The following is a 566,614-nucleotide window of genomic DNA, read 5'->3' as shown; positions in this document are numbered from 1 at the left end:
GATGTGTGTACATACTTATAAAACATAAGAAATGGGAATTGCTCTTAAGCATTCAATAAGATTAGGACAGATCACTTTTTAGCACCATTTCCATAGTTCTGCCTCTTCCCTTATGCCTCATCTATAAAATCCCTCATGGTCTTCAACATATTCAATGCCTCAGCCTCCACAGCTCTCCAGGCTAAAGAATTTCAAAGATCCTTGAACTTTTCTTCCTCATCTCCATCTTAAAGTGGGCAGCCATCTTATTTTGAAGCTCTGTTCATTTCTTCTAGATTCCCCCAAGAGCGTAACGATCCTCTCAGCCTCTATCATGTGAGGCCCCTCAGAATTTTATATATTTCAATAGGACCATCTCTCCTTTTATAAAGTGCAATGGGTATAGACCCAACCTGGGTCAATCATTCCTCATGAAAAAAAAAATTATTTTGTTTAGTAAATCTTTTCCAGAAATGTTTCCAATAGATTTATATAATTATTTGATGTTGAAAGACCCAAAGCACCCAATGACTCCAGGGTACATCAGTAATGATATGTCCCAGTGCATCCTAGGATGTATCTCACATTCAAAATAAGACATTCTTTACTCCTGAACTCCATCCCTCTTGAACTAAAGTTCAACATTCTGATTGCCTTGTCATTGATGTCATCATGTTAACTTTGTGTTTCAGGTATGAGGACACCCAGATTCTCTGAAACAGCTCTGTAGTTTTTATTTTGCATTGAAACAATATACTGCTTTTCTGTTCTTCCCTACAATATTGATAATTTCACAAATCTCTACACATACTCTATCTGCTGTGTCTTTTCCATTCATTCACTCTTATATCCATTGTAGATCCCTTGTGTCCTCACACCTTGCTTTCCGTCTATATTCATGCAAACAGCAAATTTAGCTATACTACACTGGAGCCCTAATCCAAGTCATTTGCATGGTCTGCAAGTTGTTGAAGGTCCATAACAATCAATGTGATATGTTCAATTTGCCTACCTCAAATTCCTCACTTGCAGATCACAGTTTGCATTGGCAGCAACATCTCCTCCACAATCTCCATCACCACAGCAACAACATTTCCTCCACAATCACCATCACCACAGCAACATCTCCTCCACAATCTCCATCACCACAGCAACAACATTTTCTCCACAATCACCATCACCACAGCAGCAACATCTCCTCCACAATTACCATCACCACAGCAACAACATCTCCTCCACAATCACCATCACCACAGCAGCAACATCTCCTCCACAATCACCATCACCACAGCAACATCTCCTCCACAATCACCATCACCACAGCAACAACATCTCCTCCACAATCACCATCACCACAGCAACAACAACTCCTCCACAATCACCATCACCACAGCAACATCTCCTCCACAATCACCATCACCACAGCAACAACAACTCCTCCACAATCACCATTACCACAGCAGCAACATCTCCTCCACAATCACCATCATCACAGCAACATCTCCTCCACAATCACCATCACCACAGCAACAACATCTCCTCCACAATCACCATTACCACAGCAGCAACATCTCCTCCACAATCACCATCATCACAGCAACATCTCCTCCACAATCACCATCACCACAGCAACAACATCTCCTCCACAATCACCATCACCACAGCAACAACATCTCCTCCACAATCACCATCACCACAGCAACAACATCTCCTCCACAATCACCATCACCACAGCAACATCTCCTCCACAATCACCATCACCACAGCAACATCTCCTCCACAATCACCATCACCACAGCAACAACATCTCCTCCACAATCCCCATCACCACAGCAACATCTCTTCCACAATCACCATCACCACAGCAGCAACATCTCCTCCACAATCACCATCACCACAACAACATCTCCTCCACAATCACCATCACCACAGCAACAACATCTTCTCCACAATCACCATCACCACAGCAACAACATCTCCCCCACAATCACCATCATCACAGCAACATCTCTTCCACAATCACCATCACCACAGCAGCAACATCTCCTCCACAATCTCCATCATCACAGCAACATCTCCTCCACAATCACCATCACCACAGCAACATCTCCTCCACAATCACCATCACCACAGCAGCAACATCTCCTCCACAATCACCATCATCACAGCAACATCTCTTCCACAATCACCATCACCACAGCAACAACATCTCCTCCACAATCACCATCATCACAGCAACATCTCCTCCACAATCACCATCACCACAGCAGCAACATCTCCTCCACAATCACCATCACCACAGCAACATCTCCTCCACAATCACCATCACCACAGCAACATCTCCTCCACAATCACCATCACCACAGCAGCAACATCTCCTCCACAATCTCCATCACCACAGCAACATCTCTGCCACAATCACCATCACCACAGCAGCAACATTTCACTTAACATCAGCAAAACCAAAAAGCTGATTATTGACTCAAGAAGAGGAAACTGGAGGTCCATGAGCTAGTGCTCCTCAAGGGCTCAGAGGTGGGAAGGGTCACTAACTTCAAATTCCTTAGCATTATCATTTCAAAGGATCTGTCCTGGGACCAGCACGTAAATGCCATGACAAGCACCTCTACTTAGAAGTTTGTGCAGATTTGGCATGTTGTCTAAAACTTTGACAAACTCCTATATATGCAGAGTGGAGAGTATGCTGTCTAGTATGGATACACCAATGCTCATGAATGGAAATGTCCACAGAAAGTAGTGAATACAGCCCATTCCATCACAGGAAAGCCCTCCTTACCACTGAGCATATCTACAAGCAGAGCTGCCACAAGTAAGCAACAATCATCATCAAGGACCCCCACCATCCAGGCCATCCTTTCTTCTCACTGCTGCCATTGGGAAGGAGCTACATGACCCTTAGGTCCCACACCACCAGCTACAGGAACAGTTATTACTCCTCTATCATCAGGCTCCTGAACCAGCGTGGATAACTTCACTCACCTCAACACTGAACTGATTCCTCAACCTATAGACTCAGTTTTAAGGACTCTACAACTCTTGTTCTTGACATAATTTATTACCTATTTATTTATTATTATCATTACTTGTTTTTTCATATTGTGTAGTTTGTCTTTTGTTTATTCATTTTTGTAGTTTTTCATTGATTCCATTGTATTTTTGTATCTATTGAGAACGCCCACAAGAAAATGAATCTTGGGGTTGTATATGATGACCTACATAAATTTGATAATAAATTTACTTTTAACTTTGAATCTGACAAATGGCCTACTTCCCAACTCTCTGTTATTTATTAGTTAGCCAGTCATCTTCCCCCACTAATACACCCCTGAGTTCAATCAGCAGTGGGATGCCTTAGCATTCTACAAGGCACACTCTGCTCGAAACCTCATCGAACTTCCTTTGAGACAGCAAAAGCACCAGATCGTTCAATCAGACCAAAAACACACCATCAAAATGTACACCACAGGTTCCAATTGCACGCAGCTTGGTAGCAGAATCATATTTGAAAGGAGAAGTTAAGGTTGTAAAAGAAGTAGTTTTGTGAGCTGCCTGAAGGATATTGCCTTTTGTTTACTGGCACCATCTTCTCCAGTGGGTGGGCCACGTTATCCACATATCCAACACCAGAATCCCAAATCGAACACTCTTCTGAAAACCTCCGGAGAAAAACTGAACATCACCACCTCCCAAACTGCACACCTGTCAAGAGCCTCCAGTCCCAGTTGTGGCAGTGTCTGGGGGTCCCACAGTTACCTCATCAGTCACCTCAGCATCCACCGAATTGGACCAGAAGTCAGTCGTCCTTTCTCTTGAGAGATTGTCTAAGAACACTGCAAGTGAAATTGTAAGGTAAGGTTAAAGTTCTTTAAAATCTAAACAAATTTCAACTCATATTAAATTTCAAAATGAGTTTACTTGCTTAATTACAATTCTCACACTTTGATAAATTCCATTCTCTACACTCACTCACCTACGCCTGCCAATGTCATCGTGAATCTATTATGTGTTGTCAGTTTGTTCCACCGGGAAAATGAAGCAATAAAAGCAGCAATAACCTGACGGCAAACCTAATGGCAAATGAGCCACCACCAAGTTTTTCAACCTACAGTACTGTGCAAAAGTCTTATATATATATATACACACACACACAGATAATTAGGGCGCATAAGATTTTTCCACAGTACTGTAGTAATTTTATGTATTGCACTGTACTGCTGCAATAAAAATAGACATTTCATGACATCCAGTATGTGAGTGATGATAAATCTGTTTTATTATGGGTCTCTATTGTGGACTGGGAGTGGGAAGGGGCAGGGAGAGGGGAATCATGCTTGGAAAAAGGGCAGGGAGAGGAAAGCACCAGAGAGACATTTTGTAGTGATCAATAAGCCAAATGTTTGGAATTAAGTGACCTTGCCTGGTGTCTCGGGGTGGGTGTGTCTGCACCTGCGCCACCACCGCCCCGGGACTCCTTTTCTGCCACCTGTCCCACACCCCTCCTGCGGGCGCTCCACCCTCACCAATTCCAGTCCCCTTTGCTCCTGCCAGATTTACAAACTTGCTCTCCACTCCACATTAACAAATACAGTATTGTCCAAAAGTCTTAGGCGCCCTAGCTAGATATATGTGCGTGAGACCTTTGCACAGTACTGTAATGCTACAAACAAATAAATTTGGTAGGAAAAGGTCTACTTGTGTTCCATGAATAATCAATCATGTCTTTCTTCTGACATTACTTATACAATTTGACTTGAACCAGATTCAAGATATTTGTTGCTTCAAACTCAATGGACAAACTATTCCAAACTCATTTCTTTTTCTGCTTATTTTCCTTACTCACTGTTTTGAACTATTGTAACTGTTTGTCATATCATCCAAACAATTTCCTCTGTGCACCTTTACATATACTGTAAGGAAGTAAGTGAGAAGGTTAAAATAAAATTTATAACCTGAAACTGTCTGCCAATTTTTGTTTTTGTTTTTGCATTTTTACTGTACAGGAACTACTTAAATTAGGATAAGCAGGAAGTTAAAAAGATGGACTTTAAGAATAAAGTGAATATATTTCAAGGACATTCTGACCTTAACACATGTTGCAGCTAGTTTTTACATAATGCTTGTAAGTAGAGAAACATGGTAACTAGTTAGTCCTTATATTATCCCCAGTGCTACAATAAACTGATGATAGTTGGCTTCATAACCCAACTAAACTCAGAAGTTATTGTTATCAGTCATACCATTAATTTCTTAAAACAGCCCTGGATGTGCCTGGTGTGATTCAGAGTCAGTCATACGGTCCCCCATTAGCATCACTAAGTTTCACAGTAACTTTTGCTTGCTTCCTATTCCAGACTGTTATGAAACAAAGAGGGTTAGTTTGGCAGAATTCAGTCCCTGTGCTTGAGGAGAAACACTACAGGGCAAAGTGAGACCAGAAGAGAAGATTCTACAAGAAGATAGAAAGAAAAAAAATATGCAAAATGTGTGGACAAGGGTAGTATTACTGATTAACTGTAAGTTTTGAACTACCTGAAATGAAATGGTTAGTTTTATTTCATATTCCTAACATCTCCAGTCTTTTCCTTTGGTCATTGTAAATATGTTTCTGTTTCTTCCACTAACGCTACACCAGATAAATTCTTTTACTTGTTACATAACCACCTCTTTCAATTCACTTGTCATTTGTTTCTGGGGATGACATGGCAGATGCTTGCATTTTCAGCCTTATCTCTTTCCAGAATGGAATGTGATGACAGCCATTTTTGGGTGGTTTTGCATCATGCCACAAATCTGGCCAGATATTGCCTAGTATCCCTGGTGGAGTTTCCACATCGGAATGATGGAACAAAGTTGCTTTATAAGGAATAAAGTCAATTCAATTCACATTGCAGGGAAACTTGGACTACATTGTTCTAGCAGATACAACAACCACAGCTCAATGCTACCAAGTACATCAATAACTTGCCTTCGGCAGCCATCCCACACTTGACTCCTCCACTGCAATGACCTTGTCACCAATAGCCCCCAAAATGCAATTCTCATCACTCCCATCACCGCCCCAAAATTCAGCAGATATTTTCTGTTCTCCTCTCCACCATCCAGACTTCACTGATAACATTCCACTTTCCCATATATGTGTGTGGGGTTCTGACCACCTGACCATAGCACAGATTACAGGCACAACTGAAGTCTTCTGCTGTGGTGTCAGATGCGAGGGGGGAGGTTAAGTACCTTCAACATGATGGCATGAATATTGATTTCTCCTTCCGGTATGAAAAATTTCCTCCCCTTTCCCTCCTCTTCTATTCCCTACTCTGTCCTCTTACCTCTTCTCGCTTGCCTATCCCCTCCTCTTAGGTCCCGACCTCCTTCCCTTTCTCCTATGCTCCACTCTCCTCTCCTATCAGATTCCTTCCTCTCCAGCACTTTACCTTTCCTATCCACCTGGCTACACCTATCACCTTTGAGCTATCCTCCTTCCCCTCTCCACCTTTTTATTCTGGCATTGTCCCCCTTCCTTTCCAGTCCTGAAGAAGGGTCTTGGCCCAAAACGTCGACTGTTTATTCATTTCTGAGAGGCTGCCTGACCTGCTGAGCTCCTCCAGCATTTTGTTTGTGTTGCTTTGGATTTCCATCATCTGCAGAATTTCTCGTGTTTAAAATTAAATCTGTTGTTGCTTTTATGCTATATCCATGTGATAGTCCCTTTCACTGCCCCGGAGTTTCCAGGTAACAATCTCTTGATCATTCTACCCTATCACAGACCATGCTGTTTGTTCCCTCCTCTGACAACCACCTAATAAGTAAAACCTATTACTCTCCATCTTTTTAGTTTTTCTATATATGCTAACCAATCTGAAAAGTCTCTTTCCATGAGCATTATCACGCCAGCATTTTGACATCAACTACCCTTCCCCTACAACCCGCCTGCACGAGGGGTAACTTACAGTGGACAATTAACCTTCATTCTGGGAGGAAACCGGATTACCTGCAGAAAGCCTGCAAGGTCACAGGGAGAGCATGCAAACTCCGCACAGGCAGTACTGTGGTCAGGATCGAACCCCAGTCATTGGAGCTGAATAGCAGCCACATTAGGTGCTGTGCCACTGTACTGCTCTAACCGTTTTTTCTCAGTTTCTAAATCCAAATTGGTATTCATTTCATGGACAGTGAGTTCTTAAGTAAGAACATACCATGTGCTATTTATCAGCAGGGTGAATTTGTTTTTATTGCACCACCTCGTAAATTGAAGGTAGGGTTTAGCAGACTGAGTCACAACCACAATAGACTATAAAACATCCTCCTGGGCTAAAGTTCCATGGGATTCCAAACTCAAGACCTCAAGCTATTGGCCAGGACACTTGAGTGTAGCAGAGATATCACTCCAGCACTGTGGAGCATGGTCTCGAAACAACACAATCTTTTATTAATACTTTAACTTTAATTTAGTCCTAAGACGATTACCAAGAGCATTGAAGAAGTTACATGTGTAAAATCAATCCCTGTTACTTAGAACAGATCTGTCCCTAGCTGTGCCTAACAAGGGAACTACTTGACCAGCTCCATTCTGGCCATGGCCACAATAAAGCTGCCTCTTCATTAGATCTCACGGCTTTATTGAATCACTTGTCCCATTATTATTAATGCAGCATAGTCAAAAACAGAAAAAAATGCATTATAATGCTTTCCTGCAACTCCTGTAGAGTTGCTGGCTTTTATTTTGTGCAGGGGTGAATAGCGATGGTGGCATAATGATTTTATATCATCATAAACAATTAGGGAAATTACATAGCGAAGGAGGGTTGGTATTAGTTCTTAGTTATTAGATAGGTTTGTTTCTAAAACTGTATTAAATCTACAGCACATTTTTAAAGAGAAGGATGGATCAAAGTAACACACAAAATGCTGGAGGAACTCAGGAGGTCAGGCAACATCTATGGAAACAAATAAACAGTTGACATTTTGGGCTGAGACCCTTCATTAGGACTGGAAAAGAAGGGTGCAGAAGCAAGAATAAGAATGTGGGGGATGGGAAGAAGTACAGGCTGGCAGGTGATAGGTGAAACCAGGTGAGGGGGAAGGTAATGGGGGGAGGAGGAATGGCTTAAGAAACTGGCAGGTGATAGGTGGAAAAGGTAAAGGGCTGAAGAAGAAGGAATCTGATAGGAGTGGAGAGTGGACCATGGGAGAAAGGGAAGGAGGAGGGGCACCAGAGAGAGGTGATGGGCAGGTGAGTAAAAGAGAAGGGGTAAGAGGGGAGCCTGGATAGGGAATGGGAAAAGAAAGAAGAGGAGGTGGGAGAAATTACTGGAAGTTAGAGAAATCAATGTTCGTGCCGACAGTATGGAGGCTGCCCAAACAGATTATGAGGTGTTGCTCCTCCAACCTGAGAGCGGCCTCATTAGTAAAGGAAGCCATGGACAGACATGTCGAAATGGGTATGGAAAGACAAATTGAAATGAGTAGATCAATGCTTTAGATTGGGTTCTAAATTCATCAATTTCAAACACTGTTGATTTGCTTACAATACATCTGTAAAACTCGTCCAGCACATCTCAGCGGAGTTTCGGTTGGAAGTAACTCACTTTTTAAAGATGTCACAATTTGATGAGAATTTACCCTGTGCTTCCATTCTGGAGAGCTGGTTAATTGTATTCTAACCTGCTTAATGGGAAGCCCATGGGATTCCATTAGAAACCCTTCCCACATTTCACTGAAATTTTCTTTCCGTTGACCTCAGTGGAAAGTAAAACCAAACAGGGGATGTATAAAGGAGACAGCTGACCTGATACCGCCAGTCTCCTGCCAGGCAGGTTAGGTGCAAGTAACCTACTTTGGTTTTATTCAAGATCATTAAAAATGCTCAAAGTTTCCTTTTCCTGTTGCTGTGGGTCTGTGGTATAAGATCAATTATGTGGGTTCCATATGCTAGCCCAAGGAAAGTAGGAACTGATTTCAATCGAATAGCTGCTGGGGGAAGTTTGAAAACTTTGTTACTTCAGTAAGAACTTTCTTAAGATTGGCATGAAAACAAATTGACCTGCTCTAAATTATGGATGTGAATTAATGGAGTCTCTTATGTGATAGATCTAGTAGACTGGCTGTGATCAAATCAAGGTCTTTGTATGACCCGCTGCACACACAGTTCAGTTTATTTGTAGCATACAAAGCTGGGATGTTCTGACTGGTATAATTTTAATACTGGCTCTAATCCTAGATTTACAGTAAGACTGATTGGAAAGTCTAGACTGAAGTGTCTACTGGAAGTCAGGAACTTAAATGCAGTCATCTCATTTTCCTCTCAGTATGGAACAGATTACTTTAAAACGGTGGGTGTATTGCACTGGTAATTATGTTTTACAAAGGCCAGATGCAATGAGAGGTTCTGCTTTGCACCCTTACTTGGAAGAGGAGACTGAAGTTTAGAACTCTCTTTCTCAGGTGCTCTATAAATGGGTCGTTGTGTAGGCCAGTTAGGTAACCATCTGGAAATTGGGGAATAAAAACCCATTGAGGGTAATTTTGACCCATAATCATGAGTTAAGACTTTACCATTGTTGATCTTGATGCCATCTGTATGAAGGAACTGCAAATGCTGTGTCATCATCACAGTGACTGTCCTCCATGGCAGCTGCAGGACAACTACAGGTTGCCATTGGTGGTGAGGTGAATGAGGGGGAAGTGGGAGCGGGAGGTTGAATCCAACAATCTCCAGTGTGCATGGCGCTCCCACCTCCACGTGAACTTCTGTCTGATCCAGTCCCATGCTATAAGCAGCATCACATCACTGCAACACACAGGCTGCTGAATTTGGCAGAGACCACTGAATTTTGCATTGAGATGCACAATATATATACTGTGATCGCAGACCTTATATGCAGAAAGCAGATTAATAGGTCGAATATTTTAAAATAATTTTACAATAGTTTAATATGTTCAAATATTTCTGTATTTTCAATGTTTAAAATACAGATATTGAATGTTGTTAGAATAACTATTTTATTTTAACTACTTTATCAATTACTTTGATTTTTAACAGTTTTTTTATGTGGCTCAGAATTAAACACTATTGAAATCAATGATAACTTTTGACAGTTGACAAAAGTCATCTCCCAGCCTTGCCTCTTGTTGAGATCTGGGATTGGGCCCCTCCCATGCTGCACCAGCTGCTGTTTAATTGTCTTGCGACTGGACCAGAGGCTGTGGAAGATCAACGAGATAAACCCCCAGCACCTGAACTGGGTAAGTGTAGAAAATGGCAAGGTGAAGATTGACATTTGCAGGCACTGGGCCTCATGCAATAAGACCAGCCTATTGAATAGAACATGAGAGATGGTCTGATTGAAATACCTAATGTTCTTAAAAGAGATCACAAGTAGTTTTTCAGGAGGCTGGAGAGTCTAGAGATTGGAGCTGTAGTCTCTGGACAAAGAATGAAGCACTTTGCATTGGGAAGAGAAGTTCCGTTGCACAGGAGACTGTGAATCCATGGTATTCTCTAGCTCTGAGCCTGTGGAAGATTGGTTGGTGGGTGACTGGGACTGATAATTTGGTGGGCACCAGGTTTGTCAAACAGTATAAAATAAGGTGGGAAAGTGGAGCTAATGTAAAGGTTCAGCCATGATCTTACTGAACAACAGGCAGGTTTAATCCAGCTCCATGTTATGTACACCAAATTACCTGACATATGTGAGAGACTGGGTGGCAGGGTGGAGATGCTCATGTGTGTCATGAAGTTTGCTTTTTCTTGCGGCAGCGGTACAGTGCAATACTTAAAATTACTCCAGTATTGTGCAAAGCTCTTAGACACCTCAGATATATAAGCGCCTAAGACTTTTGCAAAGTGCTGTATAGTTAGAGGAACAATGGTGTAATCATGATTCAGATCCTCATCTGAGATACAGATGGTCTACCTCTTCAAAAGATCTTACTGTTTAACGATTCTGTCTAAGCCGAGCTACTCCCAGCAATGCCATCAATGATCACTACCTGGATGGAGCTTTGAGTCTGGGTACAACAGCATGCTGAGAGGTTCTGGACTGGGTGCATTCTGTTCATCTGGACCTACTGAAGTGGATGAACAATTGTCAATCTTGACTGCAAGAAACATCATTAAGGTGTGAAGAGACTGCAGTAATTGGAATCTGGAACAAAAAAAAGGAATGCTGGAAAACTTGATGGATGAAGCAGCATTCGTGTACATCTTTCGGAAGTATACTGGAAGTAGGAGAGCATGGTTGGGCTGTGTTGAAAATGTTGGCTGGTGAAGATAGGGGGATCTAGAGAGAGAAGGGATGTTGGGCAGATGGAACCAGCTTGCAAAAGAGGGATGGGTGAGGTGAACAAAAGGGGTAATAACTAGAAAGTGGGTAACTTACAACCAAAAGATACAAACATTAAGTTTCCCAGTTTTAGGAAACCCACACCCCTGTGTTCGCTTGACATACACACCGACCTGTCCACCTTTCTCATCACCTCCCATCTTGTTCCATCATCCTCTCCCCACCTGGTTCCACCTATCACCTGCCAGCCTCTAGTCCCATCGTCTTCCCCTCTACTCCCTCACCCAGCCCCTAGTCCTGTGACTTCTCACAGTGTTCTGTGTTTGGATCTTTAAAGAGTTACTGAATTGCAATTTATTATGTATCACATCTTTTTCATTGAGTGTGGGTGAACACAAGGACTGAACAGCAGGAGATCATTGGGAAGTTCCATTTTTCTCTTTGGTACCTTTGTACTCAATCCTTCTAGCAATTAAGCCAAGGACGAAAACCACATGGTCATAGGGAGGACATAAAAACTTCTTACAGACAACGGTGAAATTGAACCCGTGTTCTTGGTGCTGTAAAACTTATGATAACTGCTACACTCTCCTCGAGCTCTGAGGGAATATCCAACCCCTTCTGGAATACAGGAAATGATTTGGCTTCAACTTCTTTCTGGTAATAGTTCTACAAATGATCCACTCCCTGGGAAAATGAATTTTCCCTCCTTTCAGGCTTGAATAACACCATAAGATATAGAAGCAAAATCAGGCCCTTTAGGCCACCATAGAGCCCGCACCACCGTTCAGTCATGGCTGACTTACTATTCTCTTTCAACCCCAATCTCCTGCCTTCTCCCCATAACCTTTGGCACTATTACCACTGGTACTCTTACGCTCGATTCAATGTAGCCGATACGGAGCCCCTGAGGAGAGCTGCAGATGATGCAACCGGCAGCTTGGTCATCTCTGAGGCCGAAGTACGCAGTTGTTTCCAACGGGTGGACAGTCACAAGGCTTCGGGACCAGACGGCATCCCAGGGCAGGCACTCAGGATGCGCGTGGCACAGCTGGCAGGTGTGTTTACAGACATTTTTAATCTCTCCCTCTCCTAGTGTAGAGTGTCCTCCTGTTTCAAAACTTCCACCATTGTCCCTGTACCTAAAAAGACCGAGGTAACATTTCTGAACGACTGGCATCCTGTCACACTCATCTCAATAGTAAGGAAATGCTTTGAGAGGCTGGTCAAGGACTACATCTGCAGCATGCTACCACCCACACTGGACCCCCTACAATTCAACACAATCGATCGACAGATGATGCAAAAGCCACAGCTCTACACACCACCCTTACACATCTGGAGGAGAGGGATGCTTATGTGAGAATACTGTTCTCAGACTACAGTTCAGCATTCAACACCATAATTCCCTCCAGGCTTGTCAGGAAGCTCAGAGACCTCAGCCTTCACCCTGCCTTGGGTAGCTGGATCCTGCACTTCCTGTCAGATCGCTGGGAGGTAGTAAGAGTGGGCTCCCTCACCTCTGTCCCTCTGACCCGCAAGGCTGTGTTCTAAGTTCTTTCTGTATTCCCATGACTGTGTCACTACCCACAGCTCCAATCTGCTAATTAAATTTGCTGATGACACTACTCTGTTTGCCTCTCACAAATGCCGGCTGGCTGTTTACAACACTTTTGATTTTTATTCCTTTAGCTTTCCTAATTACCCTCTTTCTGACCTTCAGTGTTGAATCCCTCTTCAGCAATTTTCTACATCACCATCCATCTAAATTGAGCTCTGATTTTCAATTCTTCCCATGAAGATGAATATCCTCACATTTCCCCACTTTATACTCCCTCTGCTGAAAATGTACCCACTCTCATAACCCAACTTTATATGTTTTGATGAAAATACATCCACTCACCTAAACCTACTTCATACGTTTTGCTGAAAATATATTCAATCACTTAGCCCCACCTCACACGTACCACCGAAAATGTTTGCACTCACTGAAGACCACTTCATACATTTTGCTGAAAACAATTGCACTCACTTAAGCACACTTCATAAGTTTTGCCGAAAATATCTCCACTCATTTAACCCCACCTCTCACATTTTTGCCGAAAATGTATTCACTCACTTAACCCTGCCTCACACTTTTTGCCAAATACATATCAACTTGCTGAACTCTGCCTAACACTTTTTGCTGAAAACATATCCACTCTTTGTCTCTTCCTTGCTTCCTCAACTACCTTTGATGAGCATTCAAGTCTGGCAACCCAGGTCTGTACCAGAAAACCAGGTATGACTTGCGGAGGGCTATTTCAAGGGCGAAGAGACAATTTCAAATGAGGTTGGAGGCGACATCGGATGTTGACAACTCTGGCAGGGTTTGCAAGACTTTACTTTCTACAAAACGAAACCCAACAGCATGAATGGCAGCAATGCTTTACTACCAGATGAACTCAATGCCTTCTATGCCCACTTTGAAAGGGAGAATATAACTACAGCTGTGAAGATCCTTGCTGCACCTGGTGACCCTGTGATTTCTATCTTGGAGGCTGATGTTAGGCTCTCTGTAAAGAGGGTGAACCCTCGCAAGGTGGAAGGTCTCGATGGAGTACCTGGTAAGGCTCTGAAAACTTCTCCCAACCAACAGGTAGGAGTATTCAAGGACATTTGCAACCTCTCACTGCTACAGGCAGAGGTTCCTGCTTGCTTCAAAAAGGCAACAATTATACCTGTGCCCAAGAAAAATAATGTGAGCTGCCTTAATGACTATCGCCCGGTAGCACTCACATCGACAGTGATGAATTGCTTTGAGAGGTTGGTCATGACTAGAATGAACTCCTGCCTTGGGAATGACTTGGACCCACTACAATTTGCCTATCGCCACAATAGGTCAATGGCAGACGCAATCTCAGTGACTCTCCACACAGCTTTAGACCACCTGGACAATACAAACACCTATGTCAGGATGCTGTTCATTGACTATAGCTCAGCTTTTAATACCATTTTTCCACAATCCTGATTGATAAGTTACAGAACCTGGGCCTCTGTACATCCCTCTGCAACTGGATCCTCAACTTCCTAATTGGAAGATCACAATCTGTGCAGATTGGTGATAATATATCCTCCTCACTGATGATTAACACTGGTGCACCTCAGGGGTGTGCACTTAGCCCACTGCTCTACTGTCTCTATACCTGTGACTGTGTGGCTAGGCATAGCTCAAATACCATCTATAAATTTGTTGATGATACAGCCATTGTTGGTAGAATCTCAGATGGAGACAAGAGGGTGTACAGGAGTGAGATATGCCAACTAGTGGAGTGGTGTCGCAATAACAACCTGGCACTCAACATCAGTAAGATGAAAGAGCTGATTGTGGACTTCAGGAAGGGTGAGACAGAGGAACACATACCAGTCCTCATAGAGGGATCAGAAGTGGAGAGAGTGAGCAGCTTCCTGGGTGTCAAAATCTCTGAGGACCTAATCTGGTCCCAACCTAGTTGATGCAGCTATAAAGAAGGCAAGACAGTGGCTACAATTTATTAGGAATTTGAAGAGATTTGGTATGTCAACAAATACACTCAAAAACTTCTATAGATGTACCATGGAGAGCATTCTGACGGGCTGCGTCACTCTCTGATGTGGGGGTGGGGGGGGTGGGGGGGGGGGGTCTACTGCACAGAACTGAAAGAAGCTGCAGAGGGTTGTGAATTTAGTCAGCTTCATCTTGGGTACTAGCCTACAAACTACCCAGGACATCTTCAAGGAGCGGTGCCTCAGAAAAACTGTCCATTATTTTCTCACTGTTACCGTCAGGAAGGAGGTACAGAAGCCTGAAGGCACATACTCAGTGATTCAGGAACAGCTTCTTCCCCTCTGCCATCCGATTCCTAAGTCGACATTGAACCTGTGAACACTATCTCACTTCTTAAATATATATTATTTCTGTTTTTGCATGATTTTTAATCTATTCAATATACGTATACTGTAATTGATTGATTGTTTATTTAGTATTTTTCTTCTTCTATATTATGTATGGCATTGAACTGCTGCTGCTAACAAATCTTATGACACATGCCGGTGATACGAAACCTAAATCTGATTCTGATTCTGAGCATATTTAGCTGTAATGCTCCAAGTTTCTTATTCTAAGTAATTAATACAAGTTGTCAACAGTTGAGACTCCAGCACTCCACTGAGAAGAATTTTAGAACGGAGAGGGAGCCATTTGCCTGCTTGGTTCTACCCTTTGGTGAAGCAGCCTAACCTGAGACACTGAAGTCTTGTTTTTGTTATTAGAGTATATTTTGACCAGGATTGGCACTGTATGAGCTATTACTGCATGTTTATGTTAGGTTTCACTTCAATTCAGTTAATGTGCTCTGTGATATTAATCTATTGGCCTTTGACGCACGCACTTTTCTTTATTTGCTGCTGGACATGACATGAGATTTATATTAAGCTATTTATACTGTCTGTTGTAAGTCTCAGCTAATTTAAATCCTGTAGTTAAAGACAGAGATGCAGACGATAGGTAGGTATACATTGAGTTAAGTTCAGCTTGTCTGATGATCTTAATTGTCCTCTCCACTGAAGACTTTTTCTAATTAGGAAGACAGCAAAAGGGAGGTCAAGTAAGCTGGAGGCATGTGCAGTAATAGGAATGATTTGCTTTGGCCACTGTGTGGGAGAAGCAAGAGGATGATTCAACTCAGAGAGTACTGACTAATTTGGTCAATACAACATCTGGTTAAAATTACATTGCATCTTGCGTGAGATTGCTGTGCAAAAATTGAGTGCAACATTTCCTACATCTCAAAGTTAAAAAGAACACGAATAGGAGAAGACTAATTGGTCCCTTTCCTGTGCTCCGGCATTCAATTAGATCATTGATGATCTAATCTAGCCCCCAGCATCATCTTCTCATGTTCTCCACATACCTATTTACCCCTTATATTTCAAATACCTGTCAATCTTTGCTTCGAATATATCCCCCGTTCTCTGAGCTAAAGAATTCCACTGAGTCTCAATTCTCTGAGAGATGGAATTCCTCTTTGTCTCTGGCTTAAGTGGCCAATCATTTTATTTTTTTAAATGATGCCCCCTAGTTCTGGATAAATCAACAAAGGAAAACATCCTGCCAACATCCATTCTGTTAATCTCTTTCAGGATCTTATATGTCTAAATTAGGTAATCGCTTAGTCTTCTAATTTCGAATGAGTGTAAACCCAGCTGCTCAACCTTTCCACATATGTCAATTCCTTTATTCCAAGAATCAACCTAATGTTGTTGGCATGTTATTCCTTAAATACGATGCAAAACTCTACACAGCATGTTTATCCTCTGCAGTTACATTAAAACGTCTCGGCTTTTATGCTCCATTTACCTCATCACAAGGGCAAGCGTTCCATTAACCTTCTCAACAACCTGCTAAACCTGCACCTTGATTTATCCACAAAGGAATATGAAAAATATAAGCATAACACTCTGTTGTCTTGTTTTCACAAAATATGATAGTTTTTACTTGAAGAAACAACTGAAGTATTGCTTATGAAGACTGAGCAGCATCACAATACTGGGCACATGAAAACCACAGCGCAGTGATTAGGTAAAGCAGATTAGCAGCGGGATTTCATTTTGCCCTTCAAGAGAGATTTGCATTAATTATGTTTAGGTCAATGAGATTATAATACATGCATAGACTATAATCTCATGTTTAATAAATTGCAGTTTAGAATTTCCTGTTTAAGAATTAAGGCAATACTGAATGGGCACTCTGATATCAGATTTATTACTGTTACTGTTGGTCAGATGATTAAAAAGCTTACAAGTCTTAAATACAAATGTGGCGTTATGAATATATTGAGCTTTAAATCCTGTAATACCTGCACTCGTCTTCTCCGTGCTATATTAGCAGAGGCATTAGCAGTTTATCTTAAACACTTGTGCAAAAATAGTAGATGTTTGTTTCTTACAGAGCAACCCAAGTTAAAATGCGTCCTACACCTGCACATTTTCAAGATTCAAAAGTTTGAAGTACATTTATTATCGAAGTATATATGCAGTATACAACCCTGAGATTCACTTTCTCATAGACAGCAGCAAAACAAAGAGAACCATGGGATCCATTCAAAAAAATCATCAACCCCACACCCTCATGTGCAAATGGCAAAAAAGGGAGTGAAAAACAGAGAATATAAAACATTAACCTACAAAGTTATTGAAAGAGTCCAAGCATGTTCAGAAGTGACCAGAAACCAGAAAGACATCGCAACGTGAACTACAGACTCCAATCCACAAACCGCACCAATTCAACCTTGCCTCAGACCCAGGATTCTGCCGCTATCCTCCAGCAGCATCGAGTGAGAGGGAGAGAGAGACAGACCATTCAAATGCTGGGACCTTCCTCTGGCAGCAGCGAGCAAGAGGCTGGTAGACGGTGCTTAACACCCGCTTGCCATCTGCTCTCGCCTTGATGATTTCAATCTTCCTTGAAACTTTAATCAGTGAGATTGGCAATAAAAGGAGTCGATCGTGAGCTCGCGCCCTGTCTCCAGGCTTCTTGGCCTCAAGGCCGCACGCTTCACTTGGAGCCTTCCCAAACTCCCTTGGAGACAGCAAAGCGCCAGATCATTCAACCAGCTTGAAAGTGCACACCAAAGTGTAGTTCACATGCAGCAACAGTAGCGGAACCACATTTGAAAGAAAAAGAAGATGTAAAAGAAGTAGGTTTGTGAACCCTCTGGTTCAACAAACTCTTCAGTTTCCACATTTCCTAATGACGTTAAAGGCTATTCGGTTCAACAAGTCTGTGCCAGCTCATGGAGCAATCTGTTATCCATAATTTCAATCTCATGTTGGATTTATGCTTGAAAAGAATTATACATATATTCTTTCTTTTACTACCATATCTTTCCTTCTTTCAGTAGTCTCCCTGTATGGTAATGGTCCACCAGATTGATTCCATCATAGATTGAGTCGCCTGGGACTCTACTTGCTGGAATTCAGAAGAATGAGAGGAAATCTTCTGGAAACATATAAAATTATGAAAGGGACAGGTAAGATAGAGGCAGGAAAGTTGTTTCCACTGGTAGATGAGACTAGAACTAGGCATAAGTCTCAAGGTTCGGGGGAGTAGATTTAGGACAGAGTTGAGGAGGAACTGCTTTACCCAGAGAGTGGTGAATCTGTGGAATTCTCTGCCCAATGAAGCAGTGGAGGCTACCTCAGTCACTATATTTAAGACATGGTTGGATAGATTTTTGCATAGTAGAGGAATTAAGGGTTATCGGGAAAAGGCAGGTAGGTGGAGGTGAATCCATGGTCAGATCAGCCATGATCTTATCGAATGGCGGAGCAGGCTTGACAGGCCAGATGACCGAATCCTGCTCCAATTTCTTATGTTCTTATGGTCCTCAAGAATCTTAGCTTCTAATGAAGTAATCTCATTTATGTACTCTAAGAAAATCAGATCTTATTTCAGTTGAAGGGAACACTGGCATCTACCTTGATAAGACAATAACAACCATACACTCACAAAGGAGATTTATTTCATTAGTGACAAACAATCTCACAGGAATAACAGAAAAAACACTCTTTTCCAAACAGAAGCTCTTTTAGAAAAAGAAGAAGGAAAGTTGATAACACTAATGTTGAATTTTGATAAGGTTTCTTTCTTCAGGCCCAAACCAGTTTAAACAGTGGCAAATGTACAAGTGATTAAAATGTTATCCAAATGATGTCACACAAGCAGGACAGGAGAGAGTGTATAAAAATAGCTCAGTGTAAGATAGCTGCTTGTTCCATAAGTTTGACAATCTTTGATAATATTCCAGCCAGTAAGAGGATGTGCCAGAGCAAATACATTTAATCAGTTGATAACAGCTATTGTTTTGTTGTTCCTATGAGCTGTAGGTTCTCCCCTTTGTGTTTTCTCCATTTTACACGTTACTCACTCCAATCATCCGTTATGAAGGGGAGTGGGTGGGGGGGGTGACAGCCCTGTCCTTTCCTGCTACTCTTGAGTTAACCATTGAAAGACTGACCAATTGTCAATTGACCTAGGAACATTTACAGTTCAGCCATTCAAATTACAGCAAAAAAATCATTATATTAGCTAATAGAAAATAATTATTCTAGTTTGGATATCTCTTAACCATTTCTAATGTTCTTTCTAGTAATTAAGTAATAAATGCATTTCCAAATCGCCGATGGTTACATTGTCAACCATGTCCTCAACACTTTACAATGATGTTCCTTTACCCATTTTATGATGTAGCACACCTCCTACATGAAAGGGTAATGAGAGGGATACCATCAAATATTACACATTTATGAATGTTGTCAAAAGCAATGTCCAAGCTATATATCTTTAAGTAAGTGCTCCAGTAGAATGTGTGGAGTAACCTCAATTAATTAAGACATTCTGTGATGAAAGATTGTGCCACTTCAGAGACAGGAAGTTGTTTGCTTTTATTTCCTTCTCCACATCAAAGTGGTAGTACCTTGATTCTATGCCAATCTCCATTAATTGAGTTGGTAAAGAACTGATATGAGGTTCATTGAGCTAAAGCAGATAAAGTGTTAAGCAGCCTTGAGACCCAGTCCAGAAATGTTCTTTATTCTGCTGCTTAAAAAGCCAAGTCATATAAAGATGACACCATTTGAACTTTAAGATTGCCAAAAGTTTCAACATTTCCAAACAGAGAAACAATCTTATTATTTATTTTAAATTTAGATACACTACGAATTCATTCAAAACAAAATGGACCTTAACAACCTTTATATTTAACATGTAACCAATTTGATTAAATTTAATTAGCATGAAATTTCATAATACTGTGAAAATCTGAATCCTGTTATTCTCTTCCTGGATTAGATTCTGTGGCTGGGATTTTCCTCTCCGGCTGAGATATCATATAAGGTCAATGGCTCAGATCCTGTGACTCTATATTACTCCCACTGACAATCCCAGAGCACTTTCAAAACCAAAAGCAGTAATTTCTTTCTACATCAGTTCCCTTTAATCTCTTCAATCAGATCACCAATTAATCATCAAATTCCAAGAACAAATGCAATTTTTCCTTTTGACTCCAAGTTCATCCCGATAAATCTATACTGCTCACCTTCTAAGGTCATTACATCTTTATTTCAGTTGTGATGTGATACACATAGATGCTCAAAGTGTTCCATGAGTGGTTTAACTCGAACATTGCAAAGGGGCAATATGATTTCTGCATTTGGTATTTAGTATTAGGGCATATTTTAGAGTTATGGTATATAGTAAATATTAATTTCAGCAGCAACCACCCTTCAGATCTGAATATGGATTGTAGATTGAATTTAAAACACAGCTCGGAACAATGGTCACCTTGAAGCTACATTTTAGAGTAAATTGCAGATCAGGAAACATCCAGTTGATGGATATATGTCTGCATATGCATGAATGCAATCAAAGCTTCATTGCATGAATATGACTCAGAGGCTACAGTAATTCATGCTCATTTTGGGAGTGTTGTAGGAAGACATCAGAATGTGGAAAATTACATGTCACTCAAAAGAAGCATTATGAGGGCATTGTAACTATAGAAATGGTCCTGTTTCCTTTGTTCTTTAACATATAAAATTGTGTTGTAATGTTGGGTCAGGGAATTTTAAAGACTTTTATATCTACCAGCTACATCACTCTGGTGACTTTGTGCACAATCATAACAAGTTGTCTTGTTATGAAAGCCTCAGCCATTTTGATTATATTCTCTGTGGGTGGAAGTTAGGAACAGGAAAGGGTCAATAATTCTACTGGGTGTTTTTTATAGACCACTCAATAGTAACAGGGACATTGAGGAGCAGATAGGGAGACAGATTCTGGAAAGGTGTAATAATAACAGGATTGTTGTGGTGGGAGATTTCCCAAATATTGATTGGCATTTCCCTAGAGTGAGGGGTTTAGATGAGGTAGAGTTTGTTAGGTGTGTTCAGGAAGGTTTCTTGACACAATATGTACTTAAGCCTACAAGAGGAGAGGCTGTACTTGATCTGGTATTGGGAAATGAACCTAGTCAGGTGTCAGGTCTCACAGTGGGAGAGCATTTTGGAGATAGTGATCACAATTCTATCTCCTTTACCAGAGCATTGGAGAGGGATAGGAACAGACAAGTTAGGGAAACGTTTAATTGGAGTAAGGAGAAATGTGAGGCTATCAGGCAGGAACTTGGAAGCATAAATGGGGAACAGATGTTCTCAGGGAAACGTACGAAAGAAATGTGGCAAATGATCAGGGGATATTTGCGTAGGGTTCTGCATTGATACATTCCAGTGAGACAGGGAAAGGAAGGTAGGGATGACTTGCAGTGGACTGAAAAGCTTGAGCATGTAGATATTAAGGAAGAGGATGTGCTGGAGCTTTTGGAAAGCATCAAGTTGGATAAGTCGCTGGGACCAGTCGAGATGTATCCCAGGCTACTGTGGAAAGCGAGGACAGAGATTGCTGAGCCTCTGGCGATGATCTTTGCATCATCAATGGGGATGGGAGAGGTTCCGGAGGATTAGGGGGTTGCGGATGTTGTTCCCTTATTCAAGAAAGGGAGTAGGGATAGCCCAGGAAATTATAGACCAGTGAGTCTTACCTCAGTGGTTGGTAAGTTGATGGAGAAGATCCTGAGAGTCAGGATTTATGAACATCTGGAGAGGCATAATATGATTAGGAATAGTCAGCATGGTTTTGTCAAAGGCAGGTCGTGCCTTACGAGCCTGATTAAATTTTTTGAGGATGTGACTAAATATATTGATGAAGGTAGAGCAGTAGATATAGTGTATATGGATTTCAGCAAGGCATTTGATAAAGTACTCCATGCAAGGCTTATTGAGAAAGTAAGGAGGCGTGGGATCCAAGGGGATATTGTTTTGTGAATCCAGAACTGGCTTGCCCACAGAAGGCAAAGAGTGGTTGTAGACAGGTCATATTCTGCATGGAGGTTGGTGACCAGTGGTCTGCCTCAGGGACCTGTTCTGGGACACCTGTTCTTCGTGATTCTTCTAAATGACCTGGATGAGGAAGTGGAGGGATGGGCTAGTAAATTTGCTGATGACACAAAGGTTGGGGGTGTTGTGGATAGTGTGGAGGACTGTCAGAGGTTACAGCAGGACATTGATAGGATGCAAAACTAGGCTGAGAAGTGGCAGATGGAGTTTAACCCAGTTAAGTGTGCGGTGGTTTATTTTGGTAGGTCAAGTATGATGGCAGGATATAGCATTAATGGCAAGACTCTTGGCAGTGTGGAGGACCAGAGGGATCTTGGGGTCCGAGTCCATAGGACACTCAAAGCTGCTACACAGGTTGGCTTTGTGGTTAAGAAGGCATACGGTGCATTGGCCTTCATCAATCGTGGGATTGAGTTTAAGAGGCAAGAGGTAATATTGCAGCTATATAGGACCCTGGTCAGACCACACTTGGAGTACTGTGCTCAATTCTGGTCACCTCACTACAGGAAGGACATGGAAACCATAGAAAGGGTGCAGAGGAGATTTACAAGGATGTTGCCTGGATTAGGGAGCATGCCTTATGAAAATAGGTTGAGTGAACATGGCCTTTTTTCCTTGAAGCAACGGAGGATGAAAGGTGACCTGATAGAGGTGTACAAGATAATAAGAGGCATTGACCATGTGGATAGTTAGACGCTTTTTCCCAAGGCTGAAATGGCTAGCATGAGAGGGCACAGTTTTAAGGTGCTTGGAAGTAAGTACAAAGGAGATGTCAAGGGGTAAGTTTTTTACGCAGAGAGTGGTGAGTGCGTGGAATGGGCTGCTGGTGGCAGTGGTGGAGGCAGAAACGATAGGGTCTTTTAAGAGATTCCTGGATGGATACATGGAGCTTAGAAAAATAGAGGGCTATGGGTAAGCCTAGGAAGTTCTAAGGTAAGGACGTGTTCAGCACAGCTTTGTGGGCCAAAGGGCCTGTATTGTGCTGTAGGTTTTTGATGTTTCTGTGTTTCTATATTCTGTATCTCAGCATTTTAATTATCTATGTGTATGGATGTTGGACCACCACATTTCATTTTTCCTGATGTCTCATTCAATACTTTTAAAAATCCAAAGTAGATTTATGTATACATACAGCATATAGATATCCATTTACCACAGTTTTATCAATTTCCCTTTATCAAATATTTCTATAATTTTATACATCCGCCTAATCACTTAACATGCCTTTCTGGATCTAACTGAAATGCTTGTAGCAAGGAATCCCGTATGTGGTGGACTACTGGGAGATAAGGGAGCAGCTTCCCACTCCATCCTTGGTCCCTACTGCTTTCATTTTAGTGGAAACCTGGCATTGCTTCATCAGAGAATCTCCCCAGACGACTGCCACTCCTCCCTTCACTTTTTCTCACAGTAAGAACAACCATTAATAACACTGGGGCTGAGTGATTTAAATACAATTTACACACTGAGTTTACTGGCTGCTTTACAATAATATGCAAATTAAGAACTGATATAATTTTGATGATTGAATTCAAATATTAAATGTCCTGAAATATCTCATTGGTGCTTGTCCAGAGCCCACAGACTGTGAAAGGCATGCTAGCTATATGTAGGGATTTTATTTTCTTATTTATTTTAATGTGTCTACAGTAGACTGACAGCCTTAAACAGCAGACTCTGTAAATTAGGGCATGGCTTAGTGTCGTTTATATCTGAACATATGGTAAAAACATCATATTATCTGGATTAAAGAGTTTGGGATATTTTCTGTTAACTCTTTGAGCACATAAGGAACAGAAAGTTTTTTAAAAATAAATTGCAGGTTTAAGTCATGTGAGCAGCGGCTGTGTTGAGTTTAAAAATGGACACGGAGCAGCATTCACAAATACGTTTGTGCAATTTTATGCAAGGTTTTCATCTCGTATTGATTTAGTCAGAAATCAAAGTCTACTCAACTTACAAAGGGTAACGGCAAGAAGCCAGTGCTCTTTGTTTCTTTCTCTACCCTCTGCTTCCCTAACAGTAGGAGAGCTATCAGCTTTCCTACTTGCACAGATTGTTTAGCCTTCTATAACTACTCCACTTGACCACAGTGGGCTGAAGTCGCGAGGCATTTGGAATCATGTTTTGAGTAGCAGCCATTTCCATCAAGGCAGGCAATGAAAGTGGGAATACCATGGAACCAGATGTTTAGGTGACTGCTCACAGTTACTATGATCCTTTACGGGTTCGCAGTTCAGTCTTGGGCAGCACTAATGTAGCCATATACTTTGAGTAATAAATCCTGGCTAGCTTGACCTCTCAGCTTATTGTGAAAGTGCTGATCATACACTCAGTAGCCACTTTATTATGTATCTCCTCCTGTCCCCATTGACTGTATGTTCGCGGTCTTCTGCTGCTGTGGACCATCCACTCTTCAAGGTTTGATGTGTTGTGCGCACATAAATTCTCTTCTCCACACCATTTTTGTAACGCGTGGTTATTTGAGTTACCTAACCTTCCTGTCAGCTTGAACCTGTCGGGCCATTCTCCTCTGACCTCTTTAATTGTTTTTGCTCGCAGAACTCTGCTTTCTGGATGTTTTCTGATCGTTTTTCACACAATTCTCTATAAATTCTAGAGACTGTTCTGTGTGCAAATCCCAAGAGACCAGCAAACCACTCAGTCTGGCACCAAGAATTATTCCACGGTCAAAGTCGCTTGGATCAAACTTCTTCCTTATCCTGATGTCGGCCTGAACAACAAATGAACCTCTTGACCATGCCTGTGTGCTTTTATGCATTGAGTTGCTGCCACATTGATGTCTGATTAGATATTTGCATTTATAAGCAGGAGTACAGATGTACCTAATAAAGTGGCCACTTTATTAGTTACGGTACAATGAAAGGAGGAACAGAAATGATCAGGGGAAATATTTTGCAAAGCATTGCAAGCTTTCCAGTGGAATACTGGCATTGGGCTCTGAGAATAGAGTGGAAGCTACTCTCTCAAATCCCTGTGACCAAACACACGCAGAGTTTCATGTTGTGCTTCTTGCTTAGACCAGGATAGGCAGCACCGTAAGCAATGTGGATGGATTCATAAAATTATATAGTGATTTAATGGGGCAAATAGGCAAGACTGTGGCAAATGGATTTCAATATTGCCAATAATTAGATCATCCACATTGGGCGTGAAACCATTAGATTACAGAATATTGTCATCTATTCCCAAGACTCTCCAAATTGCCACACTTAATGTATGTTTAAAGTAGACTTCCCTTAGCCCCAAGTACCATTGCCTGTTCTCTTTGCCCCAGCTCTTGCACAGGAAAGCCAGATTATTTCACTGAAGAAATTATCTGTGTTCTTGGATCCTTTCCACTTATGGCCTCAGAATAGTTAAAAATCAGGATTGTGTGAAGTTGGAAGTCTCATTTATTCTGATTCCCACTCAAAAATTTAATTTTTAGATACACTGAACACTAGTTTCAATTATTTTTCTTAACTGCCTCCAATGAGTTACTGACCACCCTCGCTGTAGAAAGTACCAAGAGAGCTTTTCAAACTTAACACTCCTTCATCTGGGGTCATTGTGTGGATGAGAACTAAAGGGAGGCTTGAAACACACTGTACTGCTGCTGCAAAAAAGAAATCATTACATGCATGAGTGATGATAAACCGAATTCTGATATGGGTCTCTATTGTGGACTGAGAGTGGGAAGGGGGCAAGGAGAGGGGAATCATGGTTGGGAAAAGGGGAAGGGAGAGAAGCGTTCTGTAATGATTGATAAATCAATTGTTTGGAATCAAATGACCTTGCCTGGTGTCTCGGGGCTGGGTGTGTCTGCACCCGCGCACCCCCCCGCCCTCCTTCTCTGCCACCTGCCTATACCCATCATGTGGCGCTCCACCCTCACCATTCTCAACATCCTTTGCTCCCATCAGATTTATAGACTCCACATTGACTAATACAGTACTGTGCAAAAGTCTTGGGCACCCTAGGAATATATACGTGCCGAAGAATTTGCACAGTACTGTATTGAAACATTTAGAATATGATTATTCTAATCATTATCTTGATATTTGTAAAAAAAATGCCTTCCTGTCTACAGTTTTCCTATTGTTTGTGGTTTGATTTCACTCTGAGCTATACTTTCAGTGAATTTTGACAATACATTAGTGATCGCTGGACCTGTCTCCTCCTGCTGAAGCTGTGTTGTTGTGAATTAACTTTATTACTTACATCCTTCACATACATGAGGAGTAAAAAATCTTTATGTTACGTCTCTGTCTAAATGTGCAATGTGCAATTTATAGTAATAAATCGTATGTACAACAGGACAGTCAACATAACATAGAAATACAATTATATCAGCATGAATTAATCAGTCTGATGGCCTGGTGGAAGAAGCTGTCCCGGAGCCTGTTGGTCCTGGCCTTTATGCTGTGGTACTGTTTCCCAGAAGGTAGCAGCTGGAACAGTTTGTGGGTGGGGTGACTCTAGTCCCTAATGGTCCTTCAGGCCCTTTTAACACACCTGTCTTTGTAAATGTTCTGAATAGTGGGAAGTTCACATCTACAGATGCGTTGGGCTGTCCGCACCACTCTCTGCAGAGTCCTGCAATTGAGGGAGGTACAGTTCCCATACCAGGCAGTGATGGAGCCAGTCAGGATGCTCTCAGTTGTGTCGCTATAGAAAATTCTTATGACTTGGGGGCCCATAACAAACTTCTTCAACTGTCTGAGGTGAAGGAGGCGCTGTTGTGCCTTTTTCACCACACAGCCAGTATGTACAGACCATGTGAGATCCTCAGTGATGTTTATGCCAGGGAATTTAAAGCTGTTTACCCTCTCGATCCCAGATATATTCATTTCAATAGGAGTTAGCCTGCAAACACAAGGAAATCTGCAGATGCTGGAAATTCAAACAACACACACAAAATGCTGGTGGAACACAGCAGGCCGGGCAGCATCTATAGGGAGAAGCACTGTCGACGTTTCGATGAAGAGTCTCGGCCCGAAATGTCGACAGTGCTTCTCCTTATAGATGCTGCCTGGCCTGCTGTGTTCCACCAGCATTTTGTGTGTGTTGTAGGAGTTAGCCTGTCTCCATTCCTCCTGTAGTCCACAACCAGCCCTTTTGTTTTTGTGACACTGAGGGAGAGGTTGTTTACTTGACACCACTGTGTCAAGGTGATGACTTCTTCTCTGTAGGCTGCCTCGTTATTATTGGAGATTAGGCCAATCAGTGTAGTATTGTCAGTGAATTTAATTCATAGGTTGGAGTTGTGGGTGATGACACATTCATAGGTATACAGAGAGTAAAGGAGGGGACTTAGGACACAGACCTGAGGGGCACCTGTGTTGAGGGTCAGAGAGGCAGAGATGAGGGAGTCCACTCTCACCACCTACAGGTGATTTGACAGGAGGGCACTCTACACTGGGAGATGAGAGATGAAAAATGTCTGTAAACACACCTGCCAGTTGTGCCGCTCGCATCCTGAGTACTCTCCCTGGGATGCCGCCCGGTACCGCAGTCTTGCAACTGTCCACTCATTGAAAACACCTATGTTCTTCACCCACAGAGATGGCCAAGGTGCAAGTCGCTTCAGTGGCTGTCCTTGCGGGCTCAGTATTAGCGACATTGAACCAAGCGTAAAAAGATTTAGCTCATCTGAGAGAGAGCCAGCAATGTTGGAAACACCACTACGTTTAGCTCTGAAGTCTGCGATGGTGTGCAGACCTCGCCATAATCTGCGTGTGTTGTTGGTGGAGAGCTGTGTCTGGATCTTGTCTTGGTCTGTGGCACTCTCTTGTAATCTGACCACTGTTTTGTGTTAAAAGGATTTCTGAGCTGTGATGGCACTTCACCGGTGGTAGTTGTCCCATAAATGTGCCCCAGATGAATCAACAGTACTCTGAGGGATGGCAGAAACATTCTCAGGTAATCTAAGGGAACAAGAACAAATAAACACCAGCTACTGAATAAGGAGAGAATTTACATTAGGTCCTTTAAGGTTATTGAATATTGTTTGAATAATTAGGGGATATTAATTTTGCTTGTTTGTTTGCATATTGTTGGTGAACTGTTTATTCACGAGTCAACTTCTATCCTAATAATTTCTGTGCTGTATTCTCATGTTGAAATCTTGCTGACACCTTCTCTGTATCGGTCACAATCCTTGTCAGCGAATCTCAGGATAGTGCATTATGGAAGTGGGCCTCTTAACCAAGCCAAATGCAAAGGATTTCCCTGTGAGAGAGCCAATTTTTCCCCCACTCCATTCTCTTTCCTTAAAACCACTGCAATTTCTCTTATGTCGCTATTCCATTTGAAGAGGAATTGAATCTTTTTTCACTATCATTTAAACAGCCCATTCCTAACTCCAACCATTCCCTGTAGAGCTGAAAAGCTCCTCCTCAGTCTTTTCCAATCAATTTAAAAATCTGGTGTTTACTCTCAGCCACTCCAGACAGTTTCTATTTAATCAAGGCAAACTGTTTATAGTGTGAGGCCACTACTTCAGATAGATTATAGAGCGGTACAGTACAGAATATATCTTAGAGAATATATTAGTACAGAACATATATGCATGTCAACCACAATGCCAAATTAAACTAAATATTTGTGCTTGCACACAATTCACATCCCTCTAGTTCCTGTTCATGTGCCTGCCTCAATGCCATTAGTGAGCCTGCTTCCACCACAAGCCTGGCAGAGCATTCCAGACATCCAACATTTTCTGTGGAACTACAGCACATCTCAGAACTGGAATCAGGTTTAATATGACTGGCACATGTCATGAAATCTGTTGTTTTGCGGTAGCAGTATTGTGCAATACACAAGAATAAAACTATAAATTACAATAAGAAATATATATAAAAAGAAAATTCAATTAATTAAGTAGTGCAAAAAGGGAGGTGAAAAATACTTTCAAATCTCTTACTATCTCTTCTTTCAGTTAGTCTTGACGAGGGGTCTCGGCCCGAAACGTCGACAGTGCTTCTTCCTATAGATGCTGCCTGGCCTGCTGTGTTCCACTAGCATTTTGTGTGTGTTACTTGAAAAATACTGAGGTAGAGTTCATGGGTTCATTGCTTATTCAGAAATCTGATGGCAGAGGGGAAGAAGCTGTTCATGAAACATATGTACCTTCAGGCTCCCGTACCTCTGCCTTGTTGATAGCATTGAGAGGAATGCATGTCCTGGGTGATGTGGGTCCTTAATGACGGATGCTGCTTTTTGGAGACATCGCCATTTGAAGGTGTCCTGGATGCTGGGGAGGCTAGTGTCCATGATGAAGCTGGCTAAGTTTGCAACTTTCTAAAGCTTTTTCTGATCCTGTACAGTGGCCTGTCCATACTTGACAGTGATGCAGCCAGTTAAATCTGTAGAAATTTGCGAGTGTCTTTGGTGACATACAAATTCTCCTGAAATTCCTGATCATATATAGCTCCTGTTGTGCCTTCTTTGTAAGTGAATCAATATATTGGGCCCATGATAGATCTTCAGAGATGTTGACACTCAGGAACTAGAAATTGCTCCCTACTGATCCCTCGATGAGGACTGGTGTGTTCTCCCTCAACTTGCCCTTCCTGAAGTCCACAACCAATGTCTTGGTCTTACTGATGTTGAGTACAAGATTGTTGCCTTGACACTACTCAACCAGCTGATATATCTTGCTCCAGTACACATCCTCATCACCATCAGAAATTCTGCCAACTATAGTTGTGTTATCAACAAATTTATAGATGACTGTGCCTAGCCACACAATTGTGGGTGTAGAGAGAGTAGAGCAGTGGGTTAAGCATGCATCCTTGATGTTCACCCGTATTGATGGTCAGTGAGGAGGAGATGTTATTTCCAATCCGTACTTGACTGTGATGTCAAGTTGCAGAAGAAGGTACAGAGGCCCAGGTTTTGGATCTTGTTGGTTAGAACTGAGGGTTTGATTGTGCTGAACACTGATTTTAGTCAATAAGCAGCAACCTGATGTAGGTAAGACTATTGTCCAGGTGGGTCCAAGGCTGACTGGTGAGTCAGTGAGATTGCCTCCGCTGTAGACCTGTGGTGGTGATAGACAGATTGTAGCAGGTCTAGGTCCTTGCTTAGGCAGAAGTTAATTCTAGCTATGATCAGCCTCTCAAAGCACTTCATCAGAGTAGACATGGGTGCCACTGGGCTCTAGTCATTGAGGAAGCTCATCCTGCTCTTCTTGGGCACTGGTATGATTGTTGCCCTTTTGAAGCAGCTGGGAAGCCATGCCTGCAGCAATGAGAGACCGAAGATGTCCTTGGACACCACCAGTTGTTTTGCACAGGTTTCCAGAGCCCTACCAGGTGCCTTGTGAGGGTTCACTCTTTTGAAAAATATTCTGACGTCGTGCTCTGAGATTGAGATCACAGGGACACCAGATGCTGCAGGGATTCGCACAGGTGTAGTTTTATTCTCCCTTTCAAAGTGTGCATAAAAGGTGTTGAGCTCATCTGAGAGTGAAGCATCACAGCCATTCATGATGTTAGGAACCACTCTGGAGGAAGTCATGGCCTGCAAACCCTGCCAGAGCTGGTGTGCATTTGGTTCCATCTCTAGTCTCAATTGGAGCTGTTTTCTTTCCCTTCAGATAGTCTTCCATAGTTTGTACCTGGACTTCTTGTATAGTTCTAGATCACTGGTCTTAAATGGCACAGGTCTAGCCCTCAGCAAACTATGAATCTCCTGGTTCATCTATGGCTTTTGGTTTGGGTATGTCCGGTATGTTCTCGAAGGCATACACTCATCCACACAGGTTTTGATGATAATTGTGGTGTATTCATTCAGACTTGAAGATGAGTCGTTGAATATTGTCCAAAGCAGTCCTACAAATACTCCTCTGCCTCCCTTTACTATTCCTTCGTGGTTCCCACCACTGATGCTCTGGTCTTTAGTCTCTGCCTATATGCTAGGAGTAGAAGTACAGCCAGGTGATTGGACTTCCCTTAGTCTGGGCATGAGATGACACGGGAAATGCTCTAGATGGTGGTTTAACAGTGGTCAATTGTGTTGGACCCGCTGGTTCCACAGGTGATATGTTGGAGGTAGTTGTTCAGAGACTTCTTCAAGCGGGGCTGGTTGAAATCCCCCGCAAAGGTGGGGAAGGCATCCGGGTGTGCTGCTTTGTGTCTACAGATTATGTTGCTCAGCTCTGCCTGACACTGGCCCGAGGTAGAATATACACCATGACCAGGATGATGGCAGAAAGCTCTCTCGGCAGATAAAATGTACGACATTTGACCTCTAGATATTCTAGGTCAAATGAGCAGGACTAAGACAGAACTGCCACATTTATGCACCACAATGAGTTAACCATAAAGCATACTTCACCTCCCCTTTCTTTAAAGACTCAGCTGTTCTGTCTTTGCAGAGAATGGTGAAGCCACTGAGCTGCAGCGCTGCATCCAATATGGTGGGGGATAGCCATGTTTCCATAACGGGAAGTACACAGCAGTGTTACATTCGCCAGTAGGATCATTGGGAGTGTAAGTTCAAGACCTCTGCATTTCAATCGTACCTGTAGACCGGTGTGCTGCCCCTGCTTTCATTTTCTTAAGGGGAACTGCACTTGTGACCCAAGTCTGCCGTTTGAGTTTTGCTGATTTAGAGTATCTATAGATTTTTCAAATGCCTTAAAATAATGCTGCTTACTGAATTTCAGCTTTAGTAGTTCTAAACTGGAATATTTAATGATTCCCATCAGAGTTGCATGCAAACAGCCACCACTTAATGGCACCAAATACTACCAATCCCCCCCCCCCCCCCCACCTTAAAGCTATGTCCTCTATGGTATTTGATATTTATACTCTGGGGAAAAAAATGGTAAAAAAAATACGGTATGTACCCTATTTATGCCTGTGTTAATTTTATAAACCTCTGTCAGGTCTCCATTCAGTCTCCGACACTTGAGAATTCAGGCAGCCTCCTGCTGAAACACTTCTATTAGCCTCCTTTGTTCGAAAAAGAACAACCAAACATCTGGAGTCTGTGTATATTTTCGTAACTCTTCATCACTGCTTTCTCTGTAACTGTTCCTTTTCAAAGTGTGCCCAGAACTGTTGGGGTAGAATGAATGTTTCACATAGAATCTCTTGGGTTTGTGCGTTCAACTTCAAGAAGCTTGTTTTATTAACCAGCCCAGGCATTGTACGTAAATGCTTTAGGTTGCTCAGGTACATCCTTTACGTTTTTCGCATTCTTCCTACCAAAATGTATTACCTTGTATTTCCCAGTGTTGAATTTAATTTGGCACAGATCTTTCATAGCCTGATTCTAATTTCTTGAAGTTCATTACTATCGTCATCACTGATTACCACATTTTAAGTATTATGCCATTTGCAACATTTGGTCTTTTACCCTGCTGCAAGTCCAAGTAACTTAAATCAAAACCAGCAGTGGTCCAAATAATGAACTTGGGGAGTTGCAACATATTCCTGCTCTGTATAATTCACTTCTGTGTGAAGAATCACCACCAATCTCACCTCTAATTTCCAAAGCAATTTTTATGCCTTTACTTGGTCATCAAATTTTGTTAACAGGTCTAATATTAAATACAGTATGTTACTTCATAATGGGAACATTGCATGAGAATTAAAACTAGCTTTGCTCAGAAACAATCTCGTCCATCACCCCATAGTGTACAGTTCATCCTTCCGACTGATCTTACAAAAGAGCATGGTTTAAGATGGTGCTAGTGAAGCACAGCAAAGACTTATTGGAAGCAAACACAATGATTAGCTTCTTTATTACTCACATTTTTTCTTGAAAATGATCACTTTAATCAATGTAACTTCCATTCGGAGTCGAGCTTTTGAACCACCTGTACGATCTGGCATTTTTGCGGTGAGAACTGAAGTCTCAAAGTTGTGGCATGGCACGTACAGGCTGACCCAGGGCAGTGGGGCCCGAGCCGAAGGCCAAGGCTGTATATTGTATGCATATTTTGATAATAAATTTTGGACTTTGATGGAAACCTTAAGGCACATAAAGATCGATTAATCGCTGGGGCCTGATTAAGTATATCCTAGAATATAGTGAGAAACAAGTAAAGAAATTGGTTGGGCGCTGGCGGAGATTTTTGTATCTTTATTAGCCAAGAGTGCAATATCAGAAGCTTCGAGGGTGGCTAATGTTGTGGCTTTACTTAAAAAGCTGCAAGGACAAGCAAGGGAGCTGTAGGCTAATGAGTCTAACACCAGTGGTGGCAAAGGTACCAGAAGAGATCCTGATCACAAGATCTGTTGGTTTGGAAAAGTAATGACAAATCAGGGATACCTGACATGACTTTGTGTGGAGGAAGTCATGTCTCATAAATTTGATTGAGTTTTTTTGAGGAGATGACTGAGAGGCATTGATAAGGGCAGGGTAGTAGATGCATTCTGCATGGACTTTAACAAAGCCTTTGACAAGGTCATGCATGGAAATCTGGTTAAGAAAGTTATATCACATGGGATCCAGAGTGAGCTAGCAAATTAGATGCAAAATTGGCTTTGTGAACAACTGGGTGGTGGTTGTGGGTTATTCAGATTGGAGCCCTGGGACCGATATGCCACCGAGATTGGTGATAGGTCCCCTGTGGTTCGTCATATATAGTAACAAACTGGATGAGAATGTAAGTGGCATGATGAGTCATTTTGTGGATTACACAAAAATTGGAGAAAGTTGTCTAAAGTTACGAAAGACTCTAGATGAAGTGGGTATATGGACAGATGGAATTTAACTCTGACGAGTGTGAACTGATGCATTTTGGAAATTCAAACCAGGAGAAGTCATATATCATGCATGGCAGGGACCGAAGAGGTGATCAAGTTCAAGTTTATCGTCATTCAACCATACACATGTAAACAGCTGAACAAACATCATTCCTCTGGGGCCAAAGAGCAAAACACAGTACATATCGTCACACACAGCACGTAATGTTATGATCCAGCACATAGAATATTAGCACAGGTCCCTGAGAAAGCCTGACGATTGACAGGCAGAGGTGCACGATTATGTAATGTTGCCAGCACTACTACAATAAAAACATACGGTCGTATAGTAGCATAATGTAAATGTTGATACCCAGAGTGATGCAGAACAACCCAAGTTTGACCAACTTCTTGTTATAGCACATGCCCTCCAATCCAGGCAACATCCTCTCTAAAGCCTCAACATCCTAACTATAATGGGGTGACCAGAATTGTATGCTATACTCCAGATGTGGTCTAACCCACATCATCTGCCTCCAAGTACCTAGTTCCTTGGCGGCGCAGTTGGATGAGGTGGTGAAAAAGTCATTTGGCATGCTTGCTTTCATCAGTCAGGGCACTGAGTGTCGGACATTACGTATATCAGCAATTACACTGTGGAAGTACTGGAGTTTTAACATTAACATTTAACATTTTTTGGGAAAGGGTTCTGATTGTAAAAGGTTACAGGGAGCAGTATTTCTGGATCATGCAGGTACCAAGAGAATAGGAAATCTGGTTTATTAATGTGTGGGGAAGATCATGCTGGATAAGGGACTCTCCAGAAATATGCAAAGATGCTAAAATGGGACTTTTGGCATTTATCTGCCAATGTTGGCAGTATTTTAACAGCACAGTAAACTAACTGTCACTAATTGAACTAATAGTGAAATGTTTTCCAAGAGTAAGTACAACACTTTTTCAATAATGTCACATTTGAAGTGTCAGATAGCGCAATAAGGTCAAATATACCTTTGGATATGTTTTAGTAAATGCTCGTTAAACCAACTGGTAACACAGACAATGCCTGTTTATGTCTAGGACTTTATCTGATGTAAAATCACACATAAAGCAATAATGCCTGGCTATTCCCTGAAATGTTTCCACTGACTTATTCCATCCAGATTTATCCGAAAATCTCTGATGGTTGACTCAAGCTGTTATAAAATCAGAATAAATCTCGTGCTGTGTAGGTTGTAAAACAATTGACAATGAATTATTCATAGCTATATCTGTACAATACAGCTGTGGAGATTAAAGTTAACAACATTTATAGTTCACAGAAATAAGACAGAGAAGGTCATATTTAAAGAATTTCTTGTTCATAATTACTGAAAAACTCAATCTAAGTTATTATCAGACTGTTTTCAATACCTTACTACAGTCTGTCTCTCATACTCTAAATCCTTATGATTAACACGCAAATTGAGCATACTGTTGTCTCACTTTGATTTTCAGTTTACTGAGAAACGTGCAAGAGAAATATGTGCTTAAAAAGATTAAAGTAGTTTAGTCCAATGTGCTTAAAATTTTCACAATATATTGGCAGAGGCAACTGATTCAAATTTGTTTGCAAATTTGACTCTGAGAGAATATAAATATTCACTGTCATTAATTCTAATATTAGCCTTGAGACAACTATAAGGCAATGCAATTTTGATATGCCATATAGTTTACACATTACGATGATAAAAGACTCCTTCTAACTAAAGAGAACCACACATGCTCATTTCCAAGATAAGCACTGAGAGTGTGGTTACATTATACTCTTGAGCCACAGTGCAAGGTAAACATTGTGACTAGAAGCAGGGGAACTTTGAAAAGCACATTTCCACAAAGCCTTGCAAAGTATAGTTGCAAGGCATTTTTATGGGGAGTCTTCACTTTCAAGGACCCTGATTCACTGGAAGTGACGGAGGCCTTTCAGTCGGAAAGCCTGCGTCAGAAGGCTGAAGCCTGCAAGGACTAGTGATAGGCAGAATCATTAGAGATGGACAGAGTGGGGATGGACAGGCTCAACATCGTGGAAGGATAAGAATTGTTGTGGGAGTGTGTTCTAGAACATAGCAGAAGGAGGGAGGAACAGTCCAAATTCAGTCTAATGAAAGCCAAGGAGATGGACCACAGGATGTTGTCCAGAATATGTTGGCCCATCTTGTAGACAGTACGTCCCAACTCATTCAGGCTGATTTTGGCTATGTACGGTAGTGAATGGAAGTTACCAAATAAGAAGGGGATCCTGCAGTATGATGGGGATTGTGGAGGAAATGCTGACAGAAGGGTAGAGATGGTGTTGGGGAGGGGGTTAGGAATTGTGGGGTTGGGGAGCCCGATGATGTTTGGAGCGGTGGCAGATGGACAGTTGAACCAGGAAGAAACTCTCCTTACAGCTTGTGCAACAGGCTACCACATGGATTCAGCCTTCATTTGTAGCTTTCCCAAGACACCCGACTAACTGTAGTTAAAAGGGTGATAAACTAAAAGCAGACATTTGAGCTGCATGTTCCTCTGGTTGTTTCCCTTATAACACTTGGGTGGATAGTCTTGGAATGGGTTCAGCTCCTGCTCCATGTTTTTGTATTTAAGTTAATAATATGATCTCAGCCCGGTTGTTATTGAGAGTTTATACTTGGCCCACAGAATTTGATCAAATTCCTTTATTATCATCAGATCCAGATTCATATTTACTTGTCAAAGTTCATGGTGAATTTATTATCAAAGTTACCATATACTTGAGATTCATATTCTTCTGAGCATGCTCAATAAATCTATAGAAAAATAACCATAACAGAACCAGTGAAAGACCGCACAACTAGGACATTCAACTAGAGTCCAGAAGACAACAAACCGTGCAAATAGAAAAAGAAGAAATAATAACAAATAAATAAATAAACAATAAGTATCATGAATTTGAGATGAAGAGTCCTTGAAAGTGAGTCCATTGGTTGTGGGAGCATTTGGGCAAATGAATTTATCCCCTCTCATTCAAGAGCCTGATGGTTGAGGGGTAGTAACTATTCCCGAACCTGGTAGTGTGAGTCCTGAGACTCCTGTACCACCTTCCTGATGGCAGTGGGGTCCTTGACGATGGATGCTGCTTTCCTGTCACAGTGCTTCATGTAGATACACTCGATGGTTGGGAGGCTTTACCCATGATCGACTGGGCCATATCCACTACTTTTTGTAAGATTTTCTGTTCAAGGGCTTTGGTGTTTCCATACCAGGCTGTGACGCAGCCAGTAAATATACTCTCCACTGCACACCTATAGAAGTTTGGCAAAGTTTTAAATTTGGTGCTGAATCTCCACAAGCTCCTAAGGAAGCAGAGGTGCTGCCAATCTTCGCAATTGCACTGGTCCTCCGAAATAACCCTGAGGAATTTAAAGTTACTAAACCTCTCCAATGAGGACTGCCCATGGACCGCTGGTTTCTTTCTGCTGAAGTCAATAATCATCTCCTTGCTATGCTGACATTGAGTAAACATTTGTTGTTAGGTCACCTCTCAGCCAGATTTTCAATTTCCCTCCCATATGCTGATTCATTGCCACCTTTGATTTGGCCTATGATGTCATCAGCAAACTTGAATATGGCACTGGAGCTGTGTGTAGCCACACAGCCATAAGTGTGAAGCGAGTAGAGCAGGGGGCTAAGCACACAGCCTTGTTGTGCAGCTGTGCTGATGGAGTTTGTGTGGGAGATGTTGTTGCCAAACTGAACTGACTGGGGTCTGCAAGTGAGGAAATCCAGGGTCCAATTGCACAAGGAGATAATGAGGCCAAAGTCTTGAAACTTATTGATTAATTTTGAGAGGATGATGGTATCGAATGCTGAGCTGTAGTCAATAACGAGTGTCCCTTATGTATGCACCTTTGCTGTCTAGATGTTCCAGGATTGAGTGAAGAGCCAAAGAGATGGCATCTGCTGTGGACCTGTTTCTCTGGAATGTAAGGTGAAGCAGATCCAAGTTGCTTCTTGGGCAGGAGTTGATAAGTTCCATCACCAACCTCTCAAAACACTTCATCACTGTGGATACTAGACGATTGTAATTGACGCAGATCTCCAGGCTCTTCTTGAATACTTGTAATTACAGGTATAATTAAAGTCTGCTTAGAGCAGGAGGATACATCACTCTGCTGCTTTTCATGGGTTCACTCCCACTCGTCATCCTCAGAGACTGAAATCACAGGATCTTTGGAGTGGTGTGTGTGGGAGTTTGTGATGGTCAAAGCGAGCATAGAAGGCATTGAGCTCATCTGGAAGCAAAGCTCTGCTATTGCCTATGTTGCTTGGTTTAACTTTATAAGAGGTGAGAGTACTCACGCCCTGACTCAACTGTTGAACATCCTTTGTTGATTCAAGTTTAGTTCAGAATTGCCACTTTGCCCATGAGAAGGCTTTCTGAGATCGTACCTGGACTTCTTGTAACTGTCTTGGTCACCAGACTTGAATGCCACTGACCTGGCCTGGCCCTCAGCAGACTGTGGATCTCCTGGTTCATCCATGGCTTCTGACTGGGGAAGACTCTGAATGATTTTGTGGACTACAGCTGTTTTAATAGCCTGTTACAACCATGGTGTATTCATTCAAATCCACAGATGAGTCCTGAACACAGCCCAGTCCACTGACTTCAGCAATCCTGCAGCTGCAGGTCCGCCTCCCATGACCATCTCTTAGTTGTCTTAATCTTTAGCCTCTGCACATAAATGCACATAAACTGTGGTCAGGATAATCACATGTACATCGAAACATACAGTGTAATGTGTATTTGTGTTAACAAACAAAACACTTAAGGTTGTGCTGGGGGCAACGCACGTGTATCACCACCTATGTTCCCTCTAAGCTGTGCGCGTGTGCGTGTGCAGACACTTTTTCCAACCAGCGCACAAAGGAAATTAATGTGTGCACAAAAGGTTAGTTACCTAAAATAATGTAGTAATTAATAATTAAACTTATTGAAATCCCAAAGACAGGAGAGAGAAAAATAACTGAGTGACTTAAAAATGTATGTTATTTTGTTGTTAATCCGCACAGTTCGATGTCAAATATTTTGTAAACCTACATAAACTGTGCCATGTGTGCAGTCAGTGCGCACATACTTTTGTCACAGGAAAAAAATTTGCACAGCATGAGATTTTTGCGCACACTGACTACTAAAAATTAGAGGGAACATTGATCACCACACATTCTGATGCCAACATAGCATGCCCACAATGCTCAGCAGGCCAATACGGAACACAACAAAACAGAGCCTACTAAGTAACAAGGCAACAACAACAGAACAAGCCCTGTTCCAACTTCTCAGCCACCCAACCGTGCACATACACAATTCTCTATTCCCAGCACAGGCTGTCTTCAGTCTTCCGCCTCACAAACATCGGGCCTTCGACTTTGCAGTGGACTTGCAGATAATCAGAGACTCAGGGCTCTGGCCATTGGACTTCAGATACACCATGGGTAATTGTTCAGATTTCTGATCAGTGTCATTATCAGATATAATTGATTATTTAGAACCAAAGTTTTCATGCCGGGGTCTCTTTATTGATTAAAACCTACTTTGCAGTGAAAGAAAACTATTTCTCTGACTTCTGATCAATGTCCCCTCTAATTTGTAATGACCAGTGCCTGCAAAAATCTTGTGCTTTGCAATCTTTTGCTCAGAGACAATAACGTGTGTTTACTCAATAATTTCTTCAATAAAACCAGTATAAATAAGTCAGTTCTAAAATCTGCAGTCAAATCATTGCAAACTCCACTTTGTCATCACTGCCCACATCAGAAACAGGAAAAGGAAATGTGATCGTGTACAATCGTGAAATATGCTTAACATGCCGGCGAGGTAGAGGATGACAATCTTTTGTGTTCAGTTTAAATTCCTTTCTGCACTAGTGTTGTTGTTGTTCGTCCTTCGGAGTCGAAGACGACCACGACTTCTGTCAGGTGGAGGGTTTGTGACTGTGGGTCCGGAGGTGACTGGTGAGGCCAATCCGGGCCCTGAAAGCTCGCCCACATGTGGGACACATGAGGGTAGGTGCTGCAGTGGAAGTGGAGGTAGCTCGAGCCTTGTACGTGGCGTGTTTCCTCTGAGCCTCTGCGGTGCGTCTGATTTCTGCTGCATACGCTCCTTTAGTGGTCCTGCTCCACCAGGTTGGGTGGTCCAGAGCAAGTGATTCCCAGCTACTGGGATTGATGTGAGGTCTTTGAGGAACACTTTGAGGCAGTCTTTGAAACGTTTCTTCTGCCCTCCAACTGAGCGCTTGCCCTGGCTCAGCTCTCCATACAGCAGCTGTTTTGGTAGTCGACTGTCAGACATCCTGACGACATGGCCAGCCCATCTGGCTTGGGCTTTCTGTAGGAGGGTGTAGACGCTGTGGGTGCTAGCCCGCTCCAGGACCTCCGTGTCTGGGACTTTGTCCTGCCATCGTACGTGGAGAAGTCTGCGGAGGCAGCTCAAGTGGAAGTGGTTGAGCTGTTTAGCGTGTCTGCTGTAGACAGTCCAGATCTCGCTGGCATAGAGGAGGGTGGTGAGAACCACTGCTCGGTAGACCTTCAGCTTGGTGGTAAGGCTGAGTCCTCTCCGCTCCCATACATTCTCACGGAGTCTCCCAAAGGCGGCACTGGCTTTGGCAATTCTGTTGCTGATCTCTGCATCTATGTTCACCGCTCGTGATAGAGTACTGCCCAGATAAGTAAAGCTGTCGACTGCCAGTAGCTTCTGCCCCTTTACTGTGATGTGTGGTTCCTGGTAGGGCTTTCCGGGTGCGGGCTGGTACATAATTTCGGTCTTTTTGGTGCTGATTGTAAGTCCGAAGTTGTCACAAGCTCGTGAGAAGCAGTCCATTTCTCGCTGCATCTTCTGCTCTGTGCTGGCATTGAAGGCACAATCATCAGTGAATAAGAGGTCTCTGATGATGGTCTCCCTTACCTTTGTAACAGCCTGTAGATGCCGAAGGTTGAATAGCCCACCGCCGGTCCTGTATCTGACGTGTATACCATCCTGACAATCGCAGAAGGCATCATTCAGCATAGCAGAGAAGACCATGCTAAAGAGTGTAGGGGCGAGAACGCATCCTTGCTTCATACCATTCGTCACTAGGAAGGCTTCTGACTCGTCACCATCATTCAAAACTTTCACCATCATGCCATCGTGGAACTGCCGAACAATCGTGATGAACCTGCTAGGGCAGCCAGACTTCTCCATTATCTTCCATAAGCCATCTCTGCTGACCGTATCAAATGCCTTGGTCAGATCGACAAAGGTCATAAAGAGGTCCAGTCTATGTGGAACGAAGGAAAGGTCCCGCAACAGTTGAAAGATGCCAGCATAGTCCACATCTACAAGGGGAAAGGCAACCGCCAGTCTTGTGACAGTCACCGAGGCATCTCCCTCCTGTCCATAGCTGGGAAGATCTTGGCTCGCGTCCTGCTTAATCGCCTTCTCCAACACCTTGAGCAAGGTCTCCTCCCAGAAAGCCAGTGTGGCTTCCGTGCAGAGCGTGGAACTGTCGACATGATATTTGCTGCAAGCCAACTCCAGAAAAAATGTTAAGAGCAGCATGCATTAGTAACAAAAGATGCGTGTGCACACACACCTTAGAGGAAACGTTGCTTCTGATCAGAGGATAAAAGGAACTATCTTCATTTTAATAGAATCGATAACTGCTTTGATGTTTTAAGTTCAACATTCCACGTTGCTCTGAAATTACTTCTGATAGTCTTGGCAGAGGTTATTTGTCAACACAAAACCTATTTTCAGGAATCTATTCTGTTGTGTTAGGTCACAGAGTTCAACCATTGTCAGTTCTAATCAGTTTAGTCACAGGAGGTATGAGTCTTAAATACCAGCACCGTAGGGTACTCCACCTGGAGGCTCAGATCTGATAAGAGACTCACTTACATAGAAGGAAATGGTTTTAAGACATTGACAGCTACCCTTCGGACTTACTTTCTTTAAAGACTTTAATTAACAAAAGTTCCCATTACCAATTAATTACCAACAACAAAGGAACTGTTACGTTCTTTCTAAAAACTGATTAGAGCCAATTTCTTCCCTTTTACCTTCATTCATGTTTATGTTTGTTGGATTTTTGCTTCTACCGTTCTAAAGTATACAGTGTTCTGAGGTGCAGAATTTTTGCTCCCTTGCATTAAATGTCAGAGTCAATTAATTCTATGTGTTTTAGTGCAGATTAATGATTAATGACCAGGACTTCTCTAAAATGCCTTAAAAGTGTGCCATGATCCTTGTTTCAGAAAAGACCTTCATTGTTCCCTGAGTGTGACATCCCTCCAATGGTTTCATTCAGTTGTTGGGCTAATAGTGCATATTATGTTAAATTATAGATGATCTTGTTGTGTACTTGAAGTGGCTCCGAATTAGGCCTGTCGGAACTCATTTCATTTCATTGATAGCCTTTAGGGAAAGGACTGAATCCTAAACTCATGTATGAATGGTCTAAAGAACATAATAAGCAGAAGGATGTGAAAAGGCGATTTCACATGACAAACCCAATCTAACCTACTGCTCATCCTTTGATGTGCTCCGATGTCCACTGTTCACTGGACTCAAAATGACTTTCTACAATCTCCTAGCACTCAGAACCCTGTCTGGCTATAACAATTTTCTGCATTTTTTCTTTCTACAATTTTCATGCCTAATCTGGGGAGGGATTTTGTTGGGACTATCTGAATGGGACACATTTTTACACAGATAATGCACTGATTAAAAAAAAAGGTAACAGCTTCTAATTGTGTTCCAAATGTTTAAAGTGAGCAGAAACTGGACGTGTAATAATTGCACCAGTGTTCTAAAATTGAGTTAAATATGACACATTATTATAACCCAACTTTAAATATGACAGCAACACACACAAAATGCTGGTGGAACGCAGCAGGCCAGGCAGCATCTATAGGAAGAAGTACAGTCGACGTTTCGGGCCGAGACCCTTCATCAGGACATTATCATCTCTTGTATTTTCTTTTAATCCCTGAATTCTGTCCTTGAGTAGCTAATAGTTGTTAAGTGGCAGTATTTATATTTGATCATATTGTAAGCATATAGATCTGTAACTCTTAGGCTGTTAAGCATTGTTTAGTGAGAGATTACTTTTAAAATTTGCAACAAAACAAGTTAAAATTCAAAATGATCTGTTCTCAATTATAAAAAAAAGAACTAATTGGTCAGTTCAAATAGATGTCAGGTGGCTCCATATGTACAATATCTGAATATCTTAATGTTTAAACGGTATCATTTTTCTCTCATTATTGTTCCACTCATTGGTTCAGCCTGCTGCATCATTTTCTTAAAAGCAAGAAATGGAAATTAGGACATTTATTGGGTTTAGGATCTAGCTGATGTATATCAAGCAACATTGTTGTTTTCCTCTCTTAAAACTGCTTCCTACTCAAAACGCTGAGAATGTACAGCATCATATTTTCCCTCACTGCAAATCATCTCTTTAAACGTTCCTACCCTGTAATCAATGACTTCCTTTATGCCCAGCTTATGAACTTCTTTTCCCTTCTGCACTTCAAACTGCACTCAAAACTCCTCTCTGGCTCCTTTCCATCCTGAACACAAAATTACATTTTTCTCCAGTTTCTGTCCTCTCACTCTCATGCCCTCTGTCTTCCATAAGACCCAGTTTATGGCAGATCGAGCAACCACAACTAAACTGCTGACTATGCATATTCTCTTCTCCAGTCGGCCATCTGATCACCGTAGGAACCTTTATCTTTTCAATCTATCATTATTGTTTCTTTCATCAAATCAGTTCTTATTCCCATCTTTCCTGAAACTCCATGTCTGAGTAACCTAAATCCCATTTCCAGCATCATGCTAAAGTAGCCTTACTCAACGTTCCACCTGAAATTCTGTGATCTGTCTTGACCATTTTTTAAATGTACAGTACATCACTCTTGCCCTCAGATCTGCTTTGAAAACTGTAAACCTCCACCCGCCCAGTTCTGAGGAAGGTTTCACTGACCCAAAGCATAACCAGGTTTCTCTTATGAGGTATTTTGCTTGACTGGCTGATTTCTTCCAGCTTTTCTGTTCTTGCCTTTGATTCTAGATTATTAATTGAATTTAAATTCTCAAACTGCTATGGTAGGATTCAGATTCACTTTTCCGGACCAAATATCCAGGTGTCAAGAGGCTAATCCGGCAAATTAGCCTCTGTGCTGCCTTTGCTTGGCTGTGGTAGCTTGACGCAAAACAACTCATTGTCTTGGTCAATGTCCCTGACTCCGTTTCACCACTGACAGACAGAAATATGCTGATGCTGGAACCCTGCAATAAAATCTGACTGGATTAATTTGTACAGTACCCTACAATATTTAATTTATGCACCTTACTTTGTTTACCTAATTCGTAATTCATTTGTAGATTTAATTCTTACTTCCCTGAGTTACTGAATGTTATATGTGTGTTATATGAACTAGTATGCTGTGCACCCTGGTCCAGAGAAACATTGTCTCATTTGGCAGTATACATGTATATAGTTAAATGACAATAAACTTGACTTGCCAATCAACCTGAAACATTCAATCTCTTTCTCTCTGATCTGCCAAATATTTTCTGTGTTTTCTTTTTTTCTCCATTAACATTCCTCGATACATCACATCACTGCAACAAGACTGGACACCAGGTATCCCAGCAAAGCAATAATCAGTCAGGAGGAAAAGATTGGCTGTCCTGAGCATTAATTGTACAAATTGTCATGGTATCAAAGACAATGAGAAGAATGAAATGTCCTGTTTATAGTAAAACTCTGATGATCTGGCATCCCTGGAGTATTAGTTGCCTGCACAAGTATATCCTCTTTTAGGTCTTTTTATTTATGTCTGATTATGCTCCTGTTAAGCATCTATTAATTGTACAAAGTATATAAATGCAAGTAGTTATGTGTCCACTTGGTTTTGATGTACTCTATGTATGATAAGACTCCAATAATTTTCATCGGATTTTTCAGGCATCCTGATCCAGCATCTGGCCCAACATTAATCCCACACAAAATGCTGCAGAAACTCTGCTGGTCAGGCAGCATCTATGGAGGGAAATAAACACTCGACATTTTGGACCGAGACCCTTCACGAGGACTCAGACTGGACTCAGACTCAATCTTCATGATGGGTCTGGCCTGAAATGTTGACTTTTTATTTCCCTCCATAGATGCTGCCTGACCTGCTGAGTTCATCCAGCATTTTGTGTAGGTGTAGGTGTAGGTTAGTCTGGTACGTGAGTTGGGGTCCAGAGTGCATGAAAAGTGCACGTCCATAGCCAGGGTTCAGAGTGTGGCTGAGACCGGTGTCCAGATTGTGGGCTAGGTGTGTGACTGGAGCCAAGGCTGAGGTCCAAAACATCAAGGGTCATGAATGTGGGTAGGTTTGTGGGTGGAGCCATGATCGGAATGCTTGTATAGTTCCCTCTCCCTGTAATCTCACCAGGTTCACTGGAAAATTGATTATGCTACTGGACATAAGATGAAAATAAAGTCTGTTTAGGTATTAATAAGAGGAACGTTAAATAATTTGGAAAACCTGCCCGCCTAGCACCGTCAAAGGCCCAACGGTGCTGGATTATCGGAGGTTTACCATATTTGGATTTCTTTGAATGTTAAAACTCTGTTCAGTGAAACAGTGGCACGGGGTCATTTAAGAATTAAATGAACTAAATTTATGCAGCTTAATGGTAAATATGCATATTTTGCTGGCTTTTATTAATACTTCTGATCACTTCTCTGGAAACTGAAGTGGTCGTCTTCAAAAACTGTTATTGCTTTTGTTTGGTGGAGTGACTGGATTCTGTAGCTAAGCAGAAGATTAGTATTTCTCCAGCCTTTCCAAATACTTTGTCATTTCTTCACTTGCCTAACAAATTACTGCGAAATTCACCCTCCAAAGCTCTGAAACCTTGCAATGCTGGATTGGCTGATACTTGGTTAGTATCAAGGGAGAAGCATTTCATGCAGTAAGCAGTAATTTCCGAAACGTGGTACCAAGAGCAGTTCTCTGACAGTGAACAATTGCCACGTCAGTGTAGTGTGGGTCACATCTGGTAGAATTTACATCTGCATCTTGGCCTTGGGACAGGCTTTCCTCAGTTACTGGAACGAGCATCAAAAGCCTCATGAAATGATTGAGAAGGCCTGATCTGGCCTGTATATTTGTGTATGCTTACTATCAGACTCAGCACTTTGATTTGCAATTGCCTTGTTTAACTTTCTCAAATAACAGTATCATAGACCTGGCAAATGGATAGGTTCGGTTTCACTTACAGCATGAAGAGATGCAAAGTCCAAACAGACTGAAAGTTTTGTTTCAATGCTGCAAGTTTAATATAATTAGACTCATTTTTTTTTAAGAGCTCAATGGTGAGAAAAAGCTCATCCTTTATGAATGACACTCTAACTAGCGGCCTTGATGACAGTACTCTCTCCTGTTGATCCCCCAACTGGATTTTTTTGATCGTACAGTCTAAGTAAGAATAAATAAAGAAAGTACGTACAAAACATGGCGAAATGATTCACCTTTCACCCCACCAAATAAAAATGTGAAAAATTCATTTGTACAAATATTTTTCAGGTGGCCTCAAGGATGTAAACTGTTTTGATAGGAAGATTTATATAAATTCTGACTAGGGCATTTACAATCTACTGTAGTTTATTTCAGGAATACCGTAATGCAGAAGTTTTGGAAACCACATGCTATTTAGCAAAAACTACTGATGTTTCATGTAACAGAGTAAAACTGCATCTATGATGGTTTGTTTGAGTTTGCATTTATTTTGCTGGCTTGAACGGCCTTCTTCTGTCCTGCAAATTTCTACAATTCTATGGAGGTTGAATCCACATCACTTTTAAATTTGTGATTATTGGGCCTGAGGCTTTTCCATTTTCATTTAGACTTCAACTTTCTCCAGTTAGTGCATTGTTTTGTATTATATTTATTATGGAGAGTGAATATGAGTTAAAACCTTATGAACATGTTGCTCTGTCCACTTAGACTGCTTGTTGCATCTTTATTCACTTCATTGTGTGCCCACGTTTTTCTAGTTTTCCGAATCTGAAGAAGGATGTAAGTTTGTGCACGGTGGCTGGGAAATAATCAAGGGTTGTTGATGAAGTGCCACCAACTCACTCCCAACAGAACCAGAACGGAATGAGCATTTCTTGATGTTGCCTTAGACCACAAGACCATAAGGCCATTCAGCCCATCGAGTCTGCTCCACCATTCCATCATAGCTGACTTGTTATCCCTCTGAACTCCATTCTCCTGCCTTCACCCTGTAACCTTCAATGCCTTGACTAATCAAGAACCTGTCAACCTCTGCTTTAATTATCAAATGGTTCAATTTAAAATTGGAGAATGTACACAGTATACAACCTGAAATTTTTACCCTTCACAGACATCCACGAAAGAAGAAACCCCCATAGAAAGATCCCCCTCCTCCTCCCATCGCACAAGTAGCAGCGTAAGTATCAACCCTTCCCCCACTTGCACCAGCAGAAACACTGACCCTCCACCCCTCCACTCCCACAATGCAAGTAATAGCAAAAGCCCCCAAAGAGGCCTTGATCTAGAGTCCATCAAAAGCTAGCGTCCACAACCTAGGACTCCGGTATCTCAGACTCATCCAGGGAGAGAAAGTCACTCCTGCAACATTGAGAATGGAGACGAACAGCTTGGCTTCCACAACCAGCTGTGGCAATGAATTCCAAAGATTCACCACCATCTGGCTAAAGACATTTCTCCTCATCTCTGTGCCCTCAGATCGTAGACTCCCTCACTATAGGAAACATCCCCACCACATCCACTCTGTCTAGGTCTTACAATATTCAATAGGTTTCAATGAGACCCCCCCCTCATCCTTCCAAACTCTAGAGAGTACAGGTCCAGAGCCATCAAATGTTCCACGTACGTTAACTCTTTCATTCTTGGAATTATTTTTGTGAACCTCCTCTGGACCCTCTGTAATGCCAGCACACTTTTTCTTAGATAAGGGACCCAGATCTTCACAGTACTTCAAGTGCAGTCTGACCAATGCCTTATAGAGCCTGAGCATTACATCCTTGCTTTTATATTCTTGTCCTCTTGAAATGAATACTAACATTGCATTTACCTTCTTCACCACAGACTTAACCTGGAAGCTAATCTTTAGGGGATCATGCACAAGGACATCCAAGTCCTTTTGCTCCTCTGATTTCTGAACTTTCTCCTGTTTAGAAAACAGTCTACACCTTTATTCCTATTATCAAAATACAGGACCAAACACTTCCCTACACTGTATTCCATCTGCCACTTCTTTGCCAATTCTTCTAATCTGTCTAAATCCTTTTGTGGACTCCCTGTTTCCTAACCCTACCTGTCCCTCCACCTGTCTTCATATCATACCCAAACTTGGCAACAAAGTCATCAATTCATTATCCAAATCATTGACATATAACGTGAAAAGAAGTGGTTCCAACACTGGCCCTTGCAGAACACCACTAGTCACCGGAAGCCAATCAGAAAATATCCCTGTTATTCCTATTCTTTGCCTCCTGCCAATCAGCCTATCTTCCATCCATGCTAGTATCTTTTCTGTAACACCATGAGATTGTATCTTGTTTAGCAGCCTCATGTGCAGCAGCTCGTCAAAGACCTTCTGAAGTTCCAAGTGATGATTATTTTCAGACCAGGTAACTTATCATCGTTTCTCAACCCTTATTAATGAACGGTGACTATGATTTGAGTGCAGTATATGACGGTGGTCAATTTTGGGAAAACATGAAAGTTTGCTTGTATCCAGATCTCAAAGGGCCATTTTGAAAAAACCTAGGAGGCTGTGCACTAATTCACTTTGTGGGTAGTTGTTTTGATTCCATTTGCGTGTAAGACTATATGTTTCTTGAAAATTTCAACCTTCCATCTGTGGTTATAGGTGAAGGTTAAATGTAACTGAGCATATCCTCACTTGAGGAATGCAACTCAGTGAACATAACGTTTCAGTTGCAGAAATTGCCCACCAACAGCACTTGAAAGATCATTTGTCTGATTTCAAGTAATTGGCTTTGCTCTCTCTTTAGTGAAATAAATCAACACTTTATTTGCTAGCCAGACATCAGCCCAGATAATGGACTTCTAGATGGGCAAAGATCTGAAAGCTTTGAGTTTTCCTGGCTGACTTTTTCAGATTCAGAATCAAAAACAGGCTTATTATCACTGACATTTGACATGAAATTATTATTTTGTGGCAGCAGTACAGTGCAATACATTAAAAATACTACTAAAAATTAAAATTTCAAAGATCTTTAAAAATATTTAAGATTAGGCATACATTCTAGTAATTGATGCATAATGGTAGCCATATGGTCTGTATTGTGGATGAAATCCTAGTATTCAAGAAAAATGTTGACAAAGATTCAGATTAAAATTTCATTAATATCTTCAAATTACTTTTTATTTCAGTGCTGTGCTTCTCCTCTGTTCTTCACATGGATCATCAGAACCAGATTTCAGAATCTCATTAAGAGTACAATCCAGATAGGTTTGTTTATCTCAAAGAATGAGATAAAATCATGCAAGGATATCTGGCTGCTGTGATCCAGCAATGATAGCAGCTTTGCAGTACCGGTCTACCATAAGTACCATTCTTTGTACAAGAGACCAACCTGGGCAATTGACAGGCATTTTCATGAGTTGGTTGAGGGCCGGTAATTGGAATGAGAAAAGAGAATCTGAAACACAAGTATCCACACTAGTAAGCCATCCTGACCTTGGGGCAAAGTGCTGGAAGTTATAATAGAAGATAGATCATAGCATATTACAGGCCCTTCGGCCCACAATGTTGTACTGACCATGTAACCTACTCTGGAGACTGCCTAGAATACGCCTGATGAATTACCTATTCATATCCCATTGTGAACACAGGGCACCATCCAAATGGGAATTTAACATGCTTGCAATCAAGTGAGGAAGTTGGATTTGGCACCAGAAGCGAATCCAAGATTCACTTTTCCTTAACTTTCTTTCAGACAGGAGGCCTCTTGGGTAAAACTATATAAGGTAATCTTTATTGTGGTGGGAAGGGTACTATAAGATGTTTTAATATGTTTTGTTTCTTAGTTCATCTACTTTAGTAATTTTGTTACCCACATATTTATTTTTAAAATTCAACTGTCTGATTTACAAGGGGTAAATTAATGCATAAAATTGATCACCGCTTATGACTACAATTATGATATTAAATGTATTAATGCAGATAACACTCCATTTTCAGTGCAAAGTTTCTACATGCCTTGCCTGACTCATACAGTACATGTTCTCCGTACCGCTGGGAAGTGCAGGTAGTTTGGTACTGCTAATTCAGAAGCACTCAAACCTTTTTGTCCCCTGTGGTTTTAAGATTGAAGACTATGCAAGACAAGCTTTTCACTGTATCTTGGTATATAAGATCATAAGATATAGGAGCAGAGTGAGGCAGTATGCAGATTGACAGCAAACTTCTAAACCAATGGAAATGCTGTATTTGTGAATGAAATGGCACACTATGTATATTCAGGTTGTGTATTGGTAGATTTTTGACACGGCCATAGTGGGGTGTGTCAGGAATGGACAGGAGGAGGAGTATAAGAAACTGATACAGGACTTTGTGATATGGTGCAACTCAAACTACCTGTGTCTCAATATCACCAAGACCAAGGAGATGGTGGTGGACTTTAGGAGATCTAGGCCTCATATGGAGCCAGTGATCATTAATGGAGAATGTGTGGAGCAGGTTAAGACCTACAAGTATCTGGGAGTACAGTTAGACGAGAAGCTAGACTGGACTGCCAACACAGATGCCTTGTGCAGGAAGGCACAGAGTCGACTGTACTTCCTAAGAAGGTTGGCGTCATTCAATGTCTGTAGTGAGATGCTGAAGATGTTCTATAGGTCAGTTGTGGAGAGCGCCCTCTTCTTTGTGGTGGCGTGTTGGGGAGGAAGCATTAAGAAGAGGGTCGCCTCACGTCTTAGTAAGCTGGTAAGGAAGGCGGGCTCTGTCGTGGGCAAAGTACTGGAGAGTTTAACATCGGTAGCTGAGCGAAGGGCGCTGAGTAGGCTATGGTCAATTATGGATAACTCTGAACATCCTCTACATAGCACCATCCAGAGACAGAGAAGCAGTTTCAGCGACAGGTTACTATCGATGCAATGCTCCTCAGACAGGATGAAGAGGTCAATACTCCCCAATGCCATTAGGCTTTACAATTCTACCGCCAGGACTTAAGAACTTTTTAAAAGCTATTATTAATGCTTTTTGAGATAGTGATTTAGATGCATATCATATTTTTTACTGAGTTAAGTATTGTACGTAATTAGTTTTGCTACAACAAGTGTATGGGACATTGGAAAAAAGTTGAATTTCCCCATGGGGATGAATAAAGTATCTATCTATCTATCTATCTATCTATCTATTGGAATCAAGGGCCAAGGCATTCGTGCAGAAGAGTGGTACTGAGATAAGCAATCCAGTCAGGATCTTAGAACCATAGGACATAGGAAGAGAATTAGGCTATTTGGCCCATTGAGTCTATTCCACCATTCCATCATGGCTGATTTATTATTCCTTGCAACCCGATTCTCCTGTGTTCTCCCCGAAACCTTTGACATCCTTACTAACCGAAAACCTATCAACCTCTGTTTTAAATCTTTCCAATGACTTGGCCTCCACAGTCGTCTGAATTCCACAAATTCACCATCTTCTAGCTAAAGAAGTTCCTCTTTATCTCCGTTCTAAGCTGTTCCCTCTGGTCCTAGATTCCTCCACTATAGGAAACATCCTCTCCACATCCATTCTATCTAGGCCTTCCAAAATTCGATAGGTTTCTTGTCTCATTCTTCTAAGCTCCAGCAGGTACGGGCCAAGAGCCATCAAACAGTCTTACTGAATGGCAATAATTCTAATGGTTAATTCTAGCTTCTTTTTTTGTGTTCTTGTGCAATGAAAATTATGCTTTAACCAGCCATCATGAAGTATAAAGCATGAATACAATATTAAAAGTGTTGTATTTTTGTATATGAGATCCATTCTCCTCTTAAGCTAAATGGCTAATTTACCAGATCAGTATTTGGAATAAAGCGGTGACTATCAAACCATTGGATTTTTGTAGAAATAGACCTGGTACAGCTTAAGGAAGGAAATCTGCCAGCCATGCTAAGACTGGCCTAAACGTGTATGACTCTAGAGTATCTGAAATGGGTCAGTAGGCCATTCAATTTAGGGTCAGAGATAGGCAAGTTCCAGCATTGACAGTGCCATCCACATTTCATAGATAAATAACGCAGAAATAAATCCCTTTACCTATTGGGCTAGGCAGAGTGAGCACTATTGAAAATAAAGAAGGCAAGCACCTCCTTTGGTTCTCGTGATAGCTCATTCAGAGTTCAGAATAAACAAGAAATAGAGACAGGGAACAGACATATTCGAAAGACACATTTAGAGTGCACCTTTAACAACTTCACGATGTCTCAGAACACTAAGCTAATAAAAATCTTTTGACATATTGACATTTTTGGAAGTAAGACAGCTATTTTCACACAAACTCCCACGAACAGCTGTATAATAATGAGCAGAATGACTATTTTTGTGATTGAACTGAGAATTAAGCACTGGAGAGGAAACTTGTCCTGAATCTCGTGTAAGATTTTCTGTCATACATTTCAAGTATTTATTGGAATCTCAAAACCATGTTGCAAAAAGGATTAAGTACCAGTGAAGTTCCCAATACTGATGAAGGTTCATCAACTTGAAGCATTAAATAAACGTTAAGGATGATTGAAACTGTCAGCTGGTCAGGAAGCATCTGTGAAAGAAGCAATAGATAATGTTTCTGGTCAAAGACTCTTCATCAGAACTGGGAGTCTGAGAAAGCAAGTTTGTTTTATTTTGCAGGGTGAGAGACATAGGGATGGATAAGGGTATTGGGAATATCTCTGGGAGGGTGTGGTCAGGTTTGCTGTTTGTGAAGTTGTCTGATTGACAGATTAATGAGAGAAGTTGGAGAGAGAGGAAAAAAAACAATGTAAAAGCCAGGAAATGCAGGTCAGAACTGTTCCAGAGCTGTTCTATCTCATGTTGCAGTTGCCCACTACATCAAGCAGTGACCGTGGAGAGAGAACATCAGAAGAAATAACCTTGCAGAAAATTGATGAGTTCTGATTAAAACAGAAATAAAATCACCTTAAATTGTTGAATGCAATACTACTTCTAAAAGACGTCAACATCCCTAAAGAGAACCTAACTTGTTTCTAGACCTTAGTGGAACAGTGCAGGATGCCACAGGCAGAGAGTTCAGAGTGGGAGAGGGATGGAGAAATAAAGGGATAGTTGATAAGATGCTCAGGACTGTCTCTGTGGACTGAATGAGGTACTCTGCAAAGCACTCACCATCTCAGAAATATTCCCTTTGCCCCATCTATGTACATGGGATGATGTATAGTGTGCTGTTTCAATGTACTTGTGATCAATCAATCTGAATCTGAATCTATCCCTCCTTTGTCCCCTCTGCAAATTAAAGCAAACATGTTTTCTCATTCCTTGAGTTCTGATAGACATCTCTAACCTGAAAATGCTAACTTTGTTTTTCTTTGCACATATATTGACTGGCCTGTTGAGTCTTTGCAGCAGTTCTTACTTTAATTTCAGATATACAACATCTGGAGACTTTTGATTTTCACCCCAAATTCACTGAGGACAGCGAAGTTTGTTTCTCTGTCCTCTGTGTCTGCCTGACCAATATTTTCATTCAGATTTCCAGCATCTGCTCTATCTATCTTTATTTTTTTGAAATCTAAAAAAAGCACGCTCTCTTTTTTTGAAAAATAGTGCCATGAGATATTTTATATCCACCTGATTCAGTAGACAAGACTTCATTTCAACAGGTATTGCCTGCAGCAGTCAAGCACTCCTTCAGAATTGTGTTAGTTTCTTGAATCCGTATCCTGCTACTGCATAGGCTACCACCAAATGACAAATCAAATGGCTTGGATTTTGTAGCCAGTGACAAACAACTGGCTGTTTATACTCAGAGAGGGGCACAGGCTTTTCATGAGATTATCGTATGTTCACCAAAGGCCTCTGATGCTGCACAGTGCCACCTAGAGGGCATCAATGTGCTCCCCAGATAGACAACTCTTTCAGAATCAGAATCAGGTTTATTATCACTGGCATGTGTCGTGAAATTTGTTAACTTAGCAGCAGCAGTTCAATACAATACATAATATAGAAGAAGAAGAGAAAATAATAATAAAAATAATAAATAAGTAAATCAATTACAGTATATGTATATTGAATAGATTAAAAATCATGCAAAAAGCAGAAATAATATATATTAAAAAAGTGAGGTAGTGTTCATGGGTTCAATGTCCATTTAGGATGGCAGGCTGGAAGAAGCTGTTTCTGAATTGTTGATGAATGCCTTAAGGCTTCAGTACCTCCTACCTGATGGATAACAGTGAGAAAAGGGCATGCCCTGGGTGCTGGAGGTCCTTAAGAATGGACGCTGCCTTTCTGAGACACCGCTCCTTGAAGCTGTCCTGGGTACTTTGTAGGCTGGTACCCAAGATGGAGCTGACTAGATTTACAACCCTCTGCAGCTTCTTTCAGTCCTGTGCAGTAGCCCCCCCCCCCCCATACCAGACAGTGATGCAGCCTGTCAGAATACTCTCTACAGTACATCTATAGAAGTCTTTGAGTCTTTTTGTTGACATACCAAATCTCTTCAAGCTCCTAATGAAGTATAGTTACTATGTTGTCTTCTTTATAACTGCATTGGTATGTTGGGACCAGGTTAGGTCCTCAGGGATCTTCACACCCAGGAACTTGAAACTGCTCGCTCTCTCCACTTCTGATCCCTCTACAAGGATTGGTATGTATTCCTTTGTCTTACCCTTCCTGAAATCCAAAATCAGCTCTTTTGTCTTACTGATGTTGAGTGCCAGGTTGTTGCTGTGACACCACTCCACTAGTTGGCATACCTCATTCCTGTACACCCTCTCATCTCTATCTGAGATTCTACCAACAATGGTTGTATCAACAGCAAATTTATAGATGGTATTTGAGCTATGCCTAGCCACACAGTCATAGGTATAGGGAGAGTAGAGCAATGGGCTAAACACACACCCCTGAGGCGCACCAGTGTTGATGATCAGCGAGGAGGGTATGTTATCACCAATCTGCACAGGTTGTGGTCTTCCGGTTAAGATGTCAAGGATCCAATTGCATAGGGAGGTACAGAGGCCCAGGATTTGTAACTTCTCAATCAGGATTGTGGGAATGCCAAAAAGAGCGATCAAAGGATCAGGTTCCAAATGACAATTTAATATAGAAGATAAAGTTAAAAAAAATCTTTCCAAAATTTTTCCAGAGTAGGACAGGCCCAATACAAATGGAAAACGGAGGCCTCACCTCCTTTGCATTTGTCACACCAGGGACTAATATCAGGATAGAACTTCGCCAATTTGGTTTTGGACATATGAGCCCTGTGGACAACTTTAAACTGCAGGAGACAATGGCGAGCACATAAAGAGATTGAATTGACGGATTTAAGAATTGAATCCCAAACCTTGTCGGACAAAGAGAAACCTAAGTCATGCTCCCAAGCAGTTTTAATTTTATCACAAGGGGCTCGTCTGAGAATCATAAATTTAACACGAATAGTAGAAATTACGCCTTTGCCCAAGGGGTTCATTTGAAGAAACAAGTCTACAACATTTTTATCAGGTTGTTCAGGAAAATGTGGTATTAAAGGGCTAATAAAATGTCTAATTTGGAGGTACCTAAAAAAATAAGTATTCGGTAAATTAAACTTTATAGACAACTGTTCAAAAGACGCAAAGCGATTGTCTATAAAAAGATCTTCAAAATGCCTGATACCTCTCCTACACCAGTCTTAGAATGTGGAATCCTGCAGAGACGGTTGAAATAAATGATTGTATAGAATAGGACTAGAGAGGGAAAAACTATAAAGACCATGGTATTTTCTAAATTGAGCCCGTATTCTCAGAGTATGCCTGATTACAGGATTAATAATAGATTTTGGCAATTGGCAAGGAAGAACAAATCCAAGTAAAGCTGGAATAGATAATTTCTTATAAGCGTTTAATTCTATTGCCACCCATGTTGGACAAACAGACTGATTATAAAAGTAGGACCAAAAGATAATATTACGAACATTGGCTGCCCAATAACATGAATGAAAATTAGGCAACGCCAAGCCACCTTCTCTTTTAGGCTTTTGGAGATGAGCTTTATTGAGTCTGGGCTGTTTACCCCAGTGGAGCATGTGTGGAGCAGGTTAAGACCTACAAGTATCTGGGAGTGCAGTTAGACGAGAAGCTAGACTGGACTGCCAACACAGATGCCTTGTGCAGGAAGGCACAGAGTCGACTGTACTTCCTAAGAAGGTTGGCGTCATTCAATGTCTGTAGTGAGATGCTGAAGATGTTCTATAGGTCAGTTGTGGAGAGCACCCTCTTCTTTGTGGTGGCGTGTTGGGGAGGAAGCATTAAGAAGAGGGACGCCTCACGTCTTAATAAGCTGGTAAGGAAGGCGGGCTCTGTCATGGGCAAAGTACTGGAGAGTTTAACATCGGTAGCTGAGCGAAGGGCGCTGAGTAGGCTACGGTCAATTATGGATAACTCTGAACATCCTCTACATAGCACCATCCAGAGACAGAGAAGCAGTTTCAGCGACAGGTTACTATCGATGCAATGCTCCTCAGACAGGATGAAGAGGTCAATACTCCCCAATGCCATTAGGCTTTACAATTCTACCGCCAGGACTTAAGAACTTTTTAAAAGCTATTATTAATGCTTTTTGAGATAGTGATTTAGATGCATATCATATTTTTTTACTGAGTTAAGTATTGTATGTAATTAGTTTTGCTACAACAAGTGTATGGGACATTGGAAAAAAGTTGAATTTCCCCATGGGGATGAATAAAGTATCTATCTATCTATCTACCCTTCCATAGGTATGACGAGATAATAGAATCTAAAGAATCAAAAAAAACTTTAGGAATAAATATAGGTAAAGATTGAAATAAGTATAAAAATTTAGGGAGAATATACATTTTAATTACATTAATTCACCCAATTAAAGACATGGACAGGGGTGACCACTGTGCTAATCTCTGTTTTGTAAAATTTAAAAGATTATTGAAATTCTCATTGAATAGTCGATTGTAGTTCCTTGTTACGATAATACCAAGATAAGTAAATTCTTCGAGACCCTGACAAGCATTTGACCCCGGCTAAACAACCAACATTGTCTTTTGCCTCTCTTCTAGCCAGACGAGCAGTATTTCTTAAGTGGAGAGATGTAGTTCCCCCTACCCATGCTCAATGCCTTAGGGATATTATGTCTTGTTTAGATCTCGAAAAGGTTCACTACTCACTTTCTAATTCGGACATAAAGTTCCATAGGGTGTGGGGATCTTTTCTCGAATATTTTCATAACTCTCACCTAGATTGACAGGTGTTTGTTCTTTTTCCCCTTGATAATCAGACCCTACATTTCCAGCTTTTTTTTTTTACTTTTGTTTTTTTCTGATCAGGTAGCAGGCTGCCCCCTCCTTTTTTTTAGTTACAATATGTAGTTCTGGGGTAATAAAAGTCTATCTCAGATAATGGTTGGCTTGGAGTTGGATAGGTGATGGATTGGGTGCTTTTCTTTCTTTTTCTTTTTTTTTCCTTTTTTACTATGAGTGACTTGGTCATTTGTTAAGACATGTATTATTGTTATTTTTGTTTATATGGCAATGATCCTATATATATTATCGATTTTCTTTTCTTCATTGTAGTTTGTAGAAAATTATAAATAAAATATTTAAAAAAAAAGGATTGTGGGAATGATGGTATTAAATGCTGAGCTATAGTTGATGAACAGCATCCTGACATAGGTGTTTGTGTTGTCCAGGTGGTCTAAAGCCGTGTAGAGAGCCATTGAGACTGCATCTGCCATTGACCTATTGTGGCGATAGGCAAATTGCAGTGGGTCCAGGTTCTTGCTGAGGTAGGAGTTCAGTCTAGTCATGACTCAAAGCGTTTCATCACTGTCGATGTGAGTGCTAGCAGGCGATAGTCATTAAGGCAGCTCCATTATCCTTCTTCGGCACTGGTATAATTGTTGCCTCTTTAAAGCAAGTGGAAACTTCCACCCGTAACAGTGAGAGTTTGAAAATGTCCTTGAATACTCCCACCAGCTGGTTGGCACAGGTTTTCAGAGCCTTACCAGGTACTTCATTGGGACCTTCCGCCATGCGAGGGTTCACCCTCTTTAAGGATAGCCTAACATTGGTGTCTGAGACAGAGATCACAGGGTCATCAGGTACAGCAGGAATCTTCACAGCTGTAGCTCCCTTTCAAAGCATGCATAGAAGGCGTTGAGTTCATCTGGTAGTGAAGCATCACTACTATTCATGCTATTGAGTTTCGCTTTGAGGGAAGTAATGTCTTGCCAGAGTTTTCATACATCCGATATTGCCTCCAACCTCATTCAAAATTGTCTCTTCACCCTTGAAATAGCCCTCTGCAAATCATATCTGGTCTTGTGCTACAGACTTGGGTCACCAGACCTGAATGCCACAGACCTAGCCTTCAGCAGACGACGTATGTCCTGGTTCATCCACAGCTTTTGGTTTGGGAATGGACTGTAAGTCTTTGTCGGCAGACTCTCATCCACACAGGGTTCACAGGTGAACCCTCGCAACTACAGCATACTCATCCAGTTTCAAAGATGAATCCCTGAATACTGTTCAGAAATCCAATTCAACCAATTCTTACTACAGCACTCATGATCGTAATTAATTCAATGTAAAATTATTTACAGGAAACAAGATAGAGAACAGAAAATTAATGTGGATTAAAAAGTCATCAAAAAAGGTAAACAGTACAAATTAATTATAAATCTCCAAAATTAATTCAAATCTGAAGTAATAAGCCTTCAAATTCATAAAAGTATGTTTTCAGAAACAATGACATTAAGTATTAATAATTAAGTCATACCACTTACATTGGAATTGACAAGCACTGCGTTTTTTCTCTGATGTGTTTTGCATATTCAGTTGGTAGGAATTGTAACTTCATGTGTCTGAATTCTGACTCTTGTGGCACAGACCGGTGTGCCAAAGCTTCTTGTTGGCCAGAGTACAAGGAACAACATTTCCTTCAAATCTATACTTAAATACACATGCTATTTCTAACAACCATCACTGAAAGCTTTGCCGTCATTCGACAGAAGAATCAGACCATTTATATTTTATGGCTTTCTTAAAGGCCTTTCTCAAATATATCATGAATCAGAATCAGGTTTATTATCACCAGCATGTATTGGGAGGAATCATGTTCCTCCTCAGCCGTTGCTTGCAAGATGATCCAGCAACTAACAGCAAAGTGTGTTGGACTTCTGCATTGGTGTACTGCAATGCAGAATTACATAATGCATTAGAGGTCAGATGTCAATGCTTCTGATTTTCCATTGGATTCAGCATCGAGGCCAGGGACAAATTAATTTCTGCTGTGCTGAGGGTCCCTCACTTTTACACACTTTCCACCTCAATGGACATAGTCAGTGGAGATAGCTGGTTTATCTTTTTTCATTTTAGTCCAAATGTTTTAATTAATTTATACCTTCAAATTTAAATAAATACATTAAAAATATAGTTTTTTTAAAAGTAAGTTCCAGCTATATATATACTGTACATAGCTAGAGGGCTTAAGACTTTTGCACAGTATTTATCAAATGGAGTGAGTTTGTGAATCTGGTGGGAGCAAAGGATGTTGGGAATTGCAAGGGTGGAGCACCATGGGATGGGTGTGGGATAGGTGGCAGAGAAGGAGTGCCAGGGGTGGGATTGCCATGGGTGCAGACACACCCAGCTTGAGACAGATTGCCTCTCTGGAGCTTCTCATTCCCTCCCTTCTCCCTTCCCTTTTCCCAACCACCATTCCCCTCTCCCTGCCCCCTTCCCTCTCTCAGTCCACAATGGAGAATATCAGAATTAGGTTTATCATCTCTCACGTACGCCACGAAATCTGTTTTTCTTTTGCGGTAGAAATGCAGTGCAATACATAAAATTACTACAGTACTGTACAGAAAGTCATAGGCATCCTAGATGTATATATGCACCTAAGATTTTTGCACAGTACTCTTAAGCATCTTCGAAATAGTTGATTAGGCCTAGTTGGGCCTCAAGGTCTGTCAGCTGAGTGCAAGTGGCAGCTTGTGGACTGTTCAGCTTTGCCAGATGGTTCCAGCAGCAAGGCCACTATTCCCTTTGAATTTGGAGGCCGCCTCCAGAGACTGTGAAAGCAATGTTGTGGGAGGGTGGTGGCGGCAGCTTTTGAGTGGGTGAGCACGAAATACAGCCAGGTTTGCACATTATTCGGCCCAGTGTACTGTGGGCAAAAATAGTGATCGACTGGATTAATTTCTTGTTAAGTATGGGCCCACTAAAGGGTTATTTATTCAGCTGGTTGTGAATGAATCTCAACAGATGTCAAGATCCTTTCCAGCTTGAAATAAAAGCAGAACAATTAGATTGCTATTTTTACCCATGCCTCTTGTTTGTAAACAACATAACAGATCCACTTTGTTGTTCAGAAACATAGGCTTCACCTTCTCATCACTATTTCGTTCAAGGTGTAGAGTAAATCACATTGAAGGGCAGGTACTGTGAGGATAAATATTATAATTAGAACAGATAAAAAACCAAGAGGTGACAAAAGTTGTTGGCAGATGTAGTATTTACAGGCATTTTCTTATATTTATTCATTATTCACTAAATTTTCAACACTAACATCCCCTCAAAACAAATCACTGTGTTCTAAGACCTCCTTGTGCAACTGGATCCTGAATTTCCTCACTTGCAGACCCCAGTCAGTTTGGATTGGCAACGACAGCTCCATCACAATCTCCGTCATCACGAGGCTGTGGTCTACTCATTTTATATCTATGACTGTGGTTGAGCACCGCTCCAATGCCCTATTCAGGTTTGTTTGGCAGTGACTGGAGCGAAGCTCTGGAGGGCCACCAGAGAGTTGGCTGGAGGGGCAGAAAAGGGCAGCTTTTGGCTGTGGCTGAGGAGGAAGGACAGACAACGAGGACCGACTAACCCCACCGGAAGCTGCAGTGGGTGGCACGCAGACGTTCCTGCCATTGCTCCGTCACCAGCTGATGTACCAGGGCTACATCAATGAGTGGTGGTCTCTGGATGATGACCCTGCAGCTGACCTAAGGGCACTGTTGGAGGTGCAGCCACCAGCAATGGCAAGCTGGGAACAACATCCTCCGGTAAATCTCACTGCTAATATCGTTGTTGTTGGTGAAATAAAAGGTGGTGATGAATCGGCACATGGAAGTGAGACTGAAAATCTGGCTGGAAGGTGCCACAACAATAACCTTTCACTCAACGTCAGCAAAACCAAAGGATAGCTTATTGACTACAGGAAGAAGAATCCAGAGGTCCTCATCAAGAGATTAGAGGCAGAGAATGTCAGTAACTTTAAGTCTCTTGCTATTATCATATTAGAGGATCTGTGCTATGGTCAACACACAAGCGTTATCACAAAGAAGGCATGACAACACCTCTACTTTTTTCGAAGTTTGCACAAATTCAGCACATCATCTAAAACTTCTATAAATGCACAGTGGACCTGTTGCATCATGGCCTGGCATGGAAACACCAATGCCCAAGAACGGTGGATACAACCCAGCCCATCAAAGACAAAGCCCTTCCCCACCAATAAGCCCATCAACAAGGAGCATCTCCATCATCAAAGACCCCCACCATCCAGCCCATGCTCTCTTCTCACTGCTGCCATTGGGAATGAGGTACAGGAGACTGAGGTCCCACACTATGAGGTTCAGAAACAGCTATTATTCTTCAACTATCAGGTTCCTGAACGTTTATCTCAATACTGAACTGATCCTACAATGTATGCATTCACTTTCAAGGACTTTACAACTCACTTTCTCAGTGTTATTTATTTATTTTGCATTTGCACAGTTTGTATTCTTTTGCACATTCGCTGTTTGTCAGTCTTTGATTGTGTGTAGTTTCTCATTGATTCTATTGTATTCCTCTGTTCTACTGTGAATGCCTGCAAGAAAATTAATTGGCAGGTAGTATTGGTGACATATAAATACTTCGATAATGAATTTGCTTTGAAATTTTGGGCACTTAGTTCAAAATTGAGAAGTGCCAATCAACAGCATTGAAAGTAGCCAATCCAGTGACTGATAATCTGTACATTTAAACAACAAATCCTTACCGTAATTTGTATTTTAATTCTGTCCTTGATTTCTGGTATGGATGAAAAATGTGAATGAGGAAGAAGGTTAATGCAAGATAAGTGCATGAAAGATAAGAACAGTTTCACTTGTTGATGCACCATCAATAACTCTCGGAGACATGAGGCGAGATATAGGCTTTTATTGGCTGGAAGAAAGAACAAGCAGCAAGTGACCACCACACTACATCCTGGAGACTGAGGGCAGGGCTGTGTCTCCAATCGCCTTTATACCGGGGTCTGTGGGAGGAGCCACAGGAGCAGTCAGCGGGGGTGGGGGGCGTTTCCAGACAGGTATATGTAGTTCACCACACTTGTATAGATTTAAATTTTTAAATAGAACCACTTCATACAGTCTTAATGGGAATTTATTCTTAAATGCAAGCACAGGCCAAAGAGGAATTGATGATATACAAGTTTGGGAAAAGCAGATGGAAATAGACATGGGATAAGGTGGAGAAGTGGAGATGAGAGGAATCTGGTGGCGATGAAGGGGCTAGGACAGAAACAGAGTATAAATAACAGGTGGATGGGAGAGGAAAGTTAGGAGCTGGCATAAGAAGGAGGCAGCTTCAGAGGAGCGTATCCAGGGAAGTGTGCGACACATACAGGTGATAATAAACTTGATTTTGATTCTGAGCAGAAAGCGAGGTAAAGGAGATGAACAGGATGGACACATTAAATCAACTGCTGGGAGGTCACTTTTTGATTTTGTTTCACACCTGCCTTTAGAAAGTAAAAATGACATACTTTACAACTCTCTTCCCCATAACAGCATCAATCCCCTACCATCCGGAGAAGAACAGAGACGCAGTAGAAATAAGAGAGTGAAACAGAGCTATCGGCTATGGAGAAAAGGATGAAAACTCAGAGATGGTGGGGGGGGGGGGGGATGCTGTACAAGGCAGGCATTGGATTCCCTTTCTCCAAGCTGTTACTTTGTCTGGTTGGTTCAGATCAGGGCAGCTTGCAGATAATGATCACTGAGATGAACTGAATATGCCTGGACTTTCGATTTTGTGTTTTATATTCTATGTTCTTTTTGGCTCATTTTTTTTGTTGCCATTTGCGCAATTTTTTTTGTGTGTGGGAGGGGGAGGTTGATGTTTTTCTTTGAATGGGTTCCATGGTTTTCTTTGTTTTGTGGCTTTTTGTGCGGAAAACAAATCTCAGGCTTGTATACTGCACGCATACTTCGAGTGCAGAAGACAAGGAGAGTCTGCAGAGAGATAGAGATGGGTTAAGTGAGTGGGCAAGGGTCTGGCAGATGGAGTACAATGTTGGTAAGTGCGAGGTCATCCACTTTGGAAGGAAGATGAAAGAGAGGATTATTATTTAAATGGTAAAAAATTGCAGCATGCTGCTGTGCAGAGGGACCTGGGAGTGCTTGTGCATGAATCACAAAAGGTCAGTTTGTAGGTGCTGCAGGCTATCAGGAAGGCAAATGGGACGTTGGCTTTCCTTGCTAGAGGGATTGAATTCAAGACCAGGGAAGTTATGCTGCAACTGTACAGGGTAATGGTGAGGCCGCACCTGAAGCATTGTGTGCAGTCTGGTCTCTTTGCTTGAGGAAGGTAATACTGGCTTTGGTGGTGCAGAGGAGGTTCACCAGGTTGATTCCAGAGATGAGGGGTTTAGACTATGAGGAGAGATTGAGTCGCTTGGGACTGTACTTGCTGGAATTCAGAATAATGAGGTGTGGTAGGGAGACTAGAACTGGTTTCCACTGGTCGGTGAGACTAGAACTACGGGACATAGCCTCAAGATTCGGGGGAGTAGATCTAGGACGGAGATGAGGAGGAACTGCTTTTCCCAGAGAATGCTGAATCTGTGGAGTTCTCTGCCCAATGAAGCAGTGGAGGCTACCTCAGACAAGGTTGGATAGATTTTAGGAGAATTAAAGGTTATGAGGAAAAGACAGGAAGGTGGAGATGAGTCCATGGCCAGATCAGCCATGATCTTATTGAATGGCAGAGCAGGCTTGACTGGCCAGATGGCCGACTCCTGCTCCTATTTCTTATGTTCTAAATGTACTTGAATCTTTGAATTCTGTCCTGTTCACCTTCTAATCTCCTCTGGGTCTGTCTTGGAAACCATTCTTCCTTTTCGAGCTTTGGCCTTACTCACATCACTAAAACGGCTCAAGCTAAAGCCACGAGCAATAGGCTTCGTGTCACCATGGCACAGTCTTCTCAAGCATTCTGCACAGGATAACATAGAAAACCTACAGCGCAATACAGGCCCTTCGGCCCACAATGCTGCACCAAACATGTCCTTACTTTACAAATTATCTAGGGTTACCCATAGCCCTCTATTTTCCTAAGCACCATATACATATCCTGGAGTCTCTTAAAAGACCCTATTGTATCCACTTCCAGCACCGTTGCCGGCAGCCCATTCCACGCACTCACCCCTCTCTACATAAAAAACTTATCCCTGACATCCTGTCTGTACCTACTTCCGAGCACCTTAAAACTGTGCTCTCTCATGTTAACCAGTTCAGCCCTGGGAAAAAGCCTCTGACTATCCACACGATCAATGCCTTCCGTCATCTTATACACCTCTATCAGGTCACCTCTCATCCTCTGTCGCTCCAAGCAGAAATGGCCAAATTCACTCAACCTATTCTCATAAGGCATGCTCCCCAATCCAGTCAATATCCTTGTAAATCTCCTCTGCACCCTTTCAACAGTTTCTACATCCTTCCTATAGTGAGGTGACCAGAACTGTGCACAGTACTCCAAGTGGGGGGTCTGACGAGGGTCCTATATAGCTGTAACATTACTTCTCGGTTCATGAACTCAATCCAACAATTGATAAAGGCCAATGTACCATATGCTTTCTTAACCACAGGGTCAATCTGCACAGCAGCTTTGAGCATCCTATGGACTCGGACCCCAAGATCCCTCTGATCCTCCACACTGCCAAGAGTTTTACCATTAATACTATATTCTGCTGTCATATTTTACCTCCCAAAGTGAACCACCTCACTTTTATCTGGGTTGAACTCCATCTGCCCAGTTTTGCATCCTATCGATGGCCCTCTGTAGCCTCTGACACCACCAACCTTTGTGTCATCAGCAAATTTACTAACCCATCCCTCCACTTCCTCATCCAGGTCATTTATAAAAATCACGAAGAGAAGGGGTCCCAGAACAGATCCCTGAGGCACACCACTGGTCACCAACCTCCATGCAGAATAGGACCCATCTACAACCACTCTTTGCCTTCTGTGGGCAAGCCAGTTCTGGATCCAGAAAGCAATGTCCCCTTGGATCCCATGCCTCCTTACTTTCTCAATAAGCATTGCATGGGGTACCTTATCAAATGCATTGCTGAAATCCATTTACACTACATCTACTGCTCTTCCTTCATCAACGTGTTTAATCACATCCTCAAAAAATTCAATCAGGCTTGTAAGGCACGACCTGCCTTTGACAAAGCCATGCTGACTATTCCTAATAATACTATGCCTCTCCAAATGTTCATAAATCCTGCTTCTCAGGATCTTCTCCATCAACTTACCAACCACTGTGGGTAACTTCACTCACATCAACATTGAACGAACTCTACAACCTATATACATATTTTCAAGGACTCTACAATTCATGTTTTCAGTATTATTTATTCATTGAGTTTTTCCACGATTTATCCTCTTTTGCACATTGGATGTTTGCTAGTCATAAATTCGTCTGTATTTCTTTATTTTCCTGTAAATTCTTTGCAAGAAAATGAATCTCAGGTTCTATGTGGTGACTTTGAAAATAAATTTACTTTGAACTTTGAACACTGTCACTTGGTTGACTCCTCTAATACTTTTCCTCCCTGTTAACCTTCATTTAACTTCCCAAGATGGTTCTATTTCTGGTTCCTGAAATGCACCATCTCCAGTAATAGCTTCACGTTCCTTCCCTGCACTATTGGCACAAATTCCCACAAGGCCCTGTTATTGGCTATTCCATTTCTGACCTGTGTGATATCAGTTTTTACATGAGCACTTATAATAAAGTTCAAAGCAAATGTATTACCAAAGTACATACGTGTCACCATATACAACGCTGAGATTCATTTTTTGTGGGCATACTCAATAAATCCAATAATCATAATAGAGTCAACAAAAGACCACACCAATTGGGTGTACAACCAGTGTGCAAAAGACAACAAACTGTGCAAATACAAAAAGAAAGAAGAGACAATATTAGTAATAATAATAATAAATAAATAAATAAGCAATAAATCTCAAGAACTTGAGATGAAGAGTCCTTGATGGACTTTACCGGTGATGGACTGGCCCGTATCCACTACTTTTTGTAGGATTTTCCAGATCTGCTTCTCTGCCACTGCCATAAGTAAGGTGTAAATTGATGTCGTCAAATAAATTTGAGCTCTTTACAGTTAGTAATGGTACTGATGACATTGGTTCCTAATATTTCTAACATATGATTTCAGGCCGATCAGACTGCTTATTTGATGTCTGGAAGAATGCATCATACTTGGCACCACATCTGATCATCTGCGTTGACCTGCTCTGCCACTCCTTCTTCCTATAAATCAATTCTTAAACTTCTCTACACCTTGTAATCTTTTCCAGCCCCCTGAAATGCCACATTCCTCTAAATCTAATGGTTTTTATACTTCTGTCTTCACCGTTAAAAATATTGTTCTAACGTACATATTCATGACAGCATCATTTTTATCCCACTTTTGTTGCACCAGTAAAACTGGTTTGTATTAGATGATTGATCCATCTGTCAATAAAAAGGTAATGTACCTATCAAAAGCAAAGCTATGAAAATCTGCCTGACACACTTTATTGAATTTTCTTATACAGTTGGTGATTCTTATACATCCTTCACATATATGAGGAGTAAAAATCTGTATGTTACGTCTCCGTCTAAATGTGTCATGTGCAATCATAGTAATTTATAATAAATAGAACAGTCAATGTAATATAGAGTACACTCAGGTTAGCGTGAGTTCATCAGTCTGATGGTCTGGTAGAAGGAGCTGTCGTGGAGCCTGTTGTTCCTGGCTTTTATGCTGCGGTACCACTTCCCGGATGGTAGCAGCTGGAATAGATTGTAGTTGGGATGACTTGGTTCCTCATTGATCCTATGTGCCCTTTTTACACACCTGTCCTTGTAAATATCCTGAATAGTGGGAAGTTCACAACTACAGATGTGCTGGGCTGTCTGCACCACTCTCTGCAGAGTCCTGCGATTGAGGGAAGTACAGTTCCCATACCAGGCAGTGATGCAGCCAGTCAGGATGCTCTCAATTGTGCCCCTGTAGAAAGGGGCACAACTTGCTTGGACTTGGACAATTTGCTTTGGTTATGCTGCTTGGACTTTGTAGTATAGGATAAAATGCCTATTGAATACGGCCATTCAAGAATTAGACAGAAATCAAAGTCAAAAGCAGCAAAAAGAATTTAAAATTATGAATAGGTAACAAGTAGAAAATTTAAAAAGGTGTTTTTTTTAGTTTTAATGCTGGATTTAGTACTGGCAGGGACACACAATGATATCATAATAGTGCCACTGTTTGACTACATTGGGTGCAGTGCTCAAATAACTTTAACAGAGTCAACACAACAGGGCCAGGTTTCCATGTCATCACTACCACACATGCTGAATACATAAATAGTAGATCACCTTTGAGAGCTCTTGAGGCTCGGTGGGGGGCTGGGGGGCCGGGGCAACACAGGCCCCTAAACCCACAATCAGAAACAAAATCAAATACACAGCAAAGTGACATTTTATAGTTTTCTCTTCCAAACAGAAGGAAGTTTCATTTACTGAAAGCAATTATTTTTTTTTTTTGCAGCTGGCCAGTTAAATTAACCAAAATACTATTTTCAAAGGTCATGGCATTTTGAGTTTTTCAAAAACATTAAACTCACCGTAATCTATGAAAGAAACAAAATCTATCCCATAATATCATCCCAATACACAAGTTTTGCTGTAAATTGCTAATATTAATAGTACACTGACATGATGGCAAAACCTCAGTTATTACTAAAGGGTTCTTCGAAATGCTGAAGGGAAGGGAGGGGAAAGGCCTGTCTGCTGGCGGGATTTTGTTGATGGTAGTGGAAGTTGTGAAGAATGGTCTATTAAATGGGTTGGAATGTATCCTTGCTCTTGTCCGGAGGGGACTGGGGAATGGATGGAACATGGCTGAGGATTCCGCAGACTGTGGTAGGGAGAAGCTGTGGTTAAAGAGAAAGGTAGACATCTCAGAAACTCATAGGAAGCTTCATCGCTAAAGCAGAGGCAGCAGAAGTGGAAGAACTGGGAGGCCGTTATATATGAATCCTTTATATGGCGGTGTTTATGTAAGGCATGAAGGGGAGAAGTATGGTCAAGATAGCTGTCAGATAAATGCTTATCATTAACGATTCTGGATCAGAGATCATCGCAATTAGTGTAATGTTTACTGCTGAAGGGTCTTGGCCTGAAACATCGGCTGTACTTTTGTCCAGAGATGTTGCCTGAGCTGCTGAGCTCCTCCAGCATTTTGTGTGTGCTGCTCGGATTTCCGGCATCTGCAGATTTTCTCTTGTTAATGCTTTACAGAACTAGCCCTATGGCAATGCGGGTTCAATTCCTGCTGTTGTCAGTATGTTATCTCCGTGACCACGTGGGTTTCCTCCAGATGCTCCGACTTCCTCTGAAGATGTAGGAGTTAGGGTTGGTAAATTGTGGGATTTTATGTTGTTGCCAGAAGTTTGGTGACATTTGCAGGCTGCCCCCAGCACATCCTCGGAGTGGTTGGTCGTATACAGAAAATGATACATTTTGCTGTATGTTTTGACCTATAGGGGACAAGTAAAGCTAATCTTTAATCTTCAGAAAATGTTAGACATGGACCATGTGAAGGTAGAGGCAGGGTGGAAATTGGCAGCAGCAGCGATAAAGTTTTTCAGCTTAGGGAGCAGTCCTCAATGTCCTGGAGGCAGCCAGAATAGGACCGAAACAAGACAGAAAGAAAATAGAGTTACACTCATGTGGTTCCTAATTAAACTAAGCATGAAACTAATTGTTGGATACATTTGTTCAACAGCTGCAAAAACATCTTAAAATGATAAGAGCAAACACAAGGAAATCTGCAGATGCTGGAAATTCAAACAACAACACACACAAAATGCTGGTGGAACACAGCAGGCCAGGCAGCATCTATAGGGAGAAGCGCTGTCGACGTTTCTGACGAAGGGTCTCGGCCCGAAACGTCGTCAGCGCTTCTCCCTATAGATGCTGCCTGGCCTGCTGTGTTCCACCGGCATTTTGTGTGTTAAAATGATAATGTGTGGCAAAGAAACATAGAACATAACAACCCACAAAGTTGTGCTGGCCTTTTAATTGCGAATAAGATCAATCTAACTCTTTCTTCCTACATAGATCTTCATTTTTATATCATCCATGTTCCTATCTAAGAGTTCATGAAATGCCTCTAATGGATCTGCTTCTACCACCATGCCTGACAGGGGGGTCCGTACACTCACCACTCTCTAACATTTCCCTTACACTTTCCACCAATCACATTACAGTTATGCCCTCTCATACTTCTGCCCTGGGGAAAAAAGTCTTTGGCTGTCCATTCCATCATCTTTTATACCTCTCATCCTCCTTCACTCCAAAGAGAAAAGTTGTAGATCGCTTAACCTATTGCATCCAATCCAGGCAGCATCCCGGTAAATCTCCTCTGCACCCTCTCTAAAGCCTCCACATTTTCCCTATAATGAGGTGACCAGAAATGAACACAATACTTCAAGTTTGGTCTAACCAGATTTTTATAGAACTGCAATGTTACTTTGTGGCACTTGAACCCAATTCCCCAACTAATGAAGGCCAATGCACCATATGCCTCCTTACAACCCTGTCAACTTGCGCGGTAACTTTGACCCCAAGATCCCTCTGTTACCTCACGCTGCTAAGAATTCTGCCATTAACCCTGTATTCCACCTTCAACTTTGACCTTCCAGAGTGAACTACTTCGCACTTTTCTGGGTCGAATACCATCTACCACTTATCAGCTCATCTCTGCCATTGTAACCCAACAACAATCTTCTACACTATATTTACAGTACCGTGCAAAAGTCTTAGGCACATATATATAGTTTGGGAGCCTAAGATTGTTGCACAGCACTGTAGTAATTTTATGTATTGCTCTGTACTGCTCCTGCAAAAAAAAACACATTTCACAACATGTGAGTGATGATAAACCTGATTCAGATATGGGTCTGTATATGGACTGAGTGTGACGAGGGGGTGGGGAGAGAGAAATTGTGATTGGGAAAAGGGGAAGGGAGAAGGGAGGGACTGGGAAGCACTAGAGATACATTCTATAATGATCAATAAACCAATTGCTTGGAATCCAATGACTTTGCCTGGTGTCTCAGGGCTGGGTGTGTCTGTACCCATGTCATCCCCGCCCCAGCTCTCTTTCTCTGCCAACTCTCCCATACCCCTCCCATGGTGTTCCATTCTCACTATTCCCAGCAACCTTTGCTCCTGCCAGATTTACAAACTCGCTTTCTGCTTCACGTTGACAAATACAGTACTGTGCAAACGTCTTAGGAACCCTAGCTATATATATCTGGCTAAGGCTTTTGCACAGTACTGCAACTCCACCAGTCTTAGTGTCATCTGCAAAATTATGCCATAAGATGGTGGCATGCATGGTCGCAGCAGCCCTATAGCGCCAGTCAATGGTCAAATTTCTTGACCTGTTCATCTTTTCTACGGTTGAAAAAGATCATAAAGAATATTAAAATCAGCAAGTCTACCTCACTAGCGAGCGGGATAACAAAGGTGTGGTGCAGTTAGAGCCTAAGACATGGAGTAGGCCTCACTCCGCACTATGGCCTACTACAGCTGCTTGGGGAAGCAGCCATCAGAAGCAGTGCACAAGGAAGCAGAATCGCAGTAAGCACGCCTGTATTTGAGCGAGACTTAAAGTGGACCTCTGCAAAACCGTGCTCCTGAAGACTCACTAATGCCTGATCACTAGAGGGTAAGCTGGATACCTGCAATACTCAGGTGAGGCAACAATCCACTGCGTTATCCATGTCCTCAGGAAGAGGAAGTCAAGGGAACACGTACCAGCCCTCATCTAGTGTGGAGGGGCCATTGGACTAGATCACGAAAAACTGCAAAAACTTCTAAACTCAGCCAGCTCCTTCATGGGCACTAGTCTCCCTAGCATCGAGTCATCTGCAAAAGGCCTCACAAAGTTGGCATCTGTCATTCAGGTTGCACCAACCCCCATCAGCTAGGATACCCATTTTTCATTGTTACCATCAATGAGGAAGTACAGAAGCCTGAAGACACACACTCAGCATTTTAGGAACAACTTCTCCCCCTCTGCCACTAGATTTCTGAATGGACAATGAACCCATTTGCACTACCTCACTATTTGTTTTTTCTTTTCATTTTTTGCTCTCTTTTTGCACTATTTAATTTATTTTATTATATATATATATTTCTTCAAGTAATTTATGGTTTTTAGAATATTATTATGTATTGCAATGTACTGCTGCCACCAAGCAACAAATTTCATGAAATATGCCAGTGATATTAAACCTGATTCTGATTCTGAGTAAAAGAAAGGCAAGACTAGAAATCAGATACTGCAGAGGTAATAATAGAGAACAAAGAAATGGCTGATGAAGTGAATAAGTCACCAGCAGCATGCCAGAAATTTGTGAGTGTCAGTGCGACGTTGGGGCAGATGTGAGTCTAGTAACTATTTCTAAGAATGTGCTTAGGAAGCTGAGAGGTCTGAAGATGGATATATCACTTGGACCATATGGTCTACACCCTAGGGTTCTGTAAGCAGTAGCTGAAGAGATTAAGACGTAAGTGGTGAACTGTCAGTAACCACTAGGCTCAGGAATTGTTCCAAAGGTCAAGGGTCGGTGTTTGGCCCGCTACTTTTCCCATCACGTGTTAATGATTTGGATGATGGAATTAATGACTTTGTGGCCAAGTTTGCAGAGCAGATAATGTTAAGGAAGCAGGAAGTCTGCAGGAGGAATTGGACAGATTTGGAAAATGGGCACAGAAGCAGCAATGGAATACAACGTGGGAAAGTATATCCTCAAGCACTTTGGTATAAGGAATAAAGACATTGTCTATTTTTCAAAATGGGGAGAGAATTCAGAAATCAGAGGTGCAAACAAATGTGGAAGTCCTAATGCAGGACTTAATGCAATGTTTAGCATTCATTTTGAGAGAATGAGAATATAAAGCTGATGCTTTATAAGACACTGGTCAGAATACACTTGGAGTATTGTGAACCGTTTTGGGTCTCACATCTAAAAAGGACGTGCTGATGTGGGGAGAGTCCAGAAGAGGCTTGTGAGAGTGATCCTGAGGATGAAAGTGAGGAGCATTTCTGATAACCCTGGGCTTGTACTCACTGGAATTTGGAAGGATGAAGGGGGATCTCATTGAATATTGCAAGGCCTGTGTATAGTGGACATGGAGAGGATGTTTCCAGTAGTGGCAGAGTGTAGGACCAGACAGCACAACCTGAGAATAAAAGGCCGTCCGTTTAGAACAGAGATCGGGGGAATTTCTTTAGCAAGAGGGTGGAGGATCTGTGGAATTCATTGCCACGGATGACTGTGGGGGCTGAGTCATTGGGTATATTTAAAGGAGATGTTGACAGGATTTTGATTAGCAAGGGTGTCAAAGGTTTTGGGGCAAAGGCTGGAGAATGGGGCTGAAAGGGATCCGGGATCAGCCATGATGGAATGGTGGAGCAGACTCGATGGGCTGAATGGCCTGATTCTGCTCCTATGTCCTATGGTTGGAGTTGGAGGAGGAATAAATTCTTTGGACACATTGTTCACTTGGGTAGTGCTTTTCCCTTCCTGAAGTACAGGCACAATTGACAATGCACTGTTAATACGATTGCATTTCTCCGTTCGGGACTGCAGTCCTCCGAGGCTTGCAGAAATGGATACCGAATTTGCTAAAATTTTCAAATGGCAATACACAAACTGATTGAGTTCAAACTCCTTTGCAGTAGAGGCAGTGTAAATTCTGTTCAATTCTAACAGTGATAACTAGCAAAGAATGCTAAATGAAAATTCAACCTAGTATCTACACTACAGTACAAAGTCTTAGGCACATAGATATAGTTAGCGTGCCTAAGACTTTTGCAGTATTGTAATAATTTTATGTATTGCACTGTATCACTGCTGCAAAATAAAAACATGACATATGTGAGTGATAATAAACCTGATTCTGATATGGGCCTCTATTGTGGACTGAGACTGGGTTACTAGGAAAGTTGACGAGGGTAAAGCAGTGGATGTTGTCTATATGGACTTCAGTAAGGCCTTTGACAAGGTTCCACATGGAAGGTTAGTTAGGAAGGTTCGATCGTTAGGTATTAATATTGAAGTAGTAAAATGGATTCAACAGTGGCTAGATGGGAGATGCCAGAGAGTGGTGGTGGACAACTGTTTGTCAGGTTGGAGGCCGGTGACTAGTGGTGTGCCTCAGGGATCTGTATTGGGTCCAATGTTGTTTGTCATATACATTAATGATCTGGATGACGGGGTGGTAAATTGGATTAGTAAGTATGCAGATGGTTCTAAGATAGGTGGTGTTGTGGATAATGAAGTAGGTTTTCAAAGCTTGCAGAGAGATTTAGGCCAGTTAGAAGAGTGGGCTGAAAGATGGCAGATGGAGTTTAATGCTGATAAGTGTGAGGTGCTACACTTTGGTAGGACTAATCAAAATAGGACATACATGGAAAATGGTAGGGCATTGAAGAATGCAGTAGAACAGAGTGATCTAGGAATAATGGTGCATAGTTCCCTGAAGGTGGAATCTCATGTGGATAAGGTGGTGAAGAAAACTTTTGGTATGTTGGCCTTTATAAATCAGAGCATTGAGTGTAGGAGTTGGGATGTAATGTTAAAATTGTACAAGGCATTGGTGAGGCCAAATTTGGAGTATTGTGTACAGTTCTGGTCACCGAATTGTGGGAAAGATGTCAACAAAATAGAGAGAGTACAGAGAAGATTTACTAGAATGTTACCTGGGTTTCAGCACTTAAGTTACAGAGAAAGGTTGAACAAGTTAGGTCTTTATTCTTAGGAGTGTAGAAGGTTGAATGGTGGTCTTGATTGAGGTATTTAAAATTATGAGGGGGATAGATAGAGTTGATGTGGATAGGCTTTTTCCATTGAGAGTAGGGGAGATTCAAACAAGAGGACATGAGTTGAGAGATAGGGGGCAAAAGTTTAGGGGTAACATGAGGGGGACCTTCTTTACTCAGAGAGTGGTAGCTGTGTGGAACGAGCTTCCAGTTGAAGTGGTAGAGGCAGGTTCGATATTGTCATTTAAAGTAAAATTGGATAGGTATATGGACGGGAAAGGAATGGAGGGTTATGGGCTGAGTGCGGGTCAGTGGGACTAGGTGAGAGTAAGCGTTCAGCACATACTAGAAGGATCGAGATGGCCTGTTTCTGTGCTGTCATTGTTATATGGTTATAGGGGCAGGGAGTGGGGAATCATGGTTGGGAAAAGGGTGAAGGCAGAGAGGAAAGAAAGGGAAGCACCAGAAAGACATTCTGTTATGATCAGTAAATCAATTGTTTGGAATCAAGTGACCTTGCCAAGTGTCTCAGGGCTGGACATGTCTGCACTCGCACTAGGCTCCCACCTGTACTCTTTCTCTGCCACCTGTCTCACGCCCTCCCACCCCGCTCCACACTCGGCATTCCCCACACCCTTTGCTCCCACCAGGTTTACAAAATCACTCTCCGCTCCACGTTGACAAATATTGTACTGTACAAAAGTCGTACGCACCCTAGCTAAGACTTTTGCACAGTATTTATATTAACAAGCACTGAATTCGATGTGTGGGTTGCAAATGAAAGAGGCAAACACTTGAGAGGCTGTAACAAAGCTGCAACTCTATCATGAAGTGTATGGGACATTGGAAAAAAGTTGAATTTCCCCATGGGGATGAATAAAGTATCTATCTATCTATCTATCTATCTGAAGTGCTAAAGACACACTGTGCTAACCATTTGTGAGCATTATTTAATAGTGAAGTTGGATTTCTGTCTTCTGACTTCATTCAAGAATTTTGTTATTTTTCCTAACGTGAATTCCAATGTTTTCTCTTTAAACCCTGAAGATGAAATACTTACGTATAGTCATCTTCCTGGCTGTGCTTCTGTCTGTTTATGGTTAACTGCAAATTGTATCAATGTGCGGAACATATTTGACTGAGTGAAAAGAATTAAATATATGATAATGCATGGTAAATAATAGGTTTGGAAAGTCAGAAACTCATAAGCAGATACATAAACAAGACACCACATGTGCTTGTAATTTATCTGGCTAATAATTGTTACACATGATATAAAAGGGATACTTCCTTACTTATTTCTGCACAGCTTTTGTTTGCAATGCTCATAGATGTTATCACAGTGCAGGCAAGTTCAAGTTCAAGTTCAATTGTTATTGAACCATACACATGTATACAGATAAATGAAACAGTGTTTCTCTGGGGCCAAGGTACAAAATATACTACATACAGTCACACACAGCACACAGCACATGTAGTTACCATAGCAAATACAGTCACAAAAATAATATTAACATTTGAGAGCCATGTTTCTGCAAGAGCAAGTATGCAGCAGTTCCTCATCTCTCACTGTGTCAGCCACAGACAAAGACAAATTTGCTTCTCTCGCACTGACTCAGCTGCGGATGAAAGCAATCCAACTTGTCTTCCAGGCAGAGAACACTGGACAGTAGTCCCAATGGGAGAGCCGGCGTGCTGGGGCTAGCCCTCAACCCAGCACGAATTCCAGCGCGCCCACTGTGCCTCTGTTCTCTCCAAAACCGCCTCTGGCATATCCTCCCCTGGGTGGCTGCAATATGCAACACCATGACATAAGGACCCTCGTTGCAGCCCGTGCAACAACCAGGGCCACACAGCTCCCCCGCAGTATTTTATATTACCAATGTCCAACAGGGTCTTGTGATCACAAAAAAAATGTTTAAGATTTTTGCTCCATTTGTTGGACCTGGAGAGGTTTCTGTGCTGCCCTCTTAGAAGAAGGCAAATGGACGTCAATAATCAAAGGTATGATTATGTCACTCAGTAGGAATAACCCCCTGGAAGAGGTACAGGATTTACAGAAAAATAATCATCAATTATTTTGTGACAGGTGGACAGGCACCCAATGTTAAAAAACATTTTAGGGCTACACATAGAGTATGAAAAATGATTTGAAGTATCAGTGCTATTACTTTTTCACAAACTTTTAAGGCTAGAACAAAATTGGAAAAATCATTTGGTCCAGTTTTTGAAGCTGAGGATTGTTATTCTTCGAAATTAAAGTTGGGTGGCAAATGCAGCTGTTGGAAACTTTCTTCTGCACCAATGTTCTCTCAAGTAGGATGGTTATGTAATTAAATATATTATTCAGATGATGTACAATGGAGTCTTTGTGGCTCACTACAAAATAAACCATAGGGTAGTGCTGGCCTTCAGATGCCAGTCAATTATGAGACCTGGCTCAGTGGTTTGTTTTGGCCATTCATCAAATTTTATTCCTTATGGGTGGAAGTTGCACAGGAGGTTTATTTTTCTTTGTGATAGTATAATACTTGTGACATTATAACAATGTAATATCTTAACTCTCAAAAAACCATGATGCTGAACTCTTCTTCTGCCGGCTCCATCTTCGAGCCTACTTCTTCAGCAAAGACTCTCCCACCCCCACCGATGACCCCTTCACCCATCTTCAACCCTCCTCCTCTTCATGGACACCCTGCTCTGGATCTCTTTATTGCTAATTGCCGATGGGACATCAACCGTCTCGACTTCACCACACCTTGTTCCAGTTCCAACCTCAGTCCTTCCGAACGCTCTGCTCTCCACTCCCTCCGCACCAATCCCAACCTCACTATAAAACCCGCTGATTAGCGGGGCGCTGTTGTAGTCTGGTGTACTGACCTCTACCTTGCCAAGGCACAGAGACAACTTGCTGTTACCTCTCGTCTACCCCTCGATCATGAGCCCACTAAGGAGCACCAGGCCACTGTCTCCCACACCATCACCAACCTTATCAGCTCTGGGGATCTCCCATCCACTGCTACCAAACTCATAGTTCCCACACCCCGCACTTCCCGTTTCTACCTCCTACTCAAGATCCACAAACTTGCCTGTCCAGGTAGACCCATTGTCTCAGCTTGCTCCTGCCCCACTGAACTCATTTCTGCATACTTTGACACTATTTTATCCCCCCTTGTTCAATCCATTCCCACCTACATTTGTGACACTTCTCACGCTTTGAATTTTTTCAATGATTTTAAGTTCCCTGGCCCCCACCGCCTTATTTTCACCATGGACGTCCAGACCCTATATACCTCCAGCCCCCACCAGGAAGGTCTCAAAGCTCTCCACTTCTTTTTGGATTCCAGACCTAACCAATTCCCCCTACCACTACTCTCCTCCGTCTAGCGGAATTAGTTCTTACTCTCAATAATTTCTCCTTTGGTTCCTCCCACTTCCTCCAAACCAAAGGTGTAGCCATGGGCACCCACATGGGTCCCAGTTATGCCTGCCTTTTTGCTGGCTTTCTGGAACAGTCCATGTTCCAAGCCTATACGGGTATCCGTCCCACTCTTTTCCTTTGCTACATCGACAACTGCATTGGCGCTGCCTCCTGCACGCATGCTGAGCTCATTGATTTCATTAACTTTGCCTCCAACTTTCACCCCACCCTCAAATTTACCTGGTCTATTTCCGACACCTTCCTCCCCTTTCTTGATCTTTCTGTTTCCATCTCTGGAGACGGCTTATCTACTGATATCTACTATAAGCCCACTGACACTCACAGCTACCTGGACTATTCCTCTTCCCACCCTGTCTCTTGCAAAACTGCCATCCGTTTTTGCAATTTCTCCGTCTCTGCCACATCTGCTCTCAGGATGAGGCTTTTCATTCCAGGACGAAGGAGGTGTCCTCCTTTTTTAAACAAAGGGGCTTCTCTTCTTCCACCATCAACTCTGCTCTCAAACGTATCTCTCCCCTTTCCCACATGTCTGCCCTCACCCCATCCTCCCGCCACCCCACTCGGGATAGGGTTCCCCTTGTCCTCACCTACCACCCCACCAGCCTCCGGGTCTAATGTATAATTCTCCGTAACTTCTGCCACCTCCAACGGGATCCCACTGCTAAGCACATCTTTCCCTCCCCTCCTCTTTCTGCTTTCCGCAGGGATCGCTCCCTATGCGACTCCCTTGTCCATTCATCCCCCCATCCCTTCCCACTGATCTCCATCCTGGCACTTATCCTTGTAAGCGGAACAAGTGCTACACCTGCCCTTACACTTCCTCCCTCACCACCATTCAGGGCCCCAGACAGTCCTTCCAGGTGAGGCAACACTTCACCTGTCAGTCAGCTGGTGTGGTATACTGCGTCCGGTGCTCCCGGTGTGGTCTTTTATATATTGGTGAGACCCGACGCAGACTGGGAGACAGTTTGGCTGAACACCTACGCTCTGTCTGCCAGAGAAAGCAGGATCTCCCAGTGGCCGCATATTTTAATTCCACGTCCCATTCCCATTCTGATATGTCTGTCCATGGCCTCCTCTACTGTCAAGATGAAGCCACACTCAGGTTGCAGGAACAACACCTTAAATACCGTCTGGGTAGCCTCCAACCCGATGGCATGAACATTGACTTCTCTAACTTCTGTTAATGCCCCTCCTCCCCTTCTTACCCCATCCCTGATTTATTTATTTTCCCCCTCCCCTTTTTGTTCTCTCTCTGCCCATCACCCTTTGCCTGTTCTTCATCTCCCTCTGGTGCTCCCCTCCCCCTTTCTTTCTCCCTAGGCCTCTATCCCATGATCCTTTCCCTTCTCCAGCTCTGTGTCCCTTTTGCCAATCACCTTTCCAGCTCTTAGCTTCACCCCCTCCTGTCTCCTATCATTTTGCATTTCCCCCTCCCCCTCCTACTTTCAAATCTCTTACTATCTTTTCTTTCAGTTAGTCCTGATGAAGGGTCTCGGCCCGAAACGTCAACAGTGCTTCTCCCTATAGATGCTGCCTGGCCTGCTGTGTTCCTTCAGCATTTTGTGTGTGTTGCTTGAATTTCCAGCATTTGCAGATTTCCTTGTGAATATCTTAACTCTTGCTGGTTTCATCTATTTTTCAAAATCATCCTAGTCTGTCCGCCTAAAAGCCACAAATAAAACATAAAGAATAAGTTGCCTCAGTGTTCACTATTGTAAAATATTGTTTGACCTATCTATAACTTGTTCAGGTACTGATGATCTAGAAAAAAGAATCCCATCTTGTGTTTTCTTGGCTCCTGAGTAATCTATTTTGCAGACAGATATTTGTTCCCCAGCCAACTCCTGGTGAATTTGACTTAAGAGATTTGGATGTGAAAGGAGAGTGCCATTTTCCAGTCTCATCATTTCCTTATTTTATATACCTGTTATACTTTTGGGAATTTATTTCTTAGTGTTTAAACATATGTGCCTATAGGCAAAGCATGATTAGGAGCTTTACATCTTTGTGGTACACTTGTTCAAAGAAGAAATTGACACTAAAGTTGAAAAGCAAACAACCTTATATACTGGAAAGCTGATGTGAAAAATAAGTCACCATAAGAATTTGGCCATTCGGCCCATCGAGTCTGCTCCACATTTTATTAAGGCTGATCCATTTTCCCTCTCAGCCTCAATCTACTACCTTCTCCCCATATCCCTTCATGCCCTGAGAATCAAGAATCTATCTACATCTGCCTGAAATATATCCAATGACTTGGCCTCTGTAGCCATCTGTGGCAATGAATTCCACAGATACACCACTCACTGGCTGAAGAAATTCCTCCTCATCTCCATCCTAAAAGGATATCCTTCTATTTTGAGGCTGTGTCCTCTGGTCTTAGACTCCCCCATCAAAGGAAACATCTTCTCCACATCCAGTCTATCGAGGCCTTTCAATGAAGTCATCCCGCATTCTTCCAAATTCCAGTGAGTCATCAAACGCTCTTCACATGAGAAGCCATTCAGACCTGGAATAATTCTCGTGAACCTCCTGTGAAACATCTTCAATGTCAGCACATCCTTTCCTAGATAAGGGGCCTAAACCTGCTCACAATACTCAGCCTTCTCAGTTCTTTACAAAGCCTCAACATTACAAGCTTGCTCAGTGAGTCAAGCAGTGTCTGTGGAGGAAGAAATCGATGTAGCTGTTCAGGCCAATTACGTTTCTTAACAATTAGGGAAAGTGAGATAACAAGTTGTAAAATAGGGAGAAGGCCTGAGTAAATGAGGGTAACTGGAGAATAAGGTGGAAACCAAGTGAAACTGAATAACATACATGGTGGGGTTGCCAGCTGAAAGAGGGTGGTGCAGCTTCTTTAAAATCAGTTGATCTGTCTCGAAGACTTATAGAGGAACGTTGTTGAGAGGAGAAGAATGTGAACAATAAAATGATGGACATGTGAAATGCAGAACACAGCAATTGCTGGAAATTGGAAATAAAATAGAGTCATAGAGAAGTACAGCACAGAAACAGGCCCTTCGGTCCATCTAGTCCATGCTGAAACCATTAAATGGTCTACTCCCATCGACCTGCACCAGGACCGTAACCCTCCATACCCCTACTATCCATGTACCTAACCAAACTTCTCTTAAACATTGAAATCAAGTTTGCATACAAATGCTGAAATGCTGGAATGATATGCCAGGCCAAGCAGTTACTGTGAAGACAGTAATTCTAAATTAATGTTACAGTTTGAGAAACTCACATCAAGAGCAGGCAATTCTAAAACAAAAGAGCAAAACACAAGCAGGCAGCCTGACCTGCTGAGTAACCTCCAGTATGTGTTGGTTTGGATTTCCAGCATTTGCAGAATCCCTTGTGTTTATGATTCTAAAACAATTTGGAAAAACCGGTCACCTAAAATTGCTGAATTTAATTTTGTTTCGTAAGATTGAGGATGAACTGAGTTTAGCAAGCTTACATTGGGCTTTGTTGGAAGAGTGTTCTGGTCAGAGTGGGAGGCGATGGGGAATTCAAGTGATAAGTCATTTGTTCAGGATCAACCATGTGAACTGAATATAGGTGACTCACAAAATTCTACGTAACTCAACATCTGTTTGGTTAATCCAAAAAGAGGAATTATCAACAAATGGAATTATTCATTCAATTGATAGGAATACAAGTGAATTTCTGCTTCTTTCTGAAAGCAGTGTTGGTGTCCCTGAGATGAGACAAGGAGCAGGTTTGGCTCTCTTGCAATTGTACAGGAAGGTGATATGAGCCAAGGAATGGATAGTGGTGGAGATAGATAAAGAAATCATTAGTCACCAAGAGTATAGTCCATTTGGGATCATAAAAATGGAGGAGAAGGCAAGCTGTGTCTGGTAACAGCACCTCCTTGAAAAAGTGCTTTCTCTGAATGGGTGGGGAAATACTAAGTGTGGAAGTATGGGAAATGGACATGCAGTGGAGAACTTTGGTTAAAAAAAAACATCAGAATAGCACTTGTGGAAAATGTTATCATTAGAACAGATAAAGCTGAGCCAGAGATATGGAAAATGGAATGGAATCCTTACAGGAAGCAGGGTGTGATGAGTGCCATGAAGATAGCTGTGGGCATGTACTGGATAATTGTTAGTAACAATCCCTGAGATACAGAAAGAGGAATCAAGAAATGGGAGGGAAAAATCGGAGATGGACCGTATGAATATGGAGCATTGTGGAAAGTGGCAGAAGTTCTTCATGATAGTCGGAAGCAACACCAATACAGTCATCAATGAGTCATAGAAACTTAAGGGGTACTAAAAGGCCAATGAAATTATTCCCTTTCATTAGTATGATTGTTGAATTCATGCAGAACTTCATGCTCCAGTGATTAATTTATTCCAGAGGAGCAACTATTAAACACAGACCAGATTGCAGGAACAGCTTTATGTACAATTCTCTGCCTCACTCAATGACAAGTATGTCAGTTTTGTGTTGGCTCACAGGCAGATTGTTTGCAGCTGTCTATCTTTTGTACAAATGCAGGAATATGATTTTTGTTCTGCTTTGTATCTGTTAGATACCTGTAAGCATGTTTAATTCACGTGGTTGAATCACACACGTACATATTTCTGTGTGGAGACTACATTTTTACAGTCTTATGGATAAGCAATTACATTTATTTTAAGCTCTTACCTCTTTTTTCTCACTCGCATATGCAACAGCTAATCTCCCTCTTCTATAATTGACGGCTCAACCAATCCACCACCTCCAGCACTTCCCTCTGCCTGACTCAGCTTGTTCCGACTTTCAAAATATTTTCCTTAACTTGAATCATTTCCTCCCAATGGCAATTTGCACAGGCCCTAACCATTCCTGTCTCTTAGTAGCGATAGAGTACTAAAACATAATATCCCTTATTACTTAGCTATTTTTGATTTGAGAAAACTGGATGTACTCAGATGGCCATTTTTAACCCCTCACGTTCCTCGTTGTTTACACCTGTATCTGGTCTGCCCAGTTCCACTAGGATTTTACAAGTTTCAATGCGATCTCTCCAAACTCCAGTTTCATCATCCCCATCTATCTTCACACGTTCTCCTAGAAACTAGTTCAATGTGTATCTTCCTTAGATAAGGAGAGCAAACATGCACATGGTACTAAAGGCATGATGTCACCATGGCTCTGTAGAATTGCATAAGACTTCCCTGCCCTGTTCTCAACCCATACTTAGTCAGATTAACTCCTGCACAAGAACAGCCGGGTCTTGCTGTACTGTATCACCTCTTACTGTTCACATAACAATCTGCCTTCCCGAATTTGCCGAATTTATTTATATCATATTTCTATTTAATTCCAATCAATCTTGATAACAAGGTTGTCTCTCTATCTCTCTCTTTCAAGGCCGTGTCCTCTGGTCTTAGACTCCCCCACCATAGGAAACATCCTCTCCACATCCTCTCTTGGGTATGAAAGTGGATTCAGACTAAAGCCTCCTTCAGTGAATGATAGTGATACATGTTAAGTTTTATTCACTACCATAAGATTTATTCTCATCACATTGGTTTTACATGCTGATCAGAAATAAGAAGAGCAGACAATGGTGACGTAACTTCTCCAATAGCTTGCTGGCAGCTCTGTAAAACAACTCTGCGCCAATCCAGCAGAGGCTTTGTATTTATTACACATGGGGAACCTACACGTTAGTGTCAGGAACCACACCCGTACCCTATCAGCTACGTTCGGGGGCTTCGATCTTCAGATGATGCTTCCCTCAATCAAGAATGTTAATTGAATCATAAGTACCTAGCTTTGTTAAAGAGACCTATGTTTTCCATAAACTTTATTACCAGAGTTCTCATTTTGCCTCCAGCAAAGTGGAGACTGATATACTGTCTCAATGTATATCTTTAGAATTGCAGGTGCGGATAGGGTACGAGTGTGGTTCCTGCTGCTAAAGAGCTGGTTTCCCCATGTGGAATAAATGCAAGGCCTTTGCTGGATTGGTTAGGAATAGCTTTACAAAGCTGACAAGCTGTCTGAGAATTTACATCACCATTGTAAATTAGTCAGAATTGTTTTAGATCTTTGGTGTGATGGGAGGAGGAGCCAAGTAGACAAAGAGGACAGGAGAAGGTGAAGAGGGCCTCTAGTCATGAACATATATCCAGCTAGAATGTTCAAGGAGCATGCTGAGATGATGGTTGAGAGGTGGATTAGGGGTGTATGTGTGAGTGGGGGGAGGGAGCACTCAAACCTGAAGTTTGTAAATCAGAAAAACTGGAGTAAATCACAGCAAGTCAGGCAGCATCTGCACAGATACAAACAGAATTAATGTTTCATGTCATCAGAACAGACTGCAGTATGCCATAGGGAAGGTAGGATCTGAAGGTAGATAGAAGATATTACGGCCTTCAATAGTCGCTATGGTCCACGTTTATTCCTCATGAGCACCTTGCTGAGGCAACCACCAGTTATGCTCACCTTCTCTTGTAGGAGAAAGAGAAGACTGTGTTTGCATTTTCCATGCACTGGATGATGCCCACTGTGCCAGATTAAACAGCCACGTACACAGAAGCTGCAAGATATAAACGTAAAGATTGGAGTAGTAGAAAAGATTTGTTGGGCTCATAGATATTAGATGCTCTAAGCTTGAAGACCATTACTAGGTGGTTAAGGGAATGTGGTGTAATTGTTGAGAAACAGGATTTAATGATAAGTTCAATCAATTCAAACTAAATTTCTAAGGTCATTAATTAGAATAGAAGCAGAAATTTTATGTTTGTCCAAGTTGAAAGGTTAGTAATATGTTATGCAGTATTATTTATTTCACCCCCTTCTTCTTTCGGTTTGAAATTATATATCAGCCTAATAGATTCAGACTTCAACTACGGCATCCACTTTCATAAAGGCTCCTGGTATTTACTGGAGATATTGGTGTTGGAGAGACTGACGTGCCTTGGGCCTGACTCCTCTAGTGGAACAATGTAACCTTACTGACGAACTTGTTGCTTTACTGTTACCAACCCATCTACCCTCCCCAATTCACCTCAACTGTCCATTTTCCTTGCCAATTAAATGGAAATCTTTCTTTGGAAGATCAAAGGTACCTGCAAAGAGGTGGTGACAAAATGGAGGAATTAACCAATTAACCGATTACTAAGCATAAACTCATACATTTTGATAAAATTAATAACATTTATTTTCAGTGCAGTGGAAGAACAGGGGGATTTTAGGGGTAGAGGCATAGAGTCAATGTGTCATAGAGCATTCAAACAGCCTCTTCAACTCATCCATGCCAACAGTGTTGCCCAGCATCTGCCTGAGTTGGCGCAAATCCCTCTAAATCTCTCCTATTTGTATGTTTATCAAGAGATTAATTTCTAGAGGTATATGTTTACTTCTATTACAAGAACAGTATCTTGGTTTGATAAAGCTGTAAGAGAAATCTATTTGAATTTTAGGGATTATTGTGCAGTATAGAAAAACAGTCCTAGCAGATAATGATAAAGCTTATGCAAAATCTTCCTGAGACACATTGGGAGTGGAGTAAACGGTATCTGGATTCAAAGCAGAGAGAGCTCATTGAGCTGCTGGAAAGGGTACAATATGCATTCCTTTAGATACTTCCCAGAATAATGTTGCAAAAATAATTTTTTGGGGGGGAAATGGATCTTTTTATAGATAAGCGTCACTGATTATGGCCCGATAGAATGTTTTAAGTGAGATAAGAGAAAGCAATTGTCTCAAGCAGCTGAGAGACTTAGAAAAGAGAGCTTTAGAAACACAGCTGCCTAATTTCCTCAGATGGTTTGTATTAAAGCAAGGGGACTGCAGAGACTTGCAGGGAAAGATAATCTTATCTGTCGTGAAAAGGCTTGTGGGCACATAAACAAATCATCGTATGCGGTGGCCAAAGCAGGCCCAGGTTGTGAAAATAAAAGTTTTATAAATTTGATTGCCATTTGAGCCATGCCTTTCAGCTTAAACCAAAACTACCAAAAGCCGAATGTTCCAGAAACATTCAAAAAAGCAGGAAAAAAACTTCTCTGCAATTCGAAAAACTGGAAGAAGATTAAAAAATAAAACAAGTAAAACACTCAAACATTTTAAACACACTAATATTTAAGAAAAATCTAAATTGTTATCCATTTAGCAAATTGATTACAGCTGACCCCTCCATTAGAATCAAAGGGGAAGAACTCCCTGTGCCGCCTCCTATCCGGCACAGGAATGGATTGCAATCAGCTGCATTTCACTGCAATTTTGCCTGCTCCGTGCTCGCCAGGTGGAGGTTACTGTCAGTTACTAGTGATACGAGAGTTTTCACAAAGTTGCCCCTCAAAATCTAGGCTGTGGACTGCACCCAAGATTTGATTGAACAGGTGGATGAAGAGGAAGGAGGATAACACAGAACTGTTTGCTTAAGTGCTGAGTAAACACTGGCATAGACTGGCCAGACCAAATTGACTATTTTCATGTTGGAAATTCAACAAATTTCTATGTACGACTGTTGAAAAAAAAAATCCTTTCCAACATAAACTTCAGTTTAATTAGATGCAGATGTCAAAGTTGTTTATATGTTCTTCCCTTATGACTCAGAAATGATTTACATTCTAATTACAGATGCAGTTAGCAGGAATAGTTCTAATTCTAATTTTCCACTTCCTTGAATCAAGGAGGCTTATCAATAGCCAAGGTACAAATGATGCAAATACCAACAAGACTGGGAAGGAAACTATATACTTATACTGCATTTACATAGAGCTTTCATGGCCTTGCTGTTCACTTAATACCAAATCAGTTATGTTTTTGTGTAATGTGAAACAACAACAGCCACCAAATTTTGCCCAGTGAAGGTGACACAAAATGCATTGGTGTGCATGAAGAGATGCAAGAGACCCAGGTTTTCCTGTAGTTGAGTATCCGTGCATGCTTGTGTGTTTTGGGCGGGGGGCTGGAAGAGAAGACTGATAAATGAGCAGTGAGGGAACCAAAAGCATCGGGGCTCTGAGTGGACAGGACAAGTCACTACGTGTTGCCCAAGCCTATCAGTTTAAAGGCTTCTTGTGGTGTAATGGCACAAGATCTCAAATGTTAATTAAGCGCAGACAAATTCCCTATTACATTCAGGTACAGAAGGAATACATGTAGTGGATGGTAAGGAAGACTAGATAGAGGGAAAACAAAGGCTAAAAATTAATGTTGGTACAGTATTATTTAAATTCAAGATTCAAGATTGTTTATTGGTGTTCATCAATATGCAAGTGTAAGGGAGAACGAAATGATTGTCACTCTGGAACAAAACACACAATAAGCATATAGAACCTAATAAAAATGACATGATAAATGTAAATACCTATGATTAGCTTATAGATATATATAGATGGATTGTATGTACACAAAGTGACGCTAGGTACAGGAGTATCTGTACACAAGTTGACTCTGACAGAAAATAATGCAGAGGTGGTGGGGTAGGTTTCATGAGCTTTGGGGAAGTACTGAAACTGTTTTTGAGTCTGGCGTCCCTGGCGTGGATGTTGAGTAACCTCTAATATTAATATTAGCTAATTATCGGAAGGAATGAGTCTCCTCGCTTGGGATAGATAATTCATTCTCAGTGCAAGAACTGCAGTGACCAGCACTTACCACATGTTGGAGGCACTTAAAAGGGGAATGGACTGAAGTCAACTTTCCCTATCCTGATTAATTCTCATTTACAGGACAAAGTCAATAGCCCTTGTATTTTTGAGTTGATTCACAGATCTAAATCTCGCCCAAGTTTCAGATTTTATTAAATTGAGGTTTCACTAATAATCTCAATTATTATTAAAACCTCATTGTAATGAGTTTCATTAAACATGTCCCCGAGGTCACTGGGGTCATGACTATTACATTGACAGGAAGATCTGGGTCAGTGTATTTATTTTAGTGATAAGACCTCTAACACTGATATCACAAGTTACTATAAAATGAGAGAAACTGTCAGAGAGCAGAAGAAACAGGCTAAATTGTTCCAATATGTCAGTCCACCAATCCAATTACAGCTTTATCAATACGTTGCTGACCAATCCCCAGGTAAATCAATTCCAGTGTCCAATCTGTTGATCCCAGTCTTGGATATGAAAAGAATTGCAAAACTTCACTTTATTCGGCAGCCAAATGAGTTCTTACATCTCATGCTTCCTCTGCTGGCTGTAGGAGAGGGGTTAATGTACTGGGATCTCCGAGAAAAAGCTTTCAGTGTGCCATCTATTACCTTTTATAGGCACGCTGTAAGTAAGTATTACATTTAAATGATATTCCGAATTCATGGCTCCAATGACTCCATCTAAATCTCTAATTGGGCCCAATTGTCTGTCTTTTTGTGTAGTTTTTCATTGATTCTATTGAATTTCTTCATTCTACTGTGAATGCCCGCAAGAAATTGAATCTCAGAGTAGTATATGGTGACATGTATGTACTTAAATAATAAATTTATTTTAAATTTCTTTAGATTGAATCATATAGATGGCTAATAGACCTGCTCTCACCATGTGGGAATTAAAAAAAAAATAGCTCTGAACAAGTTCTTCCCACAGTCTTGTCCTACGGCTTGAAAATTCAGCAGGTCTGGTGTATCAGGACATGTGGAAGAGCAGCGGATTATAAACTTGGGGTCATTAAAACAAATGTCTTTAGTGAGAGCAAGCAGTACTGGAGCAAAGGTTAAAACAAAATGCTGCCACTTTGGAGACCCTTATCAGAACCAGAAAAGGAAGGGTAAGGTGTCCCTTTATCTTATATATTTCGTGGCATAGGTTTCAAAGAGACTGGTGCTTTCAAGTGGTTAGTAGCTATTTTGATTCTGATTCCTATATTTGGTGAAAGGTTATGTCTGGAGATGGCACAGAACCAAAGGAATATCTGATGAAGTCAATAATGGTGGGTTATAAATTTCCTTGAGGTATGAGCTTTGATCTAAATCAAAATTCTATTAGTATGATCCTGAAAGCCTTTTATATACGTTAACTGAGAAGCAGCCTGGCCATCTCCAGAGTAGAACCTTTAACAAGTTGGATGCAGTACGGTATCCTCCATAGATCCACTAAGTGCCAGCACGCGGGTGAAACAACAATTCTCACCTCCAAGGATTGAAAGGAATGTACAGCTATGCATAACTTAGACTGAGAACTCCCAATACTAGTCCACTTTGGCTTTCTGGACTATAAATCTCTAATGGAAATAGCATGGCTACACTTGTTAGTGAAATAACAGCACAGAAAGCACATATGCCAAAAAAATTGTCTTCATTTTTTTTGCTGTGGATATGGTATCTATTAGCTCAGTTAGAAATGATTTGGCTTCTGGACATGTCTGAGGATTTTGATTCTGTACAATACATATATCCCAGGACACTTCAGCATGCAATGCAATGTTGGAGCCAAAATCCTTCATTTACAGCATTCTGCTTGGCAGAAAATTAAGATCTTTATTCAGTTCCAGATATTCAAATGGACATTAAAAACACTTCCCTGGAAGGTTGCTTGCTTACACCTGGAAGCAGGCACAGAGGGCCAGGACAAGGACAATGACCTCAGTGTCACACATCTAGGCATCCATGCCTCAGATCATCAGCATCTGAACTCCTGGTTCCTGCTTGTGTCCCACCCAGACTCAGCTATTCTGAGGATATTGGTGTTCTCCCATGTCCCAGTGTCCGTAAAAGCGCACTCACCCAAAACTCTGCAGCTTATGTTTTAACTCACTTCAGACCATGGGCAATCATTTTAAAAGATGGAGCAAGCTATCATGGAAGGCTGCCTTCTTCTAGGCTGTCTCCACACATCTAACACCTAAAGGCACACCTATGCTTCTCTGGAGTTTTGCTGCAGCTTTTCCTGCTTTATCTCCTCCAGTAAGAAAACGTGAAATGTGTCAGTGAGTATCCTGCCATCTGCCCAAGTGATTCAAGCAACATTCATAATAGTTGACAGTACGTGCAAGCTTCAAGTGGTGGGAATAGGGCTTTCAATAGCACTAAATCACGAGGTTAAATACTTGACTTGAATGTCTGATTGCTGGCTGATGGAAAATTCTGAGAAGGGATTGGTCAATGTGTAGTTAATTGGACAGTGGTGACACTGGATGGGATTTGACATTTGAAGGCTGAACTTCCTCACACTGGCAAATTGTAAAATATTCTAAAGCCTCTCCCTTCATTGTATTGGAACTACATTCCTGGCATTGTCTTCTGAGCACATGTCTGAAGGAGCTTCTGAACTTCCAATCGAATCAGAATCAGATTTATTGAACAGGTATTTTGGATCTGTCTTCACTAGTGAAGACACAAACAATCTCTCAGATGTAATAGTGGCCAAAGGAACTAGGGTAAAGGATGAACTGAAGGAAATTTATATTAGACAAGAAACGGTGTTGGATAGACTGTTGTGTCTGAAGGCTGATAAGTTCCCGGGACCTGATGGTCTGCATCCCAGGGTACTTAAAGAGGTGGCTCTAGAAATCGTGGACGCATTGGTAATCATTTTCCAATGTTCTATAGATTCAGGAACAGTTCCTGCTGATTGGAGGGTGGCTAATGTTGTCCCACTTTTCAAGAAAGGAGGGAGAGAGAAAACAGGGAATTATGGACTGGTTAGCCTGATGTCAGTGGTGGGAAAGATGCTGGAGTCAATTATAAAAGAGGAAATTATGACACATTTGGATAGCAGTAGAAGGATCAGTCTGAGTCAGCATGGATTTATGAAGGGAAAATCATGCTTGACTAATCTTCTGGAGTTTTTTGAGGATGTAACTATGAAAATGGACAAGGGAGAGCCAGTGGATGCAGTGTACCTGGACTTCCAGAAAGCTTTTGATAAAGTCCCACATAGGAGATTAGTGGGCAAAATTAGGGCACATGGTATTGGGGGCAGAGTACTGACAAGGACTGAAAATTGGCTGGCTGACAGGTAACAAAGAGTAGTGATTAACAGGTCCCTTTCAGAATGGCAGGCTGTGACCAGTGGGGTACCGCAAGGTTTGGCGCTGGGACCGCAGCTGTTTACAATATACATTAATGATTTATATGAAGGGATTAAAAGTAACATTAGCAAATTTGCTGATGACACAAAGCTGGGTGGCAGTGTGAAATGTCAGGAGGATGTTATGAGAATGCAGGGTGACGTGGACAGGTTGGGTGAGTGGGCAAATGTATGGCAGATGCAGTTTAATGTGGATAAATGTGAGGTTATCTACTTTGGTGGTAAGAACAGAAAGGCAGATTACTATCTAAATGGAGTCGTTAGGAAAAGGGGAAGTACAATGAGATCTAGGTGTTCTTGTACATCAGTCAATGAAAGCAAGCATGCAGGTACAGCAGGCAGTGAAGAAAGCTAATGGCCTGCTGGCCTTTATAACAAGAGGAATTAAGTACAGGAGTAAAGAGGTCCTTCTGCAGCTGTACAGGGCCCTGATGAGACTCCACCTGGAGTATTGTGTGCAGTTTTGATCTCCAAATTTGAGGAAGGACATTCTTGCTATTGAGGAAGTGCAGCGTAGGTTCACAAGATTAATTCCCGGAATGGCGGGACTGTCATATGTTGAAAGATTGGAGCGACTGGGCTTCTATACACTGGAATTTAGAAGGATGAGAGGGGATCTGATTGAAACATATAAGATTATTAAGGGATTGGACACACTGGAGGCAGGAAGCATGTTCCCGCTGATGGGTGAGTGCAGAACTAGAAGCTACAGTTTAAGAATAAGGGGTAGGCCATTTAGAACAGAGATGTGGAAAATCTTTTTCACCCAGAGAATGGTGGATATGTGGAATGCTCTGCCCCGGAAGGCAGTGGAGACCAAGTCTCTGGATGCATTCAAGAGAGAGTTAGATAGAGCTCTTATAGATAGCGGGGTCAAGGGATATGGGGAGAGGGCAGGAACGGGGTACTGATTGTGTATGATCAGCCATGATCACAGTGAATGGTGGTGCTGGCTAGAAGGGCCAAATGGCCTACTCCAGCACCTATTGTCTACTGTCTATTATCACTGACCTCTGTCGTGAAGTTTGTCATTTTTGCAGCAGCTATATAGTGCAATGCATAAGAAAATACAATAAATTACAAGAAGCAGTATAAAAAATAAATAAGTAGTGTAAAAAGTGAATAAAAAGTGAGATAGTGTTCATTGGTTCATGGTCAATTCAGAAATCTGATATCAGAGGGGAAGAAGATGTTCCTAAAACATTAAGTGTGTGTTTTCAAGCTCCCTGTACCTCCTCTCTGATGGTAGCAATGATGACAGCACCATGCACTAGATCACCACCTCCCCAGACACTAAATGTCTCTCCTTCTCTCAGTACCTTACACCAATACAACAAGGGCATTGCTAGAAAAACTCAATGATCTCTTGCATATATAGCAAATTGCATAAGTTTCAAAATTTGAAACCACTTCTCAAAGAATTTCCACCATTTCTTATAATCACAATATATCTCCTTCTTAAAAGAGGCACTTATCTTCTTAATACCGAGCCCTTTCTTGTTGTTTGTAGAAGATGAAATGTGAGGAGTGTAGCACTGCTAAAATTCCCTATCATTGTAATAGGGAATTTCCACTTGGACCTTAAGTCAGTTTTGACACCCCATAGATTTCACTGGAAAGCTTCGTGTTGTGGTTAAGGAGCCAAAGTAAAGGCCAGTTCTTTGAAAAATTATTTTACTTGAACATCCTTAATTCTTTCTGTTTAGTGTGGTATTAATTAACATTTTTATTTCATTTTTATCTTTTTCATATTTTTTAAGTTATTTGTTTCAAGTCAATATTAAATTCAGTGACAGATTGGAGAGGAGACAAAGTTCCATCTTCTGCTAAAGCCTGTTGGGTGTTCTGGCAGCAGGGCTTTCTCATTACACTGACTTTGTCCCAGTGGCTGTCTGGGCCTGACTGCCTGGAAAGTGGGTGCACACAGAGTCAGCAAAATCCAGCCTCCATGTCTGACTCACGGTGCATATGTATGGGGAGCTTGGGTGGTGACTGCAGAGGGTAAATTTTCAGCACAGTCTGCCCACTACTATGTTTCCCACTGATCCATTAAACAGTTTGATTTTATCATTTATAAAAATAATCATACTTTTTCATCTTCTGAATCCCTTTACAATTCCATGACAGTACCATGATGCCTTTTATACAAAAGGAAAATCAGAACCAACATGAATACCACAAAACGGGTGAACCTGAGCGAGACTCCTCCTGGGAGCATTTTCAGTGCATGTGGTTGCTGAATTTTAGAGACGACACTCAGGGACAAAATCAAAACATTTAAGACAATCGGGTGAACTGAGGTCCCCATTAGGTCTTATACCTAAGGCCCGGAATTGCTGATGCCCAATTCTGAGATAATTATAATTGATTGATGCCAGAAGCCCATATAGTTGTTGGAAAGCATTTTATTCATGCAAACTGTGCTTTGAAATGGGCTACGTTGTACTTAAATAGAGTTCATTATTAATTCAATAACTTTTAGAAATAAATCATATTCACAAAATAATTGCTTATTTTCTTCTTTTGAATGGCAGGATTGTCATGGAATGAGGTGACGTCTTATGTGCTGCTCAACTAAGCATTTTATTCAAACGTAAAAGCAGAAACGTAAATGATGAAATACTGATCCAGTAGTCCACAGGAAAGAAGAATAATGGCTCTGTTAGCTTATCAAAGGATATTGCCATCATACTTTCAAAGCAAGTATATATTAATTGAAGTTTAAAACATTATCACCTATCACAGTCACATTTCTTTCTTGCACTATAAAGAAAACATTCAGCTTTCCCAGTTGCTAAGCGTAGTAGAGTAGACAGATCCAACCAGATGGTCAGTAGTGATAAAGAGAATTTGAGAAAGATACTGAGCTTACAGGATGATCAGAATCAGAATCAGGTTTATTATAACTGATATGCAGTATGTCGTGAAATTTGTTTGGTGCAGCAGTACAATGCAAGACATAAAACATTACTGTAAGCTACAATAAAAAATAAAATACTGTAAATAAATTGTGCTGCACAGGAGCAGTGAGGTGGTGTTCATGAGTGGTGAGGTAGTGTACATGAGTAGTGAGGTAGTGTTCAGGGGTAGTGAGGTAGTGTACATGAGTAGTGAGGTAGTGTTCAGGGGTAGTAAGTTGGTGTTCATGAGTGGTGAGGTAGTGTTCATGAGTAGTGAGGTAGTGTTCCTGGGTAGTGAGGTAGGGTTCATGGGTAGTGAGGTAGTGTTCATGAGTAATGGGCTGTTCAGAAATCTGATGACAGAGGGGAAGAAGCTGTCCCTAAGATGTTGAGTGTGCATCTTCAGCCTCCTGTACCTGCTCCCCAATATTAACAATGATTGGAGGGCATGTCCCAGATGGTGAGGGTCCTTACTGATGGATGCCGCTTGAGGCATCACATTTTGACGATGTTCTCGATGGTGCGGAGGCTTGTGTCCGTGATGGAGTTGGCTGAGTCTATGATGATCTTAGCATAATGCATGATCATGGTGGACAATGAAGTTCACCATCATTTCATCTGGTCAAGGGATACTTGGCCTGACCTGATCTTGTGATGCCACTGTAGATATAATTGTGTTCTACTTGGTATAACATTAAACACATTTGTTAGGAATCTGCTGCTGCTGGGCAGGTATGTTCCTCATTAGTGACATTCTTGCTTCTGTTGTTCTTCAGTGCCTTCCTCAAGACTCTAAGGTTTTCGGTCTTCTCCTCTGCTGCTCTTTCTCCAACACTGGCTGTTTCCTTTGCTTTGCAGGGTTGTACTGTACCCAGTGCAGTGCAATAACCTGACGGATATGTAACATAGGACCATCTCCCCACCAACCTGCACTCATAGATTGATGAAGGCAGTGAAGCCTAATAACATTCACCCCTGTGTTTCTGGGACCTCACCAGCTCTCATTGCATCTCTGCTCAGCTGGTGTTATTGGAGTGTAAACTGATATGAGAAAAGTCAATGGCCTCACAATAAATCCTCCACAATGGGCATGAAATGATGTTGGAGGAAAGCAGCACCCATCATCATAGATCGTCACCACTCAGATCATGCTCTTCTCTGGCTACTGCCATCATGTAGAAGGGACAAGAGCCTCAGGACTTGCACCACCTGGTTCAAGAACAGTTACTATCCCTCAACCATCAGGCTCTTGAACAAAAGGGGGTAACTACACTCATTTAAGGACTCTTTTATCTTGTTATTTTATTATTTATTGCTATTTATTTATTGTTTGCATTGGCACAGTTTATTTACAGTTTATATATATATATATATATATATATATATATATATATATATATATATATATATATATATATATATATATATATATATATATATCTATATATATATACACACACACAAACAGACAGACATACTTTATTGATCCCAAGGGAAATTGGGTTTTGTTACAGTCGCACCAACCAAGAATAGTGTAGAAATATAGCAATATAAAACCATAAATAATGAAATAATAATAAGTAAATTATGCCAAGTGGAAATTAGTCCAGGACCAGCCTATTGGCTCAGGGTGTCTGACACTCCAAGGGAGGAGTTGTAAAGTTTGATGGCCATAGGCAGGAATGACTTCCTTTGACGCTCAGTGTTACATCTCGGTGGAATGAGTCTCTGGCTGAATGTACTCCTGTGCCTAACCAGTACATTATGGAGTGGATGGGAGACATATATATATAGATAATAAAATTTACTTTGAACTTTGACTGATAAAAATATCTGGCACTGTGAACTTTCTCAAGATAAAGGAGTCATTGGAGTCATGGGAATTTAGGGTGTGGAAATCCTTCAAGTTAATGAAAAGTTATAAATTATTAATCAATGCCCTTAGGAGCATGTAAGTCTCATCAGTAGTTTGCATTCATGGTAAACAATCAGTGCTGGATAATTTCAGAGACTGAGAAGCTATTTCCTCCTCACTGAACCAATAAGAGGTGAAATGTTTTTTCGTACAAGGTGGTAACCTGTCTAATGTGTTGGTGAGCCAGAAATCGCTAAATATAATGTACTGATTAGGGATAGTATCACAGATGGACTTAGATAGGACATCCTAAATAGCTCATCTAATGAGATCATACAGGCAGAGCTCAGGAATAAGAAAAGTTCAATCACTATGATGAGACCTTCTAATGGCTAGCAGGAAATAGAAGAACAGATAAGCAGGAAGATCATGAAAAGAGAAAAAAACAACAGGGTTGCTGTAGTGGGGTATTTTAATTTCTCTAATATTGACTGGGATTCCCTTAGTGTCAGATGGAGTAGAATTTGTTAGGTGAATCCAAGAAGGCTTCTTGAAATTGGATGTAGATCATCTAATCAGAGAAGGGGCTTTAGTAGACATTGTATCCAGAAATGAGCTGAGCCAGATGATTAGAGTTTTAATGCACGAGCATTTTTGAAAAATTTTCATAATGTAATAAGATAGTTGTGGATTAGGTTAAGGCTGTATCTAAGGCGGGTGTTTAATTAGTAGAGGACTAATGAAACAGTATTAGACAGGAATCTGGGCGACTAGATCGGGGACACCTGTTATTGGGTAAGCCCATATCTGAAAGGATGGTAGAGACTGGGATCTTTGGATGACAAGAGATGTTGTAAGTTTAGTCGAAAAGAAATAAAAATTACATACTTAAGATTTAGGAAGATGAAGATGGATGAGGCACATGAGAAATAATAAAGGAAGCAGGAAACCATCTAAGAGGTTCAGCCTGAAGACACACACTCAATGTGCTTCTTCTCCTCCACCTTCAGATTTCTGAATGGACAATGAATCCATGAACACTACCTCACTATCATTTTCCTCTCATTTTGCACCACTTATTTAATTTAATCTATTAATTTATAGCTTTTTTTAATCATGTATTGCAATGTACTGCTGATGCAAAACAACAAATTTCACAACATATGATATTAAAGCTGATTCAGATTCTAATTCTAAAAGATTTAAGCAAGAAATCAGGAGGGCGAAAAGGAGAAATGAAATGTCCTTGGCAAGAGAATTAAAGAAAACCCAAGGCATTTTATTCATGTATTAAAAACGAGAGAGTACTGAAGGAAAGGATGGTTCCATCAAAGGACAAAAGAGGGAGCTTATGCTGGGAGCCAGAAGTGAGTGAAGCACTACAAGTACCTTGTATCATATTCCGTAGGCCTAAAAGAAGTCTGTAAGGAGTTTGTATATTCTCCCTGTGACCACGTGGCTTTCCTCCAGATGCTTGGATTTCCTCCCAGGTTTCAAAGATGCACGGGTTAGGGTTAACAAGTTGTGGGCAAGTTAGTGCTGGAGGTGTGTCAACACTTGTGGGCTGCCCCAGCATAATCCTTCAACTGTGCTGGTGGTTGATGCAAAATGACGCATTTCACTGCATGTTTCAATGTACATGTGACAAATAAAGCTAATGTTTTGCCAGGGAGAAAGACATGGATGATGGTGAAACTAGGGAGGTATATGTTGATATTCTAGGACATGTTGTTATTAAGAAGGAGGAAGAACATTAAGTTGGATAAGTCCCAGGACCTGATGGGATCTATCCCAGGATACTAAGAAGGCAAGGTAGGAGATTGCTGAGGTCTTGACAAAGACCTTTGTATCCTCTAGCCACAGGTGAGGTAGCAGGAGATGGGAGATTAGGCAGCATTGTTCCTTTGTTTAAAATGAATAATCAGGAAGATCCAGGGTATTATGAACCAGTGAAACTCAGATCGGTGTTAAGGAAATTACTGGTGAAGATTCTTAGTGACAGAATTTAGCTACATTTGAAAACACATGGATTTATTTGCCGGGCTTTGTGAGGGGGAGGTCAAGTTTGACAAACCTGACTGAGTTGTTTGAAGAAGAAACAAAGTAGATTGATGACAGTGGACCTTGGTAAAAAATTTGACAAGATTCCTCATAGTAGGTTGATTGAGAAAATTAGGCCACATGGGTTCCACAGTGAGTTGGCAGGTTGGATTTAAAACTGGCCTGATCATTGAAGACAAAGGATAGCAGTGGAGTGGTATTATTCAGACTGGAAGTCTGTCACAAGTGATGTTCCACAGGGATCTCAGAGCTAGGTACTTCTTAATAATTAAGTGATTGGTACAAAGACAGATAGGTGGTCTGATCACCTGTTGATGTTGATGGAGTTGCCAATAGTGAGGCAGGATGTCAAAGAACAGAGCAGGATATAGCTTAGTTGGAAATCTGGGCAGAGAAATGGCAGGTAACATTAATCCAGACAAATGTGAGGTGCAAACATGAGGAAATCTGCAGATGCTGGAAATTTAAGCAACACACACAAAATGCCAGTGGAACGCAGCAGGCCAGGCAGCATCTATAGGAAGAAGTACTGTCGACGTTTCGGGCCGAGACCCTGCCATGATGAAGGGTCTCGGCCCGAAACATCGACAGTGCTTCTTCCTATAAATGTGAGGTACTGCATTTTTGGAGGTCAAATGTATACTGTAAATGGCAAAACCCTATACAGCTTCTGATGTGCAATGGGATCTTGGGGCGTAAGTCCATAGCTCCATGTAAGTGACATCATACATTGATAGGGTGGTAACAAGTCATATGGCATGTTTGACTTCATTGGTCAGGGTAATGATATAAAAGTCATATTTTGGCTGTATAGAACATTGGTTAGGCCACATTTGGAGGACTGTGTGCAGTTCTGCTCACCCCATTACATTAAAGCATGTGGAGGCTTTAGAGAAGGTGCAGAAGTGATCATTGCCCGGATTAGAGAATTTCTAGTTATAAGAGTTGACTTGTAATCTTCAATGATGACAAAACTAATTATAAACTAATTGGAATTGCACAGATTAGCTGCAAATAACATCAGAATGAAATAGTTAATGCACATGAGTTTTGTGTGGTTTGGAGTGGAGATTTGTTCATTCTGCTGTGCCTGTTTCCTGCCATTCATTCTGTGTAAAACTTCATTAGTTGTAGGAAGAGCTATAGGAATGTGATGCACATGACAAGAATTAAAGTACAAGCAGAGACAAGACACATTAAAATCAGCTACCTTGTGCACATCTCCATAGTTCTATCTAAGTTGCCAATAATAATAATAATGTACTGAGGTGAAATCATCCATCTTTTATTTGTAATAAATCTTGCTACAGAATAAGTAGCTAACTTACAAAACAGTGAACAGACTGGAAAAATAGGAATGCTGATTTGAAAGGTTATGTGGAACAAGATGTTATTTGGTAGTCATAAATTACTGTATCACAAAATATTGAAAGTAGTGAGGCAATTGCTGGGGCTTTGACCAAGATTTTGTGCCCTCACCTGCCACAGGTGACGTCCCAAAGGACCAGAGAGTAGGAAATGTTGTGCATTTGTTCTTAGAAGAAATAAGGATAACTTATTCACAGCTGACTAGATAACTTCTTCAGTTTTAACTTGCCTCACATTAAATAGTGTTGGACCCATTTGCAGAGTAAAATTAGAGTGAAAACACCAACAAGGCTTTATTGGATTCCTTAGCAGGCAAGGTACACACAGAGGGTCCACAAAACTCACCAGGCAAATTCAAAATCCCCCCACAAAACATTAACAAGCACTTCAGAAACTAGAGATTCCTACATGTTGTGTATGTGGCCTGGCTACACAACAATACTATTAATGAAAATGCTGGAGACGAGAGCTAAGTTTCATGGTTCTTTACTGGCAGAACCCGAACTTTAACACACACGTACAGATCAATACACGCCTAATAGTGCATTCAACGATGTGTTACTAAAACATATAGTAGTCCCTTATTATACTGTAGCCTATACAGTACACTCCTCCCCTTTTATTTTAATAGTGTTTCAACTGTTTTTTTTACTGGGGCACTGTGCTAAACCCTTAACATACAAAGGCCTACCATTTATTTACTTAGTAACTTAATAATATCAAATTTTAACAAAGTAACATAATAATATCAAATTATAACATGCCTTTTTTTTACTTTTGGTCTAAGACCCATTTATAACTCAAGTCTCTGCGGGTGTCTCCTCTGCCCTTCTGGGTAACGTCTGTAAATAACTTGTTTTTTTAATACAGATTTCCATATAAAAGTCATGAAAAGTTGAGCACTGAGCATAGGGAGTTAAAAAGATGTGCACCTCCAACTTGCTAAGAGTTCTAGGCAGCAGATCACCGCCATATAATGAAGACTCCTCTGTGCAGCTCTCCTAGATATATACACATTTTGTGCTATCATTTATCTTCCTTATCCATATCTCATTTGTTCCAACTAAGCTAATTACATGGCCAATATTAATATTCTCCTTAGATTGCAAATAGATAGCCTGACCTTTATGATACCAGCTCTTATCGTAGTATAACTTTCCATCTTCTATTCGTGCTTCATATCCTTGTGCTGGTGATTCAGCAGGAGTGCTGGGAAGATGCTCAGGAGAAGACGGAGATGCTGGTCTTTTCGGAGATTTAAGCTTATTGAGAGTACACAGATCTTCCATGATCTGTTTGTCTGTTAACAGGTAATTTAACTGTGCAGGTGCAGGTTTTCGTCTTTTGTCTGTAATTGGAACAGGGTCATTAGGTCTCCTCCTTAGTTTCCTAGTCATTATTGGCTTTACCTCCATAGAATTTCTTGTGAGTTCCATTGTTAGCCTCTCATTCGCAATCATCTTTTTCTTTCCTTCTAACTCAATCTTTTTATCTTTAAATTCCTTCTTTCTTCTCTTTAATATAATTCCTTTCTACTTGTTCTGTCTCCAGTTGCAGAAAAAGCTCTGCATTTCGTATTCCTTCCTTGTATTGTTGATCTAGTTTCTTCATCCTTTTCTGATACTCCTGCAAGGTGCCTTCCTGTGACTGCTGTAGCTGTCTTTTGAGAGATGTCAATTTCTCCTGGTACATCTGCTCTTTTACTTCCAGGTAGTCTTCATCTTCCTACTTATTGGCAATATCTGTCTCCCTTGCATCCTCTGTATCTTCATCCGAGTCGCAGCCATGGATACTGTGTTTGTCCTCATCGTCGACGCTGTCTAGCTCCTTTTCGTCGTTGTAATGGTCGACAATGGGTGAGAGGAGAGCTGCGGACACCTTCCCTGCCGAGCTGCCCTCCTTTGTTGACACATCTAGTGCCTTGATGGTGTGCCAATACAAATGGATTTTCCTGAGCCATTCACGTCCCAGCAACAGTGGTCCTCCATTTTTCAGTACATAGAGGTTCAGCTGCTGTGTTTTGTCTCTGTAGGTCACTGTCACTTTACTTTTACCTTTGGAATGCACTCCCTGTCCTGTGTAAGTCTTTAGCAGTAGTTGAGTTCGTTTCGGAGGTATATCGTGTACAGAGATCACTGTTAAAGCAGAGCCTGTGTCCAACTGCATTTTCAGTCTCATGCCTGCCACATGTGGAGTGATCCTTATTACTCTTCGACCATCTGTCTCTTTGACGCTGTGAAGTTGCAGACAAGACAATTCATTTTCGTCTGAGGCGTTTTCATCAGAACTGCTTTCTTCCATTTTGTGTACATTGTCGTGTTTTCCTTTCTGGGGTTTCTTGTTTCTCTGTATTTTGTCCTGTTTCTGCTGTTTACTAGCTTTTCATACTCTGCCAATGTGGCCCTGTTTTGCCACAGTTCCTGCATTTTTTGTCTTTAAATCAACAGTCCTCAGGGTCATGTGACATGTTCCCACCACGGTAACATTTCCTTCCTTCACTTCTGTTCAGTGATATTTTATTTGTAGCATATTCCAGAGATTTTTGTTGTATCTCTGAAGCACCCTGTGCTGCTATTTCTGTTGATATTGCAATGTTCAGCGCCTTCTCTAATGTAAGGTCTTTTTCACCCAGGAGCTTCTTCTGTGTGTGGTTTCACAGTGCATGCCATACACTAACCTGTCCCTCAATGCGTCCAATAGACCAGCTCCAAATTGACAATGTTCTGATAACTTGCGCAATTCAGCACAATATTCAGAAATGCTTTCATTTCTGCTCTGATTCCGTTTCTGAAATTTAACTCTTTCAGCAATGACCAATGGTTTGGGGTTTAAATGCTGTTGGAGAGTGTCTACTATTTGCTTGAATGTTTTGTCAGCTGGTTTTTCAGGGATTAACAAGCTCCGTAGCAGCCCGTATGTTTTTGCTCCCATAATACTGAGTAAGACGCTGGCTTTCTTTTCATCCTTAACACCATTAGCCTCACAATATAACTCCACTTTCTCAATGTAAATTACCCAGTCTTCAATGCCACTATCAAATGCTGTATTGGTTCCAATCATCACCATCTTTGTTATGTTAATTTAACCCCATTTCCCCCTTGTTTTCTTTTTGACTCACGTGTCCTTTTTGCTAGCGCCACGAGCGCACTCTGTCTGGATGTGCGTGTCGCTCCTTTTTATCTCCCTTCTGGGGCAGGCAGACCCTCAGCCTCTGGGGGTCAGCGCCGGCTATGGTCTCAGCTGGATGTGCTGCGGCTCTGACTGTGCGTCTTGGTCTCCCGACATTCCCGACCCTGGCTGTGCTCCCGCTTCTTTCAGACTCACGGCCTCACTCTGCTTCCTTCTCCCACTCCTTGGCTCATTCCTCAGAGTGTCATTAAAACATGGCGTTCCAATACGATGTAGGTTCATTAACCTTGTCACCAATTTGTTGTGTATGTGGCCTGGCTACACAACAATGCTATTAATGAAAACACTGGAGATGGGAGCTAATTTTCATGGTTCTTTACTGGCAGAATCCGAACTTTAACACACACGTATAGATCAATACGCGTCTAATAGTGCATTCAACGGCGTGTTACTTAAACATAAAGTAGTCCCTTATTATACTGTACACTACAAACAAAGGCAAAGCTTCACTTAGAAAAGATTATTCCAAGATTGAACCAAAAAAAGGGGTCAATGTTCTTATTTAGGGCTACAAACATGGCACAAGTGATAATAATTAGCCTAATAGGCGGGTGAGCAGGATGTGGTAGGCCTAGTCATCTCTGCCACCCTCTGGTGGCCAGTTCGAGGTGTGACAAACCCAGGTAACTATGGACCGGTGAGCCTCGCGTCAGTGGTAGGGAAGTTATCAGAGAGGATGCTGAGGGATTGGATTACTGCACATTTGGAAAGTAATACTTCACTTAGTGACAGTCACCATGCGACTGTAATGCCTTACAAACTTGATTGAGTTTTTTGAGGAGGTGACAAAGAAGCTTGATAAGGGGAAGGCCTTGGATGTTACCTACATGAATTTTAGTAAAGCAATGAATAAATTCCTCATGGTGGGTTGATAAAGATGCATGGGATCCAGGGTGAATTGCAGATTTGGATTCTGAACTGGCTTGACCACAATAGGCAGAGAATAAAGGTTTTTATTCTGAGGGATGTCAATGGCCAATGGTGTTCTGCAATGATTAGTGGTGGGGCCTTTATAGGTTTGGCTGGAGTAACTGATTTGTGGATGACATCAAGATGGGTGGGGTTGTGGACAGTACAAAGGACTACCAAAGAATAAAGTGGGATTTCGATCAGACAGATATGGGGAGAGAAGTAGCAGATGGAGTTTAATCCAGTCAAGTGTGAGCTGTTGCACTTTGGGAGGTCAGCTGGAAGGGAACGTATACAGTTCATGGTAGACCCTTTAACAGCATTGATACACAAGGGACTTGGGCTCCAGGTCCATAGTTTACTGAATTAGAATTTATTTTAAATCTTACATCCATTCCACAATGTGAGGGAGTAAAAATCTTTGTGTTATGACTCCATTGCAACGTACAGACATGTAAATTTAAAAGCCTTATAGAAAGAAGCTGTCCCGTGGCCTGTCCGTCCTGGCCTTAGTGCTGCGGTACCATTTGCCAGACAGAAGCAGCTGAAACAGCTTATGGTCGGAGCGACTGGTGTCCCCGATGATCCTCCGGGCCTTCTTTCTGCACCTGCTGCTGAAAATGTCCTCAATGGAGGCAAGTTCACATCCACAGATGTGCTGGGCTGTCTGTCCATACCACTATCTGACGTGCCCAGCGATCAAGGTTCCTGTACCAGGCAGTGATACAGCCAGTCAGTATGCTCCCAATGGTGTCCCTGTAGAAGGTCTTTAGGATTTGGGGGCCCATGCCGAACTTCTTCGGTCACCTGAGGTGCAAGAGACCTCAAGTAGCAATGCAAGTGGCTAAGGAGGTAAATATGGCCTATGGCATGATCGCCTTCATTGCTAGGGGTTTTGAGTACAACCCATGCTTCACTTATATCAAACTTTAGTCAGACTGCACTTACAGTATTGCGTGCGTTTCCGGTTGCCCCATTATCCAGAAGTATCTGGAACTGGTATGGAGGATGCAGAAGAGGTTTACTAGGTTGCTTGGGATTGACATAAGGAAATTCTTTTCAAACACCACCTGCCACCACCCACCCAAAATTCTCTGCTTCCAAAGTGTTTTTAAAAACTTTCCCATTTCTTGATTTCAAGTTTTAAAAAAAAATTCTATTATGGTTAACATCAGTCCTCAAGAGGTGATCACACATCTTGAGTAATTTCTTCCTTTCACTTACTAACGTGAAACAGCATTTTTCCCCGATTGTTCATTGTTCTCACATCTTAAATTCTGGAATTGCTTACTTAATCCATTTAGGATCCTGAAAACAATTCTTATGAAGTTCCTCAGTCTAATTTTAAATCCAATAGCTGGATAATAATGAAATTAAAATCTCTATGGAAAAGCAATGGAAATATAATTGGATTGAAACCTTTGATGCACTCATTGTTGTTCATGCAATGTCAACGGGGAACTTGCAGAATTGGTTTCTTAGCTGAAGGCATCCTGACAGAAATATTTTAATAACCTTCAGAGAGCTGGAAATAATTCATTGGCACAAATGTATGTTCCTGTAATAGTGACCAACAGTACTCAGCCAGCTCCATGAGGAGCTGCAGTTGGGTGGACACCATGCTTGATGGCTTCAGGAAGTGGGCTGATTGAAGGATGGACCAACCAAATGAAACTTGGTGAGTGTATAGTGCTCCCACACTCACCCCAGACCCACCACCCTGCTTCTTACCCTTTCTTTCCCTTCCTTAAATCCATTCACTTACATTCTCATCCCAGAAGCTCCCATCAGTCCATTTGGTTCTATGTTCCACTTTCTTTCCTGATTCCATCCCCTGAAGCCCTTTGTTGTTTCCACCTACACCTCCCAGTCACTATTTCCACCCCTCCCTCCTCCATCTGCATATTACCCTTCCTCACCAGGATCCATTAATTATTTGCTACTTGTACCGCTCCTTCCCCTCAGCCCTTCCAGACCCCTCTCCTCCCTATCTCTCAGTCCAGCTGAAGGGTTATGACTGAAGTATCGAATGTCCATTTCCCTCCACCATTGCAGCCTGACTCAATGAGTTCCTAAGGCATTCTGTTTATTGCTAAGTATATATTTGTTGCAAAATTCAGTAGGGGAGCAGTTTTAAAAAAAATCATTGCTTCTAGTTAGAATCAAAGGTCATACTAAATCAAAATGATGAAAAACAGAGTTTGGTTTAATTATTTTTGAGTGCTGTAACATTCACCGGCTAAGGCTACAACAGCAGAACAAGTCCTACACCTGCCCCTACACCTCCTCCCACACTACCATTCAGAGCCCCAAAGGGTCTTTCCAGGTGAGGTGACACTTCACCTGTGAGTCTGATGGGGTCATTTACTGTGTTCGGTGCTCCTTGTGTGGACTCCTGTATATTGTTGAGACCCGACGTAGATTGAGAGACTGCTTCACTGAGCACCTACACTCCGTCCGCTAGAAAAAGTGGGATCTCCTAATGGGTACCCATTTTAATTCCACTTCCCATTCCCATTCTGATATGTCCATTCACAGCCTTCTCCACTGTTGTGATGAGACCACACTTAGGTTGGAGGAACAACACCTTATCTTCCGTTTGGGTGGTCCTCCAACCTGATTGCATGAACACTGTTTTATCAAACCTCTACTAATGCCCCCCCCAACCTCCACTCCTTCACTATTTCCCATCTGCTTTTCCCTCTCTCACCTTATCTCCTTACCTGCCCACCCATAACTGCGACACTTCTCATGCTCCTCCCCCTTTCCTTTCTTTCATGGCCTTCTGTCTCTTTCAACAATCAACTCCCCATCTCTTTACTTCATCCCTCCCCCTCCCGGTTTCAGCTCTCAACCTGGTGTTTCTCTCTCCCATCTTCACCTTTTAAATCTTCTCCTCAGCTTTCTTTCTCCAGTCCTATTGAAGGGTTTCAGCCCAAAACATTGATTGTATGCTTCTCCTGGCTGCCGCCTGGCCTGCTGAGTTCCTCCAGCATTTGTGTGTGTTGCTACAACAGGATATTGATCAACTGCAAAAGCTGTCAAGGGAATGGCAGATATGTGTGAGGAGATAATTTCTGGAAATGCCTGACAAGTGTACGGCATATACAGTGAAAGGCAGAGCCCTGAATAAATTGCTGAACAGGGTGACCTTGAGGTGCTGGTACATAGATCCCTGGAAATGGGAACATAGTAGGTAGGTGTTGTGGTGAGGAAGGCATATGGCATTCTTCACTTCATTGGCTGAGGCCTTGAGTGTAAGACTTGGAATCTCATTTTACAGTTAGAGAAAACATTGTTTAAACTGCTTGTGTAGTTCCGGTCACCGCAAGAAATACGAACAAGGATGTGGTTGGAGCGGAAGGCCTGAGTTATCAGGAGATACAGTATAAGCTAGCTTTGAAGCTGAGAAATGGCATGGGAGCAAATTGTTTCATAATTTTGAAAATGGTTAGCGAACCATCTCAAACATTTCCAAGGGTAATTTGATAAGCAGACGAGTGAGATCATAAGCTCTACCCCCCTCAACCTTTCATTGGTATTAACCACTACAATGCAGATACCCAGTTAGCACAATAACCAAAACCAAATGTCAGGATCCGGTTTTTCACACGGGAAGTATTAATTAGTTACTGTCTATTAGATATGGACATGGTTTAAGAATTGGAATTCCAAGAAAAATACTTATGTTTACATAGGGCTTTTTACAACCTAACGATGATCTCAAACGTTAGCAAAGAATTAAATATGATGGTGAAGAATTTGATTACTTCAGTGCTTTTGTTGGCAATTTTCCCCATATATTGTTAAATGCTACATTTCCTGTACATTCAGGTTTCTCCTGAACCCAGATTCCACTGCTGTCAGTGCCGGATCTATGACTCTGCACACCTTCCAATTGCTAACTGCACAGCCTCTAGCCTGGACCTTAAACGCCAGCCCCTCCGGGCAGAGACTTTACGTAATGCTGCTGTACATCCAGTCTCTCTTTCCCTCACAGCCATTCTGCAACCTCGAGGTCCCACCATCAGCTCTTGGGTCCTTGGAGCCTTTATCTTCCTCTCCTCCCACCTTCCCTGTACACTCCAATCCTCCTCTCTCCTCTGGTACCACAAATTCTCTACCCCCCCCCATCCCAGGTCTAATCCATGCCGGGTCTTCACAACTCCCTCTGACCTCCCCCTATCTGAGGCAGAATGTTCTGTCCTCGGTAAGGATCTTGGCTTTGACCCCTTCACCCACACCTCTGTGAGTTCCATGCCTGCCATGACACTATGCTTACATCGCCTCCATCTCTGAGCCCACTTTTTTGCCAAGGATTTCACACCTCATACTGATGACCCCTTCTCCTGTCTTCAACGCTCCTCCTCTTCTTGGACACCCTGCTTTGGTCCTCTGCCTGCTCTGGATCTTTTCACCTTGAATTACCGATGAGACATCAACTGTCTTGACTTCACCACTCGTCTCTCCTCCTCCAACCCTACCTCTTCTGAATGCTCTGCACTCTCTCCGCACCAATCCCAACCTCACCATCAAACCTGTAGACAAGGGGGGTGCTGCTGTAATGTGGCGCACTGACCTCTACCTTGCTGAGGTGAGGCGGCATCTCTCAGACACCTCCTTATAGCTACCCCTCGAAGAGGATCCCACTCTAGACCATCAGAAAACTGTCTCCAATATCATCACAGACTTCATCAACTCTGAAGAACTCCCATCCACTGCCACCAAACTCATAATATGCTTGCCCCATACTGCTTGTTTCTACTTCCTACCCAAGATCCACAAACTGCCCTGTTGTCTCTGTCTGCTCCTGCCCCAGTGAACTCATGTCTCCATACCTCAATACTATTCTATCCCCCTTGATTCAGTCCCTTCCCACCCATAACTGCGACACTTCTCATGCTCTCAATCTCCACAGTGACTTTCAGTTCCCTGGCCTTGACTGCCTCATCTTCAACATGGATGTTCAGTCCTTATACACTTCTATCCCCCATCAAGAAGGCCTCAAAGCTCTCCATTTCTTTCTTGACAAAAGAACCAACTAATCCCCCTTTCAACTTTGCCTCTAACTTCCACCCTGCTCTTAAATTCACTTAGTCCACCTTTGACACCTCTCTCCCCCTTTCTCAATCTCTCTGTCTCCATCTCTGGAGACAAACTGTTAAATGACATCTTTTATAAACCTACTGATTTTCACAGTTATCTCAATTATACCTCTTCCCACCCTATCTCCTGTAAAAATGCTATTCCCTTTTCTCAGTTTCTTTGCTTTCCTTGCATTTGTTCCCAGGATGTGTCTTTCCATTCTAGGGTCTCCCTCTCTCCACTATCAATGCTGCCCTCACCCGCATCTCCTCCATTTCCCATGCATCCGCGCTCACCCCATCTCCCTGCCACCTTAAAATACATAGAGTTCCTCTTGTCCTTATTTACCACCCCATCAGCCTCCACAACCAATACATTATCCTCCGCAACTCTGCCATTCAGGGTTTCAAACAGTCCTTCCAGGTGAGGCAATACTTCACCTGTGAATGTACTGGATGCACTGGATTTGTGTCTGTTGCTCCCGATGTGGCCTCCTCTACTTTGTTGAGACCCATCGTAAATTGGGGGACCCGTTTGTCGAGCCCCTCCATTCCTTCAGCCACAAGCAGGACTTCCTTGTTGCCAAACATTTTAATTCTGATTTCCATTCCTGTTCCAACGTGTCTGTCTATGGCCTCATCTTGTGCATGAATATCAATTTCACCTTCCAATAAACAAAATTCCCACCCCCCTCTCTATTCCCCACTTTGTCCTTTTACTTCTTCTCGCCTGCCTGTTACTTCTCCCTAGGTCCTCTCCTCCTTCCTTTCTCCTATGGTCCACTCTCCTTTCCCAGCAGATTCCTTCTTCTCCAACCTTTGACCTTCCCATCCCACTTGGCTTCACTTATCACTTTCCAGCTAGCCTCTTTCCCCTCTCCCCTACCTTTTTATTCTGGCATCTTCCCTCTTCCTTCTCAGTCCTGAAGAAGGTTCTTGGCCTGAATCGTCAACTATCTATTCATTTCCATGGATGCTGCCTGACCTGCTGAGTTCCTCCGGCATTTGTGTGTGTTGGTTTGGAGTTCCAGCGGCTGCAGACTTTCTTGTGTTTCCTGTAAAGAGGATGTAAGTAGATAACAGACTAATCATTTGTTGGCACAATTTGCTGTGTTAAAGGTGCTATAGCAACGTTTGTCCCTGGTACAGAGCTGGTCCTCCTGTAGGATAGGTAGAGTGTTGAGAGCTGAAGATAATGAAGGTAATTAACTTCTCCTAAATGATATTGCTAAATTAATGGAAGAGGAAATTGAGAACAAAACAAGATTGTAGCCAATAAATATTCAAAAGGAGAAGAGTATAAGACTAAATGACCAGTTGAAGCTGCATTCATAAGGGCAAGTGGGAAATATTCTATCACACTCCTGAGTAGATGCTGGACAGGCTTTGTGGAGTTAGGACATGAGTTTCTCACCACAGGATTCCTAGCCTTTGACCTGTTCTTGTAGCCACATTGTGTATATGGCTTCTCTCCAATTCAGTTCCTAGTTTGATGAATGAAATGTTATGAAATATTATAGTGGCTGAGGTTTCTCAGCGCAGTCTTTCAGAGAGTTGATTTGATCTCATCAGTGAATTACTATCAGAAAAAAATGTTAAAGAGCTGAAGTTTCAGACAAGACCAAATTAGTCATGGCAGTGAACACCAAACCAACAGAAATGAAAGCCCTGCATTGGTATTGCAATATAAAGATACCCTGAAACATGTACTCAGCTGATCACCTACTTTGGAAGTTACGTTGTAAGAAGCAGGACACCCAAACTGCAGAGAGCAAACATGCATAAATAGCAATATTGTGTGACCAGATTCATTTATTCATCTATTTATCACATGTACATAGAAACATACAGTGACACGTGTCATTTGCATGAACAACCAACACAAGTGAAGGATGTGCTGGGGGCGGGGGGCAGCCCACAAGTGTGGTAAGATTTTCCAGCATCATCATCTAATTTATGGTTGCTGGTTGAAACATGAATATTTTCCAAAGCTCCTTCACCTAGGATCTCTCTTGGAGACCCAATGAATTATGATTTATTGTCCTTATGGGTATAGGTACTCCTTTTACAGTTTTGTTGAATCTGTTAACTTTCATACACTTCACCTCTACTATGGACTGCCCCACCTCCAATCCTGTCTCCATTGTTACCCTAAACCATGCATCGCCTTCTTGGTCAACACCACATTGTACTTAACTTACTTCCGGTCTCCATGATTAGTGCTCACAGCTAGTTGGTATCATGGAAGCATTAGTTTGCCTCCCTCCTGCTGTATGTGAGATGTAGATGCTGCATTATATATTGTTTCTGGTTCCTTCTAAACAATAGCCACGTTCCAATACCTGGGGCATGCATTCTGTGTTACCTAGGATGAGAAACTCAGAATTAAAACAGTGGATGATTAATAAGGAGAGGGCAAGTGAGAAACAAGTGGAAACAGTTAAAAACTGCCTAGAAATGAAATCACATTTGTTCTGAGAAATGGCTGCAGTGTTTGGAAACAATGGGAATTATAGGGAATTTACAAAACTGCATTCAAATAAAGAATGAAAGTTAAAGAAAAATCTAACATCAAGGAACCCTTTAGTTCTTCTAAATCCCACTGTTAAAAGAAACAGTCAGTACTAACCATACCAGGAATGTAGACTAGAGGAATTACTGAAGGCACAGTACAAAGTAATTGGTAACTGCAGCAATGAACAGAACTCATGGTGAAACCAGCTCAGTAGTTACTAAAAGTCACGGAACCAAAAGATTGATGACATCATCACATTGCACGTTTGAACAAAATTATTTGTGCATAGTAGCAAACACACAAATAGAAGAGAAACTGTCAAATCTTAACTGATGGATAATTTAAAAAAAATCTGTAAAACAAAAACTCGAATGTTCATGGGAATCGTGTTGGAATACTAACATTTTTGCTACAAACAGAGCAAACATTTTTTCATTATTGTCAGGTACACTCATTGGCCCAACCAAAATTAGATCATAAACAATCTAAATAGTAACTTATTCTTAGTAATATACTGTGGCGTAGAGCTATCAAAGAATACACTAACATCTTGTAACAATCACAAAATACTTCACTAAAAAAAACAAATTGCTGTGACTGGCTAATAATGTATCTGCTCACAAATACGGTGATCTCCTGCATCTCCTGCCAAACATATGACAATGTCTATGACCCACATCCAAGATGAGAGAAAACATAATACAGACTAGTATTTAACAAAACTCCATTTACATCCAATGTTGGCTGAAAAGTTTTCTAAGTACAAACCATGAAGTACATCAGACAACTTGAGGGACTATGGCGTGATATTCTTCTGGCATCCAATAAAGTTAAGATGGTGAATGAATTTAAACATTAAAGAAAACACATTGGTCAGAAAAATTAATAGTTATGACCAAATTAATGTTCTTAAGGGATTTAGGAAAAGCAGACAACTCACACAGTTTAACAGCCTGCGTCTGCGATCGTTTCTATCCTTTGTCTTTCCATGGGAGTATGCTTAGAGAGGAATTTGTCGGTAGAAGCATGCTAATAGTTTTGTGGCAAAAGGAAAAATATTTACATAGAACATAGAATATTACAGCACAATACATGTCTTTCAACTCATGACGTTGTGCCAGCCTTTTAATCTACTCTAAGATCAGTCTAATCCTTTCCTCCGACACAGCTCTTTGCTATAGACTTTATAAAAAGTAAAGCTCATGAATACTACAGGCTTGGCAGCACCGATTTTTCTTTATTCCAAAGAAATTCGCTCTCTGGCACAAACTATTAAGGACTTGCTGAGACGTAAGTAGGTTGAGCAGACAGTCATGTTAAAGAATTATTGTAGATAGCAAAGCCAGAAGTAAAATTCATAAATTACCACTAATCGTTTAGTCATTTTATAGCTAGCAATCAACTTGATTCATTTATTCTTTTTTAGGACCAAGGCTAAATTTTGTTGCTCGTGCCTAGATGCCCTTGATAAGGTAGTGGAGAGTTACCTTTTTTAACTGCTGCAGCCCTTCCAATGAAGATATTCCCACAGTCCTGTTGGGTAGGGACTACTAGGATTTAAACCCAATTACAATGAAGGATTGGTTACATATTTCCAGGAGGATTTGGAATGTGACATGAAAGAGAACATGCACCTGCTTGTGCTTTCATGAACCTGTTGCCTATGTCCATTTTGGTTGCAAAGTTTGCAGTTTGGGAGTTACTGTTATGTAACCTTGCAGAGGATATGAACAACTTATTAAAATGAAAATTCTTGCAGGTGATACAGCAGTGTGCACCAGTACTGGAAGAATTGAAGGTTTCGAGTGGTTGATGGGGTGCCAATCATCTGGCTGGCTTTGCTCTGGACGATGTCCAGCTGCTTGAGTGTTGTTGGAGCTGCATTCATCCAAAGTATTCCATCACATTCCTGGCTTGTGCCATGTAGGATTCAGGGTATCAGGAAGTGAGTCGTTCATATAATTCACCAGTCTCCAATCTGCTCTTTCAGTCACGGTTTCATGAGGCTTCTTCAGTTGAGTTTTCTGTCATTGTGGATCCCAGGTGTAAATTATGTGAGACGGTGACAATGACATTAAGTGTCAGAGATAGGTGATTAGACTAACTCTCTTTTTGGATGTGGTCTTCGCAGCATTTTTGTGGACCTGTTAACGTTACATGTCACATTCATGCCTGAATGGTATCTGGTATATTGTAGCATATACATTGGACTAAGGTAGGAGCTGAGTTTCATAAATAAACATTAGAACACAATTTTTATTAAGATTAATTATTGTTGCTTTATTTGTTTAAAAAAGCTATGGATATTTTTAATGATGCAATACATTGTATGCTTTAAAAATTACTCTTTACATTAAAAAGTTAAAGTTTTCATTGATTCATTAATTCTGTATAGACTGAATCTGTAATGATTATGCTCTGTAGAGCAGCAGGGTATCACTTGATTTCTAGGTTTCCAAATTGCAGAAGCCAGAAATAACAGTTCTACACAAAAAAAAGATAAAGTACAGACAATTTCAATCGAACTGTAAATTCTGGAAACTTTATTTTGTCAAGGAGAGCAATGAGGTATGGAAATGGTCCATTGCAATTTATACCCAAACGGACAATCCAGATTCATCATTGTAATGTATCACTTAATCATTAATCAGCTTATGAGTCCCAAAAACTTAATCAAACTGATTCCTAACTAAATAAAAAATACTTCGAAAAATTTTTTTTTGCATTACTTCTAAGATATGATTCTGCAATGGCAGAATCTAATTTTATTCACTGGAAGGAAAGTAATCTGGATATTTTCAGGAACAGGCATAGTATCAAAAATCGTCCATGTGAAAGAAAGCTGTTTAATGTCTTCATTAAATTACTAGAATGTACTTGATATAAATAGGAAAGTGACTACACTTTGACTCATATACACTCAGTGGCCATTTTATTAGGTACAGCACTGGGACCTGCTATGGTCTTCTTCTGGTGAAGCCCATGTACTTCAAGGTTCGACATGTGCATTCAGAGAAGGTGTTCCACACACCACTGCATGGTTATGTGAGTGACTGTTCCCTTTCTGTCAGCTGAACCAGTCTGGTCATTCTCCTCTGACCTCTCTCATTGACAAGGTGTTTTTGCCCATAGATTTGTTGCTCACTGGATGTCTATAAACTCTAGAGACTGTTGTGCATGAAAATCCCAGGAAATCAGCAATTTCTGAGATACTCAAACCGCTCCATCTGGCACCAACAATCATTCCATGGTCAAAATCACTTAGATCACAGTTCTAACTACCTAATAAAGTACTTCCCCATTCTGATATTCGGCCTGAACAACAACTGAACCTCTTGACCATGTCTGTGTGCTTTTATGCATTGCATTGTTGCATGTGATTGGCTGATTAGATATTTGCATTAACAAGCCGGTGTACAGGTGCACTAAGAAAGTCATCTCTGGGTGTATGTTCATAGTGGAATTTAACAACACTAGCTGAATGGGATAGTGGGGGAACATCTTACAACGACCTGAATTGATAAAATGGCTTTGAGTTATTAAAGTGTCACATCGTGTCTCACAGAAGCATGATCATATATACTTTTTAATTGTCACCAGGCTGCAGAACAAAATTCAGAAGGGCAACCAGTAACTCAGTCAATAAGATTTTTTTCGTAAGTTTTAAAAAAGGATAAGGAGAAAGGTTTATGAAGGAAATTCTGTACTGAATGGAAGCAGCCTGAACAACAGTAAAGACCATTAGAGATGCACAAGGAAGCAACAGTTGTATGGGTCTATAGCGATAAATATGGTTACAAGGACAGAAAGCAAGAGGGTTGAAGAGATGTGAACACAGCAGGGAAATTGAGGTGATGACTGAGCAGAAGGGCTGTAGAATTTATAGGCAAAGCTAACCTACAGATGAGCTGTTGTTGGTAAAGGATAAAACAAGGTTCTTTTGAAGACCCTGACCTGGAGTTACCCTCTGACTTGGGTTTTTTTGCGGGAATGGGACCCACTCTCAGGACCTCACAACCAGCTGCTTTTTGGTATCTCAAGGATGCAGCCTAGAAGACTAGCACGCCTTCAGGGTGCCGGATTTTCATGGCCCTGGAGACAGGCTAATTCAAGGCCCGTGCCCCTGACAGAGGCGTCGCAGGAGAACACGGAACATCGGGAGCAGCGGGGTTAGCCGCCGTGGGTTGTGTGTCCGGAGATCCTCCGGGCACAGAGCTCAGAACAAGCGACACAACAGACTTCTAACATCATAAATTAGCAAGTTGTTTGTTATGTCTCCCCTCTTGCTGTGAAATGAGGGCATCTCTTTTTCCCTTATTAGGGAGAGAGAGCCTGTGGTGTGTCGAGTTACTGAGTGAATGAGGATTGTTTGGGGTAAAGCAAGTCTGTGTCTTTATTGATGATTCGCGGCACATTTGAGTGCTCGGTGGAGGGTGCTGATGCTTTTTTTGCTGGTGGGGGAGGGGGCATTGTCTTGTTGCTGCTGCTTATGCGTGGGAGGGGGAGCGGGGGGTCTTTGACATTCTAACATTTAACTGTCAGTCATTCTTTGGGGGCATGCCTCTGTTTTCCTGGATGGTTGCAAAGAAAAAGAATTTCAGGATGTATATTGTATACATTTCTCTGACATTAAATGTACCCATTGAACCTATTGAAGAGAAATGACCAGAAAAGTTCTCAGCAGGCAAACCTGTGGTGATCAAAATGTGAATGAAGAATTCAGCAAGAACTTGAATTATTTTTGGACAAGTGAATTTGAAAAAAAAAACGTAAGGAGAAATATTTACATGCAGCCTCAAAATCTTCCCAACCACATAAACTTATGAAGTCTTTGGAAGTGGGGAATATAGACACATGGCAACCAATCAGTATCATTGCACACTTCACAATATTGCTTTTTTGTGTTATTGTTTGATACAGAAAATAATTTTGTCCTTTTTTGATTAGTGGTGGGATATCTATGTGGGCAACAAGTACCTTAATTTAATACCTAATTCCAACATACTCTGCAATGCTGAACTGGACTGTCAATTGGCTAATGCACAATAGTTCTGTAGTGGTAACCAGAGACTATGTTATGTTACCAATCGTTTGTTTGTTGTGTGCTGTGTTGTATGACATGGGCAAACATGGTCTTTCCGTGACCATGATTCTTAGGCAATTTTTTTCTACAGAAATGGTTTGCCATTTCCACCTTCTGTGCAGTGTCTTTACAAACAAGAGAAAATCTGCAGATGCTGGAACTCCAAGTACGGCACACAGAATGCTGGAGGAACTCAGCAGGCCAGGCAGCACCTATGGAAGAGTGTAAACAGTCAATGTTTCAGGCCGAGACCCTGCTTCGGGTCCTGATGAAGGGTCGTGGACTGAAATGTTGACTGTTTACTGGCTTCCATAGATGCTGCCTGGCCTGCTGAGTTCCTCCAGATTTTGAATGCCTTTGCAAGATGGGTCACCCCAGCCATTATCAATACTTTCCGGAGCTTGTCTGCCTGGCATCAGTGGTCACACAATCTGGACTTGTGATATGCACCGGCTGCTCAGACAACCACCCACCACCTGCTCCCACGTGACCCTAATCGTTGGGGTGGAGGGAGGCTAAGCAGGTGCTACACCTTTCACAAGGGTGACCAGCCGGCTAGCGGAGGGAAGGAGCACCTTACGCCTCCTTGGGCAGAGAACGTATCTCCACCCCACCACCCTAATGCAACAGAGATCTAATTTATATATAAATTGTATTTTCTTATGTGAATTATGCACACGGGGAACTTATTATTTAATTGGCAGCCCGGATAATACCAGAGCACTGCCACATATGGCAGCGCCATACTGAGCGCTATTCACAACAAAGTCATAAAGTTACTCTTTAATAAAAAAGCCATTGTAACAAAAGATGCTCTGTTGCATTGATGTTAATAACAAGTGAATAGCTAATACCTTGGTGAGTCTTTTATTTAACGGATGTTAACGCCTCTGACGGGAGGGCGAAGAGACGGTGCTAAACTCATCAACAGGAAAGTTTCAGTTGTAAAATAAGACTCAGGGAGGTGCGGACTGAATGATATCTTAAGTTCAAATGTGCAAAGAGATGTATTTTTGTAACATGTGTGTCTTAAGGCATCTTTAAATACAATTACTCAAGAGATTGTGATGGCGTTCAAGCTAAAAGATATGATATAAATTAACGCGTTAACCATTAAAAGGTCAGCTGAACGAGACACTGAAAGATGCGTTATCATCACCTTACAAAATGCCTTCAGAGTACAGCAGTTGTACTTCCAACGTTCATTTCCATAAATGGCAAATCCCATCAGTGGTTCCATAATGGTTCGCACAATAAATGCAAAATATAATTAAAATCCAAAAGTTTTGTTTGCTTGGTTTGCGAAACTTATTTGCAAACTGGAACGGCAAGGAGTTTTATTTTGGCGGAGGCGCATACTATAGATTTTAGAACTTAAATCTACTAAATCAGTGTAAAATGAATTTATTTTCCTCATTTAGCAAGAGTTATCAAAGCTTATTACAGCAGGGTGTTGGCAAGGGGAACTTATACGACTTTTCCGAGGCTGCCAACTTCTTCCCCCAGTTTATGTGTGTGGCGTCTGACGACGCAGCGTCTCCTCCCACCAGTGCTGATGGTGCTTTACTTTAAGCTTCAGGCTCACTGCTGATCCAGGTCTCTAAGAGAAAGCTTCTCTTAAGCCTGCTCCTCCGCGAAATGTCTGTCAAATTTCTTTTTGTTATCTTCGGTGGGATTGCCCTTAGCCTGGTGGAAAATGCAAGGATTTTGCCCCGAGGTAAGTGGAGTTGCTATTCCAGCGCATGGTGCAAACCTGAGCTGCAAAAAAATTGTTTTCGTTTTAAACGAATGCCAATATTTAATGTTTTATTTCCAATCGCTTGCAATGTTCTCCACTTCTCTTCTGTACTTGGTAGAGGAGTAGTTCCATTATTTATTTGTGGAGTTTTTTTTAGTAAATATTACTGTGAGAGTTATCACTGATGAGCAGCATCCAATGCTCATTGGACCTTCCTATAACCACTTGTGCCAACTATCCCATGTGGGAATAGAAAAGTGGACCCCTGTCAGTTTTTACCTTGTACTAGGACCAATTCCAGTTGCCCTCTAACTGGGATCAACCAATTGACTTCGGATCTTGTTACCTGAATGGGTTAACCAAGCATTTGCAGAATCACTGGGGGGAAGATAATGCTAAAATTTATATAATGACTTAAAATGAACTTTGTTCTTCACCAATTGTTAAAGATATATTGTTTTAACCTCATATTAAACTTGATTGTGAATTTGTGCGTATGCAAATTAAAGTCAATTTTTTACTAGCAACTCTGAACAAAGTTTTTTCAGGTAATGCTGTGATGTGTGTATTTTACTTCAAATTTAGATATTCCAAATTGTGAGGAGCATAGTTACTGTGAAAAATGATAATTTACAAATCTTTAAAGATGTGCTCCCAATTACTTTACATTCATTTGCAGAAATTAAGAATGTTTGGATCCCGGAAATGTGGTGAGAAGTAACATTCAAACATATTACAGAGTCTGTTTGTATAATATAGAACACAGGGACTGACTCTTTGAAGTCAAACATGATATCGAAGTAAACTAACTCTTTTCTACCAGTACATTGTCCATATCTCTGCATTCCCAGTATATTCATGAGTCTGGCTAACAGTCTCTTAAACAGCACTATTGTATCTGTTTCCACCACTATTCCTGGTAGCCCATTTCAGCATCAATCACTGTGAAAAAAACTTGTCCTGCACATCTCGCTTAAATGTTCCCCCTCTCACCTTAAATGCATGCTCTCCAATGCACAATACTTCTACCTTGGCAAAAACATTCTGATTGGCTACCTTATTTGCGCTTGTCTTAATTTTATAAACTTCTACCAGGTCACCCCTCAGCCTCCAATGCGCCAGAGAAAACAATGCAAGTTTGGCCAACCTCTCTTTGTAGCTCACACTCTCTAAAGCAGATAGCATCCGAGTAGACCTCTTCTGCACCCTTTTCAAAATCTCCACACCTTTCCTGTAATGTTCAACTTGAATCTTGGACTGTATCAAAATTGGAGCCAAATTATGAACAATTAGCTGTCCAGGCCTGAGCTCTTTTTTTCATTTAATGGTGTTATTGTGAATTATTGAGGGAATTTGCATGCTTAATATTGTGAACATTGGCCTCAAAAGTAAAAGACCTGCAAATGTAACAATATATAGTGAGACCTTAGTGCCTCTGCAGCCAATGGACTAGTTTTGAAGTGTTATCACAACTGCAGGAAATGCATCCACAAATTCATAGTCAGCAAGCTCTTGCAGGCAACTGTGTGATAACTACCAGGTAATCTGTCTTTTAATGATGTTGACTAAGGCATAAATATCATATCCAATGAGGAGATGTAAAGACAATCTCAGACTTCTGTATCTTTTTAATTCCTTCAGACACTTTGGAGTCTTTGAGTGAGATTGGCAATGTAGTGCCAAGTTGTGCAGAATCCTGGATATGTGCAGTTCGCTTTGGATTGTCACAATTTGGCTTCACATGAGTCATGCAGACAGTAGAGATATTAAACTTTTACACCATTTGGTCTGGGCTAGAATTGTAAAATGAAGACATTCTGTGTCATATCCTGATGGATTTATTAACTTCAAATTACAAACCCTGATATTTTTGAATTTTGAACTATTATATTTGCATATATGTATATTGCAGCTTCAATCTTATTCATTTCCTACATTTATAACAGTAGTTCCTGTTTCTATTACATATATTAGTAATGTTAATCGTTCTTTTGTCCTTCCACCTTTAGAGGCGCTGTGGTATGAGTACTCAGCTTTATCTAGTTCAGCCTTTTATTACAGTGCAGCTGGACTGCATAGGGTCCCAGTTGCTAATTTCAGTTTCTTGGAAGTGAATGTAATAACTCTCATGCCATAGTTGTATATTTATCCACATTAGCATTAATCTTATAGTTATGTAGTTTTCATTCATGGAAACAGTTGATCATTAAAAAAATCATTAGTTTCTCTCTATTTACTGCTTGAATTTTGAATGTTTTCTTTCAGATATTCCATTCCTATTGACTATAGGAAGAATTCTATTGTCATGAAATATATAGAATGAAGAAGCAAAAATTGGAGTCCTTTTAGAACCAGCAATAAATTAAATCTTGTAATACCTGTGAAGAAAGAATGCACTTAGTGTTTATGACAGTCTTGTTGTCAGAACCAAATCTTTACAATAGTTTCCAGTTCTGATGCAGGAATATATCTGAGATTTAATATTTTGCTTTTCATTACAGAACTTACCCGGCAATGGAGGTATTTTCAGTTTTATTTGTTTGTGTTGTAGTGTTTATGAAGTCTTCAATCTGAAATACCCAGAGGGCAGCCTTGTTAGGAGTAAGGATGGGGTCAGAGGAATGATGCTTCATTTCTGTGGCCTTGCCTTCAAGCTTGGATTCTTTATAAGTTAACCATTTATTTGGAGCATAGGATTGAGAAATGTATCGAGACACAGGAAACTACGATGCTGGAATCTGGAGCAAAGGGAGAGCTGCTGGGGGATCTCAGCCGGTTAGGTGGGATCTATAGAGGGAAACAGTCTGTCGATGTATCAGATTGAACCCTTTATTTGGATTGAGCCAACTGTCCATTTCCCTCTGTAGGTGAGTTCCTCCAGCAGCTCATTTCCTGTTTGATGCTTTTATCCTTTGGCTGTGAAGTCCAGAAGAACTGCTGATAAGTTGCAAATCTGTTTTAGCATTGTTCAATAATCTTTGTAGAAAGTGCTTTGCATATTTTCAATGCCAGTCAAACAGGTGACTCTGATCAATGTACATTGATATATCAAATATCTGGGACAATTCAATAACCAAGAAAGGAAGATATTAACAGTTATCAAAAACTCTTCACTCACTCTCTTTTTTGGGTTTCTCACTTTGCCAACAAAAGGGTTAAAATCCACACGAGTGCACTATGAATATGAGTGCTGAGGTCATGCCCAACAATGGTGTTAGAAACATCAGAAACAGAAGCACATTTGGCTACTTGTGAAAGATTTCCATGTGGTGAGTGGAAGACAAATTAGACAGCATGTTTTATTTTCACAGCCGATTATGCTCTCAACAATGTTTTGAAGAAAATGCGCAATTCAAAGCCAAGCTAATTGTGGCTAGAAACAGAATACAATTTCATCAATGCAATCAACTATTTCTGACTGATGCTATCTGCCATGCGAAGTGGAAATGGAAAATCTCATTGTACCCTCGGCATATTCAGAAAAAGTTATTCCTGTATCTCTCAAACCTGAATTGTTTTTGCATAATGTGTGCAAAGTAATTAAGTTAAGCTATTGGAACAAAAATCATAGCATTATGAGGAGTGATATGAAGAGAGGCAGAATTAACGTTAGTTATCTTTTAATTTCTCCCTGGACTTGGATATATTTAGAAGAAATGAAAACTTTCCTTTAGTTCCTGAAAATTCTCTCATGGACTGGAAAGACATTGATAAGCCATGAATGTGTTTTAGGTCTGTATAGCCAGATAATAACTCACTACTATTATTTATATTCAGAAAGCCTTTTTTCACAAATATTTCACATCCACCTAAGAGTGAACCATGTTTTAATATCTTATCCAAGACATACACACATCTGATGCAGCAATTAAATGTCCTGCATTTCCCAGAATGGATTCCAGTGGCCACACAGTGGCATATTCCATTGTCCCATATTCGTTTTCCCTGAGCCTGAGAACCTGTTCTCACTGGTCCTGCTGACAACCAGGAAGACCCTGAGTAGCAGAAGAGCCTCAAAGAATGTAATACCATTGATATGGATGGACCAAAACTAAACTTGCCCATGAAGTTCAACTAGGAGCATTTATCTGGTGTCAGCCTCTCTCCATGACTATTGCTGCTTGTTGGATCTGGGCAACACTGTCAATGGCAACTTCAATTGCTGGCCTTCTTTACTCTTGAGAGGGATGTATTGAGCGATTTCCTTGAATTGCTGGTGATAGTGTCACTGTGTTATTGCGGTAGGAAGCTCCAGGAACAGGCAGTATGTTTCCATGGCATGATGTTGTGTGATTGGCAGGGAATGTGCAGGTGATAATGCTTCAATGTGATTGAAGCCAATGTTCTAGGTGGTAGAGGTTATGGGTTTGGGAAGTGTTGTTGAAGTACAAGATAGCGCCTCCATCAATGGTAGAGGGAGTTGTTCCCTCTATAGCCAGCTGTTCTTTCGTGGGATGACATAGTGGTGTAGAGTTTAGCATAATATTTCCAGTGCCAGCTGTAAGCTCAGGGTTCAATTCCCACCGCTGTCTGTGTGTTTGTACATTCTCCCATGACCGTGTGTGTTTCCTCCAGGTGCTTCTTGAACTGTGTTGGTTGTTAATGCAAAATAGTGCATTTCACTCTGTTTTGATGTTTCCAAGTGCATGTGACAACTAAAGCTAATCTTTAGGCCTTTAATCATTTTTGTCTTAAATATTCAGAAGAATATAAGACAATGAAAAATGGAATAAATAATTTAAAACACTTAACTCAAATTAATGGAAGCACAAAATGTTTTGAGAGCATAGGAAAGTTAATCGAATGTAAAAAGCTGATAATTTATTATTTCCTTTTATGCTGCCCATTCTGATGAGTGGATCCAGAGATCTGAGAGCAGAAACTGCAGCAGAAGAGGGTACGCAAGGAGTGGGGCTGAATCTAAGCTACTGTCCTTGAGCTCTATTCCTAGTCCAGAATGGATCAAAGTCATGAAAACACTGGTAGAGCTCAGGCAGCAAGTCTGATTTACACATTACACCGGAATCCTGAAACTTAGCGGCACTCACACTGAGAAACACTTGTCAGAACTGGGGCCATTATGTTAAGTGTGAAGCAACATATGAAGCATTTGACTAAATGAATCAGCAAGTACAAAGTTCACGATGTTGGAAAATAGATGATGGGAATATAATGCATGGGAAATAATTGATTTACATCCGTTTGATGCAATGCAAAGATTTCTCGCTGCCAGTTCAGTAGCATGACCACACCATCAGCCAATGCACTATCATCAAGGACTCCCATTCAGGCCATGCTCTCTTCTTGTTGCTGCCATTAGGAAGGAGGTAGAGGGGCCACAAGTCCCACTCCATCAGGTGCATGAACAATTATTACTCCTCAACCATAATGCTCTTGAACCAGAGGGAATAACTTCCCTTGCCCCAACACTGGACTGATTCCACAATCTATGCTCACACTCTTAAGTACTCTACAACTCGTGTTCTGGATATTTATTGCTTAATTATTATTTTTTTTCTTCTTTTTGTGTTCGCAGTTTGTCTTTTGCATTTTGATTGTTGTGTGTAATTTTTCATCGATTCTGCTGTGTTTCTTTGTATTTATTGTGAATGTCTGGAAGAAAATGAATTTCTGGGTAGTATATGGTGTCATATGTACTTTGATAATAAATTTACTTTGAACTTTGAACATTGCAAGTTGTACCGATCAGTGAGCTAATTCTGTAACAATGGGGAGCTTAATGGGGAGGTGCATTTTGGTTTTAGTACCTGGTATATGTATGTACGTATATACACTGTACGAATGTAACATAGTAAAACAGACACAACAAAGGAGAGATTAGTTTTAGTTTTACATGTACACCAAAACACGTGTTGTTTACGTCAAATCAGCGAAAAACTGTGCAGAGAGCAGCCCGTAAGTGTCACTGTGCCTCGGGCACCAACGTAGCATCAAACCTCAATCATAAAGCGATTGAGCTAGCCTCTACACTACTGTGCCACCCTAGTTTGGAGCATTGTCTCCAACATCTCTTAGTAGAGGAAAAAGAGTATTTCTACCCATGAGGTGCCAGCATATCCTTCAGGCAAATATGATAAGTCTGGAAGTACTTGTGGCCAAAATCAAACACTAGGTACTCGCAGTGTCTCAAACTGGCTCTGTATGCATTGTCAGGATTACTGCAAGTATCTTTAGATATACCTATACACAAATACAAGTCCTGATTGACAGGGATTGTTGGTAAGTTAATGATGCACTGCACCTACACCATTAACTTCCCAACAATCTCTGTCAGTCAGGACCTGTAATTAACATTCATGTGCTCCACCACACTCTCATACCTTTCATTCTGTTTAGGTGGCTCGCATGCGCACTACACAACATGAACAACCACCTCTAACCAGGCACATCACACGAGCATGACATTCAGTAAGACACTTCTTCCCCTTCTGCAGGGGAAAAAAAAGGACGTTTTGTATTCAGCATCTGACAGGTGAGTTACCTGCATAGTGCACCACCTTATCTCCTTGGAGATCAGGAAAAGCCTATGAACAAAAGAGGGGTGGCAGCAAAAGGACTAAAACTATTGAAGACTGCCATCAATGGTTCTTGCAACACACCTTGCCCCCGTGGCTTACTGGGCAACCCGCACTGATTTACAAGTTGCAGGTGGAGTAGATGGATCCCCTTTGACTTTGCTACCCTCGCCTCAACCTAACATTCTGTCTTTCTCTTCTCAGATGACAAGTGGCCAGGAAATAAGGTAAGAGTGAGAAGAAGATGATGAAGATATTCTGATACCTGACTTAACACTCTACATCCTCAGATAAACACCAAACTTGTCCCATTTTTACTTAATTCACAGGGGTGGAGTTTTTATTGCTTATCCCTAACTCCCTTACATTGACAGGCTTAAGAGGGCATTTTTTGGAGGTAGTTCTTAAAATATCATGTATTTGGAATCAGACGGTGTAAGTACGTTCCCTACTAATAGCCTAGCGGATTCCTTGTTACCATATTGAAACTAGCCCTTTGCAGATTTAACTCAGTGACTTTTAGTTTCCCAGCTGCAATGCAGTCAGTGGCCACTAGGTTAACTATCTCCTGCATCAAGTAAAATGGCCACTGAGTGAATGTTCGTGGTTTTCTGCTACTGTAGCCCCTCCACTTTAAGGTTCAACATGTTGTGCTTTCCAAGATGCTTTTCTGCAAACCACTATTATAAAGTGTGGCTATTTGAGTTACTGTCACCTCCCTGTCAGGTTGACCCAGTCTGACCATTCTCCTCTGAACTCTCTCATAGGCACATTGTTTTTGCCCACAGAATTGCTGCTCATTGGATATATTTTTGTTTCCCGCACCATTCTCCGTGAGCTCTAGAGACTGTTGTGCGGGAAAATCAGCAGTTTCTGAGATGCACAAACCGCCGCGTCTCACACCAACAATCGTTCCACAATCAAAGTCACTTAGATCACATCTCTTCCCCATTCTGATGTTTGCCCTGGACAACAACTGAACCTCTTAACCATGTCTGCGTGCTTTTATGCATTGAGTTGTTGTCACAAGATTGGTTGATGAATTATTTGCATTAATGAGCAGGTGTACCTAATAAAGTGGCCATGGAGTGTATGATCCTTAGTTTGGGTTTTTGAATTACATAATCACCATGCCAATGTAAACCGTGGAAGTTAGCTTTAAAAAAGTTTTTGCATGAAGTGAGTCATTAACATTGACTAATCTGAAGCCAGGGCAGAAGAAATGGTAGTGCAGGTTTATACTTCCTAGAAGGGAATTATTGCACAAATACAATTGCAGACGAAGTAGATGAGTACTTACAGAAAATGGGGCAGCCCACAGAAGAAGCATGCAGCAGATCACCATGAAATGGTTGTTGCATAAGGCAAACTTTTCAGAAAGCTTATGTGCACTTTTCAGCACCAACCATGTAACTCAGCGTTTCCGGCAAGGATATGCTAGACCAACACCAGATGCACACTGTGGAGTTAGCTCAAAGTTCTCTTACTCAGAAAGTTTTGTGGGATGTTGTAGTGGTCCTGCAATCTGCCCTTCATTTCAATGCATTTTCCCCAGGCCAGTAGCATTAGCTCTTCGGGGCACAAGCTTGCAGTCCTTATTGAAGATGCGAACGTCGTTCATCTAGCAGCCACTACACTGCTGATACCCTCACTTTTGCAAGCCAGCTAGCCAGTCCGGATCACAGACATAATTTCAAGATAGTGGATTCTAAAGGCCTGGTTCGCAGCAAGTGCCTTCCACCCACCATGATGCAGACACTGAGACAACAGTACAAAGGATATTGGAAGATGGGCACTAAGAGAATGGACAAGGGTGATAAGTTGATCTATCCAATGGATGTTATCATTTGTTGCTTTGATATGGAATATTTGTTGTGGTGTTGGCTTTTGTTTTTATAGCCAGTTGCTCAGGAACAGAGGGAAGGTGAACTTTGGGATTGTGAGGGATGCAGAACGAAGGGTTATGTTGATGGATATTTAGCTGGTCAAAAACAAAGAGTCCATAGAGGCTTTGAGTGTGGCAGCTCATTTCTCTTCTTCCCTCACCCCCTCTAGATCTGCACTTTTACCGTTCAGCTAAACATAGGGCTGGTCTTCATGGTTCAAAGTTCAAAGTAAATTTATTATCAAAGTACATATTTGTCACCATTTACTGTACAACTCTGAGATTTCATTTTCTTGCAGGCATACTCAGTAATTCCAAGAAGCATAATAGAATCATTGAAAGACTTTACCCAACAGGGTGGGCAAGCAACCAATATTCAAAAGACAACAAACTGTGCAAATACAAAAGAGAAAAAATAGTAATTATAAGAATAAATATGCAATAAATATTGAGAACATGAGATAAGCGGTCCTTGAAAGTGAGTCCATAGGTTGTGGAAACAGTTCAGTGATGGGGCATGTGAAGTTAAGAAGAATAGAATAGAAAATTATAGAAAGGTATCCCCACTTGATCAAGAGCTTGATGGATGAGAGGAATAACTGTTCCTGAACCGGGTGGTGTGAGACTTGAGGCTCCGGTATCACCTCCTTGATGGTGGCCATGAGTAAGGAGCATTATCTGGGTGGTGGGGGCCCCTGATGATGGATGCTGCTTTCCCGAGATGGCACTCTGTTTAGATGTGTTCAGTGAGAGGGAGGGCTTCACGTGTGACCGACTGGGCCATATCCTCTACTTTTTGTAGGATCTTCTGTTTCAAGGGCTTTGGAGTTTCCATACTGGGCTGTGATGCAACTAATCAACATACTCTCCACCACATATCTATAGAAGAAGTCTTGGTTTTACAACATACAGCAGAATATAATGAATCTTCTCAAGACCTGCTCCAGCAAGCGCTGTACATCCAGGACTATTCAGTTATTAGAATGTTTGTTTGGTTGCACCATTGATCTGCCCAATCAGAAAAATGTGGGTTGGCCAATGGAATCAGAAGCCATGTGGATGTGCATAGCATATCACCCTCTTTCTCCCTGCCCCACATGTTTCTTCAGGAGGGATGACATTTTAACACCACAGTAGACATGGAAAATCAGTTCACAAGGCTTGCGTGCACCTTGCCTGTAACGTGGATGGTGCACAGAAGAAAGTAATCTAAGTAATACCAAGCATGATAAGTGAGATTTCTGAACTGTTCTGAAATGGAGCAGTTCCAAAGTGATGTAAATGCAATCAATAGAAACTTGCAGCTCTGCAAACGTATCAGACTTGTCAAGTCCACATGCTTTGCTCAACCTGTTGCTCCTTTCCAGGCTTTATTAAGAGTGTGGTCATGAAGTTCCTTATGAAATAGTGCAAGCAATACAACTCTAGTCCAGAAGAAGTTCAGCCTGTGATGGACACGGTAACTTCTTCAATCAATGACCAGGAAGACAGTGAATGGTTCTGTGGCTGGAGGTGTGTGTCCTATTTTGTATTAGGCCACCTCACTGGAAAGCTGGTACCTCGACCTTTATTCTGCCTGAGGTGGGCATTGGAGAATAGTTCCGAGAAGAACCGTTCTTCCAGCTGGTTGCCCTTGTGCTCTTTCTCCCGGCCTCACTGAGCCCTTAGAAGACCTCCTGTAGCACCTGTATGGTGTGCAAGAGTTTGTTTGGAAGCCTTGTTGACTTCAGAGTGATCTGGATTTGATGGATGTGAAGTTTATGTTTCATTTCAGGTTATGATCACTCTTAACCTTGAGGCTTCAGTGAAATTACTTCCACTCCTCACCTCACAGCAGTTGAGGAATTTAAATTAATTTACAAACCTGGAATTTGTAACCAAAACAATTAATGTTACCTGCAATGACCAATAAAACCAATATACTGTCATAAAAGTTGTTCTGATTCGCTAATGGGAGGAATTCTGCAAACTCTGCCCAGGCTGGCCTATCTGACTCCAGGGTGACTCCATTTAGTTAACTACCAATGTGCTCTGAAACTGTTGTACCATTACCTCTCTGTTCAAACACTGCAGGAGTTCAGGAAGGTAGCTCAGCACACATCACTCATGGGTAACTGGTGATGTGAAATAAATGCTGGCCTTGTCCATGACACCTCGTCTTGAAACAGAAGGATAAATAAAACAAAAAAAAACAGCTATTGCCCTCATTCAACAATGGATATTTGTCTACTGATCCCTCTCTTACCTCATATACATTTTCCAGTGAGTTAATCCAAATCAAGTCCACTTTGCTCTGCATGAGAATTGATTCTCATATGGAGATTAATGGAATAGATGTATTGTATGAGCCAGACAGAACATGTGTTGAATGGTATTTAATTATAATGTCTGTTGTGCATGCCAGACTACATTATTAGATAAAGGTGTTTGAAACCCAGGACATTGGAAGTAAAAATCAGCGTAAGTGGTGAGTAAAATCAATTAGCTATCTCATGTAGACAATAGGATTTTAATGTGAAGTTACCATTGTAATACAGTTAATACTAATTGACCCTCCTTGATCTCTTTTTCCTCCCTTTTCCTTAAGATTAGCAATGACTGAGCCAGGCTAAACGTAAATCTACTCAAGCCAACTCTATGTGGCTTGGCCTGGAATCACAGAGAAAGAAAAGGCAAGCCTGTAGACAAGTTCAGGCGTTTTCTGATTTTCCTTTAGTACGTGTTGGTAGCATAGTTTGGAAATAGAGTTCTGTAAAGTATATGATAAAGTCATTAATGTGATATCCAGGGGTTCCCAACCTGGGGTCCATGGACCCCTCAGTTAGTGGTAAGGCTCCATGGTATAAAAAAGGTTGGGAACCTCTGTATTGCACAATCCTTATTTTTGAGGAAGTAAGTTACCCCTGACAGGGGTATCCAATGGAACGACATAGTGTTTAACACATTTACTGAATGTTAGTATTAATGGAAATGTTTATAGAGCTTAATGCAGTTATGATCAAATTCTTAGCACTTAGTTCTCACTTTATATCAAGTTTCATCTTTTCAGTTTGTCTTGGCTTGGGTTTTGGCTAGGATAGACCACTTACTCACTCCGGATCAGCTCCACCTTGGCAATGCCTTCTTAACTGATCTCTGTTTTCTGTGTCCAGCAATTATGCATTGGTGCTGGACTTACTACAGGTAAAAGCTATGTATGAATATGTTTGTTAGTCATTAATTTAGTATAGACAAAAGCCCTTTCTAATTGTGGGCTGCTCTGCTAACATTTGGACTTTACTACTTTGTACTGGTATGTATAGACTGTACTATGCCACCTGCTTCTTTGGCTCCTAAAGAGGATGGTATAATTTTTATTCTTACTCTTCCTTGAGATTTATGATTAAAACGTTTATGGAATTTCATAAATTGGGACAAGCATTACCAAGTAGCTGTTATTTAGATCTATAATGCTAGTGATAAAAAATGAAGTTGTCTTATATTATCAATATTATTTTAACAAGACAAATTAAAGCTTGATCATATTTTTAATCCACAATCACTTTCTATCACTAATGGAAAAGTACCATAACTACTTACGGCAAGCATTAACTGACATGATAATATAGAGCAAATAAATTTCAGTAGGTGCATTAATTTAGGTTTTGTTTCTAGATTGTGATTGATTAATTAAGTCTTGAACAATGGTCAGTTATTGCCTGATACATTCTTACCCGTCACTCCAGTGAATCCACCCCCTCCCTAGTGAGCATTATAAAGTTGGTATTATCTGTCCAAAAAGTAAACTACTGTAGCTTTCTTTCCAGAAATCTGAAAGCCTTTCAGACCTGATTTATGACAATTTGTTGTTTACAGTCAAAAAGTCAATGTTGAAATTTTTGTTATGGAACTGTTGATTCTCTTTCCTATATTTATAATTTTTCTCTTTCTACATTTGATGGATGATTCTGGGTTTCCGATCGTTAGATAATAGATGCTTTATCTCTGATCCTGGAATTGTGGAGACACTGTTGAGATGATGAAAGTGATTTGATAGCTAAAAACAATCCCCATACTTTTGGAGGGAGCTTAGCTACGAAGTATCCAAAATTTCACACATGGATATAATTTATTTTCTTGAAAGGACTTCAGTGGGAAGATTACCCAATTAAAATGTAGTCTTTTACTCTGGCGGGTTTTCAGCCTGACGGTTTTATTTCCTTTAAACTTCACTATTTTGCAGCCTCTTGTTACTGGAATAAAATAATACAGGGGATTTAAGTTTATGGACCTTGAAATTTTCTTTAAGCTTGTTTTCAAATTTGAAATGACTCTATGCAGAGAATGCAACCTACCCAGGAAAACCCACTGCATCTCAAAGTTGGGGCCTTCATTATCACCTGTACTAATCTGAATTGTGCAAACTGCTGGCGACTGTCACATCTCCACAGGCCCGTTATTGGAATAATATGAAAATCAATCTGGATACCAGAAGGATACTCCTCCTAGCTGGGGGCGTGTAGGATGAGGGGAAGCAGATACAGTTAAGACATTTATGCCCAAGCTGAGGAGACATTTCTTCACTCAGAATATGTTGAAGCTGTAGAGTTCTGTACCATGGAAGGAGGTGAAGATCAAGTGGAGAGAATATTATATTGAGACAGGGGATCATCTATGATCCTCCTGCTTATGTTTCCATAGATCACTTCCCTTGCCAGCAGCAGATTGCTGGTGCATTTTGGGATATGTATGAACCTCCTACAGAGGTGGGTATATTCAGGATATCTTGAATGCAGGGAGCACTCTTGCTCCACTGAAGTATTATAGTTAAAACAGAAGTAAAAGGACAAGAGTCTTTCAATGAAAAGACCTGGTTCCATCCATTAGGTAGCAAAGCCTATCATTTCCATAAACAAGGGGACTTAAGTACAAGTTTTTGGAGGTTCCAACAATTCTACCCTTACCACTATGATGGCCACCATAATGAAGCTATTATGGAGTAGATGCTAGGCAGTAAGTGGCATGAATTTGAAGAATCCACCAGCTTACCTAAGGTTGCTTCATTAGACAGGTGGAGAACTGTACCATTTGTTATCTTTACATATAACTGTGCTCATTCTACTTCTGGTATTCCCAGTACCAGTGGTCTCACTTTAGGGACTCTTTATCTTGTCATTTCATGCTCTTGTTAATATTGCTATTTATTTATATTTGCATTTGCACAGTTTATTGTTCAGTGATCCTGTTTGTAGTTACTGTTCAATCGATCTGATGAGTATGCCCGCAGGAAAAAGAATCTCAGGGTTGTATGTCGTGGCGTATATGTACTCTGATAATAATTCTTACTTTGAACTTTGATATACCATGGCCAGGATTGATTTTTCTTGCTGTGAGGAATTAGGTGAAACAAGATCTAAAATTCAGAGTGAGTGAACTTAAAGGTGTTTTCTTCTTTTTACTGAGAGAGAAAGAAAATAGAGGAATCGTGTATTGAATAGGGAAATGGATGAATAAAAGTATAGGGAGAGAGAGGGTGGGAAATCAACCCCCTCCCATCGTCACTCAAGCACAACTCATGGTTAAAATAGCTATTAACAAGTTAAATGTAATTAAAAAAATTAAGTTCCTAATTGTAATGCACGTTTAAATCTATTAACAAATGATGTGCTAGGTAGTAGATGCAATGTGACTTGGTTCCTATTGCAGTTTTTTTTATTACTTTACCATGCCAAACCCAACCAGTGTCAATCATCTTTACTGCAGGAAATATGGTAAATTAATCTGTGTGGCAAAGGGTCAAGAGAAATCAGGCTTCATATACACTCATTTAACAATGGACTAAAAGCCATGTGAGATGCTAGAAGCTGTATTTTGTTTTGTTTGTTAATTGTTGTCAGCTGGCAATAGTTGTCTGGCAAAAATACATGTGCAGAAACAGAATCTTGAATGGAAACTTGTTTTCGCAGACATCAGCAAGAGCACGAGCACGATATAGCTCAGGAAAATCACTGTCAGCCTGGAAAATTAACCTCCGCAACTGGATTCACTTTCAAGGTCATAGCGAAACAAATACTGTGCGTAATTTTTTGGATAAAATAAATTATTGCCTTTTAGCTATCAACTACATAATTAATTAGTGAAAAACTTTCCACCTGTTTATCATATCTCCTCAATAGTACCTGTTACAAGTGTGCACTTTACAAAAAAAACTACTGCAGGGATTATTTGTATTGACTACAGTTCATGCCCAATATGCTAAACAGCTGAAGATTTTATTGTATTCTTAATTATTGAAATTGAGATCTGCAGTATGAATACTGAATTTGTAAGACATTCCTGTCAATGCACTTTGAATAAGTTGTTGGTTTGAGACTGGGTATATACCATTGATGGATGGTTCAGAGGTTGAACTTTGTTGTCATAAGAGAAAGCTATTAGCATTAATCTGATGTCCTTTGTGGATAAAAGGATGCCTTATAAGGAACCAAAAGTAGATGCATTGAAAAATCTACTTATAAACACCAGACAGTGCAAGGCAGAGGGCACAGTTTGAAGACTGTGATGGGAAAATTTAGAAATGAGAAGTATTTCATAATGGAAAAGATGGTTAAAATGGTTAGAAGGTAGTTAAAGTGTGGAGAAGGTTGCGAAGACACTGATCTCATTTAAGAAACACAGAATTCTGCAATGGGTGGGCAAATAGCTTGGTGAGCTGGAATGATATCAACCTAGCTAAGTGGCCAGTTCATTTAATCGTATCTTTTGATTAACTTCTGCCGCATTGTTTATCATGTGTTTCATATCATATTCTCTGATCAATATGTATGATGTTGTGCTGACCTTTTAACCTACGTGAAGATCAATCCAACATTTCCCTCCTACATCCACCACTTTCTCACATCCCCCTTATACTTTCCGCCAATCACCTTAAAATTATGCAGTCTTGTATTAGCCATTTCCACCCTGGAAAAAAGGCACCAGCTGTCCATTCTATCTATGCTTTTTATAACTAATGGAAACTTAATAATTATTAACACCAGTTAGTAAACTCAAACTGATTTCAAAATGCTGTGCACAGCACAGATGGAAAGAAGTATTTATATCTCTCCAATTAAATATAGTCATGAAAAGTGTGATATATTATTCAGTCATTTCTGAAAGATTGCCTTGACAAATGGGTCAGTACAAGAAGTAACGTTCTAACCATTCTTTAGTAATTATTTTCCAGCAGATGTGTCTCTATGGAAACTGTTAGAGTTAAGACTTTACAGATCATTATTAGTGACATCATTGGCCTTGTAACATCAAATTATTTTGACATGTTCCAGTCAGAAAGCAATTTTAATCGGGCTCCAGGAAGTATTAAACTTTTCTTCTTTCTCCCAAAGTTATGCAGATAACTCTTTTCTCGAATGCAAGTTTGCTGCTTTGTAAGTTTATCAAGTACTTCATGTGAAGCATGATAGTTTCTATGCATTTCTCATAACTAGATAACAACAATCAAACCTGTAATTTGGTTGACCCATGCCCTTCTTTGTATCTGTCCTAAATTGATTGTCTCAATAAAGAAAACAGCAAAAAAAAATAAAAAAATTCATTCCTGGTAATGTAAGTTTTTAATACTGACTGCTGATCTTGTAAAGTTGTTTTTCCATAACATTACATTCCCAAATAGTACACATTTCATTAAAACAGAGAGGAAAAAAAACCTAGTAAATAGGCGAGGAACATGGACAAGATGCTGTGTTTCATCTCCTTTCAGGCCACTTGTCAGTATATTTATAAATAATACCATCATCAAGCATAAGGAGATAATCTACTTTGCATCTTGCATGCCAGCTAGCCCAGATGACAAACATTTAAGGGGAACAAGAATCTTCCCACACTATGTCTTTTCTACCATAAATCCTGGTTCTGGTCAGTAGGTCTGCATTCAGGAGCTCTTGTCTATGCCTTCCAGCAACAGAAAGAACTTTTGTGGGTTCCAGTGCGATCGTCATTGAGGACAGATGAGATGGAATTTTCAAAGGAGGATAGGATAGAAACCAGAATAGATATGTTTGGGTGTGAAAGAAATGTTTGAAGGAACTGTTGGGAAATTAAAGCCCTTAAGTGATTAGATGGGGGTGGGGTAGTCTGTTAACATTTAATAAATCTATTCAAAGGGAAGGAAATTGGATGTATATATAAATAGAAAGTATATTTCAGGGCAATAGAGAAAGGGAATGTGAAATGGATTAATTGGATGTCTAACAGCTGGCATTGGCGTGACAGACTACATTGGATCCTATGCTGCATGCCTCTTCTAGTGTATTTAATATTTCAGCAATATTGTTTGATTAAGCATTCTTTGCTGTTTACATAATTCATTATGGGTTACATGTAAAAGCTCCTGAATGATCTATGTCATTACGCCACCACGTGGTATTTGCGCGCCTCACAAAAGGAAAATGAAGTAGACTCCTATCTCCAGGCTCCTGTGTTTTATTTTCCACTTAGTTTTTGGAGTTACAAAACAGAGCAGTGGTGATGAGGGTATTTTAAAAAGAACCTGAGATGACTACCTATGTGTCGAAGAGCAGCGAGACATCTGAGTTTCTTCGTAAGGGGAGAAAGAGAGACATTCAAGTTTTTTAAAAAAATGCAGCATTTGTTTCATCACAAGGATACAGGGACAGTCTGTATCTGGTAGAAAATGGATAAAATTCACTGGTTCATAATCAGTCAATACTGGGTGGTGGTGATAATGATAATATTTTAAAAAAGCAGAAATGGCTGGCAACATCAGAAAGATGGATAAGTTTGATTGCACAACAGGTAACTGACTAATGTATAGTGAACAAATTGAACACTATTTTGAAGCCAATGAAGCAGCCAGTAAGAAATGAGTACACGTTTTGCTCACTGTTATAGGCGAAAGAGCACACAATTTGCTTAGGAGTTTAACTTCTCCAACCAAACCAGCCAAACTGAGCTTTGCTGATATCATGAAAGTAATGCAGGAACATTTAGAACTGAAGCCACTGTTGATTACAGAATGATCTAAGTTTCATAATTGGAATCAAAAGGAAGGGGAGTCCATTCCAGCATATACGGCTGAACTGAAGAAATTGTCCCAGCATTGCGAGTTCAGTCATAGGCTGAAAGATGCACTGAGAGATCATTTAGTTAGTGGAACCTTACAAGAAAGCATTCAAAAATGGCTGCTAACTGAAATACAACTCATTGAAAGAGCGGGTGAAATCACTGTATCAATGGAAACAGCATACAGAGACACAATTGTGTTGCAGTTAGGAATGATAATGAGCATGAACAAAATTGTGGCATCGAAACAGAAACCTGCCTGGCTGAGCAAACAGTGTTACCATTGTGGCAGGGTCTCACAGGCTCCAGACAAATGCAGTTTAAAGGTGAAACTTGCAGGAAAAAAACAGGACGTGTACAGTGAGCATGTTGGGCAGACAAAAATGGATGGATTACATAGGGAAGAGCAAAAGATAAAAAGTTGCAGTTTCAAAAAGATCACTAGTCTGCATGCTGTTGATGGAAAAACCTGTAAATGAGAGTGGCACAGAACTGAGTAGCCTTAAGATTTACAATGTGAAAACTAATAGAAGGCAGGCAATATGCTTTACACTAGAAGTGAACTGCAAGTTAATTAAAATGGAATTGGTCACTGGCTCAGCTTATCAGTCATTCCACAAATTGAGTTTGAACTGCATTTCAAAGATACTGAATTGAAGCCTGCAGATATCCAAGTAAGAACCTAGACTAGAGAAAAGATAATTCCTGTAGGAATAATATTCATAACAGTGAAATACAACAACTAACAAGCCACATTGGGCTTGTATGTGGTAAAATTAGGAGGACCAGCACTGTGGGGCTATGATTGGCTGAGAAAACTATAACTTCAGTGAAGATCTATCCACTATTTGCATGCCACATTCACTGCAATAAAGTCAACTGAGGTGAATTAAGAAAGGTACTGGATGGTGTACAATGTGGGTGGTGGGGTGGAGATGTGGCTCTACCAAAGGAGGTGTAAAGCACTCTTTTCTTAGTAAGCCACTAAGGCTAGCCTGCGGGTCACCCTTGGGCAAGGTGTAACATCTGCTTAGTGCCTGGATCAGGGTCACATGAAGCCATGGAAGCAAGTGGTGGATTGTCATACAAGCAGCTGATCCACATCAGAAATCATGGTTATGTGACTACTGATGTGAGGCAGACAAGCTCTGAAGAGTATTGATTATGTCTAGGATCATCCATTTTGTAAAGACACTGTTCAGAAGAAGTCAATGGCAAACCACTTCTGTAGAAAAATTTTCCAAGAACAATCATGGTCATGGAAAGACCATGATTACCGAAGTCATACAACAAAGCTCATAATGAACAAACAAACTGGATGATGCCACAGCAGTGTTCACGGATGACATTTGAAAAATGAAACATATCAAGGGTAAAATAGTGTTCAGTGAAAATGCCACACCTAAGTTTCACTAAGCCTATCGAGTTCCTTATACTATCCATAATAAAGAAGTCAGTGAGCTAGATTGCATGGAGGCTGAAGGAATTCTTTCCAAGGTTGAGTGGAGCCCATGGGCAATGAAAGTGGTTACAGTTGCTAAGAAGGATGGGTTTGTCAGGATCTGTGGTGATTTTAAGGTCACCATCAACCCAGTACTGAAAGTAGATCAATACCCTCTGCCCAGGATAGAAGATAGCTTTGCAAATCTTTCTGAAGGAAAACACTTCAGCAAAGTGGACCTAGCTGAGGCCTACATACAGGTGGAAATGGAAGAAGAGTCCAAAGTGCTTCTCACCATAAACACGCACAAAGGGCTTTATCGCTATAATAGGCTTATTTTTGGAGTAGCATCTGCACCTGCATTCTGGCAGAAAGCTACGGACCCAGGTTCTCACTGTTACCTGGATGACATCATTGGTACTGGTAAGGATGACAAAGAACATCTCCAAATTTTCAGACTTCAGTCAGTGTTAAAAATATTAGAAGATTATGGGCCCAAAGCATGACGCAACAAGTGTGAATTCTTTAAACAAAACATCATTTACTGTGGTTACACCATTGACACACAAGGATTACACAAGTGTGCTGAGAAAATTCAAGCAGTGGGAGATGCCCCAAGGTCAAAGAGCACGTCACAGTTGTGGTTCTTTTTGGAATTTTTCCATTTCTATAACTGTTTCCTGCCAAACCTGCTACAGTGCTCCACCCTTTGAACTCATTACTACAGATCGGGAAGAAATGGCAATGACAAAGCAGTGTGAGGTGGCTATCCAAAAGACAGGAAATTGTAGCATCAGACACTGTACTGACACATTGTGATCCACATCGTCCAGTGAAACTTGCCTGTGACGCTTTGTTTTATAGTATAGGTGCAGTCATTGCACATGTTATGAGTGATGGCATTTGAGTTATGTTGCCTTACTGCAGCAGAGAAAAGTTACACACAGGTTGAGAGAGAGGCCTTGAGACTGGTTTGGGGTGTAAAACATTTCAACCAGTACTTGTATGGGAGAGAGTTTACCCTCATTGCTGATTAACAACAATTAGTGTCCATTTTCAATTCATAGAAGGATGTTCCACTAACAGCAGCAGCATGAATGCAGAGCTGGGCTCTGTTTCTTGGAGGATACAATTACAAGATTGAATTCAAGAGGTCAACTAATCATGGAACTGCAGATGGATTGTCCTGTTTATCTTCGGAAAAAGAAATATCTGAAGAATTTACCGAAGAGGACAATCCTCTTAATGCAAATTGAAAGTCTCCCTATTATGGCAGAGATAATCCAAAGGGAACCAGAAAAGATTCCTCACTGTCTCAGGTCTACATGGCAACCCAAAGTAGCTGGAATATGCAGCAGAAATTGCAGTTCGCCCATTTTACCAGTGCCAGGATGAACTTGCCCTTGACAGAGGTTGTCTTGTATGGGAATTGTGAGTTGTTGTACCATCCAAGCTAAAGCACTGGACGAGCTACATGCTGGTCATCTAGGCATGGTCAAAATGAAGGTGTTGGCTTGAAGCTTTGTCTGGTGTCTTGGGATAGCTTAACAGATTAAGCAGCTTTCCATGCACTGTTCATGATGCCAAAACCTGCAGAAAATGCCAAGGGCAACACCCCTTCTTTCCCTGGGAATAGCCTGCATTCCCCTGGCAGAGGATTCATGTGGATTTTGCTGGACCATTCATGAGCACACATGTCTTGGTTGCAGTTGATGCAGCGACAAAGTGGCCAGAACTGTTCCCAATAGGCTCCACTGCAGCCTCACACACTGCTGATGTGTTGAGAAGCCTCTTCTTGATGACTGGTGTTCCAAAACACTTAGTGACAACAGAACACAGTTTGTTGCAGAACATTTTTAGTCATTTCTGAAATTGAATGGAATAAGACAAATTATATCTACACTGTACCACCCAGCTACAAATGGCTTGGCAGAAAGGTTTGCCTAAAGTCTAAAGAACACACTGTGAGCAATTTCAGCTAACCACACTACACTGAATCAGAAGCTTGCCAACTTCCCTCAATGCAGCACACTCCACAAACAACAACTCACCATCTGTGCTGTTCCTGGGTCGTCCCTCGTGCTCACTCTTGCATCTCCTGAAACCCAATCTCAGAAGGAGTGTGCAGGACAAAGAGCTGAGACAAATTGAAGCTCCTCAATCTACAAGATTTGAAGTTTCACTCCTGGATGAGCAGTCCTGGCGAGGAACTACAGAGGTGATCAAAACTGGGTACCTAGTTTAAGGGCTGAACTGGACCACTCTCCTACACAATGGAGATTGCGCCGGATGTCATCTGGAGATGACACAATTGATCAGTTGAGGAAAGCAGTCAATTGTTAAGAGAAAAAAGGTGACTAGAGCTATCAGAACCACTTACTGCAGTCCCAGAGTCAACTCAAAACCACCATCCAGAACCTGAGATTGTTTCATTGTCACAAGTCTCACCTGCCAAGCAGAATGACCCACCTCCCACCAGTCAGGAATGATGTTATCTCATAAGAATAAGAAATCCGCAACAGCCATTAAATATTTGGGCCTGAATAGGACAACTTAAACTTTACTATGCTGTAGATATGTATATATCAGGTGTATTACATAGCATAGTATATATACATATACTGTATACATACCTACTACATACAGAGATGGCTAGAGAACAATCCGTTATATTTCAGTTGAGATGCATGATGTATTCTCTATTGAGTTGGAGAGTTGGAGTTTAAGCAGGGAGGAGTGTAGTGTATTCAATATTGCAATAATATTGGAGTAATATAGTAAATATATTGTTTGATTAAGCATTCTTTCTTGTTTACATAGTTCATTATGGGTTATATGTTAAAGTACATGAATAGCATACATCATCACACCACCACGTCATATATGCGTGCCTCACAGAAGTAAAATGAAAAAGCATCTCCTGGCCCCATGTCTGTCTTTCGTTTCGTGTCTGGAGTTACAAAACATAACAGCTCTCTAATCAGCAGAAAACATTAACATTAATGAAATTTGAAGAGTGGGTGGCACATTGGTTGTGTGTGTGTGTGTGTGTGGACGGGGGGTGTGCAAAGGAAAGAGCAGCAGTAATATTTGAAGGAAGTAAAGCAAAGGCATTAATGTGGCAGGGAGGGAGTGGAAGATTTTCAAAGTTCACGGTTGGAGGGGAATTGATTGATAGCATTAATAGGGGATGGAAAATCAAAATAGGATATTTGTGGAGAGGCATAGAGGAAAGAAAAGAGGCCAGCTTGATGTTTAAATCATTGACTTAAATGAAATTGTTAGTTGAATTGAGATGGTGCTGTATGTCAACATAAACTGAAAGTGTTTGAGGGGGAAAGTGTAAAAGAATGTGGGGGGTAGCTGGTAGTTGTGAATTGTGTTTAGAGGGGGTCAACTACTATAAACTTGGATTGGGTCCATGCCTTAAGCATGAAATGGTGACTGTTCGCAGAAGTGATTGTCCACTTTGTCTTTTAAGAAATAAATAACAATTTATTTTTTTCCATCCATTTATTATATAAATTATATAAGTAATGAATAATAAAGATCCCAATGCTGACACCACTGGTCACTGGCCTGCATTCAGAGAAACTACCTACAGCAATCACCCTCTGATTCCTAACTCTGAGCCTAATTTGAATCCCCCTATCTAAGCTTCCAAACCTGCCTACCATATGGGACCTCATTGAAGGCCTTGCTAAAGTCCAAGTTCACAACATCCACTGTCCTAATAAAAGCATATATAAAGGATTTTGTTAAAATAAAATAGCTTAAATTATAGCTTCACATGAAAATGATTCCCCTGGAGGAAGTTCTGAAAGCACTGACTCAAATAATCCTGTAATTAGGACTGACTAGACTGATTTTCATTGGGAAGAAAAACATGAAGCTGCAACCATGCTTCATGTTTCAAAATGCCTAGAGACAGAAACAGTGTAAATGCAACAAGTTTTTGGTGTGAGCACAGAAGTAAATGGCAAATTACATGTTTACAAATCTATGCATTGCAGGTATGAAAGAGTGATTTTTTTAAATAACTCCGCTGATAAGTTTCTGCTCAACAGTTCATGGCTTGCCTGCCATTGCACTTTGCAATCTTTTAATTTATGATGATTTTGTCAAGGTAATTGATAGATTGTGGAAAAGTGATTTGTGAAAATATATACTTTATCAGCATTAAAAATCTGAAATATTAGCATGTAAAGTAGTGGTTCAGACCTGTATTTAAAACCTCCAAACATGCTTAAGCACTAGAATTTTTGTTAGTCATTAAAATTCAAGCGAATGATATTAGTATAATCATTCATAGATTTTGGATTGATATAAAGTTTATAGTCGTCATGCAACAGGAAGAAAATGGTAGCTACAAATAGAATGCAGAAGTGATTAGCTAGGATGTTGCTTGAAGTGGAGGGTCATAGATATAGAGGCTTATAAAATTATGAGGGTCATTGATAGGGTTGGTAGTCTGAGTCTTTTTTTCCAGAACAAGGGAACCTAGACTTAGTGCCCAGACTTCAGGTGAAAGGGAAGAAATTTTAAAGATCTGAGGAGTAAGTTTTTCACACAAAGTGTGGGTTATTTGGAACAAGTATCCAGTAGAGGAGGAAGATGTCCATGCATTCACAACATTTAAAAGACATTTCCACAATTATTTAGATAGGGAAGATGCAGAGGGATACAGACTTAATGCATGCAAAAGGAGTTAGCATAATGGGCGTCATTATTGGCATGGACAGGGTGTGCAGAAAGTGCCCTTTTCTGTGCTGTGGGCTTCCATGATAAACCAGGCAATATTGTAGTGTCTAGAGCACTGGCTGAGAAAAGCATGGTTAATGTTTCAGATTAATGAGCATTTTACTGATCCATAGTCTTGCTTTGGGGTTTTAAGTGGAGTTGCCAGAACACATGACAACAAGGGCTAAACCAGTGAAGACAACTGTCCAATTTTTAAATTTTTGTATGATCTGGCTAGAAAAGTATAAAACTGGTTCAGTAGAATATTGTCAAATCTTAGAGTGATTGATTATAGGGATAGATTTCAAGAATGAGATACTTTGGAGAATGGTAGATTATTAGTTGATTAAGATTTTTAAAGACAAATGGATCTTCCATATTTATGCTGTATGGAATTTTATAAGATGACGAATCATAAAACCATTTGGTTAGGGACTAGAACTGATTATTAAAGCCTGCAGTGGTTACGAACTTGCTCTTGTTCTTTAAAATGGAAACTCAATGTCAGTCTGACTGAAGTGGAGATTTCCAGAATTAGGGACAGATTGTCTAACCAGCAGGAACTATCAAGTGTTATAAAGAATAAACATTCTTTTGAAATATAGCTTGATTGCTTGGCATCTGTAGTAGCTTCCCAAAACTGTTCCTAAATGGCCTGGTTTTGTATATGGCAAAGGATTTTATGGTTATTAGGTGAATTAAAAAGAGTTGGTTCATGGTCCTTTTCTGTTCTTTCGTGTGCATCAGTGGCATCCTTCAACCAATTGCCTAACATTGCATAGTATAACAAGTTCACATTTTTTAAGTGGTAATAGAAATTGAGTATGTCAAGTGTTACAGGTTTTGACCAGACATGGTCGTGTTAAACTCTAATGGATGAATTAGTATTCATTTGTAACTTCATCTGTTACTTTCTTAGAAAACAGGTCATGAGTCATCTTTCACGGACTTCCTTTGAGAAGGTGATGGAACTTACAGTATCATTTCTTTCATTCATGTGTTTCAAATGCGGATATTGGTAGCATACTTTTCGTCAGAGAGTTTGCACTATTTGCCAATATAATTTATTGAAATTATAGTGGGAGGCTCAAAGTTCATTCAAAGATCAAAAGATCAAAGTTAATTTATTACCAAAGTACATATATGACACTATATATGACCCTGAGATTCATTTTCTTGTGGATGCACTCAATAAATCCATAATAATAATCATAATAGAATCATTGAAAGACAGCACTGATTTGGGTGTTCAACCAAAGGGCAAAAGACAGCAAACTATGCAAATACAAAAAGAGGGAAATAATAGTAAATGAATAAATAAACAATAAATATTGAGAACATGAGAGGAAGAGTCTTTGAAAGTAAGTCCATTGATTATGGGAACGTTTCAATGATGGGGCAAATGAAGTTGAGTGATCTCCTTTGGTTCAAGAGGCTGATGGTTGAGGGGTAATAACTATTCCTGAACCTGGTGGTGTGAGTCTTGAGGCTCGTGTACCTTCTTCCTGATGGCATCAGTGAGAAGAGAGCATGTCCTGGGTGGAGGATGTCCCTGATGATGGATTCTGCTTTTCTGCGACAATGCTTTGGAGGATGTGCTCAGTGGTTGGGAGGGCTTCATCCATGATGGACTTTTTATATTTTCCGTTCAAAGAATCGGTGTTTCCATCCTGATGTAGCCAGTCAATATACTCTTCACTACATATCTATAGAACTTTGTCAAAGTTTTAGATGTCATGCCGAATCTTACACAAACTTCTAAGGAAGTAAAGGCCCTGCCCTGCTTTCCCTGTATTGCACCTTCATGCTGTATCCAGGACTGATCCTCTGAAATGGTAACATCTAGGAATTTAAAGTTGCTGAACCTCTCCACTTCTGAATCTCCAATGAAGACTGGGTAATGAACTCTCTGGTTTCCTTTTCCTGAAGTCAATAATCAGCTTCTTGGTCTAGCTGACATTGAGTGAGAGGTTGTTGTTATGGCACCACTCAGCCAGATTCTTACTCCCCCCTCTATATGTTGACTCATTATCTCCTTTGATTTGGCCTGTGACAGTGGTATCTTCAGCAAACTTGAATATGGCATTGGAGCTGTGCTTAGCTCCACATTTATAAGTGTAAAGCGAGGAGAGCGGGGGCTAAGCACACAGCCTTGTGGTGCAGCTGCACTGATGGAAGTTTTTGCGGAGATGTTGTTGCCCATCCGAAGTGGCTGGGGTCTGCAAACGAAGAAATCGAGGATTCAGTTGAACAAGGAGGTATTGGGGGCTAGATCTTGAAGCTAATTAATTAGTTTTGAGGGGATGATGATGTTGAATGCCAAGCTGTAGTTGAAAAAAGAACATCCTGATGTATGCATCTTTGCTGTCAGATGTTCCAGTATTGAGTAAGGAGTCAATGAGATTGCATCTACTGTGGATCTGTTGTTCCAGTAGGCAAATTCAGCAACTATCGCACTCCAGACTCCTTCATTGCTGCACAGGAATGTTGTTTCAGATTTCTCTCAAATTAAAATTAAATCCCAAATATTTCAATACAGTGTCATGAATTGCCAACTGAGCCACATCTGACATCTTTATGTCAAAAGTCGTTATTGAGATCCCAATCCCTGGTTTCTTATTCCTATAGGAAAATCTTTCCAGGACCTCTGCCTCCTTCCTACTGAGAATATCCTTCAGCGTCATTCTCACTATCCTATTTGGACACAGTGTTTGGAATATTTTTCCAGTCATGTTGCACTTCCAGCAGAAAGCTCCACATTCTTTTACGTGTTGAGCTTTTCAGGCTGAATTCAACTGCTTGTGGATAAACAGAGAATAAAGAAAACAACTTGTTATCAGCTATTTTGTACCGATTCCAGAGTAAATATGTTCACACATGATTTTGTAATTTTGGTTATGTCAGTTTTGATGCAATTTTATGTGACAATTTGTCAGAACTGAAAAACAGCCACAGTTTATGAACCATGTTGTTTATTTGTCATCAATACCAGATCTCTCATTGGTTTATTTGTAATGCTCATGACAAAATACTTCAAAACAAACATTTTGTGAATAAATTCTAATACAAATATTCACATTTGAAAAGTATAAATGTAAAAGTTTTAAATATTAAAAATAGAGAATGTTGGAAACACTGAGCAGGTCTGGAAGCAGTTATGAAAAGAGAAACAAAGTTAAGAATCTTAATCAGAACTTTTGAGTGTTTCCAGTAGTTTTTGTTTTGGTTCCAGAGTTCCAACATCAGTAGTTTTTTAAAATAGATTTTTATTCTATTTTAAAATTTTGTTTTAATTGGAATATTCATTAAAGACTGGGAGTCACCTATTCTGGTTCTCAGCATTAAGTTTGTGTAAAAAGTGGATTTAGTCACTCAGAGGCTTCCAAAGTTTACAATCACCTAACTTATAAAAATCCAACAGTGCGCAAATTCTCCCAATTATTACTGCATTCTTCAAGCTAGTAATAATAATGACTGGCTACAGTATGCATTCTACTAGACTGACTTTAGGTACTGTTAGGGTAATTGTTCAAGAATTATAGCAAAAGTATAACAAGCTTAGGTGTGATGAAGATAGTTGTAGATAATGGATCTTTCTGACTTGTGGAGCTATCAGCCTATGGACAGTTCTCAGGAATTGAACCCAAATGTAACACAGGGTCTGCCTGTACTTACCACTATACATTTGGTTCTGATGACTGTGACAAAACCATATGCATAGCGCTGATTACAGCCAATGGTCAATATTCTTGTATGTATTTCACATCTGTGACCAGAGACCAATTATTGTCCCAAAGAGTCATTAAAATGTTTGGGCCATTGAATTGACTTTCACAAAGAATTCTTTATCTATTTCTGCTTCTAGCTCTTTTCTCCTGAGGATTTCAGATTTGCTGGCAATAATAATGTGAAATAATGTCTAAGGATATTATCAAATGTCCCTCAAAAGCTCACATTTAATCGTTTGTTTTAGTAACTTCTATACTGTTTAGTTCTGTAAGAGTCACTGCAGCATTCCTTGAGAGTTTAATTTGTAGATTTCAAGTCTAATCTTGTGCAACAAACTATAAAATTTGAGGGTATTTATTTCATAAATGGGCTCCCAGGTTAAAATGACAGAATTTGGCTTTGGGGTTCTGATGTTTCTGTCATTCATTCTTTGGGTGTTTTTTTCTGTTTCGTGGATGTCTGTGAAGAGTAAGAATTTCAGGTTGTATACTGTATACATTCCCTGATGTCAAATTGAACCATCGAATTCTTCCAAACAAAGCTTAAAGCAGCAAAGGTGTGTGAGGATGGGCATTGTCATTAATAGACAATGCAACATACAGTAATTAAATCCAGTGTTGACTTAGAAGCAATCCTTGGATTTAATACATGTACTTGGCACCTCATGTGTACCATAAAAACAGTCTCACAGGACCTTATTCCTATAACATTAGAATTAGAACCAGATTCAATATTTTTTTATCACTGACATGTGTTGTAAATTTGTTGTTTTGTGACTGCAGTACAATGCAATACATAAAAATAATACTAAGTTACAATAAGAAATAAATAAATACTGAAGTGCTAAACAAGTGCAAAATAGTGAAGTAGTGTTCACGGGCCATTCAAAAATCTAATGGCGGAGGGGAAGAAGCTGATCCTAAAATACTTGAGGTTATTATACTTGCTCTCTGTTGGGAGTGATAAAAAGAGGGCATCATTGCAACTTCGATATGAAAAGAGAAAATTATCCACGTGGCATCTGTGAAGAAAAGAATAAAATTAAAGAAAACAAATAAAATGTGGAATGAGTAGAAAGAAGTTATAACAAAAGGGAAAGGGAAAGACAGAATGTAGAACATTGAACAGTACAGTGTAGAACAGATGTTTCAACCCGTGGTCTTGTGTCGATCTTTTAACATAGTCCATTATCAATCTAATCCTTCTTCCTGCCTAGTCCTCTATTTTTCTTTCATCCATGTGCTTATCCAAGAGTCTCTTAAATATTCCTAATGTATCCAATTCTACCACAACCCCTGCAGTGCATTCCATGCACTTACAACTCTCTGTGGGGGGAAAATATCTTCTTCTGACATTTCCCCTATGTTTTCCTCCAATCACCATAAATTAATGCCCTCTCGTTTTAGCCATTGTTGCCCTGGGAAAAATGGTGGAGGCTGCCCACCCTATCTAGGCCTCATATCATCTTATAAACCCCTACTAAGTCACCTCTCAACCTCCTTTGATCCAGAGAGAAGAGCCTTAGCTTACTCAGCATATCCTTATAAGGCATGCTGTCTAACCCAGGCAACATCCTGGTAAATTTCCTCTGCACCCTCCCTAAAGCTTCCACATCCTTCTTATAATGAGATGACCAAAATGGAGCACGTTACTCCAATTGTGGTCTAACCAGAGCTTTTGAACTTAATGCCCACAACTAATGAGGGCCAACAGACCATAAGCCTTCTTAACCACACTGTAAACCTTGTGTGGCAACTTTGGACCCCAGGATCCCCCTGTTCCTTCACACTGCTAAAATTACTGCCATTTCCATTGTACTCTGCTTTTAATTTCAATTTTCCAAAGTGAATCATTTCACTCTTCTCTGGGTTGAACTCCACTTCTCACTTCTCAGGCTAGCTCTGCATCCTATCAAAGTCTCATTGTAACTTACAGCAACCATAAGACAGAGGAGCAGAATTAAGACATTTGGCCCATTGAGTCTGCTCCACTATTTAACCATAACTGATTTATTATTCCCTCTCAACATCATTCCTCTGCCTTCTTCCCATAACCTTTGATGCCCTGACTAATCAAGAATCCATCAACCTCCATTTTAAATATACCCAATGACTTGGTCTCCATAGCAGTCTGTGACAATGAATTCCACAGATTTACCACCCTTTAGCCAAAGAAGTTCTCTTTATCTCTTTTCTAAAGGGACATCTTTCTATTCTGAGGCCATGTCCTCTGGTTCTTAATTCCCCCACTATAGGAAATATTCTCTCCACGATCATTGTAGGACTTTCAATAGTTGATAGGTTTCAATGAGATCCCCACCCCATTCTTCTAAGCTCCAGCAACTACAGACCTAGAGCAATCAGACGCTCCTCATACACTAATCCGTTCACTTCTGGGATTGTTACCAGGTTCGGATATGGCCCAAGAGCGGAGTGAGAGACACTGAAGCAGGTCAATGGTTCACCGACTTTAATACAAACAGTGTTAAAGGGAAAATTAAACAATAAATGTTAGGCCAAACTGGGCCGTTAACTAAAACTCTCAAAATGAAAGCAAATCCTACACTGTGGCTGAAAAGAACAGCTAAACATTAAATGAATACCGCTATTCTTCAGACTTGAAAGTCCAATATCTCAGGGAAGGCTGAATGCAAAACAGCAGTGAAGCGTTGCTGTGCTCTGTCCAAGTCTCGACAAGCACTACGACAAGTATGGAGTTAAATACTATCACCATTAAATAATAATTACCTGACACGTGCAAATTCACAGGCGCAATTGCCGTATCTACCGCGCTACCAAATCCGTGGTTGTGACAGGGATCATTCTCGTGGACCTCCTCCATTCCCCCTTCAATACCAGCACATCCTTTCTCAAATAAGGGACCCAAAACTGCTCACAAGGCTCTGCGTGCAGTCCGACCAATGCCTTGTAAAGCTTCAACATAATAATCCTTGCTTTTATATTCCAGTCCTCTCCAAATGAATGCTAACATTGCATCTGCCTTCCTCATCACCTGCATGAGGACACCCAAGTCCCTTTGCACCTCAAATTTTTGAATTTTCTCCCAACTTACAAAGTAGTCTACACCTTTATTCCTTCTACTAAAGTGCATAACCATATAGTTCCCTACACAGTATTACATCTGCCACTTCTTTGCTCTTAATCTTTCTAAGTCTTTATGCAGAGTCCCTGCGTCCTGAGCACTGCCTGCTTCTCCACCTATCTTCATATTGTCGGCATACTTGGCCACAAAGCCATCAATACTGTCATCCAAATCACTGACATTTAAAGTTGAAAGGAAACGGTCCCAACCATGACCCCTGCAGAACACCAGCAAATAACCAGCAGCCACCAAGCAAAGGGCACCTTCATTCCCACTCGCACCGCCAACCGTTGTGATCTATCACTCTTGGTCACTTTGCCAACCTAGATTAAACCTCACCGTAGCAGCTCGAACAAACCTGCCTGCAAGAACGATGCCCCCCTCCCCCTTGTGTTCAGGTGCAACCCATTACTTTTGTACAGATCATGTCTTTCCCAGAAGAGACCACAATGATTCACAAACCTGAAATCTCTGCACACTGCACCAAATTCTCAGCCACACTTTTATCTGTCACAGGGATAAATGACAAAAGGGAACGGCAGCATAAAGCAGGGAGTTTTAAAAGCTGTGTAAACTGGAGATGCAGAATCAGTATCTTAGAATACTAAAAGGCAATACTATGGCCTGTGGAGTACTGAAACTCAGTGGAAAATGCCAGATAATTCATCCTCCTTATCTGAGCTTCTTCCAGAGTTGCAAAGGCATTTCTGGTACTTTTTCTGAAGTAAAAGAAGAAAATATTGAGATCACTCATAATTTCTGAAGAGATTTCCAGTGCCTGAATAACTTTGCTTTTGAATTTTAGTTTAATTCACTGCCATTTTTCTTTCTGCATTACCAGTTTGGATGGAAGGTGATCAACATTCAATGTTACCTCATACTTCTACATTTACAGATGCTGTACCTCCTGCTTGGCGTGTGGCCAAGTGGTTAAGGCGTTCATCTAGTTATCTGAAGGTTGCTAGTTCGAGCCTTAGCTGAGGCTGCGCGTGTGTCCTTGAGCAAGGCACTTAGCCACACATTGCTCTGCGACGACACCGGTGCCAAACTGTATGGGTCCTAATGCCCCTCCCTTGGTCAACATTGACAGACAGACAAACAGACATACTTTATTGATTCTGAGGGAAATTTGGTGGCATGGAGAGGGGAGACTTGCAGCGAGCAACTGCCAGTCTTCCATTAAAAAAAAACCTTGCCCAGGCTTGCGCCCTGGAAACTTTCCAAGGTGCAAATCCATGGTCTATTGAGACTAACAGAGGCCTACACATACATTTCCTGTTGAGTATTTCCAGCATTTTGTTTTAGACATTTGGCATCCGTAGTATTTTGATCCTGTACCATTTGTAAATTTTGCATTTTCCACATTTCCATTTTCTTTGACTCTTCACTTCACAACCAGTGAAATTGATGGGAATTTATGCTGCAAGTGTGCCCCTATTCAGAACCAGTTTGAACAAGTCCAGACTTTGTATTTTCCCTCAGAATTGAACACAAAATTAAGCTGAGGTTTCTACCGAGTAATCACTGGCAATTGAATCTAGCTGAGCTGAGATTTCTACCGAGTAATCAGTGACAATTGCCACTGAAGGAAATCAGATATTGATACTGGGAATTTTGGCAATGGTCAAAGGAGTGGGAATTTACTTGTGAAGTTTATGCACCAGTTTTAAAAATCAAGTGGGGCCTTTTGGGACTTTTCTGCAGAGTGGGAGATTGCTTAGGTTATTAGCAACTTTGTGGGGGCCAATGAAAGGAAACGAGGTGTAAGCAAAGAAGCCATTGTGGGAGTGGCCAATGTGTGAACGCTCCAGTGTTAGTGTTTGGCTCAACAGGCTTTGGAGAGAACAAGCAGGGGCTCGAAGCAAGTTTTTAGTATGTATTTTTTTTCTCTACGGTCTCCCTAATAACAACATCTACATGAAGTGTATCGAGCTACAGCTCCTCAGAGACCATGTTAAGGAATTCTCATTCACAAGAATGAGGAGGTGATAGATGGGAGTTACAGGGAAGTGGTCACCTCATGTTGCAGGAGGCAGGTACCAGGGTGACTGTCAGGGGAGGGAAAAGGAATAGACAACCAGTGCAGAGTATCCATATGATCATTCCCCTCAATAGTCAGTAAACCACTGTGGGCACTGCTGGGAGCTGGGGAGCAAACAACCTGCCGGGGGAAGTGGCAGCAATTGAATCTCTGCTACTGAGACTGGCTGTGTGGCTCAGAAGGGAAAGGTGAGAGGAGGAGCACAGTAGTGATAGGGTATTCCATAGTTAGAGGAGCAGACAAGAGATTCTGTGGATGTGAGAGAGACACCCATGTGGTATGTTGCTTGCCCGGAGCCAGGGCCAGGGATGTCTTGCATCAGAGCTACAGCATTTGAAAGGGGGATGGAGAAGAACGTGGTACGTATTGGTACCAATGACATAAGTAGAAAAAGGGATGAGGTCCTGTTGAGAGAATATAGGGAGTTAGGTAGAACGCTGTAAAGCAGGACCTCCAGGGTAGTAATCTCTGGATTGCTGCCTGCTCCACACACCACCAAGGTTAAGAATAGGATGATTTTGCAGATGGATGAGTGCCTGAGGAATTGGTCCAAGGAGCAGAGTTCCAGATTTCTGGATAATTGGGATCTTTACTGGGGAAGTTACGTTCATTCATTCATTATGTCCCATGTATGATGTGGGAGATAATGGTCTTTCCATGATCATGATTGTTCTTGGCAATGGGAAGGTATGACCTGTACAAAAAGGACAGGTTACACCTGAACTTGAGGGACACCAATACCCTTGCAAGAAGGTTTGCTGGAGCTGTAGGGCAGGATTTAAACTAATTTAGCGGGGGTTGGGGACAAGAGTGATAGGGCTAAGGATGGGCAGTTGATATACAAGTTGGTATACAGTGTGTAGTGAGACGGTGAGGAAGGACAGGCAGATGATGGGGCAAAATTGCAGTCAGTGGAATGAAGTATAACATGTTGACAAACTCAAAAAAGGTGATGAAAACAGAACTGAAGGTGTTGTATTTGAATGTACGCAGTATATGGAATAAAGCAGATGGTCTTGTAGCACAATTAGAGATTGGCATTTATGACATTGTGGGCTTCACTGAATCACGGCTAAAAGAAGATCCTAGTTGGGAACTTAGCATCCAAGGATACACATTGCATTGAAAGACAGGCAGGTAGGCAGAAGGGCTTGTGTGGCTCTGTTGCTAAAAAAATTAAATCAAGTACTTAGAAAGAGGTGACATAGGATTGTAAGATGCAGAATACTTGTGGGTAGAGTTAAGGAACTGCAAAGATAAAAAGTTATATACAGGCCTTCAAACAGTAGCCAGAATGTGGGGTTGAAATTACAATGGGGGTAGATAAAGCATGTGAAAAGGGCAATATTATGATCATCATGGGGGATTTCAATATGCAGGCAAATTGGGAAAATTAGATTGGAGCTGAATTCCTAGAGAGGGAATTTGTCGAATGCCTGTAAGGTGGTTTTTTAGAGAAGCTTGGGTTGAGCTCACAAGAAGAAAAGCAATTCTGATTGAGTGCTGTGTAATGAATCAGAATTGATTTGGAAGCTTAAGATAAACGAACCCTTAGGAGACAGTGATCTCAAAGTGAAAGAAGACGCCCCGCAGTTTGAAAGGGTCAGTGGATGTTGATTACTTGGATTTTCAGAAGGCTTTTGACAAGGTGCCACACGTGAGACTGCTGAACAAGATAAGGGCCCATGGTATTGCAGGAAAGATGCAAGCATGGATAGAAGATTAGCTGGCAGACAGGAAGCAAAGAATGCAATAAAGTGGGCCTTTTCTGGTTGGCTGCCAATGACTAGTACCGTTCTGCAGGGGTTGATGTTGTGACTGCTTTTCAAGTTACATGTTAATAGTTTGCGTGGTGGAATTGATGGCTTTGTGGTCACGTTTTCAGATGCTCTGAAGACAGGTGGAGGGAAATGTATTGTTGAAGAAGCAGAGAGACTGCAGAAAAACTTAGTCAGATTTGGAGAATAGGCAAAGATGAGGCATATGGTATATGATGTAGGAAACTGCATGGTCATGCACTTTGGTAGAAAGAATAAGGGTGTAGACTATTTCCTAAATGGAGAGAAACTTCAGCAATCAGAGCTGCAAAAGAACTTGCGAGTCCCCGTGCAGGGTTCCCTAGAGGTTAATTTGCAGGTTGAGTCGGTGATGAGGAAGGCAAATACAATGATAGCATTCATTTAAAGAGCACTACAATATATTATAAAAGCAAGAATGTAATGCTGAGGATTTCTAAGGCATTGGTCAGACTGCATTCGGAGCATTGTAAGAATTTTTGGGCCACTTATCTATGAAAAGATGTGCAGGTATTGAAGAGGGTGCAGAGGAGGTTCACAAAAAAGATTCTGGGAATGCTAGTGTTAATGTATAAGAAGCATTTGATAGCTCTTGGCCTGTACTTACTGGAGTTTAGAAGCATGAGGGGTGATCTTATTGAAATCTATAAAATACTGAAAGGCCAAGATAGAGTGGATGTGGAGAGGACGTTTTCTGTAGTGAGGGAAGTTTAGGACTAGAGAATACAGCATCAGAATAGAGGAATGTCCATTTAGAGCAGAAAGGAATGAATTTCTTTAGCCAGAAGGTGTAGTATTGGTGGAATTCATTGCTACAGAAGGCTGTGGAAGCCAACTCTTTAGATATATTTCAAGCAGAGATTAATAGGTTCTTAATCAGTCATGGTGTTAAATGTTGTGGGGAGAAGGCAGAAGAATGGGGTTGAGAGGGTTGATAAATCAGCCATGATGGAATAGTGGAGCAGACTCGATGGACCTAATTCTGCTCCTTCTGCTTTTGTGTTCTTAAGCTCTCTTGTTAAAAATGCTCATTGCCTGTCATGTTACTTGCCACTTGTCAACTCATATCCCCATTGTTGTCTAGGGCTTGCTGCATGCAGACTGCTTCATTTGTGGAAGAGTTGCAAACAGAATTCAACATTGTGATATTCAGTACTGTGCAAAAGTTTTAGGTGCATATGTATATAGCTAGGGACCCTGAGACTTCTCTGTATAATTTTATGTATTGCACTGTACTGATGACACAGAAGAAATACAGTACCTATAAAAAGTACTCCCCCCCCAAAAAAAAGTTTTCATGTTTTATTGTTTTACAACATTGAATCACAGTGGATTTAATTTGGCTTTATTTGACACTGATAAACAGAAAAAGACTCTTTCATGTCAAATTGAAAACAGATCTCTACAACCTGATATGAATGAATTACAGATATAAAACACAAAATAAGTATTCACCCCCTTGAATATGACACAGCAAATCATCACTGGTGCAGCCAATTAGTTTTAGAAGTCATGTAATTAGTTAAATTGAGATCACCTGTGTGCAGTCAGGTGTTTCAATTGATTGAGGCAAAAATACACCTGTATCTGGATGGTCCAGCTGTTAAGGCTCAAACAAATGGTCCTGGCATTATTCTTTGACATAGAAAAGGCATATGATATGCTCTGGAAAGAGGGAGTGTTAATTAAATTGAAAGAATTAGGGGTGGAAGGAAAATTATATAATTGGGATCTAGACTTTCTTTTTGGTTGAACAATTCAGATCGAGGTGGAAGAAGAGTACTCCAGGACATATTTGGTTGAAAATGGAACACCACAAGGTAGTGTCTGCAGTCCATTACTACAAACATTTGTATTTACCATAAGGTAAATGACATATTTGCGCAAGTTGAACATTGTGTGGGGAAATTCTTATATGCAGATGACTGGGCTTTGTGGGTGAGGGGAAGAAATTTAATTTATATACAAAGGAAAATGCAGGATGCAATAAATAAAGTGGAGTGGGCAAATAAATGGGGTTTCAAATTGTCTATAAGTAAGTCGCAAGTGATAAGTTTCTCAAGAAATCACAAAACAGTTTCCGTGAAATTATATGAACAAAAATTAGAGCAGGTAAAGGTAATTTGGTTCCTCGGTTTGTTATTTGATGAGAAGCTTACATGGAAAAAGCAAATCAAGATAATTACAAACTAATGTAAAAAAAATAAACAATTTATTGAGGTGCCATGCTGGAGAGGATTGGGGTGCGAGCAGGTTATTGCTATTAAGTATTTATCAAGCTCTAATGAGGGCTACATTGAATTATGGATGTGTAACATACATGTCAGCTGTAGAAAGTAATTTAAAAATGCTGGATGTTGAGCAAGCCCAGGCCCTCAGGATATGTAGTGGTGCATTCAGAACCTCACCTGTATCAGCCTCTTCAAGTCGAAATGGGGGAAATGCCATTAAGACTTAGAAGAATAAAGTTAATGCTACATTACTGGGTTAACATCATGGGACATAACTACTCACATCCAGCTAAGGCTATATTAAAAGACTGCTGGGAACATAATAATTCAAATTATAATAGTTTTAGATGGATTGGGGATGCAGCAGCACAAAAATATGGTCTACATGAAATGAAACATAGCCCTACAGTTCCATTATCTGATATTCCTCCATGGCTCTTTACAATACATACAGTGGATTCAAACCTGCAACAACTTTTAAAAAAGAGGTCTAACTGTGGAATCAAACTGATAGTACAAGAATACGTAGACCTACATTTTAGAAACAAGCTAGTAATATTTATGGATGGATCAAAAGACCCTAGCTCTGGCCACATAGGTATTGCAGTCTACATTCCTCAATGCAAAACTAGCATCAGGAAAAGAACATCAAACCATTTATCAGTGTATACAACAGAATTAATGACAATGCTGAGTGCATTATTGTGGATAGAAGAAAAAATATCAAAAAGGCTGTAATCTGTTCAGACAGTTTGTCTGTATTAACCTCTATCAAATCAAGAAAATCAGAAAGTAGACAGGGTATTTTATTGGAGATTCTATGCAAGTTATATACACTGACCAAAAATGGAGTAGAAGTAAGCTTTCTTTGGGTTCCTGCTCATTGTGGTGTGGAGGGTAATGAAAAAGTGGACATTATAGCTAAACAATCACTCAGATTGACTATAACAGAGGTCCAGATCCCTCTAGCAAAGCGGAAGATAAAAGCATTATAAAAACACATATTGAGGAGACATGGCAGAAGCACTGGGATGAGAGTGAAACAGGGAGAGAACTGTACAAAATACAAAGGCAAGTCAGATACCAAAGAATATCAATTGGACATAGAAAGATAGAAGTGATCATCAGTCATTTAAGAATTGGACACACAAGTCTTAATTACACATTACATAAAATAGGAAAACATCCAATTGGGTTGTGGGAATACTGTAATCAACCAGAAGCAGTTGAACATGTATTAATAAAATGTGAGAAGTATCAAAGAGAAAGAGTGAAGATGATAGGAGCGCTTAAGATAAGCAAAAAAACTGCTGTGGGTGTAGAAGACATTTTAAGTAGGATTTCAAGAGAAATACACACCTATATCATGAAGTATCTGAAAGACTGAAATATAGTTTATTATAACTATATAACAATTACAGCATGGAAACAGGCCATCTCGGCTCTTCTAGTCCATGCCAAACATTTACTCTCACCTAGTCTCACCCATCTGCACTCAGCCCATAACCCTCCATTCCTTTCCTGTCCATATACCTATCCAATTTTTTTTAAAGTGACAAAATCGAACCTGCCTCTACCACTTCTACTAGAAGCTCGTTCCACACAGCTACCACTCTTTGAGTAAAGAAATTCCCCTCATGTTACCCCTAAACTTTTGCCCCCTATCTCTCAACTCATGTCCTCTTGTTTGAATCTCCCCTACTCTCAATGGAAAAAGCCTATCCACATCAACTCTATCTATCCCCCTCATAATTTTAAATACCTCTGTCAAGTCCCCCCTCAACCTTCTACACTCCAAAGAATAAAGACCTAACTTGTTCAACCTTTCTCTGTAACTTAGGTGCTGAAACCTAGGTAACATTCTAGTAAATCTCCTCTGTACTCTCTCTATGTTGTTGACATCTTTCCTATAATTCAGTGACCAGAACTGTACACAATACTCCAAATTTGGCCTCACCAGTGCCTTGTACAATTTTAACATTTCATCCCAACTCCTATACTCAATGCTCTGATTTATAAGGACCAGCATATCAAAAGCTTTCTTCACCACCCTATCCACATGAGATTCCACCTTCAGGGAACTATGCACCATTATTCCTAGATCACTCTGTTCTACTGCATTCTTCAATGCCTACCATTTACCATGTGTGTCCTATTTTGATTAGTCCTACCAAAGTGTAGCACCTCACACTTATCAGCATTAAACTCCATCTGCCATCTTTCAGCCCACTCTTCTAACTGGCCTAAATCTCTCTGCAAGCTTTGAAAACCTACTTCATTATCCACAGCACCACCTATCTTAGTATCATCTGCATACATACTAATCCAATTTACCACCCCATCATCCAGATCATTAATGTATATGACAAACAACATTGTACAGATCCCTGAGGCACACCACTAGTCACTGGCATCCAACCTGACAAACAGTTATCCACCACTACTCTCTGGCATCTCCCATCCAGTCAATGTTGAATCCATTTTACTACTTCAATATTAATACCTAATGATTGAACCTTCCTAACTAACCTTCCATGTGGAGCCTTGTCAAAGGCCTTACTGAAGTCCATATAGATAACATCCACTGCTTTACCCTCGTCAACTTTCCCAGCAACCTGTTCAAAAAATTCAATAAGATTTGTCTAACATGACCTTCCATGCACAAATCCATGTTAACTGTTCCTAATCAGACCCTGTCTATCCAGATTATATATACCATCTCTAAGAATACTTTCCATTAATTTACCCACCACTGATGTCAAACTTACTAATTGCTAGGTTTACTATTAGAACCCCTTTTAAACAATGGAACCACATGAGCAATAGGCCAATCTTCTGGCACCATCCCTGTCTCTAATGACATTTGAAATATTTCTGTCAGAGCCCCTGCTATTTCTACACTAACTTCCCTCAAGGGCCTAGGGAATATCCTGTCAGGACCCAGAGATTTATCCACTTTTATATTCTTTAAAAGTGCCAGTACTTCCTCTTCTTTAATCATAATAGTTTCCATAGCTACCCTACTTGTTTCCCTTACCCTACACAATTCAATATATAGAATATATATTATATAGAATTTAGGGAATGCAATTCTTTTACTTCCTCCTGTTTATCAAACGATCCACACTCCAGTCTCGTAGGTGACGGTAATGCATCTTAAAGCTGGTTTTGCCAACCGCCATAACACAACACAAGAAGAAGAAGGTTCAGCTGTTGGTGTGTTAGTATCCTGGTGTCCATGAAGACAAAAGAACACTCCAAGCAATTTTGCAAAAAGGGTATTGAAAAACAAAAGTCAGGAGATGGATATAAGAAAATTTACAAGTCACTGTATATCGCTTGGAGAATAGTTAAGTCAATCATCAAGAAATGGAAAGAATGTGGCACAGCTGTAAATCTACCCAGAGCAGCCTGTCCTCAAAAATCAAGTGACTGTGCAAGAAGGGGACTTGTGAGGGAGGCCACCAAGAGATCAATGACAACTCTGGAGGAGTTACAAGCTTCAATGGCCGAGATGGGAGACTGCACATAACAACAACTGTTGCCTGGGTGCTTCACCAGTCACAGCTTTATGGGAGAGTGGCAAAGAGAAAGCCACTGTTGGGGGAAAAAAGCTCTCATGAAATCTCAGCTAGATTTTGCCAGAAGGCATGTGGGAGACTCTGAAGTCGGCTGGAAGAAGGTTCTGCGGTCTGATGAAACCAAAATTGAGCTTTTTGGCCATCTGATTTGATGTAAGCCAACCACTGCATATCATCAAAAATAGACCAACCCTACCACAAAGCATGGTGTTGGCTGCATTGTGCTGTGGGGATGCTTCACTGCAGCAGGCCCTGAAAGGCTCGTAAAGGTAGAGGGTAAAATGAATGCAGCAAAGTACAGGGAAATCTTGGAGGAAAACCTGATGCACTCAGCAAGAGAACTGCGACTTAAGAGAAGATTTGTTTTCCAGCAAGACAGTGGCCTCTAGCATAAGGCCAAAGCTACACAGGAATGATGTAAAAACAACAAGGTTAGTGTCCTGGAGTGGCCAAGTCAGAGTCCAGACCTTAATCCAATTGAGAATTTGTGGCTGAACTTAAAAAGGGCTCTTCACTCACAATCCCCATGCAATCTGACAAGAGCTTGAGCAGTTTTGTAAAGAAGAATGGGGAAAAATTGCAGTGTTCAGATGTGCAAAGCTGATAGAGACCTATCCACACAGACTCAAGGCTGAAATTGCTGCCAAAGGTGCATCTACTAAATACAGACTTGAAAGGGGTGAATACTTATGCAATCAATTATTTTGTATTTAATAATTGTAATAAATTTAGACCAGCCCATAGACATTTCTTTTCACTTTGACATGAAAGAGTCTTTTCTGTTGATCAGTGTTAAAAAAGCCAAATTAAGTCCACTGTGATTCAATGTTGTAAAACATGGAAACTCCCAAGTGGGGTAAATACTTTTTAATAGGCACTGTGTTTCAAGACGTATGTGATTGATGGTAAGTCTGATTCTGATATGGGTCTCTATTGTGGACTGAGAGTGGGAAAGGGGCAAGGGGAGGGGTATCATATTTGGGGACAGGAGAGGGAAGGGAGCAGGAAGCACCAGAGAGTCATTCTGTAATGATTAATAAACTAATTGTTTGGAATCAAATGACTTTGCCTGGTGTCTCAGAGCTGGGTGTGTCTGTACCCACATCACCATTTGTCCTTTGGGACTCCTTTTCTGTCACCTGTCCCATACCCCTCCTGTGACACTCCTCCTTCACCATTCCCAACATTCTTAGCTCCTGCCAGATTACAAATTCTGTCTGCACTCCATGTTAACAAATAGAGTACTGTGCAGAAGTGTTGGGTACCCTAGCTATATATATGTGCCTAGGACTTCTGCACGTTACTGTAGTTGCTGTACTGGGTATGTGGTAAAGATTCACCAGATTGATTCTTAGCATGGTAGGTTTATCAAATAAGGAGATATTAAGTCCGATCAGCCTCAATGCTCCTGAGTTTAACAGATGGAGGAGCTACGCTGCTGAGACATACACACTTAGAAGGCTCAACAGGATGATGCTAATTTAGAGGTGGGCTATTTGTTTTATTTTTTTAATTTAGCGATATAATGTGGTGCAGGCTCTTCCAGCCCAATGAGTCCCTCTACCCAGCGACCCACCTATTGAACCCTAGGCTAATCACAGCACAATTTACAATGACCTACTAGATGGTACATCTTTGGACTTTGGGAGGAATCCTTGCTGATCATGGGGAGAACATACAAACTCCTTACAGATTGTGCCGGTAACCAACTCCAAAATCAGGAATGCCTCGAGCTGCAATAGCTTGACATGAACTGCTATGCAAGACTGACATCAGGGGATATTTCCTAAATTAGAGATTAGCCATAGTCTTGTGACAGGCAGGCATGGAGTAACGGTAGCGTAATCAACACTTTACAGTACCAGTGAGCTGGGTTCAATTCCCGCTGCTGTCTGTAGGGAGTTTGTATGTTCTTCTCGTGACTGATTCCTCCTGGTGCTCCAATCTCTTCCCACAGTCCAAAGATGTATCGGTTAGTATTGGTCATTGTAAATTGTCCCATGATTAGGCTAGGGGGTTAAATCGGGGGCTGCTGGGCGGTGTGGCTCAGAGGACTGGAAGGGCCTACCTTTGCCTTCTACAGCTCCTATTTCTTATTATGTGGCAAATTACTTAAAGACGCTCCTTAATGTATTCATAGGATCAGTCCAACATCCCTGTCTCACTTTGTAGGCAAATCAACTTGCTTTCAATTCACTCCTTTGTTTTAAAAGTTCATTCAAAACTCTTACTTATTGCTACATACTAGCGAAAAAGCTTGATCAAATTGTGTCAACATGAAACTGCCCTTATAGTCCAGCTGCCTCACCCATTTAATTTTGGTTTATCTTGAGCTAAGCAAGTTCTTTCTGTGCTTGGCCAGATTGTCTAACACAAAGCCATCTGTTTCCACTTCTTTGTTAAACTGAACTCAATGATTTGGACCAAAGTTTAAGCAGGCTGTTTGGCAAGTTTGCAGAATTGATGAAGTTGTGGATAATGAGGAAGGTTGTGAAAGTATATACAGCACAATGTAGACCAGTTGGAATTATGGGGCGAGGAATGGCAGATACAGCTTAATCTGAATAAGTTTGAGATGCTACACTTTGGGAGGTCAATGTTAGTGAAATGTATACAGTAAACAGAAGAACCCTTGGCAGCATCGATACAGAGAGATCTTGGAGTGGAAGTCCGTAACCACCTGAAAGTACAGCAGATGAAGGCGTATGGTAGAATTGCCTCGATCAGTTGGAATATTGAGTATAAAAGTCAGAAGGTTATGTTGCAACTGTATAAAATTTTGGTTAAGACATATTTAGACTATTGTGTCCAGTTCTGATCACTGCAGTACAGGAAGGATAAGTTCACTTTGGTGAGGTTACAGATGTTCACCAGGATGTTGCCCAGATTAGAGAGTATTGGCCATAGATGGTATTTGGACAAACTTGGGTTCTTTTCTCAGGAGTGTTGGAGCTGAGGGAAAACCTGTCAAAAGTATATAAAATTATGAGAAGCATAGGTAGGATAGATAGTCAGATTCTTTTTCCAAGGGTACAAATGTCAAACGATAGAGGGTACAGCTTTCAATTGAATTACTTACATATTTCATCTACATGAGGAGTAAAAATCTTTGTTACATCTCCATCTAAATGTGCAATGTGCAATTATATTAATCTATAATAAATATTATTTAGAACAGGATAGTGAGAGAGGAAAAGTTTAAAGAAGATTTATGAGGCAAGGCTTTTCTTTATACAGATAGTGGTAGTTGCCTGGGAGTGCACCTCCAGGGGAGATGGTGGAAGCAGATACGATCACAATGTTTAAGAAACAGTAGACAGAATGGATGGAGATAGACTCACAGAATTTCAGCTAAAATTGGCATCAAGACTAGCACAGACATTTGGGACTGAATGGTCCATCCCTGAGCTCTACTATGTTCAACTCAGCTGCTGAAATTCTCATCCTATGTTCTGATTTCCAGATTTGACAACACAGGTTACTCTCTTTGCTGCTCTACTGTATTCCACACTTCATGAACTTTCACTTGTTTAAATTTCTGTTGTTTGTGTCTTGATCTGTTAACTTCTCCTCACTTACAATTTGTAGTTTTGCTGACCTTATTACTTCCTGATCTGTCAATGCTTATATTTGGAGATCTCCGTGTTTATGTCACTCATGGCCGCAGCAATGCATTCCTCCCCACCCCACCTTCCAACTCTAATCTTCGTGAATTCTACAATTTCTGCATGTCTGTATGATCTGGAATCCTTTTCATCACCATCAGCAGCCATGCCTTTAGTTCTTAGAATTATGACATATGGATTTATTGAGTGCTTGACCCTACTATAGAAATCTAAAACAACACTCTCGAGTAGTGTCATTGGAAGACTACACTGTGTTATTTGGACTACTACATTGTCGAAGATGTCAGCTCTCAAGCTGAATGTAACTGGCTGTGTTTTGCTTTGTAATAACTTTTGAAAAGATTTAAGTCCTTTTGTCACCACCTCTATTATCTCTGGCTCTGTGCAATTTTGATCAATGAGTCCTATCATTACAACAGAGCTATATAGATGCAAGCCATTTCTGTTATTGAAAAGGATGAGCTAGGAAGATATTTTCCCCAGCTTTTATCCATTTTTAGACTGGAGAACAAAATTTCTGTATATATTGCAACTATTCTTCAGTGTCACAGAACATGTAACATCATTTTGCATTGTCAGAACAAAATGCTGGCACTGCCAACATTCTTAACTTAATAACATATCCAAGACATCTACAAGGAGCAATGCCTCAGAAAGGCGATGTCTATTGTTACGTTCCCCAGTAACCGGGTAATTTTCCAGCAAAGATAGATGGATCCGCTCCGACGGGAAGCACTATCGTGTCTTCTTCGTGTGTCTCCATATCCAAGACATCTACAAGGAGCAATGCCTCAGAAAGGCGATGTCTATTGTTACGTTCCCCAGTAACCGGGTAATTTTCCAGCAAAGATAGATGGATCCGCTCCGACGGGAAGCACTATCGTGTCTTCTTCGTGTGTCTCCATATCCAAGACATCTACAAGGAGCAATGCCTCAGAAAGGCGATGTCTATTGTTACGTTCCCCAGTAACCGGGTAATTTTCCAGCAAAGATAGATGGATCCGCTCCGACGGGAAGCACTATTGTGTCTTCTTCGTGTGTCTCCATATCCAAGACATCTACAAGGAGCAATGCCTCAGAAAGGCGATGTCTATTGTTAAGAACTCCCATCACCCAAGTCATGCCTTCTTATTTTTACCATCGGGAAGGAGGTACAGAAGCCTGAAGGCACACACTCAGCAATTTAGGAACAGCTTCTTCCCTTCTGCCATACAATTCCTAAATGGACATTGAACCCATGAACACTACCTTACTTTTTTTGAATATATATTACTTCTGTTTTTGCACTATTTTTAATCTATTTAATATACATATAAATACCATAATTGATTACTTATGTATTTTAATATTATCAGGTATTGCATTGAATTGCTGCTGCTGAGTTAACAAATTTCACAACACATGCCAGTGATAATAAACCTGATTCTGATTCTGACTTGTATTTTGCTTATAATTTTATGCTATAACTTAAAAATGTACATTCCGTTATGAAACAAGCCTGATGATTTACTAAGTAAAATAGATTCTCAAAGTTTATGGTCATGGGTAGTAAACATTGCTAGAATATTCAACTGAGTATGCAGTGCCAAAATTTGGCTATATGTTTAAAATTAAGTTTATATTTGAAGCAAATGTGTCTGTTGGATCATAGTTTCTGCTATAAACTAAATGTTATAAAGTTAGTAAGAAATGCATTACAAGGAGAGTAAAGCGGAAATTTCATGTTCATAATCTTTTGCTAGGCTTTATTTGCCTAGAGATTAGATTGCCTAACACCATGTTTTCATTCACTACATGATTCAAGCCCTATTAAAAATAAACAATGGGCAAAAATCAGGGACACATTGTGCTTTGTGCAGTCTGGAGTTTTCTTTGCTCTGCAACACACAAAGGACTAAAGATATGTGAAGTAGTGTCTAAAACTATGCAACACATGTCTGGATGCTGAATCTAGGATTTTCCTTTGGCTTGGAGCACCCACATTGTCCACTGGTCACTCCTGCAAAGCAGGCTTACATGGTGGGTGTGGGCTGTTTTTGCACATTGTAAAGGGAGCCACCCCTTATAAGGCCACATTGGAATCTTGGCCCAGATAGGGTTCCCTGTTACCCCACTGATCAACTGAAACCTCTCCCTAATGAATGATCACAAGGCACTTCCCTCAGGAGTTTTAATTGTAGATTTCCACCACCAAGTGCTGGCAAATGACTATTTGCCAGTTATCCCTAATCTACCCTGCTTCTGCAAGCCTCTATCCTCTGTGACTGTCTGGAGTCATCTGTAACTCTGGACGTATTCAATCTCTTTCATCCAATCAGACGAATCCAGTGGGAACCAATGCGCTCTTTAAATTTCAATACAGCAGGCACTTAACCAAAATTGTGCATAGTAAGCTTTTATTGGAGCTCCGTAGGTACTGAGGAAATTCACCACTTTCACTGGCTTTCTAAATGATTTCTCTATAACACACAGTTAAGTGCCAAGGAAGGCTTCTTTTGGAGTCACAGATTATCTCTGAGATGGTAAAATTCATGTGGCATTAATGTTCAGTGATCTCATTGAAACCTGTTAGGTACTTAAAGGCTTGGATAGAGTGGATGAGGGGAAGATATTTCCATTAGTAAGAGAATCTAGGATCTGAGGGCACAGTGTCCGAATAAAGGGACGCTCCTTTAAAACTGAGGTGTAAAGGATTTTTTTCAGCCAGAGTGTGGTGAATCTGTGGAATTTGTTGTCATAAAGGGCTTTGGAGGACAAATCATTGGGTGTATTTAAGAACTGGTAAGTTCTTAATTGGCAATGAGGTTAAGGGTTGTGGAGAAAAGTTGGGAGAATGGAGTTGGAAAACAAGTAAGACATGATTGAAAATGGCATAATTCTGCTCCTTTATCTTTGGTTTTATATTTCAAAAAAGTTGTTCTCAGAAAGAAGTAATGTACACATTTTACAGTTTGCTCTGTTACTCAGATCTTCTTCAAAAATGATTTGAAACACATTCCTTTCTAAAACAAAATGTCCTTCATCTTTTAAATGGTCAACAATGCAGAGGTGTTGGAGGGGGAACCTCTCCAACAGAGAGGCAGGGGGATTAAGACAGAAATACAAAGAAGCACTGAAACTGCTCTGATCTTGTTGAATGGTAGAACATGTGGGACAATATGATTTAGTTCCCTTTACATTTCCTGTGTTTTTACCTTTCCCCTTAAATACAACCCAAACAATTGTACAGCTGTAATTTAAAGAGTCATTGAGAGCTCTTTACTAACAAAAGCCAGTGTGATGAAAATGGTTAAACACAATACTTTATTTATTGTTTTATTAAGTCTGTAACTACTTTGTTGTAGTTTTACAAGGAATCTATAAACTGGGTGTCTCTTTTGAACACAGTGCCTCAACAGATAAGGACAAGCATGCTATATACCTTTTGTTACCTTCCTATCAACTTCCAAGGAGCTATAGACTTGGACCCCAAGATTCCTTTGTATATCAGTGCCATTATGTCTCATTAACTAATGCTTTTTCTTTACATTTGATCAACACCTCACTCTTTTTCAGATTTATTTCCATTTACTATTTCTCCACTCAGCTGATCTATATCTCACTGTATTGATTGGCAAACTTCCGCACCAGTGGTTCCCAACCATTTTATACCAACGCCATTAAGAAAGGGGTCTCTGGGGCCCATATTGGGAACCCCTGTTCTACACTATCCACAGCACCACCAACTTTTGTGTCATCTGCAAGACTGTATATGTATCTTCTGGGTATGCTTAACCTGAGGGACCTTGTCAAATGTCTCACTAAAATCCATGTAGACCACACCCATTACTTTACCTTCTTTGATCACCTTCATCACCTCCTTGAAAAACTCAGTCAAGTTAGTGAGACATGACCTACCCAGCACTAACCCATGCTGACTATCCCTAGTAAAGCCACACACACAAAGTGCTGGAGAATCTCAGCAGCTCAGGCAGCATTTATGGAGAGAAATAAAGAGTCATATTTCAGGCTGAGGCCCTTAATCAGGACTTAATAAGGTCATGCTTTTGCAAATGCTCATACATCCTATCCCTAAAAATCCTCTCCAGTAACTTCCCTGCCATTGACGTAAGATTCACCAGTTTATCATTCTAGGATTATCCTTATTTCTCTTCTTGAACAAAGACACACCATTGGCTACTTAACAGTTCTTCAGGACCTTGACTCAGGGCAGAGAAGACACAAATATCTTGGTCAGTCTCATCTCTAGCCTTTCTCAAAACCTGGGGCATATTGCACCACGCCCTGGGGGTTTATCTTTCTTAACATTCTTCAGCCCAACACTACCTGTATCTAAAAATGCCCTTGCATATTATCATGCCCCACACTGATCTCAATGTAAACATTTATTATCAAAGTATGTATTTGTTACCATGTGCTACATTGAGATTAATTTTTTACAGGAAAAAAATGCTAATGTGCAAAAGAAGAAAAACTGTGCAAATAAATATTCTCCATAAAGTACTTGTTTAGAACTCATAATTGCCCTCATTGAAGTTGAAGACAATGGTTTTGGTTTTAAGTGTTCACCCTCTAACTGCATCGGGAATTATGTTAGAAACCTCCTAAGCGTTCTTTAACCACAAGATGTCTTAGTAATCCTTCCTCATTACTCATGACCAAAGTTAAACTAGCCAGTTTCTGGCTCGGTTCTGTAACATACTGTTCTAAGGAAAATCCCTATGCACTTTACAAATTCTTCTTCTGCAATATCTGTGCCAGTTTGGATTGCCCAATAAACGTGTAACTTAAAATCGCCCTCTGCCATCACAGTTGCCTTCAAGCGCATGCTATAGATTTCCTCGTTTATACTCTGCCCTATTGACAGGTCATATTTTGGAGGTCTGCACATTACTGCCACCAGTGTCGTCTTTACCCTGTATGATTTTAACCCAAAACTGATTTTACCTCACTATTTATTATCTCTTATGATGGACTCAGAACCACTTTGATATCATCCCTCCCTACCCTTCCCCTTTGCCTTTTATAACACTGTATAACTTAGAATGTTGAGGACCTATTTCTGGTCATCCTGCAATCACAACTCTATAATAGCCAAGATTGAAGAAATAATGATAGTACCAACAGTAGTTGGAACATTATGATAGATATGGATGAGAATAATATTGCTAAAGAGTTTTTAAGAGTTTCTGAGGTAGAAAATTAATAAATGAATCAGAAAGGGTTTGTAAATCAAAATGTCTTTGAGATGACCGCACATGCCTCAGTGCTGATGGAAATGGCAAAATATAGTGCCTATAATAAGTATTCACCCCCCCAAAAGTTTTCATGTTTTTTGTTGTACAACATTGAATCACAGTGGATTTAATTTGCCTTTTTTAGACACTGATTAACAGAAAAAAGACTATTCTGTGTGAAAGTGAAAACAAATCTCTACAAAGTGATCTAAATTAAGTACAAATATAAAATACAATATAATTGATTGCATAAGTATTCACACCTTTCAAATCAGTGTTTAGTAGATGCACCTTTGGGAGCAATTACAGCCTTGAGTCTGTGTGAATAGGTCTCTATCAGCTTTGCACATCTGGACACTGCAATTTTTCCCCATTCTTCTTTACAAAGCTGCTCAAACTCTGTCACATTGCATGGGAATTGTGATTGAAGAGCCTTTTTCAAGTCCAGCCACAAATGCTCAATTGGATTGAAGTCTGGACTCTGATGTGGCCACTCCAGGACAGGAACTTTGTTGTTTTTAAGCCATTCATGTGTAACTTTGGCTTTATGCTTGGGGTCATTGCCTTGTTGGAAAACAAATCTTCTCCTGAGTGCAGTTCTCTTGCAGACTGCATCAAGTTTTCCAACAGGATTTCTCTGTATTTTGCTACATTCATTTTACCCTCTACCTTCACAATCTTTCCAGGGCCTGCTGCAGTGAAGCATCCCCACAGCATGATGCAGCTACCATCATGCTTTACAGTAAAGATAGTGTGTTTTTGATGATGTGTGGTGTTTGGCTTATGCCAAACATAGTATTTAGTCTGATGGCCAAAAAGCTCAATTGAGGTTTCATCAGACCATAGAACCTTCTTCCAGCTGACTTCAGAGTCTCCCATGTGCCTTCTGGCAAACTCTTACCAAAATTTCATGTGAGTGTTTCTCAACAGTGGCTTTCTCTTTGCCACTCTCCCATAAAGCTACAACTGGCGAAGCACCCGGGCAACAGTTGTTGTATGCACAGTCTCTCCCATCTCCTCCAGAGTTGTTATAGGTCTCTTGGTGGCCTCGCTCACTCGTCCCCTTTCTGCATGGTCTCTCAGTTTTTGAGGATGGCCTGCTCTAGGCAGATTTATAGTTGTGCTTTCCATTTCTTGATGATTGACAACTGTATTCCAAGGGATATTCAGTGACTTGGAAATATTCTTGTATCCATCTCCTGACTTGTGCTTTTCAATAGCCTCTTTGTGGAGTTACTTGGAGTGTTCTTTTGTCTTCATGGTGTAGTTTTTGCCAGGATACTGGCTCACCAGCAGTTGGACCTTCCAGATATAGATGTATTTTTACAACAGTCAATTGAAACACCTTGACAGCACACAGGTCTCCAAAAACAGATCTCCATTTAACTAGTTATGTGACTTCTAAAACCAATTGGCTATGCCAGTGATTATTTGGTGTGTCATATTAAAGGGAATGAATACTTATGCAATTAATTATTTTGTGTTTTTTATCTGTAAACAATTTAGATCACTTTGTGGAGATCTGTTTTCACTTTGACATGAAAGTCTTTTTCTGTTGATCAGTGTCAAAAAAGCCAAACTAAATCCACTGTGATTCAATGTCATAAAACAATAAATCATGAAAACTTCAAAAGGATGGGGGTGAATACTTTTCATAGGCACTGTATATTTTTTTTACAGAAACCTTAGTTGTTGAACTAAATTAATATTCCAGAGATGAAAAAAGTTTTGAGGATAGTTTAATTCTTCAAATGCTGTTTACTCAAGGCATTTTAATCTAAATAGCATTTGTTATTTTCTGATGCACAGTAAAACTTTTCCAACATCTTTAGTTCTGCAGTTCATAGGAGGGGAAAAAGGATTTTCTACTGCTCTGTTAATTTGACAACAGTGGTACTTGAAAGTGGGAAATAAATTGTAGAATATTTGATTTATTCGGGACATGAAAAAGTAATGAATTTGTTTTCAGCATGCTGCAATGGGAAGCTTTGTAAGTATTTAGGAGGGAAAGAAATGGGATATAGACAAGGAGAAATTAACTATTGTGTGAGGGGGAAAAACAAGAGAAAATCTGTAGATGCTGGAAATCCAAGCAACACACACAAAATGCTGGAGTGGGTCAAGCAAAATCTATGGAGGCAAAGAGATGGGCAATGTTTCAGGACAAGACCCTACATCTTATGGGCTGACATGGTTTTCAGAAGTCCTGAGTTTGGAAGTTGCTGGCTCAGCCTCAGTGATTTGTTCAAAGTTCAAATTAAATTTTATTATCGAAGTACGTACCTGTATATTCTCCATAGACAACCCTGAGATTCACTTTCCTGTGGGCATACTCAGCCGATCTATAGAATAGTAACTATAATAGGATTAATGAAAGATCAACCGGAGTGCCGAAGACACCAAACTATGCAAATACAGATATAAATATAAATAAGTATCAATGAATATCGAGAACATGAGATAAAGTGAGATCATTGGTTGTAGGAACATTTCAAAGATAGGGCACATGAATGTAGTTATCCCCTTCTATTCTAGAGACAGATGGTTGATGAAATCCATTTAGTTAATAACATTCACCGTTACCATGGTGATGAATAGGCTGACAACCAAAAAATTGTTTTGTTCTGGGCAGTGCCTTGAGTGTTGATGGAGGTCCTTTAGGCAAGAAAAGAAGATTCTGTCAAATCCCAGACATATGATTTGAAATGGATGGAAAGGCTTTTAGGATTAAGAAAGTGAGTTACTTACTGGAGAACATTCAATCTCTGATCTTTTATTGTAACCATGGTATTTAAGTGTCTAATTCAACTAAAGTTCTGGTTAATGATAACACTAAGACCACTTTCATGGTGGTAGAATTTCCAAGCCACTAAATCCAAGTGCTTTCATTACATGGACTGCAATGTATTTAAAACAGTTGTTCAGCACATCCTACAAGAGCAATTGTAAATGCCAACAGCCAGTAAGTGAATGAGAAAGCAATTGCACTGCCTTTGAATATTGAGAAGAGTGGTGACTTATTTCTCACTGAACATGTTTAATGCTTGGAATTTGTTTGTGAGAAAGTTACCAACCACTTTTCAGACCAATTGCAAGTATTCTGCAGGTTCTCCTATGTAGACACAAATTGTTTCACGCTAAAACCTCGAAGGACAAGGGCAACAGGTGCATGGAACACCATTACCTTGGGGTACCCTTCCAAATTCCCTGTCTTTTTTTGTTCATTACTGGATCTAAACTCTGGAAGTTCCCTCTCAACAACACCATGAAAGTACGATGGACTGTACCATCTTTTCAAGGGCATTTAGGGGATGGGCAACTCTGGTCTTATCAGCAAAGCTCAGATCCCAAAGGATAATAAATGAAAAAAAAGTGTTGTGGGAATGTATATTCTTTAAGCTTTCTTTCCTTTGGCATTTCTAAATCAATAGTATACCACTGTTCTTTAATATCACTGCAGCAGTCTCTTATTGGAATTAATTTCTCCTGTTTCCAATGGAGAACGGAGAGGAATGTGATTGCATATGAAGTAGAAAGTTCTGTATTTTAGTGGCTGTCTGCACAATATCAGTAAATAATGCCAATTTTCCTGTACATCTTTTCCTAACCTATCCACCTAAGGTAGCAAGTTTGAGTTTTCAGGTGAATCCAGGTTAAAGACAGTATTTGTTTCATGTGGCCTTCCAAGGTCACAAGCTCAAATTGTGTCAGGATGAGCGAGACTCGGATTGAAACAAGATCCATGCTAGAAATGCTCAGCCAGGTTAGGAGCGTCTGGGGAAGGAGGAACAGAGTTCCATCTTTTAGTACCAATAAAAGATCATTGATCTAACATGTTCATGCACCCTTCTCTCTCTGCACACACCCTGCTCAACATTCTCTTCATCACATCAAAGGAGAAAGCAGAACCATTCCTTTACCCGTGGTCCCAGGCTGTTAATTTGGTTGGCAAACTCCCTTTGTTGAAAGCTTTCTGTGCATCTTGAAGTCCTGAATGTCTTCATGGTAACCTTGTGATCCAACCTGAACTGAAGGTCTCCATGGAACAATGGAACACCAAAGTGGGCCAAGTGAGGTGAGGTGCTCACCCTGCTGGGCTCCTTGGCATACAACCAGGGTTCTAGTCTTGTGCAGAAAACTCTTAAACTTTACCCCTTCTTATCTTAGCACATAGTACGTGTTGTTCCAAGCTCCTGGCAATCAGGTACAGGAGGATGGCAATCATGATAGATGGAAGCTCTTCAGCCCACATGCTTCATAAACTTATAAATTCCGGACTGGAATCTCCAGCATGTTAAAAGATGGGAAGCACCCAATGATATATCTCTCGCTGCCTGAATTGGATGATACCAGCAATGAAAGAGTCCTTCTGGATTTCCTATGCCTTGGTTAATTTTAAGACTACCACATAAAAGAGGCATGGAATGCTAGGTTATCTTTGTTGATATTTACAAGCATTGCAGATAAAATGGACGTGTTCAGTCATTTCTAATTTGTGTAGTTTTCTTGCCTGCATTCATCTCTTTGTCCTTTCAGTGGGTTTTGTACCCTTCCTTCCAAAGTCTGAACTTACTTGACATGTTTCTTTTGTTTTGTCCCCAGTTAAAAGACAAAGCTTAAAAGTGAGGATTACTGCAAAGGATGACAGTATTGTTCTGCAGTATCTCAGCACCAGCCCCGTCATCAAGCTTCAAGGCTATGTTCTTGGACTCGGTGGTCGATTCTCCAAGCAGAACATTACTTTACCTGGCAATGGGGATCCAATCGAGGTTGACGTTGGTAAGAATCCTAAGCCATATGTTTTTGCTCAAGCAAAGAAAATTAAAGCTGTTTGAGCAGCAATTCAATGACCTAATACAAAAGATATGAGTGCTTGTCACCTCTCCCATGATACCATGTCATTTTCCTCTCTTTTGGCATCGTTCTGACAATTTGTTAAAATGTTTTTAGGATTTGACACTTCATTCATGGTCAATGACAGAAATGAATATATTGTTAGAAGAATGTCTTACAGCTAATCCTTATCTAACTATAGAACAAATAACAAATACTTCTGTCATTTCAGACCAATTCTAGTGTTCAACTACAGGAACTCCACACTGTTTAATGCTTTTCATTGGTAAGATGAAACAGCAAAATGCCATTTTCATGAAGCTGGTAGCTAAGCATGCATCTTATAATATGTAGATTTACAGAATGGTTCTTGTCTAAAGTTGTGCGGCAATTGGACTTAAGTATTAGTCTTATGTTATTTTGATAGCAAATTATGGCCTAGTGTTTTCTTATAAACCTTCAGAGAAATGTTCCTATTGTGCATTTTATTTTGCAAACATCCATGCACAAAGAATTAAACCAGAGTGAAGGAGTCTTGCACGATGTTTTTGAAGGACTACATAATTCTTTTCAATTGTAATTTGGCAGGTAGACATTGTCAATTAAAATATTGAATTTTTTTTTCTCATATTAGTAATTTCTGGCTGTCCATGCAATCTATGCCTCTTATCATTGTGTACACCTTTATCACAATGCCTCTCATTCTCCTTCACTTCAAATAGAAACGAACCTAATTTGATCAAACTTTCCTCATAAGACATGTTCTCTAATCCAGGTAGCGTAACTCTCCTCTGCACCCTCTCGGAAGTTTCCACATCCTTCCTGTAATGAGGCAACCAGAACTGATACACTGTACTCCAAGTGTGGTCTGACCAGAGTTTTAATGAGCTACAACATTACCTTGCAGCTCTTGAGTTCAATCCACCCCTGACTAATGAAGCCAACCCACTGTACAGAATCAGAGTCAGGTTTAATATCACTGGCATACACCGTGAAATTTGTTGTTAAGCAGCAGCAGTACACAGCAATACATTATAAAAACTGTAAATTACAGTAAGAGGTATATACATGTTAAAAAGTTAAATAAGTAGTACCAAAAAAGAGAAAAATTATTAGTGAGGTAGTGTTCATGGGTTCAATGTCCATTCAGAAATCTGACAGCAGAGAGGAAGAAGCTGTTCCTGAATCATTGAGGCTCCTGTACTTCCTTCCTGATGGAAGCAATGAGAGAAGGTATGTCCTAAGTAGTGGGGGTCCGTAGTGAGGCATCATTCCTTGAAGATGTCCTGGAAGTTGAGGAGGCTAGTGCCCATGATGGAGCTGACTGAGTTTGCAACCTTCTGAACCATCGTATCAACTCATGTCACAACATTGAAGGATCTATAGATGTGGATCCCAAGATCTCTTTGTTCCTCCTCACTGCTAAATATCCTGTCATTATCTTTGTACTCTACTTTGAAGTTTATCGCTTCACATTTTGCCGGATTGAACTCCATCTGCCACTTCTCGGCCCAACTCTGCATTTTGTCAACATCCTCTTGTCAGCTACTGTCCACATCACCACCAATCTTCAAGTCATCTGCAAACTTAGGCTACATCCACACTAGACCGGATAATTTTGAAAACGCCTGTTTCTCATAAAAACGCTAGGCGCCCACACCAAGCGTTTTTGAAACTACCTCCATCCACATTAAAACGGGTATTTGGGTGAATCTCCTCCTACTGGGCATGCGCAGGACACATGTACAGAAAACAAGTGACATGTTTGCTGTCGAATCTCACAGGAAAGTGCACGTTTGTGCAGTTACAGACTAGAAAAACTTAAAGGGGAATTGCCAAACGACAGATAACTGATGGCTCTCGCACAGGAGGATTTAAAACTTGAAAAAACAAATACTGGAGCATATGGAGGTAACCAACAGGGAGTTCACGGACAGTATGACCCGGCTGAGGACAGACATTGAAAAACTGACTCTGTTGCATTAATAAAGCACCTTGTTAAATGTATAAAACATGTCTGTATCAGTGTTATTGTGTATTTCCATACAATGTTACATTAGGCTGTAACACATCCATTGTCAGAGGAGTACTTGCATAAATAGGTAAACCACCTTCATACAAGCAAGGACAGAAAACAGGGCAAAGTGAGTATACTTATTTATTCAGTAAGTTATGGGTCAAAGTATTTGGTGAGTACATTTCTAACTCTTCTGGCTTCAGTCCCATTGCCGTCTGTTCTGAAATTGTTAGGTTGTGTGGGGGGGTTGCGTTCAAGAAAACAATGAAATGCTGCTATCTGTCCCGGTATGTCATGACAGTGTTTCTAGAAATCTCCGGTTACCCCATCCACACTACTCCTGCCCAAGTGGCGTTTTCAAATTTACACACCCTGGAGGGCATTCTAGAAAAGCTCTGTTTTCAGGGGAGGAAAATGCTGTTTCAGTGTGGACGGAGGGTCAAAATGAAGAGAAAAAGCTTCGGTTACAGATTTATCTGGTCTAGTGTGGACTTAGCCTTACTAACCCACTCTTCCAATTCCTCATCTATGTCATTTGTATGACTCACAAAGATCAGGGGTTCCAGAACAGATCCCTACGGAACACCATGAGTCACCGACCTCCGGGAAAAATATGATCCATCTATTACCACCCTCAGCCTTCTGTGGGCAAGCCAATTCTGAATCCATGCAGTCAAGTTTCCCTGGATTCTTTTCCTCCTGACTTTCTGAATGAGCTTACCGCGGCAATGATTGTTGAACTCCTTATCAATATTAACGTACACCCATCCACCACTCTACCCTTGTCTGTTTGTTTTGTCACTTCCTTAAATAAGTCAGTCAGATTTGTGAGGCATGACCTGCCCCACACAAAGCTATTCCTAATCATACAATGCCCCTCCAAATGCTTCTAAGTCCTTTTGTTAAGAATCCTCTCCAATAGTTTGCCCACCACTGATGTAAGAACCACTGGTCTATAATTCCCAGGTTTACCCCTATTACCTTTCTAACAAATAACATTTAGAACATAGAACAATACAGCACAGGAACAGGTCTTTCAGCCCATAATATTGTGCCAAACCAATTAAATTAGTAACTAAATTAATCTCTTCTGCCTACACAATGTCTATATCCTTCCATTTTTCTCATATTCATGTGCCTATCTAAACATCTCTTAAAAGTCCCAAACGTATCTGCCTCTATCACCACTCCAGGCAGCCACCACTTTTTATGTTTAAAAAAACATCTGTCCCTCACATCTCCTTTGGAATTACCCCCGCTCAGCTTAAAAGCATGCCCTTAGTATAAGACATTTCAATCACTGGAAAGAGATACTATCTGTCTACTCTATCTATGCTACTCAAAATCTTATAAGCCTCTATCAAGTCTCCCCTCAGCCACTCCAGAGAAAATAACCCAAGTTTGTCCAACCTCTCATGATAGTGCATGCCCTCTAATCCAGGCAGCATCCTGTAAACCTCCTCTGCACCCTCTCCAAAGCTTTGATATCCTTCCTAAAATGAGGCGACCAAAATTGTAGGCAATACTCAAAATGCAGCCTAACTGGAGTTTTATGAAGTTGCAACATAACTTCCTGACTTTGGAACTCAGTGCTTCAACTAATAAAGAAGGCTACTGAATATGTCTTCCTATCAACCTGTGTAGCCACTTTCAGGGAGTTATGAACTTGAACTCCAAGATCGCTCTTCATCAACACAATTAAGAGTTTTGTCCTTAACAGTGTACTGTCTCCTTACATTTGATTAGCATGGTGCAATATTGCACATACTCTGTTTCCAAGCAGATGTTCCCCCCTTTAATCCTGAGTTGTCATACCTTCTCCCAGTTATCCTCTTGTTCTTGATGAATGTATAGAATGCCTTGGGATTCTCTTTAATCCTTCTTGCCAAGGACTGTTCTTGGCTCCTCCTCGCTTTCCTAATTCAGATCCTGAGTTCTTTTCTGGCCTCTTTATACTCCTCCAAGGCTCATGAGCCAGTAACGTCATGAAGGATCCCACCCACCCTGCTCATGAATAGTTTGCCCCACTCCCATCAAGGAGGAAGCTATGTAGCATGCACACCAGGACAACCAGATTCAAAAACAGTTACTTTCCTCAAGCAGTAAGGTTGATTAACACCTCCCTCCACTAACCCACCCAACCATCACTACTTTATTAAAATTTGAATTAATATCACCAGCATATGTTGTGAAATTTGTTGTTTTGCAGCAGCAATAAAAACTATAAATTACAATAAGAAATATATATATATAATGTGTGTGTATACATATATATATGTAATTTAAAAAGAGAGGGGAAAAATACTGAAAAGGTGTTTATGGGTTCATTGTTCATTCAGAAATCTGATGGTGGAGGGGTAGATACTATTTCTGAAACATTCAGTATGTGTCTTCAAGGTTCTGTACCTCCTCCTTGATGGTAGCAATGAGAAAAGGGCACGACCTGGGTTATGGGGGGTCCTGACTGATGGATGCTGCCTTTTTGAGACATTGCCTTTAAAAGGTCTCCATGGTACCTCTGTAGAAAGGTATGAGTGTCATTGATGACATACCAATTCTTCTCCAACTCCTAATGAAACCTAGCCACTATTGTCCTTCTTTGTAACTGCATTTATATGTTGGGTCCAGGATAGAGCTTCTGAGATGTTGACAACCAGGAAGCTGAAACTGCTCACCCTTTCCACTTCTGATCCCTCAATGAGAACTGGTGGGTGTCCCCTCGTCTTCCCCTTTCTGAAGTCCACAATTAATTCCTGGCACCAGTCAAACAGCTGATCTATCTCGCTCCTGTATGCCTCCTTATGAAAGAATTGCGCCGATAAGGGAGGTGCATGCAGCTCCAAAGGGAATCATCAGATATTCCCATTCAGAAGTACTACAGCTGAGTCCACAGTCATAGCCATGGGTACTTGAGAAAGCAACATCGATTTAAGATGTATCAATACAATATTGACAGATCCCAGGCTGTAAGCTCATGTCACCAGTATAGTTTCCCTTTAAGTATAAGGAAGTAAGGCAAGAATGCTGGCCTGCAAGTAAGATCAAAATGCGGAAGCTTTAGACACCCTCTCTTGACCAGCCTTCTGGTGAATGTATAGTCTCTGGAAGATAAAATTGAAGACCTCAGAGCAAGATTACTGCACCAGAGGGACATTGGAAGCTGTGTGCACTTTGCTTCAGGAAAACATGGCTATACCCTGCCGTTTCAGATGCATCGCTGCAGCTCGATAGCTTCACCATTCACCATAAAGACAAGACAACTTAGTCTTTTAATGGCAGGGGAGGTGGAGTATGCTCTGTAGTTAACTCATCATGGTGCAGAAGACGTGGTAGTTCTGTCTCACCCAACCTGGGACATCTAGCAGTTGAATGTTGTCCTTTTTAACTGCCAAGGGAGTTTTCCATCACCATCCTGGTAGCAGTGTACATTCCACCTCAGGCTAATGGCAGGCTGGCACTGGGGGAGCTATGCCCTGTAATCAACAGGCACAAAAGAGTGCACTCTGATACCTTTGTGATTGTTGTAGGGGATTTCAGCCAGGCCATGATCATCTTCTGTCAGTCATCCCTATGTAAAGACACTTTACATAGTGTTTATTGTGTTTTTTATGGTTTTGTTCTTTATAGTGTTTATGTGCTTCATTGGAGCTGAAGTTACGATTATTTCATTTTCCTTTACACTTCTATACTGGAAATGCCATTAAACAATCTTGAATCTTGATTCTAGCTTCCTAAGCTTTACATAATTTTACTTTTTCTTCTTGACTAAATTCATCCCCTTCCTCGACATCCAAGGTTCTCTTACCCTGCCATCCTTGTCCTTCCTTCTGTCTGGAACATGCTGTGCCTGCTCTGTACTCTGTGCATTTGGTCTTTGAATACACTCCACATGTTGGATGTGGACTTGCCCAAAAACAGCTGTTCCCAATTAACTCTCCCTACTTCCTGCGTAATGCTCTCACAGTTTGCCCTGCTCCAATTTAATATGCTCCTGCAAGGTCCATACTTGCCCTTATCTATACCCATTTTAAATCCTAAGGGATTGTGGTCACTGCCCCCTAACTGTTCACCCACTTGAAGGTCGGTGCTTCTCCGTAGATTGCCACCTTGTCGTGGTGGAGAAGCTTGTGTGATGCTGAGATCCCGAGAGCGATGACATCTGGAGCTACGCTCCTTGTAGGGTCACCCACGGCGGTAAGGTCGAGGGTGAGGTCCCTGTCAAAGAACAATCCAACCAAGACCTCAACAGTGGAACAGGCGGATGAAGTTATTTCGAACTCAATGGCCGTGATGGCGGATGAATGCTGCAACAAATCCATCAGCTTCAATCATCGTGGTTTCCATGCCATTGGAATCAGTTGGTTGATTTGTGAAGTATCGTGTGCTTCTTGGAGTGCAACATCAAGTACACATTAAACAAATACACGCACAGGCATCCCCACTGAACGAAGACCATCATCCTCAACCTCGAGGGATAGGCATGATGACGACAACAAGAAGGTCGGTCACCTGACCAGGCTCATTACTCAATACCAGGTCTAATACAGCTCTTCCTCTTGTTGGACTATCTGCATATTGATTTAAGAAACCCTCCTGGATGCACCTAACAAATCCTGGCACAGCTGAACTTCTTGCACTGAGATGTTCCCAGTTTATATTAGGGAGGTTAAAATCACCCACGACAACAAAGGTATTGTTTTTACACCATTGCTTAATCTGCCTGCATATCTATTCCTCAGTGCCCCAGTGGTTCCTAGAGAGGTTTGTAGTGTAATCCTATCAAAGTGATTGCACCCTTCCTATTCTTAAATTCCACCCATATGGACTCTATTGCCACCCTCCAATCTTCTGGTACTACTTTTGTTGCCAGTGAAGATGCAAAGATCATCTCCAATGTGCAGTGATCTCTTCACTTGCTTACCAAAGTAGCCTGGGGCATATCTTGTTCAGCCCCTGGGACTTGTGTTAATAGTTATCTTGAAACTATTGGCAAATAGCAATTAACATGCAATGTAGTTGTTTTTCTTCATCAGACTAACAGTCAATTAGTTTTGCTTATTAGCAAATAATTTGAAGTTTAGCTAGCCTGCTTTACGATATTTGGTCATTCTGAGGAAACAACACACAGCTTGTATCATACCTGTAGCACTTGCTACTTCCAGTAACATGGCTTTAGCGGGTAAAGGATTTGTTCTGGCAGATAACATTCCAGGATGAAGCCTAACTGTTTTTCTTCCCACAGATGCTGTTTGATCTGCTGAGTATTTTCAGCAATTTTTCTTCTTTTTTTCAGATTTCATCCCCAGTTTTGTTTTTCAGCTTTCTGAAGATTAGTATTGAATATTAATTTTGGACTTGCTCATTCTTTTGAATTATTTAGCATCAACAGACAAAATTAGTAAATGGTGGAGGTGAAAAAAATACCCTTTGCATTGAGAATACAGGTGATAGTTTCAGGAAGTTTGATTATTTAAGTAGTAACTACTTAAGAGAGAAAACTTTTACTTCAGATTAACATCAGGACAACCAAAAAAAACATTTTGTATGGAATCTATACGTAAGTAGAATAGTTAATCATTCCCAGCTGAATATTTCGATCTTCCAATTCGATGTCAGGGTATTTATGGAGAACCAAAATTTTGCAAATGTAATTTCTCAGACAGGATAATAACTTTAAATTGATTCTTTGGAGTAGAGATAATGAGTTGTAGCAAGCTTGTTGAAGTGGGTGTTCGAGAAAAGAACAAAAATGCATCTGGATGTTTTTATTTTTAATGTGAGCCCAAGAATACTGATTCAAACCTGGTGATGAACTGAATATACAATGTATTCATATTTACAGTGCCAACAGGCTCTCAGCCAATCAGTTCTCAAAAGAAAAATATAACTTATGAAACAAATAAACTTGTTCTGCAGCTTTTGCTGGCCTATTGACTGTTAGTTGTTTCTCAGCCTGATTCTGCATTGTCTAATGCATAATTTAACTTAATTTTAAAAGTATTCTTTTATTATTCTAATGTACTGACAGATGGAAAAATAATTCAGATTTGTTAAATTATTCTCTTTTTCCAGTGTTGGAACTCAGAGATGTGCAAATGTGTATGGTTCACGCTGGGACATGGGTAGAGGAAATTCATAACAAATAGCAAATCCCTAGCAACCATTTAATTCAGGGATAAGCGAATGGCCCAAGAATAAAAATGAAAGATGAATATTTGAAGTGTGGTTTCATACTTAAGCTTCATCTTTTGACATTTTGGTTCCGACCAAAACTCTTCTGCAAAATGGTGAAAAAAAAAGCCAATCATCTGATCTAAATCATGTCAAGATTCAAGATTGTTTAATGTCACTTTCAGCACACGTGTAAAGGAAATAATAGTTACTCCAGATCCAATGCAGCGCAAAAAATATAATTTCAAAACATACAAATTTAAACGTTTGTTACAGTATACAGTATATGTACAAAGTTAAAAGTGCTTCAGTTACTTTTGCATTTTTATGAAAAGTTCTTTGGTACAAATTTTGGCCCTAAACCTTATCCAATGCTTTATTAACGATTTTCACTTCTGTATCCATGTTGATATTTACTGATCAGGATACATCATGGTGCTTTGTAAGACTGTAAGGAATTTCATAGTTTCCTTGTCAGATGTACTTAATGGGTTGTGGTCTGCAGCATAACACACCTGCAGAACTTTCCAGTTTGCAACTTCAACATTCAATGCAGCATTCACATAGATTTCGCAATTTAAATTGGAACGAAGCTTCACTGGTGGCATTCAGTTCATCAAATAAGTGCTAAATCCTAATAAAATTTAAGAGCAAATGTTATCAAAAAATTCATGGTTTTTGTGGAATTACTTAATTCACATTTTATACAGGAATGGGTCCCATTGGTGTCACCTTTCTACAATAACCTCAATTGAGACTTTAAACCACAGCTTATACAGTATATTTAAAGTTGTGTTCCAGCGAAAGTGATCTACTTAAATCACTAAGAAGTACTCTAAGTAAAAGAAAATCACAAATATTCAAACGTGCCACATGGCACATATGGTATTTTTTGTTGCGAAGTACACTACATTCTGTTTACTTCCTACTGCGCTCTTTAACACTATGGTTAAGGTGGTTATGTAGGAGGATTGCCCCATTACCTCTCCTGACAGGGGTTTGGTTGTTGGCAAAAGAAGTAACATGCTAGTTAATAATTCCAATTTTCTCTCCTTTTGCTCTCTTAATTCTCTCCAAGTTGACAGGCTTTCCAATATCTATATAACCATATAACAATTACAGCACAGAAACAGGCCATCTTGGTCCTTCTAGTCTGTGCTGAACACTTACTCTCATCTAGTCCCACTGACCTGCACTCAGCCCATAACCCTCCATTCCTTTCCTGTCCATATACCCATCCAATTTTACTTTAAATGACAATATCGAACCTGCTTCCACCACTTCTACTGGAAGCCTGTTCCACACAGCTACCACTCTCTGAGTAAATAAATTCCCCCTTGTGTTACCCCTAAACTTTTGCCCCCTAACTCTCAACTCATGTCCTCTTGTTTGAATCTCCCCTTCTCTCAATGGAAAAAGCCTATCCACGTCAACTCTATCTATTCCCCTCATAATTTTAAATACCTCTATCAAGCCCCCCCCCCCCTCAACCTTCTACACTCCAAAGAATAAAGACCTAACTTGTTCAACCTTTCTTTGTAACTTAGTTGCTGAAACCCAGGTAACATTCTAGTAAATCTCCACTGTACTCTCTCTATGTTGTTGACATCTTTCCTATAATTCGGTGACCAGAACTGTACACAATACTCCAAATTTGGCCTCACCAATGCCTTGTACAATTTTAACATTACATCCCAACTCCTATACTCAATGCTCTGATTTATAAAGGCCAGCATACCAAAAGATTTCTTCACCACCCTATCCACATGAGATTCCACCTTCAGGGAACTATGCACCATTATTCCTAGATCACTCTCTGGGGAATAAAGTCCTAACCTATTTGACCTGTCCCTGCAACTTGGGTTCTCAAGTCCTTCAACATCCTTGTAAATTTTCTCTGCATTCTTTCAATCTTGCAGTCTTAATGATATCTTTCCTGTTGATAGGTGACCAAAACTGCAAATTAGGGAGTTTCTAACATCTTATACTACTTCAACATAACATTCCTACTCCTGTACTCAGTACTTTGATTTAAGAAGGCCAATGTGGCAAAAGCTCTTTTTATGACCCTATCTAATTGTGACACAATTTTCAAGTAACTGTGGAACTATCCCTCTGTTCTACTACACTCCTCAGTGCCCTCTTACTCACCGTCTGAGTCCTACTCTGGTTTGTCCTCCCAAAGAATAACACCTCACACTTGTCTTATCCACGACTGATGTCAAGCTCACCAGCCTATAATTTCCCTGCTTAGTTTTAGAACTTTTCTTAAATAACGGAACAAAATTAGCTTTCCTCCAATCCTCCGGCACCTCATCCATTGCTAAAATATTTAAGTATCTCTGCTACGGCCTTCCAATTTCTGCAATAGACTCCCACAAGTCTGATTGAACCCCTTATCAGGCTCTGGGGATTTATCCACCCTAATTTGCCACAGGACAGCACGTACCTCTATTAGGGATATTTATGAAACTTATTAAGGGAAATGGATGGCTATGTAGGAGGGAAGGGTTAGATTGGTCGTAGAGCAAGGTAAAAGGTCGCACATTATGGGCCAAAGGCATGGCTGTGCTGTAGTGTTCTATGTTCTAAATCTCATTAGCACCTCTGCTTCCCCAGAAGGCTAAAGAAATTTGGTATGTTCACTTTGACTCTCACTAATTTTTACTGATGCACCACAGAAAACTTCCTATCTGGATGAATCACGGCTTGGTATGGCAGCTGTCTACCCGTGACTGTATGAAACTGCAGCGAGTTGTGGACACATCACAGAAAGCAACATCCCCTCCATGGATTCTGTCTGCATTTCTTGCTGCCTCAGTAAGCCAAACAGCATAATCCAAGACCCCACTCAGCCTGGACATTCTTCCTTCTCCCTCCTCCCATCAAGATACAAAAACCTGAAAGCACATACCTCCAGGCTCAAGGACAGCTTCTATCCTGCTGTTATAAGACTATTGAATGGTTCCCTGATATGATAAAATAGATTCATCCACATTATGACCTTGCAACCTAGTGTCTACCTGCACTTTCTTTGTCACTATAGTAATTTATTTTGCATTCTCTTATCATTTTACCTTGTACTACCTCAATGCACTGTTGTAATGATTTGATATGTATGGACGGTGTGCAAGGCAGGTTTTCACTGTACCTCGGTACATGTGACAATAATAAACCAATTTACAATTTATTATGACCCTTCCATCAAGGTCTTTTAGTGTTTATATAATTTAAATAATTTTGCATTTTTCCACGTTCCTGTTGAAGAGACAGCTATGTAATTGAAATCCAATATCTCTGATTAAGAACGTAATCACTTGTGAAATAGCTCTTGAGTTCTTTATATACTCAATTGCCTTCATTTTTTTTCGTTTACAGATTTCAACCCCAAGTACCTCGTTGCCGTGCATCCCGTGGCTGATCAGAGCAATGCTGCCTTAGGGAAGAAATGCAAAGGTTTTGGGATTTTATTTCTTACTGACTTGCATTCAAAGTTAAAATTGTTCTATGTTCTGTACATTTTATACTCTATCCTCTTTATTGCCATATCTGTTCAAGCCTGCACATTCACAAGGGTATGCCAGTAACTACACTTGCTTGAGGCTTATAGAAAATCAGATGAAAATAGCTGTCAGCTTTTAGAAATTCTAGTATCGTTCATGTCTGTGAAATGTATGTATTATGATATCAAATTAATTTTGTTCATGCCAAATTCCCTGAATATTATTGCCAATATTGAAATGAAGCAGTGAATAAAGTTCTTCGTATTAGGTTGCATCTATTTCAGACAGAGCCTTCCTTTATTTTGGCGCTCTTTGCGCATTCCTTGTTAATTTACTAGTCTCCATCAAGTGCCCGTGAAAGATCTTACTTTCCTTCCATCAGTGGTCTTCGGATTTGTGGTGTTTGAATTGCAAATGCATTCTGCCTGGAATTGGATTGCTTACCTTTCTCTGCTTTTGCTTCATACTTTTGAGAACTTGTTTACTGTTTGGGTTTCTGCGCATGAACAAGGCTTTTGTCATTCTTTGACTGTTTGCGACAGAAGTGATGGAACTTGCAGTTGCCTAACATCTTCCTTCTTGGATTATATAAGGCTGCACATTATGAGCAGAGTTATTATTGGCCTTGTGAAGTTTATATGCAGCTGGAGAGCAATTAAGATTTTGCATATTTGTATGATAACATCATAGTTACTTATTTCTGGCCTGTGGCATTTATTAATTTTTCTCTTGGTAATAATTTGATTAAATGTAATGTTAAAATTCAAAAGGCATTATTATTTCTGTCGGTCCTCGCGCAAAGTAAATTGTAAACAGAAAAGATTCTGCTGATGCTGGAAATCCAAAGAATTTGCAGGATGAATTCGGCAAGTCAGGCAGCATCTATGGAAACGAATAAGCAGTTGATATTTTTTGGTGGGGGGGGGGGGGGAGGAACTGGTCAGGAAGGGAAAAGATGCCAAAATAAGAAGGTTGGGTGTAGGGCAAGAGAAACGAGCTAGAAGGTGATAGATGAAGCCAGATGGGTGTGAGGGGACGACAAATGAAGTAGGAAGCTGGGAGGTGAAAAAGGCAAAAGGGTTGGAGAGGAAAGAATCTGATAAGGGAGAAGAGTGGGTCATGGGAGAAAAGGAAGGAGGAGCAGCACCGGGGGGGGGGGGGGGCGTAATAGGCAGGTGAAGAGGAGAGGTAAAAGGCCAGAGAAGGGAAATGAAGAAGAGGAAAGGAGGAGGGGAAAAATATCGGCAGGTGAAAAAATTGATGATCATGCCATCAGGTTGGAGGCTACCTAGAAGGAATATCACCTCCCAGCTTCTTACTTCATTCACCCCTCCCTCACCCGCCGAGATTCACCTATCACCTTCTACCTTGTCCTCCTTCCTCTCCGTCTGCTTTCTTATCCTGGCATCTTCCTCCTTCCTTTCCAGTCTCGATGAAGGGTCGACTGTTTATTCATTTCCACAGATGCTGCCTGACCTACTGAATCACTCTGGCATTTTATGTGTGACACAGTTTATCCTACAGTACTTGGCTTATACGAGGGGTGATTGATAAGTTCATGGCCTAAGGTAGAAGGAGTCATTTTTAGAGAACCTAGCACATTTATTTTTCACTCTCCCCTAGTGTTGCCACCATGTCCTCGTCGACCTCCTTGGGTGATAAGACCGAGGTAGTGAATGACTGCACGAAGGTCGATGTTGTCCATTTTCTCAGACAGTGCTTACTTGCAATTTTCAATTATCTGAAACAGAAATTCTAAAAAAGTTATTAACTTCAAACTTTCTGCATAATCACTCAAGGAGTTGAACTGCACGTGCATATAACGAGATCTGTATAACTCATCTCCTTCTACCTTAGGCCACGAACTTATCAATCACCCCTGCTGTGGACCACTTTCTGGAGGTCCAAGTTGCCAACTTCTACAAAGAAGGGATCCGTATGCTCCACGACCGCTGGACTAAGTGTGTACATGTAGGAGAGGACTATGTTGAAAAATAAATGAGCTAGGTTTTCTAAAATTGACTCCTTCTACCTTAGGCCATGAACTGATCAATCACCCCTCATAATATTCCTGATTATAGTGATCATAAACGTTTTACCTATGGAAGTGGTTTCCTGACAGGAACTTATTGCATTTTCATGTTTACATACATATTAGCATCATAAGAACATAATAAATAGGAGCAGGACTAAGCCATCTGGCCCATTGAGCCTGCTCCACCATTCAATAAGATCATGGCTGATCTGTCCATGGACTCATCTCCACTTACCTGCCTTTTCCTCATAACCCTTGATGATTCCCTGTTATGCAAAAATCTATCCAACTTTGTCTTAAATATATTTACTGAGTTAGCCTCCACTGCTTCATTGGGCAGAGAATTCCACAGATTCACCACTCTCTGGGAAAAGCAGTTCCTTCTCATCTCCATGCTAAATCTGCTCCTCTGAATCTTGAGTCTACGCTCCTCGTTCTAGTCTCACCTACTAGTGGAAGCAACTTTCCTGCCTCTATCTTCTATCCCTTTCATAGTTTTATATGTTTCTATAAGATCTCCTCTCATTCTTCTGAATTGCAGCGAGTACAGTCGCAGGCAACTCAATCTCTCCTGATAGTCTAACACCCTCATCTCTGGAATCGACCTGGTGAACGTCCTCTGCACCGCTTCCAGTACCCTGTACAGTTGCAGCATAACCTCCCTGCTCTTAAATTCAATCTCTCTAGCAATGAAGGTCAACATTCCATTTGCCTTCTTGATAGCCTGCTGCACCTGCAAACCAACCTTTTGTGATTCATGCACAAGCACTCCCAAGTCCCTCTGCACAGCAGCATGCTGCAATTTTTTACCATTTAAATAATAATCTGCCCTTCCATTTCTCCTTCCAAAGTGGATGACCTCACATTTATCAACATTGTATTCTATCAGCCAGACCCTTACCCACTCACTTAACCTATCTGTATCTCTCTGCAGACTCTCAGTATCTCCTGCACAATTTGCTTTTCCACTCAATTTAATATAATCAGCAAACTTAGATACATTACACTCGATCCCCTCTTCCAGATTGTAAATGTATATCTTGAACAGTTGCGGGCCAAGTACTGTACCCTGCGGTACACCGCTCACCACTGATTGCCAACCAGAGTAACGCCTATGTATCCCAACTCTCTGCTTTCTATTAGTTAACCAATCCTCTATCCATGCTAATACATCACCCCCAACTCTATCCATCCTTATCTTATGTATAAGGCTTTTATGTGGCAACTTATTAAACACCTTCTGGAAATTTAAGTAAATAACGTTCATCTGTACCCCTCTATCCATTGCACTTCTTATATCCTCAAAGAACTCCAGTAAGTTTGTCAAACAGGACCTGCCTTTGCTGAATCCATGCTGTGTCTGCCTGATGGATCCATTTCTTTCCGGATGCCTCACTATTTCTTCTTTAATGATAGCTTCAAGCATTTTCCCAACTACAGATACTAGACTAACTGGCCTATAGTTACCTGCCTTTTGCCTACATCCTTTTTTTGAACCGTGGCGTGACATTTGCTGTCCTTCAATCTACTGGGACCTGCCCAGAGTCCAGACAATTTTGGTAAATCATCACCAAAGCCTCTACCATAACTTCTGCTATTTCTTTCAGTACCTGGGATGCATTCCATCAGGACCAGTGGACTTGTCTATCTTCAGGCCCACAAGTTTGCTCTGCACTACCTCTTTAGTGATAACTATTGTATCGAGGTCCTCACCTCCCATCGCATCCTTAGCAGGTGCAAACTACTAAGTAGGTGCACTGTAAGTTTGTTCCGGCATTTAGTAAGATCAAGGTGGATCTGATTGTAATTTCAACACTGAATTTCTGTCAGCATGTCAAGAATTCTTGTCTCTTGCTCATTGAGTAAATATCTTCAGATGTCTTTGAGGGAGAGAACTCCAATGGTGTGTAGTTCTTTTGAGATACAAAATTTAGTCTCATCTTTCTCTTAAATGTATGATCCTATTACATTTAAGCAGTCACTACTTACTGCTGGTTTCTCCCTCAAGAGGAAACATCCTCTACTTTGTGTTTTCTTTGTACTACATTGAGTGAATAGAACTGGCTAGTGCTTGGTATTTATGACAGTGGAGTCCCCAGGAAGAAGCTGAAATGTTCAACACCTGTGGTTGAAGAAGGCTCCATGTTCTTTGGTTTTGCTTATTGTATTTTTCTGCTCTGCACTATCACAGCAGCTGTGGGGATTCATTGAGCATTCTCCTCCTCCTTTTGCTTGTGTAAATATCCGTGAATCACTGGATTTGACAAGACTGTACCTGATCAGTAATCAATCAATTCAAACAAATCTTTCCAACTACCTTACTGTAAATGACTTTGTTTCCGTTAAGCTGTTTCTTCACCTAACTTTTAGCTGCTTCCTCGGTTCAAACTGTTCATTCTTTTTATGAACGCGGAAGCCAAACTGGAACAGAGATGCACATCAGTTTTTGTCATTCCCTGCCAGATCTTGCTGAAGTGCAAAAAAGACTGGCCATTTCCCCAAAGAGCTTACATATCCAGGATCATCCTGGAATACAGAGATAATTCCAAGCTGTATTTCATTACTGCAGTCTCCTTAAACCCCTCTGATATTCTCTTCCATTCTCTTTCTGAGTTAAAGAAATTATGGACTTCACTGTCTGTCATCTGGTGAGATGCATCTGCCACTTGCCCTTGGGGAAAATTTTATTTTCCTTCCAAACCATGTCCCTCGAGCTCCAAATTCTCATATATCAAATTCCTATCCTATCTTTCTTCCTGCTTTTTCCAAACTCATCCTGCCCACCTACATATCCTATACTTCTTTCCCTTGGCTTTATTTCCATTAAATTGCTGACACTCAGTTTTTTTCCCTTTTCTTTATGTTGGCTGGTGTTGAAGACAGCCTGTCTCCATTGGAATTAATATTCTGCCATTCAAGTCTACCATAACCATCCTTCAACCCTACAGGTCCTCCATTCTTGTAGTCGTAATTAAAAAAATAGCCAATCATCTGTCCTTGAAAGCCCTTGCACATTTTACTGAGAACTTGTCGGAATCTCTCTAACCAGATTTTTGGACCTGTCAGTAATTAAATGCTCAGGGCACACAACATCTCATATGTTTATACAAAAGTTAATTTATGATATTTTCCAAACATTCCTTGGCCCCATTCTTTTTTTTCCTCATCTATACCCCTGCCCCAAACAATTTAAAGAAGCTCCATCTGCACATTGACAACACTCAGTTCTACTCCACCATAACCTTGCTTGTCATCATTGTTCAGTCTGTGTTGCTAGCTGTCTGACACCTAGAACCAGATGAAAAGAAACCTCCTCCAACAGTATTCAGAAGAATAAAGCCACTAATATAGTTCCATGCTATCTTGTCACCAACTTCAATCAGCTGACTAGTATTTGTCTGAAGCAGAGCAAAGTTGATCATACTTTTGAGTCATATGTGACCCAAAGGATACGTGGAGGTATATTTTTGAGGCTTTACAGACATTGTTGAAATCTTCACTCTTGACTTTTGTTTGCTCTCGATTCTTAAAGTCATCCACAGGTTGTTACCCTAGTCCTAATAGTGAAGGTTATAGCTCAGCACTCTTGCATGTCTCCTAGTTAAGACAATGTCGCAGTTTTCAAATTCTCTTCCTTGTGTAGAGATTCCTTAACAATCCCATTCTCTTTAACTCTTTTCAGTGCTGTAGTCCTTTGGAATGTGTGCTCTGTTCTAAATTGGACCTCTTGTGTTTCTTTAAATTCATTCATTCTATAATTAGCAGCTGGGATTCCCTCCCTAAACACCACTTAACTCCTTTTTAAAATGCTCCTTAAAGTCTGATTGTTTAAACTCTGCTCTAGTATCTCCTTCCCAGGATTGACAATGATTTCTGTTTCACATTACTGCCATGCATCATCTTGAGACATAACAGATTTGTTGGGAAGGTTCATTAAGTCAGGCTGTACTTGGAAGGAGATGCACTCTACATTTTAGTTGTGCGACCCTTAATCAGAACTGACTGCTGATCTTTTCCTGCAAATTTATTTTTTTGTTTTCATTTCAGATTTCCAGCATCTGCAGTTTATTTTTGGATATGTTTGGTTTAAACATTCTGGGACATCTTTCTGTGTTAAAGCCTAATGTAAAATGAAGTTATTATTATTCTGCTCTTTTGTAATCCCATGGTATAACTTCAGTTTATCATTTTCATGGAAACTCATTGTTGCTCCTTTGCCATCTTTCACCAAACAAGAATTTGAACCTTGCTTAATAATAGAACAGGATACTGTGTATACTAGTTTATTGAGGGTGGGTTACTCTTTGGTCCTGAAGGTCTGCTTAATAAGAGAAAGGATGAGGTTAAAGACAGATTGAAAGGGTATGGTCAGCTGTTCAATTTGTTTAGATTTTTTCTATTTTAAAGCTGAATACTTTAAATATCTAACTTAAACTTTACCTTTAACGTAGCATAAATATGTATTAATGTGCAATACTCTTGCCTCCTATTTTAGGTATTCCCGATCTTCACAAGCCACCACAGCTATCAATAGATCCTCGAACACCTACTTCGGTGTTTCTGACATGGGGATTCAATTTTAAAGATAAAGGTTATAAGGTTGGAAAGGAATGTGAAAGTGAAAGGTAATATTCCTATAAAATTGATGCTTTGAATTCATAAACCTTTTGGAAATTGCTAATCAGTTAAGCAGTCCCTTTGATCCAGATATACTGGTTATCTTTGATGTTATTTTTTGATCAAAGAGTTAAATATGAAGCTCTCTTAAGGATGGGGCTTCTCATACATGTTACTGAGAATTTAACCGTAAGCATGGGGAGGGGGTGAGCATTCGACTAAAGAGGCTGGGTACACCCCAGAAATGGTGGGGAATATTTGACTGCTGGTCACTAGTTTAAGTAACTTGCAGAGAGCCTGCTATTGGCAGTGGACATCTGCTGGGTCAGCACCTGTAGCTCGAACCCCCATATAATCTTACGTAAAAAAAATCAGTAACATAATGATACATTTCAAGTTGCTGCATGGGAATATCAAATAAAATTGATCATTAAATGATTCTGAGCCATGGAGAGCTGTATGATAAAAATGACCAAAACATCGTGCAAGTGGCGGTTTTTAAGGAGCATTTATACGAAGTCAGAGTTGAATAAGATGTACAGGATGCTAAATGCTGTTTATTGCTTAGACAAAGCTGCCTTTGTTGGAGGGATTAAAATTAGAGATGAGGGGAAAAATAGATTTAAAATATTGCAGTTATACAGAAGGCTTGAAGGGGAGGAAGTCAATGAAAGGACAGAGGAGGAGCTATCATGGAAGGACTTCAAATGATGAAGATTTTAAAATTGTGGCATTTTCCATCCTTGTTGCCGTGGCCTGTTCACTGGCTGGTACTCAGAACAATTCTGTAAAAAGACTGTAGAAGACAGCAATATAAAGGTCGTCCCCAGCTTACAAGCACCCAACACAGGCCATACACACGAGTGTTGGGTAGACCAGCAGAATGGATTTTTTGGCTGCTGCAGCCAATCTTCTGCCATGCAGGAACTCGGTTTGTGGCCCGATTTCCGACTTGTAAAATGTTCAGATTGTAAACAGTTCCCGGGTACAGAATCCTGTTATAATCCGTGGACAAACCGTAGTGTAGCTGAGGGCCACAACACGCATCATTTCCATATATATTTTTTAAATTTTTATGTAGTGATACAGCACAGAGTAAGCCCTTCCTGCCCTTTGAGCAGGGCTACCCCAGCAAACCCCAACATCCCTGATTTAATCCTAACCTAATCACGGGATAATTTACAATGACCGAAACTACCAACACGTCTTTGGACTGTGGGAGGAAGCCGGACTATCTGTGGAAACCCACACGTTCCATGGGAAGGACGTGCAGAGTCTCATTACGGAGGATGCTGGAACTGAACTCCAACTATGACGCTATATTAGCATTGCGCTAACCGCTATGCTACCATGGCATCCAATCAATCTTTTACAATTAGAAGAGCACCACTTAGTAATGCATTCTCTCTTTAAACAAAGTTATAAATGCTGCTTTCAATTTGTTGCAGAACTGGAAATTTTGTTTCATTAGTTTGGCTTGAGAGCCGGGGGAGTTGTATTTAGTGAACCGTGACTTCCATTTCTTAATATTTCTATTTTAAAGTTTATTTCAAAAATAATATTTGCAGTTGAAAGTACCTGCCAATATTGCACTTCCATAAAGAGTGTGTGGAAACTGTGTTTCTATAGAGTTCTGATAATATTATCCAAACAAGAGTAGGCATCTCCAAATGTTATCACTAAAAGTTATTGTTCCCATTCTATTGGAGAGGGTTGAATTCAGTTCTTGGGAAAATAAAATCTTGGTTGCAAGTCAGTATTTTTATAGCTTTGGGCTGCTATGCAAAAGAATATCTTAGTTTAATTCCATGCAGCTATCACATTACTAATTCAGAGACCATGAGGAAAGTTTTAAAACCAATATATGTGATGTAGCTATTTTTACTAGGATTAAATGCTGCGGTAGATTTTCAGAACCACTCGGCTGATACAAATTATGGACCTAATTTATATGAATTAAAAAATAAATTACATTAACTTACTAAAATGGTTCCCTCCCTCTATTCACAAACAAGAGAAAATCTGCAGATGCTGGAAATCCAAGCAACACATGCAAAATGCTGGAGGAACTCAGCAGGCCAGGGAGCATCTATGTTGAAGTGTCTTGGCCTGAAACGTTGACTGTACTCTTATTCATTGATGCTGCCTGGCCTGTTGAGTTCCTCCAGCATTTTGCATGTGTTGCTTGGATTTCCAGCATCTGCAGATTTTCTCTTGTTTGTGAATAGAGGGAGGGAACCATTTTAAGAGAAATAACACATTTTCTGATAAGGGATACCAGCATTTTAGTAAGTTAATGTAATTTATTTCTTAGAATGTAGCTACATTTTACAAAATGCTGGTGGAACACAGCAGGCCAGGCAGCATCTATAAGGAGAAGCACTGTCGACGTTTCAGGCCGAGACCCTTTGTCAGGACTAACTGAAAGGAGAGATACTAAGAGATTTGAAAGTAGTGGGGGGAGAGGGAAATGCGAAATGATAGGAGAAGACCGGAGGGGGTGGGATGAAGCTAAGAGCTGGAAAGGTGATTGGCGAAAGTGATACCGAGCTAGAGAAGGGAAAGGATCATGGGACAGGAGGCCTCGGGAGAAAGAAGGGGGGAGGAGGGAGCACCAGAGGGAGATGGAGAACAGGCAGGGTGATGGGCAGAGAGAGAAAAAAACCAAACAACTAAATATGTCAGGGATGGGGTAAGAAGGGGAGGAGGGGCATTAATGGAAGTTAGAGAAGTCAATGTTCATGCCATCATCTTCCCCCCATTCCTTCCCACCGATCTCCCTCCTGGTACTTATCCTTGTAAACAGAACAAGTGCTACACCTGCCCTTACACTTCCTCCCTCACCACCATTCAGGGCCCCAGACAGTCCTTCCAGGTGAGGCGACACTTCACCTGTGAATTAGCTGGTGTGGTATACTGTGTCCGGTGCTCCCGGTGTGGCCTTTTATATATTGGTCTGACCCGACGCAGACTGGGAGACCGTTTCGCTGAACACCTACGCTCGGTCCGCCAGAGAAAGCAGGATCTCCCAGTGGCCACACATTTTAATTCCACGTCTCATTCCCATTCTGATATGTCTATCCATGGCCTCCTCTACTGTCAAGATGAATCCACTCTCAGGTTGGAGGAACAATACCTTATATACCGGCTGGGTAGCCTCCAACCTGATGGCATGAACATTGACTCCTCTAACTTCTGTTAATGCCCATCCTCCCCTTCTTACCCCATCCCTGACATATTTAGTTGTTTGTTTTTTTTCTCTCTCTCTGCTCATCACCCTGCCTGTTCTCCATCTCCCTCTGGTGCTCACCCCCCTTTCTTTCGCCAGAGGCCTCCTGTCCCATGATCCTTTCCCTTCTCCAGCTCTGTATCACTTTCGCCAATCACCTTTCCAGCTCTTAGCTTCATCCCACCCCTTCCGGTCTTCTTCTATCATTTTGCATTTCCCCCTCCCCCCATTACTTTCAAATCTCTTGGTATCTCTCCTTTCAGTTAGTCCTGACGAAGGGTCTTGGCCCGAAATGTCGACAGTGCTTCCCCTTATAGATGCTGCCTGGCCTGTTGTGTTCCACCAGCATTTTGTGTGTGTTGTTTGAATTTCTAGCATCTGCAGATTTCCTCGTGTTTGCTCCTCCAACATTTTGTGTGTGTTTCCTCCCCGTACTGTTGCTGCCCTCAACTCCTCCATTTCCTGTACATCTGCGCTCACCCCATCTTCCCACTGTCATAATAGTGATAGAGCCTCTCTTGTCTAAACCTAACCATCAGCCTCCACATCCAACACAATCCTTCGCAACTTCAGTCATCTCCAAAGGGACCCTACCAGTAAACATATCTTTACCTATCCCCCACCTCTCTGCTTTCCACAGGGAATGCTTCCTCCATGATTCTCTTATCCATTCATCCCTCCCCACTAACCTCCCTCCACATATCACGAACTCGGACTCAGCAGCATGGTAGATACGGCAATTGTGCTTGTGAATTTGCAGGTGTCAGCTAATTATTATTTAATGGTGATTGTATTTAACTCCATACTGGTAGCCGTAGTGCTTGTCGAAACTTGGATAGAGTATAGCAATGCTTAGCTGCTGTTTTGCATTCAGCCTTCTCTGAGATCTTGGACTTTCAAGTCAACTGACTCTGAAGATGAGCAGTATTTGTTTAACGTTTATATATTCTTTTCAGCCGCAGTGTAGGCTTCAAGTTCCTTTTGAGAGTTTTAGTTAATGGCCTGTTTGGCCTAGCATTTATTGTTTATTTTCCCTTTAGCATTGTTCGTATTAAAGTCTGTGAACTATGACCTGCTTCAGTGTCTCCCACTCCGCACTTGGGCCATATCCGAACCTGGTAACAGCAGGCAGTTATCCCCAGAAGCGGCCAAAGTGCTACACCTGCCCATTCACCTGCTCCCTCACCTCCAGTCAGGGGCCCCAAACAGTCCTTCCCGGTGAGGCGACACTTCACCTGCAGACCTTCTGGGGCCGTCTATTGTGTCAGGTGCTCCTGATGTGGCCTCTAATTCATGAGACCTGTCATAAACTGGGGGACCACTTTGTTAAGCACCTCTGCACCATCCAGCACAAGCAGGGTTGCCAGTGGCCAAACTTTTAATTCCAATTCTCATTCCTGTTCTGATGTGTTGATCATGGTCTCCTCTTGTGCCAAGATGAGGCCACCCTCAGGGTGGAGAAGCAAAACCTCATATTCCACCTGGGTACCTTCCAATCTGATGGTACGAATATTAATTTCTCCTTCCAGTGAACAACCCCCCCCCCCCCCACCCTCTATTCCCCACTCTGTCCTTTTACTTCTTCTCACCTGCCTATTATTTTCCCCTGGTCGCTTCTTTCCCTTTCTCCTATTGTCCATTTTCCTCTCCTATCAGATTCCTTCTTCTCCAGCCCTTGACTTTTCCCACTCACCTGGCTTCACCTATCACCTTCCATCTAGTGTCTTTCCTCTCCCCACTTCCCTCTCAGTTGTGGGAAGGGTCTCAGCCCAGAACGTCAACCGTTTATCTTTTCCATAAGTGCTGCCTGACCTGCAGATTTGCTCCAGCAGTTTGTGTGTGTTTCTTAAAATGGTTGTTAATTTATTTGTTACTTGATTAATGACAATATCAGTACACACTCAGTAGCCTCTTTATTAGGTACACCTGTACACCTGCTCATTAATGCAAATATCTAATCAGCCAATCATGAGGCAGTAACTCAATGCATAAAAGCATGCAGACCTGGTCAAGAGGCTCAGTTGTTGTTCAGACCAAACATCAGAATGGAGATGAAATGTCATCTAAGTGACTTTGACTGTGGAATGATTGTTGGTGCCAAATGGGGTGGTTTGAGTATCTCAGAAGCTACTGACGTTCTGGGATGTTCATGCACATCATTCTCTAGAGTTTACAGAGAATAGTGTTTTTTCACACCAGTTCTGTGAGTGAAAATATCTTGTTAATGAGAGAGGTCAGAGGAGAATGGCCAGACTGGTTCAAGCTGACACAAAGGTGATAGAAACTCAAATAACCACGAGTTCCAACAGTGGTGTGCAGAAGAGCACCTCTGAATGCTCAACACATCAAACCTTGAAGTGGATGGGCTGCAGCAGCAGAAGTCCACAAATATGCACTTAGTGGCCACTTTATTAGGTACAGGAGTGGCCACTGAGTGTGGATCTAACATTAAATTGGCACAAGATTATAATGATTACTTGGGGACTTAAGTTGCTGGTGAACATCTTTCTGAGCCCTTAAGAGAAAAGCAATAGTGCAGCTGGTGAAACTCACTGTTTGGGCCGAATTCACACTCATTGAAAGGACAATTTTTATGGGTTTTGTCCAGTTGCCAGCAGAGCATGCATTATGGCTGTTTGGCTGACTTAAGTTCATCCTTACGGAACTCACAAATCACTAAACAAAAATTTGATCTGTGAAATAAAATTCACCGTCTCACTATTGATGTGAAAAAAGAAAATAAACAAAAAATTTATGTTCTTTTTCAATTCTGATGATTGGAGATATGCTTCAATTTAAGGAAAATTGTGATACAGACCATTTTCTGGGAATAAAACACTGGGATCACCTATGATGTATAGATTGCTTAGCAACTAGAGAGGCTGGACAAAAAGATAAGTGCTCATGAGAACCAGGGCACTTGACAAAATTACTTTCAAAATTGGCATGACGATAGAAATATAAGAAACATCCTGGTGATCACTTGAAATGCCATGGCATGGAAGGCTCTAGAAACAGTGATGGGAAATGAGGTCAGTGCAGATAGCTACCTCATGGTTGGCTTGGGTAAGGTGAACCAAAGACACTACTTGTATTATACTGTATTCCTCCATGACTGTGTTGAGTGTGGAACTATTTAAAGGCAACATCAGGCCCTGGGCCCTCTACTCTTTAAATACGGTTTGGGAGTATCTAGAAGAAATAACAGATGCATCTAAGGCAGGATTGTTTAAAATTAACATTATCGTGTTCTCTATTAACAGTATTGATCGAGATTACTTACGCTCAAATAGGGGTCAAGTAATTGTTCATTCAGTCTTCCATAACCATGGACTATCCTTATTTGGCACTCACATCAGTAAATGGATTCACATCAGCTGCAAGATAACTTAGAGTCATACAGCATGGATACTAGCCTTTTCATCACTTTGTCTACACTGATCACCAAGCTAACATATTGCTTAATTTGTCTTTATATTGAAAGTTTTCAGAGCCATTGTGGATTTTTTTTTCTCCTTGTGTTACACTACCATTAAAAGCAGCAGAGCACTCAGGCAATATATTTCTTCGCCTGTGAACATAGAACCATACAGCACAGTACAGGCCCTTCAGCCCTCCATGTTGTGCCAACCCATATAATCCTTAACAAAAAGTACTAAACCCACACTACCCCATAACTCCATAACATCCTAAGGGCTTGAATTCTGGATAAAGTGGAAAGCATCAGCAGTAAGAACAAAACAAAGGTCTGGTTGCAGTTAGAGATCAAATACAAGGAGGTGAACTCCTTAGAACCTTCTCCCTTCCAATGAATTCATTAGACACTGCTAATCTAGAAAACCTGAGTAAAATGGGAAAGAATGTTGCATTTCTCCAGGCATGCTCTCATAGACACAAAACATTCCACAGCTGCTGAAAATCCCAGAGCAACACTCGCAGAATGCTGGAGGAACTCAGCAGGCCTGGCAGCATCTATGGAGAGGAATAAGGAGTTGAAGGGCTGAGGTTGCCACTAGGCAATAGAATTGTCTCATCACTTGTAGCCAGATCAGCTAAATCTAGCACAGCATTGTTTATTTCAAATTAGTAAATGTGAGGGTGTTTGAGGGCATAAATATGAGTTCTAGAAAAAGGCGCTGTAGTGATATATCAACTGTGAATGAAAAAAGTGACATAGGAAAGAAGAAAAGTAACATTGAGAGTTTTCTTGTTAAAATAATATAATGTGTGGTTCTGAAGAAAGTAAAAAAGAAGTGAATGTTTTTAACTTAACTGTCCTGGTGAGGTCACTAAATTCCTGCTGCGTACTGTTAACACTTGGGCGTAGAGCTAATTTCAATGTCCTGCTCATAATCATCTTCTCGTGCTGTTGATTAATTTGTGTGCTGGTCGTCAATCAGCAAGTAAAAAGACCACTTTCTATTTGCACATTTACTGCAAAATGGCATTGGGGGGTCTGGGCAGATTCCGACTGCCTCCTACTTCAGAATCTCACTTCCAACTACTCACGGCTGGAAAGCGCATCTCCTCTTTCATGAGCTCGTAGAATCATGGAAATTTACAACACAGGAGGAAGCCATTTCCTTCGTATGTCAATGCTGGATTTTACAAGGAATTTAAATATTGACTACCCTGCCTGGTCCCCTCGCTCTGAAAGTGAACTTTCCATGATTAATATTGACATTTTATCAATTCAACTTAAGTAGAGCTTGGTGAACGTGTGGGTTTCCTCTGGGTGCTCCAGTTTCCTCCCACAATTGAAAGACCAACTGGTTGTTAGGTTAATTGGTCATTGTAAATTGTCCTGTGATTAGGCTAGGGTTAATTTGGGGGTTGCTGGGCGGTGTGACTCAAAGGGTCAGAAGGGCCTATTCCATGCTGTACCTGAATAAAAATAAATAAATAAAGTGAACAGTACGGCTCAGGAACAGGGCCTTCAACGTGCAATACCTGTGTTGAACATGATGCAGAATTGAACTGATTCTTCTCTGCTGGTAAATCATCCCATATCCCCCCATCCCTGCATTTGCAGTTTTGCCTTATAAAGACGACTAAAGTATTTACATTCACTACTCCCCTTGCCTGCCTGTTCGAGGCACCTGTCACCCTTTCTGTAAATAAGCTTGTTCTGTATACCACCTTTAAACTTTGCTCATTCACCTCTCATTTTAAATGCATGTTCTCTTGCCACTAATATTTATACCCTGGGACAACAATTCTACTGTCTATGCCTCTCACAATCTTATTAACTGCTGTCGAGTCCAGTTAAGGTTTTGGGTGACACAGTAGCATGACAGTTAGTGTAACCCTATTATATCACCAGTGACGCATGGCATTCTACATGTACACCAAGAACAGGAGGATGAGTAGAGTGAGGGTAAGACCAATTAGAGATAAAAAAGATAACATGTGCCTTCAGTCAGATGAGGTAGGGAAGATCCTTAATCAATACTTAGCTTCAGTATTCACCAGTGAGAGGGAACTTGATGTAGACAGGCTAAAATGATGGAACATATTGATGTTAAGAGAGGATGTTTTGGAACCTTTGGAAAAAAATTAGGATAGTTAAGACCCCAGGGCTGGTTGGAGTATACCCCAGGTTAGTAAAGGAAGTGAAAGAAGAGATTGCTGTGTCTTTATCAATAACCTTTGTCTCCTCACTGGCCACAGGAGTAGTACCTAAAGATTGGAGAGTGACAAGAGTTCAAGAAAGTTCGTAGGGATAATCCTGGGAATTGTAGACCAGTGAGTCTTGCATCAGTGGTGGGCAAACTATTGGAGAGGATTCTTAGTAACCGAGTTTATAAACATTTGGAGGGGCATTGTATGATTAGGAGTAGTCAGTATAGATTTGTGAGGGGCAGGTCGTGTCTTACAAACCTGACTGACAATTGACAAATGTAGAGTGGTGTATGGAGTGTGCATTGATATTAGTAAGGAGTTCAACAATGATCCCCATGGTAGGCTCATTCAGGAGGCATGGGATCCAGGAAAACCTGGCTGCATGGATCCAGATGTGGATGAGGAGGTGGAAGGGTGGGTTAGTAATTTTGCAGACGATATGAATATTGGTGGTGTTGTGAATTGTGTAAAAAGTTATTGCAGATTGCAACAGGGCATTGATAGGATGCAGAGCTGGGCTGAGAAGTGGCAGATGGAATTCAATCCAGAAAAGTGTGAAGTGGTACACCTTGGAACGGCAAACTTGAAGGTGAGGTGCAAGGTTAATGACACGATCCTTAACAGAATGGAGGAACAGAGAAATCTTGGAATGCACATCCACAGATCCCGCAAGGTTATAGTGCAAGTCAATAGGGTGGTTAAGAAGGCATCTGGTGTGTTGGCCTTCATTAATTGGGGGATGGAGTTCAAGAGCCGTGAGGTAATGTTACACCTTTATAAAACTCACACTTGGAGTATTGTGTTCAGTACTGGTTGCCTCATTATAAGAAGGATGAGGAAGCTTAGAAAGGGTGCAGAGGAGATTTACCAGGATGTTGCCTTAGAGAGCCAGTCTTAAGAGGAAAGGTTGAGCAAGCTAGGACTTATCTCTGCAGACTGAAAGCCGATAAGTTATGACCTGATAGAGGTGTATAGGATGATAAGAGGCAGTGATAGAGTGGGCAGCTAGTGCTCTGTCCCCAGGGTAGAAATGACTAATATGAGCAGACATAATTTTACGATGATTTGGAGGGAAGTATAAGGGGATGTCAGAGGTTGTTACTTTTTTTACACAGAATGGTCGGTGCTTGGAATGCCCTATTGGGGTAGCAGTAGAGGTAGATGTATTAGAGAAATTTAAGAGACTCTTGGATAGACATTTGGATGAAAAAAATGGAGGGCTACACAAGAGGAAAGCATTACATTAAAAGGGCAGCACAACATTGCAGGCCAAAGGGCCTGGATTGTGCAGTGTGTTCTACAGTATGTTCTGTATTCTATTTACAGCTGTACTACAGCATGCTTTTAACTTGTTAACGTTTTGAAATATAAGCTGTATATCAACTGGTGCGAAAACGTATAAGGGGAGATTGATTCGCAAGGAAGTTTTGCATTGGAATTTGCTCCATGAAACCAGAAGTTAATTCAATACTGCAGCAAACAGTGGTCCCTTTAAATCAGAAGTGCTTTCATTTTAATGGATTTTCAAGAGGGAACCTTTGGAAGTCTTTTAAAGCCATTCAGCTGGGAAATATTTAGTGATCTCGAATGGCCGGCAGTTTGTTAGAACTGAAGAATGAGACCCTGTCTTGTATGCGGAATATCCGGCTTAAAAGCTTTAATCAGACAGAAACGTTCTGGTCATAAACAAATAAATAATTTCAAATTATATCATTTCTAGCGAGTGACTGAAACAAATATCATCTTGTTCATTTGTTTTATGTTCCCACATTGTATTTGTTAAATTCAGTAATTTGCTTTTGTAAGTTTTTATTGGCTCATATTGCATTTTTATCTGAATGATGTATATAATGCTAAACTTACAGGAAGGCATGACGTCAATGTTCCTTTCCAGAATTTGACTCTTACCGGATGCAATGGATTTCTTGGCGTCATTTGTAAATAACATTTTCTAGTAACTTACATCATATTAGTGGATATTTTTCATTTCAACTTTTGGTGCTAATTAATCCCAGAAGAGCTAAAACACAGACCGTTTCAATTTAGAGCTCCATTCACTTTTGTTCAATATTGTGGCCATAGTCAGCGTGGAAATGAAGAAGGTTGTGCAAGCTCTTTTTATCTGGGGACATCTGCATAAACACTGAAAAAAAATGTTGACCTTAATGAAGCCCACTTAACCATTAGGTTAAGATTTGTCATTAAGTTTGTGGAAATCCACTTAGCACTCGGTGCCAACATACAGTTGGGCTCCATTGTGTGTTTGGAAGGCCAATAGACTGTGCTACGCAGCACGTAAACAGCCCTTGAGAGACTGATTAGCAAAACTAGCTGAAAACTTATCCCCTGTAAGTAGATGAGTAGGTCTTCAGTTTGAGCCATGGAGTCATAGAAAAGTACAGAACTGAAACTGGCCCTTTGGCCCATCTAGTCCCTGCTGAGCCATCTAAACTGCCCACTCCTATTGACCTACACCAGGTCCATAGCCCTTCTTACCCATATCATCCATGTACCTCTCTAAACTTCTCATAAAAAGTTGAAATTGAGCTTGCACGCACCACTTACACTGACAGCTGGTTCCACACACTCACGACTCTCTGAGTGAAGAAGTTTCCCCTCAATATACCCTTAGACTTCTCACATTTTACCTTTAACCCATGACCTCTAGTTGTAGTCCCACCCAACCTCAATGGAAAAAGCCTGCTTGCATTTACCCGATCTATACCGCTCATAATTTTGTATATCTCCATCAAATCTCTCCTCAATTTTCAGTTCTCTTCAGATTAATCTATGCTCAATATCAGAATTTGGATATTGCAGAACAGAAATACAGAGGATTTTCTGTCATACCTGTTAATGGTATGGCAATGTAAAATATGGATGTTAAAATGTTTCATGGGTTTAGTTCATGCAGTGGGGCTGAATTTCATCCATCTCATCTCTTTCCTTTTCTGTCATATCAGGGTTATCATTTCTGTGTGAACAAAATCTAAAGTCCAGCAATAGGCAGTATTTAATTATTTGCTTCTACTTGGAGGAAACTGCTTTGCAATGTGAAGGAAAATATATTTTCAGTTGGTAAGCTGGTTTTCGGTGTAACTGGGCAATAACCCTTACCTTTACCCTCGCTCTTGTTGCTATCTGGCTTTTCTCAGCTCCAGCTCATGGCTGAACGTTGCAGTGTGCCGTCCGGAGGAGTGTGTGGTGCTATCCATGCTCAGTTATCCGACCCTTACTACTTTCAATCATATTCCATACAAGAACTAGACTCCCATGATTCAAAGCACCCCCTACAGTTTGTTGGTAACCAGAATGCTGGATCATTTGAAATATTCATAAATGTTAAACAGGACAGTGGGTGGAAGTTCCCTGTTCATCAGAATCATGCCAAGGGACTTTGGGACATTCTAAGGACATAAAAAGGATAATAGAAGATATTTTGCAGGTTATTTCATTGTAGTTATTTCACTGTCTTCATTTGCATGTATCGGAGAAATTGAACCAAACCTTGGTTTACAATGTCATCTGAAAGGTGGTGTTTCCATACGAATTATGAAGAAAGCAAGGCAGTACCCCTACTTCCTTACGAGTATGCAAAGGTTTGGCATGACATCTAAATTTCTGACAAACTTCTATAGATGTGTAGTGGAGAGTATATTGACTGGCTGTATCACAGCCAGGTATGGACATACCAATGCCCGCGAATGGAAAATCCTACAAAAAGCAGTGGATACGGTCCAGTCCATCGTGGGTAATTGAGCATATCTACACAAAATGCCATTGTAGGAAAACAGCATCCATCATCAGGGACCCCACCACCCAGGACATGTGCTCTTCTCACTGCTGTCGTCAGAAGAAGGTATAGGTGCCTCAGAGCTCAGACTGCTAGGTGCAGAAACAGTTATTAACTCTTGAACCAAGTTCACTCAACTTCAGTTGCCCCATCATTGAAATGTTCCCACAACCTACGGACTCACTTTCAAGAACTCTTCATCTCATGTTCTCAATATTTGTTGCTTTATTTATTTATTTATTTATTTTTGTACTTGCACTGTTTCTTGTCTTTTGCACACTGGTTGAATGCCCAAGTTGGTAGTATCTGTTATGGATTTATTGAGTGTGCCTGCAAGAAAATAAATCTCAAGGTTGTATATAGTGAATTATATGCACTTTGGTAATAAATTTACTTTGAACTTTACTAATGTGTCCAATATGGCAGCATAACAACTTGTTTATATCCTCGGTATATTTAACACAGTAAGATATGCATTCTGAATCTTTCACAAAAAAGATCCTTTATCTTGTATTAAGGGTGAAATTTGTGGATCAGGACTTGGATCTATAACTTTTGCAAGGATCATTTTGAGGTTCTGATTGCATCTTACTTCACCTTCCCTTCCCATTCCCACTGTGACCTGTTCATCCTCGGCCTTCTAAAGTGTCAGAGAGGCGGAATTCAAACAAGAGGAACAGCACCTCTTACTATATTTTCATAGCCTACAGCCTATTGGTGTGAACAATTAACTTTCCATTTTCAATAACCCACTCCCCTGTATTCTTTCTCCATTCCTACCAGCCTACTTAGGTTCTCTCTCCCATCAGATACACACCATCTCTCCTGGATTAGCCTCCTTATCCTATTCCCCATCTGGTTACATCAGCTTATCATCCCTTGCTTATCCAATTTCACTTATCACCATCTAGTTTCTGTCTCTGCCTTCCCACTCCACTCGCTCCATCTGCACATTGTTGTTTTCTTTCCTTCTGCCTTTGTTTCTAAACACCAGCCTCCCTGTTTCCCCCAAACCTGGCTCTGTGAGCCCATCACTCCCTACCTCATCTGGTTCCACCTATTACCTTCCAGGTACTGCCACACTTCTCCCCTCTCACCTTAAACTGGCATCTTCCCTCGACTCTCTCAGACATGATACAGGGTCATGACCCAAATGTAAACTATTCCTTTGCCTCCACAGATTCTACTTGACACTGAATTCCTCCAGCAGTTTGTTTTCTCACTGATAGTTATGGTAGTCTTATGGCTTATAAGCTACTTGGGAAGCACAGTTATTGAAATGTATATGAATTTTTATAACATAAGATTTGTACTGTCTTGGACATAAAAGAGTATTCGAAAGCCACGCATTCTTGTGATTCTTCAAAGCCAATTTTTCGGAAGGAATATACTTGAGATGATAGAAAGCTGAAATAAAACAGAAAATACAGGGAAAGGTAGAGGTGAGCTGTCACCTTAAACCATTGCTGTCTACTGGTACAGGTGCAATGCACTTTGATGTTATGTAGGGAATTCAAAGACGTAGACCAAATGGTGAGCAAACACGAGGAAATCTGCAGATGCTGGAAATTCAAACAACACACACAAAATGCTGGTGGAACACAGCAGGCCAGACAACATTTCTCCTTATAGATGCTGCCTGGCCTGCTGTGTTCCACCAGCATTTTGTGTGTGTTGACCAAATGGTGATGAAGGATCGGCAACAGATTTCCGAATCACGATGTGGTGTACGCTGGAGGAGAATTTGTGGATGGTAATACTCCATGTGCTTGGTGCCTTCCATGGAGGTTCTAAGTTTGGAAGGTGTTGTCAGAGTACCCTTGCGGTCCACATTGTGGATATTTCACACTGCAGCTGTTGTGGGACATCAATCAAGTGCCCTTTTCCTGCTGTTAATGAAAGGGCTAATATTGGAGCTTGTCTTGTTGGATTAGAAAGCTTTTTGACAAATAGAGTCAAGCAGTTATCTTATTTCATTTAAACAAATGAGAATACATAGATGATTGGCATAAATTGCACATTGTAAGATCTACTGTGAAGGCGTTTAGATATGCAGTTTTTCAAGTTACATTTGGATGCATGGTTCCTATGAATTCTCCATTTGAAAGGCCTTATTGTATAAATCATTATTAGGGTGCATGAACCATGATCAATCTGTGAATTGATTCTGTCACCTTGTAATACTTTAAAATTTTCCTTTAGGCAATATACCATCCGGTACAGAGAAAAAGAACGAGACAAGAAATGGAAGTATCACTTGTGTCCAACAAGAGAAGCAACGATAGACAATCTCAAACCAAATACGGTTTATGAATTTGGGATACGGGTTAGTAAAGCAAAAGGGGATGGTGTTTGGAGCAAGCCCACGATCTACAGCACTACCATAGCTCGTAAGTAACCTTTTGTGTTATATTTGACATTACCGATAGTATATTATTTTATTAATTATGCCTTTTATCATTCATAAGGATTTCATTAAAGTTGTGTTTAGCAAAGTATCTATTTTTGGAGGTATAACATGTTGTTACTTAATAAAGACCAATAATTACCTAATGTTTGAAGTTGCTAGCCATTTAGGTGAGTCATATATCAGAATTTGGTCAACCATTAGATCTGTTGCTTGTCAAAGACCTGTTGCAACTTGGTTTCATGCTGCGTTGTCCAGTGTCTTTATATCTGATCTGAAATAAGAGCCAGTTGGAAAATAGATCTGCAGTCGCTTTAAACGAGAGAAAATCTGCAGATGTTGGAAATCCAAGCAGACACACGCACACACACACACACACGCACGCACGCACGCGCGCGCGCGCACACACACACACACACGCACGCGCGCGCGCGCACACACACACACACACACACACACACACACACACACACACACGCACACACATACACACACACACACACACACACACACGCGCACACACCATCTATGGAAAAGAGTAAACAGTCGATGTTCTTAATGAAGGGTCTTGACCTGAGACATTGACTGTTCACTCTTTTCCATAGATGCTGCCTGGCCTGCTAAATTGCTCCGGCATTTTGTGTGTGATACTGTCCCTATAGGTTACTTTTGGTGAGCAGTTGTATTCAGTTGCAGAGTATAGTATCACTCATGTTCAGCAGTTCATATTGATTCAATATGAGAAGAATTCATAAAACTGAGAGCATCACATGAAAATATATTTACAAAGAACAAGTGACCTGCTGGAATGATATACTGAATAGTTGCACCTAATAAAACTGAAAGAAAGTCAAGCTCACAAAAGATATATGCAGGACAAGAGAAATAAGAGTGAGCAAATGGGACGGATGGGAGCTAAAAGGGGTTTGATGGGCAGAATGGTGTATACTGTGTACTCTGTACTCTGTGATCAATTAACAATGGGGAAGTGGGGTACTGTGTTTCAGATTGTTTATTTAAGGTTAATTGACAAGCATATGCTTTAAATATCTGAGGTGCAATGTGTCATGTATAATTATTGTTTTGGTTAGCTCAACCGAGAAGCACAAAAAGTGACCAAAATGAAAAGAAATTATTAAATAAAGTTGAAGTAAACTTTAACAGTGAAAATCCCAAGCATCCAAAGAAATCTGAGGTACGTTGCTTTGTCTCTTTACTATCTGTCACTGTATGTGGAAAACCAATCAAAATATATTAAGCTTCATTAAAATGATGCTAATAACTTGAGAATGATTTTATCATGAAGTCACATTTCTTCAAATCAGACTTTTGCAAATGAGCAAAAATTGCATTTCAGAAATAACAGATTCAGCCTTATAATTTTTAAGTATCTATATTGACTGGTAATATTAAATAGCTGTTTTTTCTGTCAAGACAGTTAGCTTGTGTATTCACATAAGAGAATCATTTATTTCATTCCAACCAAAGGAAGCCACTGTCAACCTCACTTGGGAACTGTGCATAATTGACAGGTAAAAATGAAAGAGTATCTGTTTTGGATTACATAAGATTACATGGTAATTAAGCTTTTCCAGATGGCATTTGAAACAGTGGAAAAGCATTAAAATTTTGTTCCTCAGTGTTAAAGCCAGATCTTTTTGTAGTACCTTGTAGAACCTCTTACTTTGCTTCCTGATTGATTGCTTTGGCTACTTATACAATTTTTTTCATATCTTCCACATTTTGTTATTTGGATTTGTTCAGTGGAGCAGAAGTAGAGGGGAAAAGGGTTATTATTTACAAAGTATATTTTGCATGACAAGAAGAAAATGTTGGCAACAGTGCCTCTTGCACTAGGTCATAAAAGGAGTCTTGTATGTTATTCAGTGTAAAATCCTTTCAAATAATAATTGAACCTTTGTTTCTATTAGACCTCTGTGTACTATTTTATGAGAAGTCATGAATGATTCATACTTTTTTTAAATCTTATGAATGAGGTGTAACATCATGCAGAACAAAATCAAGTCATATTATGACCAAAATCATTGCGTCTGCCAGATGTTTGTGCAATCATTTAACGTTTGAAGTTTCAGTGGTAAATTTCCTCTAGGTCTGAGTCCTGATGAAGGGTTGACTCTTTATTCCTTTCCATAGATGCTGCCTGATCTACTGAGTTCCTCCAGCATTTTATGATTGTTACTCTAGATTTCCAGCATCTCTTGTGTTTAAAACTTCCTCTGAAGTTGTTTATTAATAACTTAAATGAGAAATTACTGCAAGCACAGTACTAATCAGGTTGGATACTGTGATTTGGTGCAGTAAAATTGCTCCCTATTAGAAAAGAGAAAACAATTTGCAGTAACTATCATATGGTGTTTTCACTGAGGGGAATTATATTAGGTGAGACCATGTTTTGAATGTCCACTATATTTCCAAAGCAGTACAGTACTATGAATTCTTATACTGATTCCCTTAGGCTGTGTAGACTTTGGTGTACATTTACTTAAGTAATATTTAAGTCACTATAACCATATAACAATTACAGCACGGAAACAGGCCATCTCGGCCCTTCTAGTCCGTGCCGAATGCTTACTCTCAGCTAGCCCCACCAATCTGCACTCAGCCCATAACCCTCCATTCTTTTCCTGTCCATATACCTATCCAATTTTACTTTAAATGACAATACTGAACCTGCCTCTACCACTTCTACTGAAAGCTCGTTCCACACAGCTACCACTCTCTGAGTAAAGAAATTCCCCCTTGTGTTACCCTTAAACTTTTGCCTCCTAACTCTCAACTCATGTCCTCTTGTTTGAATCTCCCCTACTCTCAATGGAAAAAGCCTATCCACGTCAACTCTATCTATCCCCATCGTAATTTTAAATACCTCTATCAAGTCCCCCCTCAACCTTCTACGCTCCAAAGAATAAAGACCTAACTTGTTCAACCTTTCTCTGTAACTTAGTTGCTGAAACCCAGGTAACATTCTAGTAAATCTTCTCTGTACTCTTTATTTTGTTGACATCTTTCCTGTAATTCGGTGACCAGAACTGTACACAGTACTCCAAATTCGGCCTTACCAATGCCTTGTATTAATTTTAACATTATATCCCAACTGTTATACTCAATGCTCAGATTTATAAAGGCCAACATACCAAAAGCTTTCTTCACCACCCTATCCACATGAGATTCCACCTTCAGGGAACTATGCACCATTATTCCTAGATCACTCTGTTCTACTGTATTCTTCAATGCCCTACCATTTACCATGTATGTCCTATTTGGATTATTCCTACCAAAATGTAGCACCTTACACTAATAATGTAAATAAGCTAATCCTTTTTTTTTTAGGAGCAAAGAGCACTCAGGTTCCTACTCCACATTTTTAGTATTGTTAGGACATGCCTGCTGCTGGTTACTTTCTAAATTCATGGTGATAATGCTTACCTCCAACTGAAGGATTGGAAGCCTAGAGGTGGCCTATCCTGGGATAGAGGTCTGTCTGGGTGCGTGAATGTCTGGGCAGTGGGAGGGATGGGAAAGGGGCTTGTTTTTCTGCTGTTGCCGCTTTGTTGTTCTGTGGAACATTGTGGGCATGCTATGTTCGCACCGGAAAGTGTGGCAACATTTGGGCCTGCCCCCAGCACACCCTTATGTGTGGATGTTGTTAACAGAAACGACAAATTTCACTGAATGCTGTAAGTACATGTGATGAATAAATCTGAATCTGATTATGATATTAGAGAGGGAATTCCAAGATATCAATTAATCCAGTAGTGACAGGATAATGTTGTTTAACAGGGTGGTTGCTGTTCCTTTCCTTCAAGGTGATGGCAGAGTTGACAAATCATTGAGTTATAACTACCATATGCCATTTTTGTTGTAGAAGGGTCCAAGTTAGGAGAAATGGCAATCATGTAAACAACAATGTTGAGGTCAGATGATCTTGAAGCTGCGCCCATCCATGCCAGTGATAATGGTTTGTCATGCCGCTGTTGAGATAGTGAGGCTTTGAGGTGTAAAATGGCAAATAACCAGTCTCTGCTGTGCTCATGCTGATCACATTGATGAGGTCCTTCCGGTTTAGTTTCTGGTTAGGAGAGCTTCACAACATGTTTAGCGCTGGCTGCCTCCCTTTTGATCACCGCCAAGGGAGTCTGTGACTGGCCTATCAGTGTGTGGCTTGCTGTGGCAGGCGGGTAGACCTCTCTGCCTTGTGTGGTGCCCCTCTCTTTCAATAAAAGTCGGTGATATCATAGAATGGTTTTGTAGTTCTGTGTTAACGGATTGGACTATTGCATTTGGATTTTTTCAGACTTATGGTTTTATAATCTGTGTTTTTTATCACCCATTCCTTTTCTGTTTTGTTGTGTGAGGGGAGGGGTTGATGTTCTGTTACGCGTTGTTAGTCTTTTTGTGCGGGATAGGGGTTGTATTTTGGGGGCCGATGTTCCTGTTCCATTTTGTGTGGGAGGAGGTGTGTTTTTGGGGGTTAGTGATCGGGATGCTGTTGTTCTTTGTGTGGAGTGTGGGTTTGATGTTTTTCTCTGACATCTTGCAAGTTCTTTCTTTGTTTTGTGGCTGTCTGGAGAAGATGAATTTCAGAGTTGTATATGGATACAAACTTTGATGATAAATGAACTTTGAACCTTTTGAACTTGTTTGAGCTGGAGTATTTGGCAATGACCAGGATACTGATGATTAAAGGGAGATATCTCGTCTTCCTCTTGCTGAGGCCATTGTTACCATGATACCTTTGTGGCAGAATATTACTGCTATTTATCATATCCATTCTAGCAGAAGTTGTCCATGGAAACAAATACTTTGAATTTTTCAGGGAATGTTCTGAGTTTTGACTTTATGTTGGAGGAAGAGAAGTTCACTAATGAAAATGACTGAGCTGCGATGAATCTTTGGAGAAATTTCTCTCATGATGTCTTGGGTCTACACCAGTAGGAGTTTTACATTGACGTCAGATTTTTTAACTCTCTTTAATGCAATACTGAGGGATACTTCTCTTATTTTTCCACTGGCATTTAATTTTGCAACAAGACCCTGATATGGTTTGGAAGGGACACATGATGTAAGTTGGATTAAATGACAGCGTATTCCATTACTCCTGACTTGGAGATGCCTGATAGTACAGTACTGTCATTGGTCAGGACATTCATTCATTCAGGTACCTTGCCATTTGGCGTGGGCAATCATGTCTCTCCATCCATCACGGTCCCTGACCCTCCGAATTGTAATTGTTGCCTCCCCTGTTTCTAACCATGATGTTAATCCATCGATCATTTACATTCTCTGTCAGCCTCTGCTTCTTTTCCCTTCCAGCTTTCCAGTTGTAACTAAATGTTCTAATGTCTCTCTTCGCATGATATGTCCAAAGAATTTTGATTGCTGTTTTCTGATTTTTTTAAAGTAATGTACATTTTGTTTTCATTCTCTGTAGAAATTCTTCGTTGGTTATCCTGTCTGTATATGATATGCATAGCATTCTTCTGAGGAGCCACATCTCTGCTGCATTGATTCTTTTTTCCATTGCATTTGTGATGGTCCATGACTCGCAGCCATACATCAATATAGGAAGAATGTAGCAGCTGAGAGCTCTAAGGCAGATGTCAATTGCTATTTTCTTGTTCATTAGTATGTTTCTCATTTCTGTAAATGCTGTTCTTGCCATTGCATTTCTTGCTTTTATGTCTGTTTTGGATTTGCCATCAGATGTTACCCATGATCCAAGGTAGCTTAAGTTGTGAACTTGTTTCAGGACTTCGTTTCCCAATACAATCCTACGAAACTACATGCAAAACCTTTTGACATTAACATCGTTCAAGTTTATGCACCCAACAGCAGACAGCAGTGAAGAAAACATCGAACAACTTTTTAACGAACTAGAAACAGCATTAAGACAATGTAAAAGCTCAGAAAGTACCATCATTCAAGGTGACTTCAACGCAAAAGTAGGCAAGACCAGGGACGAGGACAATATTGGGCATTACGACATAGATGAGAGAAATGAGAGAGGTGGACGACTAGCTACATGGGTCATAGGGAAAGATTATATAATTGGTAATGCCATCTTCAAGCAACAACCGAGAAAACTATGGACATGGAAGAGCCCAGGGGATAACACCAGAAACCAGATTGATTATGTGCTTGTAAGGAGAAGGTATAAAAATGCTCTGAAATCATGCAAAACATATCTGGGGGTAGACTGCTACAGTGATCACATTCCAATAATCTACGTGATGTACCTGAGACTCAGAGAGCTTAAAAGACCAAGAGCAGAGCCAAAGCTGAACCTGGGACTTTTGAGAAAAAACATCAAAAATGAATTCCAAGTAACAGTGAAGAACAAATTTGAGGCTCTACAAAACATCACTGTTATAGAACAGCAATGGGAAAACCTCAGAGACAGCATAATGCGAGCAGCACAAGGGGTGATTGCCAAACAACAGAAAAAAACTAAAAAGAAATGGATGACAAAAGAAATTTTGAATCTTATGGAACAAAGAAGAAAATGTAAAGAAAACAAAGAAGCCTATGTATCCCTGCATGCACAGATAACAACCAAGTGCAAGGAAGCAAAAGAAAAGTGGCTTAAGGACAAATGTGAGATAATAGAACAATTGCAGAAGACCAACAACAGCAAATGTATGCACGACGAGATCAAAGAGGTCACAAATCGGAAGAAAAGCAGGGATGTATAAAAGCAAAAGATGGATCTACAATTATGGAAAAAGGAAAAATAATGCAAAGATGGTCAGAATACATCAAAGACCTATATGACGACATAGACCGAGAGGACAACTTTGATATTGGCAAGAACAACGAGGGCCTGGCAATACTGAAAGAAGAAGTGGAACATGCTATGAAGAAAATGCGAAAGGGGAAATCATCAGGGGCCAGATAACATTCCGGTTGAACTGTATGATGCACTAGAAGATTTTGGTGTAAAGAAATTCACAAATTTATTGAATAGAATATACAACAGTGGCAAAGTACCAGAAGATCTTTTAAAGACATTATTCATTGCACTGCCAAAGAAACCAGGTGCAACAGAGTGTGGACAACACAGAACAATTAGATTAATGAGCCACCTCACAAAAGTTCTACTGAGAGTCATCATGCTCAGAATAAGGAACAAAATTAAACCAGAGCTCAGTGGAGAACAGCACGGCTTTGTCAAAGGCAAGGCAACATCAAACACAACTTATATTCTCAGGAATATTATCAAAAGGTCAATAGAAGTGTCCCGCTTGGTGGCACAATAATATCAGCGCCGGACTCCGGAGTGAAGGTTCCCAAGTTCGACTCCAAGTCGGGTTGAGCGCCAAGCTAGCAACTTCGCCTCGTAAAAACAAGAATAGCTTGCTACGAAAACACCATCAAAAGACAGTGCCCCGATAACTCCACTGCCAAGTTAAGGGCTATTCTTCTTCTTCAATAGAAGTACAACAAGACCTATACTTCTGTTTCATTAATTACACAAAAGCCTTTGACACAGTGAAACACCAAGTCATCATGAGAATGCTTAAAGATATTAATATCGACAGAAAAGATCTAAGAATAATCAGGAATCTCTACTGGCAACAAAGTGCAGCCATGCGGATGGACAACGAGATTGGTGAATATCAGCCAATAAAGCGAGGAGTCAGACAGGGTTGTGTTCTATCACCAGACCTGTTCTCTCTGTATTGTGAAAACATCATGAGAACCATACAAGACCTACCTGGAATAAGTATAGGAGGATACAATACCAACAACCTCCACTATGTGGATGATACAGTACTGATAGCAAACAGTGAAGTAAATTTACAGAAGCTACTATCTACCATCAACACAGAGAACAAAAGATTTGGCCTAACCTTAAACAAATAGAAAACTGAAGTACTGTAATGGTAGTATCAAAGAAACCTGATATCCCAAACTGTAGAATTGTATTGGGAAATGAAATCCTGGTCAGGACACATAACCTTTTAACCAAAGGATAACAAGCCAGATTCCATTGTCATAGCTGCTGTGGACCTCTTCAGTAGAGTTTCTTTAGTAGTATATCTGACATATTTTCAGTATCCAAAGCATTAAATGCCTAGTAGGTCAGGTAAACCTTGAAATAAACAGAGTTCATGTTTCAAATCAAATACACTAAACGTCAACTCAATAGTATCTCAATAGATAAATATAATGAACTTGAAAAAAGAGAAGTTAATTTCAAGTTACAAAGAAGATAAGGTGGGTGGGTCAAATGGCTCACCTCTGAGAGATCAAGGGCCAGGGTTGCTCTTTGATGAAAGTCCTTGGGACTGTAAACACTGGGTCTATCTTACTTCTAATAGTTAGATGAGTTCAGTTCCACTCAAATATTTCCACATAAACATTGTCAAATGGTAAACTTAGAAGCTTTTCAAGTGTAGTGAACACAAACTGAAACTGATGGTCAACATGTTTCTACTTCAGCCTGTAATTTTCCTGTTTGTTGAAAATCAATGAGGAAAATCACAAGCTGGCAAGTGATGTGGAAAATCCCTGGTACATTTGTCAATCCTACAATCGTTTTGAGAAATACACCAGCCACGCTGGAAACAAAGCCTCGCTCAGAAGAGTAGTGAGAGTACCAGTCAGTTGTGAAACTGTCTCAAAGCAGAGATTTCTCAAAGAAAGCTGAATTAATGCAACACCTAGAAGGGAGAACAGGTTAGGACACGTTAATAGAACTATATATTGGCCAAGAAGATATAAATGAAGCCCTGAAAAGGACTTAAAACAGGGAGAGAAATTTTTGAGATGGGGTTTATCCATAAGAGGTTAGGATGAAAGTGAATCAGGCAATATTAGAATTTTGTAGCAAATTATGGAGTTTTTTTGTGATGAAATTGTAATTATACTTATCTATAAGAAGTTGACTTGTCATTTTACATATTGTGCCACCTGGCCTGGTTTCAGCTCTGTAACCTCTGCAATGTAACACATCCGTTTAACACATCTTGAAGACATCGAATATCTTTGTTGGCGTGAAAGAAAGCTGATGTGAACAACCTTTTGCCATAGAATTCCCAGCAGCAATAATTTTAATGGTCTGAAGAAATTTTAGTAATTTTATATTTTTGGAATTACTACAAAAATGAGTAGTTAAATAATCTAATATGCTTGGGCTAACATTCATTGTCAAAAAAAAACAATAGCAGATGGTACAAAAATTCCAGGCAACCAACAGATGTATAGAGTTGGCAAATAAGATCCTGGTTTAACTTTCTTTGCAAAGCATAATTTTGACAAAGGTCAATTTATTAGTTTTAACTGGAGCAGTTGCTGAAATATTTCCCTGTTTAAATAAATAAAATGCAGCTAATTGCACTTGGTGACATAAGAGTAAAATTGGAGCAAAAGAAGACTGCTGGAGGAAGTCAGTAGGTCAAACAGCATCTGTGGAGGCAAAGGGATTGTTGATGTTTTGGGCCGGGGCCCTGCATCAGGACGATGTGTGTAGGGGGAAGATGGCCATTATAAAGCAGTGAGAGGGAGGTGTGTATTGAGTGCTGGCAAATAGTCATTGAACACTATAGAACAGAAGCAGACCCTTCGGCCCATCTAGTCCATGCTGAAATATTATTCTGCTTAGTCCTTCGATATTGGATAAACCATAGGTAGAACCAGATGATGAGGAGCAAGGTGAGATAGGGAGGTGGGGATGGTAGAGCCAAAGGCTGGAAGATAATGCATGGAACTGGATAAGACTGGGATGAAGGACAGGTGGGTCCAGTATGGGGAGGGGTGAGTTTAGAGAGAGAGATTGGTGGGTGTTGGCTGGAAACAGATAAGCAGGGGAAAAAAAGCAGATGTTATCAGGTGGGGGAGCGGATGGAAGACATAGACAGGGGCTGGAAAATGATGTATAACCAGATATGGAATGGTGGGCTGAAAGAGAAGAAACTCAGCTGAATAGGTGTGTGGGTGACACACAGATGGAACCATTTGGAGGAAGGTGATGGATCGGGTGTGGGAGTGGAATGGAAAAGTTGAACAAATGCAGAGAGACCTAGTTGGATTGGTAGCAGCTGGAGAGGAACGCAGGTGGCATGGGTTACCTGTACTTGGGACGGTGCAGCATTCGTACCATTGAGATGTTGGCTACCCAAGTGGAATATGAGGTTTTGTTCATCTAGTTTGCATCTGGCCTCACTGAGGCAGTGGAGAAGACCAAGGCCAAGAACAGGGTGGCATAGGAATAGTCAGAGGATTTGAAATGATGTGTAACTAGAATCTCAAGAAGATGTCTGTTGTGGACAGAGAACGAGTTGGCTAGTCTACACTTGGTCTCACTGATGTCGAGGAAGCCACATCGAAATCGTGCAGTAAATGACTTTGGAGATACACATGAATCTCTGTCTCACCTGGAAGGGCTGTTTTGATCCTTAGATAATGGTGAGGGGGGTGGTGTAGCGGCAGTGTCGCACCAACTATGGTTGCAAGTGACAGAGGAAGGGGAGGGGTGAATGGACCAGGGCGTCATGGAGAGAGTGGTTCATGTGGAATGCAGAGAGTGGTGGAGAGTGTGTGGTGGGACCTAGTTGCAAATGGCGAAATGGTAAAAGATGATATGATAGATATCAAGGCTGGTGATGTGAAAAAGAAAGGGCAAGAGAACTCGGAGTCTGTTCTGTCTGGGGGGCATGAGGTTGAGAGCAGTCATATCTTATATTGAAAAATTGGGAGTTCGAGACCCGTTGACTACAGGTGATGGAAAGCCATATTTCTGAAAAAAAGGGGATATTTTGGAAATACTGGAAATGAAAGCCTTATCTTGAGAACAGATATAGCAGAGATAAAGAAACAGAAAAAGAGATGGTGTCTTTGTAGGAAACAAGGTGGGAAGAGGTGTAGCTGAGATAATTCTAAGAGGGATTATAGTAGATTTAGGTGAATAGTGACTCCTGAGGTGGAGACAGAGAGATCGAGAAAGAGAAAGGTGTCAGAATTGATTCAAGTTAATTTTTTATGCAAGCTGGAAGTTCATGACAAAGTTGATAGAAATGAAGCAAGAAACAACACCAATACAGTCACTGATTCAGTGAAAAAAAGAGTTGGAGAGTGCTGGTAGTGTAGGTTTGGAAAGGGAATGTTCTAAGTAACTAACATCAAAATTGGCAGAGCTGAGACTTGTGTAAATGCCCAAAGCTGCTCCTTGAATTTGTAGAAGGTGGGAGCAGTTGAAAGGGAATTGAAATTCTGCATGATATCATCTCTCATCATCATTATTGTTATCAGTATGTGCCGTGTTGTATGACACGGGCAATCATGGTCTTTCAACTGTCTTTACTCTTTAATCCATGACCGTGATTGTTCTTGGCAATTTTTTCTACTGAAGTGGTTTTCCATTGCCACCTTCTGGGCAGTGTTTTTACAAGACATTTGACCCCAGCCACTTTCAACACTCTTCAGAGATTGTCTGCCTGGGGTCAGTGGTTGCTGAATCAGGACTTGTGATATGCACTGGCTGCTCAGACAACCACCCACCACCTGCTCCCACGTGACCCTGATTGAGGGACTAAGCAGGTGCTACACCTTGCCCAAGGGTGACCTACAGGCTGGTGGAGAGAAGAAGCACCTTACATCTCTTTTGGTAGAGACGTATCTCCAGCCCACAATTCTAGTCACCTCATTATAGGAAGAACATGGAACCATTAGAGAGGGTGCAGAGGAGATTTACCAGGATGCTGTCTGGATTGGAGAAAACATCATATGAGGAAAGGCTTTTCGCTTTGGAACAAAGGAAAATGAGAGATGACTTGTTAGATGTGCATAAGATGAAAAGTGACATGGGTAGAGTGGACAGCCAACATGTTTATCCCAAACGGCAAATGGTGAATAATATATAAATGAAGGCATAATTTTAAGTTGATTAGAGGAAAGAATAGGGGAAGTGGTGCACTCAACATAGAAAGTGGTGAGTGCATGGAACACCCAGCCTGCGGTGGTGGTAGATGCAGACACATTAGGGACACTTAAGAGACTCAGAGACAGGCATATAGGTGAAAGAAAAATGGAGGGCAATATGAGAGAGAAGTGTAAGACTGATCTTGGATTCGGTTAAAAGGTCAGCACAACCTGTGGACTGAGAGCCTGTACTGTGTGGTACTGTTCTATGTTCCTTTTTCCACAGATACTGCCCGATTTAGAATAGTAAACTCAATGAAGAAATCAGATGGAGTAACCAATGTTTTAGGAAATAAAAACAGAAGATGCTGAAAAGGCTTACTGGGTCAAGGTAGAGAGAAAAACAGTAGTGACGTTCCAGGTCATTACCTTTCTCTTCTTACAGATGTTGCCCAAATTGCTGAGTACTTCCAGAAATTTTGTTTCCTATCAGACAGTTTATTCTTTGCTTTTGAATTGAAAGTGAGTATTTTCCAATTTAAGGGAATCCAAAAGATTCTCTGAACAGGACCACATGAATCCAAGTCTAAATCATTTAACTTTGGCTAACATTCAGAGTTTTGATACCTATTCCAAATGAATTTACTTGAACCATTGGATTCAGAATCAATTCTAAGTCCATAAAACTATCTTGAAGATAAGCAGATAACAAAGCATTTGCTTTTAAAAAGACACGGAGTATGAACATCAAATCTATGAAGATGAGAATGTCCTTTTAGAACAGCGATGAGAAGGAATTCTTTTAGCTAGAGATGGTGAATCTGTAGAGGTGGTGAATGGCTATGGAGGCCATACCATTGGTTATTTTGAAAGCAGAGGTTGATAGGTTTTTGATTAGTCAGGGCATCAAAGGTTATGGGGAGAGAGCAGGAGAATGGGGTTGAGAGGAATGGTGGAGTGATAGAATGGTGGAGCAGACTTGATGGGCAGAATGGTCTAATCCTGCTCCCAAGTCTTATGGTTTTATAGAAAGTAGGAAAATTGTTTGAAAAAATGGTTCCAAATGCATTTCAGATTCTGAAACTCCAATAAAACTCATTTTTATACATAATACATCATTCTTGTTTTATATAGGATAAAGATGAGACTTAACAAAATGATTCTAGGGATAAAGGATTTTATGTTAAATGGATAGAATAGAGAAGCAAGCATTGCTCTATTTGGAAAAAGTAGATTGTGAGGGATCAGCTAAAAGTATTTAAATTCCTAAAAGGTATAGTCAGAGTATACCTACTGTGGAATGGTGAAGAACAAGGGAACTTAGAATCAAAGTAAATTGCAACAAGTGAAATGTGTGTAAAAAAAAATACTTATACAGTGATTCATTGGAGTCTGGAAATTACTATCAGGTGAAGCAGTGGAACAGGATTCAACTGCACCAATTGAAAGGAAATAACCGTGAGGTTTTACAGAGATTTACGGAAGTGGTGCTACCTGGTTTGCTCTTATATAGAGCTGTCATGGCATCGGTTGATTCAATGGCCTCCTTCTATACTGCCACCATTCAATCTTTCTGTGAAGTGCGACACATTTCCGCTCTATCATTCAATTTCATAGTATATAGGGACTTGGATATACACTCAGAGGACACCTTATTAGGTACACCTGCTCGTTAATGCAAATATCTATTTGTCTATTCATGTGGCAGAAGCTCAATGTATCAAAGCATGCAGACATGGTCAAGAGGTTCAGTTGTTGTTCAGACCTAATTGCAGAACGGGGAAGAAATGTGATCTAAGTGACTGACAGTGGAATGATTGTCGGTGCCAGGCAGGATGGTTTGAGTATCTCTGCAGCTACTGATTTTCTATGATTTTCATACATACTAGTCTCTAGAGGTTATCTTGAATTGTGTGGTAAACAAAAAAAAATCCAGTGAGCAGAAGTTATGTGTGTGAAAGTGCCTTGTTAATGAGATCTGAGCCTAGTTCAAGCTGACAGGAAGGCGACAGCAACTCAAATAACCAGACATTACAACAGTGGTGTTCAGAAGGGCATCTCTTCGCCAGTGTAATAAGAAATTAAATTGGACAAGACATAGCATTCTGTAGCAAGTTTAATTCATATCTATCATACCATTCAATGCATTTCAAATGGACAGTCTTGAGATCCCATGTTCAAAGGTACTTGAGCTGCAACATGGACAGCAACTCCCTGGATTTTGGGGTTTAATCCAAAACTCCTCATCCATTATCAATTTATCATTTATGTATAAGCAACACCAGCGTAGTGGGGTGGAGATACGTCTCTACCAGAAGAGATGTAAGGTGCTTCTTTCTCTCCACTAGCCTGTAGGTCACCCTTGGGTAAGGTGTGGCACCTGCTTAGTCCCTCGATATGGTGCATTGGCCTTCATCAATCGTGGGATTGAGTTTAAGAGCCAAGAGGTAATGTCACAGCTATATAGGACCCTGGTCAGACCCCACTTGGAGTACTGTGCTCAGTTCTGGTTACCTCACTACAGGAAGGATGTAGAAACCATAGAAAGGGTGCAGAGGAGATTTACAAGGATGTTGCCTGGATTGGGGAGCATGCCTTCTGAGAGTAGGTTGAGTGAACCTGGCCTTTTCGCCTTGAAGTGACAGAAGATGAGGGGTGACCTGATAGAGGTGTATAAGATGATGAGAGAGGCCTTGATCGTGTGGATAGTCAGAGGCTTTTTCCCAGGGCTGAAATGGCTAACACAAGGGGGCATAGTTTTAAGGTGCTTGGAAGTAGGTACAGTGAAGATGTCGGGTAGGTTTTTTACGCAGAGAGTGGTGAGTGTGTGGAATGGGCTTTCGGCGATGGTGGTGGAGGCAGATACGATAGGGTCTTTTAAGAGTCTCCTGGATAGGTACATGGAGCTTAGAAAAATAGAGGGCTATGGGTAACCCTAGGTAATTTCTAAAGTAAGGACATGTTCAGCACAGCATTGTGGTCCGAAGGGCCTGTATTGTGCTGAAGGTTTTCTGTGTTCTATGTTCTATCATTACCAATGCCTCCACAACCTCTTTAGCTACCTCTTTTAGAACCTGGGGTGTAGTCCATCTGATTCAGGTGAGTATTTACTTTTCAGCTTCCCAAGCATTTTTTCCTTAGTAATAGCAACTACACTCACTTTTCCCCCCTTACACCCTCAAATTTTTGGCATACTGCTTGTGTCTTCCACAGTGAAGACTGACACAAAATACTTCCCCATTCACTCCCCATTTCTTTGCCCCATTACTACTTCTCCAGTATTATTTTCCAGTGGTCTGATGTCTGCTCTCTCCTTGTTTTTACTCTTTATAGGCCTGAAAAAAACTTTTGGTCTTTTATATTATCGACCAATGTAGCCTCATATTTCGTCTTTGTTCTCCTTATAGCTTTTTTAGCTTCCTTCTGTTGTTTTGTAAAAGCTGATGGCATTTATTATTTAAGGGAGGTTTCAATAGATACATTTAATGTCAGAGAAATGTATACAATATACAACCTGAATTTCTTTTTCTTCACAAACATCCACGAAAACAGAGGAGTTCCCCAAAGAATGAATGACAGTTAAATGTTAGTACCTCAAAGCCCCCCCAGCTCCCCCCTGCACAAGCAGCAGCAAAGCGATGACACCACCCTCACCCACCAGCAAAAAAGGATCTGTACCCTCCACCGAGCACTCAAACGTGCAGCAAAGCATTAGTAAAGACACAGACCTGCAGTAGCCCAAAGATTACTCATTCACCCAGTAATTTGACATACCAAAGGCTCTCTCTCTCCCTAATAAGGGAAAAAGAGGTGTCCCTGTTTCATGACTAATCAAAAGAAGAAATAAATTGGGAGGAGTGCTTTCCATGCAACTCCAGTGCAGTCATAGCTAACGGCGTCTCCATCCTGTAGCATGATCCTGCCATCTGGAGGTGCAGTAGCATAGTGATTAGTGTAATGCTTTTACAACACCAATGACACTGCTTCAATTCTGCTACTGCATGTAGAGTTTGTATATTTTCCTTGTGACAGTGTGGGTTTTCTCCGGGTGCTCGTGTTTCCTCCCACGTTCCTAAGATGTACAGGTTAGTAGGTTAATTGGGAGGCACAGGCTCGTTGGATCAGAAGGACCTGCTAACGTGCTGTGTCTCTATGCAAAACTAAGCAAGTACACATCGCTCATTGGAAAGATAATACAACAAAGCAGAAGAGGGTGGTAACAAAAGCAAAACTACAGTAACATGAGGAAAGAAAGAAGAACCAACAAAACGATATCAGAGATATGTAAAAAAAATATATATTTTGCTTTGCACTGATCATGGGCAGCATATGAGGAAATGAATTTATGTTAATAATGCGTTCAGCATCAGTTGACAGCAGAAACTGAATCTCTTGGGTATTTAGGTACATTTTAGATAGATGTAACGATTTATCCTGATGTCATGCCATTAATACAGCACAATATCCTTATGCGCGTCACAAAATTATCTCAAAGAAATTGACAGTTTTCACTTCTTCACTTCTGCTGCTGGTCTCTCGAGGATTCGGTGTTTCTTGAGTACGGTCAGATTACTTTGTGAATGGACTCTCCACAACTATGTGCTACGGAGAGAAGGCAGGAGAGTGGGGTTGAGAGGAATAAAATTCAGTCATGATGCAATGGTGGAACGGACTGGATGAGCAGAATGACCCAATTCAGCTCTATGTCTTATGGTCTTGTGGTTTTAAATCTTGATTAAAGTGCACAATTTGCTTGAATTGAGGAATTTGTAATAATTTTGATGTATGTGGATGGAATTTCATGTTTTCTGACATCAATCAATACTGTTGTCAGCCTTGGCTCAGCAGCAGTGCCCTGAGATTTTAGTCTGTGATTTGGCCTGATGCTTCAGTATTATCAAGTATTTCATTTCTAGAGGTGTTATCTTTTAGATGAAAAGCACAAAGTAAGGCCAATCTAGGCAGACCAAAATTCATTTTTCAAAAAAGGACAATGGATTTGTCTCCATATCCTGGCTAATATTTATGTAAATCAGAATCATTACAACAGATTTTCTAGTCGTTTATTTTACCACTGTCTCCACTCGGCAAGAAGTTCCCTAATCTCCTCCACTGTCTATCAGTGTACAGGAGGCAGCTGAAAAGCTCCTGTGCCAACTTTTTCTCAACAAAAATGAAATGTTTTTGAAATTGCTTACAGTTGGATTGCTTCTTCTGTCAAATATCAAGCATCTGCACAGATAAAAGCTTATGGTTAATGCATTCGATGTATGTTTGTAGTCCCTTGCTATTGCAATGGCTCCGTTAGTGTTATATGCTTTTCTTTCTTAATTTTGACCTATCAGCTTTTTGTCCGCAAGGTGATTGATACATTTATGGGTGCTTTAGTGGCAGACAATCAGTGACTGATTAACATGAGTAATTTGTATCATTGCACAGAGATATTGACTACCAAACAGTAATACTTCAATCTTATCGGTGACAGTTGATTACTATCTTGACTTTATCTGCAGCAAATGCGATGGAGTTAAGATTTGGGATGGCTGGTGGCAATAGGTCCTGAAGTTCCATTGTTGGATGTTCTGGAGTTAAAAGTGTACCTTGCTGGTTGCAATTCTTGTGACAACAGGACTCGGGAAATTAGGGCACAAGCAGGAAATTGAGGCCCGTGGAAGGGTCTTGGCCTGAAATGCCAACTATTCAGTCATTTCCATGATTGTTACCTGACCTGTTGAGTTCCTCCAGCATTTCGTCTGTGAGTTGCATGGGAAATTAGGGCCAGCCAGTCCCTTGCCACAGTGGAATATTTGACTTAGAGCCAGCCCTATCTGCTGCATCTGTTAACAAACAATAAATGAACAACTATACATGGATAGTAATACCTCTTGTGGGCAATTGAGATTGCTTTCTTTTTCGTTTGATCCGTTCTCTTAATGTGGATCTTTTTGAAAACAAGAATTGAGTAAGGGACTTGAATTGGCCAATTGAAAGTGGAAACCAGCATAGATATTCAGTGGAGTAAAATAGCAATGAAGTGAAGTTATAGCTGTTTGCAAAGAAATATGAAATTAGATTGATCTGCAGTGGCTACATCAATAAATTTGAGCTTTGACTACATTTGACTACTACAGGGCTCCTCAGCAGCCCTGTGTCCACCGTGGAGAACTTCAGGTTCCTGGGAACCACCATCTCTAAGGATCTGAAGTGGGAGCAGAACATCAGCTCCATCCTGAAGAAGGCCCAGCAACGGATGTATTTCCTGCGGCTCTTGAGGAAATATGGTCTGCCTCAGGAATTGCTGCTGCAGTTCTACACTGCAGTCATTGAGTCTGTCCTGTGCACCTCCATCATTGTGTGGTTTGGAGCCGCCACCAAGCAGGATAGAACCAGACTACAGCGCACAGTGAGGACTGCCGAGCGCATCATTGGAGCCTCCCTGCCCTCTATTGTGGATCTGTACTCTTCCAGGTTGAAGAAGAGGGCGGGGAACATCATAAAGGACTCCTCCCATCCTGCGCACGGACTGTTTGATCTGCTTCCGTCTGGTAGGCACTTCAGATCCCTCCAGACTAAGACTAATAGGCACTGGAGAAGTTTTTTCCCTACTGCGGTCACTTTGCTGAACAGTTAACTGCCGGTTAACTGTCGGCTAACTATTACTTGGATTGCACTACCTGTATGTATAATCTATATTTTCATTTATATTTATCATTATTATTGTTATGAGCAGAGACACAACATCTGCCGGAAGTAAATTCCCTGTATGTGCATAGGTACTTGGCGATTAAAGTCTGATTCTGATTCTGATTCTGATTTAGAATGGACGTGTTTGATGAAGGGTCTCGGCCTGAAACATTGACTCTTTATTCCTCTCTATAGATGCTGTTTGACCTGCTGAGTTCCTCCAGCAACTTGTATGGGATATTGTGGATCTGCTTGCAATAGATTTTGGCCCTGTCAGTATTTTTGATTTGTATATATCAGTGATCACTGGAGTTATGGTCAGCATCACTGCAGATTATCTGCATGTTTAACTTTTTAAATTCGTCCATTTATAACTATTAGAACTAATACACAGTTTTATAGTACTGCAGTAGTATTGATAGTATTCTAATTTGTTCTGTAATTTATTTAAATACATAATTTGTTAGTCAGTTAAACACTAGTTTGTCTTTTTTCTACCTTTTTAACCATTTCCATGAAACTTCGGCTAGCTGGGGCAGCTGCTTAATTTGACCAAAATGTCCCTGTCCAATGTGTCCCAATTAACCAGAATCCATCGTGTTCTGACTCATTTTGTTCTATTTTTTTCCCATTGTCAAATATATAGTCATCTGTGTTAATTCCACTTGATTTGTTTTTCAAATCAGATCCATAGTTAATGATGCTGTTTAATTTGGAATCAAGCTGCAAACTAACTTACTGCCAAATTGATCGACTTATGTGCATTTGAATAACAGATCAGATTACGCACTGGAATATGCCTTGTTGTCAGCTTGCCACCTGCAACTGTTTAATTACCAGCAGCTGCAAATAGTTCCATCGATTTTGATTGCTTTTGAATGTCTCCAGCAGCAGTTAGACTGGATGGAGCTACCAACTCTACTTTTGGCTGTGTGCTATTAAAAAGTAGGTGGGGGTGGGGGGAATATACCGAGGCTGATATTCCCTGACAAAGTTGGCATCAATGTTTTTTGACCTTTTTCCTACTTTACTTTCTCATTAACTGTTATTATATTTCCAGCAAAATCTCCTTTTTTAATATATAAAGTCAAAACAATGTAATTTGGTAATCCATTGCAAAGGTATGGAGGTCCAGGAAGCAATTTATTATCATAATTGCCCTCAATTTATAACATGGACTCTTGGTACTTTGCTCATCAGAGAACTAAGCAATATGGGCGTATCTCTGCTTATTCACACTCATATAATTGAGGATCATAAAAAGCTATAGAGGGGTGTCAGGATCAGAAAAAGCAGCAGAAGGCTGTAGAATCAGCCATCATGGACAATAGCCTCCCCACCATTGAGGACTTCTTCAAAATGTGATGCTCAAGAAGGTCATCCTCACCATCCAGGACATGTTGCTACCATCAGGTGCAGGGGTCTGAAGATACACACTCAACTCTTCAGGATCAGCTTCTTCCCTTCTGCCGTCAGATTTTAGAATGGTCCATGAATCCATGAACACCAGCCTCACTATTTTGCTCTCTTTTTGCACCACTTATTTATGTTTCTTATTGTAGCTTGTAGTATTTTTCATGTACTTCAGTGTACTGCTGCTGCAAAACAACACATTTCACATTTGTCGATGATAATAAACTTGATTTTGACCCTGAGAATCCATTTTAGACTATCTAATAATAATGAAGCTAATCTTCCATTTGAATAAGAATACAGAACAATAAAGAGCAGTGTGATTGTAAGACAGAAAGAAATGACTAATATCTCTTTAGTTGTAGTTTCATAATCAATAGAAGTAACTTCCTTCAGAGAGCATAATCAATTACCTCCCTCCACTACAAGGGTCAGAAGTAGCACTGTGAGTTGGTGGTTTGCGCATTGTTCAATTTCGTTCACAACTCTTCCGAAAGTGAAGCGGTCCATGCCTACTTCCAGCAGGACCTTTTATTCCCATCCTGCTTTATTCTACAGTATTTCACTTTCAATTTTAATTCACCTCCTGTTCAATCTTTAACTCTTAACAGTGTTTAACTTTCAGCATTCTACTTAGGAAAATTTTAAATGTATCACATTAAATAAAAATGGAATATTGGAAGGGAACTAAATTAAGTGCCTGCCTTTCTCCACAAAATCCATTTGAATTTCTTTATTGCATTTTTTCACTGTCATTTGGGTATATGTTGGTTAAAATTGCTATCAGAATCTGAAAACAAAGGACAACTCATGGTGGTTTGTATTTCCTTCAGTTACCAGGGAAGACTAATATTAAAGGAATGACAGCAGTAAAGCAATTAGGTGCACCGAGTTCAGGTAAGCCTTTCTAATAAGGGAAGACATATTCCTTAGATTATTATTTGTATTGTTAGTTCTGTAAATCAGTTGCAGCCCAACTAATATAAAACAAAATTGTTTAATCTTTCATTTCATATCATAGAACATTTCTAAGAAATGCTATATATATTTACTGACGGAGATGCTGTAGGTGCATTTTTGTTTACGCTTAACACTAATGTGCTATATTAATTACTTTTTAAACAGCTGTTTATTTAGAAAGTGTACTGTCATGGTCTGCATCAAGTAATGTTGAGATAGCGGTTGCTTTTGTGTTTATTTCTTCCGCACTGTACAGTCCAATGAATCTCAACATCTGGATATAGCAATGCGATGGGGATCATTTATTTAAATAATTGCATTTCCTGTTCCAGCCTTTGGAAGAGTTAACCTTCATGACTGTTTGAATGTCGGGTGAGATACGATCAAACTCACTATGCAGTCACCAAGACTGTCCTTCCCTGATGGCATGTGGAAAATTAGGCAATTAAATGGCAAAGAATTATAGTATTTACATATCGGTAGCCCAGTGGAGTCTAAGGCTTGTTACTTAACGTGCAATTTTTAGGTTTGAGTTGGATTTATACTTGATGATTTTATGATTTTATATTTTTTAGATATATATATATATATATATATATATATATATATTTTCTTAAGTGGTCCAGCAGACTTACGCGCACACGTCTATAACCTTGTACACTTATTCCGTGATTACTGAGACAGCCCATTCCTTTCCCCATCTCCACCCTCTGCCTTGTGGGCATCTCTGAGCTTCATATTTAAAAGCAGGGCTAGGTGAATACATTATCAATGTCATTGTACTAAGCTTTTCCTCCTTACACTAAATTACCCCTCCACTGTTTGTTTATAAGCTGTTATTAGAATTCCTTCCTAAAGCCTGTGTGCACAGAAATAAATGATGGATAAAACCCTGTAGATACATGCATAATCCTTCTGATAAGTTTTACACTAGCATAATTGTTACTTGATTCTGAGTCTGAGACTGAGGCCTCTGTCAGACAGAGTTGAGCATGGATGTTGTGTCCTAGCTATCTAGATATGCAAGCCTGGGCAGTACCAGAGAGAACAAGCGGTTGCCATGTAGCAAGTTCCCCCTCTCCGCACTACTGATGAACACAAAGGAACAGCTGAGACCAATACAGTTTGGCTCCAGCAGCATCACAGAAGTTTTAGTCGGCGTTCAACTCAATGTAGGTCTGTCTTAGGGACTCCAGCTCTAGGTTTTTCCCTCTGAATTTACTCCCGAAACCTTCCCCACAAGTGGGTATAGCTGCAAGGCAGCAGAGATTTGAGATCAGAGTTTTCCTTCTCCTAGGTGAGCTTCCAACCACGGTTGATGAGCCCCATCTGCCCAAAGCGAATGGTTTTAAGGTGCTAGTAACCTGCCTTGGCCCCTTCTCCTGTCAGTAGAAATGGTTCTGCTGGGCTTAGTAGCTAAGCCACACGTGAAGGCCAGGATCTGGATTTGGTTGTCAGAGGCTATTTGAGGCGCAAGCCACTAGGAGGATTTAATAGGTAGTAAGAGCTTGTCCCCATTGCCACCCCAGCAACCTTAAAGAACCTTTTTCTTAAATAGCAGGGAGACAAATGTAACATTTTCTTTATATTATGCTTTTCGTTATTACCACTTAGAGGTAACCTCCAAAGATACTGATTGAGCAAATTTGCTATGCACTGATAATATTTCATGTATTACCTAATGCTAGTCAGGTATGTGAAGTTGTGATGTATTTCTCAGATGTTCCATTCCATTTCTAGCACACAATCGAACAAGCTTGAACCTACTTCCCAAAAAGCCTGAGATTAATACAAAAGCAATCGTGGGTATGTTATAATTCAAAATTTCTATCTCTTTATACTGTTTGTATAATGTCATATAGGTATTAGGCCAGCTTGCTCAATGCATTCATGGGCTAAATGCTTCGGTAACAAAATTTATTGAAATAATTATTAATTGCATTATCATTGATTAGGTTTTTAAAAAAATTATCTACTGCTTTAAGGGCATATATGACAAATAAACTCTTCTTGGGATTCCAGCCAGGTACAGGTATCGATTATAACTGACATTTCGATGACAAACTCTGCTGGGCATGTCTAGTCCAGTGGTATTTAGACCCCTGTAGCCCGTCCCTCCTGATTGGTTCATCTTCTTCCAATCAGGTTTCCGCTCTCCCACCTTGTTTACAATCGAATTCCAGTTCCTACCTAGTGCACGACTTTTGTCTTTGTTAAAATTCTTTTCCTCTAGGTTTATTTCAATGGCTTCCTTTAGCAGGCAGTCCCAAAAGCCATTGGCACGGCCCAATAGTTCTGTGCCATCAAAGTCAATCCTATGGTCATTGTGAATGCAGTGTTCTGCTACCGCTGATTTCACTGGTTAACCCAGATGGATATACCTCCTGTGCTCCTTGATGCGGGTTCCCACTGTGCATCCCGTGTGGCCGATTAGACGTTGCTTTGCATTCACGGGGAATCCTATAAACGCCAGCCAACCTGAGTTCCAGGTCATATTTGACCCACATAAGCCGTGATTTGACCTTCCTTACAGGTTTGTGGATGGTCTATAATTTTAGGTTTATAATTGTAAATCTAATTGATTCCGAGTTACAGAGCATTACAGCACAGAAACAGGCCGTTCAGCCATCTTATCCATACTGACAGTAGGTGACCTGCATCTGAACCATATCCCTCAAGACCCCTCCCATCCAAGAACAAATGCAGATAGGTGCTAAATAGGTGTTAAAATTGTAGGGCGTTATAGTAGCTGTCAGGGACAGCATTCAGTAGCCCTTTAGAAGGTTGTGGTTAGCCTGTACTGCAAATCAATATTGTCTTTGTGATGAGGATTATGGCACAGTATTATTAGGTAGGGCGAAGAACTTGATTCAGCAGCACCAAATGAATGATGTTTGATTTGGAGAAGAATTTGTGAGTGACAGTATTCCTAAATACCTGCTACCCCTCTTCCAGCTAATGGGGTGGTGGGTTTGGGAAGTGTTGCAGTCCATCGTATAAATGATCCACAGGGCGTCCGTGTGGCATTGGTGGTAGATAGATGAATGCTAGCTTGACAAACAGAGTGCCCATCAAATGAACTAGCTTTTCTATTGCTCCCAAGTGTTTACTTGTCCAAGCAAGTGGTAAATTATTCTCTTGCTCTTATAGCTACAGTACTTATGAGACTTCTCCAATTATATTTTCAGTAAATGGTGACTCCATGGGACCATATCAGTTAGGTAGTCTAGAATGCTAATGCAATTGGTTGTCATGAGTATTTAATTAGACACTGTCTTGCTGGAGATTGTCATTGGGTGATGTGAAATCTGTTTTTCACTTATTGGCCAAAGCTTAAATGTAATAGAGATCTTGCTCCTTGCAATCAAGGAAGAGTAGTGAATAGAATTGAACTTTGCAAATTATCAGCGAACATTCTCACCTTTTGATACATATTGACCATAAGAGCAGAATTAGGCCATCTGGCCCATTGAGTCTGCTCCACCATTCAATCATGGCTGATCCTATTGGATGGAAGGTCACTGATGAAGCAGCTGAAGAATATGGGGCCAGATATGAGGTCCCTGTAATAATGTTTTGGGACTGAGGTAATTGGTCTGTAACAGCCACAAGCATCTCACTTTATGCTCAGAATGACACTAGCTGCAAGTTACCATAGTCTTCATTTTTACTAGAATCCCTTGATGCTACACTTTGTCAAATGCAGACAATGTCAACCTTAACTCTTGTCCATTCTTGGACCAAGAAAGTGATGATGTCAGGAGCTGAGTGATCAGGAATTAAGAATCAGTGTGCATATTGGGGCTGTGTAGGTTAAACTATTTTTAGTGATGTGTGTGCAAAAATGAAGTACAATTCCAGGTAAGATTATCAATCATTCTTTCAGGTAGCCAGTCAACTTCCGACAGAATGGATGTCCAGCCTGAGAAAAGTTCATCACCAAAGCCTGCTATCATAAGGAAACCAGGTAAAACTCTGACCTTATTTTTTCTTTGACTTCCATAAAATTGTAATTTATCTGTGCTCTTAATTATTTCAATTGTTTGCACATATTTAAAAGGTTTATCATTGAAAATGTGCTTATAACAAGGATTACACAATTGTACAGAAACTAAAGCAATTTGTGAGATCTTGTAATTCCCGTGGACAGATCTCTCCCTGATGAAAAGCATAACATTTTCAGTGGAACTGGTTGGCAAAAAAAAAGTTTGCCACCTCTTAAACTTTTTCAGAGTGTTTTTTATTATGATTCTCATGAAGGGAACTTAAACTCATTGGAAGAAATTAAAAAATTACTGAAATAACATTGACTTACAACTGCCTCTTCCAGATCTGCAGCCAACAACAGGAAAGTATTCTATAAAAAAAGTTAACCTGCTTTCTTTATCTTAATGGACCCTCTTTTGGAGAAGTGATCCTTTTCAGTTTAGTCAGTTCAACTCCCATACCATGAGCAGGAGTGCAGTGACCGACTGATTGTTAAAAAATCAGAATTCTAGCCAAATCTACCTCCATCATAGCCATTTGTGGTTTTCATTGGTTAGTGGTGGGCAAATTGGCTATTTACCAGAGCCAGATATGTAATTTCAACACTTTAATAAAGCAGTGTGTCTCATCTTTTCCCAGTTTAAAATTTACCTGCATAGAACTAGGATACACAAAAGCTTAGCACATGAATATTTTTCTAGCACTGCTTCTGAACCAACAAGAACAGGAACAGGCTTGCCTGCCACTTGTTGACTAATTTCCCCAATGCATAACTTGCCTTTCCATTACCTCAACGTGTACTGTCCTCACTTCAATGTATTTCACCATCTCCTCACAGTCTCACAACCTAACCTCTATTCCCACTATCCCTCAATCTCGCCTCTATTCCCACCATCCCGCAACCTCGCCTCTATTCCCACAATCAGACAATAGCCTTACCTCATATCTTGTATCCCTGATCTCTTCTTTGATCCTGTTCCTCCGGTCTCAAAGCTAACCTCACAAAAAATGATGCTTTCCTCTGTCCTCCCTGCACTCTAGCTCTGACCTACAGGCTTCCCCAAGCAACAACAAGGCAACCTCTCACTTTGGATGGCAGTTGGCCAGGAACAGATGCAGGAAAGAAAAATGGAGTCCGCTCTAAGTTTGTCAGGGTCTTGGCATTGTGCACTTTTTCAGTATTCCCTTTTGCTACTTCCGTCCCACTCCCACCCCACAACTTTTCCCACCTCTCTGAAAATAATGGGATCAATAATACATTCAGAAATTATATTTAATATTTTCCAAGGATCGATACCTAGTAATGTTGTTTTCATATCATTTGTCACAGAGCATACTCGTGATGAGTTACACGACAAGGAAGAAATAAAAGAAGGTAGGATGAATAGAGGATTAAGAGGTGGTTATGTAGTCAATTTGCCTCTGAAACTAATGGCTTGACCAGATATATAAGGAGTGAATTTGTGACTCTTGTTTGCCAAGAGCACATCTTGTGAATTTGGCCTTGGATCACATGTGATGTTATATTCATTATTATAAATGGACCAAACGCTAACAGGGGAAGAAAAAGTCCAAATTTCCAATAGGCGTCTCTTTTGAGATAATTTAGAACTGATTTTTCCATTAAACTGACATCTTTGTTCAAAGCCAATGAGTATGGGCAGTTTCAGAAACGGAAAAAAACTATACTGCTTGGCGAAGAAATGATACAGCTCTGAGACTGGGAGTTAGCCACGTTGCCAAGGAAAAGATTAGCATTTCATCTGAGCAACACTATAAATAGTCAGGAAGCACTTAATGTCACGATGTGCAAAGTAGAAAAGTTCCATTCTATAGTTCATCTCTTACCTTAATGAACACCAACACAGGAAAAATTCTATTTAATTCTAAATTAATAATGGAGTTTGTCGGCCCATAGAGCTGGAACTTAAATACTTCACTATTCAAATGAGTCTTACAAAACTCTGAGATTTCATGACATTTACTAATAACAGATGTTGATAAATTGGTTTATTATTGTGACACGTACCAAGGTACAATGGAAAAACTTGTCTTGTATACCGTTCATGCAGAACATTTCATTACAACAGTGTATTGAGGTCACACAGAGTGCAGAATGTGTTCCAGTACAGAGAGAGTTCCGTACAGGTAGACAGTAAGGTACAAGATCACAATGAGGTACATTGTAGATTGTAAGACCATCTTATTGTACTAAGGAACTATTCAACAGTCTTTAAACAGTGAGATAGATCTGTTCTGAACCTGGTAGCAAACGCTTTCAGGATTTTGTGTATCTGCTGATTGCAGCTGGGAGGAGACAGAATGTCTGGGGTGGTGAGATCTTTGGTTATATCGCCTGGTTTGCCATGGCAGCAAGAAGTGTAGACAGAGCTCGTGGAGGGATGGCTGGTTTCCTCGAAGTGCTGAGAGGTGTCCACAACTTTTGGCCACCTCTTGCGGTCTTGGGCAGAGCAGTGGCTATGACAAGCCTTATTACAGCCGGACAGGATGCTTTCTAAAGTGCTTCAATAATAATCGGTGAGGGTCAAAGGGGACATGCCAGATTTCTTTATCCCACTGAGGAAGTAGAGATGCTGGTGAGCACTTCAGAAAGGTTTAGCAATACATTTGTTGCTTTTATAATTTATCATCTGATGTCTGTAATACTTTGCAGCGACTACAAATACTATCTCTAAACCATCATTGAAAAGAATCAAAACAAGAAAAGAAAGTGAGAAACCAGCAATGAAGCCCTTAACAACAAAAGGTAACGGCCTAGATCTTGGACTGGGTGACAAAGGATGGCAGGGGGAATCACTTTTGTTGTCCGCCTCATTTCCTGAGTTTGTCAAAAGAGATTTCTGATTTTAGGCCTCAGATCTAGGAAGACCATGGGGGTCCTGTTCAGTCAATCATATGGAAGAATTCTCAGTGAAACTTAAGAAGTTTAAAAATAAAGAAGGAAATATAACATTTGTTTGAATCATTGTACAGGTATTGAAATTAAAATCGGACCAAATGCGTGGGGTTAAGAGAGAAGGATTAAAGAAAAAGACAAAAAATTATTTTAATTAAAAAAGAATTATTTTCCACATTAGTTTTCTGAGGGAGGGTCTCCACTTACAGGATTAAATTGTCACTGTCAGGGAGAAGCTGTATTTGAAACCAGAGTTACGGGTAAGATCAAAAGAATAGTTTATATGCATTTCCATTGGCAATCATGCAGCTTGCAGTGAAGCAACAGATCACATGGAGAGCAGTCTCAACAGTCCCAGGTTATAATCATAGAAATCAGAAGTTTAATTCACAGCAGCAGGTACTGATACTCTTGTTATTAATGGTACAAAATAGGTGAACTTGGCCACTAAGATACATATCCTTAATATCAGTTTATTTGGCTTTTCATTAAATGAATTTCTGCACTTACCTATCCTATTCCTAAATGCTGTGGTAAAAGCCAGGCCTGCTGGAAATACTCTGCAGGATAAAGCACATCTGCAGATAGAGAAACAGAATTAACATTTCAGGTCATTGACCCTTCACTCTGTTTCTCTCTCCAGATGTTGTGTGACCTACAATTATTCCTAGTACTGAACGTATGGAATTTGCATGTTCTTCTTGTGACCATATGGGTTTCCTCCAGACACTCTGGTTTTCTCCCACATCCCAAAGACATATGGATTGGCGCCTTAATTGGGCTCTCTAAATTCCCCCTCTGGTATGTGGAAGTGTTCGAATCTGGTGAGAGCTGGTGGGAAATGTGGGGAGATTAAAAAATGGGAACAGTGTAGATTTGGTTTAGGTGAGTGCCTGATAATCAGAAGTCCAGTGTCCATGCAGTATGACTTTGTCCATTATCTCTATGTTATTACTATTTATAATTTGTAAACCACACAGAAGTTCCATGTGTGTAAAGCAATTTCTCGCCTTTCAATTGTGGTCCTTCAGAAATGAAAGCCAGTGCTTTACTTTGCATTACTAATATCACTAATTTTTATTATATATATATATCTGTATTCCATTTAAAGCCTGTACAGATATTTGTATTAAATTGAAGCATATAGTTTCTGGACAAAGTAGCTCTAGTCGTTAATATTGTATGGTCTTTTGGCGCAAGATTTCATGCGCCTTGGTGCTTGTTTACTCGTGTTCTGCTGGCCTAAAATACATCAAGGTCAAAATTTGGCTCTATCGAACCAGCTAGCCTCAACCAGTTGCTCCCCACTTTCAGTTAGCTTGTTGCCTTGTTGTGTTAAGTATGCTAGTTTGGTGGCCCGTTTGGTTTCTTATTTTGTAGTTTATTATTAAAGTGATTGCTCACCACTAAATTGTCTCCACTGCTCGCGTTTGTGTTAAGCCTACTTTACACTTCCTGACAGTCATGGGTAGAATGTTATGTGACATTCTACAAACTGCACTGAAAACTGACCCAAACTGGAATCCCATCCCGACAACCAGATGCTTGCTTTCAACAAATTGATGTGACTGAGAATAATGCAGATGTTTCTGGACTTTACAAACTTCAAACAGCAAGCAACTGCAAGTGTTTGAACTGTTCTCAAAATCAAAACCAGGTCACCTTCAGCCTCAGAAACATTGCTTTGGATATAGCCTGTCGTTGCTGATGCATGCTCTTCTTCCAATTGTAACATACACTCATTCCTTAGCAACACCCCTCACTAAGAGAAAGAGTGGTGATTGTACAGTGGTGTGATCTACTAAGGAAGTACCTCTCTGAGTTCAGAGCAAAGAGAAAAGGTGCCACAAAATTGTGAAATTTGACTCCTAACTTCTGCTGTCCCAGAAGAGGTAATGATATACAAGGAAGCCCTCTTACTAACTAAATCAAGCACTACTAAAATCCACATCTTTTGTTAAGAGTTATTTTTCAACTTATTTATCCATTTATTTATTTATTTATTTATTTATTCATTTAATAATTTATTGATCTATTGATCCATCTATTTATGTATTTACTTATTATTGATTTATTTATTTAGAGACCAGAGTTGAGCCCATTTATAGATGAGAGCTTTGCAACAAACAATACCACTCTTGCATTGGTCTCATCAGCCACAGATGGTGTTTCACCAACAACGTAGACAACATACAACATCCATTGTCAACCTTGACCAATAGAGGGCCACCTTTTATTTAGAGATGCTACAAGCTCGTTGGGCTGAAAATAACATTGAATGATTGCAATTGCTATTTCTAAAACTGGAAAAGTAACACAAATTTCTGGGCTTAATTTTCCAAGGATTATTGAACTTACTTTGATATTGACATGAACTATCACATCCTGCGCTACCAAACATGAGTCCATTTTAGAAACGTTTGAAGTAGAGGTAGAAGTAGGTCAAATTGCCTCTTGAACTTTTTTTTTACTGTTTATTAAGACATGGCTGATCTTTGTGTCATTTGCTCTCCCACTTCATTCTCACATCCCTTTGACTTCCTTATTGCCCAGTAATCTATAGATCTCAGTCTTGAATATTATGAATTAAGTATGCACATCCCACTGGAGTAGACTTTTCTAAAGGTTTATCACCCTCAAGAGTGAAGGCATTGGGATAGTTAATTATTCTTTTACTTAAGAAGGGCATCTGTGTAAGCCTAGTAACCACGTTTGAGCCTTATGTCAGTGGTTAGGAACTCAACAGAGAAAATTCTAAAGGACAGGGTTTATGTAGATTTGGAAAAGCAAGGACTGAATAGGGATAGTCAGGTTGGCTGTGTGTGGAAGGAATCTTGCTCACTAATTTGGTTGAACTTTTTGAGGAGTTAAAGGAAATTGATGAAAGCAAGGTGGCAGAGGTAGTATATAAGGACTTTAATAAGGCATTTGAATTATTTGAAAGTCCTGTATGATTTCTGGTGTAGAGGTTAAGGCATGTGAATTCCAATGCAAGTTGTCTAATTGAATCCAAAACTGGCTTTCTGATGGGAAGTGGAGGGAGGAGTGGAAGGATGTTCTTCTGACTGGAAGCTTGACCAGTGTGTGCCACAAGGATTGATGCCAGGATCTTTGCTGCTATACATTAACAACTTGAATGTGAATGTAGGAGATATGATTAGTAAATTCACAGCAGACATGAAAATTGGTTGTTGTGTGGATAACAAAGAAAGTTGCCCAAGGCTTCAGCAAGATTTAGATCAAATGGAAAGTTGGGCAGAACATTAGTAGATTGAAATAATCCTAAAATGTGAGGTGATGCTTTCATAACCCACAACCTAGCCCAACCCCTTGAATACAGATCTTCGTAGCCCCTAGAAAATGAGAAGCTGAGAATGAAAACAGAGAGACAACCATTTAGAACAGAGGTGAGGAGGGATTTCTTTAGCCAGAGGATGATGAATCTCTGGAATTCATGATCACAGATGACTGTCATTGGGTAGCTTTAAAGCAGAGATTGATAGGCTCTTGATTAGTCAGGGTGTCAAAGGTTGCAGGGAGAAGGCAGGACAATGTATTGAGAGGAATAATAAATCAGCCATGAAGGAATGGCAGAGGGGACTCAGTGAGCTGAATGGCCTAATTTTCTCCTAATGTCCTATGGTCTTAATGTCAAGAGTCTCCCTCCACCACCTCCCCCCCCCCCCCCCCATTGGTGATGTTTATTGGGAACATTGTAACCATAGGGCCTGAAGCATCAGAACTGGAGCTGCCAGGCTGGGTAACAGCTTCTTCCCCCTGGCTGTGAGACCAATGAATACCTTGTCACTGTCGAGGTTGTTTAATGTGCTGTGTGTGATATAAGTTCTGTGGGTGCACCATGATCTGGAAGAACATTGTTTCGTTTGGTTGTATATACAGTTGAAGTCAGAAGTTTACATACACCTTAGCCAAATACATTTAAACTCAGTTTTTCACAAATCCTGACATTTAATCCTACAAAACGTTCCCTGTCTTAGGTCAGTTAGGATCACTACTTTATTTTAAGAATGGGAAATGTCAGAATAATAGTAGAGAGAATGATTTATTTCAGCTTTTATTTCTTTCATCACTTTCCCAGTGGGTCAGAAGTTTACATACACTTTGTTAGTATTTGGTAGCATTGCCTTTAAATTGTTTAACTTGAGTCAAACGTTTTGGGTAGCCTTCCACAAGCTTATCACAGTAAGTTGCTGGAATTTTGTTCCATTCCTCCAGACAGAGCTGGTGTAACTGAGTCAGGTTTGTAGGCCTCCTTGCTCACACACGCTTTTTCAGTTCTGCCCACAAATTTTCTATCGGATTGAGGTCAGGGCTTTGTGATCTCAAGACATCAGCCAGGAAGTTAAAGCTCGGTCACAAATGGGTCTTCCAAATGGACAATGACCCCAAGCATACCTCCAAAGTTGTGGCAAAATTGCTTAAGGACAACAAAGTCAAGGTATTGGAGTGGCTACGGTGTATGCAAACTTCTGACTTCAACTGTATGTACAGTCAGATGACAATAAAGTTGAACCTGAACTGAACAGGAATGGATGAGAATGGCAACGGGATTTGAGGTAGGATGATTTTTTGCTTAATTTCCCCCATTGCCATTCCTGTCCACCCATTTCTCAGCTTCTAATTTTCTGTCAAACTTGCCCCACAGTATAAACTCACTAAATATTTTTAGTCATCTGCTTTATCACTTTATCCTATAGTTTAACCATCCTTTAACCATACTTTTTACCACAATCACTTATAGGGCCTTTGTTATTCTGTGTGCATAGCAAAGAACTACATTTCCCAGTGGGCAATGCGAGGGGTTCACCCAGAATCAGAAGCTACAATGGTGACCTGGTTGTGCATGAACAGAGTTGAACAGCAGTTCAGTTATTAAATATTCTAACATAAAACCCACACCAAGTTTGTCTTTATTAAGAATGAACATGGAGTCAGAAGACAGTGTGAGGTCTAAACACAGGGAGTAAATGAATACCGTGTATGACTGAGAAAGAGACTGTGCATACAAAAGGTATGAGAAGCAAGTGAGGTCAGATGTTAGTATTGATGGACAGAAGCTGGTCAGTGAGGCAAGAGGTCACAGTTCTAGCACATGGTCCATGTAAGGAAACATGCAAGAAGAAGTAGCTCCTTGTTCCTACCAGATTCAGATGGAGCGAGGGACACCTCTGAGAGGGAACCATGTGGATCTAGAACCACAAGCTCCAACCCATAGCTGTGACACATCACCTGTCAATACACCAAAATGAACATGTTGATCAGAGTTCTCAGAAAGTCACAAATATTGACACAACCAATGCAAACAATACATCTGTGTAAACAAATAGCAGAACAAAAAGGACCATTAAAGCACTCAGAGACTGATTGGAAGTTGATGAGTGGATTAGGGACTGTAGTTGCTTATTGCTCATCACAATTGATGCTGAATTGTTGAACAGTTGGAAATTTAATAAAAAAACAAGAGACTGGCTACAGAATGTAGTTATCTTTGTTGGAAAGAATTATTGTTCCTTGTAGGTTAATGAGGACATAGTATTGTGTTTGTTTTTCTTTCGGGGGGAAGGTGTGTTATTTTTTGTGCATAACAAAGAACTTCAGTTCCCAGTGAGCAATGCGAGGGGTTCACCCGGAACCGGAAACTACGATGGTGACCTGGTTGTGTATGCACAGGGTTGAGCAGCAGTTCAGTAATAAAATATTCTTAAGTAAACCCACGACAAGTCTGTCTTTACTAAGAATAGACATATCAGGGCCAGCTCAGGTTGCTTCTTTATGAGCTCTTCAGCCATGTCCTCCTTCTCTGTCATTACTTCAGCTTTTTTTGTGCTTCAAAACCAAAAGCTCCACAATATTTTCACTGGCAGTTTCAAAATATTGACTTCCTGGCATTTGGCACTAAATTACAATGACTAATCTGGTTAAACAAATCTTGTCTTCATCTTAAATACAATAGAAGCCATTAAAATCACTATTTTGTTTCACCCTGGCTATTTCCCATTACAGCCGCACTCACTTGAATCTTGAGTGTACATTTGTGTGAATGTTTCTGACAGATATTTCAAGGCTCTGCTCATTCACGAAACAGGGAATTATGGACTGCAAATCCCATGTTTTTGTGTCTATGCTGTGCATTATTGACTTAAACTGTTCCACCTTACATGTTGACCTTCACTTTGACAAAAGCACCAGGAGCTTGTTATCACGATTGAAGCAATGACATCATTTGGCATTGCTCTTTCCATTTCTATGCTTTGGCCAAACTTGCACTGTGTTTAGTTTCTATTCAGTCTCTTTCTGGTCTCTTGTCCTGGGTTCCCAGCTCATTATGTTCATGTAATTGACACCTTGCTCCCTTGACTCTGTTCTGACTAAGCTGCTGACCACTCATCTTCATTTCCTGACCCTGATATTAATAGCTCTGCCTCAAGCCAGCCATTGTCACTCCTCAAATTCAACTTGACCTTACCGCAAATTGAACCCCACCCCTTCCACCTTTAGCTTTTTAGTGTGCTGTTACCACCCAGGGATTTTTTAAGGGACTGCTCTCCAACCAGATTCCATCCTTTCCATAGCACAGTGGTGATTCATATCAAAATAACAAATAGTACCGTGTCAGATCAATTGTGAGAATGTGGTGAGTGTGCATGCAGCCGAGCGATCGCACAGTGAATCGATTGGGCTTCCGGCTTGCTTTTCACGTGGATTTTTGAGTGCATGCTGTTTTGCCTTGACGGGCCTGTTTCGTTGCTTCTATGCTGTAATTTGCTCAGCGTGCACCAGTACTAACATGACTCGTAAAATCAAGCGATCCCGGTGTCGTTCTTGCTCTGCACAATACATAACACAAATGACATCCTGTACAACAGTAATTTATTTCCCTTTATCATCTTGAGCAGTCTGCAACTTCCAACAAGGTTAGCTATACTATATAATTCTATAATCTCTGTTGTCCAACTGGCTGGACCCAATGCACCTGGATCATCTCTTATCCATCCAGACAAGAAATCAGTGGCTTTTCTTATCATTCCCAATCCAGTCTCCTCGGGTGTTCCCACAGATTTATCCTTATACCCCTGCTCTTTCTCATCTAAATGTTGCTCTTAACATGTATCTAAAATTAAAGCCTCATTGACCATGTGAAGGTGTATCTCCAAAAGTTTCACAACTACGACCTCTTTTGATCCTCTGTTACCTTGTAATTATGAAATTACCCAGCTGACGCTTACTCTGAAAGTTACTCCGTACTAAAATAATTGGGTCATCAGTTAATCGGAGAAGCTACTTATTTGGGACAATTCTTAAATAACCAAAACTAATTGAGAAAATTCCCTTTATATATTTGGGATGCTGTGCTGCTTAATTGGGACAGGAGGACACTGTTGCTGAACAGTTTTTAACTAACGTCAGTCACATGACCTTTTGTGGCCATCAGACGCTGCATCGAGCTTAGAGTGAACAACTTTTAAATTGCATCAGTTCTGTACGTTTGTGTTCAAAATGTAGTGATTTTTATCACTGATAAATGCTGAGAAATAAGCAGTAAGTCAATTTAGAATTGCTTTGTTCACTGCAATTTCAAGTATTCTGGATTGGAGATGACAGAAATGGGCGGGAATGAAAATAAAATGATTTCACTACTTCAACAAGGTAGGAACGATGAAGAATTTGAAGGTATCAACGATCATCTTGAATGTCACAATGAAAATGAAAATTTGTAGGATGAAATCGTCAAAAGCATTGTATGAAGGCAGTGAAGGCATTTTCTGCACTGGATGTCTGTGCTAATTTTGTTCATGTGCTGCAGTCAAAAGGACACAGCAGCATGTTGGTTGTCTCATAATTGGCGATGAGAGTGAAAGCTGTGCGGGGAAGTTTTTTAAGTGGAGAAGCTGTTGCACTGGGACGGTTCCACTCTCAGAAGTCCTGGTCTAGTGGTACGAGTAGTCATCACAAACTGGGGTCTTCGTTGGTTGCAATGGATAACTATGACTCCTTCTGTGCCTCTTCAAGCCCTTCACCCTCCACAAGCCTCTTTGGCCGTGGATGTCACTGTTGATCTCATCTGTCCAGTCCACTGCAGCTGACTTCACATCTAGGACAGGCATGTCCCTATTTCACCAGGATACGATGCCCTCCGCTACCCTGATTGAGCCTGCCTGTTGAAGTGGTGAATCGAAGTGTGGCTACTGTCACATGCAAATAGCTACCTGGAGCCACAGGTGAGAGCTGAGTGTCCAGTGGGGGCCAAAGGTGAGTGAGGTGCCTCAGAATGGACATGCCAAGCCCCTTCAGCAGAGTTCTACACCTCCCTGGACATCCCATACGCTGGGTGAACTCTTCCATCAATAAGTATTAGGAACTAATACATAGTTTTATAGTACTACAGCAATGTTAGTAGTGTTCTAATTTGTTCTGTATTTCATTTAAATACTCAAGTAAACAGTTGTTTATTTTTAAATATCTTTTTAATTATTTCCATGAAAGATCGGCTAATAGGGGCAGCAGCTTAATTGGGCCGAAGTGTAATGATTCCCATAGGTCCCAATTAACTGGAATGCACTGTATTCAAAAGAGTAAACTAATGTCTTTAATCCCTGTAATAAATTTAGTCTATAAGCCCGTTACTCTGTTCTTCTCTCTGACATCGATATGAAGCAGAACCTTCACTAATCATAGCCTTCTACCTTTTTTTTTGCCCGTTGCTAAACATGCTTGCTTTCTCTTTGACATAGTTGAGCTTTTACCCATGCCTTATAATATCAAGAGTTAAGTATGGCTGGCTTCCTCTATAAACAAGGTGACTCACAACTCAAATCCAGGAACTTTCACCTTTTCAACCTTTTTCTCATTTGGTCTTTTTTTGTGGGGCTTGATGCCAGATATTGTTTCATAACTTTCTTTTGTAGGGCCTTGGGATATTTTGTTATGTTAAGCATAAGTTGTTTGTGAAGTGCACAATAATCAGTTGTAAGCAGAGACAAATAGAAATAACACTTCTATAAAAACTGCACAACTGCTCCTTCCGCCAAAAGCAGAACTTCTCAGTGGCCTTACCACTTATTTCCGATTCCCACTCCTGTTCTGATATGTCAGTCCTTGCCATGATGAAGTCACTCTCAGGGTCCAGGTAGCCTCCAACCTGAGAGCATAGATTATCGATTTCTGATTCCGGTTAAAAAAAATGTTCCTCCCCTCTCTTTCTTTTCCTCACTCTGCCAATCACCCCCCCCCCCCCACCCCGTCCCTCCTTTTCCCTTTCTCCTATGGTTCACTCTTCTTTCCGATCAGATTCCCTCATCCCCAACCCTTTATCTTTCTTACCCACCTGGCTTTGCCTATCACCTTTTAGCTATCCCTCTTCTCCTCCCCCCCCCCCCCCCCCCCACCTTTTTATTCTGGAGTCTTCCCCTTTCCTTTCCAGTCCTGAAGAAGGGTGTTGGCCCGAAATGTTGACTGTTTATTCATTTCCATGGATGCTGCCTGACCTGCTGAGTTCCTCCAGCATTTTGTGTCTGTTACAATAAAAACTGATGTTGCCTAGCCGACGGATTGCATTTAGAATTTAATTTCCCTTCATTATGTTCTTAGGTTGGTCTTGCAAATTGGAATAAAATTTGTTTTTTGATATTGAGGTATTATGTTCTTAGGATTTCAAGGTTTAGGATTTCAAGATTTCTAAAATTCAGTGATGTAGTTCTGGATTTCTATTGTGACACAGTCTGAGAGCCAATGGAAACACGGTTGCCAAGTTTCTGCCTTTATTTTGGCATGGGGAGAGAACGGGGTTATAAGTCATTTGGTTTTCTGTCTGAATAACACTCGGGCACAGGGTCAAGTTCCCACAGAATATTTTGACCAATGTATTTTTGAAGGAGTTAAATAATGGCTATCTTTCCAGTCAATCCATTTCATTATGAATTACAGAATCCAAGCTGTCATCCTCAGTCAGTCCATCCTTCCCATCGAAACCTCTGCTTCATTCTGACAGAACAGGTGAGTCATCAGTATTTCACACATACTTAATGCATGCATTCTATCAGGATTATGACAGAGTGCATTTTCTGCTGTTTTAAAAGGAAGTCAAAATAAGCAAGTTTTTTTAAAAAAAGGAGAAAAATAAGCAAAAAAAATCTCTTCCAATATTTGGAATTACTTCAAGTCATTTATATAAACATTTTAATTTGAAGTGGCTTGTCCACTATGTCTTTAGTATATGAACTGCTGATTAAAGGAACTACCACTGCATGCAAGAAAGCTCAGAAACAGATGCTTTTAAATATATACCTCCAAAATAGGAATGTTATATGTTTTTCCTCATTTATGTCATTGCAGCAATTGTCGTGAGGAATTATATGATTTATTTTGAACTTATTAATATGTGCAACGCAATGCTTTTGCGATCTTTAACCTTTGGCTGTGTAGCATGGATTTCATGAATATAACAATGCAATTATATTTGGATCATGCAGAAAGAAATTAATCACTGTGAAATTATTAACTTGTCAGAGTACTGGATCTCATTCCATTGATTGCCTTGTTGTCACTGGCTGTGAATGTTGAAGGGAAAAATACTGTTGCTCCATCTTTTTAGTGGACAAAACATGGTAATGTGATACATGCATGAAGTGAAAAAAGTACAGACAACACCCATACTATTGGGCTAAATATGTTATCTGTTTCTTAATAGTAGCAAAGTCATAGCTGTTCCTTGTCCTTGTATTTAGATTGACTTGCAAATGGCTAACAAATAAAATATTTTCTGTGTGTTCCTTCTGTGAACTTGTTGTGCAAAGTGCTCATTGTCTGGTTAACACATATTTTCATGTTTTATCTTCTGTCAGCAAACTTTTAATAAAATATTGTTTAATTATGCCATTTTTTAAATATCAAATGGATATGGAATGGCATCTGGCATCTGTATCTCCCAATGTAATGCTGCATAGCTTGGTATAGTAACAGTGTTTATGCAATATGATGTGACATAATTTATCACTTATTTTGTGACTAGATTGCTATGAATTCTTTCATAGTAACTAAAGGTTCTGTTTTCATTATTATGGCTGAGAAATGAGAATGTGCATCTATCGTACTCAAATTCTGCTTCTTTGGAAAGTATTGACATTGCAAGGAATGTTCTCAAATAATTTTATGCTTTTTTTTGGAACTTTATAGAAATTCAATTACCAGTTTTCTTCACACCAAGCACAGCTTCTGAACTTGATACCACGGATAAATTCACAGGTAGTTACGATAATTGGAATAAGACAGGAGTGTATAATTTCATTAGATAATGCACGTTATCATCATGAAGCATATATAAACATTAGTAGTGTCATCATCCCTAATGTTTTCCCTAGAGAAGTGTTAGAAGTGAAGAAGTATTAAAATGTAAAATTTATTGCTCATTATGTACTTCAACTTGCACCAGCAAATCATTTTGCCTTTTCCAAACACCAGTACATTCTTTCTTCAGGTAACTTGCATTGATGTAAATTAGATATAATCTTCTGATGAGGATGCATTCTATCCAAATGTAATTTTTTGTTTTCCTTATTTTTGTCGGGCCTTGCGGTAGGATGGATGGGTAATCTGTAACAGATTGTTTCATGAATTAATGACAAACAGATGTAAGCGAAAGTGTGATTCATTAACACCAGTACTCTCTTCCCATGCGAACAGATAACTGGACTGTGTTCATCATTTCATTATTGTTAACACTGATATAACATTGTTGTTTTTGTTGCATGGTGTGCCAAGACCCTAAATCATGCAAATGTATATGGTGAATAAAGTTGATCCTTGATCCTCGATTTCTATAGAAACCCAGCTAGGATGGGCGGTGTGTAGTATTACATGTTTTTGAACCTGCATCCTGGCATCCCATAAGTTTGCATGTTGGTGGTTTCAAGTATTAATCTTCATCCTGCATATGGAGTTCAAGTTCAAGTTTATTATCATCGGACTGTACATGTGGTCAACCAAATGAAAAAAGTTCCTCCAGACTATGCTGCACCCACATAACATACATCACACAAAATATTACTAATACTAAGTTGCTAAAATGTAATTCAAAATGCATGCCATATGCAGCATGGGTAACATTCTGTCAATTGCATGTTGTGTTTCAACTTATAAATTCCAAAGACGTGCATGGAATTAAATCACCATATTTTGATTAAGCATATTGTCTAATTGGTAAATTGGGAGCTGAATAGATGTTATAAGTTTTGCCAGAACATTATTATTTTCTTCAGTGTGTTTGTTGAAATGTCAATTAGGCTTGTTGGAAGGAAATGCTTTACTCTAGTTTATTCCATTTTGATTCTATTATTTCCCAACTTGATTAGTAAAATGTTTCAACTTACTTTTCTGAAATGCATTACAGAATCTGAGACACCATCACCCACCATTATGCCATTCATTACATTAAGAACAACTTCTGACCATGCTGATGTGCGCAATCAGGATCTTCCAGGTAGTTTCTACATGTAATAGATCAGTTTATGTCTGGAAGGAAAACATTTATGACAGCTTATTAGTAAGCTAACTCCAGAAGATTAACATATTTCAAGTCAATCACTATAGTTAGAATAGTTTGGTGTGTCTGATGTAGTGTAGAAAGGGATTGCAGAATGTTTTTCAAAGCAAATTAATCAGTTATTGTTAATTATTTATATGATTTAATATATTTAGAACTGACAGAAGGTAATATGCATAAATTAACTGTTATCTATTATAAATTCAGCAGCCATAACACAATGCAACTGAATAGAGTACTTTGATACTTCTCGTGTTAAATAACTGCCCGAGGCTTGCCTTACCCAGAGACTAATGTGCAGGCCTCAGCATTGTCGGCTGTAACAGAACCGCTACACATTACTAAAGAGAACTTGTGATACTGAGACTGGACTTGGAGGCTCAGGAGCTTTTGAGGAGCTGATAACTAAAGGCCTGATCAAGATCTGATGGGAATAGGGTTAGCCATCAGAGGATCCGAACTGGGTGCCAGATTAGCATTAGCAATTAGGAGAACATCTTGCTAGATGGGATAGTGGCTTTAACTGTTAAAAATTGGTATTAGAGGGTTGGTGGCTCTGGCTACAATAGCAGTGGGATCTTTTGTTGACCAGAGATCAGAACCTTAGGAATTTCTTGTGCAGATTAGGGCTACTGGAAAGGAGTTTAGCATGTTGGCAATCCTCATGGCCAAGAATTATGGCCTGGGTTAATTGGGTGGGGGGGGGGGGGGGAGGGTGGTCGGTTTAGGACCATCATTGACTGGGGTTGGAGGGATGGTAGGTTTTGGCCAGTGTAGGTTATAATGAGCCTTTCTTTGGTGTCTCTGTGCAGAGTCCAAAGTGGTTGAATTAACCAACTACTCTCATTGCAGAGACAATATAGTGTATTATTCCAACAGAGTTCCTAAAGATATGTATTGATGCCTCACAGTCAGAAGTCATGTTTGTATTGTGGTGTGAAATGAACCAGAAATAGTCATTATCATGTTTTGTTTGAAATCTTGCCTATTTTAATCACGTAACAATGAAGTAAGCCATTCTATACGAAGTCCCTACCTTGGGAGTGATTTTTTTAAAATTCCCTGAATGAATGCTTTCTTTGTACAACACAGGTCCTGCTCTGAAAATGTAGCTATTATTACATTTATTTCACTCTCATTTTGGAGACAGAAACTTATTGGCACAACACCCAGCTCAAAAATTTGATTTGATGCTCTTAATGTATTAAGGAAGCTAGTGATATACTTTCTCAGATGATATAATAAATCGATGCTCCATCTGTCCTGTCTATTAGATGTAAAAGACCCAGAACAGGGATAATTTTCCTTATGGTCTTGACAATAATTACCCCTGAACTGATATCATGGAATAAAATCTGGTTCTTATCATATTATTGATGTTGAGTCACGCATTTGACATTGCCTAAAGTCACTAGTCCACTGTTCTTGCTCTCTGCATTTAATGGATTTGCCAAATTTATTTCAGTCCATGGCCCTAGTTCCAATCCATGAAAGCTCCTGATAATACAGATAACAATGTGAAGAATGAATCCATTGAAAGGATGACAACGAATCTACTGAGATGATTTTTTCTCATTAAGCATTCTCAATACAATAAAAAAAATAGCAAACTGTGATTAATTGAGAGGGATTTATTTTATGAAGTGTGGAATTTCAACAAAACAATCATTTTAACAAGAGATGTAGAAAGCAAAAGTTTGTGAATTAAAACTTTTTTTCTGACAATGTTATTACTTGAAGTCAGAGAGAACTAGTTTTGTCCCAGCTTTGCAAATAATTATAATGCACAGATAATTGTGCAAGAAATGGATTTAATGGCTTTGTTGGAATAAGTGTTTTTCAAATCTCTCGGTAGAACAGTACATGGAACATAGAGCAGTACAGCACAGTACAGGCCATTCAACCCACAATATTGTGCTGACCCTTTAACCAACCACAACCTCAATCTAACTTTTCCCTCCAACATAGCCCTCCATTTTTCTTTCACCCAAGTACCTATCTAAGAGTCTCTTAAAATGTACCTAATATATCACCCTATACCATCACCAAGCACCTACCACTCTATATGCAAGAACCTGCCTCTGACGGCCCTCTCTACTTTCCTCCCAACACATTGCATTAGTCATTTCTGTCTGGGGAAAGGTCTCTTGCTATCCATTCTATGCCTATTAACATCCTGTACATCTCTGTAAATTCACCTCTCATCCTCCTTCTCTCCAAAGAGAAAATCCCTGGTTCTCTCAACCTATCCTCATAAAATATGCTTTCTAACCTTTTCTCTTCATCTGCCACCTCCTAGCCCAGCACTGCATTCTATCAATGTCCCGTTTTAACCTACACTATCCACAACACTACCAACCTTCATGTCATCTACAAAGTTACTAACCCACCCATCTGCTTCCTTATCCAAGTCATTTATTAAAGTGACAAAGAGAAGTGGTCCCAGAATGCCACTGGTTGTGTACCTCCAGGCAGAATATGCACAATATATTCGACATTATATAGAGATTAAATACTGTGTAACGTGTATGTGCTGTCATTAAAATAATGTGTGTATCCAGCTGAGTAGAAAGTTATATGAAAATGTTTAATTCAAAAATCTGCTCTGAATTCTGAAAGAATAGAAATATGGTCTACTGTATCTCATGAACACAAAGTTTCAGCTTTAATGTGCTTAGCTTGATTCAAAGAGAAAATTGGAGCAGAGGTTTTGCATCTATTAGATCATAACTCATCCAAAGGAAATTTTCTGCATCCAAGGCTAGAGCAGCAATTACTGTTGTGATCATCCAAAACAAGGCCTTATCATCAGCAGAATATTAACATATTAACGTTCTTTACTACATTTAAGACAATTGTTTCAGACTATCATATTGGTTATTGACAATTCAATCCATGAATCAGTGATAATGAAATGATTAGCAAACATACTCCTGCCTTTCACAAAAAACAGTAATTGCCATGTTGATGACATTTTAAAAATCACTTTAAAATGTTACATTAACTTTTAAAATAGCTGTGGAATTCCAAGGGAAGCACACATTGAAATATGTTAATATGTTTTTAATTTGTTGTCAGTTTTGAGTTATTACAGTATCACAAATAGTTTTAAAGTCAATTAACATCATCTTTCATGGAATATAGTTTAGGCCAGGCCCAAGGTTCATTATTTAATTCAGTTTTATTTTTATTGGGAAGTAAGCAATAATTTAGCTACCAAATCTCCGTATTACTATTAGTTGAAATATTCATGAAGTATGTTTGTTTTTTTCCTTATATATCATCCAGAAACTGAGTTACCATCATCCAGCAATTCATTTTTAAGCACCTCAGGCACTACATCCGCATTAGATTCCGTGGAAACCAAGCAGTTCTCAGGTAGTTGCAACATGATCTAATGTGGTTGTGAGATCTTTGCACAGCTGCAGCAAGTTGCATGCTACATAGTTGTTTATGTGTCTTCAAATGTCAGTTCTAATACTTCCTCAGCTTTTACAGTTTGGGATTTCTCGACTTCATGCTCTTGAGTGTCTTGTCATCTGACATATTGCATGCCCAATGCAAAACTACTGCAGTTCTGTTAAGAATTAATCCAGTGGAATGTTTTGTAATTGATAAACAGTATGATTGTCTCATATTTAATCAATTTGCATGAAGTACTGTACATGGTCACTAAAATCCTGCATGGAAATGAAAAGTACAGTGCTCAACAAATTTGATGGAATATTTCAAAATAGTGTTGAACCACACAAGAATTACCATGCTTGATGCTAAATTTGTAACAAGTTTTGTTCTGGTTTAACTCTCTCCATATCGAGTGACTATTTCACCAACTGTGGTCAGGTAATATGCTATGTCACTTCAGTTAGTTTATGGTATTACAAAGTAAATAATTTAGAGTATAGTTCTTTAAACTAAGTATTATTTTTGTCGCATCCTTTCAAGACCACCTTGTCAGTTATCATAGAAGGATCAGAATTGGGTACTATATTCCAAAGTCTGGCTGATCAGTCACCTCCACAGTATTGTATCTCCTGTGGTTGATATTGAAATTTCAATAACATGAACACAACACTTTGTCAGTACATCTAATCTCCCTTATTTATGAATATTCAACAGCTACTGATGTAGTTCTCCATGGAAGACTATATATACCATCTGCTCTACTGTGTAATTGTCAGATATTACAAAAGACAAAACAAAAATTCTGCGTAATTATCCTTGATCCCAAAGTAACCAAACAAAATGTTGAATTGTCAGCCATTGCCATTACTCATTGGCTTATGGTATGCCATTGAAAATATTCAGCCTTTAGTAGGATTATTATTAATATATTCCATTTATAGAACATTATCTAAAGTCATCTTCTGAAGAGTTTTCAAAGACATCTTTAACAAGCAGTGGATTTTCTCCATTTGCGTTGTGTTGTAGCTCTGTACATTAAATATGAGAAGATTTCTGTAGGCTTTGTAAATGCTTTCACTAGGATAAATCATTTCTAAAGGTATTGTTCCTCTTACTGCTATAGAAATGATTTTTATTGAACCCCACTTTGATTGTATTTTTTTAATGAGAACTCTCATTTCACATACTATGTTAGAAGGCCATAGGTACATTTTTTTCCCCTTTCTCATTCCAGTCCCACTAATCCACTTTGCCAAACTGCTTCTTCTGTTTGATCTTTACCATGGTTGTCATGTATCAGCTAATGAGCATGATCAAAGAACATCTTGTTTATTTTCTCTGAAATAAATTACAGAGCCAGAGATGCCACCTACGAGCAGTAAACTTTCCGAACCAACATCTGAACCTGATGACACGGATACACAAAAATTCACAGGTAGTTCTGTGATGCATAAAAATTAAGGATGTCTATTTCTTATGTTGCATGCATTATATTTAACCTTTCAATGGCATTGTTTTTGCCATATTTGTCTGCATTTGTAATCATGACAGTGTTCAATGAGGGCATGAATTGTTCTTTTCCATTAGTAGGATATAGTATCTGATACTCTGGAAGCAGTTGCACAGGAGGTACAGTATTTGTATTCTTTTCAAAAAAGTAGATGGCCCACAAATCTTGCTTGGGTTGAATTACACTGTGTCATTATTGTACTTCATGCTGTGTTTTCCACATTCAACTCATTCCAAAAAAATATAAATTACACAGACCATATTTCCTTTCCTTTAAAAATATTTTTATAACCCTTCTTTATGTATGCCAATTCTATGCAGATTCCCTTTTGTGGGTAAGTTTACATACATTTTCATGTGGGTTCTTTTGAACAGGTTTTTTTTGAAGATGCAGAAGACAATGGCTAATTTTCTTTTTCTTACTTCACACATACTTTTAACTTGTGATTGGACTGCATGTGAGATCATGGACATTTGATTTTGTTTGTACTACATCGATACCCCAGTGTGTTGAACCTAAGCATTATTGTCACCATTCATAGTTCAGTTCCAGATGGCCTTTTCAATTAAGGGTGTGTAAGTTATAATTCCATCTTCCAGTCAAGTCATCACTGGCAACCCAATGGATAATGTAGTTGCCAAAATAAGGAAGTAGACTATCAGATACTGCTGCTGCCCAGGTGGGACCTGGCCAGATTCGAACTTGGGACCATCTACCTCAAAGTCCAGTGCTGATGCCACTACACAACCAGCCAGCCCAATTGTTTCAATATACCGGTATATTAAATCTTGGTAATTCTGCTGTTGAATAACTTCAAACATTTGGAGCTTTTGATTAAGGACTGAACATTGCTGCTTATAGAAAATTTACCTGTTAGGTGACACCAGTATGTGGTCTAAATGATTATTTTCAGTAGTTAACCATAAAAATTCATAAGGTCCACAAATAATTTATTTGCTGCTGCATGAATTGTGATAGCTTGACAGGGAGAAGGAACAAATAAGTTGGCAGATCTAGGCATCTTGAAGTGTTGCATTGATTACCAGTGTAAGTGTTTCTTTTGGGCTTTGGGTTGTATGTTAATAATATTCTTGAAATATACATTGGATTAAGCATACTACAGTGGATTCTGGTTAATTGGGACACATCAGGACCAATGTGTTTTGGCCCAATTAAGTGGCTGTCCCAATTGGCCAACATTTCATGGAAATAGATAAAAACTTATAGAACAATTAAACCGCAGTTTTAACTGAGTAACCAATTATGTATGTAAATTAAATAGAACAAATTAGAACATTACCTGTACTACTACAGTACTGTACTAGAAAACAGTGTATTAGGCCTAATAGTTATTGGAGGAATTCATCCAGTGTTTGCTGCCGTGTTTTTGATTTACTATAAATGAACAGAATAAATGAACGCGTACACCGAGGGCAGATAATGGACTGCCTTCATTCACAGCTTTCGAGAATTGAATCCTCCAAATCTTCATTTTCATTGTAACAAGGTGATTGTCGATACCTTCAAGTTCTTTGTATTTCCTATCTTGGTGAAATCATTACATTTTCACTCCTGGCAGTTTCTGGCACCTCCAGGTCTCAATGCTTGAAACCACAGTGAGCAAATCAGTTCTGAATTTTCTTACTGCTTATTTCTTACCAACTATCAGTGACAAAATCATTGTTTTTTGAACGCAAACACACACAACTGATGCTATTCAAAAACTGTTCGCTCAAAGCACGGTGTAGTGTCTAACAACCACACAAATGCATGCACTAGTTAGAAACTGTTCAGCAACAGTCTTCTGTCCTAATTAAGCAGCATGGTGTCCCAAAAAAACAAAGGGAATCCTAGCTACTTTCTCAATTAAGTTTTGTTCATTAAGAGTTATCCCAAATAAGTGGTTTCCCCGGTTAACCTATGACCCAATTAACCAGAATCTACAGTATTTGGAACATAGAGCAGTATAGCATAATATCAGCCCCTTTGGCCAACAGTATTGTGCTAATCTAATTAAATTGATAATCAAATGCCCAATGAAACTTCCACCTACACAATGACTATGTTCTTCCATTTCCTGCCAATTCATAGACTTACCTAAAGAGCTTCTTGAATAGCCCCATTCATATTGGCCTTCACCACCACCATTGGCAGTACATTCAAGGTACCCACCACAAAAAAAACTTGTCCCACGTAAATCCTTTGAATTTACCCCCTTTCACCATAAGTATATGCCCTCTGATGTTAAATATCTGAACCTTAAAAAAAAAAGAACTATCTGTCTAGTCTATCTATGCCTCTCATAATTGTATAAACCTCTATCAAATAATAAATATAAATCTCCGCTGAGCCTCCATTGCTTCAGAGCAAACAGTTCAAGTTTAGTCCGATAGCACACGCTCTGTAATCCAATCAGCATCCTGGTAGATCTCTTCAGTACTTTTTCTCCAAAGCTTCGACATCTTTCCAATAACAGAGCACTCAGTACTCCAGATGCAGCCTAATTAGAGTTTATAAAGCTGTTACACAATGTTACATCTTGAACTCCTCAACCAAAAAACTGTAGTGGCAGTGAAGATGGGTGAGGATCAACACTGCAAAAGCAAATGAAAAATAAATTTCAATCATGGGGGGGGAGGAGAATATCTGAATAATTTATGGGAGAAGCAACAGCATGAAGTGGAGGAGATGATGCACCTGTGATTGATCTGGTTTTCAGCTTGAATTTGACAAGGAAAGGATCACTAAGAACTGAGCAGAAAGATGCAAAGAAAAGAGAAAATATCTTCCATTTATATAGCATATTACCATGCTCTTCAGAGTTTTCATTTGCTGTGAAACTCTGGGTTGTCATGGGATTGTGAGAGATATTGTATAAATGCAGCTTTTCTGTTTTGAGGTTCTGCTGTATGCGTTGTCACTTTTGGCTTCCATTAACATGTGTGAGATTGGTAAGTGCACGTGTGTCTCTTGTCATCTATCTATGCTTACTTCCCTTGTTACTGAGAAAGAAAAAAAGTCATCTTCTTTCCCATGTTGTTGAATTCAGATCTGCTTCCCCAGGAGAGCAGTTTGCCTGTCACTCATTTTGCACAGTTTGTATGGATTTCACACAACTGGGATTGGTATATGCGGAATATTTGTCATCCTTAAAATGATGTGCATTATTTTTTTTACCAGTTTGTGAATTGTCAGTTTTATTTGCTTTCTCTAAAATACATTGCAGAGCATAAAATACGATCCTTCAGCACCTCCTCAGTCAATCCAATTCCTGAATCTGTTTCTATGGATGTGGGAAGACTTACAGGTAGTCTGTCAGTGCAGTATCATACAACTGCCTTTTTGAAGCATTGTGGAGTTTCTTTCTTTGCACATGAGTAGTTTGGCTTCAAATGCATTATGAGACAGTGTGATGTCATATGCAAAGTAAGTCAAGATGGTGTTGCAAAGCAGATTTTATGAGCTGGCATCTGCAACAAAGTATTTATGTTATGCCACCTTTAATATTGTGTTTACCAGATCTGTTTTACATGATGAATATTAAGTTATGCCTCCGTCAAGCTATTATCATTGAGCAAACAGCATGGACATTAAACTTTAAATGGAATATATATATAATGTAATTCTCAAAATATCAGATTTGCATGGAACAGGCTGGGTGTGACTGAGGGTGTGTTTGTATATAGAATTATTGAAGTTTCAATGATTTTCCATTGAAATTGTTGCGGCATCGTATATTTACAATTACAGGCATTTTTCTTTTTTTTCTGTGAATGACATTACAGAGCTTCCTTCCAGTACTAGTTCATTTTCGTCCAGTTCAAACATGGCTTCCAAACCTGATGTCACGGACACAATGTGGTTGACAGGTAGCTACTTGGATAGAGCATGGAAAATCTGTTTTGCTATAAATGCTTTAATGAGCATATCTATTGTGCACATTATATTCGAGTACATGTGTGATCCATTCAACATTGTATTAGTCACTGCTCAACAATTCATCTATGTCATGTGAGCATGTTCTGGCACAAAGTACTTTGTCTGGTCAATAGCTTTTTCTCAATGCAATGGTAAATCAGTATGCTTTTGCAAAGTGCACTGGTCAACAAATAGCATGCAAGTGAGCATTCATGTTCAATGATAATTAAAGTCTACCTTGCTTGAGCACTCCACATTATGTACTTAAGGTGAACCATTGCTTGGAAGGTCTACATTTTTCATCTATGTTGTGTCTTGTTCAGCTGAATACTTCCACTTTGCAGATCATCATGTGTATTTTTGTCTTCTGCATTTATCACAGAACTAGTGCAAATTGCAGCATGGATTTCATGCATTGTACTTTAAAGATACATTGGTGTAGCTGTCACATGGTTTCTAATCTAAAATGTGGTCTGTCTATAGTTTGCATGAACTGTGCTACTTTGGCTATTTGAAACTTTACAGTCGACTAAGAAACTATATTTTTCCCCGTTATAAAGAAACTCTTTCTCAAATCTATTTAAAAAAAACTGTTTTCTTTTATTTTGTTCAAAAAAAAACAGAGTATGAGGAACCATCCTCCTGGAATGCATTTTACATCACTTCACTCACAACTTCAGCACCAGATAGTGTGGATTACAAACAATTTACAGGTAGTGACATCAATAATAAAGAAAAGATAACTCGTTTTTGTATCAACAATGATGTATCACATCTTCGCCTAACATCAGTTTAAATTCTGTAAGTACTCGGGTGGGGGATTTCAAGGCCATCACCAAGAGTGACATGGAATCTTTACCATAAACTAAGTGGTCAGAGTCAGGGTTCTGCACTGGATCTCTAATAGGCAGCAAACAGCCAACACAGCTGTGTGATCCTACACAATCACATCCCTAGTATTCTACCTGTTAGAAATGTTTATGGCAGCATTGGTAGAAGTGACCAATCTGCACACCCAAGATGGTCATTTATTGATTGATTGAAATACAGTTTGGAATATGCCCTCCCAGCTATTCAAGCTGCACCACCCAGCAACCTCCAATTTAACCCTAGCCTAATCATGGGACAATTTGCAATGACCAATTAACCTGCCAACTGGTAAGTCTTTGGAATACCCAGAGGAAACCCACGCTAACATGGGGGAGTACATACAAGCTCCTTAGAGACAGCAGTGGGAAGTGAACCTGGGTTGCCTGTACTGTAGAGCATCATGCTAACCACAACACTGTCACCACCCCAGAAGACTGGAATCGGAACTGGTTTATTATTGTTGCAAGTACAACAAAAAGCTTGTCTCGCATACTGTTCATACAGATCAAATCATTACACAGTGCATTGAGATAGAACAAAGTTAAAACAATCCCAAAATGCAGAATGAAGTGCTGTCATGACACAATGTTACTGAGGCCTCTATCTCCTTCCTGTACTTGTTGTTGGCATACAGCCCACTATGGTGGTATCAGTTGCAAACTTGTAGATGGAATTACAGCAGAATATGTTCATGCAGGCATGAGTGTACAGGGAGTATTCCAATAACACTTCCCAAACTTAATCCACTAACAAACACATGGGCAGCAGGTGCATGGAAAACCTGCCCTTTGTAAACTATCCTTCTAGCCATAATCCATCCTTATTTCTGGTTCAAAGTCATAGAAATCCCAACCTAATAGAGTACTTTCACCATAAGGATAGTTAGGGATAATTCATAGATGGTGTTTCTCCCTGAAAATAATAGAGTCAGAAGAAAAGCCATGATGTTAGTGGTGGACCAATCTAATAGGGATGGGTGCATACTTCTACTCTTATTTTTAATGTCCATTATTTCATCCAGCTAGCTTCACCATAGCTTTGCCTGGTGATATTAATTGCTAAGACAAAACCGTATTAAAACTATGTCCTTAACTAATAGGCTGAATGACCATTCAGTTCCTTGTCATTGATTTGAAATTGTAGCCAACTCCATTTAGAAACGATCGACAGGGATTAACTGATTTTATCACCAAGTTTCCTGCCTAGCTTGTGTTTTTTTTTTAAAGAATAATGAGAAAATAACAGGTTTAAAAACATTTCACCTAACGTTTGAGCCTAAATTCAAGTTTAAGCATTGAAAATTGAATGTTGCTCCCTCTGGAAACAAAGGGAAAATGCAGTTACTTTACACAAAATTGAGTTATTCCAGCTTAACTCATTTTGATGAATTTCAAGTTGAATCTGATATTTACAGCATGCATATGTTGGAAAAAAATCAACTTGGCATAGGATGTGCTATGGTAGTTGGGACAAAGAAATTCCGTAAAAACATGGAATGAAATCAGGCAGCAAAGTCATTGGCATCCAGGAGAAGTGAGAGAATGCCGTTAAGGTTTGAGGAGAGGGATCATACTAGTTGCCGGACATCCTCTGCCGACTAACAATCTTAAATCAAGTGAAGAATGGCTTGCATCATGCCAGTTTGAGCAGAGAATAGCTGTAGAGAGATTCTTGGTTTAAGCTTTCAGTGGAAATTGGAAGTAATTAAAGTAGTCTGTTTAGGTATTTTGTTCCTATCATTTCTTTGGCTTGACCAGGTAGAAGGACATGAACACTGGGTCCATTGCTTGACACTGTATTAGTTAAAGTTAATTCTGGCAGGTACACCATTGCTCTCCTGCAATATAAAAAAATACTGTAACATGCATAAATTGTGGTTATAATACTAAATTTTAGACTTGAATTTGATGAATGATGACTGAGTGAACTAAGCTGTACTATGGTGCTTACTTAGTTGGTGTGGTAGATAATCCAAGTGCATTGCAGCAGTGAGCAGTGTATGAGTTAAAACATAAGTTGTGTTTAATTCTATTTATTCAGAGAAATATTGCTTGTTTGCATTGGGAGCCATAATTGACTTTGTCACATGATTGTTACTTTCTTCAAAAACAATACTCAAGCTATTTTAATTCACATTTCCTTTCATCTTGAAATTTTGAACAATGATGTCAGTAATTAATTTTCCATTAGGATGAGTCTTGCAATGAAAGCTGTTCGTGTGTGAAACACCAGATACACTATTATGATATTTTCACACGTCTCTAAGTTTATCACTGTGGAAGCATTTGGACTTGCCTGAAAACACTTCAAAATTTAAAGTTGCCACTATATTTAATTCAGCTAAATTTAATTTGCATGCTTTCCTAAACCATATTTTCCTGATCCTATTTTGTAGGCATTCAGAGAAAGTGTATCATTCAGTCATTATATTGTGCTTTCCTTTGAAAGACAACATCTGCACACACTCAGTACTATTGTTAATGCCCTTCATCTGTTTGTTGTCCAGAAAATAAAATGGTATTTTGTTAGTTGGTATTAATGATTATCTGGTCCGTTGATGCACAGTTAATATATCAAAACTTGCAGTAAAGTTTTGGACACTGTGAATTAAAATGAGAGCTCAGCCTCATTCTTACTGTATTTGCAGGCTTGAGGGGCTACATCATGTACTTCTGCGCCTATTTCTTACATTCTTTTCTTGTATGTTTTTGTTTTGACTAATTTGCAGAATATGTGGTTGAATCCACCACCAATTCAATTTTCACCACCTCAAATACAATTTATGAATTTGAGTCTACACAACGGAAACAAACTTCAGGTAGCATGTAGATATGTAATAGCATGGATGCATACTGCCTTGTTCTGTTCACCACTGGAATGCAGAGACATTGTCTATGTGCTTTCATGCTCTTGAAATATAAAATGTGGCAAAGTGCGTTATTAAGCCAATATATAGCCACACTGCAATACAATAGAATCACTTCGATAAGACAAGCCACTTAAAATTCATTTTCATGATTAGGAAATTCTCATGTTTTTTAACTGAAGAAAGCATTTAGGTTTAGACAGGTTTGATGCCAATTTGCATGAAACAAATTATTAAGTGATGAATTTGCATGGAAGTGAAATCTGAATGCTTCAGATTACTTCAGAAGACGATTCAGCTTGATCAATGTATTCCTATCATGCTTGGCCATTGCTCTGCATTTATCTATGAACTAGGTGTGCTGTAAGCTTTCACATTTGTCACCTATCCTGTTTGACACCATGCAAAGAAATCCAGTTGATTAAAGAAAATGCATTGTTTGTATTCTCTGAATAAGTTCCAGAACCTGGGCAACAATACTTGAGCAATCCGACTGTCAACACTTTAAAATCATCTAATTATGATGCAGTGGAGCCAAAACAATCCACAGGTATTCTCAATGAGAAATGTAAATTAGCTTTGATTCTTTTGGTTTATTCACATGTGTAATGTCATTGTTTCTGTCAGTTTGATTTTATTCGATTGAAAATCAGAAGATCTGAATGCCTAGTCAGAAATTAGCAGTCTAAATCTTAGAAAATGTTATTGGCTAGCAGATAATTAGAGTAGGTTCTCAATCATCGGAATAGACAGGTATTTGAGTAGAGTAAATTGAGATGTTTTGTGAAGGCAAAAGAGACAGCAAAAAACAAGTAAATCAACAAGTCGGGCAGTATTTGTAGAGCGAAATGGACAGTTGACGTTTTGAAGATGTTTTGTGAAACTTATTTCCTACTCAGAAATTCACAGTTACCTTACACTGTACTCTGCTGCTCCTGCGCAGTGCATTGTTCTATACCTTTGTCAATACAACATTGTTCAGTTGACCCTGCATCATCCGTATTATCTTGGCTGGAGAAGAATTTCAGAGACTACTACACCATATTGGTTTAAATATTCATCCCCATTATTTCCCTCTCATGGGAAATGATGACTGCTGAAGTGGGCATTATGATTTAGAGATAAAGTGAGAATTGTATTGGATGGATCAGCTGACTTTTGTTTATTTTGTTTTCTTATGTTTGCTTATCACACAAAGGCACTGCTTAGTAAAGTGTACTGTATGAACCAGTAAATTTAAAACGTTGTGTTGGATTCAGAACCATTTTGCCTTCTGATGTTGGCAATGAAGGAGTGCATTTGGGAGAGCTGAACATGATTCAGGGTAAAACAAGTAGCTTAAAAGTGAAAGATGTAGTGGAGGAAAGCATGAAGAGACTTCAAAGAACAAAATAACCACAAAAAAAAGGACCAATGGCCTTATCTTTAGTTGTCATTATTATTTCCAAAGTGGATGTGACTGAATTTTGGGCACAAAAGCTGATCAAAAGTGCCAGATTAGAAGGAAAGGTGAAATTTACAATTCTAATGTTACTTTAATAATGGGACAGACACAATCAAACCTTTCAAACTGCAATTCATTTCTGGTATTTTGCAATCAAAGTATTAGGCTGAATCATTTTCCATGCAGCTAGGAAGTCAGAGGCAAACCAGTACATCTTTTAATTCAGCAGCAGTGTGTACCAATGTTGTGAAGACAGAGTCCAGATATCCTTTGCACCTGACCTGTCAGTTTTAAGTCTGGAAGGCTTGGGGACCAAGGGGAGCAGATGCATGGGAACACCAATGCCTGTAGGTTCCCTTCTGAGTCACAATTTCTCTAGCTTGGAAATGTAGTACCATTCCTTTATTGTCACTGAGTCAAAATGGGATGAGAGTATTGTACTGTGAGGTGATCTTAAACAGTTACTGCCAATTTAACCTAGACTATACAATGATGAAGTGTGATTTTCTAAAATATACAAAATTGACAGGGTAGATACCAATCAATATGTGAAGATTCTCACCTTCAATGCATTGTCTAGAACCAAAAAACACAAAGCAAGGGGTCAACCATTTATAATGGACGAGAAGAAGGGATAGAGAATCTTTGAGATTTTCAACCCAGAGTGCTGTGGAAGTTCGGTAGCTGAGTATGAGTATGAAGTAATTGTTAGATCTTTAGATATCAAGGGTATCAATGGAAATGATCTTAGTACAGGAAAGCACACTGATGTAAAAGCTCAGCCCTGACTGATGATTCATGAATAGAGAAGCAGTCACAAATTCATACTGCTTCTTATATTCTGAAATTCTGGAACCCCTGAAGACTACAGCTGTTCAAGAAGGCAGCTCACCACCATGAGGCATTTAAGGTTGGGTAATTTATGCTAGCCGTCAACAAGAAATGAATTTTTAAAAATTAGAATTCCATGCAGTCTGGATGAATATTTGGCAAATGTGAAGCATTTGCACACTACCCTGAGGTGCATGGGATAAATTTTCACTGTTGAGTATCAAGTGTTAATCTGGAGCACCAGAGTTTCTATCAATGGAAACTTGGCAATGATCCTTGAATATAAGTTTAAGAAAATTTTAAACATCTGTTCAAGTGTGCAAAATATTCCTCAGAGAAAAGCTAGACATTCTGGGAGATGTGGTCTGTTATAGAATCTGGTGAAATCTACAGCAACAATATATCCAGAGGCAGATTTTGTATTTAGGGCACCAGTCTTGCCAATGGAGATGTATTGTCAGGTAAGAAGTATAATTATTAAATCATGTGGTAAGATATTTAATTTTTCCTCACTGTCATGGCATTGGATTAGGAGGTGTTAGAAGAAGTATTTATGTGAGTCACAGAAAGTTTCACTGTTAAGTCAGGCAGAATAAATTCCCAAGTTTAAGATGGTTCACATGCCTTTTATTTTTACTGTATAAGCAACACACAAGTGCTGATCTTTTTCCTTGATACTTATTTTTTGATTGATAAAGTACTGCTGGCTGTACCAAGCTTCATGTAATCTTTCATTATCTTCAGAAAAGTGTAAGCTAATTTTCACAATCAAAGACATACTCTGTAAAACATAGAATAGTACAGCACAGTATAGGCCTTCGGCCCACAATATTGTGTTGACCTTTTAGTCTACTTTAAGATCAATATAACCCTTCCCTCCCACATAACCCTCCATTTTCTTTCATCCATGTGCCTCTCTAAAGTTCTCTGAAATGTCATTTTCATTCTTAAATATCCCCAATGTACCTGCCTCTACCAGCACTCATGATAAAATATTCCACGCACTCACCACTGTGTGTAAAAAAAAAAAATCTAACTCTATTTTCATTATTTTCAATGCACGTGCTAGATCCTGAGGTTTCATCATTCACCACAACTAACGTCTTCATCACTTCAAATCCAACTACTGAAGCAGATGATGAGGTGCAACAGCCATATGCAGGTAATTTTGATAAGTACACAGCAAAAGGAACCTAGCTTTCCTTTGAAAACAGATTCTTGGCATCTCTTAACATCGAGAAGACTCTGCAACTTATCTCAATCTTACTAGCTATTTTTCCAAGGCTAACATGTAGTAAAAAAACTGTAAATTTAGATTGGCAATGGAAATGGATAAAGAGCTTTCTGGGCTATTTCATTGAGGACATCCAATTTTAATACGTTTAAAAACAGATTTGGCAATGTAAATTACAATGAAAATAAACACAAAAGACTGCAGATTTTGAAAAAAGCAAACTGCTGAAGGAACTCAGTGGGTCAGGCAGAATCTGTGCCGGGAAATGGACAGTCAATATTTTAAGCATCCATTTCCCTTTAAAGGTTGAATCAATGATTTGAGCACTAAAGTAGAGATCTCTTGCTCTCGTTGTACAGAAACCTGGTGGGACTGTTTCTGGAATATTGTACACAAGTCTGGTTTCCTACCTAGAGAAGGATAATTTTGATAGTTTGCATTTGTTATACTCAGTCCCCTCATCCAAATTGTAAATATATATCATGAACAGTTGTGGGCCCAGTGAAGTCGGTCTTTTAAGCGGGATGTGCAAGTTCAATTGCTAAGTATATTCCTGGCAGAGATTGATAGAATTTTAGACATTAAGGCACATGCGGTCAACATGAGAAAGTGGTGCTCAAGGGAAGAAATCATCCGTGATCTAACTGAATGACATATCATGCTGATTGAACAACTTCTATTCCTTACTTTCTTGTGATCAGAGGGATTAGGGAAGGGGAGTGCAAAGAGAGTATGAGGGAAGTCTGGCAGTCAATATGTTTAATAGTCTTTTTCTGAACAATTAACTGGTGGTGCAACATTTGGTCAACTGTGGACTGTAAAGGAGAGCAGTATATGAAGCCTTGGGACATGAATGAATCAGAACAGATCTGGCAGCTCAAAATCGGGTGTGCATGAGGTAACGGGGCCAATTGTCAGTATTCTGCCATGATCTGTAACTTGTTAATTCACCTATCCCTTATTAGGGTATTATAACAAAGGCAGGGGATCAACTGTAGTTTAGCTTAATATCATGAAGGGCAAAACAACTTCTGTTTTTACCTTGGAGCAAGTTCAATCCTGTTTTACTAGTTTACGTATGGAAAGCAAATATATTATTTTTCTTATTTTGATAGGGCAAATTTGGACTTTGGATGCTTCCATTCTCCTCCCAGAAGTAAAGGTTGAGTTGTTGTCCTGACCAACAAACTGCCTCACATAAAATTCAGAAGGCGTGTGAAGTTCAAATAGTGTCCAGAAATGTGTCACCAACTTAGATGCCTTGATTCTGAGACTTTTCTTATTTCTTTCACTTTGATTCATCTCAGATATTGATGCACAGTACCATAGTTAGTAGGGGTGCTGCCTCTTATACCCAGCCATCCAAGTTCAATTTTGACCTCTGGTGCTGTCTGTGTGGAGTTTGCACGTTGTTTCTGTAATTCCGTGGACTTCCTCTGGCTGCTTTAGCTTCCTCCCCCATCCTACGATCTGCTTGTTTTTTGCTCCTTTTGTCCAGGCCCAGAGCTGACAACCGCCTTGCTGATTTGGCTGGGAAACCTCCGCAGCCAATCTCCACAGGGAACAACCATGCCTGCCATCCCTTGTCTTTGCACTCTTGCACTAAGGGCTGGTACTTCAAAGTCTTTCTCTCGTGGGCCTCTTCCCATCCCTCCTCCCACAGCATGTGTCTTAATTTTTAAATCCATTTGTGATTTTTTTTGTTCCTTTGGTCAATTATCTCCTGCCATCAATCTCTGTTTGCTTTAATTTCTACTTTGATATCTTGATCAAAATTTGCCTATATCCAAATTTCTATGTAAATTTTCTATTCAAAATAAAGCAGTGTTATCACTCATCATTGAGGCTCACCTCAACAGCAGATCAGTAAGAAAGACTCCTTTATCCCCCCCCCCCCCCCCCACTGCACACTATTGACATCAGGCTGGCTGTATGTCACTCCAGACTACTAGTCATTCACTGTAAACATTTTGAATGGTTAAAGCAAACTGACTTCAATCTGACTTCAGCTCGGGTAGAAATGTCCTGTTTCCAGTGCTAATTTGACGGGTGAGTTCTCCTTACCTTAGCTTGTATTTCTGGTGGGGCTCAAATTACCTGGACAAAACATAAATTTTTAATATATTTACTTTGATTTGTACCTCAGGGAGCGCGAAGCGCAGAAACAAATATCACTGTGATGATTGTACGCTCCAGTATCAATTGTTTGGTGACAATAAAGTACAATGATAATGATAATTTAGACATTCGACAAATGCTATATTGATCTTCCAATCGATTAATATCTATAGCATTCACTCTTTCATTGTGCACAAGTCCTGTAGTACACTTTTCTTGATGATAACAATGTCAGCAGCACAGAGTCAAGCCCAGGTGCTGTAGAGTTTTTCATTTGGATAGGAAATGCCTATTATTTAGCAGGTTTCTTCTCGAAACAATGCAGATAGCATACATTTCTGCACCATGAAAGCATGAAAATTTATCTCTGGTTATAAATACTATGTATATTGGAGTCGTAGAGTCATGTATCATAGAACAGGCCCTTTGACCCAGCTCATTCATGCCATCTGAGATGTCCATCTAAGTTAGCCCCATTTGCCCATGTTTGATCAATTGAATGCCAATCCTTTTATGAGGGGTGATTGATAAGTTCATGGCCTAAGGTAGAAGGAGTCAATTTTAGAAAACCTAGCACATTAATTTTTCAACATAGTCCCCTCCTACATGTACACACTTTAGTCCAGTGGTCGTGGAGCATATGGATCCCTTCTTTGTAGAAGTGGTCCACAGCAGGGGTGATTGATAAGTTTGCGGCTTAAAGTAGAAGGAGATGAGTTATACAGCATTTGTTACATGCACATGCAGTTCAACTCTTTGAGTGAAAATGCAGAAAGTTTGAAGTTACTTCATTAGTGCCATAGAAGTTAAAAAGGACCCTGAAATATTTCTGGTTTTCCAAAGAATGCTTTTCTTCAAAAATATAGTTACATTCTAGTGGAAGCTATGTGTTCCTTGTAGCTGATGCCATTTTTCTAAAGAAAAAATAAATATTTAGATACTTATCTGTAGAATGTGGTAGTCATTACATCAATGATACAGTACGAAATGCACACTACCAGATGTTGCAGATGTTTTCTGGTATGGCTTGGAAGAATGTAATAGCACAAAATCATATTATTATAATTGTTATTTCATTGGTTGATTTTGTTTCTGGCAACATTTCTTAGGAAGGCAGGTCTATTCTAAAAATGCAGATGTCCAGACCCGATCTTTGCACCTGTGTTCTTTGGCCTTTACACTTGTAATCCCAGTGTTCATTCTCATCATTGAAGTGTTGGGAATTTAAACTGTAAAAGATTTTAAGTTGTTGCCATTTATTTCATTGGCCAAGAAAAATGGATAAATATATTTCTACATCCCCATTTTCCAAAGGGAAGATTATTAATTGTACTTAGCAATAACAATTAATTCTGATCAGTGCTTAAGCCAGCCAAACATAGTTCGTATCCACTCTCAGTTCTGTGCTGTTGATTTATCTATGACCCTGTGACTCTAAGCTCACGATTTCCATATCTGTATAGTAGTCCTGAATATTCCTGACCTTTGATTCAGTAGTTTAGTAGTTAACTAGTAGTTTCAGTAGATTCAGTAGTTAACTGCAGTGATTCTGTAGTTCCACTCAGAACTACTAATATTTTATTGGAAAGTTTGGATATTACTTGAACAATCCAGGGCAAGTAAACATATTGGAATATTTCATTTCATTAACTGGTTCCTTTGTCTTTTTTTTGTCATTTCATCAAGTTCACATTGTGATGTTTATTGAATCTTAATTAGCTTAACTATAGTCGAAAATAACTGCTGCATTCATTTTTAATGAATTGATTTGACTAGTGATAGAAAATGCTATATATAGTATTGTAATATTCTGAGTGAATAATTGATAGTTAATGTTGAAATTTCTAATAGCAAATGAACAAGACCATTGCTACAATATACAATATAGTTACTGTATAATGATTCACAGTGGTGCATTCCTATTGATTAAAACACTAGAGATTATTTCGTGGGAATTTCTGAAATTTTATTTGGCTTCTTTCTCGTAACCTGTAGACTGAGGTGTCAAGATTTGGCACTCCTAATTAATATAGGAGGTACATTCCTGCTGTAAACTTGGGCATGGACCAAATAATTAGAAATGTGTGTTCAGACCAACATGGTGTCAAAGACTTGGGCCACATAGATATTATGCCAAAATTGCTCAGTTAAATAATAGTTCATTGTACTGTTTGTAATGCATCTTTGTACCTCACTGTCTTGCATGCATACATTCACTGTCATTACGAATTGTATGGGGGGGGGGAAGAAATTCATTGTATTATTGATGGTATAAGCATTTATTATTATTCATCATTTTAATGACCTTCATTTGTGTCCTTTGATCAGACAATCCACTTCATGTCTTTGTGCTAGGTCTAAAACTTCTAACAACTAGTCTTGACTGTATCATTTTGCATCTTGAATGAGAAATACATGACATGTAGATTTATTTTTCTTTGGAGTATCTTTTTATATTTTATATTATTTTAAATTATAATTTATCTATTAACTTGCTGACTGGATATGGCTCATGATTTTATGAAGTACCTGATTGGTTATTAGTTTGAATATTTTTAATTTTGTAATGAAAGAATTGGATCAATTTAGAAACAGTATTCCAAGAATGTCACATTAGGCAAACAAGTGCATCAATACAATTCAGGATTTTTTTTCACAATTGGTTCAGAATTTTAACTCTGAAACTCTGTATTTTCCAATTAGTATTTTGCTCCTTCCTACTTGTGAGCAGACTGCTAGTGCTTCTTAGCTTCCCTTTGAGATCAATGCTTCTGCACTGGCTGGACGTTCAATGGTGTAAATTGCAGACTCTAGAGGCAGGTGACTGAGTAGTCTGGGGCACTCTACATTCCTTCTTCTGTTTGTGACTGGCCCAACGAGATCATAAACTAGGGATTTCCATGCTTTAGTGAGGAAGTTTCAATTTTATATGAAGATTTAAAGAATTTCTTTGAAGAATTTTCTCTATCCTCCTGGGAATCTTCTTCCATTCTAGGTCAGGCATTTGGATGATGTAACTCATCTAAGTGATGATTGAGCAATATATTGAGCTTGGATGGTTCTGCTTGGTGTGGCCAGTGAGGATTGTGTGTATGCAGTGTTGTGGTATTTCTTCTGTGTACTGAGGTGTCTACTGGTGGCTGTCCATGACTCTAGACTAACAGAGGAAGCTGGGAATCACTGCTACTCAGTTGACTGTGAGCATGGTGCTGGTGTTGGTCATTAAAAATATTTTACCTGCTGCACAGGAAGCTGTTGTTATTTTTTTCCACCAATGCTCTTAGAGGTGGCTGCTAAGATTCGGAAGGTAAGTTTTCCGTGAACCTTAACTATCAATGGCAGATTCTTGAACTATCTTCCCATGATTAGCACAAAGCCCATTCTTTCATACATTCCAGTATAACAGCCAGCAGAGTCTTGGAGCTTAAGGTTGCACATACAAATACTGTGTGCATACTCTAAATTAATGACTGAAGCTGAGGTAATATTTGTTGTTAATATAGATCCTAAAGGTTGAACAGCTTTGCACTCTTCTGTAATTAACCCCATTGTAGTTAAAAGCATTAGCGATGAGCGGTGGTATCGCAGTTAAGCAGACAGCGAGGGGTTTGATAACAGCTTGCTTGTCTTTGGAGTACACAGAGGTTATGATCAATAGCTCACATCTTTGTGTTGCAGAATAGTACGTAATGAATTTCACTAGTAGTATTAGGCAGCCGTCGATCCCAGGGTATCAGGTGTTTGCGCCTCTGGTGCCCGCTCCGGGGCGGGGAGATTTGAAGTAACGGCTGTTGCTCGTGCAGCAGGTTCCCCCTCACTGATGTAGTCCAAGGGAAGGGCAAGCACCGACACGGCTTGGCACCAGTGTTGTTGCCGAGGTTGCCGGAGTGAAGTTGTAAACAAGGCACCCCGGCTCCGGATTCCTTCCTCAGGGTTTCCTCCCGAAGCCTCTCCCATGGGTGGTTATGGCTGCAAGGCAGCGGAGGTTTAAAATCGGAGTTTTCCTTCTCCTAGGTGGCCTGCCGTCCAAGGCTGACAAGCCCCACCTGTCATTAGACACAGCTAGATTTAAGAGAGATTTTTCCATAATTCAAAACTTTGTGAGGATAAAAAAGGCCGTGTATGGAAGTTGCTGCTGCTTTCCAGTCTTTATCTTGGAGGAGGACTCTTGCCCTGACTTACCATGAAGCATACAGCCTCGACATAGTAAACTGACCAGTAGAGCCATCAAAGTCGAAAGCTGCAAATGATCCTTTCTCTAGTTAGACTGCAGCCGGGGGTGGGGAGTGCATTCTGTAAATGTAGTTGGCCAATATGTGGTAGAAAGTTTGCATTAAGAGGAACCACCCGGGTGATCAGCTAAAATCATTGTTATCAAGCTTCATTAGTCTTTTTAAATAATTCTGTTATTTTTCACTTTTTATCTACTATTCAGTTAATGTTACCTTGTACATATTCTATTGAATGAAAACTATTATTAATGCTTATATTTTATTCTACTAAATCTAATCAAATAAGGCACTCTTACTACATTTGCTACATTGTTTTGTTATTCAGTAGTAATCAAGGGAACTTGTGTGTTAGCTTAATGTGAGATTAAGAATTTTATATTGCTTCCTTCTTATCCCCTCAGAATATGAGGTGCCAATCTCTGACATAAATAATATGTCCACTTTAACGGCAGACCATGAGCTTCCAGTTACTGACACCCCTAATGTGAGCTATCCAATCCCAGAAATGGAATCTGTTAAGATAAGAGAAAGTGAAACTACAGGTACTAATGTTTGTGTCTTGGTGTTGTGATTTACAATAATTGTGTGGTTTAATTATGTAACTTGTTGCAAATTAATGATATTAACAATTCTCTGCATAGCTTCTGAAATTCAATATTTTGATCCACTTGTTGGATTATTTGCAATTATTTCAATTTTCATATGTCATAAAACTGCTTGGCTCTGTTGACTAATTATGGCTATATTGTTAGAAAGCACATTGAGTGTTAATTGTCCTAGATATGATGGAAATTGATGCCATGTGGAGTGCCTATGGTTGTATTTAAATGAAAAAAAAATCAGAATATTGAATCTGAATTCTTTCCTAATCCTTCAAGTCATGTAAAGGTAACCTTTGACACTACCAATGTGTACATATTAATTTCAAGCTATAAGCAGCAAGCTACTGACAATACCAGTTCCAGAAAATGAAGCACCACCATACAATTTATAGAGGCTTCATATCCTTTGACAATATTTCAGTTCTGTTCACAACTTGGAAATGAAGTAAATAATACTAGCATATTGAATTTTATGTCGGTTGCCTTGCATGTGAGGTATACTTGATGAATCATGGAATCCATTCTCCAAATCAAATGAAATTTAAACATTTCTTTTCTGTTTAATTATTTGGCATTAATGCTTTTAGATTGTGCATAGCTGTAAACTGCATAGCCTGTGCAAGTGTAGGCCGGATTATACAGTAATTGGCTTTTACATAATGTTGCTGAATGGAATGTATGTTATCATAACTTTTAATTACAATGTTTGGAGTAATATTGAAGTTAGCATTTACTGAAATTATGGATCACTTTGTATTATTTGAATGTAAGGTTGTACATAATTGAGAGCCATTTATCGTTATTGTAATGGAAAAGGATTTTTTTACTACAATAGTACTACAGTCTAATGATTTCCATTAATATAATTGAATTATTCATTAGTTATATTAATGTTTAATAGGTGTGTCTTGTTCATGAGAACTCATGAATTTTGTTTTTTACTTCCTTCTTATTCCAATCAGTGCATGTCATATCAAGTTCTCACACTCCAAAAGTGATTACATTCATATCAGGAGATCAGCTGCCATCCCTTGTCTCTTCATACACGTTCAATCCATTTACACAATCTAAACATCTTGAAATTCTACTGACAGCGTTTCTCGCTTGGTGCTAAACTGTGAGAATATTAAGAAATCTGCTGTCGAAGCTTCATTTCATATTTACAGTTAATCATATTTACATCTCTTGCTTTTGTGAGAGATGTATTTTTGAGCCTGAATGGATCTTGTACGCAACATATTTAGTAAATTGAAATAATCTTGTGAAATGAACAGTCATTTGAAATTTCCAGGAATTAAGCATTGCATTCTTCATGATCTGGCTCGCTGAATACAAACTTATGAGTGGGTAGGAAGATATTTAACGCTACAGTTAAAAAAACTTATTCTGAAATAGGAAACAATATAATGTTTTCAGCAGATCTGAAGACAAATATATCGAGAGGCAGAATTAATGTAGTGTAAATGTATACTTCAGTGTATCCTGTGTTATTTTCATAAGAGATTAAAACATTTGTATCGGACAAAATTATGTAGTCTCTCAGACTCCTATTGTCAGGTTTTAAGCTGCCTTTGATTGACTCTCCATACAAGTTGAATTCTATTTGATTGTGTCGAGATAAGAGACACTGAAGTTATAAATTTTAATTAAGTTATAAAGAAAGTGTGTGCTGAATTCTGCGGAAGTTGGGACATGTGCTGTAGACACTTTGACTTTTGTATGCAGCTGTGTGTGTGTGCAAGCAAATGTTTTGTGTTGGATATAGTATGCAATGCCAATTTTGTGAAGTGAGCAATCCACTGCATAGTTCCAGGAATTTAAATTTAAATAAGCATTCTGCTTATCGTTTTCATTAGGTTTAGAGAAAATTCTTGTCTGCATAGTGTCAGGCTATTATGATTATCATTGTGAAGTTCATTGAATAATGGTTGGGTTGGGTTTGATGTGATGGAAGCATTGCCACGTAGATTGCCTGTTTTTGCAGCACTTGTATATGAATAATTTTGTCAAAATAATTAATGAATACATTTTGCATTGCTGAGTTCTATAAGAAAAAGTATAATTGTGCAATTCAAGTTAGACCTCAACCATTTAATACTTTTATAACTAAACTAGTAGAGCGGATAGAACTAGAGGAGGGGGCAAACTGGATCTAGTACTGGGTAATGAACATGGTCAGATTATGGAAACCTTTCGAAAGTTGAAAGGCTAGACAGAGTAGATGTGGAAAGGATGTTTCTCATGGTAAGAGAGTCTAAGACAAGAGAGCACAGCCTCAGGATAAAGGGGCACCCTTTAAAAACAGAGGTGAAGAGAAATTTCTTTAGCTAAAGGACGGTGAATTTGTGGGATTTGTTGCCACATGCAGCTGTGGAGGCCAGGCCATTGGGTGTATTTAAGGCAGGGATTGATAGGTTTTTGATTGGACATGGCATCAAAGGTTACAGGAGAAGGCCGGGAACTGGGGTTGAGGAGAAAGTAGAGAAAATGTATCAGCTGTGACTGAATAGTGGAGCAGACTCAATGGGCCAGATGGCCTAACTTTGCTCCTATGTCTTATGGTCTATTATTGATCTCTCGGTGGATGAGCATTTCAGAGATAGAAAACATATTTCCATCCTTTAGCAGAGCCATGGTTGAGAGCAGGGTTAGAAACTTGGGAGTGCAAGTGGGGAGCGGATGTTCTCAGGGGAAATGTGGAGGTTGCTTAGGGAGCACTTGCATGGGGTTGTGAGTGGGTTTGTCCCATTAAGAGAGGGAAAAGGTGGTAGGGTGAATGAACTACTGGGCCTGAACACCTCCATCTGCAACTGGATCCCAGACTGCCTGACTGGGAGACCTCAGTTAGTCCGGATCGGAAGCAGCATCTCCAACACCATCACACTGAGCACGGGGGCTGCAACACACAGCTCGAACCACATCACCAAGTTCACCAATGACACGACCATGGTGGGTCTCATCAGCAAAAATGATGAGTCAGCATACAGAGAGGAGGTGCAGCAGCTAATGGACTGGTGCAGAGCCAACAACCTGTCTCTGAATGTGAACAAAAGAGATGGTTGTTGACTTCAGGAGGGCACGGAGTGACCACCCTCCACTGAACATCGACGGCTCCTCGGTAGAGATCGTTACGAGCACCAAATTTCTTGGTGTTCACTTGGCGGAGAATCTCACCTGGTCCCTCAACGCCAGCTCCATAACAAAGAAAGCCCAGCAGCGTCTCTACTTTCTGTGAAGGCTGAGGAAAGTCCATCTCCCACCCCCCATCCTCACCACATTCTACAGAGGTTGTATTGAGAGCATCCTGAGCAGCTGCATCACTGCCTTGTTCGGAAATTGCGCCATCTCAGATCGCAAGACCCTGCAGCGGATAGTGAGGTCAGCTGGGAAGATCATTAGGGTCTCTCCTCCCACCAATACAGACATTTACACTACACGCTGCATGTGCAAAGCAAACAACATTATGAAGGACCCCACGCATCCCTCATACAAACTCTTCTCCCTCCTGCCATCTGGGAAAAGGCACTGAAGCATTCGGGCTCTTACGAGCAGATTATATAACAGTTTCTTTCCCCAAGCCATCAGACTCCTCAATACCCAGAGTCTGGACTGACACCAACTTATTGTCCTCTACTGTGCCTATTGTCTTGTTTATTATTTATTGTAATGCCTGCACTGTTTTGTGCACTTTATGCAGTCCTGGGTAGGTCTGTAGTCTAGTGTAGTTTTTTGTGTTGCTTTACATAGTTCAGTGTAGTTTTTGTATTGTTTCATGTAACACCATGGTCCTGAAAAATGTCTTGTTTTTACTGTGTACTGTACCAGCAGTCATGGTTGAAATGACAATAAAAAGTGATTTGACTTGACTTGACTATGGTTGATGAGAAGTGCAACTTTTAGTCAAGAAAAGGAGGAATGAACGCTTAAGGTTTAGGAAGCAAGTGTCAGATGGGGCTGTTGAGAGTTATAAAGTAGTCAGGAAGGATCTTAGGAAGGGATTTTGAAGAGGTAGAAGAGAACATAAGAAGGTTTTGGCAAGTCGGATTAAGGAAAACTCCAAGGCATTCAATACATATGTGAAAAACAGGAGGATGACTAGATTGAGGGTTGTACATTTCAGGCATAAAGGGTGTGCCTGGTGTTGGAGGAGATAGGGAGATCCTTAATGAATACTTTGCTACAATGCTTACCAGGGAGAGGGATCTTAATGTATATGAGGCCAGCATAGAAAAGACTAATATGATGGAACATGTTGAGGCTAAGAAAAAGGTAGTGTTGAAGCTTTTGAGAAACATTAGGAAAGATGTGTCCACAGGGCCAGATGGATATACCCCATGTTACCATGGGAAGTGATGGAAGAGATTGCTGAAGCTTTGAGAATGATCTTTATGTCTGGACTGGCCATAGGAGTAGTACTAGAGGATGGCCAATATTGTATCTTTGTTTAAGAAAGGTAATGGGGATTATCCCGGGAATTGTGGACTAGTGAGTCTTACATCAGTGATGGACAAAACTAACGGAGAAGATTCTTGGGGACAAGATTTCTGAGCATTTGGAAAGGCATTGTCTGATTAGGGATAATCAGCAAGGCTTTGTGAGGGACAGGTTATATCTCATGAGACTGATTGACTTTTTTGAAGAAGTGACAAAACAAAGTTATAAAGGTACAGTGGTGGATTTTAGTAAGGTATTTGACAAGGTCCCCCATGGTAGGTTCATCCAGTAAGTTAGGAGGCATGAAATCCAGAGAAACTTGGTCACGTGGATTTGTAATTTGCTAGTCCACAGAAGGTTGAGGGTGGTAGCAAATGGAGCATTTTCTGCCTGGAGGTTCATGACTGGTGGTGTTCCACCGGGATTTGCTCTGGGACCCCTGCACATTGTGATTTTTATAAAATGACATGGATAAGGAAGTGGAAGAGTAGGTTAGTAAGTTTGCAGACAACACAAAGGTTGACAGTATTGTGTATTGTGTAGAATGTTGATGTAGGTTACAGCAGGATGCAGAGCTGAGCTGACAAGTGTCAGATGGTGTTCATACCAAAAAAAAAATGTGAAATGAAACACTTGGAAAGTCAAACTTGAAGGCAGAGTACAAAGTTAATGACCGGATTCTTAGCAGTTAAAGGAACAGAGGAATTGTGGAGTCCGAGTCCATAAATCCCTCAAAGTTGCTGCACAAGTTGATAGGATGGTAAAGAAAGCCTTCATTAGTTGAGGGATTGAGTTCAACAGTCATGAAGTAATGTTGTGGCTCTATAAAACTGGTTAAATCACCCGTGGAGTATTGTGTTTAACTCTGATCACCACATTAAAGGAAGAATGGGTAAGAATTAGAGAGGGTGCAGATGAGATTTACCAGAATGATACCTGGATTAGAGAACATGTCTTGTGAGTGGAAATAAAATGAGTGAGCTACAGCTTTGCTCTTTGGAGCAAAGGAGGACGAGAGGTGACTTGATAGGGACATATAAGATAGTATAAGGGGCATAGATAGAGTGGGCAGTCTGTGCCTTTTTTTCAGGGTAGAAATAACAAGTGCAAGAGGACATACTTTTAAGATGAGTGTGGATGGTTTAGTAGAGACTTCAGAGATATGCTTTTTACACAGAGAGAAGTAAGTGTCTGGAATGCACTGCCAGAGGTTGTGATTAAGGTTGATATAATAGGGATATTTAAGTAACTCTTAGATAGGCACATGGATGGAAAGAAAATGGAGTGTTATGGGCTATGTAGGAGGGAAGAGTTAGCTTGATCATGGAGTAGTTTAAAAGGCTGCAAAACATTGTGGGCCTAAGGACAATACTGTGCTTCATCTGGATGACACAGATGATACTAAGGTAGGAGGCGTTGTGGATAATGAAGTAGGTTTTCAAAGTTTTCAGAGAGATTTAGGGCAGTTAGAAGAGTGGGCTGAGCGATGGCATACATGGAAAATGGTAGGGAATTGAAGAATGCAGTAGAACAGAGTGATCTAGGAATAATGGTGCATAGTTCCCTGAAGGTGGAATCTCATGTGGATAGGGTGGTGAAGAAAGCTTTTGGTATGTTGGCCTTTATAAATCAGAGCATTGAGTATAGGAGTTGGGATGTAATGTTAAAATTGTACAAAGCATAGGTGAGGCTGAACTTGGAGTATTGTGTACAGTTCTGGTCACCGAATTATAGGAAAGATATCAACAAAATAGAGAGAGTACAGAGAAGATTTACTGGAATGTTACCTGGGTTTCAGCCCCTAAGTTACAGGGAAATGCTGAACAAGTTAGGTCTTTATTCTTTGGAGCGTAGAAGGTTGAGGGGGGACTTGATAGAGGTATTTAAAATAATGAGGGGGATAGATCAAGTTGACGTGGATAGGCTTTTTCCATTGAGAGTAGGGGAGATTCAAATAAGAGGACATGATTTGAGAGTTAGGGGGCAAAGGTTTAAGGGTAACACGAGGGGGAATTTCTTTACTCAGAGAGTGGTAGCTGTGTGGAATGAGCTTCCAGTAGAAGTGGTAGAGGCAGGTTCGGTAAAGTAAAATTGGATAGGTGCATAGACAGGAAAGGAATGGAGGGTTATGGGCTGAGTGCGGGCCAGTGGGACTAGGTGAGTGTAAGCGTCAGCACAGACTAGAAGGGCCGAGATGGCCTGTTTCCGTGCTGTAATTGTTATATGGTTATATGGTAGTGAAACGGTGTTTTTGTATGGATTATCTGTTGTCAAATCTGTCATACTGGATGCATTTTGAGATATACTGATTTATTAATTACTGAATTATCTCATTGTGTTGTTCATTGTTTAGTAATGAAAGAGAAGTATTTACAATTTCACAATATATGGTTACATTAGAATATGTTTACTTTTATAATGAAATAACCCATTGTTTTACCTTATATTCTAATGACATTGACGAATCAAATAATCCTTATCAAAATAACATACATTATTTTAGTGCAAGATTAAGTATTTTGTGTCTGACTTCTTTCTTATCCCTCAGGCCACAGGGAGCCAACCACTGACACTCCTAGCATGTTCAGAACAATTTCAGGCTCTAAGCCACAAGACATTGACACTCCTAATGTGTTCAATATGATCCCCGAATCAGTAACAACTAAAATACGGGTTACTGAAGTTACAGGTACTTCTGACAATATTTGTGGTTGAGGTAAATGACAGTTGCATGTTGAAATCCAGCTCAAGTGCGTGAAAGTGGAGACACGTGCTGTAGATGCCATGCCACAATACTGTAGTGTTCAGTCAGTCTGCATGGAGGATGTGTACGTTCTGTCACTGTCTTGCATGACATCCATTCATTCCAGTTTATATGAAATGAACAATCCATTGCATTCATGAAAACTTTAATCATTTTACTTTGTTCCTTTGGATTCATTGTCCTTTTCTTAAAAGTTTATAGATTGTGCTTGGCTGGAACTTGTGTGTCATTTTATTACAGCTAGTTTGCAGCAAAGCTTAATAAATTATAGTTGGCTTTTAGGTTATGGAAGCAATGTTGCTGCATGGACTGTCTAGTGTCATGTTTCTCTTAAAACATTTTTTGTAATGAATGAATTTGTTACTATGTTACAGTTTGTTTTATAGAAAAAATGTGCTTAATTTATATTTATATTGGTATTCATTTAATGTTAATAATGAAAATGAAATATTTATTTAAACTTATACTGCATTGCATCCACTAATAAAAGTGTGCTCATTGCTGAAGCTAAGGGACTTATTTTCATAAGAGATTAAAAATTCCTGATATCTTTATATTTCCTCAGACAATACAATTTCATCTTCTCAAGCTCCTAATTTGGTCACCTTGCTGTCAGGCTATAAGCTTCCAGTGTCTGACTCTCCATCTGTGTCCAATCCAGCAATAAAGTCTGAACCTGCTAAGATAACATTTAGTGAAGTCACAGGTACTTCGGACATTACTTGTGCCTTTAGATGTGAACTCCAAGACGCCCTACTGTAAAATATTATGTACATGTTGAGGTTCAGGCTGAACAGCGAAGAACATGCTTTACATGTTAAATTAGTGTTCCGGTCACTTGTGTGAAGCTTATTTGTATGTGCGGTAGCATAGTGGTTAGAGCAATGCTTTATAGCGCTATCTGTAAGATCGGGGTTCAATTCCTGATGCTTTTTGTAAAGAGTTTGTATATTCTCCCTGTAATCATGTGGGATTCCTCTGGGAGCTCTGGTTTCCTCTCAAGTTCCAAAGATGTAGGAGTTAGGGACAGTAAGTTGTAGGCATGCTCTGTTGGTGCCAGAATTGTGGCAACACTTGTGGGCTGTCCCCAGCACGTCCTCAGACTGTGTTGGACATAGTTGCAAACAATATATTTCACTGTATGTTTTGAGGTTTTGAGATATATGTGATAACTAGAGCTGATCTTTTGGGGTGTATTTGTTACTTCACTCTTTTGCATGCATCATGCAAAACCTTCGCACAAATTATATAAAATAAGCAGTCCAATGCTGGAAATAACTCGGAAAATGTGTAGCTCTGGTGGTTGATGGTTGGATTGAGCTGTTCTCTGATCTTGGCAATCCATTTGCAAATGTTTTGTCACCATATGAGGAGACATCATCAGTGCACTGTTCACTTGTGGTGTGTCTTCTGAATGGTTGGCTTTTATATACTTATCAATCAGATGATTGGTTGTCATTACAGAAACTCAATTGTGATATCCAATGCATTTCTTGGGGAATTAATGGACTTCCATGTGTTTTCTAATTTATTTACTTAATACCGTTCTCTGAAATTTGAACACCACAATTGATAAGAGTGATGAGGAATGGGAAACAGATGAGAACTGTGACTGGGTATTCACTACTTGCCTGGATGTGTGTAGCTTCAACAAAAATCATGAAGCTCGTAACTGCACAGGACATAGCAGCCCACATGATAGGCACCTCATCCACAGCCATTCACTCACTCCACCACCGAGGCACAGTGGCAGCAGTTTGTACTAGGATGCACTAAAACTCCTTGGACAGCCACCTTCCAAATCCAAGATGTCTATCAACTCAAATAGCATATCACAGGAACCACTTAAAAGCTGCACTCCCAGCCTTACCCAACCATGACCTGGAAATAAGTCACTGTTACTTCTCCATCACTGGCTGCAAATTCTGAGCCCCCTCCCTAACAACACTTGGGCTACACCTAAAGGTTTGCATCTGTTCAAGGAGACAACTCACCATCACTTTCTCAAGGGCATGATGAATGGACAATTAAAAGCTGGCTCAGCCTGTGAAGCCCACATCTCTTGAATGAATATGGGAAAATTGTTAGATGACTTGCAGGAAAGAGGTGATAGTGATGACTTTTAGATGTGGCAGGATTAACAACCAGGAGAACTAATGATATAAGGATGTAATTTCCTGCAGGCTCAGAGGCAAAGTAATGATTACTTAATGTTATGCAGTGTTAGAATCTGAAGCACAACTTATGAAGGTGTAATGAATGCAGTTTCAGAAGTACCTTTCAGCCGTGATTTGGATGTGTACATGAAAGAGAAAAGTTGCAGTACCACAGAGGAAGTAAAGGACATGGGGCTTAGAACATAGAACACCACAGCATCGGAATAGGCCTTTCGGCCCCACTATGTTTTGCTGAACTAATTAAATTAGTAATCAGATGGCTAACTAAACTAATCTTACATAATGTTCATATCCTTCCTTTGTCCTCACATTCATGTGCCTATCTAAACGTCTCTTAAAAATCTCTAATGTTTCTGCCTTTAACACCATCCCAGGCAGTGCATTCCAGGCATCCACCTTAAATGCATGCCCTTTGGTATTAGATATTTCAACCTTTGGAGAAAAGATATTGTCTGTCTACTCTATTTATGCCCTTCATCTGATAAATTGCTATCAGATTGCCCATTAGCCTCCACGGCTCCAGAAAAAAACAACATCCACAGCCCTACCTTCAAAGGTTTATTTATTATCAAAGTATACAACTCTGAAATTCTTCAATTTACCGGGTAACCATGAAACCAAGAAAGAAAAAGGAAAGAAAAGCAGCACGTTCACCAACCCCCAGATCCCAGCTCCCCGCAAAACAAAAAGCAATGAACAAAAATGGATCAGGCACATCAACCACCATATCCCCCTCTCACACAAAAACCAAGTAAAATGGATCAGGCACATTGACCCCCAAATCCCTCCTCCTGCACAAAAAACGAATAAAACTGATCAGACACATAGATCCTCTAAACCTCCTCTCTCCCCCCCCCACAAAAAAGAAACCAAGAAGATAAGGTGAAAAAGATACTGACTATAAAAACTGTAAGCCTGAAAAATAGAGTCTGTAGTCCAAAGTCCAAATCCAAAACACAGAAAAAAACCTGGACAATACTCTCTGGGTCTAGGTGCAGCTGCGGGCCTTTTCCTCTCCAGTACAGAGCAACCGATCAAAAGACAGGCAGCCAGCGCCTACCCTCTGCACTTGCTTCAATGCTTCAATCTCCCTTGTCGCTTTAATCACTGAACAATGGGAGCTTTAACCACCATATCAATTCAAAAAAATTACATCAAGTTAGGAAGACACTACTTGCTCCATACAAAGCCATGCTGGCTCTCCCTAATTAGGCCATGTTTTTCCAAATACTCATAAATCCTCTCCAGTAACTTCACTATCACTGACAAAGCCTTATTGGTCTATAGTTCCCAGGATTATCCCTGATTCCCTTCTTGAATAATGGAAGAACATTAACTACTCACCGGTCCTCTGGGGCCTTGCCTGCGGCTGGAGTGGACACAAAGATATTGGTCAAGTCCCCAGCAATCTCTTCTTTTGCCTTTCTGTATATTCCAGCAGGAATTGGGAATTTATCTACCTTAATACTATCTCCTGCATTACTGCAAAGTGCCCTAGCATATCAATATGTTCAGCACTGATCTCCCTATCCTCCATGTCCTTCACCTTGGTAAATACTGATCTAAAGTACTCATTAAGGACCTCACCCACATCCTCCATTTCCTAGAAAATGTTCCCCTCTCTATCCTTGAGTGGTCCTACCCTCTCACTAGTTACCCTCTTGTTCTTGATGTAAGTATGGAATGTTTTGGGATTCTCCTTAATCCTATTTGCCAAGGACTTTCCATGTCCCCTTCTGGCTATCCTAATTCCCTGCCTGAGTTCTTTTCTAGCTCTTTTAGAATTCTCAAGGGTTCTGTTTGATTCTAGTTTCCTTGGCTTTACATAAACGTACTTGTCCTTTATCTTTTTGACTAAATTCATTACCTATCTCAACATCCAATGTTAACTTACCTTGCCATCCTTGCCCTTCCTTCTTGCTGGAACATACCTGCCTTGTACTCTGTGCAGTTGATCTTTTAAACACCCTCCACATGTCAGATGTGGACCTCCCTAAAACAGCTGTTCCAATTAACACTCCATAGTTCCTGACTAATATTCTCGTAATTTGCCCTGCTGCAAATTAATATTCTCTCACAAGGTCCATACATATCCTTATAAGTATGCCTCTAGGTCTGTACATGCTGGAATTCAGAAAGATGAGGGGGGATCTTATTGAAACCTTTCGAATGTTGAAAGGCCTAGATAGAGTAGATGTGGAAAGGGTGTTTCCCATATAACCATATAACAATTACAGCACGGGAACAGGCTATCTCGGCCTTTCTAGTCCATGCCGAACGCTTACTCTCACCTAGTCCCACTGACCTGCATTCAGCCCATAACCCTCCATTCCTTTCCTGTCCATATACCTATCCAATTTTACTTTAAATTACAATATCAAACCTGCCTCTACCACTTCTACTGGAAGCTCGTTCCACACAGCTACCACTCTCTGAGTAAAGAAGTTCCCCCTCATGTTACCCCTAAACTTTTGCCCCCTAACTTTGAATTCATGTCCTCTTGTTCGAATCCCCCCTACTCTCAATGGAAAAAGCCTATCCACGTCAACTCTATCTATCCCCCTCATAATTTTAAATACTTCTATCAAGTCTCCCCTCAACCTTCTACACTCCAAAGAATAAAGACCTAACTTGTTCAACATTTCTCTGTAACTTAGGTGCTGAAACCCAGGTAACATTCTAGTAAATCTTCTCTGTACTCTCTCTATTTTGTTGACATCTTTCCTATAATTTGGTGACTGTTATATGGTTATGGTCTTATCTATAGCTATCTTAATTCTTAAGGAATCGTGGTAGCTGTTCCCTGTTTACTCACTGACAGACTGCTCATTAGGCCAGGTTCATGAACCAACACTGTCCAGTGCAGTCCCTCCTCTTGTTGGACTAACTATGTATTGATTTAAGAAACCCTCCTGAATGTCCTAACACATTCTGCCCCAACTGAATCTCTTTCACTCAGAAGGTCCCAGTTTGTAATAGGGATGTTGAGGACCCCCATGACCACAACCCTCTTGTTTTTACACTTTTCCTTCAATTGCCTACATATCTGTTCCTCAATGTACCAATGGCTGTTGGGAGTACAAACCCATCAACTTGATTGCATCTTTCCTATTTTTTGAGTTCTGCCCATATAGACAATGAATGAGCCTTCCATTATGTGGACTCTGAATGCAGCTGTAATATAGTCCCTGAATAGTAGTGTAGCTCCCTGCTCCCCTTTTACTTCCCTTTCTATCTTTTCTGAAACATCGACACCCTAAGACATTAAACACCCATTCCTGGCCTTCTCAACCACATCTCTGTAATGGCTAGTTCCATGTACTGATCCATACACTAAGTTCATCACCTTTACCCATAATACTCCTAACATTAATGTACACTGACTTCAAACTATCTGTTCCATTGTATCTATTACTTTGCTCCTGCCTGTTTTTAATGGCCCTAACATCTACCTCTTCTCCATCTCTCCACTTTCTGGCCTGATGCTTTGGCTCCTATCCCCCTCTCAAAATTATTCCCAAAGGGAATGAGAATAATTCGATACCTTTCAAAGGTTGTCTCCAGTGCAGCAAATTGAATATTTTTGTTTAGATATTGTAAATAACCTGTTGTAGCTATGTTGTTGTGAAACTTATTGAATGAATACAGGTCCTCACCAGCTTATGAACACCCTCCGAGTTACTTACCACCTGTACATATGATTGAGTATTTGGGTGATTTATGAGATGGATTTGTCGGCTGATATGAGGCTGCAGGCATCTTCTGTCACATGGGAACTCAGTTCACAGTCATATTTCCAACTGGTGAACAGTCTGGTTGCAAATAGTTTAACAGCAACATAACTCTGCCATAAACTGGGGAGGGCCTATATTGTCATTGTACAATATCAAATGGAAAGGACATTATATTTTAATCTACAACAAGTATAGGTAGCTAAAACTGCTGTCAGTTATCTATAGCACTCTGTGTTTGACCTCACCTTGAGTGCTATATATGTGAAGTTATCGCCTTTTCCCTGTGACAATATGTGTTTCCAATGGATGCTCCGGTTTCTTAACCTATCGCAAAAGTGTGTTGGTAGTTTAATTGACCACAGTTATTAACCCTAATGCAAGTAAATGTGAAAAGAATCAAAGGATAGTTGTTCAGCATGCGAGAGAGAATGCTGTAGTTTTGCAGGGAGAATGGAACTGATGGGATTGCTCTGCTGGGTCAAAGTAAGCATCCAGTGGCCAGAATGGCTTCCTTCCATGTTTTGGATCATGGGTTCCCAAAATGGGGTTCAAGGACCCTTCAGTTAACTGTAGAGGTCCATGTCATAAAAAAGCTTGGGGAACCCCTGATTTAGATAATTAATTGCAAATGCAAGGAAAATACTTAGGTGAATTTTAAGAAGAAAATTAGAATTTTATAATTTGGATTCCTTTTTTTTCATCCTTAGAAGACCATGAGTTGTCAATCTCACATACACCTGAAGTGTTCACTTTACAGTTGGATTCTGAACCGCAAGTGACAGACACTCCTTTTGAGATCAGTCCAATCCTAGAGCCTCATCCTACCAAGATAAGAGAGGCAGAACCTACAGGTAGTCCCAGCAACGTATGTGTTTTGTGTTTTAACTAAGGAATGGAGTAAAATAAAGTGCATGGTGGGGCTTTATCACAAATGGAGGAAAAAGGTTTGGACACACGATGCAGTTGCCATGCTGTGCTGTTGAACTTGAGTGAGCTTTTATGCTGGTTATGTGTGACATAAAAGGACATGCAGAGCACAAACATATTGTACATATACTTGTATTTCCTTAACTTCCTTTTTCATTATTGGCCACACCCATGTCTTCACTACAATTTCTCCAAATCCACTCCTTCAAATTCACTCTGCATGCCCTGCTCGAAAAAAGACTTGTATAGACTCTTCAGTGTTGTGGTAGTTATTAAATATTGCATACCACCTGGAATTAGCCATTTTGCTCATCCTTGCTGTATTATATGATTATATTTCATGAAATGTAGAGACTCGAGCTATTCAACTTAAGAGTCTCGTTAACCTAGTACAGCTGCATTTCTTCCAGTTTATTGAATAATGTAAAACTTTTAAATAATAGAAGTAATGCAGCAGTGTGGTGAGTTTTGTAATGTCAAACCCTAATTATTTTGAATAATATTGAATTGGTCAACTGAATTATTAGACTGCTGGCATAGTTTAGTATTATACCTGATGCACTTATTGTTGCATCAGAATCCATCTAATGTTACTGTAATATTCAGTTGTGTAACAATAATGCATTGTACTCCTATTTCATCATATACAATTATATTGATTAAGATATAGGGATAATTATCAAAAATGATTTAAACATTTTGAATCTAGCTTCCTTTCAGATAAGCAGGCCATTGGTGCCAACTTTGACACTCCTAACATCTTCTGTTTAATCTCAGACATTAAGGTACCAGTCTCTGACATTGCAAATGCTTCCAATTCATTCCCTGAATCTAACACTGCTAAAATAGAAGATTCAGAAGTTACAGGTATTTCTAATAATTATCTATACCTTTACTGAGAACTGCAGCATAGAGTAAATAATTATTTGTATGTTGACGTTTCTGCTAAATTGGCCATAAGTTAAATTTCATGCTGTATGTAGAAGCTGTGTCACACTATTTGGGTTGCTTCTTTGTAAAGTTGTTAACACCCAGACTACCAGTCTGTATAACATGACAGGAAATGAGCTAATTATAAAGTTGCCCTGGAATTTATTGTTTTTTTTATTCATACAATTGTTTAGTTCATAAAATTCATGTAAAAATTTCAAGAGGGATTTAAAGGTTTTGAGTAGTTGGAAGATAATACATAGATTCAGTAGAAAGATAGCAGGGTTTAGAGTTTGTAGAGAGACAATAGACCTATTGCAAAATTGCTACGTAATAGTAATGATATACTGCAATAGAATTTAATTCACTTACAGAAACCCATGCATTGTCATCATGCAAGATAAATAATTCTTTAATAGTTTTTGTCAATGAGTACATTATCTTGCTTACACCTCATTCAGTGTTACACCAAAGTATCTATCAGATTAGCAACTCATTGCACATCTCCTGTAATCTATACATTTATTTTGGGGTTATTTTGACAAAATGCTTATTTTCTGGAGTTAGGGGACTGCTTGAGTGTAAAGTTCCAGAGCAAAGTTGGGAAATATTTTCTGATGGTAATTATACTTCAGCAGTAGAAAGAATGTTATTGAATGGTGTGTGTATACCTTAGAGAAATATTGAAATAATTGTGCCATGTACAATTTAATGCTTTAATGAAAACAGTACTTGCATCACAATTCATGGTTGCATTTGAATTCATTTAATATTTTCAGAATGAAAAGCAAAATATTACTGTTAAGCCTATTAAGTAATACAGAAGTTTCATTATAGAGTAATAATTATTATACTGGCTCCAATTTTATACCCTCAAGCCATATCATCATAACTACTGACATTCTAATACATTCAATTTAATTTCTGACTTTGAGCTTCCAGTCACTAATGTGTTTGATCCAAATCCCAAGTCTGAAGCTACTAAGATAGGCTATACCGAAGTTACAGGTACTTCTGATTGAGCACGCAATTGTAATTGTATGGTGTGGTTTGAGCTATAAAGACAAAGGCCACCTGCTATAGGCGCTGTGCCACAAAGTCTGTCTTCAACTTACTAGTGTGCAATGAATATTTGACAATAAACTGTATTCAACTGTTCAGTTCCATTCCATATATTATAAAAACTGATCACACCACAGCATTTTTCATGGATTAAATATTTGCATACCTTGGAAGTATTTGGCATGCCCCCTTATTTCATACTGTTTAGAAGGCTTGATTGGCAGAATCTGATCTACAGTACCTATAAAAAGTATTCCCCACACTTGGATGTCTTCATGTTTTATTGTTTTACAGCATTGAATTACAGTGGATTTAATTTGGCTTCATTTGATACTCATCAACAGAAAAAGACTCTTTCGGTCTAAGTGAAAACAAATCTCTACAACCTGATTTGAATTAATTACAAATATAAAACACAAAATAATTGATTGCTTTAGGTATTCATCACCAAATCATCACCGGTGAAGCCAGTTAGTTTTGGAAGTCACATAATTCGTTAAATGGAGATCACCTGTGTGCAGTTGAGGTTTTTCAATTGATTGTAGTTAAAATACACCTGTATCTGGAAGGTCCAACTGTTGATGGGTCAATATCCTGGCAAAATCTACATTATGAAAACAAAAAAAAACGCTCCAAACAATTTCACAAAAAGGCTGTTGAAAAACACAAGTCCGGAGATGGATACAAGAGAATTTCCAACTCACTGACTGTCCCTTGGAGTACAGTTAAGTCACTCATCAAGAAATGGAAAGAACATGGCACAGCTGTAAATCTGCCTAGAGCAGGCCATCCTCAAAAACTGAGTGACCGTGCAAGAAGGGGACTAGTGAGAGAGGCCACCAAGAGACCCAAGACAACTCTGGAGGAGTTACAAACTTCAGTAGCTGAGAAGGGAGAGACTGTACATACAATAGCTGTTGCCCGGGTGCTTCACCAGTCACAACTTTATGGGAGAGGGGCAAAGAGAAAGCCACTGTTGGGGGAAAGAACTCACATGAAATCTTGGATAGAGTTTGCCAGATGGGATGTGGGGGTCTCTGAGGTCAGCTGGAAGAAGATTCTATGGTCTGATGAAACCGAAATTGAGCATTTAGGCCGTGAGATTAAACTCTTATGTTTGGTGTAACCTAAACACTGCACATCCTTTAAAACATACACACCATCCCTACCATGAAGCATGGTGGTGGCTGCATCATACTGTGGGGATCCTTCATTGTAACAAGCCCTAGAAGGCTTGTGAAGGTACAGGGTAAAATGAGTGTAGCGAAATACAGGGAAATCCTGGAGGAAAGCCTGATGGAGTCTGCAAGAGAACTGAGACTTTGGAGAAGATTTGTTTTCCAGCAAGACAAAGACCCGAAGCATAAAGCCAAAGCTACACAGGAATGGCTTAAAAACCAGACCTCAATCCAATTGAGAATTTGTGGCTGGACTTGAAAAGAGCCGTTTACTCATGATCCCCATGCAATCTGACAGAGCTTGTATGGTTTTGTAAAATAGAATGGCGGAAAAGTTGCAGTGTGTAGATGTACAAAGCTGATAGAGACCTATCCACACAGACTCAAGGCTGTGATTGCTGCCAAAGGTGCATTTACTAAATACTGACTTGAAGGGTGTGAATACTTGTGCAATCAATTATTTTGTGTTTTATATTTGTAATTAATTTAGATCACTTTGTAGAGATCTGCTTTCACTTTGACATGAAAGAGTCTGTTTATGTAGATCGGTATTTTAAAAAAAACAGCCAAATTAAATCCACTGTGATTCAATGTTGTATAACAATAAAAGATGAAAACTTCCAAGGTGGGTGAATACTTTTTGCAGGCACTGTGTTATCACTGACATATGATGCGATGTTTTATGAAAGCAATGCAATGCAAAAACATCAAAAATATATAAATTACTAAAATAAGTAAATAGTGCAAAAAAAAAGGAATAAGGTTCATGGACAGTCTATCAATGTGTTTCTGTTTGCTTTCTTTCCACATTTGTACATAATTTTATTTTACCATAAGAATAAGAGTATTTGTGCTGCATTGTTAGATAATAATGATATCCAGCAATTCAGTTTTATTCACAGAAATAACTTGGAGTTGGAAAATAAGAATTTTGTTTTTTTTTATTCTGCCAGACAACATGTTTACAACTTCTCACACTCCTAAAGTGAGTTCTTTAATCCCAAACAAAGATCTACTCGTTACTGATACTCCTAATACAATCAGTCCTAACCCAGAAACTGAGCGTATTGTGATAAGAGATACTGAAGATACAGGTATTTTTGTCAATATTTGTAGCTTGGCTTTTGAGGTATGTGGTAAAGCTACAGAAGTTTAAAGCACATGCTCTTACTGCTACGCCACCCATTTCCAGTTCCGAGAGTGATCGGGTTGCATGTGTGTAAAATGTACCTACATGCTGTCTTGCATGCAGCTCCTTCAGTGTTGTGGGACCATTTGTGGAAGGTCCATTGCATATTTCTTGAAACTTAAACTTCATGCTTATTTTTGTTAGATTATTTGTCAATGTCCTTATTTCACTGAGTTTAGGGATTGCTTGGCTGTGAGGTGTTCGTTCAGTCTTTCATGGCAATATTGCTGGAAAGTTTATTGAGTAATTATTAACTTTGATACAGCCCATGAACAGCTTTCTGTCTGCCCCTTCTACTTGATATCGTAATTGTCTGAGTTTTTAAATAAATCAACAATTGGGGCATACTTTCTACTGCTTTAGTATCACTGGCCTGAGCTACATAGGTTGTTCCAGCACATTCCCTGACACTATCGTACCTTTCAACAAGGACACAGCTCCCTCTGTCTTGGGATAATGAATGCAAAGTACAGTGTGTCTTAGCACAAACAGCTCACTGTGCTCAGAGAATGTCTTTAACAGCTGCTAAACCCTTCTCCAGGCTGCTGTGATGTCAACATGTCAACTATTGTTGACTGAATATCTTGGACATTTTCAAATAATTGGTAACACTTTGGATCTGTTTAAAAAAACATATACCATTTAAAATTATTATATTAAGTTTACAATCCAAAAACATATTCACACACTAAAAATAAATTATAGACAGTGAAACAGTTCAATAAAGAATTACTATCTTTTTCCTGGCGGCCAGAAAAATTTCTCAAACATTTAATTGGACAGGACTGTGCTGCTGCCAGTTTTAATTACTGCAGATTTGGTGGGTAGGAGTCATGGTCCTATCAGTAGAAAATGTGCTGCCACATTGGATTCTATAGGAGTCAACAGTGCAACTAACCATATCGAGGTAGATGTTATCACTGATTAGGCCAATGCTTGTTCTGGAAATTCAGATTTCTGTGAGGATGATTAATGAGAATTTAAGAAATTATATCTTGCTTCCTTCTTATTACCCTAGGCCATATAATGCAAAGTAAGGCTATGGTTTAGTAGTCACTGACATTCTTATTGTGCCTAATCTAATCCCCAAACATTAATCTGTTGAAACCAAAATTACTTTATACTTATGGCAATATGTTGTCTTGAAAGTGCGCAATTAAGAATATATAACCATGCACGGACTGAGATTATGCCAAAGTGCCAGACTGGCCGTCTGTAGTTGCTATTCCATACGTATGCTGTTATGTGTTTGTTTGGGTACTTGTCTAAAAAGTGTCTGATTGTCCATACACTGCCTGCATGAAATTCAGCCACCAACTAGCTTCCACAGCTTTTTTACTGTCATGTTTTTGAATGATACATTACTTTTATGTAATAGAAACTTGTTGCTACATGGAGTGTTTGTTATTTTATAATATTTTGCCAATATTATAATGGGAAAAAAGCATTAATCATAGTGGAAATATAGATAGTTGCATTGTTTATCTATTGTTGTAGCCTTAGCATTAATCATTTAAAGTAATTTGAATTGGGCGAAACATTCTTTTAGTTTGGTATGGTATGAATGTTTTACCAGTTGGACAGTTAATGGTTTTGCTTGCATATGTTTTGTAATACATGTTATGTATGATCAATTGATTATGTAGTATATGTTTTGTATGATCAATTGTTTTACGTTGCTGCAGTATAATAATACCTAGTGATACAATTGCATACATCAAATCAATGCACATTTTCAAGCAGGATTAGATGTTTATATCTGGCCTCTTTTTATTCTCTCAGACCATGAGGTCCCAACTTCTAATGTGCCCAGTTTAATCCCAGACTCTGATCTTCCAGCTACTGATATTCCTAATGTTCTCAACCCCATTTCCAACTCTGGAGAAATAGGAGATATGAAAGGTACTTTCGATAATGTGTGTCTGGAGTGTGCACAGAGAGAGTAAATAATAATGAGTTCATGGTGAGATTTAGGCCACATGCTGCAGATGGAATATTGAGCCTTGGTTCTGTGTTTCTGATACATATCTTAATGCTTTAATATGTTTAATGTTGAGAGAAAATAACATGAATAGAAATCTTTTGAATTAATAAGACTTCTGTTATCTTTATTGAATATTGACATTAGACTCTCAGACCTGTAAATAAAAGAAAGGTAAGAAAACGTATATCGATGACAGTAAGGAACATCTTTGATAGTGAGGAGAACATTCTTAGTTAACAGAACAATATTATTTAGCTGGTAAGCTGGTTGCAGCAATAATAGATAGCATTTAATAATATTTTGAGGAAATGAATTTAGGAGGGTGTAATAATGGTCTGATACACATGAATGATAGAATGCTAGTGAGTACTAAGGAATAGAAGGATCTTGATGTACAAGTCCATGAATCTGTACATGAGGCAGCAAACATAGATAAGATGGTGAAGAAGGCATATAAGATGTGTACTTCAGCCCGTATGGTCTTTCAGGAGCGAGAAGAGGTTTTGGATAGAAATATACAAAATTAGGAGTATAGATAGGGTGTATAGCAAGCAATTGTTCCCCATAGTGGAAACAGGAAAACTCTAGAAGGCATGGGTTTCAGATGGAAGATTAGAAAGGTTAGAGAAGATCTGAGGGGGGAAAAAAAAGCTTACCCAGGAGTGTTTGCAGTCTCTATTACACTGCCTGAGGAAATGAGGCAATACTCTCACAGCACTTGAGGCATCTAGAGGAGCATTTAAATCAACAAGGTATAGAAGTCTATGGGCCAAGTGCTGGTAGATGGAATTAGCATAGTTAGGGACTATGGACATGGCAGACTAAGATACCTTCTGTTGTGTTGTATCCTTTTCTTATTTGGATGTCATCCTTATTCAATTGAATATAGAGACTTTGCTTTGTGACTGCTACTTTGCTGTAATTTAATTGTTGGATGATAAATTGCTTTGCTCAAGTGGGAACAATACTGCTATGTGGATTATTTGGTATTGTTCTTTGTGAATTATGTTGAATTTATTAGACAAGACATTATTTATATTTCAATTCTGTGTGGAAAGTATCTTTCATTCCAAAATTAAATTTCATTCCATTTATGGCAGTAATTCAAATTTATGCATTCAGCTACACTTGTATCATCTCCTTGTGAGATTACAAACTTTCTGTCTACTTCCCTTCTTGTCTCTCTAGATGATGAGGTGCCAAGCTCAGGTTTTCCGGTTGTGGTCACTTTAATGCCAGACCATGAGCTGCCCGTCACTGCTAATGTAATCAATCCAATCCCAGAACCTGAACATGCTAATGTAAAAGATAATGAGATTACAGGTACTTCAAACAAACACATGTCTGCCTTGCGTGTTAACGTTTACTATAAGCTGACGCAGATTTATATTGCCTGTAGGATTACTATATCACACAGTTCCAGTTAAATGGGTGAAAAGCATTTTTTATAGTTAGGACACCAACAGACATGCAACTTATTCAATCTCACAGTGTGAAATGAGCATACAAAGCTTATATCCTGTGAAATCTTTCATATTTTGCTTGCATCTATTGATATATTTGGTCAGTATGCTTTTCTAATTTATTTAGCTATTAGTCTAGATTTGATAGTCATCTAATAGTGGTCATGCTTTTGAAGAATTATTCAATGATAACTAGTCTTGACATTGGGGAATCAATGTAACTGTGTGGAATATTGCCACATCACCCTGATTAATGAGAATCTCTTTTTGTTGGATACCCAGAATCAGAAGTTCTTGTAATCAGAAAAACTGACACATTGAGTACTTCTAAAAATATTTCTGCTTTCAGTGTGAACTGAGAAATGGAGCAAATAATTACATGCAGAATGAGAAGCATGCTGAAGTATCAGGAAAATTAATTCTCATGTTTTTTATTAGTTGCTTTTATATTAGTGTAAAACAATTACTTGCTTATACAACAACTTTTCAGTTAACTATCTGTTCTTCTCATGCATAAAGTGAATGTGATAATCAATACACTGCCTTGAGGTGTAACCAGCTCAAAGTTGAGGGCCAAGTTAGATGAGCAAAGCAGACCAATACACTGCAGATCTCCTGGAAATATAAATTTGCTTATTAATATTGAATTGTTTTGCCAATTCCCCTTTTTCCTGAGTTTAGAAACGGTGTAATGAAGTACGTATTAACTTAGCAAAGCCATTTTGCTTCAAGTTTATTATGAGATGAGAAGTAATTTGTATGTAGTGGAAACATTCTGTTGCATGAAAAATGGTGGAGTATCATGTTTTGGAATAAGATTGTTAGATAAGGCATCATGTTATTTATAATTCAGTGTTGCATTCTTCATGGTTTTAGTGTTATTGAGTCTGAGAGCATGGGTTCAGGTCTTCCAGACCCGCAAGTCCATGCGGACCACAGTGTCCACCAAAATAGTCTCAACGGCCATCTAAACCTCTCCCCTCCATGTACCTGTCCAGGTGTTGCTTAAATGTCTTTTACCTCGTTCTGTTTAATTTAATGTTATTGACAAAGTATGCATAATTATTCAGTAATGCTATTATTAATTTAAATAATCCTCATCTTAATCACCTTGAGAGATATGAATTTGGTATCTGACTTCGTTTTTAACTCTTCAGATGACTCGGTGCTTGATTCACCTCATATGGTCACTGTAACTCCAGATCATGACTTGCTACTTACTAATTCGACTAATGTGATCAGTCCGATTCCAGAAGCTGAACATTCTAAGATAGGAGATACTGACATTGCAGGTACACATAACAATATGAGTTTGGTTGTTGAGATTTCTACTGAAGTAATTAAAATTAGGAATATTTTGATAATGTTTGCCTTATTTATATGTAAGTCATTTTTATTAGCCAGTATGTAACATGCACCCTCCATACTCATAGTCAGGGCACAACAGGTAGGGAATTGTCAATCGACGGCATATTTCCTGCAATTTCAAACACAGTATTTCTATGATCTTTATTCTCATTATACTTTTCTACTGAGTTTCTAGATGGGCTGCAGATTATCAGCCAATTATGGCCATGATTTTGTGATTTATTATTCAGTGATTTTAAACTACTGATCTAGGGGAAACAGTAAACGGTATGAGGTTACCATACCACTCAAAGTAATTTATTAATACATTAGTTTGAAACTTTTGTAATGCAATTCCTGGTTCCAATTGAATATATAATATGGAAAATAATAAAATATTATCAAAACGGAATCATAAAAAGTAAAGCAAAATTATCTTTTTATCAAAACAATGTTGGTTCACGAGAGATTAAGAAGTCATATCTCATATCCTCCTTATCCCATTAACCCATGAAGTGACAACTTGTGATACTCCTAACATTCTCAGTATATTCTCACATTTCAAGATGCCAGCCATTGACATTACTCATGTGGCAATCCCACACCCAAACCTATACATTCAATAAGAGGGATGTTAAAGCTACAGGTCCTGCTGACCATGTTGGTGTCTTGAGTGTGAAGCGAAGAATGGAATAATTGATATGCATATAAAGAGCAAACATGAGGAAATCTGCAGATGCTGGAAATTCAAACAATACACACAAAATGCTGGTGGAACACAGCAGGCCAGGCAGCATCTATAAGGAGAAGCACTGTCGATGTCAGGACAAAGGGTCTCGGCCCGAAACGTTGACAGTGCTTCTCCTTATAGATGCTACCTGGCCTGCTGTGTTCCACCAGCATTTTGTGTGTGTTGTTTGATATGCATATATGTGGTTTTTACCAATGTGGCCGAAAGTTAGGACATTAGCTGCTAACGGATGGCTGGGTTACATGTTTGTAAAGTACATTTGATAGTCAATGCATGTAGCAGTTTTAGAGTGCTTTAAATTAAAGTTCAAAGTAAATAAAGTATCAAAATACATAGTTGTCACCATATAGAACCCTGAGATTTTTCTTGCAGGCATACTCGGTAAATCCAATAGCCCTAATAGAATCAATGAAAGATAGTCTGTGTGCAAAAGTCAACAGAATGTGCAAATACAAAACAAAAAAGAAAATAATAGTAATAAATAAGCAATAAGTATCAAGAACGTGAGATGCAGAATCCTTAAAAGTGAGTCCATAGGTTGTAGGAACAGTTCAGTAATGGGACAAGTAAAATTAGATTAAGTTAACACGAGGAAATCTGCAGATGCTGGAAATTCATGCAACACACAAAATGCTGGTGGAACACAGCAGGCCAGGCAGCACTCATGTCTTGATGAAGGATCTCGGCCCAAAACATCAACTATACTACTTCCTATAGATGTTGCCTGGCCATCTGCGTTCCACCAGCATTTTGTGTGTGTTGTTAGATGAAGTTATATCCTCTAGTTCAAGAGCCTGAAGGTTAAGGGGTAATATCTGCTCCTGAACCTGGTGACATGATTCCTGAGGCTCCTGTACCTTGTTTCTGATGGTAGCAGGGAGAAGACAGCATGAACTGGTTGGTAAGGGTTGCTGATTCCCTGCATCAGTGCTGCATGTAGATGTGCTCAGTGGTGGAGTGGGCTCTACCCGTGATGGACTGGACTGTATCCATGACTATTTGTAGGATTTTCCATACAAGGCCATTGGTGTTTCCAAACCAGGCTGTGGTGCAGCCAGTCAATATACTCTCCACTGCACATCTATAAAAGTTTGTTAAAGTTTTAAATGTGATCCTGAATCTTCAGAAACCCCTAAGGAAGTAGAATCACGGCCATGATTTCTACTTAATTGCAGTTATGTGCTGGGTCCTGGACAGATTCTCTGAAATCATTACACCGAGGAAGGATTTTTTCAAAACTCTTTTTGTATTATTTCACCATACTGTTTAGTGACTTTGATGACAAATTGTAAGTTAACTTCCATGGCTATAAAGATATTGAATAGTAAATTGCTTTGTGTAGCAGGTACAATGCATGTTGTAATGTCTCTGATAATATTTTGTTTGTTGATATGAAATGCATGCTAAAGTATCAGGAAAATTAGTTCTCAGCTTTTTATTATTTTTTTTTTTATTAGTGTAAAACAATTAGTTGGTATGCCACAAATTTAAGTTAAATATTTGTTCTTCTCATGTGTAAAGTGAATGTGACAATCAATACATTGCCTTGGTGTGTAACCAGCTCAAAGTTGAGATCCAAATTAAATGAATGAAACAGACCAATACACTGTATATCTCTGGAAATTATAACTTGCTTATTAGTATTGAATTATTTTGCAATTATATTTTCCTTAGTTTAGAAACTGCGTATTAACCCAGCAAGCCCAGCCATTTTGTTTTAAGTTTATTATGAGATGAGAAGTAACTTGTATGTAGTGGAAACATGCTGTTGCGTGAAAATAGTGGAATATCTCATTTTGGAATAAGGGTGTTAGATAAGAGATCATGTTATTTATAATTCAGTGTTGCATTCTTCATGGTTTTAGTGTTATTGAGTCTGAGAGCATGGGTTCAGGTCTTTCAGACCACAGTGTCCACCAAAATAGTCCCAACGGCCATCTAAACCTCTCCCCTCCATGTACCTGTCCAGGTGTTGCTTAAATGTCTTTTACCTCGTTCTGTTTAATTTAATGTTATTGACAAAGTATGCATAATTATTCAGTAATGCTATTATTAATTTAAATAATCCTCATCTTAATCACCTTGAGAGATATGAATTTGGTATCTGACTTCGTTTTTAACTCTTCAGATGACTCGGTGCTTGATTCACCTCATATGGTCACTGTAACTCCAGATCATGACTTGCTACTTACTAATTCGACTAATGTGATCAGTCCGATTCCAGAAGCTGAACATGCTAAGATAAGAGATACTGACATTGCAGGTACACATAACAATATGAGTTTGGTTGTTGAGATTTGTACCAAAGTAATTCAAATTTTGATAATGTTTGCCTTATTTATATGTAAATCACTTTTATTAGCCGGTATGTAACATGCACCCTCCATACTCATAGTCAGGACACATGTCAATTGGCTGCATATTTCCTGCCATTTCAAGCACAGTATTTCTCTGATCTTTATTCTCATTATACTTTTCTACTGAGTTTCTAGATGGGCTGCAGATTATCAGCCAAACATGGCCATGATTTTGTGATTATTATTCAGGGATTTTAAACTATTGATATGGGGGAAACTGTAAAAGGCACTATGTTACCAAATCACTCAAAGTAATTTGTTAATACATTAGTCTGAAAATTTTCTTATACAATTCATGGTTGCAATTGAATATATAATATGGAAAATAATAAAATATTATCAAAACTGAATCATAAAAAGTAAAGCAAAATTATCTTTTTATCAAAACAACATGTTGTTTTATGAGAGATTAAAAATTTGTGTCTTGTATCCTCCGTATCCCATTAACCCATGAAGTGACAACTTGTGATACTACTAACATTCTCAGTATAATCTCACATATCAAGATGCCAGCCATTGACATTACTCATGTGTGCAATCCCACACCCAAACCTATAGACAATAGACAATAGGTGCAGGAGTAGACCATTCGGCCCTTCGAGCCTGCACCGCCATTTTGAGATCATGGCTGATCAATTCCTATCAATACCCGGTTCCTGCCTTGTCCCCATATCCCTTGATTCCCCTATCCATAAGATACCTATCTAGCTCCTTCTTGAAAGCATCCAGAGAATTGGCCTCCACTACCTTCCGAGGCAGTGCATTCCAGACCCCCACAACTCTCTGGGAGAAGAAGTTTTTCCTTAACTCTGTCCTAAATGACCTACCCCTTATTCTCAAACCATGCCCTCTGGTACTGGACTCTCCCAGCATCTGGAACATATTTCCTGCCTCTATCTTGTCCAATCCCTTAATAATCTTATATGTTTCAATCAGATCCCCTCTCAATCTCCTTAATTCCAGCGTGTACAAGCCCAGTCTCTCTAACCTCTCTGCGTAAGACAGTCCGGACATCCCAGGAATTAACCTCGTGAATCTACGCTGCACTTCCTCTACAGCCAGGATGTCCTTCCTTAACCCTGGAGACCAAAACTGTACACAAAACTGCAGGTGTGGTCTCACCAGGGCTCTGTACAAATGCAAGAGGATTTCCTTGCTCTTGTACTCAATTCCCTTTGTAATAAAGGCCAATGTTCCATTAGCCTTCTTCACTGCTGCACTTGCTCATTCACCTTTAGTGACTGATTCCAAGATCTCTTTGTATTACTCCTTACCCAACTCTATACCGTTCAGATAATAATCTGCCTTCCTGTTCTTACTCCCAAAGTGGATAACCTCACACTTATTCACATTAAACGCCATCTGCCAAGTATCTGCCCACTCACCCAGCCTATCCAAGTCACCCTGAATTCTCCTAACATCCTATACATTCAATAAGAGGGATGTTAAGGCTACAGGTCCTGCTGATCATGTTGGTGCCTTGAGTGTGAAGTGAAGGATGGAATAATTGATATGCATATATTGTGGTTTTTTACCAATGTGGCAGAAAGCTAGGACATTAACTTCTAATGGATAGCTGGATTACATGTTTGTAAAGTACATTTGGTAGTCAATGCATGTAACCATTTTAGAGTGCTTTCAGTTTAAATTAAAATTCAAAGTAACTTTATTGTTAAAATATATATGTGTCACCATAAACAACCCTAAGATTTGTTTACTCGCGTGCATACTCAGTAAATCCAATAACCTTAATAGAATCAATGAAAGGCAACCTGTGTGCAAAAGTCAACACACTGTACAAATACAAAAGGAAAAAAAAGGAAATAATATAAATAATTAAGGAATAAATATCGGGAACATGAGATGAAGAGTCTTTAAAGTGGGTACTGTTCGGTGATGGGTTGTGTGAAGTTATCCTCTGTGATTCAAAAGGCTGATGGTTGAAGGATAATATCTGTTCCTAAACCTAGCGATGTGACTCCTGAGGCTTCTGTACCACCTTCCTGAAGGCAGCAGCGAGAAGAGAGCATGACCTGTGTGGTGTGGTTCCCTGATGATTGATGCTGCTTTCCTACAACAATTCTCCCTGTAGATGTGCTCAATGGTAGGGAGGGCTTTACATGTAATGGTCTGGGCCATATCCACAATATTTTGTAGGGCTTTCTGTTCAAGGGCATAGATCTTTCCATACCAGTCTGTGGAACTGCTGGTCAATATACTGTCCACTACACATCTATAGAAGTTTATCAAAGTTTTAGATGTGATGCTGAATATTCAAAATATTGTAAGTAGAGGCACAGCAATGCTTTCTTCATAATTGCAGTTATGTGCTGGGCCCAGGACAGATCCTCTGCAATCATTACACCGAGGAAGCATTTTTTCAAATCTCTTTTTGCATTAGTTCACCATACTGTTTAGTGACTTTGATTAAATTGTCAGTTAATTTCTCATGGCTATAAAGTTTATTCAATAGTAAATTGTTTTGTGTAGCAGGAACAATGCATATTGTTATGTCTCTGCTTGTTAATACTGAATTTGGCAAATGCTGTGTTATACATGGCTTAATATCACAGAATATCATTCATTGTTACATTTCATTTGTCTAATTTATTTGAATTGAAGAAATACATAATGATGTCCAGTAATTCAATATTATTCATTGAAACATCTTGTAATCTTGGGATTTAAAAAAATTGTGTCCGGCTTCCTTCTTATCCTTTTTAGACAATGAGGTGGAAACCTCTGAAGCGACTGACGAGTTCAGTTTAATGCCTGACCTCGAGCTGCCAGTCACTGATACTCCTAATGTGAGCAGTCCCATCCCAGAACATGAGCATGCTAAGATAAGAAATACTGAAGTTCCAGGTACCTTCAACAATATTTGTACCTTCAGACATGTGTTAAAATCATAGAAATACAAGGTACATGCAGCAAGTGCTATGCCCTGCTTTAACAGCTATGAGTGTTTGGGTGTTGTGTGTGCAAAGCATTTGTGGTTGTGCATGCACAGTATCACTTTCAGCTCAATCAATGTTATATCACTGCACTTATGACATGAGCAGTCCATTCCACACCTATATTTTGTGTGTTTAGTGTATTTTCGTTGGATTCGTGTGTGCATATTCCATTGAGTTCACATACAGCTTAGATGTAAGTGTGTTGTCTGCTGATCAGGGCTGTTTGGTGAGAAAATTATTGAATGGTAATTAGAATTCATGTATTAGAAATGATGTCACTACATGTCTTTTTATTGTCATAAATCATTTAGAATAGTGTTTAAATAATTATTCATCGCTTTCTGTTATCCATAGGTCAGTATGTTAAAATAATTATTCGTTGTATAATCCATGATAAATTCAATGTTAAAATAATAAACCAATTGTAGTACATGCTACAATATAATGATGTCCAGTATTATAGTTTATGTTCATCAGAATTCTACAAGGATTCATTTAATTAATAAATAGGGTTTTGTAGTTGGAGTTCAACTCTTGTTAACTCCAGTTTATTTTTGGCAACGTAACTGACATTCTCAATATGTGCATAGAAATCTCCTGATATGAATTTATTGAGATTGAACTTTCTGAGTACTCTAGGTACTTCTGGCAGAATGTGTGAATATACAAAATCAATTATTAGAAATCGCACATGACATTGTGTACTTGTGTAACAACAATATAGGACACTTTCCAAAATGCCCTGCAAACAACACAGTCACTCACTGCTCATTTATAATTCTTTGGTTGTACAGTTAATTTCTGTCAAAAATGTGTTTGACAAATCTGTGCCCTGCCTTGCTTTCAATTTGTTGCAAAAACCATAAGAAATATGCTGCTCCTCATTTCATGGAATTTTTGGACACTGCTTATCACTGTTGGGATATGTAGGCCACACATCTATTTTGAAAAGCTTAAAGGCTATGTTTGGCTGTGAAGTGTTTGTCAAATTAAGTCATGATGAAGGGTCTCAACCCAAAACGTCGACTGTTTACTCTTTTCCATAGATGTTGCCTGGCCTGCTGAGTTCCTCTAGTACTTTGTGTGTGTTGCTTGGATTTTCAGCATGTGCAAATTTTCTTATGTTTGTGTCAAATTGTTATGTGTAATTTGCTATGGTGTGATGGATAAAATAAATGTAACTGTTTTCTTGAAAGTAACAGAACTGCATGGATCGACGGTCTTGCGTAAATTAGTGTGAAATATCTGAAGAAATTGTTTGGAACATTTAAGGAGAAGGTTAACTATGGTTCTAGAATTGTCTATGTGCAAGAATGTTGGCAAAGTTTTATTTAACTGTATGTTCTCAGTTTTCTTGACTTTGCTACTGTTAAATGTTGGAAGTTGTGTTCATCCTGCAAGCAACTCAGTCACCCCCTACATTATAGTCTTGCTTATGGTTATGTCTTGCTTGTAACATAAATGCCAATGCATGATGTGTAGTTACATTTGAATCCATTACTTGTGTTACAACAATGTGTTTTTATAATGTCACATTAGAGGCAGTTCTGAATGTTGGTACATGAACCCATTGAATGGTGAAAGGTCTTGATAGAGTAGATGTGAAGAGGATGTTTCCTATGGTAGGAGAGTCTCAGACCAGAGGACACAGCCTCACAACAGAGGGGCATCCTTTTAGAACAGAGATGAGGAGGAATTTCTTTAGCCAGAGAGTGGAAAATCTGAAATTCATTATCACAGCAGCTATGAATGCCAAGTCTTTATGTATATTTAAGACAGAGGTTGATAGATTGTTGATTGATCAGGGCATGAAGGGATATGGGGAGAAGGCTGAGGATTGGCCTGAGATGAAATTTGGTCATCCAGCTGAAATAGCGGTGTAGACTCAATGTCCCAAATAGCCTAATTCTGCTCCTATATCTTATGGTCTTATGAATATCTGGTAAGAGAGAGAAGATATTCATTTGCAGACTGCTGGGTATTTTATTTTCAACACTGTGCAACTGAAATATTCTTTTTTCCTACAAAACTCAACAATGGCTATTGCTGGGTGATTTTGTTTCAGTCCAAGTTTGCTGGGCAGGATCAGAGGGTTGTAGAATGGGGAAGCTAGTGTTGCATTTGTGATCAACATGTGATTTATATGTCAGTCACACATGTGGTAACATGATTTCTAATGTCATACTTCTGGAATATTTTGAGGGAGCTCAAGTTGTCCTGAGGCCAGTCGTAGTTGAATAGCAGCAGGACAATAATCTTCATAACTCAGCTGAATAAGAACCCTTTATTTCCTTTTGATCATTTGCCATCCCACTTCTGTCCACCAATCCATACCATCACATGGCAACACAGCACCAAATGACTGGAGACCTCTCTTGGCCTTCTATTCACTCTCATTTGTCAGTCTGATATCAGGCACAGATCCACTCAGCTGCCCCCACTCATCACAACAGGTAGGGAATTGTCAATCAACTGCATATTTCCTGCAATTTCATGAACAGTATTTCTCTGATCTTTATTCTCATTATACTTTTATACTGAGTTCCTAGATGAGCTGCAGATTATCAGCCAATCATGGCCATGATTTGTGATGATTATTCAGTGAATTTAAACTATTGATTTAGGGGAAACAGTAAACAGCACGAGGTTACCATACCACTCAAAGTAATTCGATACTACGTTTATTTTGAAAATTTTGTTATGCAATTCAGGGTTCCAATTGAATATGTAATATGGAAAATAATAAAATATTATCAAAACTGAATTATATCCAGTAAAACAAAATGATCTTTCTAACAAAACAACGTGATGTTTCTTGAGAGATTAAAAGTTCATATCTGGCTTTCTCCTTATCCCATCAACCCACAAAGTGACAGCATACTCAGTATAATTAAACATTTCAAGATGCCAACCATTGACATTATTCATGTGGCAATCCCACACTCAAACCTATACATTCAATAAGAGGGATGTTAAGGCTACAGGTCCTGCTGACCATGTTGGTGCCTTGAGTATGAAGTGAAGGATGGAATAATTGATATGCATATATTGCGGTTTTCACTAATGTGGCAGAAAGTTAGGATATTAAATTTTAATGAATGGCTGGGTTACATGTTTGTATAGTGAATTTGGTAGTCAATGCATGTAACTATTTTGGAGTGGTTCCCCAGTTTATAATTCAAAGTAAATTTTTTGTTAAAATATATATTTGCTGCCATTTGGAACCTGAGAACTGTTTTCTTTTGGGTATTCTCAGTAAATCCAATAACCATAATAAAATCAATTAAAGACAACCAGTATGCAAAATTCCATAGGTTGTGCAAATACAAAAACAAAAAGAAGAAATAATATAAATAAATAAGCAATAAATATCGAGAACATGAGATGAATAGCCCTTATAAGTTGTATGAACAGTTTAGTGATGGGGCAAATGAAGTTGAGTGAAGTTATCCCTTCTGTTTCAAGAGCCTGATGGTTGAGGGGTAATAATTGCTCCTGAAGTCCATGCTGGTGAGACTCCTGAGGCTCCTGTATCACCTTCCTAATGGCAGCAGCAAGAAGGAAGCATGACGTGGGAGGAGGAGGGTCCTGATGATGGATGCTGCTTATCTGTGACAATGCTCCCCGTAGATGTGCTCAATGGTGGGGAGAGCTTTACCCATGATGGACTGGGGCCGTAACCACTATAATTTGTAGGATATTCCATTCAAGGACATTGCTGTTTCCATACCAGGCTGTGATGCAGCCAGTCAGTATAGTATCCACTACCGAAGTTTGTCAGCGTTTTAGATGTCATGCTGAATCTTCGCAATCTCCTAAGGAAGCTGAGGTGCTGCCATGCTTTATTTGTAATTTCAGTTATGTACTGATCCTCTAAAATCATTACACCAAGGATGCATTTTTAAATTCTCATTTTGTATTACTTCACCATACTGTTTAATGACTTTGATGATAAATTGTCAGTTAACTTTTCTTGACTATAAAGTTTATTGAAGAGTAAATTGCGCAGCAAAAACACTGCATGTTATTATATCTCTGCTTGTTAATACCGAATTTAGCAAAATGCTGTGTTATACATTGGTTAATATCATAAAACATAGTTTGTGGTTACATTTCATTTGTCTATTTTATTTAACTTGAAATATGACTAATCTGGTTCATAATGATGTCCAGTAATTCAATATTATTCATTGAAACATCTTGTAATCTTGGGATAAACAGAATTTTGTGTCTGGCTTCCTTCTTATCCTTTTTAGACCATGAGGTGGAAACCTCTGAAGCGACTGACGAGTTCAGTTTAATGCCTGACCTCGAGCTGCCAGTCACTGATACTCCTAATGTGAGCAGTCCCATCCCAGAACATGAGCATGCTAAGATAAGAAATACTGAAGTTCCAGGTACCTTCAACAATATTTGTACCTTCAGACATGTGTTAAAATCATAGAAATACAAGGTACATGCAGCAAGTGCTATGCCCTGCTTTAACAGCTATGAGTGTTTGGGTGTTGTGTGTGCAAAGCATTTGTGGTTGTGCATGCACAGTATCACTTTCAGCTCATTCAATGTTGTATCACTGCGCTTATGACATGAGCAATCCATTCCATACCAAAATTTTGTGTGTTTAGTGTATTTTTGTTGGATTCGTGCGTGCATATTCCATTGAGTTCACATACAGCTTAGATAAAAATGTGTTGTCTGCTGATCAGGGCTGTTTTGGTTAGAAAGTTATTGAATGGTAATTAGAATTCATGTATTGGAAATAATGCCATTACATGATCTTTTTCTTCCCATGAGTCATTTAGAATAATGTTTAATTAGTTAGTCACCACTCTCTGTTATCTATAGTTCAGTATATTAACAATGATTATTGGTTGTATAATTCATGATAAATTCAATGTTAAAATAATAAAACCAATTGTAGTACATGCTACAATATAATGATGTCTCGTCTTATAGTTTATGTTCATCAGAATTTTTTTACTGAGTTAATGGGATTTTATATTTGGAGTTCAACTCTTGTTAGCCCCAGTTTATTTTTGACATTGTAATTGACATTCTCAATATGTGCATAGGAATCTCCTGATATGAATTTTCTAAGATGGAGCTTTCTGACACTGAGTACTTCTGGCAGAATATGTGAATATACAAAATCAATTATTAGAAACTGCACATGGCATTGTGCACTTGTGTAACAACAATATACGACCCTTTCCAAAATGCCCTGCAAACAACACATTCACTCACTGCTCATTTATAATTCTTTGGTTGTACGGTTCATTTCTGTCGAAAATGTGTTTGCCAAGTCTATGCAATGCCTTGCTTTCAATTTGTTGCAAAAACTATAAGAAATATGCTGTTCCTCATTTCATGGAATTTTTGGACACTGTTTATCTCTGTTGGGATATGTAGACCACACATCTATTTTGAGAAGCTTAGAGGCTATGTTTGGTTATAAAGTGTTTGTCAAATGAGTCCTGATGAAGGGTCTCAACCCGAAATGTCGACTGTTTACTCATTTCCATAGATGCTGCCTGGCCTGCTGAGATCCTCCAGCATTTTGTGTGTGTTGCTTGTATTTTCAGCATGTGCAAATTTTCTTCTGTTTGTGTCAAATTTTTATATGTGATTTGCCATGGTATGATGGATAAAGTAAACATAACTGTTGTCTTGAAAGTAACAGTTGCATGGATCGTCTGTCTTGCATAAATTAGTGTGAAATTTCTGAAATAAGTGTTCTGAACATTTAAAGAGAAGGTTAACTTTGGTTGCTAGAATTGACTATTGCAAGAACGTTGACGATGTTTTATTTCACTGCGTACATACACTTGTCGTGATTTTGCTAGTATCGAATGTTCGAAGTTGTGTTCACCCTGCAAGCAGCACGGTCACCCCCTACAATATACATATTTTAGTCTTGTTTGAAATGTAAATTCCAAGGCATGATGCATGATTACATTCAAATCCATTACTTGTGTTACAACAATGCATTATTATGTCACAGCAGAGGCAGTTCAGAATGTTGGTACATGAAACTATTGAACGGTAAAAGGCCTTGACAGAGTAGTTGTTAGGAGGATGCTTCCTTTGGTAGGAGAGCCTAAGACCAGAGGACACAGCCTCACAATAGAGGGACGTCCTTTTAGAGTGGAGATGAGGAGGAATTTAGCTAGAGAGTGGAGAATCTGTGGAATTCTTTATCACAGGCCAAGTCTTTATGTATATTTAAGGCAAAGGTTGATAGACTCTTGATTGGAAGGATATGAAAGGATATGGGAAGATCACAGAAGACTGCGTCTGAGAGTAAGCTTGGATTAGCCAATCGAAATGGTGGAGCAGACTTGGTTGGCCTAATTCTGCTCCTATATGTTATGGTCTTTTGAATGTTTAGTAAGAGAGTAAATATCTGGCAAGCTGCTGGGCTTGTGTTATTTTCAACACTGTGCAACTGAACAATTCTTTTTTCCTGCAAAACTCAACAATGGCTATTTCCAGGAGATTTTATATCAGTCTAGTTAGTTTGCTGGGCAGGAGTGGAGGGGTGCAGAATGGGGAAGATGGTGTTGCATTTGTGATCAACATGTGATTTATATGTCAGTCACACACGTGGTAACATGATTTCAGAGGTAATACTTCTGGAATATTCTGAGGGAGCTCAAGTTGTCCTGAGGCCAGTCGTAGTTGAATAGCAGCAGGACAACAATCTTCATAACTCAGCTGAATAAGAACCCTTTATTTCCTTTTGATCTTTTGCCATCCCACTTCTGTCCACCAATCCATACCATCACATGGCAACACAGCACCAAATGACTGGAGACCTCTCTTGGCCTTCCATTCACTCTCATTTGTCAGTCTGATATCAGGCACAGATCCACTCAGCTGCCCCCACTCATCACAACAGGTAGGGAATTGTCAATCAACTGCATATTTCCTGCAATTTCATGTCCAGTAAAATTTCTCTGATCTTTATTCTCATTATACTTTTCCATTGAGTTTCTAGATGTGCTGCAGATTATCAGCCAATCGTGACCTTGCTTTTGTGATGATTATTCAGTGATTTTAAACTATTGATATAGGGGATACAGTAAACAGCACGAGGTTACCATACCACTCAAAGTAATTTGTTAATACATTAGTTTGAAGCTTTTGTAATGCAATTCATGGTTCCAATTGATGTATAATATGGAAAATAATAAGATATCATCAAAACTGAATCATAAAAAGGAAAAAAAAATATCTTTTTAATAAAACAACATGCTGCTTCATGAGAGATTAAAAATTTGTATCTGGCTTCCTCCTTATCCCATCAACCCACAAAGAGACAACTTCTGACACTCCTAACAAACTCAGAATAATCTCACGTTTCAAGATGCCAAACATTGACATTACTCACGTGTGCAATTCCTCACCCAAACCTATACATTCAATAAGAGGGATGTTAAGGCTACAGGTCCTGCTGACCATGTTGGTGCCTTGAGTGTGAAGTGAAGGATGGAATAATGATATGCATATATTGTGGTTTTTAACAACGTGGCCGAAAGTTAGGACATTAGCTGCTAACGGATGGCTGGGTTACATGTTTGTAAAGTGCATTTGATGGTCAATGCAGGTAACTATTTTAGTGGTTCCACAGTTTAAATTAGAGTTCAAAGTAAATTTATTGTTGAAATATATATAAAAATAAATAAACAATAAATATTGAGATACTGAAATTAATAGCCCTTATAAGTAAGCCCATAGGTTGTAGGAGCAGTTTAGTGATGGTGCAAATGAAGTTGAGTGAAGTTATCCCCTCTGTTTCAAGAGCCTGATGGTTGAGGGGTAATAATTGTCCTTGAAGTCCATGCTGGTGAGACTCCTGAGGCTCCTGTCCTTCCTTCCTGATAGCAGTAGCAAGAAGGAAGCATGACCTGGGTGGTAGAGGGTCTAGATGATGGATGCTGCTTATCTGTGACAATGCTCCCCGTAGATGTGCTCAATGGTGGGGAGAGCTTTACCCATGATGGACTGGGGCCGTATCCACTATATTTTGTAGGATATTCCATTCAAGGACATTGCTGTTTCCATACCAGGCTGTGATGCAGCCAATCAGTATAGTATCCACTATCGAAGTTTGTCAACGTTTTAGATGTCATGCTGAATCTTCGCAATCTCCTAAGGAAGCTGAGGTGCTGCCATGCTTTATTTGTAATTTCAGTTATGTACTGATCCTCTAAAATCATTACACCAAGGATGCATTTTTAATTCTCATTTTGTATTACTTCACCATACTGTTTAATGACTTTGATGATAAATTGTCAGTTAACTTTTCTTGACTATAAAGTTTATTGAAGAGTAAATTGTGCAGCAAAAACACTGCATGTTATTATATCTCTGCTTGTTAATACCGAATTTAGCAAAATGCTGTGTTATACATTGGTTAATATCATAAAACATAGTTTGTGGTTACATTTCATTTGTCTATTTTATTTAACTTGAAATATGACTAATCTGGTTCATAATGATGTCCAGTAATTCAATATTATTAATTGAAACAACTAATAATCTTGGGATAAACAGAATTTTGTGTCCGGCTTCCTTCTTATCCTTTTTAGACCATGAGGTGAAAACCTCTGAAGCGACTGACGAGTTCAGTTTAATGCCTGACCTTGAGCTGCCAGTCACTGATATTCCTAATGTGAGCAGTCCCATCCCAGAACATGAGCATGCTAAGATAAGAAATACGGAAGTTCCAGGTACCTTCAACAATATTTGTACCTTCAGACATGTGTTAAAATCATAGAAATACAAGGTACATGCAGCAAGTGCTATGCCCTGCTTTAACAGCTATGAGTGTTTGGGTGTTGTGTGTGCAAAGCATTTGTGGTTGTGCATGCACAGTATCACTTTCAGCTCAATCAATGTTGTATCACTGCGCTTATGACATGAGCAGTCCATTCCACACCTATATTTTGTGTGTTTAGTGTATTTTTGTTGGATTCGTGCGTGCATATTCCATTGAGTTCACATACAGCTTAGATGCAAATGTGTTGTTTGCTGATCAGGGCTGTTTTGGTGAGAAAATTATTGAATGGTAATTTGAATTCATGTATTGGAAATAATGTCACTGGATCTTTTTCTTGCCATTAAACATTTAGAATAGTGTTTAATCAGTCACCATTTTCTGTTATTCCTAGATCTGTATATTGAAATGATTATTGGTTGTATAATTCATGATAAATTCAATGTTAGAATTATAAAACCAATTGTAGTACATGCTACAATATAATGATGTCCAGTATTATAGTTTATGTTCATCAGAATTTTTTTACTGAGTTAATAGGATTCTGTATTTGCAGTTCAACTCTTGTTAGCCCCAGTTTAGTTTTTGACATTGTAATTGACATTCTCCATATGTGCATAGGAATCTCCTGATATGAATTTACTAAGATGGAGCTTTCTGACACTGAGTACTTCTGGCAGAATATGTGAATATACAAAATCAATTATTAGAATCTGCACATGACATTGTGCACTTGTGTAACAACAATATAGGACACTTTCCAAAATGCCCTGCGAACAACACAGTCACTCACTGCTCATTTATAATTCTTTGGTTGTACAGCTCATTTCTGTCGAAAATGTGTTTGACAAGTCTGTGCTCTGCCTTGCTTTCAGTTTGTTGCAAAAACCGTAAGAAATATGCTGCTCCTCATTTCACAAATTTTTGGATATGCTTATCACTTTTGGGATATGTAAGCAGCACATCTATTTTGAGAAGCTTAGACGCTAAGCTTGTCTGTAAAGTGTTTATCAAATTGTGTCCTGATGAAGCATCTCAACCCGAAATGTTGACCATACTCTTTTCCATAGATGCTGCCCTACCTGCTAGAGTTCCTCCAGCAATTTGTGTGTGTTGCTTGGATTTCCAGTGGCTGCAGATTTTCTCATGTTTGTGTCAAATTGTTATGCCTGATATGATTTGCCATGTTGTGATGGATAAAATAAACTTGACTGTTTTATTGAAAATAACAATGCCGCATGCACAGTCTGTCTTGTATAAATTGCTGTGAAATTTCTAAAGTTTTTGTTCTGAACATTTAAGGAGAAGGCTAACTAACTGTGGTTGCTGGGATTAACTATTGCAAGAATGTTGACGATGTTTTATTTTAACTGCTTGCTCTCACATTCAATATTTTACTGGTATTGAATGTTGCAAGTTGTGTTCACCCTGCAAGCAACTCAGTTAGCCTGCACAATATATGTTGGTTTGTCTTGTTTGAAATGTAAGTTCCAATACATGATGTGTGCTTACATTTGAATTCTTTACTAGAGTTACAACAATCTATGGTTATGGTGCCACAGTAGATGCATTTCAGCAATATTGGTACATGAATTGCAGGGTATTTTTATTTTCAACATTGTGGAACTGAAAAAATCTTTTTTCATGCAAATGTCAGCAGTTGCTTTTTCTGGGTCATTTTGTGTCACAGTAATAAGTTTGCTTGGCAGGATTTGAGCTTTGGAGAATGGGGAAGCTGGCTTTTATTTGTGATCAATAATTTACATGATTTACATGTCAGTCACACACGTGGTAACATGATTTCTGAACTAATACTTTTGGAATATTCTGAGGGAGCTTAATTTGCCCTGAGGCCAGTCATAATTGAATAGCTACAGGGCAACAATCTTCATAACTCAGCTCCATAAGGACCCTTTATTTCCTTTTGATTGTTTGCCATTCCACTCCTTTCCCCCAGTCCAACAGGATATATATGGACTTTTGCTGGTATTTTGACGAGGTCCTGCATGGCAGGCTAATCTAAAAGGATTAAGTACATGGGATTCAAGGTGTAGTGGCAAACTGGGTCCAAAATTAGCTTAGTGAAAGGATGCAGGGAGGTGGGGAATAGTGGGAGACTGTTGTTACTCTGACTGGAGACTATAATTAGCGATGTACCATAGGGATCATTGCTGGGGATCTATAGAGAATTTTGATGTGTGTCATATAATTGTCTTGGATGAGAATCCCTCTGGCCCGATAAGTAGGTTGGCAGATGACCCACAACTAATAAGAGTAGAGGTAAGCTGGCCTAAAGCAGGCAAATGGAATCAGAAGATGACATGGTTGGCGTAGACAAGATGTTTCAAAGTGCCCTTTATCTGTGCCTGTCTATAGCTTTTATCACCTTCCATTTATTGTAAAAACTATGCATTTTACTAAACACCTCAAACTCCTTCATTATGCAGATTGAAATGAAATCACTGCACTGAATGGATTTAGGGAAATATATGAGGAAGCATAGTTCTTTTGGATTAGACAGTGACATTTATGAATCACATACAAACATACTTATGTTTTTGAACTAATTGATTTCATTTGGTTTATTTGTTATCTGTTACATGAACTTTTAATATTTAATTACCCAGTCCAACCTATGTTTTTAGTACAGGAGAGAAAATGTCAAGAAGCTAGAATACAGGCCCTCTGTAAATAATGGCAATGGAGAAAAGACTTTGTATTCATTCACATCTCATAGCTAGCATTTGCATGAATTCTATCAGAATCAGGTTTATTATTATCGGCATGTGATATGAAATTTGTTAACTTAGCAGCAGCAGCAGTTCAATGCAATACATGATCTAGCAGAGAGAAAAACATAATAAAAATAAATAAAATAAAAATAGTAATAAATAAACAAGTAAATCAATTACGTATATTGAATAGATTTTAAAAAACATGCAAAAACAGGAATACTGTATATTTTTAAAAAGGTGAGGTAGTGTCCAAAGATTCAATGTCAACTTAGGAATTGGATGGCAGAGGGGAAGAAGGTGTTCCTGAATCACTGAATGTGTGACTACAGGCTTCTGTACCTCCTACCAGATCGTAACAGTGAGAAATATATTAATTTCAATATAATTATGGAGAAGGATAGGACTGGACCCAGGGTTGAGATTTTTGATTGGAGAAAGGCTAACTTTGAGGAGATGCAAAAGGATTTAGAAGGAGTGGATTGGGACAATTTGTTTTATGGGAAGGATGTAATAGAGAAATGGAGGTCATTTAAAGGTGAAATTTTGAGGGTACAGAATCTTTATGGTCCTGTTAGGTTGAAAGGAAAGGTTAAAAGTTTGAGAGCGCCATGGTTTTCAGGGGATATTGGAAACTTGGTTCGGAAAAAGAGGGAGATCTACAATAAAAATAGGCAGCATGGAGTAAATGAGGTGCTTGAGGAATATAAAGAATGTAAGAAGAATCTTAAGAAAGAAATTAGAAAAGCTAAAAGAAGATACGAGGTTGCTTTGGCAAGTAAGGTGAAAATAAATCCGAAGGGTTTCTACAGTTATATTAATAGCAAAAGGATAGTGAGGGATAAAATTGGCCCCTTTGAGAATCAGAGTGGACAGCTATGTGTGGAGCCGAAAGAGATGGGGGAGATTTTGAACAATTTCTTTTCTTTGGTATTCTCTAAGGAGAAGGATATTGAATTGTGTAAGGTAAGGGAAACAAGTAGGGAAGTTATGGAAACTATGACGATTAAAGAGGAGGAAGAACTGGTGCTTTTAAGGAATATAAAAGTGGATAAATCTCCAGGTCCTGACAGGATATTCCCTAGGACCTTGAGGGAAGTTGGTGTAGAAATAGCAGGGGCTCTGACAGAAATATTTCAAATGTCATTGGAAACGGGGATGGTGCCAGAGGATTGGCGTATTGCTCATGTGGTTCCATTGTTTAAAAAGGGTTCTAAGAGTAAACCTAGCAATTATAGGCCTGTCAGTTTGACGTAAGTGGTGGGTAAATTAATGGAAAGTATTCTTAGAGATGGTATATATAATTATCTGGATAGACAGGGTCTGATTAGGAATAGTCAGCATGGATTTGTGCGTGGAAGGACATGTTTGACAAATCTTATTGAATTTTTTGAAGAGGTTAAGAGGAAAGTTGACGAGGGTAAAGCAGTGGATGTTGTCTATATGGACTTCAGTAAGGCCTTTGACAAGATTCCACATGGAAGGCTAGTTAGGAAGGTTCAATCGTTAGGTATTAATATTGTAGTAAAATGGATTCAACAGTGGCTAGATGGGAGATGCCAGAGAGTAGTGGTGGATAACTGTTTGTCAGGTTGGAGGCCGGTGACTAGTGGTGTGCCTCAGGGATCTGTATTGGGTCCAATGTTGTTTGTCACATACATTAATGATCTGGATGATGGGGTGGTAAATTGGATTAGTAAGTATGCAGTTGATACTAAGGTAGGAGGCATTGTGAATAATAAAGTAGGTTTTCAAAGCTTGCAGAGAGATTTAGGCCAGTTAGAAGAGTGGGCTGAACGATGGCAGATGGAGTTTAATGCTGATTAGTGTGAGGTGCTACATTTTGGTAGGAATAATCCAAATAGGACATACATGGTAAATGGTAGGGCATTGAAGAATGCAGTAGAACAGAGTGATCTAGGAATAATGGTGCATAGTTCCCTGAAGGTGGAATCTCATGTGGATAGGGTAGTGATGAAAGCTTTTGGTATGCTGGCCTTTATAAATCAGAGCATTGAGTATAGGAGTTGGGATGTAATGTTAAAATTGTACAAGGCATTGGTAAGGCCGAATTTGGAGTATTGCGTACAGTTCTGATCACCGAATTATAGGAAAGATATCAACAAAATAGAGAGAGTACAGAGAAGATTTACTGGAATGTTACCTGGGTTTCAGCAGCTAAGTTACAGGGAAAGGTTGAACAAGTTAGGTCTTTATTTTTTGGAGCGTAGAAGGTTGAGGGGGGACTTGATAGAGGTATTTAAAATAATGAGGGGGATAGATCGAGTTGACATGGATAGGCTTTTTCCATTGAGAGTAGGGGAGATTCAAACAAGAGGACATGATTTGAGAGTTAGGGGGCAAAAGTTTAAGGGTAACACGAGGGAGAATTTCTTTACTCAGAGAGTGGTAGCTGTGTGGAATGAGCTTCCAGTAGAAGTGGTAGAGGCAGGTTCGGTATTGTCATTTAAAGTAAAATTGGATAGGTATATGGATAGGAAAGGAATAGAAGGTTATGGGCTGAGTGCGGGCCAGTGGGACTAGGTGAGTGTAAGCATCGGCATGGACTAGAAGGGCTGAGATGGCCTGTTTCCGTGCTGTAATTGTTATATGGTTATATGGTTAAAAGGGCATGCCCTGGGTGCTAGAAATCCTTAATAATGGATGCTGCCTTTCTGAGACACTGCTCCCTGAAGATATCCTGGGTAATTTGTAGGCTAGTACCTAAGACAGAGCTGACTAGATTTACAACCTTCTTCAGCTTCTTTTGGTCCTGTGCAGTAGTCCCTCCATACCAGACAGTGATGCAGCCTGTCAGAATGCTCTCCACAGTACAATTATTGAAGTTTTTGAGTGTATTTGTTGACATGCCAAATCTCTTCAAACTCCTAATAAAGTATAGCCGCTCTCTTGCCTTCTTTATAACTACATCAATATATTGGGACCAGGTTAGATCCTCAGAGATCTTGACACCCAGGTACTTGAAGCTACTCACTCTCTCCACTTCTGATCCCTCTATGAGGATTGGTATGTGTTCCGTCATCTTACCCTTCCTGAAGTCCTCAATAAGCTCTTTCAGCTTAATGACGTTGAGTGCCAGGTTGTTGCTGTGGCACCACACTGCTAGTTGGCATATCTCACTTCTGTATGCTCTCTTGTCACCACCTGAGATTCTACCAACAATGGTTGTATGGTCAGCTGTCTGTCTAACACGTTAAGTACATCTAATTGTTATTTAAAGTCATAGAATTATCTCTAGTTTTGCTTGAGGTTTTCTTGGTAATCATTTCTATTCAACCATATGAAACTAAACTGCTGCCCATAGTATTTTGACTGTAACCAAGCTGACATAAATGGGATATTATGAAATCATTAATTTCTTTGAGAACTCATGCAGGAAATCAGTTAGAATAACTATCCAAATTACTAACAAGGGAAAATCTGCATTATCCAAATTACTACTTGTTGGTGGAAGGTAGCAAGAATATCATTTGACATCCAACATTTTAAGTTTTTTATGTTGGTCTTATCAATTCATTGGTTATATTTAAATAAAATTACGGTCATAAATGTTTCTTTTAGATACACAAGGGCAGGTTATTCTGGGGATAGACACAAGATTTGCATTTGTTTTTTTGTCCCCCTTTACAGACCATAAACTACCAGTCCCTAAGACTTCACATATGTTTAATTCAACCTCTGTTTCTGGGCTTGACCGCATAGAGGATCAAAACTTTTCAGGTACCTGTGGTAATATGCAGAGTAGGTAGTAATGATGCTGCGTAAGGTTAAACACTATTGATAGTTTTGATAATATTTTATGATCCAGTTTACAATTCTGTTGTTTTAACAAATTGCAGTTTATTATCATTGCTTTAATTTTATCGTACAAACAGTTTGTATATTGATTTTAAAGATATACAAAAGCTAATGAATTGACATTGAGCTTTGCAAGTGTTTATGGTGTTACTAAATCAGTGATCATCTATTTTAAATGTTTGTTTTGAGAGGGTTAGTCATTTTAATGCATGGCTTGAAATGATATGAATCAGTTTTAATCCATTTTAAAGTTATGCCATACCAAGATTACCCCTGGTTTATTTCTCTGAAAGTTGTATTGGATAAGCAGTATATCACATGGAGTCTTTTGATTCTTCTTCTGCAAACTAAACTTGCTGGGCAAAAGCCATAGATTGCATGAATTATAAATGATGTGTTTGGCTGTGTTTGTCCATATTTAGATAACTAGTTGATCATGGACTCCTGGTATTCAGACAGAAAACTTGTATACTGTAATTGCATCACCTGGCGACTGGGAATTTCATGCTGCTGGAATATTGTTGTTACATTGTTTATTACTTCATCACGCTATGTTTTACAAATTCTAATGACATGTTAACTTACTGTGCCTTCAGAAGTTTTTAGTGTTTACCTATTCTTATTGGCTGAAAACTGGACCAGAATTTTTAGGGAAATGGCAAATAAGTCCTTGTTGAAATGCCGAGCTCTATCTTGCCTCAGTTCCACTTATTTTGAGATCTCTGCTTGAATTATTCATCTTTCTTTCTCCGCTGTTGGATTCTTCATGGATTCCAGCAATAAACAGCAAGGTAGAGTCAGTTTGCCAGGTCTTATACAGGGCAATCTGCCTTCTGACAGCAACTCTATGCATTTGTATGGCGATGAACAACTGTGGGAAAGCAAGGTAATTATCTGAAAATTTATATATCTTTTTACTTAAAATAGTTGAATATTTTTAATATTTCTAAAATGCTCTGAAATGTTTTTAATTTGTGATTTTGATTTTTTTAAGGGGGCAGATTTTCTGCTGTCTCACAATTGGTGGCTGCTACCTAACCATACCAGTTGTTCCGGCGAAACCTTCCATCTTCCTCTGGAAGCATGGGCACCAGCTCTTCAGTGTGGCTAAGGATGGCACAAGTGTAACCTTCGCAATCATTCGCCTAGACTCAGAATACAGCTTTGACATTTGCAAACCTTCAATAACTTTCTGGACTTGTTTAAAAAAATAAAAATATTGTCTATATTTGCACTTAACAAGAAAATAGAATCACAGTGTCATACTGCAGGTAAGCTAACCCTTCAGCCCTCCATGCTAACCTGGACTACGGAGCACCCATTTTCTAAGAAACTGATAACTTTTCATTTAATGCTTCTGCCATGTTCAATGCAGTACAGGCTCTGCAGTCAGGCTTCCTAGCATCCATGAGGACAGCAATGTAGCAGACGAGTAGTCACCAACTGCAGGGTAGAAAGTACCACGGTGAAATTGCAGCCATGACAGTCCTAGACACTGTGATCTCAACTTTCATTATTAACATTGGTATTAGATTGCAGGTTCCTGGCTGATAATTTTTGAGTTCAGGATCATGCAAAACTTCTCAGAGTTTTGACGATCAGCTACACCAGGTCATTTTCTGGATGTTTTATAAAAAGACTTCTGCCTCCCCACAAGACTCATCAAGCTCTGTTACCATTCAGTCCTGATTCTAAGGAATGAGCTGGCAAACATCAGCAATTTGACAATGAAAATATACATACGGTAAGTTTGACCTCTCTTCAAGCACAGTGCTGAATCTCTGTTGACTCACCACTTGTAGCCCAACTGCATTTCTAATGGCAGGGAAAAGGGTTTTAAAGATCTTTATACTTGCTTTTTAATACTTAACTTCCTAACTTAAGTAGGGTCTGCCTTCAGAAGCTTCTGTTATTGGAGAACAGTTGGAAGTAAAGCTGTGGGCCTCGATGGCACTTCTAGGAGGAGCCTGCGTTATTGTTACTGAGCAGTTAAACAGCTCAAATGGTGTACCCATTTGAGATCTCCGGGTACCTACTATGCAAAAGAAGTATAATTCTTCTGAGCAAGTGATTCCAGAATAAAGATTTTCCTTGACCACAGGTTTTTGGTTGGTAGTAATGGAGCAGTTAACAAGTGGCTATGAGGTGACTGCACCAGAAATAACGGAATGCTTTTACTTTGGGTGAATGTTAATTTTGGAGTGAAGTCTTAAGTCAAAATTTCCATCACGTTTTCCCACATAAAACTGATGCTAGGAATAGCATTACATCACTGGTGTCTAGCAAAGCTAGACTAAGCGAAGCATTTAGAACAACTTGTCATTTATATTCATCAAATGGCAAACTCCTGAACAGAGTGATCTCACAAGGAGTCAGTAAAACAAATCTAAAATAATCTGATGCCTCCAGTGGGGTCAGTAAGACAGCTGGGTGAAGGCAAGCACTGTTGCATTGAATTGGGTTAGGAAGAAAAATCTAACAGCTAAGTACTTGTTTGCACACCTCCGCTATGTGTGTAAGTCAGTAGCTCACACAAAGTTAATGGATTGCAACTGAATCCTGCAGTTTGCCCAAATTTGGATTTGTTCCCTGTTACGTGCACCAGGATTGTGTTGGGGCTTCTCCAACAGAAATAAAATAATTTCTGTACAAATCACTAGTTGAGAAATGAATGTAATATTCAGCATTAGGAATGCTCTATACTATAGTGGGAAGAACATCTTCCTGCTCTGATAATGAGGCGAGGAGGATTTTCTGCAACAAATAGACTTCCTTCTGCGCTGTAATCATCTGACACAATGACTGTAGTGTTGCAAGAAGAAAAGTGAACTGACTAAAAACGGAAAGATGAAAGCCTGCCATCACTTTTCTCCATGGATGTTCATAAAGATACATTCCATACTCTCCAAGTTTCCTCCTGTTCATCCCACCACCATTAGTAGAGGGCTGCAACTAGCTGTGAGGTAAGTTGGAAATGTGACACATGAGGGTCATTGAGATAAAGAGGCTTGAGGGAGTAGTGTATTCAAGCATTCTCATTATATTTAAAACAATATCTTAAAAAGAGTATTTGAAGCACCATGGCATGAAAAGGTATAGACCACGTGCTGGAAAATTGGGTGAACACAGATAGGTACTTGCTCACTAGCATCAATGTACAACTTGATAACAGAGAAGATTTCATCGTGCCAATGCAAGGGAGGGCATTTCTCCTTTTGCAGTGGAAAGCAACAAAAGAATGTACAACTGACAGACCTTAGCTCCTTTGATAATTTTTTTGTTGATAAGGTTCTCCAAATCCAACAACAGAAACCACCAGCAACTGATGAAGAAACAATGGGCTTATTCCATTTCACTTTTTGCATAACACTTAAGCTTTCATTCACATTAGTCTTTCATCGTCGAAAATGCCATCACTTCATACCCATTCTTAACTGAATGTTGCATGACTATTCATTTCTTTTGCTGACTACATAGAGGCAAGGGCTTCTGTACCAGGTACTCGTATGTGTGGTTGACTAGTATCATCCTTTGCAAATTCATTTCATTGGTGTTTCATTGCTGCAATGCAGTCACCTCATTACCAACCCAACAGGTAAGTTCACCAGAACTCTGACGCAAGGACTGGTGAGATTAAAAATGCATTGCCTGATAAGGTAATGGAAGCAGGCACTCTCACAAGGTTTAAGAAATATTTAGAAGCCATGAATTGATGGCTCTAGGCTGAGAGCTAGAAAATGAAATTAGCAGAGGTAGGTACTTGATGGCCAGTTGTAGTGAGGTCTCCTTATTCCTGACTGACAGGTAAGTTGATACAATGAATGGTATATGTGTGCATGGCTTGCCAAGGTGTGAGTAGTGTTACTGCCTTTTCCAGTAAGCAATCATCCAGGCAGCTTGTCATTGGTTCTTTCAATGTTTTCAGGTCATGGATAGGGATAGCAGTTAAGCAGTTTGTCCTAAAGTTGAAGAAGCACAGAAGCTCATGACATATTCTGTCTGAATAACTTCTCCATTTTAACAGTGACTTTCTCACTTCAGAATATGCCTGATTTGTTATACCCATTCTGGATAGTATGCCTGCACAATGCATTCTTTCCGAGAAAATTAGGAGATGGTACCTGTGATCATTTCAGTATTGGTTACAATCATGTGTAATTGGCAAAAAAAACCTCTCCCAGCATTGATCATTATTGAGAGTTACAGCTGCCTACACGATGCCATTTTCTGCTTTCTCCTCATAGGTGTTAATTGAAGCATTGGATTGTCTCCATCTGCCTTTGAGAGACTTGAGGGCCTACTTAATACTATTCACAGGCCTTGAATTATGCATGTAGTGCAGTCACGTGTAAGAATGGACCATAATGAAGTTAGCTCCCTTTTATTCCATGTAATAGACCTTGTGCACATGGCTAGTCTGAAGCATTGTAATTACTGCCAGTATACTGAAGTATAAACAGAAGATGATTCAAAAACTACTGTTTGATAACTTTAATAAAACTGTTGTCACCAAAGATCATTTGCAACCACATTACTTGAAAGCAATTGGAAACCAAAGATGATGTAAATCTGAATTAAGTAATCTTTGGTAATTACGCAGCAGTCGGGCATCTCTGTGGAGAGAGGCACAGTTAACATTCCAGATCAAAGGTCTGGATCAGAAATTTAAATGTTCAGTTTAAACTCACAACAAAAACATCTTGCATTCTGTCTTGTTTCAGAAATGCTGATCAATACTTGTATGTTCTGTTGCATGTTTGCATAGTTTATTCAGCTAGAAATGTGTTGTATTTTGATTGAAACCACAGGCACTATATCATGCATCTCACTGCTTTTAAGGACTTGGGATGTCTGATACAGAAACGCAATAGGAGTAGATGTAGGCCGCCGGGACCCTTAAGCCTGCCCAGCCATTCAGTATGATAATGACTGATTTATGCTGGCATCACTACTTACTCTCAACAGTTCCCCATAATTATTATAACCTTAATTTTTCAAATACTTACTATTTCCGGCTCAATATACATGTACTGATTCATCCTTTACCACCCTCTAGTACAACAAATTCCAGAGATTCAATACCCTCTAAGAGAAGAAATTTCAGTGTACCTCAGTTTTAAATGACCAATCCCTTATTTTGATATGTTTATATAGTACCCTCTTAGGAGTGAAAAGATTTCAACATCTACCCTGTTAGGCCCTCTTAGTAGCCACCTGAATAAGATACCCTCATCCTTGCAAGGATTACAAACACAAAGAGTCTCACCTTTCTTGATAGGACAAGACTCTCCTCTCAGGAATTAGTCTGGTCTGTCTCCTTTGGACTGTCTCTAATGCTATGAAATCCTTGTTTAGATAAGGGGAGCAAAATGCTGCACTCTCCAGGTGTGGCTTCACCAACACTCTCTGCAATTGTAACAAAGCTTAACTTCTTTGCAACACAGATCAAAATGCCATTCTAACAACTCCTTGGACCTGCCTGCTATCTTTTTGTGATTTATGTGGTAGATCGTAGGTTCCACTGAACTTCACTTATCTGTAGTCTTACTCCATATGTAATAATCTACTTTTGGATTTCTCTTGTTGAATCTCGCACTCCTCACACTGGCCAGGATTTTGCCCAATCACTTGATCTATCTGTATCCCACTGCAGAATCCTCATTTGAATATGCCCTTCTACCTGTTTTCATAACATCTGGGTGAAGTGGTTTTGATCTTGTATTCTGGAGACTGGGTTTCTGTAGGGGTATGGTGATAGTGCAGAAAAGGCAAATTATTTGCATAATTCTCATATTTGTATTTGATTTCTTTGTTGTCTCTTGCAGATCAAAAGCTGCCAAAATCTGATGATTATGCATCCAATCCAGCCCCTATATCTGAACGTGGTTACACAGAAGAACAAGAATTTAAAGGTATTCGTGTTCATCTGTGATGCAGTGTAGATCAGCTATTTGACATAATATAGAAAATATTAATATATAATATCTTTTTTGTACAGTGGCTTTTTATGTTTAGTGAATGTCTATTTTGCATTAAGATTATATCTTGAATTAGATAGCTTATAGAAACTTAGAAAGTGTCACTGAAAAGTTTTTCTTTTATAAGAAGTCACTACAGAAAATTAATCTCTCTAAAGTTATCAGTTATAGAAACATGCAGTCATAGTACAATACAGCATGGACACAGACCCTTTGGCCCAATGAGTCAGTGCTGACCACAATGCCCACCCAGCTAGTCCTATACCGCTAAGCCCTGCCTTTCTATGTACCTATCCAAGTGCTTCTCAAATAATACTATCTCTTCATTCTCATCCCAAACTTATGCACCCACCCCCTCCCCGGGAAAAGACAATTACCATCCGCCTATGACTCAGAACTTTAAGGATGCCTTTCATTCTCCTATGTTCCAAAGAATAAAGACCCAGCCTGGCCAACCCCTCACTCAGGCCCTCTAGTCCTGGCAACATCCTTGTAAATCTTTTCTGCACTCCTTCAGTTTAACCACTTCTTTCCTATAATTGGGTGATCAAAACTATACAGATTACTTCAAGTGCAGCTTCACCAGTGAATTATAGAACTGCAACATAACATACCAGCTCTTGTAACACCCTGACTGATAATCATCATCTAAGAAGAGAAAGCATTGGCTGTGTAATTTTAAAGCACAATGTAAATAATGCCTTCCTTGCCACATTCTATATTGTAAGTATTTAATATTTAGTAAGTTCTTGTTTACATTTAGGTAATTAAACTGAATAAGCAATGCATCTCTGCCAGATGGCACTGGGAACCAATAGTGACATTTTGTAGACAGCTCACGCTCACTAAACTACCAGATATTCTAGTAGATATACTTCTGAACTGTAGCTACTATGGTCCGCAGCCTGTAATTTCCCTTTAAGGGATATATTTTGAACCAACTAAGCAAACTGGCACTTTTGCGATCTCCTGTGGATTCAACAAAGTAGACTCTCAAAAGTGCCAGTGGGGTGGTCTCTGTTCCAAGGAGAGATAGTGGAAGAGGAATCCATGCTAGCCTTCATTACTTCGCACCAACTGAACTGTTGAGCAAGATTAAATTTGTCAAGGCTGAAAGCAGGTGTTTGCTTTGCTTTTGGCTGGTCTCCCTTTCCTTTTGCCATTACTGCTGGGCGGGAGATGCTTGGGTCCCATGCCACCAAGTTTGGGAGCAGTTGCTGCCTGTGGCCATCAGACTGGATGTACTTCACCCACCTCCGTGATGAACTGGCTCTGCAGCTCTGGTCTCACTTTCAGGAACTCTGCAGTTCATGTTCCATGTGTTACTTTTTTACTACTTTTCACTATTGGCACTATTTGTCTTCTTTTGAAAATTGGATATGGGATGGTCTTTGTCATGTGTGTTTATTTTTCATAGATTCTATTGTTTTTGTTTTATGAGTGCCTGCAAGAAGATGGATCTCAAGGTTGTTTATGGTATACAGACTTTGATAATAAATTTGAACTTTGAAGTTCCTGGATCCCAAAATGGTGGTTTGAGTCTGATAAAATTGAACATTTGTCTTTTGAAATTGGAGAATACAAACCTTATTTGAAACCTGGTTGTATTCTTCATTGGCAGAGTTTCCTGAATTTGACTGTGTTGGCATCACAGTGATGCAGTTGGTGGACCTGCTGCCACACAGCTGTGGCAAATTGGGTTTGATTCTGAGCTTATACATTCTCCTCATAACTGCACAAGGCTTCCCCTGGTGCTCTGATTTATTCAAACATCCCAAAGATGTGCTGTTTGGTTGATTAATTCACCACTGTTAACTCCTCCTAATGTAGTTGGGTGGCAGGAGAATTAGAAGTCTTGATGGACATGTGAAAGGTTATAAATTATTGGGAAAGTAATTTGGGAAGGGACTGATGGGATTGTTCTTGGCTTGAGGGATCTCCTATGTTATGAGGAAATATCAAGTCACCAGAACATTTGCAATCAGTACTTTGTTGTCTGCAAGATTACTAAGCTATTAATAATAAATACATTATTATGAGGCTAAATTTGTTACAGACCAATTTTTAATCCATGAATTTATTTACATATAAATTGACAAAAATAATTACAGACAAGGCAAGTTACCAAAGTGGCATCAATTTGGTAATGACACAAAAGATTCTATTTATTTCCTTCAGCCCCTGAACCAACAGATTCGGAAACTTCTCACGTGCTAATTTCAACCCCAAGATCTGAACTTGATAAGAAAGAAGACAAGGAGTTTACAGGTAATTAGTTCTCCATGTTTTGAGACTCCATAATAGATAAATGAATATAAATAATAGTGTGAACATGAGTTGTAGTTTCTCTTTCACTCACACCCACCACGCATGGATCTGTGCCTCCTGCAATGCCTTGGGTCCAAGGACTCAAGAGTGCCATCTTGCACTTCCCCTTTCATTTCTATCTTCCCCTAATTATTGTTTCACTCCCAACACTGTGCTACCAAGCTTTTTATCCCTCCACACTCACATTCTCCCACCGCCACTAGTGATCCATTCACTGCACTATTCCATTTCTTCCCCAATCTCAAACATACTTGAATGCCAGACTTGGATGCCACCCCTGCTCCAACATCTGGATGTTCTGCTCAGCTACATATAGGTGAGGTTCTCTGTCAAATGACACATTCAGTGGAGGTCTCACCTTTCCACAAACGCTTAAGTAGCCAGCAGATGGGAACAGTGAGATGATAATGGTAACTGTGTCACTTTATGAAGTTTCAGTCTTTATCACATCCTTTAAGTTTCAGATCCAAAAAAGGGCAGAAGTCTGAAGCTTATGACTGAGACAATGACTTTAAAGTCATTAATGTCCACATACAGTAGCTGCTAAACAGATTAAAGGCAGTGGAAAATCTGCTGCATTTTGATAGACTTGAAGATCTTTGTTTGCACTTGGAAGTCAACTTGTTTGTAGGAAGTACATAGAAAGAATGAATAAAAATGCATAAATAACCTTTTGAGTTACAAAATGCCCAGGTAGTTAATGTTAGTATTATTTGAGTGAGAGATATACAGTAGATATATACTTTGTTTTTTTTAACACCTTTATAGATTATAAACAGCCAGCTTCTGGCACACCAAATGTGCTTAGTCAAAGCCAAGAACCCACACACGATAAGATAAAGGACGAGGATTTGGCAGGTAATTGCAATATTGTCTCTGGCATGGGTTCATAATGTTCTGTTGTAATATTTTAAGAAGTCATATCTACTCCTTTATGAAATTATAAAGTGATTTTAAGAAATTACCATATTTCCTTTAATGGTGATTTTACATTTTTGAGGAAATATTAGGAAACTGGAACATTAAGTATGAATCAAGGGCATTGTTGAATAATGCAGGTTGGTTTCATGAGAATTTTGCATGAAGAATGTTGTCAAGTGCTGGGTAACTTTCAAACCTAATCAAATTGTCATTAAAGATTCTTACTATGTGCAATTTTGAGAAATAACTTAAGTTACTGCAAGCTATGTAGCTGTTAACTTGTAAATATCATGCTGCATTCTCACATGCATCGCACTGCAGAACTGTACTCAGCACTCACAGCACGTAACTTGCATGGAGTTCATTCACTGCTTTGTGATCAGTTCACCTTGTGCTTCAAGGTTTATTAGTGTTCTGCCTATTCCCTTTTTACATATTAACTGTATTCTATCACTGTACTATAGAGGCATGAAAAATAGATTGGCTGATCAATATTATGAGGTTGTGGCGACTCACTTTCTGCGCAGGCGAACCGGCTCACAAATAGCCAGCGCGCAGGGGGAGACTTTGGTAATGCACCTCGGAAGTCATTTCCGCCCGGAGAGGGCGGGCGCTAGGGATTAAATGCCAGCGCCGCGAAGTTTGAATAAACTAGTCTCAAAATGACTTACCGACTGCATGTCGTTATTTCAGCGTTGTGTGTAGCACATTGCTACATTGGTGACCCCGACGGTCCAAACGGGATTTAGACCAAAGATGACCGACTCTTCATCTGTTCACACAGTTTCGCTAAAACTGCCGACTTTCTGGACGCTGCGACCACGCGTGTGGTTTAGCCAAGCAGAAGCACAGTTCCAGATTCGGCAGATATCCTCTGATTCCATGCGTTACAACCACGTGGTGAGCGCCCTTGACCAGGAGACGGCCGCCCAGGTTGCGGATTTCATACAGTCGCCGCCGGAAGGAGGCAAATATGAAGCATTCAAAGTGCTGCTCATTGGGACCTTTGGCCTCTCACGGCGTGAGCGGGGTGCCCGCCTGCTTCACCTGGACAGTTTGGGAGACAGACTGCCGTCAGCATTGATGAACGAGATGCTGTCCCTGGCTGACAGACACAAGCCCTGCCTCATGTTCGAGCAAGCGTTCCTAGAGCGACTGCCTGAGGACATACATCTGCTGCTGGCCGATGCAGATTTCAGCGACCCCCGGAAGGTGGCGGCCCGGGCAGATGTGCTGTGGAAAGCCAAGAGGGAGAGCGTGGCATCCGTCAGTCAGATTACCAGGCCGCGCGCCCAACAGCGGACCAGACCAGGCCCGGCGGGGGGCGCACAAAACACAGAGGCAGGAGTGAGGAGGCCAGTGAACAGTGGTGTTTCTACCACCAGCGGTGGGGCACAGGAGCCCGTTGTTGTCGCCTGCCCTGCAAGGGCCAGGGCCATCTGCCGCTAATGACTATGGCGGCTGGCCACCAGGACCGCCTCTTGTACATCTGGGACAAACAGTCGGGATGCTGCTTCTTGGTCGACACTGGAGCAGAGATCAGCGTCTTGCCCCCGACGGGGTACGACACCCACAACAGGAAGCCAGGACCCACCCTGAGGGCCGCAAACGGCAGCACGATACGGACCTACAGCACCCGCACAGTGCAGCTACAGTTCGGCGCCAGCCGGTTCACGTGGGACTTCACGCTGGCCGCAGTGGCCCAACCACTCCTGGGGACGGACTTCTTGCGAGCTCACAGCCTGCTGGTCGACTTGCAAGGGAAAAGACTGGTACATGCCGAGACTTTCCAGACATTCTCCCTGGGTGAAGCCAAGTTGCCGGCCCCACACCTGGACTCCATCACGCTGTCGGACAATGAATTCACCAGAATCCTGGCGGACTTTCCATCGATTCTGGCACCACAGTTCATGGCAGCCATGCCCAGACACGGGGTACAGCACCACATTCTGACCCAGGGACCACCCCTCCACGCCCGCGCATGAAGGCTCCCCCCAGAAAAGCTCCGCCTGGCAAAGGAGGAGTTCAAGAGGATGGAGGAATTGGGGATCATACGGTGGTCCGACAGCCCATGGGCCTCCCCCCTGCACATGGTGCCCAAAGCAGCTGGGGGTTGGAGACCATGCGGCAACTATCACAGACTGAACGAGGCTACAACTCCAGACCGCTACCCCGTGTTGCACATACAGGACTTTGCAGCAAACCTGCACGGGGCAAGAATCTTTTCCAAAGTAGACCTCGTCCAGGGATACCATCAAATCCCGGTGCACCCTGAAGACATTCCCAAAACACTCATCACCCCGTTCGGCCTGTTTGAGTTCCTCGGAATGCCGTTCAGCCTGAAGAATGCTGCACAGACGTTCCAGCGGCTAATGGACACGGTGGGACGCGACCTGGACTTTGCGTTCATCTATTTGGACGACATCCTTATAGCCAGCAGTTGTCATCAGGAGCATCTGTCCCACCTTCACCAGCTCTACTCCCGCCTGAGTGATTTCGGCCTGATGATCAACCGGGCCAAATGCCAGTTCGGTCTCGATGCCATCGACTTCCTGGGCCACAGGATTACCAAAGACGGGGCAACACCTCTGCCCGCCAAGGTAGACGCGATCTGCCACTTTGCCCGGCCCAATACAGTCAAAGGCCTGCAGGAGTTCTTTGGTATGGTGAACTTCTACCACCGTTTCCTCCCCTCAGCAGCCTGTATCATGCGCCCTTTGTACACCCTGATGTCAGGTAAAGGCAAGGACATTACCTGGGACAAGGAGGCCGCGGCCGCTTTCGTTAAAGCCAAGGAAGCCTTGGCAGATGCCGCGATGCTGGTGCACCCCAGAACAGACGTTCCGACCGCCCTCACGGTGGATGCATCCGACACAGCAGTCGGTGGGGTGCTGGAGCAGCTCATCGAGGGGTGCTGGCAACCCCTGGCATTCTTCAGTAAGTATCTACGACCACCCGAACTCAAGTACAGTGCTTTCGACCGGGAGCTGTTGGCACTGTATCTGGCAATCCGGCATTTCAGGTACTTCTTAGAAGGCAGGCCGTTTGCCGCGTTCACGGACCACAAACCGTTGACCTTCGCGTTTACGAAGGTGTCCGATCCCTGGTCGGCTTGCCAGCAGCGACATCTGTCCTACATCTCCGAGTACACGACGGACTTCCAGCATGTCTCAGGAAAGGACAACGTCCTGGCGGACACACTCTCCAGACCAGCTGTCCAGGCCCTGTCCCTGCGGGTGGACTATGCAGCACTGGCGGAAGCGCAGCAGGCAGACGACGAGATGCCCAGCTACAGGACCGCAGTCTCGGGTTTGCAGCTGCAGAACTTTCTCATAGGCCCAGGTGATAGGACCCTCCTGTGTGACGTGGCTACCGGCCAACCTCGCCCCATCATCCCGGCAGCCTGGAGGCGGCGAGTTTTCGACTCCATACACAGTTTGACACACCCATCTATCAGGACAACCGTCCAGCTGGTCTACAGCAAATTCGCGTGGCACGGACTTCGCAAGCAGGTCAGAACGTGCGCTCAGTGCCAAACAGCCAAGGTGCAGCGGCACACTAAAGTCCCGCCGCAGCTGTTCGAACCCACCCACCGGAGGTTCGACCACATTCATGTGGATATCGTGGGCCCCCTACCAGTGTCCCGAGGAGCGCGGTACCTCCTAACTATGGTAGACCGGTTCACGAGATGGCCAGAGGCGGTCCCGCTCACCGACACATCTGCCGATTCCTGCGCCCGAGCACTGATCGCAACCTGGGTAGCACGCTTCGGGGTATCGGCCCATATTACCTCCGACAGAGGCGCCCAGTTCACCTCCAGCCTGTGGTCGGCTGTGGCCAGCCTGTTGGGAACACAGCTACACCACACAACTGCCTACCACCCACAGTCGAACGGACTGGTGGAACGCTTCCACCATCACTTGAACTCGGCTCTCATGGCCTGCCTGAGAGGACCTAACTGGGTGGACTAGCTTCCCTGGGTCCTGCTTGGAATTCGTACAGCGCCCAAGGAGGATCTGCACGCCTCGTCGGCCAAGTTGGTGTACGGCGTGCCCCTGGCCGTCCCAGGAGTGTTCATACCAGCCCCAAGGGGGCAAGAGGAAGAACCCGCAGCAGTCCTGGACAGGCTACACGAAAGGCTCGGCAACCTGGCCCCCGCACCAACTTCACAGCATGGACGGACCCCGACCCATGTACCCAAAGACCTGCAGAACTGTAAGTTTGTGTTTGTATGAAGGGGTGGACACCGGGTACCACTACAATAGCTGTACGAGGTGCCATTCAAGGTGATCACGAACAACGGGTCCACGTACGTTCTGGACATTGGGGGGAGAGAGGAGGTTTTTACGGTGGACCAACTCAAACCAGCCAATGTGGACTTGGCGCAGCCGGTCGAGGTTCAGATGCTGCGGCGCAGAGGCAGACCTCCCAAACAGAGGTTGATCGAGACTGTGGACATTGTGGAACCGGTGTATCGCTGGTTCTGGGGATGGTGGGGTTATGTGGCGACCCACTTTCTGCGCAGGCGAACCGGCTCACAAATAGCCAGCGTGCGGGGGGAGACTTTGGTAATGCACCTCTGATGTCATTTCCGCCCGGAGAGGGCGGGCGCTAGGGATTAAATGCCAGCGCCGCGAAGTTTGAATAAACTAGTCTTGAAACGACTTACTGGCTGTGTGTCGTTATTTCAGCGCTGCGTGTAGCACATCGCTACAAGGTTCACTTTCCATTTAGGTGTTGTTCCATGTATTGCATTTATGCACAGTGAATGACATAATTCCATAATATCTTGCTTGGAATCTTTTTGTTGTTCTTGCATGAAACACATTATCTTTTAAGTGTGCCATGTCTTGCATTTGCCTGCTTTATTCAATAGTTTTAATATCCTTGAACTTAGTGTTTCTGCTTGTCGAGAAATGGATTAGCTGGCCAATGCTGTGCCTTTAATAAAGTTTAATTATTGTTTTTGTATTTTTTTTCCGAAGAGCTATTATTCCTGAAAGGTGGCTATTGAATAGTACTGAACAATAAATTCTGCACTCAGGCTTTCTAGAAGTTATGAATGTTCTCACCAAACAGAGTACATTTTACCTTGGAGAATGTATTACCATAGTCAGTGCATGAGAGATGAAAGACTTTGCGTTTGGTATTTTTTATCCTTGACAGACTACGAGCTTTCCTCTTCTGTCACTTCAAATGTGTTCAGACCATCTCCTGTGTCAGACCTGGGTAGCACTGGTAAAAAAGATCTCTCAGGTATTTTTAAAAATACCAGCATGGATTTTAATGTTGCTGTTAACATTGTGTTAAAAATGTCATTATCATCTCTTAATCATCCATTGTTGCTCAACATCGTCATTCTAGTCTTCTTAGCTTAATTCATAACTGGCACTATTTTTATCTGGCATAGATATCAGTCTCCCAAAATATTGAATATTGGCTGAAATGATGCGAGCATATGACATGGATGTAAGTAATGTCCTGTTATGCCGCTCATTGTTACATATAGCACAGTAATTTGCTTTGCATTTGTGCAAGATGTGCTTTCGATATCTTGTATGCCTGCTTTGCTTGAAATTTTACCACTTCCTTTTGGTCGTTACATCAAGTAATCAATTATGTTAATTTATTTCATTTTAATTTCTTTGCCCAAATGTATGGACAATGTTTTGTGCAATTCAAACTATTGTTTCATTAGGCTAATGTTCCAAATGATCTTCACACATCAATGATGATATGAGATTCACTGCTTGTATCTTATATAATCAGAAAGAATGCCTGAACTTCCCTAGTAAATAAATACATTGCAGTGCCATCAGGTTTTGTTATTAGATGTACACAATTCAGGGATTTCAAAATTGCTCTCGGCTCACATCTTAACCCATCTTTGGACATTGATAAAATTATATGCCCTCCTGGACCGCATTTTTAACTGGCCGCTTTTTCTATTTATTTGTTATCTCTTGCAGAATCTGATCCTCAATCAGACATATCTTTCAACAGTGCCTCAAAACCAGTACACAAAACCAATGCCAAACCATACCGCGCAGGTAATAGTCGATCACATTACAAGCAATACATGATTTAGAAGTACTGTTACTCTCTTCGGCTGCCATTCCCTGCCCCTTTACCAGTTGTTGAGTTAAAGATCGATTTTTAATTTAGTGCTTCTCCTTGGATTCAGGAAACTTTATGTAAAAAATGTGAAAGCGCAATTCCAGATAGTGAATGTATTTAGATTCAAACATACTAGGCAGAATCATTAATTTCTTCATTGAGATGAGAAAGAATAAAGTCCAGCTGCTTTCCTTTAAAGGATTCTATAACTGTAGATGTAAAGTAATGCTCAATTTTTAAGGAATACAGTTTCTTATTAAATCAATTGATTTTAATGTATTCATTTTGTTTTTTAACATATGTTTTGCATTTTGGAGGGTGATAAAATAAGCTTGGATCAGTAGTGCCTTTTGCTTTGGTGTTACATACTATTTTGGTATCAAAATGATGCTCACTATGCAGGAAATACAGCGGGTTGTGGTTAATTGGTTCATCAGTTAATTTGGTTAGTGGCTTTTTTGGGACAACTCTTAAAGAACAGAAGTTAATTGAGGAAATAGACAAGATTCCTTTTGTTTATTTGGCACTCTGCGCTGTTTAATTTGGACAGAAGACTTGTGAACAGTTACTAACTAGAGAAACACACACAAGGTGCTGGAGGAACTCAGCAGGTCAGGCAGCATTTATGGAAATGAATAAACAATTGATGTTTCAGGCTGAGACTGTTCTTCAGGACCTGAACACATGTTTATCTATTTCCATTGTTGTTCCCTGAGCTGCTGAGTTCCTCCAACATTTTGTGTGTGTTGCTCTGGATTTCCAGCATCTGCAGAATTTGTTCAGTTTCAGAGAAGATTCTATCTAGTGTTAGTCACATGAACTTGTGTGGCCATTAGACACTACACCATATTTAGAGTGAATGGTTTTTAAACAGTGTCAGTTGCGTGTTTTTTTGTTCAAAAGGCAGTGATTTTTTTCACTGACATTTGGCAAGAAATAAGCAGTAAGACAATATAGAACTGTCTTTTTCAAGCATTGAGGCTTGAAACATCCAGGAATGAAAATGGAACTCTTTCACCAATTTCACTACTTCACCAAGTTAGGAACTACGAAGGATTTGAAGGTATTAACAATCATCTTGAATGTTACAATGAAAATGAAGATTTGGAGGAAGCAGTCCATTATCTGCACTAGTCCATTGTCACCTATGTTAATTTACTTTATTTTACTTTATTGTCACCAAACAATTGATACTAGAGCGTACAATCATCACAGTGATATTTGATTCTGCGCTTTGTGCTCCCTGAAGTGCAAATTGAAGTAAATATAATAAAAATTTAAATTATAGAACATAATTAGAAAATAGAAAGGGTAGAGTAAGGTAGTGCAAGTCAGGTCCGGATATTTGGAAAGTATGGCCCAGATCCACGTCAGGATCCGTTCAGCAGTCTTATCACAGTTGGAAAGAAGCTGTTCCCAAATCTGGCTGTATGAATCTTCAAACTCCTGAACCTTCTCCCGGAGGGAAAAGTGTGTTGGCTGGGTGGGTCGTGTCCTTGATTATCCTGGCAGCACTGCTCTGACAGCGGGCTGTGTAAAGTGAGTCCAAGGATGGAAGATTGGTTTGTGTGATGTGCTGGGCTATGTTCACGATCTGCTGCAGCTTCTTCTGGTCTTGGACAGGACAACTTCCATACCAGGTTGTGATGCACCCTAGAAGAATGCTTTCTACAGTGCATCTATAAAAATTAGTGAGGGTTTTAGGGTATAGGCCAAATTTCTTCAGCTTTCTCAGGAAGTCAAGGCACTGGTGGGCCTTCTTGGCAGTGGACTCTGCTTGGTTAGACCAAATCAGGTCATTTGTGATATTCACCCTGAGGAACTTAAAGCTTTTGACCTGTTCCACCTGTGCACCACCGATGTAGATGGGGTCGCTACTCCTTCTGAAGTCAACAACCAATTCCTTCATCTTGCTGACGTTGAGGGATAGGTTATTGTCTTTGCACCATGCCAGCAGGTTCTTAATTTCCTCTCTGTACTCAGACTCATCATTACCCAAGATACGGTCTACAATTTTGTTCATTTATAATCATCTAAAGGACATGGAGAGTGTTGGTTGTTCATGGTATCCAACTATGGCAGTGAAACCTGTACAGGGGAACTTTTAAAGTGGAGAAGCCATTGAATCAGAATTGGGTTTAATATCACCGGCCTATGTCATGAAATTTGTTGGTTTTGCAAAGCAGTACAATCCAATGCATAATAATAGAGAAAAAATTAGGAAATAAAAAATAGTAAGGTAGTGTTCATGTGTTCAATGTTCATTCAGGAATCAGATGGCTGAGTGGAAGGAGCTGTTCCTGAATAGTTGAGTGTGTGCCTTCACACTTCTGTACCTCCTTCCTGTGTGGTGGGGGTCCTTAATGGTGGCCACCACCTTTCTGAGACATTGCTTTTTGAAGACGTCCTGAATACTACGGAAACTAGTACCCATGATGGAGATGACTAATTTAACAGCTTACTACAATCCTGTGCAGTAGCTTCCATACCAGACGGTGACGCAGCCAATTTCAATGCTCTCCACAGCAAATCTGTAGAAATTTGCAAGTGGTTTTGGTGACATAACAAATCTCTTCAAATTTCTAATGAAGCATAACCGTTACAGCCTTCTTTATAGCTGCTTCGATATGTTGGGTCCAGGTTAGGTCCTCAGAGCTATTGACACCAGGAACTTGAAATTACTTATCCTCTCCACTTCTGATCCCTCTATGAGGACTGGTGTGTGTTCCCTCGTTTTACCCTTTCTGAAGTTAACAATCAGTTCTTTGATGTTACTGACATTGAGTGCAAGTTTGTTGCTGTGACACCACTCAACTTGCTGGTATATCTTGGTCCTGTACGCGCTCTCGTCACCATCTGAGATTCTGCCAACAATGGTCGTATCATCAGCAAATTTATAGATGGCATTTGACCTATGCCTAGTCATACAGTCATGGGTGTAGAGAGATTAGAGCAGTGGGCTAAGCACACATCCCTGAGGTGCACCGGTGTTGATCAGCAAAGTGGAGATATTATTTCTAATTGCACAGATTGTGTTCTTCCATTTGCAGATTCTGGATGGATCCCAGGTTCTGGAACTTTTCAATCAGAACTATAGGAATGATGGTGTTAAACGCTGAGCTGTAATCAATAAACAGTATCCTGACATATTTTTATTGTCTACGTGATCCAAGATTATGTGGAGAGCCAGTGAGATCACATCCGCTGTAGACCTATTGTAGCAATAGGCAAATTGCATTAGGTCCAGGTCCTTGCTGAGGCAGAAGTTGATTCTATCAATAATAAATCTCTCAATGCACTTCATCACCACAGATGTGAGTGCTACTGGACAATAGTCAGTGAGGCAGCTCACCCTGCCCTTCTTGAGCACTGGTGTAATTAATTGCCCTTTTGAAGCAGGTGGTAACTTCCAACCGGTCTGCCACAGGGATCACTGCTGGGTCCATTGTTATTTGTCATCTAGATCAATGATCTGGATGATAATGTGGTAAATTGGATCAGCAAATTTGCTGATGATATAAAGATTGGAAGTGTAGTGGACAGTGAAGAAGGTTTTCAAAGCTTGCAGAGGGATTTGGACCAGCCGGAAAAATGGGCTGAAAAATGGCAGATGGAGTTTAATTCAGACAGGTGTGAGGTATTGCACTTTGGAAGGACAAACCAAGGTAGAACATACAAGGTAAATGGTGGGACACTGATGAGTGCAGTAGAACAGAGGGATCTAGGAATACAGATACAAAATTCCCTACAGGTGGTGTCACAGGTAGATAGGGTAGTAAAGAGAGCTTTTGGTACATTGGCCTTTATAAATCAAAGTATTGAGTATAAGAGTTGGAATGTTATGGTGAGGTGGAATAAGGCATTGGTGAGGCCAAATTTGGAGTATTGTGTGCAGTTTTGGACACCAAATTACAGGAAGGATATTAATAAGGTTGAAAGAGTGCAGAGAAAGTTTACAAGGATGTTGCCGGGACTTGAGAAACTGTTGAACAGAGAAAGGTTGAATAGGTTAGGACTTTATTCCATGGAGTGTAGAAGAATGAGGGGAGATTTGACAGAGGTATATAAAATTATGATGGGTATAGATAGAGTGAATGCAAGCAGGCTTTTTCCACTGAGGCTAGGGGGGAAAAAAACCCAAAGGACATGGGTTAAGGGTGAAGGGGGAAAAGTTTAAAGGGAACTTTGGGAGGGGGACTTCTTCACACAGAGAGTGGTGGGAGTATGGAATGAGCTGCCAGATGAAGTGGTAAATGTGGGTTCACTTTTAACATTTAAGGAAGACTTGGACAGGTACATTGATGAGAGGTGTATGGAGGGATATGGGCCAGGTGCAGGTTAGTGGGACTAGGCAGGAAAATGGTTCGGCACAGCCAAGAAGGGCCAAAAAGCCTCTTTCTTTGCTGTAATGTTCTATGGTTCTATTCTATGTAGCAATGAGAGATTGAAAATGTCTTTAAACACCATCCCCCCAGCCTCCTGCCAGTTAGCACACATTTTCAGAGTCTTACCAGGTACTCCATCGGGGCCTGTCGCCTTGCGAGGAGGGGTCACCCTCTTGAAAGGCATCCTGGCGTCGGCCTCTGAGACAGAGATCACAGGGTCACTGGGTACTGCAGGGATCCTCATAGGTGTAGTTTTATTCTCCCTTTAAAAGTGAACACTGGGGCAGTTCCACTCTTTTGACCTCAGAGGTCCAGTGGTGCAAGTAGTCATCACAAGCTGGGGTCTTCCTTGTTTGTAGTGGATAACCGTGACACCTTCTGTGTCTTGTCATGCCCTTCATTCTCCATGAAGTGTTGCAGAACAGCCGCCTTGGCTGTTGGATCTTGCTGTTGATTTCATCTTGCCTAGTCCGTCAAAGCTGACTTGACACACTAGTCTGTCCCTATCTTACTGGGGTATGAGACCCACCAGCTACCCTCAGCCGGTTTAGCTCACTTGTTGAAGGGGTTTACAGGGGTGTGGCCACTGTTGCATGAAAACAGCTACTTGGACCCACAGGTGAGAGCTGAGTGTCAGGTGTGGACCAAAGGTGAGTGAGTTTCTCCAGAATGGATGTAAGTCAATTTACCAGAAGTGCTGCCCCTCCTTGGACACCCCATAAACAGCAACATCCCTCAATCAATAACTATTAGGAAGTGTTGGCACGTGGCCTAGTGGATAAGGCATCAGTCTAGTGATCTGACGGTCACTGGTTCGATCCTCAGCTGAGTCAGCGTGTTGTGTCCTTGAGTAAGACACTTAACAACACATTGCTCTGCGACGACACCGGAACCAAGCTGCTTGGGTCCTGGTGCCTTTCCCTTGGACAACAGCGGTGGCATGGAGAGGGGAATGCTTGCAGCATGGGCAACTGTCAGTCTCTCATACAACTCTGCCCAGGCCAAAATATACTGGTCCTGATGTGTCCCAATTAACTGGAATTCACTAGACATTTATGATGTGCCACCATTCTATAAATTGATTAATTAGACAGTGTACGAAGAAAGTATGCAGAGTAAATAAAACATGACATCAATTCATTCAACAATGATTTGATGTTATGTTGTCATCTTTGGATCTTTCTGCTCCAGTTGATACACTTTTTCCAGCACCACATCAGAACACAGCAAGCAGCATGAAAGACTCCTCTACCTAGCTGCTACAAGGACAAAGCCAGCCGGAGAGCAGCTGCTTGTTGACTACAGGTCCTCCCCAGCCTACGATCACCTGACTTGTGTACCACCCAAATGTACAAGTAAGCACTGGGATGAATTTACCAGCTGCTCTAAGGCTGCAGTCAACATCTACCACATTTCGGACTTATGAACCGTCTGAGCAACGAACAGTTTACGGGAACAAAACCCGACTGTAAGCTGGGGAGTTGCTGTAAGTAGCTGTTGCTACACTCTTACAACTATTTAACCCATTGTTTCTGTTCTAGAAATGGTGAAGGAATATAGTCACAGGTAAAGAAAGTCAATAGGCTGCAAAAAGTCAGTTGCTGCCAGACTTGGCTGCATTAATAATATTTGCAATATGGCATTATTGGAAAAATAACCAGAAGGAAATGAGAACTATTTGAAGAAGAAGGGGGAGGCAGTTTCTCAGCAAGAGGATAAACGTTTAGCAGATGTTTGGGGAGGTTCAGTGTGATTTTTCAGATGACTGACATCTTCACTCAAATATGCCACCTGCTACAGTAACAAAAGCTCCTTGGCCCTCTTAGTTATAGAATTGCAAGAGTTAAACCCCTCTGGTGAAAAAAGCTATCTTCTAATATAACCATATAACAATTACAGCAGGGAAACAGGCCATCTCGGCCCTTCTAGTCCGTGCCAAACGCTTACTCTCACCTAGTCCCACTGACCTGCACTCAGCCTATAACCCTCCATTCCTTTCCTGTCCATATACCTATCCAATTTTTTTTTAAATGACAACATTAAACCTGCCTCTACCACTTCTACTGGAAGCTCGTTCCACACAGCTACCACTTTCTGAGTAAAGAAGTTCCCCCTCGTGTTACCCCTAAATTTTTGCCCCTTAACTCTCAACTCATGTCCTCTTGTTTGAATCTCCCCTACTCTCAATGGAAAAAGCCTATCCACGTCAACTCTATCTATCCCCCTCATAACTTTAAATACCTCTATCAAGTCCCCCCTCAACCTTCTACGCTCCATTATCCTTATCATGATCATTATCATTATCCTTATGGCCAAATTTCCCAATTCTGAATAGCTAGAATATTCTTTATGAGAAAATGACTTGCATTTATCCAGAATAATTCATTGCTATGGAGAGCCCAAGAACTTTTCTTTGGATAATGAAGTACTCTTCTGGAAGAATAGCCACTGGAGTAAAAGAGGAAATTTGAGAGTGCAGTGGGGGGGGGGGGGGGGGAGGGGGGGGGAGGGGTGGTTGGGAAAGTTGGGACATGAGGAATACTGGAAAGGGTGCTGTTCTGATGGGAGTTGAGGCTGCTGCTTCCCTTCTGCATCAGAATCAGAATCCGGTTTATTATCACTGTCTTGTCTCATGAAATTTGTTGTTTTGCAGCAGCAGTTCAATGCAAGACATAAAATCACTCAAAGTTACAAAATTAAATAAAATGTTGGAAAACACAATCAATGAGGGTTCATGGGTTCATGGACCATTCGAATAAGGAGGTAGTATTTAAGGGTTCATGATCCTTGTGGGTGGTAGTGAATCTCTGAAATTCTTTACTGCAGGGTACTTAGGGTTTAGATCATTACAAGTATTTGAAGAGGAGGTAAATAGATATTTGAAAGATTGGTGAGTTGTGGGCTTTGGGGATCAGGCACAGAAGAACGGTCAAGGCCTGGAATGGATTGGTATGATCCTCATGAAATGGTGGGACACAGTTGAGAGGCCATGTGGCCACATTTGAGAGGCCTTGTGGTTAGTTGCAGTGTTTCCAGACCCCTGTAAAGCTTGATGGCATGTTGAGTTGGGAGGTTTGAGTGTGGAATGAGTTGACAGCGGAAGTGGTAGATGCAGGTTCAATTGCAGTATTTAAGAGAAGTTTGGATAGGTACCTGATTTGGAGAGATGTGGTCTGGGTGCAAGTACATAGGACTAGACAGAAAATCAGGTTGGGAAGGACTAGATGGGCTGAAAGCCCTGTTTTTATGTTATAGTGCTCTGTGACTCATGTCAGGGACTCCCCTGGCTTGGTCCCATCCTATCACTCAGTCATAATCAGAATATTTGCACCCCTTGTCACATCATTATTTCTACTGTCCCTCCATGATTTAGCTTTGGCTTAATCCTTTTTGTCACCTATGAACTGCCCTTGGGAAAAGCCATCCAAAGAGGATTAGAAACTCATTGTCTTGTGCTAAATTTGTGACATCATGTAGAGAATTTTAAAATTTCATTTCATTGAAGCCAATGAAACTAAACTGCAGCATTGATTTAAATCCTGAGGCAGCACACCACTTCCTGTCATAAAATTTATTACAAAGACAAGAACGTCTGCAGATGCCAGAAATCTAAAGCAACACACACAAAATGCTGGAGGAACTCAGCAGGTCATGCAACATCTAGGGAAAAGAATAAACAGCCGATGTTTTGGGCCGTGACCCTTCTTCAGGGCTGAGAAGAAAGGGGGAATAGAAAGGTGGGAGGAGAAAGAAGCTAGCTGGAAAGTGATGGGTAAAGCTAGGTGGGTGGGAAAAGTCAAGAGTTGGAGAAGAAAGAATCTGATAGGAGAGGAGAATGAATCGTAGAAGAGGAGGGGATCCAGGGGGCAAGTAATAAGTAGGTGAGAAGAAGTGAAAGATTTGAGTGGGGGAACAGAGGAAAGGCAGACAGAGTTATTTGTTTACCAGAAGGAGAAATCAATGTTCATGTTATCAGGTTTGACGGAAAATATGGTGTTCCTCCAAAGACATTGACGTAGTCAGAAACTTACCTTGAATATTCAAACTGACACTAAAATACGCAATCAATGAGTTAAGTGAATCCAACAAGGTTTTTCTCTGCCATGCTTAAACCTGCAATTGTGCCAAAACTCCAGATTCATGGATTAAAAAGAGAATCACGCTTGGAAACATCAACTCAGGTGGTGTCTGTGCCTGAGAACTGCTTCTGGGTAACATTATTATTATTATCAGTGCTGAAAATAGAAATACAAATGGTAAGAACATTGATTCTACATCCTTTCTGTTCTGAGTCCACCATTCGTCATCTGAAATGAGTGTTCTGGATTTCCAAATGTCATATTTGGCAACAAATCACAGAAATAAGTTAGATAGAATAACTACTTTCATCATTCCTTGCTATTCTTCATTCATTGATATTTCAGCTTTGAATTCTTGGTTTGAAAGTATGTGCAATTATATTAAGAGTAAAATTGAAGACATCTGGGCAGATGGTAGGCTTAACTGCAGAGTACATTCCAAAAATCCCATTCTTCTTCAACGATGATCAGTGATGTAATTTCTGGCCACTATATTATCCTGATTGTTTTGACACTCAAGTGTTTGGATAAAATGCACATCGTGGGACATGGACTATAGTAACTCCAGTTGTAATACTGCAGTTCAGCAGTTCATGGATTTTAATTCAAACTCATTAAATATTACTCACCTATTGTTAATTATTTATTCTGCCCCTTTGTGAACAAATGAATAAATATTTTGCATGATGGGTAATACCAGAGATGCAAGAGAGACTACAGATGCTAGAAATCTTGTGCAGCACATGCAACTTGCTGGAGGAACTTGGCAAGTCAGGTAGCATCTATGCAGGGAAGTTTATTTCCCTCCATAGATGCTGCCAGACCTTCTGAGTTCCACTAGCATTTCATGTGTGTTTTGAGGTAATAATTGGAGCTTTAAGGAACTCTTAAGGTGAAAATGAATCTGAGTCTGAGTTTGGATCCGGAATATGTGATGTGGTAGTGGTAAAATCCTGGATTTTACAAATTGTTCCAAATTAAGGCATTAAGATTAAGAAGCCAAAATGAAAATTGCTCCTGATGCTGAAACAGAACAGTTTATTAGACAAATAATGTTTCATCAGGGATAGTAGTTGACCTCTGATTTGTGAGGCTACCACTCCAGAAAGTCAAAGGAATGTAAAGATTATCACGCTAAAGCAGGGACATCCACAGTTAATGGTAGGGGTCCATGGCATAAAGAAGGTTGGGAACCCCCTGCCCTAAAGGGATAAGCCAGATTCGACAAAGCTTTTCCAAAGTCAGTGCAGTGCTATAACATTATTACATATTGAAAGGAATTACAATACAGTATAGCATTGTGTGCTTGTCTTTAAAAACTGGTGTACCTGATTTATCATTAATGGGGATGCAGTTGGTACCCTTCCAGTTGTTATTTGAGCACATCTTTGAGAGAGTTAAAGCATAATTATTGTCTGCAACCTGAAATACAAATGACCACAATTTTAATACAAAGGAGAAGAATATTTTCTTTTGCTAATGGTTTAATGAAATCCAGCAATTATCCACAGAGGAACTGTTAATCAGATATTAAATTCAGCTTGAAATGAGTGTGAGTCACAAAGCCAAACAGCTAGAACTGGTTATGGAATATTTTTCTAAGCTGACAAGGATGGGATTATGTCCCAACCCTGTTTCTCAATAAACACAAGCCTGCCCTTTGCTGTAAAATGGAGAGTTTATCCAGAGACTAATAACTTTTATCTGCCATGCAGAAAAGTCACCACCTCTAGTATGCTTTGTATGCAGACCAGTGAGCCCCTAAAGGAGTCTGAGATGGGGCTATTGCATGACTCCTGTTTTTAATTGTTACTCCAATATCTGAGAGCAAACAACAAATAGATGTGTGATAATCAGATCGTATACTTAGATGCTTCCCATTTGCATATGGAGCCTGATATTTTGAATGAAGTTCTCTGCTGCTTGGGTGTTAATCTAAAAGTAGATGCCCATCTGAATTAAAAGAAGCTGTTGCAGAGTGCAGTTGTTTCATTAAGAAACTGAGGGCCATAGAGTCAATACAACATGAAAGCATGTTCTTTGGCTCAATTGGTCCCTCTAAACCATAGGTTCCTAACTTTTTTTATGCCATAGACCAATACCATTAAGCAAGGGATCTGTGGACCCCAGGTTGGAAACCCCTGCTCTAAACCTTTCTTATCCATGTCGCTGTCCAAGTACCTTCTAAAAATTATTAAGATTCCTGCTTCAACTATTTCCTCTGGGAACTCATTATATTTACTGACCACTCTCTGGGTGAAAAAGTTGCCCCTTAGGTTCCTATTAAATCTCTCTACTCTTCCATTAAACCTGTATCCTTCTTGATTCCAAAAGCCTTTGGTAAATAAATGTGCATATTTCCTTTGTCTATGCTACTGATAATTTTATACCCCTCTTTAAGATCCCCCCTCATTCTCCTACAGAGCAATGAAAATAGTCCCAACCTGCACAGCCTCTCTCCGTAACTCTTCCTTTGAGTGCAAACATTGTCCTTATAAATCTCTGCACTGTTTACAGCTTAATGGGATCTTTTCTATAGCAGGGTGACCAAAAAAGAACACAATATTCCAGATGCAGCCTTACTGACGTCTTGTATGACTGCAACGTACCATCTCAGCATCTATACTGAGTACCCTGACTGAAGAGGGCCAGCATGTAAAAAGCCACCTTCACCACTCTATATACCTGCAACACTCAAGGTGCCATGTACTTGTAGAACAGAGGGAATTAGGAGTACAACACTCCCCAGGGCCCCATCATTCACTGTGGAAGTCCTACCCTCATTTGTCTTACCAAAATGCAACAACTCACTTATCCAAATAAACCCATTTCCCATTCCTTGGCCTAATTATCCAGTTTATCAAGATCCTTCTGTAAATCCTAATAATCTTCATTGTTCACGATACCACCTATTTCAGTGTCATTAGCAATCTCAGCTAACTAAGCCTTGTAAATTCTCATCCAAATCATTGATATAGATGGCAAATAGCAATGGCCTATCACTGAGTGATGTGGAACACCACTAGTCACGGGCCTCCAGTCCGAAAAATGACCTTCCACCATCATCCTCTGTTTCCTACTATTAAGTCAATTCTGTATCTAATTAACTCAGTCTCCCTAAATCCCATGTGATCTAACTTACCAAAGCAGTTTACCATGCAAAATCTTATCAAAGGCCTTACTGAAGTCCATGTAAGCCATGTCTACTGCCCAGCTCTGATTGACCTTCTTGGTTACTTCTCCAAAAGATGTAATCAAATTTATGAGACATGGTATATGCTGACTATCACTAAACAACTCATCCTTCGAACCGTTTGTATCTCTTATCCTTCAGAATCCCCTCTAGTAACTTACCAACCACTAGTCTATAGTTCCCAATTGTTTTTCATTTGCAGTTATTCTTAAATAAAAACAAACATTAGCCACTCTCCCTTCTACCAGCACTTCAGCCATCACTAACAATGATGACGTATCTCAGCCAGAGCTCCCGCTCTTTCTTCCTTAGCTTCCCATGGTGTTCTTGTATATACCTGATCATGACCTGGATATTTGCCTACATTCAACATCCAATACCTCCTCTACTGTATACAGACTACCCCAAGACCTCCCCATTAGTAATCTCAATGTATAAAGACTTCATGTCCTTCTTGACAGTAAAGTCAAAGGAAATATACTCATTGATGACCTTGCCCATCTCCTGCAGAAAGTTGGATAAGTACATAGATAGGAGGGATATGGAGGACTATAATCTGGGCGAAGGTTGATAGGAGTTGGTAGAATAATAGTGCATCACAGACTAGATGGGCTGAAGGGCCTATTTTGGTTCTGTAGTGTCCTATGACAATGATAGACAGAAGTTTTGTTAAAATAATCATGAGCATACTAGATCAGATATTTATTAAATATTGATTTGAATCAATGGAAAAAAATTTACAATGAAATCCTTGAGAATTTCTATTTTTTAGGTTAGTTCTTGGGTGCTTATGAATCTGTTGGTAAGATTGCCATCTATTATCCATTCCATCTACACTGGAAAATTTATTTGAATGATAAAGTCTATGAGGGGTGATTGATAAGTTCGTGGCCTAAGGTAGAAGGAGTCAATTTTAGAAAACCTAGTACATTTATTTTTCAACATAGTCCCCTCCTACATTTACACACTTAGTCCAGCGGTCGTGGAGCATACGGATCCCTTCTTAGTAGAAGTGGTCCACAGCAGGGGTGATTGATAAGTTCGTGGCCTATGGTGGAAGGAGATGTTATTAACTTCAAACTTTCTGCATTATCACTCAAAGAGTTGAATGTGCATGTAACAAGAGCGTCTTGGACCTCCAGGTGGTCCACAGCAGGGGTGATTGATAAGCTTGTGGCCTAAGGTAGAAGGAGATGAGTTATATAGCCCTCGTTACATGCATGTGCAGTTCAACTCTGGGTGATTATGCACAAAGTTTGAAGTTAATAACTCATCTCCTCCTACCTTAGGCCACAAACTTATCAATCACCCCATGCTGTGGACCACTTCTGGAGATCCAAGATGCCGACTTCTATGAAGAAGGGATCTGTATGCCTCACAACCACTGGACTAAGTGTGTAAATGTAGGAAAAATAAATGTGCTATGTTTTCTAAAATTTACTCCTTCTACCTTAGGCCATGAACTTATCAATCACCCCTTGTATGTGGTGACAGACTAAGCAGGACAGGATTTTGATTTATTTTTTAAAAAACGGCATGCAATGTTGCCTTGGAAGTATCATCTAAAAAGACAGAAGTGAGAATAAGGCTGATCATTTGGGAATGGTAATGAAGTGGACTTGATGGGTCAATCTATTGCTTTTTTGTAGAGGGGTCACACTATGATATGCCAGTTTTGGAGGGAGGTCAAGTTCCAATCTGGTGGTCTACACGTGACTGATATTATCATGCCAATTGAATGTTGCTAAATTGTAATGAATCAGGCTTGTGTGAAGTCATCTATCACATTCCTCATATTTGGCTTCTATCTAATCTAGAAGAATCGCAAAATGAGCAACTTGTTACAGATTATCCAGCTTTGACCAATTCCATCAGAGTAGGCATTTGTGTGATTGGAACATTAAATTTTCTGGTCCACAGTGATTATAGGATGTTAATGCTGTTAGACTTTCAAAGTTTTTTTTAGACTTTTCCTAGTTGGGAGTGATAATTGCTTAGCACTACATTGTGTCAGTCTTGAGCACTGCAATCACTAGGGAACTTTCTGGTGAATGGAAGATTACTAATAAAGGAGTTGAAAATTGCAACTGGAAATGCAAGAAACTCAGAGCAAGTCAGGCAACATCTATGGAGGGAGAAGCAGTTAACCTTTCAGATCTTAACATTTCAACTCTTTAACAACACTCCCAAATGCAGCACTGTATTACCTAGGCTGAGGTAGCAAATGTACAGGAATTACTGTAAAGACAATATTACTGAAGATGGTTGGTTTTAGAACAAGGGTACTGGGGAGCTGCAGCATCTTCGTCCTGGAACACAAATAACCATTCTCCAACTTCCATAAGCATCTGCTTTCTTCATAGCTGTTCTTAGGAAGCAACAGAATAAATGAGATTGTAGAGCCAGGTATACAAGACAAATTTTACAGACCCCTTGACTATCTGCCACAATAGCCACAATAACCAAATGTTCCTACAGTCTGTATTGTTTTTTGAACCTCTTATTCTTTGTTGTTTTGTATTGATTTATCATTATCCTCCTCTGTTAACTTTTTAATGCAATTTATAGTCAAGACATTAAACAACTAAAGCTCCTCACCCGTGCTCTGTTGTATCCAATAACCCCATACTATTTATTGATGGCTACCAGTCTTCTGCCAAACACCAACTGGCTGATCTCTTTCTTCCAACAAATATTATCTCTTCAAAATATTTCAAGGCTTGTTAGCCAGTTATTGATCTACTTGAGGAGCATAACTTCCACATAAACAAAAGAGTTTCTGCATAGGTTGGAAATTCGGGGCAAAACACACAAAATGCTGAAGGAATCTGGCAGGTCAGGCAGCATCTATGGAGAGTAATAAACGGTCGATATTTCGGGCTGTGACCATTCATCAGGCTCCAGCATTTAGTCTGTATTGTTCAGCATTCACATTAATACTTCATGTATATTTATTTTGGATTGTATATGAGTAGTATAATCTATATCAGCTTAACTTTGGATTGTAACACAGCCATTGCTATTTGTAATTTTAGCCCAACAGAGAATTTAAAAAATTGTTTATTAAAATATTGCAATGATTTATGATGTTGCACCTCCAATGTACAGGAGTACGCAGTGGTAGAAATTGAAAATGGCCACTCACTGAAGCTGCTCTACAATGTTATCTTTAGTTACTCATAAGGGCATTTTGTGCTTATACAATGAATTGGAATTTTGCTATATAGTTCTTTAGCTGTACATGTTTAATAGTTTTCTATTGCTCCAGAATATTCCTGGCATTTTGTATTCATCTCCAGGCCACTGCTTAAAGGGAACTCGTCAGTAAAAATAATTTTACGTATTGGTTTTGGGAAAGGGAATGAATTAAAAGCTTTGGATGAGTGACTAAACAACAGTAAAAGTTTATCCAATCAAGATATGGATTTCCCTTTCCACTTTGTTTGGGAGGCATTGTCATAGAGTCATAGAAAAGTACAGCCTAGAAACAGGCCTCTTGGCCCATCTAGTCCATACCGAACCATTTAAACTGCCTAGTCCCATTACCTGCACTGGGACCATACCACTCCCATCCATGCACCTAATCAAACTGCTCTTAAAGGTTGAAATTGAGCTCACGTGCACCACTTAGGCTGGCAACTCATTCCACACCCTCACAGTCCTCTGAGTGAAGAAGTCTCCCCTCCTGTTCCCCTTAAAGTTTTCACCTTTCACCCTTAACCCATGACATCTAGTTTCACCCAACCTCGGTGGAAAAAGCCTGCCTGTATTTACTCTATCTATACCCCTCATTGTGTGGTAGGCTTTTGGATGAAGGAGGTGATGTTATGTAAACTCCAGCAGTATAGCTAACCCCATGCCCTGCTCCCTTTCTACTACTGTGGATCTACTGTCCGGCTTTGCATTATTCTTGCCCTGATCTCTCTTAGGCTCAGACAATGATCAGTTACTCTTTTATTCTGAAATTCTCAGCCAGATACATGCTAAGCTGTCAACTGTTGAACAACTATTAAACCTTGAGCTACTTCTTTGTCTTGCTATCAGTATATTTCATTACTTGTGTACTGTAAAGAACTTTACATTATGTGTTTGTTTTCACTCTTGTAGGGATGTAAATAGCAATAATAACTGTGTAATTGATGCACCATTAATAACTGTGTAATTGATGCACCATCAATAACTCTCAGAGACGTGAGGTGAGAGATAGGCTTTTATTAGCTGGAAGAGAGCAGTCAGCAGCAAGAGACCATCACACAACACCCTGGAGACTGAGGGAGGAGCAGTGCCTCCAATCACCTTTATACGGGGGTCTGTGGGAGGAGCCACAGGAGCAGTCAGCAGAGGGGGGGTGTGTCCAGGCAGGTATATGTAGTTCACCACAGTAATTGAAGGACTGGGCAAGGAGGAATGCTTAAAGTATCATTTGGAAGAGATTATTCAAATATTTTCCAAGACAAAAGATTTATGAACATCTGCATTGTGAACAAAACCCTTTGACATCCTGAACCTGATGAATGGATGGTGACTGATTTCAGTTCAAGCCATACAGCTGTATTGGTCAGCCAGGATTTTACTGCACACTGCAATCCACCTTCTGACATTCTGTTCAATTGACTGGTATAAGAAATACAAAATAAAAAGGATTTTATGGATTATTCTTCTAAAGCCAACTATTAAGACATTGTGGGTAGATCTTTATACTGTTCCTCCTCTATGGCTTGAGTACTGAATATAATTCCTGTTAAAAGTGGCAGACTTCCATTCCTGAGAAGCAAATGGATACAAAAGTCACCCAGAAAATGAAATTATTGCAAATGTAAATCCACATGTTCTGTTTCTTTACTTGCACTAACATATTAAGAATCATTAATCTTATATTAGAGTAAATTAGTTCTATGTATAATCAATAAGAAAATAAATTTATTTACTGTTAGTGTTGCCCCTTGTACAGATCTATTGACCTCCCTGTTTGACATAAAAATGCTTTAATCTGACTCACTGAGAATGTGATTTAATTGGTTTGAATTACATAGAATCAAATAAATCAACTCACTAGCATAGAGTGAGCTAGCTGTTTCCATTACTTGCTGAAAGCCTGCCACTCCTTCCATTACTTCATCACAACTAAAGCCAAACCATACAAATTCCTATGGCCATTGGTTATGTTATAGTAGGACTGAGTTCAGACCACTGCTTAGCTTTTGGGTTTCCAATCATTTATGTAGACACAAAGCAATATTTGGCAGATGCAGTTTTATTAGACTAGTCACCCTGCCAACATTAAATTGAAAGCACTAAAGAAATTAGTGTCTGATGTGTCCAGACTTCCCTGGTGTCCTTAAGTTTGCTTACCCTTGCTTTCCTCTTAAGCTCTCTGATCCTGAGTTGCACAAAAGCAATAAGCATGCCTGGAGAATAATAACTGATCTACATTTTGTAGATGGATGTAAAATGAACAAGTTCTGAACAACTTTATTGATCTCACCTTGTAGATCATATAATTTCTGGTAGATTTAAAAGTAACAGGGCAGTTGGCTTCTGGCTAAAGGAGGTGGGAGTTTCATAGTAAAGGGCAATTGAATGGCATCTGATTCACAGAAATTGCAGGACATTTAATAAACTGAGTGTTGATTCCCATAAAATGCTGTTAAATAAGTGGCATGAGTTTCAAAGGTAGTTAGAATGTAAGAACATCAAAAATGAACACAACTATGCAAGGATGAATGGCAGTGAGAGAGGGAAAATAGAGTAAATTCATTGCTAAGTATTAATTAATGGTTATAGAATTGAATACTTTTTTGTAATTGAGGCCAAAGTGTAGGAGACATTGAGGTAGGGAATGAAAAACAAAGTTGTAAATAAATTGCATTTTATGGAGGAGAAAGCTCGAGTATTAGTATGAAGTGCATCAGGAAAGTTGAACTGAGAGGTGATGAAATTTTGAATGACATCAAATAATGACTAAGAGGCAGAAATGGATATCTGTTTGATAAATAAACAAAATACTAAAGATAAACTGTGCAAATAACATATCATATACATGATTATATGAATAGTCTTCTGTTGGCCCAATTGAATCGAGAGAGGAGGCTACACACAGATCGGGGCGAGACATCTAAAAAGGAGCATTTGTGGCCTTTCAGCTTTTTCCAGTGGATCAATCAAATCGCAATTCATTAACAAGGGCAAATAAAAATAAGTTAGGAACAAGCGGAACAGCCCATGTGCGAGTGGACCAGTGTTACAGTGGGGAGGCTTTGGTTCAACAGGCATGAGTGAGAACAGCCTTGTTTGAGATAAATTTCTGGTAAGTTTCTTCTTCATTCATTGTCTGTTAGAGCAGTGAGGATGGTTCCAGAGGCTGTATTGTGTTATTTGCGTCAGATGTGGGAATTTTGGGAGACTGATAACCACCGGTTGCACCAAGCTGCAGCCTCTCAGAGAACGTGTTAAGGAACTGGAGCTGCAGCTCAGTTATCTTCAGTTCATACGGAACACTGAGAAAGTGATAGTTAGGAGCTACAGGAAAGTTGCTACCCCTAAGTTGCAGGAGGCAGGTACCTGGGTGACTGTCAGGAGAGGGAAAAGAAATGGGAAGCCTGTGCAGAGTACCCCTGTGGTCATTTCCCTCAATAATAAGTATTCCACTTTTGATACTGTTGAGGGGGACAATCTACCAGAGTGATTGGGTCTCTGGTGCTAAGTCTGGTGCTGTGCCTCAGAAGGGAAGGGTGTGGGGGAGAGGACTGCAGTAGTGACAGGAGATTCCATAATTAGAGGAGTAAACACTAATTTCCGCAGACACGGAAGAAACACCTGGATGGCACGTTGCTTCCCAAGGACCAGGATCAGTGATGTCTCAGATTGGTCCCACAGCATTCTAAAGGAGGTGGCTGAGCAGGCTGAACTCATGGTGCATATTGGCATCAATGACATAGGTAGGGAAAGAGAGGAAGTCCTGAAGAGAAAGTTTAGGGAGTTAGGTAGAAAGCTGAAAAGCAAAACCTACAGTATAGTAATTTTTGATAGCTGCCTGTGCCATGGACTAGTGAGGGTAAGAATAGGATGATTTGGCAGATGACTGCGTGGCTGAATGTTCAGGAAATAGGGACTCTGCAGAAAGAATTAGGCATTTTGGAAAATGTGCCAAGAAGTACCAGATGGAATATACTGTAGGGAAGTGTATTGTAATGCATTTTGATAGAAGGAACAAAAGAATAGACTGTTTTCTAAATGGGCAGAAAATTCAAAAATCTGGGGTGGAAAGGCACTTGGAAGTCCTCATGCAGGATTCCCTAAAGATTAAGTCAGTGGCGGGGAAGGTAAATGCAATGTTTTCATTCATTTCAGAGGACTAGAATATAAAAGCAAGAGTGTAATGCTGAGGCTTTATGATGCACTGGTGAGGCATCACTTGGAGTATTGTGAGCAGTTTTGGTCCCCTTATGTAAGAAAGGATGTGCTGACATTGGAGAGGGTTCAGAGGAGGTTCATGAGAATGATTGTGGGAATGAAAGGGTTGCTGGATGAGGAGCGTTTAATGGCTCTGGGCCTGTACTCCCTGGAATTTAAAGAATGACGGGGGATCTTATTGAAACCTATTGAATGTTGAAAGGCCTTGATAAAGTGGTTGAGGAGAGAATGTTTCTTATAGTGGGGAAGCCTAGGACCAGAGAGCAGAATAGAGGTATGTCCATTTAGAATGGAGATGAGGAGGAATGTCTTTAGCCAGAAGGTGGTGAACTTGTGGAATTATTGCCACAAGCAGCTGCTGTGGCCAAGTCACTGAGTATGTTTAAGGTGGAGGTTGATAAACTCTTGATTATTCAGGGCATGAAAGATTATGAGGATAAAGCAAGAGAATGGGATTGAGAGGGGCAATGGATCAGTCATGATGAAATAGTGGAGCAGAATCAATGGGTTGAATGCCCTAATTCTGCTCCCATCTCTTATAGTGTTATGAGCCACTTATTTTTTTAATAGCTGAGCAACTATTGGACATGTTTACCAAAGTTCTCTTTCTGTTACTATGCTCCAGAACATCTAAAAACAGCAAATCTTAGATTATATCAATCATTTTGAGTCATGTATTCTAAATTATAGTTAAAACCTGCCGATTATGATTAAGTAATTCATCTTTGAAGTCCACAAGCAAAACTCATGCTATACCATATTATTTAATTCCTAATCAGTTGTAAATCACTGTAGCATGAAAATTGAATACAGCTTGCAGGCATTTATAATTTTGGTTCTTTTGAAATGGATGAACAATATAAAGATAAACGTAAGAAGAGAAGAACAGAGAAAAATCAATGGTCCCTCAGCACACCCTCCTGGATTGACCTTTCTCTTGATGCAACCACCCGCATCGCATGTAACAAACTGCAGGAAATTTATTCTCTTTGCAATTAATTCCCAGCACTGAATCTTTAATGTGGTGAATTAAACCATAACTATTCCATGGCCTTGAAAACTATACTTCAGCTGCAAATGAAGAGATAAAAGTGGATTAGTTTAAATTTAGTGTGCTGTTTTGTAATCTGCAAGTCTGCTGTAAGCATTGAATGACATAGATGCTCAGAAAGTTTACATGATAGAAAATGAAATATTAAAAAAATTGGGTCTGAGAAATGAAGACTAGAGGAATTCTGTGTAAACTTAATAACGTGTAAAACAAAGCATAAAGTTGGCTCCAGTGACATTCTCCTCTTTAAGTATTGGGCAAATGGCATGGTAGATGAAGTGATAGAAAGAAACCCAAGTTTTTTTTTAATCCAGTGCTTCTGACAGAAGTAAAGCTGCCATATTTTGCCTTGTCATATTTTAGTTTCTTTCTGATTCATAACTTGTCTCTGAACAACAATCTGTTGCTAAGAGTAAAACCAATGGAAAATGTTTTGCTACTTCTAAACATAAATTGGTACCAAGGATTATTTTCAGGATAATATGAAACATTAGAATACTTCAGTGACTAATATTAATTTAATTTTCTAATATTATACACTCAGAATACCATATTGGGACAAAAACCACCATATTACCACCATATTTAATGCAATGGAAATTTCTACTTAATAATATGCTTTGTTCTCTGTCTAGCATGAAATTTAATCATTAGCATTGAAACAAACTGACCATAATAATTTAAAAATAGATTTTGTATAATTTACCAGCAGATGTTATAAGACTAGTTTTAAGAAAGATATAATTATTCATCATATTTTCATTTGCAAGTGCACATGCTTGCTGAAAGCAATGAGAAAATAATAGATGAGCAAATTCAGGGCACTATAAAGTGTGCTAAGGTTGTAAGTCCTCAGAAAATTGGTCAACTTACTTACTTTTGTTTTTAGTGTGCACAACATTTTACCCATTTCTTCAACATTTTTACAATCAAACTGCATTTGCACATTACTTGCTCACTAAATGAACTACAAAAAAGATAGAACTGATGATTAGAAGTTTTAACTACAGAGGTAATCTCATTGATTAAATGTCAATGAATCTCTGTGACCCAAAAATTGAACTATTGCAAATATTCAATCAGTCCCTCAGACCATTGCTAAGATTTAATAAATGGTATATTATGAACCATATTTTTTCTCTCTTCCTCCCCCTCAATCCAAACTACTTCAACCTCTGATTTTTCTCTTTCTTTGCTTGAACTCACACAAATTCACTCTTTCTTATTCATCCTTCTTCTCATTTATGTGTAAATTCCAAAATGTTATTGGTAAGATTGTTCTCGCCACATGCCTGATGACATTGCAATGTATTTTTAAATACTGCATTACTGTTGGGCTTCTCTTATTTATAATATGTTTACATCGTGGTATTCTGCCTTAAGAATTTAATTGATGAAGCAGTTTTGTATCGGTATGCTTAGGATCAATTGAAATCCATTATAAATTGCTTGGGAAATGATCACGATGTTAAATTACCATGAAGGCCAGTTGCTCTGAATAATTACTGGCATTTAGGGCAGCAATGGAGGCCCTCCATCTCGATCTGTCCTTGGCCACTCAGATGTAGAAGAGTTTTTTGTAGCCGTTTCCATAGCAATTTTGTTTTACAAGTCAGGGTTGAACCCCCAAACCTGGAGGACCAGTGGACCACTCTTAGCCTGGCCTCTACCCTCTACCCTGACTCCCGCCAACATAGCTCTCCGGCTCACTGAGGCACACAAGCCTCCAAACCATGGGAAGGTTGTGATCCTGTTGAACGTCTGCACAATTATAAAGAGTACCAGAGATGGTGTTTCTACTGTAAATGAGTATGTTGAACGATCAGCAAAGCAACAGTCTAGTATTGTGCATTGAATGTTCATTGAAAATGTTGTAGTTACAGGGCTTTTAGGGATAGTGTGGTAGAATGTCACATAAAGATTGGAAGTGATTTAGTTCAATTGGAAACCAGGGTTTCAAATCAGGATAGAACAAACTAAAAAGGAATAACACATGCAACACACACAAAATACTGAGGGAACTCAGCAGGCCAAGCAGCATCTATGGAAAAGAGTACAGTTGATGTCTTGAACCGAGACCCTTCATTGCGACTCCTTTTTCATTGAATGTTACAATGAAAATGAAGTTTTGGATGATACAATCATTGAACGTATTTTGTGTGAAGCTAGTCTGCTATTTGCACTAGGTGTCTACACTGATTTTGTTTATTTACAGTCAATCAAAAGAACACAGCAGCGTACGCTGAATAAATTCCTCTGCTATGAACTTTTAGTAACCAATACACAGTTTTATAGTACTGTAGTAGTATTGATAGTGTTCTGACTTGTTCTGTATATCATTTAACTACATTATCTGTTACTCAGTTAAATTGTGGTTTGTGTTCTTTATACCTTTTAAAATATTTACATGAAACAGGCTAATTGAGGTAGTTCCTTAATTGAGCCAAATTGTACTGGTCCCAATGTGTCCCAATTAACTGGAATCCACTGTATGTCCCTCCAAGGTTAAGAAAAAAGTAACAAGAAAAGTGACCCAGCTGTGGCTATCATGGGAAGTTAAAGATAGTATGTGATCAAAAGAAAAGCCTTACAACATTGCCAAAAATTCCTGAGGATTTGGAAAAATTTCAAAATTCAACAAAAGAAAACTAAGAAATTAACAAGGGAGAACAGACTAGAGTAATGTGGAATGTAGAAACAGATTGCAGGAGCTTCTATAGAAATGAGAAAAGAAAAAGATTAGCAAAAGTTAACATTGGACTATAGTGTACTGAGACAGGAGAAATTATATTGAAGCATAATGAATTTAAACAGTTATTTTGTGTCTGTCTTCGCAAGAGCAGAATACGTCCTGGAAATAGTACAGATTGACAAGTAGGGCATTGAGCTGTGCGGTGGAACAAAGGGATCTGGGAAAACAGATCTATAATTTCTTGAAAGTGGGACCACAGGTAGATAGGGTCGTAAAAGGTGCTTTTGGCACATCAGTCTTCATAAATCAGAGCATTGAGTACAAGAGTTGGGATGTTAATGTCGAAGTTGTATAAAATGTTACTGAGGCCAAATTTGGGATACTGTTGGCAGTTGTGGTAAACTACCTACCAGAAAGATAACAGTAAGCTTGAAAGAATGCAGAGAAAACTTACAAAGATGTTGCCAGGACTTGTGGACCTGAGTTATGCGGAATAGGTTAGGACTTTATTCCTGGGAGCAGAGAAGAATGAGGCGAGTCTTACAGAGGTATACAAAATTATGAGGGGTGTCAGTAGTGTGTATATGCAGGCTCTCTCCCCTGAGGTTGGTTGAGGCTAGAACTAGAGGTCGTACGTTTAGGTTGAAAGGTGAAATATTTTAAGGGGAACCTCTTCACTCAGAGGCCAGTGCGACTGTTGAGTGAGCTGCCATCCGAAGTGGTGAATGCACATTCAGTTGCAACGTTTAAGAAAATTTGGATATGTATATAGATTAGAGGGCTATGAAGGGCTAGGATAATGGTGCAGGATGACGGGACTAAGCATAAAAGCAGTAGGCATGGACTAGATGGGCTGAAGAGCGTTTTTGGTGCTGTAGAGCTCTTTGACTCTATAACCAGAGCAAAGGGGAACCTCAAAGGATTTAGCAAGATTAAACAAATTGATGGGCTTGGAAGCTGATGATGTTCTACAACCTAGTTTAGCAAGCAAGTAGAAAAATTAAAGAGCTGTTGGCCTCATTGCAAGAAAATTTGAGTGCAATAGTAGAGTGCTTTACTTAATTACACAAAACCTTAGAGAGGCAACACATGGAATATTGTGAACAAGTCTGCTCTCCCTACCTATGTAAAGATACACCTGTGATAGAGGAAATGCAGCAGAAGATGACTGATTTCTGAGATGACAGGACTTATGAGAAGTGATTAAGCAGAGTAGGCCTGTGTTCTCTTGAATTAGGAAGAATTAAAGATTATCTCAATGAAGCATCAAATTCTTAGATGGTTGCCCGGGGCAGGGGGTGGGGGGGGGGGGTGGGGTTCTTGTCTCAAAACAAATGGTTAGCCATTCAGGACAGAAGAGATAAGAATAGCCACTAGATTTTGGAATTCTTACCCAAGAAGCTCAGTTGCTGACTCTGCTCAAGATAATTACTGGTAGATTTTTATGTATTAGGAGAATCAAGGAATATGAGGTTATTTTAAATAATAATAACTTTATTTATATAGCACCTTTCATACATTAAGATACAGGCTCAAAGTGATTGTAAAGATAGATCAATATTATAAAAATATGAGACAAAATTAAAAATCATAAATAAAGACAAACATATAGAATAAAATGTAATCAAATATATCAAATTATATAAATATCATGAACATCAACAGGCATTACGAAAGCCAATTTTTAAAAAGTAGGTTTTTAGAATTATTTTGAAATGTTCCACAGTAAGAGCCAGGTGTATCTCAGTTGGTAAAGTTTCCATATTTTAGGTGCAGAAGAGCAAAAGGCCGGATCACCAGTTCTTATGTGCTTGGCTCTAGGAATGCTAAGCAAATACGTATCCACAGATTTAGGAATTATAATTAGGGATGTAAAGCGATAGACATGACAAAATATATGAAGGAGCTAGATTATTCAGAGCCTTATATACAACTAGGGATATTTTAAAACTGATGCTAAACAACACAGGCAGTCAGTGTAATGATGTAAAAACCAGTGAAATGTGCTCAGATTTTCTTATTTTGGTTAAGATTCTTGCTGCTGCATTTTGAACAAGCTGCAGCCAATTTATATCTTTCTAAAGAAAAGAAAGTACTACCATAGTCTAATCAACTAAAAACAAAAGTGTGTTATCAATTTTTCTGCATCCCAAGATGTTATAAGAAATAGAACTCTTGCAATGTTCCTTAAATGAAAGAACACAGTCTTAGTAATATGGTTAATATGTGATTTGAAATTTGGCTCAGAGTCAATAATAATACCTAAATTCTTTACTTCTGGCTTGATTTGTAAGGTCAGATGATCAAGTTTATTTCTAGGATTCACACCTTTTTATTGGGTTTCTTCCTTATTTAGTTTAAGGAAATTCAAAATTCAAATTAAAAGCTCAGTGACAAAAAATTCTTGAATGAGGTTAGCAGCCATGAAGTGCCAAATGGTCTACAACTACCCTTGTTTCTTATGTTCACAGGGATGCCTAGCTTTGAAGGAAAGTCAGTCATAAAGTAATGGTTCAGTTGAAGGCTAAATAAACTGGGCACCTTCATGAAATAATTGTTTGAACCTAGTGCACCAACTTTTTGATTTTTTCAAAACAACTTAATTCTGATTGTTTTTAAGAATCCTTTATAGTGTTTTCCCCGAGTTACTGTTATGTCATCTACAGAATGCCTTGGGTTGGTCAAAACAAAATGTGAATTTTGTATAGCAGTATAACATTTCAACTGTGGATGTTTTGTTTTAATTAATAATTTGAGTATTGCTCTCTGGTGCTGACTGCAAAAAAGCAGCAAATTATCAAGTAAATATAAGAGTTTTCTAAAATTATCACTTTACTGCTACTGGTAAGTCTCATTATCATTTTTGGTTTTGTTTTACTGTCCCCTGCAGGACCCAAAACACCGTCAACTGTTAGTCAGTTACCCTCCACTAGTTCTCAAAGTACTCAAGGTAAGTAATGATTAATGGAAACATATAACTGACTTTTTTCACAGAAGTAACACTTTACAAATCACAGGAAAATAACATGTTTCAGCAGTGTCACCTCATTTTGATCTCTGTTGGATCAAGTATATCAACTGCATTCAATGTAACTATCTTAGATACTACATTATTGAATATTGCCATGTTCAATCACTGAAGACTATGTTTCCCATGTATAAACTTTGCTATGGCAAGAATGACAGATGTTTACTGAATTCATTTATAAAATATGATGGATTCATATCCAACAGATCTATACCAAGACTAAACTCAACCATGAGCTACTAAAAATAACTGCAAATAATTAAAAGTAATGCACATGAAAAATATAATCTAATAATTTGGATTTCCAGCATTTTAGTAGAATATGAATTTTGTTCACCACCAAAGATTCATACCATTTCTTACTGAGGAATCCTCAACAATTGCAGAGTTTATTATGATCCTTAGCTGCAAAATATTCAACCAAGCCATCAGACTGATTAACACATGCTGATTTGAGTGTATTTCTATGTTACATTGACTGTTCTATTTATTATAAATTACTATGATTACACATTGCACATTTAAACGGAGACGTAATGTAAAGATTTTTACTCTTCATGAACGTGAAGGATGTAAGAAATAAATAAAGTCAACTACTCAGTTAAACAAAATCTCAAATTAATACTTATTTACCCATTTGGCAAAACAAATTATTTTTAAATTATATAAAATCACTATTTAATCTTGCTTTTAAGTGTACACTAGACAAAAAGAAAAATGCTATACCTAGTCTGTACATCAAATTCAAATTAAAATCATCATTGCAACATTTAAAAGACATTTGGAGAGTTATGTAGATAGGGAAGGCTTAGAAGGATAGGGGCTAAATACAGGCAAATGGAACTTGCTCAGAAAGATACTTTGGTTGCCAGTTGGGCCAAAGGGCCTGTTTCTGTTCTGTATAACACTGTAACCCTATGATTCTATTACAACAAATAGATGGAGTCATAGAGTTGTATAACACAGCAGAAGCAAGTGGTTCAGCCACCATACTGACCTTTTTGCCTATTTACATTAATTCCACTTGCCTGCACTAGACTCGTATCTTTCTATGCCTTGCCAATTTAAGTCTGTCCAACTGTCTCAAACATAATGATTATATCTGATTCCATCCTTTCAGTTTAAACTTATATCCTCTTGATTTTGATATCCTTACCATGAAGAAAAAGTTGTTGATAATCTACCCATTTTATGCCTCTTTTAATTTTACCTGCCCTCCCAGTTTAGAAATGCCCAAATTATGGACAGCAGAAGGGCTGTAGGCATCTTCTGCTGTTTGAGAACATGGTTCATTGTCACACCTCTGTTTTGAGAACTGTTCGGATTATGAACATTCCACAAGAACAGAACCCTGCTGAAACCTGAGGAGGCTCTGTTTACACCTTCATCAGTACTCCCTTCACTCCAGGGAATGCAAACCCAACCTGTTCAGTCTCACCGCCCCCCGCCCCCCCCCCCATAACTCAAGATTTCCAGGCCAGGTCACATTCTGGTTAATCTCCCCTGCACTCCATAGCAGAAACAAATCCTTCATGTATTGTGGCGACCAGAACACTACATGATACTCTTATAAGTGCAGTCTAACCTGTGTTTTATGAATTGCAAAATAATGTCCTAAGTTAAAAATTCCAGCCTATGAGAGCCAGCCATATGTGCTTTTCACCACTCTATCTGCATGTGTTACCACTTCCAAGGAACAATGAATTTGAATCCAAGAGTCCCTTTGTTCATCACCTTCCCTCGGGGCTGAAAGTTTGCTGTAATAACTTCCAAAAATGCATTAATTCACATTTGTGAGGATTCATTTTCATCTGCCAATGATGCACACAACTTTTCTCTGATCAATATGCTACTGTAGCCATTGCCAATTTTTCTTCTTATCCATGTCTCCACCAATTTATGTGTCACTGGCCAATATACTAATCAAACCTCTAATGTTCATTTCTAAGCTTTTACACTATTTATTTTAAAGTGTTTTTTTTACTATGTACATATTAAACTTACTGTTCTTTGCTGGGGGACTAACTACGTTAACTACTGCCAGTTCTATTTAACTTCTGGCTGAAGGGAGGTATGCATGGTCCTCAAATCACTAATACAGGTCTTTGACATCTTACGGAATGTGAAAAACATAACGTGACTGAAAATCGATGAATATTGTTTGAAATCCACACGGGTTGCCTGGAATCTGTATTATATTGCATGTATTTTAACCATAAAGACCTGGTGTATGATCAATTTTAAATATATTTTCCTGCAGTTCTTTATATGAATGAAGAGTGAATGTGAGTATAGAGTGATAGAGGCAAGTTTTCGACTTCTAGACATGCACTGAGTTTTTTTATTTCAAATGTGACTGGAAAAATGCAGGTGACGATTGCGTCTGTGAGTTTGAGAAGGTATTGCTTGTAAAATGTTGCTTGTAACATCAGAAAGCAGATGCTCAGCAGTAATATTAGTAATGTATCCTGTTTAGCATTAAAGTGAAAAGAAAATGTGGGGTTTAGGAAAAAGGGAAAATATTTGTGTGTGTAGGTTCTCCGTGTCTATTCAGGTTATTATACTAGGCATAGTTAAATTAGAAGAGAAAAGTCATCATATCCTCTTGGGTTTGATGGGCCTGCATAAGAACTTCATGAATTGTCGCACAGAGCAACAGAGTCTCTCAATCTGATATGAATAGAAATTATTTGCAATTCTGGCAAATTTACTTGCAGCAAAGAAAATAGTCTTTTGCTCTGATGGTAGTCAAATGCTTGAAAATCAAATTTGATGTCAAAATGTGCTGCTATGAGGATATTCATGAAAATGAATAATTGAGGTTAATTAGAGTAGTTTGTCACTTTATGCAATTAAAGGTGGCTATTTAGAGCTTATGCTGCATGTGCTTTTAATATGGTATTGCATTGTCAATAAAGCTGCATTTTGCCCAAAATTTAATCAAGGATTTTTGCCCTTTATTTACATTTTCCTTTATTACAAATATTTTATTGGTATTAATGATCAACAATGCTAATATTGGTACTAACATTGCGGAATAACCCCTAGTTTTTTTCTGGATACAGTTCCATGGTTCAAAATAATGACCGAACTGGTAGGACCTTTACTGGCATGCATTATTAATATTGTGTTATTAAGGTGGGTTTATAATAAATTCTCTTTATGCATTAAATTCTCACTTCTCTGAAACTGTCTACATTCATTTTGGATTCTCACACCTTCAGTTACCTGTAACAGAATCCATGGTATTACAAACATTGGACTGAGATTATGAAAGTACCTTAACTGGCCGGGAACCTAGTTCAGACAACTGGATTTATAATTAACTTTGATTCATTTGATTATTAAACTTTTGTTAGCTATGATTTATTGAGATCAATAGTCACCAAAAATAATGCTGATTCAGAAACTTTGAAGCGAAAGCAGAAGATGATGGAGATGTGCAGCAGTCTAATCAACATTCATAAAGAGAAAGCATAAGGAAATGTTTCTGTTCTATATGTTTCATCAGAACCTAAAACTTAAAGATGAGTTATTTTGTTAAGGATAAAATAGAAAAGCTGATGATGCAATAAAACATGGGAAGGTATATGGCAAATGGCTGCATGAGAAATTCCCATCCCACACCTTCAAAACGTAATCCACATGGACATTTCAATGTAGTACTGAGATAGTGACACTTTGTCAGAAAAGCTCTTCCTTCAAATTCATCATCGAATTAGACCCCTGTCTGCTGTGTAGGATTTCTCTGATAACTGAGGATCTGGCTGCATGACCTGCAGCGTGTTCAGTGATGCTATAATGAAAGGCAGTGAAAATACATGCGGGAATTATCTGTTATGTCACCTAACATTTTTCTGTTTAGCAATTTGTTCAACATTATACCCATTGATTTTCTCTCAGTGACTGAAGTATTTTTGTGTCCTTACTCAGATACTTGCAGTAGTTGTCTTGTAGTTTTAGGTTCTGATGAAACCAATACATCTGAAATGCACAGTTGTTTCTTTAGTCTTTATGCTTTTGAGTACCTGCTGCATGTGGCCAGACATCTCTATTTTCCAATAGTTTCGATATTTCCTTTCAGATACTGTGTGCACAAAGCTGGGAAGTCACTTCCAGACTCATAAAAATGCTTTCTTTTAAATTTATTACAGAAAGTCCGCCTGTCTTCAGATCAACCCCAGTATCTAATATTGATGGCCAGGGGCAAGAAAGATTTAGAGGTACAGTATTCCTGTCAGCTTGGCTCAGCTGGGAGCATTCTTGCTTCTGAGTCAAAAGGTTGTGGGTTCAAGCCCCACCCCAAGGACTTGATAACATAATCTATGCTGACACTTTAGTGCAGTGCTTAGGGAATGTTACATTGTAAAATTCACTATTAGATTTCTGGCCAGTTTGCTATCTAGAGTGCTTTTGGTAGGTATTAAAACAACAAGGTTCTATTCTCGAAAAGTAGGGAATTCTTCTGGTGGCTCAACATTCCACCTTCAATAAACCCCACCAAACTGGTCATTCCAATCACCTCTGTTTAATGGGACCTTGAGTGCAAAATGCCAGCTTTGTCTGTCTGCATAAGCCTATGCAACAACAGTGATTTGAACCTGTTGTGTATGAAGTTCTTAAGCATGTTTGAGAAATATGGTAAGGTTTGTAAAAGTGAGATAGCTTTATGTAAGTTCTGCTTTCCATTTCAGATTGTGAAGTGTGAATGTATGGCTTGATGGATGTTTCTTTACAGTAGTGTCCTAAATTAAATAATATCTGGAATTATGCAGAATAGTATTGTTTTTGCAGTGGAGTCTGCTTTTCAATTCATTGCCTTGTTTGGATCAGATATTTTATCCATCACATGGAATCATCTGAGATCCAGGATTGAATCAATTGCATTGCTCTTCCCGTAATGTATAACACTACTAAGTTGACAAATTTATTAGAGGAATTATAAGTATATTTGATGTGTAAAATGGAAATCTTTATGATGGTTCTGTTCAGAATTTGGGGAAAGAGCAGCGGCGTGGTACCTCATCTCTATCATTATGAGTAGATCTATCAATACCAGTTCTACTGTGATGACTGCAGAAATAATATCTTCAAAAATATTAAGATGAGCTTTTACTAGAAGCCATATATCATTTTCACACAGCACCATTATTTTGAATGGACCAAGTAATATGGTTGAAATTATAAATTCCAAGTAGCATTTGATCCACAAGCAGGATTTCAGAAAACAATGAATTTAAACTCTCCCCAACAGCTCTAGCAAACCTACCCACAAGGATATAGGTCCTCCTCAGGTACAGGTGTAGCCCATCCCTTTTGTACAGGTTCATATATTCTCCAGAAGAAATCCCAATGATCAATAAATCTGAACCCCTGCCCCTTACACCAGTTCTTCAGCCATGCATTGATCTGCCAACTCATCCTATTCTTGCCCTCAGTGATGGTGGTAAAGTCAGTAGTCCAGCGATTGTTACTCCGGAGGTTCTGCTTTTCAGCTTTCTACCTCGCTCTCTAAATTCTCACTTTAGAACCTGCTCTCTTTACCTTCCTTTGTCATTGGTGTCACTATGTACTAAGACATCTGGCTGCTCACCCTCCCCCTTTAGAATGCCTTGGACCTGATCCGAGATATCCCTGACCATGGCACCTGGGAGACAATATGCTATCAGGATCTCTCTATCATGCCCACAGACTCTCCTATATACTCCTCCAACTATGGAATCTCTTATCACCGCTGCATTCCCCTTCTGAGCCGCAACACAAAATTCAGTGCCAGAGACCTGGTCACTGTGGCTCCACCCAGTAGGTTATCTCCCTCCCCGCCCCTCCCCCACTGCCAACAGCATCCAAAAAGGTAGACTTGTTATTGAGGGGCACAGCCACAGGGGTACTCTGTAAAAGCTGCCTATTTCCCTTCCCTCTCCTGATAGTCACCCATTCTCCTGCCTAATGCAACCTAGGGGTGACTACCTCCCAGTAGCTTTTATCTATCATCTGCTCAGTTTACCTTATGGGCCAAGGGTCATCGAGATGCAGCTCCAGTTCTTTAATACATTTTCTGAGGAGAATGGGAATCTGAGTTCAAAAAATTAATTTCTTATCCGTAAGACTATAAGACATAGGAGTAGAATTAGACCATTTAGCCTGTTGAGTCTGCTCTGCCATTCCATCATGGCTGATCCCGGATCCTGCTTAACCCCATACATCTATCTTTTCGCCATATCCTTTGATTCCCTGACCGATCAGGAAATTATCAATTTTTGCTTTAAATATACTCACGGTCCTGGCCTCCACTGCAGTCTGAGGCAGAGCATTCCACAGATTCACTACTCTCTAGCTAAAAATATTCCTCCTTACCTTTGTTCTAAAAGGTCTCCCTTGAATTTTGAGACTGTGCCCTCTAGTTCTCTCCACAGGAATTATTCTCTCCATATCCACCTTGTCTAGATATTTCAACATTCAGTAGGTTTCAATGAGTTCCCCCCACATTCTTCTAAATTCCAGTGAGGACAGGCCCAAAGCTGCCAAGCGCTCCTTGTATGTTAACCCCTTCATTCCCAGACTCATCCTCGTGAACCTCCTCTGAACTCTCTCAAATGACAATACATCCTTTCTGAGATATGGGGCCCAAAGCTGTTGACGATGCTCCGTGTGGTCTGACTAGTGTCTTATAAAGCCTCAGCATTATCTCCTTATTTTAATATTGTATCCCCCTTGAAATGAATACCAACATTGCATTTGCCTTCTTTACCACAGACTCAACCTGTAAATTAACCTCTGAGAGTCTTGCATGAGGACTTCTAAGTCCCTCTGCACCGCTGATGTTTGATTTTTCTCCCCATTAGATAAAAAAATATGCACTATTGTTCCTTTTACCAAAATGCATTAAAATACATTTCCCAACACTGTATTCCATCTGCCAGTTTTTTTGTCCATTCTTCCAATTTGTCTATGTTGTTCTGCAATCGCATTGCTGCTTCAACACTACCTACCCCTCCACCTCTTTTCATATCATCTGGAAGGTTTGCCACAAAGCCATCAATTCCATTATCTAAATCATTGACAAACAATGTGAAAAGTAGCAGTCCCAATACTGACCACTGAGGAACACCACTAGTCATTGACAGCCAACCAGAAAAGGCCTTCTTTATTCCTACTCGCTGCCTCCTGCCTGTCAGCCATTCCTCTATCAATGCCAATATCTTTACTGCCATCCCAGTATTTTATGATAATCCACAATATTATCAGATGGATGGAAGCTAAGGAATTGTTAGAATGATTTTTTCAGAGATATTCATTAAGAAATCATATTGCAACCCAGTCTTTGGAATTTGTGGCATATGTATTGATGTGTTAGACATTTTTCCAGTTCATTCCAATTAATTAGAATCTATGAATATATAATGTCACTGGCAGTAACCTTAAAACAAAAAAAAGTAATTGGCAGCATTCTAAGGCTAAGCTGAAAGGTGTCCAAAATGAATATTAGAAGTAAGAGTGAAGTAGGAAAACAGATTGTAGACTGAAGCAAAAGGGTTCCAAGGAATTTGGTTCAGTTATGTAAAAAGTTGATATAAAAGGCCAGGTAGTTCCTTTGAGGAATAAGTTGGGTAGAAATATGGTAGAGAATCAGGAAACAGCAGATGTTAAATATATTTTTCACATCAGTCTTTAGAAATGAAAACCATGAACAAAATCCAGATGCACTTATTTGGCTTGGAATCTGTAACATATGTAAAGATCGATAATGTATATGTTACAAAGAAATGCAGAGAATTGACTGCCTGAAGAGCACTTACACTGGATAAGATATACACCAGACTCATCCAAAAATCAACCAGGAAATAGACAAGACCCGTGTTAATATTTCTGAGAGCTACATAAATTAGAGAGCTGTACCTGATTGAAGGTTATGCTGAAGGAGTATTCAACACAGTAATTATAACTTATTTGAGTGCCGATTATCAACTGTCAGTGGGAGTAATTTAATGACCCCATGAGTTTGAAAACAATTAAACAAAGCTGGCAAAGTTTTGTGAAAATTTGTTTAAATAATTTAAGATTCACAATGTTAATTAATTACATAGTTGGATTAAAAATCGTCATGTAGACAGAATATACAGGACTGAACTTTGGATTTCCTGCTCATTAAAGGGATAAGGTAAACTGAATGAACATGCTATATCTGAATTTTCAAAGGGCATTAGCAAGGTAGTACATGAAATGGGGCTCAGAATGAAGGAAGTAACATTAGCAAAGTTATAACTTTATTTAAAGCAGGGTTCCCAACCTGAGATCTACAGACTCCTTGGTTAATAGTAAGTTTCCTTGGCATATAAAAAAATTGGGAATTCCTGATGTGAAGGATAGATAACTGTGTTATTATATGTGTATAACTCCCCGTTCTCTGTGAGCAATGCAGGGGGTTCACCCGGAGCTAGAAGCTTCGATTGTGAGTTGGTCGCATGTATTCATGGATGAATAAGAGTTCAGTGATAAAATGTTCTAGTGTAAACCCACGCCAAGTTTGTCTTTATTAAGAACAAATATGAGATGGTGTCAGAAGTTGGTGTGAGGTAAACATGGAGAGTAAGTGAATACCGTGTGCAACTGAGAAAGAGACGCTAGTTACAACAGAGAGAAGCAGGCCAGCAAAAGAGCACACTGTTCCAGAAGTTCATCAGATTCACCAAGAAATTAAGGTGAGAGGCCGAGAGTTCCTGTCGTGGATAACCTAAGTCCTCCTTCACCAATGCAGTTTACCAGCAATTTAATTGATAACTGGAAATGCTTCAAACATCAATTCAATATATATTTAGTGGTTAGCAAAATGGGAGAGGCCAATGAAAATTTGAAAGCGTCGATTTTCTGCATGTAATTGACAAAGATGCTTTAGACATCTTTTAACAGTTTTCAAATTGATGGCAAAGCTTTTACATTGGACACTGATGACAAAATTTGAGTATTTTGTCCCAAGTAAAACACCATGCTTAAAAAAATGTTTTTTTCCCGTGACCAGAACCAAGGAGCTGAGCTTCACACACTGAGTAAGTCCTGTGAATTTGGAGATTTGAGAAACTCACTAGTTAGAGACAGAGTAGTTTGCAGAATTTCATATGATGGACTGTGTGAATACTGCGTGAAAAAGATTTGACGCTGGAAAGGCTGTGAATGTGTGTAGGTCAGCGGAGACCACATGAGCACAAGCCAAGGTGTTGCACACAGCAGACACAACAGTGCATGATGTGAAAACAGGAGCAGCGTACAAAGTGCTTCTCAAAGCAACAGGAAAACAAAAAGAAAGGCTCAAAAGACAAATGTTGGGGCAGTCACATTCCAAAAACGTGTCTTGCTGATGGAAAGTCCTGCAATAATTGTGGGAGGAAGAATCATTTTGCAAAGTGCTGCAAAGCTGGGACTATCAAGAGAAAGGTGCAGCCGGTTGATGAGGAAATGGAGGAAGCCTTTGTAGATTCTCTACAGACTGCAGCTGCTGGAAAAACAGAACACATTGTTCCAGTAACTGTGAATGAAACAGTCATTCCATTCAAGCTTGACACTGGAGCCCAGGTGAATCTGTTATCCATGGATGATTAAAAGAGCCAATATTAGGTCTGAATGCATGTGAAAAGTTCAATCTGGTGAAAGAGTAATGAAGAGATTAATGCAGATATACAGGCCTATGTTGACATGAGTTGGGCAGCGAGAGGGAGTGCGGAAAAAGAGCTACCTTTCAAAAAGGTTGACTACCAAGATTTAAAAGGCAGAGCTTCATAGCAGTTTCTCTGAATTGGGCTGTAACCAATCAAAAAGAGGGGTTCATTAGAAAGTGTGAATAAAAATAATACAGTGCAAGTGGAGCAGCCATTATTTTGAGTGTGTCACATAGCGTGTCTTTGCCTTATCGGGCTTAGGCGAGATCCAGCTTGGGTGAGGTAAAGTATCTGGTAAGTTTCTCTCTTTTTGTTCTTATTTGCTCATTCTTCATCTATTATGGCATAGTAGTTTACTGAGAATGCCTCCTAGGGTAGAGTTTTGTATTTTGTGTAGGATGTGGAAAGTCTAGGAGACCTCCAGTTTCTCAGATAAGCACACCTGCATCAGGTGCAGCTCCTGAGAGAATGTATTAAGGAACTAGAACTGCAGCTCAATGACCTTCGACTCTTACAGAAGAGTGAGGAAGTGATAGACAGGGGGTAGTGACCCCCAGGTTGCAGGAGACAGGTACTGGGTACTGTCAGAAAGAGGTGAAATACGCAGCCAGTGCAGTGTACACTTGTGGCCATTCCCCTCAATAATAATAATAATACACAACTTTAGATACTGTTGAGGGAGATGACGTACCAGGAAGGAGCTACAGTGTACTTAGTCTGGTGCTGTGGCTCAGAAGAGCAGAGCGGTGAAGAGGTCTGCAGTATTGATAGGAGATTCCGTAGACAGAGGAACAGAGACGAGATTCTGTGGCCATGGTTGTGACACCCGGATGATATGTTGCCTCCCTGGTGCCAGGATCAGGGATGTCTTGGATCAGGTCCATGGCATTGGCACCAATGACATGGGTACACAAGGTGAGGAAGTCCTGAAGAGAGATTTTAAGGAGCTAGGTAAAAAGCTGCGAAACAGGACTTCCAGGGTAGTAATCTCTGGATTACTGCCTGTGCCACATGCCAGTGAGGGTAAGAATAGAATAATTTGGATGGTGAATGTGTGGCTGAGAAATTAGTACAGGGAACAGGGGTTCAAATTTTTGGATCATCGGGATCACTTCTGTGGAAGGTATGACCTGTACAACAGGGTTGGATTATGCCTGAACCCAGGGGAGTCCAATATTCTTGTGGACAGGTTTGCGAGAGGTGTTCGAGAGGGTTTAAACTAATTTGGTAGGGTAATGGGAACCACAATGACAGGACTGAGGATGGAAAAGTTGATTTAGAAACAAAGGCAATGTGTAGTGAGACTCCTAGCAAGGAGAGGTTGATGGTAGGTCAAAATTGCAGTCAACAGGATGAGTTGCAATGTAAAAGGTGGACAAACTCAAAAGGGGTGAATATAGGACTGAGGTGTTATATTTGAATGTGCACAGCAGACGAACTTGTAGCACAGTTACAGATTGGCATACAAGATGTTTTAGGCATCACTGAATCATGGCTGAAAGAAGATTATAGCTGGGAGCTTCACATGCAAGGATACACATTGTATCAGTTATTTTGGATTGGGTGTTGTGCAATGAACTGGAATTGATTAGAGAGCTTAAGGTAAAAGAACCCTCGGGGAAAGTGATCAGAAAATCATTGAATTCACCCAGCAAGTGAAGTTAAAGTCAGATGTAATGATATTATCATAGAGTAAAGGGAATTACAGAGGCATGAAAGAGGAGCTGGGTAAAATTAATTGGAAAAGATCACTGGCAGGAATGACAGCAGAGAAGCAATGGCAGGAATTTCATGAAGCGATTCAGAAGGCACTGGATATATACGTCCCAAAGCAGAAGAATTATTCTAAAGGCAAGATGACACAACCATGGCTATCAAGAAGTCAAAGCTGTCATAAAAGCCAGAGGGCAGATAATAGAGCAAAAATTAGTGGGAAGTTAGAGGATTTGGAAGCTTTTAAAAACCAACAGAAGGTAATTAAAAAAGTCATTAAAAAGGAAAATATGGAATACAGAAGTAAGCTAGCCAGTAGTATCAAAGGGGATATCAAAAGTCTCTTCGGATACATACAGTGTAAAGGAGAAGTGAGAGTTGATATTGCACCACGGGAAAATGATGCAGGCGAGGGAGTAATGGGGGACAAGAAAATGGTGGACAAACTGAATGAGTATTTTGCATCAGTATTCATTGTGGAAGACACTAGCAGTATGATGGAAGTTCCAGGTGTCAGGGGTCAGAAGTGTATGAAGTTTCCATTACTTGGGAGAGGGTTCTATGGAAATTGAAAGGTCTGAAGGTAGGTGTGTCACCTAGATCAGATGGTGTGCACCCCAGGGTTCTGAAAGAGGTAGCTCAAGAGATTGTGGAAGCATTAGTAATGATCTCTCAATAAACAATGGGTTCTGGAAAGGTTCCAGAAGTCTGGAAAATTGCAAATGTCACTCCACAGTTCAAGAAGTGAGAGGGGAAAAGGAAGTTATAGACCAGTTAATCTAACCTCAGTGGTTAAGAAGATGTTAGAGTTAATTGTTAGGGTGGCTGTTTCAGGGTACTTAGAGGCACATGATAAAATAGGCCATAGTCAGCATGGTTTCCTCAAGGGAAAATCTTGCTTGACAAATGCATTGGAATACTTCAAAGAAATAACAAGCAGGATAGACAAAGGAGATTCGCTTGATGTTGTGGATTTGAATTTTAAGAAAGCCCTTGACAGAGTACCACACGAGGCTGCTCAACAAGTAAGAGCCCATGGTATTACAGGGAAGAGTGGTAATAAAGGGAGACTTCATTAGTTGGCTGCCGATGACTTGTGATGTTCTACAGGGGTCTGTTGGGACTGCTTCTTTTTACATTATATGTCAAAGTCTTGCCTGATGGAACTGATGGCTTTGTTGCAAAGTTTCAGGGTGATACCAAGATAGGTGGAGGAGCAGGTAGTTTTGAGAAAGTAGAGAGACTACAGAAGGACTTAGATTAGGTTAATGGGCAAAGGAGTGGCAGATTGAATACAATATTGGAAAGTATAAGGCCATGCACTTTGGTAGAAGAAGTAAAAGGATACACTATTTTCTAAATGGAAAGAAAATTCAAAATTCTGAGGCCCAAATGAATTGGGATTCCTTGTACAGGATTCCCTGAAAGTTAAATTATTGGTTGAGTCTGTGGTTAAGAAGGAGAGTGTGATGCTATCATTCATTTCAAGACCACTAGAAAATAAAATCAAAAATGTAATGTTGAGGCTTTATAAAGCACTAATGAGGCCTCACTTGTTGTATTGTGAGCAGTTTTGGGCCCTTTATCTTAGAAAGGACATTCAGAAGCTGGAGAGGGTTCAAAAGAGGTTCATGAAAATAATTCCAGGTTTGAATGGCTTGTCATATGAAGAGCGTTTGCTGACTCGGGGCCTTTATTCATGGGAATTCAGAAGAATGTGGTCTGACTGAATTAAAACCTATGAAATTATGAAAGGCCTTGATAGAGTGGATATGGAGAGGATGTTTCTTATTGTGGGAGAGTCTAGGACCTGAGGACATAGCCTCGGATGAAGAGGCATCCGTTTAGAACAAAGATGAGAAAGAATTTCTTTAGCCTGAGAGTGGTGAATCTGTGGGATTTATTGACACATTGGCTGTGGAGGCCAAGTCTTTACGTATATTTAAGGCAGAAGTTCATAGATTCTTGACTGGTCAGGGCATGAAGGGATACAGGGAGAAGGCAGGAGACTGGGGCTGAGAGGAATAATGGATCAGTCATGATGAAATGGCAGTGGACTCGATGGGCCTAATGGCCTAATTCTGCTCCTGTATCTTATGGTCTTTTGATTGTCACCTCCATTCCAGTATCTCCTGATAGAGCAGAGATTTAAAAAGCAGCAGGAACAAATGAAACAATTAACGTACTCAAAGAGGCAATATGGAAAGGATGGCCAGCAGCTTAGAATTACTGTCCAATGTGCATTCATGATTATTGGGTACACAGTGCTAAACTGTCAGTAGTGGAAGATAACGGTCTTCAAAGGGAACACGTTTTGTAATTCAAGTGTAGCTATTCAAGTAAATGCTGCAGAAGACACACAAAGGGCATCTTGGTGAGGAAAAATGTAAACATTGAGCTCTGGAAGTGAATATACTGGCCAAGAACGAACCAAGACATCAGCTAGACCACTGTTTCATGTGAAATATGTCTTACCTACAGACCAAAGCAGCAACCAGAACAGCTTACACCACATTCTGTACCAGGCAGGTTGTGCATCAAAGGTGGAGTGTATTTGTTTGATTGTAATGGGAAGAATTACGTTGTTGTAACAGACTACTTTCCCAATTACCCGGAGGATGCAACATCCAGCAAAATGATCAGTCATCATCTTCCTGAAAGCTGTGTTGGTGAGGCATGGAGTTCCCTGTGAAGTGGTATCAGACAGTGGTCCACAATTATCGAACTGTGAATTTGAGTCCTTTGCCAATGATTGGGAGCTTCAACATATAATTTCAAGCCCATTTCATTCAAAATCTGATGGCCTAGCAGAGAATTTGGTCAAGGAAGAAAATGCAAGGTGGAAGAGAGAACTTCACAAAAGTCTAATGATTTACTGAAGTGTGCCATTGCAGAATTGCCTTTCACCAGCCCAAATGCTGATGGGTTGACACATACATACTAACTTTCCAGTGCACAAAAACCTGCTGATACCTGAAAGAACACACACAGTCAAATTGACGGAAGTGATAGGGAAATAAAAAGAGAAATAGCAACACAACAAAACTGCGAAAAGCCTACCAGTCCAGAAGTGTGAATGGTAGAAAATCGATGACTTGGCAGATTAATGCATGGCTGAGAAGCTGGTGCAGGGCAAGGCTTCAGGTTCTTGGATCATTGGGATATCTTCTGGAGGAAATATGTCTTGTTCAAAAGTGACGGGTTGTACCTGAACCCAAGGGGAATCAATATTGTCACGGAAAGGTTTTTTAGAGCTGTTTGGTTTAAGCTAATTTGTTGGGGGGTGCAGACTGGAGTTGAACGAATTTAGGATTAGATGGATGGTGAAAAAGCAAAGATAGCATGTGGTCAGATTGTCAGGATGGGCAGGCAGAAAAGGACATAATTGCAGCCAGCAGGGTGAGTATCTGTGCATTAGGGATACAGAATCAAAAAGGGTAGTAAATACAGCACTCAGAGTATTATATCTCAATGCATAGAGTATAAGAAATAAAGGTGGATGATCTTGTTGCACTATTACAGATTATCAGGTATGATGTTGTGGCCATCACTGAATCGTGGCTGAAGGGATGGTTGTAGTTGGGAGCTGAATGTCAAAGGTTACACATTGTATTGTAGGGACAGGAAGGTAGGCAGAGGAGCTGGTGTGGCTTTTTTGGTAAAGAATGGCATCAAATCAGTAGAAAGATGTGACAAAGGATCAGAAGATATTGAATCCTTGTTGGTGAGTTAAGAAACTGCAAGGTTAAAAGGATTCTGATGTCAGTTATATACAGGCCTCCCAACAATAGCTGGGATGTGAACCACAGATTACAACAGGAAATAGAAAAGACATGTCAAAGGGGCAATGTTATGATAGTCATGGGAGATATACAAGGTAGAAGACTTGTAGAACATGCAAGGCAAATGGTAGGGCACTGAGGAGTGCAGTAGAACAGAGGGATCTGGGAATACAGATACAAAATTCCCTGAAAGTGGCGTCACAGGTAGATAGGGTCATTCAGAGAGCTTTTGGTACATTGGCCTTTATAGATCAAAGTATTGAGTATAAGAGTTGGAAGGTTATGGTGAGGTGGTATAAGGAATTGGTGAGGCCGAATTTGGAATATTGTGTGCAGTTTTGGTCACCGAATTACAGGAAAGATATTAATAAGGTTGAAAGAGTGCAGAGAAGGTTTACGAGGATGTTGCCAGGACTTGAGAAACTGAGTTACAGAGAAAGGTTGAATAGGTTAGGACTTTATTCCCTGGAGCATAGAAGAATGAGGGTGATTTGATAGAGGTATATAAAATTATGATGGGTATAGATAGAGTGAATGCAAGCAGGCTTTTTCCACTGAGGCTATGGGAGAAAAAAAACAGAGGACTTGGATTAAGGGTGAAGGGGGAAAGGTTAAAGGGAACATTGTGGGGGGCTTCTTCACACAGAGAGTGGTGGGAGTGTGGAATGAGCTGCCAGATGAGGTGGTAAATGCGAGCTCACTTCTAACATTTAAGAAAAACTTGGACAGGTACATGGATGAGAGGTGTATGGAAGGATATGGTCCAGGTGCAGGTTAGTGGGACTAGGTAGAAAAATGATTTGGCACAGCCAAGAATGGCCAAAAGGCCTGTTTCTGTGCTGTAATGTTGTATGCTTCTATGCTTCTATATCAACATGCAGGTTAATTGGGAAAATCAGGTCAGAAATGGATCTCAAGAGAGTGAGGTAATTGAATGCCTACAAATGACTTTTTAGAGCAGTTTGTCATTGAGCCTGCTAGGAGATCAGCTATATTGGAGTGGGTGCTGTGTAATGAACAGGAGGTGATTAGCGAGCTTAAAAATGAACCCTTAGGAGGCAGTGATCACAATATGATTGAGTTCAACTTGAAATTTGATAGGGAGAAAGTAAAGTCTGGCATAACAGTATTTCAGTGGAGTAAAGGAAATTGTTTCCAACGAGTGGACAGTCGCAAGGTTGCAGGACCGGATGGCATCCCAGGGTTGATACTCAGAGTGTGCAGAGCACAACTGGCAGGTGTGTTTACAGATATTTTTAACTTCTCCTTCTCCCAGTGTAGAATGCCTTCCTGCTGTTGTTGTACCTAAAAAGACCAAGGTAACATGTCTGAACAACTGGCATCCTGTCACACTCACTTCAATAATAAGCAAATGCTTTGAGAGGCTGGTCAAGGACTACATTTGCAGTGTGCTACCACCCACACTGGACCCCTACAATTCACCTACCAACACAACCAATTGACAGATGATGCAATAGTCACAGTTGTACACACTGTCCTTACACATCTGGAGAAGAAGGATGCTTATGTGAGAATGCTGTTCTTGGACAACAGTTCAGCATTCAACACCATAATTCCCTCCAGGCTCGACAAGAAGCTCAGAGACATTGGCCTTCACCCTGTCTTGTGTAGCTGGATCCTGGTCTTCCTGTCAGATCGCCAGCAGGTGGTAAGAGTGGGCTCCCTCACCTCTGCCCCTCTGACCCTCACACAGGTGCTCCTTAGGGCTGTGTACTAAGCCCCCTCCTTTACTCTCAGTATACCTATGACTGTGTTGCCACCCACAGCTCCACTCTGCTAATTAAATTTGCTGATGTACTACACTGATGGCCTGATCTCAAATAATAATGAGGCAGCCTACAGAGAAGAAGTCATCACCTTGACACAGTGGTGTCAAGAAAACAACCTTTCCCTCAGTGTCACAAAAACAAAGGAGCTGGTTGTGGACTACAGGAGGAATGGATCTGGGGGTTGAGAGGATGAACAGCTTTAAGTTCCTCAGCATACACATCATCAAGGATCTCACGTGGTCTGTACACACCAGCTGTGTAATGAAAAAGGCACAACAGTGCTTCCTTCACCTCAGACGGTTGAAGTTTGGTATGGGCCCCCAAATCCTAAGAGCTTTCTACAGAGGCACAATTGAGAGCATCCTGACTGGCTGCATCACTGCCTGGTATTGGGAACTGTACTTCCCTCAATCGCAGGACCCTGCAGAGAGTGGTGCGGACAGCCCAGCACATCTGTAGATGTGAACTTCCCACTATTCAGGACATTTACAAAGTTAGGTGTGAAAAAAGGGACTGAAGGATCATTAGGGACCCGAGTCACCCCAACCGCAAACTGCTCCAGCTGCTACCATCCGGGAAGTGTTATCGCAGCGTAAAAGCCAGGACCAACAGGCTCTGGGACAGCTTCTTCCACCAGGCCATCAGACTGATTACTTCATGCTGACACAACTGTATTTCTATGTTATATTGTTGTACTATTTATTATAAATTACTATAAATTGCACATTGCACATTTAGACAGAGATGTAACTTAAAGGTTTTTGACTCTTGTATATGAAGGATGTAAGTAATAAAGTCAATTCAATTCAATTTGCTCATTACAATTGAAGTTAATGTAGATAGCTTTGTTGGAAAGGATTATTGTTCCTTGTAGGTTTATGAGGACATCGTAGTGTGTTTGTTTTTCTTTAATGGGGGAAGATGTGTTGTTATGTGTGCATAATAAAGAATTTTTGGGCAATGTGGGTGGTTCACCCGGAACAGGAAGCTTTGATTGTGGGCTGAGGGGAGAAGTAGGTGGATGGGGAGGGTGAATGAAGCTAGAAGCTGGGAAGTGAAAGGTGGAAAAGGAAGGAATCTGATAGGACAGCAAAACACACAAACTGTTAGATGAATTCAGCAGGTCAGGCAGTTTCTATGGAAACAAACAAACCATTGACATTTCAGGCCAAGACCCTTGTTCTCGCACCTTCACTCCATCCATAATAAAACAGCATCTGATCGGAGAGGAGAGTGAACCATGAAAGAAAGGGAGGAAGAGGGGCATTGGAGGGAGGTGATAGACAGGTGAGGAGAAGTGGTAAGAGGGGAGCCAGAATGGGAAATTGAAGAAAAGAGAAGTGGGAGGGGGAAGAAATTATTGGAAGTTAGAGACGTTGATTTTCATGCCATCAGGTTGAAGGCTACACAAATGAAATATAAGGTGGTACTCCTCCAAACTGAGCGACCTCATCATGGTAGTAGAGGAGGCCATGGACTGACATGTCAGAATGGGAATGGGAATTGGAATTGAAATGGTTGGCCACCAACATCAGGTCTCACCAAAGTAGAGGAGTGATTGGGGAACCACTTTGTCGAGCACCTTCACTCCATCTGCAACAAGCAGGATTCCCAGTTGCCAACTTGTCTGTTTTTATCTCTTTCATATTTAAGTGAATTACAGTATGAGAGCATTGGCCTTTACTTTATGTGGCGTAGAAGTCCATTTTGAGTGGGATTAACAAGGTAGAGGTCAGATGGCTGTTTCTTCAAAATAGAGAATGGTCTCAGAATAATGGATTGGCTGTTGAGGACTAGGATAAGAAAGGTGATTTATTAAAGGATTAAGTCCATTGAATAGTGAGTAAACACTCGCAGAAACAACACCTTTAGGGATGGGTGAAAGGATGGGTGATGAAGTGATTGAGGCACCAGATAAAACATGAGATTGAACAATGGCAGGGCTTTAAGCCTGCTATTACTAATGTTTTTAAACAAAATATTCAATATATATGAGTGGTCTGGGTGCAAAAAAAAGGCTCATAAAATAGGCAGGACATTGGAGGAATTCTGTGTGATGTGTGGTATGCAGATATGACTTCGTCAAAAGCATGGGAAGGCTTCAAAGGATTTGTCCTGACTACCTGTAACTAATATAGAAAGGTTGAGAGACACTTAAAATCTATTTCTGTTTTCTAACTATATAAAATATGGAGGAAAATGTTTTTATTGGTGAAATTCAAGTTCAACAGCATGGACTCTAGAAAATAATTAGGAAAGGTAAGTGCATTGAACTGAAAAATTAAAAGTCACATCTGGCATGTGCTTCAGGTCTTAACATACAGTAAATGTTGATGAATGATAAATAATGTGTATTGTGATCGATGATCTGGAGGTCCTTCATGGCAAAAGAGATGAGAAATATCGCTCATAGTGTGTTTAGCTGCCTTGTGTACAGTTCACAGAGCAGTTGCTATAACTTTGATCAACTTATTTTGGGAGGTTATATTAGACTGGTATTGTAGCTATTAACAATTACTTTTGGAAGCAGAGAAATATTTCAGTCAGGATTGTATTACTAGTTTTAAATTTCTTCCTTCATCTTCAGCTGATTGGGTGAGTATGGTTGGGTTGAAGATGAGCTCAATAGAATGAAAACGTGAAGAGATAAATTATTTTTTTCTCCTGTAACATCTTCTGTGTTCATAAAGGCACATATTCACTTTATAAATAGATAAGAAATGCAATATATGTACGTACTTCAACAGACACCGAAAGTAACAGTTAAGGAAGGTAGTGATGTATTTTTCTACTGCATTAAATGGAGACTGTGGAGAAAGTACTTGTCAGAGTACCTTGTATTTTCCAATTCTTGAAATATAGTTCCTCTTGTTGGTTGACTAAATGATGGAAGGGTGTGGCTGTTAAATCAGTGAGAATATTCCATTGGATTGGAGAGAATATTCAATTGGATAGAGATTACTGACTATTTATTATCCTGCTGCTGTCTTCCCTTCTAAGGCCCTCATGTGAAATACCTGACAAAGGAAAACATGCCCTGTTCCATTACTGAATCACTGAAGCATTTTGAAGAGGAAAACTCTACAAATGCAACTGCCTTAACTGCTCCGAAATATCCACCTTCAAACCTTACCCTTGTGACCGTTGAAGGCTGTCCGACTTTTCTCATAGTTGACTGGAAGAAAAATGAAAATGACACTGCAAGCGGTAACTGATTCATATCTAAAATTATCTCTCTCTTTCTGATGCAAGTTTTGACTGTTTGTGACATTTTCTGTTTGTTAATATTGAATATTTGTGAAGTTGGAAATGATACATGTTAGCTATTCTGCCATCTGGATTGTAATTACTTTGCTAGAACAAATCACAGACATAAGAGGAGCTTACTAATTCTTGTTCTCTGCTGATAACTGATAAGTTTGCAAATTGAACTTATACTTAAGCCCTGAAGAAGGGTGTCGGCCCAAAATGTCGACTGTTTATTCATTTCCACAGATGTTGCCTGCTTTACTGAGTTCCTCCAGCATTTTGTGTGTGTCACTTTGGATTTCCAGCATCTGCAGAATTTCTCTTGTTTATAACTTATAAACTTATGCCTGATTGCCTAAGAAGCCCTTGTTAATGTCCAATTAAAGATGGCCAAGAGGCAGCCTATGGTATTATTGAGATCCAAGAACAATCAAACATCCCATTTTTTTTCTTGGATGGCACTTCAGGTTTTTGATTCTTTGTCCTGAGTTTTACACAGCAAAGCATCATTGTCTGTGAGTTCAGAACAGGTGGTGAGACCCTTAATATTTTTCCCATTAACAGCACTTGGTCATAGCTTTAGTCATTAGTTGACTTTTCAAATATAATTGCAGAGAGTTTGGGTGAAGCCTTTTACAAAACTAAAGCTTCCTACTTCAAAATGCTCAAGATAATCATCTTTAAAAAAGTTGCGAGTTAGATTTGGTGAGCAAAAATGAAAGGAAATTAAATTCACCCTCCTCAGAAACAGGGCAGTTCCTTCCATGGTTTCTGAACTTTTATACACAGAATGTTGGCTGCTGTACTATACTGGCATAACTGCAACAGACTGTACCAGACATCTGTTGATGTCACCTCACACACCTGCACCCCGCCCTCCAATGCTTCCCAGCATATAGTTCACAGATTGTATTGTTGGTTGGTGGTGCCACTCCTGCAAGGATATATCAGAAACAGATCAATGAGCTCTATCTTTACAAGGTTTCCCCTCAATAAAATTCATGTCAGCTCTCAGCTGCCTAAAAATTTATTTTGGTTATTATCAACATAAATTGACTAGAATTTCTTTGCATACTTCTGAACACTCACTATTAACACAGAATATTCACCCTCTTCCTTCCCCTTCACTGAAATATCACTAACCTTAGTAAACAAGGTCCCAATTTTGCCCTAGTCTTTTTAGTTGCCACACAATCCTATTAGAATGTGTCAAATCAAATTTTAAGACCCATGTCTCTAAAATCAACCCAGTTATCCATGTTCTTTGTGAAAAATAACTTATTGGACATCAGGAATGATTTTTAATGATATGAAGAAATCTCTTATCTTGAATTATTTTACTATTTCAATTGAAAGATGTCTTCAAGGAAAATTATATGTAGTATTATATTTATTTATCTTCAGTAAGTCTAGTTGCAACCATTTTATTTTTAATTTTCCTAGTTCTTAATATAAAATAATTGTTTTCCCTTTCTAAAATGTCTTCACATTTTCATCTTACAGAGTATGAAGTTGTATCGCAAATGCAAGGTCCTGACAACAAAACAGAGAAACTTGTTACTGTTACCAATCAAACCCACGCTGCAGTGGAAAATCTCAAACCAAACACTAGGTGAAAAAACATGTTTTTATTCTTCACAGTTCCAAGTAATGAATTATTTTCTTTTCCATTCAGAGTTCTGAGAATATAACTAAACCTCAGTTGTCTGTTTATTTGCATAAAAGATTACAGCCAATTGAGAAAACACTGCATTTGATTTTTCTTAAAGGAGGCTGTAGGGGACCTGCAAAGCTGATGTTTGGTAATCTTTGAGCCAGTTATAGATTCTTAAAACAATTGCTATGTCAGTTATCAAGGCTGTTCATACAGGTTGGTATTAAAGATAAATGTTTAAGTTTTCATGAATGAACCTTCTTCAAAGCAGAGACATTGGTCAAATATGGCTTTCTGTTGGAATTCAGGCTTGAAGAATAGGGAAAACTGAAAAGTATTACTTGTGGTGGAATAGACTTGATGGGGCAGATGGCCTGATTTTGCTCCTACTTCTTATGGAATTATGAAATTCTCCTGGGCAGATCGAAAACTCATTGCAGGATTTAAGGAGAATGGACTCTGAATGATCAATACCTTAAGCGTTGTGGACATGGTGAACCCAGATTTGAACCCAAAATCCTGATCTCTCTGAGCAATTATTCAATTTCCACTCTTCCCTACCTTAACAAAATAATTTACAGTTATATACACCTAAGCTTGTTTTTAGTGTGCTAACTCAGAAACGGTGGCTTTATGAAACAAGTTATGAAATTTTAAAGTTAATCTTTAAAAAGATTTAGTAGCATCATTACTCTGCTATATAAAAATAAAAATAGTGAAATGAATTAACCATTTATTAACGTGAATAGATTACCTTCTCCCAAAGTTTAACATATGATCAGAATAATATTCTATGCTTCCATGAGCGCAGTTTGAAATATTGTTACAAAATGATAAAAGCATCATATCATTTGATTACGGTCTCTTTGAAGTAGAAATGTTATTAAACATCTCCAGATGGAATTACACATACTGGTTGACCTTTTAGCCCACTCCCACCAATTCATCCTTGTATACAAATTATATCTAGTCTGTAGCTGAGTAATATGAAACTGACCTGTTGTCTCTAATGTTACTGTGGCAAAGTCACTGACGGGCATAAATGATTCTATTGCACAGGAGCACAGGGCACATTTTCAGCAGAGCCAGAAACCAGAGCTAGGTGTTTCTCTCTGGATACATCTATGTACAGTTAACTTCCTTCTCAAGCACTATCATAACCAGGATAATCATTGCACTCGTGTTGCAAAAGGTTCTTAAAAGCAAGAACTTTTGAATAGCTTATATTTCATATTTGCGTATCTGGTATCTGTTAGAAACAATCAGTAGTGTATCATTGTAGAGATAATTTGCAGTAATAAAAAATTAATCCTCAATTGCAAATCTCCCCAGGGTTAGCTCCGATGCCATTTTTCAGAAAGCTATTTTAACAATAATTTGGGAAGATGCTAGTTTACAAGCTTTCAAAATAATACACATAGACCCTGGTGTTCCACTTCCTGAGTGTGTACTGATGATCATAGCCTTAGTACTTACAATTTATTTGGCTTTGGTTAGTTCTGGTTAAGAGTATGGCCTGACTTATTTCATTGTTCTACTGAACCTAATAGATTTAATTTCTATAATTATACAATTATATAAAATTGACATCATTTCAAAAATTTGGCAGCACTGTATAATCAGCAAAAGGTACAGGAATATTTATAATCTACATGGAAATACAATGCAGAATATATATAGAAAAATTAATATAGTATCATAATAAATAGATGTGACTTAAAGGATAAATCAGCATATAAAAAGATATTAGTGCACAGATCCATAGAAAGTTGAATCTGAACTTAAAATCAGTGATTTCCTCAACAGTGAGGGAAAAGGTTACACAGGTTATTATGGTATTAGTTACATTTTCCTCCCCATTGTGGTAACTCCCAGATGGCATGGTTGTCTAAGTTGCTTGAGTTGGTATCATTTGACATTATTGATCATGTCACTTAGCAAAAATTACAATGTGAGCTCCTTATGTAGTGTGATAAAAATGTCTTGGCGGACAAATGAATAATTCCAGGACTTAGTGTGATCTTCATTTGGCATTTATGAGGTGCTTTTGTGAGGTGTGGCCCTTACCCTGATGCTGAGTTCTCAGTCATTGATCTCATTCCATCCTATGTCTTCATGCTTGCAAAATTGCCCCTCAGTGGTTTCCAAAAACTACTTTCTATGTATACAAATATGCTAATCTGAAAATATGTAATGTTTTAATTGGTTGGTCTAGTCACCATTATATTCCCATAGATTTTCATTTTGTTTGAATAGAATTTTTAAATACTAAAATATATTCAGGACATCATAGTTAGAGGTTAAGTTCCCTGAAAATGTTACAGTGTAGTTTCATACTAAAAACAGGGATCATGTGTTCTTATTTCATTAAGCAACTTTCTGACCCCAACTGGAGTCTACAGGAGTTGCAGATTAATCTTCTGGGCAGTATTTCAAGAAAAGAGAATTGTTCTGCCACAGTCTCTTATGCAAAGTGTTCGTTTGCCCTGAAGGATTTTACAGAGTCCTCTCAGCCAAAGCCTAACATTAACAAGAGCCAGAGGTTGTTTTTCCTGGCATTTCTCACAGAAAGGACACTTCTAATGTATTCACTAGCCAATATTTACCACACACTTTTAACTTACTACTCAAAAGTGCCACATGAGGGCAAGAAATTAGAGTTGAGTAGAACCAAGAGGTAATGGTGTGTTACTGGGAGGTAAAATTAATGATGAAACCTGCTTTATGTCCAATTAGAGCTAGAAATCCTGTCTAATTCCCTTAATTCCCTGTGGGATAAAGATATACAATCAGTATCTTTCTATGAAAGCATCAGTGTTCCAAATGTATGAAACTCATGAATAACAAAACACTATCTAGTCACTGAGTTTCCCTTTCAGGAAGAATAGAAAGGCTGTGGTTCCAATACTGTGGCTGAACAAATATGCAGACAACTTGCAACTGTTCTTGGAATGAACTGAATCTTTAAAATGTTACAAATGTACCAGAAGTTTAAAGCAGGACCAAGGTAAAATGCACTAAGAGCTGGAGGAACTCAGCAGGTCAGGCAGCATCTATTGAGGGCAATAAACAGTCAACTTTTGGGCTGAGACCCACCTATTTATTCCCCTCCATAGATGCTGCCTGGCCTGCTCAGTTACTCCAGTATTTCCAGCATTTGCAGAATCTTATACGTCCAGGATAAAATACCAGAAGACCATGAGACATATGAGCAGAATTAGGTCATTTCACCCATCACGTCTGTGCCACCATTTCATCATGGCTGATTCATTATTCCTCTCAGCACCAATCTCCTGCCTTCTCCCCATATCCCTTCATGCCCCCTACTAATCAAGAATTTAACAACCTCTGCCTTAAATATACCTAAAACTTTGGCCTCCACAGCTGCCTGTGGCAATCAATTTCACAGATTCACCACTCTCTGGCTAAGGAAATACCTCCTCATCTCAATTCTAAAAGGACACCCTTCTATTCTGAGACTGTGTCCTTTGGTCTTAGACTCTTCCACCATATGAAACACCCTCTCCATATCCACTCTATCAAGGCCTTTCACCAGTGAGGTCACCCCTCATTCTTCTGAATTCCGGTGAATATAGCCACAGAGCCATCAATAATAATTAAGCCTGGAATAATTTTCATGAACCTCCTTTGAACCCTCTCTAGTTTCGGAATGTTCCTTCCAAGATGAGGAGCCCAAAACTGCCCACAATACTCCAAGTGAGGCCTCATCAGTGCTTTATAAAGTCTCAAAATTACATCCTTGGTTGTATATTTCAGTCCTCTTGAAATGAATGATAACATTACACTTGCTTTCTTCACCACAGACTCAACCTGTAAATTAACCTTCTGGGAATCCTGCATAAGGACTCCCAATTCCCTTTGTGTCTCAGCTTTTTGAATTTTCTCTCCATTTAGAAAATAATCTTCACTTTCATTTCTTCAACCAAGGTGCATAACCATGCACTTCCCGACACTGTATTCCATCTGCCATTTCTTTGCCCATTCTCCTTATCTGTCTAAGTCCTTCTGTAGCCTCTCTATTTCCACAAACCTACCTGCCCTTCCACCTATCTTCATATTGTCTGCAAACTTTGCAACAAAGCCATCAATTCTATCATCCAAATCATTAACATATAATATAAAAAGAATCAGTTCCAACACAGATCCCTGTGGAACACCACTAGTCACCAGCAGCCTATATCCCCACTCTTTGCCTCCTACCATTCAGCCACTGCTTTATCCATGCTAGAACAATCCCTGTAATATTATGGGCTTGTAGTTTGTTAAGTAGCCTCACATGTGGCACCTTATGAAATGCATTCTGAAAATCCAATTACACAACATGAAGTGATTATCCATTGTCTATTCTGCTTGTTATTTCTTCAAAGTATTCCAGCAGATTTGTCAGGCAAGAGTTTCCCTTGAGGAAACCACGCTGACTACAGCTTATTTTATCATGCACCTCCAAGTAACCTGAAACCACATCTATAGCAATTGACTCCAACATCTTTCCAACCACTGAAGTCAGATTAACTGGTCTATAATTTCCTTTCTTCTGCCTCTCTCCCTTCTTGAAGAGTGAAGTGACATTTGCAATTTTCCAGTCTTCTGGAACCATTCCAGAATTTAGTGAATCTTGAAAGTTCATTACCAATGCCTCCGCAAAGTCTTCAGCCATCTTTTTCAGAACTATGGGGTGTATACTATCTGGTCCAAGTGACTTATCTACCTTCAGATCTTTCAGTTTGCTAAGAACCTTCTCCGTAGTAATGGCCACTTCATGACCGCTGACACCTGGAATTTCCACCATAGTGTCGTCCACAGTGAAAATTGATGCAAAATACTTATTCAGTTTGTCTGCCATTAATACCTCTCCAGCATCGTTTTCCAGTGGTACGATATCCACTCTCGCCTCTCTTTTACACTTTATGTATCTGAATATATTTGTATTGGTTTAGAATCTTGGCTCCTGATGAAGCGTCTCAGTCCGCTTATTTCTCTACATGGATACTGTCTGATTTGCTCAGTTAATCCAGCATTTTTATGTATTTCTCCTGGCTCCAGCTTGACCCCTATTGGATTTACTCTGGCACTTTCACAGGAATGTCTCCATAAGACCGTAAGACATAGGAGCAGAATTAGCCCATCAAGTCCATTCCATCATGGCTGATCCCAGATCCCACTCAACCCCAAGCACCTTCCTTCTCGCATAATCTTTGATGCCTTGACCGATCAGGAAACTATCAATTTTCACTTTAAATATACCCACGGTCTTGGCCTCCACAGCTGTCTGTGGCAGAGCATTCCACAGATTCACTACTCTCTGGCAAATTCCTTACCAGAGAGCTGTGCCCTCTAGTTCTGGTCACCCCCATCGTAGGAAGCATCCTCTCCACATCCACCATATCTATTCCTTTCAACATTCATAGGTTTCAATGGGATCCCCCTGCATTCTTCTAAATTTCAGTGAGTCATGGCCCAAAGCTGCCAGACTGCTCATATGTTAACCCCTTCATTCTTGTCATCCTCGTGAAATCCCTCTGGAGTCTGCAATGTGGCGACCCACTTCCCAGCGCACTCAAACCGGCTCACAAAGTGGCGCGCACCAGAATTGAGGCCGGTCCCAAAGAGGGCGCCAAGCCTGCTTCACCAACAAGGGGAAAAGCCCGCGCACGGGACGGGACTGTGAATACACGCCCCCTACAGCATTCCCGCCCAGGGAGGGTGGGAACAGGAAGGCATTAAAGTGAGGCTGCGAAGTTTGAATAAACCTCTTTTGCAACTGCAGCTCACCGACTACGTGTCGTTGTTGCAGCGCTGCGTGTAGCGCTCCGCTACAATTGGTGACCCCGACGGCCCAAACAATATTTGGACCGGAGATGAACGATGCAGCATCTGTTCATGCAGTTTTGTTAAAACTGCCAAGCTTCTGGACGCTGCGACCTCACCTATGGCTCCAGCAAGCAGATGCCCAATTCCACATTCGGCAGATAACCTCGGATGCCACACGTTATTACTACGTGGTGAGCTCCCTCGACCAGGAGACAGCCGCCCAGGTTGAGGATTTCATACAATCGCCCCCAGCAGACGACAAACACACAGAATTCAAAGCCTTGCTCATAAGGACTTTTGGACTCACACGGCGCGAGCGAGCTGCCCGTTTACTGCACCTGGATGGTTTGGGGGACAAGCCACCATCGGCTTTGATGAACGAGATGCTCTCCCTGGCTGGAGGTCACACACCCTGCCTCATGTCTGAGCAGGCATTCCTGGAGCAGCTGCCCAAGGACATACGCCTGCTGCTGTCCGACGCAGATTTCAGCGACCCCCGGAAGGTGGTGGCCCGGGCGGACGTGTTGTGGAAAGCCAAGAAGGAGAGTGGGGCATCCGTCGCACAGATCACCAGGCCACGCTCCCAGCAGCAAACCAGACCAGGCCCGGCCGCAGAGCCCGCTAACCCCAGAGGCAGGGGTGAGGAGACCAATGAATAATGGTGCTTCTACCACCAGTGGTGGGGCGCAGAAGCCCGCTGCTGTCGCCCGCCCTGCAAGTTCCCGGGAACGCCAGGGCCAGCTGCTGCTGATGGCCACGGCGGCTGGCCGTCGGGATAGCCTCCTGTATGTCTGGGACAAGCGGTCGGGACGCCGCTTTTTGGTTGACACCGGAGCCAAGATCAGCGTCTTATCTCCGACGAGTTACGACACCCGCAACAGAGAACCGGGTCCCACCCTGAGGGCCACGAACGGCAGCACAGTAAGGACCTATGGCACCCGTCCGGTGCAGCTACAGTTTGGCTCCAGCCGGTTCACGTGGGACTTCACACTGGCCGCTGTAGCCCAACCACTCCTGGGCGCAGATTTTTTGCGGGCTCACAGCCTACTGGTCGACCTGCCAAGGAAGAGACTGGTCCACGCCGAGACCTTTCAAACGTTCTCCCTGGGTGAAGCCTAGTTGCCGGCCCCACACCTAGACTCCATCACGCTGTCCGACAACGACTTCACCAGAGTCCTGGTGGATTTCCCATCAGTTCTGGCACCGCAGTTCACGGCAGCCATGCCCAGAGACGGCGTACAGCACCACATCCCGACACAAGGACCACCCCTCCACGTGCGTGCTCGAAGGCTTCCCCCGGACAAGCTCCGACGGGCGAAGGAGAAGTTCAAGAGGATGGAGGAATTGGGGATCATACGGTGGTCCGACAGCCCATGGGCCTCCCCCCTGCACATGGTGCCCAAAGCAACAGGGAGCTGGAGACCATGCGGCGACTACCACGGGCTGAACGAGGCTACAACACCAGACCGCTACCCTGTGCCGCACATTCCGGACTTGCAGCAAACCTGCACGGTGCACGGATCTTCTCCAAGGTAGACCACATCCGGGGATACCATCAAATCCCGATGCATCCGGACAACGTCCTCAAAATGGCTCTCATCACCCCATTCAGCCTTTTCGAGTTCCTCCGCATGCCATTCGGCCTGAAGAATGCCGCACAGACGTTTCAGCGGTTAATGGACGCGGTGGGACGCGACCTGGACTTCGCTTTCACCTATTTGGACAACATCCTCATAGCCAGCAATAGTCGTCAGGAACATCTGTCCCACCTCCGTCAACTCTACGCCCAACTGAGTGAATATGGCCTAACAATCAACCCGGCCAAATGCCAGTTCGAACTCAACACCATCGACTTCCTGGGCCACAGGATTACTAAAGATGGGCAACCTCTCTACCCACCAAGATAGACGCGGTCCGCCATTTCCCTCGACCCAACGCAATCAAAGGCCTTCAGGAATTCGTGGGTATGGTAAATTTCTACCACCGCTTCCTCCCTTCAGCTGCCCGAATCATGCGCCCCCTGTTCGCCCTGATGTCGGGTAAGGGCAAGGACATTATCTGGGACAAGGAGTCCGCCGCCACTTTCATTAAAACCAAAGAAGCCTTGGCAAACGCCACGATGCTAGTGCACCCCAGAACGGATGTCCCTACCGCCCTCACAGTGGACGCATCTAACACGGCAGTCGGTGGACTGCTGGAACAACTCATCGAGGGTCGCTAGCAACCCCTGGCATTTTTCAGCAAACACCTATGACCACCCGAGCACAAACACAGTGCTTTCAACCGGGAACTGTTGGCGCTATACCTGGCAATCCGGCATTTCAGGTACTTCTTAGAAGGTAGGTCCTTCGCCGCGTTCACAGACCACAAACCGCTTACCTTTGCATTCACGAAAGCATCCAACCCCGGTCGTCCCGCCAGTAGCGACATCTGTCCTACATCTCCGAATACACGACGGATGTCCGGCATGTCTTGGGAAAGGACGATGTCGTGGCAGATGCTCTCTCCAGACCTAACATCCAAGCCCTGTTCCAGCGGGTAGACTATGAAGCGCTGGCGGAGGCGCAGCAGGCAGACGAGGAGATCCCTAGTTACAGAACCGCAGTCTCTGGTTTGCAGCTCCAGGACCTCCCCGTAGGCCCAGGTGAGAGGACCCTACTCTGTGACGTCACCACCGGCCAACCCCACCCCGTTGTTCCGGCAGCCTGGCGGCGGCGCATTCTCAACTCCGTTCACAACTTAGCGCACCCCTCCATCAGGAGAACCGTCCGGACGGTAGCCAACAGGTTTGTTTGGCACGGACTCCGCAAGCAGGTCAGTGAATGGGCCAGAACGTGCATGCACTGCCAAACAGCCAAGGTGCAGCGGCACACCAAAGCTCTGCCGGAGCAGTTCCACCCCTCCCGCCGGTGTTTCGACCACATTCACGTGGATATCGTGGGCCCCCTGCCAGTGTCGCGAGGAGCGCGGCACCTCCTGACTATCGTGGACCGGTTCACAAGATGGCCAGAGGTGGTCCCGCTCACTGACACCACTTCCGAATCTTGCGCCCGAGCACTGATCGCCACCTGGGTAGCACGCTTCGGGGTACCGGCCCACATTACCTCCGACAGAGGCGCCCAGTTCACCTCCAGCCTGTGGTCAGCTATGGCCAGCCTTTTGGGGACACAGCTGCACCACACAACTGCCTACCACCCACAGTCGAACGGACTAGTGGAGTGTTTCCACCGTCACCTGAAGTCGGCTCTCATGGCTCGCCTCAATGGGCCTAACTGGGTGGACGAGCTTCCCTGGGTCCTGCTCGGAATCCGCACGGCGCCCAAAGAGGATCTGCACACCTCGTCGGCCGAGTTGGTGTACGGCGCACCCCTGGTCGTCCCGGGAGAGTTCATACCAGCCCCAAGGGGGCAAGAGGAAGAACCCGCAGCAGTCCTGGGCAGACTACGCGAAAGGCTTGGTAACCTGGCCCCCATACCCACTTCGCAGCATGGGCAGAACCCGACCTGCGTACCCAAAGACCTGCTAAACTGTAAGTTTGTTTTTGTACGACGGAGGGACATCGGGCACCGCTACAGCGGCCCTACAAGGGGCCGATTACGGTGATCAGAAACAACAGGTCCACATTCGTGCTGGACATTGGGGGGGAAAGAGGAGGTTTTCACGGTGGACCGACTCAAACCGGCCCATGTGGACTTGGCGTAGCCGGTCGAGATTCAGGCACCGTGGCACAGAGGCAGACCTCCCAAACGGAGTCCGGCCCAGACTGTGGACATTGGGGGGTGTATCGCCAGTTCTGGGGGGGGGGGGTTATATGGCAACCCACTTCCCAGTGCACTCGAACCGGCTCACAAAGTGGCGCGCGCCGGCATTGTGGCCGGTCCCAAAGAGGGCACCAAGCCTGCTTCACCAGCAAGGGGAAAAGCCCGCGCGCGGGATGGGACTGTGAATACGCGCCCCTTACAGCATTCCTGCCTAGGGAGGGTGGGAACAGGAAGGCTTTAAAGCGAGGCTGCGAAGTTTGAATAAACCTCTTTTGCAACTGCAGCTCACCAACTACGTGTCATTATTTCAGCACTGTGTGTAGCACACCGCTACAACACATCCCTTCTGAGATATGGAGTCCAAAACTGTTGACAATACTCCCAAGTGTGGCCTGACTAGTTCTTATGAAGCCTCAGCATTATCTTCTTCTTTTTATAGCCTAGTCCCCTTGAAATGAATGACAACATTGCATTTGCCTTTTATACCTGGGAGTCTTGCTGAGGACTTCTAAGTCCCTTTGCATCTCTGAAGTTTGAACTTTCTCCCCATTTAGAGAATAGTCTGTATTTTTGTTCCTTTTACCAAAATGTATCATACATTTCCTAACATTGTATTCCATCTGCCACTTTTTTGCCCATTCTTCCAATTTGTCTAAGTTCTTCTGCAATCATAATCCTTCCTCAGCACTACCTACCTCTCCACCTCTCTTTGTACCATCTGAAAAGTTTGCCACAAAGCAATCAATTCCATTATCTAAATTATTGACGAACAATGTGAAAAGTAGTGTTCTCAATACTGACCCCTGAGGAACACTACTTATCACTGGCAACCAACCAGAATGGGCCCCCTTTAATCCCACTCACTGCCTCCTACCTGTCAGCCATTCCTCTAACCACGCTAGTATATTTCTGTAATGTCATGGAATTTTATCTTGTTAAGCAGCTTCTTCTGTGGCACCTTGTCAAATGCCTTCTGAAAATCCAAGTAAATGACATCCATTGCCTTTCCTTTGTCCACCCTGCTTGTTACTTGCTCAAATAACTCTCACAGATTTGTTAGGCAGGATTTCCCTTCACAGAAACTGTGCTGACCTATTTTATCATTAGTCTCAAAATACCCTGAAACCTCTTCCTTAATAATGGACTCCAATGCTTTCCCAGCCACTGAGATTAGCCTAACTTGTCTATAATTTCCTTTCTTTTGCCTTCGTCCCTCTTAGAGAGTGGAGTAACATTTGCAATTTTCCAGTCATCTGGGAATCAAGTGATTCTTGAAAGATCATAACTAATGCATCTACTATCGCTTCAGTAGCCTGTTTCAGAACTCTGGGTTGTAGTCCATCTGGTCCAGATGACTTATTGACCTTAATACCTTTCAGTTTGATAGCTCTTTTCCCTTTGTGATAGCAATGGCCCTCATAGACCACTGGCAAACTGCTAGTATCTTCCACCGTGAAGACATTTGCAAACTACTTGTTAAGTTCATCCATCATTTCTTTGTCCCCCATTACTACTTCACCAGCATCATTTTCAAGTGGTTAATATCAACTCTCACCTCCCTTTTACTCTTTATATAACTGAAAAACTTTTAGTATCCCGCTTTATATTATTGGCTAGTTTGTCCTCATATTTCATATTTCCTTTCTTCTGTCTTTTTTAGTTGCCGTTTGGTGAATTTTTAAAACTTCTCATTATCCAACTTCCCACTCACTTTTGCTACATTATATGCCCTTTTCTTGGCTTTCATGCCATTCTTAACTTCCCTTGTCAGCCATGGTTGCCTACCCCTGCCATATGAGAACAACTACTTCTGTGGGATATATTTATCCCGCATCTTGTGAACTATTTCCAGGACAGTCATCCCCACTGATATCCTCTTCCAATCCACCTGAGCAAGCTCCTCTCTCATGCTTCTGTAATTCCCTGTATTCCATTGTGAATCTGATTCATCTGACTTGTGCTTCTCCCTCTCAATTGCAGTATGAATTCAATAATATTATGATCACTGTCTTCTAAGGGTTCATTTACCTTAAACTCTCTAATAAAATCTGGATTATTGCACAACACCCAATCTAAGATAGCCTTTCCCCGAGTAGGCTCAAACACACAATGCTCTAAAGAGCCACCTCATAGGCCTTCAACAAATTCCCTCTCTTACGATCCGACACCAACCTGATTTTCCCAAACCCCTTGCATATTGACATCCCCCATTACAATTGTGACATTACCCTTATTACATGCCATTTCCAGCTCCCTTTGCAATCTCAACCCCACATATTGGCTACTATTTGGAGGTCTTTATATGATCCCATAATTATTTTTTTACCCTCACAGTTTCTCAAGTCCACCCACAAAGATTCGACATTCTCTGACCCTATGTCACCTCTTTTTAAAGATATAATTCTATCTCTTACCAACAGAGCCCACTACTGCCTATGCCTTCCTGCCTGTCCTTTTGATACGAAGTATATCCTTTGATAGTAAGCTCCCAACTTTGACCTTCTTTCAGCCATGATTCAGTGATGCCTACAACATCATACCAACCCGTCTCTAATTGCACCACAAGTTCATCTACCTTATTCCGAATGCTACGTGCATTTAAATACAGCACCTTCAGTCCTGCATGCTTCTTCCTTTTGAATTTTGTCTCTGTGGTACAATTTAACTCTTTGCACTGTCTGCACTGTACCCAATCATTGGCTTGTCCTTCCTTACAATCATATTACAACCATCACCTACTTGTAAACATGTTGACTGATCGTCAGCTCTATCATACTAGTTCCTATTCCCCTCCCATATTAGTTTAAACCACTTCCAACAGCTTTAGCAAATCTGCCCATAAGAATATTGATCCCCCTCAGATTTAAGTGCATCCCTTCCCTTTTGTACAGGTCACACCTGCCTCAGAGGAGGTCCCAATGATCCAGAAATCTGAATCCCTGCCCCTTGCTCCAATTCTTCAGCCATGCATTTATCTGCCACCTTATTCTATTCCTATACTTACTATCGTGTGGCACAAACAGCAATCCTGACATTACTACCCTTGAGGTCCTGCTTCTCAACTTCCTTCCTAACTCCCTATATTCTGTTTTCAGGACCTCCTCCCTTTTTCTACCTATGTCGTTAGTACCAATATGTACCACAACTTCTGGCTGCTCACCCTACCTTTTGAGGATATTGTGGACGCATTCAGAAACATCACTGACCCTGGCATGTGGAAGGCAAACTACCATCTGTGTTTCTTTTTCACACCCACAGAATCACCTATCTATCCCCTTAACTATAGAGTCCCTTTTATTGCTGCCATCCTCTTTGGTTCCCTACCTTCCTGAACCACAGGCCAGACTCAGTGCCAGAGGCATGGCCGCTGTTGCATCCCCTGGGTAGATCGATACCCCCACTCCAACAATCCTCAAAATGGTTTTGTTGAGGGTGATGGCTGCAGGGGTGGTCTCCACTATCTGACATTTTCCCTTCCCTGTCTTGACAGTCATCCATTTATCTATCTCCTGTAGCCTTGGGGGTGACTACCTCCCTGTAGCTCTTGTCTATCACTTCCTCAATTTCTGTAACAAGCCAAAAGTCATCAAGCTGCAGCTCCAGTTCCCTAACATGGTCTCCAAGGAGCTGCCTCTTAATGCACTTGGTGCATATGTGGCCATAGAGTAGGCTGGCAGTCTCCTGGAAATCCCACATCTAACTCCCAGAACAGAACACTGGCCCTGCAGGCATACCCCCTATTCTTTCACGAGTTAAATAAGAAATAAACTTACCTACTTACCTCGCCTCTGCCTGTTCTCGCTGAAGCCTGTTGATTCAAAGCCTTACCACTCTGATGATGACCGCTTCACTAGACAGTACCTATGGAGATTGTGTTCTTCAAGTTCAGCTCCAGACCTGCATGGGAACATTTTTACTGTGTCTCTACCGCTGTCCAATCAAAGACTCTTGCTGAAAACTGGATGCTTTTTCAGCTCTGCTCCAGACCTGTGCGGGAATACTTCTACTGCATCTGCGCTGCTGTCCAAAAGACCTGCAGTTTTTAAAAGCAAGCTGCTTTTCAACAAGATTCATGAAAAAGTCAATGGATAAATTCACTGTAGTCCAGGTGATTGTCTAAAGTACAGATTAGGCAGAAATTTAGTATGTCTTGGGTGGAAAGCAGATCATAACAGACAGTAAATAGAACTGGTCACAGAACTTCAAACTACCTGAGCTAAAGCAAGTTTTTTTTTAATGCTTCTTTTGAAGAAATGAAGGATCTCATTGTCATCAGTGCACTATGCTCAGATATTTTCTTTAAAATTTTTCTATTTTTTCTGGTCCAGATCTCACTGACCAGGCTTTTTCTCACAACTCCCAGTGGCCACACTACTTTGTTTGGTTGCAAGGACCAATCCTATTGACCCTCAATTTCTTAGAATCCTGTAGCATGACATCAGCTCAGTGGGCCCATGTGCAGAGAGGCAAGAAATCCCACCCCTGAACTGTTACACAACTTTTGTCAGCTAGAAAAGCTGGGAATGGAGTCTTACCTGCTCTGAAAGTTGTTATTGTTTTTTTTTTCTTTTCTCTGACATCCAGAAAAAATTTAAAATAATTAAAATAAAATTGGTAGTTAAAATATACTCAATAATTTAAAAAGTTAATAACATTTATAAACATTAGAAACATTAAACTATTCAAAAATTACAGACCTTCTCCTTTGCCTCTGCTTCTTTGACAATTCTTGTTGAAATTGGTGGCTGAAATCTTTCACCAGGTTTGATGGGACAAGTGATTAGGCTCTTCCACTGGATATGGCCGCCTGAATCTCTTCATAATTTCCCAGTCTTGGGCTTTTGTTAACGAATGTACCAACGTCTAAGAGTTAGATTTCAACAAGTAAGCACCGGTGGCTTTCATCAATCTAAGCAAGAGTATCTGTCTCTGTTGTTGCTTTAGATTCATCCGCTGCATGGAGAGTGGGAGCCTGCTACATGGCTAATGGCTTGCTCTTCACATCATTCTGCGTGGCTTGCATACTGGTTTGTGTATCATGTAGACAGCTGGAATGCAACATCTGTGGTCGACCCTAACCCACAGAGGTCCTCAAGCAAGAGTCTACCCAATAAGCTAGCTGATGTTGATCTCTGCCTTTTATATGAATGTTATGGATAAGCATTTGATTATTTTCAGTTTTCTTTGAATTACTAATCTAGGGATATTTCAATTTGCTGCCTCAAAGATCCATGGTTAATTAGATAAATGTAAATTTAATACAGACATTTTTAGTTAATCTTGGTGTGCTATTTCTGAACAATGGTTCAGACCCCAGATAGCAGCAAATTGCCAGTTTAAACTCTTTTTTTACCCTACTGCATGGAAATCAATGCCTTTAACATAAGTAATTCTCATATCCTGGTTTCCATCAAAATCATCATTCATGTGGGCACACTTGGATTAAAAGACTTTTCCAATATTGGGTCTCTAAAGCATTCCTGAGAAATAGCATGCTTGGATGAAAAGACTGTGTAGATAATTCTAAAGTAATCCTAACAGTCATGCATAACATATTGCTGAAAAATTGCTTAGTTTTAGTGCCCTTGAGATTTGATTTCTACATTGTTTCCAAAAGAAGTCTTCACCATGATTCACAGTTAAACCTTCACTGGCTTCTTATTAGTTGATACATACTTTGCTCTGAACAAAAAGGATTCTCCTCTAATGCCAATATTCCATTTCAATAAATATGTTATTAATATCTTTCTCCAGCATGAGGGAATCCCAAAATGTGGATACAGTTTAAAAATAACTGGCTGTTTGGTGTAAATATAAGATTCTTTTGAAGAGAAAGGATTTTGCAGACCAAGCCATAAATCAGTCATTTTTTAATGTGTTTCTTTGGTGGCTTTAGTGGATTGCCCAAGCAGATTTGGCTTAGAAACCTGCAAAAGATGTATTCCTCTACCATTTGGCAGAATCATCTATCCCAGATAAAAATATTTGCTCTTTAGTAGAATACTTGCAGCAGTCTGTTGCAACCTGTGAAGGACTTACAGTGTTATCAATAAATCTGTCATTGATATTTACAATGGGAGCTTCCATTACTGAAGCCATTTCCTGGATGAGTTGTCTCAGTGTTACATTTTGATTCTCCAAAACATAAAAACTCATTAGAAGCAAAAACAGCAGAGCCAGGTGACAACTTGTGTACCTTTGTTTTTACTTTAGCGAGGCATGTATGTTTGACGTGGCTGCATAGTGACATATGCCATTTATGGTATCTTATATATAATTCATGATACATTCTATATATAGCAGAAGGCTTCATCAAACAATTAATTTACAATGTTACTCAAATATTGATGGTATCCGTTATTCTCGCAAGACCATGGATCTGCGCCTGGAAAGTCTTGCAGAATGTCCTCTCCAGGGCACAGGCCTGGGCAAGGTTGTATGGAAGACCAGCAGTTGCCCATGCAGCAAGTCTCTCCTCTCCACGCCACCGATGTTTTCCAAGGAAGGGGCAAAGACCGATACAGCTTGATGTCGCAGGAGTTGCCAGAGCGAGGTTGAAGGCAACATCGGACTGCCTTAGGGACTCCAGCTCCGGATTTGTCCTCAGGGTTTACTCCCAAAGACTTTCCCATAAGTGGGTATGGCTGCAAGGCAACAGAGGTTTGAAATCAGAGTTTCCCTGTCTTAGATGGACTGCCTTCCCAGGCTGACGAGCTCCATCTACCCAAAGCACTGGTTTTAAGGTGCCAGGACCCACCTTCGCCCCTTCTCCTGTCAGTAGAAACAGTTCCGCCAGGCTTAGAGGCTAAGCCACACGAGAAGGCCAGGAGTTGGACTTGGTTGTCAGAGGCTATTTGAGGTGCATGCTGTGAGGAGCACTTTAGGTAGTGGGAGCTTGTCCCCACTACCACTCCTCGGCTTGACAATACACAACATTCCTCACTGCTTAGCTATAAACTCCACATCGATAGAGAATGCATCTCAACTATATACTCAGTATACTATGTAATATAACTACTAGAGATAGACATCCACAGCATAGTAAATTTTAAATTGTCCCATTTCAGCCTAAAGATTAAATCACTGTGGAGGCTTTCTTACTCTTGTGGGATAATGTCTTTTCTAACAAGGAGGATCAATCTGCTTGGCAGATGAGACTTGTGGCTTCTGTGGCCTCCTCTGTGGTGTTGTAGGAGTTGATTTTGGGGCTGTAGGAAGTGGCTCTGACAGCTCTAGATACATTCCTTCTGGATGTGTTGGCAACCTGAACAGTGCATAGCAAGCTTCACTGGAAGATGTGGATAATAATGTGTGAGTACGATATCATTTTCCTTTACCTTCTGTAAAAGCACCTCACACTACTTTGTCCATTGCATTTTTTCCCTGTCTGTAGTAATGAGTTCAAGGGGTGGAGCACAGTAGCCAGGTTTGGCAGGAATCTGTTAAAGTCATTGATGTATCCTTAAAAGGACCGCAACCGTGACACGTACTTTTGCCTTCGGGCATCTACCACTGCTTGAATTTTCTCTGCACGCTTGTGTAATCATTTAATGGTGTGACCACAGTAATTGATGATTGGTTTAAAGAATTCACACTTGTTCCATTGTGCTCTGAGCTCATAATCTTGTAATCTTTTTAATACTATATTGAGGTTTTGGAGATGTTCCTTGTGATCCTCACAGATAACAATGTCATCCATGACAACCTTCAAGCACCTGGTCCATAGCTTTCTGTCAAAGTGCAAGTGCAAATGTTACTACAAAAATAAGGCTATTAGAGTGATAAAGCCTTTTGTGAGTGTTTATGGTGATAAACACTTTGGACTCTGCCTTCTCCATCTGTAGGTAGGCTGCAGATGTCCACTTTGCTTATCTGTTTTCCCCCAATTATCCTCTATCCTGGGCAGTTGATCTACTTTCAGAACTGGTTTGATGGTGACCTTTCAATCACCACAGATCCTGACTGACCCATTCTTCTTGGTTACTGGGACTCCATACCCATGGACTGGGCTCAAATTTGGAAAGAATTCTGTCTGCCTCCATGTAATTTAGCTCACTGGCTTCTTTATCGAAGGGAAGAACTGGATGGGCTCTGTAAAATTTGGGTGTGATGTTTTCATTTAACACTATTTTACCCTTGATATATTTCAGTTTTCCAGTGCCATCTGTGAATGCTAATGTGACATTCATCCAGTACCTTTCCTAATTCATTTTCAGTTGACTCTATTGCAGGGGATGTGGCATGCAAATGGTGGAAGGATCTCCAATCAAATTGTGGTTGTTCACCCTCACTTTTGTTCCTGACTACAACTCAATTGCATCTCTATCTGCTGTTTCCATTGATACAGCTATTTCAACTACTCTTTCAAATGTAAGTTGTGCTTCAGGCTACGTCCACACTGGACTGGATAAATCTGTAACCAAAGCTTTTTCTCTTTGCTTTGACCCTCCGTCCACACTGAAACAGTGTTTTCCTCCTCCGAAAATGGAGCTTTTCTAAAACGCCATCCAGAGTGTGTAAATTTGAAAACGGCGATTGGGCAGAGCAGTGCGGATGGGGTAACCGGAGATTTTGAAAAACGCTGTTGTGACGTGCCGGAACAGATAGTGGTGGCAGCGCAGCATTTCATTGTTTTCTTGAATGCAACCCCCATACAACCTAACAATTTCAGAACAGACGGCAACGAAACTGGAGCCAAAAGAGTTAGAAATGTACTCACCAAATACTCTGACCCATAACTTACTGAATAAGTAAGTATACTCACTTTGCCCTGTTTTCTGTCCTTGCTTATATGAAGGTGGTTTACCTATTTATGCAAGTACTCCTCTGACAATAGATGTGTAGCAGCCTGCATTGTATGGAAATACAAGATAACACTGATGCAGACATGTTTTATACATTTAACAAGGTGCTTTATTAATGCACCTTACAGAGTTCGTCAGTTTTTCAATGTTCGTCGTCAGCCGGGTCACACTGTCCGTGAACTCCCTGTTGGTTGCCTTCATGCGCTCCAGTATTTGTTTTTTTTAGTTTTAAGTCCTCCTGCACGAGAGCCAACAGCTTTCCATTGTTTGGCAATTTCCTTTTAAGTTTTTCTAGTCTGTAACTGCACAAACACGCACTTTCACAGCGAGATTCGACAGCAAACATGTCGCTTGTGTTCTGTAGATGTGTCCTACACATACCCAGTAGGAGGAGATTCGCCCAACTACCCATTTTAATGTGGACGGAGGTATTTTCAAAAATGCTTGGTGTGGGCGCCTATTGTTTTTATGCGTTTTCAAAATTATCCGGTCTAGTGTGGACATAGCTTAATCAATTAGAGGCTGTTTTGGAATGCTTTCTTGTAAGATTCCACAAACTAAATGATCTTTTATTGCATCATTGAGTCCATCATTGAACTGACAATGCTCAGACAATATCTTCAATTCAGCCACTGAAATAGAGTCCCGTTCCTTTTTATTACACTTATAATACATAAAGCATTCTGCAATCAATAATGTTTTCAGTTCTAAATGTTCCTGTTTTGCTTTCACAATGTCAGCAAAGACCATTACGGGTGGTTTGGCTGAAGGAGTCAAGCTTATAAGCAAACTGAATGCCTTTAAACCTAATGCACTCAGCAAAACTGGTACTGATTTCTCATTGGCTATTTCATTTGCTTCAAAATACTGCTCAATTCACTCAGTACACATGAGCCAGTTATCCATTGGACAATCAACCTCGTGTATCTTTTTGATGAAGCTGGCCATTTCTGCTTTTGTTTAATTTATGATTCTAATTACCTGGTACTCACTGGTTATAAACCTGTGAATTTTGACCATTTTTAAAAAAAATGTCCCATGCTTCAACAGGTAGCTAGTAATCCCTGGTTTGTTTTAAAATTTCCTTGTCACCACTATTATGTTTTGTAATTCTAAAACACAAAACTAATTAAAAGCAAAAACACAGCCAAGAGATAACCTGTGTACAAGGATGTAGACAGAGCTTTCTTGGCTATATGCAAACAATGGATTTGGCAACAAAAGGACACCTATTTTGTTCTGAGTTGATGTTCTTCAAAAAAAGTCAGTTGAAAATATTTTATTTTCCCAGCAATGGCACCTGTTATGGTCTGCTAGGAGGTAGCAAAAATGGCTGAATTTATGTACAGTGCCTTTTGTAAAAGTACTTGGGCATAGAAATTTTCTACCAAAAAATCTCCTAAATTAGTAGAAGGCCTACTACATCCGATCACTTTACAGAGAATTTAATCTAAAGGTTTGAGTCAGTGCATTATCAGTCTAAAATTTTCGCAGGCTTGTCAAATTTTAAGTAATGTTTTTATAATTGTATTTTACATTACAATAGAACATAGAATGGTGCAGCACAGTATAGGCCCTTCAGTCCACGGTGTTGTACTGACCTACACAAACCCCACGATCAATCTAATCCTTCTCTCCTACACAGTCAGTAATCCTCCACATTTTTCCATCCATATGTCTATCAAATGTTTGCATTGCATCAGTCTTTACCACCAACCCTGGCAGTGTGATCTAGGCACCTACGATTCTCTGTGTAAAATAAATCCAACCTCTGACATCTCCCCTAAACTTCACTCCATTCATTTTAAATGGATGTCCTTTTCTGCCCGAGGAAAAAGCACTGGCTGTCCACTTCTTGTAAGCCTCTCTTAACTTAATATGCCTCTATTGAGTTGCCTCTCATTCTCAGACTCTCCAGACAGGAAAGACCTGGCTCGCTCAACATTTTCTCATAAGACATGTTCATTAATCCAAGCACCCTCTCTAATCTCCTTAGCACCCTCTCTAAAGCTTCCACATCCTTCCTATAGTGAGGCTGCCAGAACTGAACACAATACTCCATGTGTGCTCTAACTAAAGTTTTATAGAGCTGCAACATAATCTTATGGCTCTTGAACTCAGCCCCACTGAATAACAAAAGGCCAGCATACCCTACATCTTCTTAACTACACAATCAATTTGCACGGCAGCTTTGAGGGATCTGTAGACGTGGACCCAAATGTCCTTTTGTTCCTGTGTACTGCTAAGAATCCTGCCTTTAAACTTGTATCCTGTTTTCAAGTTCAACCTTCCAAAGTGCATTACTTCACACTTTTCTGATTGAATTCCATCTGCCACTTCTCCACCGAACTCTGCACCCTGTCGATATCCCCATGTAATCTGTGACAACCTTCCATACTATCCACAACACCTCTAGCCTTTGTGTCATCTGCAATTCATCCCTCCACTTCCACATCTAAGTCATTAAATGAAAAATTACAGTCTAGGTGGCCCCAGAACAGATCCCTGTGGAACACCATTAGTCAATGACCTCCAGCCAGAGTACTCCCCATCTACTCACATCCCCTGCCTTCTGTGGCCAAGCCAGTTCAAAGTCCATGCAGCTGGGTTTCCCTGATCCCATGCATCATGACTTTCTGGATAACCCTTACATGATGAAACTTCTCAAATGCCCTACTGAAGTCTATATACACCACATTTACCACTCTACGTTCAGCAATTTGTTTTATCACGTCCTCAGAAAAACTCAATTGGATCCTCACAAGGCATCCCTAATAAGACTATGTTTCTCCAAATGTTCTTTAATCCTACTCTTAAGAATCCCCTCTATTAGTTTGCTATAAGACACACTGGTCTATAATTCCCAAAATCATGTTCCCTCTATTTTTTTTACAGCTGCATGGACCAACCATTCCTATGAGTAGGAAATTTTTACATGGCCTGAAAACTGCGTGGCGCTTTAGTAAAACATTATATAAAAGGAAGTTCCAGCTACATGGGAACATTTCAGTTTCTGCATGGCACCCATGTAGCCTAAAGGGAACAGTGCCCAGGATTATAGCTGTTTCTTTTCTTGAACACCATTATTTAAACCTCTGGTACCACTGCTGTGGTCAAGGAGGATGCAAAGGTTGTTGTCAATGCCCCAGCAATTCCTTTCCTTGCTTCCCATAGCAACTTGGCTTAAATCCAAAGACTTGTATATCCTAATGTTTTTAAAAAGCTCCAACTCTGTCTCTTTCTTAACCTCGACATGCACATTAACCTGCTCTATACTAACCTCACATTTGTCAAAGTCCTCTCCCTGGCAAAGTATTCATTAAGAACTTTCCCTACCTCCTCCACCTCTAGGCACGTTTCCCCATTTATCCCTGAGCAGTCACCCTCCTGTTCTTCACATACCTGTAGATTGCTTTGCAGTTTTCCTTAATCCTTAGTCCTACTCAGCAGGGCCTTCTTATGCCCCCTTCTAACTCGCCTAAGTCCCTTATGGTCTTTTCTTGTCTACCTTATAATCCTCAAAATCCTGTCTGCTATTTGCTTCCTAAATCTTAAACTGCTTCCTTCTTCCTTTAGACAAAATGTTCCATTTCTCCCATTTCTCTTGTTAGCTAACAAAATGTCAAGAAACACTAAGTGACAATTTATTTTGAAGGTGTAAAATACTCTTCCTAATTTGATGATTCTCCCCATGATTCATGTTCAATAGTGTCCATTAACAACCAGCAATCTTGGACGCAGAGCAGTATATCCCTACTCCTAGGATGTCCTAAAGTACTTTGCAACCTGTGAATTGGTGTTAAGGTGTATTTGTTCTATAACAAAATGTTTTATCACATCTTAACTGAATGCAAGTGTTGCCTATTTGCATTTGGTGGCATTTTCTAATCCAGTTGGCTGTTACCTGGCAGGAAGAGTGAGTGAGTGAGTGAGTGAGTGTGAGTGAGTGAGTGAGTGAGTGTGAGTGTGAGTGTGTGTGTGTGTGTGTGTGTAGAATTTTAATAAAAATGCTGATGAGTATGTCAGGAGTCAAAGCAGGTTTATTATCAAAGTACATATATGTTACTATATACTACCTTGAGATTCATTCTCTTGCATGCATTTACAGAAAAATAAAGAAATACAATAGAATTTATGAAAATCTATACAAAAACAAAGAATACTTGCCTTTAGTTCAAACATTGTTCACTCACCTTAGCTGGTACTAACCATAAACTATAACAACATACTTATCTAAATCAGAGTGAATCTAACCTAAAAATATTCAACACTCATTTTTTGACATTAAAATAATGCTGTAGCTATTCCTAATATTGATTGTGAAAGCTATGTAAAGCACTAGAATTTCATTTGTGAGGTTCATAGAACAGCACCATTACATTCCTTTAATAATGCTGTATTGATACCAGTATGTTGCAACTTTTTATATATATTTGTCGTGTTCTAGTGCAGCAGATGTGGTCTTTGTAGCCAGTTTTTGGAATTCGAGAACAAACTTCAGACAGAGTTTTGATTTTGAATGAATTGGTGCTGTGATGACAGGAATGGGGTAGAATGGTAGTTCCCAAAGGGTCTTAGTAGCTGGACAGGCTGATGAGGAATTGTCCCTTCATGCAAGGAGCCAACAGATTAACACCAGGATCAGAGCCAGGCACTGCTTGACAGGATTTTGCCAGAGAGGTCTCTGAAGGCTTGCATAATGGATAAGCATACTATTGCAGGGAAAAACAGTTTGTTTCTGTAGGCTGAGGAAGAAGTAAATAAAGTCTTCTCTTGGAGAATGGAGTTTGAGTAACTGACCTAATACAGCTGAAATCAGCAAACTCGGAGATCCTGGACCCCAATTGGCAAGGAGACCAAGGCTTGCAATCAAAGGAAGCTATTTGTGTCTGTGAGAATGCAGTTTTAAAAAAATGTTTGCCTTTAAATGGTACTAAATATGATCTATAGTTTTTCATCCTATTTGTGGGAATCTTATGCTGGAATAAAGTAGTTTGGAGAAAGAAATTTCTGCCAAAAAGAATAGAGGAGGCAAATTCACTAACAGGTGCTGAGTCTCCCAGAAATGCATACAGAATCGCTATACATAGCTTTAAGGTAATTTTCAACCCTCAGTGTTTGGAGTTATGTGGACAAAGTTTTAGGCTCATCAACTAATTTCTAATTGTACAGTTAGACTAAGGAAATGAGTCTGTGTTTGAAATCTATACAGGTAAGGTGTGCTATGAAGAAGGTTAGACCAGTAAATATGTACGTGTCTCTACAGGCCTGTTGGTAAATGCACATTCCAAGAATGCCATGGGAGCAGATATTTGCTTAAAATTATTTCTCTATCATTTCAACATATATTAATACCATTGTTATCAAAAAGGATCTAGCGTTTTCCTTGCATATATGATAAATAAACTCTTCTTGGGTTTCCAGCCAGGTACAGATATTGATTATAACTGACATTTCGATGACAAACTCTACTATCTTCTTTAGGGATAATGCCTGGATATGTCTAGTCCAGTGGTATTTATAATCCCCATTGTCAGTTCTCTTCTGGTTGGTTAATCCTCATCCAATCAGGTTTCTGCTCTCCCATCTTGTTTACAATCGAATTCCAGTTCTTACTTAGAGTGCTACCTTCGTCTTTTGTTAACAATTCTTTTCCTCTAGTTTTATTTCAATGGCTTCCTTTACCTGGCAGTCCCAAAAGCCATTGGTGTGCTACAGTAGTGCTTTAGTTTCATATGTTGTGTTTTGGTAGCAGAGCACTGCATTCTCAATTGCCATAGGATTGCCTTCAACGATACAAATCCAAGAGCAGAAACCTGATTAGATGAGGACTAACCAATCAGGAGGGAATGGAACACGGAGGTATTAATACCATCAGACTAGACATGCCCAGGCAGCATCCCTAAAGAAGATGGCAGAGTTTGTCATCAAAACATTGGTTAAAATTGATAACTGTACCTAGTTGGAAGCTTCAGAAGAGTTTATTCACCATTGTTGTCTTTTACTAAGATATTCAATAGCTTCTTTATCAATGGAAATACAAACTTCACAACCACATGACAGAACATGACACCTTTTGTGTTCCCTGCGAAAGGAATGGTAGTAGATTGCCTTGATTTGAAACTATGGAAGGTTAAAGAATATTGATAAAGTTATTCAGAATCATGAAGTGTTTGCTTTAAAATCTACAGGATTTTAAGAATAAATACACAAGGCTGTGTGGAAGGATCAGGGAAGTTTGTTTAATTAAAAAGCTCTTTCAAAAATCAGAAAGATGGGTTAAGTGGGTTCTTTCTGCACTTATCACTTGTTTTAAAGGATGTATTTACACTTCTGCTCTAAAAGAATATCTCAACATTATGAATGCTGACTTAAGTTGTTCACTATTTTTAATTAATTCCAATGTCAGATTTCATGTAAAGCAATTATAAATGAAGACAAATCGGGTTTACATTTGGTAAGTGGATTTGCATGTCCTGGTGCAGGATATTGACCCAAAACATCAACAGTTCCCACATGTGCTGCTCAACCCATTGAGTCCCTTCAGTAGTTTTTTTGCTTCAAATTCCAGCGTCTGCATTTTTCGACAGTACTAAATGGGGAAAATGTCATTGTTTTTGTGTGCTTGCTGTTCCCTTGGCAGAACACGATTGTGCATAGGGAAAAGAATATGCTTAAACAGGAAGCCCTGAAAATCAAACAAAAGTAGTTCTATGAACCTAGAGTTCTTTTGTTTGCTCATGGGCATTGTATATTAGAACTAAGGAATGATAGATTTTCGTCAGAGGAACCAAGATGAACTCCAACTGTTTCTATGAGTCTACAAGAATATCTCATAATTGAATACCAGCAAACCTGTTCTTAAGATGTTACTTGTATTCACAAATTACGATAGTTGTATTTTGGGGTTAGTCATAGAGTCTTAGAGAAGTACAACACAGAAGCAGGCCCTTCAGCCCATCTAGTCCGTGCCAAAACTATTTAAACTGCCATTGATCTACATCGGAACCGTGGCCCTCCATACCCCTACCATTCATGTACCTATTGAAGCTTGTACTGGTAGGTCATTCCATACTTTCACAACCCTCTAAGTGAAGAAGTTGTCCCTCATATTCCCCTTAAACTTCTCACTTTTCACCCTTAACCCAAGAGCTCTGGTTGTAGTCCCATGCAACTTCAGTGGGAAAGAGCTTGCTTGCATTTACCCTATCTGTACCCCTCATAATTTTCTATACTTCTATCAAATCTCCCTTCAATCTTCTGTGTTCTAAAGAATACAATCCTAACCTATTCAATCTTTACTTATAAGTCACGTCCTCCAGACCCGACAACATCCTTATAAATTTTCTCTGTACTCTTTCAACCTTGTTTACATCTTTCCTGTAGGTAGGTGACCAAAACTGCACATAATACTCCAGAATAGGCCTCACCAACGTCTTATACAACTCTAAAATAAATGTTCTTGAATGGATTTTGGAGTATGCATGGAAGATCTGTGATTGCATTGAATTTGAGTTAAGAAGTAAACTTTCAGTCTGAATTCTTTCCGAAGTACAATTTAAAAAGGCAAATGCACATTCATTTTTGTTGTTCTGAACAGTTGAGTAGAGTGGGTTGTTCTTAAGAATAACAAAATAATTTTTTATGTTTATTAATGTGTTTGCTGCCTATATTTAACAGCTATACGTTTTCAGTGACACCTACAAACAAACATGGCAGAGGCCCATCTAGTGACTCACTTCCTTTTGTTACTGAATCAGGTAAGCAGATATTTCTAATGGAAGTATGGGGAAACTATGAGTTTAATTACACCATGCTGATCTGTGTCTTAACTTTTAGCTACCTGCCTCGCTTCCATAACCTCTTGTTGACAAGTCTCATGGAAAATTATCAATATTAATTCTGAAATCTGTAATTCATACTGCTGGTTGCAGGGAAGGCTGGTGAGAAAAGGATGAGAGAAGAACTACTATTTTTTAACTGTAAAGAAATGTTTCTTATATTACCTTACAATGGCTTACCTTTAATTGTAAGAGTCCTTAATTATAGATTTATGCAGAGGAAGTAACTTCTGTCTGTTAGTATAATGCTCTTAAAATCTACATATCAAGACCAACGTGGTAAGTATGTTGGGGAAGATAGGACCACTCAGATGAAGGAAGGAATATGTGCTTGAAGGTGAGGTCTAAATGAATGATTTGCATCAGCATTTATGAAGTAGAAGGGTGTGACAGTCATACTAAAATGCTGGAGTCTCTTGAAGGACATGAATGTTGCCCCAGTGCCTACTATATCCCAGGTTATTCAGAGAAGCTAGAGATGAGAATGCTGGGACCGTGACCAATATTTTCATGGCAAGGTTCCGGAAAACTGACAAGTAGCTATTGAAATTCCATTATTCAAGAAGAGAAATGGGTATAATCGTGGCAACTTTAGACTGGTAAGTCTCACATAGATGGTAGGAAAGTGATTTGAGAGGATTGTTAGGGACAGAATTTATGAACACTTGGAAAGCCATGGTGTAATTGGAGAAGATGATTACTGTCTTACAAACTTGATCGCTTTTTTTTGAGGAAGTGATAGAGATGGTTAATTAAGGTCGAGCTGTGGATATTGTGTGCATGGGTTTAGTAAGGCATTTGTTGGGATTTGTCATGGGAGGTTCATCCAGAACATTAAGATGCATGGGATCCAAGGTGACTTGGCTATTTGGATTCAGAATCGGCTTGCCCATAGAAGACAAGGATAGCGGTCGTGGGGAGTTATTCTGGCTGGAGGCCCATGATTAGTGGTTTTCTACAGTGATCCACATTGGGATCTCTGCTGTTTATGATATGATTTAGATGGACAGTTAATAAGTTCTCACACATTACAAGATTGGAGGCATTGTAGAAAGTGCAGAAGATTGCCAAAGGATACAGTTGGATGTAGATCAGTTGCAGATATAGGTAAAGAAATAGCAGATGAAGTTTAATCTGGCCAAGCGTGAGCTGTTGCAATTTGGGAGATCAAGTAAAAGTCACAGTACACAGAGGACTTACTAGGGATCCAAGTGGTTGCACAAATTGATCACGTGGTAAAGAAGGCAGATAGCATTCTTGCCTTTATTAGTCAAGAAACTGAGTTCAAGAGAGAGGAATTTATGTTGCAGCTTTATAAAATTCTGGTTAGGCAGCATGTGATGTATTGCATTCAATTCTGATTGCCCATTATAGGAAGGTTGTGGAGGGTTGAAGAGGGTGCACAAGAGGATTAGCAGGGTGCTGTCTGGATTTGAGAGCATGTGCTGATTGGAAAGCTTGGACTTTCTCTGGAGCAGCAAAGGCTGTGGAGAGACTTGACAGAAGTGTGTAAGATTATGAGAGGCATAGATAGACTAGACAGCCAGCATGATTTTCCCAAGATGAAATGTCTAATACCAGCGGTGAGAAGGGTTAAGTTCAAAGGACATAGATTGGTCAAGTTTATTTTGCAAAGGGAGGGGAGAGTGCCTGGAATGTGTAGCCAGGGGTGATTGTGGAAACAGATATAATTCAGGCATTTAAAAGGCCTTTAAATAGGCACATGAATAGGTTGCTAGGCTCTTGATTAGTAAGGGTGTTAGGGTTGAGAGGGATAATAAATCAGCTATGATGGAATGGTGGAGCAGACTTAATGGGCCTAAATGGCCTAATTTTGCTCTGATGTCTTGTGGTCTTATGAATATGCAGAGAATAAAGGGGTATGGGCCTTGTGCAGGCTGAAAGAGTTAGTTTAGTTAGGTTTTTAATTATTAGCTTAAGTAGTTTATCACAACAAGCCCTAGTGGGCTGAAGGGCTTGTTCTTGTCCCAGTTGGATGAGTTAGTGCAGTTAAAACAGAAAGCAACAAATACTGGTCTGAAAGTGTTATATTTGAAAGCACACAGCACAAGAAATAAAATGGATGATCTTGAAATTCAGCTACAGATTGGCAAGTGTGATGTTGTGGCCATCTCTGAAACTTGGCTAACGGATAGCTGCCATTGGGAGCTGAACGTCCAAGGATATATGGTGTATCGGGAAAATAGGTTAGTAGGCAGAGGGGGTGGTGTGGCTCTGCGGATAAGAAATAATATTAAATCATTAGAAAGGAATGACATAGGATTGGAAGGTGTAGAGTCTCTATGGGTTGAGTTAAGAAATGGCAAGGGTAAAAGGACCCTAATGGCAGTTGTATACAGGCCTCCAAACAGCAGCTGGGATGTGGATTACAAGTTACAGCAGGAGATAGAAAAGGCATGTCAGAAGGGCAATGTCATGATAATCGTTGGGGATTTTAACATGAAAGTGGATTAGGAAAACCAGGTCAGTACTGGACTTCAAAAGAGAGAATTTGTAGAATGTCTAAGGGATGTTTTTTTCAGAACAGCTTGTTGTTGAGCCAACTAGGGTATGGTGGATTGGGTGTTGTGCAATGATCTGGAGGTGATAAGAGAGCTTAAGGTTAAGGAACCTTTAGGGAACAGTGATCACAATATGATCAAGTTCACTTTGAAATTTGAGAAGGAGAAACTAAATTGCAATGTGTCAATATTTTGGTGGAATAAAAGAAATTACAATGGCAAGAGAGAGGAACTGGCCACAGTTGACTGGGAAGGGACATTAGCAGGAATGACAGCAGAGCAGCAATGGCTGGAGTTTCTGCAAAAAATGAGGGAAGTGCAAGACAGATATAGTCGAAATAAAAAGGGAAGAAGGACACTACCGTGGTTGACAAGTGAAATCAGAGCCAAAGTAAAAGCAAAAGAGAGGGCATACAAGGAAGCCAAAGCTACTGGGAAGATAGAGGATTGGAAAGCTTTTAAAAATTTGCAGAACGAAACTAAGAAGGTCATTAGGAAGGAAAACTGAATTATGAAAGAAAGCTGGTGAATAATATCAAAGGAGGTACTAAAAGCTCTTTTTTAAGTATATAAAGTGTAAAAGAGAGTTGAGGGTAGATATAGGACCAATAGAAAATGATGCTGGAGATATTGTAATGAGAGATGCAGAGATGGCAGAGGAACTGAATGTGTATTTTGCATCGGTCTTCACAGTGAAAGACATCTACAGTCTACTGGACATTCAAGAGTGTCAGGGAAGTGAAGTATGTGCAGTGCAAATTATGACTGAGAAGGTGCTCAGGAAGCTTAATTGTCTGAGAGTGGATAAATTTCCTGGACCTGATGGAATGTACCCTCAGGTTCTGAAAGAAGTAGCTGGAGAGATTGCGGAGGCATTAGCAATGCTCTTTCAAGAATCGATTGATTCTGGCATTGTAGCGGATGACTGGAAATTTGGGAATGTTACTCCGCTATTTAAGAAGGGTGGGAGGCAGCAGAAAGGAAACTATTAGGGATAAGATTACAGAATACCTGGAGGCACATGACAAGATAGGCTAAGGCCAACATGGTTTCCTGAAAGGAAAATCTTGCCTGACAAACCTGCAGTTTTTTGAGGAAATTACAAGCAGGGTAGACAAAGGAGATGCAGTAGGTGTGGTGTACTTGGATTTTCAGAAGCCCTTTGACAAGGTGCCCCACACATGAGGCTGCTTAGCAAGATAAGAGCCTATGGAATTACAGAGAAGTTACTGGCATGGTTGGAGCATTGGCTGATCAGCAGAAAACAGAGTGTGGGAATAAAGGGATCCTATTCTGGCTGGCTGCCGGTTACCAGTGGAGTTCCACAGTGGTCGGTGTTTGGACCGCTGCTTTTTAAGATGCATGTCAATGATTTGGACTATGGGATTAATGGATTTGTGGCTAAATTTGCCGATGATACAAAGATAGGTGGAGGAGCGAGTAGTGTGAGGAAACAGAGAGCCTGCAAAGAGACTTAGATAGTTTAGGGGAATGGGCAAAGAAGTAGCAAATGAAATACAATATTGGAAAGTGTATGGTCATGCACTTTGATGGAAGAAATAAACGGGCAGACTATTATTTAGATGGGGAGAGAATTCAAAATGCAGAGATGCAAAGGGACTTGGGAGTTCTTGTGCAGGATACCCTAAAAGTTAACCTCCAGGTTGAGTCGGTGGTGAAGAAGGCGAATGCAATTTTGGCATTCATTTCCAGAGGTACAGAATATAAGAGCAGGGATGTGATGTTGAGTCTCTATAAGGCACTCGTGAGACCACACTTGGAGTATTGTATGTAGTTTTGGGCTCCTTAATTTAGAAAGGATATACTGACATTGGAGAGGGTTCAGAGAAGATTCACGTCTGGCAGCTCTTTGAAACATTACAAATATTAAAAGGCTGGAACAGATTAGATGTGGCCAAGTTATTTCCCATGGTATGAGAGTCTAGGACAAGAGGGCATGACTTCAGGATTGAAGGACATCCATTTAGAAAAGAGAGGCGGAGAAATTACTTTAGTAAGAGGGTGGTAAATGTGTGGAATTTGGTGCCACGAGTGGCTGTGGAGGCCAAGTCATTGGGTGTATTTAAGGCAGAGATAGATAGGTTCTTGATTGACTAGGTCATCAGAGGGTATGGAGAGAAGGCAGGGGAGTGGGGATGACTGGAAGTATTGGATCAGCCCATGATTGAATGGCAGAGCAGACTCGATGGGCGGAATGGCCTACTTCTGCTCCTATATCTTATGGTCTTATACTGTTCTATAATCATTTCTATAATCATCTCTGTTAAATTTTACCCTCCAATCATGGAGGAAATTAGAATCTGGATTAATTAATCGTTTTAGTGTAGGTAATATCCTAGCAAATCAATGCTGCAGTCCATTTCTTCCCTCACCATACAGTCAATGCATCTTATCTGATGTGCACTTTGTAAAACTGAATGCAGTATTTCAGATGGGTTGTAAACTGCTTGAAACTGGTATACTTCCTTTCTATTCCAGTGCTACTGAAAGAAATGGACCACCAGTCATAGGTGGTGCTAGAATAGTCCAGCACAGTACAGGCCCTTCAACCCACGATGTCATGCCAACATCAAACTAACCCTTCTCTCCCACGTACCCTTCCATTTTTCTTTCATCTATTAGTATTTTGTATTATTTTTGTACCACTAGTTTTTATTGATATCCATGCTGCATAGTTGAATTATATTGCAAGAACATAGCAAGTGATATAAGGACAGATAGACAATGTGTCTTTGGGAATGACAAAAAATGTGGCAAAAGTGGAAAGGGGAATCTATCCTAAGGAACTTGGATAAAGTGCAGTCAAACTAAAACCATCTGTAATACTGTTATTTTTCCTTCCATAATAAGAGTGTTCAAGTGTTCAACCATAAGTATTTCTTTCAACTGTTTCCCAGCACTGGAATTTATTTTGAAGTTATTAGCTAAACAATGGAACTCTGGCAGAATATAAAAAAGGAGCATCTTTAGCTGAGGTTTGTGCTCCAACATTTATGAATGTGTTTCACTGTGAGAGTTCTAAAGTACAAAAGATAATATTTCAGTGTGGGCTGCATTTATTTTTAATTCTGTCTACACCACTTCTGAATTATTTCTGCTTCTTTGTCTGCTGCCAACTCTCCAATACTTTATCCAAGTGACCTTTAGCAAAGTAAATGAACAGCAACTAAACTAAGTTATTTTACGCCTTTAATATAGCAAAGCATATGAGTGCATTCAAAGAAAGAACAACAATGATACAAAGACATTTAAAGACACCTAGAGAATGTAACTAGGAGGATCAATCAGTTGTCCATATGCCAGTAAATTGGGCTGGAAAGATATCCTTAGTTTCACTGTTAACTTGCAGACAAATAAAGTCGAGGTCCAATGAAATAATTTGAACAAAGTCTGCATATTTAACTTCGGTCTTGCAGCCTTCTGGCATATGATCAAATGCTATGAGAAGATAACGGGATTAAAATAATTTTTTCTTCCCCTTTTTACCTGCTAGATTAATAGATTCCAAAAGGCATGCTGTCTTAAAATTTGAACAATTCTCAAATTTCAAAGTACAATTTCGTATCAGAGTATATACATGTCACCAGATACAACCCAGAGATTCTTTTTCCGTGGGCATACTTAGCAAGTCGATAGAACAGTAACTGTAAACAAGATTAATGAACAACAAGCTGTGCAAATGCAGACATAAATAAATAGCAATAAATAGCAAGCATGAAATTACAAGATAAAGAGTCCTTAAAGTGAGACCATCGGTTGTGGGAACACCAGAAGTAGAATGAGTGTAGTTATCCCCTTTTTGTTCAGGAGCCTGATGGTTGAGAGGTACTAACTGTTCTTGAACCTGGTGGTGCGAGTCCTGAGGTGGTTGTACTTCCTACCTGATAGCAGCAGCAAGAAAAGAGCATGTCCTGAGTGGTGAGGATTTTTGAAGATGGATGCTGCTTTTCTACAGCAATGTTTCATGTAGACGTGTTCAATGGTTGGAAGGGTTTTACCCATGATGTACTGGGCTGAATTCACTACCCTTTGTAGGCTTTTCCACATGTTTAAACCACAGTATTGTAAAAAAACTTTAGCCTCAAAACTCCAGTATGTAATGAGAGAGTATGCAGCTTTCTAGAAGAGATCTGAGATTGTTAAGAATTTTTAAAAATAGTATAATTTCAAAAACATATTGCCTGAGTTGATGTTTCTTTTTGAGGCAATGCTTCTCTAAGAAAGATGACCCTTTTCTCCTCTCCATTTCATTTGCACTACACAATTCATGGGATCACAGTCAAGTGTATTTTGCACTCATGCCAAGGTGCTATTAGAAGTAACATATGTCAACAATGTAGTAAAGTAATATCCAAATCTGGTGAGAACCTGAAATGATAGAGTAAACTGTTGATTAAAATAAAATGAGACAGTTACTAACTAATCAGTCATAGTGTTGTTTAAAAATATAGCCAGACTATTTAACACAGACTAAACCTCACTGTGCCCATCTTACAGATATAAATTATAAAAAAAACATATTGAATCAGACTTTATGACAAAATTCTGATTGTTCAATGAAAATGAAAAATTGCTGTTTCTATTGAGCGCCAAGAAAGAATTCTGAATGTCCTTAAATCCAGCAATTTAATTTAAATAGTTATTTCAGACAGATAAAAGCAGAGAAAGCTGTTATGTAATTAATGATACCTTATTTTCAGGGCTGCAGAGGTTTCCTGTTCTTGAAGACTAATCACACATACTTGCCAAACACTTGATGCAAGTTCCATATGCAGACAGAAAAAGCAAACATTCTTTTCGATCTTTCCTTAATTCCACGGTCAATCTCCTGATCCTTGTAGTCAGTACTTGGATTTCTCTGAATGCCACTGCACGTGATATTGGGAATATGAACAAGACCACAATATCCCACTAAGCATATAGACAATAAAAATAAGAGCAGCATGAGAAAGCAGAGCTGGAGCATTAGTGTGGAGAGAACTTCAGAGTTAGATTTAGAGCAGCTGGACATACAGGAAGCCCAAATATTAGTGGAGAAAAACAAAATGAAAAATACAAAGATATTTCTATTTTTAATAGAAATCCATGACAACAACTTCAAACCTTAGTGATTTGAATTTATACCTTAATGTTTCTGTAGACAGACTTTTAAAAACGCTACTCAAAATAATTTTAAAATCAATTCTCTCAATTAACGTCATTCACAGATTTAGGCAAACACCAACTCTTCAGAATATTGATTTCAAAATCAATACAAAATAACATATATGAGTCAGTGTTTGTTAATTTATTCTTTTGAATTGTTTCTAGCTTTGTGATTGTTTCACACACTTCGTAAAATTTCATGTTCTAACATCATTTTCCAATGTTAATTTTCTTTCCCTTCCCCTCTTATAGCGGACCCCAGCGTAAGTGAATACATACCAGGTAAATGCAACAGCTCCATTTAGAATGTATTTCACTGATGTAAGAGTGTAAGATGAAAACTAAAAGCATTGTAATGTGTTAATATTGTGTTCATCTGCTTGACCCATTGAGTTCCCTTGGTACATTGTTTGATGAGTTAACGTTAGACTTATACTGTTCTCCTCTGCCATCTGATTTCCAAATGGACATTGAACCCATGAACACTACCTCACTTTCTTTATGATCTCTATTTTTGCACCATTTTAAATGTAACTGTTTAATACACACACACACACACACACTTATTTTTTTCTATAATATCACGTATTGTACTGCTGCTGCTAAGATAACACATTTCATGACATATTAAACCAGAGATATTAATTCTGATTCTGTTTCCTCTATGTAGCACAGTAACTGAAATGCTTCTGTGGACATAGCGTTTGTTGCCCCACTGCTGGAATTTTATTTTATATAATGTTTCATTCAAGTGCTGTGCAGTTTTCAGGCTGTGTAAAGATTCTCTGCTCAGAGCAATGGTTAGGTCCATGTAGCTGTTTAAAAAAAAAATGGAGGGAACTTTGGACACTTGTGTCACTTCCACCCACCTATTGACAAGGGTAACTCAAATATATCATCTTTGATGTAATTGAGATAATTTGGTAGTTTTGAAGAGATATTATCAAATTGAAAATATAATTAATAGATTTTTTTCTCTTCCTGTAAACTGGTGTTTTTATTACTTTTCTCAGAATTTTATTCTGATAATGTGAGCCCCACCATAAAGACCAGGATTACAGTAACTGACCAAAACAAGTATTTTCCATATTACATGGTTTCTAAAATGTTAATCCATGGGGTTTTCTCTTTCCTTAAAAAGCTTTGGCCTGTTCATAATTTACAGATTGGTAAGAATGGTCACATGGAATGCACCTTAAAGCTGGTGCAAAGGTGCAAAGAGGAACTGTTCAAGGAAAGGATGCAGAAGGCAGAAGCTGACTAAAGAACCTACAAAGCAGAAAAGAGAAAACTGAAGTAAAGGGGGAGAAAAGGTGGCCTGCAATGTTTAAGATGGGCAGGAATGGCAGCTCAACATTAATGGGGTTCACGTGAGATTGAGAAGAGCCAGTGGGGGAAATTGTAAAACACTGAGGTGATCAGCATGTGAGGTCAAATAGGTTGAAGTGAGGAACATTTTATAAACTGAACAATCACATTTATGGTGGCATATTGTTGGCGTCACCAGTCAGAAGGAGCCAACCTAAATTGGGATTCTAGCTGAATATGGGTATAGAAATAGCATAATTCTTGAAATGAATTCATGAGAATGCAGCAGCTATTAAAAGTTAGAGTCATAAAGGAGTACAGCACAAAAAGAGGCTCATCTAGTTCATGCCAGACCATTTAAACTGCCTACTCCCAATGACCAAAGCCCTCCAAATTCCTACTATCCATGCACTTACATCCATACTATCCATGCTACAACAAGTGTATGGGACATTGGAAAAAAAGTTGAATTTCCCCATGGGGATGAATAAAGTATCTATCTATCTATCTATCTATCTATCTATCTATCTATCTATCTATCTATCTTATCCAAATATCGAAATCAAGCTCGCATGGATCACTTGTGCTGGTAGCTCACTCCATACTTTCATGACACTCTTGAGTGAAGAAGTTTCCCCTCATGTCCCCCTTAAACTTTTCACCATTCACCATGAACACATGACCTCTAGTTTACTCTCTCCCAACCTCTGGAAAAAACCTGCTTTATTTAAACCTATCTATACCCCTTGTGATTTTGTGTACGTCTTTTAAGTCTCCACCCAATCTTCAACATTCTAAGGGATAAAGTCCTAACCTATTCAATCTTTCCTTATAACCCAGGTCCTCCAGTCCCAGCAACATCCTTATACATTTTCTCTGACTCTTTCAACCTTATTTACACATTTCTTGTAGGTAGGTGCCCAAAACTGCACACAATACTCTGAATTAGGCCTCACCAACATATTGTACAACTTCAACAAAACATCCCATCTTTTGTACTCCGTACATTGATTTATGAAGGCCAATGTCCCAGAAGTTTTCTTTATGATCCCATTTACCTTTGATGACACTTTTAACAGATTATGGACCTGTATTCCCAGATCCCTTTGTTCTATCACACTCCTCAGTGCCCTACTGTTCACTGTGTAAGACCTACCCTGGTCAGTCCCACCAAAGTGCAAAACCTCACATTTGTCTGCATTAAATTCCAACTGCCATTTGTCTGCCCCTTTTTCCAACTGATGCAGATCCCTCTACAAGCCATGATAACTTTTGTCACTGTCCACTACACCCCCAATCTTGATGTCATCTCTAAATTTGCTGATCTAGTTAGCCATATTATCATCCAGATTATTGATATAAATAACAAACAACAATGGACCCAGCACCGATCCCTGTGGCACTCCACTAGTCACAGGCCTCCAGTCAGAGAGACAACCCTCTACTACCAGTCTGTGGCTTTTCCCAGAAAGTCAATGTCTAATCTAATTTACTACATCATCCTGAATGCCAAGCGACTGAAGCTTCTTGACCAACCTCACATGTGACACCTCATCAAATGCCTTTCTAAAGTCCATGCAGACAACATCTGCTGCCTTGACTTAATCCACTTTCCTGATAACTTCCCCAAAAAGCTCCATAAGATTGGTTAAACATGACCCACATCACACAAAGCCATGCTGACAATCCTTAATCAGTCAATGGCTATCCAAATACTTGTATATCTGGTCCCTTGGAATACCTTCCAATAACTTTCCTGCAACTGATGTCAGACTCGCTAACCTATAATTTCCTGGTTTCTGTTTAGAGCCTTTTTTAACAGCTCTGGCAATCCTCCAATCCTCTGGTACCTCTCCTGTTGCTAACAATGTTTTAAATATCTCCGCTAGGGGCCCAGCTATTTCTGCACTTGCCTCCCATAGGGTCTGAGGAAACACCTTGTCAGGTCCTGGGGATTTACCCACCCTATTTTGATTCAGGGTAGCAAACACCTCCTCCTCTGTAATCTGTATAGGGTCCATGAAGTTGATGCCCCTTTGCCTCACTTCTGTAGACTGTATCCATCTTGTGAGTAAATACAGATGCAAAGAATTCATTTAAGATCTCTCCCATCTGTTTTGGCTCCACACATGGATACCATTCTGGTCTTCCAGAGGACCAAGTTTGTCCCTTGCATCCTTTTACTCTTAATATGCGTTTAGAATCCCTTAAGATTCTCCTTCATGCTGTCTGCTAGAGTAACTTCATGCCTTCGTTTAGCCTTCCTGATTTATTTTATAGAACCATAGAACATTACAGCACAGAAACAGGCCTTTTGGCCCTTCATGGCTATGCCAAACCATTTTTCTGCCTAGTCCCACTGACCTGCACCTAGACCATATCCCTCCATACCCCTCTCATCCATATACCAGTCCAAGTTTTTCTTAAATGTTAAAAGTGAGCCTGCATTCACCACTTCAACTAGCAGCTCATTCCACACTCCCACTACTCTCTGTGTGAAGAAGCTCCCCCTAATGTTCCCTTTAAACTTTTCCCTTTTCACCCTTAACCCATGTCCTCTGGGTTTTTTTTTGTCCCCTAGCCTCAGTGGAAAAAGTCTGCTTGCATTCATTCTATCTATACCCATCATAATTTTATATGCCTTTATCAAATCTCCCCTCATTCTTCTACGCTCCAGGGAATAAAGTCCTTACCTATTCAACCTTTCTCTGTAACTCAGTTTCTCAAGTCCCGGCAACATCCTTGTAAACCTTCTCTGCGCTCTTTCAACCTTATTAATATCCTTCCTGTAATTAGGTGACCAAAACTGCACACAATACTCCAAATTTGGCCTCACCAATGCTTTATACAACCTCACCATAACATTCCAACTCTTATACTCAGTACTTTGATTTATAAAGACCAATGTGCCAATAGCTCTCTTTACGACCCTGTCTACAAGTGACACCACTTTTTTGGGAATTATGTATCTGTATTCCCAGATCCCTCTGTTCTACTGCATTCCTCAGTGTCCTACCATTTACCTTGTATGTTCTACCTTGGTTTGTCCTTCCAAAGTGCAATACCTCACACTTGTCTGCATTAAACTCCATCTGCCATTTTTCAGCCCATTTTTCCAGTTGGTCCAAGTCCCTCTGCAAGCTTTGAAAACCTTCTTCACTGTCTACTACACATCCAATCTTTGTATCATCAGCAAATTTGCTGATCCAATTTACCACATTATCATCCAGATCATTGATATAAATGACAAATAACAATGGACCCAGCACTGATCCCTGTGGCACACCACTAGTCACAGGCCTCCACTCAGAGAAGCGATCCTCCACTACCACTTTCTGGCTTCTCCCATTGAGTCAATATCTAATCCAATTTATTACTTCACCATGTATACTGAGCATCTGAATCCTCCTAACTAACCCCCCATTTGGGACTTTGTCAAAGGCCTTACTGAAGTGTTCTCTTGCATTTCTTGTACTCCATAAGCACCTCATTTGTTCCTACTTGCCTATACCTGCTACACACCTTTTTTTCCCTTAACCTAGAGCCTCAATATCTCTTGAAAGCCGTGGTTCCCTATACTTGTTATCCTTATCTTTTATTCTGACAGGCACTTACAAGCTTTGTACTCTCAAAATGTCCTTTTAAAGGGCCTCTATCTTCCAAGTACACCTTTGCCAGAAAACAATTTGCCTCAGTTGACACTTGCCAGATCATTTCTCTATCGCCTAAGTTGGCTTTTCTCTATTTTAGAATCTCAACTCACTGACCAGACCTATCTTTTTGCATATTTACTTTGAAACTAATGGCATTGTGGTCACTGGGTGCAAAGTGTTCCCCTACACAGACTTCTGTCACCTGCCCTGTCTCATTCCCGAATAGCAAATCAAGTATCCCGTGTTCTCTCTTTGGGACTTCTATGTACTGATGAAGGAAACTTTCCTGAACATATTTGACAAACTCTATCCCATCTGGTCCTTTATCAGAATGGGATTCCCAATCACTATGTGGAAAGTTTAAAATTACCTAATATAACAACCTTGTTTCTTGCAACAGTCTGTAATCTCTACAAAATTGTTCCTCTAAATCCCTAGGACTGTTGGGTGGTCTGTAATATAGCCCCATTAACGTGGTCATACCTTTCTTATTTCTCAGTTCCACCCATATTGCTTCACTAGTCATGTTCTCCAGTCTGTCCAGTTGAAGCACTGCCCTGACATTTGCCCTGACCAGTAACAGCACCCCTCCTCCTTTAATCCCTTCTGCTCTGTCACATCTGAAAGAATAAGACCCCAGAATATTAAGATGCTAGTCCTGCCCATCCTGCAACCAAGTCTCATTAACGGCTACAACGTCATAATTCTAGGTGTTGATTCATGTCGTGAGCTCATCTGCCTTTCCTACAATACTACTTGCATTCAAATATAGGCAGCTTAGGACACTAGTCGCACCATGGTCAGCTCAACCTTTTGATCCTTACTTTGTCTGAGGTCTAACCAACATCGGCCTCCACAACCTCTCCAGTAACTATTCTGGCACTCTGGTTCCTATCCCCTTGTAACTCTAGTTTAGTGAGTTTCAGGCCAAATACATTCCCAGTATAGCAGTTAGCATGATACTATTACAGCTTGGAAGCTGGAATTCAGTTAACTTCCAACATCCTCCATAACGAGTTTGTATGTTCTCCCCATGGTATGCGTGGGTTTTCTCCAGGTGTTCCAGTTTCCCCCTACAGCCCAAAGCCATGCTGGTTCGGTTAATTGGTCATTTGTCCCATGATTGTCGGGGTTCGCTGGGGCAGTGTGGCTTGAAGGGCCTACTCTGCGCTGTCATGTTAAATATAAAGAAAGGCTCCCAAGTTTTGCCGTACTCAAATAGGACAAGATGAAAAACATAAGCTTATTACAAATTTTGAGAGGTTTCCAAACAATGGAAAGCCCAAATTGATCCTTATTGGTTTATGAATTAGTGGCAGGACTAGTCCACTCAACTTCTCAAACCTGATCCACCATTTATTAAGATCAGGGTTTTTAAGGGGTTGCTGTAAGTAGTGGCCCCTGATTTTTAAAATGACACTAGTTCTAGATTGATTCCTCTTGTGGGATATTCAGCTGGTTTAAGTTTTGGCAGCATTATTAAACAATTCAAACTAATGATAAGAAAGCGAGACAAGGATAAAGAACAAAAAGAGAATAGTGAATACTGTGTGGTTAACATTTATAAACCATAGTACATGAAGGTTTATTAATAGAGACTGCAAAGAGCATGCCAGTGAACGGATATTATTTGGGGGTGATTAGTAGTTATGTAGGAGGAAGTAGAGACATAACTGGTAAGTTTGTTGTGCATCACAGAACCAGAGCACATCTTGTTTATGATTGTGCAAATGGGCCACAGATTCTGCCAAGTGATTAATAATTCCATGTATTGAACTAGTTTGAGATAGGTACAATTTTTAGTGTAATTGTTTCCCTTTGTTTAATAGGAAAGGATGCAATCTGGACTCAGTACAGTTTCAAATTTGACTCGTATTCAGAATGTCAAGGCAAGCGATTTGTTAAACGGACCCGTTACAGGAAATTTGTCGGCATTGTACTGTGTAACTCTCTGAGATACAAGATTTACCTCAGCAATTCCCTCTCAGGTATGATATGTTTTCTAGATATCACTTTTAGTGCAAAGAAAAAAATGCACCTTGCACCTCTTACCAGCAGTGTAACAGTTATTAGAGTACTTGTGGGGGGAGGAAAGTTGCCATAAAGCATTTGTAAGATTGGCAAGTTAATTCAGCAGTTTTAGATTAAACTGCCAATTATGGCTCTACCACAACGCCAAGATGCAAATTTTATTTCAGTATTTCCTGCATTACCTTCTCAGCTGTGAAAATGCATATTTTTAATCAATTATTTGCCTAAAATCCAACCAATTGCCAGCTAGAAGATTATTCATATTGAAGAAATATTTGTGGCAGAAGAAGTGGAAAGTGAATATTTTAAGTGAATATAAGAAGCAGAAAAAAGCAAATAATACTTAGTAACTATGACCTGTATTATTGAGTTCCACATTGCACCATTCACTTGGTCTTCCCAAAGCTGGCTTTCACGGGTAGCTCCTGCACATGGAGCCATCGAAACATCAGCAAAAGGCACGGACTCATGCCAAGTACCCAGCACAACACTATGCACATGAGCTTATTTTATTTAAAGTAAAATGTATGTATTTGTGAGTGTTCAAAATGAAAAACCAGGAGCTGTATAACAAGAGAGGCATGGTAGCATAGTAGGTAGCACCATGCTTTACAGTACCAGCAACCGAGGTTCAATTTCTGTCTACAAGGAGTTTGTACGTTCTCCTTGTGACTGTGCGGGTTTCCTCCGGATGCTCCAGTTTTCCCCTCGTAGTCCAAAGATGTGTTTGTTAGTAGGTTAATTGGTCATTGTAAATGGTCCTGTGATCAGGCTAGGGTTGCTGGATGGCACGGTTCAAGGGTGATTAGGCTGGGGTTATATCAGCGTTGCCTAACGGCACAGTTCAAAGGGCCAGAAGGACTTATTCCACTCTGTAGCTCAATAAAAATACAAACCCCATTTCCAGAAAAGTTGGGATATTTTCCAAAATGCAATAAAAACAAAAATCTGTGACATGTTAATTCACGTGAACCCTTATTTAACTGACAAAAGTACAAAGAAAAGATTTTCAATAGTTTTACTGACCAACTTAATTGCATTTTGTAAATATACACAAATTTAGAATTTGATGGCTGCAACACACTCAACAAAAGTTGGGACAGAGTTAAAATAAGATTGAAAAGTGCACAGAATATTCAAGTAACACCAGTTTGGAAGACTCCACATTAAGCAGGCTAATTGGTAGCAGGTGAGGTATCATGACTGGGTATAAAAGTAGCGTCCATCAAAGGCTCAGTCTTTGCAAGCAAGGATGGGTTGTGGCTCACCCCTTTGTGCCAAAATTCGTGAGAGAATTGTTAGTCAGTTCAAAAGGAACATTTCCCAATGCAAGATTGCAGAGAATTTAGGTCTTTCAACATCTACAGTACATAATATTATGAAAAGATTCAGAGAATTCAGAGACATCTCAGTGCGTAAAGGGCAAGGTTGGAAACCACTGTTGAATGTGCGTGATCTTCGAGCCCTCAGGCGGCACTGCCTAAGAAACCGTCATGTTACTGTGACAATTATAGCCACCTGGGCTCGGGAGTACTTCGGAAAACCATTGTCACTTAACACAGTCCGTCGCTGCATCCAGAAATGCAACTTGAAACTGTATTACACAAGGAGGAAGCCATACATCAACTCTATGCAGAAACACCGGCGAGTTCTCTGGGCCCGAGCTCATCTCAGATGGACCGAAAGACTGTGGAACCGTGTGCTGTGGTCAGATGAGTCCACATTTCAGCTAGTTTTTGGAAAAAATAGGCATCGAGTTCTCCGTGCCAAAGATGAAAATGACCATCCTGATTGTTATTAGCGAAAGGTGCAAAAGCCAGCATCTGTGATGGTATGGGGGTGCATCAGTGCCCACGGCATGGGTGAGTTGCATGTATGTGAAGGTACCATTGACTCTGAGGCATATATTAGGATTTTAGAGAGACATATGTTGCCATCAAGGCGACATCTCTTCCCGGGACGTCCACGCTTATTTCAGCAGGACAATGCCAGACCACGTTCTGCACGGGCTACAACAGCGTGGCTTTGTAGACACAGAGTGCGTGTGCTTGACTGGCCTGCTGCCAGTCCAGATCTATCTCCTATTGAAAATGTATGGCGCATCATGAAGAGGAGAATCAGACAACGGAGACCACGGACTGTTGAGCAGCTGAAGTCTTATATCAAGCAAGAATGGACAAAATTTCCAATTGCAAATCTACTACGATTAGTATCCTCAGTTCCAAAACGATTAAAAAGTGTTATTAAAAGGAAAGGTGATGTAACACAATGGTAAACATGCCTCTGTCCCAACTTTTGTTGAGTGTGTTGCAGCCATCAAATTCTAAATTTGTGTATATTTACAAAATACAATTAAGTTGGTCAGTAAAACTATTGAAAATCTTTTCTTTGTACTTTTGTCAGTTAAATAAAGGTTCACGTGAATTAACATATCACAGATTTTGATTTTTATTGCATTTTGGAAAATATCCCAACTTTTCTGGAAATGGGGTTTGTAAATAAATAACATCAGGATTCTGAGATATGGCACAAGGCAGCTATCTTAGATCATTGCGAACAATAACCAAAATCAAGCATCTTGAACTATCAATTCATACATGAACATGTGGAGGAGAGAATAAATGGATGTGATAGAGATTGTAATGCTTAGTCTCAAATCCCACTATGAGTGTTGTCACTATTTTTAGCATTTTCAAGATTCAGGGCTGTGCAGCAGAATGCTTGGGGACCAATCTGACGGTACCAAAATAACCGACAACGTGTGATTAAAAGTAGATAGGTGATGACACCACTATTCACAGTTCCGAAGCACCAATCCCATTAGATTCTACAGGTTCAGTCTTTATGGTATAGTTTCTTGATTAAAACAACAGTGGTGAAGAAGACATACATTAAAACAAGAAAAAGTCACCTTTCTGTCATAAATTTTGTATGTAAAACTTTAACCTGCTTTTAATAACCATCACAAAATGCTAGAGGAACTCAGCCAATCAGTGTCTATGGAAGTGAGTACACGGTCAATACTTCGGCTCAAAATGTTGACTGTACTCTTTTCCATGGATGCTGCCTGGCCTGCTGAGTTGTTCGAGCATTTAGTTTGTGTTGGTTGGATTTCCAGCATCTGCAGATTTTCTCGTTTTTATAACCTTTCTCAGATAAGCTTGTTGAACAGTTCAGTAAGATTATGTAGCTGTCAAGAAACTTGTGATGTTAACACGATCACAAAATGCAACTTCGTCCAAAATGGAAAGCTAGTCCAGACAATATTGTGACAAAATCCTCCCACACCTTGAGTATTTTGGAATTGTGAAAACGGAACCTTGTCTCAGGTGGATGCCACATGCATAAATGTAAACATGCTATAAACCCATTGAAATAAAGTTTCTTCTACTGATGATTTAAGTCAAAATAAAAAATCTAGTGTGCTCATAGCATGGCTCATAAGTTTCAGTCAATTTCCTCAGCCACAAATATAATCAGTTTCCTATTATTCTCATTCCGTCATCCAGATGAGTAGTAGAGCATAATGACCATATGGGAAGCAAACTGTGAAGTCATAGCAGTGCAGAACTCAATGTTTGTATGTGTACTAACTTTCCACATTATAATAAAGGTTATTTATCAAACTGTTGTCAGTGAAGCTGAAAAAACTGACGTATATTTAAATTCTGAACTTATTGTATTGCTATGAAACTGAAGGTGCTTAAGTGGAATTGAAGTGAACATCATGCAAGTTGTCAACCACATGTCAAATTTGTCATATTGTGGTTAGATGAATCTAATTTATGTAAAATGCATTTCTAGACCCAGATTGAAAAGGAATAGCATCAATATTAAACCTGATTATATTTTTTCTGATTTCAAAACAAAATGCAGGCATTTTCTACAACATCGGAGATTTATCGGGGCACGGGGAAGATCACTGTCAGTTTGTGGACTCCTTCCTAGATGGGAGAACAGGCGAACATCTCCTTCCTGAACAGTTACCAATCAGACAAGGTGAGCTTATTCTTAATAATTATGCTCACCTGATCTCATTCTCTCTTGGTCCAAAATTGTGCAAAATATTAACATGAAACTATCCAAAATGGTAAAACTTTGCTGTGGTAATGGGCAGGTTAAATAACCGTCAAGCTGTAACACATTTCATTTGATATGAACTCTGCAAGAGATGCTACTGGCTGTACTTCGAGGAAGACAGAGGGCTTAAAACGTGTATATATATCTGCCACTGCATTACGATATCGAGAATTAAAATTACAGGTTGGGTAAAAAAAAATTATAGGTTGTTGTGTTCTAATTGCTCTGCCCTGTACTATTTTGGATCTGTAATTTCTGCCAATTTTTTGTACCTGTAAAATATTCTGTCAGGTATTCCTTTCCCCAGGCCTAGCTAAGGAGATCAGCGTGTGGCAGTGAGGGGAGGGTTTGGTGCCTGGGGCCAGAGACTGGCTTTGTACCTGATACTGCATGTATTCGAGTATGCATCTTTTACAAGACCATAAAGCACAGGAGTAGAATTTAGGCTATTCTCCCACTGAGTCTGCTCTGCCATTCAATCACAACTGGTATTTTTTGTTACAACCCCCTTTTCCTGCCTTCTCCCTTTAATCATCACTCCCTCAGTGATCAAGAATCTATCACTTCTATTAGAGGGAGAAGATGAAATATGATGGTAGCCTAGCTAATAATATATTTTTTAAAATTCCAGATTTTTTTTATATATGTAAAATATTTTTGTCTTAATGTACTACGTTCAATCTCTGCCTTAAATACACCCAGTGATTTGGCCTCTACAGCCATCTGTGGCAACAAATTCTACAGATTTACCACCCCAACTGAATACCTCCTGTTCAGTTTTAAAGGATTGTCCCTCTAAGGCTGACTGGTGGCGTAGTGGCATCAGTGCCGAACTTTGAAGTGAAGGCTCCCGAGTTCAAATCCAGCCAGCTCCAAAAACCTGGAGAGGGATGGGCTCTGCCAGGTTTCAGATGCCCGAGACACACCGTATAATGAGCAATCACCAAAAAGATCAGTGCAAAAAGCTTGTCATGACGGCACCCCAACGGCTCCATCAGCAGTTAAGGGCGCATGCACACACACCCCCTAATGTGGAAAAAGGAATAAAGAAATGATCTTTTAAAACTCTGGTCCTAGACTCTCCTACTAATGGAAACATCCACTCCATGTCCACCGTTCAGACCTTTCAGTATCCTATAAGCTTCAGTGAGATCTCCATTCATCCTGGCAAACTCCATCAAGTACAGGCCTAGATACTTAAAAGACTCGTTATTTGTTAAGCATTTCGCTTCTGGGATCAGTTTTATGAATCTCCTCTCGAGGGTCAGCACATCCTTCCTTAGATATGGTGCCCAAAATTGCTCACAATTTGCTAAATATGGTATGATCAATGCCTTATAAAGTCTCAATATTACATCCTTATGTTTATATTATAGTGCTCTCAAAAACAATTGCTAACTTTGCATTTGCCTCCTTTACTACCAACTCAACCCACAAGTTAACCTTCAGGGAAACCTGCACACGAAGTCCCAAATCCCTTTGCATCTGATTTCTGATTTTTCTCATTAAAAAAAAAACTCTAAGCCTTTCTTCATCCTACAAAAGTGCATTACCCTCCATTGCATTCCATATGCACTTCTTTGTCCATTCTCCCAACTTGTCCAAGCCCTGCTGCAGATTCCCTGCCTCCCCAACATGACCTGATCCTCCACCTATCTTGATATAATCTGAAAACTTGGCCACAATGCCATCTATCCCTTCATCTAGATCATTAATGTATAAAATGAAAAGTTGTGGTCCCAACATTGACTCTGGGGATCACTACTAGTCACTGAGAGCTATTCTGAAAAGGGCCCCTTAGACCCCACACTCTGATTTCCATTAGTCAGCCATTCTTCTATCTGTGCTAACATCTTGCCTTTAACACCTCATGTTAAAAATCCAAGTACGTAACATCCACCAATTCTCCTTTGTCGAACCTGCTTCTGACCTTGTTAAAATATTCTAACAGATTTGTCAGGCAAAATCTCCTATTATTAAAACCATACTGATTTGATCTTATTTTATCACATACTTCCAAATTTCCATCCTAATAGTACTCTAAGATCATATAAAGGTCAGGCTAACTGCCATATAATTTTCAGTCTTTTAACTTCTTAAACAGCATTGTCATACGTGATTTTCCAGTCATCTGGGATCCTCCCTAATTCCATTGAGACTGGTAAGACCACTACTAATGCCTCCAGTTTCTTTAGCTACCTCTGAGAATTCTAGAGTGCGGTCTGATGCAGGTGATTTATTCACCTTTCAGCTTCCCCAACATCTACTCCTCAGTAATGGCTACCACCCTCACCTCTGCCCCGACTCTTTTGAATTTCTGGCATGTTGCTGGGTTCTTCCACTGTAAAGGATGGGAAATACTTAGCTCCTCTATTTCCCTGTTCCCCATTACTACTCCTCCAGCATTAAATTGTCCAATGTCCACTTTTACCCCTCTTACCTTTTACATATATTAAAAACAAACTTCTGTAATTTTTTTATCATACAGTATTGGTTAGATTAGCCTCATATTTCTTCACCTCCTTTATAGCTATTTTAGTTGTCTCTGTTGCTTTCTAAAGGTTTCCCAATCCTCTGGCATACTACTAGTCTTCACTAAAGTATACTATATACCTTCTCTTTTGCTTTTATCTTGTCCCTGACTTTCCCTGTCATTTTTCTTTTGTACTTCACTTAGTGTGCTGCTTCTTCCTTGGGATGAAACTTCAATGCAGCTTCTGAATTACTCCCAGAAACACCTGTCATCTTCCCTGCTAGGGCCCCGCTGAATCAGCTGTAGCTAGCTCCTCACTTCTACCAGTATACCTTTACTCAGCTGTAATACTGTTACATCAGATATCAGTTTTTCTCTCAAGTTGCTGGGTAATTCAACATTATGACCAATATCTCCTAAAAGTTCCTTCATCTTTAACTCCCAGATCCAAGTCTGCCTCAAAAGAAACACACACAATATTCAGAAAAAAAAATTTAAACAACACTCAATCTCAGAATACTATCACTTTATCCCTTGCAGCTGATTTTTTCTGTTGAAAACAATGCACTAAGTGCTTTAAATAGATTTCCCAATTATACATGGTCAGGAATTGCTGTATTCTGTTGCCAAGTCCAATGCTGAAGTGCAGATGAGAAGACATGAGGGAAGAGCTGTCAGCATACAGAAGGGTTAAATCACAAGCTTCCCAATACTTACCATGGGAAATGCCAGCTTTTCTGCGCAACATCCAGGAACTGGTTCTAAGCCAGAAGAATGTTTCATTTCTAGTCAAATCTTCATTTGACACATTGTAATGGAAAACCTTAATACAGGATCATAATACATTTTGTGTTTATTTCTATTGTGAGGTTTCTGTATCAAACTGGCCAAATAGCTGTCTTTGGGAAAACAGAATTACTGGGAACTGCTTGTTTATTTTCCAGTCAGTAGCACCACATGCACAGCCCTTTGGGTACAGGTTTGAGAAAATGCACGTCAATACCAAATTTAATTTTTGAACCAAATCACATTCAAAACTACTATTCTAGTACTACTCACATGTAACAGACAGGATGAACATTTAGTCTGCACACAGATAAGGAAATATCAGACCTAAAGGTTAGTGCCTTTTATACTCAGATTATCGAAACATTTGTTAATTTTTGAATTCTCAGGTTTTTATCGAAGTGTTCGCCAAGAGCCGGTTATGTTTGGCACAATAGGTGGGCAAACACATATCAATTATGTCCACTGGTATGAATGCGGCATAGCTATTCCTGGGCAATGGTGAGTCAAACATCTACAGTACAAGCAATGAAGAAGAAACTGCAAAGACCAAAGGAACCGAGTCGTTATATTCTATTGATATTGTTCCTGATATTCAATGTAAGATTCAAGTAGATCATGTGATGTACAAAGTGTTATTTTTAAGCCGCATTGAAATGCTTACATAATGTGGTACAGGGTCAAGTGCACCCATTCTAAGGCACATAACTGAAATTATTCCACAAATAAAATGGCTTTAGAACAATACAACCACAAAATCGGGCAGTAAATAATGACATCTATAAGATGTTAAAAGCAATTTTCTGACCAACTTTCACTTAAAAAAGGCCAGATGAAAAAATTAATGTGCTACTTCCAAAAGTAGTAGTGGCCATTAGAAAATTGATGTAAACATCTAAGTACACTAAAAGAAATTAATGCTTACTTCTCACCCAGAGCATTGTAAATAACTGATAGTGCTGCCCTGATTTTTGTAATCTTAAACCAACAGGCTATTTGGTCAATATGTCCTTTACAGTTTGCTTTATTTATCTGAAGAAACCCCCTGATTTTTTTTTTGAAAACACAAGCTTTGATACTGGGAAGCTGGCTCCCTAAACCATCAGTTTTGAATATAATTGTTTAAATGTTATTTATCAGGAATGTATTTAAAACAAAACAACAAATTGTAACTTCTATTCACAAAGTGTTGGAGAAGGGTTTTTTTTTATTTAGATGTTTTGTAACAAATGAGCTTCAGGAATAGAAGAGAAATTTCTCTCATTATGTGCCCTGAAGATCAAGTAGTTCCTGTAGCAACTGTACCCAAAATAAATGTAGTGTATGTGTTGTTTTGTCCAAAGGATGTACTGAAAACACAGGTACCTATGGGGGGTGGGGGGGAAGCCTTTTCTTTCTGCTAGTTAAATTGATGGTTACACTATTTTAGTCAAAAAACAGTATTTACAGCCAGGATATTTTCTTTACACGCCCAATTTGTAATTCTTTTATTAATGCATGTATATTTATCCACATTATGATGAGCGTACCAGAACGTACATTCACAAAATAACCCTATGAAAATATCTAATTATAATAGTGCCCCGATGAAATTGTTGGCTAATAAACATCCACACATCCATTTAATGATGCTTACTACTGTTGCTCTTGCAGGTGTTCTTTCAGTACTTGCAAATATTTTATTCCCTTATATTCTTACCACAAATGGATAGGAAAAGTGCTATAGATCTAAAAATGTACACTGTAAGTAGCTTCGCTGGAGCGATTATTTGAAATTTCATAAGGCTAAATTACCCACGTAACTCACAAAAATACTCAGCAGCAAACATCTGAGTATGCAGATAGGGCACTAATCTCCAGCTTAGCTGCCAAATGTCTGTATGCATTCAAATCCTTAGTCATTAACAGTTCCATATAAACATGTTCATGCACTTCACAGAAGTTTTCAATGATTTTGTAATGCTGTAACACTCATTCAGACATCTTCATGGAAATACACATCTTCTCATGTACCTGTTCATTGTGGTAAAAAGAGAAAAACCTAACATCACAAGCCTCTCATTGCCAGTTGTGCGCAATATCACCGACATAAGCAGAGGCTAACAGATATCTAATAAAGCGTGTGTGGAAACAGGCAGTTATCAAACATTTATTTATTCAGTCCCCACAGAGCCCCCATCGTAAAAATTCAGCAAACATTGTTCTAAAAATGCTCAATTATCACATCTTCAAAAAACCCTCAAGCACCATTTCTTAGTGTCCATATAGAAAGGTTTAATTTTCAATCTCTGGTCTTATTGCAGAATGCTGCAAAAACAGATGAAATGTAAATCAAATCTCCACTCCTAACAGGTGCTCAGTTGCCAAACATTAACAAATGCTCACACAGACATTTAGCTTTGTTGGCCTTGCAATTTATTCAATTATTTGTGGAGGTTTTTGTCTCATATTCTGATGTCAAATGGATACTATAGGTTCAGTAATGCATACTAATATATAGTTTTTCTCCTATCTGACATTGCTAGTTACACAAGTTTATTTGTGAACAAATGGCTGCAGTTTGTATTTAGATTGTCAGTGGCCTTACTTTTGCAGAGTTTTTGATAAATTTTGCAAGGCTGCTTGCAGCAGTGAATTATGCTGTCATAATTATGCTGAGAATAAAACATAATTAAAATGTAAAACTTAACATGAAACTTATTATCTGATGTTTTTATGCTGTAAAGAAACACATACACACAGTCCTTGGGGGCTGCCTCATCAAAAGACACCAACAAATATGATATTCAAAATGAAGTTCATTACTTTATGGACTCTTATGTTCTACAATTACCACCTCTTTTAAAAATGTAAGTATTTTCCTTTATTGGAATGCTTTCCACAACTTCAAAAGCTGCTTGGGAAGTCCTGAACTGTACTCTCTGGGGAAATAGCAGCAAATTTGCACGTAGAAAGCTCTCACAAACAAGGTGATTACTAAAAACATTATCCAAAACAATGGTGACTAATAATTCTTCAAAATTGTACCCTCTATCTTTAGCCTTCTGCTAAGTTAGCAAACTCATCCATAGTTAATGGTCTCATTTACTCACTGACACTGGCAGAAGTGGATCATTTTTCAGTACTGTACTGGATGTTAATTGAGCATCTCATGTGACTTCAGTCAAACATCTGAAAGGTGCCATGTAAATACAAATTTTATAAATATGTGGATATGTCCACAAACAAAATAAATGCCCAGTTTCTTCCAAGACATTAGTAAGTCAAACAATAGTTAAGTCTCTTGTTTATGGGTATTGTTATTTTTCCTGCCTGTGTGGTAATGCTTGTTAAACAAAGGAGACACTCAGATTGAAGAATGTATATTTGTAATGGTAATGCAAAGAAAAGGTGGACTCCCTTCATATGCAGTTCCGCCCATCACTTCCATTGCCTAAACTTACTGATCTGTTTCACATACAGATCCAATACATCATCAATAGACATAATATAATCATGTATGATGCATGTGGACCTAGGGTCAAACTTCCTACTAAAGCCTACCCTAGTATGAAGCTGAAAGGCCAGATGCAGTGCAGCTGGCTTATCTCTTCAGCACGTCACTGCTTCAGCACTGGGATTTACAGCAAACCCAGCCCGAATGCAGATGGCCAGATGTACCAACATCTGTTGCCCAACCTCATTCTTGATGATCTTTTTCCTTGGATTAGGCAAATGAACAAATATCCAATGTAAGTTACTATCAAACTAGAATTAAGTTATAGTCTGGAGAGAAAATAAGCTACCAGGTAGCCAAAGTAATGATTTCAACCATTTTATTAGTTTTGCAGAGGAATATTACTTTTGTACATATTACCTTTGAATTTCACCTCAATTAGTACATTTTGTTATTCATACAACAAAGAAAATGAATTGCATTTGTGGCCTACTTAAAAACTATATTTGTATTATTTATTGTTCTTTTGCCTATGCATCTACAAGATCAAAATCACAACACATTTAGGTAGTGTCTCGAGAAAAGAAATTTTTATGCTATGATGCTGATAAAATTGAAAGCAGAAAATAAGAAAAATCTATTTTGGTCTTTTTTCCTCAGCAAACAAAATCCCATCATTCTGAAGTTAATAGAAGGGCTGCATTGCTTTAGATTATAAATTGTTTCCAAATCAAAATTGGTTTGCATCCAGTGTGCATGGATGGAAATTATTACCTAGGATATTAAGTTTGCTTGCAGCTTTCTGAATAATTCAGGTACCTTACCGATAACCTGGACCAGGTTGAGTGTACCCTTGAGCAAATGGAGGACGATTACGTGCATATGGATTTGATCCAGATAGTGGCGGTGTCACATTGCTCCCTGGGGAAGGTGTAAATCCTGGTCTTGGCTGGTAACCTCCTGCTTGATTTGGAGCTATACCAGGCTGGGACGCAGGCGGCATTGTGTAATTAGCAGGCTGGGAAGCTTGTGTTGTGTAATTCTGTGGTGGGAAGGAGCCTGCTTGGTACTGCTGAGGAGGCTGTGATGGCATGGGCTGGGCTTGGGTGGAGAATCCAGGTGCAGGAGCTTGGGGAGCTTGCTGATTGAAAGCCTGAAATTGCTGAGCCTGTGGCTGGGAGGATGTTTGCTGGCTGTAAGCTGTAAAGACAGAAATTTAAAAAAATAAGCAAGCTTAATATAAATAAATGGGAAAACAAATCCACAGTATAGTTTCATATGATTACTTTATACTCTAATTAGACCTCAAAACCAAGTATATTACAAAACACACAAAAGATTTGAGTTTCTTAAAATCTATTACTGAGTGTAATTTTTGTGTATCAGATGCAATTATTACTGTTGAACTCTACTTTTATTCTCTGCATAACCACAGCTAATAGTATTAGCTATTATTTAGTACAACTACAAAGTAACGAGGCAGAGAAAAAGCACAATAAAAATTTAGAAATTGCTGCCTTGAGATGTGCAGCCCCATCACTAACATTTCTGAAAACTGCATATTTCTGTTTATTCAGATTAAGACAAGACGAACTGTAATGATGAGTTCAGTTTGCATCAACATGCCAGTGAGAATCATGCTGTTTAATTATATTACTTAAATCTGCCCAAGTCACAGACACCTTTTAGAGAACACGTTAATTCTAACTCCCATTTAAAGCAACTTCTACTCCATAAAATCTTATGTAATTTCAAGAGACAAGTGGTATGTGCCAGTCAATCATTTAAAACAAATCCTGGCCTATTAATTAGCCTCTTCAAGGTATCCACTGATTCAGGACCACACCTGAATGAACTTGTTCATCTGCCAAAAAGATTTTAAGATTATAATACTGTGCCATATCTTGGAAATGTCTAAGCTGTCAAATATAATGTGTACAATTCTGGGCATTACTGTTTAGATGTTAAAAACAATTTTAAAAAATCTTTAAACTGAGATTTTTTAGAGCCAGTAAGTACAGAATAGAAAGCCTTCAGCATTGTGATAAATATTTGCACAGTTTTAATCAGTTATATCTCTTCGTCCATCTTGGACAAGTCTCCTTATAACTATGAACAAGACACAACAATAAATACAAGCAAAGCCATAGCAAATGGTAAAAATCTGTGTTTAAAAAAAACTAAATGGTAAATGGCAAATAGTGATTTGTATCAACATGTCTATTCAAATCTTACATTTCAAAGCTTAATTAAAAACAGCATTAATTAATTTCAGTTTGCTCTTATTTGTTCTTTAAATGAAAGGAGCTTGAGCTATTTTTAATCACAAAAGTGCAGCCATCTGACAATGTAACTCAAGTTTCAAAATCCAGCAGTGTTAAAAACCCACAGCAAATATTTTAATGCTCGTATAAAGGAATCAGTCTATACACACTGCTATCCACTGTTATCCTCATTCTTTGTGACTGCAATTTAAGGGGAAAACCCCTCAGACCATGTATGGGCCATTCTGAGAACAACATGCACAGATCCTCCTTTTAGGAACCAACACTTCAAAGTTTCTCTTATGAGTGACAGTTTACCCTGGAGATGCACTACAGCTGATTACATTAAGTCTAATTGCAATGATTTAAACATAGAATAATACAGCGCAGTACAGGCCCTTCGGCCTACAACACTGTGCTGACCCTTAAACCCTGCCTCCCATGTAACCCCCCCCCCACCTTAAGTTCCTCCATATACCTGTCTAGTAGTCTCTTAAACTTCACTAGTGTATCGGCCCCCACCACTGACTCAGGCAGTGCATTCCAAGCACCAAGCACTCTCTGAGTAAAAAACCTTCCTTTAATATGCCCCCTTGAACTTCCCACCCCTTACCTTAAAGCCATGTCCTCTTGTATTGAGCAGTGGTGCCCTGGGGAAGAAGCGCTGGCTGTCCACTCTATCTCTTCCTCTTAATATCTTGTATACCTTTACCATATCTCCTCATCCTCCTCCTCTCCAAAGAGTAAAGCCCTAGCTCCCTTAATCTCTGATCATAATCCATACTCTCTAAACCAGGCAGCATCCTGGTAAATCTCCTCTGTACCCTTTCCAATGCTTCCACATCCTTCCTATAGTGAAGCTACCAGAACTGGACACAGCACTCCAAGTGTGGCCTAACCAGAGTTTTATAGAGCTACATCATTACATCGCGTCTCTTAAACTCTATCCCTTGACTTATGAAAGCTAACACCCTATAAGCTTTCTTAACTACCCTATCTACCTGTGAGGCAACTTTCAGGGATCTGTGGACATGTACCCCCAGATCCCTCTGCTCCTCCACACTACCAAGTATCCTGCCATTATCTTGTACTCTGCCTTGGAGTTTGTCCTTCCAAAGTGTACCACCTCACAATTCTCCGGGTTGAACTCCATCTGCCATTCCTCAGCCCATTTCTACATCCTATCAATGTCTCTCTGCAATCTTTGACAATCCTCTACACTATCCACAATACCACCAACCTTTGTGTCGTCTGCAAAATTGCCAACCCACCCATCCAGGTCGTTAATAAAAATCACGAGAAGTAGAGGTCCCAGAACTGATCCTTGTGGGACACCATTAGTCACCACCCTCCAATCCAAACGTACTCCCTCCACCACAACCCTCTGCTGGCAAGCCAATTTTGAATCCACCTGGCCAAACTTCCCTGGATCCCATGCCTTCTGTCCTTCTGAATAAGCCTACTGTGTGGAACCTTGTCAAATGCCTTACTAAAATCCATGTAGATCACATCCACTGCACTACCCTCATCTATATGCCTGGTCACCTTCTCAAAGAACTCTATCTAGAACTCTAAAACTGAGATCATTATAGTTAACCATATATAACCATATAACAATCACAGCACGGAAACAGGCCATTCCGGCCCTCCTAGTCCGTGCCGAACTCTTAATCTCACCTAGTCCCACCTACCCGCACTCAGCCCATAACCCTCCACTCCTTTCCTGTCCATATACCTATCCAATTTTACCTTAAATGACACAACTGAACTGGCCTCTACTACTTCTACAGGAAGCTCATTCCACACAGCTATCACTCTCTGAGTAAAGAAATACCCCCTCGTGTTTCCCTTAAACTTTTGCCCTCTAACTCTCAAATCATGTCCTCTCGTTTGAATCTCCCCTACTCTCAATGGAAACAGCCTATTCACGTCAACTCTATCTATCCCTCTCAACATTTTAAATACCTCGATCAAATCCCCCCTCAACCTTCTACGCTCCAATGAATAGAGACCTAACTTGTTCAACCTTTCTCTGTAACTTAAGTGCTGAAACCCAGGTAACATCCTAGTAAATTGTCTCTGCACTCTCTCTAATTTTATTGATATCTTTCCTATAATCCGGTGACCAAAACTGTACACAATATTCCAAATTTGGCCTTACCAATGCCTTGTACAATTTTAACATTACATCCCAACTTCTGTACTCAATGCTCTGATTTATAAAGGCCAGCATTCCAAAAGCCTTCTTCACCACCCTATCTACATGAGACTCCACCTTCAGGGAACTATGCACTGTTATTCCTAGATCTCTCTGTTCCACTGCATTCCTCAATGCCCTACCATTTACCCTGTATGTTCTATTTGGATTATTCCTGCCAAAATGTAGAACCTCACACTTCTCAGCATTAAACTCCATCTGCCAACGTTCAGCCCATTCTTCTAACCGGCATAAATCTCCCTGCAAGCTTTGAAAACCCACCTCATTATCCACAACACCTCCTACCTTAGTATCATCAGCATACTTACTAATCCAATTTACCACCCCATCATCCAGATCATTTATGTATATTACAAACAACATTGGGCCCAAAACAGATCCCTGAGGCACCCCGCTAGTCACCGGCCTCCATCCCGATAAACAATTATCCACCACTACTCTCTGGCATCTCCCATCTAGCCACTGTTGAATCCATTTTATTACTCCAGCATTAATACCTAACGACTGAACCTTCTTAACTAACCTTCCATGTGGAACTTTGTCAAAGGCCTTGCTGAAGTCCATATAGACTACATCCACTGCCTTACCCTCGTCAACATTCCTCGTAACTACTTCAAAAAATTCAATAAGGTTTGTCAAACATGACCTTCCACGCACAAATCCATGCTGGCTACTCCTAATCAGATCCTGTCTATCCAGATAATTATAAATACTATCTCTAAGAATACTTTCCATTAATTTACCCACCACTGATGTCAAACTGACAGGTCTATAATTGCCAGGCTTACTTCTAGAACCCTTTTTAAACAATGGAACCACATGAGCAATACGCCAATCCTCCGGCACAATCCCCGTTTCTAATGACATCTGAAAGATCTCCGTCAGAGCTCCTGCTATCTCTACACAAACTTCCCTCAAGGTCCTGGGGAATATCCGGTCAGGACCCGGAGATTTATCCACTTTTAAATTTCTTAAAAGCGCCAGTACTTCCACCTCTTTAATTGTCATAGGTTCCATAACTTCCTTACTTGTTTCCCACACCTTACACCATTTAATATCCTTCTCCTTAGTGAATACCGAAGAGAAGAAATCGTTCAAAATCTCTCCCATCTCCCTCGGCTCCACACATAGCTGACCACCCTGATTCTCTAAGGGACCAATTTTATCTCTCACTATCCTCTTGCTTTTAATATAACTGTAGAAGCCTTTCGGATTTACTTCCACCTTATTTGCCAAACCAAACTCGTAACTTCTTTTAGCTTTTCTAATCTCTTTCTTAAGTTTCCTTTTACATTCTTTATATTCCTCGAGCAATTCCTTTACTCCATGCTGCCTATATCTATTGTAGACATCCCTCTTTTTTTGAACCAAGTTTCTAATATCCCTTGAAAACCATGGCGCTTTCAAACCTTTAACCTTTCCTTTCAACCAAACAGGAACATAAAGATTCTGTACCCTCATAATTTCACCCTTAAATGACCTCCATTTCTCTATTACATCCTTCCCATAAAACAACTTGACCCAATCCACTCTCTCTAAATCCCTGCGCATCTCCTCAAAGTTAGCCTTTCATCATGAAAATTATAGGATTTTGTGCTACATTTTCTCCTGCTGGATCATCAGGTTGAGTAATTAGTCTACCTAAGAATTAGAATTGATTAGGATTTATTTATGGTTTATACGGCTACATTCAATGCAGCATAAAATACTCATACAAGTGATGAAATGGCACAGAATCTTTACTGATGGCTTAAAGACAACCATAAGGCAATCCACAACTTTGCAGTACTATGCACAGGAAAATATGCACCGAAACCATTTAAATCCAATCATTAACATCACCCACAACATGACCTCATCATTGTATCATCAAGAAGGTGGTACAGGAGTCTTAAATTTGTTTCAAGAACAGCTTCTTCCACTCCGCCATCAAATTTCTGAATGGACAATGAATCCACGAACACTATCTCACTATTTTTCCCTCCTATTTTGCACTAATTTAATTTTTATTATATACTTCTTATTGTGATATATAGTTGTTTAAATTAAGTATTGCAATGTACTGCTGTTGCAAAATAATAAATTTCATGACACATGTTAAACTTGATTCTGATTCAAATTTGGTTTTCAGGAAAGTCTTCAAATACTAAACAATTTGACTGCACCTCATAAATAGAAATGGAACTAAGTACTTCCAAGGAAGTCTTTTCAAAACATAGAAAATACAAAATCATAGGCTTCTCAGTGGTTTTCAACAGATCTACAAAAAGCAGGTTTTGTCAATCTACAAAATATGTTGGACATCCACTGTATAGTGCACAAGGAAACTTTGCGTGCAAAAGCTGGCCTTAAGGAACTTGAAGTAGTGATAAAAATTGTAATCAAGATGACTAATTTTATTTCTGGTGTGCTTTGAAAATAAAACTATTTCAGAATTTATTGAGAATTCACTAAACACAGGAGTACTAAAGTACTACAATGTTCTTGGCTTACTAGAGGTTCTATATTTAAATGAGTGCTTAGATGAAACTTGTCTGATTTTGATGAATAAAACATTTTCTTGTCAAAAGTTATGACATTGTGTGGATTTGTAGATTGATTTTTTTTGCATTTTTCTCCTCGTTTAAATGACTTAAACATCAAATCTGACAAACACCATATTAAGCACTACACACAATGCCATTTTCAGCATCACATTAAATACTTCCAATTTGATTTCCAGCCAGGTAATATAGAAAAATAGAAAATAGGTGCAGGAGTAGGCCATTCGGCCCTTCGAGCCTGCACCACCAATCAGTATGACCATGGCTGATCATCCAACTCAAAACCCTGTACCTGCTTTCTCTCCATACCCCCTGATCCCTTTAGCCACAAGGGCCATATCTAACTTCCTCTTAAATATAGCCAATGAACCGGCCTCAACTGTTTCCTGTGGCAGAGAATTCCACAGATTCACCACTCTCTGTGTGAAGAAGTTTTTCCTCATCTCGGTCCTAAAAGGCTTCCCCTTTATCCTTAAACTGTGACCCCTCGTTCTGGACTTCCCCCAACATCGGAAACAATCTTCCTGCATCTAGCCTGTCCAATCCCTTTAGAATATTATACGTTTCAATGAGATCCCCCACTCAATCTTCTAAATTCTAGTGAGTATAAGCCTAGTCGATCCAGTCTTTCTTCATATGAAAGTCCTGCCATCCTAGGAATCAATCTGGTGAACCTTCTTTGTACTCCCTCTATGGCAAGAATGTCTTTCCTCAGATTAGGGGACCAAAACTACACATAATACTCTAGGTGCGGTCTCACCAAGGCCTTGTACAACTGCAGTAGAACCTCCCTGCTCCTGTACCTGCATGCCCACCTTCAATGACTGGTGTACAATGACACCCAGGTCTCGTTGCACCTCCCCTTTTCCTAATCGGCCACCATTCAGATAATAATCTGTTTTCCTGTTCTTGCAACCAAAGTGGATAACCTCACATTTAGCAACATTAAATTGCATCTGCCATGAATTTGCCCACTCACCTAACCTATCCAAGTCACCCTGCATCATCTTAGCATCCTCCTCACAGCTAACACCGCCGCCCAGCTTCGTGTCATCCGCAAACTTGGAGATGCTGCATTGAATTCCCTCATCTAAATCATTAATATATATTGTAAACAACTGGGTTCCCAGCACTGAGCCTTGCGGTACCCCACTAGTCACTGCCTGCCATTCTGAAAAGGTCCCGTTTACTCCCACTCTTTGCTTCCTGTCTGCCAACCAATTCTCTATCCACATCAATACCATGTGCTTTAAGTTTGCACACTAATCTGTGTGGGACCTTGTCAAAAGCCTTTTGAAAATCTAAATATACCACATCCACTGGCTCTCCCCTATCCACTCTACTAGTTACATCTTCAAAAAATTCTATAAGATTCGTCAGACATGATTTTCCTATCACAAATCCATGATGACTTTGTCTGATGATTTCACCTCTTTCCAAATGTGCTGTTATCACATCTTTGATAACCAACTCTAGCATTTTCCCTACCACCGATGTCAGACTCACTGGTCTATAATTCCCCGGTTTTTCCTCTCCCTCCTTTTTTAAAAAGTGGGGTTACATTAGCCACCCTCCAATCCTCAGGAACTAATCCAGAATCTAATGAGTTTTGAAAAATTATCACTAATGCATCCACTATTTCTTGGGCTACTTCCTTAAGCACTCTGAGATGCAGACCATCTGGCCCTGGGGATTTATCTGCCTTTAATCCCTTCAATTTACCTAACACCACTTCCCTACTAACATGTATTTCCCTCAGTTCCTCCATCTCACTAGACCCTCGGACCCTTACTATTTCCGGAAGATTATTTATGTCCTCCTTAGTGAAGACAGAACCAAAGTAGTTATTCAATTGGTCTGCCATGTCTTTGTTCCCTATGATCAATTCACCTGTTTCTGACGGTAAAGGACCTACATTTGTCTTGACCAATCTTTTTCTTTTCACATATCTATAAAAGCTTTTACAGTCAGTTTTTATGTTCCCTGCCAGCTTTCTCTCATAATCTTTTTTCCCTTTCCTAATTAAGCCCTTTGTCCTCCTCTGCTGCACTCTGAATTACTCCCAGTCCACAGGTGTGCCGCTTTTTTTTGTTAATTTATATGTTTCTTCTTTGGACTTGATACGATCGCTAATTTCCCTTGTCAGCCACGGGTGCACTACCTTCCCTGGTTTATTCTTTTGCCAAACTGGGATGAACAATTGTTGTAGTTCATCCATGTGATCTTTAAATGCCTGCCATTGCATATCCACCGTCAACCCTTGAAGTATCATTTGCCAGTCTATCTTAGCTAATTCACGTCTCATACCTTCAAAGTTACCCTTCCTTAAGTTCAGAACCTTTGTTTCTGAATTAACTATGTCACTCTCCATCTTAATGAAGAATTCCACCATATTATGGTCACTCTTACCCAAGGGGCCTCGCACGACAAGACTGCTAACTAACCCTTCCTCATTGCTCAATAGCCAATCTAGAATGGCCTGCTCTCTAGTTGGTTCCTCGACATGTTGGTTCAGAAAACCATCCCGCATACATTCCAAGAAATCCTCTTCCTCGGCACCCTTACCAATTTGGTTCACCCAATCTATATGTAGATTGAAGTCACCCATTATAACTACTGTTCCTTTATTGCACGCATTTCTAATTTCCTGTTTAATGCCATCCCCAACCTCACTACTACTGCTAGGTGGCCTGTACACAACTCCCACCAGCGTTTCTGCCCCTTAGTGTTATGCAGCTCTACCCATATCAATTCCACATCCTCCGGGCTAATGTCCTTCCTTTCTATTGCGTTAATCTCCTCTCTAACCAGCAATGCTACCCCACCTCCTTTTCTTTCCTGTCTATCCCTCCTGAATATTGAATATCCCTGAATGTTGAGCTCCCATCCTTGGTCACCCGGGAGCCATGTCTCTGTGATCCCAACTATATCATATTCATTCATAACTATCTGCACATTCAATTCATCCACCTTGTTACGAATGCTCCTCACATTGACAGATAAAGCCTTCAGGCTTGTTTTTACAACTCTTAGCCCTTATACAATTATGTTGAAAAGTGGCCCTTTTTGCTTTTTGCCCTGGATTTGCCTGCTTGCCACTTTTACTTTTCACCGTACTACCTTTTGCTTCTACCCTCATTTTACATCCCTCTGTCTCTCTACACTTGTTCCCATCCCCCTGCCACATTAGTTTAAATCCTCCTGAACAGCAGTAGCAAACGCTCCCCCTAGGACATTGGTTCCAGTCCAGCCCAGGTGCAGACCGTCCTGTTTATACCGGTCCCACCTCCCCCAGAGCTGGTTCTAATGCCCCAGAAATTTGAATCCCTCCCCCTTGCACCATTTTTCAAGCCACGTATTCAACTGAAATATCCTCCTATTTCTACTCTGACTAGCACGTGGCACTGGTAGTAATCCAGAGATTATTACCTTTGTGGTCCTACTTTTTAGTTTATCTCCTAACTCCCTAAATTCACCTTGTAGGACCTCATCCCATTTTTTTACCTATATTGTTGGTACCTATGTGCATCACGACCACTGGCTGTTCACCCTCCCATTCAGAATGTCCTGCAGTCGCTCAGAGACATCCTTGACCCTTGCACCAGGGAGGCAACACACCATCCTGGAGTCTCATTTCCGGCCGCAGAAACACCTCTCTATTCCCCTTACAATCGAATCCCCTATCACTATAGCTCTCCCACTCCTTTTCCTTCCCTCCTGTGCCGCAGAGCCACCCATGGTGCAATGAACTTGGCTGCTGCTGCCTTCCCCTGATGAGACATCTCCCCCAACAGTATCCAAAACAGTATATCTGTTTAGGAGTGAGATGACCTCAGGGGACTCCTGCACTACCTGCCTACTGCTACGCTGTCTAGTGGCCACACCTTCCCTTTCTGCCTGTGTAGCCTTTACCTGCGGTGTGGCCAACTCACTGAACGTGCTATTCACGACTTTCTCAGCATCGCGGATGCTCCAGTATGAATCCAATCGCAGCTCCAGACGCTCAATGCGGTCTGCCAGAAGCTGCAGCAGGACACACTTCCTGCACACATAGTCGTCAGGAACACTGGAAGTATCCCTGATTTCCCACATGCTGCAGGATGAACAAACCACGGGGCCGATCTCAGCTGCCATGACCTACCCAATACTTGCCTCAACTTTTGAAACTTTCTCCTTTGAAAGGAACTTACCTGGCCTTACCTCACTTGGAGTGAAGCTCGTCCTCAGCCTCTGCTCGCCGAAGCCTCTCGAGACAAAGCCTTTCTACTCTGTCTCCCTCTACGCTGTCGCCCGCTCCGTCTACTTTTCTCTTTAAGTACTCCCGCTGCCTCACGGTCCGACTTACACGCACTTGCGCAGTCATGTCCCCGTTAAACTGCCGAAGAAAATGACCTACTTCCACAAACTGCTCTCTTTAAATACTCCCGCTGCCTCACGGTCCGACTTACACGCGCTTGCGCAGTCCTGTCCCCGTTAAACTGACGAAGAAAATGACCTTCGAATATAAAAGCCTTGGAAATCAAACTGGAAGTATTTAAATGTGATGCCGAGAATGGCACTTTTCAATAGTTCACTAACCTAAAAAAGACATGACAGATATAGAAGTTCTTGAATTGACAGACATTCAGAGCCTTCCAATGCAATTTTTGAGCATTAAAGGGTCAACTATTGAACAATTTTCTTTAAGATTCACTAAATTCAGGTCATGTGAAGAAACTACGAAATTCAGGAAGTATGCAGAGAATGTAACATCAGACACACTGAATATGGAAATTTTGCGGTGGATTAATTTGGATAGTTTTGAAATGCAATTAATAGATTTCTGAAACAGCTCACTTTGGAGACAAAAACTTGTAGATTTAAGACGTGAACTAGAAAATATTGAAAAGGATCAGTTAGTGACTGGATCAAAGCATAAAAATCCAGACAATGAGGTTCTAAAACTTGATATTCCATTCCTGACAATTCTGTCACTTGATTGGCAAGGTTTAAGAAGAGCTCGGAGCCTTTCAGAACCTTTTGGCAGGCTGCAATCAGAACAATTCCTTTAGGCCTTGGCAAAGGCCAATAAAAATAAGCAAGGTGTAGGCAGAGGAGCCATTTGAGGAATGGACAGAATTAGAGTTAGAGTGGTCAGGCTTTGGCTCAACAGGCTTGGCAATAACAGGCAGAGACCAAGCAAGTTTCTAGCAAGATTTTTTCTATTAGTACACTTTCAGGGCACTGAGATTGGGTCCAGACTTAGTGGTATGTTCTTTGTGTGAGATGTGGGAATTCTGGGAGACCTCCAGTCTCCCTGATAACTACAGCTGCATCGAGCTGGTAGCTCCTTAGAGCCCATGTTAAGGAACAGGAGCTACGAGCTGAATGACATTCTGCTTGTACATTAGAGTGAGGAAGTAATAGATAGGAGCTACAGGAAGGTAGTCACCCCCTTTGTTGCAGGAGGCAGCAGGTGCAGAGTACTCCTGTGACGGTTCCCCTCGATAATAAGTACTTCACTTTGCACACTGTTGGGGGGCGAGGAGCTGCAGCGACCATGTCTTTGGCACTGTGCTTAGCTTTGTGGCTCAGAAGGGAAGGTGAGAAGAGAATTGCAGTAGTAGCAGGGGATTCCATAGTTGAAGGAGCAGACAGGAGATTCTGTGGACGTGAAAGAGACACCCAGATGGTATGCTGCCTCGCAGATGCCAGGATCAGGGATGTCTCAGACTGGGTTCACAGGATTCTAAAGGGGGAGGGTGAACAGCCATAAGTCCTGCTACATATTAGTACCAACGACAAGGGTCGGAAAAGGGAAGAGGTCCAGAAGAGAGGATATAGGGAGTTAAAAAGGGCAAAGTTACAATAGTTATGGGGGGTTTTCAATATGCTGGGAATATGGGAATATCAGGATGAGCCTCGATCCCACAAGAGGGAACTCGTAGAATATCCATGAGAAGGCTTTTTAGAGCAGCCTGTGACTGAGCCCACTAGGGGAAAAGCAATTCTGGGTTGGGTGTTGTGTAATGAACCAAATTTAATTAGGGATCTTAAGGTAAAGGAACCCTTAGGAGACAGTGATCATAATATAATAAAATTCACACTGTATTTTGAGAGGGAGAAGATAAAGTCAGATTGGCAGTATTACAGTGGAGTAATGGGAAATACAGAGATATGAGAGATAGCTGGCTAAAGATGTTTGGAAGAGAATATTAGCAGGGATGATGGCAAAACAGCAATGGCTGGAGTTTCTGGGAGCAATTCAGAAGGTGCAGGATAGATAAATCCCAAAGATAAAGTAGTATTTTAAAGGGAGGATGAGACAACCATGGCTGACAAGGAAAGTCAATGACAAAACAAAAGGGAAAGAGAGGGCATATAACAGCAAATATTAGTGGAAAGTTGGAGGATTGGGAAACTTTTAGAAACCAACAGAAAGCAACTAAAAAAAGCCATAAGGAGAGAAAAGATGAAATATGAAGCTAAGCTAGTCAATAATATTGTGGCGAGCATTTGGTCCATAATGACAGACGAGGAAGCTCTTTAACTCAACAACAGTTTTACTGTGATAGACACAAAACAGACTGGGCACAGTTACAGTCAGGGTGACCCACAAATACACAAGCAAATAACTGTATAACCCAAGCTAAAATGTAACAATAAATGAACTGGAACTTTGCACCATAATCCCATAAAAGCATTTTTTAACACAAGAACAATAAACAGTACTGTCGACCACACCTCCACCCAGAACGTCACGATATAAAAGAGGATACCAAAAGATTTTTCAGATACATCAAGAGCAAAAGAGATGCAAGAGTGGAAATTGTACCACTGGAAAATGTTGCTGGAGAACTGGTAACCAGGGACAAAGAAATGGCAGATGAACTTAAGTATCCTGTATCAGTCTTCATATGGAAGACCCTTGCAGCATGCCAGAAATTGGAGAGGGTCAGGGAATAATTTACTGTAGTTGCTATTACCAAGGAAAAGTTGCTTGGGAAGTTGAAAGGTCTGAAGATAGATAAGTCACCTGGATCAGATGGAATACACCCCTGGGTTCTGAAAGAGGTAGCTGTGAAGAGATTGTGGAGGCACTAGTAGTGATCTTTCAAGAATTACTAGATTCTGGAATGGCTCTGGAGGACTCGAAAATTGGAAATGTCACTCCACTCTTCAATGAGGGAGGGATGCAGAAGAAATTATAGGCCGGTTATCCTGACTTTAGGGTTGGGAAGATGTTGAAGTACATTACTAAGGATGAGGCTTCAAAGAACTCAGAGGCACATGATAAAATAAGCATGGTTTCCCTATCCGGACAAATCGGATGGAATTCTTTGAGGAACAACAAGCAGAATAGACAAAGGAGAGTCAGTGGATGTTGTTTATTTGGATCTTCAGAAGGCCTTTGACAAGGTGTCACACATGAGGCTGCTTATTACAGGAAAATTACTAGCATAGATTGGCTGACTGGCAGGAAGCAAAGAGTGGAAATCTGAGGGACCTTTTCTGGTTGGCTGCTGGTGACTAGTGGTGTTTCGAAGGGGTCAGTTTTGAGACCACTTCTTTTCAGGTTATATGCCAATGATTTAGATGACAGAATTGATGGCTTTGTGGCCAAGTTTGTGGACAATACAGAGATAGGTGGAGGGGCTGGTAGAATTGAGGAAGTAGGGACTCTGCAGAAGGAATTAGACAGACTGGGAGAATGGGCCAAGAAGGACAGATGGAATATACTGTGGGAGTTTATGGTCACGCACTTCGTTAGCAGTAATAAAGGCATAGACTATTTTCTAAACAGAGAAAGTTTTAAAAAATTGATCTGTAAAAGGACTTGGAAGTCCTTATGCAGGATTCCCTAAAGGACAACTTACAGGTTGAGTCAGTGGCAAGGAAGGCAAATGCAATATTAGCATTTATTTCAAGAGGACTAAAATATAATTAAGGATATAATGTTGAGGCTTTATAAGGCATTAGTCATTCTGCACTTGGAGTATTGACAGCAGTTTTGGGCCCCTTATCTAAGAAATGATGTGCTGGCATTAGTGGAGGCTCACAAAAATGAATGAGGAATGAAAAGGTTAACATATGAGGAGCATTTGATGGCTCTGAACCCGTACTCACTGGAGTTCAGAAAAATGAGGGGGGGATCTCATTGAAACCTATCAAATATTGAAAGGCCTAGATAGAATGGATGTGGAGAGGATGGATCCTTTAGTGGGTGAGTCTTGGGCCAGAGGGCACAGCCTCAGAATACAGGGACGTCCAATTAGAACGGAGATGAGGAGGAATTTCTTTAACTAGTCATTAGTGATTCTCCATGGAATTCACTGCCACAGACGGCTGCGAAGGACAAGTCAATGAGTATATTTTAAGTGGAGATTGATAGGTTCTAGATTATTCAGGAAGTCAAAAGGTTATGGGGAGAATTTTAAGTTCCAGTTTCATTATCATTCAACCCTACATGGCCATAGCCAAATGAAACAGTGTTGTTCCTCCCAGCCCAAGGTGCAAACCCCATCACCAACAGCATACAGCACATATGGTTATGACAGCAGAAGCATACAATCCAGTTTATTCTTCCACCAAGCAAACACTGGAGGACAGCCCCCGGCCCAGACTGCAGAAGAATGGGGTTGAGAATAAATAAGCCATAACGGAATGGCGGAGCAGACTCAATGGGCTGAAATGGCCTAATTCTGTTCCTATATCTGAGGATCTTATGGTCTTATGAAAAATCTCACAATAGCAATATTAATAGTATTTTCATTTTCATATTCCTGACAGTCAGTTTTTAGTGATAAACTTGGCCCAGTCAATTATAGTAGACTTACTGATGAAAATAGTGCTGCGTACATAGTATTCAAAACAACCAATTATAAGATCCTGATCCTGTTCTATGTCTAAAATAATTCAATTATTGAACCAAATAAATGCAAAAATATCAAAGATGTTCTCTTTTAGTTGCTTCCTTTTAAGACAAATGTGCAGTTTGCTCTAATCTTTCCAATATTTCATGGCTACTCTTACAATATTGTCAGAAAATATTTTTTTCATAACTTCCTGGTGGACAATAAATGGAACAAAATGTAGTAACTGACTAGAGCAGCATCCACATTTTGCATTGCTGTATGAAAAGATAATTAAATTATGTTTCATTTCTTTCCACCTTATTTCCATGTGCATTTGTCTATTTTGATTTGATCTACTTTATTTCTTCCGCAATGCATTTTAAAGACATGGAGGACTTAGGAAAGGAAACTTGCTCAGTGACAATGTCCATTCTCTATAACATGAAGAAATGCACAGTTCTAACAACATAACCCCAACCTATTCAGCAAACCAGTACGAAAAACAACACAGGGAAATTTATATGTAGGTTAATGCCCTAGGTCACTTCATGTTTTTTCTTTATGATCTTTTACGTAGGTTCAAGGTCCAGTTTTCCCAGATCAGGCTCAAACCAGAAAACAAATTCCGTCACTAGGTTAAAACTCTAAAATTCTGCTAATTACACTTGTGTAAGAAATTTTAAATCATCTTATTTTTCTGCACATGCTGGGAATAATATATGCTTTTTCAAATCATGTATTAAAACAGTCTTCCTTAATAAGAAAATTACTATTTAAAAAAAATTAAACACAAGGCCACAATGGTTTCATTAATAAAAGTCACCTGCAGTGATTTTTAAAGATGGTTAGTGTCACAGGTGATAACAAGAGGCATTTCCAGGTTATCATGAATATATCAAGGAGCCCTCTTTGATGAACCTAAAATTGCATTGTACAAATTTCCATCTGTACAGCAACACAATAGATCACATGCTTATGATCATGCCAAAATTTAATTTAGCAGGAAGCTTAGGGCTTAAAAAATCCAAATATATTTTGGGTGCAAATTCCTATCTGCAACCTGGTTTACAGCATGGAAGCCCAATGAAAGCTGCCTCCACTGTACTCTATAAATTTTCTACCAAACCACAAGTACATCCCTGACTCTAACCACTTATAGCAGAAAACAAAATGTTTCTTCTCATGAACTTCAAATACTTTCATTTTATGCCTGCTGTTTCCTGACCCTTCTACCAACAGGAAAGTTTTCTCTATCGAGATGCTTCATGATTTTAAATAACTCAGACCTTTCCCTAACTTGTGTTCTAAGGAGAATTAACCTTGCCTTTCTATTCACTTCATGCATTTATAGCCCCTTATCTCTGTAATTATGTTTGTTAACTTCTACCCCTCAAAGCAGAAACGCTACTCTGTTATTTTTAAAATCACTTCATTTTTATTTTGGAAGCAGAGCTGCTTACTTAATGATCTGCTGAAATCACCTCCTAAAGAAAAGGTGTCAGCCCACTATGAAAAATGATGCAAGCAAAGATCCTTTCTGATCCAAATAGTCAGGTTCCCTGTTGATGTATTTAAAACGGTGAAATTGGTGATAATACTGTCATTTCCTACTTTACTTAACCTTCCAATTATTGAGATGTTATGTGACATGACATGCACATGCTCCAGTCAATATACTAAAGGAAGGATGTGATTAAGCTCTAGTGGGTGCAGAAAAAGAAGGATGTTCAATGACTGGTAGGCTTGAAGTATAAGAGAGACGGGATAGGCTGGGACTTTTTCCCCTGAAACAAAGGTGGCTACTCAGTGGCCTTATAAAGACATATAAAATCATAAGGGTCATAGATAAGTCAGATGGTCAGTTCTTTTCCAAGGGAAAATGTTTAAAACTAAAGGCCATAGATTAAAGGAGACAGGGGCAAGATATAAATAGGACCTGAGGGGCAAGGCTTTCCAGAAGCTAGTGGATAATATGAAACGAGCTGCTAGAGGAATTAAATTGAATTGACTTTATTTCTTACATCCTTCACATACGAGGAGTAAAAATCTTTGTTACATCTCCATCTGAATGTGCAATGTGCAATCACAGCAAATTATAATAAATAGAACAGTCAATGTAATATAGAGTACACTCAAATCAGCATGAGTTCATCAATCTGATGGCTTGGTGGAAGAAGCTCTCTTGGAGCCTGTTGGTCCTGGCTTTTATGCTGCGGTACCATTTCCCAGATGGTAGCAGCTGGAACAATTTGTGGTTGGGGTGACTTGGGCCCCCAGTGATCCTATGGACCCTTTATACACACCTGTCCCTTGTAAATGTCTTGAATCATGGGAAGTTCACAACTACAGATGCGTTGGGCTGCCCGCAACACTCTCTGCAGAGTCCTGCGATTAAAGGAGGTACAGTTCCCATACCAGGCAGTGATGCAGCCAGTCAGGATGCTCTCAACTGTGCCCTTGTAGAAAGTTTTTTTGGATTTGGGGGCCCATACCAAACTTCCTCAACCATCTGAGGTGAAAGAGGCGCTGTTGTACCATTTTTACTACACAGCTGGTATGTACAGACCATGTGAGGTCCTTAGTGATGTGGATGCCAAGGAACTTAAAGCTGTTTACCCTCTCAACCCCAGATCCATTGATGTCAATAGGGGTTAGCCTGTCTCCATTCCTCCTGTAGTCCACAACCAGCTTGTTTTTGCGACATTGAGGGAGAGGTTGTTTCCTTGACACCACTGTGTCACAGAGATGACTTCTTCCCTGTCGGCCATCTCATTATTGGCCAATCAACATAGTGTCGTTGGCAAATTTAATTAGCAGATTGGAGCTGCAGGAGGAGAAACAGTAACTGAGGCAGATAACATTTAAAAGTTCAGGAATGTACATTGCTTTTTAAGGGGTTGAAATCACTGTGACTGTCACCTTAAACTATTAATGCTTTTGCACTATATAGTTAGTTGCTCAATTATCTCAAAGGGAGCTGAATTTCAACTCCATTTCCTTCCCTAGCCACACTTGAGAAACAAAACAAAATTTTAAAGATCAGTATTGTTGTAGAAAGATCCAGAATCAAATGCAGTGCTGGTGAATTGTCCTTTTTTTTTTCCTGTCTACTCACCTGAGTACGGTGGACCATACTGTGGCTGAGCTTGTGGTTGTGGCTGAGTTGTATATCCTGGTTGTTGGTACTGCTGATACATTTGACCTATTCAACAAAAAGCATTCACCTTCAATCATATATCAACATTATAAAATTATACAAAAAATATATAGTTGGGAGGAATATGCCCAGAACCTGTCTTACTCAGGTAAGAAACAACTTTACATTTTAGTTTAAATGACCCATAACCGATTTTTCAGGGTTTTCACTTCCTTTCCTACAGCGAGTGGCTCAGAAAAGCAAGTGGCGTTACTTTGTGACTGACATTAATAGTTTGCAAAGTAAAATTACTCCTGTTTTACATTAAGTTCATTTACTGAAAGATGAGCTCTGTAAAGACAAATCTTAACAATGAATATTTACAAGTCTGAAAAACAGCTGAAATTTTAATGACCTGAAATTCAAATTGAAAATTGTTAAGTTTTCTAATCTCTTACATTTAAAAATCAATGAAAAGAACTAACCCAACCACCATCCTCATATTCTGGAACAGACCCTACCAAAGACTGTTTTCTCTTAAAGATAGATAGATAGATAGATAGATAGATACTTTATTCATCCCCATGGGGAAATTCAACATTTTTTCCAATGTCCCATACACTTGTTGTAGCAAAAACTCATTACATACAATACTTAACTCAGTAATAATATGATATGCATCTAAATCACTAACTCAAAAAGCATTAATAATAGCTTTAAAAAAAGTTCTTAAGTCCTGGCAGTTGAATTGTAAAGCCTAATGGCATTGGGGAGTATTGACCTCTTCATCCTGTCTGAGAAGCATTGCATCGACAGTAACCTGTCGCTGAAACTGCTTCTCTGTCTCTGGATGGTGCTATGTAGAGGATGTTCAGGGTTTTCCATAATTAACCGTAGCCTACTCAGCGCCCTTCGCTCAGCTACCGATGTTAAACTCTCCAGTACTTTGCCCACGACAGAGCCCGCCTTCCTTATCAGCTTATTAAGACGTGAGGCGTCCTTCTTCTTAATGCTTCCTCCCCAACACGCCACCACAAAGAAGAGGGCGCTCTCAACACTGCAGACATTGAATGACGCCAACCTTCTAAGGAAGTACAGTCGACTCTGTGCCTTCCTGCACAAGGCATCTGTGTTGGCAGTCCAGTCTAGCTTCTCGTCCAACTGTACTCCCAGATACTTGTAGGTCTTAACCTGCTCCACACATTCTCCATTAATGATCACTGGCTCCATATGAGGCCTAGATCTCCTAAAGTCCACCACCATCTCCTTGGTCTTGGTGACATTGAGACGCAGGTAGTTTGAGTTGCACCATATCACAAAGTCCTGTATCAGTTTCCTATACTCCTCCTCCTGTCCATTCCTGACACACCCCACTATGGCCGTGTCATCAGCGAACTTCTGCACATGGCAGGACTCCGAGTTATATTGGAAGTCAGATGTGTACAGGGTGAACAGGACCGGAGAGAGTACGGTTCCCTGTGGCGCTCCTGTGCTGCTGACCACTGTGTCAGACCTACAGTCTCCCAACCGCACATACTAAAATAAAGCAATAAAGTGAGGCTTTGGGTACATTTGTGATGCCAGTTAGTGTTGGAATCAAGTAGATTTTGTTTTTACCAATTTTAAACTCAGCTATGAAAGTTCAATCTGAGAGTAACTTTTCACAATTTATATAAATTACTTGGATGAAGGTACTGAAGGTAGGATTGCTAAATGCAAAGATGGGCAGTGAAGTAAGTGGGGAAGAGGAGTAAAGCAGGCCACAAAGGATTGACAGATTAAATGAGTGGGTACTAATTTGGTCAATGGACTACAAAGTGAGAAAATGTATTGTCATTGCTCCGAGTGACAGTGAGCTACTCTATGCTTTGCATACCACCCAGCTTTTCCAGTGAGATAGCTGAGTGCTCAGACAGAGCAGGTCTACCCTGTCAACAAGGTACTCTTTGGTGGATGAGTGGAACTTGGTGCAGGACACGTTGCCTGCTGCAGAATGGCGTTGGAGTCAGTGCAAGAAGGTGGTGCGCAGTCTAACAGCAAATGACTGTCTTAGTGTTTTTTTATTGTGATCACAAGATCCTGTTGGACACTGGCAATGTGGAATGCTGCAAATCAGGTTCACTGGTTTATCGATGGGACTGATGGTGGGGCAGCTGCGTGGCCTCGCCTATAACGTGGACTAAGCCTCATGCCACAGTGTCACCTGCTGCAGCCACCCAAGGGGGGTGATGCTGGAGGTGGTACGGCACATCAAACATACTGGCATCAGTGTTGCCCTCCAGTGTTCGTTCAGTGGAAAACAAGCTGGATTGCGTTCATCTGCAGATTTGTTCTTGCCAACAGCATCCATGGAGTCAGGGACTTTGACTACATTGTATTTTTATTTTGTGCAACTGGATGTTTACAGCTATCTTATATGTGCCTTGTGCTGCGTATGACTGTTGGTTCTGTGGTTTGCACCTTGATCCCAAAGGAATGCTGTTCTGTTTGGCTGTATTCATGTATGGGTGAATGACAATTAAATCTGATTGGATCATACCATGCATAATTACACTGAGGTAGTAAAGAGAGAGAAGAATGTAGTGGTGCAATTACAAAGAAAGTACTATGCAGGCAGATTTTAAAAGGCCAAGACAAGGTAGACTGGGAGACCAGAGGTATTTTATTTTAAATGTATGAAAGGTCTGATAACAGAGTCTGGTAATAGTGGGATAGAAGATGTTTTTGAGCTTGGTGGCTTGTGCTCTCAAGTTTTTGTATTTATGTACAATAGGAGAGAGGAGAGGAGACAAAGATCAGGGAAGAGAGTTCATTCATTATGTTGGCTGCTCTCCCTGAGGCAGCGGGAAGCATGGATGGAGCAATGGAAGGAAGATTAGCTTGCATGATGGATTGAGATGCGTTCATAACTCTCTGCTATTTCTCGCCATCTTGGGCAGAGCAGTTGCCATATAAAGCAGTGATGCATCTGGATAGGATGCTTTCTATGATACATCTGTAAAAATAGGTAAGAGTTATTGGAGATGTGCCAAATTTCCTCTACTATCCTTTTCGTGAGGAAAAATAAAGAAATCATATAATCTAAATTATCTGATAGCACATTTCTGGCATACAGGATTTTGGTTGGCTGTATTATTCTCAAAGCACTTGTAAACTGGTACAGGAAGCAAGCATGAAAGCTAACTGAATATTATCATTTATTGCTACAGAACTAATTCTAACAAAGAATTTTTGCAGCAGATGGCAGAATGTTTATGGAACTCAGTGCTCATAAAATTCAAGATGTGCAATTAGAACCTTTCTTGGCATTATCTGGCCACCTCTGAGGCACTATTGTGCACCATCACTGTATGATATCCAGGCTTTGCCATGCACAACACCTTTGAAATTCATGGCTCTTTGGTCCAAGTTTACAAAAGGGTCTAATAAGATCTGGAGGAAGAGGTCCTGGCAAAACACTATGTAATTGTAAGCAGGTTATTACTGAATAAGTAGTACTTGACAACAAATCAAGGGCACCTCGTATAACTTGGATAATAATTAGGAGCAGACTGACTGGGTGGTAATTAGCCAAATTGGATTTACATATACAACATAGATCAACCACTTTCCACGTCGTCAGGTGGCTGGTACTGTTGGAGCCAAACTACAACAGCTTGGATGGAAAGAGAATTTGTTTGGAGCAGCTAGGCTTCAGACCTACACCTGGGATACTGTGCAGACTCAAAGCCTATTTGCTATCCACAACTGTCTGCTGTTTCTTGACATCATGTAGAGTGAATAAAACTGGCTGAGAACTAGCTTCCATAACAATGGAGAGCTTGGGAGAAAGCCACGATGAATCACCCACACAGCAATTCTGGCTTCAGTCTCGTCTTCAGTCCTCACATACTGGGCTCTGCCATAATAACAAAGGCAATTCCTTGGAGCACAAGCTTCCTCTTTTTAGTTGTCTCTGATCTTAAACATATTCATTCGTGCATTTCGAGTAGATAAATATTTAAATCTAAATACAACATCAAATATCTGGTTCTGAATCTGTCTGCATATTCCAAATCATTCAATTCTCCACCCGCCCCCCCCCCCCCCGTGGAAAGTGTGCAAAAACTTGGTAAATATCACGAATGTTCCAATATGTAATCAAGAATTGTGACACAGTAGCATAATGGTTAGTGTAACACTTTACAACACCAGAGACTCCCACATTCCAAAGATGTATGAGTTAGTAGGTTAATTGATCACATGGGTATAATGGGGGGGGTGCGATCTTGTTGGGCTGGAAGAGTCTCCAATTATGCTCTCCCTCTCTTTAAAAAGATAACTGGTACAGCTGATGGTTCATGAAGGTCCATTAACTAGAAAACATGTTTTCCCTGAAAACCACCTAGGTATTAATGAAAATTGTGGCAAATAAATTAAAATTAATATCTGTAAACATTTTGGATGCAAATAGTCTTTGCATAGATGGTACACTCCAGGGAAAAAAAAACTTTTCATGCTAATGTACAAGTGAATCCTATTACCTCACAACACTGTAAACAAGTTATTTTGCTTGCACTCTATTCTACACCTTTTATCACTAACCCCTTTATTCCAATCTCAAACGTGGAAGCTGATTATTTTATCTACCCTCTCAGATATTTTCAGATTGTTTTGGAGCCTAACACTGTACACGGTACTGTAACTATTCATCAGCTTTAAAATTACCCAGGTTTCTCAACGCAAGGTGGTATGTTTAACAAACTTAAAGCTAGTATTTCTACAAAACGTTCTTCATTCCACCAATCTCTTCTTAATTCAGGCCTCTGCTCTCACCTTTTCTATCCAGAAACTGCACCAATATACACTTCTATTTAAAGTTCAGTCCTTTATTCATACGGCCCCTTAAAGAAAGAGCTATACGTTCTATATTGGGACATTGGAAATTTTTGATGCTATTCTAATAGGGCATGAAACAGAATTATTGATATACACAATGAATGTACACCCAGAATTGCAGTTCAAATGCATTTTGCCACAATTCATAGCAATCTTCTTTTACTTTAGACTAATGTGAATTAGATTTCATTTACTGAGTCAAGCTCCTTTACCAAAGCACCTTGCTTAGTTTTTAGCCACATTAAATTTCATTTTCCATTCTTTTAGGATGGCCAAATTATTTCTGAATACCACCTTCCTACCTTAAACTCTTCGCCTATCAAAATGTTTTATATTACTAGAGGCTAACAGATTACTAATAAAATTATGTGTAAAAAAAGTAGTCTTTTTCTTTCCTGAGAGAGTTTCCTGTATGAAAATTGGTTCTAGAGCTCCCTGTGTTAAGCTTCAGAAGCACATAAATGAAAACTTCTTTAGGGTAACTAAAAAATGCAAGTATTATTTTCCTAATAAAGATATGATCATCTATAGTTGAAACAATATTGCTGTAGCCACATCTGTGCCTAGTCAACAATTTCCATTGGGCAAAACTGCCAGAAACGCAGACCACAACAGCCACGCAGTCTAATGGAAGAAAACTTCTCCAATTCTTCCAGGACAAAGGTGCTTCAACAGTATCCAAAATTCTTGTAACAAGAAACAGTCGTCCATCTGTTGTCAACTGTTCATTAGTTCCATTTAAATTTCCAAACTTCTCTACTGAAATAGCCAACAGCGTTCCCACATATTTGGTGTGTAATTCTTCCAAAAACAAAAATAAAAGTACTATGTATTACCAAGGCTTTCCTCTGATTTTTTTTCCTTTATCATTGCCTGAACCTTAAATGGCAGAATTGGAAAGCCAGTTTTCTGACAAATTTATCCATTAGAAACATTGTTATTTATTGAACCAATCTGTTACAAATTTATCTACAATATCATACAGTGGATGCAGTTGATTGGTCCAGTGGGGCAGCCTCTTATTTGAGACAACTCTTAAAAAACAAATACTATTTACCAAAATAGCTTCAATTCCCTTCGCTTATTTGGGACACCATGCCACTTAATTGGGACAGGAGACTGTTGCCGAACAGTTTCCAACTAACATTAGTCGTGTGAACTTATGTAGCCATTAGACACTACAGCGTCCTTAGAGCATACAGTTTTTAAAAGGTGGCCCCAGTTTTTCAAACGTTCGCTTTATGACAGCTCACTGTTACGAAAGACCTACATTAGTACCTGTTTTCGCTAACCAAAGAGGATTTTCACTTTTACAAAAAAAAGATGCCCGCTTTATACGTGTGTTTACCCCAAGAAAGACTACCATGACCGTGAAGCCTTGTGCAGGCAGTTGTGTGCGCGTGCGTGTACGTGTGGATTTTTTTTCTCCAAATCGATTTTGGCTCACTGTCTTCCCATTTCTGATAAGTGAAACTACACCGTACATACAATATTTCTACTTTATACAGGCTGTATATTTATTATATCATTCTTGCTTTTACTATATGTTTGTGTTATTTTTGGTTTTATGTGTTATTTGATATGATTTGGCAGGATATTTTTGGGTCTGGGAACACTCAAAAATTTTCCCCATATAAATTAATGGTAATTGCTTCTTCGCTTTACGACATTTCGGCTTACAAACTGTTTCACAGGAACGCTTTACCTTCGGATAGCGGGGGAAACCTGTAATATAAGTTGCTTGTTTGAGTTCAAAAAGCAGTGATTTGTGTCAGTGGTAGCTGGTGAGAAAAAAAGCTGTAAGACAGTTTAGAATTATTTTGCTCACTGTGGTTTTAAGCATTCAGGCTTGAAGATTCCGGATACTGCCAGGAGTGCAAATCAAACAATTTCATACTTCACCAGATTAGGAAACCCATATACTGTACAAGCACTGGTTGAATTACTCCATTGATAAATATAAAGAACTAATACGCAGTTTTATAGCACAGTAGTAGCATTGGCAGTGTTCTATTTTGTTCTGTTTTTTTCATTTAAATACATAATTTGGTACTCAGTTATACATTAGTCCTTTTTATACATTTTTAACTATTTCTATAAAACTCTGGCTAATAGGGCAGCCAATTAATCGGACAAAAATGTACTGGTCCCGATGTGTCCCAATTCATCATTATTTCAAAAAATGTTCTGAACCTTACATTTTCCCACTAAATCTATGTTGCAATCCCTCCAATACCACATTCATCCTAAAGAGTAATGCCCAAAATTACTCAAAGGACTCCAGGTATAGTCTAACCAGTGCTTTGTAAAGCAGACATTACATTGGTTCACATCATCCTCCTCTTCCCTGCAACTTGAAGCACATTTGTTTTCGTTCATCAACCTTAAAAATTAAATCTGTTTTCATTCCACACATACTGCCTGACCTTGAGTATTTCTAGCATTTTTGCTTTTGTAAAATTTATGACATCTAGTTCTGCAATAATCATAAATAAGGACTTTTCCATCACCATCCTGTCAGTTTCTACTGATCTTTCAAGAGAGTTAATTTTTAAAAAACACAAATCTATTCAATGACACCCACAGAAGTTTCCATATGCCTTTGCACTTTTCTCTGGTGCTTCTCAAAATTGATGAAAGCTCTACTCAAGTTGAACGAAGCTCCAGTTTCTGAATTTTATTCTTCTAGAGATAAATTACAGTAATTTATTTTCAACTTGTAAAAGCATGGAATGCATCTGTATGTTTGTGTTCAATGATGTTCAATGTGCATCTATATTCCATGATGTTTTGTACTTCTACTTCGTTCAGATTTTAAGGGATAAAATTTCAGAGGAGGCATATATCATGCTTCAATTTTGAATACAGTCAAGTATAAATTTTTATTTCAACTTTTCTAAGGTGTTAGTCCCCTGGTGTTTTATTTCAATTATAAACTCTTGTCACCAGCGTAAATGCTGATGGGTTGACAAACAGTAGCCTCAACACTGATCCCTGTAGAACATAGGCGCATAAGGAACTTGCACATAAAGCGCTACAAATTACAGATGTCAGTGAGCATATTTTGCTAAAATATCCAATGCACAAGTATGTTCACAAAGCTTGCCTAACAAGTGAACATCTACAAAAGGGCACTTCAAATAGAAAGCTTTCTTACAATTCTGCTATGGTTGACATTTTGTTTAAATTGTTAAGATTTTTTAAATCATTGTAGAAATCCATTATATAAAACAACAGAATAGAGAGCTTAACCACAATATTATTCTTCCAATTTTCATGTGGAATTAATTTACAACACGAGTTGATTTGTCCTTTCGCAACACAATAAACATAGTGACCACACAGCTGAAACTTATAATAGCTGTGGCACTATGGAAAATAGCATATTAAGTTTGCACCACAAAATGCAACTTCAATGCTTAACTATTTGAATATTTAGAAGTTACAAAAGACAAGGATATAAATTTACAATACTTTTGCCACAATACAAAATAATTATGATAGTGCTCCAATTGTATATTTGCTTGTTTATTCCAGATGGCGAACAAAATATTTGCTCCTGCTTTTCTTTAGTAGCTGGATTTCTTTATCTTTTCACAAAAAATCATTAAAGGGATGCTACTATACCATTCCCCCCAGTCCCTGTGTTTTGGTGAACTTTCATTATCAGATTCACACACAGTCACTTTCATTCTGAGTAATAGATCAGCCAACTTCCTTGTTCTTGTCAAGTGCTACCTGCCACTATAAATCCCATCCTTTCCATGTACCATAATTTTTTTCTTCAAAATATGCCCTCATCATTTCTCTTCTGAGAAAAACAAAACAATTCTCACAATTTCCTATTCCTCTCCAGTCAACGATGTTGAGTCAGCTTCAATGATTTGAGGTACATTTCGATATAAATCTTTTCACAGGTTTAATCAATGCAACGTTACTGAATGAATGTGTTCAACTCTGAACTTACTCCTTAGATATTTTAGTTTCTAGAGATGAAATATTTGCAATACTGTGTACTAAATAAAACCTTTAGAAAATAACAGCCTGAAACGTAGATTTAAATATGTTACATTTACAATTTTTAAAAATCATTGATTTAAGTCAATTTGTTGGTCTAATCAGATCAAAACACTGTCAGCAGAATAACACAGCATCAGTGTCATCCTTGCAATGCAAAATAAATCAAAACTGCAAAAAAATTACCATTTGCCAAAAAAAGATTAAATATTTTCAAGATTGCATATGTGAATCAAGTGTGGCTCAGTTGGTAGCATACTGATTTGAGTCAGGAGACCCACTGATTTGAGGACCACTTCAGCACATGGGACATGCATATGCATGGCACTACTCAAAAGCAGAGGATAAACCACTGGGTACTCTGATGAATGTTTAATTAGGCTACAATGCATAGTTTCTTGTTATTAGTACAATGCTGCTAGTGGGACACTGCAGTGCATGGTTTGGTCGCAGTGTTTCTTATAACAATGCTCCACATTAAAGCAAGATCATTGACTGTAATGCAACTTGAGATGCCTAGGAATTATAAAGACTAGTTAAAAGCAAGATTTCTCTTTATAAAGAATATTCATAGAAATATGTAATTAGTACAGATGCTACAAGCAACGGAAAGCGCTACATTCGAGGGTAATTCTAAATGTTCAACACTGAATAGTTTCCATGAATTGAAATAAACAAAATTAAATGTGAACTAAAAGAGGGTTTATAATGTGACATACTGAGTGTTCACTAAAACTTTTCTTTAAACAATAAAATTCTGTTTGGACCATGCCAATTTCTCAACATCTGAAGCTGTCTGATTATTTGCTGACTGGCAGAATCAATTTAACAGGAAACATCGCAGTGTTTATGTTTACCATATCCAATTTCAAAATTGGAACATTACATCAATTATTAAACTATCCTCAGGCAAAAAGGTTGATGAAAATTGTAGTTCATACATATATTTAATGATTGCAAAACTGATTCATGGTCTGTAATTGGATTAAATACATGCATTTATAGTTTTCAAAATTGAGTCATTAGAATCTAACACACCTATGCAATGTGCATCATTTGAACATGTTGTTTATATTAGGGCTTTTTAAACCACTTTAACATGTACCAGGAGGATTCAGGATCATGATCAATCTGTCCAAAGCGGCAGTGATGATAAAGTAATGTATGTGTGTGGCCTCTAATATGGAGTGACTAGTAGCACAGTTTGAACATTTGCATTCATGACCAAAGACAACATCTTTGGTTTACTGAGTATTTAGCTCTAGAAAACCTTACCGAGATGACATACATGAAAGCTAACAGAATAGAACAGAAGGTGACTTGAGATCCAGGTCCTTATTTTCAGGTATAATCATATAACCATATAACAATTACAGCACAGAAATAGGCCATCTCGGCCCTTCTAGTCCATGCCGAACGCTTACTCTCACCTAGTCCCACTGGCCCGCACTCAGCCCATAACCCTCCATTCCTTTCCTGTCCATATACCTATCCAATTTTACTTTAAATGACAATACTGAACCTGCCTCTACCACTTCTACTGGAAGCTCGTTCCACGCAGCTACCACTCTCTGAGTAAAGAAATTCCCCCTCGTGTTGCCCTTAAACTTTGGTCCCCTAACTCTCAACTCATGTCTTGTTTGAATCTCCCCTACTCTCAATGGAAAAAGCCTATCCACATCAACTCTATCCATTCCCCTCATAATTTTAAATACCTCTATCAAGTCCCCCCCAACCTTCTACGCTCCAAAGAATAAAGACCTAACTTGTTCAACCTTTCTCTGTAACTTAGGTGCTGAAACCCATATACCCAGGTACTATACTTTTCTCACATAGTAAAAGGTTTTGCTGAAATTTTAATTGCATTGTTATTGCCCTGTTTACTTCCAAATTGAAAGCTGGATGTATGGATCCCAAGCTTGGTTAAAAATATAAAAGTCTTCTAGAAAACATTGATTAACTTTTCTATAACTGTCTGATGTTACTTTCTTATCTAACATCAAAGCTTTCTCATATATAACTGAATTTTGCTACTGAAATTAAAACTGAAGTGCACAGATCATCTAATTTGAAATTTTGGAAGCCTTTGTGGTGTAATTTAGCAGCAAGTTTACCTTCCATCTGGCCAGCTTGAGGCTGAACTGCTGTGTAAGACTGCTGATGCTGTTGTGCTCCAGGCTGATGAGCAGCAGATGAGGAAGAGGCAATGCTATCTGGTGTCCCTGATCTTTCATCGACTGGGGCAGTGGGAGGACCTGAAATACATCAGATAAAAGATATTCAACAGAGGGACAACATTTAGAATACAATCCCATCCTAACAAAGTATTTAAGAAATATATATACACACATGTCCACCACAGGGACATTGTAACTTGGATTCAACAAGTCGCCCCCTGTACAGACAAATAAAACAGATCACATTTTACCTTCGAACCCATATCCCTCCACACTCTTGTCAAGTATTTGCTTGTTCAACCATGGTACATTCAAAACTGAAAGGCAGAAGGGTGTACAGCTTGAGAAAAAGGGGGTGGCTGGGTGTATGTGTGTATGTCTCTGTCTCTTGGATTTGTTAGCATATTAGTTAATTAATTATAGAACATGCAATAGAGAAAGTTAAACCCAAGGTAAAAAAAAATTTTGATGTTGTAAATCGAGAGGCTGGTGGTCAAATCAAGTCAAGTCACTTTTTAATGTCATTTCGACCATAACTGCCAGTACAGTACACAGTCAAAACGAGACAACGCTTTTCAGGACCATGGTGTTAAATGAAACAGCACAAAAACTAGACTGAACAATGTAAAAAACAACACAGAAAAAAAAACTACACTAGACTACAAACCTACCCAGGACTGCATAAAGTGCACAAAACAGTGCAGGCATTACAATAAATAATAAACAAGGCAATAGGGCAGTAAGGTGTCAGTCCAAGCTCTGGGAATTGAGGAGTCTGATAGCTTGGGGGAAGAAACTGTTACAGAGTCTGGTCATGAGAGCCCGAATGTTTCGGTGCCTTTTCCCAGAAGGCAGGAGGGAGAAGAGTTTGTAAGAGGGGTGCGTGGGGTCATTCACAATACTATTAGCCTTGCGGATGCAGTGTGTATTGTAAATTTCTTTAATGGCGGGAAGAGAGACCCCGCGAATCTTCTCAGCTGACCTCTGCAGGGTCTTGAGATCCAAGATGGTGCAATTTCTGAACCAGGCAGTGATGCAGCTGCTCAGGATGCTCTCAATACAATCTCTGTAGAATGTGATGATGATGGGGATGAGGACTTTCCTCAGCCTTCACAGAAAGTAGAGATGCTGCTGGGCTTTCTTTGCTATGGAGCTGGTGTTGAGGGACCAGGTGAGATTCTCCGCCAGGTGAACACCAAGAAATTCGGTGCTCTTAACGATCTCTACTGAGGAGCCATCGATGTTCAGTGGGGAGAGGTCGCTCCGTGCCCTCCTGAAGTCAACAACCATCTCTTTTGTTCTGTTCACATTCAGAGACAGGTTGTTGGCTCTGCACCAGTTCATTAGCCGCTGCACCTCCTCTCTGTAAGCTGGCTCGTCGTTCTTGCTGATGAGATCCACCACGGTCATGTCATCGGCGAACTTGATGTTGTGGTTCGAGCTGTGTGTTGCAGCACAGTCATGGGTCAGCAGAGTGAACAGCAGTGGACTGACCACACAGCCCTGGGGGGCCCCCGTGCTCAGTGTGATGGTGTTGGAGATGCTGCTCCCGATCCGGACTGACTGAGGTCTCCCAATCAGGAAGTCTAGTATCCAGTTGCAGAGGGAGGTGTTCAGTCCCAGCAGTTTCAGCTTTCCAATCAGGTGCTGAGGAATGATTGTATTGAATGCTGGACTGAAGTCTATGAACAGCATTCGAACATACGTAGCTTTTTTGCCCAAGTGGGTGAGGGCCAGGTGGAGGGGGATGGCAATGATGTCGTCTGTTGAGTGGTTGGGACAGTACAAAAACTGCAGGGGGTCCAATGAGGTGGGTAGCAGGGTCTTGATGTGCCTCATGACGAGCCTCTCGAAACACTTCATGATGATGGATGTGTGTGCAATGGGATGGTAGTCATTTAGGCAGGACACTGAAGAGAGGACGGTGCAGGAGGGAGGGCTTCAGGTTTTTAGATAACTGGGCTTTGTTTCAGGGAAGGTGGGATCTGTTCCGACGGGACGGTTTACACCTGAACTGGAGCGGTACTAACATTCTGGACTGCCAACACAGATGCCTTGTGCAGGAAGGCACAGAGTCGACTGTACTTCCTAAGAAGGTTGGCGTCATTCAATGTCTGTAGTGAGATGCTGAAGATGTTCTATAGGTCAGTTGTGGAGAGCGCCCTCTTCTTTGTGGTGGCGTGTTGGGGAGGAAGCATTAAGAAGAGGGACGCCTCACGTCTTAATAAGCTGGTAAGGAAGGCGGGCTCTGTCGTGGGCAAAGTACTGGAGAGTTTAACATCGGTAGCTGAGCGAAGGGCGCTGAGTAGGCTACGGTCAATTATGGATAACTCTGAACATCCTCTACATAGCACCATCCAGAGACAGAGAAGCAGTTTCAGCGACAGGTTACTATCGATGCAATGCTCCTCAGACAGGATGAAGAGGTCAATACTCCCCAATGCCATTAGGCTTTACAATTCTACCGCCAGGACTTAATAACTTTTTAAAAAGCTATTATTAATGCTTTTTGAGATAGTGATTTAGATGCATATCATATTTTTTACTGAGTTAAGTATTGCATGTAATTAGTTTTGCTACAAGAAGTGTATGGGACATTGGAAAAAAAGTTGAATTTCCCCATGGGGATGAATAAAGTATCTATCTATCTATCTATTCTTGCAGGAAAGTTTGCTAGTGCTGATCGGGGGGGGGGCGGGGATTAAACTAAATTTGCAGGGGGCAGGGATCCAGAATGTGAGAGAGGATAACGAGATGAAGAATAAAGGACAGGTGGGGACTACACGGTTCCAGAATATGAAGTGTGTAGTAGAGAAAGGTGAGGCGAAACAAGTGATAAGGAGGACACATGTACAGAGGGATGGTCTGACGGAGCATGGAGTTAAATGTGCAGAAAGCATAAGTAAATTTAGGAAGGACAACAAAATTCAAGGGGCATATAGCCCAAGGGGAGTTCGGGGAGCTGGGTTAAGCACAATAGGCAGCAATTTAAACAGAGAGAGGAGAAATGGGCTAAAAATTCTATATCTGAATGCACGAAGTGTCAGAAATAAGGCGGATGAGCTTGAAGCTCAGGTGCGAATGGGTAACTATGATGTTGTTGGGAAAACGGAGACATGGCTGCAGGGGGATCAGACCTGGGAAATGAATGTACAAGGGTATACGTGCTATCGTAGGGACAGAAATGTGGGCAGAGGGGGTGGGGTGGCCCTGTTGGTGAGGAATGAGATTCAGTCCTTTGCAAGGGGACACATAGGATCAGGAGAAGTAGAGTCTGTGTGGATAGAACTGAGGAACAGTAAGAGCAAAAAGACCCTAATGGGTGTTGTCTACAGGCCCCCAAACAGTAGCATGGATATTGGGTGCAAGTTGAATAGGGAGTTAACATTGGCATGTGGCAAAGGTAATGTCGCAGTAGTTATGGGGGATTTCAACATGCAGGTGAACTGGAAGAATCAGGTTGGTGCTGGACCCCAGGATAGGGAGTTTGTAGAGTGCCTAAGGGATGCATTCTTGGAACAGCTTGTACAAGAGCCGACCAGGGACAAAGCTATTCTGGATTTAGTGTTGCGTAATGAACAGGATTTGATAAGCGATCTTGAAGTAAAGGAGCCATTAGGAGGTAGTGACCATAATATGATAAGTTTTTATCTGCAATTTGAGAGGGATAAAGGCAGATTGGAGGTGCCAGTGTTGCAGTTGAACAAAGGAGACTATGGAGCCATGAGGGAGGAGCTGGCCAAAGTTAAATAGACTGATATCCTAGCAGAAAAGACAGTGGAACAGCAATGGCAGGCATTCTTGGGAATAATGCACAAGGTGCAAAATCAGTTCATCCCCGGAGAAGGAAGGATTCAAAGGGGGGAAAGGGGCCACAGTGGTTGACAAAGGAAGTCAGAGATTGCATAGCATAAAAAAAAGTATGACAGAGCTAAGGTGAGTGGGAAGACAGATGATTGGGAAATTTTTAAGGAACAACAGAACTTAACTAAAAAGGCAATACGAGGAGAAAAAAATGAGGTACGAACGCAAGCTAGCCAGGAATATAAAGGAGGATAGCAAAAGCTTTTTTAGGTATGTGAAGAGAAAGAAGATAGTTAAGAACAATGTTGGGCCCTTGAAGAATGAATTGGGTAAAATTGTTATGGGAAACAGAGAAATGGCAGAAGAATTTAATTACTTTAGATCTGTCTTCACTAGGGAAGACACAAGCAATCTCCCAGATGTATTGATGGGCCAAGGACATAGGGTAACAGAGGAACTGAAACAGATTGACATTAGGAAGGAAACAGTGATAAGCAGACCAATGGGACTGAAGGCTAACAAGTCCCCAGGTCCAGATGGTCTGCATCCTAGGGTACTAAAGGAGGCGGCTCTGGAAATTGCGGATGCATTGGTAATCATTTTCCAATGTTCCTTAGATTCAGGATCAGTTCCTGAGGATTGGAGAATGGCTAATGTTATACCACTTTTTAAGAAAGGAGGGAGGGAGAAAACAGAGAACTATTGCCCTGTTAGCCTAAACATCAGTAGTGGGGAAGATGCTAGAGTCCATCATTAAAGATGAAATAGTGGCATATCTAGATAGCAGTGATAGGATTGGGCCGAGCCAGCATGGATTTACCAAGGGTAAATCATGCTTGACTAATCTATTGGAGTTTTTCGAGGATGTAACCAGGAAGTTAGACAAGGGAGATCCAGTGGATGTAGTGTACCTCGATTTTCAGAAGGCATTTGATAAGGTCCCACATAGGAGATTGGTGGGTAAAATCAGAGCTCATGGCATTGGAGGGAAGATATTGACATGGATAGAAAACTGGTTGGCAGATAGAAAGCAAAGGGTAGCGATGAATGGGTGCTTCTCGCAATGGCAGGTGGTGACTAGTGGGGTGCCACAGGGCTCGGTATTGGGACCACAGCTGTTTACGATTTACATCAACGATTTAGATGAAGGCATTGAGAATAACATCAGCAAGTTTGCTGATGATACTAAGCTGGGTGGCAGTGTGATATGTGATGAGGATGTTAGGAGAATTCAGGGAGACTTGGATAGGCTGGGTGAATGGGCAGATACTTGGCAGATGGCGTTTAATGTGAATAAGTGTGAGGTTATCCACTTTGGGAGCAAGAACAAGACTATTATCTGAACGGTGTAGAGTTAGGTAAGGGAGAAATACAAAGAGATCTAGGAGTCCTAGTTCATCAGTCACTGAGGGTGAATGAGCAAATGCAGCAGGCAGTGAAGAAGGCCAATGGAATGTTGGCCTTTATTACAAAGGGAATTGAGTACAAGAGCAAGGAAATCCTTTTGCATTTGTACAGGGCCCTGGTGAGACCACACCTGGAGTACTGTGTACAGTTTTGGTCTCCAGGGTTAAGGAAGGACATCCTGGCTGTAGAGGAAGTGCAGCATAGATTCACAAAATTAATTCCTGGGATGTCCTGACTGTCTTACGCAGAGAGGTTAGAGAGACTGGGCTTGTACACGCTGGAATTAAGGAGATCGAGAGGGGATCTGATTGCAACATATAAGATTATTAAGGGATTGGACAAGATAGAGGCAGGAAATATGTTCCAGATGCTGGGAGAGTCCAGTACCAGAGGGAATGGTTTGAGAATAAGGGGTAGGTCATTTAGGACAGAGTTAAGGAAAAGCTTCTTCTTCCAGAGAGTTGTGGGGGTGTGGAATGCACTGGCTCAGAAGGCAGTGGAGGCCAATTCTCTGGATGCTTTCAAGAAGGAGCTAGATAGGTATCTTATGGATAGGGGAATCAAGGGATATGGGGACAAGGCAGGAACCGGGTATTGATAGTAGATGATCAGCCATGATCTCAGAATGGCGGAGCAGGCTCGAAGGGCCGAATGGTCTACTTCTGCACCTATTGTCTATATTCTATTGACTTCTTTGGGGGACGATGGTGGCGGCCTTGAAGCACATTGGAATGGTGGCGCTGATCAGGGAGATGTTGAAGATGTCAGTGAGAATATCTGCTAGCTGGTCTGCACATCCGCTAAGCACTCTACCAGGAATGTTGTCTGGTCCAGCAGCCTTCTGTGGGTTGACCCTGCACAGCGTTCTCCTCACATCAGCCACGGTGAGACACAGCACCTGGTCATTTGTAGGAGAGGTGGACTTCCTCGCCGCCACGTCATTTTCCGCCTAAAAACAAGCGTAGAAGTTATTCAGTGCATCTGGGAGGGAGGCATCACCTTCACAGTCAGGTGATGTTGTCCTGCAATTGATGTCCTGGATGCCCTTCCACATGCATCGCGTGTCGCCGCTGTCCTGGAAGTGGCTGTGGATTCACTGGGCATGTGCACGCTTTGCCCCTCTGATGGCCCTGGACGGTTTGGTCCTTGCTGTTGTTAGGGCTCCCTTGTCGCCTGCTCTGAAAGCAGAGTTACGGGTCCTCAGCAGCGCACACACCTCTGCGGTCATCCATGGCTTCTGGTTAGCGGGTGTAGTGATGGTCTTGGACAGAGTAACATCATCAATGTACTTGCTGATGTAGCTGGTCACTGATTCTGTGTACTCCTCAGTTGGTAGAGTCGCTATCGGTGGTGGTAAGGGTGAGCAGATTTAAGTTCCTTGGTGTCAATATCTCCAAGGACCTTTCGTGGGCCTAGTGCATTGCTGCAATCACAAAAAAGGCATGCTGTAGTTTAGTACAAATTTTGATGTGATCTGGTATGAAAGACTGTCACAGATATCTAGATGTATAGTGGAGAACATTCTGGCTGGAGACATCATATGGAGGCTCCAATACATAGCACCATAAGAGGTTACAGAGGGTTATAGATCTTTTCCAGCTTCATCATGGGCACTAGCTTCCTCACCATCAAGGACATATTCAACAGGCAATGCCTCAAGAAGGCAGCATTCATCATTAAGAACCCTACCAGCCAGAACCTGCTCTCTTCATATTACTTCCATCAGGGAGGAGGTACAGGAGCTTGAAGACACTCACTCAATGATTCAGGGGCAGCTTCTTCCCCCCGTCATCAGACTTCAGAATGGTCCATTAACACTAATTCATTGCTCCTTTTTTGCACTAATATTTTGTAATTTGTAGTAATTTTGTGTCTTTCCGCAGTAGCCCTGCCACAAAACAACAAATTTCACATCACAAGACAATAATAATAAACCTGATTCTGGGATATCTTACTTGTACTGTCATTTTAATTCATGATGTCAAACCCATTCCACCATACTCCTCCATAATCAGAAGTACTTTATCCTAGGGTTACACAGGTCCACCTTTTTTTTTAAAGGGACAAATTAAATTTATACTGGACTTTGTAATTAATCAGTGAATATTTCAGACATTCATGTTTACACAATTAAACATATTTTCTAGTTTGTTTTTTGTTCATGTAACTTAATTTTCGTTTTCCATAAGCTGAAAGCCACTAAATAACATTCCATCAGTTTCACTGCTTGGCAGATGAATTTGTTAATTATTCTCTCTCTCTTAAAGTACTGTCACATCCTCCTTCCAATCCATAATCATTGCCTTCGCAACCGAAAACCTTTGACCATTCCATCCTTGCAAACCACCCATGTCTCCAACTGCCAAAGTCCTTATGTGACTTTCACTTTCAATCTCCACAACTATTTTTTTTTAAATTCCTTCCTTCACTTCCTCAAATCAGGTGTTAATCCATGGCTCAATACAAAAACATACAGTTAATCAAATTACACCCTATACCTATGACAAAGGCAGACTATCCCTCTTTATCATCAGAATTTGTGACAGCTTGATGACATCATTCTCTTTCAGTATGTCACTACTGCCCAACTGAAGGGCTCTACTAGTAATATATTTGCTTATTCATTAATAACTAGAGAATCACTTGCAAAGGTATCACATTTCATTTGTGTGACACTATATCAGATGACCAAGAATCTTCTCTTCTTCTCCCTCTTATTTTTCTTCTATGTACAACATGATGTGAAAAGTGCCATTCAAGACATGCTGATGCCAACCAACTCTGATACCTCACAACTTTTTCACTATCTGCATATTTGACAGTCTGCAGAAGGACTTAGACAGATTAGGTGAATAGACTAAGTGGCAGATAGAATACAGTTATGATCATGCACTTTGGTAGAAGGAATAAAGGAGTAGACTATTTTCTAAATGGGGAATGAATTCAAAATCAAAGGTGCATTAAGGGCATCAAAGGTTACTGGGCAAAGGCAAGAGAATGGGATTGAGGGAAAATAAATCAGCCATGATTAAATGGCAGAGCAGATTTGATGGGCTGAATGACCTAATTCTGCTTCTTTTGGCTAAGGATCTTGTGATAAATGGACAAAAGTCCTCCCCTACATTGGTGACACCCATCACAAATTGGAGGACCGCTGCATCAAGCACCTCTGCTCCATCCGGCAAAAGCGGAACTTCATGGTGGCCAAACATTTTAATTCCACTTTTTATTCCTGCTCTGACATGTCAGTCCATGGCCTCTTCTTGTGCCACGATGAAGCCACCCTCAAGATGAAGAAACAACACCTTATATTCCATCTGGGTAACCTCCAATCTAATGACATAAATATTGATTTCTCCCTCTGGTAAAAAAATAATGTTCCTTACCCATCCCCTCTTCTTCTGTTCCCCAATCTGGCCTCTTACCTCTTCTCACCTGCCTATCACCTTCTCCTTCCCTTTCTCCTACGGTTCACTCCCCGCTCCTATCAGATTCCTTCCTCTCCAGCCCATACCCATCTAGCTTCACCGATTACCCTTTAGTTCTCCTCCTTCCCCTCCCACCACCTTTTTATTCTGGTGTCTTCCCCTTCCTTTCCAGTCCTGAAAACTGGTTTCAGCCTGATGACTTCATTTTCATAGATGCTACCTAACCCACTGAGTTCCTTCAGCATGTTGTCTGTGTTGCCATGGAAGAAAGTCTAATTTCTGTGATGAGCTGAGGTATGCCAACAACTCTTTGTAGCTCCTTCGAGTCATAGGCAGAGGCAATTGTGCTGAATCCAGATAGGATGCTTTCTCTGCAGCATTAACGGAAATTGAAGTGGGTCAAAGAGGAAATGGCAAATTTCTTTAGCCTCCTGAAGAAGGTGATGCTGGTGAGCTTACTTGGCCAAAGCATCAACCTGCTTTAACTCAGCAGTACTAACGCACACAGAAGCTTGTGCACTGTTCTCATCCCCTGCACGTCCCCCCGCCCCCTCCACTTTTGTTTTGCTGACACTGAGAGAAGCATTATGGTCAGGATACCATCTCACTAAGCTCTCTATATCATTCCTGTACTCCAACTCATTATTATTTAAAATACAGTCCACCACGACAGTATTATCTGCAATTGTAGGGAGTAGCATCGGGGGCTTAGGACGCAGTCTTGTGGAGCAGCAATTTTGAAGATAATTGTGGCAAAAGAGTTGGTGTCTATCCTTACAGATTGTGGTTTATTGTCAGGGAGTGAAGGATATATGGTTCTAAAGTTACCAGCAATTTTCAATAAGACACCTTCTGGACTATTCAATACTCAGTAAGCTCATTCAGAATAGTAATATATATTGGCATGGAAATGAAGGAAAATAAGTTAAACAGTGGGTTACATATGTTGCCTATAGTAGTATGAAGTGCAGGGAACTTCACTCTCCACTCCGTCACAAAGTAGTTATAGAAATGATTACTTCACCAAAAATAAAACCAAAAAACCATTAGATACAAGAGCAAAGTTAGGCAATTTGACCCAATGAGTTTGCTCCATCATTTCACCATGGCTGATTTATTTTCCAATACCACTCTCCTGCCTTCTCACCCTCACCTCCACTTTAAATATACCCAATGTCTTGGCCTTCACGGCTTACCTCGGGCAGCAAAACTAATCCAAAATCAAAACAATTGCCGCTTGCCTGTGACCATATGGACTGTTATACTAGTGTGATGCACACAGAGCTCCAATGATTGCTCCAAAAGTTGGATCCTTTATTTGATCCTTTATTAGCAATAAGCAAACATACAGTTAAGCATTACCTCAGCGAAATTAAGTGGTCAGCAACAGATACGACCTCTGCCGGTCTCCAGCTACAAACTGCCACGAAATAAGCAAGAATATGTAATTTATTCCCTTCACTTTTACCACACCGCCACTACTATGACTAGTTGCCATAATAAACCCTGCAACACTGAATACAATGCACATAGCGAACAGACACATGGCTCCTACAAGTTACATGGATTCACCACTCTCTGCCTAAAGTAAATCCTCCTCATCTCTGCTGAATAAAAAAAATCAAGAATGCAAATATTATCACCCCAAGAAACTGTAGCAGCTGATACAGTCTAATACAACACAACATGCGCAGCTGAAATGAGACAGAAAAAGTTGGAAATCCTAAGTAAGCAACATCTGTGGTCATCATAAGAAAGGAATAAAAATTTTTATGTGCAAACTGAATCCAAATGTTCTCTGCACAGGTGCTGCCTGTCCTGCTGTTTCCGGAATACTCTGTTATTCTTTCACATTTCCAGCATCTGTGGTTTTTTAAAACTTTTCCACATACACAGCTGAAGGTCTGTTGTTCAGACAATAATAAATCCACTGACATTACATCAGGTCCCTTGAGACACTGCGGTCAGTAACTTCAAGTCAAGTGAAAGTCATTCTAAAAGATTTCCTTGCTTAGGGACTTTAAAAATGGACATAGTGAATTGATTAGTTTTTCTCCTCCAGAATCCCCCCCCCCCCCCCACTTGTTTTCTGTGGAACTGCTTTCTGATGAAATACAATGTTAGTACGTTCCCAATGGTTTTCCTTAAATGGCACATGTCCATAATGCAAGTTTGTTCAAAACACATTGAAGAGAATCTTTATTTATTGTTTTTTTAAGTTTGTGGGCATGGTTTTAGAAACAGTGTGGGGAGTTATGGGTCATGGATGAGGGAGAGTTAAAAGTCATAGAAAGTTCAGGGCAGAGGCCAGAGGTCAGGGTCCAGGTTAGCCAGTACAGCGTCAAAGGCCACTGATCCAAGGAAGGAAGTTGGGTCAGCTTAGGATGTAGACCAGAGATCCGATGTTAAGGGCAGAGGTCGGCAGGACCCGAGGATGAGGACCTAAGACACCCAAGGTTGCAGGTCCTTGTGGGGTAGGTCCAGAGGCGTGAAGTTGGTCAACAGATCCAAATGCTGGACTCCAGCGATCCCCAAGGACAAAGTTTGGGCCACTGGAAATGAAGACCCGTGCTCTCCAAGATCAGCGGGCACTGAGAGTGTGTGTTGGTGATCACATGGGGGATGGGGTGGGGGGGGTAGGAAGGAGTTTGTTTTGCTATTGTTACACCTGGGTTAACATAGTAGTCATAATGGAATCGCAGAAGACTTGATGGGCCAAATGGCCTGTTATTTTTAATTCTCTTCAGAAGGATCTCCCTGCTCCTGCACCTCTTTTAGAACAGATTCTATACTGCTTTGACTTCTCCACTTTAACATTCACCTGCCATGCAACTACCATTCCACCTGCTTATATCTTGCTGCGGTCTATCAGTATCCTCACAGCTCACAATCCTTGCCGGTTTTGTGCCATCCATCAATTTGGAAATTGTGACAAGCACCCCCCAAGTCTTGATCATTGATATAAATCAGAAAAGGCTGTGGTTTCAACACTGATCCCTAGGAAACGCCACTACTCCCTTCTTACCAGTCTGAAAAAACAATCAAGCTTCATGACCCTCTGGAATTCATCCAAATTCACATTCATGCTACCACTCTCTTATACGCCACAAACTTCAATTTGCTGATAATGTGGCACCATAGCTCTCTAAAATTTCATGAACACAATAGCTGTTTTGCTCTCCAAATTCATCTGTTACCTCAAAAACCTCTATCATTAATCCTACCCTGAATAGCACTTACAAATTCTCTCCCATCAGTTTGGTTAAACTAAATGGCTTGAAGTTCTGGAACCACTCCTACACGCAAGCAGAGAAAGGTTAAGGTCAGTACCCTTGTGATTTCCTTCCCTATTCCACTCAAAATCCAATGATGCTACCCATCCAGTTCCGTTGACTTACCTACTTAATTGCATTCAATCTTTCTAATACCTCCATGCAAACCTATTTTTAAACACAGAGTTAATTCTGAAAATTTGTTGCTATTTATTCTGCAATCCCAACAGTTCAGCATCTGACTCACTGAGTGATCTTTTCCATACTGCCATTAAACTCATCAGGCCCTACTTCCCAAGCACCCTTTAAACATTCAAATTCTTTAAATATAGATGGTTCATTGGAAAATGTGTTATATTACTGTATAATTTTGACAAAAGGGAATTAAAGGTAACACATTTTCAGAAGGGAGTCTAGCACCTGTTGCACATTCCCACAAAATCTTAGCAAAGCAAAATCATAATTCCCCAAATGACAGTCTAAAAATCTGGCTCAATCCAACTGCCAAGAGTTCTCAAATGATATTAAGAAAGCAAACACATGAAGCCTTATTGATTTGTTCAAACTATCAGCCAAACTTTCAGCAGGTTCTTTGTATGTACACTGCACTGAATACTGTCTCACTCGACAATCGAAGTGCAAATACAAGTGTAAATAGTAGATCCATTTTGTGACTCTAAATTTTAACCAAAAATGATTCTGCTGCAAAGTTTCCAGAGTTCCCTACAGCTAGACTTCTGCCAGGTCACAGTTCTGTGCCAGCCCAAGGTTGATCTATTACAGTGCCTGGTCATATTTGACAAATCCACTAATTAGCCTAAGCAAAAACTATATAAAAATTAGGTGAAAATAAATTATCTTTTACACAAACCTACAAAAGAGCTCAGAATGCAACTTGAGATCACGCAAATTCAACGCCCATTCAGATACAATTAAGAGATAAGTTTTACTGCCAAAGAAATAAATAAAAAGTCAAACAGTATTAAGCCAAGGATCTAATGTACTTCGCCAGCATAATCTCTCTGTGTTCAGTCAATAAAACTGTTTATGATTTTCTTTCCATTGCAAAACTTTTGCCATTGGAAGACAACTTCACTTGCTTTATTTATCACAGCTAACACATGCAAAGATTTCAATTACTTAAGCAAACCATTTCACCTGAACATACTAAAGATTCTCTGGATGCCATCACAGAACAGAATTATGAGCTAGATTTCCAGTTTCTTTAAAACTATTGAAAAAAAAGGATTAATTGTCATTTGTAGAACATCCAATTTTTTTAGTATGGAAGTGGCTAACAACTAAAATTGACAATTTTACAGCCACCCAGATTTCACACCCCCTGTGGCCTGCTTTTAGGAAGCACCCTATTCCACTATAAGCATTTTAGTCTCTTTCACGTTTCTTCCATCAATATCCTTCTGATGTATCTTTACTGGTTTTCAACTGACTACTTTCATTCTATTTCGTATTTCAACCACATTTCATATCCCACGTATCGTAATACACACCTTCACCTTCCTTCCAGAATTACAATGGGGATCCCCTGCCTTCACCTTTCATCCCATCAGCCTCCACATTTAACAGATCTCCCATTGTCTTTTTGACATTTCCACCATAATACCACTACCAAAAAATTCATTTCATTGTCAACATCAACACACATTCCTCCAGCCATCCTTCCTTTCCAAGATGAAATCCCTTGTCTTTTAATGGTTATCCTTCCAACCACAAAGTACTCTTTCCAGATGCATCAACAATTTGCATGTGCATACCTACCACAGTTTGCATTACAGTCTTCTCTACTGGGGAGACCACATTCTGAACAATTTATCCTGAGTTTCCTGATCCCTGTCAATTTAATTCCCCGTTGCTCTCCTACTCTCAAAACATAATCAGGCTTCTTTTTCTTGATTATAGCTTGATCTTCAATACCTCATCCCATCAAGCTTCAGAACCTGGGCCTCTGTAGCTCCCTCAGGAACTGGATCCCTACTGGGAGAGCACAGTGAGTGTGAATCAGTAATGACGTCTCCTTGCGGACAACCAATGCAGGTGCACCTCAAAGATGTGTGCTTATCTCACTGCTCTACACTCAGGGCTGTATGGCTAAGCAGAGCTCAAACACCCAAAATAAATTCACCAAATAACTATTGTCGGCAGAATTTCAAAAGTGACAAGGAGGCCTACAAGAGTGAGATAGATCAGCAGGCGAGCAGTGCTGCAACAGCCTCAGACTTGATGTCAGCAACACCAAGAAACTGATTGTGAATTTCGGGAATGCAAAGTCCTCAAACCAGTTCTCATTGAGAGATCAGTGATGGGAAGGGTAAGCACCATCAAGTTCCTCTACATCAATCTCTTGGAGGATCAATCTTCAGCCCAACACATTGATGCAATGACACAAAAGGCACACCAGTAAACTCCTCATTATGAGTTTGAGGAGAATTGATACATCACCCAGAACTCTGACAAATTTGTACAGATGTACAGTGGACAGCATTCCAATTGGTTGCATCACTAAGTAGTATGGAGGCTCCAACGCAAAGGACCACAAGAAGTTGCAGAGGGTTGTAGACTCTGCCAGCTTCATCATGGGCACAGCCCTCATCACCATCAAGGAATCTTCAAATGGTGGTGCCTCAGGAAGGTGGCATCCATAATTAAGAACCCTCACCTTCTGGGACATGTCCTCTTCTCATTATCATCATCAGGGAGGAAGTACAGGGGCCTGAAAGACCCCTCCCCCTCAATGTTTTAGGAATAGCTTCTTCACCTCCATCACCAGATTTCTAAATGGTCCATGAACTCATGTACACTACATCATTATCCCTTTTTTGTAACTTACAATAACTATGTCTTGCACTGTATCACTGCCACAAACAATAAATTTCATGAGATACATCAGTGATACTAAACCTGACTCTGAGTTCAGACCCTGACTCCATAACTTTTCCAATACCCATGCTCAGGAAATAGCAGCTCACTTACCATTAAGACACAGTATACTCTTCTAGACTCAATAACCAGTTCGAGAGTTTCAGAAACAAAGGACTTGGATTTCATTCGTCCACAGCATTTTACTCTGTTGATGTTGAGCAGTAATTCTGCTTTTCAAATTTACACCTCCGAGACTGACATCTTCTTTCTTCACTTGCCCCACTTTCCATCACAGTTTTATCATTTAACTTTTCCTACAGTGCATGCTGGCCGGTGGCGTAGTGGCATCAGCGCCAGACTTCAGAGCAAAGGCTCCTGAGTTCGAATCCAGCCGGCTCCCTTGCATGCTTTCCATCCGTGCTGGGTTCAGCGTCAAGCTAGCAACTCAGCCTCGTAAAAACAAAAAAGCCTGCTAAAAGAACGCTGTCACGACGGCATCCGGATGACTCCATAGGAGTTAAGGGCTTTCTTCTTCTTCTTTCCTATGTTGTAGCCCTGTTGCAAACATTTACTTTGTTCACTCTTCTCATTCCTCTTTGCTCAGAATTTTAACTCTTTATAACAACTGTTGAATTGACCTGAAATTTTAACTCTCTCTCTAAATACATTCTGTATAACTTCAACAAGTTCAATTACTCTTTCAGGTTTTCAGCAACTGCCATGTTTAGTTATTGTATTTTCACTTCATCAAATTTCTTGAAATTTAACTTTGAGAATTATTTTAATATGAATCTATTTGCTTTAGCTGGCCCTGTGTACTTTTAAAACTGCAACTACTGAAACTGTTTGAATTACTGCCTTTTTAATTACTGCCCTAATGCTGATTCAAGAAACCTACCAGAGACCTGGTCTTCAGTCAGGCCAAATGATGACATAACATTTTTGTTGATTTCATCTTGATTTTTTAAAGGATCAAAGGCAGACATACTGGCAGCACTAACAGGAACTGGCTGCTTGATTGTAGAGTCTGGTGCCACAGCCTTTCCATCCCTTCCATCAACTGCATCTATAACAAAGCACAATAATAAAAATGCGTCTTCACTATATATTAAATTATTGATACCTAAATATATCAGGATTACAACCAGATTTCTCAGCAGCTTTTGTTAAAAACTGCAAACCAAAATAAAGAAAAAAGAAACGTAATAATGGTGGGAAAAAGAGTGTTTAAAAAGATTATAGGCGTATGACACACATTTCACTCTTTGTTGGTTATATCTGTACACTGCTGGATGCTGAACTCCTTCATAAACTAGTCACGTAGCTTTACTGATATGCTATGATCACATCGTTATTAGCGGCTTAGATGCAATTCCATATAATAATGGAAATCATTCTTGCAACCTGTTAAACTGGTTAAAGGTCATTAAAGTGCGTCTCTACAAAAAATATCATCAATCTTAATGCACAGAAATACAAGAAAATAGGAACAAAAGATCATACCCAACAATCCTGCCCTGAGATATAACGTGATCATAGCTAATCTATGCTGGGCTTAACCAATCTTCTATGTCATTTTGCCATACTCCTCTGAACTTCCATTCAACAATTATTTGTCCATTTTAAATATTTCTACCACTCAGTGGAACTGAGTATTCCAGAGATTTACCATGCTTTTGGAGAAGAAAAGTTTTAAGTACTAAGTTTTAGAAGACAGGCCTCCTTGTCTTGTTATGTCCCTTGTTCAGATCAGCCATGATCCTACTGACTGGCAGCGCAGGCTTGATGGGCTGGATGGCCTACTCCTGCTCCTATTTCTTCTGATCTTAAGTCTACCCAACCAGAGAAAGCATCCCAACATCTAGCCCGTCAATTCTCTCAGGATCTTATGTTCCTGAATAAGTTTACTGGTCATTCATCTCAACAGTCAAACTAAAGATCTGTAATAAGTAATGATTTACAAAAACAAATGAAATATGATTCTAGAGGTAATGCCATTTTAAGTGAACACTGAAAACCAAGCAGTAAGCTTAGTCAAAGTCATTTGAATCAAAACACAAGTAATCAAAGAAAGTTCTCCCTTCCTTCAGAGCATACACCATTAAACTTGATGGCCAAGCATTTTTTGATTGATGCTCTTAATGTTGGTAATCAGCTTGGAGATATACAAGGATGTTGCCAGTACTTGAGGGATTGGATAGCTTGCTTAAAATGACCCATGTGCACTGAAGCTACCCTGATTGGGGGGGAAAAAATACACTTTTGGGTAAATGTAACCAAATTGCATACAATAAAATTATTGGCATATGCACAAAACCATACCTTCCCATAGAACATTCTCTCCTTCATGGAACTAACAGATAAGTCTTTTACAAAATAATGCACCCCTGAAATATGCCTTCTAAATCAATCTATAATAATAAAAACATAAAACCAGACAACAAAAACAGAATCAAGTATGCAATTAGTGTTCTGGGGCCTGGAAAGATACATCAAGAATGACAGACATATTAGATCTTGCCAAGGTAAATTTTCTGCAAGTTCCTGAGGCAACAAACATTGTTAAGATTAAGTGGACAAATATTTCATAGATTAAATTGCACATAGAGCAATCAGAGGCCTTTTTTTTTTGCAGCAATTATAGTTTTCTCAAGCCTCTTCGCATTCTTTCCCATCTAGTTAACCTCCCTCAGTTATCCATTTTAGCTTCTCCATAGATACACAAGTAACTGTAAGTCTCAACTACACTGTTGCACGCTACCTATAAGTATTTTACTTTCTCTTTTATGTCTGTATTGTATGAGCAATTTCCACAACAGGAAAATAAGAAAAGCATTTTAATCCATCTTTAACAATTGGTGTACTTGTACATTCCATTAATTTTGCAGCAAAATTTGGGATTTCTGTACACCACAACTGAAAAGCTCATGATTATTAAAACAGGTGGCTCAATTTTCATATCAAATGCTACAAATAATAAAAGAACCATTATTTCTTCAGCGGTTTGATCGGGGCACGACTGCTCATCGGGGTTTAGGTGATAACGGGTCGAGGCAAGGTAGGTTGTCTGCGTAGAATACAGACAGGAAGAATGTGTGTGACGCTGGTGTTCTGTGCTCAGTGTCAGATGTAGGATGTTCGGGACACTCCCAGCCTCCTGGACGACCACATCTGTGCCAGGTGCATGGAGCTGCAGCTCCTTAGGGACTTTGTTAGGGAACTGGAGACGCAGCTCAATGACCTTCGTCTGGTCAGGGAAAGTGAGGAGGTCACAAGAGGAGCTATAGACAGGTAGTCACACCAGGGCCGGTGGGGGGGGAGACAGATAAGTGGGTAACAGTCAGGAGAGGGAAGGGCAGGAGTCAGACTCAAGAGAGCACCCCTGTGGCTGTATCCCTTGACAATAAGTACTCCTACTTGAGTACTATTGGGGGGGGGGGCAGCCTACCTGGGGGAAGCAACAGTGGCCACGCCTCTGGCACAGAGCCTGGCCCTGTGGTTCAGAAGGGTAGGGAAAGGAAGAGGATGGCAGCAGGGATAGGGGACTCTATAGTTAGGGCGTCAGAGAGGCGATTCTGTGGACGCAGGAAAGAAACATGGGTGGTAGTTTGCCTCTCAAGTGCCAGGGTCCAGGATGTTTCTGATCGCATCCACGATATCCTGAAGTGGGAAGCAACCAGAGGTCGTGGTACATATTGGTACCAACGACACAGGCAGGAAAAGGGAGGAGGTCCTGAAAGCAGACTACAGGGAGTTAGGAAGGAAGTTGAGAAGCAGGACCACAAAGGTAGTCATCTCGGGATTACTGCCTGTACCACGTGACAGTCAGTATAGGAATAAAGTGAGCTGCAGGATAAATGCGTGGCTGACAGATTGGAGCAGGGGGCAGGGATTCAGATTCCTGGATCATTGGGACCTCTTTTGGGGCAGAAGTGACCTGTATAAAAAGGACGGGTTACACTTGAATCCCAGGGACAAATATCCTGGCAGGGAGTTTTGCTAAGGCTATTGGGGAGAATTTAAATTAGGACTGCTGAGAGGGTGGGAACCAATCTGAAGAAACGGAGGAAGGGGCGGTTGGTTCACAAATACAGAAAGCTTGTAGACAGTGAGAGAGGGAGGATAGGCAGGTGATAGAGAAGGGATGTGCTCAGACCCATGGTTTCAGACGTGTCTAAATTAATGCAAGGAGTATTATGAACAAAGCAGATGAGCTTTGAGCGTGATCAGTACTTGAAGCTATGATGTTGTGGCCATTACAGAGACTTGGATGGCTCTGGGCCAGGAATGGTTGAGTGCCAGGCTTTAGATGTTTCAGAAAGGACAGGGAGGGAGGCAAAAGAGGTGGGGCGTGGCACTGTTGATCAGAGATAGCGTCACAGCTGCAGAAAAGGAGGAAGACATTGAGGGATTGTCTACGGAGTCTCTATGGATAAAAGTTAGGAACAGGAAAGGGTCAATAACTCTACTGGGTGTTTTTTTAATAGACCACCCAATAGTAACAGGGACATCAAGGAGCAGTTAGGGAGACAGATTCTGGAAATTCAGATCAATTAAAATGTTGCCTACAATGTAAGCTGGAAAGTTTCCTATCTTGTCCAGGTATGCATGGTCATGCTTAGGCAGCGTGGCTGCTGCATAGCAGGACAGGTTTTAGTAATAATTATTGGGTTCAGGACTGTAAGGATGGAATTTGCTATCACCAGCCACAAAAAATTTCTATGAAGGACTTTGATATTTGAGACGAATGATTCCCAGAATAACTGATGCCAAGATTAAGGAAAGCATTTTTATTGGTCCACAAATCAAACAGGTCATCAATGACAGGCAATTTGAAGAGTTTCTAGTGGGACCGGAGAAAATCACATGGAAGGCATTCAAGGAAGTTGTTGCAATTTTTCTCGGCATCTACAGAGCACCAAACTAAATGCAGCTGGTTGAAAGCATGTTTCAAGCATATAAAACCATGAAATGCAACACGTCATAAAGATTCATTTTCTGCATTCCCATTTAGACTTCTTCCCTGCAAATCTTGGTGCTGTTAGTGACGAGCATGGTGAAAGGTTTCACCAGGACATTGTGATCATGGAGAAAAGATACCAGGGCAACTGGAATCCATCAATGCTGGCAAATTATTGTTGGACACTTAAGAGAGAAGCCTCAGACACTGAGTACAAATGAAAATCATTAACAAAATATTTTTAACTTCGTTGCAAAGCATCAGCACCATTATGCAATTAAACACATTATATTCAATAAAAGTTAATTTGTTGTTTCTCCAAATTCCTATGTGATACAAGTATTCTGAAATTATATTTGTGTTCATCTTCAAGCAGCCTATCGTAAACAACAAAAAAGTTTGAGGAAGCAACACTTTTGAAAAAAATTTGTTGTCCAATGTTACCACATGAGTACAAAAAGTTCCAACTATTTTGCACATTATATCGTTACTTAAGAATTTAATAGAGACAATATCTCAAGCATTATATGTAAACAATTTTAAGATGTAAAGTTAATTATACTATGATTTTGACTCATTATCAGATAGGGAATAAATGAATTGGAATATTCTTTTATTGAACTCAGTCGGATATTTTCTTAAATCGATACATTAGAAAGGATGTGAAAGCCATATGTGTTCCAATTGAACATGTGGGATTCAGTGTGCAAATGTGCAATAAGACCATTAAATACTTCACACTTCCATAATGTATGATTGTACTCAATTAAAAGTAAATAAATAATTAACTTCATGAAATTTGTAGATCTACAAATAATGAGAAACCATGTTTAAAAGGAGCAAAGAAGTCTTGTCAATAATCCAACGTACCATTTTCAGAGATGTTGGCACACAGATTTGGATCACTAGGTGGCTCCAAGCAATCCAGCAATCGGTTCACTTTATTCCGAAGCTCTATGAGTTCCCGGCGAAGATACTTAACTTGGTTTGACTCCAATGGCCGTGGCTGTCCATTCACTATTTCAAAAACAAAGAAATATTACTTACTACGCTATCAAAATTCTAGATGCTGAATACATGAAATAAAGAAAATCCTGGAAAACACTCAGCAAATCAGGCAGCATCTGTGTAACAGACACAGTGTTAACATACAAGGCTGAAGCAACTTTGTTTTTCTTTCATATTGGAAGGTGGTTGCCTTGTTCTAGCGACTCATGTTGATCGCTGTTTGTCCAACCACACAACACCAATCAAGCAGTTCCTTGGTGAGCACCCAGAGAAGTCAAGAAGTCTTTACTTTTTCAACAAGCAGCTGCCTCAACTTAAGTAAACAAGTCCACACATTTGGATTCTCTATAGTGAGAGATTTCTGAGAGATCCTGGGAAATAATGCGCTCTCTAATTTAAGGTGGTGGTGGAGGGGAGGGGTTAAAAATTATGATTACCGTAGATTCCGGATTATAAGCCGCTACTTTTTCCCCACGCTTTGAACAGCTTTGAACACTGCGGCCTTTACTACAGTGCGGCTAATGCATGGTTTTTTTTCATGCCGCCAAAAACATTTTGCCTCGTAACAGTAGACCAATAAAATTGATGAGTAGTTCACAGAGGTCCAATGAAATTGTACGATAAATCAAGCGCACTTTCACGATTAAATTATTGTAAATCAGTCATTTGTACTCACCCTCATCAACATGGAAAACACTCGAAGAAGAGCATTGTGCTGCCTTTATGGCAGTTATTTAGTTTATATTTTCGCTTAGTAATTCATTTGTTAGTATTTTCTAGTTAAAGTTAGAAGTGTTTTAAGTATATTTGTTTTCTGTACTACATCCCGGAATGCTATGACGTCACATCCGGTTTCGCCGCGTCTTGTGGGGAAAATACCGGTTTGCGATAAATGGAAAGGAGGGGGCGAGCGCATTAGACCCGCGCGAGAACGCTGCAAACATATGATGCAGCTTTTAAGTTAAAGGCGATCAATAACTTTTCCTGGTAGGCTGCAGTATATATTTTTTTACCAGTCGTTAGGAGATATTGGAATGTTGTTCGTGCACTGTTCAGTAAAAAAGTATACGCAACGTAATTTGTGTGTTACCGATACGTATGTATATTTAAAAGTAGCCGTGTTACAGGCACGGTTCGAAAAAAAGCATTTGCAATATGTATTTGTTTATGTTACCATACGGATTTAATTAAAAGTTAAAAAATCCTCACGTGTAATATCTTTCTGTGTAAATATCTCATATTACAACGTGGGACACCTGCGGCCGAAAATCCGGTGCAGCTTGTACAAGTACAAAATTGATTTTCTTTCTAAAATTAGAGCCTGCAGCTTTTAATCAGGTGCGCTCTGTAGTCCGGAATCTACGGTAATTAAAACAAAACTGGAGTTACATTGTTTATTACTATTTGCTATTATATAAATCATATTGAGACAATTTCTGAAAAAAATGAGGTATTACTGCAAAATAATTAGGAGCTGGTGCTAGGGCCTATTTTTTTTTAAATTTCACCTTCCTCCCAATTACCCAGAATGGCTGCCAGCTTGCCCTTGTACCTCTACACCTGTTGTGCAAGGGCTTAATGATATACCAAAGTGGCCTATGCCCACACCCACTCAGAAAATAATTAGTGTGTAATGGGCCAGATAATCCAGCTGTATTTCTCATTCAAGCAGTTAGTATGCATGCATTCTTTATTTTTGCGTTTGATATTTTACTGAACTGCTCTTCTTTTATGGCATGGGTCTGAGCTGGTGAAGACAGAAACAACATAATTTCTATTTCTCTACACTAAAAACAAGCAAAAATACAAATACATTTCAATGCCCTTTCCCTCTAGATATTAACCTGCCAGCATTTTCCAAAGAACAAAATGAAACAGTGGATTTTGGTTAAGTGGGACACATCGGGATTAGTATATTTTGGCCCAATTAAGCAGCTGCCCCAATTAGCCAAAGTTTCATTAGAAATAGCTATAAAGTATAAAAAAAGACAAACTACTATTTAACTGAGTAGCAATTTAAGAAATATAGTACAAATTAGAATACTACCAATGCTACCACAATAGTACAAAACTGTGTATTAGTTCCTAATAATTATCGACACAGTAATTCATCCATGCTGTGTATAGAGTCCAGGGAGGGGTAAGGTGAAGGGGCTGGTTGGGTCTATTCTGGGGCAGCTAACTCAGCTTTGGTCCCCACTGAACACTCACCTCTCACTGGTGGCTCCAAGCAGCTGTTTTGCATACAGCAGTGACCACACCCGGTACTCCACTCCGACAGGTGGGCTAAACCAGGTGAAAGTAGCTAGTGGGCCTCATACCTCAGTGAATGGGAATATCCCTGTCCTAGCATGTGAAGTCAGCTCCAGCAGACAGGACAGATGAGATAAACAGTAAGATCCAGCAGTCAAAAGGTAGTCCTACAACACTTTGTGGAGAGTGAAGGGCAGGATAACACACAGAAGTCATGGTTATCCACTGAAACCAAGAAAGATCCTAGTCTGTGATGACTACATGTACCACTGGACCCAGACTTTGAAGGTCAAGAAAGTGGAATTGTCTCAGTACAACAGCCTTTCCACTTTAAAAACTCTCCTATACAAGTCATCAGATGCAATGGACAACCAATTCACTGCTGTTCCCTTCTTGTAAATGAACAAAATCAGTGCAGATACCTAGTGCAGATAATGGACTACCTTCATACAATGCTTTTGATGATTATGTCCTCCAAATCTTCAGTTTCATTGAAATATTCAAGTTGATTGTTGATACATTCAAATCCTTCATAGTTCCTAACATGTTGAAGTAATGAAATAGTTTCATTTTCATTCCCGGCTATTTCTGACATCTCCAAACCTGAATGCTTGAAACCGCAGTGAGCAAAGCCATTCTAAATTGTCGTATTGCTTATTTCTCTCCAACTATCAGTGACAAAAAATACTGCCTTTTGAACACAAACACTTGTGAATGACCCCGTTTTTAAAAAATGCTCTATCTAAGCATGGTGTACTGTCTAATGGCCACACAAGTTCACGTAACTAACTCTATTTAGAAATTGTTCGGCAACAGTCTCCTGTCCAAATTAAACAGCATAGTGTCCCAAATAAACAAAGGAAATCCCAGTTATTTTCTCAATTAGTCCTAAACAAGCAGTTTCACTGATTAACTGATCGACTAATTAACCAGAATCCACTGTTTTCTCAAATGAAAATTGATCCAGTCACTTGAAGAATAATGAAGGCAAGCATATTGAAGAATCTCCTAAACATCAAATAGCTCATCAATTTTTAACATTACCCAAATATTATTAGTTACTGGTAATTTTAAAACTTTTCACCTATCATACGAAATTCTGGTGAACAAGCAAAACTGTGTACTTAAAATTGGAGTAAATATACTGAGAATATATAACAAACAGAGACATAAAACAGTACCAACAATTACGTTTTACTACTGTGGCTTCAAATGGGTGGGATTGGGGTCTTTAGAACACTTTGTTATGTCTAAACAAGAATAATCATTTACTGCATTTATTATAATTACACTAAAATGAAGCACTCTTCACATGACATTCTTGGAAAGGATTCAAGATACAACTTTAAAGCCAAAATATGCCTTTCATTCATGTAGGTCAAGAGATTTCCCACAGAAAATAATATAGCTAAACTATCGGACTAACTGTACAGAAACTATAGAATGAAAAACGAGAGAAGTCTTGGATCAGTCAGCAACAGACAAATTTAAAAATATATCAAACAATATGCCCTATAAAAAGTATATTTCTTATCAATGTATAATCATTCAATGTGATTAAGCTCATTCAGAATAGATTAGTGTAACATTAAATGTGGTGTATTTGGATTTCAAGAAGGCAAATGTTAAGGCAACAATGCAGAGGATTGAGAAAAGACATGGTCATACATTGGGGCATAGATAATACAAAACGGATTGGATAAAAAGGGACACTCAGAGAGGTTATCGATAACTAGTTATGTGTTACAGGGATCAGTGCTTGTTCCTCAACTACTTACAATGTATATTGAAGATCTGACAAAGACAAAGTATACTGTGTCCTGATACAAAGGTAAGTGATTTAGCAATTTGTAAGGAGGGCATGGAGACCCTATAAAAGGGACACAGATCAGTTAAATGAAAGAGAAGGAAGTTGCCAGAAAGTAAACTGTTTTCCAATCTACAAGGAAGAATGATAAAGCAATTATTTAAATAGGGACTACAAAATGATGACCTCACAATCTACCTCATTATGATCTGATACCTTATTGTCTGCCTGTACTGCAGTCCCTCTATAGCTATTGCACTTTATTTCCCATTCTGCTATTGCTTTAACTACCTGAATTCATTGTTTTCTACACATCTCCAGATTCTGAATGGACAATGAAAGTATGATCAGCACCTCAGTATTTTCCCTCTCTTTTTTGCACAACTTATTTAATCTATATATATTTTTGTTGGAATTTATAGTTTTTATTACTGTGTACTGCAAGGTACTACTGTTGCTGCAAAACAAGAAATTTCATGACAAATGTCGGTGATAGTAAACCTGACTCTGAGTTGAATGACTTAATCTGTATGAACAAGCTTTTCACTGTACTTTGATATATGTGACAATAAATCAATTCCAAAGGGACCTGAGGTTCCTAGTGCATGAAGCACATAGGGTTGGGATGATGGTGCAGCAAATAATTCAGAAGGCTAACAGAATATTACAGTTCTATAAAACTGTAGTTAGACCACATTTGGAATATTGTGTTCTGGTTCTGGAAAGCTGTGGAAGATTTACAGTGGGTGCAGAGATTAACTGGGATGCTACCAAGGTGGAAGGGATGTCTTATGAAGATAGGCTGAGTGAGCTAGGGCTTTCATCTTTGAAGTAAAGGAGAATGAGGTGACTTGATAGAGATGTACAAGATAATAAGAGGCATATCTCACATGTTTATAGAAAATATTCGAGGATCGATTATAGTCGACCCTCACCTCTTGCCTAGTGTCAAGAATTGTGAATATGATGCTATTGCTATATCTGATCATGCGCCTTTGAGTTTGCCTTCAAATTCGAAGACGTTGTCCTTGTCCGCCCACCTTGGCACCTATCCCAAACATTATTGCAAAATTCTGACTTTGTTAGTTTTATTGAAACCCAGATAAAATAATTTTTTCTTTTTAATGATACAAGGGGATATGTCTAAATTAATCGTATGGGATACATTTAAAGCATTTTTACGTGGTCAGATTATTTCTTATTCAGCTAAGCTTAAAAACCAGACTAAAGTAGAATTAGATAAGATTTCAAAACAAATTAAAGATTTAGATAATATTTATGCGATTTCCCCTAATATTGACTTATTTAAACAAAGGGTGGAACTTCAATCACAATATAATTTATTATTAACTTATCCTATTGAAGGCTACTTGCTTAAGCTAAAAAGTCAATCTTATATGTTTGGAGATAAAAATAACAAACTGCTTGCATCTCAATTAAAAACGGCAAGAGCCAAAAGGCAAATTTTGAAAGTCCGTAGGAAAGACGGCACCCTGGCTTGGGAATATGAAGAAATTAATAAGATTTTTCAAGATTTTTATACTGAATGTTATAAATCTCAATTTCCAGTGGATTTTTCTAAAATGAATGCTTTTTTTTTTTACGAAAGATTGCTTTTCCTCAAATTTCTGTTGAGGATCAAAAAACTCTTGATGCTCAAATTACTGAAGCCAAAATTCATAAAGCTATTTTTTTTTTCAATGCAATCTGGTAAGGCCCCTGGACTTGATGGCTACTCTAGAATTCTATAAAAAAATTCAGAAAATTGCTTTCTCTGTATATGTTGGAACTGTTTAAGGACTCTTTTGTGAAAGGTGATTTACCCTTTACTTTTTATTAGGCTTCTATTTCTTTAATTCTTAAAAAGGATAAAGATCCTACTGATTGTGCCTCATATAGACCTATTTCATTATTGAATGTTGATGCTACAATCCTGTCAAAGATAATGGCCAAATAGTTGGAAAATATTTTGGGTAAAATTATTTTTAAAGATCAAACAGGATTTATAAAGGGTCGTTATTCCTTTTCAAATGTTCCGAGATTATTTAATATTATATATTTGTCTTCTTTTAAAACTCCACAATGCCTCGTCTCTTTGGATGCTGAAAAAGCGTTTGATCCAGTCGAATGGAAATAATTAATGTTTTAGGGCAATTTGGTTTTGGTGTTAATTTTAATAATTGGATTAGAATCATATATAAAACTCCTATTGCTACTGTTATTACTGATAATTGTAGATCCCCTTTTTTCCAGCTTTCACGGGGAACAAGGCAGGGTTGTCCTTTGTTGCTTAACTTAATATTAGAGCCCCTTGCTATTGCTCTTCACGAAGCTAAATATATTCATGGGATTTTTGTGAATGAGACCATTCATAAGATTTCTCTTTATGCTGACGATTTACTGGTTTATATATCTAATCCTGAGGAATCTATCCCTGCCTTGCTAAAACTATTCAATTAATTTGGAGATTTTTCAGGATACAAAATTAATTTTAATAAAAGTGAACTGTTTCCTTTAAATGAATCTGTTTCTATATATGATAACACTCCTTTCAAAGTTATGGATTCCTTTAGATATCTAGGCGTTATAATCACTAAAAAATATAAGGATCTTTATAAAGCTAATTTTATTCCCTTGGTTGATTCTATGAAGTATTTATTTAGCAGATGGAACCCACTTACATTTTCACTTGCTGGCCGCATCCATATAGTCAAATTGATGATTTTACCAAAATTTTTATATTTATTTCAGAATATCCCTGTTTTTTTGACTAAGAAGTTTTTTGATCGAGTTGATTCTATTATCTCATATTTTATCTGGAATGATAAAAGACCAAGAACTGGTAAATGTCACTTACAAAAATTGAAAAAGGACGGAGGTCTTGCTTTGCCTAATTTAAGAATGTATTACTGGGCTGTTAATGTGCAATATATGTCCTTTTGGTTATACTGGGTTGATAAGAATGAGTGGCCAATTTGGGTAGATTTGGAATTGAAAGCTGTGAAATAGTTGTACATAACCTCATTATTGTGAGCTGCTCTACCTATACAGTTAGCTAAAGTTGCTAATTTAAATTTATACCCTGTGATAAAGTATCCTTTACAAATTTGGCTCCAGTTCCGTTATTTTTTTAATCTTAAAAAAATTTAAGCTTTGTAGTTTAATTTATCAAAAATATTTTTTAAGCCTTGAGTGATCCAATTTTTTTATTTTGAAAAAATAAAGATATTACCGTAGATGTCGGATTATAAGCCGCTACTTTTTTCCCACATTTTGAACAGCTTTGAACACTGCGGCCTTTACTACGGTGCGGCTAATGCATGTTTTTTTTTCATGCCGCCAAAAACATTTTGCCTCATAACAGTAGACCAATAAAATTGATGAGTAGTTCACAGAGGTCCAATGAAATTGTACGATAAATCAAGCGCACTTTCACAATTAAATTATTGTAAATCAGTCATTTGTACTCACCCTCATCAACATGGAAAACACTCGAAGAAAAGCATTGTGCTGCCTTTATGGCAGTTATTTAGTTTATAATATTTTTGCTTAGTAATTCATTTGTTATTCTAGTTAAAGTTAGAAGTGTTTTAACTATATTTGTTTTCTGTACTACATCGCGGGATGCTATGACGTCACACCCGGTTTCGCCGCGTCTTGTGGGAAAAATACCGGTTTGCGATAAACGGGAAGGAGGGGGGCGAGCGCATTACGCGAGCGGCATTAGATCTGAGCGAACGCTACTTTTAAGTTAAAGGCGATCAATAACTTTTCCTGGTAGGCTGCAGTATATATATTTTTTACCAGTCGTTAGGAGATATTGGAATGTTGTTCAGTAAAAAAGTATACGCAACGTATATTTAAAAGTAGCCGCGTTACAGGCACGGTTCGAAAAAAAGCATTTGCAATATGTATTTGTTTATGTTACCATATGGATTTAATTAAAAGTTAAAAAATCCTCACGTGTAATATCTTTCTGTGTAAATATCTCATATTACAACGTGGGACACCTGCGGCCGAAAATCCGGCGCGGCCTAAAATCCGGTGCGGCTTGTACAAGTACAAAATTGATTTTCTTTCTAAAATTAGAGCCAGCGGCTTTTAATCAGGTGCGCTCTGTAGTGCGAAATCTACGGTAATTCTTTTTTGGATCCATTTAAAGAAGAGACTGATGTCTTTTGAACAATTAGTTGATAACTACTCTCTTTCATATTCACACTTCTTACAATACCTTCAAGTTAGACATTTCTTTAAGTAAGTTTCCTTGCATATTAGAGGCCGACCTGTTAGATACTATTATGAGTATGAACCCTTTGATGAAGAGTTCTATTGGAAGAATTTATAATTTATTATTACAATGGGATAAGCACACTTTTATAACAGAGGACTGGATGCGGATCTTGAAGTTGGTTAACTCTTCCGATTTGTGCTAGCCATTCATTGATTCAATTTAAAATTGTACATCATTACTATTTGATGAAGCAGAGATGGTCTAAAATCTTTCCTAACGTTAATAGTTACTGTGATAGATGTAAAACTGAGACAGCTATACTGACACACGTGTTTTGGTCTTGTTCTATACTAGAACAGTTTAAGAAGTCAGTTTTTTCTACAATTTCTAAAGCACTTAAAATTAATTTACAACCTAACAAATTAACTGTGCTCTTTGGAATAATACCTCAAAATATCCATGGTATTTCTTTGACTGACCAACATGTTATTGTGTTTGATACATTGATAGCTAGGAGGGACATTCTGTTGAAGTGGAAGGATACGTCAGCTCCCACTCTGTCACAATGGTTCTCTCAAGTGATGTTATGTCTTAGTTTTGAGAAAATTAGAAGTTGAACCTATGTTTGATTTTGAAAAAAGATGGGGTTCATTTGCTTGTTATTACCATTTGAGTTAATTGATAGATTTCCTCCACGATCTAATTGTAAATTTTGGTATAATTTTTTTTTGCTGATGGTTTATTTATCTTTAAGAAGCTTTAGGTGTGACACACGGCTCCGGGGTTGAACACCTCATGGGTTCTTTTTTCTCTCTCACTTTTTTCTTGCTTTAATAGGGTTTTTTCCTTTTCTTCTCTTTCTTTTTGTGCCACCATATGTTTCAATCCTTAATATTATTTTTTTTCCCCTTTGAGACATTGTAAGTGTTACTTACTTCGATGTACTCTTGTTATTTTGGATAATAATAATAATAATAATAAGATTCGAAAAGAAAGAAAGATAATAAGAGGCATAGATAGAATGGATAGTCAGAGATCTTTTCCCCTCAGGGCAGAAATTGCTAAATACAAAGGGTCAAAGGGTTGGAGAGAAAAGTATAGGGGAGATATCAGAGGCAAGTTCTTTACAGAGAGTGGTGGACACATGGAAAGCCCTGTCAGAGGCAGAGGCAGATACTTGAGGCGCTTAAGAATTTCTTAGATATGCACATGGATGATAGAAAAATAGATGGTTATGTCAGAGGGAAGGGCTAGATTGATCTTAGAGTAGGTTAAAAGCTCTGCACAATATTATAGCTAAAGGGTCTATACTGTGTTGTAATTTTCTATGTTCTAATGTTGGCTTTTATTGAAAGGGGCACAAGATATTAAAATAGGAGGGTTTTGATGTTTTAATGTAAACTTCCAAGGCATTGCACCTGGAGTGCTGCATACAGTTTGGTCTCCATGTTTAAGGATAAATATGTGTGCAGTAGAGAAAGTAGACACCCAAGATGGCACTGGCGAGACAAGGTGACGTTTTGCAGACATCAAGCAAAACTACAATTTTATTAAATAGACTTTTTTCAGAACTACAATCACTGCAATCCCTAGCATGTAATTTTCCTTTGGGAGTTGTGCTTCTGAACCATCTGTACAACCCAGCGTTTTTGCAGTATCTTCAAGTATTTGGTGAACAGAATTCTTGAGAGTGCAGGTACAACCACAGCAGCATTGTTGGAGCAGACTCCGGGCCAGACTGAAACTTCAGGGCAGTTTAATAGGGTGGGGCCCGGGCCAAAGAGGAGAACGTGAACCAATGTTCAGCCAATTTCAGAATCAGGTTTAGTATCACCGGCATTATGTCGTGAAATTTGTTATCTTTGTGGCATCAATACAATGCAATACACAATAATAGAAAAAAAACATGAATTACATTAAATATATTTATTAAATTAGTACAAAAATAGAAATAAAAAATAGTGAAATAGTGTTCATGGGTTCAATGTCCATTCAGAAATTGGAAACGCTGAGCCAGATTGAAAAGATTAAGGCATCAAGGCTGACGGCGACGGATGAACCTGTGTTCAGCGCACTACTCCTTGGAGCTTTACTTGTCTTATCACTGAACTGGCTATGTGGCTGTGGCCTGCAGCCGTTGGCACTCGTCTCAGTGCTGTGGCTGTGCACTCATATTTGAGAACTGTGCAGTTCATGTTCTGTGTATTATTTGTTTGCATGATTTGTTCCTTTTTAACACATTAAATGTTTGATAGCCTTTGTTTGTTGTGTGAGGTTTTTATTTTATGAATTCTATTGTGCTTCTTTGTTTTGTGGCTGCCTGCAAGAAGATGAATCACAAGGTTGTATATGGTATGCATACTTTGATAATAAATGTACTTTGAGCTCTGAAATGCAGAAGTTCACTTAGTTGATTTCTGGAATGAAGGGTTGATGACTTAAGAGAACTTGAACAGGCTCGTCCATTGAAATTGAGAAGAATGACAGAAATTTATAAAAAGGGTTGACAGTTTCATCATTTATCAAAAAGTTCTGCTGTTTTATTAAATCAATTTTATACAGTAGATTTGGCTTGAAAGTTTAATCAACATAACAATACTTTCAGAAGTTAAGACAGGGATAGAACATTTCTCAGTTGTAATATAAACAAAAAAGAGACAGTACATACAGTGAATCATTTTAAAGAAAGAAAAATGTTAAACAAAGTTTTGGCAGACCCCCAACAGAAAATTAGGCGTGCTTATTCTGCACAAGTTTACAATAAAGCCTCACACCATGAGCAGAAGTAGGTTCATTACTCAAATACAGCAAAAGAAAAATCAGATTTAAACCACAAATGTAATTTTTGTGGAAAATATTATTATTTGCCCAGAACTTTGATCCACATTGAACCATCAGAAGTATATTAGATTTTAATGGTAAAAGCTGTCTCAAAACATTTTTTAAAATAGTGTTTCTTTTAATGTATTATCTTAAGTATTAGGGTCATAATTTTAAAATTATTTCAATGATCATAATGTGTGAATGTACAGGTTGTTCTGTACCACCCACAACCAGTTGGCTAAGAAAATTACCATTGGCTAATTTGTCACCAATTACACAGCTTGTAGTCCACTTCAAATCAGTGATACTTTAATAAGCATCAGATGGACTTCATTCAATGCTTACATGCTGACAAAACTATGTCCATTCTGAAATTTAAAGAAACACCCATAACTAACTGAAAAATATCACTCAGCAGAAATAAAAAGAATTTTTCTAGCATGAGGCACTATGTATCAGCATCATCTTGATCCAAATGGTGAGAGCTGTCTTTGATAGCACTTCAGGTGCTCAAATTAGACTACAAGGCATCAGCAGGAGTTGATCATAATTGCTGCCCTACTAGAATACACTTGGCTGTCTTTAATGGAAGGTAAAGCTGGAAGCAGAGCTTTGCCTTCAGTCAAAAGCTGTAAACAATTTATATAAATGTTTAAATACCTCAAGCATTCTGAGACTTCTAAAATCGACTAAAATTAAGTAATCTCAACAACAGCCCTAACAATGGGCTCTACAAATTCAGCAGTTTGTCTGTAGGAGTGAGGAAACACTGGAGTTTCAACAAATGATAAGCTGATCCCAGCCAGCAAGATTTATTCCACCTGGCTCACATACTTTCCATTAATTTATCTTCAATGTTTTCATGTTTCTGTCCCCACCACTCCCCTCACCCCTTCCCTACCATCTCCTAACTTAAGCTCATTATTGTTCAACAGTATTCCAATTGCACACCATTCTGCTTTCATTAGCAAACTAAAATTTCATTTACAAATATTCACTAAACTAGATGCCATTTAGCAAAATCATGCAGAAGCAGGCACAAATTCAGCTAATCTGAGGCACAATGTGTACACAACAGACAGGCTGGATTTGCATTTTCTGAGACAAATACAGGCAGTCCCCAGGTTACGTATGAGTTCCGTTCCTGAATCCGTATTTAAGTCGGATTTGTACATACGTCAAGTACATCCGGTATTATTTAGCGTCAAACGTTTGTCTTAGTATATAGTATATATTTTACCTTTCTATGCATGTAAAACACTTAAGAAACATATGTACTCCAATAATTAAACCACTGCATTGCTTAGTAATAATTGTAGCTTTCATCGGGGCAGGGCCTTTCAAATGCTCCATTATTCTCACTTTATCCGTTATCCTTTAAAATTGTTCCAATCGTTGACCAACTGTAGCCTAACGTTTTTCTAATGACCAATGGCGTTTCACCTCTTTCCAAACGCTTTATTATTTCCACTTTATTTTCAATCACGATTGCTTCCCGTCAATGGAACACTGCAGGCAGCGGGTCCTGACCTCCTCCAGCTCCTGAGGTCTGCTGGGTCTTAAGGACCACCGCACACTGTCAACGGAACAGAAACACTGCGGGCAGCGGGTCCTGAGCTCCACCAGCTCTTGAGGTCCGCTGGGTCTTAAGGACCACCACACACCGTCAACGGAACAGAAACACTGCGGGCAGCGGGTCCCGAGCTCCACCAGCTCTCGAGGTCCGCTGAGTCTTAAGGACCACCACACACCGTCAACGGAACAGAAACACTGCGGGCAGCGGGTCCCGAGCTCCACCAGCTCTCGAGGTCCGCTGGGTCCTAACGACCACCACACTGAGACAGGCTGAATGGGACAAGTGGGGGCTGTGTTGGGTTTGCGTATTTGATCATCCACAATATTCTGCATGGGAATTTAAACTGGAGGTGGCAGTGTTTTTTTTTACGAGGTCAAGTTGTGAGTTCGATATCAACCCGGCACGGATGGTACGGGAGTCACTGGATCGACATCAACCCGGCACGGAAACCTCCGTTCTCCAGCCCAGCGCTGATCTCACTGCGCCACCAGCCGACCGGAAAAAGGGGGGGGGGGGGGGGGGGGGGTGAATCTTGCTAAGAAAAATTTAAGCCAAATCCAAAGTTACACACTCAACACAGTGTCAACGACAACGACTTAAAATGGTGGACGGCATCGCGATCCGACTTAAAATGGCGGACAGCGTCCTCCTTCCTCGGTTCGTAAGTACAAGTTGTTCGTAAGTTGGACATTCATAACTCGGGGACTACCTGTATTTACTTCACCTTCTCATGTAACATAGCAAAACCTCTACACATTTCTCATTGCTTAGTTTTTCTGGGTACAATAATTTTCTTCACAATATCATGTACATTATCAACTCTTAAGAGCCAAGAACAAACTGCTGGGAGAATTCAATGGTCAGATGAGCAGATCCAGGTCTACGTGAAGGCTCTCTCCTCAAAGCATTCACTGTCCAGTTCCCTCCACAGATGCTACCGGACCCACTGACTTCCTCCAACAGTTGGCTTTTTGCTTCAAATTCCAGCCACCTCCAGTCTCAAGTCTCTATAACTTTTACTATCTATTTAATTGCACTATACTACCTTATACTGATGATGTAGCTGATGTGCCATGAACTCCCTTCAACAAAGCTCCATGTTAAGTACACTAATAGTAATGTTCCCAATTTTATATATATCAATGAATGAAGTACACTTTGGGAAATTTTCAATACAGAATGCATTTTTAAATGAAAAAACCCCGTTGAAATCAGCAGTGCCCAATTCTTCGGCCAATAAATGAAATTTATATGGAGAAATTCACTGAGTTGATGTCAGTTCTATAAGCAAATACAACATTTTTCAATAATCCCGATCAAAATTTATTAGTTAACTTGCTAGAGACAGGAAAAGTAGATTTTTCAAAGGCACTTATTCAAAAGTCTTGAAAATAGCTGCACCTGAGAGAAATTATCTGACTTGACGCAAAACACAAGCATTTAACCATATAACAATTACAGCACTGAAACAGGCCATCTCAACCCTTCTAGTCCGTGCCAAACGCTTACTCTCACCTAGTCCCACCAACCTGCATTCGGCCCATAACCCTCCATTCCTTTCCTGTCCATATACCTATCCAATTTTACTTTGAATGACAATATCGAACCTGTCTCTACCACTTCTACTGGAAGCTCGTTCCACACAGCTATCACTCGCTGAGTAAAGAAGTTCCCCCTCATGTTACCCCTAAACTTTTGCCCCCTGACTCTCAACTCATGTCTTCTTGTTTGAATCTCCCCTACTCTCAATGGAAAAAGCCTATCAACGTCAACTCTATCTATCCCCCACATAATTTAAAACTAGATAACATATTACATTGTTGGATATAATGAAGTAGTAATGAAAAATCAAATAACTTTCAATTCTAATGTGATAAATTTCTAATTTGTTACTTCATCATTTCCAGTCCCAGGACGCAATAAAAAATTGCAAGAGCTTATTCTCAAAAGGTCTAATATTATCAAGATCATATATTTGAAATACGCTTATTTAGCAAACTATGCATTCATTTACTGCCGTGAATGTTGCTGTGTTAATTCTTTATCAATTAACAAATAACTAGATTACAAAAATGGACTCGTTAACTATTGCAATATATAATGCTCATCCAAACAGATCAGACCAACAACACAAACAAAAATGATGAAAATAAACATAATGAAAATAAATATAAGAAAATACACGTAAAGATGAAACATAAAAATGTGGATTATCTAATTACAAGTATTAATTGACACGCTCATCAAATTGTTATGATGAAGCAATGCAAAAGAAACTACTAGACATATTCTACATAAACTACTAGACATACTTGCAGACATATTCTAAGCACTAATGACAACTATACTGAACAAAGGACAAAATCATTAATAATGTACATTAATAATTCAATGCATTATCTTATTAATTTTCTATAAAGTATTCAAAAATATAAATTAGCTGATAATATGTGTTATGCAGCATACCTGGCAGGGCATGATGCCCTGGAATTCCACATCCCCTCTAACTTGGTATCCTGGGCCTCAGACCAAAAATCTACTGCCCCTCTACCCTGAATGCTACTTCTGATGCAACCCCACGCATTAATTACTGCCTGAGAGGTTACCTCAAAAACCAATGGATCATTGCTTTAGATACTTCTATCCTCACAAAACATTGACGAACATTTTGCAATAGTGTTACCTAAGATTATTGCACCAGAAGGGAGACCAGGAGACGAAGGGAGGACCTCTGTGATTTTTTTTAATGCAAGTGGGAGAGCAGGGGGAGAATGAATTATGGTATATTATGTCTGTCAGGGTACCCATTTTATAAGTAAACTACCGTAGATTCCGGACTACAGAGCGCACCTGATTAAAAGCCGCTGGCTCTAATTTTAGAAATAAAATCAATTTTTTAATTGTAAAGGCCGCACCGGATTTTAGGCCGCACCGGATTTTCGGCCGCAGGTGTCCCACGTTGTAATATGAGATATTTACACAGAAAGATATTACACGTGAGGATTTTTTTAACTTTTAATTAAATCCATATGGTAACAAAAACAAATACATATTGCAAATGCTTTTTTTCGAACCGTGCCCGTAACGCGGCTACTTTTAAATATACGTTGCGTATACTTCTTTACTGAACAACATTCCAATATCTCCTAACGACTGGTAAAAAATATATATACTACAGCCTACCAGGAAAAGTTATTGATCACCTTTAACTTAAAAGCAGCGTTTGCTCAGATCCAAAGCCGCTCGCGTAATGCGCTCCCTCCCTCCGTCCCGTTTCATCGCAAACCGGCATTTTCCCACAAGACACCGCGAAACCGGGTGTGATGTCATAGCATCCCGCGATGTAGTACAGAAAACAAATATAGTTAAAACTCTTCTAACTTTAACTAGAAAATGAATTACTAAGCGAAAATATTATAAACTAAGTAACTGCCATAAGGCAGCACAATGCTTCGAGTGTTTTCCACGTTGATGAGGGTGAGTACAAATGACTGATTTACAATAATTTAATTGTGAAAGTGCGCTTGATTTATCGTACAATTTCATTGGACCTCTGTGAACTACTCATCAATTTTATTGGTCTACTGTTATGAGGCAAAATGTTTACGAGGCGGCATGAAAAAAAAACATGCATTAGCCGCTCCGGATTAAAGGCCGCAAAGTTCAAAGCTGTTCAAAATGTGGGAAAAAAGTAGCGGCTTAAAATCCGGAATCTACGGTATTTGGCAGGCACGGTACAATCAGGCTATTGTAACCATCTGCATTGTCCGCTGAGGGTCACGGAAACTTTAACCTTCATCAATATCATCCGCTACAAAAGCACAACACAAAACAGTGATAGTAAAAGTCAGTATCTGTTTGGATTCCATTTTAAATACACTCAGTTCCTCACTTGCTGTGTGATTTGCTCATGTTTGATTGGTGTTCATACTTTGAGATGTTTTGTTGCACTTTCTACCAATGAGTCAAAAACATGCACCATGCATACTGATGACTAAAGGAAAAGGAGTGACCCACAACAGAAAATGCTCTACTGATTTCCAAATAGCAGGATTTTGTTGTAAGTGCTTCAAAATACCTCAAAACATGTGCAGACTTTTTATGTGCAAGTTTTGCATGAAAACAGATGCAAGTCTTCACTTTCAAGGCTTAAAATTTTTAAAACTTACTCTTCATCCACCAATTTCAACTTCCTTTCAGACTCTATCATCCTCTAACATCCCTCTCTATTTATCCAAATTAAACATATCAGTTCAAAGTCACACTGTTGTACCTATCCACCACTAAGGCCCAGATACCCAGTCACTTGATGTTTATGAGAGTGTATGCTGTCAGCAGGCTTTGTCAAAAACACTAGAGGTGAAACTTGCAGAAAAATAATGAACAAACATTATAAACTGCAAGATGCCGCACCTTATTTTGGAAATCGCTTTTCCCCTTTCTAGTCTGATGAGATCATCCACATTACACGACCAACTGAATGAATTAGGAGTTATTGCCTTTCTGGCAAATTATATAGCATTAAAAAATGACTGAAATTATAAACAAGTTATCTTGATTTTGTCTCAGCAGATAAGATTTAACTTACTACGACTGACCAGAATTTCCTTTTGCAGCACATCTATCTTGATTGTAAACTTTTCTCTACATCTGCCTAATGATACTGCTTCAGATTTATATCAAATTCTAATGCTTACAACATGAAGAAAGGTCTGGTTCAACTGAAAGCAACACAAATCACTATATTAAAGTTATATTCTGAAATGCCACTTACAGTGATGAATATCAAGTTGCACAGAGATTAGTTTTTAATTCTATGCATATGATTTTTATCCTTAGCCAATTAATTGTCTTTGGATAAATTTTGTTCCGAGTTAGAGTGCTTTCTTTCACCAAAAAGCACATGATTTACTCTGTACTTAAGTGTTATTAATCCACTAAAAGCAACATGAGTGCCACTTGGTGGAGCTCTGAACAACTGCAGGTGTGGAATCTGAAATTCATTAAGATTGTTTAATGTTATTTCCAGTACATCAAGTGTAAAGGAAAAGGCAATAATTGTTGTTCTGGATTAGATACAGCACAAAAAAAACCACAATAAGATAAAGAACACAATAATAATGAAAACACAATAAAGTACATAAAATAGCTGACATACATTGATTTTATGTCCACAAAATGATGTTGGCACAGAAGTATCTGGACATCAGGTGATTCTGACAGGAAATAATAAATTAGTGGTGGAGTATGGAGGGGTGAGTTAGTGGGAGATGTTGATCAACCTCAGTGCTTGGGGAAAGTAACTGTTTTTGAGTCTGGTGGTCTTGGCGTGGAAACTATGTAGCCTCCTCCCTGATGTGAGTGGTACAGTCGATCAGCAGGGTGTGTAGGATCCTTCATGATGTCACTGGCCCTTTTCTGGCACTTTTATCTATACATGTTCTTGATGGCAGGCAGGCTGGTGCCGGTGACGCATTGGACATTTGTGACTACCTGTTGTAGAGCCTTCCTGTCCACAGAAGTGCAATTTCTGTATCATTCAGTGATGTATGTAGGGATGCTCTCTACTGCACATCCATAGAAGGTCATGAGTATAGGCTCTTCACAGCCTCCTCAGAAAGCAGAGGTGTTGCTCCATGAAAAGTTGTGCAAGATGCGTACTCCCAAGAGTTTGAAACTCCTCACAATCAAATGTATTCAGAAGATTTGAGAAGTTCCAAGCTTGAAGGCAAACTAATTTTATTTTCATTTAAATTTAAACTTCTTTACCTTTGCAAAAGTATGCATAAAAATATTTAATTTATTACTTGGCAGTTTCAATACCAAAGTTTACAGAGCTACTCTGGATATGTGCATGGACACAGCTGAAGTCAGAAGTTTACATACGCTTAGGTTAAAGTCATTAAAACTCATTGTTTAACCACTCCACAGATTTCATATTAGCAAACTCTAATTTTGGCAAGACGTTGAGGACATCTACTTTGTGCATGACACGAGTAATTTTTCCAACAATTGTTCACAGATTATTTCACTTTTAATTGACTATATCAGAATTGCAGTGGGTCAGAAGTTTACAAACAAAATCAAAAGAAATCAGCCAAGACCTCAGAAAAAAAAATTATGGACCTCCACAAGTCTGGTTCATCCTTGGGAGCAATTTCCAAATGCCTGAAGGTACCACATTAATCTGTACAAACAACAGAATGCAAGTATAAACACCATGGGAACACACAGCCGTCATACCACTCAGGAAGGATACACATTCTGTCTCCTAGAGATGAACGTACTTTGGGTCAAAAAGTGCAAATCAATCCCAGAACAACAGCAAAGGACCTTGTGAAGATGCTGGAGGAAACAGGTAGACAAGTATCTAATCCACAGTAAAACGAGTCCTATATCGACGTAACCTGAAAGGCTGCTCAGCAAGGAAGAAGCCACTGCTCCAAAACACAGTTTGCAAGTGCACATGGGGACAAAGATCTTACTTTTTGGAGAAATGTCCTCTGGTCTGATGAAACAAAATTTGAACTGTTTGGCCATAATGTTATTGTTATGTTGGAGGAAAAGGGGTGAGGCTTGCAAACCGAATACCACCATCCCAACCGTGAAGCATGGGGGTGGCAGCATCATGTTGCTTTGCTGCAGGAGGGACTGGTGCACTTCACAAAATAGATGGCATCATGAGGAAGGAAAACTATGTGGATATATTGAAGCAACATCTCAAAACATCAGCCAGGAAGTTAAAGCTCGGTCACAAATGGGTCTTCCAAATGGACAATGACCCCAAGCATACCTCCAAAGTTGTGGCAAAATTGCTTAAGGACAACAAAGTCAAGGTATTGGAGTGGCCATCACAAAGCCCTGACCTTCATCCGACAGAAAATTTGTGGGCAGAACTGAAAAAGCGTGTGTGAGCAAGGAGGCCTACAAACCTGACTCAGTCGCACCAGTTCTGTCTGGAGGAATGGAACAAAATTCCAGCAACTTATTGTGAGAAACTTGTGGGAGGCTACCCAAAATGTTTGACTCAAGTTAAACAATTTAAAGACAATGCTACCAAATACTAACAAAGTGTATGTAAACTTCTGACCCACTGGGAAAGTGATGAAAGAAATGAAAGCTGAAATAAATCATTCTCTCTACTATTATTCTGACATTTCACATTCTTAAAATAAAATTGCGATCCTAACTGACCTAAGACAGGGAATGGTTTCTATGATTAAATGTCAGGAATTGTGAAAAACTGAGTTTACATGTATTTGGCTACGGTGTATGTAAACTTCTGACTTCAAATGTATAGACGTCATTTGCTTCCTGGTCAACTCAGTGTTAAAAGTTGCAGAACATAGATCATTTCAAACTTGGGGACCTGCAACCAATCAATGATGCATTTCTTATTTACATTTTTAAACCAACCCAACAATGATGACTGCAACATTTTCACATTACGGGAAGGAAATACTCAAGAGCATTCATCAGTCATAGAACACAGACTTCTTTTAATTTCACTGGAAAGTTTGTTGCAGAAAACACAATGTTCTATTCCAAGGCATTACAAAATCAGTAAGATAATTAATTTAAATTCATGTTCTCAGTATGAGAAGGCAATCTATGCTGAAACTATATCAAATAGTAGTCAACAGATGGTGAATTATAAACATTTCTGGGCAGAAAATTATTATCCAAATTATTCTCATAAAGAGGACCACAATCCTGTTGTGGTTTGGAGGCTTGCATGCCTCAATGACCCGGACAGCTATGTTGGCTGGAGTCGGGGCTTTATGGAATGACTTTTGGTTGTGCCAAACAGGTCAAAGGGTAGAGGTTGGACTGCGTGGTCTAACCGTCCTCCAGGTTTGGTGATTTAACTCAGGGCAAACAACACCAGCTGGTAAAAGAAAATTGTCATGGATCCAGCACTGAAGAATCCTTCTACATCTGAGTGCGATGCTATTCCTGAGTCTCCACCTGTGTCTTGCATGATTGACAATAGTAGAAACCGAGAGGAAGCTACTGACATGATGAAGGAAGCCCTGAATACCACCAGAGATGGAGGACCTTCAGTGCTGCCCTAAACATCCGCAGTGTAAAGAGCAATAAGTAAGTATGCTCATAAAGGTCAGTTGAAACAAATTTTTTGTTCAATTATTACAGGGTGGTGTGGTGTGACATTGAGGAAAGTTACTGAACAAAAAAGTGCCTCTGATGGCATTGTTTATGATGTGTGTAGTAGGTTGTATCTACCCAATTTTATAGTGCTTTTCAAGGATATTACCAGGAACATTGATGACAAGGCTGTGGATGGTGTTTACATAGACTTTAGCAAGGCATCTGACAAGGTCCCGCATGGGCAGTTCATCATGAAGGTTAAGTCGTTGGCATTCAACATGAGGTAGTAAATTGGATTAGATGTTGGCTTTGCGGGAGAAGCCAGAGAGTGGAAGTAGACGGTTGCCCCTCTGACTGGAGACCTGTGACTAGGGGAGTGCAGCAGGGATTGATAAACACAAAGTACACTACAGATGCTGTGGTCAAATCAAGATGTACAAAAAAGCTGGATGAACTCAGCAGGTCAGACAGCATCCGTTGAAAGAAGCAGTCAACGTTTCAGGTCGAGACCCTTCGTCAGGACTAAAGGAGGAGGGGGCAGGGGCCCTATAAAGAAGGTGGGGGGAGGGTGGAAAACCAATCAGAGGAAAGATCAAGCGGTGGGGGAGGGGAAGCAGGGAGGGTATAGGCAGGAGAGGTGAAGAAGGAATCTAAGGGGAAAGCACTATGGGTAGTAGTAGAAGGCAGAATCATGAGAAGTGATAGGCAGCTAGGAGAGGAGACAGAGTGAAAGTGGGATTGGGGGAAAGGAGAGGGTAAGTGCTACACCTGTCCCTACACCTCCTCTCTTACCACCATTCAGGGCCCCAAACAGTCCTTCCAGGTGAGGCAACACTTCATTTGTGAGTCTGTTGGGGTAATATATTGCATCCGGTACTCCCAGTGCGGCCTCCTCTACATCGGCGAGACCCGACGCAGATTAGGGGACCGCTTCGTCGAGACCCTATGCTCCGTCTGCCACAACAGACAGGATCTCCCGGTTGCCACTCACTTCAACTCTCCTTCACATTCCCATTCAGATATGTCCATACATGGGCTCCTCTACTGCCATGATGAGGCCAAACTACGGTTGGAGGAACAACATCTCATATACCGTCTGGGTAGTCTCCAGCCCCTTGGTATGAACATCGAATTCTCCAACTTCTGGTAATTCCCTCCCTCTCCCTTCCCCCATCCCACCTTCACTCTGTCTCCTCTCCTAGCTGCCTATCACCTCTCATGACTCTGCCTTCTTCTACTACCCTTAGTGCTTTCCCCTTAGATTCCTTCTTCACCTCTCCTGCCTATCCCCTCCCTGCTTCTCCTCCCCCACTCCTTGATCTTTCCTGATTGGTTTTCCACCCTCCCCCCACCTTCTTTATAGGGCCCCTGCCCCCTCCTTTAGTCCTGACAAAGGGTCTCGACCCGAAACGTTGACTGCTTCTTTCAACGGATGCTGCCCGACCTGCTGAGTTCATCCAGCTTTTTTGTACGTCTTGAGCAGGGATTGGTGTTGGGTCTGTTGTTTGGCATCTATATCAATGATTTGGATGATGTGGTTAACTGGATCAGCAAATTTGTGGAAGACACTAAGATTAGTGGTCAAGTGGTCAGTGAAGAGTACTATCAAAGCTTGCAACAAGATCTGGACCAGCTGGAAAAATGGGCAAAAAATGGCAGTTTTGAATTTAATGCAAATAAGTGTGAGGTGTTACATTTCGGTAGGACCAGGCAGTGTAGATCTTACACGGTGAATGGTAGGGTACTGAGGAGTTGCTGGAATCCACTGTTTTTTTAATAATACTTTTTAATGAGATTTGTACTTTTTAACAAATTCATGTATTTTTCACAGTATGTGGTGGTCTATCCCACTCACTGACTGAAAGCGGTATAGCAGCTAAACCAGCAGTTTATAACCTTTCTCATTCCTCCTTGGCTAAGTATTAGCACATTGATGTAATTGTTTTAATTATGTAGCCTATTAGCTTGTTTATTCCTATCTAAGGAATTTCTTATCTATAAAGGTGATGGATTTTTCAAAGGCACCAAATTTTCTGTGCTTTTCTTCATATTCACCCCTTTATATAGTTTGCTTCGTGTTTGTACTCTAAAATAAGCTGAAATCTTCAAATTAAGACCGTCTGTCATTCCTGACGCCAGAAGAACCCCAAGGATCAGAAAATAAACAGAGATCCAACAATTTGGTACCCAAACGCAGGATGATTACTTGAAGTTAAAGAAATGGACTGAGAAAGGAAGTTTTAAGCATGAAGCAGGGAGGTAGGACATTCCTCCATTCCTTGATTGTCCAAGAGTAAATACCTTCAGTATGTAATTTGTTTTACTTGTTGTGGATGTTTCGTAGTTGAACAAGCTGCGGTGAGCCAGTATAAATTATCGGAAATCCAGAGTCTGATATTATAGTCACAACAGAATTATTGTACGAGTTGTTGGACATGAGGCTGACAAAAGTTTTAAGATGTTTATTTGGTTGAAACCTGATATTAGAGTCACAACGGAATTGCGAGTTTTGTGAGATTTTTGACGTCTGAAAGTGAAGAGTACTCCTCAAGATCGAAACGAATACAATGGCCAAAGTTTTGAAATGGACCGGCAGGTCCCTCGAATTCCCAGCTGAAGTTAACAGAAATCTTAAGCGCTTACTTAACTGATACATATAAACAATACAGTTGGAAAAGAAATACAAAAGAAATGTGCTATTGATACCAAGTCTAGATCAAAAAGATGTGGTCAAGAACTAAACAAAACGGCTTGGCCTCTAGCAAACTTGACAAAGCTGCAAAGGCGCAAGCATATTGAGTTGCACGTCTAGACAAATACTTTAAAATGCGAACACACTGATCTAGAAAATCAATTGGTCGAAAAAGAAGAGGCATATTATGCTAAAATTGCAGTATGAAAAATACAATAAATCACCAAAAAGACACTGAACAGAATGGGTAAAAAGACAACATGAAAATTATGTCCATAGTCAAGAGCTCTGTGTCATGTTGAAAGGCAGCAAACACTAACTAGACCCAAGAAACAGCGATGCTTTTGGAACTCCAAGAAACTGCAAAATGACATTGACTCAACAGAGACCTCTAGTGGCTCAGGTGATGATGGCAGTAATGAGTAAAGATTTGCGTCAGTAAAAACTAGAGTGAAAACATGCAAGACTAATGATGGAGAGTATGAAAAGAAACAGATTTGTCATCAACCACCAGATCCAGAAAAATATGACAAATGGGCCAGGGGAGTTCCACATCTTTAAAAAGGAAGCTTAAAGACTTGGCTGAACTTCAACAAATTAAGAATATATACAATTTGCAACCATATGATGGCATTCAAATTTTAGCTACCATGCTAACAACTCAAGCTAAAAAAAACTAGTTGACACGGCAAGTTAAAGATAGTACTGGAGAGGATAAACAGGATTTACCAGCTGGTTGGGAAGCAATTAATACAGCATGATTAGAGGGACAAGGCCCAAGCTAGATTGATTGGAAGAAAGTAGTTGACTGGAAACAAAAGCCTTCAGAGGATGCTTCTGAATATGAAGTCTGCAATAGGACAGTTTGGCTCAGTTACTCACGAGTTCCAGGAATAAACAAAGATAATATTGAAGATGCTATATATGGCCCTCTCAAGTCAACTTATTTGGATGGTGTGAAACCAGATGTTACCAAAATGGTGAAGCTAACAAAAAAAAATTGGGAGTGGAACTGCTGTTTCCTACAGTGAACTGGTACTAGCTGCCAAACAGGTGGAACACTATACCTATGACTGAATAAGATTGGTACAGACGGGTCAATGGTCTGCACCTGCTAACCAAAAGAATAAGCAAAATTTGGATATGCAAATTATGTGGTAGAAGGGGACATCAGATTCGACCTTGTTAGTATAAGAAATCAACATCACCACAATGTCAACAGCAAGCTTACCCCTCACCTCACAAGGGAAGGAAAATGCTGACTGGACAGCACAAGTTCAGGACAATTGCAGATGCAATGGAGACGTTGTCAAAGCTGCAAAAAATACTTCACCAAAGTGCCAAGGAACACATTTCACTGGAATTGTTTGTTAAGAATTATGTCAACTGATAAATATTGAATTGTCTTTTCATTGCCCACATCATCCAGAGTCATCAGGACAAGTTGAAAGAATGAATGGCATCATTAAACAACAGCTGGTTAAGTATCACAAGGAAGGTGTATAATGGCTGACGGCTTTCTTTGGTTTTATGCAGCATCAGGGCAACCCCAAACAAGAAAACAAAATTGAGCCCATTTGAAGTGGTGACAGGGTGACCTATGTCACTACCAGAAGCTCTCGATCTCAGAGAGGCCAATGTACATATTATGTCAGATAGTTTAGTTGATTATTATGCAGTTTTTAAAATTATACTTTGTATAAGATTTGTACTTTTTAATAAACGCATGTCTTTTTCAGTGTGGTAGTCTATCTCCACTCACTGGCAGAAAGTGGTATAGCAGTTCAACTGACAGTTTATCACCTTTCTTATTGACACATACCTAAGTGATGTAATTGTTTTAATAACATAGCTTATTAGCTAATTTATTCCTATCTAAGGAATTTCTTATCTTATCTATAAAACTGATGGATTTTTCAGAAGCAAAATCGTTTCTTTAGCTTCTGTATTCTTTTGCCTCCACATTCACCTCTCGGCATTATTTATCAGCTCTATATTTAGTTTAGCAGTTGTATGTTTGATGGTAGTCTAAACTAAACTGAAATCTTGGAATTAAGATTGTTCGTCATTCCTAACTCTGGGAGGAATCAGAAAATAAACAGAAATCCAACAAGTTCCATAATTCATTGAAAGTGGTGTCACAGGTAGATAGGGTCGTAAAGAAAACTTTTGGTACATTGGCCTTCGTAGATCAAAGTACTGAGTACAGGGGTTGGGATGTTATGTTAAAGTTGTATAAGACCTTGGTGAAGCCTAATTTATAGTAGTGTATGCAGTTTTGGTCATCTACCTACAGGAAAGACATCAACGAGATTTCAAGAGTCCTGAAAATATTTACAAAGATTTTGCCGGGTCTGGAGGACCTGAGTTATAAGTTGGAACTTTATTCCCTAGAATGTAGAAGCTTGAGAGGAGATTTAATAGAGGTATACAGAGCTATGAGGGGTAATAGATAGGGCAAATGCAAGCAGGCTTTTTCCACTGAGGTTGGTTGAGAATACTACTAGAAGTCATGAGTTAAGGGTGAAAGGGGAACTGTTCCAGGGGAACATGAGGGGAAACTTCACTCAAAGGTGGATGCGGTTTTGATTTCAATTTAAGAGAAGTTTGGATAGGCACGTGTATATGGTAGGGGTATGGAGGGCTATGGTCCGGGTGCAGGTCAATGGGACTATGCAATTTAAATGGTTCGGCACAGACTAGATGAGCCAAAGGGACAGTTTCTGTCTTGCAGTTTCCAATGACTCTATGATGACACCTGCCTATAAATTTAGTTGCATAGGGTAAACAAATGCTATAATAATAAATACAATAATTATGGTAAGATGAGGGCTATCATTACTAAATTAGAAAGCCCCATGGGTTCATTGCATTAGCTTTATTACATTCTTCAGGTAAGCTCTATTTCAGTTCTGAGAAATGCTACATTGTTTGAAGCACAATTTTCAACCCAAAAAAATCAGTAAGTTGCTGGATGTTTTGAGAGAAGCAGTGAATTTTAAAGTCAACATTTAACCTTCGTTAGCTCTAGCAAAACAGATTATCAGGCCACTTTGCTCATTTGGTTTTTTTTGTGTGGATTAGCCGAGAAACAGGCCCATTGGCCCCACTCGTCCATGCTCACAAAGTAGCCTGCCTGAGCCAGTCCCATTTACTTGCGTTTGACCCATCTTTCCTTTCCATGTACATGTCTAAGTGTCATTTACTGTAAATGTTGTGATTGCATTTATGTCTACTACTTCCCCTGCAGCTTGTTCCACTTACCCACCCATCCTGTGTATGGAAAAAGTTGTTCTTCAAATACTCCCCCCTCTCACTTTAAATCTACACCTTCTGGTTGTAGACTCTCCTTATCTGGGAAATAGACTGTGACCATTCCTGTTATCTATGCCCTTCATGATTTTATTCCCCATACTTCTACAAGGTCAGCCTCCAATGCTCCAAAAAAAAACCCAGCCTATTATCTGTTTTAAGACCTCCTGCATCTCATGTTTATAATACAGAAATGTTCGAAGACATCACTTTTATTTTCCCTGAATTCCCTTGATTAAATTACCTTCTCCACAGTAAATACAGATAAAAACTACTTATTTAAGATCTTACACATTTTTCTGTGCTCCCCTGTGATCCTTAACTGTCAGAGGATTATTCCAAGGGACAGCAATAAAACTAAATCGATGCTTAAAAGGAAAGGAAAAAAGTAGTAAGCAGATGCAAATGAAAAAAATTAATACAGTTTCCAGGCACTTTTTCAGTGCCTTTTCACTTTTTCAGAATAACAAGACTTATTCAGATATCCTTCAGAACACTACATTTAGCACTACATCTTCCTTCCACTTCCGGGAACAGTTTAAATCCAAAAAGACTGACATGGCCAAAATCTCTAAGACAACGGTTTTAATAAATTTAAGTTTATTGTCACGTACACATAAAACTGAATAAAAAACAAAACAGGAAAACTTAGAAAGCAATTCCACATTCCGACACAGAAGAAGTAAAAGCTGTTAAGAAGTTTTTCCTGAATAAGAAAAGCTCTTGAAGTTGGCATTAAACTTATTTTAAGTGGTATTGAACAACAAAAATCCAAAGGGTTTCATTATGCTTCTACATGTCAAAGAAAACATATATCCATGGACATTCTGGCATATGAAATAATGCTATCAGGCTATCACCAAACAGCTATCATTTTCTCTATAAATCAAGGAGAGACTGCAGATGACCCACCTGCAAAATTATGCATTCTCCATACAACATATTAGTATCCTATGACTTTACCTTTCACGACTTACAGGAAGGCATGAAGTTCTGTAGCTACTCTACGAAGAAGATCATGAGCAGCATTTGCACCATTAGTTCTTTCATTTAGAGAACAGGAATATTCTTGTTGTGATGTATGCGCTATTATTATATTGCAATTCTAACATTTTTATACAGCTATTTTGTAAAATATACTTAGAGCTACATTCAGGCACTGATATCTGAAGGGTCCCCAAAGAAAATATTTTAGTTTTCATGAGAACATTAAAAAGTATATTTTAATAACTTTAAATTACAACATATTATCAAGGAGTACTCACCAAACAAGGTAAGCTTGAGTATTCTACTACACTGGGTAGCAAAAGAAAGATCAGAGCTATCAAATATGGTTATAAGATCTCCATCTGCAAAAAAAACACACAAAATAAACAGCTATTCATGAACAATTGAAGAAGGAAAGCTGCTTATTTTATGCAAAAATATGCAGGAAAAAAACAAGGCAGAAACTGATTAGCAAGTACCCATACAATAAAAAATGTATTAAAATTTCAAATTTCCAGAACAAAAATCTAAAAGATGAGTAAATATATCAAAAGTTGGCAAAGGCAGTTGTTTTATCTTGTTCCTGAAGCAGCAAATGGACCTTAAGATTTCTTCCTAAGGATTACACCCCATAAGAAGTGCAATAAAATATTAAGACTAGATTACATTTCTGGAGTTTAGTTTCTGGAGAAGTGATGTAACCAATAATTTCCAAACTTGAAGGTTCTACCACCATATTTGAACTATAGAAATTAACAATCATAAAGAAGCTAGGAATTAATAAAAAATATTTTTAAATCTAGGCAAAAGTAATTTAAGTCAACTCTATGCAATTGCTGAAGTTTGCAGCATAATAAATAACAACTTTGGAAAATATATTCCAGGTAATTTGAAAAACAAAATCAGTTATTTTAAAAGCAAGGTTATAATCGCATTGTGGATTGTAGTCCAGATAAGCAAAGCATGATCTGAAAACAAGATGCTGAGAATTTGGAATAAAGGCAAAACATGCTGGAAATACCCAGCAGGTCAGGCTGCATCTCTAAAAGCAAAAGTTCTTCATGAATAATCATCAACCCAAAAAAAACATTAACTGTTCCTCTCTTCAAAGATGTCGCCTTTTCTGCTGAATACTTCCAGCATTTTTTGTCTTTATTTCTGATTTCAGGGGTTTTTTTTTTGCTTTCTGATGAAGATGTCAAAGACTTTTCCCATTAAGATCCCCTGTAACAGTACAAAAGTAATGCTTGGGTACCGTACAGGTATATAGTAGAAAGAGCCTCCAAGCAGTAAGATGGTAAAAGGGTGCAACATCCAAGAGGTTATAAGAAAATGATTAAAATAAGCCAAAAATATACTATTTTAAGTACTATGTATCAATCAATTCTACATTCAAATTTATTAAAATTTTGGTCTGGAAGACCTAAACTGCAGGAATTGAAACCAACTTTCCCAAGCCTCAGTTGTGTTACAGTTTGGCTTTACCTATATTTATGGCAGCATATTTTTATGTGATGCAATGGAAAACATTTCAAAGAACAAATTAATTTTCATTACTTTAGTTACTAAGTCATTTAAAACGATTTTTTATATACAACTGCCCACATCAAATTGTTCTTAAGAAGGTGATATGTTTATAGACGGGTAATTAGGGGTTTCCAGAATTTTGACAGAACAATGAAAAATATACTTCCAAGATAGGATAGTGTGTGATTTGAACAGGACAGCACTCCTACTTGTTTGTTTCCCCCGTCCTTTTAGGTAGCATGGTATTGGGAGTTACTGTTGAAGCTTCATCACCAAAACTCTGGAACTTCTAAGTTAACAGCACAGTGGCAGCATAATCATCAGAGGAACTGCAATGGATGAATGTAATGCCTCACTCCACCTTCACAGGTATAATTCAGGACTGGCATAAAATACTGGGCTTGACAGAAATACCTACATCCCATCACAGAACCAAAAGAAATGCTTTGCTGAATTCCTTCAGCTAATCTTGTAAATACCACACACCACAACCACAGAATACTTAGTCACAGAGGGACAGAATTTCCAAGTTGATGATGAACTGGATCCCAATCAAGAAAATGGCAAGACACAGATGCCATGCACATAGTCTACAACTGTCATGTTGTCAAAGGAATCCCTTTCACCTCTACCATACTGAGTTCTTGCATTCAGGCTTGAACTAGGGACATCATTAAATTAAATTCCACATTAGCATATGAAATCTGACCCAACAATCTGGCTGATCATTATGCTGTCAGCAACTCCAAAGAGCCCCAAGTAAGCTGGCTGCATAGCCCAACATTAAACACATGTGCTCTTGGAATGCCGTTTTTTGACAGGACTTGGCACCTACCTTCATCTTTGTACTTGATTGTGACTTCGTCATTACTCTGAAGTTTCCCACGGAACACTCGCTGCATCATCAGAACCAGTTCATCATAGGTGATATCCTCATTGTGGATAGGAATCCTGCGAATATCATCACCTAACTGAGCTTTAATGATGAGTTTTCCACTGAGATCCAGTTGCCCATTCATTGTTTCCTCCTGTCAGGCTGTATACCTAGAATATGTAATTATTAATTACTAATAATTAATGTGACCTAGTTAGAAAGTGTAAGCTGTAGTTTCTAATATTGATATTAGTCTAGAAACTGGATTTCCATTACTTTGATGTGCAAAATAGATGCAGTATTTTTCTAATACCAAATCATGGTCAACACAAAACTACAGCATCTGCACTTTAAAAAATCTCTATTGTGTTTTGCTTCTATTCACAATCTATAGAATATGACTTGCATGTGTTTACAGGTACCAACTTCAGTTAAACTCACCATGTTAGTACATTAAAAAACTCTACATAACAGACAGGATATATTTGCAGAAAAGGTGCTCTGGGCAACCCCACGTGAACTCTTCCCATTAATTCTGGTGCTGTATGAAGGACGATGGCAATACAAGCTTATCATTGCAGTATGCTGGTCATGAGTGATTGCAAAGCCTGGAATCATTGAAGGAAGTTCCTGTGAACTTTGTAATATTATGCTGGTTGCTGAAAAGAAAGTTTGTGCATACAAGAACATCATGTGGCATTGAAGACCATTTAATTAACATTTTATCTCCAATCCCTGTCTGATGTCCTTTTTATCGTTAATTCAAAATTAGGGACCCACTTTTCCCTCACAACGTGCAATTTCTGCCACCACTGCAGGAATTTTCTGAAGACTGCTAACTGACACAAGGTGATCACTAGCAAAACCAAACATGCAGGAAACAGGTTTTATATACAATTTTACAAACAAAAGTGTGCAAATTGGTCAATTTCTAGGCCCCCAAATAAAGATTATACAATTGCTCTTGTAAGCTAGCTCATTATATTGCAATTTCCCCATCCCTGGAAATATTCTTGCTACATTAAACAAAAAATAATCAGAAATAAATAAATTAGATGCAAAACCCTCTAATTAAATATTAAAGGTTTGAAAATACTAAATTAACATGGTTGAACAATTTGAACAAAATTTAATAGTGATATCAAACATTTTCAAAGAAAAAAAATCGAACAAAATGATAGTCAATAAACACTCAATTACACTTCGGAAATAAATTCAAGAACTGATAGATTTCAGGGGTTGATCCAAGTAAGTGTCATCATAACATCAAAGGCAACCAACACAATCATGAAGATGTAAGAGACTTGCAGATGCTGGAATTTGGAGCAAAAAACAATTGCTGGAGGATGCTGCTCTGCTGGGAACCTGATTAAGTCACAACCATTTATACCAAAAGCCCACAGTGACCTCACCTTCACATGACTCAGTGTCAGGTGAACCACAAGCTGGTCCACGTGTTGACTAACAGCCATATATTACAGTCTCTCTCATCGGAGGCAATAGAAGCTGCTTTCTTTCCCTTGTCTGCACTGTTCTCCTCAGTTGTGATAACAGTTGGTAACAAGCTCAACAGCAGTCACCAGCTATTTACCTGGACAGAATACTCCCAAAACTTGTATCTCACTGTTGATGGGCCACTCACCAGCCTTCACAGCAATCTGTTCATACACCGTCAAATTGATTCACTTCACATTGAACCATGAGATCATCATTTGATTCATATAGGAGTGCTAGTGGAAGGCAGGAAAGCAAGGTATCTAGTTGGAGATTTCATGATCAAGTCCACAGGGTACCAATGAAAATGGGATGCTATTCCTGACGCTTGAGTATGATCTTGTTTGTAATATCAGAATCAGATTTATTGTCACTGATTTATATGATATGAACTACAGAAAGTTAATCATCCTGGGAGTAGGATGGTGATTTAAAGTGACAGACAACAAAGTCTCTCCTGCAGACTGAATACAGGTGGCACCCGTTTTTCAAACGTTTGCTTTACAACAGCTCACTGTTACGAAAGACCTACCGGTACATTACTACCTGATTTCGCCAACCAAAGAAGAGTTTCGCTTTTACGAAAAAAGATGCCCGCTTTATACGTGTGTTTACCCCGAGAAAGACTACCATGACCGTGAAGCCTTGTGCAGGCAGTTGTGTGCGCGTATGTGTACGTGCGTGGGCATGTATGTGCCAATTTTTTTTCTCCAAATTGATTTTGGCTCGCTGTCTTCCCAATTTTGATAAGTGAAACGACACCATACATACAATATTTCTACTTTATATAGGCTGTCTATTTATCATATAATTCCTGCTTTTACTATAGGTTCATGTTATTTTAGGTTTTATGTGCTATTTGGTTATTTTTGGGGCTGGGAATGCTCAAAAAATTTTCCCATATAAATTAATGGCAATTGCTTCTTCACTTTATGACATTTTGGCTTACAAACGGTTTCATAGGAATGCTCTACCTTCGGATAGTGAGGGAAACCTGTACCAAAAAGTGATCAACCAACTTATAACTGGTTTCTCAAATGTAAAGGACATCACATTGATTGCAAATGCAGTACACCAGATTGCAAATAAACTACTGTTTCAACTGACCTGGTGTGTTTGGGATTGGAACTGGAATTAGTTTATTATCATCACAGTGATACAGTGAAGAACTTGTCTTGTATACTGTGTTTGCAGCATTTTCTGCTTCAGTTTCAGACTTTCAACACAACCAGTAATTTTTTTTACATAGAAATATTTTCTATGATAAAAACATTGTTTTCATTAAGCTAGCTATCACTTTCTTTTGCAGAGCCTGGTAGAGGATTCAAGATACTGAACACCTTGACAAACACCAACTTGGGCAACCACTAGCTCTTGCCCATCCAAATCAACAACCAGTTCAAAAAGGAAACCAAGAAAAGCCATCTTCAGTGATCAAGCAGAAATTAAATCTAACAAAATTCTACACCTATGTTGTTAGTACTGCATTTAGCACCAATGTATTACACGCTAAAATCAAGAACGTTTAGAATGATATCCTCATGTCCACACAATCATGACTGACGAAGGGTCTCGGCCCAAAACGTCGACAGTGCTTCTCCTTATAGATGCTGCCTGGCCTGCTGTGTTCCACCAGCATTTTGTGTGTGTTATTTGAATTTCCAGCATCTGCAGATTTCCTCATGTGTTCAAATATTAGTTTTGTGTGTGTAGAATGGCAACTTGCAGTAAATATCAAGTGGCTGCTGGCTCTTAAAGAATCAAATTTCAATATAGATATTCTAGGAAAGGGCAGGGAGAAACAACAAAAAACACATCAGTGGCTTTCTTCATTATTATAATGAATGGCATCTAAATTACTAACACTAAGGCAAGCAATCACAGCCCTCAGGTAAGATATGACCAACTGACAGGGACTGGCCGATAAGTTGAAGCAGTCACAGGGAACCAGAAGGTAAATGTTGGAAAATACTTACGCTCATTCAACAAGTATAAGGTTCATGCAGCCTATATGAACAAGGGGCCATACATTTAGAAGGAGATAAACACTATCTGCAAAAGTTAAGAGGTGAGATCAAGCTCCTGAAGCAAAGGAGATAACTTCACTCAACTTCACCTGCCCCATTGTTGAACTATTCCCACAACCAATGGACTCACTTTCAAAGACTTTCATCTCATGTTCTCAATATTTACTGCTTATTGATGGTTCTTTCTTTTTGTATTTGCAGTTTGTTATCTTCTGCACTCTGGTTGAATGCCCAAGTTGGACGGTCTTTCATTGATTCTGTTATGGTTATTATTCCATAGAGTTATTGAGTATACTCACAAGAAAATGAATCACAGGTGACATATACATACTTTGATAATAAACTTATTTGAAACTTAGAACTTTTTGAACTTTGACATGAGTTGAGGGTAAATTTAGAAAGAGGGAACAAGATGATAGAACAGAATGAGTACATCTGCAAATGCATGAAAGTATAGACAAATGGTACAAAATACAAATTACTTTGTTTTAAACAAATGTTGTATGCATTCAGATAAACAGCAGATATAGTGATAACACAGAGAAATACTTGGGTATGACCTGATTGCATTTGCAAGGTGTCCAAGGCTGTGGACTAAATTTTAGAGCACTTGATCTTTTCACAGGACAGATAAAAGCAAAAAGGTGAAGTAACAGAAAAGAATGGGATCAGTAGTAAGAAATTATCTTGGCTCATATATCAGGATGTTCTTTCAGGTAGGACAGTGATAAAAGGTGGCAAGTATCAAGCACCATCAGGGATGTAGGAAGGAGGTACAGGAGCCTGAAGACTCACATTCAGTGATACAAGAACAGCCTCTTCTTCTCCATCAGATCTCTGAAAAGTCCATAAACTGATTAACACTGCCTCATTATTTATTTTTATTTGTACTACCTATGTATTTTGTAATTTATGTTATCTTTATGTTTTTGTACAGTACTGCTTCAACAACATTATGCATTTCACAACATATAAGACAGTAATAATAAACATGACTCTGGAGAACATGTCACTAGTGGGTACTGACTAAAGAGTTCATATAGCAGGACAGAGCACAAACCAAGAAATACAGGAGTTTGCAAAGAAGGTCAAAGTGGTGCAATGCAGAAAAACGCCCTTCAGCTAATATCCCTCTGAACTCTTATCCACATACTGCAGAAATATACCTGCCTCAACCATTTCCTCTGGCAGCTAGCTCCATATATCTACCACCTGCTGCATTAAAAAGCTGCCCTGCAGGTTCTAACTAAACCTTTCACTTCTAAATTTGGAAATACATTCTCTAGTTTTCAATTTCATAAACTTCAGTAAGCAACTTCAGGAAACTATCATGCAGTAAATGCAACTGCTTCTTTTAGCAGTATAGTCAGGAAGCAACACAGGATTGGTCCATTTTAGGTCTAGTCATTAGTAATGAGACAAAATTAACTATTTTCCTCAACAAAGGACTGACGAATTTCAGTGGCAGTTTGAGGAGAAACTTGATTTTGATACAAACACCTTAAATTTAAGAGCAGTCACAAACATAAAACGGTGATGGTCAAAGCAGAAGGTCAATAGCTTAAAAAAATTAAAATGGTGGAGCTGTGGATAGCAAAAAGCCAAAGGATACAGCAAAACATAGATCAATTAGAAAGTTGGATGGAGAAATGACAGGATGGAGTTTAATCTAGGTTAGGGTGAGGAGATGCATTTTGGAAGGATACAAGAGGAAATTATAAAGTAAATGGCAGAATTATACAATAAATAGCAGGATCTTTTGTAGCATTCATGCACAGGGGATCTTGAGGTTCCTTGCTCCCTCTAAGTGACAACATACTGTATGGTATGCTTCCCTTCATTGGTCAGCGCACTGAGAAAAAAAGTCAGCAGCTGTATAAAACTTTGGCAAAAGCAAGTTTTGAGTATTTTTTGCATTTCTAGTTGCCGCACTATAGGAAGGATGGGGAGGTTTTGGAGAGGCTGTAGAAGTAGTTCACCACACTGTGCGTGGATTGGAGTGTAATTGCTATCAGGAAAGAATGGACAAACCTGGATTGTTTTCATCAAAAGATAACCAGACGGAAGTATATAAAATTATGAGAAGCATCGACAGGATAGATGTCAGAGTTGATTCTCTTAGGGAGCAAATATCCAATATTAAAGAGCATAGTTCTGAGTTTGCAGTGGGAGAGTCTGAAGTAGATTCATGAGGAAAGGTTAGTTTTTAACAGAGAATGACTGGTGCCTGGAATGAACTGCAAGGGGAGGTGGTAGAAGCTGAAGCATTTAAACATACACCAAAACAGCCAAGGAACTGAACAACATGAACCAAATTCAGGCAGATAGAATTAGTTTAGACTGGAGAGAATATGGGGTTCAGGTAGGCAAACACCCTGTTTCTGACTTTACTGTTCCATGCAACAGTGACAGACATTTAAGAAAATTAATTTCACAATTCTCAAGAATAAGACACTTTATATTTTAACTGAGATAGTAGTGTCAGTAGATGCTTTGGATATAAACTTCCAATGCTTCCTCGACTCCAGAAAAATCTCAGATGATCTCAAATATTACACATTAACAAAATGAGATGTAACCTATGAAACAAGCTAGTTAGCCTAACAAATGTCATCTTCCACTAAAATGCTGATATTTTGTAAGACATCTGGGAAGTCATTAGAATGTCAAGTAAATTCAAGATGCTTTAATGAAAAGAAGTGTCTAACAAATCCATTAGTTTTTTTTAAACATGCATTGAGCAAGGTAGATAAAGGTTGATTAGTGAAGCTGGAAATAAGGTGCAAATACGGCATTTGGATGTTTCAGCCAGATGGCAGAGTGTGTCAATCCGATACACCGTAACATCCCTGAGGCAGTCAAACAAAGCAATGAATCACAATGACATCAACCACTGAACTGCTGCAGTTATGAAACTCTGCAATTAGAAAATAAAGTCTCTGAAAGATTCATGAGACTGGATAGGAGAATACAACTTCCCTTTTCATGTGGTTCTTCATGTACAGTTGCAAGAAAAATCTTGTGAACCCTTTGCAATTACCTATTTTTCTGCATTAATTAGTCATAACATATGGTCAAAGCTTCATCTAAGTCACAATAATAGACAAACACAATCTGCCTAAACTAATAACACACAAACAACTGTACTTCTTCTTGTCAATACTAAGTACACCATTTAAACAATCACAGTATAGCTCAAAATAGAATGTAGTAAACCTCCGGGGTAATGCCTTCTCCAAAAACTATTTGGAGTCAGGTGTTCCAATCAATGAGATGAGATTGGAGGTGTAGGTTGTAGAGGTGTGCTGCCCTATAAAAAAGACACACATAGTCAGGTTACTGACAGAGCCTGCTCTTCTCAATGAAGATTTTTGTTTATGTGTACCAGGGGGCAATGAAAACACTTTCAGAGGATCTTAGATGAATTGCAGAGATGCACGGAGCTGGAAAAGGCAACAAAAGCATTTCTAAAGACCTGAGGGTTCATCAGTCAACATGAGAGAAATTGCCTACAAATGGAGGAAATTCGGTGCTGTCACTAGTCTCCGTAGGTGTGGAATTCCTGCAAAAGATCATACCAAGAGCACAACTTGCAATGCTGAAGGAAGTGAAAAAGAACCCAAGGCACACCAGCAAAAGGCCTACAGAAATTTCTAGAACTTGCTGAAATCACTGTTCATGTGTCCACTATAAGAAAGATACTTTACAAGAATGGTGTTCATAGAAGGACACCACAGATGAAAACCACTGCTCTCCAAAAAAAAACATTGCTGCACATCTCAAGTTTGCAAAATACTATCTGGATGTTCCAAAACACTCCTGGGACAATGTCCTGTGGACAGATGAGACAAAAGTTTTTGGCAGATAAGCACACCGCTATGTTTGAAGAAAAAAAGGCCTTGCACACCAACACCAAAACCTCATCCCAACTGTGAAGCATGGTGGAAGAAGCATCGTGGTTTGGGGCTGCTTTGCTGTCTCAGGGCCTGGGATCATTGAGGGAACAATGAAATCAAAATTGTATCAAGACACTTTACAGGAAAATGTCAGGGTAGTAGTATGTTACCTGAAGCTTAACAGAAGTTGGATGATGCAACAGGACAATGATCTGAAAAACAAGAGTAAATCAACAACAGGACGGTTTAAAAAAGAAAAAAAAATCCTGATTTGGAATGGCCAAGTCAGAGTCCAGATCTTAACCCAATTGAGACACTTTGGCATGACCAAAAGAGGACTGTTCATGCAAGGTATCCCAGAAATATTGATGAACTGAAACAGTTTTGTATGGAGTAATGGTCTAAAATTCCTCCTTGCTGTTATGCAAGTCTGATCTGCAGCTACAGGAAACATTTGGTGGAGGTTATTGCTTTATTGCTGCTAAAGGAAGTTCTACCAGTTATTAAATAGAAGGGTTCATCTAATTTCTCCAGCCTGGACTGTGAATGATTAAGCAATGTGTTCAATAAAGACATGAGAAGTACAACTGTTTATTTGTTATTACTTTAGCCAGATCGTGTTTGTCTATTATTGTGACTTAGATGAAGGTAAGATCACATTTTATGAGTAATTAGTGCAGAAAACCAGATAATTGCAAAGGGTTCACAAACTTTTTCTTGCAACAGTGCTTGAAACTGTACTTTCCAGTGAATCACTAAAAAAAGCAGACAAGTATAGCAAATAATTTGGAAGAAAAAAATGACATATCAGGCATTATTGCAAGAGGGCTAGAACTTAGAAATGGGAAAATTCCAAAAATATGACACCCTCAGACTTTAAGCCAGCGTAGCAGATTTTGTGCAGCACTGTGACCCATTTTCCAGGTACTAATAAACTAATGGAAGTTATTCCTCAATTCCGCAACAAACCATTATTTCACTTTTTCAGATATTGCACAGTATTACAACCAGCTTTCCAGTGGACACGATAACTGTAAACGGATCGCGAGAATCCAGACAGTTTAAAGACTGTTCATGAATCAGAGTCTGGTAACTAAGGACCAGTAAATGGAGAGTGAACTGTCAAGTCCATTGCCATATGCACAAGTAAATGTACACACGTGCAATGAAAAACTTACTTGCAGTATCACAAGCATACAGCATCAGATATACAAGACTCTCAAGAAAAACATACATTATACACAATTTCTATGAAAAAAAGAACCAATAAGAGCAAAGAAAAATCCACTGCAGTGCATCGTGGTCATACTGAAGTAGTGTTTATGGATGTGCAGGTTGGTCAAGAACCAATTGGTAGAAAGGAAATAGACATCTTGAACTTGGTGCTATAGGACTTCAGACTTCTGTACCTCCTGTCCAGTGTGAATTGGGAGAAAATGCAACAGGCCAGATGTTGGCAATGTTTGATGATAGATGTTGCCTTCTGAGGCAATGCCTTAAATACGGTAGATATGACCACTGGTGGGAAAGGATGTGATCACAATATATGGGGCTGAATCCACAACAATCTTCAGCTTCTTGCATTGTTGCACGTAGGAATTTCCGTAGCAGACCATAATGTAACCAGTCAAGAATTTTATCCCCAATAAATATCCAAATACACTTTTAATTGCTTTTTTAAAATGTTATACGAGATAATAAAATTTCCTAAAAATCAGAGACTGGAAGAAACAGACCCTAGAGAGTTTAAAGGGAGTGGGAAGAAATGGGGCCCCATTGAGTTTAAAGGAAGCATGGGAAAGAGATCGAGTAGCATGGGAAACAAGACCCTGGTGATTCAGATGTTGAAGCAACTAGAGTTCAGAACAACTGACTACTGAATAATCAAAGTCACTATTACACAAGGTGTTGGTAAGCCCACACCTAGAACATTGTGCCGAGTCTTGGTCCCTTGTTAAAGCATTGGGAATAGTACAGTAGCAATTCACTAGGTTAATTCATGAGATGAGTGGGTTGTTCTATCACAAGTAGCTAAAATAAAATTGGATCTGTGTTCTTTGGGGTTTAGAATGACCAATAACTTCTTGAAAAACACATGACCCCAAGGAAAATCAAGATAGATATTGAGATATTCCTACTTGTGAGGAATCTTTCTCAAGGATTAAAGGTTGAATTTTTTTTAATGATTGGGTAATTGGGGACAATGGGGAACGAGCAGAGAATAATGTCTGCAGCAGATCAACTATAATGATAGTGAATGGCAAGGTAAGCTGGTTAAATGCTGCTCCTAAATTTCTTGTGTCCCTGATTACAATAGTTATGAGAATCATAGAGAAGTACAGCACAGAAACAGACCCTTTGGCTCATCTAGTACATGCTGAAACCATTTAAACTGCCCATTCCCATTGACCTGTACTGGGACCATAGCCCTCTATATCCCTACTATACATGTACCTGTCCAAACTTCTATTAAACATTGAAATTGAGCTTGCATGGACTATTTGGCAGCTCATTCCACACTCTCACAACCCTCTGAGTGAGGAAGTTTCCTCTCATGTTCCTCTTAAACTTCTCACATTTCACCATTAACCAATGATCGCTGGCTGTAGTCCCACCTAAACTCCATAGAAAAAGCATGCTTGCATTTAACGGATCTATACCACTCATTATTTTGTTTACCTCTATCAAATCTCCTCTCAATCTTCTGCGTTCTAAAGAATATAGCCCTAGCCAATTCAATCTTTCCTTATAACTTAGTACCTCCAGACCCAGCAACATCCATGTAAATTTTCTCTATACCCTTTCAACCTTTCTTTACATTTTTCATGTAGGTAGGTGACAAAAACTGCACACAAGTGGTCGCCAACTGGTCAATTGCGATCCACTAGTCGATCTTTGAGACTTTCCCAGTAAATCCTGAAAAAATGAAAAATAAATACACAAATACTGTTGTAATGTGAGTATTATAAAAATAAGTAATACTAATTAGGATAATGGTAATATAGCAATACTTTCGCTACTGAAAGCTCTTTGTAAAGAGAGATTGTTTCCAGGTTGCAGGGTTTTAGTTCTGTTCTTTCTGCCCAGTGTGCATGTGTGTATAGCCTTCCCGCTATGCACCGCGTTTTCAGCGTAGCTTGTGCTGCATCAAAGTGACCAATTAGATTAGATTAGAGTACAGACTGTCGCAAACATCAATATACGGCACTCGCTGGTGATATCCTGCAAGGTAGTTTGCTAGCATGGCGGAGGCTGTACGAAAGAAGGCGAAAACGTACAACTTCCATCCAGAATGGGAAGAGGAATTTCTATTTACCTTGGTGAAAGACAAGTGTGTATGTATGTTGTGCCACCAAACACAAGCATTGACTAAAAGAGGGAATCTGGAGCGGCACCACAACACCAACCACCAGAAATTTAAAGACACCTACCCCCCAAAGAGCGCAATCCATGCCAGGAAGTTTGAGGAGCTGAAATCGGGGTTGAAGGCCCAGCAATCGTTTTTCACAAAACATGCTGCTCAAAGTAAGGCTGCTATTGAAGCATCATTTCGTGTAAGTCACCTTTTGGCTAAACACAAGAAGCCTTTTACAGATGGCAATTTATTCAAAGAAGCAATAGCCATTACCGCAGAGACTGTTTTTAATGACTTTAAAAACAAAGACGATATCAAAACTGCAATACATAATATACCGCGTGATCTTGCAACAGTGACAAGGAGTCTCAAGATGGCGCTCATGGAGTAAACCGCATCTAGGCTTTGCTCCAAACCTTTTACGTTTTTTTAACCTACAAACACCCCTTAAACTTATTTTAAAGGGGTCTAAACATATAGAATTTTTCTTTTTAAACTATTTGAATTATTCTCAACTTGCTGAAATGTCTAAAGCAAAAGAACCGAAACAGACGAAAGAACCGTTAACTTTAGAAGTAGTTGTGAAGTTTATAGAAGCTAAATTTGAAGATCTGGAGAAAAAATTACTTGGAAGATTTACACAGTATGACGAACGTTTGAAATCACTCGAAGAAAAGTTCCTGACCCTTTCACGGGAATCAAAAGAACAACAAGCAAGCATTTTGGTTCTTGAAGAAGCCGCTCGTAAGAAGGATCGTATAATCGAAAAAATGCAAGAAGAGCAAACTTCGACGATCCAACAGATGGATTGTTATAAAGTTAAAATTACTGATTTGGAAAATCGTTCTCGAAGACAAAATCTTCGGTTAATTGGGATCCCGGAAAAATTTGAAAGCGGTGATCTGACCGTTTTCTTCTCTAAATTTCTAGTGGATGTCCTGGGCGCAGAAGTCCTGGATAATCCCCCGATAATCGATCGGGCTCATCGGGTGTCCAGATTTCAGGCAGATTCAAGTCTGAAACCGCGGCACGTAATTCTTAGAATCCATTATCCTCATATCAAAGAACGTCTGATTCATGCGGCTCGTAAAAAAGGTATGATAACCTATCAAAATTTTAATTTTCGCATTCTGGAGGACTATAGCCCGGAGGTATTACGGGCTAGGCTGGCTTTCAGATCGGTTATGTCGAATTTTCACCAGAAAGGCTACAAGCAAGCGTTGCTGTTTCCAGCACACCTGAGAGTCACCCTTCAAGATGGATCTTTTCGGCTGTTTAAATCGCCAGCGGATGCTCAAGGTTTCCTGGAACAATAACATTTGATCGGGCTGACCAATGTAATTTAGCCTATAGATTTGGATCTGTTATAGATTGACGTTTGGGGTTTTTTTTTGATACGGTTCACATGTATTTCTTACATACGGTTAAAGCTCTCTTTTTTTTTACTGGGCTTATTCTGATTTTATATTTTTATATATTATTAATCGATTAGCGTTGAAAATGACCTATTAGGGTTATTTTTTTTTTCTTTTTTTAAATCGATATACGCTCTTTTTTTTACACTTTTAGCATTTGAATATTAAGATTGGGAAAAAATAAAATGGCGTTTCTTCTTCCCGACAGACTCCAGTGTTTGTAGCGTCATAACTGTTTTGATGTGTTTGAAAGTTTTAAACTTTCATTTATTGTTTTAATTTTTTTTTAACCCTTTTGTTTATATACATTTATAACATTAATTTTATATTTTAACTTTTGCTATATCAACCCTTTTTTATAATGTGGGTTGTTTGTATTTTTTTTAACTTTGTTACGTTTGAGTTGCCGTCTTGAGACAAGGGGGTAATTTTAGTATTAGATCGCTCGCTTGCCTCTGTTTGGCTTTTTTCCTGGGGTTTTGAGGGTGGTGGGAGGGGGATTTTTCTTTTTTTTCTTTTTTTTTTGCTTGCTTTTTGCTTAGTTTTATTTCATGGGCTTATATGAAACTACAAAAATGGCTGCAGTGCTGTGACTTCCGGTTTCCCTTTGAACTTACTTCCCTCTTCCGGGTTCATGAGTTCACTTTTCTTTCAAACCTATATGTTAACTGTAATATATATTGTCAATATGGATAAGACTATTAACTTTGTTTCTTGGAATACTAATGGTTTAAATCATCCGATCAAACGGAAAAAAGTATTCAAAGTATTCCATAGAATGAATGCTAATGTTATTTTTGTACAAGAGACTCATGTAAGGAAGGTGGATAGTCAGAGGTTGTTTAGGTTTTGGAAGGGCCAACAGTATCACTCAAATTCGCAAGCCAAAGTGAGAGGTGTTTCTATTTTTATAGACTCATCAACTGCTTTTATACATCATGAAACAATTTCAGATCCGCAAGGTAGATTTTTGCTTATTACTGGTTTACTTTTTAATCAAAAAGTTGTTTTAGTTAATGTTTATGCTCCAAATATTGACTGTCCTGAATTTTTTAAATGCTTATTTACATCCTTTCCTAATCTGAATCAATATAGATTGATAATGGGCGGGGATTTTAACTGTTGTCTAAACCCTTTGATGGATAGATCCAAGCCCACTCAAACTTTTCCGAACAAATCGGCTTCTCTTATTAATTCTTTTATGATTGATTCAGCTATTTGTGAAATTTGGCGTTTTCTACACCCTAATGACAAAGAGTTCTCATATTTTTCCCATGTGCATCATAATTACTCAAGAATTGATTACTTTTTCATTGATCAGCATTTACTTATAGACGTTATGGATTGCAAATATGACTCTATTGCTATATCTGATCATGCACCTTTGAAGTTATCTATTAAGGTGACGGATTCATATATTAGTACTAAAGGTTGGAAGTTTAATCCTGTTTTACTGCAGGACTCTGACTTTGTTAACTTTATTAAACAGCAAATTGATTTGTTTTTCTCAATAAATTCTACAGCAGACATCTCTAGTGGAATTCTGTGGGATACTTTTAAGGCATATATTCGTGGACAGATTATTTCATATTCTGCCGGAGTTAGGAAACGAACTAATTCTAAAATATTAACATTAGTTGATAAAATTAAGGCAATTGATAAGATTTACTCATTGACCCCTAGTAAAGAACTTTATAAAGAAAGGGTGGAACTTCAAATGGAGCATAGTTTATTATTAACCTCCTCGATTGAAAGTCAGTTAATTAAATCGAAAGCTCAATTTTATACATATGGAGATAAGTCTGGTAAACTACTAGCTAACCAATTGAAAATTGTTTCGGATAAGCGACAAATTACTAAGATTCGCAAACAAGATGGTACTTTGACGATTGATCATAAAGAGATAAATAAAGCCTTCCAAGATTTTTATAATTCTTTATATCAATCAGAATGTACTAAAGACTCTTCTATAATGAGTGAATTCTTAAGGAAATTGAATATTCCAAAAGTAACTGTTGAGGATAGTGCATTTTTGGACACACCTATTACGGAGTCTGAAATAGAAAAGGCTATTTTCTTAATGAACTCGGGTAAAGCTTCGGGTCCAGATGGTTTTTCTGCAGAATTTTTTAAATCCTTTTCTTCTATACTTTCTCCTTGGCTTTGTAAAATTCTTAAAGATGCATTAAGTATAGGTAAACTACCACAATCTTTTTATGAAGCTTCTATTTCCTTAATTCTTAAAAAAGATAAAGACCCCACTGAATGTGCATCCTATCGGCCTATATCTTTGCTGAATACGGATTTTAAGATTTTTAGTAAAATTTTGGCTATTAGATTAGAAAATATATTGCCTCGGATTATTTCTGAGGATCAGACTGGATTTATTAAAAATCGCTATTCATCTTTTAACATTAGAAAATTAATTAATATTGCTTATACCTCTTCATCTAAAATCCCAGAATGTGTCATTTCCTTAGATGCCGAAAAAGCATTTGATAGAGTTGAATGGTCATATTTATTTAATACTTTGCAACATTTTAATTTTAGTTCAAAATTTATATCATGGATTAAATTAATATATCAGAAACCTTTAGCTTCGGTCTTCACTAATAATCAAAGATCCCCTTTTTTTCAGTTATTTCGGGGTACAAGGCAAGGTTGTCCTTTAAGTCCTTTATTATTTGACATTGCTTTGGAACCCTTGGCTATAGCTATTCGTGAATCACCCAATATTTTAGGTATTACCCGTGGGGAGACGATGTATAAGGTATCATTATATGCAGATGATTTGTTATTATATATATCTGACCCTGAAAGATCTATTCCTGCTATTTCTTCTTTGCTTGCTCAATTTAGTAATTTTTCTGGATATAAATTGAATTTTAATAAGAGTGAACTTTTTCCATTAAATATGCATACTTCAATTTATAATCAGGTACCATATAGAATTGTTACAGACTATTTTACTTATTTAGGTATTAAAATTACTAAAAAACATAAAGATTTATTTAAAACTAATTTTTTGCCTTTAATAGATCAAATTAAGCAACTTGCTAATAGGTGGTCCCCACTATCTTTGTCTTTGGTAGGTAGAATTAATGCCATTAAGATGATGATACTACCTAAATTTCTATATCTATTTCAAGCATTACCAATTTTTATTCCTAAATCTTTTTTTGATATAGTTGATTCTAAAATATCTTCGTATTTGTGGCAGAACAAAAATCCTAGGTTAGGTAAAAAATATTTACAGAAGCCTAAGAAGGAGGGCGGTTTGGCTCCACCAAATTTAAGATTTTACTATTGGGCAGTTAATATACGGTATTTGATATTTTGGATACAAGAATCGACTACAGTTGCTGGCCCACAATGGGTAAATTTGGAATGTAAATCTGTGCAAGATTTCTCATTGATCTCAATCTTAGGATCTTCACTTCCTTTTTTGTTATTCAAAACGAATAAACAGATAACTAATCCTATAGTCAAGTATACATTACGAATCTGGTTTCAATTTCGTAAATTTTTTGGTTTGAATAAGTTTATGCTGTCAAGTCCTATAACATCTAATTACCGTAGATTCCGGACTACAGAGCGCACCTGATTAAAAGCCGCTGGCTCTAATTTTAGAAATAAAATCAATTTTTTAATTGTAAAGGCCGCACCGGATTTTAGGCCGCACCGGATTTTCGGCCGCAGGTGTCCCACGTTGTAATATGAGATATTTACACAGAAAGATATTACACGTGAGGATTTTTTAAACTTTTAATTAAATCCATATGGTAACAAAAACAAATACATATTGCAAATGCTTTTTTTCGAACCGTGCCCGTAACGCGGCTACTTTTAAATATACGTTGCGTATACTTCTTTACTGAACAACATTCCAATATCTCCTAACGACTGGTAAAAAATATATATACTGCAGCCTACCAGGAAAAGTTATTGATCGCCTTTAACTTAAAAGCAGCGTTTCGCTCAGATCTAATGCCGCTCCGCCGCTCGACCCCCACCTTTCCGTTTATCGCAAACGGCATTTTTCCCACAAGACACCGCGAAACCGGGTGTGACGTCATAGCATCCCGCGATGTAGTACAGAAAACAAATATACCGGTAGTTAAAACTCTTCTAACTTTAACTAGAAAATGAATTACTAAGCGAAAATATTATAAACTAAATAACTGCCATAAGGCAGCACAATGCTTCGAGTGTTTTCCATGTTGATGAGGGTGAGTACAAATGACTGATTTACAATAATTTAATTGTGAAAGTGCGCTTGATTTATCGTACAATTTCATTGGACCTCTGTGAACTACTCATCAATTTTATTGGTCTACTGTTATGAGGCAAAATGTTTACGAGGCGGCATGAAAAAAATCATGTATTAGCCGCTGCGGATTAAAGGCCGCAAAGTTCAAAGCTGTTCAAAATGTGGGAAAAAAGTAGCGGCTTAAAATCCGGAATCTACGGTACTTTTTTCGACCATCATCTATAGATCAAGCCTTTTTTTTTATGGAAAACAAAAGGTATAACATATTTTCGTGATCTGTTTTTGGATGATAACATTATGTCCTTTGAACAGTTATCTAATAAATATAATTTATCTAAAACCCATTTTTTTAGATATCTACAAGTTAGAAATTTTTTATATAATGAACTAAAGTCTTTTTCGAAAGAATGTCCATTGGACATTACAGAAAGAATTTTAGCTCTTAATCCTTGTCAAAAGGGCTTAGTAGCTATCATTTATAATATGATTATGAATGTACAACCAGATATATCAGAAAAAATTAAGAAGGAATGGCAGGAAGAACTGCATTGCCCTATATCTATTGAGCAATGGGAAAAAATTTTATTATTGGTAAACTCATCCTCTATCTGTGCTAAACATGCCCTAATACAATTTAAGGTTGTACATAGAGCTCACATGTCTAAAGATAAACTTGCTCGATTTTATTCTTATGTTAATCTAACCTGTGATAGATGTCATTCTGATATAGCTTCGTTGACTCATATGTTTTGGTCTTGTCCTTGTTTACAAAACTATTGGAAAGATATTTTTAATATTATTTCAAGAGTCTTAAATATTAATCTCCAACCACATCCTTTTACCGCAATTTTTGGTCTACCAATGATAGATAATAAGTGTTTATCCGCTTCATCCCAACGAATGATTGCATTTGTTACACTAATGGCTAGAAGATCTATCTTACTGAATTGGAAAGAAATTAACCCTCCAACTGTATTTCAGTGGTTTTCTCAAACTACTTCCTGTTTGAGTTTAGAAAAAATTAGAAGTGTGGTTTTTGATTCTTCAGTTAAATTTGAGGAAACTTGGAGACCATTTATTCAACATTTTCATATGAATTAAATGGTCTGATCCTGAACCTTATTGCTACTATCCTGAATTGTGTGGATGGAGGTTGGGAGTCATTGGCACTACTGGATGTATTTAACATTATGCGATTGCCCATGTTGGTTAGTTTTTTTTTAGTTGTTTTTTTTGGGGGGGGGGTTTCTTTTTTTTTCTCTCTTAATTCCTTTACATTATACTATGAGTTTGAGAGACTCTATGTATTGATTAATACATATTTGATTGTTAATTAATCTATTATGTACTCTCAAATGTTTTGTACTAATATTTTTCTTATGTTTTTCTTAAAAATTAATAAAAAGATTTGAAAAGAAAGAAAAGAACAGTGACAAGGAGAGTAGTCACTGTCAGAAGACGTGGATCAACAAGTATTAAAGGACTTGTCACTCTGTGAATATTTTTCACTGCAGTTCGATGAATCCCTGATATAATGCAAACAGCTCAGCCTGTTGTATTTGTCAGAATGGCTTTCTAGGATTTTAAAACAAAGGAGGACTTCCTCACTCTTGCAATTAAAGGAGAGAATGAGAGGTGAGGATATTTACAATGAGTTTTAAAAATATGTCCGTGAAAATGACATCCCCATTCATGAACTGGTGACAATTACTACTGATGGGGTCCCAGCAATGTGCAGTGTGAGCATCAGTTTTATAGCACTGTGCCATAATGACCCTGATTTTCCCACCTTCCTGGATTATCACTGTGTGATTCATCAGCAGGCCTTGACTTGGAAGGTCGTGGACTTTTCTCACTGTTGGTTAAACTGATAAAACTTGATTTGAACAAAAGAGCTTCAGCACCACTTATTCAAGGAGTTATTGGATGAGCTCGATGCCGCTTACAAAGACATAATTCTTCATGCTGATGTTCAGTGGTTGAGTCGCGGCAAAGTGCTGCAACGATTTGTTGACTTGCTGCCTGAGGTAAAGACTTTTCTGTCGACAAGAAACGACGAGCACGAGGAACTGTCAGATGATGCGTGGCTACTGGATTTAGGGTTTCTGACAGACCTAATGGCTATAACAACGAGCTCATGGGAAAAGACCGACACCTTATCCACATGATAAATGCAGTAAATGCATTTAAGGCCAAGCTCAGCGTTTGGATTTCAAATTTAAAGAATGGGAGGCTTGACACACTTACCCAACTTGGAACAAATGTTACAGGCCATCAAGGAAGAAAATGCTTTTCGCCCTGAGCAGTACTGTGCTTACCTAGAAAAACTGGCAATAGAGTTCGATCAGCGTTTTGGGGAGTTAAACATCTTGAAAGATATTGCTGCATTTATTTCAAACCCATTTCTACCAATTGATATAGAACAGATAGCAGCTGAAGTGTTTGGTGTACCAAGTGATACCGAAATGGAAATAATTGATTTGCAAAATGATATTGAGCTTAAACCAAGATCAAGGGATGGTGACTTCTGGGACCTTGTCGGCAGGGAGAAGTTTCCTCATTTCACCACAGGTGCACTGAAAGTCAGTGCCTACTTCGGGTCAACGTATCTATGTGAAATTGCATTTTCACAGATGAAAATTATTAACTCTAAGTACAGGAGCTGTCTTACTGACAGACACCTCACAGACTGTCTCAGACTGGCTGTCTGTAGTTATGAACCAAATTTCAGGGAACTAGCAGAAAGTATTCAGCCCCTGTCATCACACTGAGTGCAATAGTCAATTTTTATTCATTTATTTTTTGTGTTAAAATAAAATTAAATAATGAAACTTAGAATTAAAGGTGTGAAGTATTGTAATATTCTTAAAGAAAGACAGCTACGGCCTGTTTGATATGCTAGTTACAGTGTTTTCTTGTTTGAATTAATTTGAAAGTTTGACAAAAGTATTTTGTGTAATTCAAATACAATTAGCCCAAATAAAAGGCCTCAAATTGGAAATACAATCTGAGCTGTATTTTCTCTAAACGATTTAGTAGATAGATCTTGCCTTTCACTAAAGGCGAGGTGAGGGGATTTTGGGCTTAAAAAGGTTGGTGACCACTACTGTACACAATACTCCTAATTAGACCTCACCAATGTATTATACAACATCAACATAACATCCCATTTTCTGTACTCGGTACATTTATTAATGAAGGCCAATGTCCCAGAAAGCATTATTTACAACCCTATTTCAACGAATTTCAACTACAGGTGTCTCTTTCAATGAATTATGTACCTGTATTCCAGATCTCTTTGTTCTACCACATTCATCAGTGCTCAATCGTTCACTGTGTAAGATCTACCTTAGTTGTTCCCACTGAAATTCAAAACCTTTCCTTTGCTTTCTCTGACTGAAGCCTCAAAGAGCTAAAGCCTGAAGTTTACCACTCTTGACTTTGTCCACTCCATCGATGGCCGCTGCAACAATGGCTTCTGCACTTGCCCCGCCTTCCTTTAATTTGCTCTTGCTAATTAATCCCAACCACTGGTTGCTGGTCAGAGGTCAATTACAATGTCGCAACCCGCTGCTGCCTTCTTCTACTTGGGCCTGTGTGAAATCCCCTCCTCTTAAACTTCCAATGTCCAGATCAGTCTCAGATCAAGCTCTAAAACACCCTGTCTTCTAGAGGCACAAGTCTGGATTACTAGCCTTCTTGCTTCAAGGTGGCATCTGTTACTATTTCAGCAACTATTATACTTTTTTCAGACGATTATTTTAGTAATGTGGTTCCACGTTACTTGGCAACCTTTCTGGAAGGCTTTGCATAAATACTAAAAGATTACTCTTCTAACTGCAAGAACACAGAAAATCAGCAAAAGAGTGAGCTAGCAGACCCGTCAAGCCTGTCCTATCTTTAAATATGATCATGGCTGATCAATACTGGCCTCAGCTCCTCTTTTCTGTTGCTCCCCATAATCAACAACTCCTCAACCGCTCAAATATTTATCTACCTCCATCTTAAACGTACAAATTCATTTGGCTTCCGGCATTCTCTGGGGCAGAGAATTCCAGAGATTCACCAGCCTGAGTGAAGCACGATTTTGCTCTTCTGTGAAATGTAATATTACAATACTTATCTAAAGCCAAAGCAAATGAAGTGATCAGGATGCAACTCTTTTCAAATGCATAAATAAATAAGCTTGGCGTTGGAACTTACATATTCATCCATTGAGTATGAAACACAATTTGCCACCTTGTTGATGTGGGATTGTTGCAATAATACTCTTAATTCTTAGGGTTGGGTGTGTATTATTACTAATACAAAAACTATCAGCAGTCTTTGCCAATGTTAAGTTAGGACTTATCTTAAATAGCATAAATTAATGAATATTTCAATCAGCTTGTAACTTATCCTTTTATCTTTTTCAATCATCTTCCTGCCTTGTACACAATCGGTCCAGGGTACCTTTACATTGAAATCTCTGAAATTATACAATGAAAGATTACAGAATAAGGCATTCAGCCCACTATACGTGCCAGATCTTTGGAAGTATTCCTATGAATTCTGTTTTCCTATTCTTCCAGTTCTCCAAAAAATTTATTTTCCAAGTATTTATCTAGTGAAAGCTTGCACTGATCTACTTCAAGGCCTAAATGTTAAGACCTGCATGATAATTGTGTTTCACATACAAGTCATTCAAATCTCCTCTACATCAGCGCTGTGTAACATAACAATGACAACGTTTTGCATTTCCATTCATCCTACTAAAGTGGATAACCTCACATTTCCACACGTTAAACACATTAAAATGTTTTTCATTTGCATGCGGGAATGCAAATTGTATTGATTTTACAAACATGCCATTCCTGATCGTCAGCAATCCAATCCCTTAGCTCTATTCAACCTGTCATCATTTGCTGGTTGGTCAAGTTTTGCATGTCTAATTGTCTAAAGTACAATGCTTTTTCCTACTAAATGATAAATTCAATATGCATGTCAACAATTCATGGGAACTCTATTTGCACTAAACTTCACTAAAGTATGCAAACGTAGAGGAGGCATATAGTGCATCCCCACTGCCTTCATTGGGGAAAGCTGATCACAACCTGGTTTTGTTACAGCCCAGATATAAATCAATTGTGATGAGGCATCCCACTACCACACACTCTTTTAGGAAGTGGAAGTGGACACACTCTTTTAGTGAAGCTGAACAGGCCCTGAGAGACTGCTTCGGTACTACTAACTGGGATGTACTGCAAGGGGGGCTCTGTGGGGGCGTTGAGGAGGTCACTGAATGCACAACGGACTATATTAACTTTTGTGTGGATGCAGTTGTCCCTGTTAGAACTGTTCGCTGCTATCCCAATAATAAGCCCTGGATCACTAGTCACATCAAAGGCCTCCTAAACCAGAAGAAGAGGGCCTTTAAAGATGGTGATCGGTTGGAGCTTAAAAGAGTTCAGAAGGAACTCAGAGTACAGATAAGGGGGGCAAAGGAGCAGTATAGGAGGAAGCTAGAACAAAAGCTGCAGAAAAAAAGCATGAAGGAGGTGTGGGATGGGATGAAGATCATCACCGGATGCGGTGCAAAGCGGGGGGCGAACATAAGTGGAGATGTGGAGAAAGCGAACCAGCTGAACAACTTCTTCAACAGGTTCGACAGCTCAATCTCATCCTCACCGCAGAAATCCACACCAGGCTTACTTCCCTCACAGGAAAATAGCCACTCACAGGAGACCTTGCCCACGCCCAGGATTACGGCTGCACAGGTGGAAGGTCAACTGAGGAAGATCTGTACCAGCAAGGCGGCTGGACCGGATGGAGTTTCCCCACGATTACTGAGGGCCTGTGCGACTGAGCTGGGAGAACCACTACAGCGCAACTTCAACATGAGCCTGGAGCAGAGAAGAGTACCCAGACAGTGGAAAACATCCTGTATTGTCCCGGTACCGAAGAAACCACAACCAAAGGAGTTGAATGACTTCAGACCTGTTGCCTTGACATCGCACGTTATGAAGACCATGGAGCGGCTGATAATACAGAATCTGAGGCCACAAACCAGGCACGCCCAGGATCCTCTTCAGTTTGCGTATAAGGAGAAGGTGGGAGTGGAGGATGCTATCACGTATTTGCTGCACAAATCACTCTCTCACCTAGAGGGGGTCAGTTGTGCTGTGAGGATTACATTCCTTGACTTCTCTAGTGCCTTTAACACCATCCAGCCCAAGATCTTAAGGCACAAACTAACGGAGATGGGAGTAGACTCTCACATGGTGGATTGGATAGTGGACTACTTGACAGATAGACCTCAGTATGTGCGGTTGGGAGATTGTAGGTCTGACACGGTGGTCAGCAGCACAGGGGCGCCACAGGGAACCGTACTCTCTCCGGTCCTGTTCACCCTGTACACATCAGACTTCCAATATAACTTGGGAGTCCTGCCATGTGCAGAAGTTCGCTGATGACACAGCCATAGTGGGGTGTGTCAGGAATGGACAGGAGGAGGAGTATAGGAAACTGATACAGGACTTTGTGATATGGTGCAACTCAAACTACCTGCGTCTCAATATCACCAAGACCAAGGAGATGGTGGTGGACTTTAGGAGATCTAGGCCTCATATGGAGCCAGTGATCATTAATGGAGAATGTGTGGAGCAGGTTAAGACCTACAAGTATCTGGGAGTACAGTTAGACGAGAAGCTAGACTGGACTGCCAACACAGATGCCTTGTGCAGGAAGGCACAGAGTCGACTGTACTTCCTTAGAAGGTTGGCGTCATTCAATGTCTGTAGTGAGATGCTGAAGATGTTCTATAGGTCAGTTGTGGAGAGCGCCCTCTTCTTTGTGGTGGTGTGTTGGGGAGGAAGCATTAAGAAGAGGGACGCCTCACGTCTTAATAAGCTGGTAAGGAAGGCGGGCTCTGTCGTGGGCAAAGTACTGGAGAGTTTAACATCGGTAGCTGAGCGAAGGGCGCTGAGTAGGCTACGGTCAATTATGGATAACTCTGAACATCCTCTACATAGCACCATCCAGAGACAGAGAAGCAGTTTCAGCGACAGGTTACTATCGATGCAATGCTCCTCAGACAGGATGAAGAGGTCAATACTCCCCAATGCCATTAGGCTTTACAATTCTACCGCCAGGACTTGACTTAAGAACTTTTTAAAAGCTATTATTAATGCTTTTTGAGATAGTGATTTAGATGCATATCATATTTTTTACTGAGTTAAGTATTGTATGTAATTAGTTTTGCTACAAGAAGTGTATGGGACATTGGAAAAAAAGTTGAATTTCCCTATGGGGATGAATAAAGTATCTATCTATCTATCTATCTAAATTATATCTAATCTAAACTATTACAAAACTATATCTGTACATTTGAAAATCCCCTAAATTAGATAATACAGTTGGCCCTCCTTATCCGCGAGTTCCGCATGTGCAAATTCAACCAACCGTGAATCGAGAAAACCCAGAAGTGCTCTTCCAGCACTTGTTGTTCAAGCATGTACAGACTTTTTTTTCTTGTCATTATTCCCTAAACAATGCAGTATAACAACTATTTTACATAGCATTTACATTGTATTAGGTATTATAAATAATCTAGAGATGATTTAACATACGGTATATGGGAGGATGTGCGTAGGTTATCATGGATCGGGATTAAAAAAAATCCGAAGTTCTCTTACTAAATAAGTTGGAACAGGTACATCCGGTATTATTTAGCGTCAGTTAAGTCAAATGTTTGTCTTAGTATATAGTACATATTTTACCTTTCTATGTATATAAAACACTTAAGAACATAGTTTCAGTGCCGGACTCGGGAACAGAAGTTCCTGAGTTCGATCCAGTGACAGATCACCCCTGAGCACACTCTTCATCTGTGTCTGGTAAATGCGGTGGATCAAAAACCCAAAACCCCAAATCCCAATAATTAAACCAGTGCCTTGCTTAGTAATAATTGTAGCTTTCATTGGGGCAGGGCCTTTCTCACTTTACCCTTTAAATTTTTCCGGTCGTTGACCGACTGTAGCCTAACGCTTTTCCAATGACCGATGGCGTTTCACCTCTTTCCGATCGCTTTATTACTTCCACTTTATTTTCAATCGTGATTGTGATTATTTTTGTGAACAGAAACACTGCAGATTCAGAGCTCCGCCGTCGGGTCCTAATGTCCACAGCACTGAGACAGGTTAAATAAGGACTGGGGTTCTGCTGGGTCTTAAGGTCTACCGCATTGAAACCGGCTGAATAAGGGACTTGAGCATCTGCATTTTTTGGTATCCGCGAGGGGTCCCGGAACCAATCCCTCATGGATAAGGAGGGCCGACTTTACTGTGGTCATAAAGCTTGGGCATCAGTGCAGCATTTCAATCTTTGCATGGAAATGGATGGAATTAAAACGTTCACAAAGAAAGATGGTTTTGGCTGTCAGAGGTTAATTATCCCTGCACCACGACATCCCCACAGGAGCTTGAGTGGTGTCCCAGACTCAGTATCTCCAGAAAAGTGCTAGGCATGACCCGTTCCTAAATACCATACCAAAAAAACCATGACTGCTACCATAAACCAAAGACTCAACTGGATCAACCACAATGACTATAAGAGCAAATTGATGTCTAAGTATCCTCCAGTGAGTGACCCAACATCTGATAAGAGTCATAGAACACCACAACACAGAAACAGACCCTCCGCCCACAGTCCATGCCTAACTATAAATCTGCTTAGCCCCATTAACCTGCATCTGCTCTCTAAACCCCTCCCAATCATGTATAAAAACATAAGAACATATATGTATAAGACCAGGAGACACAGAGGTAGAATTAGGCAATTTGACCCTTCAAGTCTACTGTCATTCCATTATGGCTGATTAATTATCCCTTTCTCCTACCTTCTCCCCGTGACCTTTGACATCCTGACTGAACAAGAACCTCAAATGGTAAGACTCTTGGCAGTGTGGAGGATCAGAGGGATTTTGGGGTCCGAGTCCATAGGACGCTCAAAGCATCTGCACAGGTTGACTCTGTGGTTAAGAAAATGCACAATGCATTGGTCTTCGTCAATCGTGGAATTGAATTTAGGAGCCGAGAGGTAATGTTGCAGCTATATAGGACCCTGGTCAGACTGCACTTGGAGTAAAAGAGAAAAACGAAAAAAATCAAGAAACTCTCAACCTTCGCTTTAAATATACTCAATGATTTGGCCTCCACAGCCATCTGTCGCAATGAATTCACAGATCCACTACCCTCTGGCTAAAGGAATTCCTCTTCATCTCTATTCTAAATGGACGTCTACCCTGGAAGTCCTGTGTTTTAACTTTCCATCTAACTCCCTATATTCTCTCTTCAAGTCCTCCTCCCTTTTCCTACCCATGTCATTGGTATGTACCATGACAGCTGACTGCTCACCCTCCCCCAATAGAATGCAGTGGACCCAATTTGAAACATCCCTGACCTTGGCACCTAGAAGGCAAAATACCTTCTGGGTGTCTTCTTCATGTCCACAGAATCTACTGTCTGCTCCTCTAACTATAGAATTCCCTATCACTACCGTTCTCCTCTTCTTCCTGAGCCACAAAGCCAGACTCAGTGCCAGAAACACAGTTGCTCTGGTTTCCCTTGGTAGGTCATTTCCCCTCCCCCAACAGTGTCCAAAGCAATATATTTATAATTGAGGAGAATGGTCACAGGGGTACTCTGCATTGGCTGCTTATTACCTTTCCCTCTCCTGACAGTCATCCAAATATATGTCTGCTGCAACATGGGGGTGACAAACCCTTGTAAATCCTATCTATTACCTCTTCATTCTCCCTGTATGACTCTGGCTTCTCTCATGAAGGCATTGTCTAATCCAATTTAATACTCCCAGTCCTTTCTGCCATCTACAAAGACTAAGTTAAGAACATTGTAACATATTTTTCATGTGCCTAGAAAAGTGTAGTGACAACAAGAAGCTCAATGCCATTTAGGAATATGAAGCCCATTAGATTGACACTCATCAACTACCATAAACATTCAGATCCTCCACCACTGCTCTACAGTAGTTACAGCATATCATCCACCAAAGGCACCACAATCACTCATCCAGGCTGCTTCAACCCCACAAACAGACAAGGACAGCAGCTACATGGAAACACTACCCTCCAGGTTCCTTTCTAAATCATACAAAGACCTGGAAATATACCACCCATCCTTCATCATCACTGGCTCTAAATCTTGGAAATCACAAGCCAATTGCACCATGGGACACCTTCACCAGTAAGACTGCAACAGTTCGAGAAGGCAATCACCACCACCTTCTTATGCCCAATTAGGGATGGGCAATAAATGGTTAGATCCCAAAGATGATTAATTCCTTGACAACATACCTTCAAAACACATTTACTATATGCCTATTAAAGTACATATTCGATTTTAAAATAGATACTTTATTGATCCCAAAGGAAATTACAGTGTCACAGTATCAATACAAATACAAATAAATATTAGAAATAAAAAATAAGTTACCTCAAACAGTCTAACAAGAGGGGTTCATCATTTCCCCAGCTATAGGTTGACTTATTATATAGCCTAATGCCAGAGGGTAAAAATAACCTCATATAGCACTCTGAGGGGCAGCTCAGTTGTCTTAGTCTATTACTAAAAGTGCTCCTCTGTTCAGCCAAGGAGGCACGTAGAGAGTGAGAAACATTATCCAGAATTGCCAGTATTTCCATATGGTCTATCACAGCCTCTAGAGCTACCCTTTCAAATCAGCTTATTGAGCTTGTTGGCATCAGCTGTGTTGATGCCATCACCCCAGCACACCACCGCATAGAACATTGTACTGGCAACATACTGGTAGAACATGTGATGGAGAGGCCTGCATACTCCAAAGGACCTCAGCCTCCTCAGGACGTCTCTGGCCCTTCTTGTACACAGCCTCTGTGTTGGTGCTCCACCCAAGTCTGTCATCTAGGTGCATCCCCAAGTACTTGTAGGTCCTCACCATCAATAGTAACGGAGAGCAGTGCAGGCTTCGTATTCCTAAAGTCCATCACCATCTCCTTTGACTTACTGATGCTGAGCTACAGATGCTTCAGCTTGCACCATTTGACAAAGTCTTCCGCCAGGGCCCTGTATTCATCCTCCCATCACACACTCAACTACTTCTGAGTCATCAGAGAATTTCTGTATATGACATGACTCAGTGTTGTATCTAGGTATACAATATAAACAGGAAGGGAGCCAATACAGTCCCCTGTGGGGCCCCAGAGCTGCTTACAGTCATGACTGACGCACAGCTCTGAAGCTGCATAGACTGTGGTCTGCCAGTCAGATAGCATTATCCAGGATACAATGGAAGAGTTAACCTGCAATGACTGAGCTTCTACCCTAGCATTGGAGGTACTTGAGAAATCAAAAAACATGATCCTCACAGTGCTGCCCTGCTTATCCAAATGGGAGTAGGCTCTGTTCAGCAGGTAGATGACAACAATATTGACTCCAATGTGCTCCTATAGGCAAACTGCAGGAGATGGAGGGGGTCAGTGAGACAAGACCAGCTTCTCTAGAGTCTTCATGATGTATGAGTTCAGGGCCATTGGATGGTAGATATTCAAGACTTTTGGTTGGCCTTTCTTGACCACAAATAATGTTTTCCACACAGATGGGACCCTTTCCAGGCTGAGACTCAAGATTGAAAGTGCACTGGAGAACACCACACAGTTGTTCAGCAAGCTCCTTCAGGACCTTGGGGTTCACACCATCCAGTCCCAATGCTTTGTCATGTCTGAGTTACCCCAGAGCCCTTCACACCTGCTCAGTAGTGAAGGTGAGCCCATGATGACTGGAGAGTTGATGGAAGGTGGGGGCTGGGGGAGGTGATGATTGGTACGATAGCAGTTGGTATGTGGAGGTGTGGATGGCAGGGCAAGGAAGGGATGTAGACAGATTATTATTCATGCCTAGTAAAGCACCAGTTCTTATTATATGAACCGACAAAGTCAAGGTAATACAGTCATCTATTATTCATTGAGGGGCATAGTGTACTCAGGCATTAATGTACTCAACAGCCTCTCTTTAATGCAATACATTTATAAACTGGCAACTCACTTTCATCCCAAGTCCTAAAATCATTTCTGGTAATAGAAAGAGAAAATAGATTTGAATAATTTTATTCATCTCACAGTTACAAAAGATGTTATTTAGTCTAACATTGCCAAAATAGCTTGGTAAGCCATTATTAGCTCCCGCCACTGTCTGTAAGGAGTTTGTACATTCTCCACATGACTGCATAGGTTTCCTCCCACATTTCAAAAACATAGTTAGGATTCGTGAGCAATGGGCATGCGTAGCAGCACTCACACAAGCCCCACTGATTTGATTTTGACGCAAAATCAACGCATTTCACTGCATCTTTTGATGGTTTGGTGTATATGTGACAAATAATGTAACAGAAGATTATGTGGATGTGAATGGGACACCCAGATGGTATGCTGCCTTCCAGATGTCGGGGTCAGGAACATCTCGGATTACATCCACAAATTTTGGAGAGGGAAGGAGAGCAGCCAGATTTCTTATTACATATTGGTACCAATGACATAGGAAGGAAAAGCAAAAAGGTGCTGAAAAGAGAATTTAGAGAATGAGGTAAAAAACTGAGAAGCAGGACCTCCCAGGTAGCAATTTCTGGATTGTTATCTGTGCCACATTGCAGTGAGGGTAGAAGCAGAATGATTTGACAAATTAATGTGTGGCTGAGAAGCTGGTACTGGGGGCAGGGCTTCAGGTCCTTGGATCATTGGGATCTATTCTGGGGGAGGTATGACCTGTTCAAAAGTGCCAGGCTGAACCTGAACACAAGGGGAACCAATATTCTCACAGGCAAGTTTGTTAGAGCTGTTGGAGAGGGTTTAAACTAATTTGGCAGGGGGGTGGGAATCAGAGTGAAGGGACTCAGGACAGGATGGATGGTAAAAAGCAAAGATAGCATGCAGTCAGACTGTCAGGAAGGGTAGGCAGATGATAGGACATAATTGCAGCCATGAGGGTGAATAGTGCATTGGGGATGCAGAATCAGAAAAATACAGTACTCAAAGTGGTATATCTCAATGCATAGAGTATAAGAAATAAGGTGGATAATCTTGTTGCACTATTACAGATCGTCTCAGGTATGATGTTGTGGCCATCTCTGAGTCACGGCTGAAGGATGGTTTTAGTTGGGAGCTAAATGTCCAAGGTTACATATCAGAGGGATTGGAAGATAGGCAGAGGGGATGGTGTGGCTCTACTGGTAAAGAATGGCATCAAATCAGTAGAAAGATGTGATAAAGGATTGGAAGATGCTGAAATCCTTGTGGGTTGAGTTAAGAAGCTTCAAGGGTAAAAGGACCCTGATGGCAGTTATATACAGACCTCCCAACACCAGCTGAGATGCAGACCACCGATCACAACAGGAAATAGAAAAGGCGTGTCAAAAGGGTAATAATATGAGTCATGGGAAATTTCAACATGCAGGTCGATTGGGAAAATCAGGTTGGAGATGGATCAAGAGAGTGAGTTTGTTGAATGGCTACAAGATGGCTTTTTAGAGCAGTTTTCCATTGAGCCTACTGGGGGATCAGCTATACTGGATTGGGTGTAATGTAATGAACCGGAGGTGATTAGGGAGCTTAAAGTAAAAGAGCCCTTAGGAAGCAGTGATCACAATATGATCGAGTTCAACTTGAAATTTGATAGGGAGAAAGTAAAGTCTGAAGTAGCGGTTATTTCAGTGGGGTAAAGGAAATTACAGTGGTATGAGAGAGGTGTTGGTCAAAGTAAATTGGAAGGAGGTGCTGACAGGGATGACAGCACAGCAGCAATGGCTGGGAAAAATGAGGAGGTGCGGGATAGATGTATTCCAAAAATAAAGACCGTGGCTGACAAGTCATTACTAATGAAAAGATGAAATATGAGAGCTTGCTAGCAAACAATATCAAACAATATATCATGGTGCTAGAGGACTGGGAAATTGCAGATATCACTTCACTCTTTAAGAAAGGAGGAAGGCAACAGAAAGGAAATTGTAGACCAGTTAGCCTGACAACAGTGGTTGGGAAGATGTTGGAGTCAATTGTTAAGGAAGAGGTTATGGAGTACTCAGTGACACAGGACAAGATAGGACAAAATCAGCATGCTTTCCTTCAGGGAAAATCTTGCCTGACAAACCTGTTGGAATTCTTTGAGGAGATTACACATAGGACAGATAAAGGAGATGCAATAGATGCTGTATATTTGGACTTTCAGAAGGCCTTTGACAAGGTGCCACATTTGAGGCTGCTTACCAAGTTAAGAGCCCATGGTATTACAGGAAAGTTACTGGCACGGTTAGAGCATTGGCTGATTGGTAGGAGGGAGCAAGCGGGAATAAGGAATCCTTTTCTGGTTGACTGCCAGTGAGTAGTAGTGTTCCGCAAGGGTTGGTGTTGGGACTGCTCCTTTTTATGCTGTATATCAATGATTTAGATGATGGAATAGATGGCTTCGTTGCCAAGTTTGCAAATGATATGAAGATTGGTGGAGGGGCAGGTAGTGTTGAGGAAACAGGTAGGTTGCAGAAGGACTTAGACAGATTAGGAGTATGGACAAGAGAGTAGCATATGAAATACAATGTTGAAAAATGTATGGTCATGCACTTTGACAGTAGAAATAAATGTGCAGACTATTTTCTAAACGGGGAGAAAATCCAGAAATTTAAGATGCAAAGTGACTTGGGAGTCCTTGTGCAGAACAACCTAAAGGTTAACTTCCAGGTAGAGTCAGTGGTGAGGAAGGCAAATGCAATTTTAGCATTCATTTCAAGAGGTTTAGAATACAACAGCAGAGATATGATGCTGACGCTTTATAAGGCACTGGTGTGAGTATTGTGAACAGTTTGGGCTTCTTATCTAAGAAAAAAGTATTGGAGAGGGTTCAGAAGAGATTCACAAGGATGATTCTGGGAACGCAAGGGTTATCACACAAGGAACGTTTGATAGCTCTGGGTTTATACTCACTGGAGTTTAGAAGGATGCGGTAGAGATCTCATTGAAACCTTTTAAATGTTGAAAGACCTAGACAAAGTAGATGTGGAAAAGATGTTTCCCATGGTGGGGGAATGTAGAACAAGAGGACACAGTCTCAAGTTAGAGCGGTGTCCATTTAAAACAGAGATGCAAGAAATTTCTTTAGCCAGAGGGTGGTGAACTTGTGGAATTTATTACCATGTGCAGCTGTGGAGGCCAGGTCATTGGGTGTATTTAAGGCAGAGCCTGACAGGTTCTTGATTGGACACTGCATCAAAGGTTATGGGGAGCAGACCAGGGAGTGGGGCTGAGAAGGTGGAGAAAAGGATCAGCCATGATTGAATGGCAGAGCAGATTCGACAGGCCAAATAGCTTAATTATGCTCCTATGTCTTGTAGTCTTATAAAGCTCATTTTTAATATCAAGATTAGCAATCTGAAGCACTAATATTGTTTCTCTCACAACAGACACCACCTGACCCCTTATATATTTCTGGTGTTTCTGTTTCCATTCAATATTTGAAATATTTATTTTTGGAAATGGGTTTAATTTAATAGCAGTTCTCATCCAGAAATGGCCACCTTAAATTAGCTCTGACCCTCTCTCTGGTGAGAGTTTCAATGAAAGCAGTTTCAAGTATTTGATCCAATCACGAAGGTACACTGGTGGCTCTACTTTGAAAGGCGTATAGGATTCAGTATGTCACTAAAGACTCTTACAAATTCCTACAGATATAAAGGAGCATTATGACTGGTTGCATTATAGCCGAGCTCTACACACATGATCGCACATACAGGATCACAAGGTGTTACAGTGGGTTATAGACTTAGTCAGCTCCACCATGAGCACAATCCTCACCATTATCAAGGACATCCTCAAGAGCTAGTGCATTACGGCAGTGGCATCCATCACTAAAGACCATCACCATTTGGAACATCCCCTTGTCTCATTACTATAATCAGACAGGAAGCACAGGAGCCTAATGACCCAGAATCCACATTTTAAAACAGCTTCTTCCCCTCTGCTATCAGATTCTTATCAATGTACTATGCTGTTGCCACAGAACGATAAATTTCACGTCCTGTAAGCCAGTGATAGTAAATCTAGTTCTGATGTCCCTTTGTTTACATTCATTGTTTTTGAGATGGTATTTATTAATATTCACTTCTACAGCTATCTCCATCCTCAGCAAAAACCTTCAGCTCCAACCAGTTTTAAGGAAAGTTCAAAGACCTGAAGCATTAATTCCTTCTCTCTCCACGAATGCTATCTGATCTGCTGAATACTTCTGTTATAAAACTGTAAAGGACAGGTGCAGAACCAAGCCACTCAGCACCTCAAACCTATTCCAGAATAAAACAATAATACAGCTGATCTATCACGTCCTATACCAATATCCCCTCATTCATCTAATACCCACAAATGCAACAGTATCATCTTTGAATGAATAGCTGAGCACTCACAGCCCTTTCACACAGCAAATTTTTCAGCATTTCAGTCCTAAATGTGCTGGCCTTTATTTTTAATCAATGACCTCAAGTTCTGGTCAGGAAATATATCGCCCTGCTTCTACCAAGCCCTTTTAGAATCATGTACCTTTACAGATTTTATATTTGGGAAATATGTTTTGCAAATGTATAGACAAAATGACAAATAAACAAATTGCAATTGATTTTCCAAATATTGTATTAATTTCCACCACCACCTGAATGTCGGTCACTTTGCTGAACAGTTAACTGCCGGTTAACTGTCAGCTAACTATTACTTGGATTGCACTACCTGTTATGTATAATCTATATTTTCATTTATATTTATCATTATTATTGTTATGAGCAGAGAGACAACATCTGCCGGAAGTAAATTCCTTGTATGTGCATAGGTACTTGGCGATTAAAGTCTGATTCTGATGATGTCCAGTAGGTCAAGAGCCCATGTTTGATTACGCCCTTCATTTCACTTACTATGTAGACTCAAACATGGACTATAATTCAGGGCAAGCAGTATTTATATCTTTTTTCTACAATAAAACAGAATTGCCACAAGTTTTTAGTTATAGGAAGCTGGCTGAAAAAAAAATGATTAAATCAAAACCTGTTTCTAGAGAACTATCATTTAAAGTGACAACAGAAGTTTTTCATCTTTAAAATACTGGTCTTCTTGAGAATTCATTTTTTCTCTCGGTTACGCAGCACAAAACCTCCTATTCATGAAGTGTCAAGTGCCCTGGATCCCAGTCCTGTCTTTACAACAATCGTGGTCTCACCCTCCCCCAAAGCAGGACTCCCATTCATATTGGCAACACGCCTGCGCACAGGCGTAGACAGATTTCCTGCCAAGAATTTACACCATCCACAAGCAAAAAAAAATCCATGAAAGAAATGAAGGTACTGCAATTAATCAGAAAGAGGGGGTAAAATTCCTTGCAATACTCGGGCCTCAAGAGAAAGGGAGAGAGTTGCAGATGATCAGTTGGTTGAACTTCGGATGAATGATTGGGTGAAAGATGCCGGGCCGGGCTGCGCCAGACCAGACAGACCAGGCCCGGCTCCTTTCTACCTTCCTCACGATTACCATCTCCTAATGTAATAGCAAGCTCTGCGGCGGGAGCTTTTGAAAGAAAGTGCCGTACAGACCTGCGGGTGGAGGTTGGAAGCGAGCTCGGCACCTGCCTGCCCTGCCAGTCCAGTCCTGGGCTGTGCTATTCCCCCGACTTCTCTCACCACGACGGGAAATCCCTCCTCCCAGACCTCCTCTGGACGTGGCAAACGGAGGCCAGTGCGCCTGCGTGCACACCTTTCACCTCTGGGGGAGCTGGCAGGCTGCAGCGGGGATGAGTCACGATACTGGGCTGCAGGGTGGGCATATGGGCACGTCCTCAGTCCAAATGTACCATCCTACCGGGGGGGGGGGGGGGGTAGTGGATCAAGCTGCTCCACCAACCAGAGCCAGTGTACCCTCACACACCTCTGTGCGCATTTTTGCAACCTTCCGCCAGAGCTTTGAAACACAGGTGATGATGAATCAGCATTTTGGAGGGATATTGAAGATGTGGTGCTGCAACAACCACCTCTTACCCAATGTTAGCAAGATGAAGGAGCTGATTATTGACTTCAGGAGAAGGAAACCAGAGGTCCATGAGCCAGTCCTCATCAGTGGATCAGGGGTGGACAGGATCAACAATTCACTGTTATTATTTCAGGGGACCTGTCTTAAACCCAGCACCTGAATGCAATTATAAAGAAAGCACAGCAGTGCCTCTACTTTCTCAGGAGTTTGTGAAGGTTTGGCATAACATGTAAAACTTTGACAAACTTTTATTGATGTGTAGTGGAGAGTATATTGACTGGCTGCATCACAGCCTGGTATGGAAAACCAATGCCCTTGAATAGAAAATCCTACAAAAAAGTAGCGAATATGGCCCATTCCATCATGGTTAAAGCCCACCCAACAACTGAGCACATCTACATGAAACACTGTCACAGGAAAGCAACGTCCACCATCAGGGACCCCCACCACCCAGGACATGCTCTCTTCTTGCTGTTGCCATCAGGAAGAAGATACAGGAGCACAAACACCACCAGGTTAAGGGATAGTTACTACCCCTTAACTATCAGGGTTCTTGAACTAAAGGAAATAACTTCACTCAACTTGTCCATCATTGAAATGTTCACACAACCAATGGACTCACTTTCAAGGACTCACTCCTGATGAAGGGTTTCGGCCCGAAACGTCGTTATTACCTCCTCCCATAGATGCTGTCTGGCCTGCTGAGTTCTGCCAGCATTTCATGTTTTTTTATTGACTCACTTTCAAGGACTCTTAATCTCATGTTCTCAATATTTATTGATTATTATTATTTCTTTTATTTTTGTATTTGCAACATTTGTTGTCTTCTGCACTCTGGTTGAAATCCCAAGTTGGGCAGTCTTTCATTCACTCTGTTATGGTTCTCATTCCATATATTTATTGAGTATGCCCACAAGAAAATGAATCACAGGCTTGTATATGGTGACATAGATTTATACTTTGATAATAAATTTACTTTGAACTTTGAGGTAATCCTTCAATTCCACCAGCCTTTACCATTTGTAGTATACAATGCAATTGCCTTGGCCTTGAAACTTCTACAAAAGTCTTTCTGGGTGTGTGGTGAACTACATATACCTGTCTGGACTGCTCCTGTGACTCCTCCCACAGACCCCTGCTGACTGCTCCTGTGGCTCCTCCCACAGACCCCTGTATAAAGGCAATTGAGGCCTGAGTCCGGCCTCATTCTCCAGGATGTAGTGTTGTTCATTCTTCCAGTCAATAAAAGCCGATATCTCGCTTCTTACGTCTCAGAGTGAGTTATTGATGGTGCATCAGGGTGCATGCCGCATATAAAGCTAGACCTCCTTATAACCAATAGATCAGATAAAAGTTATGGAGTTCTATCACATCTAGTGGTGACTTGTAGTCAACGATACAATGTTTCAATAGGTAGTTAATGTCAGAGAAATGTATACAATATACATCCTGAAATTCTTTTTCTTCGCAAACATCCACGAAAACAGAGTGCCCAAAAGAATGAATGACAGTAAAACACTAGAACTCCAAAGCCCTCCCCCCTCCCACATACAAGCAGCAGCAAGGGAATGACCCCCCCCACCAGCAAAAAAAGCAACAGCATCCTCCACTGAGCACTCAAGTGTGCAGCAAAGAATCAATAAAGACACAGACTTGCAGTACCCCAAAAACTCCTCATTCACCTGATTCAACTACCACAGGCACTCTCTCTCTCCCCCTCCTTAATAAGGGAAAAAGAGGTGTCCCCATTCACAGTGAGAGGGGAGACATATCAACTTGCTGATTTACAATGTTAAAAGTCTGTTGCATTACTTTTTCCGAGCTCTGCACTGGGGAGTTGGCACCGATAAGGCACAGCTCTCTGGACACACAACCCCCTGCAGCTAACCCTCTGCTCCCAGTATTCCATGTTCTCCTGTGACGCTTCAGTCACAGGCACCGCACTAGAATCAGCACATCTCCAGAGTGAACCCTGAAGGTGCACTAGTCTTCCAGGCCACTTCCTTGGGATATCAAAAAGCAGCCAGTCGTGAGGCCCTGAGAGCAGGTCCTATTCCCACAAAGAACCAAAGTCAGAGGGTAACTCCAGGTCAGGGTCTTGAAAAGGAAGAAAAAATGTCAAAGATAGAAATAGAGCTGTTTCCAAAGATGCAAGCAAAGGAGTCACCATGTAGTACCATCTTGACTTCGCTCCACCTCTCCTCCTCCACCAATGTCAGTGTACAATCCATCCTTAATTATTATTTTGCTTTATTTTCTTTTTGTATTTGTAGTTTGTTGTCTTTTGTACATTAGTTGTTTATATATCTTTGTTGTGTGCAGTTTTTCATTGATTCTATAGTGTTTCTTTGTATTAAGAAAATGTTTCTCGGTAGTATCGGGTGTCATATATGTACTTTGATAATAAATTCACTTTGAACTTTGAATGTCATGGGAGGTGTTTAGACTTTCATTTCTTTGAATAAATTTATGTGTATAGACACAATTGACATTGCAGTACATGAGTATTATTTGTTCCTTATGGGTCCATATCTAAATATTGTCAAAGTCTTGCTGCATGAAAGCATGGGCTACTTCTTTGTTGCCAAACTGTGAGGGAACTGAACACAGCACAACTTTCTTCAACTATCGCATTTTGTTCGTGTGATGGAGGGAAGGTCAATGATGAAATTCTGAAAATTGGTGGTGTCCAAGACTCGAGCTTGGATAACTGTGCGCCATTGGTCCCAAGGTAATGGCCCCCAAACATCGCCAGCATCTTCCCTTGTTTTATGATCCAAATGTTCACCAATGGCCCTGGTGGAACCTAAGCCAAGCATAGGTGTGCGGATCAGCATTCAGAGAGTGCGGTTTGATAGCACTGTTACATACAACCACACTATTGTTACTTTCTAATGATTACAAGTAGGATATGTGACAATAAGTAATCAGACTAGCTAGCTTTTGTTTGCGTGAAGCACATTTAAGGAAAATTCAGAAACAGCTTCTTCCCGTTTGGTATCCAATTTCTAAATGAATACTGAACTCATGAACATTATCTCACAACTTTCTATCTCTGATTTTACATTTTTATCTATTTAAAATTCATATGTATACTTATTGTAATTCATTATTTTATCTATATTTATCATATATTGTATTGTACTGCTGCCACAAAGTTAACAAATTTTGCGACATATGCCAGTGATATTAATTCTGATTCTGAAATTACAAATAGGTTTGTAGATGTGTTGTAGCTGTACTGGAATGGCTTGGATAAAGGCTAGCACGGAAGCACAATTTCAGCACTACTCTGGTGTATGTTCAGATGATTACGGCTTAGCCTTGTGTCTATATGCATGTGACGTTCCACCATCATTAAGGATGGATAATATCGTCGACTACAAATCACCACTGAATGTGATAGGAATACCGAAATTTGATCTGGTCTGTTGGTTATCAGGAAGCCTAACTTTTATATGGCATGATGCCGGCAAGATTGTTGTAGAAGATTCAATGCCAAGGCAATTGCATGTACTCAACAAATGAAAAATCTCTGGGGAAAGGTTGGTGGAATTGAAGGATATGTTATCCGTTTCAAAGGTCCAGAAAAAGGCGCGCACGCATGCACACACACACACACCTATCGCAGTTTCATGAAGTTGCCCCCAGATAGGTTAGTAATGATAGGATTGAGGAATATGTTAGAATGAAGTAGCAGATTGTGGCAAAACACAATTCTTTTGCTGATGAAAGCCATCTGCATTTGATGGTTTCCACAGTTTGAGTCACTTGCCTCTTAGTTTTGAGTTGCCACCCGTTTACTACAATGGCAATGCAACATAACGGAAGTTATCCACGATAGTGCAGTCATCACAAGCGTCCATAGATGTGTGACTGGTCAAATCTCTATTGAGAAGGATGACAGCTTTCCTTACCATGATGGTACTCACACTAACTGCCAACAAATCCATTCTAATAGCACTGTCCTTCAGAACTTGACCTGTCCAAACAATCATGGTGCTACTAAGTTACACTTGGGGTGGATAGTACCCAGAGTTAATTCTTGTGCCATTGCTTCCTTGGTGCTTGTTTATAATGTTGTTCATCAGGAAGAATTACTGAGTCATCAGGTGAGGGAGTACAGCAGAAGGTTCCCTTCCTATACTTGACTTCATTCATGAGTTTTCATGTGTCCAGTATCTACCTTAAGGGCTCCAGGACCTACTCTAACTGACTATATACCATTGTAATGCCGTCTTTGGTACGTCTATTCTAGAGAATTCTGGCACTATAGCTTAAGTGTAGATTCAATCATATCAGGTCATTGCTTGCCTTCTGTTTGGGATAGCAACCAAAATTTTGGATGTTCTAAAGGTTCTACTGATTGACCTTCTGGACAGTTTTCAAGCTCACTTAATAATCAATCACAACACCCTGGGTCTAAGTTTATATCAATGCTAGGCTAAGTTAGAGTGGCAGGTTTTTTTTCAGTGAAGCACCTAGCTTTACGATATTTGAAAAGGTATCATCAAAATTATTGATCAATTGATCATTAACAGTGCAAAAATATGCTAAGGCAATTTATTCCAATTCATTCAAGACAAGAGTTTCAAATTTTGCAACCACATGCAAAGTTGTTTTTGTTTGAATAATGTTCAGGTAACAGTGTTTTGACTTGAAATTAATTAGAAGTTAACAGCCACATTACTTTCACCAAGTGGAATATTACTGCTGAGCTTTGTAAATGAACGCACAACAATTTTTTTCATCATTGGCACTATCATTTCAGATGAAGAAGGCATCAGGAAAAGAAGATCAGGAGTTAGTGAAGAATGATAGAGAAATGCTGGTCAAAATGACACTCAGTGTTCTAATATAGAATGGGAGGAACATAACTTGTAGTTTCTGAGAAGCTCATTGCACTATATTGTTTGTATCTTCCTTTGTTTTCTGGAGTGCTAAAACTTTGAAATGAAAATCTTCTTGAATGAATGATACTGTTCATGGAAAATCTGCAATCCCAAGCAGCACAGATTTTTTGAAATACTTTCTACCGAGCGGTGAACAGAATGAATATCTGTAGGCCCTGTTGATCATACAATAGGAATGTTTTTAAATGTCAACAAAAGGACATTACTATAAAGTAATTGACAAGCGCAAACAATTTGGCTGCATAAATTAAAGCCTGTTATTGACAGTTAAAAGAAAGTTCAATAAAACAGATTAGCAACATCATGAGAGTGCTCTATGTATCCATTCACAGCAACATTATCTTGACCTTTTTAATATGGCAGGTGGACTAATAGATGATTTCAGTGTACAGTTTCACTTACAACACGCTCTGTCTGCCAGAGAAAGCGGGATCTCCCAGTGGCCACACATTTTAATTCCACGTCCCATTCCCATTCTGATATGTCTATCCATGGTCTCCTCTACTGTCAAGATGCAGCCACACTCAGATTGGAGGAACAACACCTTATATACTGTCTGGGTAGCCTCCAACCTGATGGCATGAACATTGACTTCTCTAACTTCTGTTAATGCCCCCCCTCCCCTTTTTACCCCATCCCTGATTTATTTATTTTATCCCCCCTCCCCTTTTTGTTCTCTCTCTGCCCATCACTTTGCCTGTTCTCCATCTCCCTCTGGTGCTCTCCTCCCCTTTTCTTTCTCCCTAGGCTTCCTGTCCCATGATACTTTCCCTTCTCTAGCTCTGTATCCCTTTTGCCAAACACCTTTCCAGCTCTTAGCTTTATCCCACCCTCTCCGATCTCCTATCATTTCACATTTCCCCCTCCCCCTCCTTTCAAATTTCTTAGTATCTTTTCTTTCGGTTAGTCCTGACGAAGGGTCTCGGCCCGAAACGTCGACAGTGCTTCTCCCTATAGATGCTGCCTGGCCTGCTGTGTTCCACCAGCATTTTGTGTGTGTTGCTTGAATTTCCAGCATCTGCAGATTTCCTCGTATTTACTTAATTCTTGCCACATGCAGAACCCGGATAATAAAGAGGCTGATATGTAACAAACAAAATTTATAGCACTAAGTGTCAGCTCCAAAAGGAACTGTTTGTAACTTTTCACAGAACCATTACAGCTGAGTCGCTTACTACCACCACTGTCTTGGGGGATTATCACCATTGTTACGAACCCCGTAACTGGGTTACTTACCAGCAAAGATAGAGACGTCCGTTGAAGTCTGGTGATACTATTTTTAACAGTATTTATTAGTAAAAATAATATCAATGCAAATATACAGATAATATACGTTGTCAATACTAAACCTAAAAGTGCGGGTATAATAATAATCAATAAGAAATAAGCTCTATCGTTGTCTAGGGGATAATGAATTGTCCGATAGAAATCTAAAGTTCATTTCAGTTCATACAGGCTGCCGTCGTTTGTTTGTCGCTGTGTTGCAATTGTTGGAGAGAGAGAGATAGGAGAATGGGAACAGTTACCGCTAAGTGTTTTGCCAACCTTCCTTTATGATTTCGATCCGTCAGTGTCTTATTGTTGTGGCCGTTCAAGTGTGACGTCTCCTTTAGCTAAACCGTTCTTCCGTGATGAGCCCGCTACCCAGGCAAGGGAGGACACACACAAGCTCTCACAGGCTTCGCTATAAAATGCTGTCACTGGATTTCTAGCGTTTCTCCTGATGTGTCTGAGGGGTGTTCCCCAGACCCTCCTTTTATCCTCACTCACGGGGGTCTCAGATCTCAATCAGGTTGGGATGATGCAATTCCTCAACCAGACCACTCTGGTTGTCCCCTGAGGAGTTTCAATGAATAGTACAGTACTCAATACACAATTCCTTCTCCAAGAGACAATAGCAGTAATCAGTGGTTCTGTTCCACGTTTGTTAGGAGACATTCCAAACCTTGTGTATTCTGCGGTGTCTATAACAACTGCCTTTGCTGTTCCCGTGTCTCTCTCATTACTGACATGCTGTGTATCTCTCTCATTTCCTGGGTCTCATACCCAAAATACTAGCAATCTTGCAATTCTCAAAAAGGAGGGGGCGACTTTGCACCCTTCGGCCCCTCAGAGTTGCTCCACATTCGTAACACCACCATCCTTCTAAGGATTTTTACCACAGGTAAAAATTAACTACTACAGAGTCTTACAGAATTTCAGAATCTAACACAATACAAAAGAGTTTTCACTACAGAGTAATACAGTTATACATTCAAGTTAGCACCTAAACAGTTAGCGATTACATTGTCACTTCCTTTAATATCTTAATATCTTGTACCTTAATAAATTCCTGTAGCATCAGACTCCAATTTAATAACCACCTATGTTTATTCCTTTTCTTCAGCAAAACAAAACTAAAGAGTTGTGATCTTAGCTTACGTGTATATTACAAAAGTTTATGCAAATACTAATCTTTATTTTACTTTCAAACTTAACAGTCAATCTTTCATGGTGTTGTCTTTATTATTTACATGCTTTGTCGAAATCCCTTAAAAACCGGATCCTGTTATTTAAAGTGGCATCCCGTCAACCCTTGCCCCTTTTCCAGTTAACTCCCATGTGGTTAGCTTGCGTACCAGTGTGGAATAGGCATTTGCATGCTCCTTTCATAGGAGTTATTTTGTCAACAATGTTTTCCAAACTTAGCCCATTTTCTGCACGTCCACACAATTCTTTATTTTTAAGCAAGTCGTTAGTTTTATCTTCAGGACCCTACATTCTATTAGTTTTCAGTTTAATATCTGCAAGCGATCCCTCTTTGTCCAAACAACATTTCAAATTCTGCCTCTTCACAGCACACCCTTGAATAACATTAGCAGGTGGGGCACCTTTACATTCCAAATCAAACTGTAATTGATTCGCAGGCACCGTGTTAACAAGCCATTGTCCCTTCAGCCTGGTTACTGCTTCTGACACCAATCCAGACTTTAAATTTTTTTCATTCAACTTAGGAACTACACTTTTCCCTTCTCCTTCAATAATCATATACACATCACCACCTTTTATCTCCTTACTAACTTTTAACACACCTTCGAACACAAACAACTGGGAATTCTCACTTCCCACTATTACCAAGGTTAACCCTTTCTTCACTGAACCAAGTCCATCTGACCCACAAGGACTGCATTCCTTTTTAACTGAATCAAATACCTCAGACTTTTCCTGAGTTTCATTACTAGGTTCAGTACTACATGCATCCACATCTTGAACACACTCAAACGGGACATCTGCCTCTTCCAGGCTTTCAATAGCCGTCCCCGTTTCAAATTCTAAGTTCCCCTAATCCTCCCAGTTACTCTCTGGGCAACTCCCTTCCGGAGTAAACTCAACCCTGCGGGCTGAAACAACCTCATCTGCCAACCCAGCAGACTCCTTCAAGGTAATGGCATCCTTTTCATCTAGGACTGCCCTCATTTCATTATCGGGAACACCTTTAAAATTTTCAACTTCTTCAAACAGTTCTGTCAAGCCAGACAGATCATCCATGTCCAACCCTGGACCTTCTAACAGCCTTATCTGTTTCTCATTTTTACTCTGTGCCTCTATAAATTTCCTCTTGGCTAAGGGTAGGTCTACCTCCTCTCCCTTACTCTCTTTCACCTCCCTATTCTCTGTTTTACCATTCCCCAACCCCTCTTGGTACAGGGTCGGTAAAAACGTCTCAGCCAAATCGATACTGGCCTGATTTAAACTGGTCTCTTTCTCAGCTGTCTTTCTCGACATGCTGTGAGTGATCGCGCATGCGGGATAGATCTTGGAATCTAGGGGCGGGTCCTCAACACTTACGGGCTGGCTCGTCAGCTTCGTTGCTGACCAAACCTCACCCCCGGCTAAATCGTTACCCAGAAGGACGTCCACGTTGGTTCTCGGAAATTCTGATCGCACCCCTATTTCAACTGGCCCTGATGCCAGCTCACAATTTATAATGATCCTATGCAAAGGCACAGCTTCTGTCCCTTTTCCTATGCCTCTCAAAGCTACCCCTCCAGTCTCAGGACCAACATCTAGTACCTTACTGAGAATCAATGACTGCTCAGCTCCAGTATCTCTCCAGATCCACACTGGAACTGGTGTTCCTCCCTCTTTCACAGACACGGTCCCTTCTGAAATAAATTTCTCACGCCCCTCTCGTATTCTATCTACCTGGGGCTTTCTCGTCGATTTACTGATCAACACAATACATCCTGTAGGGACTGCTGCTTTCCCTTTTCCTGTCTCCTTGCATTTCAATATGACCCACCGTTCCACAATTAAAACAGGTCAAGCCAGGACCCCTCCTGCCATCTTGCCTTTCTTCCTTCTTATTTTTACCACTAGCTCCGGGCTGAATTTCTGCCTCAGCGGGCGGGCTTTCTCTACCGTTCCTACGGTCTTTCTGGTAACTATTATTCGAGGAAAACTTTGTCTTGTGAGTTAGGGCATATTCATCTGCGAACCTGGCAAATTCGGATATGGACTCATTCGGCTTCTCCTTCAAATACATCCGGATATCATCTGAAACACAACCCTTAAATTCCTCAGTCAGAATTAACTCCCTTAAATGCCGAAAATCTTCTTCCACCATTTCTGCTGCACACCAGCGATCCAAGAGCACACCCTTCTCATAGGCAAACTCTGCATACATCTGATTCCACACTTTCTTTAAATTTCTGAACTTTTATCTATAGGCCTCAGGTACCAATTCGTAGGCCTGAAGAATGGCCTGCTTTACTTCCTCGTAATTCTCATACTCCTCCTCGTCCACAGACAACGCTGCATATGCCCGTTGTGCCTTCCCTTTTAGCACACTTTGTAACAACGCCACCCACTAATTTCTGGGCCACTTCTGACTCACAGCCACCTTTTCAAAATGCAAGAAATAACTATCAACATCCGTCTCCTTGAACAGAGGTACTAACCTAAACTCCCTACTAACATTAAACCTCTCCTCTTGGTCTGGCCCTTGAGCTCTTCACACTTTCCTTAACGTCTCCATGTCCAGCTCATGTTGCCTCTGTTTCTCCTTCTCCTCATACTCCCTCTGCTTTTCAGCTCTTTCCTTTTCCTTTTCAGCTCTTTCCTTCTCCTTTTCAGCTGCTTCCAGCTGTTTTAACCTAAGTTCATGCTCCCTCTGCTTTTCAGCTCTTTCCTTCTCCCTTTTCACCTCTAACTCCTTTAGCTGGAGCTCATACTCTCTCTGCTTTTCAGCTCTTTCCTTCTCCTTTTCAGCTGCTTCCAGCTGTTTTAACTTAATTTCATGCTCCCTCTGCTTTTCAGCTGCTTCCAGCTATTTTAACTTAATTTCATGCTCCAACCTTAATTTTTCCAACTCTAACTGAGCCGTCCCAATAGCTGGTACCTTTTCAGGGATATTTTCCAATACCTCAGCTGAAAACACATTCTTCTCAATATAATACTGAGTTATGGCCCTCTGCACCTCCCACTTTTTCATTGACAACCTCACCTCTGCGAGATTTAGTCCTTTCGCAATATTTATCAAGTCCGACTTTGTGGCAGCGTCTAGTGCCTCCGGAGTCGGGTTTTTTATAAATACGTCTACGTCCATCTTTGCTGGTTTCCCGTCTGGTTACCCGTGCAACCAGATCCAAGTTTGGACTTAAAAGCCCAATTTACTGGCCCTCCAATTTGGTATCAAATCTTGAGACGAGGCCCCAAGTTGTTACGAACCCCGTAACTGGGTTACTTACCAGCAAAGATAGAGACATCCGTTGAAGTCTGGTGATACTATTTTTAACAGTATTTATTAGTAAAAATAATATCAATGCAAGTATACAGATAATATACATCGTCAATACTAAACCTAAAAGTGCGGGTATAATAATAATAAATAAGAAATAAGCTCTATCATTGTCTAGGGGATAATGAATTGTCCGATGGAAATCTAAAGTTCATTTCAGTTGATACAGGCTGCCGTCGTTTGTTTGTCGCTGTGTTGCAATTGTTGGAGAGAGAGAGAGATATAGGAGAATGGGAACAGTTCCCGCTAAGTGTTTTGCCAACCTTCCTTTATGATTTCGATCCGTCGGTGTCTTGTTGTTGTGGCCATTCAAGTGTGACGTCTCCTTTAGCTAAACCATTCTTCCGTGATGAGCCCGCTACCCAGGCAAGGGAGGACACACACAAGCTCTCACCAGCTTCGCTATAAAATGCTGTCACTGGATTTCTAGCGTTTCTCCTGATGTGTCTAAGGGGTGTTCCCCAGACCCTCCTTTTATCCTCACTCACGGGGTCTCAGATCTCAATCAGGTTGGGATGATGCAATTCCTCAACCAGACCACTCTGGTTGTCCCCTGAGGGGTTTCAATGAATAGTACAGTACTCAATATACAATTCCTTCTCCAAGAGACAATAGCAGTAATCAGTGGTTCCGTTCCGCGTTTGTTAGGAGACATTCCAAACCTTGTGTATTCTGCGGTGTCTATAACAACTGCCTTTGCTGTTCCTGTGTCTCTCTCATTACTGACATACTGTGCACCTCTCTCATCTCCTGGGTCTCATACCCGAAATACTAGCAATCTTGCAATTCTCAAAAAGGAGGGGGCAACTTTGCACCCTTCGGCCTCTCAGAGTTGCTCCACATTCGTAACACCATCTAGAGTTGATATGTGACCAAACTAGTGAAAACCACGATTAACAAGCATTAACTCTAGAATAACTAGTTCACCTCCTGGCCCCTCTTTACTAACTCTGATTTGTGCTGACTACCAATCATGTTTTTGAGTCTGGTCAAGGCCCAATTCAGGAGTGCAACAGAATGACTTTAATGGCTGCAGTCAGAACAAAGAGGAAACTCAACACTATCCAAAATGAAACCCAATTTCCCTCGTGATCAATAAAGTATGTCTGTCTGTCAACAGAATAGTTTAAATAATCAAAACCCAAGCAAATAAATTTAATGTCAACCTCTCTGCCATCAATATACCCTGTGCTCTGAAATCTAATTTGTACGCAATGTTACGAAGGATGAACAGCTCTGATGGGCAGAAGGGTGCAAGGTTGCCCATGTCCCCCTCCCCTGGGAGAATTACAAATCGTTACTGTTGCCAGGCTGTTAATGAGAGAGAAAGAGATGGAACAAAACATATTGGGACTGGAACATTTGCTTCAGACAAGGGCGAGATAACACCGGGGGAGAGAGACCATATTATGACTCCTGTAAGACTCACGGCTCCGGAGGGGGCTGTTTACTTGGTACTATTCTGTTCATTAAAATTCCTCAGTGGACAGCTGGAGTGGGCTGGTTTGATGGACTAAGCCATTCAAAACTGATTGACATCTGAGACCCCGTGAGTAGGGATAAAAGTGAGGTCTGGGGAGACACCCCTCAGACACACCAGGAGACGCACCAAGAGACACATGAGTGAGCACTGTTTAGGGACTGGAACCCACGAGAAAGTGTGGGGGCATCGGAGACCGAATGAAGGATTGGTCAATTTTAACTCACAGTGTTTATAGCAAGGCCGGTGGGGGCTTGTGTGTGTGTCCACCCTTGCCTGGGTGACAAGCCCACCATAGAAGAACGGTCTAGCTTTGAAGGACAGAGGGATCATACCTGAATGGCCACAACATATCGACGGATCAAGAAAATAAAGGAAGGTTTGAATGACTAGCTGTCACTGTTCGCTCTCTCTCTCCCCCCCCCCAACGGTTACACCAAAAGAATCAACAACTACCTCAGCCTACATGAACTGAACTGAACTTTAGACTTTCCCATGATAATTCATTATCCCCTAGACAACGATAGAGCTTGTTTATTATTGATTATTATTATACCCACACCTTTAGGTTTAGTATTGCTAACGTGTATTATCTGTATATTTGCATTGATATTGATTTATATATTTTACTAATAAACACTGTTCAGAAAATAGTACCAGACTCCAACAGATACTTCTATTTTTGCTGGTAAGACACCCAGTTACGAGGTACGTAACAGCAATAACTGACCAGTTTGCTTCGTGAGCATTTCTCAGCCAAGCTCTTTCTGTAGAGCAGTACCGCACCGTATGGGGTCTCCAGCCCATTATGTAGTGGCAACCTATATAAACCTACTCCACAATCAAATTAACCCTTCCCTCCGACATGGCCCATAACACCTCCGCCTCCCCCCCCCCCCCCCATCTTCCTTATATCCACATGCCTATTTAAATTCTCTTAAGTGTCCATATTCTATCAGCCTCTCCCACCACCCCGGGCAGTGCATACCAGGCACCCATCAGTAACAATGTAGAAAACCTACCTCAAACATCTACCCTAAATGTTCCTCCACTCACCTTAAATGGGCTTCCTCTGGCATTGACCACTGCCTCCCAGGAGAAAAGGTGCTGGCTGTTCACTCTGATGTATCCCATAACGTACGTGCATTCTGTGACTAGGAGGATGGGATTGAATGAGTTATAATTTAGACTTCTGGGCACATGGTGACACAGCTCCAGCAACTGTTCTGAATGCCTCCGATCTGCCTGTGGGAAGTTTGCTTATTGTCCGTGTGACCACATCAGGCCACACAGGCCTTATTTCCATGCAGTATGAGATAATGACATCGATTTTCTTAACCAGTTTCTTATTTCTAAATACTACTCATCTTCCTAATGGTGCATCAAGTACAAGGCATGTGGAAACAATATACTTTATCCAGCAAGTAAATTTTGGCTAGTTTGGACAAGCTTAAAGCTCAAAATTTCATCTTTTTACATAAAAACATAGAAAACCTGCAGCACAATACAAGCCCTTCAGCCCACAAAGCTGTACCAAACATGTTCTTACCTCAGAAATTACCTAGGGTTACCCATAACCCTCTATTTTTCTGAGCTCTATGTACCTGTCCAGGAGTCTCTTAAAAGACCCTATTGTATCCGCCTCCACCACCATTGCCGGCAGCCCATTCCATGCCTCACCACTCTCTGCGTAAAAAACTTACCCCTGACATCTCCTCTGTACCTCCTTCCAAGCACCTTAAAACTGTGCCCTCTCGTGCTAGCCCTAGGAAGCCTCTGATTATCCACACGATCAATGCCTCTCATCATCTTGTACACCTCTATCAGGTCACCTCTCATCTTCTGTCGCTCCAAGGAGATAAAGCTGAGTTCACCCAATCTATTCTCATATGGCCTGCTCCCCAATCCAGGAAACATCCTTGTAAATCTCCTCTGCACCCTTTCTATGGTGTCCACATCCTTCTTATAGTGAGGCAACCAGAACTGAGCACAGTACTCCAAGTGGGGTCTGACCAGGGTCCTATATAGCTGCAACATTACCTCTCGGCTCTTAAACTCAATCCCACGGTTGATGAAGGCCAATACATTGTATGCTTTCTTACCCGCAGAGTCAACCTGCTCAGGTAGTATTTCCTGTGAAATAATAAAGTTGTCAAATTTCCACATTTTTCTGTATTTGTTGACACATTGATTTACACCAAGGTATATTATTTTCCAACAACGTATAATTTCATTTTGAATATCAATTTTATTTTAGATGTTAGGGCAAACAGAGTAGAATTGAACCATTAAGTTTTGTCTTTCTAATGTTAATAATTAGTCCAATAATATGCAATCCCAGTCATTACTAGACATTTACCTAATCTTAAAGTTGTTGATTCCCCTAACTTTTACCAGTCTAATGAAGGAATATCAATTTGAATCCCTCTTCACTTATACAATTTGACTGACTGGTGCTTATAACATTTTCTCTTTTTACAAAATTTCCAGTAAATACAGGTCATAATCATTGAATTTTATTGCTCTTGTTAATGGTTTTTTTCCCCCTCTGGGAATGCAGTCGCCCTTCTGATTTGTTTTATCGTCTGATGCTGCAGTTATATTACTCACACTTGTATAACTCACATTTATAATTTTCTGCTTTTCAAAAGTATATTTTCAAATTGTTTTCCTTAGAAAATATTTGCAACATCTAATGATAACTTGAGTCATAAGATTTCCAATCATCAATTTTCTTCTGTAAATTCTCTCCATTGCAACTATTGCATCTTTTATTACAATCTGAAATTAATGTTTCTAGAAAAGAAAACAACCCTGAGTAGCATTCAATGAACACAAGATATAGCTCAAGATAATTTGCTCTTCATTATGTTTGATAAGTATTAGATAGCTCGTGCTCCAAGTTGAGCATAACACACTGGCTATTGACAAGGATCCTATCATCTTCTTTGATGGTGCCTCTTTAGCATTGGAGGAAAAAAAAACAAGTATTTGGCAATATCAACCCAATTTTAAAATTGATAAAATAATGCACAATTGATCTATCATTCAGTGAATATTAAGATACCCTTTGCAGCCTAATTATTATTATCAAAATAATAATTGTCTCATAGTCAGCTGCATAACCTTTCAAGTTCTTAATGCTTTATAGCCTGTCCACTTATCAACTTACTGGCTTCACTTTAGCGTTTTGACATGAATGCTTCATTCATGGATGAGGGCATGTTTACTAGAATGATACCTGGGTTTCAGCACCTAAGTTACAGAGAAAGGTTGAACAAGTTAGGTCTTTATTCTTTGGAGCGTAGGTTGAGGGGGAACTTGATAGAGGTATTTAAAATTATGAGGGGGATAGATAGAGTTGACGTGGATAGGCTTTTCCCATTGAGAGTAGGGGAGATTCAAACAAGAGGACATGAGTTGAGAGTTTGGGGGCAAAAGTTTAGGGGTAACAGGAGGGGGAACTTCTTTACTCAGAGAGTGGTAGCTGTGTCGAACAAGTTTTCAGTAGAAGTGGTAGAGGCAGGTTCGATATTGTCATTTTAAAAAATTGGATAGGTATATGGACAGGAAAGGAATGGAGGGTTATGGGCTGAATGCAGGTCAGTGGGACTAGGTGAGAGTAAGCGTTCAGCACGGACTAGAAGGGCTGAGATGGCCTGTTTCCATTGTTATGTGTGATAAGAAAACCAGTTGGAGATGGGGTCCAGAGTTGACCCCCCTGTGAACTATGCTGCTAATGAGAGAGAGAGAGATGGGGGGCGGGGGGGAGGCATCCTGTTGTAGATGGGAGAGAGAGGGAGAGAGAGAGACAAGGATTAAAATGGATAATTTAGTATTATGGCTTCTTTACTAATTGTTGACTTTAACACCAAGGACATTTGGCTTGTTTGTGTGGATCTCTGCTGACACAGCAGAGTGATGCCAGGTGCCTGCTGAGACAGGAGGGAGTGGCCAGTTTGATGGACATGGAGTTGATGGATGACTGGTACCCCGGCTGGGGAGATAAAAGACAGGTCTGCTGAGGCACCGGCAGACACGCCACTGGACACCGTAAGAATGTTGTACACCCACAGGAAGGTGGGGGCTTGGAGGACCAAATTGGGAGATCGATCACAAAGCTCACAGTGTGACGGCAGAACCGGTGGGGGCTTGTGTGTGTGTCCACTCACACCAGAGTGACGAGTCCACCACGGAAGAACAGTCTAGCCAAGAACGGAGGGGTCATAACCAAATGACCACATCAGTACAACAGAACAAGACAACGGAAGGTTTTCCTGCTGCAGCTGCTCATCTCTCGCTCACTCTCTCTCTCTCTCTCTCTCTCTCTAACGTCACAACAGCAACTACCTCGACTTAAACTGAACTGAACTCTGCATTATCTTAAGACTGTTCATTTACCCCAGACTACGATAGAGCTTGGTTTTGATTCTTATTCCTACACTTCTGTACTTATCATTCCTAACCTGTTTTATATGTATATTTGCATTTTTGATACTGTATTACTTAGTTAACTAATAAACACCTTTAGTTACAGTACCACCAGACTCCAACGTATCATTCCATTTCTGCTGGTTTAGTAACCCAGTCGTGGTACATAACATATTGGGGGCTCATCCAGGATTTGGATACCAAATTGAGGGCCGGTGAATTGATTGGGGTAAGTTCCCTTATCTGATCTGGTTGTGTGGAAAACCAGAAAGGAAACCAGCAGAGATTGAGATTGACAAATTTCTAAGGGAACCAACTTCGGTGGCACTAGAGGATGCCAGTAAGTTGGAATTGTTGAATATTGCGAGACGGTTGAAACTCTCGACGGTGAAACTGGCAATGAGGAAGGTGGAGATACAGAGAGAAATAGCCGCGTATTATGTATCCCAGGATGTGTTCCAGGTGGAGGTGTTGGAGCTGTTTCCTGAAAGTAAACCTAATGGGGTTGAGCTCCAGCTTCAGATGGAAAGATTAAGGATGGAGGAGGAGGAAAGGAAAAGGAAGCATGAGCTCCAAGTAAGGATGCTGGAGGCAGAGAAGGAAAGAGAAGGGAGGCAGTTTGAGCTGGAAAAGATAAGAGCATTGCAGAAAGTGGCGAGGGGGAATGGTGACAGAATGGCGCAGTTGATGCTGATTGAACAGTTTAAAAGTTGTGTCCCTGGATGAGAAAGCAGCAGACACCCTGTCAGAAAATGTTAAATTAGCAAACGCGTATGCCTTGACCCACAAGGTAAAGTTTTCCCCGAGCAAGAACTACCAGAAGGGTGACAGGGACGGCAGAGATAGCCCACCGGCCACGTCAGAGAAAAAGCTGGGGACTAACGGAAAAGGCAAGAGGGAACAGAGACAGTTTGAGAGGAAGATGTGGCAGCTGGAAGGTCCAGTGTTGGACACTGATGATTTATATAGCTTGAAAGAGCTGGTTGTAATTGATGAATGTGAGAAGTGTGCTCCCGATGATGAAAAGATGTTTCGAGATGAAAAGGATGCCGCTACCTTGAGGGAGTCTGCTGGGTTAGCAGACGAGGTTGTTTTAACCCGTAAGGTTGAGTTTACTCCAGATAGGAGTTGCCCAGAGAGTAACTGGGAGGATCAGGGGAACTTGGAATTTGAAACTGGGACTGGTATTGAAAGCCTAGAAGAGGCAGCTGTCCCGTTTGCCTGTGTTCAGGTTGTTGAGGTACCTGTGGGTTCACAGGGTACTGAACCTTGTGTTGAAACTCAGGAGAGGTCTGAGGTATCTGATTTGGTTAAAAAGGAATGCAGTCCTTTTGGGTCAGATGGACTTGGTTCAGTGAGTAAGGGGTTAACCCTGGCACCAGTGGAAAGTAAGGATTCTCAGTCACTTGTGTTAGAAGGTGTTCTGAAAGTTAGTGATGAGATGAAAGCTGGTGAAGTGAATTTAATGGACAATAGTGAGGAAGGTGCTGTGTCTGGATTCTTAAATAAAGAACTGGAGAAGTTGGGACTGGTTTCACGACCTTTGACCCTGCTTGCAGAACAATGGTCTGTTGAAGAATGTGTCAGCTTGTTAAACTCTATTTTGGACGTTAAGAGCATACCACTGCAAGGTCGGAGAACTGTGGTTCAAGATGACAATGTAGAGAAAAAGGATTTTTTGGGTTTTGAGAGACCACGTGTCGGGGTTACTATGGGGACGAATCGAAGTAAAGGTCAGAGAAGCGGGATTGATGGATTGTTTGGGAACTTTCAGAATGTAAACATGGTTTTCATAAGTTTAGTGATGGTGATGAGCTTGGGAAACATTAAATTGGCACCTATCCAGAGTGAAGTTAACTTAACAGTTCAGCTCACAAGCAAGCTTGTGGCTGCTGAGAACCCGCCCACAGACTCTAAGGGTTACCCTGCCTGCGCAGTAACCCGCAGCATGTTGAAAAAGGCGGCTGAGATAGGCACAAATTTAACTGAGTCCGGCGTTGATTTAGCTGAGACGTTTTTACCAGCCTGGTATCAGAAGGGGTTAAAGGATGAGAAGAAAAAGGATAGTGGAGCTAAGGAAAGTAAGGGAGAGGAGGTGGATTTACCATTAGCGAGGAAGGAACTTATAAAGGAGCAGAGAAGTGATGAGGAGCTTGTGGCGTTGAAAGAGACAGCTCTCTCAGAGGAGGGAATTAAGGAACCAGTGGGATTCTATATTAAGGAGGGAGTATTAATGAGTAAGTGGACACCGGCTACAGTGCCGGCAGATGAGGACTGGGCGGTGGTGCACCAGGTGGTAGTTCCGAAGGCTTATCGGAACGAAATATTGAACCTAGCCCACAAGATACCCCTAGGTGGATACTTTGGAGTGAGGAAAATGGTACATAGGGTTAAGAGGGACACGAATGAGTCTCTGGGGTTTAGCCCATCTGAGATTGTTTTCAGTCATAGGCCCAGAGGACCTCTGACCTTACTTAAAGAGCAATGGTCGAGCTCGGCAGTGCATGTCAATTTGATTGACTATGTTCTGAAATTCCGTGAAAGGCTCAACAAGATTTGTGACCTTGCAAAGAAAATTCTCCAAGACTCCCAAGTAAAAATGAAGCAATGGTATGATAGACAAGCACGGGAACAGGTATTTCAAGTGGGCGATAAGGTCTTCGTTCAAGTGTATGACTAGGTGAGGGACTCTTTCTCTGAATCTCCTGCTTAGCTTGAGAACTTGACTTTGAGAGAAGAGGAAGAACTTTATGATCGTGCACTCCAGATGAGATTTACTGATTTCTGTAAAAGAAGAGTATCCTGCCATTCATAGGAAAGCAATGGAAATCTTGCTGTAGTTTTCACCTTCTTACATGTGTGAGCAAGCTTTTTCTTGTTTAACAAGCATCAACAGCAAGGACAGAAATAGTCTCATTTCAGTTGAAGGTGAAATTTGTGTGTGCTTATTCCAAGTTCAACCCAGAATTGAGTATTTGTGCGAGAAAAAACAAGCACAGGTTTCAGATGCTAGGCCTATATTTGAGCCTCATCATGTCACTTAGTAATAAAATGCTTTATCGAAGTCTTTTTTAAAAATTCATATTGTTTTTAGTTTACTTTACTCATATTGCTTATGGTTTTTAGTAAGTTTGTCAATAAATTTTCATGTTATAAATAGCATTATTTAAAATCAATTTACAACCTTTATTTAAATTAAATCTACCAAGCCTACCTTTAGAAAAATTAAATCCCATTTTGGCTTAAGCTGGTTATTTAACAGAAACTTATTTTGCTTGCCTTATGAGTTTTTAAAATTTATCAGAGGGAAAGAAAGATTAGTTTCAAGAAGGTAAACTGAGCATAACTACCTGTAAACATGAGGAAATCTGCAGATGCTGGAAATTCAAACAATACACACAAAATGCTGGTGGAGAACAGCAGGCCAGGCAGCATCTATACGGAGAAGCACTGTCGAAGTTTCGGGCCGAGATCCTTCATCAGGATTAACTGAAAGGAAAGATACTAAGATTTGAAAGTAGGAGGGGGAGGGGGAAATGCAAAATGATAGGAGAAGACCGGAGGGGGTGGGATGAAGCTAAGAGCTGGAAAGGTGATTGGCAAAAGTGATACAGAGCTAGAGAAGGGAAAGGATCATGGGACGGGAGGCCTAGGGAGAAAGAAAGTGGGAGGGGAGCACCAGAGGGAGATGGAAAACAGGCAGAGTGATGGGCAAAGAGAGAAAAAAAACAAACAACTAAATATGTCAGGGATGGGGTAAGAAGGGGAGGAGGGGCATTAACAGAAGTTAGAGAAGTCGATGTTCGTGCCATCAGGTTGGAGGCTACCCAGCCGGTATATAAGGTGCGGTTCCTCCAACCTGAGTGTGGCTTCATCTTGATAGTAGAGGATGCCATGGATAGACATATCAGAATGGGAATGGGATGTGGAATTAAAATGTGTGGCCACTGGGAGATCCTGCTTTCTCTGGCAGACCAAGCGTAGGTGTTCAGCGAAACGGTCTCCCAGTCTGCGTCGGGTCTCACCAATATGTAAAAGGCCACACCGGGAGCACCGGATGCAGTATACCACACCAGCCAACTCACAGGTGAAGTGTCGCCTCACCTGGAAGGACTGTCTGGGGCCCTGAATGGTGGTGAGGGAGGAAGTGTAAGGGCAGGTGTAGCACTTGTTCCGCTTACAAGGATAAGTGCCAGGAGGGAGATCAGTGGGAAGGGATGGGGGGGGGGGGGGGGGGTGGGGGGAACGAGTGTTTTTTTTAAGAACGGTTGGCTAAAAATTCATTCTCCACTCAGAAGAGTATGACAATTATTTTTGGAATATTATATCTACAACTTACTGATCACATTAACATAGAAACATAGAAAGCCTACAGCACAATACAGGCCCTTCAGCCCACAATGCTGTGCCGAACATGTACTTACCTTAGAAATTGCCTAGAGTTACCCATAGCCCTCCATTTTTCTTAGCTCCATGTACTTATCCAGGTGTCTGTGGTGAACTAGATATACCTGTCTGACTGCTCCTGTGGCTCCTCCCACAGACCCTGCTGACTGCTCCTGTGGCTCCTCCCACAGACCCCTGTATAAAGGCGACTGTGGTCTGCTGCTCTCCCTCATTTTCCCAGGATGTAGTGTTGTTCTTCCAGTCAATAAAAGCCGATATCTCACTTCCTAAGTCTCAGCGTGAGTTATTGATGGTGCATCAGTGTCTCTTAAAAGACCCTATCGTATCTGCTACCATCGCTGGCAGCCCATTCCACGCACTCACCACTCTGAGTAGAAAAACTTACCCCTGACATCTCCTCTGTACCTACTCCCCAGCACCTTAAACCAGTGTCCTCTTGTGGCAACCATTTCACCCTGGGAAAATGACTACCCACACAATCAATGCCTCTCATCATCTTATACACCTCTATCAAGTCACCTCCCATCCTCCGTCGCTCCAAGGAGAAAAGGCCAAGTTCACTCTACCTGTTCTCGTAAGGCATGCTCCCTAATCTGTGCAACATCCTTGTAAGTCTCCTCTGCACCCTTTTTAATATTTCCACATTCTTCCTGTAGTGACGCGGCCAGAACTGAGCACAGTACTCCAAGTGGGTCGGACCAGGGTCCTATATAGCTGCAGCATTACCTATTGGCTCTTAAACTAAATCTCACGATTGATGAAGGCCAATACATCATATGCCTTCTTAACCACAGTGTCAACCTGCGTAGCAGCTTTGAGTGTCCTATGGACTTGGACCCCAAGATCCCTCTGGTCCTCCACACTTCCAAGAGTCTTACCATTAATACTATATTCTGCCATCATATTTGACCTACCAAAATGAGCCACCTCACACTTACCTGGGTTGAACCTCATCTGCCAGTTCTCAGCCCAGTTTTGCATCCTATCAATGTCCCGCTGTAACCTCTGACAGCCCTCCACACTATCCATAACACCCCTAAGCTTTGTGTCATCAGCAAATTTACTAACCCATCCCTGCACTTCCTCATCCAGGACTTTTATAAAAATCACAAAGAGAAGTGGTCCCAGAATAGATCCCTGAGGCATACCACTGGTGAATGAACTCCATGCAGAAGATGAACCAGAAGGTACCGTGAGCTGTAGATATAATAATTTTTACGAACGAATTCCTTGAGACCTGAAAATTATTTCAATGGTTCCTCCAGGGCAAAAAGATTGAGAAAAGCTGCGCTACACCTATTGAAAATAGAGGCATCAAATCCTTTTGCAAATTTGAGGGTCTACCATAACAAACAATACAACATATTACCGGCAGGTACTATGGTCTTTGTTAAACAGCACCAGTTTTGTGACTAAAACAAAGGTAACAAAATTAAATAGTGGCGATATTCTAACTGCAATAAGGAAGCCCCAGAGCATTGGTTTGGATAGATCCAGATTCCCACATAGGTCCAAACAAGCAAGCCAGCACCTGAAAACGACTGTAGAAAGAGTCTATAAAAGAAAGAGCTGACCAAGCTCAGACAGAGATTAATGTAAGTTCCAAACTCAAAGTAGATCCTGGTGTGAAATTTCTTATTGTTAAAGTACTCTACTTACAAATTATTTACAGCCCAGGAACTCTGCTTCTTCCATCAGACTCATGATAGTTTTTACGCTCCATATGAGCTTCTCCATGATTCTTTACCTAACATTAAACAAGCACTTACTGTAAATATCGCATGGCACAGGGGATCATACACTGGAGTGGATGGAAATTGATTAATCAACAGGAAATGGGGACAAAGAGGTTCTTTCAAGTTTGGAAGACTATGACTTGTGTGGTACTGCAGAGATGGGTTCCCAGCATTCATAATCGATTAAGATGATCAGATTTACTGAATAAGCAACAGAGCACACCTTCAAACAGGCTTATTCAGCTCCGCTGTCACAGGAATCGTTACAGAAAATCTTTCCTACCAAATGCAACAAGCATATAGAAACAGAAAAACCTACAGCACAATACAGGCCCTTCGGCCAACAAAGCTATGCCAAACATGTCCTTACCTTAAAACTACCTAGGCTTACCCATAGCCCTCTATTTTTCTAAGCTCCATGTACCTATCCAGGAGTCTCTTAAAAGACCCTATCTTATCCGCCTCCACCACCATCACCGGCAGCCTATTCCATGCACTCACCACTCTCTGTGTAAAAAACCTACCCAATATCTCCTCTGTACATACTTCCTAGCACCTTAAAACTGTGCCCTCTCGTGATAGCCATTTCAGCCCTGGGAAGAAGCCTCTGAGTATCCACATATACAATAGTTCATCTCTGTGCAACAGGAGAACACACATCATAGTACAAAAGTCTTTTATTATTTTGTACATTATTATTGCACAGTACTGCACATTGGTAAATTATTATTGTGTATATTAATATTTGTACTTTATTATTATTGCTAAGGGTGTTTTTAAATATTGCTA

At 40.1% G+C, this 566,614-nt stretch overlaps 2 protein-coding genes across 26 annotated transcripts; one reads left to right on the top strand and one right to left on the bottom strand.

Annotated features, from left to right (window-relative positions):
* The first annotated feature begins 117,383 nt into the window (after window positions 1-117,383).
* Window positions 117,384-426,789, top strand: abi3bpa (ABI family, member 3 (NESH) binding protein a). 23 transcript variants are annotated; one of them, XM_073045175.1, is made up of 49 exons: window positions 117,384-117,540; window positions 171,172-171,348; window positions 182,969-183,046; window positions 189,624-189,753; window positions 204,592-204,779; window positions 205,888-205,991; window positions 225,607-225,670; window positions 227,474-227,539; window positions 229,620-229,700; window positions 231,051-231,095; window positions 232,395-232,487; window positions 242,583-242,651; window positions 243,831-243,899; window positions 245,044-245,133; window positions 248,485-248,574; window positions 249,956-250,036; window positions 253,338-253,418; window positions 253,897-253,980; window positions 254,653-254,742; window positions 257,628-257,717; window positions 258,223-258,315; window positions 261,110-261,202; window positions 268,077-268,166; window positions 275,209-275,349; window positions 275,990-276,130; window positions 282,043-282,186; window positions 283,040-283,129; window positions 284,120-284,200; window positions 286,386-286,526; window positions 288,404-288,523; window positions 289,794-289,928; window positions 291,226-291,360; window positions 294,295-294,429; window positions 297,248-297,388; window positions 301,737-301,877; window positions 306,072-306,212; window positions 318,636-318,722; window positions 320,967-321,056; window positions 321,885-321,974; window positions 328,007-328,087; window positions 353,858-353,917; window positions 358,150-358,218; window positions 373,934-374,140; window positions 375,686-375,794; window positions 401,914-401,993; window positions 410,015-410,044; window positions 416,553-416,711; window positions 420,631-420,753; window positions 424,483-426,789. In XM_073045175.1, the coding sequence occupies exons 1-49, from the start codon at window positions 117,462-117,464 to the stop codon at window positions 424,596-424,598; spliced, it is 5,112 nt and encodes a 1,703-aa protein (XP_072901276.1). In that variant the 5' UTR covers window positions 117,384-117,461; the 3' UTR covers window positions 424,599-426,789. The 23 variants fall into 23 exon arrangements, with proteins under 23 accessions (XP_072901276.1, XP_072901275.1, XP_072901280.1 ...); XM_073045174.1 differs by having other exon boundaries at window positions 268,026-268,166; XM_073045179.1 differs by lacking the exon at window positions 232,395-232,487 and having other exon boundaries at window positions 268,026-268,166.
* A 1,102-nt stretch (window positions 426,790-427,891) lies between these two features.
* Window positions 427,892-542,798, bottom strand: tfg (trafficking from ER to golgi regulator). 3 transcript variants are annotated; one of them, XM_073045206.1, is made up of 8 exons: window positions 542,647-542,798; window positions 508,508-508,716; window positions 506,424-506,507; window positions 478,218-478,364; window positions 473,286-473,453; window positions 457,534-457,674; window positions 446,504-446,590; window positions 427,892-428,729 (listed from the first exon to the last, which is right to left on the bottom strand). In XM_073045206.1, exons 2-8 carry the CDS (start codon window positions 508,689-508,691, stop codon window positions 428,350-428,352), a joined length of 1,191 nt encoding a protein of 396 aa, XP_072901307.1. In that variant the 5' UTR covers window positions 508,692-508,716; window positions 542,647-542,798; the 3' UTR covers window positions 427,892-428,349. The 3 variants fall into 3 exon arrangements, with proteins under 3 accessions (XP_072901307.1, XP_072901310.1, XP_072901308.1); XM_073045209.1 differs by having other exon boundaries at window positions 473,376-473,453; XM_073045207.1 differs by lacking the exon at window positions 446,504-446,590.
* Between the last annotated feature and the right edge of the window lie 23,816 nt (window positions 542,799-566,614).

This window comes from Hemitrygon akajei, chromosome 5 (assembly GCF_048418815.1).
Source record: "Hemitrygon akajei chromosome 5, sHemAka1.3, whole genome shotgun sequence".
Lineage (NCBI taxonomy): Eukaryota > Metazoa > Chordata > Chondrichthyes > Myliobatiformes > Dasyatidae > Hemitrygon > Hemitrygon akajei.
This window is presented reverse-complemented; position numbering and strand designations above follow the sequence as displayed.

Excerpts from the sequence above, each read along its gene's own strand:
- tfg (XM_073045206.1), bottom strand. The coding sequence starts at position 508,691 with ATGAATGGGCAACTGGATCTCAGTGGAAAACTCATCATTAAAGCTCAG. Across the intron at positions 506,508-508,507 it reads AATCAAGTACAAAGATGAAG|ATGGAGATCTTATAACCATA; the intron begins GTAGGTGCCAAG and ends TTTTTTTTGCAG. Across the intron at positions 446,591-457,533 it reads TCAAGCTGGCCAGATGGAAG|GTCAAATGTATCAGCAGTAC; the intron begins GTAAACTTGCTG and ends TTTGTTGAATAG.
- abi3bpa (XM_073045174.1), top strand. The coding sequence starts at position 117,462 with ATGTCTGTCAAATTTCTTTTTGTTATCTTCGGTGGGATTGCCCTTAGC. Across the intron at positions 282,187-283,039 it reads AAGAGAGGCAGAACCTACAG|ACATTAAGGTACCAGTCTCT; the intron begins GTAGTCCCAGCA and ends GTTTAATCTCAG. Across the intron at positions 420,754-424,482 it reads ACAGTTACCAATCAGACAAG|GTTTTTATCGAAGTGTTCGC; the intron begins GTGAGCTTATTC and ends TTGAATTCTCAG.